Source organism: Homo sapiens, chromosome 9, assembly GCF_000001405.40.
Source record: "Homo sapiens chromosome 9, GRCh38.p14 Primary Assembly".
In the NCBI taxonomy this organism is placed as follows: Eukaryota; Metazoa; Chordata; class Mammalia; order Primates; family Hominidae; genus Homo; species Homo sapiens.
In genome coordinates, this window is record NC_000009.12 from 20,645,158 (window position 1) to 21,221,873 (window position 576,716).

At 37.2% G+C, this 576,716-nt stretch overlaps 9 protein-coding genes, 2 long non-coding RNA genes, 2 other non-coding genes and 5 pseudogenes across 35 annotated transcripts, besides 17 other annotated features; 5 read left to right on the forward strand and 13 right to left on the reverse strand.

Annotated features, from left to right (window-relative positions):
* The first annotated feature begins 10,467 nt into the window (after positions 1–10,467).
* Positions 10,468–350,793, forward strand: FOCAD (focadhesin). 19 transcript variants are annotated; one of them, NM_017794.5, is made up of 46 exons: positions 13,152–13,302; positions 13,534–13,669; positions 49,363–49,407; positions 70,165–70,253; positions 72,637–72,711; positions 75,223–75,377; positions 95,079–95,183; positions 112,933–113,034; positions 119,712–119,916; positions 124,875–125,081; positions 133,524–133,611; positions 136,570–136,772; positions 144,194–144,451; positions 174,639–174,743; positions 175,167–175,268; positions 175,784–175,914; positions 177,832–177,958; positions 217,421–217,555; positions 220,769–220,819; positions 221,772–221,855; positions 229,524–229,650; positions 236,714–236,899; positions 239,952–240,073; positions 261,993–262,085; positions 267,709–267,797; positions 271,736–271,780; positions 278,503–278,611; positions 281,144–281,260; positions 284,201–284,439; positions 287,857–287,946; positions 299,470–299,617; positions 301,544–301,663; positions 303,114–303,236; positions 303,694–303,771; positions 304,447–304,518; positions 305,839–305,941; positions 307,828–307,908; positions 331,263–331,391; positions 333,182–333,297; positions 336,269–336,529; positions 337,200–337,289; positions 341,131–341,308; positions 343,175–343,272; positions 344,966–345,217; positions 348,096–348,171; positions 350,399–350,793. In NM_017794.5, exons 4-46 carry the CDS (start codon positions 70,197–70,199, stop codon positions 350,470–350,472), a joined length of 5,406 nt encoding a protein of 1,801 aa, NP_060264.4. In that variant the 5' UTR covers positions 13,152–13,302; positions 13,534–13,669; positions 49,363–49,407; positions 70,165–70,196; the 3' UTR covers positions 350,473–350,793. The 19 variants fall into 19 exon arrangements, with proteins under 19 accessions (XP_047279493.1, XP_047279495.1, NP_060264.4 ...); XM_017014852.2 differs by lacking the exons at positions 13,152–13,302; positions 13,534–13,669 and adding exons at positions 39,102–39,965; positions 72,244–72,324; XM_047423531.1 differs by lacking the exons at positions 13,152–13,302; positions 13,534–13,669 and adding exons at positions 39,102–39,658; positions 72,244–72,324.
* Positions 13,529–13,588: an enhancer, noted in NCBI's record as "active region_28230". NCBI's record gives its function as "activates an Ori minimal core promoter by ATAC-STARR-seq in GM12878 lymphoblastoid cells {active_cell/tissue: GM12878}" and the evidence as "EXISTENCE:reporter gene assay evidence [ECO:0000049][PMID:35858748]".
* On the reverse strand, positions 38,145–39,593 carry FOCAD-AS1 (FOCAD antisense RNA 1). Its single transcript, NR_121601.1, has 2 exons — positions 39,411–39,593; positions 38,145–38,384 (listed from the first exon to the last, which is right to left on the reverse strand). It is a non-coding gene; the product is annotated as an FOCAD antisense RNA 1 (long non-coding RNA).
* Positions 38,705–39,404: a silencer, noted in NCBI's record as "silent region_19802". NCBI's record gives its function as "represses an Ori minimal core promoter by ATAC-STARR-seq in GM12878 lymphoblastoid cells {active_cell/tissue: GM12878}" and the evidence as "EXISTENCE:reporter gene assay evidence [ECO:0000049][PMID:35858748]".
* Positions 38,705–39,544: a biological region, named in NCBI's record as "H3K27ac hESC enhancer GRCh37_chr9:20683960-20684700".
* Positions 38,804–39,544: an enhancer, noted in NCBI's record as "H3K27ac hESC enhancer chr9:20683960-20684700 (GRCh37/hg19 assembly coordinates)". NCBI's record gives its function as "activates a minimal SCP1, AML or CMV promoter by ChIP-STARR-seq in naive H9 embryonic stem cells {active_cell/tissue: H9 hESC(naive)}" and the evidence as "EXISTENCE:reporter gene assay evidence [ECO:0000049][PMID:30033119]".
* On the forward strand, positions 70,948–71,031 carry MIR491 (microRNA 491). Its single transcript, NR_030166.1, has one exon. It is a non-coding gene; the product is annotated as a microRNA 491 (primary transcript).
* On the forward strand, positions 141,770–141,898 carry SNORA30B (small nucleolar RNA, H/ACA box 30B). Its single transcript, NR_145762.1, has one exon. It is a non-coding gene; the product is annotated as a small nucleolar RNA, H/ACA box 30B (small nucleolar RNA).
* Positions 296,163–296,212: a silencer, noted in NCBI's record as "silent region_19803". NCBI's record gives its function as "represses an Ori minimal core promoter by ATAC-STARR-seq in GM12878 lymphoblastoid cells {active_cell/tissue: GM12878}" and the evidence as "EXISTENCE:reporter gene assay evidence [ECO:0000049][PMID:35858748]".
* Positions 350,794–354,351: 3,558 nt separating the features above from the next.
* On the reverse strand, positions 354,352–386,483 carry HACD4 (3-hydroxyacyl-CoA dehydratase 4). Of its 5 annotated transcripts, none has more exons than NM_001321903.2 (9): positions 386,396–386,483; positions 384,138–384,241; positions 381,439–381,566; positions 370,741–370,853; positions 366,432–366,538; positions 366,187–366,281; positions 365,568–365,625; positions 362,864–362,989; positions 354,352–361,962 (listed from the first exon to the last, which is right to left on the reverse strand). In NM_001321903.2, the coding sequence occupies exons 1-9, from the start codon at positions 386,431–386,433 to the stop codon at positions 361,880–361,882; spliced, it is 852 nt and encodes a 283-aa protein (NP_001308832.1). In that variant the 5' UTR covers positions 386,434–386,483; the 3' UTR covers positions 354,352–361,879. The 5 variants fall into 5 exon arrangements, with proteins under 5 accessions (NP_001308832.1, XP_016870202.1, NP_001010915.2 ...); XM_017014713.2 differs by having other exon boundaries at positions 386,243–386,483; NM_001010915.5 differs by lacking the exons at positions 365,568–365,625; positions 366,187–366,281.
* Positions 386,259–386,618: a silencer, noted in NCBI's record as "silent region_19804". NCBI's record gives its function as "represses an Ori minimal core promoter by ATAC-STARR-seq in GM12878 lymphoblastoid cells {active_cell/tissue: GM12878}" and the evidence as "EXISTENCE:reporter gene assay evidence [ECO:0000049][PMID:35858748]".
* Positions 386,259–386,822: a biological region, named in NCBI's record as "H3K4me1 hESC enhancer GRCh37_chr9:21031418-21031978".
* Positions 386,262–386,822: an enhancer, noted in NCBI's record as "H3K4me1 hESC enhancer chr9:21031418-21031978 (GRCh37/hg19 assembly coordinates)". NCBI's record gives its function as "activates a minimal SCP1, AML or CMV promoter by ChIP-STARR-seq in naive H9 embryonic stem cells {active_cell/tissue: H9 hESC(naive)}" and the evidence as "EXISTENCE:reporter gene assay evidence [ECO:0000049][PMID:30033119]".
* Positions 386,485–388,762, forward strand: LOC105375989 (uncharacterized). Its single transcript, XR_007061435.1, has 3 exons — positions 386,485–386,843; positions 387,315–387,494; positions 388,206–388,762. It is a non-coding gene; the product is annotated as an uncharacterized LOC105375989 (long non-coding RNA).
* Positions 404,041–404,090: a silencer, noted in NCBI's record as "silent region_19805". NCBI's record gives its function as "represses an Ori minimal core promoter by ATAC-STARR-seq in GM12878 lymphoblastoid cells {active_cell/tissue: GM12878}" and the evidence as "EXISTENCE:reporter gene assay evidence [ECO:0000049][PMID:35858748]".
* Positions 413,614–414,166, reverse strand: IFNNP (interferon nu, pseudogene; annotated as a pseudogene).
* IFNB1 (interferon beta 1) lies at positions 431,947–432,785 on the reverse strand. Its single transcript, NM_002176.4, has one exon. It carries the CDS (start codon positions 432,710–432,712, stop codon positions 432,149–432,151), a length of 564 nt encoding a protein of 187 aa, NP_002167.1. The 5' UTR covers positions 432,713–432,785; the 3' UTR covers positions 431,947–432,148.
* Positions 451,166–451,435: an enhancer, noted in NCBI's record as "active region_28231". NCBI's record gives its function as "activates an Ori minimal core promoter by ATAC-STARR-seq in GM12878 lymphoblastoid cells {active_cell/tissue: GM12878}" and the evidence as "EXISTENCE:reporter gene assay evidence [ECO:0000049][PMID:35858748]".
* Positions 451,166–451,627: a biological region, named in NCBI's record as "Sharpr-MPRA regulatory region 8746".
* Positions 451,333–451,627: an enhancer, noted in NCBI's record as "tiled region #8746; HepG2 Activating non-DNase unmatched - State 24:Quies, and K562 Activating non-DNase unmatched - State 24:Quies". NCBI's record gives its function as "activates a minimal TATA promoter and a strong SV40 promoter by Sharpr-MPRA in HepG2 and K562 cells {active_cell/tissue: HepG2 | K562}" and the evidence as "EXISTENCE:reporter gene assay evidence [ECO:0000049][PMID:27701403]".
* IFNWP4 (interferon omega 1 pseudogene 4) lies at positions 461,248–461,752 on the forward strand (annotated as a pseudogene).
* Positions 473,834–474,093: an enhancer, noted in NCBI's record as "active region_28232". NCBI's record gives its function as "activates an Ori minimal core promoter by ATAC-STARR-seq in GM12878 lymphoblastoid cells {active_cell/tissue: GM12878}" and the evidence as "EXISTENCE:reporter gene assay evidence [ECO:0000049][PMID:35858748]".
* Positions 495,475–496,675, reverse strand: IFNW1 (interferon omega 1). The gene has a single exon (NM_002177.3). The coding sequence runs from the start codon at positions 496,411–496,413 to the stop codon at positions 495,826–495,828; it is 588 nt and encodes a 195-aa protein (NP_002168.1). The 5' UTR covers positions 496,414–496,675; the 3' UTR covers positions 495,475–495,825.
* Positions 496,350–496,489: an enhancer, noted in NCBI's record as "active region_28233". NCBI's record gives its function as "activates an Ori minimal core promoter by ATAC-STARR-seq in GM12878 lymphoblastoid cells {active_cell/tissue: GM12878}" and the evidence as "EXISTENCE:reporter gene assay evidence [ECO:0000049][PMID:35858748]".
* Positions 496,580–496,629: an enhancer, noted in NCBI's record as "active region_28234". NCBI's record gives its function as "activates an Ori minimal core promoter by ATAC-STARR-seq in GM12878 lymphoblastoid cells {active_cell/tissue: GM12878}" and the evidence as "EXISTENCE:reporter gene assay evidence [ECO:0000049][PMID:35858748]".
* Positions 520,480–521,503, reverse strand: IFNA21 (interferon alpha 21). The gene has a single exon (NM_002175.2). It carries the CDS (start codon positions 521,453–521,455, stop codon positions 520,886–520,888), a length of 570 nt encoding a protein of 189 aa, NP_002166.2. The 5' UTR covers positions 521,456–521,503; the 3' UTR covers positions 520,480–520,885.
* Positions 533,158–534,149, reverse strand: IFNWP15 (interferon omega 1 pseudogene 15; annotated as a pseudogene).
* Positions 538,086–538,135: an enhancer, noted in NCBI's record as "active region_28235". NCBI's record gives its function as "activates an Ori minimal core promoter by ATAC-STARR-seq in GM12878 lymphoblastoid cells {active_cell/tissue: GM12878}" and the evidence as "EXISTENCE:reporter gene assay evidence [ECO:0000049][PMID:35858748]".
* IFNA4 (interferon alpha 4) lies at positions 541,461–542,430 on the reverse strand. The gene has a single exon (NM_021068.4). It carries the CDS (start codon positions 542,372–542,374, stop codon positions 541,805–541,807), a length of 570 nt encoding a protein of 189 aa, NP_066546.1. The 5' UTR covers positions 542,375–542,430; the 3' UTR covers positions 541,461–541,804.
* On the reverse strand, positions 545,481–546,205 carry IFNWP9 (interferon omega 1 pseudogene 9; annotated as a pseudogene).
* Positions 550,223–550,282: an enhancer, noted in NCBI's record as "active region_28236". NCBI's record gives its function as "activates an Ori minimal core promoter by ATAC-STARR-seq in GM12878 lymphoblastoid cells {active_cell/tissue: GM12878}" and the evidence as "EXISTENCE:reporter gene assay evidence [ECO:0000049][PMID:35858748]".
* Positions 556,312–557,048, reverse strand: IFNA7 (interferon alpha 7). Its single transcript, NM_021057.2, has one exon. The coding sequence runs from the start codon at positions 557,006–557,008 to the stop codon at positions 556,439–556,441; it is 570 nt and encodes a 189-aa protein (NP_066401.2). The 5' UTR covers positions 557,009–557,048; the 3' UTR covers positions 556,312–556,438.
* Positions 557,049–561,023: 3,975 nt separating this feature from the next.
* Positions 561,024–561,986, reverse strand: IFNA10 (interferon alpha 10). Its single transcript, NM_002171.2, has one exon. The coding sequence runs from the start codon at positions 561,938–561,940 to the stop codon at positions 561,371–561,373; it is 570 nt and encodes a 189-aa protein (NP_002162.1). The 5' UTR covers positions 561,941–561,986; the 3' UTR covers positions 561,024–561,370.
* On the reverse strand, positions 564,016–564,742 carry IFNWP18 (interferon omega 1 pseudogene 18; annotated as a pseudogene).
* Positions 571,216–572,154, reverse strand: IFNA16 (interferon alpha 16). Its single transcript, NM_002173.3, has one exon. It carries the CDS (start codon positions 572,146–572,148, stop codon positions 571,579–571,581), a length of 570 nt encoding a protein of 189 aa, NP_002164.1. The 5' UTR covers positions 572,149–572,154; the 3' UTR covers positions 571,216–571,578.
* Positions 572,155–576,716: the final 4,562 nt, after the last annotated feature.

The window sequence follows — 576,716 nt, forward strand, 5'->3', positions numbered from 1 at the left end:
TGATGGCTTCTGTTGTGTAGACTCGAATTTTTCATGTAGTCAAATATCCGATGTTGATTCCTTTGTGGTTTAGGCCATTGATTTTATACTTAGACAATTATTCCTTCAGCTCAAGAACAAGTAAATAGTTCCCTAAATAAACTCCTAGTTTTTTAACCTGCACTTTGGCAAACTTTTGCCATATTTCAGGCACATGTTTTAGTAGTCATTGGTTTGTCTTACAGTGAACACTTTTCACATTTAATATCTGGAATTTATTTTAGTATATATTGCAAGTTGACAATTTAACTTAAGTTTTCACAGTTAACCAACGTATTGAATGATTTTTCCTTTACATATTGCAATGTGATGTCAACTTTATTATTTACATCAGTTTTATAAGTAAGAGATAGTATATATTTCTGGCTATTTATTTTGTTTCAAAGATATGCTCATAAACATTTACACTAGTAATACTGTGTTTTATGTGCTGTTTTAATGTCTGATGGGGCAAGTTCTTGAATTAGGACTCTTTTGGTTAAAAGAAAGAAAAACTTATTTAAGTTACTTTAAGAAAAAGGGAGAATATCCATGGACCCTGTGCCCAGAGGCAAGGATCTCTTTGACAAGGAGAGAGAGCTACAGAGCCACTCCAATTGCATCCTTTTAGCTGGGAGAATGCTTAATAGCTGTTCACTCTTCCCCTCACCAATTTTCCTTTTTTTTTTTTTAATTTCCTCACTCTTTTCTATTTTTTTTTAAGCTAATCAACTGTAGAATCACCGTTTCAAGCTCCAAAAGGTATCCTATTTGGATTTTGATTGGAGTTGCATTAAACCTATAAATTAATTTGAGAAGAACTGACATCTTTATAATAGTCATTGCTACCCAGGAACGTGTGAGGACTTCCCATTTATTCAAGTCTTCTTTTATGACCTTAAGTAAAATTTTGTAGTTTTACTTATATAGTTCCTGTCCATTTCTTGTTATGGTTATTCTGAAGTATTTATATCATTCATTTCTAAGCCAATTACAATCTGACTTCTATCTATTAATCTTAATTCTTTTGTTACTAAAAAAAAGAGGGGGGAAGTAGCGGAAATTATTTGAAGGACATTAAGGAAGCTCATAGAATTAAGTGAATAGAATTAAGATTCAAAAAAAGGTGGGGCAGATATTTCTCTTTCACAGGAGTGCATGCGCCTGCTCTCTCTCTCCATTGCTCATGTTTCATCTCTACATATCTCTGTATATTTACTTCATTCTGATATTTCCATCATTCAGAAGGAAAAAAAGATGTTTTCTCATTAGTTGCAGACAGAAAAATTCCATGCAAATGTTCAGATTGGTCTAGCTTGGGTCATACGCCTTCTTTTTTTTTTTTTTTTTTTTTTTTTAATGAGACAGAGTCTCACTATGTCTCCAAGGCTGGAGTGCAGTGGTGTGATCTCGGCTCACTGCAACCTCCAGTTCCCAGGTTCAAATGATTCTCCTGCCTTGGCCTCCCAAGTAGCCGGGACCACAGGTGCACGCCATCACACCCAGCTAAATTTTTTGTATTTTTAGTAGAGAAGGGGTTTTACCATGTTGGTCAGGCTGATCTCGAACTCCTGACCTCAAGTTATTCATCCACTTCAGCCTCTTAAAGGCTGGGATTACAGGCATGAGCCACTGTGCCCAGCCATATGCCTACTATTGAATGCTGCCTATCTCTACAGCCAGGAAGATGTGATGCTATAATTAGCACAACCTGAATCATGTGCCTGCTCCTGTGGACAGAGAAGCAGGATTTGTTGCCAGATGTAGAAGAGAAAGGCATTCCGGGCAGACAATAGCCACGGCATCCACTGACATTGTTGCTGTCAAATTTGCCTGTGATCACCTTTTTGCTAATTACAATGAATACTTTTCAACTCTTGGAATTATTTTAGTCTCTGAAGACTTTGATGCTGTTGACAACTTCTTGAAATTCCCTTCTCCTTTTGTTTTAGTAATGAATTTTCTTGTGTTTTTTCCTCTCTTTAACTCCTGCTGTTCATTTTTATTCCCTTTTTTAGAACCTTTTTTCTTTTACTCACCCTTGTTATTGGTTTTATCCAGGCTTCCATCTTTGATTTATTTATCTTCTCCTTCTAGAGTACATTATTCTGGATTATCTCATCTAATCCTATGGCTTCAATTATAACCTGCCCATGGATGATTCTCAAATCTCTTCCTCCAGGCCAGCTCTCACTTTGCGTGTTTAGGCTCAGCCTCTAGTAATAAGGAACTCACTGATTTAGCTACAAGGAAAAATGGGGGGTTGAACTATCTCTTGGCCACAGGAGACACTGAACATATTGTTAATACTCTAGAAACTGTGTCCTATAAAATAGTTTATTTTTAAATCTCTGCTATTCTTGAACACTTTGTTGTGCTTTCAAAGGAAGAATGTTTTCTCATTATTTGTACTTCATTTCTAATGATCTGATAGAAGCCAGAACAAGGCATAATAATTAGAAAAAAATGCTGGAATGGGTATCTAACTCAGGATTACGGTGGGGATCCAGTGAGATAATTGATACATGTAAAAAGTATTTGATAAGTCATAAACAGCCATATATTACCAATTTGGACCAAACAAGGTACCCTCTCTCTCTAAGAGATCCTGAGTGATTTCATTAGTCATTTAAATTTAATTTGATGCACAATGAATAGTCATAGTATATAAAATACATCTATTTCAACCCCAAAGCCAGCATCATGTTAATGGGAAACATCTGGAGAAGTCCCATTAAAATCAGGAGCTAGGTGAAAATATCTGTCACCTCTATTTGACACTATTTTGGAGACAGTAGCCATCACAAGAAAGGAGACAGAAATGAGAAGTATAAAAAGTGGAAAGGAAGAGGGCAAAATTATAATTATTTGTAAATATTACTATTGCATTTCTGAAAAACTTGAGATAACTGAAAAATTACTACAGATGATAAGACAATTCAGTAAGTTGGCTAAGTATAAAATTAGCATACGGAAATGAATAGTCAATTCATTAACGTGTATTAACTGTTAGTTTAGAAGATATAATGGACAAAAAGATTCCATTTACAAAAGCAATGAAAATGTAGAAAATCTATTTGAAAAAAAAACAAAAACATTAAGCTGCAACTAAAGTCTCAAAAGAACTTTGAACAAATGGAAAGACATAGCATATTCTTGAACAGGAAGACATTATCACACACAGATTGATCCAATAAAAAGACAAGATGTTTTTATTTCAGCCAATCAAATTCTAAAGCTTATATTTAAAAATAACAAGCAATAGTATCTAGGAAAATGTAGGAAAAGCCTAGAGTGTGAAGGTCAACTAGCTTTTTTATATCTTAAAAAGAATCAGTGGAATAAATGAGAATATTCAGAAACAGAATTTAGTAAATTATAAAATCAGCCTTTTGAATCAGTGGCAAAAAAATGATTTATATAAAAATACTATTAGGACTACCAATAGACATCTAGAAAATATAAGAAAAATAAATTTGGATCTGTATCTCCTAACTTACCTCAAAACAAATTCAAGTTGGCTCAAATATTTACATGTAAATAAATGAAAACATAAGAGAGCTAGAAGAAAGCTCTAAAGACTTCCTTTTAAAAAAATTGGGGGATGGGAAAGCTATTTCTAAATATGTCATAACATTCAGAAGCCATAACAGAAATGATTTAAAAATTTGATTGCATAAAAAATAAAAATAAAGTTCTGCAAGATAAACAAAAAAGTCAAAAGACAAATGACAAACTTGGAAAAATATTCGCTAGTTATAACATAGGCAGGTGCTAGTCTTTCTAATACAGAGAGAGCATTTGAAAATCAGTAAGAAAATGACCAAGCTGGGCATGGTGGCTCACACTTGTAATCCCAGCACTTTGGGAGGCCGAGGCGGGTGGATCACCTGATATTAGGAGTTCGAGACCAACCTGGCCAACATGGTGAAACCCCATCTCTACTAAAAATACAAAAAATTAGCCAGGTGTGGTGGCAGACGCCTGTAATCCCAGCTACTCGGGAGGCTGAGACAGGAGAATTGCTTGAACCTGGGAGGCATAAGTTGCAGTCAGCCAAGGTTATGCCATTGCACTCCAGACTGGGCAACAAGAGTGAAACTCTGTCAAAAAAAGAAAGAAAGAGAGAGAGAGAGAGACAGAAGGAAAGAAAGAAAGAAAGAAAGAAAGAAAGAAAGAAAGAAAGAAAGAAAGAAAGAAAGAAAGAAAAAGAGAAAGAAAGAAAGGACCTTTAGATATATAAAATGATGCTCAGTCTTATTCACAAAAACAGAAATGCAAATTCCAATGGCTGGAATATCATTTTAAAGTTATTGTATTAGCAAAGATATAAAGGTTTGATTAGACAGTGTGTTCTCATACATTCCTAGTTGAGTGTAAGTTGGCAATTTGCCATTATCTCACAGAATTAACAATGCAACTCAACAGCTTTCCTCCTGGGAATTTATCCGAGACTTTATTCACTCATGTATGAAATAGATTACTCATTATAGCATTGTTTATAATACCAAAAGATTTCACCCATAGAGTGTATACATAATAATGTATCCCTACATTGGGATACAGTAGCTATGGGGATCATCTTTATGTGATACAGGATGATCTCCCTGATCTAATGTTATTCAGAAAAAGCAAGGTGCGGTAAGTATAGTATACTATCTTTTGTTTAAACACAGGATGTAAAATAATGTAAATTGTGTTTTATGTATAAATTATCTTCAGAAAGATACATAAAAACTCATATTAGGTGCCTCTAGAAAAGGAAACAGTATAACTGGATTATAGCCATAGAGAAGAGCTTTCTTACTTTGTACCCCTTTTACACTTTCTGTTTCATGTGAATGTATATAATTCTAAAGTGTAAATATAATTAAATTTTAAAACATTACCCCATTTTCTCATTTATACAGCAGTTATTTGCTTATTATAGAAATGATAAAATAACTCTAAGGCTGCAACCTAAATAATGATTTTGTCTGAAGCAAAATATGAGCTTGGTGCTACCTCATAAATGGCAGCACAGTACAAAAGTCCTGGAGGGCAGAAAGTGGGAGGACTGGGAGGTAGAACAGAAGTCACACTTAAGGCATTAGTCTCCCATTTGGGAACTCAAACACATAACGTGGATTTTCCAATACCAGACTTAGTTATCTTCAAAAGTTGTTAAACTAATGTCCCGATGTAACCAATATCTCTTTGAGATATAAGCATGAAACAGTTCTATGGCTTCCAAAAACTACCACCACTGTGCTCAGTTGAAATGCTCTTTGTCATTGACTGGCTTTCCTCATCAATGTCTTATCCCATAATGATTAGTTACTCTCAAATATTTATTTATTTATTTATTTATTTATTTATTTATTTATTTATTTATTTGAGACAGGCTGTCACTCTGTCACCCAGGTTGGAGTGCAGTGGCACAACTGTAGCTCACTGCAGCCTCAATCTCCCAGGCTCAAGTGATCCGCCTGCCTAAGCCCCCATTGACCATCCCGCAGCTCCCCACCTCAACCTGAGTAGCTGAGAGTATAGACACGTGCCACCACACCCAGCTGATTTTTGTATTTTTTGTAGAGATGGAGCTTTGCCATGTTGCCCAGGCTGGTCTTGAACTCCTGGCCTCAAACTATCCTCACGTCTAGGCCACCCAAAATATTGGAATTACAGGTGGGAGCCACCGTGCCTGGCCTACTCTCAATTATTAAAGTCATCCCCTTTAGGCTGTAAAGTGCTGTTTGCTTTAGTTTATCTTACAATATTTACAATTCTTTTTGTACCACATGACTCAACATGTACAAAGTGCAAAAAGGCTCTATAAATTAGCCAGGTGTTTTGGCACATGCCTGTAATCCCAGCTACCCAGGAGGCTGAGGCAAGAGAATCACTTGAACCTGGGAGGTGGAGTTTGCAGTGAGCCTGGATTGTGCCACTGTACTCCAGCCTGGGCAGTAGAGCGAGACTCCATCTCAAAAAAATAAACAAAAAAAAGCCTCTATGGTGAAGAGACTTCTTCCCATCCTTTACTCACAGATCTTTCCTTTACTCTTGGTTATGAAGGTTATGCAGTGCACAACTCTAGAAGGCTCGATACACTTTGCATTTATAACAGTATTTCTCAACATTTGATGCAATTAAAAAATAATTGAGAGTCCTCTTTAAAGGTAGATTATGATTCAGTAAGTCTGGGATAGAAGCTGAGATTCTGCATTTCCAAAAAACTCTCAGGTAATGCTGATGCTGCTGGTCTGGAGACCACACCTTTGAGTAGCAAGAGCCTATGTAATTGATGCCTCTGGAAGGTTGTAATTCCATCATGTGTGGCCTTACATGGAAGCCCTACGTTGTTTGCCTCCCCCAAGGTTTGCAAGTTTTATTTTATTTTATTTTATTTTATTTATTTTATTTATAATGGAGATGAGGTTTCTTTCACTATGTTGTCCAGGGTGGTCTCAAACTCCTGGGCTTAAACAATCCTCCTACCTCAGCTTCCTGAGTAACTGGGACTACAGGCATGAGCCACCATACCCAGCTCCCAAATTTTCAATATTCTTCCAAACATGTTCTACGTGTATGTAAGCATATACATACATAAATATATATTTAATTATATACACATATGATAGCATATTACATACATTGTACTACATTTTGTTCTCCACCCATTACCCTTCCCCAACTTAATATGACTTGGAGCCTGTTCCATACTGGTAAGTGTAGAGCTGCCTTGTCTTTTTAGTGATAAAATATTATTACATTGCACAGTGTAACTGTCCTTTAGGAAATGAGTTTTCAAATGGCAGGAAAGCAGGCGACCCCTCTGACACGCTTGGTCTCAGCTCTGCCTCCCTCTCCCTCTGACACTTGTCTTCTTGTTCCAGCAGCATCTGGCCTGACACATCTATCCCACCTCTCCCCCATTGAAGAGATAAAAACGGGAAGACATGGTTACACCACAGTTCTGTACTTCCCTGAACAGATGACCAAGATTAGTCAAACCTTGTATGTAAGTGTCTGGTGCTACAGCCGGCAGTTTACTGACTTAATATATTGCATCTGTTTTCAGCTATGGGGTCCAAGAATATATAAAAGATACATCTAGGCCCTGTTCACCACCATTTTACATATACTAGTTATGATCCATTTGGCATACCTCTCTCCATTTTTTTTTTAAGATAGGATCTTGCTCTGTTTCCCAAGCTGGAGTGCAGTAGCATGATTCCAGCTCACTGCAACCTTGAACTCCTGGGCTCAAGTGATCCTCCCATCTCAGCCTGGAGTAGATAGGACTATACCCAGATAATTTTTTTTAATTATTATTTTTTGTAGATGTGAAGATCTCACTGTGTTGCCCAGGCTCATCGTGTAATCCCGGCTTCAAGCTATCCTCCCACCTTGACTTTCCAAACTTTTGGGATTACAGGCATGAATCATTGCACATGGCCATGTTATATTTTATATTCACCATTATTATATTATAATTATGTTATAATTATAATATTTTATATATATAATATATATTTATATAAAATATATAATATTATATATATAATTATTTTTATAATTATATATAAAATATAATTATTTTTATAATTATATATAAAATATAATTATTTTTATAATTATATATAAAATATAATTATATTACAATTCACCATTTTATATTCAGTTATTATTACTATTGGTGGGGTGAAAGAAGAACTATATATTTCTTATGTTCTTTCAAGAACCTTTACTAATCTATTTGTTAGTAATAGCATTGATAAATTATTACAGAGAGATGGATAAATCATGTGCCAATGGGCTAAAATATGGATAGGGCCAGATTCTAGAATGGCTCTATTAGTAGTAAAATTCTGGTATTCAGAAAATCCTTTAACTTTGCAGTGCCCTAGTATAGAACCATTAGCTGAGAAACAAAAGTATACAGAGAAAAGAGTTAAGATTACTAAGGTACAGTATTATTTCTCATTCATTATTACCTTTTAATATATTAACTCTGGAAGTTTTTTCAATCTGATGGTTTATCATTTTGGCTGATTAGAAGCATACCTTGGACATATTACAGGTTCAGTTCCAGATCACTGCAATAAATATCAGAATAAAACAAGTTACAAGAATTTTTTTTCCCAGTGCATGTAAAAGTTATATTTACATTATACTGGAGTCTATTGAGTTTGTAACAGTATTATGTCTAAAAAAAAGTACTTACCTTAATTAAAAACACTTTATTGCTATTAATAAAACACAATATTTATTAATATATTACTAATAAAAATGCTAATAATCATCTGAGTCTTCATTGAGTTGTAATCTTTTTGCTGGAGGAGGGTCTTGCCTCAACGTTGATGGCTGCTGACTGATCCGGGTGGTGGTTGCTGAAGGTTGGGGTGGCTGCAGAAATATCTGAAAACAAGACAACAATGAAGTTTGCTGCATCAATTAACTCTTTCTTTTGCAAAAGATTTCTCTGTAGCATGTGATGCTGTTTGATAGCATTTTACCCACAGCAGAACTTCTTTAGAAATTGGGGCCAATCCTCTCAAACCCTGCTTTCTTTGCTCATCCATAAGAAGCAACTCCTCATCTATTCCAGTTCTATCATGAGATTACAGCAGTTCAGTCATCTTTAGGCTCCACTTTCTTTTTTTTTTTTTTTTTTTTGAGACATAATCTCACTCTGTCGCCCAGGCTGGAGTGCAGTGGCAAGATCTCGGCTCACTGTAACCTCCGCCTCCTGGGTTCAAGCGATTCTCCTGCCTCAGCCTGCTGAGTAGCTGGAACTACAGGCGTGTGCCATCACGCCCGGATAATTTTTTGTATTTTTAGTAGAGACGGGGTTTCACCGTGTTAGCCAGGATGGTCTAGATCTCCTGACCTCGTGATCCGCCCACCTCGGCCTCCCGAAGTGCTGGGATTACAGGTGTGAGCCACCCGACCCTAGGCTCCACTTCTAATTATAGTTATCTTGCTATTTCTGCCACATCTGCAGTGATTTCCTCTACTGAAATCTTGAACCCCTCAAAGTCACCCATGAAGGTTGGAATCAACTTTTTCTAAATTGTTCATGTTGATATTTTGACCTCTTCCCATGAGTCACAAATGTTCTTAATGGCATATATAATGGTTAACCCCTTCCAGAAGGTTTTCAATTTACTTTGCCGAGATCCACCAGACAAATTACTATCTATGGCAGCTGTAGCTTTACAATAACGATAGTAATAATAAAAGAGTTGAAAACTGAAATTACTTCTTGATCCGTGGGCTGCGGAATAGATGTCGTGTTAGCAGGCATAATAGTAACATTCATCTCCTTGTACATCTCCATCACAGCTCTTGTGTAACCAGGTACATTGTCAGTGAGGATGAAAGGAATCTTTTTTTTTTTTTTTTTCCTGAGCAGTAAGTCTTTACACGGGGCTTAAAATATTCGGTAAACCATGCTATAAACAGAAGTGCTGTCATTCAGGCTTTGTGATTTCACTTATAAAACAGTGGCAGAATGGATTTAGCATCATTTTTAAGGGCCCTAAAATTTTCAGAATAGTAAGTATGCATTGGTTTCAAATGAAAGCCATCAGCCCCTAACAAGAGGGTCAACCTGTCTTTTGAAGCTTTGAAGCAAGGCACTGACTTCTCCTCTTTAGCTATAAAATTTCTAGATGGCATATTCTTTCAATGGAAAGGTGTTTCATCTACACTGAAAATATGTTGTTTAGTGTTCCTCCTTCATCAGTGATCTCAGCTAGATCTGGATAATTTGCTGCAACTTTTACATCAGCACTTGCAGCTTCACTTTGCACTTTTATGTTTTGAAGATGACTTCCTTCTTTAAACTTCATGAACCAATCTGCTAGCTTCTAAATTTTCTTCTGCACCTTCCTCATGTGTCTCAGCCTTCATAGAATTGAAGAGAGTTAGAGCCTTGCTCTGGATTAGGTTTTGGCTTTAGAGAATGCTGTGGCTGGTTTGATTTTATATCCTGACCGCCAAAACTTTCTCCGTATCAGGAACGAGGCTGTTTTGCTTTCTTAGCATTCATGTGTTCACTGGAGTAGCTCTTTTTAATTTTCCTCAATAACTTTCCCTTTGCATTCACAATTTGGCTAACTGATGCAAGAGGCCTAGCTTTCAGCCTACCATGGCTTTTGAGATGCTTAATCGTTTTTAGCTTTTGATTGCTAGTGAGGGATGAGTGACTCTTCTTTTCACTTGAACGTTTAGAAGTCTTAGGGTTATTGGTCTAATTTCAATATTGTTATTTCTCAGGGAATAAGGAGGCCTGAACAAAGGGAGAGAGATGGGGGAATGTCTGATCTGTGGAAGCGTGGAACAATCAGGACACACACAACATTTCTCAATTAAATTCAAGTCTTCTAGGGTGTGGTTTGTGGTGCACCAATGCAATTGCAAGAGTAACATCAAAGATCACTAATCACAGATAGCCATAAGAGATAAGACATTTTTTATTGTGTCTATTAAATTCTTCTCTCTTTTTTTCTTTATTAGTCTTGCTAGCGGTCTATCAATTTTGTTGATCCTTTCAAAAAACCAGCTCCTGGAGTCATGACTTTTTTGAAGGGTTTTTTGTGTCTCTATTTCCTTCAGTTCTGCTCTGATTTTAGTTATTTCTTGCCTTCTGCTAGATTTTGAATGTGTTTGCTCTTGCCTTTCTAGTTCTTTTAATTGTGATGTTAGGGTGTCAATTTTAGATCTTTCCTGCTTTCTCTTGTGGGCATTTAGTGCTATAAATTTCCCTCTACACACTGCTTTGAATGTGTCCCAGAGATTCTGGTATGTTGTGTCTTTGTTCTCGTTGTTTTCAAAGAACATCTTTATTTCTGCCTTCATTTTGTTATGTACCCAGTAGTCATTCAGGAGCAGGTTGTTCAGTTTCCATGTAGTTGAGCGGTTTTGAGTGAGATTCTTAATCCTGAGTTCTAGTTTGATTGCACTGTGGTCTGAGAGATAGTTTGTTATAATTTCTGTTCTTTTACATTTGCTGAGGAGAGCTTTACTTCCAAGTATGTGGTCAATTTTGGAATAGGTGTGGTGTGGTGCTGAAAAAAATGTATATTCTGTTGATTTGGGGTGGAGAGTTCTGTAGATGTCTATTAGGTCTGCTTGGTGCAAAGCTGAGTTCAATTCCTGGGTATCCTTGTTGACTTTCTGTCTCGTTGATCTGTCTAATGTTGACAGTGGGGTGTTAAAGTCTCCCATTATTATTGTGTGGGAGTCTAAGTCTCTTTGTAGGTCACTCAGGACTTGCTTTATGCATCTTGGTGCTCCTGTATTGGGTGTATATATATTTAGGATAGTTAGCTCTTCTTGTTGAATTGATCCCTTTACCATTATGTAATGGCCTTCTTTGTCTCTTTTGATCTTTGTTGGTTTAAAGTCTGTTTTATCAGAGACTAGTATTGCAACCCCTGCCTTTTTTTGTTTTCCATTTGCTTGGTAGAGCTTCCTCCATCCTTTTATTTTGAGCCTATGTGTGTCTCTGCACGTGAGATGGGTTTCCTGAATACAGCACACTGATGGGTCTTGACTGTTTATCCAATTTGCCAGTCTGTGTCTTTTAATTGGAGCATTTAGTCCATTTACATTTAAAGTTAATAGCGTTATGTGTGAATTTGATCCTGTCATTATGATGTTAGGTGGTTATTCTGCTCGTTAGTTGATGCAGTTTCTTCCTAGTCTTGATGGTCTTTATATTTTGGCATGATTTTGCAGCGGCTGGTACCGGTTGTTCCTTTCCATGTTTAGCGCTTCCTTCAGGAGCTCTTTTAGGGCAGGCCTGGTGGTGACAAAATCTCTCAGCATTTGCTTGTCTGTAAAGTATTTTGTTTCTCCTTCGCTTATGAAGCTTAGTTTGGCTGGATATGAAATTCTGGGTTGAAAATTCTTTCCTTTAAGAATGTTGAATATTGGCCCCCACTCTCTTCTGGCTTGTAGGGTTTCTGCCGAGAGATCCGCTGTTAGTCTGATGGGCCTCCCTTTGAGGGTAACCTGACCTTTCTCTCTGGCTGCCCTTAACATTTTTTCCTTCATTTCAACTTTGGTGAATCTGACAATTATGTGTCTTGGAGTTGCTCTTCTCGAGGAGTATCTTTGTGGCGTTCTCTGTATTTCCTGAATCTGAACGTTGGCCTGCCTTGCTAGATTGGGGAAGTTCTCCTGGATAATATCCTGCAGAGTGTTTTCCAACTTGGTTCCATTCTCCCCATCACTTTCAGGTACACCAATCAGACGTAGATTTGGTCTTTTCACATAGTCCCATATTTCTTGGAGGCTTTGCTCATTTCTTTTTATTCTTTTTTCTCTAAACTTCCCTTCTCGCTTCATTTCATTCATTTCATCTTCCATTGCTGATACCCTTTCTTCCAGTTGATGGCATCGGCTCCTGAGGCTTCTGCATTCTTCACGTAGTTCTCGAGCCTTGGTTTTCAGCTCCATCAGCTCCTTTAAGCACTTCTCTGTATTGGTTATTCTAGTTATACATTCTTCTAAATTTTTTTCAAAGTTTTCAACTTCTTTGCCTTTGGTTTGAATGTCCTCCCGTAGCTCAGAGTAATTTGATCGTCTGAAGCCTTCTTCTCTCAGCTCATCAAAGTCATTCTCCATCCAGGTTTGTTCCGTTGCTGGTGAGGAACTGCGTTCCTTTGGAGGAGGAGAGGCGCTCTGCTTTTTAGAGTTTCCCGTTTTTCTGTTCTGTTTTTTCCCCATCTTTGTGGTTTTATCTACTTTTGGTCTTTGATGATGGTGATGTACAGATGGGTTTTTGGTGTGGATGTCCTTTCTGTTTGTTAGTTTTCCTTCTAACAGACAGGACCCTCAGCTGCAGGTCTGTTGGAATACCCTGCCATGTGAGGTGTCAGTGTGCCCCTGCTGGGGGGTGCCTCCCAGTTAGGCTGCTCAGGGGTCAGGGGTCAGGGACCCACTTGAGGAGGCAGTCTGCCCGTTCTCAGATCTCCAGCTGCGTGGTGGGAGAACCACTGCTCTCTTCAAAGCTGTCAGACAGGGACACTTAAGTCTGCAGAGGTTACTGCTGTCTTTTTGTTTGTCTGTGCCCTGCCCCCAGAGGTGGAGCTTACAGAGGCAGGCAGGCCTCCTTGAGCTGTGGTGGGCTCCGCCCAGTTCGAGCTTCCCGGCTGCTTTGTTTACCTAATCAAGCCTGGGCAATGGCGGGCGCCCCTCCCGCAGCCTCGCTGCCGCCTTGCAGGTTGATCTCAGACTGCTGTGCTAGCAATCAGTGAGACTCCGTGGGCGTAGGACTCTCCAAGCCAGGTGCGGAATATAATCTCGTGGTGCGCCGTTTTTTAAGCCCGTCGGAAAAGCGCAGTATTCGGGTGGGAGTGACCCGATTTTCTAGGTGCCGTCTGTCACCCCTTTCTTTGACTCGGAAAGGGAACTCCCTGACCCCTTGCGCTTCCCAGGTGAGGCAATGCCTCGCCCTGCTTCGGCTCGCGCACGGTGCATGCACCCACTGACCTGCGCCCACTGTCTGGCACTCCCTAGTGAGATGAACTCGGTATCTCAGATGGAAATGCAGAAATCACCGTCTTCTCCATCGCTCACGCTGGGAGCTGTAGACCGGAGCTGTTCCTATTCGGCCATCTTTGCTCCTCCCTGCAACTAACTCCATTCTTAATTGGTAGGTGATTCTTATGGGTTGAATTGTTTTCCCCCAAATTCCTATGCTGAAGTTCCAACCCCTAGTACCTCAGAATGTGACTGTATTTGGAAATAGGGCCTTTAAAGAGGTGATTAAGTGACAGGGTGTGGTGGCTCACGCCTAGCACTTTGGGAGGCTGAGGTGGGTGATTGCCTGAGCTCAGGAGTTCTAGACCAGCCTAGCCAGCATGGCAAAACCCCATTTCTACTAAAAATTCAAAAAATTAGCTGGCTGTGGTGGTGTGCGCCTGTAGTCCCAGCTACTTGGCAGGCTGAGGAAGGATAATCACTTAAACCTGGGGGGCGGAGGTTTCAGTGAGCCAAGATGGCACCACTGCCCTCCAGCCTAGGGAACAGAGTGAGACTCTGCTCCCCTCCCCCCGCCCCACACAAAAAAATTTAAAAAGAAAGTTAGCCTGGCATGGTGGTGTGTGCCTGTAGTTCCAGCTAATTCGGAGGCTGAGGCATGAGAATCGCCTGAACATGGGAGGAGGAGGTTGCAGTGAGTCAAGATGGCGCCACTGCACTCCAGCCTGAGTGACAGAGTGACTCCATCTAAAAAAAAAGAGAAAGAAAGGAGAAAGAAAGAAAGAAAGACAGACAGACAGAAAGAAAAAGAGGTGATTAAGATATAAGAAGAGGAAGTTTGGCCAAAGAGACACCCAGGATGTATGCACATAGAGGAAAGATCATGGGAGGATATGGTGAGAAAGTGGTCATCTGCATGTCAAGGAGCTAGGCCTCGGGAGAAAGCAGGCCTGCTAACACTTTGATGTTGGATTTCCCTGCATCCAGAGCTGGAAGAAAATAAATTTCTGTTGTCTAAGTCACCCAACCTGTGATACTTTGTTATGGCAGCTGTAGCAAACTAATGTAGTAATAGTCATTGAAAGATTTTATGCAGGGAAGCAGTCATTTTGATGGCATTGTGAAAGCATTGGAAAGCAGTGAGATGCAGGTGGGCAGATCAGTTAGGATATTGCATCAGTCTAGGCAAGAGATGGGAAGGGCTTGACTAAGGCAGTGACCATCGGAGTGGTGCAATGAGATATGAGAGATAGCTCAGAGGTAAAAATTAATGGAGAGAGAGTGGATAAGTTGGCAACATTTTCCAGGTTTCTTGCTCAAGTGGCTGGGTGAATAATATGCCATCAAGGCCTGAAGTAAGAAATATAGGAAGATAATTCAGTTTTGTTTTCAAGATAATGAGTTTGGTTTTTTGAGATGTTTTCTTGGAGTACCTGTGGGACATCCTTATGGACAGGTTCAGTGGTAGCTAAATATCCAGATGTGGAGACGAGGAGATAAGAGAGGCTACAGACAATAACTTGTGAGCCATCAGCAATAATAACAGCAATAATAGTAGTTATGGTTAACACTTAACCTAGGGCTTATCAGGCGCCAAGCAATATTCTGAACCCTTTGGATGTCACATATCCTTACAATGACCTATGGTGTAGAAACTACTGTTATTCCCATTTTAAAGATGAGGAAATTGAGGCAGAGAAAAAATACCCAAAGTTACTCTCAGCCAGGAAGTGTAGAGTCAGGCTATGAGCCCATACAGTCTGGTTTTAGGGCATGTATCTTGACAAGGTGATTTGCCTCTTCATGTAGTTGGTAGTTAAAATTATGGAAAAATATTCAGATCCCTTAGAAAGAAGATTTCTATAGGGTGAGAAGAAAAGAAGTCAGTATAAAATCTGAGGACATTTCAATACCAATATGTAGAGATCAGCAGAAAAAGAAGATCCGAAGAGACAGCAACAGTTTGGTTAGAATGATGGAAGGAAGACCAAGATGAGAAGTGGCCAACAGTATCAATGCCACAGAGATACCAAGTAACAGACTCAGAAAAGTGTTCACTGGATGTGAAAAGTAGGAGAAAGCTGGTAGCCCCAGCAAGGGTCATTTTATTTGGGTTTGAGGGAGAAGGATCAGAAGTCAGATCATAGTGACTGGAGAAGTTAGAAAAAGAGCATACAGAAATAAAAGAAGAATTATGGCAGAGAAGGATATGAGAGGCAGACAGTCAAAGAGAAAGAGAGAGAGAGAGAGCAATTTGGGCAAAAATTATGGGGACATTCCATGACAAGACTGTGATTAAAATGGAGTGGTTGAACATGTTCATAGACCACGGGAAAGGAGTCAGCAGAAGAGGGGAGGTTTAAGACAGAGAGGAATAATTTGAGAAGGGATGTTTTAGAGAAATTAGAGAAGTAGAATTAAGAGCACAGCTGGAGAGCTAAGGAGGCTGTGGAGATGTTTGGCAATGGCAACTGAAAATGATGGCATTCACTCTGATGTTCTTGGTCTTCTCTGAGAAGTACGGAAGCAAAGTTATCTGAAAAATGTGGTAGAGGAGAATGGGTTGGGAGACAACCAAAGACTAGTAAAAGGACTGAGAAGTAGCATGAAGGGCTCAATAGACAGGAGAAACATTGAAATTGTAGTGTCAGCACCACTTAAAGATGTATGATAGTCTCCAATGTGCTGAGTTCTGTAGGAGGAAGAGTAGACAACATGTATTATAAGATTGTCTCAAGACTGGGTTTTGCAGCAGGCTGTGATAGAAAAACCTGACTTGGTTGTGAGGAGTGGGGAAAGGGAGGTGTTAAAAATGAGGGAATTTAAATGGTTGGGAGGCAGTTGTTCACTTGATGGGCCAAGGAGCACAGACTAGGCAGGTAATTAAAGTCTAAGAGGGAACTGTTAAACTGAGATATTCTCAGTGTCCTTCTTTTTCTCACTATCTCTCTTCCTACTGTTTTACATTTTGTCACACTGGGAAAAAGAGGTCAATATTTAGAAAATCAGCCATTGTGTCTAATTTTCATATTGCTAAACATAGGATACATTGAGTACATATTGCTGCAAGCCCTATGGAAGTTAATTCAGTAATACCAGATTACAAAGGCATTTACACTTAGACTCAGAAATTCTACTTCTGTCACTTTATCCTACAGATATACTTAGGCAGGTACAAAATGATGTGGGCAAAAGCACCACTGTTATTAGTAAAAGCTTGGAAACCTCTGAAATGGCCATCAAAAAATGCTGCTGTAAAAGAAAGAATGAGGAAATTCTTTATATATTGACATGAAAAGATAACCAAGATTAAGTGAAAAAAAGGCAAGGTACAAAACAGTGGTAGAGTATGCACCTTTTGTCTATGAAAAATGGGGAATTATGAATATGTATGATATTTGCCTTAGTTGCACAAAGAACTACTGAAAATATCTACAAGTAGTGGATGGGACATGATTTCACAGTAAACTTTTTATATTGTTTTTATTTTTTAAATGTGGCTGTGTTGCTAAACATAAAGTGGAAATATATGTGTGTGTGTGTGCATATATGTGTGTGTGTGTGTGTATAATTACAAGCTACATTGTGATAGCCATGGAGATGCACAGTCCAGATCCCATTACAAGGAATTAATTACTGCCCAGCTGTGGAGAACGTAGTCTGCACAAAAGCCTCCAGCTGTCAGCTCCTTTAGGGTCAGCCTCGGGGGTAAAGAGCCATCTTAGCCAAAGTCATGCCCTTCCCAAGGCAGCTTACATTTGGTGACTGAGAGAAGCAAGGGAATAAAGACTGGGACATTTTAGTCTGGGACAACTCCGAAGGGCAATATTAGCCTCCTAAGCTCCCAGCCAGGGTGACTGGGGACTTTGTCCAGCCTGCATCTGGTTTCAGCTTTTTTCCTGCTCAATTCTGCTTCCTCTCCCCACTCCCCAACACGTTTGACAGATATTTATACCTTTTTATTTCTATTTTTAAATTTTTTTTTTTAGAGGTGGGGGTCTCATTATATTGCCCAGGCTGGTCTTGAACACCTGGGCTCCCTGCCTTGGTCTCCCAAAGTGCTAGGATTACAGGCGTGAGCCACGGCACCCAGCCAGATATTTATCCCTGATAAACGTCTTGCAACCCAAACTTTGGCTCAGAGCCTGCTTTTGGAAGAGTCAGGAATATATTTTGATAACATTCTAAAGATTTAGTTTTCAATGCATAGTATACTTAATAGAAAAATCAAGACATTTAAACTTAAAGGAATAATTCAAATAACATAATAGAAAATTATTTGTATCCAGTTGTCTTGAGTCTAATGTATTTCAATATAACCTTTTAAAGTTACAGTTTTAACAGTAACACTTATAATGTATCTTATTCTCAGTAAACAAACTATAAAACAAAAGGTTTTTTACTTCTGATAATATCAAGGAACAGTGGCTATGTTTGCAAATTAAATTAGGCTGGGTGTGATAGCTTCATGCCTGTAATCCCAGCTCTTTGAGAGGCTGAGGTGGGAGGATTGCTTAAAGTTAGGAGTTTGAGACCAGCCTGGGCAACATAGTGAGACTGCCTCTACAAAAAAATAAAAAACAAAAAATTAGTCAGACATGGTGGCACATGTCTGTATTCCTGAGCTCAGGAGTTTGAGGTTACAGTGAGCTGTGATCATGCACTGCACTCCAGCCTGAGTGACAGGGAAAGACCCTGTCTGAAAAAACAAGCAAGCAAACAAATAAATAATATAAAAAATTAAGAGGCACTCTTTTCCTTAACGAAATATTTCTATCAGCGGTCCATATTACCTACTACATGTATGCATGTGTGCATGAACACACACACACACACACACACACACACACACATACACACAGTTTATGACTATGTTTGCAATCTTCCAATCTATCATCTATCCTTAATCACTTAATAGACATTTTATTAAATGCTATGCATCAAAAACAATTCTAAGACATGGGCCCTCTTTTCAAAGAATTCAATATAGTTGCCACTTCAATAATGGTACCAGAATGCTTTTAAAATTCTTGTGTGAGGAAAACAATACGTAACCTCAAGCCTGAGACTGCTTCACGTATCACAGTATTTTCTGAAAGACTTTCCTTTTCAGACTTCTGCATTTTCCATTTCTCTAAAACACATTTTCTGTAAAAACCATCTCAAGTATCCTTACAAAGTGTACTTTATATGATATTTTCTCCCAATCTTCATACTTGAACAAATAAACATGTAGGGATTATGTTTCTTTCTATTCTTTATTAATGTCATGAAGTAAATCACTAGTGGATGATGTCTTTTAAACTTGTTTTCCCAGTTACCTATTTTGTGTTGTTATTTTGTCTTAATGAGATCCACTGAGACAGTAAATTTCAAAGCACTTTTCCAACAGTGAAGTGAAAATATCAGCATTGTTGTTTTTATTAATTATTAATGAAATGAATGTATTAACTCTGTTTTCTCCTCAAGATTCTGCAGAAAATCTAATTTTAAAAGTTCTATATTTAAATAACATATGTTTTCCTTTTAAAAAGTTCTATATTTCTAGACCCATATATAAATAAAAAATAGTTTATAGTATTAAATTTATATCTATTTGTGAGACAAGGTTGACTAAGTGATCTGACATATTGACTAAGTGATCTGACATCTAGTATGACCATAGAAACACCTACTTTATTAAAAGAGGTAAAAAGTAATAGTTCAATTAATACTGATTCTATTTAATGGTTCAACAAATCAGACCTCAATTAGAAAGAGCTATTCATTTCTCAGTGCATATTATCTACTAAGCATTTTAAGGGCTCCAAAAACAAGTAGGGCTTCATCAGTCTTTCTGAAGAGTTTATAAGTTTATAATATATTCAAGAGGAATAAGGCAAATAAGCAGGAAGGGAGAGATAAATCCCATAAAGAAGGAACCTTATAGTGGAGAGCTTCAAATGCCAGAGTGATTTCTTTTCTTTTCTTTTCTTTTCTTTCCTTTCTTTTTTTTTTTTTTTCTCATGGAGATGAGGTCTCGCTTTGTTGACCAGGCTGGTTTCAAACTCCTGGCCTCAAGCAATCCTCCTGACTTAGCATCCCAATGTGCTGGGATTACAGGCGTGAGCCATTGTGCCCGGCCCAGGGTGATATCTTAATAATGGTGATGGTTTCAAGAGTTTATACATGTGTCAAAGCTTATTAAATTGTATACTTTAAATACATAAAGTTTAATGTATGTCATATTTACCTCAATAAAACTATTTTTCAAAATACCAGTTTTTGGTATTTTGAAATGTTATACATAGTGGAAAACACTGCATTTTTTTAAACAGAGAAATGATAAAACTAGTATTCTGCCTTATGACGAATAAGTTGGTGGTAACATTAGTTGACTTAATTAAAAAAGGAAAATGATAAACCAGGGTAGAGTACTCCAGTATGGGGGTATTCTGCTAGATTAAGTAGGCATGTTGATTGTTAATGGCTTAATAGAGCTAGAGTTACTGGCTTAGAGACTGCTAAAGAAAAAGAAAAACCTTGCTTGAAGTTTTATTAAGACTGAGTCCCAAGAGATCTAAAGACCTAGAATAATTGTATAGGTTTCCAAGTCTTATAGAAGAGTATGATAGTGATGATAGTGAAAAATATAAATACCTTCTAATTTGCAAAGCCTTTTCTGGGAGGCAGTGACTCCCAGAAAATGTAAATACTACATTTACACTGCTTAGGACAATAAAGCCCAACTCTTTATCTTTTGTAACTAATGAATGACGAATCAGCTAATTCATCTCTTTATCTCATTCTATAATAAAAAGATTAGTGATTTCAGTTCAGTCACTTCCTCAGAATTGTGGTCTGTATTGTGTCAGGACAAGATCAAATAAGTGCATATCCACCTTTTATATGTCTATACAATTATTTGATTCTAGAAATATGAGAGTAAAAGGAAAAGAGTAAATATGTTGGTGAAAAGTGTGACAGCACAAGCCTAAGCAGGAGAACAAAATGAAAAGTAGTTCTTAAAGGGAATAAAAGTTCTTTGGATGTTTGCTTTTCCCGGGTTTTAATCTCTTGTTACCCAGAATATAATTGAAATATATTATTTTAATGGCTGGGCACGGTGGCTCACGCCTGTAAGCCCAGCACTTTGGGAGGGCAAGACAGGCGGATTGCCTGAGGTCAGGAGTTTGAGACCAGCCTGGCCAACATGGTGAAACCCTGTCTCTACTAAAAATACAAAAATTATATATTTTATAATTATATATATATATTTTAGACGGAGTCTCGCTCTGTCACCGAGGTTGGAGTGCAATGGCGTGGTCTCAGCTCACTGCAACCTCCGCCTTCCAGGTTCAAGTGATTCTCCTGCCTCAGCCTCCCGAGTAGCTGGGATAACAGGCACCCGCCACCACGCCCAGCTAATTTTTGTATCTCTATCTCTGGTTGTCACTAGAGATCTGGAATCAGGTGTGGGAAAGGATGGGTCAGAAGACTGCTGGCTTTTGTTTGCTTGTTTGTTCATTTGTTGTTAAAAATTCTGTAGTACTATCTCATTGTTTAAACTATTTACCCATATTATTATGCATTCTATAAAGTGATTATTTGGTGAAGACCATAAATATTACATATAGCATGAATAAAAAAATAACTGGCTGGGTGCAGTGTCTTGCCCTGTAATCCCAGCACTTTGGGAGGCTGAGGTGGAAGATTGCTTGAGCTCAGAAGTTCGAGACCAACCTGGGCAACACGACAAAATCCCATCTCTACTAAAAAATACGAAAACAGCTGGAAGTGGTGGTGCATGCTTGTAGTCCCACCTACTTGGGAGGCTGAGGCAGGAGGATCAATTGAGCCCAGGAGGCAGAGGTTGCAGTGAGTCGAAATCACTCCCCTGCACTCAAGCCTGGGTGAGAGTGAGACCCTATCTCAAAACAAACAAACAAACAAAAACTGTCTTACTCTTACTCAGATAGGTACTTATGATTTGGAATGAAGTTTCCAATTAGAGCTTCTATACGGATTTATTATATACTTAACCTTAGGCAATTTAGATGGAAGAGAAGAGGGTGTTTTCTAGAAAATTATGGTGATGGTTTAAAATGTGGTTCCAGTGGTGGCAACAATACTGATGTTGGAGGTGTCTGCGAAGAGTTTGATTAAAATTGTTTAATGTATATGAGTGGGAAAAGCACATCAATTGGGGAACATTCTACAATATTAGACAATATGAAATTGTAAACATGTATGTGTAAATAAATCCATAAATTATTTTTTGACTATGTCTTTGATATTCCTGAAATATGAAATATTCTAGTTGGCAAAAACAAACAAACAAAAAAACCCACAAAAACTACTTTTGCATCTTTTCATTAGGAAAAAAGCGATTGATTTAAATTTGAAGTCACTTTGTATTTTGGCAAATTTCACAGTTTCCTCCATTGTTCTCTGAAGCTACTAATAATTACATTTAAGTCGAATTTCGAATCTACCACTAATTAGTTTCTCTTTCTTTGTCTATCTTATAAAGTCACTAAAATCATCCTCATGTGAAATGCACGTGTTATAGCTTGTCTCATATTATCATCTTGATCAATTAAAAATTAAAATTTTCACTACTCAAAATACTCTGATAAGTAATCAAAGGCTATATACTTTAGGAAAAAACTAAAAATAATCCACTCGTTTATTTGAGATTGAAATGGACTTATAAATCTTGTTGGCAGTCTTAAAGCTAAAGCAAAGTCTACAAATGCATTAACCCAGAAGGAAGAGGACAAGTTTGTGCCATATAATTTTATAATTGGGAATTTAAATTGTAAAAGAAAAAGTACCCAATAAATGGCAGATCTCCTTTGTTTTAACCTCATCCAAAATTAATCCCACTTTTTGATCACATCCCTGACAAAGGAATCTTTCTTTCTAATGCTGCAATATTAGCCTGGGGTTCAGGAACATCCCTGCGAGGACAGAGAGGAATTACCCAGGAAACCACTGCAGAAATTCCAAGTATCTTTTAGGTGCTTTACAGTTGACACCTGAAGACCTTTCTGACATGGTCACTATTGTGACAGGAATAATACTGCTTCATGGTCAGTCTGTGGTGAGATTATGCGTGGAAAACCTTGGATTTCCAAAGAATTAAGAAATTAAAAACAACAGCAACATCAACAAAAATAAAAACCAGATATGAAAAAAAACCTCCCTAATGAAGACGGGATTCTTTCTTCTTTGCATACCATCAAAAAGATCATTCTGGTGTAGATAACAGAAGTGGAGTTGAATCATAATTTTTTTTTTAGTTGATTATAGATGCCACTAGAAAAGGTTTAAGCGTGTTTGGACAGGGAAATAGAAGTATTCTTTTACATTTGCTGAAAGAAGATCTATTATCTCTAATAATTTCTGAATGAAATACAATTTAATTGTAGTTTCCTGTAAATAAATACATTTCCACATTTCATACGGCAGAGAAGAAATTTGGTTTTGTTTGCATCTCATTTTTGTATTTTTAAGAGTGAAGTGTGAAATTGTAATGACAAATTTCCCTTTGTTTTCCTCTATTTGAGAGTTCATTGCTGAATACTTTTAACGTTTAATCATAAGGGGGAAAATGACCCCAGAATTATATGATCTTTAATGACTCCATTTTAACAACTAGATACAAAAAGAGAAGCAAAGTGAAGGACATCCTCTTAACCCATTCAGATGGAAATGTGAATCAAGTGGAAACATTTTATAAATGTTTATTAATATAAGCAAGTTGCTTTATTTACTAGCATTATTATACTGTGCAATAAAATACTCCTTGTGGTTAGAAGCAGTTACAAACAGCTAACTATTGTTTTCCTATTTCCATTTTTTATGTTCTGATATCAGGCAACATCTACATCAAAAAATTACAGGGGGAGGAAAAGAAGAGAAATTAGGATAGGCTATAAAGATTGTACAAATCCTAAATGGTATGATTACAGGGCATGATGGCCACTGAATAGATCCATTAGTCGTAATTGAATCTGTCAGGAGCCAGGTAAATGGCTGTCTCTGAGGAGGTCACCTTCCACATATGAACTGGCCTACAGCTTGTATTAGCCTTGTCAGGAGATTGAATCCTGACTTATCTGTAGAAACCTTTAAAACAAATAATAGGAATGAAGTAGCAAAGCTCAAAAGTAACAACATTCTGGACGGAAACAAAATGCATAGCATAAGGAGTGGTGATCACACCAGACAAACTTTATTGCCCATCCTGTTCCCAGGCTGTGTGGCACGCTCCCCGTTTTCTCCTCTAGGTTCACGGTTAGCCTCCCCACCCATCTCTGGGCTGACATTTTCAAAGGACTGCATCAAAGGTGATTCCTTGCCCTGTGACTTCCATAGGAAGTCCTGTTTGGAGACCGGAGGATGGAAGAGAAAGAATATTTATTTCCCTGCTCTTGGATATTTAATTCCCTGGTTTCTTCCTTCTTGGGGGCCTTGTGCTTCACCAAGGACCATAGCTGGTCTTTGGAGTAAGGCAAGTGAGGTCCTAGGGTGAAAAAAATTTAAGGGGGTGCTCATTCTCAGGGTTGTGCAAGGGGAGGATCGGCACTGGAGAGAGGCCCTCCTTAGATTTATTTTGTCACTAATTCCTTACACTAGCCCTTCCTTTAATTGAGCTAGTTTGAAGGGATTCTGTTCCTTATTTTCAAAGCAGCACAAACCAAAATAGCAAAAAACCAGAAGCCTGAGAAGCACTTGGTGAAAACTTGGTTATTCTAAAATAATTCAGGATTCTTGGGCCCAGAAACTTATCCTCGTCAAGATTGGATATGTGTTGCTTCATAAATTGTAAGGCCAGTGAAAAAAGAAAACATGGCACAGTGCTGTGGCTCATGCTTGTAATCCCAGCAGTTTGGGAGGCCGAGGCGGGCAGATCACTTGAGATCAGGAGTTCAAGACCAGCCTGGCCAACATGGGGAAACCTGTCTCTATTGAAAATACACAAATTAGCTGGGCATGGTGGTAAGCACCCTGTAATCCCAGCTACTCAGGAGGCTGAGGCATGAGAATCGCTTGAACCCAGGAGGCAGAGGTTGCAGTGATCCAAGATTGTGCCACTGCACTCCAGCCTGGGTGACAGAGCAAGACTTCATCTCAAAAAAAAAGAAAAAGAAAAAGATAATACAGGGCGCCCATGTAAGCATTACTGAAAATGTCAAGAAAGCAACAGCAGAGCATTGAAGCAAGCACAGGAACTTTCTTAGTGTGGGTTCCTACATGACTACATAGGTCATATACTCATGAAGCCCAGATTCTGAGATATTTGCAAATGAAATGGTTAATCATTGAGGAATTGTGAGAACTGAAAAAGTATTAGAAAATAAAATTAAAAGTCATTTAAAATTTTGCAAGCCCTATGATGGCAGCATGGGTTTATTATGCATCTTTTTAACCCATGGTGTTTATTAGAGCACTTTCTACATAGTAAGAACTTAGCATTAACAACAATAATATCTATAGTTACTGAACTCTTATTAGGGGCCCAAGGCCTGGTGCACAGTAAGTATTTATTTGTTGAAGTAATGAATGGGTAGATTAAATTTAGATACTGGTTAAGGGCTTTATATGAATAATCTCATTTAATCCTAAAAATCAATCCTAATGATCAATAAATCCTCATTTAAGCCTAGTGAGGTAAATATCATTAGTATCTCTTGAATTAGTCTGTTCTCACACTGTTATAAAGATACCACCTGAAACTGGGTAATTATAAACAAAAGAAGTTTGATTGATACAGTTCTGCATGGCTGGGGAGGCCTCAGGAAATTTACAATCATAGTAGAAGGTGAAGGGGAAGCAAGGCACATCTTACATAGCAGCAGGAGAGAGAATAGAGAAAGGGAGGGAGTGTCACACTTTTAAATCACCAGATCTTGTGAGAATGCATTCATTATCGCGAGAACAGCATGGGGGAAACCACCACCCTCATAATCCAATCACTTCCCACCAAGTCCCTCCCTTGACAGACACGTGAGGATGACCATTTGAGATGAGCTTTGGGGTGGGGTGGCCAGGGGACACAGCGCCAAACCATATCATCTGTATTTTATAATAAGGAACCGGAAGCTTAGAGAGTTAATTTGCCCAAGGTCACAGAGTTGGTTAACGTCTGAAATTTGTATCCCTATTTCTATGATTCCAAAGTCTAAGATCTTAACCACTCTGCCCACAATAGGCACTCTGAAGAACTGAATGATTTTTGGATTGTCTTTGGGCATTAACTGAGTTGTACCTCTAACAACTCTATTAACTTGATATTAAAAAATAGCAATCCTTATTATGTAAAAATTTTAAATCCCAGCTAGTAAATACTAACTGTATAAGAGACTCTGATTGTCTACAGAACATTCTCTCCTTAGAAAGACATATTTTTAGTCTTATATTTTATTACATTTCTGATCTTCTGTAATAAGACAATGAAATTATTATATCATGGATATAATATAATATAAATGACGGATTGTGTCATGGATACATACAACCTTATAAATATGTCAGGCCAATTAGAACTCTTAGTCTTATATTGAAATGTGCACCGTAGATAAAATTACATAGATACAAACATCTATATATTGAACTCTCGGTGGCAAATTTCAAGAACTGGAAGCCTTAAAATAAAGAGGAAAAAGCTCTTGAGACTGGAATATGCCTTAGTATTAGTGAAAACAAATTTCACTTCTCCAATTATTGTGTGGACAATCCTGTTATCTCATACCAGTCTTCTAAAATCCTTAAGCTTGAAGAATGGCTTCAGCCCAGAACAAGCTTTCTCTAAGTGGAATGCAGGAGGATTTGAGCAGCCAGATTCAAATGTGCACTACAGGAGAGCAGAATATCTGTGTGTATATGGTGACTGTTCAGTTTCCACCTATTGGCCGTCCTTGCAAGGGAGGCATCATTCTCTCACAAGATAGATTAGTATGGTAACATGTAATAAAAGAGGAGAGATTAAAAAGAAGAAAGAATGCAGAGAGAAAAGAGAAAATGAGTTACTGTTTAACAGATGCTGGGGCAAATGATTATGCTCCTGGCAGGCAAAAAAAGGGCAAAAAGTTTCCTGTATTGCTCCCTAATACAGTCACCTTTGAAGATGTGATGTGCCGACTCTCTCAAAACTAATCTGACATACACAGACACCTAAATCATAGCTGTCACTATGGAGTGCTGCCGCTGGCTTGTACAGGCTCCTGAGAGCTAATTGTGTACACCTCTTTCAAATTCCATATTCAGGGACATCAGGTTCATAGTTTGAATTTGGCCGTAATAGGAATATTTACACCACAGAAATCAGCAACCGTTGTAGTTTTTTTTTTTTTTTCCTCCCTGGAGAGCCTGTTTACCAGCACACCACTGACTGTAGCTTATAAAGACAACATAACTCCATAGTGTGTACATGGGATAGGGAACCATACTCTACTTTTGTGTGAAGGCAACAAATAAGGAAAAATGAATCAGTAAAACTCCTGCAAACTTTATAGAAGACTGTTCCAAAGGTCCTGCTGGCATATTGCAGTTTTTAAAATTCAACTACAAGTGCATTGCAATGTCATTCAGAAGGTTGAATTATAATTGGCATACTCTGTAGAAGAAGTGAGAAGTATGGTATAATTTTTATAAAGTTTTCCATTGAAAATTAATTTTTCAAAGCTATGGGAGCTGGTTTGACTATTGAGCATCTTTATTGATAAATATCAAGCCCTATGGCCTTTCTGCAACACATATTTAAGTTAAACAAATGAAATCAATAAGTTATAACTTAAAAATAAATTATTATTATTATTATTATTTTTGAGATGGAGTCTCACTCTGTCGCCCAGGCTGGAGTGCAGTGGCGCAATCTAGGCTCACTGCAAGCTCTGCCTCCCGGGCTCACGCCATTCTCCTGCCTCAGACTCCAGAGTAGCTGGGACAACAGGTGCCCGCCACCACGCCCAGCTAATTTTTGTATTTTTAGTAGAGACAGGGTCTCGCCACATTGGCCGGGCTGGTCTTGAAATCCTGACCTTGGGTGATCCACCCACCTTGGCCTCTCAAAGTGTTAGGATTACAGGCGTGAGCCACTGCGCCCGGCCAAAAATAAATTATTTTTAAAAATAACCAAAGAACCACAGGAAAAACTTATGTTACTTAAAATATTATTGTTTAGCTGGTTAAACAATCTAGGTCACCAACAGGACTCACCAAACTTCAGTTCCATGGATTTAAATCTATTTACAAGTTGCTTTTATTTAAATAAACTAATAGTTTCTAATACATAACTTATTGAAGTAAACTGATAATTAGGCATCAATTTGTATTCATTTTGGAAGCCAATGGACATTTTTAGCAGTACCAGCAGTAAAGATACTCAGATTTTATTCCCATTGCTTGGAGTATGCAGTGGCAATGAATGTCTGAAAACCACTCCAGAATGGTAGGGGGATAAATTGTATTTTGGGGAAGATTTTGGCCAGTATAGACAGAAATGGAAGAGGAGGCCTAGTTACTCTTGTTTGTTTTTACCCTTGGTTTTTTCTATTTTTTGACTATTACAAATAATGCTGCTATGAACATTTTAATACAAGCTTTTATGTGGGTTTATGTTTTAATTTCTCTAGGATATATACATAGGATTGGAATTGCTAGGTCATACGGAACTCTATGCTTAACACTTTGAGGAACTGTTGAACTGTTTTTCCATAACAGTGCACCATTTTTACATTTCCATCGACAATGTGTAAGGGTTCTAATTTCTCTGCATCGGCATCATTTATTGTCTTTTTTATTATAACTATCCTGGTAGTGGTATCTAACTGTGGCTTTGATTTGCATTCTCCTGGGGGTTATGATATTGAGCATCTTTTCATTTATTTACTAGCTACTTGTATATCTACTTTGAAGAAATATCTATACATTTTTATTTAATTATACTTAATTAATTATTATTATTTTTTTGAGACAGGGTCTCACTCTGTCACCTAGGCTGGAGTGCAGTGGCGTGATGGCGTGATCTCGGCTCATTGCAACCTCTGCCTCCCAGGCTCAAGCAGTCCTCCCACCTCAGCCTCCCAGGTAGCTGGGACTACACGTGCGTGCCACACGTGGTGTCTCACCATGTTGCCGAGGCTGGTCTTGAACCCCTGAGCTCAAGCGATCTGCCCACCTGGGCCTCTCCAAGTGCTTGGATTACAGGCGTGAGCCACCATGCCCGACTCCTAATTAATAAAATTCTTTAATTAGATTGTTTTTTAATTATCAAGTTGTAAAAGTTTTTCTACATTCCTCTTTACTCTTAATTAGTTGAAAATTTGTCAATTGTTCTTTAAGGTAAAAAGGCTAAATCAAGACCTTATGCTACCAGTTTGGATAAGAAGCGAGGCACTGGGTCTATCTGTAGTGGTATGTTGCAGTCAGTTTGTCACAAGAGCCAATTGTTAAATTTCAGGAACTTTGCAAACTACTTGTTAAACACAGTCCTTATTAAAAAGCAAATTATATCAACTTACAATTAAATATCTTATATTAGTATTAGAAATAAATATATTAGATGTTCTAAGCTTATTACTTCTGAATTATTTTTCTACATTTTATTATTATTTATGCTATTGAGGTTATTTATGCTATTGTCTCTATGGTGGAAATATTATACAATTATGTGTAAGTGTACACCTCTTCCCAACTCCATATGGAAATTGACCATGTGGGAGTACTGTATTTATACCATGGAAGTTGGCAAACACTACACATCAGCTTCTCCCCTATCTCTTTCCACCAAGAGCTGCTAATTAAACATCTGTCAGCGCACCACTGGACAATTAGGCCTGGATATTATAAAGATGTTCCAAAGGCCTAATTCTTGACAGAGAATGTAAGCAGAAGAGAATTTTTTAAGACCCCTAGCAACCCTTGCTGAGAGCACATCTTTGAAGTCCAGGCTGTGGTGCCACTTTGGAACAACTCTCATGAAGTTGCATCAAAAGATACTGGTCAGCTTTGCCTGCTAAGTTGGAGAAAGTAGGCCATGTGTTCTTTGAATGTCTGGAGGACGATGATGATTTTATTTGACTTTGCTCTGTATAATCAGTGTTTAGCATGGCGTTGAGCTGATACTATTTACTCAGTAATATTTGTTGAATAAATGATAGCTGTGCTTTTCTTCTGCCCCATGGTTATAAGGACTGAAATTTAAGAAGCCTGATTGAATAGATTCCTTCAAAATTTCCCCCCAATACCTACTTAATAAGTTCCTGGGATAAGAGGTTGTCTCAGAATCCAGGGTGAGATGGGGTAGAGTTGGGGCAGAACTATACCTATGGAAGCAGCAAGAGAACAAATTACTTCTGTGGTACATATTCTGCAAAAATGCAAGAGCCACAGTCAAGGGCAATTGACTTCTTCCTTGTAAGACCCTCTTTTTCTGGTTAAAAAAGTTTTTCTTCTATAAATCTAGTTCTCTAAGTCTCATAGGCCAGCCCTGAACCACATGGCCATGACTTGCTGTAAGGAAGTCTGGGAAAGTATCTGGCAAAGGGGAAGAAGAGAGCCATGGTTGGCTTAGGTTAGGGGTAGGCAAACTATAGTCTGTGGGTCAAAACTGGATGATCACCTAATTTTAGAATGTTTTCAAGCTAAGAATAGTTTTTACATAAAAATATATACCAGAGCATAGCCATCATGTCAAAACAAGAAAAGAAGAGAAAAGTGAACTTTTTGTGTCATGCTTTTAAGGCACAGTGGATTGTGGATTATTTTGTTATCAAATTGGATGACAAAGTATGTGTTTATTGTGCAGTGATACTATACCTGTACTAAAAGATAATATACATCAATATTCCCAGATTCATCACAATATTCCCAACTCACAGGGAGACAATGGTCAGAAAATGTGAAAATTTACAATGGAAAACGTCATCACAGCAGAATTTCTTCACAAAAATAACAAAAGAGTTGAAACCAAAGTAATTTTCTGAGTGGCTTCTTTGTTGGCCAAGCAAAGAAAGCTGTTTACTGATGATGAGTTAATTAAATCATGTTTGATCACAGCAGCTGAAAAAATTTTTTCCCAAGAAAATAAACTTGTTTCAGACGATTAACCTTTCAGTGAGATCTGTTGTTTGAAGAGTTGAAGACACTGGGAGCAACATCAATAGTCATGTACAAAACAAGGTAGATGATTTTGAGTGGTTTTCCTTGGCTCTTGATGAGTTGACAGGTATTACCAATAGTGCTCAGTTGCTTATTCAAGGAGTCAACGCTGAGTTTAAAGTCACTGAAGAATTAGCCTCTATGAATCGTCTGCGTAGAACAACTATGGGCAAATATATTTTCAAAGATGTTGGGAAAACATTAATAAAACCTGAAGTAGAATCTGTTAAGATGCCTTATAACTTATGGTGATAAAAATGTGTATGGAGAAGAAAAAGCTTAGTTGGACAAATTAATAAAGCTTGTGAAAATGTGAGAGACTTAAAGCCCATTGTTACTTACTATGCTGTTCATCAGCAGGTAATTTGCAGAAAGTGTTTGAATCTATTGTGTGTTTCTGACCCAGAAGTTCCAATGGTGAACTTCATTTACTCTGGTGGACTTAATGATCAATTCTGCAAACTTTTGTCAAAAATAGAAGCTGAATATCCCGATTTGCCCTATCACACAGCAGTTTTATGGCTTAGCAGCGGTAAAGTTTTGTTGCAATTTTTAAAACTCAGGCCTGAGACTTCTGGAATGAGAAGAACCTCCCTCAATTACTGTTATTGAACATGAGTGGCTTTGAAAATTAGCTTGTGTGGCAGACTTCATCATGTTTCTCAATATAAAATTACAAGGCAAACAGAGCATATGTCCAAAACTCACATTATGGTAAAGTCATTTTAACAAAAACTAATGCTGTTTCAATCACAAGTAATGTCAACCTGCTTAATATAGTTCCTGTGCTGTCAAAGTTTTAAAAAGAAGCAAGAGCTCCATTCCCACAAACATTTGCAGGAGATATATTTTCCAAAATCAAACTAAAGTTCCAATAGCATTTTTGGATTTCAATGCAAGTGGAAAGGAAATTTTCAAACATCAAAATCCATTTATTAAAGAAGACACAGATAAATGGAAAGACATCCTCTGTTCATGGATTGGAAGAATACCATTACAATGTTCATACCACACAACATGATCTACAGATTCAATACAATCCCTAAAAAATTTTGATAATACTATTTAAGAAATAGAAAAAAACAACATAAAATTTATAACAAACCACAAAAGGCCCTGAATAGCCAAAGCAATCTTGAACAAGAAGAACAAAGCTGGAGGTATCATACTTCTTGATTTCAAAGTACATGACAATGCTACACTAATCAAAACAGTATGGTACTGGCATAAAAATATACAGATAGGCCAATGGAACAGAGCAGAGAGCCCACGAATAAATCTATGTATCTATGGTCAACTGATCTTAAACAATAACACACAAGGATCGACTCTTTATTAGATGGTGTTGGGAAAACTGGATATTCACATGTAGGAGAATGAAATTGGACCCTTACCTCACCCCATGTGATAAAGTCAACTAAAACAGATTAAATATTCAAACATAAGATCTAAAACTGTAAAATTACTAGAAGCAAAGATAGGAAGAAAGCTTCTTGACCTTGTTCTGAGCAATGATTTTTTGAATATGACCCCAAAAGCACAGGCAACGAAAGCAAAAATAGACAGGTGGGATTGCATCAAACCAAAAAGCTTTTGCACAGCAAAGGAAACAACAGAATTAAGAGACAACTTACAGAATGAGAGAAATATTTGCCAACTATTTATGTGATAAAGGGTTAATATAGAAAATACAAAGAATTCAGCTTAATAGCAAAAAAACCAAATAACCTTATTAAAAAATGGACTAAGGACCTGATAGACATTTCTCCAAAGAAGACATACAAATGGCCAATAGATATAGGAAAAAATGCTCAACATCAGTAATCATCATACAAATTTAAAACTACAATAAGATATAACCTCAAACCTGTTAGAAAAGGTAACAAGTGTTAAGGATGTGGAGAAAAGGGAACACTTACATGCTGTTGGTGGAAATGTAAATTGGCAGAGCCATGATAGAAAACCGTGTGGAGGTTTCTCAAAATACTAAAAAATAGAACTATATCTGATACTGCAATCCCACTTTTGAGTATACCTCCAAAGGAAATGAACCTGGCATCCCAAAGAGATATCTGCACTTTTGTTCACTGCAGCATTATTCACAGTAGTCAAGATATGGAAACAACCTGTTTGTCAAAAGATGATTGGATAAAGAAAATGTATGTATGTGTGTGTGTATATGAAGATATATTGAAGTTTTTATATATCCTTTGCTTTATTGAATCCTCTCAGCACCTCCAATAATTAAAAACATATCAGGAAGAACAAAAAGAGACTTGAGGCAAATTTACTCTCTGGTCCATTTCAGAAAGAAATTGCTGGCTTAGATCAAACATATTCTATCCCTTGGTGCTGGGAACATTACTGAGTCACATAAAAATTTGGATTATTTTTAGCATGGGGATTACATTGAAATAATGTATGTCAATATTAGTAAGGATCTGATATTGTCTTGTTATTAAGAAAAGTGGTTGTAGTTATTAGAGATACATGGCTACATCATTCTTATTGCCCAAGCTGACCTTGAGCAAACTACCAAGCATGTGAATGAGGCCATCCTAGACCAGCCAAGCTTTAAGCTGACTGCAGACATGTAAAGAGATCCAGGAGGGACCAGCAAAACCAGCCTAAATATGAATTGCCTAGGAAACCACAGGATCCTGAGAATGAATAATTGTTTGTGATTGTAAGCCACTAAGTTCTGGGGTGGTGTGTTACACAGCAATCTCTATTATAGGTGACCAAGGTAAGTGTGTCAGATATTCTCTTTTTGCCCCTTCACAGTGCTGCAGGAGGCCGACCTATAACTGCAGCACAGGCTTCCCTTGCTTCAGGAGATCAAGAGAGAGGAGAATGAGGGAAGTGAAGATAGTAATTCCCTGAACCCCCTCCCTGTAGCATCACTGTGGACTGGCTGTGTTACGTGACCAAATGCCCCAAACACAGCTTCTTTGTGTTTTGTAACTACACTCTCTCCTTTCTGCTTTCAGCTTAGGCGTGATTTGGGGGCCCCAATGTTACTGCGTCTCCCTTGTGATCTTTTTAATCCCTGCCCATACCTCTGTTTATAGTCTTTTATTAAACTCTTCAATGTTTCCTAGTTTGATTGTACCATCTGTTTCTTGCTGGGACCCTGACTGATAGAGTAGGCCTTATCCAGAAGGTAACATCTCAGCAAAGACTTGAATGATCTGATGGAATGAGTCACAAAGATATCTGGGGAGAAATGCCAAGATCTTGCAGCAGCCAGGAGGCCGGGTGAGTGAGCTGGGCAGGAGTGTAGAAGACAAGGTCAAAGGGGCAACAGACAGTCTGTGTATGTGTGTGTGTGTGTGTGTGTGTGTGTGTGTGTGTGTGTGTGTGTGTGTGTTGGGGATGGAGGTGTGTGGTGCAGGGGAGGGAGATCATGTATGGCCCTGTTGGCTTTTGTAAGAACTTTCGCTTTTACTTAGAAAGAAATGGGGAGCCATTGGAGACTCGTATATCTAATTAAATCTAATAGATTGCTTTCTGTGATGTGCTGACACTGGAGCTCTGTGATTTAGTACTGAATTTCTCCTCCCAGTCTTCGTGCCTGATGATGAATGGGTGGGCGTGTTGAGCCAGCCCAGCATGCTTGGGCCTGAGTTCAAGGCTTTGTGTCTCTCTCCTGATGCTGTGGGTGACATGACCTTCCTTACAGTACAGGATTCAGACTACAGTGTCTTTTTTTTGTTAGCATATTCTTTTCAGCTCTGTTAATGACTTGGGAGTGGGCACATTTTTCTTACTCTCTTTTTTTTTGTTGTTGTTAAAGTCAGTAGGCCCTTCTACACTGACTTCAAAATGTGTGCTTATCTAAAGGGTCTTATACAATAGAGAACTGCTTAACTACTTCAGTGGAAATAATACAAGGAGTTGAACAGAAATACTATCTGCCTGCCTACCTCTTAAAGACGGTAGTTTGTCTTAAATATTTAAAAGGCAGAGTTTTGCATGTACAATGTCTAGAAAATACAGATTTGAAAGGTGTTTTAATCCTTCAAGTGAAATTTGCGTCTGAGCTGGGCCTTCTGGAATTAAGTCTAGCGCACCCTCCACAGGTTACATGAATAAAGGTGATTCTCTTGTAACCCCTATGAAGGACCACCCTCTCTCTGCTGTTTCTCAGAAATATTCCTCAGGCTGAAAGTCAGTGAACCAGCTGTAGAGAGCTACAAACATCTGCATCAGATGTAGGTTCGCCCAACTAAGTTAAACTGATCTTTCCTAAGTTATAGCTCAATCAAAATTTAACTATAAATTGTAGCTACATTCCTTCAGGCTCCATTCTTTGCTTTCAGCTCAGAAGGAAAGTAAGCTATTTAGTTAACGTGATTAATTAGGCAGGCAGAATCTTTTTCCTCCTGGCTAAGAATATAGGTGGACTATTAGAACCTGTTCTAATGTTTTTTGTCCGGCCTTCACCTTAATTTCTTTTACAATTTGTTGTTATTGTCCGGGTGCGATGGCTCATGCCTGTAATCCCAGCACTTTGGGAGGCTGAGGTGAGCCCACCACGAGGTCAAGAGATAGAGACCATCCTGGCCCACATGGTGTAACCCCGTCTCTACCAAAAATACAAAAATTAGCTGGGCATGGTGGCGCACGCCTGTAGTCCCAGCTACTTGGGAGGCTGAGGCAGGAGAATTGCTTGAACCCAGGAGGTGGAGGTTGCAAGCTGAGATTGCGTCATTGCACTCCAGCCTGGCAACAGAGCAAGACTCTGTCTCAAAAAAAAATTTAAATTTTAAAAATTTATATCCCAGTGCATAAAGCAAGCTATTCAATAGGTATGCAGTAGAAAGAGGATAGGACTAGGAGTCAGGGAACCAGGGTTTTAGTCCTTCTAAAACATATTAGCAGCTAGCCATGGTGGCTTACACCTATAATCCCAGCATTTTGGGAGGCCGAGGCGGGAGGATAACTTGAGGCCAGGAGTTCAAGACCAGCCTGGACAGCATAGTGAGACTTCATTTCTATATATACATTTATTTATTAGAATGTAGTAGTAGAATATATGTGTATGTTAGCCGAACACTGTGGTGTGTGCCTGCAGACCCAGCTACTTGGAAAGCTGAGGTGGGAGGATTGCTTGAGCTCAGGAGGTGAGGCTGCAGTGAGCTATGATCGTGTCACTGTACCCCAGCTTGTGTGACAAAGTAAGATCCTGCCTCAAACCAAAACAAAGCCAAAAACAAAAAACAGCCCTGCCCAACCACAGCCCCCCACAAAAAGCAATTAGTCATATGACATTGAAGAATTGAAGATGAACCTGTATCCTTTTAGAATTTTAGTTCCCTTCTGTGTAATTGGCTTGATTAGATTAAATCAGTGAAGCGTAAAAAAATTTTGAGTTCCAACATAAGACTTTAAGCTTACTAAAATAAAATTCCCAACAAGTATAACCTATTATCATTTCATATGAGAAAACTTCTATTTTCTTTTTTTAATAGAGATGGGGCGGGGGCCCTCACTGTTGCCCTGGATGGTCTTGAACTCCTGGCCTCAAGTTATCCTCCCACTTGGCCTCCCAAAGTGCTGGGATTATAGGTGTGAGCCATCATGCCCGGCCTGAGAGGGTACTTTTAACATTAAAACAAAACAAAAGAACAAAGCATAATCTCAGGAAAAGGACAGTCCTTTAAATTGAATAAATTTATTTTTATGAAAACTTAATACATTGTCCATATTTTTTAACTTCAGAATTTGTCAGAGAAAACTTTGTCATGAACTGGCAACTTCTGAGATCCTTTCTAGTTCTAAAAGCCTATCTCTCTAGTCTTGTCAAAATAAATCTGGTGGCTGCTGACTTGGTCTCCAGAATGAGCTGGCTCCATAAGGCTCTAGAATACGTCTTTCATCTTGGTATCTCCTGTGCCTACCACAGTGCCTGGTATAGCATTAGATTAAATAAATTAAAAGGTGAAATGATCCCTGCTGAATTGCAGTTCCTGTATGGAAGGAGTATACCCCAGAAGGAGGGGGTGAGCCCATGGACTTCCAGCTTAACCCTAGATCTGCAGTAAAAGCAGTCAAATCGGTTCTAGGCTCCAAGTTTAATGGTCAAGTTTCTCAATCCTGCCCAAAATCTGAATCTAGGATAGGTGTCTGCTGTGGCCTACATGTTTGTGTCCCCCAAAGTTAATGTGTTGAAGCCTAAACTCCAATGCAACAGGATTAAGAGGTGGGGCCATTGGGAGGTGATTAGGTTATGAGGACTCCTGTCGTGCCCTTATAAAAGACGCTTCAGGTAATCTATTTCCCCTTCTATCCTGTGATGATACACAGAAGGCACCATCCATGAGGAATGGAACCTCACCATATTCCAAATCTGCTGGCACCTTGCTTGGACTTCCCGGCTTGCAGAACTGTGAACAATAAATTTTTATTGTTTATAAATTACCCAGTCTAAGATACTTTGTTATAGCAGCCTGAACATAATAAGACGGTGTCAAAAGTAGACTCAATATCATTCTTTAAATGGGCATTTCCCTGTGTGTTCCTAAAACCAGGCTTTCTACAACAGAGGCAGTACGTTTACTCATTGAGCACCAGGGTGCTTGGATTCAAGTTTTGGCCTGGCCATTAGGTAGGTGCATGACCTTGGTCAAGATGCTTCACTTGCTGTACTTCAGGTTCCTTATTTATAAAATGTGGGTAATAACTGTAACTGCCTCATAAAGTTGTTCTGTGGATTAAATAAATTTATATACTTAGAACAGCGCTGTTTACAGAGTTATGTGTTTAATTATAATTTTGACTAATGAGCCTCAAGAAATATAGGAATAGAAGAAAAAATATTAAAATAGTCCTAAAAGAAATACTGGTGCATTTGGAAGACTGAAAGAGAGTATCATCAAAGTCCATAAAAAGGGAATTATAAGCCTTATAAAACTCCTTTGAAGCAAAGGATAACAGAGGTTGAATAACTTTAAGTAGGTTCAATATTGATTGATTGAATGATTGATTGTGACAGTCTCACTCCATCAGAGGCTGGAGTGCAGTGGCGCCACCTCGGCTCACTGCAACCTCCGCCTCCCGGGTTCAAGCGATTCTCCTGCCTCAGCCTCCTGAGTAGAGTAGCCGTGACTGCAGGCGCGCAACCCCACGCCGGGCTAATTTTTGTATGTTTTTTTTAGTAGAGATGGGGTTTCACCACGTTGCCTAGGCTGGTCTTGAACTCCGCCCTCCTCGGCCTCCCAAAGTGCTGGGATTACAGGTGTGAGCCCCCCCACCTGGCCCCAAGATTAATTTAGATAAATTCTTAGAGGGTGAATGCATAGTTGGTTATTGGGAAAACTGTTAACGGTCTGTGATACATAATTACTTTTCTGAGGTGATGGGGAACCAAATTCTTCCTACAAATGAGAAACAGAACTTCTTGTCTACACATTAAAATGACTTTGGAAACTTAGAAAAATATCAATGTCAAGATCTGGCAGCAGACCTTTTTCAACCAAGTGATGAGGCCCAGGCACTTGTTTTTTTATTTTTATTTTTTCCTAAGGGTGCCCCAGGGTTTAGAAACAACTAAGTCAGATATTTTTAGAGTAATTTGTCTTAACTCTTTCATCTTGCGTAAAATTTCCATTCTGTCATCCACAACCGGAATTCCACTCCGTCATACCAGTCTCTCCTCGTTTTTTTCTGCTGGCTCTTTTCAGCGTGTTTCATCGTGGCTGCTGTCTGTCTGTTACAGCCTTCTCACGTGGGAGCCCCTGCCCCGCCCCACGAGAAAATACATGTTTATCATTCAGTAAGTATTGCGCAAAATCGTAACAGAATAATTACTCGCGCCAATTCCCCCCAGATTAGATCAGCAGAAACACTTGGGCTAGAACTACCTCAGGACTATCTAACAAGTGGATATACCACAGTGGCGTGGAGAGCTGCAGTGTTATGTGTTGGCCAAATGAAGTAAAGACACCAAGTAGCTATTAGGCGAAGAACGAAGCGTCTTCGCGGCAAGTCGGCTGTCTGCTTTAAATTTTCTGAATCCTTAATGTTATCAGTATTATTTATTTCCCCCGAGAAACAAAATCTCCAAATACCAAGAAGCTGTTCTGTATTGCCAAAAGCTGCATAGGGGCAGGCTGCCAACAGGACTACCCGGGCACGCTGCAGTGGCATCTCTAGGCAGTTTCCTTTAATCTGATTTTCCTTGGGCTAACTCCTCACTGCGGTGCTGCTCCACAGCCAGCCCCCGCGCGCAGCCCTCCCCGCACCAGCTCGGCTGCAGAGCGCGGGTCCGCCGCCCACGCCGCCTTTCAACCGCAGTGCGCGGCCCGGGCCTTAGACGCGCGTGCGCGCGAGCCGGGGAGGGCGGGCCCCAGCCGGAGGAGGCGGAACAGGGCCTCGCGATATGCAGCCCATTGGCTCTCTCCTGCAGTCCCCGCCCCCGGGCGTTCGAGGCGGCGGGGCGGGCCACGTCAGGCAGCCGGCGCTGGGCTGAGCTTGTGGCAGAAGGGAGGTAAGCCGTGCGGGGCGGCGGGCTGCCACCGCTGCACCCCTGCTCGGGAGCCGCCGGGTCGCGCCGCCTGCGGCCCGGTCGGCTTGCATGGAGGGCGGCTGAGGCCCTGCGGGGCTGGGGCTGAGCTGGGAGACGGGGCAGTGGAGCATGTGGCGGCAGGGCCGCGTCGCGGCGAGGGGCAGCCGGGAGGGGGCTTTTTGCCCTCGTCCGGTCCTGCTGGGGCTCTCAGCTTCTGGAGGACTAGGCCTTCTGAGGTTACGGAGCTCCGAGATACCTGGGCAGGGCTGGCTGTGGTGACTGCGGTGGGACTTAGTGGGATCTCGACTCGGAAGCCGGTCGGCGCGATCCTTGCATACTTAGCTGCAGCAGGTTGCAGTCGTCCCACTCTCCTTCGACCGGTTCCCTAGTTGGGGGCAGAGCAGGAGATTCTGGCCGCGTCCTGCCTGGCCTGGGGTGACTGTCTCCTTCTCATTCCCGGTGACTCACTCAGATCATGTCCACTTATAATGCAAAGGCTTATGGGTGAGCAGGGCCTGTTTTCAGTCTCCTAGTTCTCTGGCTCCGTCCGCACTTGCGGCAATTACTTGAAGAAAGAGTATGTTAGATGTATGTTTTGAAATTTTCGCAGCAGCTAACGCGTGGAGACGTGCAGTTATGTTGCATTTACCCTTCATGAGTTTTAGTTTCAGCTGTGGCGTCCTGATATCTCAGTGTGGTTCCTGAATTTGGAGCTTTTGAAATGAATGAAATCCTGCCAATTTCATGCAGTCATTCATTCATACATTCCAAACTTTTTTGATGGATGCCTTAATGGTCAGCCTCATACCAGGTATTAAAATCGGCATTTCCTGCGTTTTATTCCAGTTTATATGTTAGTTTTATTGTCTAGATTTGAGTTGGAAATTTTTTTTTTTTTTGTTATTTTCAGGTTCTAGTATCCCTGAAACCATCGTGGCTCTGAGGGTGTAATCCTGATAACTGTATCAGTAATGACTCCAGGTTTCAGTGGCCTATCTGTAAGAAGAGGAATGGGATTAGTATAATTTTGAGATTTTCCAGGAGAGGAGGGTAGATGGCATGTTTCCTGAACTGTGTTAACAGGAAGTAACTATTTTAAAAACACAGGATGCATTTTATGATTATGTTTTACTGTGTCAACGAACATTGTATCTGTCCACATTCACTTTTTGACTACCAAGCAAGTGCATGTTTACAATTTTGATTCACATCCAATTCCTGCGTAGAAAGCACTGTGACTCATCTGAATTTTGAAATGAAGTAATCATGAGCTTTTTAATGTTACATACAAAGGTATGATATTGAAACAATTGCATAAAAATGCAATTTTCAAAGCATTTTCACTTGCTTTTATAGATTAGTGGAAGCTAAAACCTCTGCCTTGATTATTTGCTTACTTAATCAATGTTAGGTAGTTACCATCTCTTGGCTAATGTTTATCAATATTATATCTATTTTAACATTTGTTTCATTAACCCCAAATTTACTGGATTTTAACTGATTGTTGTCTCCAGTTGACGCCTGATAACCAAAAGGTTATCAGGAGGAGCTGGAGGAGGCGGAACACAGCCTCGCGCCCTGTAATAAATAGTTTGAAATCAAAATTTTCATGGACGTATAACCAGAGTTTTTCATTTGTTGATTGATTGATGGTGCTTACCGGTAAATCGTTTGGCCTTTTTCCCCGTTTAAAATGATTTATGAAACAGTCTGAGACATAATATTCTTAGCTTCATGATACTTTTGGGATATTGTCCACAAGTGATTAGTTGAATTAAATTGTTAATATCACTATTAGGAGTTTGGAAAATTTAAGAAAATATAACTTCTTAAAATTTTGCATTTGCTATTTTTTTGTTTGTTTGGAGACAGGGTCACTCTGTCGCCCAGGCTGGAGTGCAGTGCTGCGATCTCGGCTCACTGCAACCTCCGCCTCCCAGGTTCAAGTGATTCTTCTGCCTCAGCCTCCTAAGTAGCTGGGATTACAGGCGCATGCCACCACACCCAGCTAATTTTTGTATTTTTAGTAGAGACGGAGTTTCACCATGTTGGCCAGGCTGGTCTCGAAATCCTGACCTCAAGTGATCCCTCCGCGTTGGTGTTACATCTTTCAGTTCTAGAAATGGACCTGATCAAGATTGCAAGGTTAATGGGGAAAATTCAAGAGCTGAGGACATTAACCTTCTAGCGGGAAAAAACCACAATGAGAAATAATAACTATATTTGGAGGAAGTGTAAGGAAATAATAGTTTAAGGATTATTAGTCTATAACAAATCTTGATCTTAATCAGTATTTCTTGATGTATAACAAAGAACTTGGTTTAAGCACAAAAAGAAAATTAGGGTGATAATTTAAATTTTGATCAAGTGGGTAGTAAGTATTTCTTTAGGAGATGAGAAATCTATAGATCTAGAGATGCATGGTATAATAAAGTATGGTATACTTATATGAGTATAAGTCTGTGATTCACAATTAGTAATAGATTGATGGAGGTTTTGTTACTATTTCCACATGATAAGAAACAAGATTTGCTAAGCTGATAGGACAAGGGATATTTGTGAATTTCCTCCATGTAAATGATTTGAAACAACAAAGTTTTAAGTGATGTGGAAGAGCCCATCTATTTTCAAACAATGGATTGAAATGTAGTTTTTGTAACCCTCTAAGTACTTCTGGCCTCATAGTTTTTTTTTTTTTTCCCCCTACTCAGGTCATATTGAAAGTAATAAAATTGTGTTTATGATTTTAAAAGTTTATATTGGCTTTCATTTAATTAGTCTGAGTTACTTTAGTTTTATATATTTTGAAGATGTTCCAAAACCCTTGACTTTAAATACTGTATAGCTTTCCATTGTTCATGAAAGAAAACATTTCTTTAGGCCAAAGGAAATTGAGAATCCAACTTGCATAGATAGTCAGTTTATTACTATTATTTAAAGATTTATCTTTTTACTTGCCCGGGGACCAATGAAGCATCCACTGAAGCTCCTAAACTGGAGAAGGTATCTTCTAATCTCCTTTTGGTCAGATGAGTTCTTGCTAATTTGGCTGATACATATGTTGAACAAATGTAATACAGTAATTGTGGGTGTTGTAACTGTAGTTTTATGAAGTTTTTTTGGTTGCCAGGGTGTATCTTTCCCTTCTCTCTTGACAAACCTTTCTATTTGGCCTACCTGCTTTCATAATTTATTCTTAAGTTCTACTCTATTTCCCAATCATTGCACATGTTGGTTTATGTAACCAAACCTGATTTTAGTATATGCTATTAGGACATACACGTGGAGAAGAATGGAGGAAACTTTTTATTAAATGTTTTTAATTGTTGAAACACTTAAGTAAATGTGATTTTTAAAGACTCATAGTTATTAAAGGTATTGTATTCATTATTTTTTATTTATTCCTTCATTCAGCAAAGACAGCAACTACTTTGGTGCTAGGTCCTTAACTTATCTTTAAGGAACTTACAGTATTGCATGGACTTCATAAACAACACCAAAATACAATGGGATAAACATTATAATTAGTCGTTCACATAGTATAGTGGGGGATAGAGAAAACTGTGTGCAAGGTTTGAGGAGATTCAGAGAAGGCTTTATGGAGGAATTTTCATCTGAATTGAAGTTTGAAAGTGAGTAGGAATTAGTTGGTGAGGTTAGAGGATAAGGCATTCTGGGCACAAGAAAGCAGTGAGGACAAATAGATAGGTTAGAAACGGGACATAGACCCTTAATGTGTTAAGATAGAGAATAGATCAACTTTAAAAAGTAAACAAGGGTAAATAATGAAAGTTCTCTTCCACACCGTGTTAGCCATTTTGAGCTTTAATCTGGAGGCTATGTTGATCCATGAGTAATAGATTTTAAGTGGAAGAAAGTTAACATCAGTTTCATGAGGCAATGTGAGGAATGAATTGTAGTGGGGTAAGGCAGACATTTGCATTACATGTGACAGAACTCCGAAAATGCAGTGCTGCTGGAGAGAAGAGGATGAATTCCAGATATATTAAGGTGATTGAGTTAGTGGCCAGATGGATGTAGGGGATGAAGGAGTGATGGAGTCAAGGATACCTCCTAGGTTTATGACTTGCCGAGATAGGAATCACATGAGCAATATCAGATGTATGGGGAGAATAAGATCAGTAGTCTTGGACATGGGTTTAGGTCACACAATTGGTGCTGTTCAGTGGGTATTTGGCTGCTTTGGCCTGGAGTTAAAGAGAGGATTCTAGGCTGGAGATAGAGATTAGGATGCTATCAATTTATAGGTAGTTAAAACAATGTGAGAATGGATGATGCCTAAGAGAGTTTGTAGAATAAGAAAGAATAAAGCAGAAGGGAAACGCTGGGAAACACTACCCTGTAGGAAAGATGACCCAGTGAAAAAGACAGAAGGAACAGCCTAATGACAGTGGATGTCTAGAAGATAAGGAGGGAGAGAATCCAACAAGAAGAGACTGGTCAGATGCCATAGGGAATAGGAGAAAGAGCTAACTACAGTTTTTGGAAGGTTTCCCAGATAGGCCTGGATCATTAATTTGTAATAATACTAGTTCATATGATTCTGTGACTTTTGGCAGCAAAATTCAGTAGAACCAGAGATGATAAATAGTTGGATTGATACAGTATTTGGATTTTGTTACGTGCGTATGGTAAGATTGCAAAGGAGTTGAAACTATTGGTGAAAGAATGGTCAGAGTGATGGAATGTGAAGTTTAGACTGGATAGGGATGACGATAGAGCCAGGAGGAGCTGAAAGATTGAGATAACATAATTGGTTCAAAGGATTAAAAGTCTGGATGAAGTAAATATACAAGTGTTTGTAGCTAAAAGGGAGATAATGAAAAGGATAGAAATCCTCTGGTCAGAGTAGAATATTGGAATTTAAGATTTTTAGGGTGCAGATGGCGTGTAGGGTTTGGCTGTGGATATAGATGGTAGAAACGGAGGTGTTCAGGAACAATGAGACTGGTGGTGCATTCGATGAATTGCTCACCCAGATGACTGTAGATGACTGTGGTACCCAGGGAGGAAGGGTAGAATGTGATCCTAATTTCCGAGGTTTAGATTGCCTATGGTGGTGATCACTATAGATGAGAGATGAAGATACTTAGATGTTATGCCCTCAAAAGTACAGCGGGTGGGGGTGGGATGGGGTAAGTGGTCTGGAAACATTCTTCTGGGCCTTGGGACTTGGAAGGATGATTAGCCTTTACTGGTGGGGGCCACCAAAGAAGGGGAGTTTAATTTCTATTAGGCCTAGGAGGTATGGGGAGCATCTAGTGAAGAGGCTGAGGATATAAGAAAGCTTATTGACTATGGTGTCAGTGTAAAAGCTTGGGAAGGAGTGAGAGAGCGAGTAAAGATTATTTAGAGGAGAAGACAGGTTAGAAAGAGCTTAGATTTGGGTATAAGGGTGACAGCGCTTCTCTGAAGCATATGGCTAGCTTTTAGTAGTTGGGACTTTAAATTTTGATGAAGCTTTCTGTTGTTAACGTTTACCCATCAAGTCATTATAGTTTCTGTCAGAGTAGGACAGTTGGCATAGTACTGTTTCTAAATTTAAAAATAACATATATGTCTCCAGTGAATATTTGTGTTATCTGTCGGAGAAAGGATGGACAGTGTGGCCTATTTGCTTTGATGTACCTTTTCCTGGTCTTTGAATTCCCAAAATACTTTTGCAAATACATTTCATCATGTGTGCCAATTCTTATCTATTGGTAGGATTAGGAAGTTATGTTGAGTATTTTTAGGTCAATTCTGGGCCCAGAGGTATAGGAAATGCCTTAATGTGAATGGCAATTGCCATGAATGTGGGAGATTGGCATACCTGCATTTACCTAAGATTGCCATCTGTTATTTTCTGACCTAGAGTCTGTTTCTAAGGACAGCGCCTCACTTATGCACTAGGTCTTATTCCTTTTACCTTCCGAAGGATTTGGCTCCAGCATCTCTCTCTCTGAACATTGCATTTCCCCTAATTACTGGATTATTCCGTTCATTATGCAAGTATGCTGGTATTTTTCCATGTTAAAATAATAGCTTTTGACCCCATTCCTGCTTAAGCCACTGTACAATTTATTTGTTACCCCTTATGGTATAACTATAATCCTGTCCAATTTCTTTCCTTCTATTCTTTCTTAAACCCACTTTAATCAGGCTTTCTCCCTCACCTCTATCAAAAAATTACTCTTACTAAAAGTAACTTTTCTGAGAAGTTACTTTTCTAAAAGTGACTTTATTTTTCATCTAGAGACAGAGTCTTGCTCTGTCGCCCTCTCTGAAGTGCAGTGGTGTGATCATAGCTCGCCACAGCCTTGAACTCCTGGGCTCAAGTGGTACTTCTGCCTTGCCTCCTGAGTAGCTAGGACTGCAGATATGTGCCACCATACCTGGCTAATTTTTCTATTTCTTGTAGCGGTGGGGGTCTTACCATGTTGCTCAGGCTGTTTTGAACTTCTGGCCTCAAGCAATCCTCCTGCCTGGGCCCAGAGTGCTGGGATTATAGGCGGAGGCACCATGCCTGGCCCTTTCATTTTCCTAAATCTAAAGGTCTGTTCCAAATTTTTACCTCTCAGTTGACCTGTCAGCATTTTTTTTTTTTTTGAGACAGCTAGTCACTCTCTGCTTCTTTATTTTTATTTTTGAGACAGAGTCTCACTCTGTCGACCAGGCTGGAGTGCAGTGGCGTGACCTCGGCTCACTGCAACCTTCATCTCTTGGGTTCAAGTGATACTTCTGCCTTAGTCTCCTGAGTAGCTGGGATTACCGGCATGTGCCACCACACCCAGCTAATTTTTGTATTTTTAGTAGAGATGGGGTTTCACCACGTTGGCCAGACTGGTCTTGAACTCCTGACCTCAAGTGATCCACCTGCCTTGGCCTCCCAAAGTGCTGGGATTACAGGTGTGAGCCATAGTGCTGGCCCAATCTCTGCTTCTTAAAGCACTTTCTTCCCTTATTAGCAAAAATACCACAATTCCTGGTTTTCCTCCTACGTCATTGTCCCTTTTTAGACTCCTTTACTGGTTCTTCCTTATCTCCCTGATAAGAGTGCTGTTAACATTGGAGTGCTTCAGGGGTCAGTCATTAGACCTTATACTTCTGGATCATATCATTCAGCCTTTAAATATTAGCATTATTATTATTTATTAATTAATTAATTTTATTTTATTATTATTTTTTGAGATGGAGTCTCGCTCTGTCCCCCAGGCTAGAGTGCAGTGGCGTCATCTCGGCTCACTGCAAGCCGCACCTCCCGGGTTCACGCCATTCTCCTGCCTCAGCCTCCTGAGTAGCTGGGACTACAGGTGCCCGCCACCATGCCCAGATAATTTTTTGTATTTTTAGTAGAGACGGGTTTCACCATGTTAGCCAGGATGGTCTCGATTTCCTAACCTCGTGATCTGCCCACTTCGGCCTCCCAAAGTGCTGGGATTATAGGCATGAGCCACCAAGCCCGGCCAATTTATTTTTTGAGATGGAGTCTCCCTCTGTCACCCAGGCTGGAGTGCACTGGCACGATCTCGGCTCACTGCAACCTCCGCCTCCCGGGTTCAAGCGATTCTCCTGCTTCAGCCTCTTGAGTAGCCGGGACTACAGGTGCGCACTACCACACCAGGCTAATTTTTTTATTTTTAGTAGAGACGTTGGCCAGGCTGATCTCGAAAAATGATCCACCCGCCTTGGCCTCCCAAAGTGCTGGGATTACAGGTGTGAGCCACGGCACCTGGCCTAAGTATTAGCTTTAAATACTAGTAATACCCTACTAGCTTCCAAATTTATATTTTCAGCCTCGCCTTCCCTTGAACTCCTGACTCCGTATATCCAGTGACTACTCAGCATTTTCTGTTTGGATGACTAATATATATTTCAAACTAAACTCTGAAATTTCCTTTTTTACCTATAATCTTTCCTATTTCAGTTAACAGAAACTCCATCCTTTTTATGAGATAGGCTAAAAACCTGAGTATCATCCTTGACTCTTCTTTATCTCACAATCTATATATATATACTGTTACTTTGGAAAGTGTGTTGGCTATACCTTCACAATGTATTTAGAATCCAAGTACTTGTCACTACCCACTGCTATCACCCTAGTCTAAGCCCCCGTTGTTTATGTCCGGATCTTGCAGTAGCCTCTATATTAGTTATCAATTGTTACCTACTCCCAACATTTTGTGGCTTAAACCAACAGTTATGTATTAGTTTGTGATTCTGTGGTTGGCAGCTTAGGTTGGACTTGGGGTAGATGTGGGGCAGCTCTTTTGCTGGTCTTGCCCGTGCTCACTCATGTAGTGATCGGCACTGGTAGGTTTGGAGGCCTCAGCTGAGATGGCTTATCTCTGCTCTACGTGGTCAGTAAACTATCTCATGTTTATGTTTCTTTACGTAGTGGTGTAATGGAAGCAAGATAACAAGAGGAAACTATGTGGCCTTTTGAGGCCGGGACTTAGAACTTCTACAGCTTCACTTTCCCTGCTGTTGGTGAGAGCAGGTCACCAGGTCAAGCCAGATGAAGGGGAGAGAAAATTAGCCTACTTTTTTTTCTGAGGGGGTGCAGCAAAGTCACTTTGTAAAGCAGTTTGTATACAGAGATTGGGAGCAATTGGAGGCCATTTTTTGCAAACTGTCCTGGCCTTCTAATGGATTGCTTCTATCTTTCCCCTTACAGTATTGTCAGAACAGCAGCCAGAGTGATTTTATAAAAACGTGAGTTAGATCTCTTCTCTGCCCCAAACTCTCCAGTGGCTTCCCGTTGCCACCCAAAGTAAAAGGCAGTCTTGGGATTGTCCTGTGAGGCTTGCCATGATCTGACCCATTTGTTGCCTCTCCAACTCCATTTACAGCCACTCTCTCTCTCTTACTTAATCTGCTCAAATGAGCCTCTGCTGTTCTTCAGACATCTGAGGCATGCTTTCACCATGGCATTGGCACTGCTACTCTTTCCGCCTAGAGTCTTCTTTTCTGAGATGACGAAACTGCTCTTTTACTCCCCTTCAGGCTACTCGAGTACTTCCTCAGCCTTTCCCTGACCATCCTTTTAAAAATAGAAACCTCTCTCTCTAATACTGTCTATCCTCCACTCTGGTTTACTTTTATCCATAGCACTTATCTTCAGAAATGCTATGTAATTTACTATTTTGCTTATTCTTGTCTTGCCTCTACTAGGAATGTAATCTATAAGGGCAGGGATTTTTCTCTGTTTTCCCAGTGCTTAGTATAGTGTCTGATACAAGGTAGGCATCTCATAAATATTTCTTAAATGGAGGAATGAAAGGTACTGCAACCTTTTTCAGGATTAGGTATCTCTTCCATTCTTTATGGAAAAGCTCTGGACCATTATCTGAGGAAATTCCTGGTCTCCTTTGCAAGTACTTTTGCAATCACTATTTATTTATTTATTTATTTATTTAGATGGAATCTTGCTCTGTTGCCCAGGCTGAAGTGCAGTGGCACAATCTTGGCTCACTGCAACCTCTGCCTCCTGGGTTCAAGTGATTCTCGTGCCTCAGCCTCCCAAGTAGATGGGATTACAGGTGCGTGCTTCCACGCCTGGTTAATTTCTGTATTTTTAGTACAGATGGCACTTCACCATGTTGGCCAGGCCAGTCTCGAACTCTTGACTTCAAGTGATCTTCCTGCCTTGGCCTCTCAAAGTGCTGGGATTGCAGGTGTGAGCCACCGTGCCCAGCTGCAATCCATTTTTTAAAAGAGGTCTTCTAGACCAAGTATTCTTCCACATCCAGACTCTAATTTATTCTTTGCAAGAAGATTATCATGTTCTCTTAACTATATGCAATACCTTTCTTGATACTTAATAGCAACCTCTTCACTTTGAGTTGTAAATCATAACATTTTTTGTACAAAGCAAAGCTGAAACAGGTGAAAGGAATAGTCTAGGGCAGAAAATTTTCAAACCTTTTCTAAGGTCTTAGACTCTCTCCACCTCCACATATCTTACTGAGAACTTCAGATAAGAGAAGTGTTTTATTATTCAAAATAAAGGTTTTATTATTCAAAATAAAGCTATTTTACATTTGAATTTATAGCATACTCTTATTATAAAGTCAATCTGAACCATGAAGCTATTATAAGGAGTGTAATATTGAAATGAATGATTATGAATAAAAATGATACTCTCTATATGTCTCAGCCTCCAATTTATTTTTGTATTGTGATTTTGTATTTTGGTTTTGTTGCAGACCATCAAGGAAATTTCCATCCACACAGATTAGCAGTTGAAAATGGTAATAATTTTTTTTAACAGTTCACATTGCAATCTTGCAATCTCTAGTTACTTTTTTAAAATTTTCTTTTATTTTTAAAAATGTCTTACTAAAACATACACAGATTAATAGGGAATATAGTAAATGAACTTAATTTCAACAACATCAACATTTTGTCAATCTTGTTTTTCTCTCTAACATTTTTTCTTCCCTAGTAATTGTCTTTAATTAATAAGGACTTCTTAAAGTACTATTACTAGGCCATTCATTAACAACCCTAACAAAATTAATACCAATTCCTAAATATTATCCAATACAGTCCATATTTCAGAATTTCTCAGTTGGGCCAAGATTGTCTTAGTAGAATTGGTTTTTTGAAATCAGAATCATGTAAGTTTCCCAAATATAATATAATTTGGTTACTATGTCTGTTTAGTCACTTATTCTGTACAATCCCTCCACTCCTTTTTTCCCATGTCATTGATTTGTTGGAGAAACCGAGTACTTTGTCCTGTAAAGTGTCCCAGATTCTGGACTTGATCTATTGCTCTGCAAGTGGTATTGTCCTGGAAGAGGTACCTTGTTCCTGTATCTCATATATTTCTTGTAAATTGGTAATTAAATATAGAGAGTTGTGTATATTAGTGGCAAATTTTTTTTTAGGTAAGAGTATTTTTACAGAAGCCTGTGTATGTCCTATTCCATCACCCATGAGGATACAATGTGTGGTATTCTTACTTTTAGTGATGCTAAGATGAATCAATGGATTCAAGTGGGATCATCCTGATCCCTCTAATATAAAGTTCCCTATCTTCCTTTAACTTAATATTTTTAGCCACAGTTGATGATTCATTCACAAATCAAAGTATTTATTAACAAAGTAACTTCATATTGGTAAAGATTTTTCTTAAGCCCGTAAACATGCTTTCATTTTTTCTTTCCTCACGTTTCTTTTTACAATACAATCAGTTTTTTCCCTGTCCCCTCATCCTACATTTATACACGTACACAGTCTTCAGTACATGTTGAACATTTGACATAAAGCTTGTAAAGAGATATGAAATGGAATGGACAACAAAGGAAGGCGAGGTAGGGAAGTAAGGATTATCCACCCATCTACCTACTAACTTACCTGTCTCCTCTCCTTCTCTGTATCTTACTGGTTTCAGTTTATAATATTTTAAAAGCTATGTGGGATAAGTATGGCTTAGAGGGCTACTGAGGCCTTACAGGGATTGGAAATTGGATAGGACCTGGGCAGGTGTTGACTGCAGCATTGGTATTAGGTATGAATTGAATATAAATCCAATCTGCAGCTAAGCACACACATTTTAACATTTGTTGTGTATAGTCAAGATTGGCCCCAAATAAAATTGAGAAGCAAATGAAGCTTATACAGTCTGCATGTGGCATCCTTTTATCATATAGCTTTTTTTAGCTGATATGGACAAAAGTAAATTGAGCTTCCAAGAATTTAGGAGACTCATGCATTGCTGCATTGTTTTAGAAATGGATAAATGATTTCGACTTCTGCATCTTAGTGTATGACTGCTTTGTTCTTTCAGTTATCTGAACCCCAAACTTTGGAGTCATCCTTCACTCTTCCCACATTTCATGTCTAATCCATTAGCAAATCTTACCAAATATTTCTGAAATACTTGTAACTGCAGGCATGTATCCTTTGACCAAATGGAGACCTAATGTATATATAACATGGTGACTATACTTAATGATAATGTATTGTATAGTTGAAATTTACTAAGAGAGTAGATTTCAAGTGTTCTCACCATACAGACACACACACACACAATGGTAACAAGATGAGGTGATATGTTTGATTGTGGAAATCATTTCACACTGTATACATATATCAAAACATCTGATTTTGTACCCTAAATATATACAGTTTTTATTTGTCAATTGCTATGGTTTGAATGCTTGTCCCTCTCAAAATTCATGTTTAAATTTAATTGCCATTGGCCAGGTGCTGTGGTTCATGCCTGTAATCCCAGCACTTTGGGAGGCCGAGACAGGTGGATGGCTTGAGCCCAGGAGTTTGAGACCAGCCTGGGCAACATGGCAAAACCTCCTCTCTACTAGAAAATACAAAAATTAGCTGGGCATGGTGGCGCAAGCCTGTACTTCCAGCTACTTTGGAGGCTGAGGTGAGAAGATTGCTTGTGCCCAGGAGATGTAGGTTGTAGTGAATTGAGATCATGCCACTGCACTCCAGCCTGGGTGACAGCAAGACTCTATCTTATAATAATAATAATAATAATAATAATTAATTGCCATCGTAACCGTATTAAGAGGTGGAATTGTTAAGAGGTGATTGTCATGAGGGTGCTACCCTCAAGGGTGAGATTGGTGCCAATGTAAAAGTCGGTCCTCTCCTGCCCTCTGTCTCTTTGCACTTCCACCATGTGATGATGTGGCACAAAGACCCTCCACGGATGTTGACACCTTGATATTAGACTTCCTGGCTTCCAGAACTGTGAGCCAATAGGTTTCTGTTCTTTATAAAATATTCCCAATCTCAGATATTCTGTTTAGCAGCCAAAAACAGACTAAGACATCAATTATACCTCAATAAATCTGGAAAAAAATAAACATGTCCTAAGTCTGACCTCTTCCCACTATCTCTACTGCTGTTATCCTTGTCCAAAGCAATATGATTTATCTCCTGGATTATTGATGTAACCTAACTGGTCCGTCTCTTTTTCTTTTTTTCTATCCTTGCCCTCTTATGGTCTCTATTCTTCCTAGAAGCCACAATGATCTTTTTAAAATGTCAGTCATATATGCCATTCCTCTTTCCCAAACCCTGTAGGACTTCCCATCTCACTGAGAAACATCCAAAGACTCCCAGCACCCTGTAGAGGCTTACATGATCTGGGTTTCTGCTTCATTCTGTAATCTCTCACTGCCTAACTTGCTGACTTGCACTAGCCAACACTGGTGTCCTTGGTCTTTCCTAAACTTGCCAAACATGCTTCCATCTCAAGGTTATTCCTTCTGTTTGGACTGCACATTACTTCCTTCAGGTGTCTGTTCAAATGTCACTATCAGAAAGAGCTTTTTTTATTCTTCGGCAGATGCCAAAACGTTTAAAGACCTCTCTAAAATTTACCTATTGATGACTAAAATTTTGATTTTCTTGGTATTATGTTGTGTTTGAATTTGGAAAATTAAAAACTACTTATACTGTAGTTCAAGCAATTAAAAATGCCCTCTAGACTGAAGCTAACATACTTGATTAAAATGAGACTGGAGGATGTTGAACACAGTGGAGGAACACTTGATGTTTTTCTCAGGTGCAGATGGATTAATCTCCTGGCAAACAATTTAGAATCAAAGGTAATTCTGTTAGCTTACTTGTTTGGAACTCTGCAGGACCATTATAGCTTCTAATAACTCAAAGGTGTGACTTTCGCATTAAATAGTTCTTAATAAGTGGTATAATTGGATCAAGTGAGACTTTTTTTGCCTTGGCGTGTGCTGTGGTGAAACCACCTCTTTAGAGAATGATAAAAAACCATGGTTTCAAGTGAATAAATAAGATCACTTTTTTTAAAATTGCAATTAAACATTTTATTTTTTTATTTGAGGAGAATTAATTTCTTTGTAATTTAAAATAAGTAATGTATGCCCCATTGTAAGAACAAAATTAAAAGTAGCAAAGGCGGAATACAGTAGGTTACATAATCATCCATCATCCTGTTCAGAAATAACCCTATCAACATTTTTGCCTATTTGTTTTTTTAATTCTATATTTCTCTCTATATTACTCACATGCACACATTATATATACTATATGTGTATACACACACACACGCACACACACACACATATATGTGTATTTATTTTTATTTTTGAGATAGAGTCTTGCTCTATGACCCAGGCTGGAGTGTAGTGCTGCAATCTTTGGCTCACTGCAGTCTCGACCTCCTGGGCTCAAACAGTCCTCCCACCTCAGCCTCCTGAGTAACTGAGACCACAGGGACACGCCACTGTGCCTGGCTAATTTTTTATTTTTTGTAGAGATGAGGTCTCACTATGTTGCCCAGGCTGGACTTGAAATCAGCCTCCCAAAGTGTTGGGATTACAGGTGTGAGCCACTGCGCCCGGCTTATGTTTTAAACTTTGTTGTGTTCATGGTTGTATGCAAAAATTTCTCAAGTGTTTTTTATTGTAAACTTTTCTTTACATTATTAAAACTCTTTACAAATGTTATTTTCAATTACTGATCAATATTTTATCTGCATAGTCCTTAGTTTATCTTTTAGATTTGTCCATTAATACTTTTGCAAAAAGTGTGCTTGATTTTAAACCTTTTTAATTCTTAACTCACTTTTAAAATGGGAGCTGAATAGAACTTGAAGGATGTATGCCACACTTTGGGATATAGCCAAGAAGTGTCAGATAGTAAGATCAAATGCTCAGGAAGTGGTACCCAGACTGCCCACCACAGAATGATTTAGTTTTTGGCTTACCTCAGACTTTCAGCTTCATGGTGCTAAAGTTCCCTATGAAATTAGGTATGGTAGGTGGGACTTGGGGAGACTTTTGTGGTTCTGGGAATCATACTGGTTCTACCTTATTTGTGTGGCTTGTTCCTGAGCTGATCTGATCTTTGATAACCTTTCTATCAGTTTGGAAGTAAGCCAGATTGGGAGCAATTTCTTAGATAGTGTTTGAATTTGGGCTGAAAGGCAGAAGTAGTCTTTGAGGGTGAAATGAAACTCTTTTGAAGATTGGCTTTATTGTAAGTTGCTGGTCTTTGGAGTGGCTGTTGCTGTTCATCTAGTTGGTCATTTACTTAAAACAGAGTGTTGAAAAGTTCCCTTAGGCCTGTATGTATGAAAATCATATATACTAGTTTTAACATTTGTGAAATTAAAAAAATCATGAAGAGCACCTGGGCGCAGTAGCTCATGCCTGTAATCCCAGCACTTTGGGAGGCCCAGGTGGGTGGATCAGGAGGTTGGGAGATTGAGACCATCCTGGCTAACACAGTGAAACCCTGTCTCTACTAAAAATACAGATACACTGGGCATGGTGGCGGGCGCCTGTAGTCCCAGCTACTCAGGAGGCTGAGGCAGGAGAATGGCATGAACCCAGGAGGCGGAGCTTGCAGTGAGCCGAGATCGTGCCACTGCTCTCCACCCTGGGCTACAGAGCAAGACTCCGTCTCAAAAAAAAAAAAAAAAAAAAAAAAAAAAAAAAAAAAATATATATATATATATATATATATATATATATATATATATATGAAGAGCTACATATTACATCTTAACCCCTTCTTCGTTCTCCTCCTCCTCCATGTTTGTTTAAATAAAATTCTTAAACTAACTTTATCTGAAAGACATCCTACATACTGTACTCTGTCAATTGGATGTCAGCATTTCACCCCAAGATCCTCTTCTGATTCTTGAATATGCTGCTTGATATTTCCACGCTAATATGAAATGATTTACTAATGAACTCCTGCCCAGGATGATTGCAAACGTTAACTAATATCTGATTATTTAGTACCCTATAAGTAAAAACAGCCATGAGTAATGCTAGCTGTATAATAGAAGATTAGTAAATGTTCCTTTTTTTTTTAAAGAAATTATTTAAAATTCCTTTTACCCCAATGGGAAATACACAGAGGTGATACTGTGGGTTTTTAAAGGATTGTAATAAATAGCAGATTAAGCACATAGCTATGATAAATAATAGCTGTCAATGGAAGCATTCATGTAAAACTTATGTTGTATTAAAGTAACAAAGACCCATTTTCCATCTCTATTAGATTCAGCTGGAAACAGTGAAGAAACAGTCTTGTTAGCTTTTACATGTGTTCTTTGATTTTTTTTTTTAAAGAAAATGTACCAAAATTTATGACAGCATAATGAAATTTTACTGGTGTAGATTCTGCTGATTTTGGATTTGAATTTGGCTGAAGTTCACCTTTGCACTATCTACACAAAAATGATTCGCCTAGTTAAAAAAAAAAAAAACTGGGAGTTTAGGATGTGTCTAAAAAGAATTATCATCAATTCCTAAATGTGTTGGTTACTAAATTCAAGTTACTGTATTAATTTGGACATAAAGTTGTTTAAACATTTATTTTTCTACTTCTGGCTGTTATTTATTTTGGTCTTTGTTTCATGAGTCTTAATTAATGAAAAAGATATAGATTCCTCTCTATTTCTTAGTTTCTGTTTTGGAAAGTTTATCTGAAAACAAAATAAACAGTGGAATCCTGATTCTAACATTTTTGAGACTGTTAGGTACTGTGCTAAACACAATAATTCAGCAAACATTTATTAACTGCTTATTCCATGCCAGACCCTGAAGGGGGTGAACAAGAAGCTGCTTCTCTTAAGAAATCCAAATGTCCAGGGTAATAATGCAGCAGGCTTGGTCAGTGGGGACCCTTCCCACTTCTGATTCTTCTTTACTGGCATCTGAGCAGGTGCAGCTGCTATATAGATGGAAACTAGGCCCTTCAGAATGAGACAAGAATGTCTTGAGGAGTGATTATAACCCTCTCAGAGCTGGAAGGGACATTAGAGACTGATCTTAGCTCTCCACTTTGTCCTCTCAAACCATATCCTCATATTCCCTCTGCCTGGAATGTGATGCCAAGTTTTAGTTCAAGCCCTGTTTTCTGAGGCAGCTGCAGGAACTGAGAAAGAACATGCATTGGCTTCCTTTTGATCTTCCTGCTTCTGGACATTTCTTCCTGAGCGTTCCAATATTATTTCAAGCCCTGTTTTTACAAGTGAACTCATGCACACACAAATTTCCCTGTCTCATTGAGCTGTGTTTTCACCTGTCACATGGTGAGGTTTCCTGCCAGCTAAGTACTCATTTGCAGTGGCATTGCCATCTGTGTGTGTGTAGTGTTTAAGCAATCATTTGGGTATATAATTGCTTTAATTAATTTTAGTGATTATTTACTTATTTAAAAAAACAGAAAATGTAGATGTGAAAGTGTTGATATCAGTGACAAGAAGTATAGATTTACTACAGATTGACAATTGTCGTGATGGAAGTGGCCAATTGTTATCCTTTGTTACCTACTCATTGAACTTAAACTGAACAGTCAATGATGAAATAAAGGCATATAACCAAAGAACATATACAGATGTGGGAGATGTATTGCTGGTGATGGTGCCACAAGGATGAAAGTTAAGTTTAGATAAACAATTTTTATGTTTTGTGCTCTGGGCAAGGAGTAATCCTTTAATATGTAATGTTTGCGCATTAGACTTGATTACCTTTTTAGGATTGCAGTATATACAAAGATACAAAGCTGTTTGCATATGCTGATAAGCTGCTTTGGGAATTTGATTTAACACGTATGTGCAAACCCAGGTAATTCATTTAAAGATTTATTTGATTTCCTGAGATGCAGCAAAATATAATGGAAAAAACAAGGTATTAGATTCAGACTCAGAATAATAACATTTAAAAACCGTTTGCTATGTTCATGGCTCTGAGCAAAATGCTTTAATGGATTATCTTAATTTAGCTTTAGTTTTTTAACTTTATTATTGTTATTGTTATTATTATTATTATTATTAGCTATAGGGCATTGTTCTGTTGCCCAGGCTGGAGTGCAGTGGCATGATAATAGCTCACTGTAGCCTTAATCTCCAGTGCTCAAATGGTCCTCCCACTGCAGCCTCCTGGGTAGCTAGGACTAAAGGCATGTACCACCATGCCCAGCTAATTTTTAAAATTTTTTGTAGAGATGGGGTATCACTATGTTGCCTAGGTTGATTTCGAACCCCTGGCCTCTAGTGATCCTCCCGCCTCAGCCTCCCAAAGTGCTGGGATTACAGGCATGAGCCACCGGCTGCTTGATGATCTTAGTTTTACAAAAACTTTAAGTCAACTGTATCTATACTTTATTAAAGAGTGGTTAAGCATGTGAGATCTGGAGGCAGACTGTTTATATTCATGCTTTTGCTTCTTACATAATTAGGCAATTAATTTTGACCTCTCCTTTCCTCACTTGGTTTTTCATATGAAGATAAAGTTAATAGTAGTACTTATGTCATGAGGTTGTTTTGAATATCGAGTGAGAGAATACGTATAAAAAGCTTTGACAGTACCTGCCTGGCACATGGTAAAATTCTCAATAAATCCTGGCTGTTAATACCACTGTATAACCTCAGGCAAGTGACTTCTTCCCTGAGCTCCTATTTCCTCCTGTGGGAAATGGAGTTAATATTTACCTCAAAGTTGTTGTGAGGATCTCGTGGAATTAGTTAAAGTGTCTTGTGGAGTGCTTAGCACATAGGAGATGTTTAATCCAATATGGTATTCCAAATTCTATGTTATGCTTTGCATTTATTCAGTTAATCTTTATTGAATAGGTATTTGTTATATGCTGGGGAGATAGTGGTAAGAGCTGAGATCGTGCCACTGCATTCCAGCCTGGGCAACTGAGCAAGACTCCATCTCACAAAAAAAACAAAACAAAACGGTCCCTGCCTTAAAGAGTTTGCATTTGGGGAGGTGGGGGTGGAGTAGGGAAGCAGAAATAAGTAAATGACAATCATTTGAGATTGTGATAAAAGCTATGAATGGTACAATAGTGGGTCACTGCAGTGGCAAGTAGGGGACTATTTGAGGCTATGGGGGTGGTGGGGGGATAGGGAAGGTTCGAGGGAACATGTGAAGGGAGAGAAGAAACAGCTTATTTGAACAATTGAACAAGTCAAGAGCACTTGAGGCTGAGGGGCCTGAGAGTTCTAGACCCAGATGTCGAAGGAGCTGAGGGTGTGGTTGTCGGGGTGGTTTAAGGAAGAAACTGAAGGCCAATGTGGCTGAAGTGCCCTGACTGAAGGAGAGTTGCAAGACCAGAACCTTTTGGCCTTCCTATAGAGTTGCAGTGGGGAGCCATTGAAAAGTTTTCAGCATATGAGTTAAAAGTCAACTGTATTTTATTCCATGTCTTTGCTATTGTGAATAGTGCTGCATTAACTATATTTTAAATGGGAATCTTATGTATATTCTAACCTTGGGGCTGGTGTCTTATTTCTCTCTAGTGACTTGCATACAAGATCCCATCTTTGCATATAAGTAATTTATCTTTTATCATTAAAACAATTTTTCTACTTCATTACTGCTCACTTGATGAGAGATTCCTTATCACTTAAATTCAAATTCTTTTCCATCATTCACCTTCCTTGACTGTCCCACATGGTATTGAGGGAGGGAGGAAGCACACATTTCTACAGTGCCTGCTATGTGCAAGACTCTCTTGGCTTTAAGGCGTACTTTATATTGTTATGCACAAGACCTTGTTTAACCAATGAGGAAACAGGTTCCAAGATGGTAAGTGATTTGCCTAGTGCTGGAATCAGGATTTGCATCCAGGTCTATGGTTCCCTCCTCCCTTTAGCCCCCAAAGGGGGCTCCCCAAAGCACCTCAGAGCTTTGCTGTCTGTGTCAGGTTGCTCTGTTATCATGATGATAGAGGTAGGTAAGACTGTGAGCTTAATCAGATTAAGGTGTTATTCTTCTCTGTGGACAATCTTAGAGTTTGCAAAAGCATATATGTCATTGCTTCACAGTGCACCATTGATCTTATTCATTTGAACATTTTCACTGTGGTTCTTCTAACAGTACTGCGATAACTTTGTTTTTGTCCTTGTAACCATTAAGGACTCAAATACAGAGATACTCTCCATGTCCATTTTCGTGTATGCACATTGACTTTGTTGAAAATAGAGAAATTTACTATCTTGTTGTAAAATTTTTTTGTTCATTTGGTCTTCAGCTTTCATTAGCACTCAGTATGCAAATTAAAATAGCTAAACCATATCTATTCCATTCTACATGAATTTAGTAATTTAGTTTTTATGAAAAATACCAAATGAGCTTGATTGGTCACTTTGCAACAATCAAAAATGTTGCCAATAAACTTGTAATCAGTCTATATAGTTCTTTTCCAGAGTAAGAATTTTATTTTGGAGGAAGATTTCCTAGCAGTCTACTTGGGGAAATTATAATAGTTATTTTTCTCCTTGAAAATGAAGGAAGAAAGCTTTTAAGTGGTTTAAACTTAATCTATCTGGCTGAATTACATTGGCCCCTTTTCAATATTACTCTTTTCATAAAGCGTTGGTAAACATAAGTAACAAAGTAATCTTTCATCATTTTATCAACAATTTTTCTACTAAATTGCTGCTCACTTTATGACACCCTTTAGTGATGGATTTCTACGCTTTCAGTGATTTGGGTGTCAGAAAGTTATATCCTCTATTTCTACAAAATGTATTATAATGTTAGTCAAGATTTTCCTATTTTGGTAACTTTATTAAAATTACAAAACACATATTCTCATAGAACAATTAGAAACTGGGAATGAGCAAAAATAAAAATTATCCACAATTGGTACATTCCGGGCTTTTCTTTGTGCATATATACTCTGGAGCGAGACTACTTAGGTTGGAATTCCAGTTCTGTCACTTACTCTGTGACCTTGGGAAAGTTATCTAAATTTTCTTTGCCTCAGTGTCTTAATCTGTAAAATGAGTAACTATCTCCGGGTTACTGTGGGGGTTGAATGAGTTAATACATGTAAAATGCTTAGAATATTGCCTTTCCCCTAGTAAGAGCCACATACATGGGTTTTAAAAGACCTTTTATTATGGAGAATTTCAAACATAAAAATAGAGACTAGTATTATGAATTCCAGTGTACCTATTATTAACATTTAGACATTCCTGTTTCATCTATCAGTCTTCTTTTATTTTTCTTTCAATACTTGGGTATTTTATAGAAAATCCCAAATATTACATCCTTACACTGTGTATACTTTGTACCATATTAATATCTGCTAAGAATTAGGTAGGTTATTTTAGAGAGTGAGTATTCAAAATTTGAGTCATTTTTAAGGGGAGAAAATACAAGCAAAATATCTAAAGTATCCATTCTGTGATGTTTTACTAATTTAGTTAACTGAATGGTATTTGAAGTAAGATTGTGAATGTGGAGATTTTGCGATCATTTATTGGCCAATAACACATTTAAAATAATTAGGTATCAGTTTTATTTTAAATATACTGTAAATATTTTATATGAACATGAAGTCTTTATTTAGAAAATGTTTTGTACTGGGCAATATATGTAATTGTTTTGGTGAAGGAAAAATACTTAAAAATTATAATATTGGAAAAAAAAAAGTCAACTTTGAAGATTTAGATTGGATGCTGAAAAAATTCTAGAGATTCATAAGCCCTTAGATTTTAAAAAATAACTATTTTTCATTGATATACTCATATATTTAGCATATACATATCCATATGCCACAAGTTAAAACACAGAATAATTAGAGAAAATTTGTAACTAGTTAGGCATTATTCAGTTTTAAGTTTTTTTTTTTTTTTTTTTTTTTTTTTTTAAACAGTGGCTGGTTCTGTCACCCAGGCTGGAATACAGTGGCACAATCCTGGCTCTCTGGAGCCTTGATCTACTGGACTCAAGTGATCTTCCCACCTCAGCCTCCCAAGTAGCTGTTTCTACGGGCATGAGCCACCATACCCGGCTAATTTTTAAACTTTTTGTAGAGATGGAGTCTCCTTATGTTGCCCAGGCTGGTCTCAAACTCTTGGGCTCAAGTGATCCTCTTGTCTTGACCTCCCAAAGTCTTGGGATTACAGGTATGAGCCACCGTGCCTGGCCAAGTTTGTAGTTTTATTTTTTATTTTAATGCCTGTTTTCCTGGACAGCAATCAGTTCTGACTTGGAATTTCCTGCCTTTGATCTTATTTTAGGCTCCCATTTCAAAATCTGTAAGTAGCATGTGATATTGAGAAGGAACTAAATTGTAAAGGCAGGAATTTGATAGAATTCATTGTACTTTTATTAAATGGCAGCCAGTGAGATCATCTGAACTCATAGTCATGTAAATTTTCTCAGTACTTGAATTATTGATCTTAAAATTCCTGGATACGATGCAGTGATATGGAATTGTGCAGGTCATGCCTCATGTTACCGATGGTCCAGTGGAAAGAACACTTGGTTGGAAGTCAAGAAACCTCTGTTCTCACTTGAACTCTGTCATGATGACTTTCCTTTTTGGCAAGTTGCTTTAACCTCTCTGACATTGTTTCTTCATTTCTCTAGTGAAAATATGTAGGGAGGGAGATGATGTTAGGTCCATTATATTAGTTAAGGAAGTGCTAGATATTGCAACAAGGAGACCCCAAAATGAAATGGTTCAAACAGTGTAGAAGTTTTTCCTGTAATAGTTGGAGTTCCAGGTATGTAGCCGTGCAGCAAGCTATCATTTAGGGATCCACGTTCTTCCCATTTTGTTTCTTCAACAGAGTCCCAGGGCCATTGTCTTCATGTGCGTGGTTGTGTCTAGGCTGTTGCCCAGAATTCACTCTGGTTCCGAAGAGAGAGTGGAGGAAGCAGACCCCAGCCTGGAAATGGCATGTCACTTTTGCTCAAACACCACTGGAGAGAACTTGATCACATATTCTTACTGTACCATATTTGAGGCTGGGAAATGTAATGAAGTTGTTCAGGTTACAGTTTTGTTAATACAAAAGAAGAGAACAGATATTGGTGGATAAATAGCAGTCTCTTCCACATCATATGGTTGCTGCTTTCTCTGATTATAATATTGACCAAGTGGCTCTGTCACACCACTGAGTTGCTATCTACTTCAGCTTGATTTTGAAATTATTGGCTAAGATAAAAGTATTTTCTACTCTGGGTTTAATTTTAATGTGTCTTAATGGTCTCTCTGAGAATATAATAACTAAAAATTACTGTTTTCTTACACCTGCTCTTTATTGTTGAAAACTTTCAATTTTTATGAATTTTTATGAATCATATACAGTTGACCCTTGAACAATTTGGGGTCTTGGGGTGCCAATCCCTCATGCAGTCAGAAACCTGTATGTAACTTTTTACTCCCCAAGAACTTAACTACCAATAGTCTTATGGATATTATAAACAGTTGATTCGTACACATTTTATGTATTATATATACTGTGTTCTTACAACAAAGAAAGCTAGAGAAAAGAAATTAAGAAAATCATAAAGAAGAGAACTTTTCATTAAGTGGAAGTGGATCGTCATAAAGGTCTTCATCTTCACCTTCGTGTTGAGTAGGGTGAGGAGGAGGAAGAAAAGGGGAGGTTGGTCTTGCTGTCTCAGGGGTGCCAGAGGTAGAAGAAAAGCCACGTATAAGTGGACCTTTTCTCAAGGGTCAACTGTGGTTAAAAGGGTTCCAATTATCTTGTCCTGTTATTTTGGGAGTGTTGGTGGCAGTTGGATTTTTTAAGCCTTTGAAGCAAGAGCTGAGGCTAAGTGTGAGCAGGTGTCAGGATTTCATACAAGGTGATGAAACAATCGAGCTGCCTGATCTTAGAGAGGGTACATGGAAATACTTAGGGACTGGGAAGCAGTAGATGAGAAGCTAAGCAGCAGAAGAATGAGAAAGAGATCCATATTAGACAGTACAACAAGGTGGGCATTTGAAAAGTATAGGCAGAATTTTCCCCCTCTTTTTTGAGGGACAGGGTCAGTCAGTTGGTGACTCTAGAATCCACCCTTGAGCCATAGTCTTGATAAATTTATAAAATCAGCTCAAAATTTATTGATAGTGCCCATCAGCTTTTCTATAAGCCATCCACAACAAGTAAGAAAAAAGATAAAAATTGTCAAAATATTTGTTTAAAAGTATGGTTTTAGGCTGATGGTTCCATAGCTTAATTTGTGGGAGGAAGAAACTAAGTAAATTCCATAACTGATAATTGGAATAGTTAATAAAATGTTAGAAAAAGAAAAGTCCTGGATTTTGTGTCTCTAAAACATAGAGCCCATTAATGTGAATGAAGTACTTATTTTTTTATCAGCCATTTTATCAGTGTGCTGATGATACTGCTCCTGTAAACTAGCTTTAAGAATGTACTCTGGGCTGGATGTGGTGGCTCACACCTGTAGTAATCCCAGTGCTTTGGGAGGCTGAGGGTGGGAGGATCACTTGAGCCCAGGAGTTTGAGACCAGCCCGAGGAACAGAGGGAGTCCCCGTTGCTACAAAAAATTTTAAAAAAACTTTAGCCAGGCACGGTGGTGCATGCCTGTAGTCCCAGCTACTTGGAAGGCTGAGGATGGGCGGATCACTTGAGCCCTGGAGTTTGAGGCTGCAGTGACCTATGATTGTGTCACTGTACTCCAGCTTGAGTGACAGAGTGAGAGACCCTGTCTCTTAAGGAAAAAAAAAAAAATTCTGTTTAGCCCTGAGTTTCAGCCATATGACTGCCCTTGAGCCGTTCCTATATAGAAATTTGGTAGTCAAGAGTGCTCAAAGTCAAATGTCTGTCTTCGTCATCATTGGACCCTCCTCCTCCAACTACCTTGTATATCAGTTATTGTCTCTGCTGGGTTTTCATAATTGTTAGATTTCCTCTTGCTTTTAAGATTGTGTCCTTTATTTGAGGTTTGACATTAAGTACTTTTGTGTGATACATAGTTGTACAATATCCTAGAGAAACTATTGAGAAAGTTGAAAACCCAAAGTGTTTTATCTACTGCTCTTTTATTAGTGCAATTGATAGATTAATTTTCTTGGAAGTATTCTTAGGGGCTGAACTACCTTGGCAGATAATGTGATAATTGCTTATATTAAACAACTGTTTTGATTCACTGGGAACTTAAAGACTTCATTAAAAATTCTCTTTCTGATTTAGGTTTAGACAGACAAAAAAGGCATATTGAAAGGTTGGAGATAAATCTTTGAAAATCAAACATGCATTTTTGTAGCATGTGGTTTATGGATTATATTGTTACTGGTTTCCTTTTAGTAAAATGGCATGACAAGAAGTAATATATAAATTGTTTTTCCTTAATGTATAAAATACCCAAAGGAAATTGAGTTTGAAAATAACGTAGACTGCTCTCCAGACTGGGTGACAAAGTGAAACCGTCTCTGTCTCTTAAAAAAAAAAAAAAAAAAAAAAGTAGGACACGTACTACACTTGCCAATGCTAAAGTGACCATGTGTACTGTTTTTTGAAATTCCCTAAGAGGATATGATGTTTTATACCTAGAAAAGGCCAATGTTTGTGATTAACCTTGAAATATAAGTCTTCAGCAAATGAAAGACACTTGCAATTTGTAGCCCAGTGATAGCAAATCAAGAATGATGTAAAGTCATATTGCAGCTTGGGTAGTGGTTTTGAGAATGCTTAATGGCCATTTGTTAGGAAAGGTAAAGTTACTATAGATTTAAAAAACATATTCATTCTCTGAGGTGTCACACTGAAATTAGGGCTGTCTTTTGTAATCTTTGGTATTTGTCATCTGTACTTAGGTAATTTAGATAAAAACAACACTGTTTTTCCACAGTGGCCCACCTCCTGAAAACAAGGTCATCTTTTTGGATGGCTCAGCTTCTTCACTTCTATAATAAGCTATTAGCCTACCCAGCTGCTCACCTGGTCCCCAAAGACATACTGGAATTACAGCATTCTGGGCCTGGATCAGAGTGCATAGCCCCACATCTTCTTCTGTATAGTTCTATCACCATTGATATTTGAGTAATTATATTCTGTGACATATCAATAATCTTACCTGCTTCTGTGGATACTGTAAAGTCAGCCTTCTGTTGAGTTAGATTAGATCATCAGAAAACTCTGTACTTGGATCCCAGTAGCTGAGATTTTTTTTTTTTTTTTTTTTTTTGCTGAATAACATGTTACATTTTGCCTGTGGCTTTATCCAGGGTTTGCTTAAAAAGTAATATTACTGGGCACGGTGGCTCACACCTGTAATCGCAGCACTTTGGGAGGCCGAGATGGGCAGATCACCTGAGGTCAGGATTTTGAGACCAGCCTCGCCAACATGGTGAAACCCCTCCTCTACTAAAAATACAAAAAATTAGCCAGGCGTGGTGGCGGGCACCTGTAATCCCAGCTACTCTGGAGGCTGAGGCAGGAGAATTGCTTGAACCCAGAGGTGGAGGCTGCAGTGAGCTGGTATCACGCCATTTCACTCTAGCCTGGGCAACAAAAGCGTAACTCTGTCTCAAAAAAAAAAAATAATAATATAACATTTCCTTTTGCTTTTGTTATTGAGAATATTGCATATTATATCACTCTATATTCCATTTATAAAGCCCAATGTAAGAAATTTCCTTCAGAGTTTAAGGTCACAAAAATGTTTGTTTTCTTTGATAAAGGATATTTTCTTACCTTTTAGATTATAAAAGAGGTATCATTTATTTTGTTTATTTACCCTAGCTGCCTGGGAGCACAGGGCCAAATTTGAATGTTAATTGTAGGAATTATGTCAAGAAATTTTGTAAATTAATTTAAAAATAGTTTTATGTACTGGGAGTTAGCAAACTATGGGCCACCCACTTCTTTTTGTAAATAAAGTTTGATCAGAACACAGCTATAGTCATTTATTTATGTATTGCCTATTGCTTTCATGCTACAATGGCAGACTTGAGTAGTTGCTCTCTGGCCCTTTACAGAAAAAAGATTTCTAGTCCTGATACAAATAGTTACATGTGCCTCAGACCAAAATGCAGTAACACTGAATATAAAGCAATATGATTACTGTTAGATGTAGCTAGTTGGAAGAGGCTTAACAGAGATGTGCTATGAAAGGAGTTTAATATTTAAGCAGTGGAAGCATATAGGAGACATTTTATGTGGGAGAGAAGAAATGAAATCCTGTAGGATTGAGCAGATTTTGAACATGTGGGACCATTTTGGAAACTGTTTTAGCTAGATTAGAATTACAGCAGTGAAAATGAAGTTGAATGGGTAAGACTGTTGATAGGAAGGCATAAAAGCTAGGCATCAGGATTTGCATTTAATCCAACAAACAATTGAAAACCCGCTATGAAAATTTCACAGGGAAATGATATGATGGGAACAGCATTTCAGTACAGCTAATCTGACAGCAGTGTACTAACTCAGCATGGAGAGCCCCAAGACTAAGCAGTTACTGGAGTAAGCCTGCCATGAGGAACTAAGATGATGAGTGTAGAATGAAGAGGAATAGTAACCTCTGAGGTGCTGGAAAGAAGGAAGCCGATTTTGTGGCTGACTGGATTTAGAGAGTGGTGGTGAACGAAATTGTGAGAGGATAACTGGGGTAAAATGAACTGAAGTGACAGTTTTTTGAAAGGAAATATGTGTTTTGTTTTTGATGTCCCTAATTTCTGGTGTTTTAGAGCCTCCTAAGAGAAAGTATGGAAGCGTTTGGAGATCTGTGCCAGATGACGACTGATAGCTGTGGGAGAGTTTGTATGGAGGGACAACAGCACAAGGCAGAGTGGCTGGGGAGTGCCTCCAGGAGGGAAGATAGCACTCGAGGAGCAGAGTGGACAGAGGAACAGGAGGAGTCAGTAAAACAGTGTTTCCCAGTGTGTATCCCAGGACAGACTGATAGTATAGATGGTTAGCAGGTATTTCCATTGTTGCATGGCCAGATAGATTTGATAAATTCTGGGTTAAGCAAAGTTAAATAGACTTCTTGTATTAGACCCTCTTATGTTCTTTAATAATATGCAACATTATTTATATCTCCACTACGATCTCTCCCTCCAAGTTTAGATTCCTGTATTCGACTTTCTACGAGACATTTCCCCTTGGGATACCTGTGAGGCATCTAAAACTTAACTGTCCAAAATGGAATTCTTTGTCTTCCTCACAAAACTTGGTTCCCCATGTCAGGTGATGGCAGCTCTATCTTTTCTTTTTAGTAAAAAAACGCCGTGGTAAGAAGTAACATAGAAATTATATTGTTCCATGTGTAAAATGGCCAAAGGAATTGAGATAAAAAATAAAGTTGCTCAAGCTGGGCATGGTGGCTCACGCCTGTAATCCTAGCACTTTGGGAGGCCGAGGCGGGCGGATCACTTGAGGTCAGGAGTTCGAGACTAGCCTGGCCAACATGGTGAAACCTGTCTCTACTAAAAATACAAAAATTAGCTGAGCCCAGTGGTGGTGGGTGCCTGTAATCCCAGCTACTCGGGAGGCTGAGGCAGGAGAATTGCTTGAACCTGGGAGGCGGAGGTTAGTGAGCTGAGATCGCACCACTGCACTCCAGCCTGGGTGACAGAGTGAGACTCTGTCTCACAAAAAAGAAAAAAAAAGTTGCTCAGATTAAAAACCTTGGAGTCATCCTTGACTCCTTTCTCCTATATTCTTTTTTTTTTTTTTTTTTTTTTGACAGAATCTCACTCAGTCACCCAGCCTGGAGTGCAGTGGCACAACCTCGGCTTATTGCAACCTCCACCTCCCGGGTTCAAGTGATTCTCCTATCCCAGCCTCCTGAGTAACTGGGATTATAGGTGCACACCACCACATCTGGCTAATTTTTGTATTTTTAGTAGAGACAGGGTTTCGCCATGTTGGCCAGGCTAGTCTCGAACTCCTGACTTCAGGTGATCTGCCTGCCTCAGCCTCCCAAAGTGCTGGGATTACAGGTGTGAGCTACCATGCCTGGCCCTTTCTTCTGTGCTCTTATCCAATCCATTAGCAGCCACATTGGCTTTCCCTTCAAATATATCCAGAATGTGACCACTTGGTACCCCAAGTGATTCTATTGAAATCCTACTGCCTCTTTGTGCAGTAGCTTTCCATTTCACTCAGGATAAGTGTGTCAGTCCCTGTAGTGGCCTACAAGGCCTTTTATGACCTGGCTTCTCATTGATCCTTTGACCTGATTTACCATTCTTTTCCTCCTTCACTCTGCTGTATGCACATCTCTTTATTCTTCCTAAGACAGGGCTTAAGCAATTTATTAGCTTAGGGCTTTTTCCTGTGCCTGTGACACTCTTCCGCCTAGATATCTGTTTGGCTAATCTAACTTCCTTTCCTCCTTTAAGTCTGTTCACATGCCACCCTCTCTAGAAGAGACTGACCTGGACTACCATATTTAAAATGGAAAGTGTGCACTTCTCCCATTTCTCATCTCCTTTATTCTGCTTCACTTTTTTTTAATTAGCACTTACCATCTTCTAACATATTTTATGTATTATTTGTTTAAAAAATTATCTGCTGCTTTCTACTAGACTGTAAGCTCCATAAATGCAGAGATTTTTTGCCTATTTTGTTCACTGATATAACTCAAGCACCTAGAACTGTGCTGGACACACAATAGGCAACTAATAAGTATTTGTTAAATGAGTGAATGAATTTCAAGATAGGAATATATGTCCGCATAGAATCTTTCTTTCACCCATGGAGATATTTTTTTCCTGTGTTTCCCAGGGACACACTTTAGGAGACTCTGTTGTGAGTATTATGGAATTCAAAGGAGGAGAAAACTACAAGAAAGTTGTGATTGACACAATTGGGAAGTTAAAAATTTTTGACCTGCTTAAGCTAATAAAGTAGATTTAGATAGGAAAATAGTTTGCAATCTTAGAACAAGTTGTTTTAGTGTTGTGGAATGTCAAATTCGGGGAGGAAAGTTGGACATAGATGTCGAAGAAAAATACCAGGATAAATTACCCATTCAGGGAGTTTAGCTTTGGATAAAAGGGTGGAAAGTACAGATTGAGTATTCTTTATCTGAAATGCTCGGGACCAGAAGTGTTTTGGATTTGGATTTAAAAAAAAAATTTTTTTTTGGACTATTTGCATATACTTTAAACCGGTTGAAAATCCAATCTGAAAATCCAAAGTGCTCCAATGAGCATTTCCTTTGAGTGTCACGTCAGTGCTCAAAAAGTTTCAGATTTTGTAACATTTTGAATTTTGTATTTTCAGATTAGGGTTGCTCAACCTGCAGTTAGAAAAGGCTGCTAGTTCATTACAATATGCTTTGTTTTTTGAGATCAAGGGAACTTGGTTTTTCTGCTTGTTATAAGTTAATCTAGGGCTGTTTATTGACATAAATTTTAATTTTAATTATATTGTAAAAGTAGGTGACCTAGAGGGCCCTGTTTTTCAAAATAATGTAATTGGTAGGTTCAGTGCTTCATGGAAATGGGATAAATTGGGATCCTTAGGAAATCCTCTTATTAGTTCCATGGTCCTGCTTTACCACCTGCCTTCCCCATCCTTTTGCATGCTTGCCTGCCTGCCTGCCTGCCTGCCTGCCTGCCTTCCTTCCTTCCTTCCTTCCTTCCTTCCTTCCTTCCTTCCTTCCTTCCTTCCTTCCTTCCTTCCTCTCTCTTTCTCTCTTTCACTTTTCTTTTCTTGTGAGCCCAGTAGGAATGATAAGTGAGATATAAATATTAAAAGTTGGTGCTAATTGTTTGCTTGTTCCTCCTTTAGGAAACAGTCTGTTTTAATGTGTGAACTTCTAGGTCTTTTCTATACTTCTTGAAAAAAGTTCACCTAGGCTTCACACTTGTCACTAGCAGTTGGATTAGTGCTTAGATGAAAGCTTGTGCCAAAGTGAGGCATAGATGAAGTAATTTTATGACCGTTTGACTCTTTCTCCCTTATAAGTTTTGATCCACAAAAGAATTAATTTCTATTTCAAATGTGTGGTTGAACTTTTGGATGTTTTTTTCATTTCCGTAGTGCAAATTCATCTTTTTCAGGATTAGCTCTCATGGGAAAAACCAAGAGCTGTTGGGCATTTTTAGTTTATTTATCAATCATGACATTTGAGTGCTGGATGACAATGAAGTTTTGCCAAGGATTACTCTGCAGAGCCCTGTGCTTTATTTCCATTGTTATCTTTGGAATGGATTACATTCACATTATTTGAGGAATAATTAATTGGAGCCCCAATTCAGACCAGTTGGAAGACTAACAAATATTCTTTTGTTTTGGTTACAGAAGCTGCACACATACATGTAAGAGAAGCAAAAATGTCAGATGATATCAGGAAAAGGTTTGAATTTCCAAATTCTCTTATCCAATCACAGGTAATTTTGTTTGTTTATTTTTGCTCATGGTAACAAATAAACCTGTTCTGTGGATTTTTAACTGAACTTTATATATTTAATATTAAATATTTTATTCTACATGTAGAGATTTATATTTTGTGAAACAACTTTAAATATACATTTAATTTGAAAATATATATTTGACATGGAAAGCAAATATTTGAAATTGATCAATCTCAGCTTCTGTTTATATATCATACTTTTCTTCCTAGAGATAATAAAACCTTGATTAACTAGTAGGCCCCTGAATATGTTTGTTTGGTTTTTTTTGGCCTATGATTATTGGGAACAGAGGTAAACAGTTATATGTCTGAAGAGTATGAGGGATTAATATTTAAGAAGACATATCCTACCCCTTATATAGATTTTTATAATAATGATATTTAATAAGTAAAATATCCTGGATTAGAAAATTTGATATATCTACTAAGATAGAAGATTGTGATAACTTTAAAGAGCTTTTCAATAATTAAATAGTTAAAACAAAGATGGCTTTCTGGGTAGCCTTTAGCTAACTAGAAACATTCTGGTTAATCAAGGTATCATAATAGCTTATTGTCTTTTCTTGTGAGAGTAAAGCTAACAGACCAGCAGAAGCCATCTTGAAGACTTAACAACATACAGCACCTTGGATACTTTCAACAATTAACTTCGGAGATGTCTGCTGTGGGAATTGACTTAGCTGGGTAGTGGGGAACCCTTCCATGAGGAGTAGAACACTCCTTATGCAAGATTCCCTTCTACCTGGCTGGGTTGGAGTCATATCCTGCAGGTCCTTACCATGAAGAAGAAGATGAAGGCTTGGAGGATACTATTCACAGTTTTATTTTTCTGTGCCTGGAGTCTCTTTGTTAACATAGATAATCAAGAAATGCCCATACGTGTTACTGTTAAATTAGGTGAAAAAAATATATATATATATTTATATTGTTTAGTGTAGGATGGCTATTTGAATTCTGTTATAGAACACTTAAGTAGCAATGTAGGCTGATTTATCCTTGGGTTTTGTATTTTAAAAAATCAGTTTAGGCTAGTATCTCTGATTTGTTAGAAGATGAAGTGAAAAGTATATTAGATAAATTCAACCTGGTGGGGAATGGGGAATTAAGCTTCTCTTCTTTTATTTCTTTTTCTAGATATGAACTATAGCTTTTTCTTTGTCCCTATTGTGTTTCATATTAGTTTTATTAGGTTCTTGTGATTGTGTCCTGTCCTTTGCAAATATTTCTTATTGTTCTTCTGTAACCACTGCTCGATGTTAGCACCATATTTCTTTGATTCACACACGTTTTTTTTCAGATTTTAACATCTTTGAAATTGGATTGCCTCTAGTAATTGATGGCAGCAGTTGAGATACAGTTGGTATTGCCTGCACATTTGTGAACTTGGGCATGATTTTCTACACGAGTCTAAAAGAACTCTTGTGTGACTATAAAACCAAAATTCCGACTTATAAGAAGCACTGTATATCATAGACTAATTGGCAGCCTTTTTTCTTTCTTAGTGGCACACAGTATAATGGTGCAACTTGCAATTCCTGGTCAGTTCCATTCAATGAAATATGGTATGTTTTGTAAAACAGGAGCTCAACCTATCCATGGGTGCTCAGTTCTTATTACTATTCCTTTTACTAGGAGATAAGAGACAGTAAGTTGGACTAAACTTAATATTCATGTAAATGAGTGACTTATATCACAAAACTAGACCACAAGCACCACGGTCTTAAATCAGTTCCAATGTGTGAAATACAAAGAGAAAAATGAGGAAGGAGTGGGTGCTGTGTTTTTATTTGAGCTGTTCTGGAGACTTTGCAGGACTGACAGTTATTCACAGCTATACCGTAATTTGGTCCCAAGTGCAGGATGGACAGTTGTAGCAATAGTGAAGTAGTTTCCAACCCGTACACAGAATGGCAATGATTGTTGCTAGCCTATTGGCTCTAAGACATATTCTTCATATTCGTTAACAGTGTGATGAAGCATGGTGGATTTCGTTTCAGTGCAAAGATGATTTTAAAAACTATGGGCTTTCTCATTCATGTTTTAATGGAGTAAGCAATCTCAAGTTATCTTCTGATACTGACAGCAATTTGAACCAAAAATCTGGCAGTTTTCTTAACCTCTATGCACTATAGTTGCTTATTGGTAACCTGGGATAGATATGCCTACCTTGAGGGCTATTCTGAAGATTAGAAATTGTGCATGTGGAGTGCCTAATTCAATGCCTTCTACATAGCACACACTTAGTTAATGGGAATTTTACTTAATCCTAATTGACTGCCTGGCATACTCATATCAACTAGTATTGATATTTGGAAAGAACTTCTAAGGGACTGTGTTCATTAATTTTATTTCTTTTTAAGGCTGTGGGTCATCTTATTGCTGCAGTCCTAAAGGAAAATGGTTTTTCAGAAAAGATTCACCAATCTACAAATCAGGTCTGTGTTTAACTTTATGCTTTAATTCTCTTCAGATAAGATTGCTACTAGCTGGATCACATATGCACCTGTCTTGTTTCCCTGATAGTTCAGATCACAGTAGAAATGCTTTTGAACTGTGAGAACTTCATTGCCTTTTTTGTTTATTTGTTTGCCTTTTTAATATATAGCAATAAAAAAGTTTTAAATTTATTAAAACCCTCTAGGAATGAGACATGGAGGGAAGGGCTGGAGAGGAGTATTCTTATGACTATTAATGAAAAATAATATGGGTGGAATGAGAGAAAGCATGCTTTAGAGAAGATTGATAGAGTTACCTCTGAGGGAATTATTTTGGTAATGAAGAGAATGAACAGAGTGGCTCTGTTTGGATGTAGATTTCTCATGCTTCAGCTCAGCCCCAGCTGTGAGTTCTTAGTTGGAAAGGTCATACATTGACAGTCAAAGCTGAAAAATTCCATCTTACACAAATAGCAGGTGAATGCTCAGAGTTGAAGCAATGCCAGCTTACTGAGATACACTTGGGGTTTGGTTGATCAGTGTTGTGTGTTTTGACCTGCTAGTTGGGAAACTCTTCTTTTAAGAGAGGTGTTCTCAGGTGTCCTCTATAGGGAACATAAGTGATGGAAATAAGATTCTTTTTTTTCACAGCAGAAATAAATTGATTTCCTTTGTCTCACATTCTTTTTGATTAGCTGCTCCAAGTTACATTTCTTTATTGCTTCTGCAGACATGTTGAAGTAAGTGTAGGACACACTTCACTAATTGGCATTTTTCTGGTGTTTGTATGTAGTCATATAAATTAGGTTTTCTGAAAACTCTGATCCTAATCCTGCCTATAATCACATTGTGTACTTTGAGAAGATCTAGTGATTTTACTTAAACTGCCAGGATTTATTGAATGTCAAATCCCTGTAACTGTTTCCTCTTCTACTAAAAATGAATGCTTACACAGTCTTACCTGAGGCAGCAGTTTATTTATTTGTTTGTTTTGTTTTTCCGGTGTAATAATAGAGTGATGACATTTAGAACCTTTTGATATTGTCAGTACAGCTGAACACAATGTCCTTATGAATAAAAGGAGAAGTGGAATATAAATATTTCCTTCCTGTAGTGATTGTTAACTGTATTGTTATTTTAATAGTGGGATGCTAAGATAGAAAAGATTCTTAGCCAGCTACAGAGGGAAAGTGGGTACAAAATGATGTTGATTTTCTTTTCTTTTTTTTTTGAGACAGAGTCTGGCTCTGTCGCCCAGCCTGGAGTGCAGTGGTGTGATCTCAGCTCACTGCAACTTCTGCCTCCTGGGTTCAAGCAGTTCTCATATCTCAGCCTCCCGAGTAGCTGGGACTACAGGTGTGTGCCACCACACCCAGCCAGTTTTTTGTATTTTTAGTAGAGACTGGGTTTCACCATGTTGGCCAGGCTGGTCTCGAACTTCTGACCTCAGTTGATCCACCCGCCTTGGCCTCCCAAAGTGTTGGGATTACAGGCATGAGCCACAGTGCCTGGCCTTGATTTTCATTCTTTTATTAATAGTTATTCTTTGGGAGCCGGGATATTAATTTTTCCCAAATTATATATTTCCCTAATAAGTTGCATCAGGAAAAAGGAAAAATTGCTTCATTATTTGTTCTTTTTTTTTTATAATACAACTGTGTGTAAGTCTAAATGGACTTTATCTGCAATATAGTCATATAGGTTTATTGTTAGTAGTGAACCATTTTGGTGGTCCTGGATTCCTGAGAAAGTTATAAAAGCTAGAACCCCTGCTTTGATAGGGTATTCTAAAATGAAAACTTATATTTACTTATATGTCCTTCTCATGCTCTTCTATCAGTGAAGACAGAGTCACAGTGTGAGAGGGGGAAAGTCACAGTTTCTTTCTTGGGCAAACAGTTTTCCTAGGCTTTTTTTTTTTTTTTTTTTTTTTTGGTAGCCATGGACTGAGCAGCTTGCTGGTGGCCTGTCCTACTTCTCTCTTTATATCTGGGCCCACGTTAGACTTCAAGAAATTGTGGCAAGGGCATTGTGGGTGGTGGTAAGGTGCATGTAGGTGATAGAGGTTGGTAGTAGGAGAGAAGGAACATCTTCTGAAAATAACTGTTATTGTCATTGAAGGCTTATGGCATAAATAGTATTTGGAGTTCAACTCAGGCTAGCTGATATACTATTAGTGTCTGGTTAAATTGTTTGGTTAGAGCAATGTGCTAGAGCCAAGTTTTAGCTTTGTTGTGTTGCTTGAACTCGGGTCATACCTCTGCCTGCAGCCAGCCTTGTTTTATAGCCATGATACCAGGTGAGAGAGAGTTGCTGTATCAAAACACATCCATTACCTCTCTTGGAAAATTGACTTCATTTTATTCTAGGAACAGAGTGACAACAGCATCATCTTTATAAAGGAAAGCTAGCCTACTGTGAACAAATTACTCATTGATGAATGACCAAAGGTGTGTGTGTGTGTGTTTGCTGCTCATCAGAATTGTCTTCTAATCACTGGTTTGGTTTCAGACTCCTGCTTTGAACTTGCTGTGGGAGAAGTGTTGCAGTGACAATGTAGTGGTTCGAACAGCCTGCTGTGAAGGTCTGGTGGCACTCGTTGCTCAGGATCATGCAGAGTTCAGCTATGTTCTCAATGGGATACTCAACTTGATTCCATCAACCAGGTACTTTTTCCTCAGTGTTTGGTCAGTTAATGATTTAAGTTTTTAGGAAAAAAATTCACTAAATCACTATTAAGAGTCAGCATTCATCCTACTTGCCAGTTGTTTTTCTTGCTCTTAAAATGTCATGAGTTGCTGTTTCATATATGAAAATATCATGCTAATTTAAACCCTATAGTTTCAGAATTTGTGGTCATTTGCGGTACTTAAGTTTTGGGGCTCTACTTAAATTTGTCGTTGCCCTTTTTAAGAAGAAAATAGCTAAACAGTTTATAATTCAAAAATGTAATGCAGATTCCTGACATTTTAAGAAAGAAGGTTGTCCATAAGCAATGCTTCTTCCACAGTGGTATAGTTTATACATTGTAGTGGCATTACTTGGCCAGGCCTTGGCATTAGTGTATTAGAAAATAATGGCATTTATTTCTCAAATATTTTGTGATTTAGGGATGTCTTCCCCCTGATTTTTCAAAGTTAATAATGTTTTGTTCTTTGAATTTGTTTGGTATGACCATATTTCGTCCATTTACAGACTGAGGTAATAGGACAATAAGGAATAAGAGGGTTCCATTCAGAAATGGTCAAACAGGACCATGTTTGAACCAGTGAGCCTCTGTTATAAAATACTCCCTGAAAAAGAGTTGTCACTCTTTGCTTCAAGAAATTGTCTTGATCTATATGTCCTAATTTTTGACTACTTCAAATCATTTGGGCTTTTGCCCCCTTCCCTCACCTCTCACCAAGCCTCCCTCCTCCTTGGTGAAGCTACTTGTTTTTCCAGTGTTTTTCACTCACCTTTATTATAGTATCATCGGGCTGAGTACTTAATTTTTTTCCCTGCCTTCAGTGGAGATGGAGTACAGCTGTAATTATCAATTTGTGGAAAGATGCTGGATGCAGTGGGTCACGCCTGTAATCCTAGCACTTTGGGAGGCTGAGGCGGGCGGATCACCTGACGTCAGGAGTTCGAGACCAGCCTGGCCAACATGATGAGACTGTGTCTCTACTAAAAATACAAAAATTAGCTGGGCGTGGTGATGCGTGCCTGTAATCCCAGCTACTCAGGAGACTAAGGCGTGAGAATCACTTGAACCCAGGAGGTGGAGGTTGCAGTGAACCGAGATTACACCACTGCACTCCAGCCTGGGTGACAGAGTGAAATTCCATCTTAACAACAACAACAAAAATTTGTGGAAAGATTCCTGGGCTTGAAGTTGATTAGGTTAAATAACCCCTAGCCTTTTAACCTTTCTTTATAAATCGTTTCCTGTTTCCTTAGATCATTTCTTTGTGTCTTTTTGGCACCTTGGTCTTAATTTTGCCCTGTTCTGCCCTGCCTTCCCCTCCCCTCCCCTTCCTCCCCCTCCCCTCCCTTTCCTTTTCCTTCCCCTTCCTCTCCCCTCCCCTTCCTCTCCCTTCCCCTCCCCTCCCTTCTTTTTTCTCCCCTCCTTCCCTCCCTCCCTCCCTCCCTCCCTTCCTTCCTTCCTTCCTTCTTTCCTTCTCCCTCTCTCTCTCTTTCTCTCTTTCTTTCTCTGTTTCCTTTCTGACTGGGTCTTGCTATGCTGCCTGGGCATTATTGTAGCTCACTCAAGCCTCAAACTACTGGGCTCAAGTAGTCCTCCCGCCTCAGCCTCCTAAGTAGCTGGGACTACAAATGTGTGCCAGCATGCCTGGCTTGGTTTTTCTTTTCCTTTTGCAGTCTGTGGTTGCAAAAGGAAAAGCCCTTCCCAAACTAGATCCAGCCTTCTGTTCAAGTTATGTTTCCCCCCATGAACCCTCTTCTCTAGACATCCACAACTCTTCAGTCTTCCTGAGCCCTTGTGTGTGTTCCACACCAGCATGGCATGCTCCTTCCCCTTCTCTGTCTGACATCATCTTTGTTATCCTTTCAGGCTGTGCTCAGATGTCCTCTTTCCTGTCCAGACACTTCCCACTTCTCTGCTGCGCTAATTGTTGTTTCACAGTATGTGCCTATGTGTGTTATTTTTAAACCTGTATTTTGGTATCTGGCACTCTCTCTGACACTTAGTAGATGCCCAGATATTTCTGAATAAGTGAAGGTTTGATCATGACTGAAAACTTACTACTTTCTCTCTTTCTGTTTCTACACGCATTCACATACACGCATATAAACACAAAAATTTTAGAATAATTCTATTGTATACCAATTAAAAAAGTAGTTTTGAGGAGAATTTTGAAAAGTTAAGATTTTTATGTGTCTCTTGTTTTCTCATTTATTGGTTGATCTTGTGCAAGCCACCTAGATTTTACCTTACCTTTTTTATTTGTGAAATGCAGGGATGGTATTTTTTGCCCCCCACCCCACATATTTTCAAATGCCTTAAAAATCTGCAAATGTAAAATGTAATTGCATTGTGTAGTTGTACTATTTATATTCAAAAGTTAAAGTATCAGCAGCTCATGGGGCCAATGTAGTATCTTCTGTGTATTTGAGGTGTAATTAGAGCAGGTTAGATTATACCTTTAATTCTAGAAGATAATCTTAGAAAATTATGCTGGTGTGAGGTATCATTCACACATCAGTATTAATTCTTCCTCCCTATTGTAAATTGCAAAGTATAAGCTTTGCAGATAGTGAATTATCCTGTCATCTCTGCATATTATAATTTGTGGGTAACCTTGGTTATTTTTAAATTTAAAAATGTGTTTTTTGGGTGAGGTGCGGTGACTCATGCCCGTAATCCCAATACTTCGGCAGGCCGAGGCAGGCGAATCACTTGAGGTCAGGAGTTCGAGACCAGCCTGGCCAACATGGTGAAACCCTGTCTCTACTAAAAATACAAAAATTAGCCGGGCGTGGTGACTTATGCCTGTAATCCCAGCTACTCGGGAGGCTGAGGCAGGAGAATCACTCGAACCCGGGAGGCGGATCTTGCAGCGAGCTGAAGCTGAAATTGCACCACTGCACTCCAGCCTGGGTGACAGAGCGAGACTTGGTCTCAAAAGAGAAAAGTAGTGTGTTTTTTTGAATAGATAATATATTCACATTGGATATTTTAGGCAAAGCCTCTGTCCTATCCCAGTATCTGTGTTTTATCCCCCCTGTGGAAGACAAACTGTTAGTAGGTCTTATTATATTCTATGTAATATATAATAGAAAATTTGTATGTATGTGTATTTACATGTATATTTTCCTTCCTTAACAAACAGAAATAGTAGCCTATTACATAGTATTCTTTAGTTTGCATTTTCAGTGAAAAAATATATCTTGGAGCTTGTATTAGGCTGTTCTTGCATTGCTATAAAGAAATACCTAAGGCTGGGTAATTTATAAAGAAAAGTGGTTTATTTTGGCTTACAGTTCTACAGGCTGTACAGGAAGCATGGTGCCAGTATCTGCTTCTGGCAAGGGCTTCAGGAAGCTTACAGTCACGGTGGAAGGCAAAGAGGGAGCAGGCATGTCACATGGCAAGAGCCAGGAGCAAGAGAGAGAGGGGGAGGTCCAAGATTCTTTTAAATAACCAGATCTCATGTGAACTAACTGAGCAAGAACTCACTTGTCACCAAGGGGATGGTAGTAAATCATTCATAAGGGATCTGCCTCCCGTAATTCATTCACCCCCTACCAGGCCTCATCTCCAACATTTAGAATCATATGTCAACATAAGATTTGGAGGGGACAAACATCCAAACCATTTCAGAACTCATTCTATAAAATATATAAACAGCTTTCTATTTTTTTTCTAGCTGCATAATATTCCATTGTGTGGATGAGCCATAATTTATCAATTTCCTATTATTTCTAATCTTTTACAATAGATAGTGTTTCAGTCCTTAATCTTATACATATAGGTGGCCATAAATTTTTAAGGTTCTTTGGCTATTTGGCCAACATGTGGAAGAAAGCCTTGAATTTTATAATAAGCAAATATAGGAGTTTTAACAGTGGAAGGATGCTGGACATTTTAAACAAGATTTCTTATCTGAGAATGTTCATATTGTCTAAATTGTCATCCACAGGGAGATATAGACAGAATAGATGCTGAAGCTAACCAATTTAATTTTTGAATCAATTTGATCATAAAATATATAAGTGCTAAGTTTTCCTTATTGTTGCCAGTGGATATAATAATTATTTTTATGTCAGAAAACGTAATTTTCTTCATTTGCTTTATTTCAAGTAGCAGAACTTTGCGGTGTGTAGTGAATACGAAGACTATACTTTGTACCGTTTATGTTTACAAAAAAAAAACCCCAACAAAATGAGAATCCATTTTAAGAAACAAGCTAATTAAAAACAAGACACTCAAATAGCCTCCTCCTCCAAAATGAACCTCAGGGAATCTTCTGAGACAGAAAACCATCTGTGTCTTTGGGACTTAAAGGCAAGAATGGGCCAGGCGTGGTGGCTCATGCCCGTAATCCCAGCACTTTGGGAGGCTGAGGCAGGTACATCGCTTGAGGTCAGGAGTTGGAGACCAGCTTGGCCAACAAAGTGTAACCCTGTCTCTAACTAAAAATACAAAAAAAATTAGCTGGGCTTGGTGACACATGCCTATAGTCCCAGCTACGCAGGAGGCTGAGGCAGGAGAATTGCTTGAACCTGGAAGCAGAGGTAGCATTGAGCCAAGATCGCACTACTGCACTCCAGCCTGGACAACAGAGTGAGACTCCGTCTCAATCAATCAATCACTCAATCAATCAGTAAAATGCAGGGAATGACTTTGGGTGAGACAGTTTGGGTCTTCAGTTTCCATTATTTAAATTTCTACTTGTCTCTGCCTTCTCTTTAATTAGAGGTTTATTGGAATCTAAAGGCACTTTGGGAACTGAGACACACCATGATTGCTTATCTTTGCTTTAGAAAAATGATTCTAAAATTTTATCTTTCCATCTTGCCTATTTATCTTCTAGCCTACTATCCTTCAGGAACTGAGAAAGAGAGAGGGGGGTGGATAGAAAAAGCCAATAGTGAGAAACAGCCTTCTATAGAATAGATGTTTAGAGAATGTAGCTTATTGAATTTTTTCAGCATTTAGAGCAGATTTTGAAAGCGTGAAAGAAAGATGGAAGGAAAAGTAGATGTGCCCATCTCTTCCAGCCTTATAACTTGCTCCTTCATCCTTTGTAAGTCTAGTCTATAAAATTCCTTTGGAACACGTATGGAAGCCCGCCTCCCACCTGAATCCAAGCCCACAATTTGAGAAACAGTGGCTTAGAGCGGGTTACATTGTATAGTCTAACTTTGAAAAAGACTTGACATTTGCAATGATCTGGTTGTCTAAACTTCAGGGAGTGGCTGGGAAAGGGTCTGGCTGTGCTTGAGAGACTGTTCTCTTCAAAGGAATAGTTTCATGTCCTAGAGTGTTCTCTGTTCAAAGCTGAGGCAACATGAAACAATTGTAAACTCGTTTTTATAGCTTCTGTAAACAAAGAAATGGATTTAAGAGCTCTAAAATGTTCTTTTCATCAGTAAGGAAATTTGAAAAAAAATTATTCCCTAGGGAGGGTGAAGGAAAGAAGGGGACCACAAAAGAAACACAGTAAGGAAATCATTATCACCAGTCGAATGTGAATTTTGAAATGAAATGAAACTGAAAATAAAGTGAAAGATATATAGCAGCATATAGTTTTGTACACCTTTCAGGAATTGTTTTGAGTTTAGATTGTTTTTGGTTTTGTTTGTTTTTGTCTTTACATTGACTGTATCCTGGAATAGAGTCCCAAACCATTTTTCTTTCCTTAGAATTTTTTTCCCCTTAACTGTGCTGGCTTCTAGAAGGCTCATGCAACCATTGTTACAGTTGCTTAGTAACAGGATTGTGAATAAAAAATCTTGCTCTCCTGCGGAACCAGGTATTCAGTTTTGATACTGAGGTGTCATGACAGCCTGTAATTTCAGCTCAACTGCTTCCCCCATTTCTTGTCTTAATGTGCTTGGTAAGAAGGTTATACTCTGGATAAACCAGGCTAGCACTTGATTTGTATGCCTTTTGTGCTCTCAGACAGGGAAGGGACCTGCATTCGAGGTATTTGGGAATATAAAGTGTATTAAAGTGTATTTTCTGAGACTTCTAAAGTCTACCTTTTAATGAAATTTAGCATAGGATATTAAAAATTCTTGTAGTGGGTCCTAAGTAAAGCTGTTGGATTCAGTGAGTCTTTGATCATGGGCTGATGAAGGTTCAGTGGTTAAAAATGATTCTGAGAATCATTTGGAGTTAAGATTTAGGATGATTTATGGAGAAAATTCTTGTCTCTCAGGGTCTTCTCTTTTATTGATGACCCTGTTCCTTGGGAAACTTAATTGCTTTGTTATGTAGGAAATGGCTAGCAACTGTATTCATATCTTGTTACATTATTGAAGCTTTTCTGTATTATTTAGCTTCTTTCTCTTTATTTTATTTGGCAGGAGAAGAAGAACCAAGGAAGGATGCCTTTATGAGGTTTCCTCCAAGGTTTAGGGAAGACAGCACATTTTAATCTGCAGCTGGGGTGTCAGAGCATTACTATCTGAATTTGATGTGGTTTCAAGGTTTATATTTATATTGATATTATGGCTTATTTAACTTTTAGTAGAGAGTGACAGAGTTGCTAGTCCATGTCTGTTTCCCATCTTGTCTTTTAAATATTCCTTTTAAGCTTATTAGCTTGTTTCTAGATGTTCTCCTTCCTTTTGTTCCCCAATCCTTTTTTTTCCCCCTTGAAAATCCCAGAATTTCTCTCAACTTTCAGTTCCTAATCAGAAAAGTGGTTCCAGCCACTTTTCTGATCTAGCACATTCTGCCCTATTTCTTTTTAAGTTAGTTGATCTGGTTGAAGGCTTTGTCACAAAATCTTCCATTGTAGAGTCATGTATTTATGCTAAGATGTTTCTAGGTGATTTAAGAACAGTGGCTACTGAACACATGTTACTTTTATAATGGAAAAATGCTTCAGAAGAAATCAGGCCATTTTTGGTACATGGAAGACAAATGAGTGCACAGAACTTTGTTAGGCAAAAGCTCAGTAACATTACATCTCTTAGATTTTATTTTAAAGAAGCATTTTTTTGGTCATTCATTTAAGCATGGATTTCTCAGAACTGTTTATTTTGTCCGTGTCTTCTTGTCTCTGTTTATCTCTTTCATATAGTTTTATAGTTTTCTCATATAGTTTTATAATGAATTTAGACAATGATTTGATTATTTTTCTAGTGTTTATCATTCTCTTGTTTGCTGATGACTTACTATGCTTAAGACTGATGAATTATCTTGTTCAGGGGTCTGAAATCCTTTCCAGTTAAAAAGGGACTTGGCCACATTTGTTCCCATGACACCTAGGGATGCATCCCTCTTGGGATGTTATGTCATTCTCTTCAACCCAAACCCAAACCCTTTTAATTCTACCCCTGGTCAAATATGGGTACAGTCTTGTACCTCATGTTTGGTATATTTTGAAAGCAAAGAATCAAGCATTATTTGTAGTCTTTGAAAAAGAGACCCAGCATACGTGAGCAGTGTTTAGTGTTGTAATGAAATAATTCCCAAAGGGAATCTGATACATGTTATTCATATACACAGTAGTAATTATGCCATATTAACCTAGCAAAAACAGTCTGCCTGAGTGTTTTCTAGTTAGTGTAGTTGGTAGAGCTTGACTAAAAATTAAAAAAAAATTTTTTTTGAATCTTCAACGTCATAATTGACCCATACTCCCTCTCATTATAGGCTAACTATCCCCTGTCTGAAATGCTTGGGACCAGAAGTGTTTCAGATTTTATGTTTTTTGGATTTTGGGATATTTGCATATATATAAAGAGATATCTTGGATAGACCCAAGTCTAAACACAAAATTCATTTATATTTCATGTACACCTTATACAGATAGCCTGAAGGTAATTTTGTACAATATTTTAAATAACTTTGTGCATGAAACAAAGTTTTAACTGTATTTTGTCTGTAGCCTGTCACATGGCTTCAGGTGTGGAATTTTCAACTTGTGGTGTCACATCAGTGCTCACAAAATTTAGGATTTTGGAGCATTTAGGATTTTGGATTTGTTGATTAGGGATACTTAGTCTGTATGAGAGGTGGGTCTTGGCTCTTATGCCTAGTGAAAATTGTGGCACCTTTTTGCATTGTCTCTTGCTACTGTGCTTGTGGCTTAGTTTTGAAGTTTCCTTTGCTCTCTTTAAGGGTTCTTGAGTAAATTCATCTTTTCCTGGCACCTGCCCAAGAAAGGACTTATTCCAGCTGATCTTTATTGTAGACTTTTGGCAGCAGTTTCCTGTGTGGATTAGGTCTCTTTGGGCTACCAGTTACAGAAATCCACTTGAACTAGTATGAGCAAAAATGGATTAATTTTTTTGATAAAGGAGTATGTATCTCATAGGACCCAAGAATAAATATGCACCTAGGCCTCAGAAACAAATGGGATATAAACTGTGTGTTTTGTTCTTCTTTCTTCCTGCAGACTTTCTCTGCCTCCTAGTTCACAGGGCACCACCTGCCCCTGGCTTAACATCTCTTGTATATGAGGCAGCCAGACTGAGATTGGAATTTCCTGGCCACAATTACAGATTTCCAATGGTGGGACCTGGAGCTGGATCAGTCAGCTCTGCCAAGTGTTAGTTTTCTAGGGCTACTCTAACACAAGATGATAAACTTGGTGGCTTAAGACAACAGAAATTTATTATTTCATGATTTCATGATGCCTTGCAGCCAAAAACCAAGGTGTCAGCAGGACTGATTCCTTCTGGAGGCTCTGTGGGGGAATCTGTTCTATGCCTTTCTACTAGCTTCTGGTGGTTGATGGAAACCTTTGACATTCCTTGCCTTGTGGCCTTGTAACTTCAGTCTCTGCCTCTGTATGCTCATGGCTGACTTACCTGTATATCTCTTTGTCTCCAATACAGTATCCCTGTACTTTCTCTATAAGGATACCGGTTATTGGATTTACGACCCACCTAGGATGATCTCATCCCAAGATACTTAATTTAATTATATCTACAAAGACCCTATTTCCATATAAGGTCACATTCATAGGTACTGGGGGTTGGGATTTAGATGTATCTTTTGGGGGGACACAATTTAACTTTCTGCTCACTGTGTCTTGATTGTGTGAGCATATGTGTGCTAGGATCACTTATACAGTAACCATATGAATGCAGAGGGTGTGGTAATTTCCAAAACAGAGAGGAGACTGGAATGCTATTCCTGAGGAGTCCTCTGCACTGGAACTGAATTTGGAGGAGAGCCACATGGAAATAGGTATTTCTCAGCCTTTCAGCTCTAGCTTTGAAACATAATTGTGCTTAAATACAAGTGACTAATACTAGATCTATGTTGCTCAGACAGGGATAGAAGGAGGAGAGATTGAGTGAATGGAGAATCAGTGTCAAATATAATTGTTTAATTGTGGTGGTGGGATACTGCCTTGACTTCCCCCACCTCCCAGAATATTTTCTTTAAATTATAAATTATCTCTCTAAACAGCAATAATAATAGAAACAACCACTGCTTTGTTTTCTAGGGGAAGAGGGTTAAGGAAGAAAACTAGCCTTTCTTGAATATAAACTGTGTGCCCTGCCTTGTGCTTTAGAGCTTTACCTAAAATTCCCCACTTAAGTCTCAAAACAACCCTGGGAGTTTGGGGGAGACTTTTTCTTAGGTGGGATTGTGTTCTTTTCTCAGGAGGACATAGTATCTGATTGTTTTCATTTTTGATGATGTTAGCAGCTGTTGATGCTCAGTGACTAGATCCATTAATTCATTAGGGATTTCAAATGGTGACATTCTAATTCTATGTTTTTTTTCTTCACTTATTACCTGAAATACTTCTATAAAGAGAATCTTCCCCATATCTACACCCAGAGGTATAATTTATATAGGAAAGGCAGGATATATATGTAATTCTTTTATTTACTAAATTCCAAAATAATGATTTTTTAAAGCATCCTTTCAGTGGTGACCAGTTACATTTTCTTATAAAATAATTATAATGAGCTTATGGATTTAAACATACTTGATGTATTTCAGTCCTCTTCTCCTCTATTTTTAAGGCTGTTTTTGGATCCACTCTTTAGAAGCAGCTTGAGAGAGGAGGGTGGAATTTACAAAGTTTCAAAAATCTTATTGCTATTCAGTGATTTTCATATATAACAAGTGAGTTAAGATGGAGGGGAGTGAAAGAAACAGCATCTTCCAAATAGGACTTCTTGCCCCGGTCTTAATATTAAGTCATAGGAACCATCTAATATTCCTAAGACTCTCTTAGGAATTAATTTACAGGGTGGTAGATTTAGCTATGTCATGGGCAATCCTCATAGCAGTTAAATCTCTGCATACATCTGAATATTTCTCTCTTACTTTTCTTATTCCATCAGGAATCTTAAGTTGGTTTTAATGTTGTAGGAATGTAGATTAAGATAAGTTAAATGAAAAAAAAACCCATAACAACAAAAAAACTACTTTGATTTCTGGCTGAGCGCAGTGGCTCACGCCTGTAATCCCAGCACTTTGGGAGGCTGAGGCGGGCAGATCACCTGAGGTCAGGAGTTTAAGACCAGCCTGGCCAACATGGCAAAACCCCATCTCTACTAAAAATACAAAAAAAATTAGCTGGGCCTGTGGTGCGTGCCTGTAATCCCTCCTACTCGGGAGGCTGAGGCAGGAGAATCTCTCGAACCCAGGAGGTGGAGGTTGCAGTGAGCCAAGATCGTGCCACTGCACTCCAGCCTGGGTGACACAGCGAGACTTTGTCTCCAAAACAACAACAACAACAACAACAACAACAACAACAACAACAACAAAGTACTTCATTTCCCAATAGAATTCATTGCTTGATAATATAAGGATATTACATGAATTTCATCTTCCCAGTATTTACAGTTATCCTATTTGCTAAATGTGTGATCCCTTAAATGAAAGGCCTTTTAGAAACACAACCAGTAATAGCATTCATATTATTTTGTAAAAAACTAAATAATGAATTTTGATATTAGAGATCAGATACATGAATTTCAGTGTGCATCTATAAAGTTATGTAAATATAGAACTAGAAATACCTTCAGAGGTTACCTTGGGAGCCAAGCAAGATAGTACCTGAGCTGTATCCATCCATCCATCTATTAATTAAACATATATTTATATGTATTTTTTTGACACAGAGTTTCGTTCTTGTTGCCCAGGCTGGAGTGCATTGGTGTGATCTTGGCTCACCACAACCTCTCCCTCCCGGGTTCAAGCGATTCTCCTGCCTCAGCCTCCCAAGTTGCCGGGACTACAGACATGTGCCACCACCCCCAGCTAATTTTGTATTTTTAGTAGAGACGGGGTTTCTCCATGTTGGTCAGGCTGGTCTCGAACTCCCAACCTCAGGTGATCTTCCCGCCTCAGCCTCCCAAAGTCCTGGGATTACAGGTGTGAGCCACTATACCTGGCCAATTAAACATATTTATTGAGTATATTTATTTATTATTTTATTTTTTTAAAGTTCTGGGATACATGTGCAAGATGTGCAGGTGTGTTACATAGGTAAACATGTGCCGTGGTGGTTTGCTGCAGCTATCAACCCATCACCTAGGTATTAAGCCCAGCATGCATTAACTCTTTTCCCTAATGCTCTCCTGAGTATATTTATTATCTCTTGTATTTCTGTGCTAGGTGCTGTGATACCGTGGTGAGGAATGCAGACGTAGTTATTGCACTCATGATGCTTTTGGTTTCAATGGAGAGATTGCCATAATTGCCTAGTTATAGAAACTCATTCAAAGTATACTGTGTTGGGAATGCCTTTAAGATGACGATTTGACTTAGTCATGGTGGTAAAAGCAGGCTTTCCTGAGGAAGTGACACCTAAGATGAGACGAAGGAGTAAATAAAAGTTGTCTAGGCAAACAGGAGTTGGTAAAACTTTCCAGTTACAGGAAATAGTATGTGCCAAGTTCCTGCTGTGGGAAGGAGATTGGCTGTTAAGATGGCCTGAAAGAATGCTAAGAGTGAGGGGAGAGTGGTATGAAATGAAGCTGGAAAGGTAGGTGGGATTCAGACAGTGCAGCGCATGATTGACAATCTTGATGATTTGGGTCTTTATCCTGGGTGGAGAAGGAATGTACTGAAGTGTTTTATCTAGCGGGTGTTAGTGATTCCACAAAAGGCCATTTGGAATGCAGTATGAAGATTAAAATGGAAAGTATTGGGTTTGGGGTAGGCACCTAGATGGGATACACAGAGATTAGGTGGCTGTTGCTGTAGTCGAGTGAGAGGTGATGGTTGCTTGCACTAGAGATGGGGGAAGTAGAGGGATTTGTGAGATATTTAAGGGATGAAGCATTCGTGGTGTACTGAATATGTAGATGACTGAAAGGGATATGTCAAAGGTGACTCCTTGATTTCTGGCTTTCTCTACATTTAGATAGGGAACATTAGAAGACCAGGTGTGTCGGGGGAGAGCATGGGTTCAATTTTGGATGTGTTGAATATGAGGCACAATTCAGATGCTGAAGTGGAAATGTCTAGTAGGCAGCTGGATATGCCTTTTTTTGTTGATATCCCCTGAACACATTATACTATGAATAAGTTAGGCATAATATCTAATCAGCTCTTTTTTGCCCTGATTAAAGTCTTTACCTTGATTTGTTAATTAACTCTTCCGGGTACCTGTGTACCTCAAACTCATAGAGTCTGCTTATCTAAAGTCTAATTCCAGTCCCTAAAAATGTTCCTCAGAAATCTGCTTTTTCAAATTAAATGACATGTTTTTGTGTCTGTGCTAAACTGTGACTGAATACAGGTCCTAAGCAGAAGACACCGTGGTTATTTCATTGTTTATTTCAATTTCTCCTCATACTGTCTATCCAGGAGATCACGTTTAATTTTTCTTTTTTTTATTATTATTATACTTTAAGTTTTAGGGTACATGTGCACAATGTGCAGGTTAGTTACATATGTACACATGTGCCATGCTGGTGTGCTGCACCCATTAACTCCTCTTTTAGCATTAGGTATATCTCCTAATGCTATCCCTCCCCACTCCCTCCATCCCACAACAGTCCCCAGATTGTGATGTTCCCCTTCCTGTGTCCATGTGATCTCATTGTTCAATTCCCATCTATGAGTGAGAACATGCGGTGTTTGGTTTTTTGTCCTTGCGATAGTTTACTGAGAATGATGATTTCCAGTTTCATCCATGTCCCTAAAAAGGACATGAATTTTTCATTTGTGTTCAGGAAGTCCTTCCTCACTGGGCCAGGCACAGTGGCTCATGCCTGTAATCCTAGCATTTTGAGAGGTCAAGGCAGAAGGATTGCTTGAAGCCAGGAGTTTGAGACCAGCCTAGGCAACATAGTGAGACTCTGTCTTTAAAAAAAATAAAAAATTAGCCAGGTATGGTGATGCACACCTATAGCTCCAGATACTTGGGAGGCTTAGGTTCGAGCATCACTTGAGCTCAAGAGGTCGAGGCTGCAGTGAGCTATAGTGAGCTATGATTGCACCACTGTGCTCCAGCCTGGGTGACAGAGCAAGACCCTATCTCAAAAAACAAACAAACAAACAAAAAAAGTCTTTTTCGCACTTTGAGATTATAAATATTTTTTAACTAATACAAAATAAAAGTTGTGCAAACAGTGGAAATTGTAGGTAATGGAAGTCAGTGGTGAAACTACTTTTTGTCATCTTTTTTTTCTTTTCTTAAAATTCACTTTTGTTATTGAGCCCTGGTGAAAAGTAGGAAATGGCAGGACTGGAAGGACTCAGGGCTAATAGGGAGTCTTAAAGGTTCCTTCAAATCTTGGTCTTGGTTTCTGCTAGGATATAGAGAAAACCAGGGTAATCTGAAGTCAGATCCAGGTACATGGAATTAGGAACCAACTAACCCCAGTGACATTGAAATCCCATTCCTAGACCTATAAAAAACATTTATATGCACATATGCCAAGTGTTTTAGAATTGAATATTCCGTTCAAATGTATTTTGTTTTTAAACTTGCATTTTTCCACATAGTATGTGATGGTAATTTTTCCATGTCACATGCATAAATCTGTTTGCAACCTTATTAACAGCTGTAGAGTATTCTGTTTAAGAGGAGTCACATTTTAGTCATTTTCCTAATGACAGACATGTGTTTTTTTCTCTTCCTCTTTAAAAGATAACACATACAGTATAATATTGTCTTTTTTTTTTCTTTTTTGAGGTGATCTCACTTTGTCACCCAGGCTGGAGTGCAGTGGCGTGATCATGGCTCACTGCAGCCCCAACCTCCTGGGCTCAAGTGATCCTCCCACCTCGGTCCCCCAAGTAGCTGGGACTACAGGCTCATGCCACCACACTTGGCCAGTTTTTGTATTTTTTGTAGAGATGGGGTTTTGCCCAGTATGGTCTCAAATTCCTGGGCCCAAGCGATTCGCCCACCTTGGGCCTCCCAAAGTGCTGGGATTATAGGAATATCTTCTTTTGAGTATAGATAAGGGTATGTCTATAGGATGGGGTCATAGAAGCAGAATTTATGGGAAAAGGGGTATAAAATTTTCATAGATACTGTCAATTTGCTCTGCACAAAGGCTGAACCAACATATCAACATGAAAGTGCTTACTTCCCCCACCTACTCTTTAACACTGAGTATTATGAATCTTATTCTTCTGTGATTTGTGTATCTCTATTCTCTGCTCAGTTTGCTATTTTATGATCTGCTTTATTTTGTTGCTTTTCTTGTTTTGTGGGCATGTATGCTGTAAACATTTTATCTTAGACTCTCTCTTAACTTTGTTTTCACTCTGCTAAAAACTTTCCCTACCAACTTTGCTGAAACTATCTGGAATTTTAGTTACAGATTTTTCTTTTTGTTATTTTTTACATTTTTTCTCCATAAATTCTTTCAAAGCAATTGCTTTAATCTTTATAGTCACATTTGAAAAATAATTGTATGTTCTGATATTCATGCATACCAAAGTTACTTGTAGTCTACATGCTTTTTATTTCTTCAGTCAATCCTTCCTTCCTTCCTTCCTTCCGCCTCCCCTCCCCTCCCTTCCCCTCCTCTTTTCCTTCTCTTTTCCTTCCCTGAGACATGTCTTTCTGTCATCCAGGTTTGAGTGCTGTGGTGAGATCATAGCTCACTGTAATCTCAAACTCCTGGGCTCAAGTGATCCTCCTGCCTCAGCCTCCTGAGTAGCTAGGACTACAAGTGTGTGCCATCATGCTTGGCTTATTTTTTAAGGTTTTTTTTTTTTTTGAAACGGGATCTCTCTATATTGCTCAGGCTGGTCTCAAACTCCTGACCTCAAGTGATCTTCTGGCTTCCAGCCACCAGAGTAGCTGGGGTTACAGGCACGAGCCACTATGCCTGGCCTCTTCAATTGTTTTATCTTTAAAAAAAAAAATAACAGCTTATTGGGATATAATTCAAATATTATAAAATCACTCTTTCAAAGTATGTAATTCAGTGTTTTCAGTATAGTTACAAGGCTGTGCAATCATGCATTCTAATTTAACTGGAGAACCTCTTTAAGAAAAATTTTCAGAGTTTTATGTGTGAAAATATTTCTTTTCTGGTATTTTACTCACTTTTTTGGGGGAGGTGTTTGGACTTACTGAGTTTTATAAGCCTTTCTCTTATAACTCCACATGCATTGCTTCATTCAGTTTTGTTGTTTGTAGACAAGAATGCTGATGCCAAATTAGAAATGATGCAAGCCTAGTTGTTTTTATTTTATGAATTTTTTTGTTTTATAAAATTTAAGAGGTTATAGGATTTTTTTTATCCTTTGAGAAATGTCAGCAATTATTTTATTTCAGAAATCTTGCTTAGTACTTGGAAGCTTTTTCAATTTGAAGATGTAAGTGCAGTGAAATTTTCTTTGACTTTTGCTTCTCCAGTGGTTATGTTTTCTTCTAATTCACTATTTTGAGTTTTAGCATGATTCAAATTACTGTAACCTCTTTATGAAATCATACAGAATTCAACAATAATTTTCATTTTGCAGGAGTAGATCTCAGATCCAGAATAACAAAGACTTGAAAACAAGAAAAGCAGATTTTGAGCTAAGAGATGGAAAATACTAGAGATTTTTAGGAGTTAGGATGAGTTTGTAGTTAGTTTTAGGCAAATTCCAGGCCTCAGCGTTCATTAACTCTGATGCCTGTGCTTACACAGCGTCATCTGAAAGAGGGAAGAACATTATTATCTTTATGTTATAGTATAAGTTTTGAATTATCCCAGCTTTTTGAAAAAGCATGTAATTTACTGACATACTATTCTTTATTTTTTAAAACAACGTAAGAGATGGGCTTATTATGATTTTTGATTATGAAGACGAGGATGTTGAGACCCCTAGGCATTAAGTGACTTGCCTAAGATTCCCTAGTTAATTCAAATTGAAGTAGGGGTTTAAATAAATATTAACCTGAAAGTATCCCTCTCAACCCATTTGAAATATGTAAATCATAATATTTATTAAACATAATATTTATTAATATAAATAATATCTATTTCAAGTGGGTTGAGGGGGATAGTTTCAATTAAATTTAAGGCAAATGTATAACCATTTGAATGGCGCTATGTGTAACTTGATTGATGCCATCATCTTTCAAAAATTATAATCTACTCATGCTACACTCTTGCTGAAAATACAGCATTGACTCCGTTATCTACACAATAAAATCTGGATCCACAGATAAGAGTAAGTGAGACCTAACTTAAAGTTTAAAAAATTGGAGTTCATTTATCAGCATTGGTGGTTTTGTGAATCCCTTGGAATTAAAAGTAAATGTGATGTCTATTCTTTTCTCTTGGATTCCACTGCTTTCATAAAAAGGTAGGACACCATAAAAACCATAGATCTGTTATCTGTTATCTCTAGAACTCTAGTCATATGACAAATAAATAATTAAGGAAAACCAATATAGTTTCACATGCAAAAAAGGATTATTTAATGAATTTGTATTTTTTGGAAGAAATTCAGTCAGAAATTCATCAACACTGGTCATTTCAACTAATCATTAGGCTCAGAGTGCAGTCTTACGAGGTTACTAGGTGAAGCCTGGCCTTTCTTCAGTGGTATATAAATAGCTTAAATACGACTTGAAAGCTGATTTTCAGTTGTATAGACATTGAAGGCTAGAAGATAAGAATGCTTCTAAACATGTAGTGACTCTTTCTCCAGGACAGACCAAAGTAGACTCCCTATGATAGGCTTTAGTCAGATACTGGATTCTCAGAATGGCTCACCCAATTAGTGATGATGAGATTGTATATTTCATGGTATCATTTAACATCTAGGCACAGGCCTGGGTCAGAGCTGCAGGACTGCATCCCTGAGACCTGGTAAGTTAGCTTACAAAATTCATATATTTGGAGGAGTCAGATCCCATAGACCTTCAGAGGAGGCTGTGTGAACTCTACCCTGTGACTTAGTCGAGACATTTATACCTAGGTATAGGTTCTTGATAAATTGGTGATAGAGCAGTTATGTTGAGGGATCTCCAGGTCTTTGTAAAGGAAGGTGTTGTGAAGAGTTGTGAAGAACTGGAGGATATAGTGGGAGACACCAGTCCTTATAGTCCAGAGTTCTCAGTTACAAAAAGTTCTGATTCTGAAAAAGTAAATGGTGTGAAGAATTGCAAAGAAGGAGTTTATTTTAAAAGTTTGGATGTTGAGGTATCTTTTTCCTAAGCTCTGGCATAAGAGGAGTCTAGAAATTCAGTGTCAATAGAGAAGTTTCTCAGAAGAATGTGAACAGTTCCAAAGGAAGAAGACAAGGCAATACCTTGGTTACCCAAGGAGGTCCTCAAGGAGATGCCATGCAGTCAGACTTTCTTGAGGCAATTACACTTCATTCTAGTTTACAAAAAGATTTCCATTTTAATTTTCACTGAGTTACAGTGAGATTCACTGGCCATTTTGTGGGCCAAAGTACCATAGAATTGACACAGTACCAATGTGTAGCATGTGAGCAAGCCAAATCTTGATTTGACATCCATTGGAGAACACACACAGGAGAGAGAATCTTTATGGAGAAGGCTTCATGAAGTGTTGGGACCTCTGTGTTCACCAGAGGATCCACACAGGAGAGAAACTATACACATGTGACATATGTCATGAAAGATTCATCCATGAGTTATACTGAATGGTCCTAAGAGGATCCATATGGAAGAGAAAACATACCACTGTAGATTGTGAAAAATGCTTCAGCTGCAAGAGAAACCTCAATACTCCCCAAAGAATCCATTTAGGCACTAAACTATTTGAGTGTCTACAGCAGTGCTGTGAAATAGAAATATAATCTTAGCCACAAATGCAAGCCACATATGTAATTCAGAATTTTCCAGTAGCCACATTAAAAAACCAGAAATAGATTACATTAACTTTAATAATATATTTTATGTAGCCCAATATATCAAAAATATTATTTCAACATGTAATCAATATAAAAAATTATACATGGTATTTAATATTCTTTTTTTTGTGTCCCAAAGTCTTTTAAATCTAGCATGTATTTTGTACTTACAGGACATCTGAATTTGGACTAACCATATTACTAGTGCTCAGTAGCCACATGTGGCTGTTACTATATTGGACTGTGCAGGTCTACTAAGTGGCCAAACCTTTTGTCACTTGGAAAACCTTAAATGCCATAAAAAAATACACTCAGTAACATCTCACATAAATGCCACAAATGATACCTAATTAAGTCCAAGTAGTGTTCTAACCCAAAAATAAAGTTAACATTGATTTCTAATCAACTATGTTCTGAAGTAAGTGACATAATGCAAGAACTTAGAAAAGTGCTTAGCTTATGGTAATGCTCAATAAATGTTAACAAGCATAATTAAACAATAATTACTTTTTGGCTGGGCACAGTGGCTCACACTTGTAATCCCAGCACTTTGGGAGGCTGAGGCAGGCGGGTCACCTAAGGTCAGGAGTTTGAGACCAGCCTGACCAACATGGTGAAACCTTGTCTCTACTAAAAATACAAAATTAGCCAGATGTGGTGGCACATGCCTGTAATCCCAGCTACTTGGGAGGTTGAGGCAGGAGAATCAGTTGAACCCAGGAGATGGAGGTTGCAGTGAGCCGAGATCGTGCCATTGAACTACAGGCTGGGCAACAAGAGTGAAACTCCATCTAAAAAAAAAAAAAAAATTACTTTTTAAATTTAACAAATAGTGAGTTTTTTATTTCTAAGATTTTCTTTATATTTTCCAGGGAGATCTTTATTTAAGAAAGGCAGCCTATTTTTCTTTCTGATATGTTTATCCTCTTATCTCTTACAAAAATAAGGAAAAAATTTAAATTGCTATTCCCTTTCTATTAGCTCTATTTCGATGGGGGTTATTTGCTTTGATTGCTTCCCTGGCCCACTTTTTAGAGTGGCTGATCCATTTCATATATTTGGTTATTTTTCATAGTCTGCTAATATTTATAAATGAAATATTTGGTCATTCGGTGTGGGCAACCAATGTGGTCACTGCTTGAAATTATGTGGGCTAATGTTTGTTTTTTCCTGATTGATTTTCCCCCAAGAATGTGTAGGCAGATGATTGATAAGTTGGTGGTTTGATTCTTTAGCTCCATTTCTTCTCCTTTAAATGTGTTGGATGGGTTTGGGCTGTACTATAGAATGAGTTGAGGGCCTGTGGGTGGCTACTGTTTAATGTGGGTGGCAAGTATTAAAATTATTTTAAAATGATAGGATTAAGCACCTGATTAGAATATTCACTTTTTATCTATAACATTTAACATGCTATATTTCTTTGCAGAAATACACATGGCTTGATAAAAGCCATTATGCACTTACTACAAATGCAAGCTCTTAAGGAAGGACAAGGTGGGGAAAAGAATATTCAGAGTATATATACCATTAGGTAAGCCTTTTTTCTGTTTTTTTTTTAAACAAATATGAATTTTTAATGAAATTATTAACTGTGACATGATAATCCAGTAAGAATTAGTTATTTAATTCAGCAGGATATGCACACAGTGATTGTGGGTGTTGACCTCTCAGGAAGTTAGCGTTTCAAAGACTCAGAGGATTGAGATAGAGTTGACAAGATGAGTATCACCAATGTGGGTTTCAGGGTTGCTAATTTGGAATTGAAATCTTTTACCTAAAACTCAGATTATTCTGTTTACTCTAGAATATGTAACCATCTTCACAGTATTATGAAAATGGAAGACTTCATTGAACAAAGATATTTAAAGCAGGGGGGGATTTAGGTTAGGCAGGATGGTAATCTGCCTTACTATAAAAAGCAATAGGAGACTGCTATTTCCAAGTGACTTAGGCCAAGGTCAGTAGTTAGGAGTGTTGATTTGCCTTTTCTTTGTCATCTGTAGAATGTAATAAGGTAGAATTGTTTTAAAAAAATAAAATACACACAGTAGCAATAATACTACAATGCATTGGATTTTCTGGGGGAGTTGTGGTCAAGGGAGGGAATCATACTTCCTTGTGAAGGTGACCTTACCTATTGCCTTGAAGGACCCAGGAAGCCATCTCTTAAGAGAGGGGCTCTGAGTTAGCAGAGGACCCAGAAGATGCATGTGATCAGTGTATGTTGCCCTAGGAACTCTGTTCAGTGAGGCATTCAGAATGTGTCTGCTTCAAAAGAATGACAGCATGGAACCATAAAGAAGGGCATTGATTCATGTGGGGAAGATGGCTTACATGGGCTATGGTGATCAAACAGGGAAAGGAAATCAGGTACTTTTGCTGTGAGCCACCACTGAATTGATCTTACAGCACCTGTAGTCTTCAGTATTTGACAACACAGGTATCAGAAGTGTGAGAGAGTCTCTCTTCAAAATACAGAGGGGTGTCTATCACTTACCTGTATTTATAGTGCTTTCTTTTTGATAATAAGTAAACAGTATCTCATATACTGTAAATGGGATGGTCTGTGTCGTGGTATATCTCATATACCATGATCTTCCGTGTAATTTTTAGTGCTATTTGTGATCTCTTATTTTTATGAATACATTATTGTTTCTTAAGGCATTTTTTTAAACAAAGTCATATTTGCATTTTATATTTTTTCTTAACATATTTTGTGAATATCTTCAAACATACAAGTTGGAAGAATGTGGTACAATGAATTAATTTATTTTTAAATAAGGGAAGCAAAAGGAAAATTATTTATTTGAAAATACTATGAAAACTTGAGGTCTGCAGAGTAAAGCTTTCCAAATCGGTAAATATGCTTTTTTTTTTTTTTTTTTTTTTAACATAGTGGTGTCCTTTGTGACGTAAGGGTTTATTCTTTATCCATTGCCTTGGCTAGAATTGAACCTGCAGAGTAAATGAGCACATTTTAATATTTCTGAATAAACATCTGCATTTCCTCCTTTTTAAAAAGAAATTCAAACTCTTGGGCCAGAGTTCAGGATAGAAAATAATTCAATTTAGTTGTTGTTAAGATGGGCTTATTTATTTCTAAATAGGGAAGCTATTGAAGTTTTTAATTGAAATTTTTATGTAACAGTTTTATGGAGATATAATTCACATATGAGTGACCCATTTAAAATGTATGATTCAGTGACTTTTACTCCATTCACAAAGTTATGCCACCATCACCATAATCAATTTTAGAACATCTTCATCATCTCCAAAGAAATTCCTTACCAATTAGCCGTCACTCCATATTTTCTCCCCTCTCAGGGAAGTATTTTTAGTTCAATGCTTCCCAACATTGGTGCCCATTAGAACCACCTGGGTGTGCTTAAAAAGAGACAAACATGGTAACGATCAAATACCCTAGATAAAATGAATCCGAATCTCCGCCATGAGGCCTAGTGGTTTTAAAAGTGTCCTAGGTGATTGTCATTCACAATGAGTACAAAGTGGTGTGTCAGCTGCTCTAAAATGTGCATCCTAATTACTTGGGGACCTTGTTGAAGTGCAGATTCTTTTTCCTTAGTCTAGTGTGGGCTCAAGATTCTTGTCTAACAGGCTCCCAGGTGATGCTGATGCTGCTTTTGCCCTACCACACTGTTGAGTAGCAGAGCTACCGCCGCATCGGCATACCTGTGAACCTGTGAAGAATGCAGAACCTTGGACTCCATCTAAGAGTGCCAGAGTCAGAACTGCATTTTAGAAAGATTTTCTACGTAATTTATAGGCACCTTAAAGTATAAGAAGCATCAGTTTAGATGATGGTAAAAAGAAGTTTTCTATAATGCAGAGAATTTGGGTTACTCTCATTTTAATCCTGATTGTCTTCACCGTGTGCAATTGTTAGACCTTTAATTATCTGTAATGTTTGACCTTTTAATTCATTTTTTCCTATAGTTGGTTCCTTTAACTTCAGTCTTGTTTCAAAAGGCAATTGCTGCAAGGTGTGAATAGGAAGCCTAGTTTGAGAAGCTGAGAAGAATTGGATACATAGGCTTGTCTTTAGATACGTGGCACATTAAGAGGTCCGTAATCAATCACCTGAGTTGGCATAATCTGGTAATGTTTATGGAGAGCCCTTATGTGAATGGCCGTTTAGCACTATAAATCAGTAGAGAGTAATTGAGTGTATAAGAGCCTTAAGTTCCTCCAAGGGGGATTGTGGATGGCAGAAACAGAGGAGAGGTGAGCCTGAAGAGCATATTCCCCTCAAGAGAGCTATGATTACCTGAGTCAATCATAAAATTGTCATGCTGTTTTAGAGCCTTCTTTGCCACATGTTGGTTAGCAATATCATCCAGCCTTAGAGAGGCAACTGATGAGCTGTGTATGAAAGCATAAAAGGGATATGAGAAACTTAGAACTCCACTGAGAGGTGTTTTCTGGTTATTCTGTAGGATTAATTTAAAATAGAAGGAGTATGGCAAATAAGTGTAAGCTTTCTGAGCATGCAGCTAATCTGTGTTTTTATGGTATTAAGCACTGTGCCAGTATTCAGCTGGGGCTTAAGTATTTCTTACTTCTTTTTCTTCTAATAGCTGATTAATTTGAATCACAGTGCAACAGAATACTTGGTCATCTTAAATGGTCTGTGCTGAACCAAATAAGTTGTACCAGTATGGGAGTGGACAGAAAACAAGAGATATGAGAACCAAGAATGTTAGGCGGTGGTTTCCCTTAGCCCCTCTGAATTTTATGAAGGAGCTGTAGAGATGGTATTCTTTTTATTGTACCTAGAGCTTAGTTAGTGGTTCTCAAACTTGTCTTGCATAAGAACCACTGGGGCAGCGTGTTAAAAGTACAGCTTCTGAATCCCACTTGCCAGAGATTCTTATTCATTCAGTGGGTTTTGTGTGAGGCTCAGAAATCAGCATGTTACCCATTTGCTCAGTGATATGGAAATATGTCATTTGTGGATTACACATGAGAACTATTGCTTCAGTATCTGGGAGCTTGATGGTTCCATACGTGAGCTTCAAGGTCCCCTTTGAGGTAGACTAGAGGGGATCTTGGGTGGCTTACCTATGCCTCCTTTTCTTTGTCTATTTGGGTGGCAAGAAGTCTGTATCTTCCTAAGTACCAAGGCACCAAGTTTGTCTTACATGTGTCAGTCATGGACAATAGAGAGGCCAAGAGCAGAAGCAAACAGTGACTGTAAAGGAAAAGCACTCCAAAGAGAGCAAGCCAACTTTGGATGCTAGAGAGAAAATGTAAGAGATCATGGGTTTGTTCAATGAAAAAATTCCATGGCCCCAACACATGTTAGTGTTCTTCATGGTCAGACGGTGGGTGGGTGGTTGTGGGAGGAGGAGGGGAAGAGAACCTTGAACATCCTCTTAGAAACTGACACTTGTTTACTGTGCATAAGGAGCTCATCTTTGGAGTTTTTAATGTTTGGAGCATGGCCCAGACTTCTGCATTTTTAACACGGGATTTGAATGGAAGTGGTTTACTGACCAGGCTTTGAGAAACACTGGATTAGAATCATATGTAGTTAATGCAGCTCATATTGCTTAACTGGACCCTCCTTTCTAAGCAGTCTTTTCTTTAGCTTTGTGGCTTAAACAAGATTAGGCATAGATATTTAAATAAGGCTGCAACTCTCAGTTACCTTTGTAACTGGAAGCATAGTGCAGTACATTTGGCTACTGTGATTAGCTAAGGAGCATATGCCAAGTATAAAACTCTAGACCCATGAGTCTCAACTCTGTCTGCACATTAGAGCCCTCTTAGGAGCTTTAAAATATATGGATGACTGGGCTTTACCCAGAATGACTGAAGGGTTGGTCTTAGGTGTTGGTATTTTTTTAAAAGCTTCCCACGTGATTTCCAGCGTGCAGGTAAGGGTGGAGAACTGCTGGCCAATTGTTGCCATGAAACAATGGGACTTCATTGTTGCCACACGTTCAGATCTTTCAATATAAATAAAGTTTTTATGTGAAATCTCCTGACTGAATGCTGACAACCAATTCAAACTTTTCAAAATGTAGGGTAGGTAGACAAAACACATCTGCTCACAAGATGCAATCAGTGGGCAACAAGTTTGTGACCTCTGATGCAGGTACTATTTTCAAGAATTTCAGAAGCCACTTTCTAGTTATACTAATTAACATTTTTTTAAACCACTATGTAGTATCCTTTAGTTCAGACTTTCTTTTTTTCTCCCTTTTTTATTTGGTCTGAATTTTCTTTTGTTTAGCTAGAACCCCTCTTTTGTGTAACACACTTATATTTAAGTTATTTAAACATTTTTTTTTTTTTGAGACAGGGTCTCACTCTGTCACCCAGGCTGGAGTGCAGTGGTGCAGTCTTGGCTCACTGCAACCTCTGCCTCCCAGGCTCAAGCTATCCTCCCATCTCAGCTCCCCCAGTAGCTGGGACTACAGGTGCGACACTACGCCCTGCTAATTTTTTGTAGAGGCAGGGTTGTCCAGGCTGGTCTTGAACTCCTGAGCTCAAGCGATCCACCTGCTTCGGCCTCCCAAAGTGCTGGGATTACAGGTGTGAGCCATGGCACTGGGCCTGTTTAAACATTTTCTAATATTGATCGTGCAGGAAGTGGGCAGAGAATCAATATTTCGCTAGTGTTTTGGTTGCAGGGAAGAATAAATAAATTTTCATGGGTTGTAAATTATTAGAGGCTCATTTTCTTATTTGCTTTGTAAGATGCCATTTTTCCCCTAAATTTTATCATGTGCTTTTGCTTTTAATTTTTTCTCTGCATATTCATATTATGGCAATCTTTTAAAGATCTCTCTTCCCTCAGCTAAAGTGAGGAAATAGCTGTGAATTCATGAGCAGTAACTGCTTGTTCCAGAATTCGTGTATTTTTCTGATGTGCCAGACAGTGGCTGACATGCACAAATATCAAATGTTAAGAATCTTATTTGTGGGAAGGTTTGGTCTGGTAAACATGAAGCTGTACTTTCTGAAATAAGGGAATATTAAATGTTCGTGGCAGATGGTGTGCTCGGAAGTGGACAATTAGGCCAACAGTAATGGATGATTGTACCCTGAGTAGATTAAAGTTATGTGCTCTATGTTTGTATTTGTTCATCTATTTGTGTAATAGTATATAGTTTATTTGGAGGGAGAGTTAAGTTTAAGGACTTAAAGACGTGTATCCTAAAGGCTGAGATTTTGTAATTTATATTGGTTTATTTCCTTATCACTGAGGGCAAATGTGTTCATCACTTAAGGCCATCAAATAAAGAAAAGCAATAGCAAGTCCAAGATAAATACTGATTTAAGTGCGCAAAGACCAGTGTGTGGTTGTGGATATCAAAATGTAGCCCCATTTTTAATTTCAATAACTAGCTTTTTAAGCATTGTTTTTGCATTTTCTCCTATTGTCTGTTTTGAAGGAAGACATGGAGCCAGCTGCATGAAGAGTGTTTCAGAGGAAGGAAAAGCAAGTGCCTAGAAGCTTGGCACATGAGAGGAACTAACAGGAGGCAGAGTGGCTGGAGTTTAGTGCTCTAGGGAGGGGAGGCCGGGACATTGGCTCAGGAGAAGTAGGCACGGGCTAGAATATGAAAGGCCATGGCAAAGACCGGGTTTTACTTAAAGAGCCGTGGGAAGTCATTAAAAACATTTCTTTTTAACTTACTGTATTGAAATAATTTTAAAGTTCGAGAAAAGTTACAAGAATAGCACCAAAGACTCCCATGTACCATTTACCCAGATTTATCAGTGTTTTTGCTCTTTGCCATGTTTGCATTATCATTATCTCTGTATAATTAATAAAAACCATTTGAGAGTAGATTGGAAACATTCAAGAGTGTGTTTTCTAAGAACAAGGATATTCTCTTATATAACCAGAATATAAAATTGAACATTGATATAATACTTTTTATAACATACAGTCCATATTCCAGTTTTGTCTGTTGTCTCAATAATGTCCTGCCTTTTGCCGCCTTACTTTTTAATGTATAGGATCTAGTTTAGGATCACCTGTTGCCTTTGGTTGCCATACCTTTTTAGCCTTTTAACATCTGGAACTGTTTCTCATCCTTTCTTTGTTTTTCATGGTGTTGGCATTTTTGAATTCCATATAAATGACGCTGTGTCCTTCTGAGGTTAATCACATCTGGAGGTACTGGTGTCCCTCTTGCCCCTCATTGGGGATTTTAATTTTGGCTACACAGTCGAGGTAGTGTGTGGTTTCTGTACTGAATAGTTATCATTTTTTTGAACTAATAAGCAATCTGTGGGGAATACATTTTGAGACCATGCAAATATTCTGCTCCTCATTAAGCTCAGCACTCCCAACCAATTTTCACTGTGATGACTACAAAATGGTGATTTTCCCAACTCCACCACTCCCTTTATGTTTATTAGTGGCAAAAGAGATAGCTATTTGGTTTAGAGGTGGAAATGACTATTAAGCTATCAATCAAGGATATTAAGGAGATATATCAGATTCTGATTTGGACTTATTTTCTAAGGGAAATCCAAGTTAAATTTTTTTTTACATTAGCAGTATACTTATACTGCTGATAAATGTGCTTTCTAAAATTAAAAATAGTATGTGGCTGAGTTAAGTCTGAAATATTTTAAATCCCTTTTTATTGAGATATAATTTATGTACTATAAAATTCACTCTTAAAGCGTACAAGTCAGTAGATTTTATTATAGTCAGGAAGTTATGTAACCATAATCACTGTCTAATTCCAGAATATTTTCATCACCCCAAAAAGAAACCTCATACCCGTTATCAGTCATTCCCCAATACTCTCTATTCCCAGCCCCTGGAAAACACTACTATTTGTGTCTTTGGATTTGCCTTATAAGTGGAACAATACAGTGTGGCTTCTTTCACTTAGCATAATGTTTTCAAGGTTTCATTCATGTTGTAGCATGCATCCATACTTCATTCCTTTTAATCCATTCCATAGATATAAAATTTTATTTATCTTGGAATTTTTTGATGCTAAGACCATTTGCATTTTTAGTGTTTTTTTTTTTTTGCCTTTTATATATATTTTAAAGGTAAACTACTTTTTGTAAGTTATTGAAAATGAACTGTAGTCTTTAGAGTAGTTTAGTTATTGTTTTTCATATCTACATACATTTCATTATTACATTTACTGTTTCTTAATGATGTTGCTCATCCTCTAACTCTTAAAAAAATCGACGATCAGCTATTATCTTATGGTTTTATTGTCAAAGTGAGCATTTTGCTTTTGGGGGGTTGATTATTTCATTACTTGAATATATTACCTGAAGGGATCTCCTGAGGTATAAATGTTTGGTTTTACTTAGCATAATGTAAGTATGACACCTATACAATCAAGCTGCCATAAGGGATTGAAACCAGTGGAATACATTAATACAATAATTAATTTTATTTTTATTTTGCTGAAGTTATAACAACTTACACTCAGGGAGCCACCATTTCTGGACAGAACATATCATATAACTTTTTAAATTTTTTTTTGGAAATGGTCTTTATAGTTTTTTTGAAAGCAGGAGTTCTAAGGAGACTGAGTTGTAGCAACTACCTAAGATATACTTAGGTTTAATTTACTGGTATGTAGCCTTTTTTGGGAGGGTGGTCAGGACCTTCTTAAGAATTACATAAAAGTTTTGGACTTTCTCCTATTATAGAAAATGTACACATGCATATATACTAAAAATTTTACATATGGTTTCAGAGGGCTTGTAGAAATCATTATAGAAAAATCAGAGAAAGAAGATGGGAAAGGATGTAGTCAGATTCACTCCTGAAAAAGCCCAATGGAGTTAAGGATAAAGAGGAAGGTAGGGCAGTAATTGAGAAAACATAGCTAGTAATACTTTTCAAGGGCCATCTGTCTCTTTGCAGTTCCATTCTTTCTCTCTAGCTACATGTTTTGCTCCTGTTTTTATTTCCTCTTTTCCTTCTTCTTTTCCACTCAGGAAAGTCTTTATTCACAATTTATGGGTCTAATCACCTGGGGTTTACACCTAAGATTTATAATCAGACTTTTAGAATAAGCTGCACCCATCATACAGTCTTCCAGTTAGCAGTAGCCACCAGAAAACACTTTATATGTTCTTCTAATTGTAGATGTTTAATTGAAAGATTGGGATTATAATTTGCTGCTAAATGTCTTTAAGGCCACAAAAATGTTGTAGTTTTTGCCTATTATCCTATTTGTTTGTCTCTAGGTGTTTTTTTTCCCCCAGTGATCATAGCACACAACTTAATGAAAGGAAGGTTGTGGATCCCTAAGTACATTTATGTTTCCCCCCAACCAATTACTTTGTACTTAAAATAGTTCCAGACTTCTGACATTGGCAGGCACCATTGCATTAAAACCCTGGCTCTCTAAAAGGGATTCTGGGAAAGGTTCATTGTTGGGGGAGAATCGTTGTAATAGGAAGTATATTTTCACAGAAAGGAATCTTATGCTGTCTCTGCCTTATAGACTCAAAGAAAAGGTGTTGTGACTCAAAAATGACAAAATTAAAGTTGCTTTGCTCGAAGTCTTTCTAGGAGCTTATGTGGGAAGGATAAAGATGCATTTGTCTTAAAATTGTGTTGTAGGATATATAGAAATTCACAATTATTGTTTAGTTTTTCCTTTTGAATTATTATTTCTTCTTTATAGTGATATTCATGGTGGAATCTTCATAATTTTTCGTTATGCATCTTCTAACTTAAAATCTGCAGATTAAAAAAATCTCTTTTTAGCTTCTAACCAGCAGTTTCAAATAAAAATTCAGAGCAGGTAGAGAAATGCTTTTAAAATGCATATTTGATGTAGTAAGTGCTATGCTATGCTTCTGAAAGCACCAGGGTCACAGCTGCATACATGAAAATGCATGGTGACTGCAGGCATTGTTTCCTCACACAGAAAAGGCAATCTGTGTCTGTCGCTGAATTTATGATGTAAATCAAATCATAGCTTTCCTATATTCAGAGATGTAGCAAGAAGGTTGAGGTGACCTAAAGGTTACAAATAACTTTTGCTTTTTGATTTGCCTATCACAGACTATTTTTTTTAACCCCCTCATTTCTATTAGGATTGATGTGTTTATACTTGGAAAGGTGAATCCAGTTACAGATTTTATCATTGCCTCTGTGCTAGTCTGGGGGAACCATGCATTTATCATTCACTCCTTCCTCACTCCATTCTGTTAGGATGCATGTACTGTACTGCTCTGTGCTGTTGATGATATTAATAAAGAGTGGGAACACTGAAATATTAGGTACCAACTCTGTGTGCTTCCTCTGCTTTTTTCTTCTCTGAACAGTGTTGACTTTGGGACAATGTGCTAGAGGGACTGTGTTAAATTGGCTTCCCATGATCCTGTTTATTCTGTCATTTGCAACAACATGAATCAACCAGTTTAAGAGTTTAAAAAGGTGATTTGGGGAAAGTGTGTATGTGATAATTACGTTTATTGTAGATAGGCATTTGGCACTGAAAGGGAAACAAAAAGATTAAGAAGACACATACCCAGCTTTCATGCTGCTTATGCTATAATTTAATAAACAAACCTATCTTGATGATAATCATAATTGTACCCACTTATGTAGTTCTTCTATTTGCTAGATATTATATTAAATGCTTTACTTAAAATAGCAATTAAAATATTTGCAAATCACGAAATGGGGAAGTGCCAAAGGAGGTACAACAAATTGGATCATCTATTGCAGAAAAACAACAACAAAAAATGCACACAGTGAAGGAGACATTAGAGGCACTAGAGACCAATGAAGGGTGACCTGACTGCCTGGTTTGTATTGATCTTGATATTTAGAAATAATACAATTCTCTATTAAGGAGAAAGCAGAATCTATTGGCTATCTCAGGAGTTAGGAAATTCAGATTAAAAAATTTCTGTGGGCTCTTCCTGGACATAACACTTCCTTCTGAAATAAAAAAATATAGGGTGATTTATCTCTGAGCTAAAAATAGAAGTCCTTTTTTTTGAGGACTTAGATTTTATTAGACATTGGGCTTAGAGCCATTTAAGCTTGGCATAGAATTATTAGTAGCTGAGAGCTGCCACCTTTAATACTTTTTGCCTTTACAGGGTTTGTTTGCATCTGTAGTCCTGAGCAGTCTTAAGGTTAGGGTTTTAATGGGTGGCTTGGGTTATACAGTATTCGCTCTGGAAAGTATTTAGTCTGATCGCCTTATTTTATTATTGGTGAAGAAACTTTGGCCAAGAGAGGTTAATTCTCTTGCTTGAGATCACTTGATTTGTGGCAGAGCCAGGATGTAAATTTGGAACTTTTGATTCTTTTAATTCAGTTCTTTTCCCTCACAATTTTATCTCACCTCTCCACTTCCATTTTTTTTTTTAATTATTGTTATACTTTAAGTTTTAGGGTACATATGCACAATGTGCAGGTTAGTTACATATGTATACCTGTGCCATGCTGGTGCGCTGCACCCACTAACTCGTCATCTAGCATTAGGTATATCTCCCAGTGCTATCCCTCCCCCCTCCCCCCACCCCACAACAGTCCCCAGAGTGTGATGTTCCCCTTCCTGTGTCCATGTGTTCTCATTGTTCAATTCCCACCTATGAGTGAGAATATGCAGTGTTTGGTTTTTTGTTCTTGCAATAGTTTACTGAGAATGATGATTTCCAATTTCATCCATGTCCCTACAGACATGAACTCATCATTTTTTATGGCTGCATAGTATTCCATGGTGTATATGTGCCACATTTTCTTAATCCAGTCTATCATTGTTGGACATTTGGGTTGGTTCCAAGTCTTTGCTATTGTGAATAGTGCTGCAATAAACATATGTGTGCCTGTGTCTTTATAGCAGCATGATTTATAGTCCTTTGGGTATATACCCAGTAATGGGATGACTGGGTCAAATGGTATTTCTAGTTCTAGATCCCTGAGGAATTGCCACACTGACTTCCACAATGGTTGAACTAGTTTACAGTCCCACCAACAGTGTAAAAGTGTTCCTATTACTCCACATCCTCTCCAGCACCTGTTGTTTCCTGACTTTTTAATGATTGCCATTCTAACTGGTGTGAGATGGTATCTCATTGTGGTTTTGATTTGCATTTCTCTAAGGGCCAGTGATGGTGAGCATTTTTTCATGTGTTTTTTGGCTGCATAAATGTTGTCTTTTGAGAAGTGTCTGTTCATGTCCTTCGCCCACTTTTTGATGGGGTTGTTTGTTTTTTTCTTGTAAATTTGTTTGAGTTCATTGTAGATTCTGGATATTAGCCCTTTGTCAGATGAGTAGGTTGTGAAAATTTTCTCCCATTTTGTAGGTTGCCTGTTCACTCTGATGGTAGTTTCTTTTGCTGTGCAGAAGCTCTTTAGTTTAATTAGATCCCATTTGTCAATTTTGGCTTTTGTTGCCATTGCTTCCAGTGTTTTAGACATGAAGTCCTTGCCCATGCCTATGTCCTGAATGGTAATGCCTAGGTTTTCTTCTAGGGTTTTTATGGTTTTAGGTCTAACGTTTAAGTCTTTAATCCATCTTGAATTGATTTTTGTATAAGGTGTAAGGAAGGGATCCAGTTTCAGCTTTCTCCATATGGCTAGCCAGTTTTCCCAGCACCATTTATTAAATAGGGAATCCTTTCCCCATTGCTTGTTTTTCTCAGGTTTGCCAAAGATCAGATAGTTGTAGATATGCGGCGTTATTTCTGAGAGCTCTGTTCTGTTCCATTGATCTATATCTCTGTTTTGGTACCAGTACCATGCTGTTTTGGTTACTGTAGCCTTGTATTATAGTTTGAAGTCAGGTGGTGTGATGCCTCCAGCTTTGTTCTTTTGGCTTAGGATTGACTCGGCGATGCGGGCTCTATTTTGGTTCCATATGAACTTTAAAGTAGTTTTTTCCAATTCTGTGAAGAAAGTCATTGGTAGCTTGCTGGGGATGGCATTGAATGTGTAAATTACCTTGGGCAGTATGGCCATTTTCACGATATTGATTCTTCCTACCCATGAGCATGGAAAGTTCTTCCATTTGTTTGTATCCTCTTTTATTTCCTTGAGCAGTGGTTTGTAGTTCTCCTTGAAGAGGTCCTTCACATCCCTTGTAAGCTGGATTCCTAGGTATTTTATTCTCTTTGAAGCAATTGGGAATGGGAGTTCACTCATGATTTGGCTCTCTGTTTGTCTGTTGTTGGTGTATAAGAATGCTTGTGATTTTTGTACATTGATTTTGTATCCTGAGACTTTGCTGAAGTTGCTTATCAGCTTAAGGAGATTTTGGGCTGAGTCAATGGGGTTTTCTAGATATACAATCATGTTGTCTGCAAACAGGGACAATTTGACTTCCTCTTTTCCTAACTGAATACTCTTTATTTCCTCCTCCTGCCTAATTGCCCTGGCCAGAACTTCCAACACTATGTTGAATAGGAGTGGTGAGAGAGGGCATCCCTGTCTTGTGCCAGTTTTCAAAGGGAATGCTTCCAGTTTTTGCCCATTCAGTATGATATTGGCTATGGGTTTGTCATAGATAGCTCTTATTATTTTGAAATACGTCCCATCAATACCTAATTTATTGAGAGTTTTTAGCATGAAGGGTTGTTGAATTTTGTCAAAGGCCTTTTCTGCATCTATTGAGATAATCATGTGGTTTTTGTCTTTGGTTCTGTTTATATGCTGGATTACATTTATTGATTTGCGTATATTGAACCAGCCTTTCATCCCAGGGATGAAGCCCACTTGATCATGGTGGATAAGCTTTTTGATGTGCTGCTGGATTCGGTTTGCCAGTATTTTATTGAGGATTTTTGCATCAATGTTCATCAAGGATATTGGTCTAAAATTGTCTTTTTTGGTTGTGTCTCTGCCCGGCTTTGGTATCAGGATGATGCTGGCCTCATAAAATGAGTTAGGGAGGATTCCCTCTTTTCCACTTCTATTTTCTTCTGAGATATGGACATGGCTACATAACAGTAAATGATTATGATAGTGTTCTGTAGCCACTGCATATATTAATATAAATAATAATAACGATGATAATGTGCAGTGTTTGTGTTTATTTTTTCAAAACTTGTATAGGTTATTGTCTGCTACTGTTAGATTTATTTACAAGTGATCGGGCTGATTCATCAGCCCATCTATCCTTTTGAATAAAGTGTTGTTAGGCAACTTAGTATTCATAACTTGAATAGCTGGTTTGGGGATAATTAGAAATTTGAGGCATGACTCAGGTTGTGTTTTGGCGTTCTTTGTACCACATTCTTCCCTTTTTTGATCAGTAATGCTTCCAATTTAAAGTTGTTAACTTGACTCAGTTAAATTGTGGATCCTTTCATTTACCTTGACCTTTCTCAGTTGGATGTACTTGAAAAAATGGAAAGGCTAACAAGCAGTGGGTGAGAGGAAGAAAGTAAAGAAAAATCTTGAGTAATCCATAAATGTAATAATCAACTCTTGAATACAGCAAGACTGAGCAATACTTAGCCTTATGGAATTTTAAATGCTTTAATTATAATTTTTTAAGTAGGAAAATAACTTCATTTTCTATCATACCCAAATTAGCATGAATATTCTTTAATGCCTTTTATTCTATGTTTTCCAAAGGAATAATTTTACATTTGTTTTCCATTTTAAGCCTTCTAGTTTCTAGTGTGTTCTGTTACTCTTGTGCATCCAGTTTGATAACTATATTTCCATAAGAAAATCACAACTCTGATCTTGATCGATTAACTACTTTTCATTCAGTGTTAGGAAAGGTGAAACTGGAAGCATAGTGTTTTTTTTTTTTAACAATTTGGGACTGGTGCAATGCTTTCTTCGGTGATGTGCCTTCCATAGTGCTTGTCATTTACTCAATGGAGTGATTCTTGACCAGGAGCAATTTTGTCCTCCAGGGGATATTTGGCAATGTCTGGAGACAATTTTGATTGTCATGACTAGGAGAAATCCTACTTGTATCTAGTGGGTGGAGGCCAGGGATGCTGCCAAGCATTCCATTGTGCATAGGACAACCCACACAATAAAGAGTTATGTGGCCCAAAATGTCAGTAGTGGTAAGACTGAGAAACTCTCATGCATGGGCAGTTGTGCAATGAAGTTTATTGAATTAAAAAATACATCCATTATATTACGTGAGCCTAAGGCTTTATGGATTATTTTATATATGTATTACACACCAATTTGATGACTCTTAAGGGAGAATTTAGCTGTTTGCTTCATTATGATTAAAGTATTAAAATTGTGGCAGTTATAATTGATTATAGGTTAGTATACTTAGTTGAAATGGTATGTTAGTAATCAAATGCTGATCAACAGGAAGATTCAGTGTTCTCCTCTTATACTTCCCTTTTCCCTCAAGCTTTTCAGCTTCTTAGAATCAATACTGTGTATCATCACCTGCAATATTGCCACTCAGTTCTGACATAATCAATTATTTGGAAAACTTAATTATCCAGATGTCTAAATCAGTAATTAATCTTTATGATCCCTATCCTACTATATTCTACTTAATCTCATTTTTTGAATTTAGGTCTGAGATACTAAATAAAATCTGCTGAATCCAATAGCTAGCAAAACAGGCCTTCAGCATCATGCAACAAAGCTGGAGTGGCTCCCTCGGTATGCATAAATGTAAATTAGAATTGTTTGCCACATATACATCACTTTTAATCTCATTTTATACTATTTTTTATTTCTGTTGACCTGATTCAATTTGGACAAAACTGAGTATTTTAAAAAGGAGATAGATTCTTAGCGGTTTTTTTTGGTGGGGTGTGAAGGATGGAAGGGAGATGACTTATAAAGGAAGAATATTGAAAAGCACTTCGGTGCCTTATGACCATACAAAAACTGTGTGATAACTTGTTGAGTTTTCTTTTTAAATATTTATAAGTGCCACCATTATCTGGAAGATTAATGGATGATTATATCTGATACTCTTTATAGCGATATGGTTCTTATCAGAAGAACCCAAAGCTGCTGAAATAATTGTAGGTGCTATTTCTGCTGTTTCTTCCTTTTTATGTAGTGAGTGTTTTTTTGTTTGTTTGTTTGTTCCTTTGTTTTTGGTAGAGACTGGGTCCTGCTATGTTGCTCAGGCTGATGTCAAATCCCTGGCCTCCAGCAATTCTCCAGCCTTGGCCTCCCAAAGTGCTGGGATTACAGGTGTGAATCACTGCTACTGGCCTGTTTTGTGGTTTTAATTGAACACGACCTGCTGAACTTTCAATCTAAGAATTTCATCTGATACTACATACCTGAGAGGCTTTTAGAATTTGTAATATTTTTCTTAGTATTTGTGGCAACCAAAGTGGAAGCAAATTCTAGGTAGGTTTAACTGCCAAAGGGTTTGGAATTGGGAAACATGAATGATTTTGATACGATTTCTGAGTTTTGGCATAAAAAGTTGCTTGGAGTGATCCCTTAGCAATGGTAGCATTCCCGTCAGTCAGAAATAGCCTGTGCTTTAGCAAGCAGGAGGCTGCCAGCATGTGAAGTTAGTTAGTACATGATAGGTTAGGTGAGGTTAAGAAGAAATAGATAGTGTTATACCCACAAACTGTGTGGTAGTGTCAGAGAGGTGTTTCACATGTGTTTCAATGTGATAGATCTAATGTACTCTTCTGTTTTTAAAAGAGAAAAAAAAATAGTACATTTCCCACCCCCAACACCCGTGCAGTAGTTTTTACTTGTAGCAGTTCTGAATCCTGGTAACATATTAAAATTACCTGTAGAATTTTAAAAAATTGCTAGGGGACAAACTTCATTCCTAGCAGTCTAAGATAACAGACCTGGGCATTAGTATTAAGGGCTCTACAGCTAATCTAACTTGCAACCAAGAATAGGAACCACTGCTTTATAGCAGTGCATCAGAATTTCCTGCAGGGCTATTTATTAGGTCTGGGCTAGGGCTTGAGAATTTGCATTTCTAACAAGTTCCCAGTTGATCTTACTAGTAAGGCATCACATTTTGAGAATCACCATGAAGGCAATCTTAAAAAATCATCTGAGTGTAACTGATGGTCTGATTGTTACTCTTTTTTGAAAAATCATTGCTGGAGATATATTAAAATTAAAGACTAGCTCCGTGTATGTGGTTCCTTTTATGCTAAAAAGATTGATATTTCTGTATTGTTTGCATGTTTTTACAATGAGCATTTTAATGTTTTTTTTTGAGATGGAGTTTTGCTCTTGTTGCCCAGGCTGGAGTGCAATAGCATAATATCAGTTCACCGCAACCTCCGCCTCCCAAGTTTAAGTGATTCACCTTCCTCAGCCTCCTGAGTAGCTGGGATTACAGGCATGCGCCACCATTCCCGGCTAATTTTGTATTTTTAGTAGAGACAGGGTTTCTCCATGTTGGTCAGGCTGGTCTCGAACTCCCAACCTCAGGTGATCCACCCATCTTGGCCTCCCAAAGTGCTGGGATTACAGGCGTGAGCCACCGCGTCCAGCCTTAAATCTTATTTAAATATTTTCTTGGAGGAAAAAGCCACATAAATAATAGCTAAAAATTGTATAGTACTTAATAGTTTAAAAAGCTGACCAATTTACAATTATTAGTAGAGTAGCCTTTTTGAACTATTTAAAATAACTCATGGTTGTACTTTTTGTTTTTTTTTGGGGTTAAACCCCATTCTTTGAGAATCCTTCAAATTTCAGATTTTATGTTTTATATAGTCTCTTTAGGTATCTTAATAGAAGTAGCTCAAATAAACGGATTCATCTGCATTCAACAGAAATTTTATGCATCTTCAGTTTGGATAGTTGTTAAGATGGAAGGAATATTTCCTTTTTTCTATTCTTAAATATGCTGGGGAAGCGCAGAACCATACAATGGGAATAATGAAGTACCTGGAAACAGAGAGGGAGAGACAGAGCTTATGGGTTCGGGTAAGGTTGGAGGAAATGGAACTTACCAGGCTTGGAAAGAGAGCAGCGGTAGCAGGAGGAGGAGGTGGCTTGTAACCTCTAGGAATGAAGGATCAAGGGGATGGATATGAGAGAGCTGCTGGATTCAGGAGCTTGGCCAAAGTCACAGAACTGTTAAATGGAAGAGTCCATTCCCAGATTTGGATCTCTGAGGCTCCTGTGTCCATTTTGTTTTCTGCAAAAATGTTAGGAAAAGGCAGGGGGGAGAGTCAGTTCTGATGAACCAACTCTGCAACAAATGGAGCAAGTGATCATTTTGTGACAATTATGAATCGTGAAAAAAGTCTCTAGATGGTAGGTACTGGCTTCTTTGCTGCTATATTTGGATATTGAAAATGTGTAGTCCTGAATAACAGGTTCCCATGTGACTTTCTGTGTCTTTCAGAAATCATCCTCATCCTTTGATAACTGTGCTTGAACACAGACCTGATTGCTGGCCAGTGTTTTTGCAGCAGCTGACAGCGTTTTTCCAGCAGTGCCCTGAAAGGTAATGTAAAATAAAAGTGTAAAATAAAGTGAGGGAGACAGAATGGTATATGCTAATTTTAGAGCTAGGGTTTTTTTTTGTTTGTTTGTTTCTTTTTAGCTGCTTTGATCTATAATGTTTTCTCCTGAAGAACCATCCTAGAGCAGGTTGTAGTTTTCTTTTCTTTTTAAATTTAATTTTATTATTATTATACTTTAAGTTTTAGGGTACATGTGCACAATGTGCAGGTAGGTTACATATGTATACATGTGCCATGCTGGTGTGCTGCACCCATTAACTCGTCATTTAGCATTAGGTATATCTCCTAATGCTATCCCTCCCCCCTCCCCCAACCCCACAACAGTCCCCAGATTGTGATGTTCCCCTTCCTGTGTCCATGTGTTCTCATTGTTCAATTCCCACCTATAAGTGAGACTATGCGGTGTTTGGTTTTTTGTTCTTGTGATAGTTTACTGAGAATGATGATTTCCAGTTACATTCATGTCCCTACAAAGGACCTGAACTCATCATTTTTTATGGCTGCATAGTATTCCATGGTGTATATGTGCCAACATAGTGTTGGAAGTTCTGGCCAGGGCAATTAGGCAGGAGAAGGAAATAAAGGGTATTCAATTATGAAAAGAGGAAGTCAAATTGTCCCTGTTTGCAGATGACATGATTGTATATCTAGAAAACCCCACTGACTCAGCCCAAAATCTCCTTAAGCTGATAAGCAACTTCAGCAAAGTCTCAGGATACAAACTCAATGTACAAAAATCACAAGCATTCTTATACACCAATAACAGACAAACAGAGAGCCAAATCATGAGTGAACTCCCATTCACAATTGCTTCAAAGAGAATAAAATACCTAGGAATCCAACTTACAAGGGATATGAAGGACCTCTTCAAGGAGAACTACAAACCACTGCTCAATGAAATAAAAGAGGATACAAACAAATGGAAGAACATTCCATGCTCATGGGTAGGAAGAATCAATATCATGAAAATGGCCATACTGCCCAAGGCCATTAAAAACTACTTTAAAGTTCATATGGAACCAAAAAAGAGCCCGCATTGCCAAGTCAATCCTAAGCCAAAAGAACAAAGCTGGAGGCATCACACTACCTGACTTCAAACTATACTACAAGGCTACAGTCACCAAAACAGCATGGTACTGGTACCAAAACAGAGATATAGATCAATGGAACAGAACAGAGCCTTCAGAAATAACGCCGCATATCTACAACTATCTGATCTTTGACAAACCTGAGAAAAACAAGCAATGGGGAAAGGATTCCCTATTTAATAAATGGTGCTGGGAAAACTGGCTAGCCATACGGAGAAAGCTGAAACTGGATCCCTTCCTTACACCTTATACAAAACTTAATTCAAGATGGATTAAAGACTTACATGTTAGACCTAAAACCATAAAAACCGTAGAAGAAAACCTAGGCATTACCATTCAGGACATAGGCATGGGCAAGGACTTCATGTCAGGTTGTAGTTTTCTATTTTCTTTTAAAGAGTAAAAGAAAAAAATCTACCAGATTTATTGGTTGTTGAAATACTGAATATGAGAAAAGCTGTTATTAAGGAAGTTAAGCATTGGTAAGTGGTTAGGAAAGTTGGCTAGAATAATTCAGTAAGCTACTACACAATACATATAGGAGATAAGTTCTTCCCCTTGGACACTGGCTAATGAGTTAGTCTCTCCATTAGAAAACTGCCATTTGAGATAAAGTATTACTGCCAAGTGGGATCAGATAGCCACCATATGTGCAGTTAGTGTACTTTCACCAAGGCCTCCTGATGGCTCTCAAAGCTACTCCCCTTTCTTCTATCCTTACTACCATGACGCTGGTTCAGGGCCTCAATATCTCTTGATGTGGCTCTTGCCACCTGTTCCTAACTGGTGTCTCTGCCTCCAGTCTTGTCCTGGTCAAATCCAGTCTCTAAACATCCCTCAGAAGGATATATCAAGAGAGCAGATCTTACAGTATCATTCCCATGCTTAAGTCTCTGTGGCTGTGGTTTTCAAACTGCACTTGCAGTGCATGGGCTAAGCATGGAGCATGTTCCCACCCCTTTGGCTCTGTTTTCATAGCACTTACTTGTTGATATCTTATGGAAGCTTTCTATGGGAAAACAAAAAGGATTGGTTTCTGAAACAGTTTGAAATTCCCTGGACTATAGGATAAAATCTAATATGTCATAGTAGGCTTAGTATATGATGCAGTTCCAATCTATCTCACCAGCTTTATCTTTTCTTATCTTCATCTCGCAGTTTATGCTTTAGCAGTACAATGACTTGCCTTGTGTTCCACACAGGAAGCAGTGCTGTTTCCTTCTCTCCATGTTTTTACTTACTGGTATCTACTGTACTCTCTTGAATCTTACCCCACTCTCTTTCTGATAAATGTCTTTATTTGAAATCTCTGTTTAGGCATTTTTTTTGCCCTAGGGTCTTTTCTTACTAGAAGCTGTATTAGGTGTGTCTCTTGCATGGTTACATAATACCTTACAGTTGCGACATTATCATAATTACTCTCCTGTATTAACTGTGAAATCTTGAGGGCAGGGACTGTGTTTCATTATTCTCTGTATTAGTGATGCTTGGCACATTTCTAGGTGCTTTATAAATGTTGAATTTCTTTAAATGAGGTTGCAGTGAGCGGAGATTGTACCACTGCACTTCAGCCTGGGTGACAGGTTGTTAATGAGTATATGAGTAGCGATTCACAACTATGGGAAGAAAGCAAAATGTTGTAAGGATAGCTAGCTATTTATGTTCATTTTAATATTATGTATATGTCCTAAAATGACAATATATCTTCATGCTAGATTTTTTGGGGGGGGGCGTTACAATTATTATTATTTTTAAGAGATTGGGAGTCTGCTGTGTTGCCCAGGCTGAACATGAACTCCTGGGCTCAAGTGATCCTCCTGTCTCAGCCTTCTGAGTAGCTGGGACTATAGGCATGCACCTCTGCACACAGTATTTGGGTATTATTTTATAATTAAGTTCTGCATTCATTTATTGAAGGCCTATGACTTTAACCTTTCAGGAACTGAGAATTTGAGAATGGTGCAAATTGATAATATCATGGATTTTAGGCTGGGTTACTTTAAGATTATCTAGTCTAACATAATTTTTCAGATGAGAGAACCGAGGAGAGCAACATTAAACGACTTACTGAAGGTTTCTTGGCTAGCTAGTGGTGGAGTTGGGCCTAAAGCCTCCGTTATTTTTATTTTTATTTTTTTTTGTGGCAGAGTCTCACTCTGTTGCCCAGGCTGGAGTGCAGTGGTGCAATCTCGGCTCATTGCAACCTCTGCCTCACGGGTTCACGCCATTCTTCTGCCTCAGCCTCCTGGGTAGCTGGGACTACAGGTGCCCGCCACCATGCCTGGCTAATTTTTTGTATTTTTAGTAGAGATGAGGTTTCACTGTGTTAGCTAGGATGGTCTCAATATCCTGACCTCATGATCCACCCGCCTCGGACTCCTAAATTGCTGGGATTACAGGTGTGAGCCACCGTGCCTGGCCCAAGCCTCCATTTTTTTACTCTCTCTCTAGGTCTGTTTTTTTTAGTACTTCTCCCTCTGTGGTGAACTTAAATATAAAAGACTTGTGTGTAGGTACATACATAATTGGTTACATTTGAAAACATTTTAAATCACTTTGGGATTTCAGATTATCTGTTTTTTTAATATTCATTTTTTCCTAAGCCCTGGTAATGTCTTACTCCACCGAAGTGATGATTAATCATCAGATACCACATGCAGAATCTAAAATCAGAACAGATTAAGCCAAGGGGATTTTTAAATAGTATATTGTCCTTAAGGAAGTTCAACGTTTGCTCCTGATGTCAAATCATAATGGCATCTTGGAAATGTATTTCTTTATATGAACCTTACATTTCACCTTCAGCATCTCAAAGTAGAAGAAAACCGATAAGCCATCCATGGATGCTGTTGACACCCGGATAGTATTTATTCTTTGGGGAATACATTATTAAAGAGAGATGGAGAAGGAAGTTTCTTAAATCTCTTTTCTGGGAACTTTCACTTTGTATTTCATACATACATTATCTGATTCCTTCATCTATCTTTTTTTAGTTTCCGAAAGTAGAAGGTGTGATAAAGATATATGTTTCAGTAATAATTTTGAAGTGAAAAGTCCTTTTGATTTTTATAGATTGTATAAGTATTTGAGCTTATGATAAAAAAATTTCTTCAGACTGTGAGCTCTATGAGAGCAGGAACTTAATCTATTTTTATTTCTTGTTTTGTTTCCATCATGTAGATGAGTGAGGTATACTGTAGGTGATCAGTAAATTTTACCAAGTGAATAAATTAATGAATGAATAAAATTTAATTGGCTTGGTAACTTTTACATTTTTATTAATCTTAATGGCATTTTGAAATCACATTGCTATGAAATGTATGGTATTGTAAGACTATGTTGTCAAGTGTTATTTATTTTATTATAATTAAAAAGAATTCCCTTTTATTTTAGATTCAGGGGTGTATGTGCAGATCTGTTGGAAGGGTATATTGTGTAGTGCTGAGGTTTGGCCTTTTATTGATTCTGTCACCCCGTAGTGAACAAAGTGCCTAACAGGAAAATTTTCAGCCCTTGCCCCTCCTTCCCACCCTCTGTTTGGAGTCCCTTGTGTCTGTTGTTCCCACCTTCATGTCTGTGTGAACCCAAGGTTTAGCTCCCACTCTTAAATGAGAACGGTCAAGCATAATTTAAATACCGTTTCTTCCGTGAAGCAATTGCACTTTATACCTTTCTTTTGGCAGTTGTCACTTTCTATCATCTAGTTCAGGATCATAACTGATTGTCTCTGTCAGACTGTATGCTTCTTGAGGATAGATAATTCTTATTTCATCTTTGTATCTTATCTAATCATTCCTTATATATAAGAATGTGAAAAACATTAGAAAATAAAGTCATGACATTTAATTGCATGCTCATTATAAAACTACTCTGTAACTTAGTGTAACTGAATTAATTAAATGATTGAGCATCTCTTTGAAGGCCTAGTATGTACAGTTATTGGTGATAATAGCAGTAAACAGAAATCCGTGGCCTCATTTGGTTTATAGTCTGGCAGGGGGATACAGATATTAAGTATGTAATAATAACAGCTTGTAATCTCAGCTACTTGGGAGACTGAGGCAGGAGGATTGCTTGAGCCTAGAAATTCAAGGCTGAAGTGCACTATTATTGTGCCTGTGAATAGCCATTGCACTCTAGCCTGGGCAATGTAGCAAGACACTGTCTCTTAAAAAAATGTAATGGCAATAAAGGCATTGTATCTTAAAAGCACATCTGATGTGATCTGATCAAGGTGAAGTGTCAAGGAAGGACCTGAGAAAGTCATTTTAAAGCAGATAACTGAAGGATGATAGAAGCTAGGTAGGGAGAAGGAATAGGACGGGTAGAAGGGGAGAATATTACAGGTAGAGGGAATAGCAAGTGAGAAGAAAGCCCAGATGGCTTGATAAAGACCTGAAAGGAGTTTAGTGTGGTTTAGTGGTGAATGAAGAGCAAGAAATGAAGCTGGAAAGATAAACAGAGGCCAAATGATGGAGGGTGTGTGTGAATTGGGCTAGATACTGTTTAGGCTAGTTAATGACATGACCATATTTTTATTTTTGATGATCATTCCGGTGTTTTAGTGAATTTGGACTAGGAGTTTTCAGGATATAGTGAAATCTAAATAGATACAAAAGATTTGTAGGGTGGGAAGTGCTTAAGAAGACCTTGACAAATTATTTCACCTCTCTCTCCTTCAGTTTCTTTATCCGTGTTATAAGGATAATATTATTTTTTATTTCATAGGGTTGTGGTGAGGATTAAATGGATTTAAAGACATAACATGCAGTAACTTGAACACTGTAAGGGTTAACAGGTTAACAAGTAAATGTTAACTGTCATCATAATCATCTTGGGATGTTTGTCTGGATTTCTTTTATGTAGATCCTCACCTGTAGAGTTTTTCCAAAAATTCATGTTTGTGTCATACTCCTGGAGAGGTGATCCTGACATCTGTAATTCTAGAAAGGTTGTCAGGTGATCCTTTTTTTTAAGATGGAGTCTCGCTCTGTTGCCAGGCTGGAGTGCAGTGGAGCAATCTTGGCTCACTGCAACCTCTGCCTCCTGGGTTCAGGCGATTCTCCTGCCTCAGCCTCCTGAGTAGCTGGGACTACAGGTGCATGCCACCACGCCCAGCTAATTTTTGTATTTTTAGTAGAGACAGTGTTTCACCATGTTGGCCAGGATGGTCTCTATCTCCTGACCTCATGATCTGCCTGCCTCGGCCTCCCAAAGTGCTGGGATTTTTATAGGCGTGAGCCTCCGTGCCCAGCCCAGATGATTCTTGTGTTCACTAAACACTGATTTCAGAGATGTAGTTGCTATTCTAATGTGCAAATAGAGACTGTCTTCATCCTGGGCATCTAGCTTACAGTCTCCAGGTGTTGAATAATTTTCCTCAGTGTACAAAGAACTGTTTGGCATAGATGTAGGCAGGTCATAGCGGAATAGAAGAATCATAAAAAGAAGTTACACTTGATGATATGGTAGATTATGTTATGTCATGAACTATAAGTTGATATTTGCCACTTACCTGCTTGATAGTGTGTTTAACTCAATAACTGGCTAATGTATTTCATGTCTTATAGGTTAGAAGTTTCATGCATTCAAATAATGGCACCATTTCTGTGGTATCTGTATTGTGAACCATCTCAGTTACAAGAATATGCTAAACTCCGACTAGCCCTGCTGAAAGTCTTACTTCAACCCCAGGTTCTTTGTGACAAAGATCAACCATCAATACTGGAACAGCAGATACTTCAACTGTGTTGTGACATAGTTCCATGTTTGCAGGTAAGGTCTTTGTCCTCCTCCACAAATATAGGTCAGCATCAGTAAGTGTTGTTATTGTCATAGACAAAGTAGTTCTAGAACATAAGTGATTTGGCAAACTCAGACATGATCCTCGCTCTAGAAATGCTTACAATCTTTTGGGGAAGATGAAAGAAACAAAATCTAGATTTAATATGAATATATTATATTCGATATTAACTAAATACACAGAAATTATAAATCGACATAGTCCATTCTGGGAATAGCAAGCATGAAAACTTTCCTTTGTTTAAGAAACAGTTATCAGGTAAAAGATTTTGAGTTGAGTTTCTTCTGTGTAGACATTGGGACAGTAACAAGGAAAAAAAAGACCTCTGTGCACATTGGAAAAAAAAAAAAGATGTGTCTCAGAGCATAAATAGCTCTGAGGATGCAAAGCCTGGCCAGCTGAGTGCCAGCTAGATTCCAGCTTCCACATGTCCCCTTGCAACATATGCAGCAGCTCTCAGGGATCCTGCTCTTGAGAAGCACACATGTAGTAAATGAGTTAGGACAAGTACTGTACATATATTCTTACAATTCAAAGTAGAAAGATGAAAGGTGGTTAACAGAGGTATGGATAAAACACGGACACAGTTCAGGGGAAAGAGAAATTTGAGTCATTGTCTCTATAACTGCATATGAAAAAAAATCCAGTTGCCCAGGTGTTGTGATTTTAGTGTAGTGATTCATTTATCAGTCCATCTCTTCCCATCATCTAGGTTTGCTATTTGCCTGGAATCGCAGCACCATGCTGCTTAGCTGATGGAGGGAATCTGTGAACATATTTCAAAACGATCACTTGAGGTCACACATGACCTGCTTTAAGTTTGTGTTAGCAGGGAGTGACTTGAGTAAATCTTTCCTCTGCGACTTATAAATAGGCTTTCCTGTAATCAAGGCAGAGAAAATTTAATTAAAATGAATTCTCCTGTGGCTTTTCCAAAGCTTTTGTTTTGTGTGGGCAATAAAGCAATGTATAGGCAGAACATCTTGAACTAGGGTACATTTTTCACGTCATGGCTGCATTACCCTGTTCTGTGCTCCTTGGCAAAGGTTTGTCTTCATCTTATGAACCTGTGTTGACAGGCTTAAATGCTTTTAGAAATGAGCTCGGTGGAATATTTCTGGGAATCTGTGGCTTTTTAACCTAACAGTTATGTAAGAAAAAAGGGGATACATCATTTGGAAGTACTGGAACTAGTGACAGTAGCATACTTAATCAATTTAACAAATCAGCTTTATTAGAATGAAGCGTGTGAGGGTTGGACGTGGTCTTAGAGACAATATAATCCATTTACCACTCAATACAGATGTTTCTTATACTCTCTGAAACATGACTATCTCATGGCTAATTGAATATTTTAGTGATAGAGGAAGCGTACTATTTTGCAAGGCAACCATTTTTTTTAGCAAGTACTTTTTGACCTTCATTTTTCTCATTCATTCATTTCCATTCTTCTCAGAACAAAATGAAATAAGCTTTTAAAAAAACCCCATCTGTATCCTATCTTATTTTTCTCCCTTCTTTCCTTCCCGTTTTTCCTTCCTTCCTTTCCTCCTCACCTCCCTCCCTTCCTTATTTTTTTCTTCACTTTCTTAATCTCTCCATTGCAAATGGTTTCCCAACTTTTCTCTGTTTTGTTTTGCCAGGAATTTTCTAGTTTATTGTTGCTCAAAATATGCTACTATGAAATGATCATCTTAGAGATGACTACAATGCTGTTGATGTGGTCTTTTTTTTTTATTATACTTTAAGTTTTAGGGTACATGTGCACATTGTGCAGGTTAGTTACATATGTATACATGTGCCATGCTGGTGCACTGCACCCACTAACTCGTCATCTAGCATTAGGTATATCTCCCAATGCTATCCCTCCCCTCTCCCCCACCCCACCACAGTCCCCAGAATGTGATATTCCCCTTCCTGTGTCCATGTGATCTCATTGTTCAATTCCCACCTATGAGTGAGAATATGTGGTGTTTGGTTTTTTGTTCTTGCGATAGTTTACTGAGAATGATGATTTCCAATTTCATCCATGTCCCTACAAAGGACATGAACTCATCATTTTTTATGGCTGCATAGTATTCCATGGTGTATATGTGCCACATTTTCTTAATCCAGTCTATCATTTTTGGACATTTGGGTTGGTTCCAAGTCTTTGCTATTGTGAATAATGCCGCAATAAACATACGTGTGCATGTGTCTTTATAGCAGCAAGATTTATAGTCCTTTGGGTATATACCCAGTAATGGGATAGCTGGGTCAAATGGTATTTCTAGTTCTAGATCCCTGAGGAATTGCCACACTGACTTCCACAATGGTTGAACTAGTTTACAGTCCCACCAACAGTGTAAAAGTGTTCCTATTTCTCCACGTCCTCTCCAGCACCTGTTGTTTCCTGACTTTTTAATGATCGCCATTCTAACTGGTGTGAGATGGTATCTCATTGTGGTTTTGATTTGCATTTCTCTGATGGCCAGTGATAATGAGGATTTTTTCATGTGTTTTTTGGCTGCATAAATGTCTTCTTTTGAGAAGTGTCTGTTCATGTCCTTCGCCCACTTTTTGATGGGGTTGTTTGTTTTTTTCTTGTGAATTTGTTTGAGTTCATTGTAGATTCTGGATATTAGCCCTTTGTCAGATGAGTAGGTTGCGAAAATTTTCTCCCATTTTGTAGGTTGCCTGTTCACTCTGATGGTAGTTTCTTTTGCTGTGCAGAAGCTCTTTAGTTTAATTAGATCCCATTTGTCAATTTTGTCTTTTGTTGCCATTGCTGTTGGTGTTTTGGACATGAAGTCCTTGCCCATGCCTATGTCCTGAATGGTGATGCCTAGGTTTTCTTCTAGGGTTTTTATGGTTTTATGTCTAATGTTTAAGTCTTTAATCCATCTTGAATTGATTTTTGTATAAGGTGTAAGGAAGGGATCCAGTTACAGCTTTCTCCATATGGCTAGCCAGTTTTCCCAGCACCATTTATTAAATAGGGAATCCTTTCCCCATTGCTTGTTTTTCTCAGGTTTGTCAAAGATCAGATAGTTGTAGATATGCGGCGTTATTTCTGAGGGCTCTGTTCTGTTCCATTGATCTATATCTCTGTTTTGGTACCAGTACCATGCTGTTTTGGTGACTGTAGCCTTGTAGTATAGTTTGAAGTCAGGTAGTGTGATGCCTCCAGCTTTGTTCTTTTGGCTTAGGATTGACTTGGCGATGCGGGCTCTTTTTTGGTTCCATATGAACTTTAAAGTAGTTTTTTTCCAATTCTGTGAAGAAAGTCATTGGTAGCTTGCTGGGGATGGCATTGAATGTGTAAATTACCTTGGGCAGTATGGCCATTTTCACGATATTGATTCTTCCTACCCATGAGCATGGAATGTTCTTCCATTTGTTTGTATCCTCTTTTATTTCCTTGAGCAGTGGTTTGTAGTTCTCCTTGAAGAGGTCCTTCACATCCCTTGTAAGTTGGATTCCTAGGTATTTTATTCTCTTTGAAGCAATTGTGAATGGGAGTTCACTCATGATTTGATGTGGTCTTACTTATACTGAGCACTAAGACAGAATCACATTTAAATTTTAAAATACAAGCTTTAGAAATAACCATGCAACCTTGTTGACCAATCATGAAAGAATGGTCAGTGAAACTCCTTTTTCTGTTTCTTCTCCTTCCAGTTGCTCTTTCATTTTATAGATGTAGAATAGTCCTTTTCATTTTAATTGCGACTCTTGTCACCTCACATATTACCTATTATATTATTAAATAATATATTTCTACATAAAGACAGAATGTTACTTCAAAATTATGCTTGTTTAGAACTTTGATAATGTTAAAGATTAGAGAGCCTTTAATGCTAGGTTGCTGAGATTGTCTTTTGAACCTTTTTTTGTTATGGAAAATTAGAAATGTACACATAAATGCACTCAAGGAAATATATTGTCAAGTAAACATTAGGCTTTATTTTAAATCCGTCTCTTCTCTGTGGCCTTTTGACTTTCCTACTGTGTGTTTGCAAGAGAGCAAAATAATTTATACCAGACTGTTTATTTTTTATAACAATGTTTTCTGCTATTTCTTCTCTTTGATCTTTTAATATCTTTTTTCTCTTGTTTGCTAGCAACTAATTTTTCTCTCTGTGTATAACTAATAGTCATTTGGGTTATTATGGTGATAACCACTGGTAAAAGGTACTGCCGGTCAACCGTAGGCTTTCTTCTTGATGAATTTAGCAGACATAGGCTCCTGATTGAAGCAGATGGTCCGTTGTTTGTAATCTCTGGGAAATGCCAATGTGTCTGTGAGCAGGACCATATCCTTAATACCAACTCCAGAATTTTGATCAGAACAGCTGGGTTTGAATTGCATTGGGATTTTCAAGAGCACCCAGGTCCTTCCTATCTAATACATTAGCCTGTTGAGAAGACACTCTACCATTTGAATATGGTCTTTTACTATATCTGCCAAGTGTGGAGATGATACTCTCAGTTAAGGCTGCCTGAGCAAGTATCTTGCAGATAAAGGGCTTAGTACCGTGTTAGAATAACATGCTGACTCTTTACTATCAGGTATCTATGTTGGAATTGTAGAAATGAGAGTTCATTTGGAGAATTCAAAACTAAACTTAATTTCCCTCAACATGTTGTCATTGTCATGTAACTTGTTTTAAGACATCTGCACTCAGACAAGCTAGAAAAATGAAAGAAAAGAAATTTGTACCAGCCAGCAGTAACAAAAACAGTAGCAAATTGGATTTTGGTTAATAACCAGAGGATAAGGTGCAGTTGTATAGTTAATCCTTCATGGAGTTCTGTAACTTTTTTTCATCTCCTTTAAGTCTTTATAGGTTTAGAGAAAAAATTACATTGTTCAAAGCTTTTTGTGTACTTTAAAATTATCTTTTGGTTTGTGTATTTTTTAATATCATATAATGACTTTTTTAAACAGGTAAAAGATTTGATACAGACAACAGAGGCGATGATGTTTATTGAGGAAGTATGTTTAAGCCTTTTGCGTCATCCTGTTTTCTGGAAAATTCAGCTTACCCAGATGAGTCTTCAGCTGCTGTGTGTCAGTGAAGTCAGCTTAAAGATAACTGGTGAATGTTCATCTTCAATTCACCTTTTAGAGCACAGTGTTGAACTTCTGAAGGAGGTAAGGATAGTAGTATATTATACTGTTCATGCATTGCTATTAAGAAATACCTGAGACTTGGTAATTTATAAAGAAATGAGGTTTAATTGGCTTACAGTCTGGCAGGCTGTACAGGATGCATGGTGCTGGCATCTGCTTAGCTTCTGGGGAGGCCTCAGGAAACTTACAATCATGGTGGAAGGTGAAGCAGGAGCCAGCACTTCACATGGCTGGTGTAGGAGTGAGAGAGAGGAGTGGCGAGATACTACACGCTTTTAAACAACCAGATCTCAATCACTATCACAAGAACAGCACCAGGAGGATTGTGCTAAACCATTCATGAGGAACACCTTTGTGATCCAGTCATCTGCACCAGACCCCACTTCTAACATTGGGGATTACAATTTGACATGAGATTTGGGCAGGGGCATAGATCCAAACCATATCAGATAGACGTTTTATTGTGTCAGTTATCACTCAAGTGAGTCTTTCAATAACTGGGTGGATCTGCTCATTTAGTTTGCATATTAGAGGCATTTTGATCTAATACCATTAGCGCATATTGCTATTGCACTACTGGTAATATCATTTATTAGAAAAAGAAATCATTAAAATACTCTTCGGATCATCAATTAAAGATCACCACTGTGACTTTTTTTTCATTTATTCATGCAGAACATATAGTAATATGCCAGGCTTTATAGAATACATAGATGAAAAGGTAAATTCTATGACCTCAAGAGACTTACAGACATGCAAATAACTAAATTATAGTACAATAAGAGAAAGGATTTTATGGGAGTATATTTAAAATGTAATGGGAGAACAAGTTTCAGGAGGTAGGGCATGAGTTGAGATTCGAAGACTGAATGGAATGTGCCTGGTACAAGGGCCTGGGAAGGGCATTCCAGCTGTAGAACAGCATGTGCCCAAATAGAGAGACATGAAAGAGTAGTCAGGCTTGGCTTATTCAAAAAAACAAGAGGATGTTGGGTATTGTTGAAGGATTAAGCTGTGGCAAATAGGGCTGGGCTTGTCTTCCATGCCACACAAATGAGTTTACATTTTATCCTCTAGGCAATGACATGCTGTTTGAGACCTTTCAGCAGATCTCATTTTTTAATGTGTGGAAGATCTTTCTCGTAGGAAGATGGAGGAGGGTTTGGGACCGCACACCACTAATAGGGTAGGAAGTGAGGAGGATGTCTTAGGCAGGCTACCACAGACTGGGTGGCTTAACCAACAAAAATGTATTTATTGGTTGGGTGCAGTGGCTCTCACCTGTAATCCCAGCACTTTGGGAGGCCGAGGCAGGCAGATTATGTGAGGCCAGGAGTTCGAGAGCAGCCTGACCAACATGGTGAAACTTCGCCTCTACTAAAAATACAAAAAATTAGCTGGGTGTGGTGTTGCATGCCTGTAATCTACTCATGATGCTGAGGCAGGAGAATTGTTTGAACCCTGGAGGCAGAGGTTGCAGTGAGCCGAGATTGTGCCACTGCACTCCAGCCTGGGCGACACAGCAGGACTTTGTCTCAAAATACATAAATAAACAAATAAAATTATTTCTCAAAGTTCTGAAGGCTGGAGAGTCCAAGCACAGGGTGCTGGCTGATTCTGTTCTTGATGAGGACTCTTAATGGCTTGCAGCTGGCTTTCCTCGCATGATAGGGAGAGTATGAGCTCTGTGGTGTCTTATGAGGATACTATCCAGATTGGATTATGGCCCCACCCTGATGACCTCACTTAACCTTAATGACTTCCTTACTCCAAATACAGTCACTTGAGGGTTAGGGCTTTAACAAATACATTTTGAGAGGACACAGTTCAGCCCATAGTGAGGGCCTAATGAGGGAAATGGAAGTGGGAAAAGGGAGACATAGAAGACAGAATCAGTAGGGCTTTATGATTGATTAGATGGTCAAGGAGAAGGGTCCTTGATAGAATCTCAGCTTTCTATTTTGGGCTACTGGATGATGCCATTCACTTTGAGAAATGGTAGCTGATGTTGGAGGGAAGATGATTAATTAGATTTCAGATATGCTTGACTTGAGGTATGTATGGATCATACATCGTTGGATATATGGTTTTGAAATTTAGGCTAGAAGTCTAGGCTAAAGGTGTACATTTGTAGACATTAACTTTGGGGTGGGGATTTTAAACACGGGACTGGGTGACAGGGCTTGTGGTGGAACTCTGGGGTGTTTGTGGTGGTTATTTGGAATTTACTGATAAAGAGGAATCTGAGAAAATATGTCTAGAAGGATCATATATAACCAGCAGAGACAGATGACAAGAAAATCAAGGGAAGGAATATCTCAATAAGAGGGAGTGGTCAGCAGTGTCATGTGTCATGGAGCGATGATGTAAAAGTAAGGGATGGAAAGTATTCTTAGGATATAGCATATAAAAGCTTATTGTTAACATTAGAGGGGCAGTTTCAGCAGGGTGGTGGTGGTTGGGGGGCGTGGAAATTGGAATTAAGGGAGTGTGAATGGCAGGTGAGGAAATGAGAGAGTAAATGTAGATTTTGATGGAAGTTGGGAGCCCAGGAAGACTCAAGTATTACAAGTCATTTGTCAATTTGCCAATCTTATGATTAGAATGATTTTATATATACTGGGACTCTAAATAACATGTTTTCTATTATACAGTTACATATGTATCTTATGTGTAGTAGATATATATATGTATAATATATCAGGTATAATTATATTTTACAGATATAATCATGTTATATATAATATAGATAGTATATAAATGCATATATAGATGTTTTATAGATAAATATTATACAGAAAGATATTTTATAGATCAGTATTATGTAGATAAATTGCCAGTTCTGTTAACTGTAAATGTAATATCCATGGGTAAAACCCATATTTTTCCTGGGTACTTTTAGTAGATTCATGTGAGTAGCAAGTATAATTTCATACAGTTTAGTCCTTTTTAGTATAATTCTCTGACCATTTTATTGTGTATTTCCCCCCACCTTTAGCATATATTTATTAAGCAGATGCCTATGGCAAACACTTTGCTATGGCAATTAGTTGAAAGCAGACAAGGTTCATGAAGCTTATGTTTTAGTCAAATGGTTCAAACTAGTGTGCATAAAAATCACTAGGCAGAGTTTGTTACAAATGCACATGCCTGGGCCTTATCCCTAATGATATTGAATTAGCAGGTCTGAGTGCGGCCCAAGTATTCTCTATTTTAAAGTAGCACCCACAGGTGATTTTTATCATTTATTTTGCACATAAGGCAAATAGCACATAGATCAAAACATAGAACTTTGAAACCATCACACAGCTCAAGAAATAGAGGTTTCTAGCCACCACAGAAGTTCTCCACAAGCCCAGTCCTATTCATAACCTCCTTTTTCCCCTGACTATTCAGACTTCTATAGTAACTACTTCCTTACATTTCTTTATAGTTTTGTCATCTCAGTGTGTATCTCTAATCACTGTAATATGTTTTGGGGTATGTGTGTGTGTGTGATCTTTTAAGTGTCTTTCCAATTAAAGGTCATCCCCTTTCGTTTCCTCCCCCACTTTTCTTCCCTGCAGTTTGTGTGCTGAATAACCTGGCTTGTGTGAGCTGGAGAGTTTCCTATCTTCTGGATTTTGCTGATTGCAACCGTATGGTGCCCTTTAATACAGTGGTCCCCAATGCCTGGGCCACAGACTGGTATTGGTTCCTTGCTTGTTAGGAACTGGGCCACACACAGGAGGTGAGCAGCCCAGTGAGCCAGCATTACTGCCTAAACTCCATCTCCTGTCAGATCAGCCGATGCATTAGATTCTCACAGGAGCATGAACCCTATTGTGAACTGTGCATGCGAGGGATCTAGGTTGTGTGCTCCTTATAAGAATCTAAATAATGCCTGATGATCTGAGGTGGTACAGTTTCATCCCGAAACCATTCCCTGCCCCAGGTGTGTGGAAAAATTATCTTCCATGAAACCAGCCCCTGGTGCAAAAAAGGCTGGGGACCACTGCTTTATGTGTTTCTCTGTTCAAAGGTAGTTAGCTCTAAAGGCTTGACTGGGTTCAGGATATTTTGTTTTTTGTTTCCAAGACTACAGGGGATGGTGTGTTCTGTCATCAAGAGGCACAATGTGTGTTGCTTTTCTTTTTATGATGTTAGTAGTTGTTGGTACGCAATGCCTAGTTCTATTAATTCATTAGGAGTTGCAGAGTGGTAATGTTCTAATCCTATCATTCCTTCTCCATTTATTAGCTGGAATACTTCCACAAAAAGAATACCCTTCCTCCAATAACCTACTAGTTGGTTATCCAGTGGTAAAGGAAAGTTAGAATAAATGCTGTACTCTTTTGCCTTTTTCTTTATTTACTAACTTTAAAAAATATTATGAATTCATGAATTTAAACATATTTGATGCACTTCAGTCTATCACAGATATTATCCATATTGAATTTTAAATTGTCTTATTTTGGCCACTGGGAATCTATTAATAAGTGGCTCTTGAATCTAATTTTTAAAATGTTTTTGATTATAATGTAGAGTCACAGGATACTAATGTCATTTAGAAGAATGAAAAGATTTTTGGTGAGGGAAGGTCCTATTTATGTCTCTCATTTGCCCAATGTTTTAGCAGTTTTAGAAGGAAATAACAATTAGTAGAACTGTTGAAATATTTGTGTAATGAAGTTTTCTGTCCCCCATCCCCATCTTAGTGTTCCTGAGGTTAAAAAAGTAAGCCTAGGAAAATTAATTTGTGAACATATGCTATAGGTCTATATGTACTACAATTTGAAATAAAATGAAGTAGAATGAAGTAGTCTTATGTATTTTGACACCATACCCACATTTCTGTATCGCTGGGTTTATCAGCTGGATGTCTTGTTCAAATATTATATTCACTTTTTCCTACTCTGTTCTCTTTCTACTCTTATATCAGCGTTGTATCATTGTACATTGAAAATGGATTTATTTCTTAGGCTGCATTAGTTTTTGTGGATTCGGTCTTAGTTGAGCCATTTTTAGCCTGATTAGAATAATCATAACTTAAGGTCCTTTCCATTTCAAGCAAAACAGATGTACCCTGACCAGCAAAATTAGGCAAAAATGATGCTCACTGGGAGGAGATTGGGTAGCTCTCGAAGTGAAGAATGAGTGAAACATTTCAGCATTGGGAAGGGTCGGAAACTTCCCAGCAGCACTACTGGCTGATGACTCAGTTCCAACCAACTTTCTTCACTGTGTGTCTCATTTTAAGTTTTCAGATTTTGTAGGAAAAATGATCTGTTTGGCCCATCTTGGCTTGATCAAGCTCTGGCCAGGGGAACAGAGTACGTAGCAAAGTTAGAGCACTGGAGGATTGTGTGGGTTGGGCCACCATCTTTGTTTTGTCTGCTACCTTCTCATGCCTTGTTTTCTCTTTAAAAATACTTTTCCATGACTATACTGTAAAATCCTTGAGAAAAGGGACTATTTTGTCCACAGTGGCATTCGTAGACCCAGCATATGTCCTTAGTGCCTGGTGCATAGGTGATGTTTAGTGCTATTTTCATTTGACTTGAGGACAAAAAGTATGGACTCCAGGTTGTTTTCTGTTACTGGGACTCCTCCGACATCTGTGGCTGAGTATAAAGGCATTTACTCATTTTTTGTATTTTATTTCATTTTTTAAAATTTCCTTATTTTATATATTTTATTTCCTTATTTATTTTATTGTATTTTATTTATTTATTTTATTTTCAGGCTCTGAGTTAGCCTGAGTTTCCCTAAAGGCAAAAGTAGAGCCTGGGTTTCCACAGAAGCAAAGGCTTATATGACTAGAGTTCATCTGACAATGTGATCCCAGCAAGCAGTTGGAGAGGGACAAAAGGAGTGAAGTATGGAAGGTGGGAGAGGCAATACAGGCATCATCAAGTAGGCTACTGCTACTAGTTGCTTGATCCCACAGAATCTTCTGAGAAGCCTTATGAAAGAAGGATCTGGAATTAATGGGAAAGCATTTATCTATGGGGTATTGTTGCCGATTTGTCAGCTTTGGCCTATGGGGCTTTAACTTCCTTGTACTTCTAGAGTGCGCTATTCTGGGGCAGGGAGCAAGAGGTGCATGGTGGAGCTTCAGGGGAGAACCATTAGGTTGCACCTGTGCAGAGCCAGTTACCACAGCAGTAGCTGTAGCATTTGAAGTGTGCAAAGGGGATGTCTGACACAGGGTTTTATTAAAAGATCTTATTAAATGGTACTATCCTTTGGTGTCCATTAAAAATCAATCAATCAAAAAACTTGTAACCACTAGACTTGTAAGCAGTTTAAGATTTATGTGGTCTAATCCTCCACCATTTACTTTTCCTTATTTTTGATCTTGAATCTCCACCTCTTTTCCATTCACCCTCTATTCTGAACAGGCCAGTCTCACCCTTCCTGGAGAAGGCCATTTTCATTTTTGCCTTCATACTTTTAAGTTCCATCCACTTAAAAATACTTCTGTTCCATTTCAGAACTCTAAAAAGCTACTTTATGGGCCTTGCAGTAATAGCTTGTGTGAAAAAGGCTTTCCAATAATAGCATTACTATACAGCAGTGCTTTTCTTTGTTGTTGATCGTTTTGGAATCTAGTAAATCTGAGGTTTAAGTGATCTTGTTGGTTTTCCTTTTGTTTTTTTATGGACATGCAGAAATTAAAATGAAATAGAGGAAGGTATAGCAAAGAATGGTATGATAGTATATACTGTAAGTGTGTTGGTTTCAAAATGCATGTATTATCCTCAAATAGATAAGAGTTGCTTCATTGTTTTCGACTGTATTTCAAAACAATGAACACATATATTCCTAAAATACATAGATTGGAATATATCCCATTTTTAAAAATTCACGAATTTTTTTCTTTTGTTGTTTTTTTTCAAAAGTCCATAAACAAGCACATGAGAGGATTTTGTAGGTTAATTTCACTCTTCAAATGGTAAAACTGAGATTTTAGAGGGTATTTGTTAGTTTGATAGTATCTTCAAGATTATAATTTCTGGGTATGTCAAATTATATTGTTTTCACTCAGGCAGGTGGTCCTTTAACATGTGGCTCTAACTTACAGATTTCCTTTTTTTCCTGTGGGTTTTTTTTTTTTTTTTTTTTGACTGTCTTTATTGTTCATAGGTACTTCTGCTCTGCAGGCACTTCTGTAAACTTCAGAATAGTCATTTTAGCTGAACCTTTCTTCTTTAGTGCCATAATACATTAAGATTTTCTTTATTTAGAAACCTCAAATAACATGTCTCTTGTGTTTTATTAATATTTATTAAAACCTAATATACACATCTTTTTTTCATTTTGTTTATATACTTGGTGAACTTAATGGTTTTCCATTTCTATGGTCATTGCTCTGCTACATTTAAATATGCTTAATGAATTACGGTAATTCGAAAATAATCTCTACCTCCCTGGCACTAATATTTCTTTTATTGTGACATGATTTACTAAAATTTGTTTAGTGTAATTCATTATGCAAGTTATATAGATGAATCATGTCTGTATTAGGTAAGCAGAAAATTGAACTACTTTTCAGAAATGAAATATTATTAAATTTAGTATTTTAGGCAACTTTCAATGGTTTTTAAAGATTGACTGTTTAGGCCGGGCTCGGTGGCTCACGCCTGTAATCCCAGCACTTTGGGAGGCCGAGGCGGGCGGATCACGAGGTCAGGAGATCGAGACCACGGTGAAACCCCGTCTCTACTAAAAATACAAAAAATTAGCCGGGCGCAGTGGCGGGCGCCTGTAGTCCCAGCTACTCGGGAGGCTGAGGCAGGAGAATGGCGTGAACCCGGAAGGCGGAGCTTGCAGTGAGCGGAGATCGTGCCACAGCACTCCCGCCTGGGCGACAGAACGAGACTCCGTCTCAAAAAAAAAAAAAAAAAAAAAAAAGATTGACTGTTTAGAAGACTTGCTGATCTGCTGTGTTGAGTTTTCCTCTGAATTATTTGGTTTATAGCATCTTGCTTTTTGGCCATATAATACATCATTTTGAATTTATGTGTGACTGTGTGGCATTGACTAATTCTTTCTTTTTTTTTGAGATGGAATCTCGCTCTGCCACCCAGGCTGGAGTGCAGTGGCACCATCTTGGCTCACTGCAACCTCCACCTCCTGGGTCAAGCAATTGCCTCCTGAGTAGCTGGGAAATTAGCCTGGCTAATTTTTTTGTATTTTTTTGATAGAGACGGGGTTTCACCAAGTTGGCTGGGCTGGTCTCGAACTTCTGACCTCGTGATCCACCTGCCTTGGCCTCCCAAAGTGTTGGCGTTACAGGCGTGAGCTGCCACGCCCGGCCGACCAATTCTTTCTTTAGTAGAGCACACTTGCTGTATAAATAAATTTGTGTAATAGGCTTGCAGTCTTTCATATTAAATATATTCTTCCTGGATACATGTTACAAAGCCATGATTCTGGGAACTTCTTTAACAACTCCTTTTTCCCCCTCTATTCTTTTAGGATTTTCCTGTTGAACTGGTCATAATTGGAATAGCTTTACTACTTCTACAGACTCCAGCAAGTCAGCAGAAGCCAATCTTAAATCTAGGTAAATAAAAATACAGTCACTAGAGTAAAATGTAAATATAACATGAGTATTGACAGGATTCACTTGAACTATGTATCCTGCTATCTTGTGTATTTTGAGTTTCCATCTGTAATTTTTAAAATTATTAAATAGAATTTTTTTTCTTGTCTAATAAGTTGTTACCTTGTGCAAGTTTTAATATAACATAATTTACCAAGTATCTCGGCTGCATGTTAGAGGTTATAATCTAACCTTATATGGCAGTAACATTCAGGAATATATTGAATGGCATAGCACCTTATTCAACATTGTACAGCAAAATGGAAAGCTTTAGTATAAAATCCTTGAAAGAAAAGTGTTTAGTAGTTGTAGTTATTTTTAAAACTCTCCATACCTTAACTATTCAAAATGTAAATCTAGCTAGAACAAATGAAAGATAATATTCTTTTGACAGTCCAGTATTGACTTAAAGAAAAGTGAAGGAGGGGGCCAAGGGTGGCAAAAATGTTCTAGTTAAGAAGAATGTGGTAAAGAAGCTAGTTGCCCTATCGGGCAAATAAGTCATACTTTTAAAATGTGGCTTTTACATTGGTGCTGCCTCACTTTACTTGGTCTGATCCAAAATAATCCACATAACAATGAGAGCTCTAAATTATGTTGTATAGTGCCATGATATGTTGATATGCTGCTGTTCTTAGTTTTAAAAAGTACGTGAGAGGCCAGGCACGGTGGCTCATGCTTGTAATCCCAACGCTTTGGGAGGCCGAAGTGGGTGGACCACCTGAGGTCAGGAGTTCGAGACCAAGCCTGGGTAATATGGTGAAACCCTGTTTCTACTAAAAATACAAAAAAATTAGCCAGGCGTGGTGGCGCATGCCTGTAATCCTAGCTACTTGGTTGGCTGAGGCAGGATAATCACCTGAACCCCGGAGGCAGAGGTTGTAGTGAGCCGAGATCGCGCCATTGCACTCCAGCTTGGGCAACAAGAGCGAAACTCCGTCTCAAAAAAAAAAAAAAGTGTGCGAGATAAATACTTATTGTATAGCTCATTCTTCTGGGCATTTTAATTCATGATTTTGGGAGTGAATTGCTCTTTCACCTACAGTGTGCCTTGGAAATGGCTTTAGCACATGGAGGGGATCCTTGGCTCCTAGGCTTTGATTCCTACCCTGCATTTGGCTACTGGCTTTATGTTCGCTTATACCTTCCCTCCACAGTCTGATCCGGTTTTTGCCTTTTTCTTATAGCAGTGCACATGGGATCTACCCAAAGGTATAATTTACCCGTGCTGGTACTTCTGACAGCAATAGTTTTCTTTTTTAAAACAGCTTTATTGAGGTGTAATTTACATACCATAAAATTCAGAATAAAGTGTTTTCTAGTAAATTTATAGATTTGTGCAACCAGCACCACTGTCTATCATCTGCCCAAAATTTCTTGTGATCATTTGTAGTTAATCCTCATTTTCACCCTCAGCTCCAGAGAAATACTAATCTGCTTTTTGTCTCTGTAGATTTGCCTTTTCTAGACATTTCATATGATTGGATTTTGTTTTCTGACAAAAAAATTCTAAAGCCTCAGAAAATCCACATTTCAAATTCTGAAGCTATGTTCTTATATTGTGGTTCATGTGTAAGAGAAAGATAATACAGTATCAAACAGTCAAATACTTTTATTATTTCCTGGTTAGCAGACTTTTTCTTTCTCTCGTAAACCAATATCTCTGATTTGAAGTTACCTTAGAGTGAATAAACTGTACTGAACACTGCTAAGCCAATATATCATGTTGGAAAGTAAGGAAGAACTGTGGGGAAAGAGTATTCAAAGAAATAGGATAACCAAGAGAATATTGATTATTCCAAATTTAAAAGATTTATTTATACATTAATTTTTATATTAATGTAATATTACACTATGTAGTTGTTAACTGTAGCCTTGATTACAAATAGCAATTTATAAAAATGCCTGGAATATTTAGATTTATAATTTAGGCTATTAAAATACTGCTATTATATTCATTTCCTGTTATATTAAAGATAATGGATTTTCATAATATCTCAGAAACAATTATGGATTAAGACCAATATTTAGGCAAGAAAAGTAAATTAGTAGTGTTAGAGTAACAGGTGTTTGTACTTAATATCATGTTAAGGTTTGACCTCCAGATGATGTAAAATAGAATGCTGACAACTCATTGACATGATTCAAGGCTTGTAGAATTTTTGCTGTAGTGGGGAAATCAGTTGAATATTTTGATAATTTAACGTTGAATCCCCTGAATAACATCTTTTAGTAAATCAGGGTTAATTACATCACTTTGAAAAAAATATTGTGAAAAAAGTATATTTATGCCTTAACTCATTCAGTTAATAGTCTAGAGACTCTACATGTAAATCAGTTATTGTATAACTGTATGTATCTGGTGTGTAAGTTGTTTCCATGTTAAAGAACCATTCACTAATTTTTTTTGTTGTTGTTATTTTGGTTCTGGACTTTGGGACTTTCACAATCTGCTTCTTAGCAATTACAGCTGAAGGGCAGTCCTGCTTCACTTTGCTGTTTACTTAAGCATCTGCTAATAGGATTCTTAGCTGCCTTTGTAAAGGAAGCATGTATGTTGGGCTTGTTAGCCACTGATCCAGGAATTCTTGGTCTCTTAGCTCTGTTTGCTGAGGGCAATACTAGCATCTCAGAGGATATTAAGGGCAAATGTTGAATTGTATTTTTTAAAAAATTCATATTAACCTAAAAGAGTATCATCAATTTTTCAGTTATATATGTTAACAGCTTATTTTATATAATAGTTTATTTATACTCCTTTTATTTCCTTTTAGGATAAGATTTATCAACCTAGTTATGTGTCTGACCCAGTTATAAAAGGGAAGAAAACTTTCTTGCATATCATTCTTAAGCAAAATTGCATTTTGTTTGACTGTGGTATTAATTTTTAAAAATGTGCATTATTGTTTTGATGAATAGCTTTGAAGCTCCTCTCTGTTACTGAGGATCAGAAAATCCCAAAGTCCTCTCTGCTGCTAGTGATGCCAATTCTGCAGATACTATCTTCTACTGCCTTGGAAGACTGTATATCTGTGGATGAAGAAGGTCCCTCTAGGCAGCAGTTGGCTCTAAACCTTTTGGAAATGATACAGCAGGAATGTTACAGAGATGACCACCAAAAGGTAATGAATCTATCCTTGTTTCTCTTAAATAAAGTGTCGATGTGGGATTTCGGTCTTTACGGATAATCTTGCCTCCTGATGAAGCATCTGTTTGTTATCAGACTTCACCATTCAGTCAGGTAGTGCTGTTGGAGATCTCAACATATTCTTCTGGACTATAAGAAGGGATAGTAGTCCTGTTGTGAAATAAGTTTGAAAATGCTATATGATCTTTTTTTTCTCTGAAAATCCAGTGCACAATACTAGTTAAAGATCCTGAAGAGTTCTTCAGAAAAGGAACTAATGCTTCTCAAATATATTTGAACATGGAATCATTTTTTAAAATTATACTGTTAGTTAAGTACAGCATATTGCTAGATCTGAGATAATCCAAGGTGGGAAATAGTCCTCAAATGCCTGGAAGTTCTCATATCAGTAAGAACTAAAACTTCTTTATTTAATATGGCACCTCTTGCCGTGTTCCCTGGCATAATGGCTCTCGATGTCCCCTGTGTATGCCCCTATTCTGCTGCCTCCAACTGGAAGACAACAGGCCTGCCACATTCCGTTTCCAATCCTGCCTGCCTCATTCCGCTTTTTCAGTCTTGCTTTTCCTGTTACAATAACGTGAAAGTGTTGTCATGGTTTGGATATTGGTTGGGTTCTAGGCCTAGATTTACCAGACTTTTTTTGTTTTGATATTTGAGTTTTGCCTTTATCAAAATGAAACATTATTTCCCAGCTCCTCTTATGGGGATGAAATGAGGATTGAATAAGATAAAGCTGGTGAAGCATCTTAAATCTCCATGAAGAGAGGCACTATGTAAATACAAACTGGAGTGATGGTTGTGGCTTCATCTGCAAAAGCAGAGATACCTCTTATGTTAAATGCTCCAGCAGCACAAATCCAGTCATTATTAGTTCTTGTTTGAGCATGTAGCAGAAACTGGCCCATAATTATAGGCAAATTGAATGTATACTACAGCTTCCTAAATCCTAATTGTTTGACTAAAACTTTAAAACTTGAAACAGGTAATCGATTTGAATTGAGAGAGAAGTTCTTGCATCAGCCCTAATAGGAGTACAAAATCCGATCAAAAAATTCTAGTAGCTTTTTTACTTTACCTCTTGGTTTGCCCATGTAGAACAATGATTGGATCTTGAATGGGAGTGGGGGCAGGGCAAGAGTTGGCAGGGCAAGAGTTCTGCTCCTTTAAATCACAAGTGTTATTTACTGAGGATCACCCCAACTCTAATACATAAGTACTTGGTTTACTATTTGCTCAGATGTGTGTGAATCTTATTATTAACACTAATATCTGGACTTTCTCTTTAGCAGCTGGTAAAGAGGAGGGGCAGAATTACTATTAGGGCTGTAAATATCCTCCTTATGATACTGTGTTGCTTTAAGGAGGCTTTGAGTAGATATATGATCACTGTTTTAAAAAATGTAAGCCACATTTTACTGTTGGCTTTTTTTTTTCCTGCACCTATCTGGAACTTTACATTCCAGTCACACCTATGAATTTAACATGCCCCAAACTCTTCAAGTCTCTTCCTGAATCTTTGCTTCTGCACAGAATGCTGTTTTATGTCAGCTGCCTGAACTATTCATCCTTCAAGACTCAGCCAAATGTTCTCAGCCTCCCTGAGTCAAGATTATTTGACTATTGGATTTTTTTTTTTTTTTGAGACGGAGTCTCACTCTGCCACCTAGGCTGGAGTGCAGCGGTGTGATCTTGGCTATTAAATGTGATATTTAAAACTACCTATTTCATTCTCCCCAGGCAAAATAAATAAATAAATATTAAAAAAAGTAAAAAAAATTGAACACTAATTGTAAATTCTAAAGGGCTTGAAACATTCTGCTTCCTCCTTGTTCTCCTCCACTCCCGCAAGAGAATGTGGGGGATAAAAGAGAGAATGCATTCAGTATATGAGTCAGATTCCAGTCAGGAAAGAGAAAACACACTGGCAATTTGAACAAGGAAAACTTAATGCAATGAATTATTAGCAAGAGGTGTTTAGTTATAAAACCTTATAAAAAAGCATCTAAGGAATATTACAGTAGTAAATGTAGGGAGCAGCTACTACCTCTAAGCTAAGACCAAGGCAGAGTTCCCAAGGAAGGAACTAAAAAGTCTCCCCAGACAATGCTGAGAGTCAGACCTGGTAGGAGAGAATGTGGAGAAGGCCTACTGGATGATATAGTCTGCTGGGGTGCCATAGGCTAGAACTGGTCCACAGGAAACCACTTGTCGTGTGAGCAGGCTGGAATTGGCTGAGCTGGTCCACTGGAAGCCACCTCTGGGATATCCTGTATGTCCCTAGCAGCCATGGTAGGAGGAATCAAAGAAGCACACAGGAACCTGAAGAGAAGCCCCTTCTTCCTTTCCTTGCAGTGTCTCTCCTATGCTCTCTATTGACAAGGTCTAACACTAGACCAGAGGGCAAAGGAGAAATGTTGAAAAGGCACAGCTGTAGGATCACATAGTCAGGCAAAGAAGAGTGGGTGTGGAGCTGAGAGGTAACACATTGAGTAACTGGCTCAGGAAGTAAGAAAGAATCGGAAAAGTTTTTTTGGAGGGGAGTAAGGGTGGATGGGTGAGATGAAGTGGAAAAGGAGACTTAAAAGCTAAATTCTTGTAATTGTACAGGAGGGCAAAATTCATCTTTATGAAACTGTTTTAGTCAGCATAACAATTTAGAGACAGCTTGACTGAGCTGGGGTCTACCATGTGTTTATTCATTCTTATGTGTTTTTAAAAATTAAATATGGTACTTTTGGGTCTTTGGTAATAAAGCTGTGCCAAGTAGATTTTATTTGAAATTGCTTTGAAGTAGTATATAGTAAGCAGAATATTTGTTTCTTAAAAATCAGAAAATTCGCAAGGAATTGTCATTGTCCTACTTATGGCTAAAGTTAACATTTATTGAACATGTGTGATATGCCAGGAGTTATTATGTGGGCCAACTCGTATTTCTTACAATAACTATGAAATAGATGTCTTTTCTTTCTTTCTTTTTTTTTTTAATCTATTTCCAGCTGTGTGGCCTTGGACTAGTGACTGAATCTGTGTGGTATCTGGGCCCTGGTAAAATGGGCAACAAAACACCCCCTTCATGGGGTGGTTTATTGAGCATTTCATATGTGCAGGCTTCATTTTAAGTACTTTGGTATATATTAACTGGTTTGATTTTATCTCACACTCTTTGAAGTAGGTAAAATTATTGATCTCATTTTACCTAAGAGTTAACTGAGGCATAAAGAAGGTAAATAACTTACTGTCATGCAGTGGGAACCCAATTCTTTTTTAATAGCTTTATTGAAATGTAATTCACATGCGCCCTTCCCTCATTTAAAGCATGCAATTCAGTGGCTTTTAGTATATTCGCAGCATTGTATATTCATTACCACAATCCACTTTAGAACATTTTTATTTTTATTACCCTAAACAATCCCTGCACTCTTAGTCATCACTCCCTAATTCCCCCCTTTTTTCCTCACCCCTCAGGCTAGGCAGTCCCTAATCTGCTTGTAGTCTCTATATGGATTTGCCTATTCTAGACATTTCCTTCAAGTATAATCATACAATATGTGGTCCTTTGTGACTGGCTTTTTTCACTTAGTATAATGTTTTCAAGGTTTGTCCATGTTGTAGCATGTGCCATGTAGCAGTGCCTCATTTTCTCTTAGAGCTGACTAATATTCCATTGTATGGATACCTTACATTTTACTTTCCTTTTCTTTTGTTGACGAACTTTTGGCTCTTTCCCACTTTTTGGCTATAATGCTGCTATAATCATTCATGTATCAGTTTTTGTGTGGACAAATGTTTTCATTTCTCTTGAGTAGATACCGAGGAGTACAACTGCTAGGTAAGGTGATAACTCTATGTTTCACAGTTTGGGGGAATGGCCAGATTGTTTTCCAAAGGGGCTGCACTATTCTATATTCCCACCAGCAGTGTATGAGGGTTCCAGTTTCTCCCTGTCCTCGACAATTGTTGTTATTGTTTATCTTTTTGATGGTTACATCCTAGTAGGTGTGAAGTGGTATTTCATTGTGGTTTTGTTTTGCATTTCCCTGATGGTATTCTTAAAATACTTATTTTACAAGCCGGGAAACTGAGATTAGAGCGGTTAACTTTTCTGGATTACCCAGGTAGTGAAGGGTAGAGTTGGAATTCAGATTTTGACTGTTTGATTCTAGGGCCTGAATCCTGTTACCTGCACTTTCATTTTGTTTTCTTTCTTTGTTTTTTTGGCACAATATTTTATCATCTTTGTGCTGAACTTGGGCGTAAATAACAGTTCCATTTCAGATTTACAGGGGAACAAACTGTGATAATAGTAAATTGAAATAAACTTTTTTTAGACTTCTGATTGGAACTTAAAAAGGAATTAGTAAGTCTTAGATGTTGTGCTTCTATCATCATCTTCTGAAAGACATGGGACTGAGCATGTTGTGTGTTATCTCTTGGTTATAACCAACCACTCCCAAATCTCTCAGCTCTTGTCTAGAGTCTTCATAGTGATATAGTGCTAGAAAGGCTCTCTTGAGGGTTTATGTAGTCCAGTCTTCTGCTGCTTGACTGATGAGTGATTAATATCCTCTAGCAAAAATCTATCTTACTTTTAAAGGTCTATATGTTTGAGTTCCTATATCCACTCTACTTTTGTTAAACCTGTTTTAGTCACTATTATAGATTAGTGCCATTCTTTACAGTTAATGAAAATCAATATTGTTCACAATTTCTTTTTCAGACCTGTTTTGACAAAGAAGTACTATCAGATGTTTATCTTATTGTTACTACTTAATGTGTCTGCACATTTTTATTAAATGCTTTTTAAAATAAAGATTCTCAATTATTTTCTACCTGTAAAAGATGTCTTACAACCACCCAGTATTTATTTAAATGTATTTTTCTGTGGTTTATTTTTTATTGATATATAATTCACATAACATAAACCTTTTATTTTTAAACACCTACTTCCTCCTCTAAAAGCAAAGCTTACTAGCATTTTCACAGGTCCTCCCTCAGGCTATGGGGCCAGGATTTGGTAGCTGGTGCTGAGAGAAAACGCTTGATTGCATCCTTGCCCTGGGACTGTGCCAGTGGCAGCTGTCACTCAATGGGACAATTTCTCCTGCTGCTCTAACCTTAGGCAAACAAACAAACAAACAAATAAACAAACAAACTTAAGAGCCTAAACCTGGACATAACAGTTCAAGTAACCTAGGATTGCTTTTCTGTTTCATTGTTTACTCTTACATGTCTCTGTTATGTTGTTGCTTTTACTCAACTTGAGGTTCATGGTAATTTCCAAATTATATTCATTTACATAAGTTTTATTTTTCTCTCCGGAAGATGACAGCAATACTATTTACCTGTATTTTGCAACTTCAGGCACTGTGCTAGGTGTTTTATAGATATTATAACCTAAGCAGGAAAGTAGTCATTTCTTAAATTTTACAAACGAGTAAAGAGAGGCTTAGAAAAATTGCATAATGGCTGATAGCTGGCATGGCTATCCTGAAGTCCTGGCCCTTTAAATTTTATGGTGTTTGTCATTAGTCTAAAAACCTTGGCCATGGTTGTTAATGAATTTCTTCTTCATGGGAAGAAAAATATTTTTAGAGAGCTAGAGCTATATAAACTTAGATATTATTTAATTTTTAAAATTTGTAACTTTCTTGAAATAGTAATATATTCAAATGGTTCAGACAGTAGAAAATTGCATATAATGAATGCAGCCTTCTTGCCTTTGATTCCAGCTGTCCAATTTTCACTCCCCAAAACAGAAGATGATTTAGTGGTTACTAATTTCTTCTGTATTTGTCCACATACTTTTCTTTGCATGTACAAGCAACTACAAATATATTATCTTTTTCTCCTCACTCTCTTTGAAAAAAAAAATTGGTAGCACTCGAGTCATACTATCTGTATCTTATATTTTCACTTGGGGGAATCTTTTTATATCAATACAGTGAGAGCTTCCTCATTTGTTTTTACTGTGACATTTAATTGTCAAAGAAATTGCATATCTACTCTTAGGTATATACTCAAGAAAACTGAACACTTATAACCTCAGAAAAAATTTATAGGAGTGTTCATAGCATCATTATTCATTATCGCCAAAATGTGGAAACAACCCAAATATCCATCCATTGATAGTGGATAAACAATATAGTGTATCCATACAATGGAATATTATTTGGCAATAAAAAGAAATGAATTATTGATAGAAGTAACAACATGGATGAACCTTGAAATCATGCTAAGTGAAAGAAGCTGGTCACAAAGGACCACATATTATGTGTTTCCTATTATATGAAATGACCAGTATGGAACCAGAGTAGATTAGTTGTTGCCAAGGGCTGGAGGAGGGTTGGGGGAGTAAGGAGTGACTATCAGTGGGTATGGGATTTTTGTTTGGGTTGATGAAAATGTTCTAAAATTAGATAGTGATGATGGTTGCACAGCTCTAGGAATGAATTACTAAAATCCAGTAAGTTATAAACTTTAAAAGGGTGCCTTTTATAGTATGCAAATTATATCTTAATAAAGCTGTTATTTAAAAATTTGATAAAGCTTAACTTTTACTTTCCATCCTTTCAATTGTTATCCTAATTCATATAAGTCAGCCTCTATTAACCAGACAGTTATAATCCAGAGATTTCCAGTCTGTCACAAAGCACTATACATGATTTGAGTTACTTTATTAGCAAGCAATGTCTAATGATTCTTTAACGTCTGCCACTTCTGAGCTGTTTATTTACAGAGCTCACCTTGGCTACCCTCTGGCCCCGACTGCACTGCTTTATTTCTGTGAGGAGCCATTTCTCAGATTAATTTAGCATAATATAATCTCTGGGTATTGTTTCAGCTTAGAGCTGTCAGGCCATTTCCTATTGCAGAAGTTACAATTATTAATGAATTCCCAGGCTCCAGCTGAACCAACTTTGTTCCTATCAACATACTGTCTGTTACAGAAATGAATTGTCCTCAGTCCAAGTCTGCCATCTGCCCCAGACTGCTTCTGCCTAGGGCCTGGAGCTGGGCAAATACAGTATTTTTTTTTTTTAATCTTTCTTCTCATTGGTGAATACTTTTTTAGTGATAATGGCTTTTTCCAAATGCAATTGCCTCTGGATTTTGTATATTGATCCATATATTCTGCCTTAATGGGGAATGAATGGTAAATATGAGGAAAAGTTGTGATAAAACTCTTCTGGAGTTCCATCTAACAACTCTTTTCTCTTTGTGTAATCCTATTACCTCAAATATGTGCAGAGAGGATTTTGGCAGTAATTCAATTTGTATTCATTTTGTTGGAAGGAGTGATATCTTACAATGAAATATAAGAATGCCAGAAACATATTTCTGACAAATATATTTATCTCACTTATTTATGCCTCTCTTGTCTTTATTTTTCAGCTCTCCTACAAGCTTGTGTGCCCTGTAACCAGTATGTATGGTACAATATTTACAGCCTGGAGGATTCTTGAAGTAATGACAGACTCGTCTGCTGCAAGTGACTGGTTGGCTTCAGTAGAGTCATTGCTTCCTATTACTGCTGTGATCCCTGCGCCTGCCTTTCTTCTGCTGGCTCACCTCCTTGTTGAAGACAAAGGACAAAATCTTCACCAAATACTCAAGGTCACTACAGAATTAGCCCAAGCAGATTCCTCCCAGGTAAAGCAAGAGAATAATGGAACAATAATGAGAGGAAAGCTTAATCATTGGAAATGTAGATTATTCCTGCTTTGTGGATTATTTGCATCAGAGTTTTAAATTATGGGTTGATGATTTTTTTTTTTTTTGCTATCTTTATCCTTCCATTTTTTTCTTCTTTTTCCTTACTCTGAGTTGATGTATACTTAATGATGCAAACAGTTTTTAAATGAAAGCACACTTCACAACGAAATCTGCACATGGTGCTATTCTGGTTCTTCCAATTTTTTGGTGGATTTGCTATTTTGTAATGCTTTTGCTAACTCTTGGAACCTATTCCAAGATACATATCCATTAGTTCTAATGTTGATCATTTAAAGTGGACACAGATTAATCAATTCAGGATAAGGGAGCCTATACAATAGACATTAATATCTTTTTAACTTCTTGCAGTTTGATACTATCTTTATTGAGTCATTTAATAGCTAAAAAATATTGACTCTTTGCTATATATGGTACGGATCTGCATGCTAGGATATGAGGGTAAACAATTTTTCTTCCTAACTGCACAGAACTTAGGATGTAATGAGAAAGCAGTCAGGCATTAATAAGACTTCTTTCCCCAGCCTTTTACACTAACCACATATTTAGCATAATAACCTGTGACTTTTTTTTTCTCCAATTGATAGAATCTCTAGAATGCATTTCCTATAAAGGAAAGGTTTTCTAATCAAGTAGTTTTGACATTTTTGTTATCCTCTCTTTATTAGTATCTGTGCTTGTGTTTCTTTTCAAGAATGATGAAGAAACCTTCCATCTCCCAATGGAAAAGTGATGTGTTCCTAGAGGAAAAAATTTGATGGTAGAAAACGGGCAAATGTGTTTATCTGAGATATGAAGTTAACTGAGTGCAGTGACTTACGCCTGTAATCCCAGCACTTTGGAAGGCTGAGGTGGGCAGATCACTTGAGGTCAAGAGTTCGAGACCAGCCTGGCCAACATGGCGAAACCTTGTTTCTACTAAAATTCAAAAATTAGTCGGGTGCAGTGACATGCACCTGTAATCCCAGCTGCTCAGGAGGCTGAGGCAAGAGAATTACTTGAACCCAGGAGGTGGAGGTTGCAGTGAGCCGAGATTGCGCCACTGCACTTCAGCCTGGGACTCTGTCTCAAAAGCAAAAAACAAAAACAAAAAAACAAAACAGATATGAAGTTAATGTATTTGGAATTCCTTTTTAACCTCAAATTGTCATACTCATTCCTTTTTGTCATGTAAACAACTGCTGATATCTCACAAAGAGTTTTCACTCTGACTGGACCTCATCTGTTCTGATTCTGCAAGTGGATCTGTAATGTACTCAAAATACTTTTGTTTCATGGTGTATGCGTAATGTGAATCAGTTTAACTTGCTTTCTGCTTTATCTCTCCTTTTATTTCCTGTAGTGATCCTGCTTCTAACCAATGTTTTCTTTCAGTGTTGACACTTGGTAGGATAATCTCTAGAATAGTTAATGCAGATAATGCCTGGAGATTATCTAAAGAAGGATTCCCTTGAAGTTATACAGTGGGTTACCTTGATCTGTCTACACCACTGACAGAAAACATATATTGCATCTATATATATATGCATGCACACACACACACACACTCACACACACACACACACACACACACAGGAAATTTGATCCAGCATGATGCTTTAGATTGTAAGTAACAGAAACCCATCTTAAGCTGCCACAAAGTTTTTTCCCCTTTATTTTTAGTTCCCAATTAATAATTGTACATACTTATGGGATACAGAGTGATATTTTGATACAGGTATAAAATGTGCAATGATCAAATCAGGGTAATTAATAGTATATCCATCACCTCAAACATTTATCATTTTTGTGTGTGCATGTTGGGAACATTCAAAATCCTTTCTTCTAGTTTTTATTACCTCTAGTATTTAGAACATTCATGGTCTGGGCAGTATTTTCAAGGTACAGTTTCTTTCCTCTGTGAATTAGCTGGAAGCCCAAAGCCTTATAACCTTATATTCAAAATTCAAAAGGAAGAGAGAAGTAAAGAATGCTCAGATTGGCCTTGCTTAGGTCATGTGTTTACATTGGACTAACCATCATGATGGGATAATGGGGCACTTTACTTGGCCATCCTGGGTAGAATAGAAGTAGGTGAAGTATCAGGTCTAAAATTGTTTCTGCCACCAGGTTCATGTGGAATGGGGTGAGATGGTCCCCCAAAGGAAGGATAGATAGTGTACTCATCATAGAAGTGGAAATGTGCAAAATAGGCAAAAAATGTAAAGCAGAACTTCTCAGTTTGTCTTTTGGGGGACACTGAAATGCTGTATATGTGGTAGGTGTGCCGAGATATTATCCTGTCTCAGCATTCTGGCAGCCAGTTAGTTGTCTTAGCTCAGGCTGCCTGAAGTCTCTGTCTGGTAGCCTCTGGCCACCTGGTATGTAGAAGCCTTATAGGATGCTTAACAGTATCTTATAAATATTTGTAGAGGGAATACCTAACAAAAGATTTTATTGTTTTGGAAATCAAGGCTACTTGTTTGTGGTTTTAAGACCTGAGAAAATGTGTTTTCCTCCTATGTTTCTATCCATAAGGTTTAAGGGTTTATGGTAAGATTAAATACTTAGGTATCTGAACTGAACATCAACCACAAAGATGAGTAATTTTGAGATAGGTTGAGTTGGTCTAAAATAAAAGTGTAAATAGTTTAATATCTCACCTTCAATGGAATAACTCTAAATACTATGTGTAAGGTGTATCAATTTCTTTTTGACTGATTTATAAAATAGAATATGCCAAAGAGCAAAAACTCATAAATTTGATTTTAGAGAACCACAAGTTCCTTCCTCAAAACGTATCCCCATTGATGAGTTTGACAAATTGAGTTTTGCAAAACTCAGTGCCTCTTTCAAATTCTTGTTACTTGCTTTTCTCTTGTTTGGAAGTGGCAGTAGAGTCATGCTTATTTGTTTTGCTTTTCTTTTACTTGCATCTTACAACACTGAGGTATTTTATTTTCTTTTTACATTTTGGTTGTTAAGTCTAGTTAAAGGTCTTGCTTAATAGGAACAGTTGCAATCTTCGATTATTTTATTCTTTGTGATGTTTTCAGAGCTTCAATTTTTTTCCATGTGTAAAAGTGTACACATTTGATCCATTTGAAATCACTTATGTGACTAGGTTCATGGGCCATGACTTGCTGGTCTTTAAAAAGTCATATATTATCAAATGTAAAAGTTGAGTTATAGGGCAGAACCCTGTGATAGTTCTACCCAGGGTCAAAAGCCATATTTTAACATGGAAAATGAATAGGAAATGTGTGAAATTTAATGGTCTGTAAGTTACTGCTGTGAGAAAAAGAGAAAATATATTCTATAAAAGAACTTGCACAAAGAGTCTTTGGACACTTTGTACTCTGTTCTGTTGTTACCGAATTCTATGAATTGCTACCCCCTGAAGTCAGTCGGCTACCTGTATTCTTCACACCAGCAAAAAGAAGCCAGAATGTACAGTACTTTTAATAAATAGCTTGATAGATAAGAAGTAGTGTACTACTATTCCCTGGTAACCATAGCATCGATTATGCCTGGATAAAAATTGGGATGAGCCTGCCAGCATGAAGCAATTAGGCAAAGAGAAGCACAACTGAAATATAAGGTCAAGTTGCATGTACCCTCTCCCGTGGCAATATGTTTATTTCTCCTTTGTAAACCTTACATATATATCTGTAGGATAAAAAGCTTTCAGCTGGCATTTGATCCCTTTTGTGTTTTCCCGGTTGTGTGCAAAAAGCCTAGAGTTTATACACAGGGAAGTAGTTCTGTGTTAATTTCTTGGCATTCCTGGGCGTTAGTGTTGGGCTGTTACTTCTGATTGGTCTACAGATTAGAAATTACTGATGGTTCTCATTGAAGGAATTGTAACTTTTCAGTTCAACCCCTACCACTGTGATGCTTACTAATGTACTGAAACAAAATCCGTTTGTCTGGGTGTGTCATTGAACAGCAAGCATCAGAAAGGATGGAGTGGAGTTTGAGGAGAAGGAGTCCAAAACTGCATTCAGAACAGTGGAGTCTATCTGCTTCCAACTGATATCAGGGACCAGTAGGTTTGCTTCTGGTTAGAACTCTCTAAGTGATGGGCTTCTAGTGTTGTTGAAGGGCTGTGAGAGGGGAATCAGAGCAGGCTTTGTGGTAACTTTGAATTTCATAATAGGTAGGAGGAATTTTGCTCAAGGGAAAATACGTTGAAGTCTACCATTGCCAGAACAAAATTTTTCTTATTTAGTGGAGAGGGAAGGGCGAAGTGGGGATCGGTCCTCTCCATACTTGTACCGTGGCCAGACAACCTGAAGTGGAGCAGTAAGTTGACATGTCTCATCATTCTTCAGCCCTTCCACAGTCAGCCCTTCAAATCAAAGGCCAGTCTTATTTGAGGAAACATTTATTTATGTCTCTTGAATTAAACCATGCCAGCTCCCTGCAACCAACTTGGCCTTGATTTATAAATATAAATGAACAGTTAAGGCTCACCAGACTTAAGAGAAAATTTAACAATGTAACTAACCAGAGCATCTGTCTCTAGAAGTAACAGAACTTAGAGAGCAGGAGGTAATGTCCTAAGAGATGTTGGAAAGACACTGTATATATGTTTTGTATTGTGTATAAAAATCCTACCAAGAGAAAGAAGAAATTTGAAAGCAAGAGATTTGAGAAATTAAAAATGTGATTGCCATAGTGTATATATGGAGATTAGATTAGTGATTTGTAAAATATTCATCTAAATATTTCATAATATAGAGCAAAAAGATGAAATTGAAAAAGTGAAGACATTGAGGGTCACCTTGGTGTTCTAACAACTTTCTAATAGGAATTCCAGGGTGAAAGAAACAGAGAAAATGAAGGATGGAAACTTAAAACACACCAGAAAACTCTTTCCCTGAGCTGAAAGAGAACACAAGGCTACAGATTGTTAGGACCGTCTGAAAGCTAAGCAGCACAAATGATAATTTATCAATACCATAATATGTTTCCAGAACCTCAAGGATGAAGGGAAAATTGTAAGGGATTTCAGAGAAGAACAGGAAAAGAAAAAATTACTTAAAATTATATTGACCTTAGATTTCTCATTAATAGCACACTGGGTATTGGAATACCATTGGTGGATTATCTTCCAGTTTCTTGAAAAAAACTAATTTTGAACCTGGCATATTTCTTCCCATTATTCTGTCTTTTGTGAGTAATGGCAATAAAGCCCTTTTTAGATTTGTGAGAATTTGATAATGTTTCAATATTTCAATAATTTTTTTCTTACTCTCAAGAATATATTCATACAAAATTGAAAACGAATCTAAGCAAACAGAGAAGAAATATTGAATGATATCAAAATATCCAGAAAATTTTATTAGTAATGTTAAATAATTGTTTATGTAAAATATAAAATAGGATAACTCCCTGGACCTAAAATCCTAGCTAATTAAAACATGGAAAGTGGGTGGGGGTGAATAGTTGTAATATGATAGTGTGAAGAGTGAGAACATGATAGAGTGTTTTTTGGCAACTGAGTAGTTCTAGATGTTGATAGGAAAATAAGCTTAAATCTTACCTTATTAGTAACAATCAGTCTTCTAAAATTTCCAAATAATATAACAAAAGGAAAATAAATGTTTAAAAATGACGAATATTGCATAAAATAAGATTTTAGGAGCTAGTTCAGGTATTCCTGTTACCACAATTACTGTGAATGAATTACATTCCCTTATCACAGAAAGGCTCGTATTGAGTTTAAAAAATTCACTTGTGTACTGTTTTCAAGAGACAGACCTGAAATTGAAAATTAAATGATGAAAACAAAAAGCTAGATAAATAATTAAGAAGACACAGCATGTTTTGGGCCGGGCACGCTGGCTCATGCCTGTAATCCCAGCACTTTGGGAGGCCGAGGTGGGCGGATCACGAGGTCAGGAGATTGAGACCATCCTGGCTACACGGTGAAACCCCGTCTCTACTAAAAATACAAAAACTTAGTCGGGCGTGGTGGCGGGTGCCTGTAGTCCCAGCTACTCGGGAGTCTGAGGCAGGAGAATGGCGTGAACCTGGGAGGCAGAGCTTACAGTGAGCTGAGATCGCACCACTGCACTCCAGGCTGGGGGACAGAGCAAGACTCTGTCTCGAAAAAAAAAAAAAAAAAAAAAAAGACACAGCATGTTTTATTTATTTATTTATTTATTTTTTGTTATACTTTAAGTTTTAGGGTTCATGTGCACAACGTATACAGGTGCCATATTGGTGTGCTGTCCCCAATAACGCGTCATTTAACATTAGGTATATCTCCTAATGCTATCCCTCCCCCCTGCCCCCACCCCACAACAGGCCCCGGTGTGTGATGTTCCCCTTCCTGTGTCCATGTGTTCTCATTGTTCAATTCCCACCTATGAGTGAGAACATGCGGTGTTTGGTTTTTTGTTCTTGCGATAGTTTGCTGAGAATGATGGTTTCCAGCTTCATCCATGTCCCTACAAAGGACATGAACTCATAATTTTTTATGGCTGCATAGTATTCCATGGTATATATGTGCCACATTTTCTTAATCCAGTCCACCGTTGTTGGACATTTGGGTTGGTTCCAAGTCTTTGCTGTTGTAAATAGTGCCACAATAAACATACGTGTGCATGTGTCTTTATAGCAGCATGATTTATAAACCTTCGGGTATATACCCAGTAATGGGATTGCTGGGTCAAATGGTATTTCTAGTTCTAGCTCCCTGAGGAATCAGCACACTGACTTCCACAATGGTTGAACTAGTTTACAGTCCCACCAACAGTGTAAAAGTGTTCCTGTTTCTCCACATCCTCTCCAGCACCTGTTGTTTCCTGACTTTTTAATGATCGCCATTCTAACCAGTGTGAGATGGTATCTTATTGTGGTTTTGATTTGCATTTCTCTGATGGCCAGTGATGATGAGCATTTTTTCATGTGTCTTTTGGCTGCATAAATGTCTTCTTTTGAGAAGTGTCTGTTCATATCCTTTGCCCACTTTTTGATGGGGTTGTTTGTTTTTTTCTTGTAAATTTATTTGAGTTCTTTGTAGATTCTGGGTATTAGCCCTTTGTCAGATGAGTAGATTGCAAAATTTTTCTCCCATTCTGTAGGTTGCCTGTTCACTCTGATGGTAGTTTCTTTTGCTGTGCAGAAGCTCTTTAGTTCAATTAGATCCCATTTGTCAATTTTGGCTTTTGTTGCCATTGCTTTTGGTGTTTTAGACATGAAGTCCTTGCCCATACCTATGTACTGAATGGTATTGCCTAGGTTTTCTTCTAGGGTTTTTATGGTTTTAGGTCTAACATTTAAGTCTTTAATCCATCTAGAATTAATTTTTGTATAAGGTATAAGGAAGGGATCCAGTTTCAGCTTTCTCCGTATGGCTAGCCAGTTTTCCCACCATCATTTATTAAATAGGGAATCTTTAACCCATTTCTTGTTTTTTGTGAGGTCTGTCAAAGACCAGATAGTTGTAGATGTGTGGCATTATTTCTGAGGGCTCTGTTCTGTTCCATTGGTCTGTATCTCTGTTTTGGTACCAGTACCATGCTGTTTGGGTGACTGTAGCCTTGTAGTCTAGTTTGAAGTCAGGTAGCATGATGCCTCCAGCTTTGTTGTTTTGGCTTAGGATTGACTTGGCAATGTGGGCTCCTTTTTGGTTCCGTATGAACTTTAAAGTAGTTTTTTCCAATTCTGTGAAGAAAGTCATTGGTAGCTTGATGAGGATGGCATTCAATCTATAAATTACCTTGGGCAGTATGGCCATTTTCACGATATTGATTCTTCCTACCCATGAGCATGGAATGTTTTTCCATTTGTTTGTATCCTCTTTTATTTCCTTGAGCAGTGGTTTGTAGTTCTCCTTGAAGAGGTCCTTCACATCCCTTGTAAGTTGGATTCCTAGGTATTTTATTCTCTTTGAAGCAATTATGAATGGGAATTCACTCATGATTTGGCTCTCTGTTTGTTATTGATGTATAAGAATGCTTGTGATTTTTGCATTGATTTTGCAAAATCATTGCAAAATCAAAATGCATTGATTTTGTACCCTGAGACTTTGCTGAAGTTGCTTATCAGCTTAAGCAGATTTTGGGCTGAGACGATGGGGTTTTCTAGATATACAATCATGCCATCTGCAAACAGGGACCATTTGACTTCCTCTTTTCCTAATTGAATACCCTTTATTTCCTTCTTCTGCCTGATTGCCCTGGCCAGAACTTCCAACACTATGTCGAATGGGAGTGGTGAGAGAGGGTATCCTTGTCTTGTGCCGGTTTTCAAAGGGAATGCTTCCAGTTTTTGCCCATTCAGTATGATATTGGCTGTGGGTTTGTCATAGATAGCTCTTATCATTTTTAGATATGTCCCATGAATACCTAATTTATTGAGAGTTTTTAGCATGAAGCATTGTTGAATTTTGTCAAAGGCCTTTTCTGCATCTATTGAGATAATCATGTGGTTTTTGTCTTTGGTTCTGTTTATATGCTGGATTACATTTATTGATTTGCGTATGTTGAACCAGCCTTGCATCCTAGGGATGAAGCCCACTTGATCATGGTGGTTAAGCTTTTTGATGCGCTGCTGGATTTGGTTTGCCAGTATTTTATTGAATATTTTTGCATGGATGTTCATCAGGGATATTGGTCTAAAATTCTCTTTTTTGGTTGTGTCTCTGCCAGGCTTTGGTATCAGGATGATGCTGGCCTCATAAAATGAGTTAGGGAGGATTCCCTCTTTTTCTATTGATTGGAATAGTTTCAGAAGGAATGGTACTAGCTCCTCCTTGTACCTCTGGTAGAATTCGGCTGTGAATGCATCTGGTCCTGGACTTTTTTTGGTTGGTAAGCTATTAATTATTTCCTCAATTTCAGAGCCTGTTATTGGTCTATTCAGAGATTCAACTTCTTCCTGGTTTAGTCTTGGGAGGATGTATGTGTCGAGGAATTTATCCATTTCTTCTAGATTTTCTAGTTTATTTGCTTAGAGGTGTTTATAGTATTCTCTGATGGTAGTTTGTATCTCTGTGGGGTCGGTGGTGATATCCCCTTTATCATTTTTTATTGCATCTATTTGATTCTTCTCTCTTTTCTTCTTTATTAATCTTGCTAGTGGTCTATCAGTTTTGTTGATCTTTTCAAAAAATCTGCTCCTGGATTCATTGATTTTTTTGAAGGGTTTTTTGTGTCTCTATTTCCTTCAGTTCTGCTCTGATCTTAGTTATTTCTTGCCTTTGCTAGCTTTTGAATGTGTTTGCTCTTGCTTCTCTAGTTCTTTTAATTGTGATATTAGGGTGTCAATTTTAGATCTTTCCTGCTTTCTCTTGTGGACATTTATTGCTATAAATTTCCCTGTACACACTGCTTTGAATGTGTCCCAGAGATTCTGGTATGCTGTGTCTTTGTTCTCATTGGTTTCAAAGAATATCTTTATTTCTGCCTTCATTTGTTATGTACCCAGTAGTCCTTTAGGAGCAGGTCATTCAGTTTCCATGTAGTTGAGCGGTTTTGAGTGAGTTTCTTAATCCCGAGTTCCAGTTTGATTGCACTGTGGTCTGAGCGACAGTTTGTTATAATTTGTGTTCTTTTACATTTGCTGAGGAGTGCTTTACTTCCAAGTATGTGGTCAATTTTGGAATAGGTGTGGTGTGGTGCTGAAAAGAATGTATATTCTGTTGATTTGGGGTGGAGATTTCTGTAGATGTCTATTAGGTCTGCTTGGTGCAGAGCTGAGTTCAATTCCTGGATACCCTTGTTAACTTTTTGTCTCGTTGATCTGTCTAATGTTGACAGTGGGGTGTTAAAGTCTCCCATTATTATTGTGTGGGAGTCTAAGTCTCTTTCTAGGTCTCTAAGGTCCTGCTTTATGAATCTGGGCGCTCCTGTATTGGGTGCATATATATTTAGGATAGTCAGCTCTTCTTATTGAATTGATCCCTTTACCATTATGTAATGGCCTTCTTTGTCTGTTTTGATCTTTGTTGGTTTAAAGTCTGTTTTATCCAAGACTAGGATTACAACCCCTGCCTTTTTTTGTTTTCCATTTGCTTGGTAGATCTTCCTCCATCCCTTTATTTTGAGCCTATGTTTGTCTGTGCATGTGAGATGGGTTTCCTGAGTACAGCACACTGATGGTTCTTGACTCTTTATCCAATTTGCCACTCTGTGTCTTTTAATTGGAGCATTTAGCCCATTTACATTTAAGGTTAATATTGTTATGTGTGAATTTGATCCTGTCATTATGATGTTAGCTGGTTATTTTGCTCGTTAGTTGATGCAGTTTCTTCCTAGCCTCAATGATCTTTACAATTTGGCATGTTTTTGCAGTGGCTGGTACCAGTTGTTCCTTTTCATGTTTAGTGCTTCCTTTAGGAGGCCTTTTAGGACAGGCCTGGTGGTGACAAAATCTCTCAGCATTTGCTTGTCTGTAAAGGATTTTATTTCTCCTTTACTTATGAAGCTTAATTTGGCTGGATATGAAATTCTGGGTTCAAAATTCTTTTCTTTAAAATTGTTAAATATTGGCTCCCACTCTCTTCTGGCTTGTAGAGTTTCTGCTGAGAGATCAGCTGTTAGTCTGATGGGCTTCCCTTTGTGGGTATCCCGACCTTTCTCTCTGGCTTCCCTTAACATTTTTTCCTTCATTTCAACTTTGGTGAATCTGACAATTATGTGTCTTGGAGTTGCTCTTCTCGAGGAGTATCTTTGTGGCATTCTCTGTGTTTCCTGAATTTGAATGTTGGCCTGCCTTGCTAGAATGGGGAAGTTCTCCTGGATGATATCCTGCTGAGTGTTTTCCAACTTGGTTCCATTCTCCCCATCACTTTCAGGTACACCAATCAGATGTAAATTTGGTCTTTTCACATAGTCCCATATTTCTTGGAGGCTTTGTTTGTTTCTTTTCACTCTTTTTTCTCTAAATTTCTCTTCTCGCTTCATTTCATTCATTTGATCTTCCATCACTGATACCCTTTCTTCCAGTTGATCGAATCGGCTACTGAGGCTTGTGCATTCGTCAAATAGTTCTCGTGCCGTGGTTTTCAGCTCCATCAGGTCCTTTAAGGACTTCTCTGCTTTGGTTATTCTGGTTAGCCATTCGTCTAATTTTTTTTCAAGGTTTTTAACTTCTTTGCCATGGGTTCAGACTTCCTCCTTTAGCTCGGAGAAGTTTGATGTTCTGAAGCCTTCTTCTCTCAACTTGTCAAAGTCATTCTCCATCCAGCTTTGTTCTGTTGCTGGTGAGGAGCTGCATTCCTTTGGAGGAGGAGAGGCGCTCTGATTTTTAGAATTTTCAGTTTTTCTGCTCTGTTTTTTCCCCATCTTTGTGGTTTTATCTACGTTAGGTCTTTGATGATGGTGAAGTACAGATGGGGTTTTGGTGTGGATGTCCTTTCTGTTTGTTAGTTTTCCTTCTAACAGTCAGTACCCTCAACTTCAGGTGCGTTGGAGTTTGCCGGAGGTCCACTCCAGACCCTGTTTGCCTGGGTATCAGCAGCGGAGGCTGCAGAACAGCGAATATTGGTGAACAGTTAATGTGACACAGCATGTTTTAATATATTCATCTAAGCTAGATAATATAGAATACAAAGTGAAAAGCGTTACATGGGATAAAGAGGGGGTTTTATAATGATTAAGTCAAATTTACAAGCAATGCCGTTGAAATTAGGAATGACAGAATTCTGTCTGATATCAGTTTTGGCCATTATCAGTTCAAGAAAGAAATAAAATTATGTGTGTAATTAGGGCTGGTCTCGAAACCATGATCTCAAGTGATCCACCTGCCTTGGCCTCCCAAAGTGCTGGGATTGCAGGCGTGAGCCACTGCGCCCACCCTGGAATATACATTTTAATTGTAATTTAGGATACAAATACAGTTATTGAGGCACTCATAATGCATAGGGAAGAGAGGCTATACCTTGTAAAAAGTCATAATAGGGGCCATTTTTTATTTTATACTTGACATCTATATGATCTTCCTTGAGTATCATTTTTGAGCAAAGAATGGAGTAAAATACATATCTGGATGTGCTGTATTAGTTCTTTACTTTGTGAACCATAGTTTCAGTAGCAGTACTTTTCTATTGTATTTCAGATTTAATTTTCTTGTTGGGGTGTCAAAGAAAGGCAGTCACACACAGTCACAATTATGCTGCTACGTGATAGCTGTAATTGAAATGATGGGTTATGATTTGGTGGATTTGGTGGGAAAAGTCAACCCCAGAATGCCTCAAGTTGGACACCTGTGTTAACTCCTTTACCAGAAGTGTCGAGTGCAGTCCCTTTGTCTGTTGAGCACACAGTGCTTCTACCTGACCAATGACAATTTTGAGCTTTTCACGATAGTTGTTATAATAGACTCTTAGGCAAGTTTTCAGGACAGTTAATGTAATGAAGTTGGGCACTCAGCCGTTAATGTATTTCAAATGGGTAGACATGGCTACAAACTAAGTGGAGCCAGGCAGGTAGTTAAGAAGTGATTTGGGATGATTTCTACCTGGCAGGCTTATGGTATATTGATTGGACTTTTGGAAGCTGTGTCCTGTCATTCTTGCTTGTTACCATTTTTTTGTGAGAATGGATTACTTCTACATTGAAAACAATTTGTGTGTTTTTCCTTTTGTCTCTAAAGAAAACAAGCATGTAAATATATATATATATGACTTGAATTTTATTATATTGGAGAATCAAATAGCAGTAAAGCTAAATAAGAGAAGTAAGGACAAAGTGTCTTTACACTTCCTTTTGAAGTGTCCTATAGTTATCTTGAATGTAAGCTGTCTTCAAAGGGAATTTTTAGTAGATACAATTAGATTTAGAATTCATGAAAGGAATTTCTCAAGGGAAACCATGTCTTACTTGTTTTTACCTCCTAGTAACCTTGGACAGTTCTTGGGCTTTGGTATGTGTGTTGTTGACTCAATTAACACATAAATATATTAGGTGTATCTACCTTATGTCCTAGAACAAATAGACTATTTTCCAATATTGTCATATGTTATTCAGACTAATAGATGAAACACTGTAGAGTCCAGGGACAGGGTTTAGGTTAGGTTAGATTGCAGTAAAATTTCATTAAATGAAATCCTATTAATTTAGAGCTCAGGTTAATTTGATATAGGCGGAATTAAAACATAAGCAGGTGTTGAAGCTACTGTTTTTAGGCAGTTTGAATTTGCTCATTTGCTTTAGCACAATGAATGTGGTGATTTCAAATGGTCGAATTATCTGTTCATTAACATATCAGCAGGGACTGGTACTTGGTAACACTTGGCTAATTAGTTTGTTACAGTATATATGTGAAAGTAATAGAATTTTATTTCTTTAACATTTTTCTCTAATTCCGTATTGCCTCCTTTCATTATTTCCAGTAGTGTGAATTATTATTAATAATAATTATCCTGGTGACATTTTACTTTATATGTATTTAGTGTCAGATTGTGTTAAATTTTTAATGTTAGAGGTGCAGCTTGATCTGCATTAAGTGGACTTATCATGGAATTATCATTCAGCTTGAAATACTATAGATGCCTTGTTTTTAGGAAATGAGAGGATAGGTGAAAAGAAGAGGGAGGATTGCTGGGGAAAGTTGCTAGAGGGTTATGAGTGCCACCAGTGGCAGCTCCTTATCTCAAGCCTAGTGACTGGGACTTCAGCCTACCTTCTACCTGCCCCATGTCTCTCTCTCCCCAGTCCAGCTTAATGTGTATCCCCCTTGTAGTTGGGGTGGACAAATGGATACAGTGAATTGGTGACTCCCTGAAAAATTGAAAAGGGAGTAATGGTCTGCTTAGTTGTTTTGATAGTGGAAGTGAAGGAGAGAGTACTGCAGTATAGGGATTGGCTTATATGGCTAGAATTTGTTGAAGTAAAAGATGTGTTAGTGTTCCCTTTGACAGAACATAGGGAACATGGGCAAGAGAACTCTAGGGGAATTGTTTCAAATCTCTTATGATAGGGCTGCTTAGAGGAGTGTACAGGACTCTATTGAAAGAAGCAGGATTCCTAAGGGTTGTGGTCTGTTCTGTTAGAGAGTATCTCACCTGCATCAAGAGTCTAAAGAGAACTTAATCTTGCAGACTTGGGCTCCTTGCTATGGAGCAGTAGGTTAATCCCCTTGGGACCTGTTCGAGGTGAAGACACCCTAACTCAGTGTTGAAGGAGTGCTGACATTGCTCCCTATGGTGAGCAGATTCAGAGATGGAAGTGGTGTGGAGAAGTCAAGCCTAGCAGCATCAATTAAAGGTTGTAAGGTTAAGGGGACCCCTGAGAATTCTGTCAGTTAACTTTGTGGCCCTTTGCCACAGAGATTCTGAATTTAACCTTCCTAATCTCCTCAGTGTGGGAGTAAGACATGTGGAGATAATCTCAAGTTTAGGCTTCAGTGGGCATTGATTGATAATGCCGAACCATTTTCTGTAGTAGAGATTGCCAGAAGGTGGGTTCGATTCACACCTTTTCCTTTGGTTTCCACTTTAAATTTTTTTTGTGTGTTCCTGAGGTTTACAAGTAGAAGTCTCAAAATTCACTTTAGCTTAAGCTTTCCTTGGTGACATCATATTGTCTTTACCATTAATGATAAATTGATGAAATATCATGAAGCAAAAAAGTATTTGCTATAATCAAGTATGCCCATTCTGTTCCTTTTCATGTTTTTCCCCTTTGAGACAACAGTGGAATTTCACTAGCTTGATAGAGAATTTTTGGTGCCTGTTTTAAAGCACTCAGTGAACATTTGATGAGTTCCTAGTTACTTTTTGAAGCCGGGGAGGGTTCAGACAATGGTCTGCAAAATTGCTGAGGAAAGTCCTGGAATCATTTTTAAAACAGTAGAAAAATGAAGAATCATGCATGCATATATTAGGTTGTCTTAGATCAAACCCTGGCTGAAGCTATAGTGACACATGCTGTTCATGAAAGACTTAATACAGTCCTTCTAATCGGATGAATTGTCTTGTTGTGCAAAAAGTGTTATTACACTGTGTGTGAAACCAACCATGCTTCAGGGGGAAAAATTAAATCGCCTGATTGAGAGGTCACTGGTGAATAGTAACACAAGATCTATTACCGTTATTAGAGACTCTGGAGGACATTCACCCTTTTATGGTCTTTCAACTGCTGGAATGAAATATTTTAGCGGTAAATGACACCCTTCCGGGAAATCCTTCTGAAGATTCATTCTTTGCTGCTTGCATGTAGGAAAAAAAAATCAGTGGCGGGGGGTGGGGGTCACAGGGAAAAATCACATTATTCTTTTCAGATCACTTAAAAAAATTTACCTAATTTGATTTGGTTTGCTAACAATTGCCCTTAAATGTTTCCCATTACACCCTTCTTAATCTGTGCCTATTAGGACCGCACTTTATCTTTTGTAACATGTCATGCATGTTCTGTAATAGTTTCCGCAGGGAAATTCACGATAGCATGAAAGCCCAGACACCAGGGTGGTTGTGGTTTATGTCGAAATCAAGATTAAGCACTTTAAGGTACATGAAGTGAAAAGTCTATCTGCTTATTTTGTTTATTTTCTTTTAAGGGTCTTTGAATGCATGTACGGAGGATTAGGTGAATATATATTTTTAGTTCTGCATGGCAACCATACTGAACAGTAAATATTTTAAGAAATATTTTCAGAAGTGAATGAATAACTATTGATCTGAGGTGAAGCTTTATAACACAGTTATTCAAGTGGGAACCAGAGTTCCTTTCCAATGGATTATATTCATTATAAGCTGTCAATCCATTTGTTATAGTTTAATACCACTCTGGAATTTTCTGCCTTTTTGCTATTGTGCTGTATGGTTGGGATTTGTTTTTGTGGGGACTAGGAAGAAACAAAGTGATCAGCAATAACATTGCAAATAATTTGGATAATTTTTTTTTTGTTAATTTTCAGGTCAAATACCTGACTTTCTCTTCCTTCCATTATTTGATTTCAGCATCTTTCCCCCATTTCTTCTAAAGCTTTCTTATTTTATTGCCCAAAAGATATGGAACTGTTAACAGTGATGTGAATAAGCATATAAATTCTGTTAGATTTCTCATTGTCTGCTTTTGTTACAGGTATCTTGATGGGTTCATTAAAACATATCTGTTGAAATGGGGGTTGGGAAGACGAAGGAATAGGGGAAAGGGGATACGTTGTCAGAAAGAATAATACATAGATATTTGAGCTTCACCTGGAAATAAAAATAATTTTGTAAAATAGGAGATAGAAACCCTTTGTCAGGTTGCTAATGAGAGGCTTGACCTAGCTGCTGCTGCAGCAGCATCTTTGGGGATGATGAGAGATGCAAAATGCACTGTTGCTAGGCAACTCTCTTGGCTGCCTTTGGAGCAGGTTCATATGTGCTAAGAGCTAATGAATCCTCATGTCTGCTCTTTGAAACTGTTCAAAAGCCAATGAAGACGTACCCAGACATTTAGCATTTACAAGCACCTGGACCACTCTTGCCATGTCATTTACTCATTAAAAATTAAGTTGACCATTTAGTGTGTACCAAATATTGCTTTATTTTTCAAGGTAGTCCAAGATTTGAGCCCTAGTAAATATGTTTTCAGAAAGAAGCCTAATATAGATGACTTAGTGCTGATGGGTACTATTTAAATTATTCTATATGAAGTATTATTTTAAATTTGAATGCTTCCTGCCTTCTCAAATGGCAAGTTTTTGGAGCCTGCCTCTTTCGGCCTCTTAGACATTTTAAAATTATACCTGCATGCTTTGTTCAGCCCAAGGTTGTTATTTCTGAAGATGCTAGGAATCTGGAACCCAGAACTAATTTTGTAGGCGGCTTGTCGAAAATTCCTCCCTTCCCCCTCAAAAATTCTAGGCAGTAGCCATAAGACAAGCTACAGAACAAGAATTAAAACTTGATAAGGGGCATCCATAGATCAAATAATGAATCTAAGTACTTGTAAGATCCCACCCAACCTTTAATAATACCTTTCCCTCGGGGGCATTGTAAGGACTTAAAGATCCTGTACATGAAAAAACATTGTAAAGTACCATGCAAATGCTAGTTTTTTACATCGAATTCCATCTATTAATAATCATCTAAATTCAAGCATTTTCTGTTACTAGATTATTAGCTATTAGGTTTATTAATATTTTGGTAATAGATGGTATGATTATAGTGGAATTTATTTGTAACAGGATTTAGCCTATACTTGTTAATATTTTGGTTGCACTAACCTGGGATTTCTCTTAGTGTCATAGCACCCAGTATAATAACGTACGATAACAGGCATTCAAGAAAGATTTATTGTTTAAAGAAAGTTGTGTAAACCTTCTGCATAGATTAAATTGAATTGGTTTATTTCTTGTAATATTTCAAAATATATTAAGAGATTCTGTTATAATTCTACAAGTATGTTTTCCTGTCTTTAAAATGAAAATAACAAAACAACCCACCTCATTAAATTCATCATGTGGATTAAATGATATAATCCAGAGTATAATACTGGTTTATAGTCAGTGTTTGATGAAAGTTATGTATTATTAAAATTATAGTTGATTTTTATAGCTTTTTAAGTTCATTTCACAATTACTTATCTGCTACTGTATATTCCAGGAGCGGTGCTAGACTGTTTAGCTAGATGACATGTTCCTTGCCCCTCTGGGGCTATCATCATATTTTATTCTCCAAGTGCATCAAAAAAGAGACATTAATTATTATCTGTGTGTGTGTGCACGCGCCTGTTTTAAACAACATTTAGATGCAAAAAGGAGACAGAGAATAGTGCTGTTCAATAGAAGTAAAATATGAGCTACATACGTAGGTTTAAGTTTTCTGGCAGCCACATTAAAAAGTGAACACAAATAGGTGAAATTAATTTCAACATGTTTTGTTTAACCCAGTATATCTGAAGTATTATTTCACTATGTAATTAGCATAAAAATTATTACTGAAGTATGTTATATATATGTATTTGTGCTAAGCCTCCCAAATCTGGTATGTATTTTACACCCACTGTACATCTTGATTCAGAGTAGCTACATTTCAAATGCTCAGTGGCCATATAAAGCTAGTGGCTACTATGTTGAACAGTAAAGGTAGTACAAATTCCCAATGCTCACTTTTTCAATATAAATGTAAATATGTATTTAGAAGTAGTCTTAGGCTGGGTGTGGTGGTTCACGCCTGCAATCCCAGCACTTTGGGAGGTGAAGGTGGGCGGATCACTCGAGGCCAGGAGTTTGAGACCAGCCTGGCCGACACAGTGAAACCCTGTCTCTAATAAAAATAGAAAAAATTAGCTAGGCATGGTGGTGCACACCTGTAATTCCAGCTACTTGTGAGGCTGAGGCATGAGAATCGCTTGAACCCAGGAGGCCAAGGTTGTAGTGAACTGAGATGGCGCCACTGTATTCTAGGGCGACAGAGTGAGACTCCGTCTAAGAAAAAAAAAAAGAAAGAACGAAATACTCCTTATTGGTTTTACTTAGCTGGAAATAGTCTCACAGATTCTGCAGTGGAACAGAAACCTGAAACGATTAAGAACAGGAGTTTTTCAAATGGGGTTTTCATGGTGATACTAAGAGCGCGATGGAATGTCTGACAGGTGTCTTTGGTGGCAGAAGTAGCCAGCCTCAATACCTATACTTTGTTAACCTTTTCTTCCTTTTTCAGTTATTGGTAAGTTCAGTTCAGCTCAGCTCACGTTTACTGAGTTCTTGTTATATTTATAGTCCTGGGTAAATACAAGAAGAATAGGGGCAGGTTTGCCACCTGTAAGGCATTCACAGGCTAGTGTGTGTGAGAATGAATAACTGTGACCCTAAGTATACTGGAATAAAGGTGTGCATAAAGTTAGAGTGACAAACAGTACTTCGAGTATTCTTTGCCTAGAAAGGGGCAGACAATTACCTTATTATCCTTAAAGATTATATTTTATGGGTGTGAATATTTTCTGTGTGTCAATAGTTGAACTATCAGGTTGAAAAAAGGAGGAACATACACGAGGTTCAGTGAGCAGGAGGAGGGAATAGATGTGCCTTGAAAAATAAGCTGATCGGGAAGGCAGGGGAGAAGCATGATTAGACTTTCTCTCCTGGCATCGACTGTCATCTTTGGGCAGAAAATCTGTCCTCTGTCTCATTCTTCCACTGAGCCTTTGCTGGGTGCTGTGGCCGGCTTAGCTACTTCCTACTCTGCTACCTACTAGTTCTATGTCCTTTGGACATTTAACATCCACTTTAGTCCTATCATTTTTGCTGAAAGTAATTTTTAGTAAAATAACATTTTATTTTACTGAAGTAACATTCTTTAAATCTGTAACATATAATAGTAATATGTAAAATATCCAAGCAATGAAATAGTATGTACAGTATTCATATATTCCCCCAAAAAATGTATACACAGAAATGTACACAAAAGCATTACGTTGCACATGTTTCTTTGTAGTTTTTTCACTTATCAAGATGTTATGGCCATTTTACCACATTTATGCAGATCTAACTCATGGTTTTTGGAGGCTGCCGGTGTTCACAGCATATCAACAATTTAATGTATGTAACTGTTTCCCTATTGATAGACATTTAAGTTTTCCAAGGTTTTGTTGTTGTTGCATGCATCTGAGGCCTTCTCAGTCATCTCAGCCTTTTAGAACAGCTTTGTCCAAAAGAACTTTCTGCTATCATGTGAATGATCTATAATTTGTGCAGTTTTATGTGGTAACCACTAGTCACATGTAACTATTAAGCCCTTGAAATTTGGCTAGTGTGACTGAGGAACAGAAGTTTTAATCGTATTTAATTTTAGTTAATTTAAATTCAAATTTAAATTAATCAAATTGATTAATTTAATTCAATTGATCAATCAAATTAAAATAGCCAAATGTGGCTAGTGGCTACTGTATTGGGCAACCTAGCTCTAGAATCTCTCTCTTCTTCTGAACAATGAAAATCAATCATTATCTATGCTGTTTATTTTGTATACCTCAAAGACTATCTTAAAATGTTTCCTTGTTCTTTTGTCTTACTTTTTGTCTATAGAAACGATTTTTATACTTTTAATCTTTAAAGTTGAGTTCAAGTTATTCAGTTAATAGTGCTTGAGATTATAGTTGTGAGTTTCTTAACTAGGCTGTGAACCACTTGAGATGGGGGACTGTCTTTTGTCAGTTGTGTCATCAAAGCTTAACACAATCTCAGTGTAGATTTGGCCCTCACATATTTTTGATGGCTGGATATGTAACTCATAAGAGAGTTTTCTGTTTATTATTGATGCTGGAATACTCTAGAAGTTATTCTTTTTAGAAATCCTAAAAACCATTGTTTTCTTAATTGCCACTTTCTTTTAAAGCAAAATGTGGAATGATCCTGGTTTGGGGGTCCCAAAGATGACTAACACGTTTAGTTATTCTCTAAAAGAACTCACAAGACTCAGCATAGAGCTGTAACCATGCTTAAGATTTATTACAGTGAAAGGATAGAAAGCAAAATTAACAAAGGAAAAGGTTCATGAGGCAAAGTCAAGAAGACATCAAGTGCAAACTTCCTAGAGTCCTTTCCCAGTGAAGTCACACAGGGTGTACTGAATTCCTTCAGCATTGAATGATGGCAACATGTATGGGTTCTTTGGGAAATCTGCTATTTTATTAAACCCCAAAATATTGAATCTATCTAGCTTAGTTACATAGTTGCTTACCTAGATGAGCTATATTTAATAATATCTAATTGTTGGAGAGATTTCAAACTCCTCCTTCTAACTCTGGTGTAAAACACATTACCAATGACAGACATAGTAGTAGAAATTGCACCTAATTATACATTATACTTTACTTATAGGACATTGGCTTTTAACTTTTATTTGACTAGTCAGACTGCCAAAGATTTAGAGCTCACGTGGCAGAAATGTGTAGCTACTTTTGTCCAAGAAGGAAATTCTATGGATACAGGAATTCAGTCACTATAGTTATCATTTATGTAAGTTTCAGAATGTTAGCAATGGATATAACTGTTGATTATATTCCTTTTTTCCCTGCTGGTAGTTACATATTGGTAATGTAGCCAACCATTACATCATGATTTAAGTTTTTCTTATACTGTTTTCTAAATAAATAAGTTTTCTGACTCTGAGAGATAATAGTCAGATGGCTAATGAGACTCACCTGGAAATAAAGTTTAGGCCAGGAAGGGTCGTGGCTATTTTCTTCTACATCAAACCCCTCAAGTGATGTGATATTTGACTTTATCTTATTCTAGTCTGCAGTATTTCCTGTGTCTTTCCATACTTGAACCTCCTGTATTGCTGACCTTATTTTCTACATACTAGGAAATTTATACCTCAGATTCTGATGATGTTTATGTTTTTGGCATCCTAGTAACCTTTATTGGATGGGCTAATTTTTCTGATTCTAAGTTAACTTGATCAGAATATATTTTGGAGTAACTTTATTGGCAGATAGTAGTCTTTTAATACTTTTTCATAGAATCAAATAATTGCAACATTATTATAAGATCCATTTGCTTATAGAATTTGAAGAGACAAGGAAATTAGACATAATTTATACTCTAAAAGCATTTACAGTGTGCTGGGAACGAGGGACACAAAGGTCTATGAGATGTCATCCCTGTCTTTGTGGGGCTAAGTGGCAAGTACATGGGTTTTAGTGTTAGATTGCTTTGATACAGTCCGAAATTCAGTACAAGCTTCAGTTTTCCGTTTGAAATGTGGTGATAATCATGATTTTCTACAAAGTGCTTAACAGAATGTTATAGTTAGTCTTCAATAAATGCTAGCTGTTGTTATTCAAGGAATCACTACAGATCAGATGCTCAAGCTGGATTGGAATAAGGCTAGAGTGATATATCACTATAGAAAGATTGTCTGGTTGGGACCTTTGCTAGTTTAGATACATTTCTTTCCTTGACCTTATTTGACTCTTAAAGGTTAAACTTCAAGACTGTAGAATACTTCTTTAATTATAATGTTAGTATATAAATATAATTTGAATCTTAGAAGAGTAAGATTATACTGTTTACCTTTTTTTGTGATGTTGCTTACATGCCTGCAAATTCCTTATAAGTGGAGGAAGTAATTACCTTTTTAGCACTTCTGTCAATAAACTTCTTTCCAATGGACTATTTAAATAATAAACATCATAAGTAAAAATGTCAAGTAATTGAGGAAGGTAGAATTAAGTAATGTTCAAAAGCTTAATCACTTATCATGTCATTTTTTGTAGAATGAATAAGTTTTAAAAGTCTCTTCCAATATTAAGATTATTAAGGAATTATGTTTCTGTATATATCATGCAAGCATATTTATTCTTATATTTTATGTTTTATCTTTTCAATTTAACTGAATACACACTATTATCTTACCATTCTTTTAAAAATGGCAAACACACTTGTATATATAGAATTTAGATCAATTTTTCCTCAGGACAAGGGCTTATGCAAAGTTGAGTGAGTCAGCATTTGTTGAATCTAAGGCTATGAGTAAAATGTGAACTAAGAATACACTTTTGTAATTCAGGTCTAGTTTTATAAAACATGACTCTGAAAAGTTAAAAGCAGACACTGCTTTGGAGTTTTGCCTCTCACTTTCATTGGCTGATCATATCTTGAATTATTTCATTCCACTGATAACTTTTTCTATTTATACTAATTTATTACTATATATCTCATATAGTAATAAAGTATGAGCTATCATATTTTTTTAAAAAGGAATAGTTATAAACATTATGTATTGTCTCATCTTCTAACCATGATGAATAGTAACAAAGCCCTTTTTTATTTCTCATAATTTATAAGTAGATAACACTACTTAAGATTTTCGTTATAGAACTGTCTGAAAAATTATGCTCTTTTTTTGCAGCCTCATGAAGTGTTGCCAACGTGTATGTTTTTTTCTGAATCCAGAGTTGAATTTTTGTACTCTGTTTTTTATATGCTTGATTTCACTGAGATGCTGGTTTGTGTCTCTCCTGCGTGTTTTTTTCTTTATGTTTTGTCCAATTTATGGGGTGAAGACTTGCATGATGGCTCTTTGTTTCTGTTATAGATGGCTTGGAATCTTATGTTTGCTGTTACTCTGCCAAGGTAGAATGGAGGAGTGAACTGAGACATAAACTCCTATCCACATTTTGCCATCATCTAACTTTGTGGTCTTTTTGGGCCTCAGTTTAATCTTCGGTAAAATAAAGTTGTTAAGCTAAATGAAGTTGATAAGATATCTTCTGACTCTTAAAAAACAATCCCAGGATTTTTTGTGTATGGTAAACACATAACATGAAATCTACCTTAAAAAATTCTAATTGTACTGTACAGTATTGTTAAGTATATGAATATTTTTGTACGGTGGATCTCTAGAACTTTTTTTATTTTGCATGACTGAAACTCTATACTCATTGAACAGTAGCTCCCCACTTCTCCCTCCCCAACTGTCTGGCAACCACCATTCTACTTTCTGCTCTAAGAGTTTGACCACTTTAGATACTTCATATAAGTGGAATAATGCAGTATTCGTCCTTCCGTGGCTTATTTCACTTAGCATTGTGTCCTCAAGGTTCATCTAAGTTGTAGTATATGATAGAATTTTTCTTTTTAAAGACTAAATAATATTCCATTGTATGCATATACCACACTGTGTTTATCCATTCATCCCGGGATGGACATTTAGGTTGTTTCCATCTCTTGAGTATTATGAATAAAGCAGAAATGAATGTGGGAATGTGAATATTTCCTCAAAATCCTGATTTCAGTTCTTTTGCATAAACAACCTCAAGATCGATCATAGAGTAGATTAAAAAAAATTTTTTTTGAGGAACCTTCATGCTGTTACCCATAGTGGCCACACCTTTTTTACATTCCCACCAACAGTGCACAGATGTTCTAATTTCTTCACATCCTTGTCAATACTTCTGATTTTTTAAATAATGTTAATCCCACCAGGTATGAGGTGACATCTCATTATGGTTCTAATTTGTGGTTGGAAAGGGTACTTAGTGTGATTTCAGTCTTAAATTTGTTAAGACTTGTTTTGTGATCTCACACGTGGTCCATCCTAGAGAATGTTCGGTGTGCACCTGAGAGAGAACATGCTGTTGCTGTTGGGTAGAACGTTCTATGTGAGTTTGTTAGGACCATTTGGTCTACAGTGTTGTTGAAGTGCTCTGTTTTCTTATTGATCTTCTGTCTGGATGTTCTATCCATTATTTAAAATAGGATATTGAAATCATCTACTATTACTGTATTGCTTTCCATTTTCCCCTTTGGTTCTGTCAATGTTTGCTTTATATATCTGGGTGCTATGATGTTGGTTGCATATATATAATTATCGTATTGTCCTGGTGAATTGACCCATTTATCATTATATAATGTCCTTCTTTCTCTCTTGTGACGATTTTTTATATGGACAACCTTGCTGTCTTTTGGTTACCATTTGTATTAAATATCTTCTCACTTTCAGCCTGTGTGTGTCCTTAAATCTAAAGTGAGTCTTTTGTAGACGTTATTATAGTGGGATCTTGTTTGGGTTTTCGGAATCCACTGTATGTCTTTGATTGAGCAGTTTAATCCATTTACATTGAAAGTACTTAGTGGTAGGAAAGGACTTACTATTGCCATTTTGTTAATTGCTTTTGTCTGTCTTATAGCATTTTTTTGGTCCCTTGTTTCTTCTCTTGCTGTCTTCTTTTATGTTTCATTGATTTGATAGTGACACTTTGATTCATCACTCATTTTCTTTTCTTTTTTCTTTTTTTCTTTTTTTTTTCTGAGATGAAGTCTCACTCTGTCGCCCAGGCTGGAGTATAGTGGCACGATCTTGGCTCACTGGAACTTCCGCCTCCCAGGTTCAAGTGATTCTCCTGCCTCAGCCTCCCAAGTAGCTGGGATTACATATATGTGCCACCAATGCCCAGCTAATTTCTGTGTTTTTAGTAGAGATGGGATTTCACTATGTTGACCAGGCTGGTCTTGAACTCCTGCCCTCAAGTGATCCATCCACCTTCAGCCTCCCAGAGTACTGAGATTACAGGCATGAGCTACCGTACCCAGCCACTCATTTTCTTTTGTGCATGTTCTATGTGTATTTTTTTTATGGTTGCCATGGGACTTACATCAATATCTAACAATATTTTAAGCTGATAACAAGTTACATAAACTTCAATCACATACATAAACTACTCTTTTACTTCTCCCTCCTTTTTATGTTACCAATGTCACAAATTACATCTTTTTAATAAAGTTCATCCATTTACATGGTTTTTTTAGTTATTTATACTTTTGCCTTCTAAACCCTATACCAGAATTAAAAGTGATTCACGCACCACTGTTACAATATTATAGGATTCTTTGTTTAGGTATTACCAGTAAACTTTATATTTCCATATGCTCTCATGTTTCTGTCTGGAGTCCTTCTGTTTCACCTTGCAGGACTACTTTTAGTATTTTTTGTAAGGCATGTTTAGTGGTGATGAACTCTCTCAGCTTTTGTTTATCTGGAAATATCATTACTTCTCTTTGTTTTTTTTTTTTTGTTTTTTTTTTTTTTTTTGAGACAGTCTCGCTTTGTCTCCCAGGCTGGAGTGCAGTGGCACAACCTCAGCTTGCTGCACCCTCTGCCTCCTGGTTCAAGCAATTCTCATGCCTCAGCCTCCTAAGTAGCTGAGATTACAGGCATGCACCACCATACCCAGCTAATTTTTGTAGTTTTTTTTTTTTTTTAGTATAGGTGGGGTTTCACCATGTTGGCCCAACTGGTCTCGAACTCCTGATCTCAGGTGATCCTAACACCTCGGCCTCCCAAAGTGTTGGGATTACAGGCACGAGCCACTGCACCCGGCCTCTCCTTCGTTTTTGAAGGATAGTTTTACCAGATATAGTATCCAGTATCTTGGTTGGCAGTACCTACCCACCCACCCCTGCCCACTCCTTTCAGCACTTTAAATATATTATTTCACTCCCTTCTTGCTGGCAAGATTTCTGCTGAGAAATCTAGTCATAGTCTTATAGGGGCTCCCTTAACAGTCCCATGATTATAAATTAATTTGTTTATCAAGGAACTTAAACGCTGGAGGAGGGAAGAGAAAGCATTGAGTTATATGAAGCCAGATCTTGAGACAGTCAATTATAGGACACTTACCAGCTTCTTTTATATTAAAGGCGAAATCTGAGCATTCATTGTATTTTCAGCCTCTGAAGGGTATAAGATTCAAGATTAGGAGGATCAAGAGCTGGTAATTACATCTCAAGTAAATACATATTCACAAGGAAATAATAATAATAAAAAATTAGTCCATCTTTTATGTAAAATTATTTTCCACAGATGTCTATCTATATCTGTGTTTTCCTAGTGAAACAGTCCCTGTTTTATTTTTTCCATTTAATTGGGGACTGAATTTGGGCTATTATGCCTTGAGAACTGTATTAAGTCTAAGATTATTTACTGTAAACATTTCCTTCTTTTTTCATTTCTGAACTGGCCAGAGGAAAAGACACACCCTTACGTGCTTTTTTTAGGGCCAAGTCTCATAAAGGAACTGTGTACTCTTAGACATAAATACAGTACTTTATTTCTCCCCTGACAGTATAATTATAGCATTTGTTTAAAAGTCACACAACTAAATACACTAGTTTATAAAATGTCAGTAAATATACTCATTGCCCTTCTAAAAACTAAGAATCTGTCATTGTGTCTTGGTAGAAATCTTTCTAGAAGGGGATAATGCGTTGAGATCACTGTAAGCCAATTTAAGATAACCTTCTGTTTTTAATTAAAATGGGAACTGAAAAGTCAGTTCAAAAATTTGTCTCCTTTCATTTGCCGAAAGTGAGAGTGATAGAATTCCTGTTCCAATCAAGTCTCTGCACTTGTTAAAAACATCATACATTTTGGCTGTCTGTTGTGAGATCATAGCTATTACATGCACAGCTCCACATGCTGCTGTGGTATATCGTGGTCAGGGTCATTAATGAATTAATGTTTAATTGTCAATGTCTTGGTGGTAAAGTTAAGAGGATATTTTTTCCTTTTTGAAATTGAATTAAAATAGATGTCTTCGAAGGTTAGAAGGAACAGGCTTTCTAAGAATAGAACAGATAGAGAAAATGAACAAATACAGTGGGCCCTTGATATTAGCTGGTTTTTCATCTGTGGATTCACCAGCTGCAGACAGAGCATATTTGGGGAAGAAAATAAAAATAAGAATTTAGCAATAAAGATAATATGAATAAACAATATAGTACAACAACTATTTACATAGCATTTACATTGTTTTAGGCATTATAAGTAGTGTAGAAATGATTTAAAGTGTATGAAAGGATGTGCATAGGTTGTATACAAATACCTATGCCATTTTATATAAGATGCTTGAGCATTTCTGGATTTTGCTATCCATGGAATGAGGTGTGCGTATCTGTGTGTCTGACCATCCTGGAACCAGTCCCTGTAGATACTGAGGAATGACTGCTGGACAATAAACTTTTGAAATATAGCATATGGCAAATAAAATTTTTTGGCATTACAGTTTGTGCTATCAAGTAAGTGCTTTGCTTATAGTAGATATTTACCAAATAATTTTGAATTGAATTTAAAAAACCATTAAAATATAATTTACATCTCATGTAATTCATCCATTTGAAGTGTACAATTCAATGGCTTTTATTATATTTACAGAGTTTTGTAAACATTACTACAACGAATTTGAGAACATTTCATTACCCCCGAAGGAAACCCCATGCCCATAAGACGTCACTGCCTGTTTCACCCTTCCTGACCACCCCCTGCTTCTTACTTGCCCTATCCTAGACAACCACTAATCTACCTTCTATCTCTACATACAGCCTTTTGTGGCTGTTTTTTTTCTCTTACCATAATGTTTTCAAGGTTCATCCATGTTGTAGCATGTATCAGTACTTCCTTTATTTTTATGGCTGAATAATATCCTGTTGTGTGGTTATATTGTATTTTGTTTATTTATTCGTCAGTTGATGGGCATTGGGTTGTTCTGGGCATTCTGCTCATATAAATGAGATCATATAACATGAGGCCTTTTGTGGCTTTTTTTTCTCTTAGCATAATGTTTTCAAGGTTCATCCATGTTGTAGCATGTATCAGTACTTTATTTATTTTTATGGCTGAATAATATCCCATTTTATGGTTATACTGTATTTTGTTTATTCATCAGTTGATGGACATTGGGTTGTTTCCACTTTTTGGCCATTGTAAATAATGCTTTTCTGAAAATTCATTTACAAGATTTTGTGTGGACATATGTGTTCTTTTTTCTTAAGTAGATAACTAGGAATAGAATTGCTACATCACATGGTAATTCTATGTTTACCTATTTAAGAAATTGATAGAATGTTTTCCAAAGGGACTGAACTACTTTACATTACCACGAGCAGTGTACAAGGGTTCCAATTTCTTCACATATTCGGCAACACTTGTTATTGTCCATCTTTTGATGATAGCTTTTGCATCATGTGTAAGGTGGTATCTCATGGTTTTGATTTGCATTCCATCATGTCTCATGAAATTGAGCATATTTTCCTGTATTGGCCATTTGTTTATCATCTTTGGAGAAAGGTGTATTCAGATCCTTTGCCTATTTTAAAACCTTTTTTTTGGGTAAATTATTGGGTTTTAAGAGTTCTTTATATAGTCTGGGTACAAATCTCTTATTAGCTATATGGTTTGCAAATATTCTTTCCCATTCTGTACATTGTCCTTTCACTTTCTTTATGGTATCTTTTGACGGACAAGCATTTTTACGTTGATGAAATTCATTTTTCCTTTTGTGGCTTGTACTTTTGTTGTCATGTCTAAGAGCTTAGTCTACCCCAATGTTACAAAGACTTAATCCTATATTTTCTTTAAGAGTGTTATAGTTTTAGCTCGTACATTTAGTTCTAAAATCCATTTTGAGTTAATTTTTACATGTTGTATGAGAAAGGGGTCCAACTTGATTCTTTTGCATGTGGATATACAGTTGTTGAATTCCAGCACTATCCCTCCGAGAGACTCTTCTTTCCTTATTGTTTTTTTCTGGGGATCCTTGTCAAAAACCAATTGATTATAAATATAAGTACTCATTTCTGGACTCTGAATTCTATTTCATTGATTTGTCTTTCTAATCTTATGCCAGTACCATACAGTTTTGATTACTTTAGCTTTGTGGTAAATTTGGAAGTGAGAAGTTTGAGTCTTCAAACTTTGTTTTTCTTTTTCAGGATTATTTAGGGTATTTAGGGTTCCTTGCTTTTACACATGCGTTTATGATCAGCCTCTCAATTTTTGCAAAGAAGCCAGCTGGAATTTTGATAAAGATTGCATTTAATTTCAAGATCAATTTGGGAAATAATGATGTCTTAACAATGTTATGTCTTCTAATCCATGAATGTATTTCTTTTCACATTTTATTGTGTCATGCATAGAGATTGAAATGAGGACTTAGAGGGAAATTTTTGTCCATTGGCTCCTTTATAGTACACTGACTTCAGTTACTTCTTATTGGAGTAACCTAATTGAATGTTTCATTATGTGAAATTTTATTGTTTACATACCTTAAGTGTTGGCTGTTCATTAGAACTTTACATTTCTTTGAGGCAGGATATATCTTTTTATTTTTTTGAGACAGGGTCTTGCTCTGTCATCTAGGCTGGAGTGCAATGGTGCAATCATGGCTCACTGCCACGTTGAGCTCCCAGTGTTAAGTGATCCTCCCACCTTACCTTCCCAAGTAGCTGGGGCTACAGGTGTGCACTATCATGCCCAGTTAATTTAAAAGTTTTTTGTAGAGACAGGGTCTTCCTGTGTTGCCCAGGCTGGTCTTGAACTCTTGGACTGAAGCAATCCTCCTGCCTTGCGTTCTCAAAGTGCTGGGATTACAGGTGTGAGCCACCATGCTTGGCAAGGCAGGGTGTATCTTAACTACTATTGTATTTCTCAGAAGTGATGTTATAGTTATTCAATAAAAGCACTTTTCGATTGGTGTTTGGCAGCTAATTATAAGTGGTAGAATACTAGTGACACTATGAAATTATCATTAGCAAGTAATAGCTAACTGATATATTCTAAGTCTTCCAATTCATTCATATTCATATTATTCCTCTGGAAAAAAAGAGATAAATATTCCATTATATATTACTTTTTTGTAACAAGGCATATTTAATATATTTTAAAAATTCATTTTAGGTGCCAAATCTGATTCCAGTTTTGATGTTCAAATTGGGAAGACCACTGGAACCTATATTATATAATGATATATTGTATACTTTACCTAAGCTTGGTGTTCACAAGGTTAGTATGTTAATTAATTTAGTTGGCGAAAAAAGTGAGTCATGAATAATACTTTGAATTCTTTTTGGTATTATGAAATTTTAAGCCCTAAATTTTGCCATAGTCACTACTTCTCTTGTTGAGCTAGGAGGTAATATCTAAAGACAAAAGTATTTATTACAATATTTAATAATTAATTGTTTTAAATTACTTAGTATCTAAGTTTTCACTTTGGCTATTCTCTGAGATTAGGTCCTTATGTCCCCAGGATTGTTATCTAGCCCCTCCAACGCTATTTTTCATCCTCTAAGAAGGTGGGTAATATTGCAGCAAGCTTTCTTCTCAGTCTTCATTTTATAACAAGGGGTTTAAAAATGCTTTTGGTAACCTCGAGGTTGTCTGCATTCAAGTTTATGCAACTAGAGTTTCTTCAATATTTTCTAGGTGTGTATAGGACAAATTCTACGAATAATACAACTACTTGGAACCACACCACGACTAAGAGCTGTCACTTTGCGCTTGCTGACATCTTTGTGGGAAAAGCAGGTAATTTCAGATATACACTTGCATGAGTATTAAATATGTTCCTTTCACTGAAGGAAAATAATTATGTCATATATGGCAATGCTTTGGTTTAGTGGTATTAATGAGTGGCATCAGTGATTGCATTGAAAAAGTTTTGATTTATTGTGATGCATTTGTAATGCAGTTAGTTAACTTTCAGAGAAATTGAGAATATAAAATCTCATTTCTTTATTTCTGAAATGTATCTTTCCATTTGCTTGAGAAAGTAATGGAAATATAGTTATAAATGATTAGAGCCTTTGTAATTAGGGTGAGATTTAGCCACTTTCTTCTTGTTTTATGAAATCAACAGTACATTGGTGTATAAGAAAATCCCCAGTAATCACTATAGCAATCTTCTCTGCTGATTAGAAGAACGACAGTATAATTTGCAATGCAAATGGAGGATTTGGAGGTGAAAATGCTGAGTAAAAGGAAGATAATGATTATTCAACTCAAGTTGGGAAACTACCTTTTTTGTAAAATTGCCTTCGTAGGACCGAGTCTATCCTGAACTGCAGCGTTTCATGGCTGTGTCTGATGTACCTTCTCTTTCGGTGGGCAAGGAAGTCCAATGGGAGAAACTGATTGCAAAAGCAGCATCAATCAGAGATATATGTAAGCAGAGGTATGATGTCATTAACTCTTAGGAATGTATATCATGATATATTATTTTGTATTTAATTTTTTAATTGCAAGCAAGAGGCAAGAAAAGATAGGCAGAGGATATATAAGTACTAATAATTTTTTAACTTAAGTTTTCTGATTATAAAATGTAATAATATTGAACAATAGCTTTGAGAAGTATGTCTTTTCTTTTCAGGACTAGTCTTGTATCTAGGTTCGTAGGATATTTATATCGTTTTCTGATTAATAATTTAATATTGCAGTAAAACATGTGATGTTATGTTTTCTATTTTTCTGTATATGAATCCCTGAAAACTACACAGTAGACTGTTGTCATAAACTATTCTTTCTTATATTCTCCCTTTGTTTAAGTAGGGAGATAAGTAGTTTTAATGGGGAGACCTTATTTTTGGAAATGGAATTATTTGTAATTATAACAAGGAAGAAAATGATGATGAATTTTTATGTATGCTGTAAGCTTTTAGGAAAACATAAAGAAATTAGGAAGATGACTCTGCTGTTCTAGATTATGGATTAATAAACAGGGTGGAGGTGACAAGACTGAAATAATACAAGTCAAGCTCTACCATATCCAAATTTTTTTTTCTTGCATGTGGTAAGATAAAAATGTTTACAGAAGAAATGGACTTGATGCATTTGAAACTGTAGTCCTGCAGTTTCATTTGTTGATCAGCCACTGCGTTGAATTCCTGGTAACGTCATTCTCACTTTTGTTAATGACAGCAGTGTGAATGCTACTCTCTGAAGCTGTGCAGTGGGTTGGCCCAGATGCTGATAACATGGATGATTCCTGTTTCAAGTAAAATTTGGATCAGAATATACAGAAGCTAAGCCCTAGCATTTTTACCTCTTTTCTAAGCTTCCATCTTTAGCAACACAAAAATGACCTCAATGTAAAAGTTACTAAAAAAAAAAAAAAAAAAAAAAAAAAAGGAGTTACATGTGTGTAACCCAAGAATTGGGAGTTTGAATTTTACTGAGCTATTGGCATGGAAAAAAATTCAGAGATAAAAGTTATTGGCTGACATTCTTATTCTATATAATTAAAGCTGAGGCTCAGGATAGACTGAATATCAGACCAGATCAGTCTACTGCTAACTTATTTAGTATTCCTTTCAGTTACTACCTCCAGATCTGTCAAATTTTTTCATTTTGGAAAATTATTTCCACTTGTGGGACAGTGAAACAATAGATTTCTGACAGGCAATTTCATCAATTTACATTTTGTTAATAAAAGAAAAGATATTATTGAAAGGAAACAAGGAATTCAGGGAATAGACTTGCATAACCATGAAATTAATGGTATTCTGGGGATAGCACAATATATGTGGATTAGAAAGGAGAGGAAGGGGAGGAGGATGAGTGAATGAATTTAGCACAGTGCCTGGCATGAGATAGGAGCTCAGTCGGTTATAGTTTTTATAATTTTTATCCTTATCATCATTATGATAGGTGTAACCACCCTAGTTAGTATTGCTACTACCACAAATCATCTTCTGTTTTCAAATTCCTGCTTTTGTAATGAGTATCTGATACTATCAGGCCAGAATAGCTCTATCTTTACTAATCTCAATTAGGTAATTCAGTTCTTTTTACCATTATTACAGCCTTGAGTTTTTCTCAATTCAGACAATAGGATTTGTGATTTAGAGTGAATGAAATTTGTTAAAAAGTGTCTTTTTGGGTTATTTCTATATAAAAACGAGCATAAAATTATAGCAGAAAATGATCATGATGCACATTTTTGAAGAAAAAACATGGTGTTAATATTTGAGGGTCACCATTTAGTGGCACAAGAGTATAGAAAATGATGGATGCTTTTTGTTTAGGCAAAAGATCTGGGAGTGATAACTGCACTTTAGCATTAATTTTGCTTTTAAACTTTCATTTCTTGTAGGCCATATCAACATGGTGCAGATATGTTGGCAGCTATTTCTCAAGTGTTGAATGAATGCACCAAGCCTGATCAAGCTACTCCAGCAGCCTTGGTATTACAGGGTCTTCATGCACTCTGTCAAGCTGAGGTAGGCATTTTTAAATTGCTTTGGATAATTTTGAAGAAAATCTTTTATAAGGCAGAGTGGGTACAAGAATGTAAGATTAGATTCAAATAACTGAAGTCTGAGTGTTCATTCCCAGTGAATTTTTTCTTGGAAAAGTGAAGCAAGACCTACTTTACAAATTCTTTCTAGAAGGGAATCTTGAAACATCCAGTCATGTAGGCATTCTCTAGAGATCAAAGAAAACCAGACTTAAGATTTTTCTTTCTTCTTATTTATTTTTGTTAAAACAAAAGGGAAAGTTATGCCTATAGGAGAACTCTAGAATATAGTTGCTTCTTAATTTTGTGATTAGAGAGCTTTAGAAACAGGTGAGGTGAAGAAATTGTCGTTGGCCAGTGGCACTTTTATAGCTAAAAGATTGGGAAAGAACCATTCATTCCTGGTGATTAGACTGAGTAGGGTGGGTAAATGTTAGAACTAAACTTGTAAATCATTTTCTGAACTTCAGACTGTTCCCAGAATTATAACACAGCAGAGAGAATCTACTGTTTTAGAGAAATGTTTTAGAGAAATGTGGTAATTGCACCAAAGATCATTCATTGACCTAACCAAAGGTTTTGACTTAGTGAACATATATACCCAATTGTAGTTTTTTAGTGAATGAGACTAAGTAGAATTCTCCCACCTTAAGGTTATGGTCAGTTATGGTTGATAATGATAGTAATGAATATAATGATCTGATAATATAAGTGACAGCCATATTGAGCGTTATGCTCGTGTCCTTGGGCTAAGCACTTTTTATGTATTTTTCTTAACAACTCTGCAGTATAGGGATTAACACCATTTTACAGATGAGGAAGATAGACCCCAGAGAGAGGTTAGATATTTACGCCGGATCTTGGTATGAGAATACACTTCTATTATTTTTGGTGAACACTCATTTCAGCAGGCAGTGAACATCATTGCTGTTTAAAAACTGATGTGTGGTAAGGACAATGCTTTCACATCCTGTGCCCAATATTTGGAAAAGTTGTTAGAACTTAATGGCAAGGGGCTATTATAGCAGGAGAATACCACACATGCCCAAGGACATTTGATTTTACTGCTTCTGTCAGTCATCTGAGATTGGGAAATATCTCTTTAATAGTTATATTACTTTCATAATAAGTAATCCTGAAATCTATTTTTAAACCAGTTTTGAGAGAAGAAAGAATTCTAAACTTTCACCACCAAAAGGTGACCATTTTTACTGTTTTGTTGTATTTCCTTTTCATTATTTTTTCCTAACAGGCATCAACTAATTTCTGAAATTAACATTTTTTCTTATAATAAATAGTAATTTAGCCTTATTGCTTTTATGATTCCATTGTTTTCTCTGCCCATCCCCTCCTGTTACTATAAGGCTGTACAGTTTATCAATGCTTTTTAATTCATAAGAAATACCCTGAGTTTGGCACTGACTTTCCTCATTCCATTTCTCTAAGACATCATCATTAACTGTGGTTAGTACTGAAGATAAATTTTTAGGCACTAGTGTACATAATATATATCAGTTGTTCTATGTGTCCTTTGACTAATTTAGTTAGCTTCTCTGAAACTTTGTTCCTTCAAATGAGGATAAAATAAGATTATACACAAAAAAGACCTAGTGTAATATCTGCTCACATAGGTATTAATAATAAAGCACTACCACTAATTAGTTAAGTTCATTTTATTAGAAAAAGAATGCTTATTTTCTTACCTCTTGTTTTTCGTCTGTTCATTCTTGTCTAGAAAGTAAATTATTTTATCGATGCTTACTAAAGCAAACTATTTTATTGATGCTTACTAAGTGTTATATACCAGTTTTCTTTATAGATATTACCAATGTCCAGAATTGTGGAATTTGTTGAAAATGACTGCATTACTATTAATTTTGGTGATAATTTTTTTTTAATGTTTGGTAATGAATAGCTGTGTGTTTAAATAAGTAGATGTAATCTATTTTCCTTTGAGGCTTGATGATGGTAGTAATATATCTTTCTGTTTTGTTTAAGGCTTTTCAAGCTTTGCGTGTGTGTGTGTGTGTGTGTGTGTGTGTGTGTGTGTGTTCATTATTTGTGAAGCTGCTGCTATGTCCTGTGATGTGTGTTACAGTCATAAAGTATACTTGGTATTCACCAGCTCTTGCCAGGCCACATTTACTAACTGGGGGCTCATCTTTTGTTTTGTGTCCAGAGTGCTATTCACAGAGGTCAGCTCGCATTCTGTGAAGCCAGTTATTTTGTTTTCTAATTGATATCATGTGTGAAGCGTGATGTAGTCAAGGTTTCAAGAAGGAAAACATTCAGCATAGTTATAAATCCATTTCCTGGTGGCATTTGGTAATGATTTGTCTATCTGTTACTGTTTAGATCCTTGACTATCAAATATAATTAGGTATATAGAAAGACAGCCTAATTTGGTAAAATAAAACAAATTAATAAAGATAAGAGAATAAATTGAATAACTCTATCTTTAAGAAAATACCTTAGTTGGAAAAGTACCCAGAATTGGATTTTGTAGGGCTTTCCCAACTTTGCCTTTGTAAAATAAGTAGTGCTTTTTTCACCCTTAGGTTTGAAAATGAACTCTTTCATCTTGAAAGTTATAATCATGAAATTCTTTTGTCTTTGCTTGCATCAGATTAAGTTTAGAATTATTGCTGCTTAATTATTTATCCTAGACATCAATCAAAGATTAAAAGAGTGGATTCTGTCTACCTTCCAACTCTTTCAAGGTAAAGATTGTGTTTTCAATATGGGTTTCTTTAGTGCTACTTTGCTGAACAAACAACAGAGAGGGAAGGTTGTAGGAATCTTGGCTGACCATAAAGGCAAGAATTTAGTCTGGCTGTCTGGAATTGGTAAAGAGAAATTTGTCCCTTCCTTAATGCTGTTGATGTATTGATTTGGGAATTTACAAGTTTGTTTTTAGGGCTGAATTGCTTTTAAAAAATTACAGCTACTATTTCTTGGGTTCTGTAATTGTTAATATTGAGTGTCAACTTGATTGGATTGAAGGATGCAGAGTATTGTTCTTGGGTGCATCTCTGAGGGTTTTGCCAAAAGAGATTAACATTTGAGTCAGTGGACTGGGAGAGGCAGGCCCACCCTCAAACTGGGAGTGTAGCATTTATTCAGCTGCCAGCATGACTAGAGTAAAGCCGGCAGAAGAAGTTGGAAGGACTTGACTTGCTGAGTCTTCCAGTCTTCATCTTTCTCCCATGCTGGATGCTTCCTGCCCTCGAACATCAGACTCCAAGTTCTTCAGCTTTTGAGCTCTTGGACTTAAACCAGTGGTTTTCCAGGGGCCCTCAGTCTTTTGGCCACGGATGAAGGCTACACTGTCGGCTTCCCTACTTTTGAGGTTTTGGGACTCAGACTGGCTTCCTTGCTCCTTAGTTTGCATATGGCCTATTGTGGGGCTTCACCTTGTGATCGTGTGAGTCAAGACTCGTTAATAAACTTCCCTTCATACATACATCTTTCCTCTTCTGTCCCTCTAGAGAACCCTAATTAATATAAGTACCTAGTGTGAATTTGGACATTTTATGATATAGGGGTTGTAGGACTTCATTTTATATTGAAGAAACAGAGCCTCTGGCAATTTAATACATGGCTCACAAAAGTAGTCTCAAGACTCTTCCCAAGTCTCATGCTCTTTGGTTACTCCCGGGCTTGTTTCCTTTGAAAAATGTGGGCATTGAAAGTAGTAGTTTTATTTATCATTACGCTATGAGTTTGTCATTTTCAAAGGAAAATAATTAATGTTCCTGCATTCTCTTTTTCATATCTTTTCCATTGAGCTTTCTCATCACTTTTTATCCCAGCCACCATCATTTGCCTTAATTTTCTTACTTCTTTCTGTCTTAATACAGAATAATGGCTCCAATAAGAAATAATCTTTTTTAAAAAGCAATTTTATTGAGATATAATTCACAAAGCATACAATTCATTCATTTAATGTATATAATTTAATGAGTTTAAGTATATTCAGAGAGTTATGCCACCATCATCACAATCAATTTTAGGACACTTTTAACTCCCCACAAAACTCCATACCGTTTAGATGTCACCCCCTAATCTCCATATTCCACATTTCTCCTAGCCCTAGGCAACCATGAGTCTACTTTCTGTCTCTGTGGATTTACTTATTCTGGACATTTCTTATAAACAAAATCATATGATGTGTTGTCTTTTGTAAGTAGCTTCTTTCACTCAACATATTTTCAAGGTTCATCCATGTTACAGCATGTCAGTACTGTATTTCTTTTTATTGTTGAATATTATTCTGTTTGGCTCTACCACATTTTATTTATCCACTTATCAAATGATGGACATTTGCCACTAACAGACAAATGGATAAAGAAAATTGTGGCGTGTGTGTGTGTGTGTGTTTGTGTGTATGTATGTATGTATACACACCATGGAATATTATTCCCCCTTAAAAAAGGAGATCCTGCCATTTGGGACAGTGTAGATGAACCTAGATGCCATTCTGATAAGTGAAATAAGACAGACACGGAAAGAAAAATATTACATAATCTCTCCTGTATGTGGAATCTAAAAATAAAGAAAGAGCTCCGATACACAGAGATATAGAATAAAACAGTGTTTACCACAGCAGTGAGAGGGAAGAGGAAATAGGAGATGTACGTTAAAGGATACAAAATGGAAGGTATGTATGAACAGGTTTAGATATCGAATGTAAAACATGAGGCCCAAGGTTAATAAAATTTTATTTTGTTAAAGATTTTTATTAAATAAGTAGATTTTGGCTGGGCGTGTTGGTTCACACCTGTAATCCCAGCACTTTGGGAGGCCAAGGTGGGCAGATGGCTTGAAACCAAGAGTTTGAGGCTAGCCTGGGAATCATGGCAAATCTTGTCTCTATAAAAATATGAAAAATTAGCTGGGCATGGTGGCACACACCTGTTGTCCCAGCACTCAGGAGGCTGAGGTAGGAAGATTGAGGCTGCAGTGAGCCATGATTGCGCCACTGCATTCCAGCCTGGATGAAAGAGCAAGACTCTGTCTCAAGAAAAAAAAAAAAAAGAGAGAAAAAGTAGATTTTAAGTATTCTTGTCACAAAAAAAGTAACTATGTAAGATGATAGATATATTAGTTTGCTCCACTGTCACAGTCATTTTACTCTTTCTTTGTATTCCATGACATCGTGTTGTAAATCTCAAACATAAACAATAGAATATATATTTAGAAATTGATGGACATTGGGATTGTTTCTATTTTTGGCTATTTTGAATAATGCTGCTATGAACATTTGTGTACAAGTTTTTGTGTGTATACATATTTTCATTTTGGTAGGTAGATCTCTAGGAGTGGGATTGGTGGGTCATATAGTAACTCACTGTTTAACCATTTGAGGAACTGCCAGACTATTTTCCATAGTGGTTGTGCAATTTTACATTTGCACCAGCATTGTAAGAAGGTTCTAATTTCTGCACATCCTCACCAACACTTTTTTTTCCAAGAAAGTGATTTTATTTTTAAAAATTTTGATTTTTATTTTAAGTTCTGGGGTACATGTGCAGGATATGCAGGTGTGTTACATAGGTAAACGTGTGCCATGGTGGTTTGCTGCACCTATCAAACCATCACCTAGGTGTTAATCCCAGCAGGCATTAGCTATTTTTCCTAATGCTCTCTCTCCCCGCAACCCCTCCCCTGACAGTTCTTGGTATGTGTTGTTCCCCTCCCTGTGTCCATGTGTTCTCATTGTTCAAATCCCACTTATAATTGAGAACATGCGGTATTTGGTTTTCTGTTCCTGCGTTAGTTTGCCGAGGATAATGACTTCCAGCTCCATCCATGTTCCTGCAAAGGACATGCTCTCATTCCTTTTTATGGCTGCATAGTATTCCATGGTGTATATGTACCACATTTTCTTGATCTGGTCTATCATTGATGGGCATTTGGGATTGATTCCATGTCTTTGCTATTGTGAATAGTGCTGCCATGAATATACGTGCGCATGTGTCTTTGTAATAGAATGATTTATATTATTTTGGGTATATACCCAGTAATGAAATTGCTGGGTCAGATGGTATTTCTAGATCTAGATCTTTGAGGAAAAACTGCACCTTCCATAATTGTTGAACTAATTTACATTTCCACCAACAGTGTAAAAGTGTTCCTATTTCTCCACAACTTTACCAGCATCTGTTATTTCTTGACCTTTTAATAATTGCCATCCTGACTGGCATGAGATAGTATAAACTTGTGGTTTTGATTTGCATTTCTCTGATGATCAGTGATGTTAATACCAACACTTTTTATTATCTGTTTTTTTTTCAAACTATAGCCATCCTAATGAGTGTGAAGTGATATCCCATGTAGTTTTCATTTGCATTTCCCCGATGACTAATATTGAGCATCTTTTCCTATTATTTTTGGCCACTTCTGTTACCTTTCTGGAGAAATGTCTATTCAGATCCTTTGAATATTTTCTTCATTGCTTTTAACAATAAAAAAATGTAAATGATGAATAAAAGAATTCTGTCCTGATGCCTCTAAGTAAGAGATACTGGAAAGCACGAGCTTGGTTTGTGGGCCTTTCACTACAAAGAGAGCTTATCAAACCATAGGAGAGATCAGATGAACATATATCATGCTCTTCTTTGCTACTTTGTTCACATGTAACATTTTCTTTGTTTTTATATGAAATTAGCATAATGCTTTCAGCTGGAAAACTGCTAATGTTTTAATAATATTTGTAGCAGCAGTAGTAAGCATCTCTTGATTTACTGAGTACTTTCTATATAGTTAACAGCATATATATAATAAAGTCATTATATTTATTATCTCATTTAATTCTTACAATAGAAGAAAACCCCAATTGTGACAGGTACCGTTTTCTTCTGAGAGGTTGACAAAAGTTGAATAATTGCCCAAATTCATACAACTAAAATGTAGTAGTCAGGACTCAAACCTAGGTCTGTCTTAATACAGTTTTTATTAAGATAAAATTCACTTGCTGTTATTATGTGTTTTTGGTGGTTGTGTTTGTGTTCACTTTACCTTGTCATGTTGTGTTATTGGAGAAAACTTTTTTTGAGAATGATACTTGGACTTTTTTTCTGTCCTTCTCCATTTCCTTTGCGATTGGTTAATGTATAATGTTTTGCATTATTAAGACTTTGCCTAAAGGTCTTAATGAAAAAGATGTTTTGAGCTAAAATATATTAATTTTTAGTGTTTTACTGATTGCATATTACACTTTATATTAAAGGTGTGTGGAAGTGTTTTTATCCCATTTCCAAAGATGTTAGGTTTTTAAAGCATCACATTTACTTTGGGTAATGAAAAAAAGTAGTATCACTTATTAGTCTCTCACAAAGCTGTTTTCATTTTTTCATATCCCTTTTCATTGTATTTTCTTTATTCATTATTTCACAGAGTTTCTGTGTTCTCTAATTCGTTTACATTTTGCTAGAAAGATTTTTGATGTAGCGACATATTTTAATGGCTTACTTTCCGTTGAATGAAAATATTAGTAATCAATGATTCATTTTTGATTGAATATTTAAGTTGCTTCCCATTTTTCTCTCTTATTTGTTTATCGAGATGGGGTCTTGCTCTGACGGCCATGCTGGAGTGCAGTGGTGTGGTCATGGTCCACAGCAGCCTTTATCTCTGGGTGCAAGGGATCCTCCCACCTTAGACTCCTGAGTAGCTGGGACTACAGGTGCATGCCACTATATTTGGCTAACTTAAATTTTTTGTAGAGACAGAGTCTCACTATGTTGACCAGGCTGGTTGTCTTGAACTCCTTGGCTCAAGCAGTCCTCTCACCTTGGCCTCCCAAAGTACTGAGATTATAGGCATGATAATCTCATGCCTGGCCTATGACTACCTTTAAAGGATGTTTTTGAAATTCATTTTATTGACTAGGGATCTTATTTAAATCCGTAGTTTTAAAGCAATTATTCTGTGTTTTTTTTATGGACAGCCTTTTCTTTTAAAAGAAGATGAAGTTGTCATTGTGTTGTTCTAGAGGTATTTGGGTTTGTGGTTTAAGTATACAAGGGATCCTCTTGATATCATAATCTCGTAAAGGTTATTGTCTGTTCCCAAAGATGTTCAAATAGAATGGTTGGCAGCCTTTCAGCAGTGTTCAGGCCAGTTATCATTTATTCATTCTCCGGTAGGAAGAGGTGGTGAGGAGAGCAAGGGAAAGTACATTGGCACAGCTTCTCTTTCAAACCCTGTCTGTTGCAACAACAAACATGAGGTAGAGATTTCTGTAGGTAGGACACAAAATGTGTTAACCTTAAAATAAAAATATTGAAAACTTGAGCCAGGCTGTGCAAGGCTTTCTGCATATAAAGATTTATGAGACATTTTTGGCCTTCTAGGAGCTCACAGTCTGGTAGGGGAAACATGGTGTTAAGTACACTAAATGTATTTAAAATTTAGAAATGTTCGGGGGAGAGATAGAAGACACATCAACAGAATATTTCAAACCTTAAGCAGCATCCTCAGGTTGCAGAGAGACAGATTAGGAACTGGAGGAAAGAGGCTCAATAGCTCACCTGTATGTTTCTTTTTTCTTTATACATTCTGTGATATTGAGATATAATTCATAAATATACAATTCACCTATCTATAGTGCATAATTTAGTGACTTTTTGAATAGAGTTTTGAAAAGCTTACTAAAATCAATTTTAGAACATTTTCATTACCTCAGAATGAAACCCACATCCCTTAAGCATTGAACCCCAATCCTCCCATACCTCCCTGCTTTAGGGAACCAGCAATCTACTTTCCGTCTGCATAGATATACCTATTCTGGACACTTCATATGGAGTCATACAATATATTGCCCTTTGTGTTTGGTTTTTCAATTGGCATAATGTTTTCAAGGTTCATTCTTGTGGCAACATGTATCAATACTTTTTATAGTGTCTTTTTAGGGTTGAGTAATACTGTGTTGTATGGCTGTATCAGTTGATGAACATTTGGCTTTTTTCCATTTTTTTGGCTATAATGAATAATGGTGCTATGAGCCTTCATGTACAAGCTTTCATGTCAACGTATGAGTTTCATCCTTTTTTTGGTGTATATCTAAGAGTGGAATTGCTGGATCATATGATAATTCTATGCTTAACTGTTTTGAGGAATGCCATACTGTTTTCCAGAGTAGCAGTTCTGTTTTACATTCTCTCCAACATGTACTTTTCTTCTGTTCTCCCCAAATAAGTCAGATTCTCCTGGATAGATGTTACCACTGAAGCATTTTAGCTGTTACCTTCATTCTTTTTTTTTAATTTTTAATTTTTGTGGGTATATAGTAAGTATATATATTTATGAGGGTGCATGAGATGTTTTGATACAGGCACGCAACATGAAATAAGTACATCATGGAGAATGGAGTAATCATCCTTTCGAGTATTTATCCTTTGAGTTACAAACAATCTAATTACACTCTTTAAGTTATTTTAAAATGTACAATTGAGTTATTATTGACTGTAGTCACTCAATTGTGCTATAAAATTCTTAATCTTATTCATTCTCTTTTTTCTTTTTGTACCCACTAACCATCCCTGCCTCCCTACCAGTCCTCCACTACCCTTCCCATCTTTCTGTGTCTGGCTTATTTCACTTAGCATAATGCCCTCTAGTTTCATCCATGGTGTGGCAAATGACAGGACCTCCATTTTTAAGGCTGAATAATATTCCATTGTTAATATGTATTACGTTTTCTTTATCCATTCATCAGTGGACACTTAGGTTGTTTCCATATTTGAGCTATTGTGAATAATGCTTTAATAAACATGAGAGTGCAGATATCTTTGTAAGGCTGTGATATCTTTATGAGGTAGTGACTAATAAACGTGGGAATGCAAATGTCTTTACAAAGTTGCATATACTACTTTGTGTATATACCCAGAAGAGGGATTGCTAGGTCATATGGTAGTTTTATTTTTAGTTTCTTTAAGAACCTCTATACTGTTTTCTGTAATAGCTGTACCAATCTGCATTCCCACCAATAGTGTAATAGGGTTCCCTTTTTCCATCAACATTCTATATCTCTTATGTTTCTGATAATAGTCATCCTAAAGGGTGTGAGGTGATATCTCATAGTGGTTTTAATTTGAATTTCCCTCATGATTAGTGATGTTGAGCAATAGGTATCATTTTTCAAGAGTTACCAATAGCAGTCCTGAATGGTTTAATGTTTATTATAATAAGGATGTTTGTCCTGGTATAAAAGCCACTAACATTTATATAAATAAAAGTTTGAAAACTTATGGCTTATTTTCTTTGATTATTATAGGATTAATATTTTTCAAATTGATTCCAATATTAACTAAAGATAAACATACTAATATCTACTTTCTCTTGATAAGACAGGAAGATCTCGCAGTACCTGGCTTGCTTTTTCACATGGCAGCGACCACTTGGTGCTAAGTAGCAGTTAGAAGCTTCCTTTAGATGAGTGTGCTTTCTAATTTGGTGCACTTCTCTAGGCTTATAGATTTACATCATCTGCCTGACCCAAGTAGTCCTTCGAAGTGTGTCCTTTATTTTAGCATTGCAAGTAACTTCATATGTGATCTCAATTTGTCTCTGTAACAACTCTCTCTTCAACTTCACAAACTGCTCTTCAAAAAAGTTATATGATTGACTAGTAAACACATAGAAAAATGTCAGCATCACTGGTCATTGGGAAATGTGCACACCACTGGAATCACTAAAATTAAAAAGACTGACAATACTAAATATTGGAGAATATATGAAGTAACTGGATATCTCATATATTGTAAATGTACAACTACTGTGGAAAAGCATTATGCAGTTTCTTATAAATATGAACATAATTCTACCTGATGATCCAGCAATTCCACTTCTAGATACTTACCCAAGTAAACAAAAACATGTTCAGGTAAAAGACTTGTACGGAATGTTCATTTCAGCTTTGTTAAGGATAGCATATTTGAAAAAAACAACTTGATGTTCTTTATTCAGGAATACTGTGCAGTCATAAAAAAGAACAACATCATGTCCATTGCAGGGACATGGATGGAACTGGATGCCCTTATCCTCAGTAAACTAACACGGGAACAGAAAACCAAACACCGCATGTTGTCACTTATAAGTGGGAGCTGAACGATGAGAACATATGGACACACAGAGGGGAACAACACACACTGGGGTCTGTTGTGGGGGAGGGGGAGGGAGAGCATCTGAGAAGAATAGCTAATGTGTGTTGGGCTTAATACCTAGGTGATGGGTTGATCTGTGGAGCAAGCATCGCACACGTTTACTTACGTAGCAAACCTGTACATCCTACACATGTACCTTGGAACTTAAAAGTTGGAAAAAAGAAAAGAAAACAACTCGAATAACCATTATCTGGTCAATGGGTAAACAAATCGTTGTGTATTTGTATAATAGAATACTAGTAGCAGTGAAAAGGAATGGACCACTGCTACTTGCAACAACACAGATATATCTTGAAAACATGTTCAGTGAAAGAAGCCACATACCACGCGATTCCTTCCTTATGAACTTCAGGAACAGGCAAAACTAATCTATGTGTGTAGAAATCAGAGTAGTGGTAGTCTTGGGGTGGGAGTAGGGAGATAGACCAGAAAGGGACAGGAGGAAATTTTCTGGACTGTGGTTTATATTTGCACCATCCAGTATAATAGCTGTTAGCCACATATGGCTAGTGATCACTTGAACTATGGCTAATCCCAATTGTGATGTGCTATACATACAAACTATATAACATTAGTATGAAAAAGTAAAATATCTTATTGATAATGTTTTAAAAATTGATTTCATATTGAAGTGAGAATTTTTGGATGTATTGTGTCAAATAAAATATATTTAAAATAATTTTACCTTTTTTACTTTTCAGATGTAGTTACTAGAAAATTTAAAAGGATACATGTGGCTCACATTGTATTTCCTTGGTCTCTATTTTAATTGAGGTGGTAATTATACCTTTATACCTGTATTTACATACTTGTCAGAATTTATCAAACTGTACAATTAAGATCTGTTCTTTTTACAGTATGTTATTCTACTTCAGTAAATCAAAAGTATAAAAGCTACCTTTTTTTCATGCCATGTACAATGTTTGGTGTTTGGTGTGCATTACGTCCTGTATTAAACTTCATAATAATCTTGTAATGTAGGTGATATTTACTAATGGGTTTAGAAAGTCTAAGTAACATACCCAAATTAACTTGGAAATGTGTTGTAACATGGAGATTTGGAGATATTCTTTCATTTGACTATAATTCTTATGGTTTTGCAGTTGTATCATGTTGCCTTATTAATTGTGATAAAAGTGTGAGTGTAGTTTAGGAACAATTTAAATTTTACTATCAGCCATTGACTGATTTCTCAACCTGTGCTCCATGTTGTGGTGAATGAGTCATAATATTTCTGAAAGGTAATTCTCTAACTGGGTAAGAATCAAGTAACATTGCTACTGATGTTTCAAGGAGAAAAAGAATGTTCAGTCTAAACAAATTGTCCAGGGTTGGAGAAGAAATACAGGATGTGCCGAAATTAAAATCAATACATTGTTCTGAAAGAGAGAGATTAACTTTTAACATTTTGTCTCCCAAAGTCTTGAGATGGGAATGTGAGGCAGTGCCACTCCTGTGTTTTCCTAATCAGCTGTGAGTCTGTTGTAGCAAAAATTAATAGGCGTTGCAAGATCATGAAGAAAAGCTCTTTCATCTTGCCCAGCTCCAAGAGGGTGCTATATTTTCAAAGCCAAGCATTGTATGATTGAGCAATAGATAAGGAGGAGGGGCGGCCTTTCCTGGGGATTCTTGACCGCTAGAAGAGTTCATTTCAGGCCATTTGTCACAGCAGTGATTTCCCCGGAAATACCCTGTGCCAAGGTTATGTTTTGGCTATTCTATCCCCTTTTATTTATTTACTTTCTGAAATCATGGTGGAAGATAGTTGTCCCTGCCCTCTCTCATCATCCTAACCCTTTGTCTAGGGGCTCCTTTGGAGCACTATGGGGTGGGAATGATTTTCAATGGGACTCAGCAGGTTTGCAAGGTTTTAGGGAGTTAGTGTGGTATAAAAATGGCCAATAGAAATCCTGCATTTTGTTTAAGCATTTTTTAGCGTGGTAAATATAATTTAATATGGAAATGTGATCCATTGTCTGATGGCAGGTTTTCTCAGCTGTGTACAGTAAGGCTTCTGTCGCCTACTGTGGATTCAGTATTTATTACACTCTGGAACCTCTTTTGTTGTTCTTATGTTTTGTTTGTGGGACTTTTAAAGGTGGATTGCCTGTCTAACCTTGCAGAAGAGTTTATTAAATTTAATTTGCTATGCATTAGAGAATGAATTTGTTGGTCTTTTTGAACAGCGCTCTATGTTATTTGTAGTTGGGGCATGTTTTTTTGATGCCTTCAGTTCTTCCTGGGCATGAAAACTCTTTTTGTACATTTGTTGAATCTATTTCCATGCTGAGCTTTTTATATACTACACAATGACTCTTTGCAGTCGAAAGTTGTAGTTTGGCCTTATTTTTAACTTTAAAAGGACAGCAGGAACTTACCTTTTATTAACATTCACTTTGTCACCCTGCAAGTAGATTTTTAAGTATGGTTTTTCATTATCAAAATGAAATTTTAACTGACTGTGTTATTTTTTTTAATAGAATACCATTCAGTACACATAAGTCATATATGAAACGGGTAGGGAATTAAAAAATGAAAGGTTTGTTGCTTAAAAAGAAAACAATTATGTTGACTGCTCTTTAATTGATTGTTTTATTAAGAAAAATTTGGAGATCATGGAAAGTTGAATGCTATATCCCAACTTATAATGGGAAAATTTTAAATGGAGGCCTTAATATTTTACCACTTAAAATTTTTGCTTCTATCCTCCAGTCCCCTTTTCTCTGCTCTCTGCCCTTTAGTATTCCCAGATTTGTTATCATCATTTAAGACACTTTACTCTGAAAATTTACAATCTCAACTTTCGAAGTTACTACATTTAGGATCTCCATTGCCCCCGTGCTTTATTTTTATCCATTTTGGGGGTTTATTTTGTGTCTCAAGGCTTTTTGTATGAAAAGTTCTCTCACTTGAATCAAAATCATGGTCTCTGAGGATTATTAGCTGACATGAGTAGTCTGTGACCAAACCTGAAGGCTGTTCAGGGTGTCCAGCCGTGAGTTTCCGGCTCTCAGTCACAAACCGAGGGCATTCTTTAAAAGATCAAACAAGCTGGACACTGGGAGGGTTTTAATGATGCCAGTTAACATCAGAGGAGCTGGGCTCAGTGGTTGCAAATTGTGCTCATCTGAATAAATGCCACTGAGCTGGAAATAATGACATGACTAAAATGATGGTAATTGTGTGCTGTTCTACCATTCCAGTGAATAAAATATACTGGTTTAAGCTTATATAATGGGTAGGGTTTTTTTTTGGGAGGGGGGTTGGTAAATGGGGACAGGGAGTGTAGAGACAGAGTCACTGAAGTAGGGCAGTAGACAAAATGACGTTAATGTTTTGAAAAGGTTTTGGAATTTGAAATCTGATTGGAAGCATTATGTTTGTACAAGAATTATTATATCTGTTTTTAAAAGTATTTTATTCAGCATGTACTCTCAAATGATCTAGAATTAAACTTTTATAAACAATGGTGTTATTTGTTGGGCTTAAACTCGTTTCTGTGCTATGTAAACATGTCCATAAGAACAAGACCATCCCACCTTCTCCATGCGTAGGATAAAATAACTAAGAGACTCATTTCTAAAAACTCTAGTGATACCAAATTAGACTTAACCTTGATTATATGAATAAAATAACATATACTGAAATTGTTAATGAAAGAAGTTAACTTGCTTAAAGGAAATTTGGAATTAAGACAGCGAGACTGGTAAGTCTTTTCATAGTTATATAATTTATCAGAAAGCCTCACTAGCATGCATATAAGCCCAGAAATTGTATTTAAACAATGCAATGTATACCTTTTCTTTTAAAGGTGTTTATTTTTAAGTTTAGAAACGTTATAGTTGAAGGAATAGGATTTCTTAGAGTTTGTGGTCTGTACTATTAGTTGGAGGTCATTCTAAAGCCTTTTTCATGTTTTGAGTATACATTAGTTATCTTTTGTGATTTAGATGACATTATACCACATAGGTCTTTTTTTTTTTAATTTTGAGCTTTATTAAAAGCTGGGCTTATTTCTTTTCACAATAGCCTGGTGGAATGTATTATGCCTTAGGTTCTAAATTCAGCAGTAATGAGTAAGATGTTCTCTGGGGGAGAACATTCTTTTTGCTTCAGAGCCATGGCACACTGCCTCTACTTATGTAAATTGTCATTTGAGCAATTTACTTGCTTAAACAATTTACGAGGTCATATGACTTTGATCTGAAATGGTAGAATAACAGGTCAAACAAAGTGATGTCATTGACCTTATTTCATTTATGCTACACTTGTAACCTCAATAGGAGTGCATTTCCTTCTATTCCACTTGTTTGGCTCAGGTACTCTATCCATGTTATGGACTTCATAGAAAAGTGATTGGCAGTGACTTCTACTATGTAGAGTAGGATCTCCAAAGTTTATAGATAGCTTAGGCTACTGAATCCAAATCTCTAGAGATAAAGCTTAGACTGTTTATTATTTGAGTTCCCCATGACTTTGATGTTTAGTGAAGTTTGGGACCATTCTTAAGAACACCAGTATCTAAAGTGATTTATGTATAAGCCTGCCCATGGGGTATGGAAAGAAAATATTAGAGTATTTCTTATTTATCTTTTATCTTTAAAAGATAAATTAAGCTTTACTAATATTTAACGTATGGATTGGTGGTTTCCTTACTTGCACTTACACCAGAGGATCATGTGTTATGTACAGTAGCCAGGTATTCTGAAGGAAGAATGGAGAGTTCCACAATAAAGATTGGTTGTAGCACCATCTCTCTGTTAGAATACAGCATTCCCTAGGAGTTTATGCATACCAGTTATATGAATTTATGTTGTGTGCCTATATAGGGGTGTGTGTGTGTGTTTGTGAGTATGTGTGTTTCCATCATTTTGTTAGCCATGCTTATTCCAGGTGTGGATTGTTATAAGGTTTATGTGAGGCACTGTTAACCTTGGCTTTATGGAATTTCTTTCTTTCTTTTTTTTTTTTTTTTTGAGACTAGGTTTACTGCTGTTGCCCAAGCTGGAGTGCAGTGGCACAATCTTGGCTCACTGCAACCTCTGCCTCCCAGGCTCAAGCTATCCTTCTGCTTCACCCTTCCAAGTAGCTGGGACTACAGGTGTGCAGACCCGTGCCTGACTAATTGTTTTTGTATTTTTTGTAGAGACTGGGTTTGCCATGTTGCCCAGGCTGGTTTCAAACTCCTGAGCTCAAGTGTCTTGCCCGCTTAGGCCTCTCAAAGTGCTGAGATTACAGGTGTGAGCCACTGCAACCAGCCTGAATTTCTGTATTCTTTATGGTTATGCTTAAGCACAACTCCACACAAAAATTACTTTCCCTTTTTTTTGAACTATGCAATCACTTAATTTTTTTTTATTTTTAATGTTTATGGGTACATAAGTGTATATAGTTAAGGGGTACACGAGATATTTTGACACAGGCATACGATGTCTAATAATCACATCAAGGTTAATGGAGGTATCCATCACTTCAAGCATTTATCATTTCTTTGTGTTATGAACATTCCATACCTGGCCCTGATTTGACTTTTTTATATGCTAAGAGATAAGGGTCAAGTTTCATTTTTCTGCATATGATTATCCAGCTTTCTCAGCACTATTTATTGAGGTGACTATCCTTTCCCCAGTGTATGTTCTTGGCATCTTTGTCAAAAATTAGTTCACTCTAGATGTATGGATTTATGTCTGGCTACTCTATTCTGTTCCGTTGGTCTATGTGTCTGTTTTTATGCCAGTAGCATGCTGTTTTGGTTACTATAGCTTTGTAATGTTATTTGAAGTCAGTAATGTGATTCCTCCAGTTTTGTTGTTTTTGCTCGGGATGGTTTTGGCTATTCTGGGTCTTTCATGGTTCCATATAAATTTTAGGATTATATTTCCTGTTTATGTGAAGAATGTCTTTGTTATTTTGATAGGGATTGCAATAAATTTATAGATTTCTTTAAATAATGTGGACATTTTAACAATATTGATTCTTCCAATTTATGAACATGGAATATCTTTCTATTTATTTTTGTGTGTGTCCTCTTCAGTTTCTCTCATCAATGTTTTATAGCATTCATTGTAGATCTCTTTTACTTCTTTGGTTAAGTTTATATTTAGGTATTTTATTTTATGTAGAGGTATATCATTTTATTTTATTTTATTTTATTTTATGTAGAGATCTTTTACTTCTTTGGTTAAGTTTATACTTAGGTATTTTATTTTATTATTATAAGTATTTTAAGTGGAATTACTTTGTTTTTTTCATATTATTTACTGTTTGCCTGTAGAAATGCCACTGATTTTTTAATGTTTTTTTTTTTAATTCTTTAACTTTCCTGAATTTGAAGTCTTTAGGTTTTTTTCCAATATAAGATTATATCAACTGCAAAATAAGGTAATTTGACTTCTTCAATTTGGATGCCCTTTCTTTCTCTTGTCTAATTGCTCTAGCTAGGACTTCAGTTCTATGTTGAATAACACTAGTGAAAATGGGCATCCTTAGTCTTGTTCTAGATTGTAGAGGGAAGAATTTCAGCTTTCCCTCATTTAATGTAATACTAGCTGTGGGTCTGTCTTACGTGGCTTTTATTATGTTGATGTATGTTCCTTCTATACCCAGTTTTTTTAGAGTTTTTATCATGAAGGGATGTTAATGTTGAATTGTACTGAATACTTTTCCAGCATCAACTGAAATGATTATATGATTTTGGTGCTTTATTCTATTGATACGATATGTCATATTGAATTGCATATGTTGAACCATCTGTGCATTCCTGGAATAAATACCACTTAGGATGAATGATCTTTTTAATATGTTGTTGAATTTGGTTTGCTATTATTTTACTGAGGATTTTTGCATCAGTGTTCATCAGGGATATTGGCCTGTAATTTTCTTTTTTTAAGAAAATTGTTTATCTTTTCTGATTTTGGTATCAGTGTGATACTGGCCTTGTAGAATGAGTTTGAAAGTACTTCTGTGTCCCCTATTTTTTGTAATAGTTTAAGTAGGATTGATTTTAGTTCTTCTATAAATGTTTAGTTCTTCTATAAATGTCTTTTGATTGCAGAGTTTAGGCCATTTACATCAGTGAAGCCATCAGTTTCTGGGCTTTTTTTTTTGATGGAAGACTTTATTTTGGCATTGCTCTCCTTACTTTTTATGGGTCCATTCAGGTTTTGGATTTCTTCCTAGTTTGGTCTTGTTGGTATGTGTCTAAGAATTTATTAGTTTCATCTAAGTTTTTCAATTTATTGTCATATAGTTGCTCATTGGTAGCCTCTACTGATACTTTGAATTTCTGCAGTATTAGTTGTAATATCTCCTTATTCATCCCTGATTTTATTTGGGCCTTCTTTTTCTTTTTTTAATTAGTCTGGCTAAAGATTTGTCAGTTTTGTTTATCTTTTCAATAAAACAACTTTTCATTTTCATCTTTTGTATTGTTTTCTTGACTTCAATTTTATTTATTTCCCCTTTCATCTTTGTTATTTCTTTTCTTCTAATTTTGGGTTTGATTTGCTCTTGCTTTTCTAGTTCTTTGATGTGTGTCATTAACCTGTTTATTTGATGTTTTTCTACTTTATTGATGTAGGTGCTTACTACTATTGACTTCTATCTTAGTAGTGCTTTTGCTGTATCCCATAGGTTTTGGTATCTTGTTTTCCCATTTTTATTTGTTTCAAGAAATTTAAAAATTTCCTTCTTAGTTTCTTTATTGACCCCACTGGTCATTTACGAGCATATTGTTTAATTTCTATGTGTTTGTATAGTTTCCAAAGTTATTCTTGTTATTGATTTCTAGTTTTATTCCATTGTGGTCAGAAAAGATACTTTACATGATTTTTTTTTTCAATTTTACAATACTATTTGTGGCCTAACCTTTGGTCTATCCATGAAAATGATCTCTGTGCTTAGGAGAAGAATGTGTATTTCTGCAGCTGTTGGATGAAATGCAGTGTAAGTGTCTATTAGGTCTATTTGTTCTGTACTGCTTATTACTTTTTTTGTTGACTTTCTGTCTGGATAATTGGTCTAATGCTGAAGGTGGGGTGTTGATGTCTGCAGCTATTATTGTCTTGGGGTCTGTTTCTCACTTTAGCTTTAATAATATCTGCCTTTATATCTGGGTATGCCAGTGTTGGGTACATATATATGTATAGTTTTTTTATCCTCATGCTGCATTAACCCCTTTATCATTATATCCTGACCTTATCCTTTTTACAGACTTTGTCTTGAAATGTTTTGTCATTGCTCCTGCTCTTTTTTGGTTTCCATTGGCATGTACTATCTTTTCCATCCCCTTTATTTCAGTCTATGTCTGACTCTATAGGTTAAGTATGTTTCTTGTAGACAGCAAACAGTTGAATGTTGTTTCTTCAGTCTATTCAGCCACTGTCTTTTGATTGCAGAGTTTAGGCCACTTATATTCAATGTGATTATTGATAAGTAAGGGCTTATTACTGCCATTTTATTCATTGTTTTCTGGTTGTTTTGTGGTCTTCTCTACCATACATCCTTCCTGTCTTCTTCTTTGTGAAAGTGATTTTCTCTGGTAATATATTTTAAATTTTTACTTTTTATTTTTTATATATCTCCTGTGGGTTATTGATTTGAGGTTATCATGAAGCTCGCAAATAACATCTTACAACCCATTATTTTAAACTGATGAGAACCTAACTCTGTAAAAACAAACAAATCTAATAAAAACTCTACACTTTAACTTCATCCTTTATGCTTTTTATCTTTTTGTTGTTTCTATTTATATCTTATATACTATGTGTTAAAAAGATGTTGGTATTATTTTTGATAGCTTTATTTTTTAGTTTTTCTACTCAAGATATGAGTAGTGTACATACCAGAATTACAATATTATAATGTTCTGTATTTGTTTCTGTACTTACTATTAACAGTGAATTTTGTGTCTTCAGATGATTTCCAAATGCTCTCTAACATCCTTTTCTTTCAGATTGAATAACTCCTTTAGCATTTCTTGTGGGACAGGTTTGATGTTGATGAAATCCCTCTGATTTTGTTTGTCTGGGAAAGTATTTTCTCTTTCGTATTTGAAGGATATTTTTACTGAATATACTGTTCAAGGATAGAAATTTTTTTGCTTCAGCACTTTAAATATGTCATGCCACTCTCTCCTAGCCTGTAATGTTTCCACAGAGAGTCTGCTGCTAGACTTATTGGAACGATTTTATATGTTATTTGTTTCTTTTCTCTTGTTGCTTTTAGGATCCTTTAAAAATCCTTAACCTTTAGGAGTTTGATTCTTAAATGTCTTGAGGTAGTCTTATTTTGATTAAAGCTGCTTGGTGTTCCATAACCTTTGTGTACTTGAATATTGATATCTTTCTCTAGGTTTGGGAAGTTCTCTGTTATTATCTCTTTAAAAATCTTTGTATTTTGATCTTTCTTTCTACCTCCTCTAGGATTTTCCTTAGATTTTCCTTCTCTATAGTTCATGTATACAGCATGTAATGAAATACGCATATATTCTAGTGTGCTACTAGTAGTGGCTGCCACTTAATAAATAAGGGATTGAAGAATAGTGGCTTAGAGTTGGAGAGACAGTATTTAGCCATGGAAAATTTAAGAACCACTTAGGACTGGTTAGGGTTTAGAGTCAGCAGTTACAGAGCAATATTAAAAGAGGGTTTGATTCTAAGTTATGATTCTAAGTTAGAAATGAAAGACAACCTTGGGCCAGGCAAGTGAACTTGCTTTCTAAGCCAACTCCAGTTCCTTGAAAAGTTAAACATAGAGTTACTATATGACCCAAAAAGCCCATTTCTAGGAATGTACCCAAGAAAAGTGCAACTATGTAAACTATACACTAAAACCTATGTATGAATATTCATAGCATTATTCATAATGGCCCTAAAGTAGAAACCACCCAGATGGCCATTTAGCCAACTGACCATTTTTATTTTTATTTAATCATTCATGTTTATTTCTCCACCTAAAATTTGTGTTCCTACTGTGCATAAGGCACTTTTAGATGTTAGAGCTGTAATGAGATAAAGGGCAGACATGGTTCTAACCCTCAGGAAATTTCCTTTTTTTTTTTTTTTTTTTTTTTTTTGTTGAGACAGAGTCTCACTGTGTCACTCAGGCTGGAATGCAGTGGTGTGATCTCGGCTCACTGCAACCTCTGCCTCCCAAGTTTAAGCGATTCTCCTGCCTCAGCCTCCCGAGTAGCTGGGACTACAGGCATGTGCCACCACACATGGCTAATTTTTGTATTTTTAGTAGACACAGGGTTTCACTATGTTGGCCAGGCTGGTCTCAAACTCCTGACCTCAGGTGATCTGCCTGCCTCGGCCTCCCAAAGTGCTGGGATTACAGGTGTGAGCCACTGTACCCGGCCTCATCTAACCATTGATGGTACACTTACCTATTTGCAGTTGTGATGAAATCTACAAAGCAGAGATCGAAGTCACTTTGGGTATTTAGAGGATTTAAACTAATCTGAGAATATCAGTAAAATTAGTATTATTAGTGAGATATTTTCTAATTGTTAAGTTAATAATGAAGTTAATGTGATGGGTTTATTGAGTGATTTTTGTTTCTCTTTCGTGAAATTTTCCTATCCCTTAGGTTTGTGTCCTTCTCTTTTTATTTCATGCTTCCTTCTATATTTGACAACTTGACTTACTGTAAATGTTTATTTTCATGTTTGTATTTCTGTGAGCTACTTTGGGGGCATAATCCCTTTCCGATTTCTTTCGTAATCTCTAGTCCTAGTCCTTAATAGAGGGCAGAGTTTATTATGAGACTTCAGTGTCTGCTTCTTTATGAGACATTTTGAGTTGTCCAGGAAATGTCTAATTTCACAATCCCTCCCTCACTGACTCAATCAGTTTCTACTTATTAGAATATGCATATTGGTTTTTAAAGTATTTTTAATGCATGAGACACATTTGATGCTCAAAAATCAGAAAATATGGATTAGCAGAATTAGAAGCAAAAATTTACCCATATGTCACTATCCAGATATAACTCTGATAATAATTTGCCATATATAATTTCATGCATTTTTCTGAACATCTCTGTATGTCTATGGGTATTTTTAGAAATGAGATTGTACTGAACATATTTAGTAGAACCTGATTCTTCTCCTCTTGATATATTTTATGCATCTTTTCCTCGATATATATATATATATATATATATGACACGTGGTATATCATTGTACATGCCATGTATTGTCCATTTACTAGTCCTTTATTGATGGATATTTTATTAGATTGTTTCCAATTTTTTACTGTCATCTACAGTGCTACAGTGATCAGCTTTAGAGCTAAACTGTAGCACATATCTCTGATTATTTCTTTATAATAAATTTTTAGAAATGGGGCTGCCGGTCCAAGGATGTATAATTACCATTTATAAAGATTTCTCCCATATGGACTCCTACCTGTATTATACGGGAGTGCTGCTTTCTCTATAAGCTTTTCTGCATAGGATATAAGTTTTTTTTATATGTGTCTTCATATTTGTTTTGGAAAACATTGTTGACCATTGTAACTAAATTTCTGATTCTTTCATTTATGTAGTAAATGTGAACTGTGTGCAAATGCTAACATAATAAGCATTATTGATGATTTGGTTGCAGTTATCTGAGGATAAACTATATGATGCATTGAAATAAATGTGAAAATAGAAGGAAATCTCAAATGTTTATTATGAGGTTTTGTACTAGAAATTTACATTTACTTTCTATTAGTATGGACTTGCGGAGTTGCAAGGAGGAGTGCTCAGATATCTTCTAGACTCAAGTTAGACATTTAGGCACATTTCTCAGGGATTCCAGGCTAGAGTATGTCTGTTTCAGTCATTATGTTGGAGAGCACTTCCTCAGCCTCGTGTGCCCTGTCCATTCATCTGTGGCTACACTTAGGTTTCTGAGGGCTGAAACTAAGAAATCACTGTGGAGAAATGTGTACTCTTTATTTCTGTGTGAAGTTTTTGCCCAGTTTTGCCTTTTTCACCTCCTGGAGATTAGGCTGCACAGAATCAAAGGGAACTTCCGAATGTCCTTTTCTCTTTCTTAAAGCTTAAAACCAGAGCCAACCTAGATGGAAACAGCCAACATCTGGTTGCTCCTCTTTCCCTCTCACTGGACTTTGTCAGCTCCAGCCCCAAACTGTTTTAGCAGCCAAAAGCCCACTACGTAATTGTGAGGATTAAAGAGAGTGAAGGAGAAATGACAGCTTTTAAAATCTCTTTAATTCTAATATTAGGCCTGGGAGCCTTCTTCAAACAATATTATGGGAGTTTCATGATTGTACACTTGGCTGTGTTGGATGAATCAGATGCCAAATGAGCACCCTATGTAGCAAGGCTTGTTAAACTCTGGAAATGGTGTTGATTAATGTAGAAAGTAGAGTGATTGCCATGTAAGTTTAATTCTAATGATACGTATCCAGCCTAGTGCTGAAAATGGATGGTGGTCCAATGTCCAGTTCATCACTGGAAAATTACCCTAAGCTAAAGAGTTAATGTAACAGAATGTAATCTTAATACTGATGCCAAGAGAAGACATTTTAGTGCTTACCCATTGCCAAATACTGTGCCAAGTCTTTTTATAAACATCTTCACAGTAACTTTGTAAGGTTGTTATTAGTATTACCTTTCATGTTACAGATGTGGAGACTGAGGGTCACATAGCTACTTAGTGGCATGGGCAAAGTTTGACCTAGATTTCTCTGATTCCAAAACATCTGTCAAGTAGAACCATGCTAAATGCAAGCACTTTTGGTAAATAGCTTTATTGAGATAAAATTTATATATAATACAGTTCAGCCATTTTAATCGTGCATTTCAATTGTTTTTCCACAGAGTTGTACAATCATCACCACAAATAAGTTTGGGACATTTTCATCATCCCCAAAAGGAACTCTGCATTCCTTAGCTACTGCCTTCCCAATCCTTCATCTCTCTTTACCCGAGCCCTACACAACCAATAATCTACTTTTAGTTTCTATAAATTTGACTGTTTTGGACATTTTATGTAAATGGAATCATACAGTATGTGGTATTTTGTGACTGGCTTATTTCACATAGCATAATGTTTTCAAGGTTCATGCACGTTGTAGTATGTTAAGTCTAAATTCTTATAATGCTGCTATTATTTTCTTTGAGAACCTACAGGAAGCTGTTTAGTCCATCTGCTCAGATTTTTTTTTTTTTTTTAGATTCATGCAGTATTGTTTTCCTGGTGTGTGTTTATGGATTGTGTAGTTACCACCAGCCATATATTTAGTTGGTGTGACAAGAATAGTTGTTAATTCCTGGATTATGCTTTGGGGAAGGAGGGGCGATAATCATTCTTGGCAATAAGAGTACATAAGATATCCTTGGAATTATATTAGGTTTTCCATGTAGAAGAGTTTTGGCTTTATATTGTAAAATAAGAACAGCTATAGTAAACTTCCAAGTTTCCCTGTAAAACGAAATTTAAGTGAGTGAATAGAAAAAACATAAATGTCAGTTCTTATGAAAGAATGATCACTTTGCCAAATGTCTTTAAAAGAGAAGACAATAATTTTAGATGTCTTGTGAAAATAAAGTTTTCATGTAAGGTATAGGGTGAAGAGCAAAATAAAATTAATTTTAATTATAGAAAAATGATTAAGGATCAAATTCATAAACTGAGTATATTTCATTTAAAGTGTGACTCAAGTATTCTATGTATATGACAGGAAAGTCAGAAATTATGGGGTGTAGGAGGTAAGGGAAAACTTTCTCTCTGCTCTCTGAAGGTTTGCCGAAAATCACTGACAAAAAGGAGATTAATAGGTGCATACAAATTTATTTGATCATAGTTTTACATGGTATGGAATCCTTCAGATGAAGATCCAGAGATACAGGAGAAACAGTCTGTATGCTTAGCTTCAAGAAAGTATGGGCGGCCATGTAGAAATATGACTGGACAAAATGGGCATGATTTGACGCTAATAGACTGAGTGGGGAAACGCAGCAAGGCCTGTCCAGTTAAATTCTTCTTGGTCTCTCTAAGCATGCATTCCCTCCTTCTGGGTCTGGGTCAGGACCCTCTCTGGAATAGAGGTCTCATGGCCTACAGTCAATAACGTAGGTCAGGTAGTTTCTTTATGGCCAGTTTTTACACAGAAAGGTGGTGGGGAGGGTTAGAGTAATATTTTTAGATTTTATTGCTGGCTTTGGGGAAAAGGGTTCTGGTTTCCATGGGATTCTAGTTTCTGTGGCTAGCCTCTTGGAAGATGGAAGGGTCAGAGACAAGAGGGTAAGCTAAGGTCAGAGAGAGCTGCTTCTGAGATCTTCATTTTGGGGTATCATTTTCTGAAACCTGTAAGGGGAAGAAAAGAAGGTTAAAAATCACTATAAACCACAGGGTTAACCACGGTGTATGTATAATGAGAAAGGAATCATGCCGTACACATTCTTTTGCAACTTGTTTTTTTCAGCCAGCAGTTTACCAGGGGCACTATGTCATGTTGATAATCCACTTTTGACATCTAATTGAATGAAGACATGGCTGTACTGTAGTTTATGAATTTCCTGTTGTGGGATACTTAAGTTGCTTCTATTATTATTATTATTATTTTAATAAATCACACTGTGATAAATGTTTTTGTATCTTTATCTTTGCAAGTGTCTTTATTATTGGGTAGATTTGCATTTCTGGTGAAATGGACAATTAGGTTTGAAAAGAATTGAGAAAAAAGAGGCATTACTTCTCTGTACTCTCAGTTCATAATAGGCAAGCAGTTTAAACAGAAGGTGCTTTGTTTTTAATTTGGAAAAAATATATAAAAAAGGATTTTATTAATGGCCAAGCCAATATACTTTTCCAGTACCTCCTTCACTTCTCTTGAGTGAAAAGAGCCATGAAAAGCTTTCCATATAGACATCTCCCTCCTTTCCTAGACTCCAGGACCCTCTACTTTCTTGGTTCTCCTACTTTGCTAACATTTCTTCTTGGTGCCCTTTGTTTCCTCTTGTTTTTAAATATATTTTCCACAGCATGTGGACTCTTTTGGAAATCAACCATCTATCCTCTCCTTTCCCCCAACAGTTACTGTCTGCTTCTTGAAACTTTTTCTGGTTTTTTTTTTCTGTTTTTTAAACTATTGTTATATTATAGATGTTTTTCTGGGGTATTCTAATATAGTCAGTCAACCTTAATGTTGACTTCTAGGAATAACTTAACCAACATTAATAGCTCACTTACACTTGTGGAGTTTTTACATATAGTTTTAATTTTGAACTCTTTATTATTTGCTTAGGACAGCTTTGGTTTTGCTGTACTCTCAAGAGATTTGGGTCCAAAGAGTTAGCATCTTTAATTTGCAGTGAAAAAAATCATTAACGTCATGGTTTACAAACTCGTGTACATGGGGTATTTGAAGACTTTCTAAGGGATAGGCAGCCATGTTAGTTTTAGTAACTACATGTCCAGATCTTCAACTTCACTATGTACTCTTCCCTGACATTTATCTGCCTTAGATTAAACTGTTTCTCCTTTCCCAGCTATCCTTTCATAATTGCCTCCTTTCTACTCTGCAAAAAGAAGGCCTATCTCTACTTGTAAATCTTTCTTAGTTCATTGCTCTCAGGTATAAAAATTTCAGGGCATTGAACAAAGAGACAGTTCAAAATATTGATTTTTGGGGAAGCATTTTTTATCAAGGAACCATCTTGCTCTTCTACTGAGACCACACCATTTCTGATTTTTTAAACCTTTTATGTTTGGTGATTACTTTCCAATATTTGTAATATTTATGTTTTGATTAATTGTATATTAGCAATAATCATAACAATGATGCAACTCAAAATTTAAAAAAACTCTTAGTCTTATGGTCATAAGAAATAAAAATAATTTTAATTTATAAAGTTATTTTTGTTATAGAGGCATATGAGAGGTGACCAATAGCAGACTCTGAACCATTAAATATATTAGAATAAAATTATGAAGCATAACTGTAATAGAAATACAATTTCTTTTTCAAAAACATTGTATTATTTTATTTTTATTTTTTTATTTTTATAGATTTAGGAGGTACAAGTGCAGGATTGTCACATGACAGAAATACACTGTCGAGGAAGAAAATCTATACAATTTTGGAGTGTTAGAGGCATTTTTTATGTGGATTTTATGAAATGGATGATGGTAGATATAAATTGCTATGGCATTTTATCTAATTGTATAAACTTAGTAGAATGTTATAGCAATTTTATTTTAAAATGGAAGTATTTACCATATGTTAGAAAATAAATCTTTTGCAGTCTTTATACTTCTTAAATGCCAATTTACATGATTTTTCAAAACTTTTTAGGAGTTGCATGAGCAAAAAGTATTTAAAGACTCCTACCTTCAGTTATGCTTTAAACTTGATTTTCTTTTATCATATATGATTTAATTGGCACAATTTAAATTGGTATAATTGGAAATTAAAAAGACACAACAGAGCATCTGGTACATAATTGCTCTTTAATATTATTTCCTCCAGGAACTCCTTTCTGATCTCTGCTCTCTTCCTTAACCAGGTAATTTCCCCCTCTATATCTAGTATGAAACTTCTGCAGTTTCTCTTAACACAAGGTTTTGTAATGCATGTTTATGTATCAGTCTCTACTACCTGATGCTAAGGTCCTCGAAGATAGAAAGTATGTTTTAGCAACTGACCTCCTCCTGCAAAGCGTCCAGCTTAGTACCTGGTACATAGCAGTTGCTCAGTTCACATTTCTTGAACTGAACAATAAAGAAGATAAATAATTAGTCTTATGAAAATATTAGATAACCTTAAGTTGGTTTAAGTGTCAGGGTTTGTCTTGTCTATCTCTAGTGAAAACTTATTCCTTTGCATATTTTGTAGGAATAATTTCAAAAGTTACCACCTTCAAATAAAGTTGAAAACCATGAAAGAGTTTTGGTTTTTTTTTTTTCGTGGGGTGGGGGGGTGTTATTATTTAGATCCATTGGTATATTAAAATTTTTTTCCATCTAGCGTCTTTATCTGTAAAGAAAGGGATTAGAAAATATGATGTCCCTGTTTCTAAAACCAGATATCTGCATAAATGTTCTGACTTTTATCTTCATGCCTCTTTTAAGTGGAAGAGCAGTGCGGAAGGTTAAACTTTGGAATTCATTGTGAATTTGACTGCTTTATGGCAGCAACACATCAGAATTCCTGATATTGGAACAATTCAAGTCAAATCCAGGGCTTATTGCTGTCACATTTCTAATTTCCTACCCGTTTTGAAATTTTAAAGTAAATTCACTAATAAAGTCTAATATCTGGTAACTGAAAGTATGGTTTTATAACTAGCAGCTTCTGTGTCACCTGGCAGCTTGAAACGAGAATCTCAGGCTCTACTCTAGACCTACTGAGTTAGAATCTGTAGTGTGATGAGATCCTTTCACCACAGGGTATTCAAGTGTACATTAAAGTTAAAGAAGCATTGGTCTAATCTAATTGCTAAGCTGTATCCAGTTAATAATCACATAGTCTAGTTCAGGAGTTGGCAAACCATGGCTGACTCTTCCAATCCAGCCCACTACCTTTTTTTGTAAGTAAAGTTTTATTGGAGCACAACCATGCTCATTTGTTTATGTATTGTCCATGGCTGCTTTCTTGCTACAGTGGTAGAACTGAGTAGTTGTAATAGTGACCATGTGGCCCTTGAAACCTAAAATATTAATTCTCTGGCCCTTGACAGAAAATGTGCCCTGCCCTGTCCTAGCTGGTGATAGGTCAGTTACCACCATGTATTTATAAATTTGTTTTGAGATGAGTGCTTTTTTATGCCAAGCACTGTGCTAGATGCTGCTTTTGTTTGGGTGGAAAAATCTTGTTTATCCTTGTTTAAACCTTGCTTTGGGGGAACCATTTTTGTTGTGAATCACTAGCTTTCTAGCACTGAAGAGCAAAGTAATTCCTAAGAAGTTTTACTAAAAAGTTTCCTTTTTCTTTGTTGAACTTGTAGATTATAGGTTTTGTCTTTAGTCTTGATTTTCCTAAGAAGGAACTTGTTTGTTTCTATGAAAAGGGACCACAGGCATGTTTGTTCCTTGTTATTAGGGAGTTGTAGTTAGTTGTGTGAGCCACTCAGGCTTAAAAGACTGATTTTCCCTATTGTTTATCCATGAAGAATTCATCAGTTCTGTTATCCCCAGATCTGTGGATACATAGGGTGGGGGTGGGAGGATAGAAGAATCATTTTCATTGAACGTGTAATCAGGTTATGTTTCAGGAACTCTCAACATTGGTTACTTAGAAATGCATTCGTGGAATTCTATCTTTGTAAAGTGGACTAAACTCAAGAGGTATTCCTAAAAACTTTATCTTTGAAGTTTAAAGTTTTTCTCTAAAGTGGTCTTAGTGTTTCTGAATTGACTGCCTAATTCATCAATTTTTTTGATACACAGCATATTGATTCTTAAATATGAAATGACAGTAAACTGTATTTCTCAGTCTCTTTCTACAGTACACTTACAGCCTCTTTAGCCCTTTTTAACATTTAGATGGATGATATTTTTATTCTTTTTGCTAGTAAATACTCAATTTGCTTTACTTTTAATTTTGTATCTGTTGAACAACTTCCCAGTAGTTCGATTTATTGAGTTTTAAGCTATGTTGATTTAATTTCTGTTATTTTCCTTTATTATCTTGGAGTCTAACCTCTATTAGAAAAGAGGAAGGAGTGACCATTAGAAAAAAATTTCCTCTGATTATTGTGGGGGAATAAAGCACTAATCATTTTCTTGTCAAGGAATTTTTTGACATATTCTTCCTATGAATTTGCTAGTTCATCCTGGAAGAATGTCCACCAAAAAATAGATAACTCATACAGACAGAATCTAGCAAAACTGAAAAGTGAATGTCCCTATAGGGAGTTCTTTGTGTCATTCTTTCTGTTCCTGCAGAGAAATCAATGGAATTTGCATTGGAAGATACTGTTCCTTGTGGAAGTATCCTAGGCACCTGTAATTTCTCACTAGGGGGAATAAAAAAGAAACCTAACGTCTCTGGCTGTTGAGTAGTGAGTCTCTTGGGTGGCTTCATAGTCTAGATCAATCTGTTTAATAAATGTCTCTGTTTTTACTTGTGTCACACAATTCTAAACCTGTTCTATTCAGATATTAGAATTATAAGTATGTACTACAAAGTGCCAAATAGTTTTTCAGAAATACAGAATAATTTAAAAAGTCTCTGTTACACCTCTTTTGGAAATGTCATGGTGATGTTACGGGTTGTTAATATGAGAGTAGCTTTACTACAAGTCCAAATATTTTTGATTCTCTAAGGCATAGTTTGGGATTTAGATATGTTCATCTATATTCTTTGCCATGAACAGGACAAAAGTTGTTCAACTATGTTAGAAAATCATCAGAATTACTGTCATTTAGATTATAAGTGAGTTTTAAAAAGGTACCTCAATATCTATATCTGTTTGTTTCTTTTTTCCCTACAATGCTGCCTTGATAATAAACTAGTCTCAGACATTAAAAGGCTGTGAAATTGCTTAAATAAACCTGTGCTAGTCATTTTTTAAAATACTTAACAACCCCTAACCCTATATTATTAGGATAAGAAAGAATGTTATTTTTCTCATTGTTTCTGCTCCATTGATTGTGTCTCTTCAAAATCTCTCTTATCCCGTTATTGTGTTTTGGTAACAGAAGCATCCTGTTTTATGAATTGTGTGTGCTGAATTAGCTTAAGAGGGCTTCACTGCGTGATGATGACTTGAGTCCTTTAATTGTGAAGGCAGTTTCTTTTGCCTTCATTATGAAAAGGGCAAATAAGGCAGTTTTCATAGCCTAAAGGTTTTTTATAAAGCTTTCCTCTGTTGGAGTAAAGAATCAGGACAAAAGGAGTAGGCTGTTCTCAGGAATTTCTAGAAATAGCTTTTGAAAGTAAAATTAGGAGATAGCTCTCTGTTCCTCTGCAAAAGAACAAAGTCATTTTTACAGCACAGGAATTAGAAGGAAAGGCTCTGATTCTTCTGAGGTTCACTATTTTTTTTTCTGTTGGTTATAACAACAATAACTATATTTTTCAGTGTATAAAGTAGGTGTACAGTTGTCTCCATATGGGCTTTACTGGTAACCTTGTGCTGTACATAGAGCAGGTGTTACTAGTATTATTTCCATTTTGCAGCTGGGGAAAGAGTTTGAGGGAAATTAATGACTTCACCATAGTCACACAGCTACCAAATCAGAGACCTGGATTTCTGACTTTAAAACGTGCTCTTCCCAGCCTACCACACTGCATAAGGTCTTCTTTAATCTGTACTGTTTAGTGTTGGTAAGATTCTTGTGGAAGAATAACATGGGAAATTGGTAAGATTCTTGCGGAAGAATGACATGGGAAAAGTATCATTCTCCCCCAGCAACAAAGTATGCATAACATAAACACTTAGGCTGAGATGAATTCTTCAGTATCTTATAGACAGACTAAGCAGAACATTCTGAGTCATTCGTACATAAATATTCGTATGCTATATGTGGATGATTTCTAGGTATTATCCCTCATGATTGATTGATTGATTACATGTTTTGCCCCTACTATTCAATGGTAGATTTAGCATTGTAGGCTGGCAGTTTCCTTAGCACTTTTTAAATTCCTAATCTAAAAACCACTGCATACCCATTGATTTGCATTTTTAATAATTCAACTAATTTTCACAGAATTAAATTAATATTTATTTTAAGTTAAACTTGAATGTGCTTTACAAAGAATGGCAATAGACAGCTTTTTTTAATTTAAAAGGAAAAAATGTTATATCTGGAAGAATGCAAGCATTAAACCATAAAAACTATAGTCTAACAAATTTAATTGAGTTATATGGTAAAAATTCTCATAGGAAAAGTTATTTCATCATTATAATTTTACATTTATTTATTAAAACTTTCCCATGTATAAGAAATAGTGGTTTAAAATGGTGATACATGGGTAAATAAAATGTATATATTCCTTTTCCTTATTTTTCTAACATTAAATATGAATAATAGTTATTAAATAAATATGTCAAGGAACTAGCAGAAGAGATGAGACTGGAGGAATAGATGGAAGGCAGATCATGAAAAACCTTGAAAGCCATGTTAAGTGTTTTTTCCTTGTCTCTGAATAAGTAAATTGTTTTTTAATTTTTATCATTTTCAATATTTAAAATTAAAAAAATTTAGTTATGAGTACATAATAGTTGTATATATTTATGGGATACATGTGATGTTTTGATATAGTCAAACTGTGTAATGATCAAATCAGGATAACTGGGGTATCCATCACCTCAAGCATTATCATTTATCTGTGTTTGAAACATTTCAATTATAGTCTCTTAGTTATTTGAAAATATAAAATAAATTATTGTTAACTGTTGTCACTCTATTCTATCAAATGCTAGCCCTTATTCTCACTGTATTTTTGTACCCATTAATCATTTCTGCTGTATTCCCCAGCTCCTTGCCACCCTTTGCAGCCTCTGTTAACCATCATTTTACCCCTATATTCTTTTTTTTTTTTTTTTTTAACACTTCCACATATGAGAACATGAAACATTTGTCTTTCTTTTCCTGGTTTATTTCACTTACCATAATGTCCTCCAGTTCCATCTATGTTGTTGCAAATGATAGGATTTCATTCTTTTTTATGGTTAAATAATATTCCATTGTGTGTCTATACCACATTTTCTTTATTCATTCATCTGTTGATGGACACTTAGGTTGCTTCCAAATCTTGGCTATTGTGAATAGTGCTGCAGTAAACATGGGAATGCAGATATCTCTTTGATGTACTGATTTCCTTTCTTTTGGATATATTTATATATTCAGCAGTGGGACTGCTGGATCATATGGCAGTTCTATTTTTAATTTTTTTGAGAAAACTCCATAGTCTTCTCCATAGTGGCTGTACTAATTTACATTCCTACCAACAGTGTACGAGGGTTCCCCTTTCTCCACATTCTCACCAGCATTCATTATTGCCCGTCATTTGGATAAAAAGCATTTTAACTGTGGTGAGATAATATCTCATTGTAGTTTTAATTTGCATTTCTCTGATGACGTTGAGCATTTTTCATGTACCTGCTAACCATTCATGTCTTCTATTGATAAATATCTATTCAGATGTTTTGCCCATTTTTTGAGTGGATTGTTAGATTATTTCTTATTGAGTTGTTTGAGCTCCATTTTTATTCTAGTTATTAATTCCTTGTCAAATTTATAGTTTGCAAATATTTTCTCTTATTCTGTGGGTTGTCTCCTCGCTTTGTTGATTGTTTCCTTTGCTGTGCAGAGCTTTTTAGTTTGATGTGTGATCCTGTTTGTCCATTTTTGCTTTGATTGTCTGTACTTTGGAGGTATTACTCAAGAAATCTTTGTCCAGACTTATGTCCTAGAATGTTTCCCCAATGTTTTCTTATAGTAGTTTCATCCTTTCAGGTGTTAGATTTAAGTCTTTAATCCATTTTGATTTGATTTTTATGTATGGTGAGAGATAGGGGTCAAGTTTCATTCTTCTGCATATGGTTATCCAGTTTTCCCAGACCCATTTATTGAAGACTGTCCTTTCCCAGTGTATGTTCTTGGCACCTTTGTCAAAAATGAGTTCACTGCAGATATGTGGATTTATTTCTGCATTCTCTATTCTGTTCTATTGGTCTATGTGTCTGTTTTTATGCCAATACCATGCTGTTTTGGTTACTATAGCTCTAGTAGTATAACTTGAAATCAGATAATGTGATTCCTGCAATTTTGTTGTTTTTACTCAGGATGGTTTTCCTTATACTGGGTCTTTATGTTTCTGTATAAATTTTAGCATTATGTTTTCTGTTTCTGTGAAGAATGTAATTGTTATTTTGATAGGGATTGCATTGAATCTATAGATTGCTTTAAGTAATGTGGACATTTTAACAATATTGATTCTTCCAATTTATGAACATGGAATATCTTTCAATTTGTTTTTTCTGTGTGTCCTCTTCATTTTCCTTCATCAATGTTTCATAGTTTTCATTGTAGAGATCTCTCATTTCTTTGGTTAAGTTTATTCCTATGTATTTTATTTTATGTGTAGATATTGTAAATGGAATTCCTTTCTTGGTTTCTTTTTCAGATTGTCCATTGTTGGCATATAGAAATGCTACTGATTTTTGAATGTTAATTTTGTATTCTGTGACTTTCCTGAGTTTAATGGTCCTAATTTTGTTTTGGTAGAGTCTCTAGGTTTTTCTAAATATGAGATCATATCATTTGGAAAGAAAAATAATTTTACTTATTTTTTTCCTATTGGGATGCCCTTTCTTTCTTTTGCTTGATTGCTGTAGCTAGGATTTTCTGTATTATGTTGAATAATGGTGAATGTGGGTATTCTTGTCTTGTTCCATATCTTAATGGAAAAACTTTCAGTTTTCCCCATTCAGTATTCTACTAGCTGTTGATCTGTCTTATATGGCTTTTATTGTGTTAAGGTATGTTCTTTCTATACCCAGTTTTTTTTTTTTTGAGTTTTTTTTTTTATCATGAAGTGATGTTGAATTTTATTGAGTTCTTTTTCAGCATCAGTTGAAATGATCATATGGTCTTTGTCCTTCATTCTGATATAACATATTGCATTGATTGATTTGCATATGTTGAACCATCCTTGCATCCCTGGGATGAATCCTACTTGATCACGAGAAACAATCTTTTTAATGTATTGTTGAATTTGTTGTGGTGGCATTTTGTTGACGTTTCACATCTATGTTTGTCAGAGATATTGGCCTGTAGTTCTCTTTTTTTTGTTATATCTTTGTCTGGTTTTGGTATCAGGGTGATAATGGCCTCATAGAATGAATTTGGAAGTATTTCCTCCTCTTCTATTTTTTGGAATAATTTGAGTAGGATCGATATTAGTTCTTCTTTAAATGTTTGGTAGAAATCAGCAATGAAGCCATCAGATTATTGGCTTTTATTGATGGGAAACTTTGTTATGGCTGCAATCTCACTACTTTTTATTGGCCGATTAAGGCTTTGGATTTCTTTTTTTCATTAAATCTTGGTAGGCCATATGTGTCTAAGAATTTATCTGTTTCTTCTGGGTTTTCCAATTTATTGTCGATAGTTGCTCATAATCTTCTCTAATGATCCTTTGAATTTTTGTGGTATTGTATTTTGTGAATGTTTTTTGTAATGTCCCCTTTTTCATCTCTGATTTTATTTATTTGAATGTTCTCTCTTTTTTTCTTAGTCTGGCCAAAGGTTTGTTGATTTTACTCATCTTTTCAAGAAACCAACTTTTCATTTCATTAATCTTTTTGTTGCTTTTCAGTGTTCGTTTATTTCTGCTCTGATCTTTATTTCTTTTGTTCTACTAATTTTGGGTTTGATTTGCTCTTTTCTAGTTATTTAAGATGTATTGTTAGGTGGTTTGTTTGAAGTTTTTCTACTTTATTGATGTAAGCACTTTATTGGTATCAACTTTCCTCTTAGTACTGCTTTTGCTGTATCCCATATGTTTTGGTATGTTTGTGTTCTTCATTTGTTTCAAGGAATTTTTCACTTTGCTTTTTAATTTCTTCATTGACTGGTCTTTCAGGAGCATGTTGTTTAATTTCCATATGTTTGTATAGTTTCCAAAATTCTTCCTGTTACTGATTTCTAGTTTTATTCCATTGTGGTCAGGAAAGATACTTGATATGATTTCCATTTTTATAAATTTTTTTAGACTTGTTTTGTGGTCTATCATATAGTCTGTCCTTGAGAATATTTCATTTGCTCCTCAGCACTTTTAAGATCTTATTGTATGGTCTCTTTGTCTTAATTTTAAAAATGTTGGCTGGGCATGGTGGCTCATGCCTGTAATCCCAGCACTTCGGGAGGCCGACGTGGGTGGGTCACCTGAGGTCAGGAGTTTGAGATGAGTCTGACTAACATGGTGAAACCCCGTCTCTACTAAATCCAAATTAAAAAAACATTATCTGGGTGTGGTGGTGCATGCCTGTAATTCCAGCTACTTGGGAGGCTGAGGCAGGAGAATTGCTTGAACCTGGGAGGTGGAGGTTGCAGTGAGCCAAGATTGCACCACTGAATTCCAGTCAGGCAACAAGAGTGAAACTCCATCTCAAAAAAAAAAAAAAGAAAGAAAGAAAATATTATTCTCAATTGTTCCTTTGCAGGTAGTCTGTATTTTTTCCCTTTAACTTTGAAGATTGTTGTTTTGTCTTTGGTGTTTAATGGTCATATTATAATGTATTTAGATATAAGCTTATTTGTATTACAAGTTAAGTTAGAGAATTAATGTCTTTTATTAATTTTGGAAATTCTTAGCCATTACTTTTTTGACTAGTGTTTTTTTTTCTATTCTTTAAAAAAATTTATTTTGAAATTATTTAAACTTATGGAAAAGTTTAAAGCATATATATATAGAATGGAGTATTATATATATAATATATATATTATATATATATATAAAAAGAAGTGAGCACTAACACATACTACAACATCGATGAACCTTGGAAAAGGTACGATAACTGATAGAAGCTAGACACCAAAGAGCACATGTTATATTATTCTATTTATAGGAAATGCCTGGAATAGGCAAATTTATAGAGACAGAAAGTAGATTTGTGGTTGCCTAGATTTGAGGAGCTTAGGGGACAATCAAGAATGATGAATGATTATGAGTTTTTTTGGGAGGAGGTGATAAAAATGTTCCAAACTTGAATGTGATGGTTGTGTGGCTTTGTAAGTATACCAAAAACCAGTGAATTGTACACTTTACATGAGGAATTGTATGGTAGTTGAATTATATATCAAAAGAGCTGTTGTTAAAAGAGAAAATAGATCATTATTTCGTGTTTTTTCACCCTTCTTCCCCTAATATTAACATCTTGCTTATATAACTATAATACAGTTATTGAAACTAGGAAATTAATATTGGTGCAGTGCTGTTAACTGAATTATGGACATGTGTGTTTAAAAATGTCCTTTTTCTGTTCCAGGATCCCATATTGCATTTCGTTGTCACGTTTCTGTATTAGCCCATTTTCATACTGCTGATAAAAACATACCCAAGACTGCGCAATTTACAAAAGAAAGAGGTTTAATTGGACTTACAGTTCCATGTGGCTGGGGAAGCCTTACAGTCATGGCCTTTTCTTCTGCCCTAGGAGACTTTAATTGTTTGAGAATAGTGCAAAGCTCTCTTATTAGTTCCTCAGTCTCTTGGCCTTTGTCCCTGTTATGCACTGTTTTCTTTGTTTGTTTTGTTTTGTTTTTGTTGTTGTTTTTGAGACAGAGTCTCACTCTGTAGCCCAGGCTCGAGTGCAGAGGCGCTGTCCCAGCCCACTGCAACCTCCGCCTCCTGGTTTCAAGCGATTTTTGTGCGTGGCTGGGGCATATGCCTCCACGCCTGGCTAATTTTTATACTTTTAGTAGAGACAGGGTTTCACTGTGTTGGCCAGGCTGGTCTCGAACTCCTGACCTTAAGTGATCCACCCACCTCGGCCTCCCAAAGTGCTGGGATTACAGGCGTGAGCCACCACGCCAGGCCCAAATGAATCTTTTAAGAATAGCTTTTAAATTGTTTTGTATTTCTTAACTTGAAATCTCTAAAGCCTACCTTTTCTTTTAGATTTGGTTCCAACTGCTTTGATATTCTAAGTATGCTGTGATCTACCAGCCTTTCCCCACCAATACTTGTGCTTTTTGTACCTATAACATGTTGTTTTTTGTTTGACTTTTGCTTTCCATTTTCTTGTGGCATGGCTGTGTGATTTCTGTTCATTCTTTCTTCAAATCTCTTCTCAGGTCTTATCATCTCTTGATACCTTCCCTGATGACTCCTACCCATTGACTTATTATCCTCCATAGATTCCTCTTGAAACTATTTTCTGTTGAAATAGTTTAAAGTCATATCATATACCTTTTTGTTTCCAATAATTTAGAGTGATGTATCTTTTTCTTCCTTTACAATAAGGTGTCAAGTTTTTGAAGGATTAGATCATCTTTATATTTTGTTGTTTCTGTGAGTATTATGTACCACTCTGGGTATGCAGTTGTGCTGAATTGATAGCTTTTAGAGAATTGGTTTGGGTTTTATTTCAAATGCTGATGATTTATAATATCAGAGTTACTTCTTTGTGTAAATGTGCCTACTGTCATGCCTGGTCTACAATACTGCCCTTAGGAAAGGTTAGTTGAACCCAAATCATGTAGGGGATCCCAAATCAAAGAGCATTTATTATTCTACTGTTTCACAGGAAGTATAAAGTAAGAGCAAATGCACTGAATCCAAGTTTTCTCAGAAATACTCTGTCTACTGTCTTTCCTTTGAGCCTCTTCTTAATCTGTCTCCTTAAGTATATATTACTCATTTATCTTTGACATTTTTCATTTACTACCTTATGTAGTTTTTCTAAATAATTTATATTTGTAGGTAGAGATAAATTGTATGTGTTAATTACAGCTTAAAAGAAGAGATTGGAATATTTTAGAAAGATTAATTCTTATTAAAGACTATCTAATTGATCTGTGTTTGCATTCTTCCTATCTGAGTCTTAACATTTTCATAAAACATCTATCAGTGAAAAAATCATCAGTGTTAGCTGGAATTGAACTTAAGAAGATATTTGACTACCCATAAAACCAGATATTGAATGAAGAACACTTGGTTTAAGAAAATTGGGTCAAGTTAGAAATGATACAACATTTTTGCTGGGCTTTAGATTTATTTTATCATTAATGACCTCTTAAAAAACCGGAATTAACTTTTAAGACATCTTAAATTATTATGTTAAATACTGTAGTTATTCTCCTACCTCTGAAAAGCTTGTAAGGTGATTTGAGAATGTTTGATTTATATATATTAATACTCCAATTTTCTGAGTGGTGATATTGTTTCAACAGGGCTGAAAAACTAAAAAATGTGGATACCTGGCTTTAGAAATGGGCTAGCATTATCTTACCTGCTTTGTTTCAGGGGCTGATTCTTCAACAATGCATATAGCTAGATAATCTGGAGTTAATTTTGTGTGTGTCGGTGGGAGTGAGAGCTTGTGTGCTTAGGAGAGAGTTATTTACTTGGTTAACTAAAAACGAAGTAGTAAAAAAGCAATTGTGTGAGGCAGGCATAACTTCAACAGTTTACACTGGTTTAAGTTATTTCATTTGAGGGGTGGTACCTTATTAAGTCCTATCTTCTAGGCATAGTCTTATTTGTTTCTTAAGTTTCCTTATAATAAAATATAGTACTCTTAATTAATGGCTTCATATAGGTTGGAGTCTTGTTAGGTGTTGACCTTTTCTATTTGCTTCACAGGTTGTTTGCATTCGCTCCACTTGGAATGCTCTCTCTCCAAAGCTGAGTTGTGACACAAGACCTCTCATTCTGAAGACACTGAGTGAACTATTTTCTCTAGTTCCTTCCTTAACGGTCAATACAACTGAATATGAGGTATGCATTTGGAGCTCAGCACATTGCCTGCTTCTTCATGGGAAAGATGTGTGTTATAATAACTTTTGGAATAAATATTCCTAATCTGTTGTTGTTGTTGTTGTTGTTCTGAGACCATGTTGATATGTTTATGGACTCTTAGGAGTAAGATAGCTCCTCATCAATCTTATGTCTAAAATGTATTTACATAAAGGATACCAACTTTTAATTATGAGAGTATTGTCAAGATTTTAAAGTCAATATTGTAAAACTAGTGTTTCCAAAATAATAGAATTCATAAAGCCAACCATTAAAAATCATTTTGTTAATGTTTTAAGTTCTAAAAAATAAGCCACAAAGACATTAATAAAGGCAGGACAGACTCTCCAAACTTTGTGAATTACTCAGTGTTTGTCATTGTAATGAGTTGAAATACTTGGTGGAAGATTCTTTTTTGTAAGATTCATATATTACTGCTTAATATTTTCTTAATTATCTCTTCTTTGAGTGAAATGCATGAGAGGGTAGTGAATTACATTTATGCCTCTACATTTGTAAGCCATACTTTTTTTTTTTCATGCTTACCATTTTTCCTTTTCCTTCAAAGAGCAGCAGTTGATTTTCACTTGCAGTCTTGGTAAACTTCTAGTTTGATTTAGTCCTTCACAGACTTTGATAAACTGCCACTCCAGCCATCAGATTCCAATAATAGTCCTTTATATGTTTTAGATCATCTGACTGAGACAGGCTTAGAAGATACTTCAACTCATTCTAAATGCTGCACAATGAATAAAATCAAATTTATCCTTACTGGGCTATACAATACCTATCACAGTACCTGGTGCATAATCTATATGTAGTAAGTAGTTGTTGAATGAATGATTGAATCGATACAGAATATTTTAGTTTATTCTTACATGTAGCCTTTTTTTAGGGTCTTAAAAAAAGAATCAATTTGTGACTGTGAGTATACAGTTCACCAACATTCTTTCTTATGGCTGCAGTTCACAGGCACTTGCTCTTATATTGTCAGAGAGTCCACAGGGCTACTGATAATGAGCTAAGACTAAAAGCCAATGTAAGGCCATATTGGGTATATTTACTTTCTGTCTTCAGAGGCTAAAATCATATATCTTTTGTATTGCTTGTACCTTGAGTTAATCAGATTTTATTACAGGTTAATTTATGAATTGGCTGGTGTGTTGGTTTTTTGTGTTGGCTTATCCATGGTTGTGAATTATCTTTTGGACCAGATTTTTTTTTCTTCCAGATTTTACATTCTTTTCCTTTGGTATCTTATACTAGGGTTCCTCTGTTGTTCAGACGGACTGCTTTGGGGCCGTTCTCTCTATCTCTTCCTGCCCAGTTAGGGGGAGTCTCTTCAGTGAACATAGTCCCCTTAAAAGCAGAAGTGAAGAAATGTAGAAGGGAGAGACCCTCCTTCCTCCTCCCACTTTCATCTGTGTGTGTTTAGATAATTGGTTTTTTAACTACTTAGAATTTGTCTGGATGTGAGCCAAAGTTGAATTTAATTTTTCCCAGAGTGCTTCTTAAGTCATTTCTATCCCTAGTAACTTCATTAGCTTAAGTTTCCCTAAAATGTAGTCCAACCTGTTTACAACAAGTCCATAAAGCATTCTGGAATCTGGCCTCATTAGTGGTCTGTATGCTGCACTCCAATAAAACCAAACCACTTACAGTGTCCTTCAAACTTTTCCTTCCTCCAAACTTTTCCATTTCTTTTCCTTTGTTCATATTATTCCCTCTATCTAAAATTACTTTCTTTTTCCTCTTTAATTTAAAAATATATTTTAGGAAGAAAAGGATTGTTTTAACTCATCCCATCCTTTGAGAGTTTGTCTGCAAGCTGGAGTCTTTTGTTCCCAAAGTTCTTTATACTGTTCTAAGAACGTTTATTCTATTTTATACTACAGGTATATGTATGCATATATTATTTTCCCCATTCAACTATAGGCTTATTGAAAATGGAGTCCATGATTTAATTATAGTGTATTTTCTGAATTGCTTTGCACAGTGCTTGCTTCACTTATTCATTGAATCAGAATATATTTATTAAAACTGCGCTAGGTCTTAGAGATACTAATAAATATAGTCAACCCTATTTTTGAGTACCTATTCAATCCCCATCACTCTTACTAGTTTATACCAATTAGTTCTAATCTCTGATAGGAAGGTATCATTTTTTATTGTATTGTTACAGAAACTAAACCTTTGAGAGGCCTATTTATTTGACAAATATTTATGAGTATCTGCTATGTTCTAGGCAAGTAACTTGACCAAGACTGTAGTTAAAAAGCTAAGTGAAAGCTGATGTCTGAATCCAGGACTTTCTAGTTTCATATCCTTTGTTTTCGCATTATACCATGTTATCAGTCCCTGCCTTCTAGAAGCTCAAAGGTAGGTAAAGGAGATAGATGTGAGTGATGATAATTATAGTAACATTTGATGAGCACAGTTAATTAAAGGGCAATGAGAGTGTGGTAGAGAAAATGACAAACACTCTTAGCAAGAATCCAAGGAAATTATTTGTGCTATTGGACTTGGAACTGGAAGAATTAATATACTGTTGCTTCCCATTGAAGTTTGGGGACTAGAATATGCAAAGGCAAGGAGGTATAGAGGAACCTAATATGATTTAGAGGGGCAAAAAGTTAGATGTGGTGGCAATGAAGAAGACCACCGACTGTTGGAAGGTAAATGGCTTTTATGCTTAATCAATTATTTATTACACATTTGTCATCTTTGAGGAACTGTGTGGGCTCTGTGGTTTAGGTCTTTGAAATGAAAAAAACGCAGTCACTGCCTTAAGTATTGTACAACCTCGAGTGAGTTAGTCATGCTAGATGTGGAGGTGTACCATGTGCCGTATGGCCACATGGAGAAAGGAAAACTCTCTTCTGGGTAGGCTAGAACAGTGGCATGAAAGAGTGACATTTCTGTTAGTACTTGAAGGGACTAAGAGTAAGAAATGGTTAGGTTTCTAAATTTCATTATCTTAAAATCTTAATGTGTTTAAAATATCCATGTGCTTAGAGGATGAGTTTGTTTCTGAATATTTACATTTTATGAATGATGGGTGAATACACATTAAGTGAATTTCTGGTGGTGTTACTTTAAAAGTGACTTAATTTTCATTATTTGCTACTTTGGATTATTTAGTCTCAGTTTTAGCTTGGTCTTAACAATTTATTCTTTTGTATGTTAACTTTTCAGAATTTTAAAGTTCAAGTCCTCAGCTTCCTCTGGACTCATACTCAAAACAAGGTACTATCACAAGGCTTGTCAGTGAATCAGAACAAAGCTAAGGAAATAATTTTGACATTTGTAAAATAAGACTCTTAGGATAAAAAGTACAACTGCCTTGAAATAATGGGTTCCCAATTTTTAAAAAAAGTGTGATTATTCATAAGTTTTGGTTTTAAAAATTATGCTCAATTTATGCCCATTAATACATTTTTACCATAAAGTGCACTTAATACTTGGTGAATCTGACAGATGGGAAGAGGAACTGTTGATATTATCTTATATTTTTATATGGTCTTTCCCCTTTCCTGCTTTGCCCCTTCCCCACCAACAAGCATACCAAACAAACAAAAAGTCCAGTCCATTTTTTAGATGTTGTTTCCAATCAAGGATTATATATAGAGACTGCTGGTGATGTTATACCTAACTCATGGATGAATGAGCTTAGATTCCAAAAAGGCTAACTTGCCCTATTAATAGGTGGAGAATCGGAATCCAAACCTAGGCCTATCAGACAGTAACTCCTTGTTCTCCTTCTGCTAAATCATACTACTTCATGGAGACTTGAGCAATTATGAGTTACTTTATATTTAATGTTCAAACTAGGATAAAAATTTAGTATTTTTGATCTCCTTGCCCATTTTTAATTGGGCATATTCTCCAGAAAAATGTTTAATGCTGATAATTTTTTCCAGTTGTTCTTACTTCCCTTCACAGACCCTTTCACTTTTTTTTGCAATATTTTGTTTTGAAACGAGGATTAAATTTCTCGATCTCTCTTTTGAAATTGCTAGTAAATATCCTTTTAGCTAGGCAAAGCTTTAATACCATTTTCAAAGCACTGACTGTAGAACTTTGGGATTGGTGAGGGAAGGTTTCTTTCCCCCTCCAGATTTGATGTTTAATGCATGTTGTGTTTTTTTGTTTGCTTGCTTTTTTTTTTTTTTTTTTTTTTTTTTTTTACCCTATCTAGGACCCAATTGTAGCAAATGCTGCATATAGATCCCTGGCCAACTTTAGTGCAGGAGAACACACCATTCTTCATCTGCCTGAAAAGGTAGGCATATCTGCTTTCTCACTGGTATTTCTTAATTTGCTAGGGTTTACAACTTTTTCTCTCTCATCTTAGGAGATACTTACCTGATGAATATATACATAACCCTAGATCTGTTGTCCATGCAAGATACAAATTCATACCCATTATTTGTTTATATGTAAAAGACTGTAGAGGTTTGAAGCAGATGGAAGACACCTATGATGCAAATGAAATCTTCTTAAGGTGACTGGGTATATGGCTTGCTCCAGATCTGAGTCACTCATAGGGATCACTTTGCCTAATTAGTATGCCATCCTGGACTTTAATCCAAGCATGGCCTTCATAGACTAAGATTTTATAGCACCTGTGCAGCCAAAGATCTCTATTTGTGATAAACAATGGGATGCCATATGAAAAAATCTGCTTTTTTTTAGTATCTGTGAATGGTATATAGGTAGCTCCAGAAAACTGGATGGAGAAAGTATCACTATCTTTTAAGAGTTAACACATAGTGTGATATTCAGTTAGGAAAAGAGGAAGTCAAATTGTCCCTGTTTGCAGATGACATGATTGTATATTATCTTAGTTTTTAGACTAAACTAAAAACATATAACCTCTTCTAGTATCTGCCTATTATAATCAGCTTTAAATTAGTAGATCCTATTAAGGGGTTAAATATCTGATTTCTTATTTAGTGCCACTATGAATTCAAATGCATACAGATGTTTATTGAGTGCCTCTGAAGTGTCAAGCAGACATTGTGTTAGATGAAGTTACGTGTAACATTACTCAGAATCTGTCTTTGAAGTTACGTGGCAAGAAGGTTTGGTGTGAATTCCTTGGGATCCTCAGGCATTAAAATGGGTTTGCCTTTTTCTTCTGGATTGCGTTTATACTGAGATTAGATGCCAGTAGGAACCAGGCAAATTTCTGTTTACTGAATTGAATTGGAGCCACGATATAAAAAGGATTGAAAATAGGCTGTTGTAAAACCAATTCCTAAGGCAGGCAGGATTTCCTGTGTCATTGAGGACTTACAAAGATAGATTGACCGCTTGTCATGCAGTGATCACAAATGGGAAAACTTAGGTAAAGATGTGTTATGACTCATACAATTAAAAAAGATGGGACTTCAGACTGCATTATGATGACCAGCAATACCCATTGTTGCTTTAAAACAGGAAAGAAAAAGGAAAAAAGCTACATGTAAATTTCATATGCAAACACCTGCCAATAGATTAGCTACAGCATCTGGAGAGGCACCTTTTATTCTTGTTTTTAATAGGCAATTATTCATTTAAATCACAGCATAAAAATTACCCTTATTTTTACCTTTCATTCCTAAAATATTCCAGCTTGAGTAATAGCTTTTATTAAATAACTCCAGCATACTCTTGACATTTAGTCTCTACTTTTTAAAATATTGACATGCTTATATTTTTTTTCTGATTTTGGATTTATATTCAATTTCCAATTATGTTTGCAAGAATTTATAAGTGCTATACTCAGCCAAGTGTTAGCTACTTCCTTAATCTAACTCTTCTAAACTCTTTGATCCCTGAATAGCCATAAATAGCTCTTTATATCTTCCAACATAAATGGTAAACGTACTTAGAGTTGGGGTTTTCTATATATGTTTGGGTTTTCAGCATCAGAGTGGAAAGAGCTATAAAGGAAAGCTATAAGGCGTATCCTTTTGTAGCTATGCTTTTCAGCTTTTTTTTTTTCTTGCCCTAATCCCCTTCTGGGATATGACCCATTCCAAAAAGTAACAATAGCTCACTGCAGTGGATATTCTGAACTGAGGTTGAGATGAGGGGTGTAAGTGGTTTGAAAGAGTCTTCCTCACTCTGACCCCAGCTTCTGATACTGAGGACCTATCTCTTTATGGAGAATCATTGCTTCTAAGACCACACCATGCATTCTTCTTCTTTTCATTGATTGCTACATTTCAGTTTGGCTGTTCGAACACCTAAAGACTAAAAGTCCAGAAAGTGTTCAATGTGTTCATATCCCAAACAAGTTCCCAAACATACAGCCTGGTCGGTGCTTCACCTTAGTTTTGTAGATGTGACACTATAAAACAGTGATGTGAAACTGCAGCTCATTTTTCTATAAAAATGTATTTTCAAATGTTTTGGAAGTTCCTGTCAAGTGAGACTTCTGTAATGTAAAAACTAAGATTCTTCTTTGTTGACAGACATTACTCTGCACTAAGGGCAATTGGTTTACACACAAGACTTAAGGTTACCTATTTTTCCAGTGAAAGTGTGTCCATATTCTCTCTTCTTACCTATGGAAACCGGTGGAATAAACTTTTGAGCCCATTGTGAATTTCAAGTAGAGCTAAAAAATATATATATATAAGATATCCTTACAAATGTGGCTACTTTGTGAATTATAATTCAGCTACTTTTTAAAGTACTGATTTTCTTTAAATTTACTTAAATATTTCTTGTTGATTGCTGAACATCAATTTATGTTGTATAACTTGTTGAAAGTTAACAGACTGGTAGAACAAAAAGAGTAAGAGGATTGGCAGATATCAGAACAAAGATTTAGGGTTGAATGAAACAGTACATTTAAGGTAATGTACTGGATAGATGGTAGAGCTGAATGAGATACAATAATATGAGTTAAGAATTTGAATACCATGTTGATGAATTCATCTTTCTTGTCATTTGTTATTAAGAATTTCTGTGGGATTAGAGGTGATGGACATGTAATACTTGCATTGGTTTAATAATAATTTATTTGGTATATACTAAGTGCTAGGTCCGATCTGAAGAGCTGAGGATGTTGACTGAATGCATATATTTTGTTGGTTTGTAACAGGATCATTGTTAATCACTTAAAGCACACAGATCTAAAATTGGTTCCAAAATTTCAGGGGACTTCTTTGAGGACATGTTGATTGTCATGTTGAAAGATAGATAAGAATGATTTTTCCCTTTTAGCTTTTATTTTTTCTGATTTTATAAAAGCTAGTTACACTTCCCCTGTCTTCTTTAGCACACCTCCCCAAAAGAAAAAACAAACAAAAAAACTATGGAGAAGTTTCCTTGTTAAAAGAATCAGTAATGGATAAACATTTAGGTAGAAGATACTGACTTTTCTCTCTGACTTGGTTTCATTAAAAAACATTCACCTATTTAAAAATTAAACTTGTTTTCTTGATTTCTAGGGTTAATTTTAGAAATAATATAAAAGAACTGATTATGCATTCAGGGTTGGTATAAATATGGTGTAACCCGTTTGGCTTTGATTTAAAGTGAATGTCACTGCATTCATCAGAAGCTGTTTCTCTTTTTAACTGAATAATTTATGCAGATACTTGACATGTTCCAAATAAAATTCTCTGTTTATGCACAAACTCTTGGATTTCCATAGGTTACAGACACAGAAAGTTGATTGAAAGGTTATCCGGCTCAGAACCCACAGTGAGGCATTTTGTGGGATACACTTTCCAGTACAGATGGTCCCCAACTACGATGGTTGGACTTAACGATTTTTCAACTTTATGATGGTGCAAAAGTGATACATATTAGGTAGAAATGGTACTTCGAATTTTGAATTTTGATCTTTTCTCAGGCTAGGCTAAGATATGTGGTAAACCACTCTCTTGTGATGCTAGGCAACAGCATCAGATCGCAGCTCCCAATCACACTGAATCACAAGGGTAAACAACTGATATTCTATAGTGTTCTGTGTTACCAGATGTTTCTGCCCATCTGTAGGCTAATGTAAGTGTTCTGAGCACACTTAAGGTATGTTAGGCTAAGCTATGATGTTTGATAGGTTAAGTGTGTTAAATGTATTTTTGTCTTCTGACATTTTCAACCTACGATGGGTTTATTGGGACATAACCCCCATCATGAATCAAGGAGTATCTATATTCAATTTGAAGCAAGTTTTAAAAGTAAATTATCAGCTGAGTGTGGTGGCTTACACCTGTAATCCCAGCACTTTGGGAGGCCAAGGCAGGCAGATCACTAGAGGTCAGGAGTTTGAGACCAGCCTGGCCAGCAAGGTGAAACCCCCTCTCAACTAAAAATACAAGAACTAGCCGGGAGTGGTGGTGCGGGGCCTGTAATCCCAGCTACTCGGGAGGCTGAGGTAGGAGAATTGCTTGAACCCTGGAGGTGGAGGTTGCAGTGAGCTGAGAGCATGCCACTACACTCCAGCCCAGGCAACAGAGCAAGACTCTGTCTCAAAAAAAAAACAAAGTAAATTATCATTTTTGACTTTCCATTTAAGTTTTTTAACAAAGCTTAGTTATAATAGGCAGGTCGTTTTTGTTGGTGGGGTGTGTGTGTGTTTTAGTAGGTTGGCACAAAAGTAATTGCAGTTTTTTTCTTTTGCGCCAACCTAATAGATACATATGCAGTTTTATTTTTCTGAGTGTTTTAGCAGCTAATATAATATTATTGCCAAAATTTTATAACCTTAACAGGAATTCTTTCAACTGAGTTCTCTTGATTCTCTATAGTTTTACTCGCATTGACCTTATTAAATTGTTGCACACAACCAGGGGGAAAGACTGGTAGTAGCCTAGGGAAGGTAGAACAAATAATTCTTTTAAGAAGTGACCAGAGGAGTAAAGAACTTACTCATGTAACCAAACACCACCTGTTCCCAAATAACCTATGGAAATAAAAAATTTAAAAAAAAAAACCAAACACCGCATGTTCTCACTCATAGGTGGGAATTGAACAATGAGAACACGTGGACACAGGAAGGAGAACATCACACTCTGGGGACTGTTGTGGGGTGGGGGGTGGGGGGAGGGGTAGCATTAGGAGATATACCTAATGCTAAATGACGAGTTAATGGGTGCAGCACACCAGCATGGCACATGTATACATATGTAACTAACCTGCACATTGTGCACATGTACCCTAAAACTTAAAGTATAATAATAATAATAAAATAAAAAAAATTAAAAAAAAAAGAAGTGATCAGAGGAGAAAGGAAATTTAATGGAACCAAAATGTAATAAATAATAAGTGCTAATTTGTCCAGGAGAATCAGCTCACCTATTAGAAAACAAAATTGAAGGAGTGATCATACCATTATAAATACATATAGTATATAATCTATTCTTAAATTATAATACATTTGTAATTTCTTTGCTAAAATTTATGCACATTTGAGATGCAGACATATGCTATTCACTGCATAGAAGATAAATTAATATAGCACACAGTTACGTGAATATGAAATTAGACAATTTAAGATTGATGGGTTGGTCAGTTTGCTTTATCCGCAATCTTTCTTTAGTGGCTCTTAAAAATATTGATGACCCAGGTGCAGTGACTTGTATTAAGTAATTAGGTTGACTGCACAGAAGGACAGGATAGGAGGATAGGATAAAAGTTGTACAGAAATGATCATATCCCTTTTATACTAAATAATTCTGGAAGCATTTGGTCATTTGACATAGTTTGCACAGCACTTTAAGGTTCCTCTGGTGGTGGCAGTGACTTTTCCCCGACTCCCCACCCCCCCTTACTCTTTTCATTCTACTCCCCTCCTCTTCCCCTCCCCCTCCTCCTCTTCTGCATGCCTACATACCTTCCTCCCTCCCTCTCTCCCTCCATAGCTCCTTCCTTCCTTCCTTTCTTTTCTCTTTTCTTTTCTTTCTTGCTTGCTTGCTTGCTTTATTGACATATGATTCATATACTGTACAACTTACCCTTTAAAGTATGCAATTTAGTGGTTTTAGTATATTGAAACAATTGTGCAACTAATCACAGAGCAACCACAATCTAATTTTAGAACATTTTCCCCCCTGAAAGAAACTCTCTCAGCAGTCAGTCTCCATTACTCCATTCCCTCTCCAAGACCTAAGCAACCACTAATCTGCTTTCTGCCTCTGTAAGTTTGCTTATTCTGGACCTTTCCTATAAATGGAAGCATACAGGATGTGGTCTTTTGTGATGGGCTTTCTTCACTTATCTTAGTGTTTTCAAGATTCTTTCATGTGTAGCATGTATTTGTACTTTATTCCTTTTTATGGCTGGATAATATTTCATGGTATGGATTTATACTATATTTTGTTTATATATTCCATCAATTGATGAACGTTTGGGCTGCATGAATGTTTTGAGGCTATTATAAATAATAATTCTATGAACATTTGTATGCAAGCTTTTGCATGATCATATATTTTCATTTCTCTTGGTTATATACCTAGGAGTGAAACTCCTAGGCCATGTAGTAACTCTATTTTTTTGTTTTGCCACGTTACTATGATGTGTAAAATGTCAGGAAGCAAGGCAGAAGAACTCAGAACCAACTTCTTTCTCAGGACTTTTTAGGCCACTAGGATTGTTTAGAATCTTTAAGACAACTCTCAAGGAGAGTAAACCTGGAAGACTGTGAGTATGCACACAGACTAGACACTTGAAAAACCCTCCTGGTCAGAATCAAAAGGTTTGCGAACATGCCAGAGTTTCTCTGATATGCAGTGATTTCGACAGACGCTTTCATACCCTATCTAGAGTATACCTGATAGTTATCTCTGTAAGTATGGCTGATTCCGCCCTCTGAGAATTAGGTACTTAATACTGAATCTGAATTAAATCTTGTCTTGGACAGTGCTCGGGTAGTCAGGTTGCTTTCACTTCTCCTTCACTAGTGAAGAGAACACTAGTTATGGTTGAAAGGCTTCATTGGAGTTGACATTATTATTCTTAAGAGAAGCATTTCTTTTCTGTTTCTTCTACCCCCCTGCAAGAATCCTGAGTCAGTGCACTTCCTAAATGGAACAGTGCTTTGGGGACCTATGAAGAAGGCAGTCTGCAGGAATTGTTAATTATTTCTAAAAATAACTCTGGGATACAGGCTAATGGTGATGACTGGATTCTGGCACTTTATGGTTATAGAAACCACTTTTATATATTTTGATTTCCTCCCCTAATGCTTAATTATCTCCATGTGGACATTATGATAGAGTGTCATTGAAGGTATTAAAAATGTAATTAATTGCTTAACAGTTATATCTTGTGAAAACAATGTGGAAATCTTTTTACATTTTTAATTTTTGGTTCAAACAAACCTAACTAATCAAAGAGCAGCCACAAAAATCCTCAAAATGCAAATTAGACACAATAATGTACAGCTACCAATTACAGATTTTAGTGTTTTTGTATTCCACAGCAACAAACTGCCAAGTCTTAAAAAAAAAGAAGTCAACTAAAGCATTCTGTTGTTCCCTGAGCTCTACTGTATATTCTACTGGAAGATTTTAAGCTCTGTCATGGACATATGACTAGAATCACAAATTTTTTAAAAAGTGTTCAGACAAGGCAAATATCTAACTATGAGCTATAGAAGTTAAATATATTGAGTATGTCAGTGTTTGCATTTTATTTTTGGATGGTATAGAATTTTATTAGTTTTCTATAATAATCATTGCTTATACTGGCTTACAGTGATTTACTGTATTAACATAAGCTTTTTATACAGATCTGAGATTGTATCTAATAAGATGACTAGAGTCATGACCATTTAGTTAATCTAAAAAATGAATAGATTTTTAAAAAATTAATTTCAGTGGTCTTTTATGTTATAGAGTGATGGAGTCTAACAAAATTTTAAAATCTTGTCACAAAAAAGGATACAGAAAAGATTTTGCATAATGTTTTATTATTATCCTCTCTATGATCTTTTCGCTTATCATTTCAGATAAGACCAGAAATTCCCATTCCTGAAGAGTTAGATGACGATGAAGATGTTGAGGATGTGGATCTTTCAGTTCCTGGCTCTTGCTATCTCAAACTGTTGTCACTCACTCCCCCTTTGGTTTTACCAGGTGACTCCTATTTGGTAGTAGAGAAGCTAGCATTTTTTAGTGGTTCGATTTGTCTGATTGTATTCTTTTGTGATAGGTACATAGTATAGTTTAACCTTATGTGCTTATTTTTTAACCAGAATGTTAAATGCACCCATCTGTTCTATTGAAACAGCTTGAGGTAGTATGGTGTTTAAATCATACGAAAAAACGTTACATCTGAGTAGGATTGAACAAGAAAACTAGTGTAAACAATTGTGTTCACTGATAATTAAAATTCATTTAAAAGGCTAAATGTATTCCACAAGATGAATTTGCACTGGTACTCTAGGTCATTGATTTAAACAATACTTCTTTCTTACATAAGCCAAGTGAAAAGATCATTAGACTATTCAGAGATTTACTGAGTAGTTTCATTATTATACATTTATTCTTTCTATAGAGTTATGCCAAAGATGTTACTGATATTTATTTCAGAGCTATAAATTAATGCTTTTAAAAGATGGATCAAATTGTATGGTCATTCAGCTTTGATGTAAAGCTTATAGGGCCTTTATCTTTTAAAAAGTAGGCTGGGTATGATGGCTCACGCCTGTAATCCCAACACTTTGGGAGGCTGAGAGAGGCAGATTGCTTGAGGTCAGGAGTTAAATACAAAATTAGCCTGGTGTGGTGGTGCATGCTGTAGTTCCAGCTATTTGGGTGGCTGAGGCACAAGAATCACTTGAAGCTGGGAGGTGGAGGTTGCAGGGAGCTGGGATCATGCCACTGCATTCCAGCCTAGGTGACAGCCTAGGTGACAGCCTAGGTGTCTCAAAAAAAAAAAAAAGTATTCTAATGCTTATATGTGGTAATTATTCTATATGTATATTGTGTTTAGAAGTACTCACTTGCCCCTATTACTATATGCCCTACCCAAGAAATGGTAGACGATACCATTTGAAAAATATGTTTGATTGTGGACTGTGATTAGGAACTTACATTATTTTATTTTGAATGTTATTTTCTGATCATTAAAAAGTTATTTACAAATTCCTCAAGTGATTTATTGTGATTAAGTAGCTTTTCTATATTAGACAACATCTTGCTTAGTTTTGTTACAATTCTACTTTGAATGTTCGTGGATATAAAAATTTAATTTCTGGAAATGAAGTTCAATCAAAACAAGAAAGGTCATGTTATTTTCTCAGTCATAACCATACTAGCCTGTAATGTTGGAAGTTTTTTCCTCTGGTTTCATCCCACATGGAAATTCCTGTGAAATTCAGCCAAATATATACTATTTATTTCTAGACAAAGCTCCTTTTACAGTTCCCTGCCTCCTTTTATTAGAGAAAACTGAATGGCCAAGTTAGACAAAGAGATCACCTTTTCTCTTCTCCTGATATCTAGAAAGAAGCCTCAAAGACTTGTTCACTCTTCCTCTCTTCTGTTCTTCCCCACTTCCTACCTCTTAGCTTTTCAGAGTCTAAGGCCTCCCTGAAGTTAACATGAGTCCAAGGAAGGAAAAAGCCTTCAGTTATCCAAAGTTCTTTCTTTAACCTGAAATAACCTAGAGTCAGAAGTCCTTTGGGGCTTTTTAAATGATTTTTTTTTCACTTGTACATGTATCCCCCATCACAGTCTCTGGTGTTAGAAAGAGAAGTGGGGGAATATTTGTTGCCAAGGGGTGCTGTTGTTTGTCTTCTCAGTACAGAATGTGCAGTGCTATGATGGCTATTACCTGGATCTTCTACATTGTTTGTCCTTGGTGGTTCTCAGTGCCTTCGACTGAGAAAGAAGGGGAAGAGTTGAGATCGACAACTGTATTTGTTTGAGAAAATTTAGTAATTTGAGTGAGGTGGGTGATCTAGATGCTATGTTGGCAAACTGTCACCATGGACATTTTTTCGTTGATTATTAGAGAAGTATAAAAAGTGTCCCTTTGATTATTACAGAACTAGAAAAAGAACCAGGAAAAAGTCACCAGCCTTAGGAATATATACCCTAAAATGCACAGGATGAATGATATATATTAGTCACCAAATGCTACAGACAGAAAAGTGGGTTGTGCTGAATTTAAGTGAATCCTGCCCCTTTCTCCTTTTAATTCCTTTCAAATGAACACAAAAGCAGCTGTAAAGTGAATCCAGGAATTTGCATTATTTAAATAGAGATGTTACTGCTATTGATTATTAAAAAATAGTTTTGAAATAATTTTACACTTCCAAGAAGTTGCAAAAACAGTTTAGAGAGTTCTGTGTACCTTTTTTGACCTGGTGCTCTAGTTGATAACATCTCACATAACCATAGTATGATATTAAAACCAGAAAATTGACATTGGCACAATATTACTAACTTAAACTATAGACCGATGTGAATTTTATAGGGTTTTCTCCCCCAGTATATAAACTTAAGGGATTAGCTATTTCTTTCCCCGTCAAGTGTCCTTGAGGGGTTTGGGCCATCACCCTGAAAGACCAAATCCCGAATAGCATAATTGTAATTGCCGAAATCCTGAAAGATTAAAATATCTAAAGTCTAAAATCCTCAAAATCACAATTCTGAAATCTCAAAAATGTAATTCTAGAAAAATAATAAAATGTTCTTTAAAAGATGTTTATTTACATTTTAAAAGGCAATTTACTTGAGAAACATAAAAACACAGCAGAGCACTTCATAGATCACTTTACACAATAAAATAGGCAAAGTAATGTACATATTTTTGCAATCATAAACAGGTATACTAACAACAGCCACAATCTAACAATTATGAGCAGATGAACTGTATTCATAAACAAATAGCCCTCAAAACAATATGTATAAATGCTTATCACTATGACTGGTGGTTGTGGGCTCCCAGGTTTGTAACTGCAGTCACCGGAAATACTCTGATGCACAACTGAAGTCTTTTGACAAAATCATTCGAAAACCTCAAGCTCGAGACCAGCCTGGCCAACATGGTGAAACCCTGCCTCTACCAAAAATACAAAAATTAGCCGGGCATGGTGGCAGACACCTGTAATTCCAGCTACTTGGGAGGCTGAGACGAGAGAGTCGCTTGAACCTGGGGCAGAGGTTGCAGTAAGCCAACATTGCACCACTGCACTCCAGTCTGGGCAACAGAGAGACTCCATCTCAAAAAAACAAACAAACAAACAAAAACCCCAACGGGTTACCACTCTTTATGCAGTCACTCAAAGAATTGAGATCTCGAGATATTTTATGTTTCACAAATGCAGATATACAAAAATGACATCTCTACTTATTGTGGAAGTTTCAACATTTTTACATACATACACAATACTTACACACAAAGTCAGTGTTGTGATAATGCACTTTTGTGGAGTCATATTTGTAAAAAAAAAAATGCATAAAACCAATTAGAACTCTTTAGAAGTCTTTATACAATTTGTACTTCCAGTATCGGAAAAGATGCAAAAATGAAATACATAGCATAGCAAGTTGGCACTATGTGTGAAGGGGCGGAAGTTGTACATGATTAAATAATTTGGCAGGGGAGATTTCTTGTGTTTTTTGCCTGCGTTTTCATTTCTGTGATCTTCAAAATGTGAACTGTACTTGTATTTGGAGAGTGGTTGTGGTCTAGAAATTTGGTGAGTATATATTCTCCATCTGAAAGTCTAGTTATTGCTCGGCCATTGGAAATAAGCAATTTTCTGCTTTTGCTGCATCAATAATAATTAACTTTCGAACTTCTTTCACCATTAAGTAGCCTTGTACACATAACTTATCACAACCCCTTTTCGTGAGAGAACAATTTCGCATATCTCTTCCACTCTGTTGTAAGGAATATAGTAAGAAGGAATTGTATTTGGCTTCTCCAATACCAAATCTATTTTAGTCACATTTCTTCTGAAAGACAGAATCAATAGGACATGTATATAGATATATGAGGGGACCGATTAGGATAATTGGCTTACATGATTACAGTAGCTAAGTTGTGTGACAGACTATCTGCAAGCTGGAGACTGGGATTCTGGTAGTGTGGCTCCATTCAAGTCCGAAGGCTTCAGAACCTGGGAAGTGGGTGGTGTAACTCTCAATCTGAGGCCAAAAGCCTCAGGACCCAGGGGGCTGCTGGTGAAAGTCCTGTAGTTTAAAGGCTGTTGAGCCTGGAGTTCTGATGTCCAAAAGCAGCAGCAGAAGCCTGTCCCAGCTCTCATAGAGAGTTCACCTTCTGCATTTGTTCTCTCTGGGTCTCTGGACAATTGGATGGTGCCCATCAACATTGAGGGCAGATCTCCCCTGTACACTACTCAGACTCACATACTAATCTCCTCTGGAAATACCCTCACAACCCCCAACCCCAAATAATGCTTTACCAGGTTTCTAGGTATTCCTTAAGCCAGCCAAGTTGACACTTAAGTTCACAAGTTCACCCCTTGTCAACTGGCACCCATACACATCTCCTTAACTTCCAAATAAAGACAGTAACAAGGTAATAGTTCTGCCTAACAGATGCAACTATCCTGTGTACAACTGAAAATGCACTAATTCCCTCCCCAGGATTAGGCTTTCAGGATTTCAACATTTGGGATTTTAACCTTTTGGGATTGTGATTTTGGGGATTTTAGATGTTAGGAAGTTTAGACTTAAGGGATTTTGATCTTCCAGAATTTCAGCATTTGGGATTATGGTGTGTGGGACTGTGTCTTTTGGGATTATTATTAGCACTAGTTTTTTATATTTATTCCAAATAGTTACCTGTATCAATTGTTTTTTCTTTTTTATTGCTGACTGGCATTCCATTGTGTGAATGTAACACAGTTTGTTGATCCATTCAGCTGTTGAGGACATTTGGGTTGTTTTGAGAATTTATGTCTGACACTTTGTGTCCTACGAATTTTCAGCTTCTTTTTAAATTCCCATCTGGTCATTGGTAAGAAAGAGATTGGGGAAAGCTCAAAAGCAACGAGAAAAATTCTAGTTGCTAACTTAGTATTTACGGGAAGATGAAGCTCTATACATCAACTACACTTAGCCTCCTGGCATCTTATCCTCATTTAAATTAATCCCTGGGCTGGTGTTAGGTAAACATCTGTAGTTCACTGTAGAGCTTGGTAAGTAGAAAACTTCCATTGCTGGGTTAGTCTATGTGCAGATATGTTCTTGCCCCTTGACATGTTTCACCTTTTGCCAGAATAGGATCCTTCTGAGAAAGGAAGAAATTACTTTCTTTCATCATAGTGCCTCTACCCTCACAAACAGTTGATTCATAGCTGCATTCTGTAAAGTCTATAATTATACCCACTTTGAAGCAGTCCCTGTGTATGTGTATGCAGAAATTGGGGTACATGGCCTGCAATCGGATATTACTCATCTGTTTTGTGTAAATGATGTATTGATCACTGTTATGACAAGAAAGGGTGGGGGATACATTCAGATTGAGTAATTGGAGAGAGTTTAATAAAGAACCTATTTACAGTTGTGTTGTCAAGGTTAAGGGAAACTCACAAGAGATGGTAAACCGTCTCAGAGTGCTTAATGTCTCTGGCCTACAGAGATAACGGGAGGAAGAAGAAAGAGTATCTGTATTATAAATTGGGGTGCCTAAGGGGAGCCAAGACTTTCAGAAGAGGAATGCAGGCAACCTGTAGCAATCCTGCAAGAAGCCCTGTGTCTGGGGAATACATCTCCTGACTTCACTGTTTTCACCCTTTGATGTCCTGCCAGTGACTCCAGTGGTTGAAACCAACCAGAAGCCAGAGGACATGGGAGCCTGTTAATGCCTTTCTTTAAAGACTGTTTTTCCAGAGCACAGAGCAGGGTTGAGAAGGATAGAGGATAGATAAGAAGGAGTAAATGGAAAACGTCACATATTGGTGTTTTTGAGCTTTGAATGGAGAATCTTGATTGCATCTAGGAGGGTCCTGTCAGAAATGGGTATATAATAGACGGTCCAGTGAGCTCTTGCTGCCTTTAATTTAATCATATTCATTTAAAGGAGACTTTTAGATAGATCTCTTCAGAATGAAATTCCAGTTAGGTGGACCCTTGCTTTTTGTTTCTGTAAGAGCCACATGCAGTGGTTTTCTTTTTTCATTTTCCGCTACATATGATTTGTTTAGCTTTAATGTTTTTTGTTTTTTTGTTTGTTTCTGTATTGGGCAACCTCTAGTGGTCCTTAGGAAAATCACATTTGAATATGAACCTATAGTCTTATCAAATATTTTGTTTATACATCCTGTTGTCTTCTGACATCATATTTCTGTTATTATATAGTAAGTAAAATGTCAAATGATAAAGATCTTGGGCTTAATTAGAAAGAACACAAGCAAAGATAGTGGACAAATATCTCATTTTAAAATAATTGTCCTAATATTGCTAAGTATAGATAGTTATGAAAGAGGTTTTTCTGAAAACACTTAAATGATAAGAAGGAGCCATTCTCATGAAAATGTGGGACTGATATGTTCCAGGTGGAAGGGATAGCAAATGCAGTGGCACTGACTTAAATATCAACTTTGTGTTTTTGAGGAATGGAAAGAGGCCATATGTAAGTGTGACTTCAACATAGCAAGGAGGTAGGGTATTAGACATTAACTCTGAGGGGGAGTCAGGGCTAGATTATAAAAGGTCTTGATCATGGTCAGAAGTTGTGATTTTATTTTATGCACAGTGAAAAGCAACTGGAAGGTGTTAGGGACAGGAATGACAAAATTCTGGCCTCTGGGCAGAGGAAGGTTTATAGAGGATGGTCAAGAGGAAAAGAATTCAGTAAACTAGTTTTTACATTAGTTTGTATGAGGAGGACAAAAGATAATAAGTAGATAAATAGCAGTGAAAAATGGAGAGAAACTGATGGATTTGGGATAGATTTTGAAGGTGGAATCAGAAGGACTTGCTAATGGATTACATGTAATAAGTGAGGGAAAGAGAGGAATTAAGCTTGAGCAACTTGGTGCCATGTTCTAATTTGGAGGAAGACTAAGAAAGGGATAGGTATCAAGAGGTCTCTTTTTACCATGTAAGGTTTGGCCAGAAATGTAGCTTAGTTGTTTGTATATGAGTTAAGAACGCATGTTTCTCTTCTAGCTTATTGTATTTACTCTACTTTTGGTCTCCTTTTATCCTCTTTTAGCTTTGGAGGAATTTTTTACATCACTTGTGAAGCAAGAAATGGTGAATATGCCTCGTGGGATATATCACTCTGCATTAAAAGGAGGTGCCCGCTCAGACCAAGGAAAGACTGTAGCAGGAATCCCCAATTTTATATTGAAAATGTATGAAACAAACAAGCAACCAGGACTGAAACCTGGCCTTGCAGGTAAGGGTAGTACATAGTATCAAAAATACAGGTTTTTCATGTAATGATTTAACTTCCACTTTCAAGTAGGATATAATGGGCCATGGCAGGGTGTTGCTGCTGCTACTAACATGTGGATAAATTATAAAAATCATCGCACTTTAAAAGACATCGCAGAACTGTAGAAGCAAAGACAAATAGATGGATTTAAGTTTCAGAGTCAGCATAACATTTTAGAACTGTTTTCTCCCCACCTTGGGGGATACCCACTCAGCCCAGAGGCATGGCCTGTTGGAAGAAAGAGAAACTAGAGGAGCTTTTAGTGATTGCCTGGGACTAGGGCGACAAATTAGAGATTTTTCTCACAGGACATTTGCTGAATTTTGAATTTGCACCAAGAGCTAAAGAGCTAGGCTGAAAGCTTCTGAAAGGCAAAGTGAAATCCCTTTTAGTCTTCTGATGCTTAGGAAACAAAGACGAGCTAGGAGAATGGGCTTGAAAAAACAGCATGCAAGAGGTAAAAGCCCAAGAGAGAATGGTGAATTGATACTGAAGATCTGCAACTGCTCTCACCTGGGTGAACTTACTAATTCTGGCCACAGCTGGAATCTGAGCATTCAGCCTCAACTTTATTGAGAAGCTGGTGAGGAGGTGGAGAAACCAGCAGACATCTTGGCAATCATGTGGAGCAAGAGTGACACAACTCAGAACTTGAGTGACCTTGAGCACAAGGCCAATTTCTCTCAAGTTATTTGCGACATTTTGAAGCTTTATGGGATGGAAAGCTAAAGAGCTAAGCTGAAAATTTCTGAGAGCAGACCTAAATCTCTCATAATTTTTTCAGATTGAGGAGTCAAAGACTCATTAGACTGCCAATTAGTGGGGGGTGTTGTGGGGAGATATACCCTGGCAAAGGAGTGAACCAGAGCTGGACTCAAATTACAAAAGTTATAATCAGTCCTAACCCAGATCAATTCCTGATTAGGTTGAGGTAATCAGTCCTTCACCCAGTCTGCCTAACAGAGGAGAGAGGAAAACTACTCTTTGATTGACAATAACACCATTTAGTACTTCTGTGGTTCTTTCATATACTGCACTAGACACAGGACAAAGGAAGAAGCTGGAAATGAAGGGAATGATTCCTGGAGATAAAGAAGTCACTCTCTTTGGAAAATATCAATTCTAACTGGCCTACATGAAATAACATACTTTCAAAATATATGACAAAAATGAGTAGAACTAAAAGAGGAAATAGACAAACCCACAATAATAATGGAAACTTTAAAATATCTTTTTCAGTAGCTGGCAGAGCAAGGAGACAAGAAAATCTATAAGATCACAAAATATCTGAACAATCTATGAACAAACTACTGTATAGACATGTAGAACATTGTACCTTATAGTGATAGAATTTATATATCTTTTAACTGTACATGGAAAATTTACCAAAATGACCATACGCTGGACCACAAACTTCAATAAATTTCAAGATATTGAAGTCACTTAGAGTTTGTCCTCTGATGACAATGGGATTAAGCTAGAAATAAATAACAAAAATGATTACCATGATATCTCCAGTTGGCTGAAAATTGAACAGTATACTTATAAGTAATGGATGGATCAGAGAAAAGAATCAAAATGGAAATGAGAAGATAGTTTGAAGTGAATGATAATGAAGATAAGCCATATAACAACCTGTAGGTTGCAGCTAAAATAGTATTTTTAAACACTGTTTCCCCTCTAGGGAAATTCACACTTTCAATGTATATTTTAGAAAAGAAAGGAAAATAATCAGTATTTAAACTTCCAACTCAAGAAGCTTGGAAAAGAACAGCAAATCAAACTTAAAGGATCAGGGAAGAAATAATAAAGATAATAAAACTCAGTGCAATAAAAAACATAAATAAGCTGGAGGTTCAGCTGAGAGCTTAACTGACCGTTGTGGAAAGGGCAGGGAGAAGAGGGAGAGTGAGTGTATGTGAATACAGGAATGAGGGAAAGCTTGTCCACTTTTGAGTATAAACTAAAGGGACCCATGTTATCATGTGTTCATGAAGATTAATATGTGCAAGTATTTCTCTTTAATTGAAATTTTTAAAAAACTTAATAGAATCTCTAGAACTAAACAGTTCACAAAGTCAAGACTTGCAAATTTGTTCATTTATTTATACTTATACTTATTTACTCATAAGTAAATTGTAAATAATATTTTACATGTGATCTTAACTAAAAAGCTATGAGTCAATAAGTAATATACTATATTATATTACGTTTATATTTTGAGACAGAGTTTCTCTTGGTTGCCCAGGCTGGAGTACAGTGGCACAATCTCAGTTCACTGCAACCTCCACTGCTAGTTCAAGTGGTTCTCCTGCTTCAGCCTCCCGAGTAGCTGGGATTTCAGGTGTTCGCCACCATGCCTGGCTAATTTTTGCGTTTTTAGTAGAGATGGGGTTTCACCATGTTGACCTGGCTGGTCTCAAACTCCTGACCTCAAGTGATCTGCCTACCTTGGCCTCCCAAAGTGCTGGGATTACAGGTGTGAGCCACCGTGCCTGTCCCAATAGTATTTTAAATATTAGCTTTTTAAATCTCTTGTGTTTTTTTATTCCTTATATATAAATGGTCAAAAATCATAATTTGCTTAACAAGTTAGCTTTTAGTTATAAATATCTCTATCCAGATTGATTATCAGTTACTGAGAATCTAATTAGTAAAGTTTTTCCATAAGAAATGTCTTTGTAAGCTGGGCGCGGTGGCTCACACCTGTAATCCCAGCGCTTTGGGAGGATGAGGCAGGCGGATCATGAGGTCAGCAGTTAGAGACCAGCCTGGCCAATATGGTGAAACCCTGTCTCCACTAAACTTAAAAAATTAGCCGGGCATGGTGGCACACGCTTGTAGTCCCAGCTACTCAGGAGGCTGAGGCAGAAGAATCCCTTGAACCCAGGCGGCGGAGGTTGCAGTGAGCTGAGATTGCACCACTGCACTCCAGCCTGGGCAACAGAGTGAGATTCTGTCTTAAAAAAATAAAAATAAAAATAAAATAAAGTCTATATAATTTTTTTTAAAGGTGGTATGTTATTTTGCTATGATGTTTCCATGTATCAGAGTAAAGATGGAAAACCATTGAACAGACTGATGGCCAGCAGAGGGCGAAGTTTCAAGCAGACTTCACTTGCTCTTGTACATGAGGTAGGTTCCCGTGTCCTCTTCTTTATGTTTTAGTGTTTTCTCCCTTCATGATATGTTTAAGAAGTTGTTTGTTTAGAAATAATTTTTTTGATCATAATTAATGTAAGTTGCTTTTAAAGGCCACCAAAATAGTTGACCCAACTGAATACTCAAATATTTCAATGTATTTCTGAAAGAAACTGCCATGTTTTCCCCCACTGCCCAGCGTATTTATTAGGGAGTAATGTCTAGGAATTTGCTTTACTTCATCAATGCTTAACTGTCATTATTCAGAATAAATATCAATTTATTGTTTAAAGAAATGCTACTGCCTATATCTTAATTCTAATCCTTTGCAATTATGTAGGGGACCAGTGTTTGTATTTTGTGAGTGTTTGGAATTAAAAGTAAATAAAAGCATTTTAGAAAAATAACCCTTGGTTTTAATGTTTATTTTACTTTTCCTTTCAGCTACCTTTTAAAAATAAAGTTCTGTGATTCTATTAGATGATTTATATGAAATCTGATTATTGCAGATTATGGCAAAACCAGGGGAAGAGGGAAGCTGGAAAGTCCTTGGGAAATGTATTTTTATTGTTTTTAAATATTTTATCACACTTACTCATATGATGTATACAAATTAAAATGTATGAATGAATAACAAAACAAAATGTCACAGCAAAGAGATTTATATAGTTCAGACATAGTAGGTTATATATCAGTTATAAGTAAAAATATATGAATTGTAAAGATTTAATGAACTTGATGTAAAAATAATTAGCATTTCTAAAATATCTTTCTATAACATCTTATTTTGATGCCTAATTTATACATTTGGTTGTAATTAATTTGATTCACTTTTATTCTGTATCACACCAATTGCCACCAGTTTCATAGCACAGCAAAATTCAGAGGGTTTTTCAAGACCCATCTTTGTCCTTTGCCATCCATTTTCCTTTCATATATTTAGTTAGAATTAAAATTGTGTAAATACTTGTTTCAGAAGCTTTTTTTTTGCCTAATATAGTGTCTTCATTCAACTAAAAAGAGAAGAAGGATCTGGGAAGAGCAACGCTTTTCTAGGAGGAAGGTTTAATTTCAGACATAGGTGATTTCTATGTTTTTTTTGTCCCTGGCATCTCATTAGTTGGCATAGAGAAGGGAGAAACGTGGTACCTTTTTGTGTTTTAAGCTGTGCACTTAGATATTTGAAGGAAAACTGAAGTCTAAAGTCTTACTGAAAAGCTGATTTATAATAAAAAGTCACCATCAGAACAGAAACAAGAAAAAGCATTAGTGCAGGGGATGGCAGAAGACATCTGATAACTTTTGGCAGTGGCATCAGAAGTTATGAGGTGTGTCCGAGATATAAGCACAGAAAATCTTTGGGTTAAGATACTTGTTGCTTGTGCTGTAGAGAGTCTAGAAAATTTCAAAGGGAAAAGAAAATAACATCATTGTTTTAGGGGTCAATTAGAAGGCGTATTGGACAGAATTCTGCCAAATGTATAGTAGGATTTTAGACTGGATTCCATATTCTGCTCAGTATATGTAGTTCATTTGCTTAAAACACAAAGGCTGGGGGACCCATGAAGTTTCTCAAACTATGTGACAAGAAATAATATGAACTTTCAGAGCTGGTTAATAAAAATAATTGCAATAATAACAGCTAATAATCGATTTAGATACTTTCAACACTGTGAGGTAGGTGCTGTTAATGTGTCAAGGTCACATAGCTAACAAGTAGAGGAGCCTGGAAATTGAACCCAGGCAGTGAGGCTCCATAGTCCTTGAACTGTCATCTTCTCTCCCAGGTTAATCAGAGAAGATTCTAGAAATACATTTGGATTTTTCCAAGATTACTCTAAGCTCTCTTAAATCATCTCCTTGCATCTTGTCTTTCTTTTGTTGCAATCAATTTGGGATTTTTCCAGATGAAATTTCTTCAAACCCTGCTTTTGATCCTCCCATTACTTTATCCTGAGTCTTTTTTATTTCCAAGTATTTCTTCTTTCTTTCCTTTTTCTTTCTCTTTTTTTTTTTGAGATGAAGTCTCACTCTGCTGTCCAGGCTGGAGTGCAATGGTGCAATCTCGGCTCACTGCAACCTCTGCCTCCTGGGTTCAAGGGATTCTCCTGCCTCAGCCTCCCGAGTAGCTGGGATTACAGGCATGCGCCACCACGCCCAGCTAATTTTTGTATTTTTAGTAGAGATGGAGTTTTACCATGTTGGCCAGGCTGATCTCGAACTCCTGACCTCAGGTGATCCACTTGCCTCGGCCTCCCAAAGTGCTGGGATTACAGGCATGAGCCACTGTGCCCAGCCATATTTCCAAGTATTTCTTGAGAATTGCAGTTTGTTTATTAATTCACCAGTTGATGGACCTTCGGGTTTTTTCTGTTTTCAATGATTAAGACTAAAGTTTCTATAAACATTCTCATACAGATCCCTGTGTGAACATTCATTTTTCTGTTTCTTTTCAGTAAACAAATACCTAGGAGTGAGAGTGCAACGTCATGTGGTAAATTCATATATAACTTTATAGGAAACTATCAAACTGTTTTCCTAGTGGCTGTCTTATTTTGAATGCCCATCTGCAAGGTATGAGAGTTTCAGTTGCTCTGCCTTCTTGTCAGTGCTTGATATAGTCAATTAAAAAAATTTAGCTATTCTTGTAGATGAGTAGTATTAGTTTCCCTTTGTGGTTTTAATTTGTGTTTCCTTAATAACTAATGATGTTGAAGCATCTTTTCATGTGTTTATTTTGTATGTATCTGTTTTCTTCCTGAAGTGTTTGCTCTGATCTTCTGCCCATTTTTAGAATTGGGGCTTTTGTTTTCAAAAGAGTGTTCTTTATATATTCTGGATATTTTTTTTTTTTTTACTTAGTGTGTTACATGTCTTTTCATTTTCTTTTTTTTTTTTTCTTCTTTTTTTTTTTTTTTTTGAGATGGAGTCTTGCTCTGTTGCCCAGGCGGGAGTGCAGTGGTGCGATCTCAGCTCACTACAACCTCCGCCTCCTGGGCTCAAGCGATTCTCCCACCTCAGTCTCCTAAATAGCTGGGATTGCAGGTGTGCACCACCATGCCCGGCTAATTTTTGTATTTTTAGTAGAGACGGGGTTTCACCATGTTGGTCAGGCTGGTCTCAAACTCCTGACCTCATGATCCATCTGCCTTGGCTTCCCAAAGTGCTGGAATTACAGGCGTGAGCCACTGCGCCTGGCCTTCATTTTTTTATAATGTATTTTGAAGAGTGGACTTTTCATTTTGAAGAATTTCAACTTACCAAATTTTACAAAATGGTTCTTGCTTTTTGTTTAATCCGAGATTACAAAAATTTTTCATTTTCTTTTTTCCTGTGTTTTATTTTTATTCTTTTAAATTACTTTTAGAAATTGAGGTATGGTATGGTTTGGCTACGTCCCCATCCAAACCTCATCTTGAAATGTAATGCCTACATGTTGCGGTAGGAACCCAGTGGGAGGTGACTGAATTATGGGGGCGGGTCTTTCCTGCACTGTTCTCATGATAGTGAATGAGTCTCATGAGATCTGATGGTTTTAAAAACGTGAGTTTCCCTGCACACCCTCTCTCTTTGCCTACTGCCATCCATTTAAGATGTGACTCGCTCCTCCTTGCTTTCTGCCATGATTTTGAGGCCTCTGCAGCTATGTAGAACTGTAAGCTTATTAAACCTGTTTCTTGTGCAAATTACCCAGTCTTGGGTATGTCTTTATCAGCAGTGTGAAAGTGGACTGATACAAGGTGTGATACATATACCATAAAATTTACTTATTTAAAGTATACAACTCAGTGGTTTTCAGTGTATCCACAGAGTTGTGTAACCATTCCCACAAACAATTTTAGAACAATTTCATTACCCAGAAAAGAAACTGTGTACCCATTTGTAGTCACTCTTCATTTTCCCTTGTCCTTAGCTTTCAGCAGCCACTAATCTACTTTCTGCCTCTGTAGATTTGCCTATTCTGGACATTTCATATAAATACCATCATACAATACATGGTTTTTAATGTCTGGCTTCTTTCACTTAGTATAATGTTTTCAGGGATTTTCCATGTTGTAGCATGTATTAGTACTTCATTCTTTTTTGTGTGAGAATAATACTTCTCTGCATGGATATACCACATTTAATTTATCCATCTTTCAGCTAATGGATCTCCTTCTGTGTTTTCTTGTAGAAGTTTTACATTTTAAGGTTTACTTTTTAGCTTAGGTCCATTTGAGTTAATTTTTGTATAATGTATGTGTTATTTGTTGAAAATACCATCTTTTATTCACTGAATTACCTAGGCACTTCTGCAAAAATCACTTGCCCATATATGTTTGGGTCTATTTCTGTACTCACTTTTGTTCCATTGAGATCTGTAGATTTGTGCTTTCACCGCAATGACATACATAGCTGAATAACTTTCGCTTTATAATGTCTTGAAATCAAGTAGTATGAGTCTTCCAACTTTGTTTCATGTTTCAAAAAAAGTTCTGACTATGCTAGATCTCTTGCTTTTCTATATGAATTTTAAACCAGTTTTAAGAAACCACAAAAAAGTTTGCTGATTTCAATGGTAAATGCATTGAATTTGTAGGTCAACTTGAGAGAGGACTGACATCTTGGTAATAGAGTATCTAGACCCATGAACAAGGTATAATTGTCTATGTTGATTTTTTTTGTATTATAAATCTTGGACATATTTTGTTAAAGTTCGTAAGTATTACATATCCCTAAGTATTTTGATGCTATTCAAATTGGACTTTTTATTTTAATTTTTTACTGTTTATTGCTAGTTTATAATCATCCAATTGATTTTTTCTATGACCTTACTAAACCAACTTATATATTCTTACAGTCTTTTTGTAAATTATTTTTGTTTTTCACTGTAATGTTGTCTATAAATAAAGATGCTTTTAATTTTTGCTTTTCTGATCTGTATGCCTGTCAATTGTTTTTATTGCTGGACTGCACTATCTAGGGCCATCATTACAGTGTTGAATAGGACTGATGAGAGTTAATATTCTTGTCTCGTTCACTTAGGGGAAAATATTCAGTGTTTCCCTGTTTAATATGATGTTTATATACAGATTTTGTCGACTTCCTTTGTCAGGTTGAAGAAGTTTCCTTCTAGTCCTAGATTTCTGAGAGGTTTTTTTTTTTTTTTAATCACAAATAGATGTTAAATTTTGTAAAATGCTTTTTCTGTATCAATTGAGATGATTCAACGCTTTTAAAATTTGTTGATATGATTACTTATTTTGATTGATTTTCTAATGTAAACCAACCTTGCATTCCTGGGATACACTCCGCTTGATCATAGCCTATTTATATATTGCTTCATTCTGTGTGCTAAAATTTTGTTAATAAGGATTTTTGCATCTGTGCTCATGAGACATGTTGTTCTGTAGTTTTCTTGTAGTAATTTTGCCTGGTTGTGTTATCAGGGTAATTTTGTCCAAATAAAGCAAGTTGTGTAGAGTTCCCCTCTTTTTTATTTCCCGAAATAGTTTGTATAGAATTGTTATTAATTTTTCCTTAAATGTTGGGTAGAATTCTCCAGTGAAAGCATCTTGGCATGGAGTTTTCTTTATAGGACTGTTTGTAACTGTGAATTCCATTTATTTAGTATACATGAGGCTATTTTTTTTTAATCTACCTATCTGTGTATCTACCTACAGACACACCTCATTTTGTTGCACTTTGCAGATACTGCATTTTTTACAAATTGAAGGTTCGTGGCAGCCCTGTATTGAGCAATTATCTAGGCACCATTTTTCCAATACCATATGCTTACTTCATGTCTCTGTGTCACATTTTGCTAACAAAATGTGAAATATTTCTTTTTTATCATCATGTCTGTTGTGATGATCTATGATTAATGATCTTTGAAGTTACGATTGTAATTGTTTTGAGGTATAACAAACTGTGCCCACATAGCACCATGAACTTCATAAATGTTGTGTGATTTTTTATTTCTTCACCAACCAGATGTCCCCCCAATTGGGCCTCCCTATTCTCTGAGACACAACAATATTGAAATTAGGCCAATTAATAACTACAATGGCCTCTAATTGTTCAAATGAAAGGAAGAGTTACATATCTACCACTTGAAACCAAAAGCTAGAAATGATTAAGATTAGCGAGGAAGGCATATTGAAAGCTGAGATAGGCTGAAAGCTAGGCTTCTTGCACCAAACAGCCAATTTTGAATGCAAAGAAAAGGTTCTTGAAGGAAATTAAATGTGCTACTCCAGTGAACACATGAGTGATAAGAAAGCAAAACAGCCTTATTGCTGATTTAGAGAAACTTTTAGTGGTTTGGATAAAGGAACGAACCAACCATAACATTCCCTTAAGCCAAAGTCTAATCTAGAGGAAGACTCTAACACTCTTTAATTCTGTGAAGGCTAAGAGAGGTGAGGAAACTGCAGAAGAAAAGTTTGAAGGTAGCAGAGGTTGGTTCCTGAGGTGTAAGGAAAGAAGCGATTTTCACAACACCAAAGTGCAAGTTGAAGCAGCAAGTGCTGATGTAAAAGCTGCAGCAAGTTATCCAGAAGATCTAGCTAGGATCATTGATGAAGATGGCTAAACTAACCAACACATTTTCAATGTAGGTGAAAGAGCTGTCTATTGGCAGAAGATGCCTTGTAGAAATTTTATAGCTGAAGAGAAGTCAGTGCCTGAAGGACAGGCTGGCTGTCTTGTTAGGGTCTAATGCAGCTGATGACTTAAGTTGAAGCCAGTTCAACTTTACTTAAAATTCTGAAAATCTGAGTGCTCTAAAGAATTACGCTGAATCTCTTCTGTGTTCTAGAAATGGGACAAGGCCTGGATGACAGCATATCTGTTTATACATGGTTTACTGAATATTTTAATCCCACATTAAGAACTACTGCTTAGAAAAAAAAAGATTCCTTTCAAAGTATTACTGCTAACTGACAATGCACCTAGTCACCCAATAGGTCTGATGGAGGTGTTCAAGGAGATGGAGTTGTTGTTATGACTGCCAACACAACATCCATTCTGCAGCCCATGGATCAAGGAGTAATTTTGACTTTCAAGTCTTATTTGAGAAATGCATTTTGTAAGGCTATAGCTGGCATAGATAGTGATTCCTCTGTTGGATCTGGGAGAAATAAATTGAAAACCTTCTGGAAAGGATTTACCATGTAGATGTCATTAAGAACATCCGTGATTTATATGAAGAGGTCAAGATATCAATGTTAACCAGTATTTATAAGAAATTGATTCCAGCCCTCTTGGATGACCTTGAGGGGTTCAAGATTTCGGTGGAGGAAGTCACTGCAGATGTGGGAGGGGTACCAAGAGAAGTAGAATTAGAAGTAGAGCCTGAGGATGTGACTGAACTGCTACCGTCATGAGGAGTTGCTTCTTAGGGATGAACAGAGTGGTTTCTTGAGATGGAATCTACTCCTGGTGAAGATGCTGTGAACATGTTGAACTGACAATGCAGGATTTACAATATTACATAAACGTACCTGATAATGTGGTATCAATGTTTGAGAGGATTGATTCCACCTTAGAGAGAAGTTCTATGGATGAAGCTATCAAACAGCATTGCATGATACAGAGAAATCTTTTGTGAAAGGAAACATTAAGCAATGGAGCAAACTTCATTGTTATCTTAAGAAATTGACACAGCCATCCCAACATTCATCAGCCACCCTAATCAGTTAGCAACCATCAACATCCAGGCAAGACCTTCCACTCACAAAAATATTAGGAGTTGCCAAAGATTTATATAATTATTTACATTTTTTAGCAGTCAAATATTTAAAAAAAAATTTTTAGTGATAGGACCTCACTATGTTGCCCAGGCTGGAGTGCAGTGACTATCCACAGGTGCAGTTACAGAACACTACAGCCTCCAACTCCTGGGCCCAAGGGATCCTTCCATCTCAGTCTCTTGAGTAGCTGGGACTACGGGTATGTGCCACCATGCCCAGCAGTAACAAAGTATTTTAAAACTAAGGTATGTACATTGTTTTTTTTAAATACATAATGCTGTTACATAATAGATTATAGTATAGTGTAAGCATAACTTTTATATCCACTGGGAAACAAAAAAAACTGTATGACTCTCTTTATTGGATTATTAGCTTTAATGCATTTGTCTGGGACCAAACCTGTCTGAGGTGTGCCTGTACTTCCTGTGTACATATAGTGGGATAGTTTTCCTTTTCCAAAAATGCTACTATTAAATTAGTGATAAATCTAATGATTGCGGTGGTCTTACTAAGAAATAGGATCTTACTGGCATGTGAATAAGCCCTTATGTACTGTTTGTGTTGTTATTCATTTCTATTAATAACAGCCCCTAAAGAATCCATATCCTTACAGGATATTCTATACCCTTCACAATGGCTACAACTACATGAGAGTGAGTGAGCGAGTGAATAAATGGCTAAAAGAACTTTATTTTGAATTTAGATGTGCTCTGTCCTCATTTGTAAAAACAGACTTTATTTTTTAGAGCAGTTTTAGGTTCACAGCAAAATTGAGAGCAATGTATGGAGCATTCCCATACAACTCCCTGCTCACTCTGCCCTCATGCCTACCTCTCATCTTCCCATTATCCCCCACCAGAGTGGTATATTTGTTACAAATAATGAACCTACATTGACACATTCTTGTTACCCAAAGTCTATAGTTTATATTAGGGTTTATTCTTGGTGTTAAACATTCTATGGGTTTGAACAAATGCATAGTGGCATGCATATAATCATATAATCATTTTAGTATCATACACAGTAGTTTTGCTTTCTAAAACCCTTCTGCAATCTCCCATTCATCCCTTCCTTCTCTCTAACTCCGTGTGACCACTGATCTTTTTACTGTCTCTATAGTTTTGCCTTTTCCAGAATGTCAAGTAGTTGGAATCATACGGTATATAGATTTTTCAGACTGGCTGATTTCACTTAGTATTAGGCATTTGTTTTCTGCATGTATTTTCGTTGCTTGACAGCTGACTTCTTTTTAGTGTTGAATAAAAATCCATTGTCTAGAAATACTACAGTTGATGTATCCATTTACCTACAGAAGGATATTTTGGTTGCTTCCAAGTTTTAGCAAATATGTATAAAACTACTTTAAACATCTTTGTGCAGAATTTTGTTTGAAGATAATTTTCAACTCTCGGGTAAATGCCAAGGAGCACACTTGCTGGATTGTATGGTAAGAGTGTGTTTGGTTTTGGTAAAAAATGGCCAAAACATCTTCCAAAGTGGCTATACCATTTCGCATCTCCTTCCTCTTGCTCCAAAGCCTTGTCAGCAATTGGTGTTGTGGTCTGGATTTTGGCCATTCTCATTGGTGTGTAGAATAACATTTCATTGTTATTTTAATTCGCATATCCCTGATATGTGAAGCATTTTGTATATGCTTATTTTTTATCTGTGTGTCTATTTCTTTGGCCCATTTTAAAATCTGGTTGTTAGGTTTTTCATAGTTGAGTTTTAAGACTTTTTTCGTATATTTTGGATAATAGTCCTTTATCAGATCTGCCTTTTGCAAATATTTTCTTAGAGTCTATGGCTTATCTATTCTCTTGACAGTGCCTTTTGTAGATCAGAAGATTTTTATTTTAATGAAGTCCAGCATATCCATTGTTTATTTAATACATAGTGCCTTTGATATTGTTTCTGAAAAGCTGTCATCAAGCCTAACATTATAGATATTATCCTGTGTTATCTTCTAGGAATGTTACAGTACTGTGTTTTACGTTGATATCTATAATCTATTTTGAGTTAATTTTTATGAAGAGTGTAAAGTCAGGGTCTAGATTCTTTTTATTTTGCATCAAGATATCTGGTTGTTTCTGTATCATTTGTTGAGAAGATTATCCTTTCTCCATTGTTTGACTCATTCTCAAATATTAACGGACTACATTTATATACGTCTGTTTCTGGACTTTCTATTCTGTTTCTTTGATCTATTTCTCTCGTCATTTGCTCATACCATGCTGTCTTGATTACTGTAGCTCTATAGTAAGTCTTGGAGTTAGGTATGTCAGTCCTCCAACTTTGCTCTTCTTCAGTATTTTGTTGGCTCTTCTTTGTCCTTTGTCTCTTCATATGAACATTTGAATCAATTTGTTGTTATCCAGGAAGCAACTTGGTGAGATTTTGAGTGTGATTGCATTGAATGTATAGATGAAGTTAGGAAGAACTGACATCCTGACAATATTGAGCTTTCAAAAATCCATGAACCTGGAATATTTCTCTATTTATTTCATTCATTATTGATTTCTTTCATTAGAATTTTGTAATTTTTCTCCTATAGATATTATATACACACACATATATATATGTCTGCGCATATATATGTGTATATATATAGATATATTTATTTATGTAGGTTTATACATAAGTATTTCATTTCTGGAGGTGTTAATGTAAACGCTATTGTGTTTTTAATTTCAGCTTCTATTTTTTTCATTGCTGTCATATAGGAAAGCAATTGATTTTTGTATTGTAACCTTGTATCTTGCAATTTTGCTATAAGTGCTTATGGGTTCCAGGAGTTTTTTGTCAACTTTTTCAGATTTTCTATATAGACACTCATGTCATCTGCAAGCAAAGACAATTTTCTTTCTTTCTTCCCTTCAGCATACATTTTACTTTCTCTTTTTGGCTTACATCAGTAGAAAGGATTTCCAGTATGATGTTGAAAAAGAATAGTGAGAGAGGACATCCTTGCCTTGCTCCTGATCTTAGTGGGAATGCTTGTAGTTTCTCAAAATTATGATGTTAACGGTGGGTGTTTTGTAGATATTCTTATCAAGTTGAGGAAGTTCTTTATTTCTAGTTTACTGAGAGTTTTTATCATGAAAAACTGTTCGATTTTGTCAAATGCTTTTTCTGCATCTATTGATATGATTATGTGATTTTTCTTCTTTACCCTGTTGATATGTGGGAATAAACATTAATTGATTTTCTAATATTGATTTAGTCTTGTGTACCAAAATCCATGTGGTTGTGGTGTATAATTCTTTTTTACATTGTTAGATTTAATTTGCGTATATTTTGTTGAGGCCTTTTACATTTATGTTCATGAAAGATATTGCTGTGAGATTTCCTATTCTTGTTAATACCTTTGTCTAGTTTTAATTTTAGGGTAATGCTGACCTCATATAATGAGTTAGGAAGTATTCTCTCTGCTTCTGCCTTCTGAAAGAGACTGTTGGGAATTGGTGTGATATCCTCCTTAAATGTTTGGTAGAGTTCACCAGTGAACACATGTGGGAGTGGTGCTTTCTGTGTTGGAAGGTTATTAATTGTCAATTCAATTTCTTTAATAGATACAGGCCTATTCAAATAATATATCTTTTTTTCATGTGAGTTTTAGCAGATTGTGTCTTTCAGGGAATGAATTGGCCCATTTCATCTAGGTTATCAAATTTGTGGGCATAGAGTTATATATATTATTTCCTTATTATCCTTTCAGTGGCCAGAGAGTCTGTAGTGATATCCCGTCTTTCACTGCTGATGTTAATTTCTAAATTTGTTGAATTTGTTAAGGTCTGTGTTATGGTTCTTTTAAATTTGTTAAGGTGTGTTTTATGGTTCAGAATGTGGTCAGTATTGGTGAATGTTACATGTGAGCTTGAGAAGAATTTGTGTTCTGCTGCCGTTGCATAAAATAGCCTGTAGATGTCAGTTATATCCAGTTGATTGATGGTGTTTTTGAGTTCAACTGTGTCTTTACTGCTTTTCTGCTTGTTGGATCTGTCCATTTCTGAGAGAGAAGTGTTGAAGTCTCTGGCTATACGAGTGGATTAATCTGTTTCTTCTTGCAGTTCTATCAGGTTTTGCCTTATATATTTTGATGCTTTGTTATTAGGTGCATGCACTCTAAGGATTGTTATGTCTTCTTCGAGAATTGACCCATTTATTATATAATGTCCCTCTTTATTCTTGACAGCTTTCCTTGTTGTCAAGTCTGCTCTGTCTGAAATTAATATAGGTCTTCCTGCTTTCTTTTGATTAATGTTAGCATAGTGTCTTTCTCTATCCATTTACGTTTTATCTGTATGTGTCTTTACATTAAAGTAGATTTCTTGTAGACAACATGTAGTTGGGTCTTGGTTTTTGATCTACTTTGACAATCTTAATTTGCTTCCAAAATGATTATTGATATATTTTGATTAATATCTTCTATATTTGTTACTGTTTTTTTTTTCTGTTTGTTGCTCATGTTCTTTATTCTGCTTTTGTATTCTTTTTTTGTCCTTACGGTTTCAACTGAACATTTTGTATGATTTTTTCTCTTTTGTTAGCATATCAGTTATGTTTCTCTTTTTACTTTTTAAATGATTGCCACACAGTATGCAATATATATTTACAACTATGTCTACTTGCAAACAACACTATACCACTTCACAGGTAGTGCAAATACTTTATAATAACAAATAATCCTAATTTTTTTCTCTCATTCCTTGTATCATTGCTGTCATTCATTTCACTTATACATAAGCATATATAATCAAATACATGACTACTATTATTATTTTTAACAAGCTGTTATCTGTTAGATCAATTAAGAATAGGAAAATAAAAGTTTTATTTCATGTTCACTTATCCCTCCTCTGATGCCTTCCTTTCTTTATCTAGATCTGAGCTTCTGATCTCTATAATTTGCTTACTCCCTAAAAAAACTTTAAACATTTCCTGCAAGGGAAATGTACGGGTAACAGATTTTCTCAAATTTTGCTTGTCTGAGCAAGGCTTTATTTCTCCTTTATTTTTGAAGGATCATTTTGTGGGGTACAGAATTCTAGGTTGTAATTTTCCTCTCTCAGCACTTTATTTCACTCTCTTCTCTTCTTGCTTGCATGTTTTCTGGTAGAAAGATGGATATAACACTTATCTTTGCTTCTCTATATGTATGGTATCTTTCCCTCTGGCTTTTTTCAGAATTTAAAAAAATCATTGCTTTTATGTAGTTTAAATACAATATACAAATACCTATAGGTTTTTGGCATTTATCCTACCTGGTGTTGTCTGAGCCTCCTATAACTGTGGTTTGATGTCTGACATTAATTTGGGAGCATCTCAAGATGATTTCAAACATTTCTTCTGTTTTTTTTTTCTCGCTTATTTGTCTGGAATTCCTATTATGTGTATGTTATAACTTTTGTAGTTGTCCCACGGTTCTTAGATATTCTGTTTTCTTTGCTTTATTCTTTTTCCTCTTCGCTTTTTAGTTTTAGAGGTTTCCATTGAGATATCCTCAAGATCAGAGATTATCTCCTCAGTTGTGTCCAGTCTGTTAATAAGCTCATTAAAAGCATTCTTCATTTCTGTTACCATGCTTTTCGTCTCTAGCATTTATTATTTTGGTTTTTATATCTCTCTGCTTACATTGTTAATTTGTTCTTGCATATTGTCTTTATTATCTTTTATGGCCTTTAGCACATTAGTCATGGTTACTTTAAATTCCCGGTCTGTTAATTCCAGCATCCCTGCTTATCCTTACTTGGTTCTGATATGTGCTCTGTCTCTTTAAGCTATGTATTTTACCTTTTAGTCTTCCTTGTAGTTGTCTCTTGATAACCAGACATAACATACTAGGTAAAAGGAAATAAAGTAAATAGGTCTTTAGTAATGTAGTGGTAAGGTGTTGGGGGAGTAGAGTCATTCCATAACCCTATAATTAGGTCTCAATCTCATAGTGAGCCTAGAACTTTCACAAGTGTTTCTCAGGATTTGGATTTTTTTCTCTTTTTTAATTCCTTAGGTGGGATAGGATGGCTAGAATGGGCTAGAGTTGTCTGTTTCCCTTCACCCACTTAGAAGGCTAGAGGATCTTGGAGATGGGTATTGCTTTCCCCCAGGCTGGTTAGGTGCTGATAAAACTCTTATTAGGTTAGGCTCTGTTAAATAGATTTTTTCTGATGGCAGACCTTGTTAAGAATAGAATGCTGTTATATTTCAAAGTGTTTTTCCCCTCTCCCTGCTGTGATCACAAGGTGAGTTTTTTCTGATATTCACTATGAGAACTGACTGAGCTTCTGGAGCTAAAACTCATAAAGGTGTGGGGACCCTCCCTATGCCTGGGTACACCTAGAGTTTTTAATTCTCAGACTTGTCCATTCTTAGCCTCCAGCCATTCATCAGCTATGATTCAGGTTTTCCTGCCCCAGCCCTAGTTACTGTGGTGGTTTCTGTCTGTGAGTTTCTGCTTTGATAAGCTGTGATTCTCTCTGTAGCTGCCTGTCTGTCTCTCCAACTTTGAGAGTAGCACTTTGCTCTGTGACCTGATTTTCTTTTACAGATCTCATAACAGTTGTTGGTTTTATAGTTTGTTCAGCTTTTTACTTGTTGTTAAGATGGAGTAGTGACTTCCAAGCTCCTTACAGGCTGGACTAGAAACCTTCGCTTTCCATATTTTGAAATGTATTTTGTTTTGTGTTCATTGTTGATACTTCTTGAGCTACATGGTTGCTAAACTAAGTAATTTTCAATGCTATGGAGAGCTAGCTGTTTAATGTAATCTGTGATAAATTTCCTTGGAAAGTATTATATCCTCTTATTTTCAAAAACTTTGGATTTTTTTTGTCTTTTCTTAAAGTGAAATTCTCCCCTGTTACTTTTAGAAGAATCATAGACCCAAGTTTGATTTGGGTTTGGCCTGACATACCAGGAGCAGTTCTGCAGAATGACAGTCTTGTTTGGACTTCTCCAAAACTGAAGTGGCCTCTCTCTCTGCTCCTCTGTACAGGGGACATGCAGTGGTCATTTCAGATGTGCTAGGGCTTCTCCAAGCTCAAGTGGCGTTCCTCTTTTGTTCTTATGTATACCTACTTCTCATCCTGAGGTTTACTTGACTCCTGTTGCAGAGGAAGCTGAAGGTGAATGATAGTTTCCTTCCCTGAAATTTGCTGCCAGTCTTGTTATCCTTGGCATTTCTAACTCTGACATGACACTCTCACCTAAATTGGCTGATGCTGATTTCTCCCTGGATGAGAATGGCAGTCTGGATTCATTACTTTCTCCTTTCTTGGGCACATGCAAATTTTCCTGTTCTTGCTGCTGCTACCCAACCATATTTCCGCCTCAGCATTAGGTAATGAGCTCTCTTTTCATTTTTATTTCAGAGAAAACTTATCCAGACCTATTGGCAGCTCTGTTCTAAATAAAATCTTTAGTTCTACATTCTTTCTTCTTTTTTTCAAGTGATAATCATTTGATTCTTTTTACCTAATAAATTAATTTTTTTCTGCCTCCTTTAAATTTTTTCCCTAGAAAAGTACATATGCTGTAACCAATCATTTAAAATATAAGAAGTGTATTTGCCTTTTTCTTTCAGTGTCATCTTTATTTTAAAAAACATATTTGATATGAAGTACAAGGAATAATGTTAGCATCTGTGCAATATGAAACAATTAGGTGAACATTGTGAATAATAATGGGGAGAAGTGGTATCTGTGCTTATTACACATTTCCCCTAGAAAATACTGTGAAAAGTATGGTTTGCTGTATTTTAGATACTCCATAATTACCATGTGGATGTGAGTTGTTATGGTAACTGGGTTTCTCCCCTTCTATTAAATAACAGAATAAATGGTTGCTTGAGATGTGACTGAATTGTCAGCTTAATTGTCAGCTTTCAAGCTAATGTTACCCTGATTGGAAACAGTGGAGAGGTAGGAGAGAAGGAGGGAAAGAGGGAAGGAAGGAGAAAAGGTTGGGGAGAGAATGTTAAATTTCCAGAAAACACCTAGGAAGAGATGAGTGTCATTTTACTTTAAAAAGTGTCCTCCCTTCTCTTCTTCTCACTATCTGTCAGAGGACAGGTCTAACAAAAAATTATTTTGCCCCAACAAGATTACTGTTGATGGAATACTGAAGCCCATTATTTCTTGTATATAAACAATAGGATATTGAGTGGCTTTTGGGGTCTCTAATACCAGTTGCAAATGGTTTTTTTTTCTGGGAATGTGGAAACAATGTGTGTGTGTGTGTGTGTGTGTGTGTGTGTGTGTGTGTGTCTCATAAAGCTAAATGTAGTGGTTCAGTATGCATATGTGTGTCTGGGTAGCAGTTGAAGTTAAATACATTTATTTTGATAATAACATTTACATGTGGCAAACATGAAAAATGCCTTTGTAAGATTGGGGTTTTAAAATTAACAGCAAATACTTAGTTTACTTGTCAATTTTTACATGCTACTCTTCCAATCCCATTCTAGTTCGACAATCAAAGAATGCCATCAAAGTTTGTTACCTGATTTATAGTATTTAATGAAGGGCTGTTATAATGAGTATTTTCTTGTAGATGGAATAAGCATATTTGTTAAGATCACTCAAGAGGTGGAATGCAATAACAAATTTTTGAACAAAGTATTCTGAACTGTAAATTAACTAACTAGATGGATATGTAGTCCCTTGTAGTAAAACATGTATGAGGAAACATGATTACCTTTTCATTTTCTCTCCCATCATTCCCCTACAATTGCGAATTATGTTTCTAAGCAGAACATTTCCTGTTGTGATAGTATTTCAAATATACTTAATTAAAGCTTACATCATACAGATTTAAAAGTTTACAGAATTTCAATATATAAAAATTATAATATCTGCTTTAAAATTTTACTGTGTCATTCAATATGTTTTTATCTGGAATTAAACCTTTCCTGGCTAGAACATTTTAGACTTGCTTTTGTAAAATCTGCAAAACTGTCTTCTCAACAACTCTGTGCCTATTTAAAAAAAGTTTTAAATTTTGTGTTTCCAGAATGATCACAACTTGAACACCATAATTTTCTACAAATACTTGCTTATGATAGTATGATTTTCACACGATAGGAATTTGTCTTAAAGAGGATGCTACATATTTAGTTCTGTTAAACTCCGCAGGTCCTTAATTGAACACTTATGTGCAAGACACTGTTATGGGTACCATGGGAGGGATTCCAGCATGAATAGAACATGACCTCTGCTCCTTAGGATTGTATGAGATTAAGATCTAAAGACAGAATCTGTGGAGTGTTGTGGGAGAGGCACATATATACTGGAAGTATGGAGATGAGAAAAATTATTTCAGTAAGTAGAAATGAGAGGAAAATCGGTCATTCAAGGAAGAGGAAGCAGTGAGTGCAAAGGTCCTGTGAAGTATAAGACAAGCTTGGGAATCGGTTCGTAATTTGATGCAGCCAGAATGTAGGTTATATAAAAGAGAGGAGCAAGACATCAGGTGGAGAAATTGGTTAAAGGTCTTGGCCAGCAGTTATTTCTTAAGGTAATTCTAAAAGACTTTGAACATTATACAAAAGAGTTTGGGCTTTATTCTTTAATGAACCATCAAAGGTTTTGCAAAGTTCTGAGTTAATGTATTAACAGTAAGGGTAGCACCATTGGGGATGTGTTAGGACAAGGAAAGATTTTAAGCTGTTAAGAGATCAGTTACTAGATCATAGTAATCTAGGCAGGAATCAGATAGGACTAAACCAATAAAGGAAAAAGTTGGGACATATATATTAAATATTTCAGAAGTAGACTCAAGAATTGAGTCTCAAGGCAAGGGAGATTCCCAAGATAAATCAGAAATTTCAAACTTGGGTAACTGGAACATTGATAGATAATATTGATGGGAACAGGAAAGATAACAGGAAGAGTGGGTTTCGAATGATGATGACAAAGAAGTGTGCAAAGTCTAATAGATGGTGAGAGGTGAAAGTTTGAGAAGTACATGTTCTAAAACTTGTGATTTTTTTAAACTAGGTATTTTCAATTCTATTTTTATTTGGGTATAATATGAATACACTAGAGTTCTCACATTTTACTGTCTAGTTGTATGAATTTTGGCAAGTGCACACATTCCTCCAACCAGCACCACGGTCAAGATGAGAAGGTTCTACCACCCTCAAACATTTCCCCATGCTCCTTTCTAGTCAGGCCCTTTCCCCACCTCCATCTCCTAACAATCTCACATGACCAAGAGGGCTGAACTTCAGGCTCCTAGCCTCATCTTCACTTCATCTAGACAAATTTTACTTCGGTTTTCTGTCTTATATATTGGCATTTTACTTTATATTGAATTTGGGGTAGGGTAGAAAAATTACATAGTTAAATGTTTGAAAATCATCATTCTACTGTGTTACTGATAAAGCTCTGTCTGAGCTGCCTTTATCTCTTTCCTGGATTGTTGACGTCGCGTCTGAGTAGGTTTTCTTGTGTTGACCTTTGCTACCTACAGTCTATTGTCAACAGAGCAGTCAGTATTGTCCTTTTACAATATAAATTAGATCATGTAATTCTTTTTCTCAAAAGCTTATAATGGTTCTCTCTTTAGTAAGAATAAAAGCAAGTCCTGAACAGTGCCCTAGAAGGCCCTGAATTCTCTGGGTCCCCGTTAATTCACTAACTTTTTCTCTTTCTACTCTCTGTTTTGCTCATTTTGTCTATTGTAGTTAGACTGACCTCTTTTCTCTTTCTCAAACAGGTCAGTTGTATGCCTGCCCAGGACCTTTGCGTTACCATTTTTTAAAATTGAGGTGTCATTCACATAACATAAAACAAACCATTTTAAAGTGTGCAATTCACTGGCATTTAGTACATATACAATGTTGTACAACTATCACCTCTATTTGGAAATGTTAGTTCCAAAACATTTCAATCTCCTCCTTTCATGTACCCATGAAACAGCCACTTTCTATTCCCTCCTCGTTTCTTCCTGTCTTCCTTCCCCTCTCCCCCGGCAGCTACTAATCTACTTTCTGTCTCTATGGCTTTACCTATTCTGGATATTTCATATAAGTGACATCATATAACACGTGACCATTTGTGCCTGACTTCTTTCACTTTGGCATAATGTTTTCAAGGTTCAGCCATAGTGTATCAGTACTTCATTCTTTTTGTGACTGAATAATATTTCATTATATGCATATTACATATTTTATTCTTCTAGTTTTTCCGTTGATGGACATTTGGATTGTTTCTACCTTTTGGCTATTGTGAAAGTGCTGCTATGAACATCGATATACATGGATTTGTTTGAATACCTGTTTTCAGTTCTTTTGGGTATATACCTAGGTGTGGAATTGCTCAGTCATATGGTATTTCTATGTTTAGCTTTCTGAGGAACCACCATTAAGTGTTTTCCATACCAGCTGAACCATTTTTTATTCCCACTAGCACTTACTTTGGTCTTTACATCCTCACCTCCTCCAAGTTTTTGCCCATACTTTACCTTCTCTACAAGATCTACTCTAACCACCCTATTTAACCCTGTAACCTTCTCGCATCCCTGCCCTCACCTCATTAGCATTCTTCCCTCCCATGTATATACTCCTATTGTGGGCTCTTCTTTGGGCACATGTGTAGTATTTCATTATAATTCACTGCCTCTTACACATTGAAACTTGACTGTTAGTCTTCCCTAAGCCATAGGACTGTTCATCTCAATGCTCCATCAGATAGCTGTCATTGCAAGAGTATGAGTAGTTATAGAAAAAAATTTCACACATTCATTAAAACTGAGTGAGACAGTGGTTGAGAACCCTACTTTATCATCTGCTGAATAACTAGGTTGCAACTTCATGATTTGAACTTATTTTGTTGATTGGATTTTTTTCAAAGGCTTCTCACAAGTATAGCAAATTGGACATAATTGTCATACTTTATAAATGCTAATTGAATTTATTTTTCACCCTAGCAACATTAACCTAAAATATAGGCAATGTGGCTGACTATACAGTATATTAAATTGAAATAGCATTCTAAAATGTGTTTTTGTTAAAAATGGTCAGGGAAGTCCTTTTTGCTTGTGACACAATGGGAATGTAAGGGCATGACTTTCTTCAAGCTGTTTCTCTAAAGTCTGTCTTCATTAAGAGAAAAAGCAAGAAAGTGCATTTTTAAAGAGATTTGTGCACAGCTGACTCCATAGAACACTAAGTCTAGGGTATAATCCCATAAAACGTGGGGAGTTCAGGCTGGCTTCTAGGCTGAAGCTTTCTACTGTGCTCCTGTACCCACCTTCAGCTGTGGTTGAAGCAGCAGGAAGAGGATTAGCTTTAACCTTGAGTTTATAACCTCCTTTTAAATAGGTTTCCTGGCATGAATGTTTTCATGTTTAGAGGCTAAACATTTGATTTGCTCATTTTCATTTACATTTTTTCCATAATCCTTTCCTTTTTTAAACTCAAGTTTAAAAAGCATTTGTGAGACCATTGTCTTCCTTGCAAATTGCTCTTTTTGCCAATTTGCTGAGGCTAAGGGTATTCTCAGTAGTACAATGATATCTATGGATTATTCGGCAAAAATTTAAAAATATTTTAAGCTTGTAAAGTAAGAGATAAACATTTTGGTTGTGGTGATTGAGTATTGTTTCTGTTAAATCCAGCTGTCAAAATAGGGCTCGAAGATAATTAATATATTTTATGAAAAGGGAACAGAACTGATAGGAAAAAAGTTGAAGAAAATTGCCCACATTTTGGAAATAAAGAGCAGAGCCAAGACCTGATTAATGCCTTGCCAGCTGGAAATAGAGCCTAGGTTGTAGTTTGCCACCTGGATAACAGGAGAAGAAGCAAGAGCTGGAGGACTCATTCCTTCAAGGATTTATGTTGACTTATTGACAAGGCTGCCCTCACCCTGCTCGTTGTAGTACTTATTCAGGAAAAGTCCTGTCTTTATAATTACTTTTAAGTTCATTTCATGGCTGAGTATCTGTTTTATACTGTTTGAGATTTTTTTTTTTTTTAAAAACAGCAATGCCATGAGAAGTAATAGATAGCAGTAAGAATTAATCTCTTTGTTCTTTTTATTCCCATGGATTCTTCCTATTTGTGTCCATTTCTGGGTCTCTCACTAGGTGGAAAAGTCTCTGCAGACACAGACTGATTGATAATCTCATCTTTCCACAGTACCTTGTATATAGTAGGCCCTCACTAAGACTGGGATTAAAGAACATACTAGAGGCCATGGGAACCAACTATATTCAGAGAGGCTATTATCTTCTTATCTTCCCTATCACAAGGCACTTGAGAATATTAATTCTTATAATACAATAAAATGTCCTTAAACACTAGTTATCATGATTCTGGTGTAATTACATACAAATTTGTTTTCTCTCTCACTCTCTCTCTTTTTTTTTTGGTCTGTAGGACACAAAGTAAAGTTGTAGCTGTTTGACTTTCGATGTGTTACAGGAATCATGAAATGTGATGCACTGTGACTGTTTTTCTTGATTGATCTTTCTTTAACAGAAGCAGACCTTGGGAAGATTTGTTGCAAGATAGCCATGTACTAATAGGTAGAAACAGAAATGACTATGAGAACCAGATGTTTTGTCTGGGCCTCTGTTGAGAAACAGGGTTTGCATGTTGGTATATATAATTTGTCTCTTGTTTACCCACACTGATTAAAGGCCATTTATCTAGTGGTGTGCACAATTGCTGTGTGCAGTACTCATTTGCCTGCTCTTACCACTGTGGTTTCTACACAACATGATATTTCTGTTGGCAATATAAATTTATTACTTCAGAATGGTCATATTGGAAATCCAGGATATGAGCAATATTTATTTTTATTTAAAATTACTACGGGGGTTTGTTAGACAATGCCAAGTTTCCTGACATTGGCAAGAGGCCTTACAGAGTTTCCCCCTAATTTTCGAGGGTTGATTTGTATTACATGTACATTTTAACTTGTTATTATTGTAGGATTTTATTTGCTTCAATTTACAAAATTCTAGGCTTACTTTATTTTGTCTTCACAAGACTCTAAACTCTTCTCCTTAGGAATATCCAAAAGATATTATTTGTGGTTCTGATCCTAGACTGATTTGGTTTGTTTTCAGAATCTAAACCACTTAAGGAAAAGAAAGAACTGATGAAACAGTTTTAATTTTATTCTTTTTTAATACTGTGTAGCCTAATATGTTGTGGTACATTTTTCCCATAGGTTCATATCCAGCTTTCAGAGTGGCACCGTGCAATTTTTCTTCCACAGGCCTGGCTTGCATACATGAATCGAGCTTATCATGCCATTTTACAGGTAATGAAACCACAGGATAGGTTTGCTTTGGCGAAATGTCTCCTTATCTCATGTTTTGCTACAAATGTGTATTTAATATAAAAGCACTTGGGAAAATAGCACTACCAAAAATGTAATGGTTATTTTTACTCATAAAAGAATGTGAGGCATATATATATAGCATTGCTGCACTTAAACATCAATGCCCCCCAAATCCATGTGTCCCATCCAGAACTCCCTCTTGAGTGCCAGTCTCCTCCATCCTGCTGCCTTCTGGACATCCTCACTTGGCTGCCCCACAGCACCTGACTTGAGTGCATCCCAAACTGAGCTCATTGTCTTCCATTATACCTGTGCTTCCTCAAGCTGGACTTGCTTACATCTCCAGCCTGATCTCTTAAACCTTCCCCCATATTTTTATGTTTCAGTCTTGTTAAATTTCTTTGTTTTCCTAAACTCAGCATGTCTTCCCTAACCTCTTAGCTTTTAAACACACTATTCTTTCTGTCTCTGACCCTGCCACTCCCTCTTTACCCACCTAATTTTACTTGTTCTTTACCCACCTAATTTCTACTTGTTCTCTAGATCAATTTATCTGGTCAGGCACTATGTGCCTTACTTCTCTCCCCACTGGATTATATGCCCTTCTTGTATCTGAGCTTTCCTTTTTGAAGCCCTTATCATGTTAGTTATTTGGCGAGGACTTCCAGTTGTCTCTGTACTCCTAAGGACAGGAGCTCTGTTGTCTCTGGCCCTGACATAAGTGTCTAAACGTACTAGGTGCTCACTAAATGAATGAGATATACTCAATTTGAGTTTATTTGATCCAATAATATTATAAGTTATAGTTTGTGAATTTTTAAATTTAGAAATAATTTTAATCAGTTGGGGAATATACAGTTAACAATACAAGAAAACAACTAGCTTAATTGTTTTTCGTAGCTTAAAATTGATTATTAAGGATAATAGGAGAAATCCGATGTTACTGAAGTAATTTATGTCCCAGAGTAAGATTTCCGTGAAGGCTTAAAAGTGAGGTATTGTGGTTAGAGATAACAGCTGTCCTATAAAATGAGGTGGGCGGGGTGAGAGTGGGGCATAGGATGGGGTGAGAGGAATGACTGTCTGGGCAATGGTGTTCTAATCTCAAATTAAAACCTTTTTACAACCCATCTTACAGATCTTAGAACTCGTAAAACACTAATGTATCTTCAGAGATTCTGATATATTAGAAGTGAATAGGGGACCAGGAATCTCCATGTTTTACAAGCTGCCAGGTGATTTAAATCCACGTAGTCTACCAGCCAAACTTAGAGCAAACAGTTTTAGAAGATCCCCTAAATGTACTGTAATCTGCATTTTAAAGATGTTCCTTTGGAACCATCGTTTTCTTTTGCTTGTTGTTTCCTTACTCAATTTTTATCTTCAGCAGCATCTGGGCACCCAGCATGTTTTGGATAAATGCATGAGTGAATGAATGAATGACTCATGTCTCTATATTTCTTTAAGAGCCAATTACAGTTTTTAGTCAGGAAACATAAGATTGCAAGTCAGAGTATGTACTTTTTCTCACATTCATTTTTCCCTAAGCAATGTTGAATTTTTTCTTCACCAAACATTTATGTAACATGTTTTATTGGGGAGGTCCCATGCTAAGTGTGTGGGATACTGAGGGCACTCCTTCCTCACAATGAGCTCCCAGTCCACTGGGAGAGGCTAACATGCCCACTAGCAATTCCAGTACAGTATCTTTGATGCATTAATAAAGGATGTTCAAAATGCTATGGGCACCTGGAGAAAGGGATGAAGAGCTCCTCCTCCTGCAGAATGAACTAAGAATTCTATTTAGCTCTTAGTGTAAGAAAGGCTAAATTGAATAGGGTTATAGTATAATTCTGCAGATGACTTGCAATTGATTAAAAAAAGCCATGAATTTTTAAATAAGAGCTATGGTTTGTTGAGTAACTAGTGTGTGTCCAGTACTTAACATATATTATTTCAATTAATCTATACAGAAACCCTTTGAAGTAGATGTTATTAACCCCATGTATAATGGGATTATAGATGGGAAAGCAGGGTTAGCTAGGAAAGCAAAGCAAACAGCTCAGGAACCCAACAAGCACTAAATGAAAATACAGGAACTTAACCTGACTCCAGAGCCTTAGCGTTTTCCACTGTGACATGTATTTTCCCTAACACGGTTATTAATTGTTATAATGAATAATGCAAATTTGTTTAATATTTTAAAGGGCAAATCTATTTGATCTATGAAAAACCTGCAGATTATTCATAATTTTTAGCAATGCAGGTCAATTATTCTGCTATTAAGGTGATGGTTGGTATCTTTATTTATCATTTAAAATCCCTTTACTTTGTATTTCTAGTAAGTCCAGTTCCATTGAGAATTGGTGACAAAAGAAGAGAAAGTGAAAGGATGGATTAAAATAAGATTTGCAGTATTATTTAAAAATACAGCAGTGTGATTTAGGCTATCACTATTACTTGAAAGTACACTGATGCATTTATGCTTAAACAAGTTTTTTAAATGAGTCCACACGCTTAAATAGAGTTTATGGTATCTTAGAATAATTGGAGCAACTGCCAGACTCCTTGTCTATATCAAGAATTTCGGTCCTAGAAGACACTTTTTCTGTACAGGAATTACAGTTACTTCCATCTGGTGCTAGATGTATTTTTTAGCATTAAACTAGAGGATCATTTAGAGGTGCCATGTTTTATTCAATTAAGCCTAGGAAATGCACTAAAAGGTAGATTCTCCATTACTTCCTGGAGGCTAATTAGGATGTAAGTCTGAGATCTGAACACTACTTGTAGCTTCTGCTTAGACGTCTGCTTCAAGCCTTACCTAATTTTTCCATAGGAACTTGGGGTTTTTAACTATAAATATATCAAAGTGGTTGACATGGGGAGAGGTATTTAGATTTCTTCCCATTAAGATAAAAAATGCAGATAGAAGCCAACTGACAGTACAGAGGCCATTTTGGTTAGGAGCCGTCTGCAGTCTTTATCTTGTTACCCTTCTGGGATGCTGTGGAGGTTAAGGTCTCCAGCCTTTTTGAAAAGGGCTCTTTGGAATTGTGAATGTGACCTCAAACAGGAGAGAGGTATGAAAGCAAATTGACTGTAGACATTTTTCATGAATTGGCCAGCTAGTTGCCAAATAACCAGAAATCAGAGCCCAGATCAGGAACTGCAGCTTCCAGTAAGTTACTCTATGGCAATTTATACCTTTTTTGCTTTTTTTGTGTGTGTATCTTTGTTTTGTTTTAAATGTGTAGGAAGCTAGGTGAAATTGCTTACTATAATCAGCAAGTTCTTATGGTACAGGCTAAAGATTAAAAATCAGAGGGGATAGCTAGATTAATCATTGGAATCTACAGGCAATCCAAAAAAATCTCAATTCAGGTGATCACTTTAGCCATTTTGCTCCCAGTATGTGTTTTCCCAAAAATGTTAATCAGAAAGCAGAGATGACTGAGTTGAATGCTGCTGGATCTCTCTATTACCAGTAAGTCAAGAATTGGAAGGCGCCATGGATCTGAGTAAATAGCCCAACATAGATTGGGTGGCAGGGATTAATAAGGGAGACATTCCAGAAAAGAGGATAGAAAAGAACAGAGACTCAGAGAAAGAAAAAACATGAAAACTACTTAGTCACAATAGAATGGTCGTGCTGATTTGTGACTGCAGGGAAGATTAAAACGGTAGGCCTTCTTAAGAAGGTGCATGTATTCTAGTTTTCTTGTGTTTTGTTTATCTTTAAACGGATTTTTAAAATTTCTTGTTCCTTGTCTTTTTTGGAAAAGCATTATAGGAAATGTTTTAGGAGTAAGGAGGCATAATTTAAGAAGCATAACTGAGACAGGCAATAAAAATTGTTTTATACTTTGTTTTGCCTGGACTCCTGGGAGGCCAATATTAATATCTTGCTAATTTCCAAGAAACAAAGGGGAGAATGAAAGGGCCAGAATTCTATCTTTGAAAGTATGGAGAATGAGGATTGATATGATTGAAGCAAATGAACTATGAAGGATGTGAATACAGTGTCCGTTACATCTCAGAGTGCCTGAACTGGTGAGCCCCAGGGTATGGTGAGTCGGGAGTTGTGCTAAATACACAAACTCTGTAGATCGATAAATAGTCCTTGACCTCACAGGGTGAGCAACTTTGAGAAGTACAAGGACATATAACTTTATAGTCTGGATATTACATTTTTGGGACCTCTTACTCCATGAGATTATACAGATAAAAATATGAATTATTTCAGGAGATATTTAGATAAATTCATGAAAGACGGTTTTGTAAGAAAATAAGAGGGAGGTAGAGATCTTTGGTTATTGACAACAAATCTAATAACGGTAGCTATTATTTGTTATCAGGCACTATTTAATGTGATGCTTTAATACCACAAGATATTTGTTGGCCACTTTTTACAAATGAGGAAACTGAAGCTTAGAGAAGTGAAGTAACTTGCCTAAATTTACACAGCCAGTAGGTGTAAATGGCATTAGGCCGAGGCATTCTGAGCCCATGTCCTTAACTCTTCAATGTGTATCACTTTTCTAAGTATGGAGAGATACATACTTTTCTTCTATACACTATATCTTAGAACTTTAAAATCAATAAGAAAAAGACAGCTAGTAGAGAAATGGACAGAATAGAAAAATCCTGATAGTTAAGAAGATATGAAAAGATCCTCAATCTCACTAGTAAACAATGAAATAACATTAAAACCATAGTGAAGACCATTTCATATCCACCAAAATGGAAAAAATTAAAAGCCTGACAATTCCGAATGCTGGTGAGAATATGAAGTAACCAGAACTCTTGTTTACTGCTTGTGATATGTAAACTGGCACATCTACTTCTGATAATGGTTGGGCATTACACTGCTGAATTCTTGTCCAAGTTAGGGCCCATCAACAAACAGTATTTTAATTATAGATAATTTAGATAATGTAATTGGTGATGGAGTAGAGGGGGAAGCATCTGATTAAAATAATTCTGAGTAAAAAAATGGAAAAGATAATACATATTTAAAGGCCTTGGACTTAAAGGAACAATGTTAGCAATATTTTTTTTCACATGCTAGAATTTGGGAATTATGGTACCTATTTTTATAAGTTCACTCAAGAAATAGAAGTGTAATGTAGAGCTGTTGGAGAATAACTTATATTATATCTTACCGGAATCTTAAGTGTTACATACTTTAGCTTGTTTTCTAGTTTTCTATTATAATACTGGTGTATGGTCCCCAATCTTGGTATATTTTGGTGTTAGCTAAAATTATCAGTTGCTAACAAAGGCAGATCACTAGCAGGTAGATTTTTTAAATGGGGTCTCTGAAATTCAAATTTGATTCAGTAGGTATCTCAAAATTAAATTCTCTGCACTAAATTTGCCAAACATACAACTTCTCTAGGATGTTACCTCTTTGGTGAATGTAGAAATACCTGAGCATTGATGTGATGATTTCTCCTCACACATCCTCTTTCATAATCTAATGTCTTACCCAGAACACTTAAGGCCAAATGGAAAAGGATATATCTGTGTTTTCCAAAGAAATTTTAAGATCACTTCAGCCATCGAGTTCACATGCTGATTTATGCTGTGATTTTTGCAGGGAAGACTAGGAGAGCTGGAGTTGCAGTTAAAACATGGAAAAGAAGAACCTGAGGAGGTGCAGTACAAAAAAAGCACAGCCTGGCTCTGGTAAGTGTTCATGTTCAGCTGCCCATTATTTGTCATGGGAAGTGAGCTATGAGGGGAAAGGTAACTACTTTAAAGGCTTTAAGATTAGCAGGTTTAACCTCTATATGTGAGCCTGAAGGGGAAATGACAGAAGAGCTGATAGGTGTATTCCCTAGATAGGAGATAGAGAGCTTTATTTATAAATTATACATACACACACACACACACACACACACACACACACACACACACACACGTTCTAAAACAATGTGGAAACAGTTTGCTTTTTCCCTTTTCTACCTGTAACTGATTATTTTATATGCTTTTGAATGAAAAATTCTTTTTTTCCCACTCTGTTCATTGCTTTCCTACCTCACATGTAGTCAAGGATTACTTCTCCCCTCCTCTGCTCCCCTCTTCCCCAAGACATAATTATTAGGAGCAACTTTACCGTGTCATGGGTTTAATTTCTTTGGCAGACATTTCCCAGGGAATTCCCACTATATCATCTAGAAATATATTAGTGCTGGCTCATAAAAGCAACTTAAACTGTTTCATGGGTTGAGAAGAATACTCTATCAGATTTGTGTTTCACCAGCCTAAATGTAAGTAAAGTGCCTAAAGTCTAAATAGCTTTGCCTACAACCACAGGTTGCTTTAATCTAAAAATCTGTCCGAAGATTATTTAATTATAGGTTTTCATTTACTGACAGTTGGCTCATGTAGAAAAGGAGAAACTGTGTGTATGTATTTGATTAATTGTATTCTAAGTCATATTTTCTAGATTTATCAAAAAATGGCAATGAAGTTTAAAACATTATGATATTGGATTTAGGATTAGAGGGTTTTGTATCCTATTTGCTCTTATCTTTTGCATCTATTTTAAATTTAATCATCTGAAAGTGATAATTGGTGAAGTAGTATATTTGCTAAGTTCTTTAAAATATATAGAGAGACCTATCAATACATATTCCTAGTGAAAACTCATGGGCTGTGTATATATGAGTATAAAGGAGTTAGGTCCCTAGAAGTTTCTTAAGAATGATTTCGGCTGGATGTGGTGGTTCATGCCTGTAATCCCAGCACTTTGGGAGGCCAAGGCAGGTGGATCATTTGAGCCCAAGAGTTCAAGGCCAGCTTGGGCAACATGGCAAAACTCTGTCTTTCCAAAAAAAAAAAAAAGATACAGTTAAACCTGCAGTAACTAATAAGCTACCTTGAAGTGAGCTCTTCCTCATCCTCACTTAATTGGAACACAATCCCAAATCTAAGTAAAGTCATCACTTGATTTATTATTTCAAAAAGTATTTATTGAGTGTCTGTCATGTGCCAGGCACTGTTCTAAGCACAGAGGAACAGCAGTGAATAAAGCCCCTTCTTTGTCCCTCCAAAGCTTATACTTGAGTAGATGGAAACCTGTAATAAACAAATAAACAAATGGAATATGATAGAAGTTGATTCATGGAAGAAAAATAAAGTACGATAGAGGGAACAGAGAGTGAATGAGGCTTGAGGGAGGTTGAGGGGTGGCATTACCATTTTCTGTACGGTGTTCAGGGTCTCTTTAATAATATGACATTTGAATGAGACCTGAAGGAAGTGGTGGAGTGAGCCAAGCTGATATCTGGAGAAGAGCATTCTAGGAAGAGGAAACAGCGAATTCATCATAGGCCCTGGGAGTGTACCTGGCAAAGCCTGTGTGGCATGGAGAGCGCAAGGATGGAAGTAGTGGACATGAGAGTAGAGAAGTTCGGGAGATTGCAGGGTGGAGAGTCTTTGTCAGCACAAAGAGGACTTTGTGAGTGAGATGGAGAAACATTGGCAGATCTTAATCACAGAATCTGACTCATGATTTAAAAGGACCACTCCAGCTGTTATGTTGAAAATACACCCTGCGGGGCATGGTTAGGAGTCCGTTGCAATAATTTAGGCAAGAGATAATAGTGTTTTAGACTAGGATGTTAGTGTGGAAAAGTAAATTGATTTTGAATCTATTTTAAGGCAGATATCATACGTTATAAATGCTAATAATTGAAATGAAGGATGTGAAAGAAAGGGATCAATCAAAGATACTCCAAGATTTTAACTCTAAACAAAAGTATGGCATTTCCATTTAAGACAAGGAAGACTAGAGAAAAGCAGGTCTGCGTAGAATAGGAATCAGATTTTGGACTTAGGCCTGAGATGCCTCATTAGCCTCCAATTAGAGATAGCAAGCAGGTTGTTGACTAGTCTATAGTTCCAGGGAGAGCTCAGAGCTAGAGAGGTGAATTTAGGAAACATCAGCATATTGATGGCATTTAAAATCATGATGCTGGATGAGGTCACTTAGGGAGTGAATAAAGAAAGAGAAGATTTCAAAAGATTGAGCCCTGATTCTATATTTAAAGGTGGGGAAGATGAAGAGGGAACCAATAAAGCAGACGAAAAATTAGTTATCAGTGACGTAGAAAGAGAACCAAAAGAGAGTAAAATCTTAAAAGCCAAGGAAAGAAGGCATTCTAAGGAGCAACCAACTGTGTCAAATACTGTTGTTAGGCTGCAGAAGATAGGGACTGAGAATTGAGCATTAGATTCAGTCTCTTGAAAATAATTGGTGGTCATGACAGGAGCTCTTTTGGTAGAGTTATTGAGACAAAAGCCAGGTTCTAGAAGGATCTAGAGAGAGTGGAAGGAAATAACGAGAGTCATCAAGCATAATCTTTTACACAAGTTTTGACGTATAACAGACCAAGAAATGGGGCAATAGCTGGTGGGCTTGTTCTGCTTTCTTCTTTTAGAGGGTAGATACTACAGTATGTTCACATGCTAAGGGAAATAATACAAGTAGAGATGGAAAAATTTGTGATGCAGCAGAGAGGAGGGAGTAGAGAGGTAGCTTTAGTGCACAAGTGGAAGGTTTGACCTTAAATGTAAGTATACATAGGTCATCATTTGTAAATATTCCACACTGACCAATGAAATATTACATTGAATGGACTATATTCCATTTAGGAATACGGAAATTAAACAGTACATTTTAGAGAAATTTGCAGTCAAATGCTTTTAAAAAATACAAGATTGAGATCTATAGGAGGTGTTGCACCTGTCTGAAAAACTTGTCTCTTAAGAGTGACTCATTCTCAGAGTGCTGAATAGCTAAGATTTTATTATATATCAAATGCAAATATTTATGAATGTCAATATAATTTATATTTAAATGCAACAACTTTAACAATATTTATAAAACCTTCGAATTTATAAAATTCAATGTTTATATTGAAAATGATCCTTTTAAAAAAGTAAATTTGACAGCAAGTGGTTGTTTTTTACTTCATATTGAAAATTCTATATTGAATTAAAAATTAGGTTCTGTAAATATTTGAATTGTGCCTACCTTCTTTCTAACCCACAAGTATAATTATTTTCTTTTGGCTTTCCTGTGACTATATAACCAAAGTTTGAAATTGCATTTTCTATAAACACATAGCGACTATTTCATATGTACAATTTGAAAATTGTAAATTGATGTTTTGGTGAGCTCTCATGTAAAAAAGAGAGACTGTCTTAGTCAGTTTGGGCTTCTAAATGCCACCACATTGGGGATTAGGATTCAATTTCAAATGTGAATTTGGTGGGGTATGCAAACATTCAGTCCATTGAAGAGAGTAATATAATGGACACTTGTATACTCACCACGCTGTCTGAGATAATACTGTTACAGTGCTATCTGTACATCCCCCCTCAGTTACATATTCACCTCCTCCTTGCCTCCACTCAGTGACCTTATGAACAGGAAGATGAAGCTATCTGTAAAGCAGAGCCCTTATTACAGTTCTTTCACCTTATACTGAAATTCTACCTGTATAGTTTTAAGATCTGGAGCCATTGCTGGAGGTTCTTATTAATTGATGAAAAAGAGAAAGGAATGATTTCTTGTTCTAACATAAACTCTCGTCTATTTTCCATCTTTATTGCAGGGTTAGAGACATGCTGACTGATGAGATCACCAAGGCAGCTGCAAAGTAAGATCCATTTAGTCTTTTATCAAACATTTTTTATAAATACCTTTTCCTGGCAGGTACATACATTTTCTCCTTTTAGGGCATTTCATAATTTTAAGGATTTTAGAGTACTTTTCAATTATTTTTTTAAAAAATTAATCGTTACCCTTCTTATAGTAGGTGAATTCTTACTACATGTCTTTTTGTGAAAATACAGAAGGATTGGTACTAACATATAACTTTTACATCAGGAGTCACTGAAGTTGAGCCCCTGCTGTATACCTAACAGATGACATGTGCTTTGGCTTAAACTTAAAGGATTGTAATTTAGTTCGAGGGGATTAAAAAAAAAAAGAAAGGAATCCTTGCTAATATGAGTTATGTTGGTAGTACTTCCTTTTGTTCCATTGGTGTTATTGGGTTCCGCATATCTAAAAATTGAATTTTTAAATACTAAAAACTAATGCCAAGGCCCATTTAAAAAGCAGTTTTAGTCATATGCTTATGGTTGTTTTAACAAAAATTACTTGAGTGTCACTGCCTTGATGCTTTTTATTTACCTTAAGCCAGCTCTCACTAAAAAATACCCGAAACTTGCTTGAACAATCTCTTCAGGTTCCTTTGTCAACTGACAAGCTGACTAATTGTTCCTGGCAGTAAGTTACATGCCAGTTACACTCCCTTCCACCATCTTCTCTAACTGCTGCCATTTCTGTTTGACTCCTTTCTTTCTTGCCTCCAACCAACACAGATATACCTTTGACCTAGAGGATTTCATGTGTATTAAAAGTCCATATCATCCAGAAATTTTTAATTGTAGTATAGTTTATCCTTTTCATGTCACAAAACCTTCTGTAGCTAAATAGATTTTGCCTTAAAAACAGAACAAAAAATGATCTACCTTAGAGTTAGCTTTCTATCAATAATTTCTTAAACAGACACTTAACTGTGAAGTCTGATCTCAGCAGATTATCACTGTTCAGTCTCATGTCTTCTGGATAAAGAGAAATAGAAGTGATAATCCTCCCCTGACTCAGTCCTATGGAAGGCACTGGGAAATATCTGTTGATAAAATGAAAACTAAAGTACAGAGAGCTTAGATGGAGACTCATTCTTGTCTTGTTTTCCCACTTTGGTGAATTGCAGACATAGTGGGAGAGGGCTCAGTTGCATATCAGAGGGGGAGGGGATGCTGGGATGAGAATGCAGGCTGTCTTTGACCTTTACCTGTAATAGTTTGTTCTCTTATGTAGTCTACATATATCCTATTAAAAGCAGTGCTCTGACATTTGCTGCAAAAACTTGAATGCAGAAGAAACTACCAACTTTCTCCTAAAGCAAATTATAATTCCTCGTGTCTAGTAGATATTGCAATTTTCCATTCTAAAATTTTACTCCAGTGTGACTGTAATTTTCATATTCACAAAGTATCACTTCGTGACTAATACCTAAAGAAAATATGTTTACATGAGTAAAACTAATTCATGTTCTCATGGTATTACCTTCTCATCAAAACTTACAAAGTGGCCGGGCGCGGTGGCTCACGCCTGTAATCCCAGCACTTTGGGAGGCTGAGGCGGGCGGATCACGAGGTCAGGAGATCGAGACCATCCCGGCTAAAACGGTGAAACCCCGTCTCTACTAAAAATACAAAAAAATTAGCCGGGCGTAATGGCGGGCGCCTGTAGTCCCAGCTACTTGGGAGGCTGAGGCAGGAGAATGGCGTGAACCCGGGAGGCGGAGCTTGCAGTGAGCAGAGATCCCGCCACTGCACTCCAGCCTGGGTGACAGAGCGAGACTCCGTCTCAAAAAAAAAAAAAAAACTTACAAAGTATCTTATAGACCTTATTTTAATAAAGCAATCTTGACAATACTAGGAATGGTAGCAAGTGTATAAGAGATATTTTAGGTCTGGAGGCTGAGAGATTGGTGATAGAGCAGGGGAAAAAATCATTCTGTCACCCTCTCTGCTTCTTCCCACTGGCTTCCTCCAACATGAGGCCTTCACCACTGCCCGCTGCCAGCTTAGCTTCCCTTTCCTTAGCTACGGCTGCCACAGGCTGGTTTGGGTCAGGGTATGGCTTGTTTTGTTCAGAGCTAGAAGTTAAATGCAAAAAGTGACATACCAATCATGGGATGATCCTGATTTGTTCATGTAAGCCCAAAATCTCCTCAAGCTGATAAGCAACTTCAGCAAAGTCTCAGGATACAAAATCAATGTGCAAAAATCGCAAGCATTCTTATACACCAATAACAGACAAACAGAGAGCCACATCATGAGTGAACTCCCATTCACAATTGCTTCAAAGAGAATAAAATACCTAGGAATCCAACTTACAAGGGACGTGAAGGACCTCTTCAAGGAGAACTACGGACCACTGCTGAATGAAATAAAAGACGATACAAACAAATGGAAGAACATTCCATGTTCCTGGGTAGGAAGAATCAATATCGTGAAAATGGCCATACTGCCCAAGGTAATTTATAGATTCAATGCCATCCCCATCAAGCTACCAATGACTTTCTTCACAGGATTGGAAAAAACTACTTTAAAGTTCATATGGAACCAAAAAGCCCACATCACCAAGTCAATCCTAAGCCAAAAGAACAAAGCAGGAGGCATCATGCTACCTGACTTCAAACTATACTACAAGGCTACAGTAACCAAAACAGCATGGAACTGGTACCAAAACAGAGATATACACCAACGGAACAGAACAGAGCTCTCAGAAATAACACCGCATATCTACAACTATCTGATCTTTGACAAACCTGAGAAAAACAAGCAATGGGGAAAGGATTCCCTATTTCATAAATGGTGCTGGGAAAACTGGCTAGCCATATGTAGAAAGCTGAAACTGGATCCCTTCCTTACACCTTATACGAAAATTAATTCAAGATGGATTAAAGACTTACATGTTAGACCTAAAACCATAAAAACCCTAGAAGAAAACCTAGGCAATACCATTCAGGACATAGGCATGGGCAAGGACTTCATGTCTAAAACACCAAAAGCAATGGCAACAAAAGCCAAAATTGACAAATGGGATCTAATTAAACTAAAGAGCTTCAGCACAGCAAAAGAAACTACCATCAGAGTGAACAGGCAACCTACAAAATGGGAGAAAATTTTCTCAACCTACTCATCTGACAAAGGGCTAATATCCAGAATCTACAATGAACTCAAACAAATTCACAAGAAAAAAACAGACAACCCCATCAACAAGTGGGCGAAGGAGATGAACAGACACTTCTCAGAAGAAGACATTTATGCAGCCAAAAAACACATGAAAAAATGCTCACCATCACTGGCCATCAGAGAAATGCAAATCAAAACCACAATGAGATACCATCTCACACCAGTTAGAATGGCAATCATTAAAAAGTCAGGAAACAACAGGTGCTGGAGAGGATGTGGAGAAATAGGAACACTTTTACACTGTTGGTGGGACTGTAAACTAGTTCAACCATTGTGGAAGTCAGTGTGGCGATTCCTCAGGGATCTAGAACTAGAAATACCATTTGACCCAGCCATCCCATTACTGGGTATATACCCAAAGGACTATAAATCATGCTGCTATAAAGACACATGCACACGTATGTTTATTGCGGCACTATTCACAATAGCAAAGACTTGGAACCAACCCAAATGTCCAACAATGATAGACTGGATTAAGAAAATGTGGCACATATACACCATGGAATACTATGCAGCCATAAAAAAGGATGAGTTCATGTCCTTTGTAGGGACATGGATGAAATTGGAAATCATCATTCTCAGTAAACTATCGCAAGGTCAAAAAACTGAACACCGCATGTTCTTACTCATAGGTGGGAATTGAACAATGAGAACACATGGACACAGGAAAGGGAACATCACACTCTGGGGACTGTTGTGGGGTGGGGGGAGTGGGGAGGGATAGCATTAGGAGATATACCTAATGCTAAATGACGAGTTAGTGGGTGCAGCACACCAGCATGGCACATGTATACATATGTAACTAACCTGCACATTGTGCACATGTACCCTAAAACTTAAAGTATAATAATAATAAAATTAAAAAATAAATAAATAAATAAATAAATGAAGGTGAAAACAAAAAAAAGTCGAGTCAATAAAAATTTAGCAAATTTTCACATCCAAAAAAATAAAAAAGAACATTTAAAGCTTCAGGGATAGGGGTAAGGGAGAGTCAGAACACGTATAAAACCTGATGATTGATGTGAATTTATTTCCCTTATTATTTATTAAACAGATTTAAACCTGAAGATAAAAATCACTGAAGTATTGAGTCACTTTACTAATATGTAATGTAATACTTTGTCCCTAAGAAAGCATCATTGTAGCTCAGCCTTCCTTGTGCTTTTTAATTAGGTTAATAACATCATTTTGTTTTAAAGGACAATTTAATTAAAACGTCGGTGGTGTTGCCTAGATAAATACTCTGTGGAAGCTGACATGTTATTATGCAAATTAGTCTCTCTTGTTTGACTGGTAGGGGATAGTTATTTGAGCAACAAGGTGATGAGTTTTTACTGAACCAGTTATAGATTCCCACCTCTCCAGCTCCTCCTTGAATTTGTTTCACTTAGTATGTATTGAGTACCTTCTATCCATAAGTCATTGTGGCAGGCATGAAGGGAATGCGAAGATGATCAAGAGTTAGTCATGGTACCTTTGTGAAATGTGTAATTTGGCCTAGGGCTGCACTGTATAGAGTGGACTAGGTTTTTAATTCAAAGATTATTATCCAAATATGTGTTCATTCTGCAACCAAATATATTATTACCAGTGTTTTTAAATAAATTTTTCTCCATTACTTAAGAACAATACATACTCAGATATGTCAAGACTAGTGAAGGATTTGAAATAAAATAGTTTTTGGTACTGTTTTAAAACCGAGGCTAATTTCTCTTTCAGAATTTTGGGGTTAAAAAGAACTTTTTATGTTATCTTGTCTAATATATTTGTTTTATGACTTTTGATACCCAGATTCTAGTGACCTCACGTTTTCTACAGAGTAATAAAACTGGGACTCTAATACTCAGATCACTCAAAATTTAGAACTGTTTTTAAAACTCACCTTTAGGGATTCATGACCATTTTGCAGTAGGAAAGGCCTCAGGATATTCTGTTAAAAGAAAGAGATAATATTAGAAATAAAAGATTTAATTTTGTTTTTGTTAAATGATTTTATGGCTAGGGCACCTAGGAATGACCAAATCCCACCTTGTTTCCTTGTGTTTTCTTATTAGCTATATGAGTGCTCTGTAATTCTCTTTGTAGAACTCTAGCAAAACCCAGGTTGGGGCCATCTGCTTAGACCTCAAGGCTTCCTTCCCATTTTCTCCTCCAACCCTCCCCATTATAAACGTTGATGTCTTGCTAACTTTTGACAGGCCTTATAGAGGAATACATTGAGGTGGGGGGGTGGTGGTGAACAAAATGATCAAGGCTTCAAGTCTTCACAGAGCTTAACCACTCTAAAGTGGAAGGGAGAGGGGGAAGGAAGGATGGGCGAATAGATAGGAAGGATTTGTTAATGGCAAGTCCTGAGTCCCATTCTTACCAAATGAAAGCAGAAATGCAAGAACACATGTGCGCCAGCAATTTAATACCCACTGACTCAAGTCTTCAATTGAGACTATGGCTTGGGACTTGAGGTACTAGGCTCATTTAGGGAGCAGAGCTGAAAATCTTCCTTATCCCTCATATCTGTTATAGTCCTGCCCTGAGGTAAGCAGGAAGTGGTTCTTGGATCATGCACTGAATTCAGATTCGGGTTTGAAGTCCAAATTTTGGGGAACATTGTATTTATGGGAACCCACATCAAAGGACTGAGGACTAAACGATCTGATGGTATGGGTGCTCTTGTTGCTGGAGTTCTGTTATAAACGAATTGGCAAACCTAGAGCATCTGATTGGTGTCCCATAGGGGACTTTATAGGATCAGCTTGGAATTATGGAATAATATTAAATGTACATTTTCAAGTGGTAAGTATATTAAAAAGGTTCAGGTTTTTACGTTAAATTCAGAAGTCAAACTCTTAAGAGTTTATTGCTGATATTAGAAGGCTACCATTTAGATGATGTAAAAAGGCAACTTTCAGTCCAAATAGTCTAAAAACAGCCCTTTTTCATTTGCATCTTATCTGGGGTCTCCAAATTATATTACAAACTGGGTTTAAGGTTGATAGTTTTGCTATATTAAGAGAAAGAAGGAGAGGATAAAAATGAGTAAGAAAAGCTGCTGTGTGTCAAGTTGTAAGGTATGCAGGCTGAAGTGGTTTGCTAGAAGCCAGTTCAACATACCGGTGCTTCAGAAAAGCCAAAGATTGTTCTATTCTGCTGGGCTTATTGACATAACTGTCTTAGTTATGTCTTTACAACAAATCAATAATTTTAAATTGGCCAAAGATGACACAGAAGAGATCCTAGGAAATGTAATGTTAATAGATGAAATAAAAATTTAGGAAGAAACAACTTACTAAGCTTGGATTTTTAAGTTATGAAAAGGCATAATGACCCATACTACATTGATAAGAAGAATTCAGAAACAGCTCTAGAGTCAGAAGGAAGGAAAGAAACTGTTGGCCTAACACAACAAACAGACCTGCATTTACAAGACTCTGTGAAGGAACACAAGTTGCTTTTTGACTTCACCTGCCCTCCTATATTAGCTCTTTCTCTTCTTCTGGTTAATACCAAAGTTCTCTGTTGAAATTTTTTTCCTTTTGAACAGGGAGAGTCCGGTAGTGAAAGGCAATGCGCTGTTAGCTCTAAGCAGCCTTGCTGTCGTCGTATCTAGACATGAAGCCAGCCTCTCCTCAGACTCTGACGGGCTCCTGGAGGTTAGTTGGGGTGATTTAAACAATTGGCTTTGATTATGTCTTTTTAAGCCTGGCTTTAGGTAGCCTGGCCCTGGGCTTACAAGGTTAGATTCTGTGATTATGGCACCAAGTTATAGTACTTGATGGGCCTTTATACTGTGAGCCTCAGTGTCTTCCTAACTTTGCTGCTTTTCTGTTTTCCTTTCTCCATCACAGTTAAGTGGTCATTTCTATTTGAAGGTGCCAATTTTATGCCATAGGGGTTATCTTTTTGTGATTACATCAATGGTAACCAATCTTACAAGGTTAACTAGGCTTACTGAAAGTGAACAATGCCGTCAAAATGATAAATAAGCAGTGTTTATTGACTGAAAAAAATGTACTTTGCATTTTAATTGTATATGTCAATGACAAAGTGCCTATTCATTTTTGCAAGGCAGTTATTTCTTAATTAAACATGTGGTGAGCTGGCCACTGTTCATTTCTAATGTACTTTCTTGGATAATTCATATCTGTCTAAATAAAAAGGCATGGATTTATTCTTGTTTTAAGTCTCATTATCTGGTAGCTGTCATCATCTAGAGATGACATAACTGAGTCGTTAAAAATATAGGCTTTGGAATAAGAAAGTCCTATATTTAGATCCTATTACTTCCACTTACTACCTCTATGGCCTATTTGTAGCAATTTCCTCTTTCAGAACCTATTTCTCCATCTGTAAAATGGAGGGATAACAATGCTCACCAGATAGGATTGTTCGAAGGATTAAATGAATTAATATATGTGAAGCACAACAGCTCATAGATACTAAGCTCTTATTAATAATAACCATTCAAAATTATTCAGTCTGTCTCTGTCCTCAATGAGTATCTTATGGGCTATCTGTATTCTTTTTTTGTTGTTGTGGGTTTTTTGGTGGTACACTAAAAAAATCAACTCTGGTGACTCATTTAAACCAAAAAGGAACAGGAAGTATATGGAATCTAGAAGCCCGTGGAATTAAAGGCAAAGCTTAAAAACTGTATTTTGGGAAGAACAAGAACCAGGGCAAGTTGGGTAGTCCAGGCAACAGGTACTAATGAAACATCTAAGCAGACCACCTCCAGTGGGCCAGAACAACTTCAGTCATTTATTATCCTCATGTCACTTAAAATTCAGAGTCCTTTGGGTCCTAGGCCTACCCCTTGGACAGTGTAGGACAGCTAGTTTGATTGAGCATTTAACTAACCTTCAAACAGTGGGGAAGACGGAACTCTGCAAAGGGTGTTACTACCAGTAAACAGAGAATAGGTGCTGTGTGGCAAAAGCCATGGATATATATTACATGTAGGGAAGGGAAAGAGGCCAAGGGATTATTGCATGAATGATATTAGTTAATTACCTTATGAAAATTTAATTTTAAACTTAGAATCTTACCGATAAGAAAGATGGAAATTTTATAGAGAGGAAATGTTTCATGTCTTTCAGAGAGCCATGGAATATTTTAGCAGAGGCAACATGCTGCATAGATCTACAACCTAAAATGTCAATGCCCCTTTCTATGATCCCTTCACTTTGGTGTTATTTTTGTTGAACTACCAGTTATACAGTAATTTTCCCCAATAATAAAGGGGTCTAGCTCAGAGTTTGAGTTCCAGCCTCTCTTACTTTCTCCTCCACCCCAACACACCCCAACACACATTGAGAAACCACACAGTCCAAAGATGAGGCTTTGCTTTTATTCATGATGACCTTGCCTTTGGCTGTTACTCAATGCAAATTCAAGACCTCATTATTTGATTAAAGTTGAAACTTTCAAACATTATTCAAACCTGCATGTGACCACCAACAAAAGATTTGAAGATGTGACAGCCTTGTTTGGTTCAAGGAATTACAATAATTCCAGTTACCATGTGAGTTAATGAATGCTTTTGACATCCATGGTCATGAATGACTTTAATAACCAAGTTTTATTTTTAATGAGTGGGGTTTTTTTTGTTGTTTTGTTTTTGTGTTCTCTTCCTCTTCTTTTTCAAACTGAAGATGATTCATGTTTTCTACCTAATCTTTCAGTGAGTTGGGTGAATGTTGTCAAGATTCTTGAAATGACAACTAAATGGTAATAGTCACCAGAAATGCTAGAGATGTTGATCTGAATTCTGTGGGCTGCTTATTGCCTCCTTTGTCAAATAAGAAGTCATAGAAATGAGAAATTTTGAATTATGTTTTTTGCACATCTGTCCTTTTAACCTCCATATTATCTTCACTATAATTCATTCAACGCAGGAGAGCTCTGAAGGGCTCTTGGATAGTTCTGTTTTGCAGCATCTATCCTCTTCTGCTAATTTGTTCATAAAAGATACATCTTATTTCTTTTGGGGCACAGGTGAGGATGTATATTTGTCAACTACCTGTATACCTCATACGTGCATGCTTATAGTCCAAGCAGATGAAGTTTACTTTTTGATAACAGCACTTTATTGTTTAATATAGAAGGGAGTTACACCTTAGATTTAGAAATATCTTTAGATTTGTTTTCTCTGTAATCATTTCATGTTTTTAATTCATCTGCAGGTTCAACCTAATTTCCTTTCAATGAAAGAGTGGGTTTCCATGGTACTTGATACACTCTTGGTCATTGTGGATAGCCATTACCAACCCAGAGGGCAACTTCTCTCCTGGTTTTATTATGTAAGTGCAAAAAATAAAAAATGATCAGAAAACTCAAGAATTGACTCTTATGACATCAGTTGGTCACATGAAATCGATTATATAGGCCAGGCGCGGTGGCTCACGCCTGTAATCCCAGCACTTTGGAAGTCTGAGGTGGGCGGATCACCTGAGGTTGGGAGTTCGAGACCAGCCTGACCAACATGGAGAAACCGCATCTCTACTAAAAACACAAAATTAGCCGGGCGTGGTGGCACATGCCTGTAATCCCAGCTACTCAGGAGGCTGAGGCAGGAGAATCACTTTAACCCGGGAGGCAGAGGTAATGGTGAGCCAAGATCGCGCCATTGCACTGCAGCCTAGGCAACAAGAGAAAAACTGTGTCTCAAAAAAAAAAAAAAGAAAAAGAAAAAAAAAAGAAATCCATTATATAGTGTAATGATTCTCAGCCCTGGCTATTTGTTAGAATCACCTGGGGAACTTTAAATACACACACACACGAAATATTATCTATATAAAATATGAAAATATTATATATGTAAATTATAAGAAATATGTGTGTAAATATTAATGTTATATATGTACGTACATATGCATATATAATGTGAAATATATATGTATAGACATATATATATATATATAAAAGAAATACCAATGTGTAGTCCCCACTGCTGATTTAATTGCTCATGGATAAACTCCGGGCATCAGTATTTTGAGAGCTCTCTCAGTTATTCTAATGTGTAGTCAGGGTCAAGAGCTACAGTTGTAGTAGAATAAACATTGGCTGAAATGTGGGGACTCCAAGTTTCTAGTCATAGATTTTTTTCATTTCAGATTGTGTGACTTTGGGCAATTCACTCAACCTCTTTGAGTCTTTTTGTCCTGATTTATAAAATGAAGGAATTGAAAAATATCATCTATAGTAGTTGTAGCCCTTGCTCCCCACTTCTTGTTTTTGTGACTGTTGACACTTACTTCATCATTCTTATTTTTCTTATCTGCAAAATGAAAGTAAAAATTAATGCTTTGCCAACTTTCTAAAAAGATTGTGAAGATCAAATAATATACTTTATGTAAAAAGTTTTGAAAACTGTTAAATACTCTATAAATACAAAGTAATGTTGTTGATCATTTAAAAAAAAAAGCCACCTGTTACCCATCCTCTGTCTTCATGCTTGTATTCTAAGATTTGAAGCAAAATGAGAAAACACTTTTTTGTTTTGGTTTCCTTTTCCTTTTATTGGTCGTAGTACATGCTTTATTTCTGTGTCTTTGTAGAAGTATTTTGGTCCTACCCTATTACTATCCATTGCCTAGGGAATTATAATGGTCATGGGACAATCAGCTGAGTGGCAGAGGATTATAGTTAATTTTAATAAAAATATAACACAGATTCTGAACTGTTGCTAAGATCATGAATTTAGCTTAAAACCTTAATGCCGAAGGTCTTCTCTGTGTATTTTGTGTGCCTCTGTCCTGCCCTTGGGAAGATCTGGTATGTATTCATCAGGGGCTTTGGGTTTAGAGCTAGATTTTTAACCATAGTTGAGGTAAAAAAAAAAAAAATGACTTACCAGATGATGTAGAATTAAATTGGAAGATAAATTTTGCTCAAAAAGTTAATTGCTCTATGATGATTTACTTTCTGTCAGAAGTGTTCTTATTTCTTTAATGATGAATGAAAACTTTAGATGCTTATGGAGGTCTTTGCAATAACTATCTAGTTCAGGTATTCACCAGAGCAGGACACTGTATGAAATTTCTCATATGCTGCTTAGTTCTTGCAAACCAATAAAAATAATCTCTTTACTAGTCAGCTCTGATTGTCTCTTACCTTTGTGAGGTTTTGCATTACCATACTTTTCAAAGCCCTGTTTTAAAAGTCACTTTATTTCATGTGTGCTACCAGCTGGATCATTTTGAGTAACATTATCATTAAAACAGTGCTATATTAATTTAAAGTGTAACTTAGTACGTTTGATTTTTATCCTTAAAGTACTAAAGCTTAGAGAGCGAATGGGCCTAGAATTAAAAACATATTTTAATGTGCTTTAACTGCAAGGGACAACACTGCCCTTATGGTGTGTCTGAAACTTTAAATTGGATAATAGTGAGGAATGATAAACGGGCTTTCTTTCCCACTTGAGACATATTTATAAATGTATATAACGTCTGGTAGAGCTCTCTAACCTGGGATTCTTATAGAAGCTGTTCATATTCAGCTGCTCTGTCATTTTATTAGGGCTGTTATTCATTTCTTTTCCCATAATTACATGTAGGAAGGGGCATATAGAGCTCTCCATTTCATTTTGAATAGCTGGTTATTGCTTTGTAACCAAAGGCTTTTAGGATTTCAACTTCCTTTTTAATTAAAAGGAATTAACCCCCTGTAGGAAATAATCCATCTACTGGGAAGTGTTCCCACCAAAAATTTTGGGAGATGTGCCAATAGATCCCTGTGCTAAATTTATACTTGCTTCTCCATACTAAACTTAAACTCTCTTCCTCCCTTTTCCTTTCTTCCCTGGAAAACTCCTAGCTTTCTGGACATTTATAATGTGGCTTGCTGGTTTGTCCAAGCTCAGATAGCTTCAGTTTTTTTTTTGTTTGTTTTTCTGTTTTTTTGTTTTTTTAATATATATACATGTGGGCTTTTAGGAACACTGAAATTGTTTCAAGCCTTATAGTGAGGGAATTTATAACCTTTAAAAGGAAGACGCTTGTAATTTGGTTTTTCAGATTTAAAAGGATATTATTAATTATTTAGTAGCAAAACATTTCATTAATAATGAAAACATAATCTATAGACAAAAACGTTTGGATTTTTAAAAAATGTATTATTTTGGGTGTCGGCCGGGGTGGATCTAAGAGAAGCTTGTGTGGTTGTATAGTGCTTTTATGATAGGTATGCTTCCTTCATGTTTAAGGCTAACCCTGTTTTCTTTCTTTGGCATGTCCTAGAAGTCCTATTCTGGTGAAAACACAGCTAGTGCCATTGCCCGTTCTGCTGCCGCCACGGCTTTGTCTCTCCTTGTGCCAGTTTTCATTATCTCTTGCAAAGAGAAGGTTGAGGAAATCCTGAACATGCTGACTGCCAGGTTACCTGGGAAACCAAGTGCTGATGAGTCTCAAGCCGTGCAAATCCACATGGGCCTTGCTTTAGGGATGTTTCTCTCTCGCTTGTGTGAAGAGAAACTCAGGTACAGTTTATTAAAATATTCCTGCTTTTCTTCTTTGTGATTTTTTGCAAAGGATTTTGCACCCATATGCACCTATATATAAACATTGTATCTGAGCAATATGTGTTTGCTAAACTTTCTGAGATGGGCAAGTTGATCCTTTATTCTTCTTTAGGAGTAAATTTATCTATCTAAAATACCATCGTGTAGGTATTAATGTATTTTAAGGGTTGCTAGTATTAAAGTGTTTGGTTACTTGAAAATCATTTCATGCTTAGATGAAAGCCCCAGGTACCTATGTGTGGTGGACATGAGAAAAGTCAAGTTATGGTGCTATAAGTAAAAAGCTTCTTTTTTCTGGTTTGTATGGGATGAAAATAACTGCCAATCTTTTGTTGATATCATTGAAAATGAGAGGAGAGGATTGGCATATCTCTAGTGCCTAAGGGGTGTTGGGAATCACTGAATTACCTGAGAACTACATGTACCCGGCTTTAAATATTGCTTTTTTTCCTGTGCCCTGGCCACATTTTTATAATCCTTAAAGAGTCTTAATCTGTGCATATTATACTGTGTGCTTTGTTCACTTTGATTGCTCATTTTTGGACTGCTAACTTTATTTACCCTTGAATGGAGCTAATGGAATAGACTCAGGTGGAAAATTCCACTAAATCGGAAAGGTTTTTTTAGTGCATCAGTCTGCTTTAGTTTTGTTGTTCATACTGCTTATTATTTATTTTCTAGCAATTCTTAGAATTTTATATATCTACATTGATTGTAGTGGGCTACAATATGAATACTTGCTTATCATGAATATTTTGATGTCAATGACTAGGCATTTAGCCCTGTTTTCCTACTTTGGAAATATGATAGTAGGGAGAGGCATTCTGTTGTGATATTAGATTCTTTTAAATTCCTGGTTGGCAGAAATTAGTTGTCCAAAGGCAAGAACTGGTGTTGGTGTGGATAAACTGGATGACACTATGCTATATTTATTTCAGTTTGAGACCACTGATTAAGTTCTTCACAAACACAAGTATGTGAAACTTTTATGTGAATTGCTATTGATTTTGGGGAATACCATATTTCAGATGATCATTTTCAGCTCTTAGAAACATCTGTCAGATGATTGGGATTATTCTCTTAGTCTTTGAGACCATAAGTGCAATATGGCCAGAATATTCATTTCGTCCTGTTCACCATCACTAATAAATATAGGTCTTGTTCTGGAGATGAATAAAAAACTGCCCTTTGCATGTGATTTGACTGTTACATATCTTGTGTGTGTGACAGAACACAAACTATTTTTAAAGACTTAAAACTTGAAAGTGATTTTTTCCCTTTGCTACTATGCTACAAATGACAGTCTCTCCACCATCTGTGTTCATGCTCTTTCTTTGGTATCTTTTCAAGCAACATGTTTTGCAACTAAAAATGAGCCGTAGCAGTTTAATTCTAGGCAACTCATTTCATCCTATTCTGGCTCTGACTCCTTTCTTCACTAACTTAGGAGGAGATGCTGCTGCTTTTAGGCTGACAAGCTTGCATTTGTGGTTAACTTAATCATGCTGCCTGGAGAAACCTATGATGATTCCCCCAGAACACTTGACCCTGCTTCCTAGGTTGTCTTCCATTCCTGTCTGTCTGACTTGAATTCACACCTGAAGGAAACCCTGGGCAAAGACATCAGGAAGCTCCTTCCTTAGCTGAGCACCCACAGAATAACTACAGATTTTAACTTTGCCCTAACGTTCCTGTGTTTGATAGCATCCTCCTTCTACTTAGGGCCTGTGTGTTAGTAATGCCATTACTAACATAACTATTCATGGCTCCCACCTTCCCAATTTGTTGGAATTGAGGAATCTCAAATATTTGCCTTTTGATACTAATAAATTTTTTACCAGGTAGTAACAATGCTAACAGAGAATTTCATCTTTGGAGAAAGTTTAAATTTTTTTCTAAAAGCAAGTGTTTTGAGAGCTGTTGATTTTGACTAGTCAGTGACATCAAATGTGTCCCAATGTGGTCCTTTAATGGGAACAGAATTAGGACAATATGTTGTTTTTCAGAGACTAAGAAATCACCATGTAGAAGAGAATTATGAATCACATCTGTAATTGCAGCATTTTGGGAGGCCAAGGCGGGCAGATCATGTAAGCCCAGGAGTTTGAGACCAGCCAGGCATGGTGGCAGATGCCTGTAGTCCCAGCTACTCGGGAAGCTGAGGCTTGAGAATTGCTTGAGCCCAGGAGGCTGAGGTTGCAGTGAGCTGATGTTGTGCCACTGCACTCCAGCCCAGCCTGGGTGAGAATGCAAGACTCTATCTCAAAAAAAAAAAAAAAAAGGGGGGGAGAATTATGAAAATCATTTCAATTTTTGCTAAGGCTTATGAAAAAGTCTCCTGAATTTAAGTTCCATCTAAAATTTATTCAGAAGCTGTGGAATGTTGTTCCACAGCTTCTTGCTTCTGTCATAACCCCCAGAAAATACAAAAATGATCTCTTTAACATTTGTTTAGGATATTTAAGTATATTTTACTCCAAAGGACAACTTTTATAGGATTTATTTAGTTAAAGCTATTAAGTCTGTGTGTGTGATATGAGGGGTGTGCGTGTGGGCATTTGTTTTTCATTGCAAAAATTCCTTCACCTTGGGCAAAACTGCTATAGTCTTGGTTTGGGAAAATGTTTAAAAAAGTGCTCTCTGCCTGGTTGTCATTCCTGGAGTTACATTCCACTTACCATGATCTGAAGTAGCAATATGAGAGTTAAGACGTAGGAACCTGTAGCTACTAAAATGTCAGTGATGAAGCCCACAAATCTGCCTGGAGGGACAACCATAGAACCTTTTAAGTTTTATTTTACTATGCAAGTCATACTTCTCACCCAGGCATTTATAAAATCATCAATTGCTGTATAAATGTAAACAAATATAGGTCTAGGATTTTCTCCCCTTAAAAAAAAGTAAGTAAAGGAATAGAATTTATAACCTCCACAACTGAGACATGAAATCAGAAGTGACAGTCTTTGCAAGAAAGATTTGGAATGATTATTGATAATGTCAGGTTAATACGTTAAGTATTCTGAAGAAAATCACTTAAGCATCCTTAGAAATATATATTTGGAATTCCGAGTTTCTTTTTTATTTTTCAATGGCTTAAAATTTGAACAGGCTAAGAAAAATCAAAAATAGGAGATTTTGTGTTTATTGGTTTGCAAGTGATTATACTGCTCAGAAATCCAATTATTGAATAATTGGTCAGACTTAGTTTCTGTAACTACCAAATAAGAATAGGCAACTCATCAATATTGTCACTTTTTTTTTTAAGAGAAATGCTGGTATTTCCAGTAAAATATTGAGAGTATAATATTGTATTCAGTATTTTGGATAGTTGACTAATTTTAAATAATTCATTGTTTCCCCTTGATCTTTAACCAGTGATATATCTGGCCAAGAGATGAACCTTCTTCTGATGAAGTCGTTGGATGCCCTGGAAAATTGCTGCTTTGACACTAGTCTTGAATACAAGTATGTTGTTCCTATTTCCACTCTCACAGGTACTTAGACATTGCTCCCTACACTGCCATAAGTCTTGCATGCTATGGAGAAATATTTTTTATTTTTATTTTTTATTTCCATAGGTTATTGGGGAACAGGTGGTGTTTGGTTACATGAGTAAGTTCTTTAGTGGTGATTTGTGAGATTTTGGTGCCCCCATCACCCAAGCAGTATACACTGCACACAATTTGTCATCTTTTGTCCCTCACCCTCTTCCCACGCTTTCTCCCTGAATCCCCAAAGTCCAGTGTGTGATTCTTAAGCCTTTGTATCCTCATAGCTTAGCTCCCACTTATGAGTGAGAATATATGACGTTTGGTTTTTCCATTCCTGAGTTACTTCACTTAGAATAATAGTCTCCAGTCTCATCCAGATTGCTGTGAATGCCATTAGTTCATTCCTTTTTATGGCTGAGTAGTATTCCATCGTGTGTGTGTATGTGTGTGTGTGTGTGTATCACAGTTTCTTTATCCACTCATTGATTGATGGGTATTTGAGTTGGTTCCACGTTTTTGCAATTGTGAATTGTGCTGCTATAAACATGCATGTGAAAGTACTTTTTTGTATAATGACTTCTTTTCCTGTGAGTACATACCCAGTAGTGGGATTGCTGGATCAAATGGTGGTTCTACTTTTAGTTGTTTAAGGAATCTCCACACTGTTTTCCATAGTGATTGTACTAGTTTACACTCCCACTAGCAGTGTAGAAGTGTTCTCTGTTCACCGCGTCCACACCAACATCTATTTTTTTTTTATTATGGCCATTCTTGCGGGAGTGAGGTGGTATTGCATTGTGGTTTTGATTTGCATTTCTCTGATCATTAGTGATGTTGAGCATTTTTTTATACATTTGTTGGTCATTTGTATATCTTCTTTTGAGAATTGTCTATTCATGTCCTTAGCCCACTTTTGGTGGGATTGTTTGTTTTTGTCTTGCTAATTTGTTTGAGTTTGTTGTAGATTCTGGATATTAGTCCTTTGTCAGTTGTATATAGATTGTGAAGATTTTCGCCCACTCTGTGGGTTGTCTGTTTACTCTGCTGACTGTTGCTTTTGCCATGCAAAAGCTCTTTCGTTTAATTAAGTCCAAGCTATTTATCGTTTTTAACTGCATTTGCTTTTTGGTTCTTCATCATGAAATCCTTGTCTAAGCCAATGTCTAGAAGGGTTTTTCCAGTGTTATTTTTAGAATTTTTATAGTTTTAGGTCTTAGATTTAAGTCCTTGAGCCATCTTGAGTTGATTTTTGGATAAGGTGAGAGCTGAGGATCCTTCTGTACAGTTTTATTCTCTTACATGTAGCTTGCCAATTAAGCTTACATGTATCTTACCAGTTACCCCCAGCACCATTTGTTGAGTAGGGTGTCCTTTACCCACTTGATGTTTTTTTTTCTTTGATTTGTTGAAGATCCGTTGGCTGTATTTGGGTTTATTTCTGGGTTATCTATTCTGTTCCGTTGTTCTATGTGCCTAGTTTTATACCAGTACCATGCTGTTTTGGTGAATGTGGCCTTATAGTATAGTTTGAAATCAGGTAATGTGATGCCTCCAGATTTGTTCTTTTTGCCTAGTCTTGCTTTGGCTATGTGGACTTCTTCAGAAAGCTCCCAGAATTGATAACAGAATTCAGCAAAGTTTCTGGACACAAAATTAATGTACCCACATCAGTAGCTCTTCTATATACCAACAGTGACCAAGCTGAGAATCAAATCAAGAACCCCACCCCTTTTTTTTACAATAGCTGCAAAAAAAAATAATAAGATACTTAGGAATATACCTAACCAAGGAGGTGAAAGACCTCTGCAAGGAAAACTACAAAACACTGCTGAAAGAAATCATAGATGACACAAATGGAAACACATCCCATGCTCATAGATGGGTAGAATCAATATTGTGATAATTACCATAGTGTCAAAAGCAGTCTACACATTCAGTGCAGTTCTCATCAAAATACTACCATCATTCTACACAGAACTAGATAAAACAATCTTAAAATTCATATGGAGAAATATTTGTAGAATGTGATTTTGAATTCCTTTGCAGAGAGTTTTCAGTAATAATTAATCAAAAAACTTATTATTAAAGCTTTCTTGTTCTGAAAACCAGGTTTCAGCAATAGACAAATTATTTAAATTCAAAGCAACAACTATCATCTTGCAGCTTACACCTTATATTACTAAGACCTTAGTTTTGACTTACGTTTATCATACAAGGCACATGTATGGGGACATGGATGCATGACTTAATCTTTTTTTAAAGTATTTATTTTTATTTATGTATTTATTTAGACATAATCTCACTCTTATTGCCTAGGCTGGAGTGCAATGGTGGAATCTTGGCTCACTGCAACCTCCGCCTCCCGAGTTCAAGTGATTCTCCTGCCTCAGCCTCCCAAATTGCTGGCATTACAGGCATACATCACCACGCCCAGCTAATTTTGTATTTTTAGTAGAGATGGGGTTTCACCAATTGGTCAGGCTGGTCTCAAACTCCTGACCTCATGTGATCCACCTGCTTCTGCCTCCCAAAGTGCTGGGATTACAGGCGTGAGCCACCCTGCCCAGCCGACTTAATCTTTTTAAAGATTTGTTGAGGCCATTTGAATTTGATTGGGCTAAGAGGGCCTTTGACCGATGATTTATGTTTCCCTGTGAAATCATGTGCCTAAGAAGTAGAAATGGAAGCAAACAGGTTATATCAGGGATTACCAACCTGCTTAGCATTAAGAACCTTTCCCTTCCCCATGCTAACCCCATGGTTTTTAAGTTTTGTCTATTAAACTAAATGCTTTAAAATTATTTTCTCATTTCATTAATGAAAGATAAAAATGAAAAATAATCAAAAAAAGAATTAAACACACTCATTTTATGAGATATTTAATGTTTCAGTTAGTCTGTGTGACTTGTGTAGGTGAATATATGGTATGGTTTTGTTAGGCTTTCGGAAATACTGACATTTTTGAGGGAGCAACATCGTAGTTTTTTAGACTTCCATGCGTTTTGGAACGTCAGGCATGAATCCTCTGGTGTTCATTGTTACTAGGAATTAACAGATTATAAGCACTAACTTCCAGTTTATTGACTCATTTACCCTTTGATATTATGGGCACTGCTCAAATATGCATTAAATCAGTGTTTACATTTCTGGCCTTTAGGAACTTATGATTTACAGCTACATTCATACTTTCTATCTTGTTAGTTTCAGACTAACAAAAGGGTAAATGATATGGTAGTGGTAGCTGCATGTGTAAAGGGTTTCATCAGGAATAAATAAAGTAAAATGTCCATTTAATAGGTGGTAGTTATGGGATCTTCTTTCAGATGCAGGCTGAGATTGGAGAGGAACTAGTGCCACTCACCTGGTTTCTCAAGAAACACTTTTGGGGTCAAGTGACTTCTTAAGAGTGTGGTTTGAGGCCGGGCGCGGTGGCTCACGCCTGTAATCCCAGGACTTTGGGAGGCCGAGGCAGGTGGATCACGAGGTCAGGAGATCGAGACTGTCCTGGTTAACACGGTGAAACCCTGTCTCTACTAAAAATACAAAAAAAACAGGGATGCCCTCTCTCACCACCCCGATTCAACATAGTGTTGGAAGTTCTGACCAGGGCAATCAGGCAGGAGAAGGAAACAAAATTAGGAAAAGAGGAAATCAAATTGTCCCTGTTTGTAGATGGCATGATTGTATATCTAGAAAACCCCATCGTGTCAGCCCAAAATCTCCTTAAGCTCATAGGCAACTTCAGCAAAGTCTCAGAATACAAAATCAATGTGCAAAAATCACAAACATTTTTATACATCAATAACAGACAAACAAAGAGCCAAATCATGAGTGAACTCCCATTCACAATTGCTTCAAAGAGAATAAAATACCTAGGAATCCAACTTACAAGGGATGTGAAGGACCTCTTCAAGGAGAACTACAAACCACTGCTCAATGAAATAAAAGAGGATACAAACAAATGGAAGAACATTCCATGCTCATGGGTAGGAAGAATCAATATCGTGAAAATGGCCATACTGCCCAAGGTAATTTACAGATTCAATGCCATCCCCATCAAGCTACCAATGACTTTCTTCACAGAATTGGAAAAAACTACTTTAAAGTTCATATGGAACCAAAAAAGAGCCCACATTGCCAAGTCAATCCTAAGCCAAAAGAACAAAGCTGGAGGCATCACGCTACCTGACTTCAAACTATACTACAAGGCTACAGTAACCAAAACAGCATGGTACTGGTACCAAAACAGAGATATAGACCAATGGAGCAGAACAGAGCTCTCAGAAATAATGCCACATATCTACAACCATCTGATCTTTGACAAAGCTGACAAAAACAAGCAATGGGGAAAGGATTCCCTATTTAATAAATGGTGCTGGGAAAACTGGCTAGCCATATGTAGAAAGCTGAAACTGGATCCCTTCCTTACACCTTATACAAAAATTAATTCAAGATGGATTAAAGACTTACATGTTAGACCTAAAACCATAAAAACCCTAGACGAAAACCTAGACAATACCATTCAGGACATAGGCATGGGCAAGGACTGCATGTCTAAAACACCAAAAGCAATGTCAAGAAAGGCCAAAATTGACAAATGGGATCTAATTAAACTAAAGAGCTTCTGCACAGCAAAAGAAACTACCATCAGAGTGAACAGGCAACCTACAGAATGGGAGAGAATTTTTGCAATCTACTCATCTGACAAAAGGCTAATATCCAGAATCTACAATGAACTCAAACAAATTCACAAGAAAAAAACAGACAACCCCATCAACAAGTGGGCAAAGGATATGAACAGACACTTCTCAAAAGAAGACATTTATGCAGCCAAAAGACACATGAAAAAATGCTCATCATCACTGGCCATCAGAGAAATGCAAATCAAAACCACAATGAGATACCATCTCACACCAGTTAGAATGGCAATCATTAAAAAGTCAGGAAACAACAGGTGCTAGAGAGGATGTGGAGAAATAGGAACACTTTTACACTGTTGGTGGGACCGTAAACTAGTTCAACCGTTGTGGAAGTCAGTGTGGCGATTCCTCAGGGATCTGGAACTAGAAATACCATTTGACCCAGCCATTCCATTACTGGGTATATACCCAAAGGTTTATAAATCATGCTGCTATAAAGACACATGCACACGTATGTTTATTGCGGCACTATTCACAATAGCAAAGACTTGGAACCAACCCAAATGTCCAACAATGATAGACTGGATTAAGAAAATGTGGCACATATACACCATGGAATACTATGCAGCCATAAAAAAGGATGAGTTCATATCCTTTGTAGGGACATGGATGAAGCTGGAAACCATCATTCTCAGCAAACTGTCGCAAGGACAAAAACCAAACACCACATGTTCTCACTCATAGGTGGGAATTGAACAATGAGAACACATGGACACAGGAAGCGGAACATCACACACGGGGGCCTGTTGTGGGGTGGGGGGAGTGGGGAGGGATAGCATTAGGGGATATACCTAATGTTAAATGACAAGTTAATGGGTACAGCACACCAATATGGCACCTGTATACATATGTAGCTAACCTGCACATTGTGCACATGTACCCTAAAACTTATAATAAAGAAAAGAAAAGAAAGATTGTAGATATATTAAAAAAAGATTATCTTACCAATTTTTAAGAATTCATTATATATTATGTACATGAACTTTAGTCTACCATATTTATTACAAATATTTTTCTCAGTCATTTTGCTGATTTACTTTTTAAAAAGAATATAAATGTATTATTACCACTGAACTGTACCCTTAAAAATGATAAAGATGGTACTTTTATATGTATATTTTACCTTAATAAAAATTAAATTAAAAATTGAAAAAAAAATACAGAAAAAAAATTAGCAGGGCGTGGTTGCAGGCGCCTGTAGTCCCAGCTACTCAGGAGGCTGAGGCAGTAGTATGGTGTGAACCCGGGAGGCGGAGCTTGCAGTGAGCCGAGATCGTGCCACTGCACTCCAGCCTGGGCGACAGAGCGAGACTCTCTTCTCAAAAAAAAAAAAAAAAAGAGTGTGGTTTGAATATGAGTAAAGAAAGAGTTTGATGGCATGGTTGAAGTATCTTGAAAATAGAAAATGATTAATGAGAAAAATAGGGAAATTTAGCTGTTATTTGAATCCAATGAAGAGTTGAGATTTTGAACCTAATCCATGCATTTATATTGCCTTTTACAACCTAGGAATAAGATATTTTCATGTCTCTTTCCATCCCTCCTGCCTCCTCTTACCACCCAAAGATGTTCATTGTAGCTTAGCTCAAGATGTTATAAAGTTGGGAAAAAATGTGAGATTAAGATGCCGCCAACTTTAGCCAGTGGCACAGTCAGGAGTGACTTTCAGGCATTGTCTCCATCAGTTTTCAGGAAGGTTGTTTAAATGCGGGGAGTACCATGGGGATGAATTACCCACCATACAGATACTGAGGTGTTTAAAAATTTCGTATGTCCAAGCATATTTAACTTTAAAATTTATTTTTGTTACTAATAAGTTTCTTATTTCTTCATTCTTACCTTCTTTGTTGATTCTTACCTTCTTTTATTTTATTTTTTTTTGTTTTTATTTTTTATTTTTTAAATTTATTTTATTTTTTTTCTTTCTTTTTTTTAAATTATACTTTAAGTTCTAGGGTACATGTGCACAACGCGCAGGTTTGTTGCATATGTATACATGTGCCATGTTGGTGTGCTGCACCCATTAACTCGTCATTTACATTAGGCGTATCTCCTAATGCTATCCCTCCCCCCTCCCTCCACCCCACGACAGGCCCCAGTGTGTGATGTTCCCCACCCTGTGTCCAAGTGTTCTCATTGTTCAGTTCCCACCTATGAGTGAGAACATGCGTCCAAGTGTTCTCATTGTTCAATTCCCACCTATGACTGAGAACATGCTGCGTTTGGTTTTCTATCCTTTTTAATGAACAACTATATTGAGAGAGAGACGGGTAGGCCTGGACTTCCTGTCCAGTTAGTGGACACTTGCCTGTCTGTTAGAGCCCAATTAAAAGCTCAGGCCCTTCAAGAAGTCCTTCTTCCATCCTCTCCAAACTTTTAGTTCTACGGTTAATGAAGTTTAGTGCTTCATCATTACTAATGCTCTCTAGGTGTCAGTCCTTGTGCAGTTCTCCCTTTTTTTTTTTTTTTTTTGAGATAGGATATCACTCTGTTGCTCAGGCTGGAGTGCAGTGATACCACAATCATGGCTTACTGCAAGTTCGACCTCCTGGGCTCAAGCAATCCTCCTGCCTCAGCCTCAAGTAGCTGGTACTACAGGCATATGCAACCATGCTTGACTAATTTTTTTATTTTTTGTAGAGACAGGGTCTTACTGTGTTGCCTAGGCCGGTGTTGAACTCCTGGCCTCGAGTAATCCTCCCAACCCTGGCCTCCCAAAGTAATGGGATTACAGATGTGAGCCACTGCACCCAGCATAGTTCTCTTTTTGGCTTCAGGTTCAACTGATACTTACTGAGCAGCTGCATACTGAGCTAGGCATTTTCACATCTGTTTCTCATGGAGTTACATCCATGTCACAACCTAAACATGATACTGAAGTAGGAATCATCATCACTTTGGTTTACAGATAAAGAATGTGAGTCTCAGATAGGAGGCTTGTTTCAGGGTCATATGCTTAATAAGTGGCAGAGCCAAGAGAGAAACCTGGGACATCTGACTTCAAAGCCATTTTTCTTTCTTACATAACACAGTATGGATAACACATTTCAATAGAAGGAAAGCAGTTTGATGCTGGACAGTATACTGTGTATTTATTTTTTTTCTGACATGCAAGTGTCACCCACACTTTTTTTTTTAATATTTTAATTCTTCCTTCTGCTTTTTAACTAGACCCAGACCTGAAAGCCTGACTCATGATTTAAAGTATTCCCTTATCTAATGAGATTTCAGGAGTCTAGGGCAAGCCTCCCTCAAGTGAAACAGTGGAAGTCTTACTAGAAGGTAGTTAGTAGATGCGGGAGTGTACTCCCTCAAATGATAGAATTCACCCAGAGCAAATTCACCATGCTTCCCGATTTAATGGACATCTCCCTGCTGAAAGAACCCGCACACCTGGCCAGGCTGGTGTTCGTGAGCCTATCACTAAGATTTTACTGCCATCTAGTGGTAGCTCATTGTGCCATTGTGATCCTCACAGCCGTAACTGTAGTCATGCAGTCATCAATGACCCAAGCTTTGGTTAATTACTACTGAGCTTTTAGAAATGCGATAACATTTGTATAGCGCTTTGTAAAGGGCAAAGCGCTATATAAATGTTAACTGTTATTAGAACTAATTATTAGATGGCCTAGTACTTAATCTGCAGGATTGCCTACAGTAAACTAGGGAATTGAAGATTCATCTCTGATTAATTTTAAAAAATATATATCTGAGTTGATGCAGCAACACAAATATCAGAATTGCTTAGCTTTTAAGTTTCAGGATTTCTTTTGCTGGTGATATTTTAATATACTCTGATAATAGATTCAAATAAGTAATGACATAATAGTGTATGGAATTTAAAAACTCAAATTATCTTTATCATTTGTTAGCACTCTTATAGAACATTTATGTTAGCAACTCCAAAGTTCAGTTTCATACCCAATATTATAATTTGTTTTTATTTCCTCTGTTGGAGACACCAACACTTAACTCCTTTTTGCTTTCAGTGGACAGAAAGTTATAAAAGCTACCTCTGCCCAAGCTATTCTTGGTTCAAAGCTGGCAGACATATCAAAGAGAAGCTAGAATGAGGTAAATATGTGGAATTGCTGAACTAAGCACCTGGGGGAACATTTTAAGACTTAGAACAAGAATAAACACATTAAAATATAGAAGATTTAGAAATCAGAGGGAAATCAGGAATAAAGTTTTAGGACTACATTATTGGTGCATACTGGAAAATTGAGATGAATGAGAGGGGACCTATTCAGAGGGGCAATAGATGTATATGCCATAGCATGTATATACATACACTGTTATATATTCATATGTTACACCAGTCACTTAACTGCCGCTGTAGCAATGAATAGAATCGCTAGTGAATTATAACGTTGCTCAGGTTATAGTAATAATTGCTATGATAAATTTTAGGTAAATGTGAACTAGAAACAGATGTGTTTTTCAAAGCCTTAATACATCTATCTCCTGAGATGATGAAAGAGGGGCTTCAATCTAGGGGATAGAGATATTTATGTGCCCAGGATAGCCTGAAAAGCAAGACTTACATACTTCCTTGTTTATTCAGAAAGTTAAACCCTATTGGAATGAGCTTTGAGAGGAATTTGTTTTCCAGATGAGCCCAATATTCCTCTTTCTGAAATTAGTCTGGCAAGAAACAGAAACTGAATTTTCTTGGTTGAATCTTGCATGATACGTTCAGTGAATTTTACTACTTATAAAATTTGCCTACTACTAAACATAAGAATCAAGCCTTGCTTTTTTCTTCTTCCTCTGTAGATCTTCTCTCTACTCTAGACTCTTAAAATTCTTCATTTGGTTAGTTCTTCAGCTTTCAATAAATACTGGTTGAGTGCCTGTATACGCCAAGCAGTATACTAGGTGCAGCAGATACTGTGGTAGGGAAAAAAACAGAAAAGGTATACCCACCCTTATGGAGCTTTCAGGCCAGGGAAGAGATAATAATCAACCAATACCCCAAATAATTTTCATCAGAGTTTATAATTAAAATTGTATGAAGTAAATTAGCACAGGGTGCTGTGGGAGAGTATTAAAGAGGCTCTCTGCTGGGCGAGAGATGATGTCTCTGAGGAAGTAACATTTGAAATCTTAAGCATAAGTAGCAGTTAAATAGTCAAAGAGAGAACAACAGTCAAATGTGTCTAAGTATTAATCAAATTTTGTCTAATTATATCTTTGGTCTAATTCTGTCAAATTGTTATATGCATCAATATACAAAGATAGCCAAAAAACTTCCCTGTAGATTCTAAATAATAGCAAAGGCTTTACATTCATATTAATCAAGAGTAGCCTTTCCTCTTCCGTAAATGTGATTAGTCTCAAAAGCATGTTCTATTGAGATCTTAGATGTTGATTTAACTGGTTGAAAATGCATTGAGCTTGTTAAGTTTACGAAGCTGTAACAGCAGTTCTGCCTGACTAATGATGGATTATTACTGTAGTAGCTTCTTTACGAAGGATTTTTGAATGGCTGATCGTTATGCAACAGAAACTAGAAAAACACACTTGAGATACGGTGCCTTCTCATACGTATTCCATCATGGCACCATGAAGGGCACTGAGAGGGGCTTTGGGTTTGGCAGATGGGGCAGAAGGCTAGGAATAAAAAAAATCCCCTTGTATTGGCCGTGCTCTGCTGGATGCTCTCTGTGTGACCTTGAGCAAATCCTGTAGCCTGTCTATCCTTCTGGGTATCTTCTTTTAGGTGTGGGTGCTCCATTTGCACGTTGGGGGAAGTAAGTAACATGTTCATAAAATTATGCAAATGTTCTTGACACTGACCAAGGGGGTAGATGCTGTTTAAGAGCAAAATGACCTAACATGTGGGCATTGAGATACATTATTGGAGAAATGCCCTGGAATGTCTTCTTCGGCAGCAGATATCATGATGAGAGGCAAGGCAAGCCAGAGTAAGGGTGATTTCTGAAAAAACATTGCATTTTCTCCATTTAAAAAACAATGACAAAAGCTTTTTTTCTTTAAAGTAAAGCATTACCACAAGCTGCATTATCTTACCATACTATCTTGAAGTTTTCTGAGAGAACAATTATTTTCTTTAAATGGATATGTATTCATTCAGGAGAATTGGGGGCACAAAGCCCTAGATTTCAATTGAATTGTCACATGGGGTAACTTTTGACAAGCCTGTCATTTGTCCATTTTCTCTTCTGACCCAGTGGTATTCTGCAAGATCAGAGGGGAGAGAAGGATTAATGTCATTGTGCACAAACAGTTTCTTTAGGAAAGAAATTCCACTTGTTGAAGTTGACTAGGAAACATGAAACACTTAGTAGTACCTCATAATCATGCCTTGCATTTATCTTCTTTGCTATTAGTCAGATATCCTCAGCTCACATCCTGAATTTTAGTCTTTTCTCTCCTTATGCAGCTGATCACAGTATACTCAACATGCAGGTAGGGGTGTTGCAGGGAAAACTACAGCATTTCTGTAAGGGCACAAATAAAGCTGGTTTATGCCTTTTCCTCTTCTCACCCATAAAGTTTAAGTCAAACTATTTCCTGCCTTTTGTTTTTATCTAGGGGGTGTACAGCACTAGCATGGGCCACAGATACATGTTTTGATGTCAGGTTTTCATTTTGAGGGGAGAGGTATGTGTACTTGTCATGGATGATGGGGCACACCATCTACTAGGCAGCAGAATTTGAATCCAGCCATCTCACCAAGGTTTGAGAGCTCTGTAAACACCCGTGGTAAGTGAAGAGCAATTGTGTGGATTTCTTATGATCCTAACATCTTATCTTTTTTGGCTTCCAAGCACGGGCTGTATATTGGGAGTTGGACTTGTTCTGTCCCTCATGAGCCACAGCAGCCAAATGCAGTCCCGCGTTCACGTAGCAGCATTGCTCCGGAAGCTGTCTGCGCACGTAGATGACAGCGGGAGCCAGAGCAGAACGTTTCAGGAGGTAAGAGATGGAGGCTACATTTTTTTCCCCTCTGCTCTCTTTTGTTTTCTTCTTGCCACTTATTTTGGACTTACCATATTTTGGTAACCCTATAAATTAAATTCTTCCTCAAAGAGAAAATCTGAATGACAAACAACCAATATTAGATCATAAGGTTTTCATATTATGTGGCAGTTTAAATCAACTTAAACCTAAATGTGGCATATAAGATAAGAGCCTTTAGTGAATACAAAACCTAACTCAGCATCACTAGAAGGCACTTTCTAAGAAGAGCTGCAATTTCTGGAAGAAGGTTAAATCGAGATTTTTAGAATTGTGCTCAAGCCAAATATAACTTTCAAAAATGCCCAGGAATAAGCTTCAGAAACTGCTGATCAAAAGGCGTTTGATTTTTTAAAATGTCAGCTAGCATAAAATATTATTGAGAAAATTCGCTTTACCACACTTAGAGAAAAGTTTTTTTCTGTTGTGGTGCAAAAATATGCAGAATTGGAGTTCATGTGATCCAGTTCATGGGTGTTAACCATGTTTTTAGATGGAACATTTCAGGCATGTGTCATGCCTGTCTCTATTTTGCCCAGGTGAAGCTGGACCGCTTGTACTCTTCTTTGAGAGGAGCAGGGTATGACCTCGTGGCCTGGCCTGATTCTCTCTCTCATTAGAACAGATTCTATTTTATCCCAGCCTGCCCATGAGCTATTGATGAGTACATAATGGCTGCTGTGTTTCCCTGCTCAGCTCCTCTGCTTTCAGCAATAGGACTTGTTGAATTGGTGAATTTCTTTGGGCACAGAGGAATGAAGTTTTGTTCTAAGACATGCACTACATTTCCATTTTTAAAGCAGTGTAGAGTGTGATTTTAAAGTACGTATTTTTTTTAAGCCAAAAGAGTAAATCTTGCAACCTAGGAGCAAATTAATTATAAATGAAAGCAATGTTTTTATAACTGATGCATCTGTAATGTTTTGATTTATAAGGCCTTAAGCAAGCAGTTTTTTTTTCTCCCCTCTGATGTTTTATTATTCAACTTCTGCCTTAGAAACCACTTATATTTTTCATGCCATATCAACCAGTGCTAGAAGTTGAATTTTCTACTTTGTCTTAACAGCATTCTTATAAGGGAGGTTTTTTATCACGAAAAAAGGAGGTAGCAGAGAGGGGATGACTAAATTTGATGTGCAAAAATTGAGACTCAGATAGATTGGGTGACTTGCCCAAAGTTACTACGCTAGTAAATGGTCAATTTGGGACATATTCCCAAATCTTGGCTCCATTCCCACCATTGTTTTTTACCCATATTTTATTTATTCATTCATTCATTCATTCATTCATTCATTCATTCATTCATCAACATATTAAGTTCCCACACTAGTGCTATGAGGCAGGTATTAGTATTCCTATTTTATACAATTTATCTGACTCCAGAATCCATATTCCTGTTCCAGTTATGCTCCACTACTTCTCCTAGGGAATCTTAATGGAGCAGTGTTTCACTTCTTTGAATTTCCTATCCTGTTTGGCCTTGGATGGGAATGCATGGCAATTAATTAGTAGCACCCACTGGTGATGAAAATCTGTTTCCTTCTGCTGTTGATAGGTGCTGTGCTCTGGCATAATGTGGTGAAGAAATTTACTATTATGAGTCTAAAGACCTGGGCTTGAATCCCTCCTTTGTCACTTGCTAGCTACATGAAATTGAGCTTCAAAGTTCTTATCTATAAAGTAGGAATAATCATACCCATCATGACAGTGTTATGAAATATTACAATATAAGTTAGGCAGAAAAACAGTGCCCAATCCATGGTAAATGTATGTGAATCCAATTCTTACTCTGGGGGGGAGTTTGACAGAATATCTTGTCAACTAAACCGAGTTCTTTTATTTTTCCTCCTGAAGACATATTTTTCTGCTGTATTTTCTTCTCAGGTCCTTGCCTACACACTTAGCTGTGTATGTACATCAGCGTTCAGTGCTGGAATTATTGAGGCTACAGAGGCTGAGGATGTTATGAACAAGCTTCGACTGTTAGTGGAGAATAGCCAGCAGGTTGGAACGTGTGCCCTGATTATTTCTCTCTGTGGGTCTCATGCTGCTGCTAAGTTTTGCTTTTGACTTACTCTGAATTAGAGTATAATGGGATATTTTTCATGTCTAGAACTGAGGAACTTCTAACTATTCTCTTTTCTCACAGCTGTAGCCAAAAGTCACAGATGTCTTTTTCTCTCCTTATCCCCTGTCTCATTCTGTGGACATTTCTTTTTCTTTGAGAGAGTATTGATATGCTTTTCTCTCTCTCTCTCTGACATTGCTCTATAGTTATAAGATCATAAAATATATGGCTAGGGAATATAAGAGTTATGTAAAGTTAGAAACAAAAATTTGTGACGATATGAATACATAGAAGTCTCTGATAAAGTCAAACTTCAGAAAATTCAAGGCAGAAAATCTCTACTCATGACCAAATATGTATAAGAAAATTTAAGTACCTATAAACTAAATTAAGTAACCTTAAAATGTTTCCTGTGAAATATTATTCAACCTTAAAAAAGAAGGAAGTTCTGATATGTACTAGAACACGGATGAACCTTGAAGGCATTATGCTAAATGAAATAAACAAATAACAAAAAGCAAACACTGTGTGCTTTTACTTACATGAGCTGCGTAGAGTAGTCAAAAGCATAGAGACAGAAAGTAGAATGGTGGTTGCTCGGGCCTACAGGAAGGGAGGAATGGGGAGTTACTGTTTAGTGGGTAAAGAGTTTCAGTTTTTCAAGGGAAAGATTCTGGAGATGGATGGTGGTATTGATTGCATAGCAGTATGAGTGTACTTAATGCCGCTGAACTGGTATTCACAGTAAAGATGATAAATTTTAAGTGTACATTAATACAATTTAAAAAAACTGAAAAAAAACATTTTATCTGATTACACATGCTATAGAATTTCCCCATGTGGATTTTTTAAAGGTTTCTCCACTGTCTTAATATTGATGATAATGGGTTATTGCAGAATTCATTGGTTTTAAGCTCGTAATGTTATCGTTACTGTTTTATGGTTATATACCCGCTCACTTACATTCAGAGTAAGTTGTGAAAAATTGAAATGTAGAATTTTTCATATACTTTGCTTTTTATGGGATGCTTTCTTTTTGTTTAGGAGTTGATTGACCTTGTGTGGTCTACCTTGGTTTTTTCACCCTAACCTCTTCAAATTGTTTGAGCTAAGCTGCTCAATAGTGCAGTATTACTTTCCTGAAATAAATTACTCACTGAAGCTGAATTCCTTGCAATTAGACCCTGCAGTTTATGATGCAAACCAGTCTAGATTAAAAAAAAACAAAAAACAAAAAAACACTTAAGTCTGATTTTTCATATGACAAATACAGCTTGTCATTAGGAAAGTTAGCACTAAAAGTGTTTATGTTGCTATTTATAAACATTCTAAATCTGTGTCTTTTTTTTTTCTTTTTCTTACCCCATTTTTATTTATTTATATCAGACTTCAGGTTTTGCCCTGGCTTTAGGAAACATAGTTCATGGATTGTCTGTGTGTGGACATGGAAAAGCTGAAGACTTGGGCAGCAAACTACTCCCTGCCTGGATCAGAATTGTTCTAACAGAGGTAGAGGTCACCTGTTGTATGCTATTTCATATTTTTATAATGGAAAAAGAACTACTTTATTGGATCATTTATAGGAGTTGCTGAGATATATACGTTAATGGTAAAAGAATAGGCAATTTTAAATGAAAGAGATCACATACTTTTAAATCCCTTATAAATAATGCATTCTGCCAACTATTATAATTTTTTTGAACTGGCTATTTTGTCTGAGTTTTAATTTTAAGACAACATTTTGTTTTTTGAAAAATAAAAGCAAGAATCCACCCATGATCTAACAACCTTAATCTGTTACTTTATTTTAGTCTGCTGCCATTTTTGGTTCAGTTATACAGGTTACGTTGACCCTATAAGTTTGGTACCAATTCGACCATTTATTTCTCCGTGTCCTCAGAAGTTTTATAGAATCTAAACCCAAGGACTGATTCCCTCTTTTCATATTCTGATGCTTTGTTTTCAGGGCACTCCCACAATGCTTTGTCTGGCAGCTCTTCATGGCATGGTGGCCTTGGTAGGCTCTGAAGGGGATGTAATGCAGGTAAAGAAAGGAACCATGGAGGGGAAGACATCTAAATATGTACATAGCCATAGCGGGAGAAGAATACCCAGTGTTTTAGTATGCTAAGAACAGAAGGATTTATGCTCATGGTAATAGTTACACCAGACTTTTTAATGCCTTGCTGTATGAATAATTGCACTTAACCAAGGATTATTTCTATAGAGGTTTGTTCTTTATTTAATTTGGTTTTTAGAGATTAAACCTGGCCAACTTAGGTGCTCTCCACAAATTTCCCTGCCTGAGAAAAGATGATTGAAGGATAAGAAATTTCAAAAGTTATTTGCAAGAAACTCCATTTTGCATCTTAATGTCTGATATATGTCTATGTGGTTGTTCTTTAACTTCAAAATATTTTCACAGTGGACATATATATGTGTAAGTTTATAAGTAATTCTAAAGGAGCTCTGTTTTTATGCATTAAAAGTTGATTGAGTGATTGCTTACATGCCACAGTGAACAGGTACCAGGAAATCAATGATAGATAAAGCATGGGGCCCTGCCTTTGAGGAGTTCATAGCTTATGTATTTGAAATAGAAGGACATAATGATAAACTGTTTTATAACTTAGAAGATGGATAGCTCATGCACCGGGAATATAACTCTTAACTTTTTTATGGGGGTGGGTGGGATGGGTATTTCTTCTTATTCTTTCAGCTGAAATCAGAAGCCATCCAGACCTCTCATTTTCAAGGCAGACTTAATGAAGTCATTAGAACCTTAACTCAGGTGAGAAAATGAATTTAAAATCCTTGGGTGGAAAACATATCCCCCTTTGTTGTCTTTTTTTCTATTACATGATACAACATGTTTTACCTGGAAAATGGGAAAGTCTCTGGTTATTCCCGCTGAGTTCAAGAGGCATTTGGGAGTGATGTGTGGACCTGTGTTAACTGACAAACATGCACTACCTTTGGGAAAAAAAGAAAGCTGGCATTTTTTTTAGTAAACTTAAGTTGGCATTGGTTTTTCTTAAAAATTAAAGCCTGATTCTGCGAGGAATGTCAGGCCCTAAAGATAAGGAAAAATAGAAGGTGATCAAAGGGCATGGCAGATCTTGGTAGAAAGGTCAAGAGGCACTAATTCAGATGTCCCTGATAAAAGTGTTTGGGCATATCATTTTAATTGTTATCCTTGACTAAAGAATAGACATATTAATCTCCTAAGAAATGTTTTTTTGTTTTAAGATTTAAAAAAAAAAGATTATGTTTGTTGCATAAAATTTGAAAGCACGTAATGAAAGAAGCTGAAAAAAATATCACTGATGGTCCTTCAAACCTGAAGCAACTGTTATTGATATTTCATCATACTTCTTTTCAAGTATTCTTTTGTTTGCATAGTTGGTATTCTTAGTGTATATAGAACTTTATATTTTATTCTTTTCATTTAGCATACTTGTTTTCGTTCTTGTAAAATGTGGCTGATGATAATACCTATCACATAAAGGAGTTTTAGTAATTCAGACTTTTAAAAGCAAACAAAAATCTCTGAACAGACAAAACTCTTTTTTGCATGTATGAATAGAAATATTCTCAAAAAATAATTCTACTGAAATTTAAGTTACCATAATGTGGGAGAAAAAATCTGTAAATGAAAATTATTATTTTAAAAATCCTTATGAATGATAAAGCAGCAGTAGAGCATAATTTACAGAAGAGAACAAAATGTATCTCCTTCCATTTTTAGAGGTATTTTCATCTTAAGTAACTGTCACCCCTTTTGTACTTTCTGGATTTTGTTCTTTTGCAATTTTTTTGAAAATTTATTTGAGACCAGTCTCACTCAGTGAAACCTGAGAAAACCACTAGTACTTTCTGCCATGATTAAATGATTGATTGAATCATTCATTCATTCAGCAGACAGTTGTTGAGTATCTATATGACACAGGTATAGCGTACTAGACACATGATATTACATCTTGTCATAGGACTGCTCGTTGCCAGCCAAGCCACCACCTCCTAAATGACTGGTGACTTTCTGTGAGTGACCTTTTATTGAATGGAACTTGGATCTTATCCCATCATTGAACTGTTACCTTTTTATTTGTAGGTCATTAGTGTCTCTGGGGTGATTGGTCTCCAGTCAAATGCAGTCTGGCTTCTTGGACATCTTCATCTATCTACTCTATCCTCAAGTCAAAGTAGAGCCTCTGGTAAGATTAAAGTCATAAAATACTGGAGCTGGAAGGGAGGGATTGCCGACCCAGCGCTCTGTAGTTTGTTAAGAGCATTAATCTTCACAACAACCCTAAGTAATGGGTATTACCATCTCTGTTTTACGTCAGAGGGAAATGGTGTATGGAAAGGCTTCCTGACTTACCCAGGGTCATGTGACAGTAAGTGATGGACATGTGGTTTGAACTCAGATCTTTTGGCCTCCAAAGCTCATACTCTTTTTACTCCTTCTCTCTGCCTCCCTTAGAGAACAGTTTAGACATTCAGTGTCCTGTATTTCACAAACGAAGAACTCATGGCTCGGAAAGATTACATGAGTTACATACAGAGTTAATTTGGTGACAAATCTAGAAACTAGGAACCAGGTCCTTAAAGCTTGGAACAGATTTATTTTACTAGATGTAATGGTAGTTTGTATAGTATTCATGTTTCATTAAAAGTCTCTTCATATATGGCTGGAGTTTTTCTGGCCTCCGATTTTGAAAAAATAATGGGGTAGTACATTTAAAGGTGTGTACCTTCTTAGCCTTGGAATTGAAATTCTAGGCCTTAATATGACAAGGCCTTTTCTATTTCTAGCTTTTTGGTAAAAGCAGTAAAAGATATTTGCAGTCCCGACATGCTTAATGTGCATTTGTACTTGGAGATTTTCTGGGGAAGGCATGACCGTTAATACATCTGCTCCTTGCTCTTTATAGAATTTTGACCCACTGGCTATCTTGGACCCAGGCCAGAGAGGTTCAGGTACCAATGATTCCTTATTAAAACTTAGTTTTACTTACCCACTGACAAGTAGTCTACAGATGGCATTAACGTAAATGTGGGCCTCTGAAATTACCATTTTCCTTTCTTTCAGTCATTCTGTAGCTATGGAAATAGGACAACTGGTCCACAGCCTTGGCAATGTAGTGAACTTTAGACAGCTAAAGTTACCATATTAAAATGGAAAAAAGAAGAAAACTTAGTCATACCGGAAGCCCTGGGTAATACTAGTTTTGAAGGGCAGGGATCTCACAGTGTCCTGGTAAGATAGGATATTTATGGCAGGCTTTTATTTTTTTATGTAGGCTTTTAATTGCCATATTATGGGGTACTTGGTCTGGCCTACATATACTCAAATCAGGTACTAGTGAATCATCTTATACCCAGGTTCTTCTGAACAAAATGATTGTGTATCTGGAAAAGTACAGCTACTTGTTCCTGATGGAATTTTCCAATTGAGTCATTTATTGCAGTAAAAACCATCTCATGAAACAATTATGGGAAACTGGAAGGAAAAGAATTTAGGAGAAACTCAGGATTCAACTAGCATAAATGTCACTGCTTCACCATTCCAGCTCAGCAACCACATCTGGTTATTTGCACATGTTGGTCACTTACAGGTCTCTGCCTTAGGTAAGGGATTGGTGCTGTTAGTACTAGTTGTTGAATTTCTATGGTTCATATATTCGATTCCACATGTCCTGAAGTGGCACCTACTACAGTGGTCTCAGCGTTGAAGCTCGGCAGACTCGTTGCTGAACGCTGAGGAGGTCACTGGATTAGGGCTTATTGATGTGACAATGTGGAAAGGGTTTTTTTTTTTAAACCACTTCACTCAAGTGTTCATCCTCCGTAATTTTTTTTCCAGACTTTTCTAACTTTGCCACCATTTTAGATTTGCTTACATAGCTTAAGTGATTACTTCAAGGCCAGTCACTTAATCTAATAGAATTAGTTGCAGCCACAAAGTGTTGTGCTGAGATTAATGGCATAAACATCTCCACTTTGTCTCTAGGTTGATATGGCAGCATGAGATCATTATCTTTCCTTCATTAGTCCTGCCAAGTTCACTGGTTAATTTGATCATTTTCTGTCTCCACAGTTCCTACTGACTATAGCTACTTGCCTGAAAGCAGTTTTATTGGAGCAGCTATTGGCTTCTTCATTACAGGAGGAAAAAAAGGCAAGTGAGCACATTTCTTGAATTTTATCATTCTATCTCCATGTTGTTATAAGTAAATTTGTGTACCCTAAGCATGCCTCTGTAGAATCAAGCAATATAAATCTGAAGGGGTGAATATTTTCGTCTGCTAAACCATCTTTGCAATAGAGATGACCAGCAGCTAGCTACAATAATTGGTACGTAAATATACACATTGTGTGGTTTCTTAGAATCACTGTCTCCGACCATGGGTGGCTCTGTGAAAATCTTAATCTCCCATTTGGCCCTTTCCAAAGTATAAGCACAGATTACTTTTCCTATCCATTTCAAGTGAGTGTGATCTAGAAAGAGAAAATACACCTGGGTGCAGTTTCTATCCCGGGATCTGTCTTGCAAGTAGATCTTCTCCCTGCATCTTTTATAATCATTCTGTGTTGTTGAAATCACTGGCTCTAGTTCCTATTTTTAGTTTGTGTTCTTTTCCTTGCACACATTTGAGCCTTTGTGATTCTGTATTGCTGCCACCCCCATTAAAGTACAAGCAACTTGAAGACAGAGATTGAGTGCCTTTTGTTTTTAACTGGAGCCAGAACAGTGCCATGTAACTTATTGAATAAATGCTCCTTAATAATACACATATAGTTTTCAGGGCTGTGAGGAAAAAATGGATTAGAACTGAACATGTCATGGCTCAGGAATCAGCTTCGTTACCGTGATATTCTTTCATTGATGGGTTTGCTAATTTTATTCTTCCTTGGCTAGGTCAGTCTTCCTTGGTTAGGTCAGTCTGGGCAAAATCAGTGCCTGTATTATAGCAAGACCATCCCAATTTTAGAAAGGAAAAAAATAAACAAAAAAACTGGAAAAAATCTGGAAGTGGCAGTTTGATTTGTGAGGGTCATGGAAGTAAAATGTTACCTTTGGAAGGGAAGTTAAATCTGTGTTGTCTGATTTCCCACTGGGTACAGTAATCCCTGGAGCTTCCAGATTTTGAATATTTTCATAGCCTGGAGACAAATTCCATTAATTTCTGGAGTTCTAGAATTTGTGCTATTATTCTAGGGTCCTGAATTAGCATGATTTACTTATCCTCAGTAAAAATTGACATATGGTTATGTCATTGTTGTACATGACATATTTATATATAAACAGATCATATATTACACGTAATGTACAGTTAGTTCATTGTTTATGTTACCATAAATTAAGTCTACTTAAAATAAATATTATAGTAGAGATGGCTTCATTAGGAGAAAATTCTTACTAAATGAGAATCTAAAATTTTCATGGCCAAACTAGTGCTAGGAATACATATATATTTCTGCTATATTTTTTGTTAGGTTGCTTATTGATATGAAATTTTAAAATGATGTGAGATATTTTCATGAGAAATAAAAGTAAAAACTCTTAAGGTCAAGTAGAAGATAGACTCTTTTTCTTTTCTAGTGAATAAAATGTTAGTCTAGCTCCCCAGATCCATATTTCTTGGCAGACATGAATTTTCTCTGAATCTTATTCAATCTTCGGTTGAATGTAACATTTTTATGATTCTGTAGTCATCATACAACAGGAAATGTTCTGCTATAAGGCTGAAAAATCAAGTGGAACTGGAATCAGTGTTGTTATGTGCAGTCTTGCTGAAAGCTGTTTTAAAACAAATAAATGAAGTATTAAGAATGCCATATTACCAATCAGATTTTTGGCATTTTCAGGTTGTGGGAGAGGGCTGTCGTCTTGTCAGGTTTGCTGACTAGATTCAGAGGAAAATCTATTCAGCCTTACACATTACTAATGATGACCCCAGAGGAGTGGGGGCCGTGGGAGGCTGACCTCCGCCTCCAAAGCCCATTTACAAAAACAAAACCAGACCCTGCTCTGTGGGGCTAAATGGGATGGCCAAATGCGGAGGTGTGCATGCAAACGAGTGTTTTCTTCTTCAATATACCCAGCTCATTTGAATTTTAATAACTCCCTTCTGAAGCAGCTTTTGAGTTTAAATGTCTGGATGTCACTCATCAGAGCCCGGTGGGACTGCTGATAGGAAGGATGGCAACTTTAGTGAACTCTTTTGAGGAATAAATGGTTTTAGAAAATAAAAATAATGCTTAGCATAGGCAGAAAAGTTTAGGGATGGCATGGTTTCATTGTCTCTGCTTGCTACTTTTAACTTCAGCAACTCACTAGAGGAAAGAAATGTGATGGGCCATCCCCAATCCACATTTGTGCTAGGATGAGTTTGGGCATGGTGGTCTCAAATTTAGCCAATCAAATTTGAGATAGTGAATCTGTTAATCTGTTTTCTAATGTTTAGGGCTTTCTCACTTAGGATACTGACTTTAGTACTCATGTGATAGAACATATAAGATGTTCATAGCATCCATTCTTTCATGCAGACCCACATTTTAAAAAGATACTAAATAGATGAGATTCCCTCAGTTTTTAAATAATTCAATTCATGGTTTTGACTATAACTGGGTCTTTTTTTTTTTTTTTGCTATACCATGTGACATTCTTCTTTCTTCTCTCATAGCCCTGGAATTCCTCTATCAGATATATTGTTCCTTAATCTTTTGTCGTCATTATTATCTGTTCTTGTGAACATTTCTTGACTACGCTAGCCTTAAAATCTTTGCTCATCATCTAATTCCTCCTAACATGGATATTTTTTCCCCCTGAAGAACCTCTGACTTTTGACTTTTACTTTTTTGCTTCTTTTCTACTTTTATTCTTTTGTCTGATTTCTGATTTTCTCAAGATCATAGGCTGTTCATATCTCATCAAGATTTTATCCACTTCTTTTATAATACATTAGAAACATATTTAAAGTACTTAATAAAAGTGATTCTTTCTAATGCTAATATTAGATATTTCTATGTAATAGCATTATTTTTGTTATTATATTGCTGGGGAATGTGGCTAACACTTTCTAAGCTTATATTTTCCTATTAGGCTTTAAAAATTCACAGTAAGAAGTATTAACTAAGCAAAGTATATTTAAGTCCACGTAATAGTCATTATGAATGGCTTTCTTTCTTGATATGGGCTAATTGGTCAGTGATCTGCGTGTGTAAGTATTGGGCTTGGATACGAAGTACAGGTAGGCATATGCTCCTTCAGTCATTTTTGAACTATTACCATGAGAGGTAATTGTTAAGAAGGAAATATGCCAAGGGAACAGACTTAGTGAACTCTGAGTAGAATAAATAATACGAGAAAGCTGTCCTGTTTTCTGATGAAATCATGGAGTTGGTTGCCAAGGTTATGTGTGATTTTTGAGTATTTTAATTTAGAAATAGTTTACCTGTACAACTCTTTAAAAAATATTATCAGAAGTCAGTATATCTGTATAATACTAAGTTAAAAGTGTATATAGAAGAAAATAAGACAATCCTCTGTCATGTCACCACTTGGAGATAGCCATTATAAATATGTCCTTCATAATGTCCTCCTATATGTATGTGTATGTGTTATATTGTACCATAAAATGTATATTATTTTATTGTCCTATTTTAAAAAAAGTAATGACTTTACATGCAAATGGACATAACTAGCACCCATGTCTTCCAAAAAAAGCCTTGAGGAAGTAAGAAAAGAATCCTATTGCATTGGTTTCTGGACATTTGTCAATAGCATATGTTTTTGGTGTGTTTGATTCCTTTTTTGTTTCATGAGGTTTGTTTTCATAAACCTCATGAAAATGTTTGGAAGGAAAAATGTCACCAATTATCCCATGACTCTACAGCTATTATCATTTCTGGATATTACTTAATTTGCTGCTTCTGGGATTACAGCCATGCACCACCACGCCTGGCTAATTTTTTGTATTTTTAGTAGAGACGGGACTTCTCCGTGGTGGTCAGGCTGGTCTTGAACTCCCGACCTCAGGTGATCCGCCTGCCTCGGCCTCCCAAAATGCTGGAATTACAGGTGTGAGCCACCGTGCCTGGCCTGTATTTTTGAACTTAATATTATATTATAAACTTTCCCTGTTTTCATATATCACCATAACAATTGTATAATAACAGCTATTATTTTTGAGACAAGGTCTCGGCTCTATCACCCAGGGTGAAGTGCGGTGGCACGATCATGGCTTACTGCAACTTCAAACTTTCTGGCTCAAGTGATCCTTCTGCCTCAGCCCCCCAGGTAGCTAGGAGTGCAGGTACATACAACCAGGATCAGATAATTTCTGTACTTTTTGTAGAGATGGAAACAATGTTGCCTAGTCTGGCCTCAAACTCTAGCTTTGAGCAATCCTCCTGACTTAGCCTCTTTAATTGTTGGGATTACAGGCATGAGCCACTGTACATGGCATAATGATCATTTTTAAATGACTATAGAATATTTCATCAAATTCATAAGTCATAATAAACTTAATCATTTTCGTATTGGTCATTTTTAAAATTTCAATTTTAGTGAACATCTTTTCTTTTCTTTTTTTTTTTTTTTTGAGACAGTCTTGCTCTGACGCCCAGGCTAGAGTGCAGTGGCGTGATCTCGGCTCACTGCAACCTCTGCCTCCCAGGCTCAAGTGATTGGCCTGCCTCAGCCTCCTGAGTAGCTGGAATTACAGGCAAGTGCCACCAAGCCCAAAGATAGATAGATAGATAGCATAGATATCTCTCTCTCTTTTTTTTTTTTTTTTTTTTTTTTTTTTTTAGTGGGGTTTTTCTATGTTGGCCAGGCTGGTCTTGAACTCCTGGCCTCAAGTTATCTGCCCTCCTCTGCCTCCCAAAGTGGATTACAGGTATGCACCACCATACCTGGCCTTTAGTGAACATCGTTATGCATATAGCTCTCTTCTGCTACAGCTTTCCTTCAGATAAATTCTCAGTAATGTAGTGAGCAGGAGTCCAAGGATTTGGTGACTATAGGGATGGCCAGGCCTCGTTGCCCTTCAAAAAGCTTTGCCAGTTTTCAGTACCTCAGCCCTGTATGAATTTGCAAAAATATAAAACATAGAGGTTAAAAGCATAGGAGTCAGGCTGCCTGGGTTCATATCCCACTTCCACTACTTACTGGCTGTATAACTTCAGGCAAACTGTGTCTGTAAGCTTTGACCACTTCTGTAAAATGGAGAAAATAATTGACTGTTTTTTATAGAGTTTTGTAAGAATTATGAGTCACTTTATGTAACAGTACTTATAAAACAATATAAAGAATAAATTCCTTCTTTTATAATGTCATATTAAAAAGCAGCCCAAAAAACAAATGATAACAATAAAAACCAGTCAGGTATAAAATGATACCTTAAGACTGCTCTCATTTGCATATAATTGCCAGAAGGTCTGAACATCTGTACATTTATTTACTGTTTAAGAGGTTGGTTTTTTTTTTAAGTAAATTTGAAATTTTTAAAAAAAATTTTTAATTGATGAATAATTATACATATTCATGGAGTACATAGAGATGTTCTGATGATATTATGTATAGTGATCAGATCAGAGTAATTAGTGTGTCTCTCATCTCAAACATTTATCATTTCTTTGTGTTGGGAACATTCAATTCCTCCTCCTAGCTACTTGAAACTATGTATTATTGATAACTATACTCACCCTACAGTAGTATAGAACACTAGAACTTATACCTTCCATCTAATTGTGGTTTTGTATCCTTTAACAAGTCTCTCCTTGTCTCTTTCTTCCCCCTGCTCTTTCCTAGCCTCTAAGTATTCTCTCTTCTACTTTTTACTTCTGAGAGATCAACTTTCTTTTTGCTTCCACATATGAGTGAGAACATGTGCTATTTAACTTTCTGTTCCTGGCTTATTTCACTTAACATAACGTCTTGCATTTCTATCCATGCTGCCATGACCAGCAGGACTTCATTCTTTTTGAGGGCTTAATAGTATTCCATTGTGGATATATACCAAATTTTAAAAATCCATTCATCTATTGTTGGACACCTAGATTTATTCCATGTCATGGCTATTGTGAATAGTACTAAAATAAACATGGGGTACAGATGTCTCTGATAGAATGATTTCCTTTCCTTTGGATACCTGCCCAGTAGGAGGATTATTAGATCATATTGTAGTTCTATTTTTAGTTTTCTGAGGAACCTCCCTACTGTTATTTATAGTGGGTATACTAGTTTACATTCCCACCAACAGTGAATGAATTCCCTTGTCTTCACATCCTCAACAGCATTTGCTGTTTTTTGTTTGTTTGTTTGTTTTTAATAATAGCCATCCTGACTGGGGAGAGATGATATCTCATTGTGGTTTTGATTTGCATTTTCCTGATGATTAGTGATGCTGAGCAGTTTTTTCATATATTTATTGGCCATTTGTACATCTTTTGAGAAATATCTGTTAATTTCCCCATCTTAAAATCAGATTGTTTATTTTTTGCTGTTGAGATGTTTGAGTTCCTTGCATATTCTGGATATTAGTCCCTTGTCAGATGAATAATATGCAAATATTTTCTCCATTCCACAGGTTGTCTTTTCATGTTGTTGATTATTTCCTTTGCTATGCAGAAGCTTTTTAGTTTGATGTAATCCCATTTATTTTTGCTTTTATTTTCTATGCTTTTGAGGTCTTATTCATAAAATCTTGCCCTAGGCCTGTGTCCTGAAGCATTTCTCCTATGTTTTATTCCTGCAGTTTTATCATTTTGTGTCTTACATTTATGTCTTTGATGCATTTTGAATTGATTTTTGTAGGGCGAGAGATTGGGGGGTGTAGTTTAATTTTTCTGTCTATGGATATCCAGTTTTCCTAGCATCATATATTGAACAGACTGTCCTTTCCCCACTGAGTGTTCTTGACATTTTTGTCAAAAATCAGTTTGCTATAGATATATAGATTAATTTCTGAGTTCTCTGTTCTGAATTTATTTTTAAATTTGTATTTTTTTACCCTTTTATTTTGAAACAATCTCAAACATAAAAAAGTTGTAAAATGCATAGAAAAGTAGCAAAAATTGTCTTCCTTTTTTAATAGTAAGAAAAACTCCACATTCCTTTCAACCAGGGGCACTATTCAAGTTTCATCAACAATCCCAGTGATGTTTTTAATAGAAAAACAATCTCATCTAGAATGTTGCTCTGCACTTATTTATTGGTCTCTTTGGTCTCCTTCAACCTGAACACTTTTTCAGTTTTTTCTGTGACTTCTTGACTTTAACGAGTTTTAAGATTAGAAGCCAGTTAGTTTATACAATGCTCTTTAATTTGGGTTTGCCTGATATTTCTCATATTAGAGTTAGGTGGGTCACTTTTGGTAGAGTATGACAGACGTGGAGCTGTGTGCTTCTCACTGCATCCCATCTGTGGCACATGACGTCTCAGCTGCCTCCACTGGGGTGGTGAGCTTTGCTCACTTGGATAAGATGTTGTCTTCTAGGTTTCTCCACTATGAACTTATTCTTTTACCCTTATTTCAATAATCTTTCATGTGGAGATGTTTTGAAATTTCACAAATATTCTATTTTCATCCTATTTTCACCGATTAGTTTTAGCATTCACTAATACTTCTTGCCTGAATTATTACTGTGATGGTTGTCAAAAGGTGATTTTTAAAAATCCATGAATCCATCTATTTTTTTTTTATTATACTTTAAGTTCTAGGGTACATGTACACAATGTGCAGGTTTGTTACATATGTATACATGTGCCATATTGGTGTGCTGCACCCATTAACTCGTCATTTACATTGGGTATATCTCCTAATGCTTTCCCTCCCCCCTCCCCCAACCCCACAACAGGCCTCGGTGTGTGATGTTCCCCTTCCTGTGTCCAATGTGTCCAAGTGTTCTCATTATTCAATTCCCACCTATGAGTGAGAACATGTGGTGTTTGGTTTTTTGTTCTCGTGATAGTTTGCTGAGAATGATGGTTTCCAGCTTCATCCATGTCCCTACAAAGGACATGAACTCATCCTTTTTTATGGCTGCATAGTATTCCATGGTATTTATGTGCCACATTTTCTTAATCCAGTCTATCATTGATGGACATTTGGGTTGGTTCCAAGTCTTTGCTATTGTGAATAGTGCCACAATAAACATACATGTGCACAGAATGGGAGAAAATTTTTGCAATCTACCCATCTATGTTTTTTATTAGGCGTTCTGCTGTAAGAAATGGCTCCTCTCCTCTCCTCTCCACTCCTCCCCTCCCCTCCGCTCCCCTCCTCTCCGCTCCCCTCCTCTTCTCTTTCTCTCCCTCTCTCTCTCTGTGTTAGTGTAGACTCGTAAATTCCTATGTTATTTAACTATTCAGTTATCTATTATTTTGATCTTTAACTTGTCCAATAAATTGAACAAAATATTAAATTTGACCAATAAGAACCTCTACAAGTTGGCTCTTGTGTCCTTTTGACATGACCCCCTCATTCTTTGACTGCTTCCTTTGTGGCACAAGAAGATGTCCTAGGTTTATTTTGTACTATCCCCAGCCCTGTAATAGATACTCCAGGTTTCTTTTAGTGGAGCATGGTATTTAGAAGCTAACATCTGTGTGCAAAGCATCTCATTGCTGCTGGGGTAATCTTTGTCTCTAGGCCGTTTCAGTGGACAGAGCTGGGAAACATATGTTCTTGTTCTCTCTCATGTATTTTTATTTCTGTATTTAGCTATATATGTAATAAAAAGGGTTCAATCTGTCTTTCTTTTTGTATTTGTAACTCCCTTCTCTGACAGTAAGAAACTTGACTCTCATTATCCTCAATATATTTACTCATTTGCCCAATCCTCCTGGATGTAAGTAATCTCCTGTCCCTGCTGGACCACGGTCCTAAACTGCCTTCCTCACTCAGGTCTCCACTGGGTGCCATCCTACTTTGTGGCCTTCCTGATTTTAAGAGGCCTTGGGATATTTTTGCTTTTAATAACAAAATGTTATTGAAATATTCGGTCTTAACATAGAAAACCTATCAACCTTTAGTGTCTGTCTGATGTATCAGAATCATCAATTTATTTTAAAAACTGTCTTGATTGTAGTTTCTTTCAGGGGGCTAGGCATCTCCTAGTTCCCACTAATAGGCAATGCTGTAATTCTCTCTGCCTGTGTTTTCTATGGACTTAGTGTAGAAAAAAATCGTACTCATCCTTTTCATCTTGATTTAAATATTCTTTCCTTGGTGGGGGAAGATAGGGGCTTCCGTGATGTTCCCAGATTAAGTTAGATTACTTATGTGATACTTTCCTATATATTTTCATGGTGCGTAATATATGTGTCATCATTTTCATAATTATTTATACTTCTTTGTTTAAACTCTGTCTTTTCCACTAGGTGTGATTTCCTCAATGGACAGGAAGAATAGCTGTGTTTTATCGTAAATACTTAGAACAGATTGGCATGTAATAGTTTTCTAATATTTGTTTATCTATAACTTTAAACATACACATATATAATATATATATACACACACACATACATACATACATACATACATACATACATACATACACTAGATAATTCTAAGCTAAGTTACCTATAAGCAGCATTTAGCTGGAGAAAGTAAAGATATGTCCAAACCACAAAAGCAATATGCTAGCGATGGAAAATATACAGACTCAGGCTGTTAGTCTACTTGTTGCCAGACTTTTACTCTAAGGATTACACATGTGAATTGTGGCATTGAGATCTGATCCTCTGTGTAGCCAAAGTATGTGCGATAATGGGTCCTGTTGTAATGCATTATGTTCGGATATACTGTTTATATCAGGGTTCTTTGAGGCTGTCAACTGGATGAGAGATTTAAAGTAACTTTGTTTCCAGGTTTTACAACATCTGGATCTTTTTAACAAGTACTGTTAGGCCTTCTCAGTTCCAAATCCATTGTCCGTAAAGCATTTCATTATTTCTTTTTATCTAAAAAACTTGTTTGAAAGACAAAGCATTATAATAAAGGAACTGATCATTCCTGTTGTTTAGATGTGGATTCTTTTATCCAGTGCTAAAGATCTCTGGGGAAGGAACTAGTTCACTGTGTTCTCCCTTGGCTTTGGGACTCCCTCTCTTTCTTTCCATACCTCCTCCAGAATGCATGAAACTGCCAAATATTTTCTCAATTTCCAACAGCTACTATAGTTCCTCTCATTCCAGTTAGTGTCTGAATCAGTTCCCTACAAATAGTGGAAAATTTTTTGTGAGTGTAGTTATACTACTCAATACTGATTCTTTGCCCTTTTAAATGTGGAAGATTTATTTCATTATTGGACTGATGTGATTTTTCAACCCTATTCTCCATTTTACAAATTTTCTTTGTTGCTGACACTTGCATGTATATTAGGTCAATTCTAGCGAATATAGAAGCAACATGTAAAGTGCAGTACTGGTGAAAGTTGTCCTGTCAAAGGAGAGCTCATTATCTTAAGAATAAAACGTCTGGAAAATGGTCATATTTCACATGGGGTCCTGGTATTAGAAGGCAGGCTGGACGCCTTGCCTGTTTCCCTAGATCCTCTGGAAACTCCAAAGTCTTTGTAGTGGATTCTCTCAAAGTGCCTGGAAAAAATTTTTTATGTAATTTTGAAAATACTCAATCTCTGAGAGTTTTCTAAGTAGAAATCTATTTATGAATTAATGATTTCCAGTGCAGAATTGGATGCATTGTTCTTAAATGGAGAGATGTAATTCTTGCATAGGTATTTACTATAATGTCTGCCAGTTTATCAAACTATTTCTATGAATCATGTGCTAAGAAAACCCCAAAAAGCAACTTAATTTTTGTGTTTTCTTTTTTGTGAAATCAAAGACTGCAATCTGCAGCCAATGTTGTGTAGAGATACTTAGCGCATATGTGTAATCAGCATGGAGTTATGTGAATAGACAACCAGTTAACTCCTATCACAGCATTTTTTTATCACAGAAGTTATTACACCTGATTTTGCCTTGCTTGTTTCTTCTCACGTTAGAATATAAGCTCCACGAGCGCAGGGACCTATTCTGTCTTGTTCAACACTGTCTCCGCTGCTAGAGTCAGTACCTGATACCTAATAGATACTCGGTAAATAGTTGAATGAATGAGTGTGTTTATAAATGTATTTACTTTATTTGTCAGAATTTTTTTTTTCCTTACAATAGCAGGGGTTGGCCAGATGTGGTGTCTCATGCCTGTAATCCCAGCACTTTGGGAAGCTGAGGCAGGTAGATCGCCTAAGGTCAGGAGTTCGAGACCAGCCTGGCCAACATGGTGAAACCCCGTCTATACAGAAAATACAAAAAATTAGCCAGGTATGGTGGTGCACACCTGCAGTCCCAGCTACTCAGGAGGCTGAGGCAGGAGAATCGCTTGAGCCTGGGTGGCGGAGTGAGCCAAGTTAGTGCTGCTGCACTTACTTGCAGTGAACCAAGATAGTGCTACTGCACTTCAGCCTGGGTGACAGAGTAAGACTCTGTCTCAGAAAAGAAAAAATAATAATAATAGCAATGATTAACTCTCTAAAAATATTTCTTGAACTCCCAGTATTACATCTCAAGATGGAACAGAACTACAACACCAATTACTGGTAGCATAGCACAGAAGAGTGGCAGGTGTGTTGAGCATCAACATTTTTTTTTTTGAGATGGAGTCTTGCTCTGTTGCCAGGCTGGAGGGCAGTGGCGTGATCTTGGCTCACTGCAACCTCTTCCTCCTGGGTTCAAGCGATTCTCCTGCCTCAGCCTCCCAAGTAGCTGGGACAACAGGCGCATGCCACCACGCCCAGCTAATTTTTGTATTTTTAGTAGAGACAGGCTTTCACCATGTTGGCCAGGATGGTCTTGATCTCTTGACCTCATGATCCATCCTCCTCGGCCTCCCAAAGTGCTGGGATTACAGGCGTGAGCCAGAGCATCAACATTTCAACAAAGTGAAAGAGTGTTTGTTGGAGGGGAGAGAAGCATCACTGGAAGGCGCACTACTATACCTGTTGGCAGGAGGGAGCAGGTTAGTGGGTCACTAGCCTAAGGAAATGTGCTGATTTTTGAGAAGGTGCTGATGGGAAATAAGTCTAAAATATGGGAGAAAGGCCTAGATCAGAAGTATGGATTTATATTCATCAACATATAAGTAATATTTGAAACTGTGAAAGTAGATGAACTTTCACAGAGGAAGAACACCGAAGCTTAAGGAAGCAGTTATTTCAGGAATGAGGGCATGGTACTCTTTTATATGGAAAAGTATGGAAAGAAAGACTGAGAAAATACCCTTGAATTTGGCTTTTAGATGGCCATTAGAAATCTTAGCCAGGGTAGTTTTGGTGGAGTGGCAGGGCCAATGTCTATGTAGCAGTTGTGTTAGGGTACTTTTTATTCCAGAAAGCAATGATTCTGACTTCAACTGACTCACAAATACTTGTTGCAAGGATTCTTTGGTTTCACAGAAATCCAAAGACAGAAACTTTGTTTTTGGGAGTATCGAGAACAGAAAGATATCAGGCGCCAAGACTGTATCTCTCTTTTTCTCTTTTTCAGGGGCTGCATGGTATCAGTTTCTCTTGTGGTTTCTACTTTTCTTCTAAAGACTCATCCATCCCTTTCTAAGCTTCTTATGCTTTTTTTGGTGATAAAATGTATACAACATGCCATTTTAACCATTTGAAAGTTTTCTGTGGCATTTAGTGCATTTACAATATTGTGGTGCCATCACGACTATTTCCAGAATGTTTTCATTACCCCAAGAGGAAACATTAAGCCCATTGAACAGTTGTTCCCCATTTCCCATTTTTCCAAGATCCTAGCAACCAATAATTTGCTTTCTGTCTTTATGTATTTTCCTTTCCTTTAAATGTCATTTAAATGGAACCATACAATATGTGGCCTTTGTGATTGGCTTCTTTCACTTGGTGTAATGTTTTCAAGGTTCATTCGCATTGTAGCAAGTATCAGTACTTCATTCATTTTTATTGCTGAATAAAAATCCATTGCATGGGTATGCCACATTTTATTTATGCATCAGTTTATGGCCGTTTGGGTTGTTTCTACCTTTTGGCTATTGCAAGTGATGCTGTTATGAATATTTGTGTACAAGTTTTGGGTTGAACACCTTTTTTCAATTCTCTTGGTGTATATATATATCTAGAAGTGGAATTGCTGGGTTGTATGGTAATTCTGCTTAACTTTTTGAGGAACTACCAAACTGTTTTTCCACAGTGGCCGCACTGTTTTACATTCTTGCAAGCAATATAGGAGGGTTCCAATTTCTCCACGTTCTCGCCAACACTTATTTTCCATTATTATTATCATTGCCAACTAATTGGCTGTGAAGGTGGTACCTCACGTGATTTGGGTTTGCATTTCCCTAATGACTAATAATGTTAAGTATCTTTTCATGTACTTATTAGCCATTTGTATATCTTCTTGGAGAATTATCTGTTCAAGTCCTTTGCCTATTTAAAAAAAAAATAAATTGCCTGTTGTTGAGTCGTAAGAGTTCTTTGTATATTCTGGAAAATAGACCCTTATTTATAATTTGCAAATTCTGCCATTCTATAGATTGTCTTTCATTTACTTGATAATACCCTTTAATGAACAAGTTTTTAACTTCGACAGAGTCCAATTTATCTGCTTTTCTTTTGTTGCTCAGGTTTTTAATGCCATATCTGTGAATCCATTGCCAAATCCAAGGTCAAAGATTTACCCCTGTGTTTTCTTCTAGGAGTTTGATTGGTTTAGTCCTTATATTTAAGCTGTTAACCCATTTTGCGTTAATTTTTGTATTTAGTGTTAGGTAGGGACCTAGCTTCATTCTTTTGCATGTGAGTATCTAGTTGTCTCAGCACCATTTATTGAAGAAATCATTCTTTCCCCCATTGAAGGATCTTGGCACCCTTGTCAAAAATCAATTGGGTATAAATATATACGTAATTTCTACTCTCAAGAGTCCAGAAATAAACCTATGCACTGGTCTATATGTCTGTCTTTATATGTACTAATACCACGCTGTTTTGATTACTATAGCTGTATAGTAAGATTAGTGTGCATGAGTTCTGTACATTTTTCTTTTTTCAAGATATTTTTTTTTAGGTATTTGGGGCCCCTTGCAATTCCACATGAATTTGAGGATTGACTTTTTCATTTCAGTGGAGAGGACTCTTGGAATTTTGATAGGGATTGCATTGAATCTATGGATCACTTTGGGTAGTATTATAATCTTAGAATATTCAGTATTCGAATCTGTGAACACAAGATGTCTTTCTATTTATTTAGGGCTGCTTTAATCTCTTTAGCATATTCTAAACTTTTCGGTGTATAAGTCTTTACCCTTGGTGAAATCTATTCCCAGATATTTCATTCTTTTGAGTGCTATTGCAAGTGGAATTTTTTCTAAATTTCTTTTTCAGATTATTCACTGCCAGAATATAAAAACACAACTAATTTTTGTGTGTTGGTCTTATATCCTGCAACTTTATTGAATTCCTTTATTAACTCTATTAGTTTTTAAAAAGATTGTTTGGGATTTTCTCTATATAGGATCATATCATTTGCAAATATAGTTTTATGTCTTCCTTTCCAATCTGAATGCCTTTTCTTTTTCTTGTCTAATTGCTCCGGTTAGAACATCCAGTACAAAGTGGTGAAACTGGGAATCCTGTCTTGTTCTTGATTGTAGAGAAAAAGCTTTCAGTTTTTCACCATTGAGTATGATTTAACTGTGAGTTTTTCACAGTTTTTCTTTATCATGTTAACATAGTATTATGTGTGTTTTTTATCGGAAAAGGGTGTTTGTCAATGATTTTTCTGTGTCAATTGAAATAGTCCTGCGGGCTTTTTTCCTTTGTATTATTAATGTTATATATTACCCTGATTGATTTTCTTATGTTGAACAAACTTTGCATTCCTGGGATAAATCGTGTTTGATCACAGTATATAATCTTTTTAATATGCTGTTGGATTCTGTTTGCTAGTGTTGAGAATTTTTGCATCTATATTCATAATATGTATCAGTCTCTGGTTTTCCTTTTTTATGATGTCTATGATATCAGGATAATGCTGATCTCTTAGAATAAGTTAGGAAATACTCCCTTCTCCTATTTTTTGAAAGAAATTGAGAAAGATTGGTGTTAATTCTTTAAGTGTCCGGGAGAATTCACCAATGAAGCCTTCTGGTCTTGAACTTTTCTTTGTTGGGAAATATTTGATTGCTGATACAATCTCTTTACTTGTTATAGGTCTGTTAAACTTTCTATGCATTCCTGACTCAGTTTTGATAATTTGTGTGCTTCTAGGAATTTTTCGATTTAATCTAGATTATCTAATCTGTTGGCATACATTTTTTCGTAGAATTCTCTTGTAATCCTTTTTATTTCTGCAAGGTCCATACAAATGTTTCCATATTCATTTCTGATTTTATTTGCATGCTCTTTATGTTTTTTTTCTTAGTCTAGATAACAGTTTGCCAATTTTGTTTATCTTTTCTAAGTTCCAATTTTTGGTTCTGTTGTTTGTATTTTCTTATTCTTTTTTTTTTTTTTTTTTTTTTTTGGGAGAGTTAGAGTATTGCTGTGTCGCCCAGGCTGGAGTACAATGGCGTGATCTCAGCTCACTGCAACCTCCACCTCCTGGGTTCAAGTGATTCTCCTGCCTCAGCCTCCTGAGTAGCTGGGATTACAGGCGTCTGCCACCATGCCCAGCTAATTTTTGTATTTTTAGTAGAGATGGGGTTTGACCATGCTGTCTAGGCTGTCGAACTCCTGAAGTCAGGTGATCTGCCCACCTCGGCCTCCCAAAGTATTGGGATTACAGGCATGAGCCACCTCGCCCGGCCTGTTTTCTTATTTTATACTTAATTATCTCCACTCTAAACTTTATTATTTCCTTCCTCTACCTTTGGGTATATTTGCTCTTCTTTTTTAAGTTCTTTGAGGCATAAAGTTAGGGATATTGATTAGAATTATTTCTACTTTTTAAAATGCCTTTTTAAAACTGGCATTTATTGCTGTAGATGTCCCCCAGTATACTGTATTTGTGCAATTCCATAAATTTTGGTATTTTTATTTTTATTTTCATTTGTCTCAAAGTATTTTATAATTTCCCTGTGATTTCTTCTTTAATCCATTGGTCATTTAAGAATATCTTTTTTACTTTCCATTTATTAGTGAGTTTTCCAGTTTTTTTGGAAATCTGTTCTTGATTTCTATTCCATTGTGTTTATGAAAATACTTGGTATGGTTTTAGTCTTTTAAAATTTATTGAGACTTGTTTTGTGGTCTGACATGTGGTAAGTCTTAGAGAATGTTCCGTGTGCTCTTGAAATGAATGTGTATTCTGATGGTGTTGAGTGGAACTGTTCTAGCTATGCCAGCTAGGTCTCTCTGGTTTACACTGTTGATTAATAAGGATCCTTTATATCCTCATTAATCATACGTCTAGATATTCTATCTAGTATTGAAGGTAGAGTATTGAAGCCTCCAACCGTTACTGTAGAGCTATCTATTTCTCCTTTCAATTCTGTCAGTATTTATATATTTGGGGGCTCTACTGTTTGATTTGTATGTGTTTCTAATTGTTAAATTTCTTGATTAATCTAATTTGAATTGATTCCAACTGAGCATCAACAACATATAAAAATTCTGCTCTTATAAAGTTCTATTTCTCCCTTTCATGTTATTACTGTCCCAAATTACATTTGTATACATTATGTGCCCATTAAGGTAGATTTATAATCATTGTTTTATGCATTTGCCTTTTAAGTTACATAGTAAGTGAAAAGGGGAGTTATAAAACAAAAATATAAAAAAATATATATATATAGATATATAACAAAAATATAATGGCTTTTATATTTACCTATGTAATTACCTTTACCAGAATTCTTTATTTCTTTGTATAGCTTCAAATTATTATCTAGATTACTATTTAGTGTCCTTTTATTTTAGCCTTGAGGACTCCCATTAACATTTCTCGTAGGGCATGTCTATGGGTAACAAACTCCCTCAACTTTGTTTTTCTGTATATGTCTTAATTTCTCCCTAATACTTGAATTATAGTTTTGTTGGATACAGCATTTTTCGATGACAGTTTTTTTTTTTTCTTTCAGTAAAAGGTGTTATCCTGTTCCTTACTGGACTCCATGGTTTCTGATGAGAAATGAGCTGTTAATCTTATTGGGAATCCCTTGTATGTGATGAATCACTTCTCTTTGCTGCTTTCAAGATTTTCAGTCTTTGTCTTTTAAAAATTTGGCTACAGTACGTCTTAGTGTGGATCTCTTTGCCTTTATCTTTCTTAGACTTTGTTGAGCTTCTTGAATGTATGGATTTGTGTCTTTTTTATTAAATTGGAGAAGTTTTAGGCCATTACTTTTTCAAATATTCATTCTGCCCCTTTCTCTCCTATCCTTCTGAGATTCCTGTTATGCCTACGTTGGTATGCTTGATGTATCCTTAGGCTCATACTTTTCGTCTTTCTTTTTTCTCTGTAGACTGAGTGATTTTAGTTGACGTATCTTTATGTGAGTTGATTCTTTTGCCTGCTCAAGTCTGCTATTTAATCCCTCTAGTGAGTTTTTCATTGCAGTTACTGTACTTTTTAGAGTACAGAACTCTATAATTTGTTTGGTTCTTTTAAAAAAGAACTCTTTTTGATATTCTCTTTTTTCTTTTCTTGTATTGTTCTCCTGGTTTCTTTTAGTTCTTTGTCCATAATTTTCTTTAGCTGAATATATTTAAGAGAGTTGCTTTCAAGTCTTTGTCTAGTAAGTCCAATGTCTTTACCTCCTCTGGGACATTTTCTGTTAATTTCTTCTGTGAAATGACAAAGCTTCCTTGTTTCATTTTATGCTCCATATTTTTTTGAAAACTAGACTTTTTTGAATGTTAAAATTCAGTTTTATTCCAAGAATAAAACAAAATATTGTAAAATATGTAACATAAAATTTAACTTTTAAATATATGATTTTATGACATTAAGCATTAATGTCACATTAAACATTAATTAAGCAATAATCACCACCATCCAGCTTCAGAACTTTGAAAACTGAACATTTTGGATATTGTAACAGGGTAACTTGGAGTATTACAGTCTTTCTTTTCCTCATTGTTTGTTTTCATTTCTTGCTGTGGGCTATGTTCAGTGACTTCTCAAAATTGTAAAGTTTGTCTGTCTTCTTTCTCTCTGAAGGCTCTGTTCTTTTAGCCAGTGATTAGCTAGTGCTGACAGAGATTTCCTTGAACACCAGAAGTCAAAAAAAGGAAAACAAAAAGGACTCTGCCTTTTCTCCATAATGTGATTATTACACATTGCATGCCTATATCAAAATATCTCATGTGCCCCATGCCCCATAAATATACACACCTACTCTGTAACCACAAAATCAAAAATTAAAATAACTCTGCTGCCACTTCCACTTCTACTTTTTCTTTATCTCTACCAATTATGCTGCTATTTCTGAATATGCATCTTCTTTTTTAAAACATTGTAGTGATAAGTACACAATGTAAAATTTACCCTCATAACCATTTTTTTTTATTTTTTTTGGTGGGGGAGGACAGAGTTTTGCTCCTGTTGCTTAGGCTGGAGTACAATGGTGCAATCTTGGCTCACCATAACCTTCACCTCCCGGGTTCAAGCAATTCTCCTGCCCCAGCCTCCTGAGTAACGGAGATTACAGGCATGCACCACCATGCCCAGCTAATTTTTTGTATTTTTAGTAGAGATGAGATGGAATTTCTCCATTCAATAGTGTTAATGTGAATGTATATTCATATTGTTATGAAACAGTTCTCCAGAACTTTTCAGAACTTAGAAAACTGAAACTCTAGCCATTAAACAATAACTCCCTTTCCCCCACCCCTCTCCCTATCCCCTGGTAACCACCATTCCATTTTCTTTTTCTATGAATTTGACTACTTTAGATACTTCACATAAATGGAATCATACATTTTTGTGTGTGTGAATGGCTAATTTAATGTAATGGCCTTAAGTTTCATCCATGCTATAGCATCTAGCATGATTTTCTTTTTTTATAAGACTGAATAATGTTCCATGTTATGTATATACTGCATTTTGTTTATTCATTCTTTCATCAGTGGACATTTGGGTTGCTTTTACCAATTGGCTGTTGTGAATAATGCTGCTATGAACATGGGTTTGCAAGATCTCTTCATGATCTTGCTTTCAATTTCTTTGGGATATACACCTAAAAGTGAGGTTGCTGGATTATATGGTAGTTCTAGTTATAATTTTCTATTTATATAAAATAATGTGTAAATTTTTAAGGAACTGCCATACTGTTTTATATAGTGGTCACATCATTTTATAATCCTACCAAGTGTACATTAGGGTTCCATTATTTGCATATCCTGGGCAACACTTTTTCTGGTGTTTTTGTTGCTATTGTTTTTATAGCAACAAATAGGTTCTAATAGGTATAGGCTGATATCTCATTGTGGTTTTGATTTGGTTTGGTTTTTTTCCTTCTGATTAGTGATATTGGTCATCTTCATATGCTTGTTGGACATTTGTATATCATCTTTGGGAAAATGTCTAAGTTCTTTGCCCATTTTTATATGCTCTCTTTTTTTCTATGTTACTCCTTTTTTAGCTGCTCTTTTTTCCTTTTGTTGATTCTCCCTCTGCCCTCTCTTTTTCAGTTTCTAGTTGTTCTGCTTTTCCTGCTAATTCTGCATGTGCTTCTCTTTTCTCCTATGCTTCTTTCTGCTGTTTTTCATTTTTCTTTCTCTGCCTGCTTTTTCAGTATCTATTCATTTTGCTTCTGTTTCTCTTTTTCAACTTCTGTTAATTCTGTTTCTTTTTCTGCTGATTCCACATAGCTTCTCCTTTTTGCAGCTATTTTCCTTCTGTTGACTCTGCCCTATTTCTTCTTCCACCTTTTCAGTGTGCTGATTTTACCTCCGCTTCTCCTTGTTCCCATGCTTCTCCTTTCTGCAGCTATTTTACCTTATGCTGACTTTCCTTTATTCTGGTTCCCTCTTCTTTCAGCATCTGCTGATGTGGCCACTGCTCCTTGTTCCTGTGCTTCTGCTTTCTGCAGCTGATTTACTTCTGCTGACTTTGCCCTGTTCTGGTTCCCTCTTCTTTCAGCATCTGCTGATGTGGCCTCTGCTTCTCCTTGTTCCTGTGCTTCTTCTTTCTGCAGCTATTTTACCTTCTGCTGACTTTGCCTTGTTCTGATTCCCTCTTTCAGTATCATCTGATGTGGCCTCTGCTTCTCCTTGTTCCTGTGCTTCTCCTTTCTGCAGCTATTTAACCTTCTGCTGACTTTGCCTTATTCTGGTTCCCTCTTCTTTCAGCATCTGCTGATGTGGCCTCTGCTTCTCTTTGTTCCTGTGCTTCTCCTTTCTGCAGCTGATTTACTTCTGCTGACTTTGCCCTGTTCTGCTTCCGTCTTCTTTCAGCATCTGCTGATGTGGGCTCTGCTTCTCCTTTTTCCCATGTTTCTCCTTTCTGCAGCTTTTTTTTTTTTTTCTGCTGACTCTTGCTTCCCCACTTTTAGCATCTGCTAATTTGGTCTCTGCTTCTCCTTTTTCCTATGCTTCTCATTCCTGCTGCTGTTTTCACTTTTGCTGACTCTGCCCTACTTCCCCCTTCTTTTAGCATCTGTTCATGGCCTCTGCTTCTCCTTTTTCCTATGTTTCTCCTTTCTGCAGCTGTTTTTTTCCTGCTGACTCTTGCTTCCCCATTTTAGCATCTGCTAATTTGGCCTCTGCTTCTCCTTTTTCCTATGCTTCTCATTTCTGCTGCTGTTTTCACGTTTGCTGACTCTGCCCTACTTCCCTCTTCTTTCAGCATCTGTTCATGGCCTCTGCTTCTCCTTTTTCCTATGTTTCTCCTTTCTGCAGCTGATTTTTTCCTGCTGACTCTTGCTTCCCCATTTTAGCATCTGCTAATTTGGCCTCTGCTTCTCCTTTTTCCTATGCTTCTCATTTCTGCTGCTGTTTTCATGTTTGCTGACTCTGCCCTACTTCCCCCTACTTTCAGCATCTGTTCATGGCCTCTGCTTCTCCTTTTTCCTATGTTTCTCCTTTCTGTAGCTGTTTTTTTCCTGCTGACTCTTGCTTCCCCATTTTAGCATCTGCTAATTTGGCCTCTGCTTCTCCTTTTTCCTGTGCTTCTCTTTTCTGCTGCTGTTTTCACTTTTGCTGTCTCTGCCCTACTTCCCCCTTCTTTCAGCATCTGTTCATGGCCTCTGCTTCTCCTTTTTCCTATGTTTCTCCTTTCTGTAGCTGTTTTTTTCCTGCTGACTCTTGCTTCCCCATTTTAGCATCTGCTAATTTGGTCTCTGCTTCTCCTTTTTCCTGTGCTTCTCTTTTCTGCTGCTGTTTTCACTTTTGCTGTCTCTGCCCTACTTCCCCCTTCTTTCAGCATCTGTTCATGGCCTCTGCTTCTCCTTTGTCCTATGTTTGTCCTTTCTGTAGCTGTTTTTTTCCTGCTGACTCTTGCTTCCCCATTTTAGCATCTGCTAATTTGGCCTCTGCTTCTCCTTTTCCCTGTGCTTCTCTTTTCTGCTGCTGTTTTCACTTTTGCTGTCTCTGCCCTACTTCCCCCTTCTTTCAGCATCTGTTCATGGCCTCTGCTTCTCCTTTTTCCTATGTTTGTCCTTTCTGTAGCTGTTTTTTTCCTGCTGACTCTTGCTTCCCCATTTTAGCATCTGCTAATTTGGCCTCTGCTTCTCCTTTTTCCTATGCTTCTCATTTCTGCTGCTGTTTTCACGTTTGCTGACTCTACCCTACTTCCCCCTTCTTTCAGCATCTGTTCATGGCCTCTGCTTCTCCTTTTTCCTATGTTTCTCCTTTCTGTAGCTGTTTTTTTCCTGCTGACTCTTGCTTCCCCATTTTAGCATCTGCTAATTTGGCCTCTGCTTCTCCTTTTTCCTGTGCTTCTCATTTCTGCTGCTGTTTTCACGTTTGCTGACTCTGGCTCCACATCTGCTTCTCCCATCTTTCAGCATCTACTGATTCTGCTACTTTTTCTGATGATTTTGCCTCTGCTTCTCCTTCTTCCTATGCTTCTCCTTTCTGAAGCTGTTTTTCCTTTTGCTGACTCTACTTCCACGCTGATTCCCCCTTTTTCAGCATCTTCTGATTCAGGTGCTTTTTTGCTGATCCTGCCTCTGCTTTTCCTTTTCCTACCTCTACTTTTCCTTTTGTTGATTCTGCTTCTCTTTCTGCTGATGCTAATTTCCTTTCTACTGCCGATGTTGATCCTGCTCCTTTTGCTTCTCCTTGGTCTTCTACATTTTAATGTGTTATACTATTTCTGGCCTCCTCGTAGTTTCACGTTTACATGGCCCTTAATGGCTATTCTATTCCTGGTTGCACCATATGTTTGCACTCACAAATGCTCTACTATCTGTTTTTCAATTTCTAATTACCCTATACACACTTCCTTTAAATAGGAATATAATATTAAAGTAATGGTACTATGTCATAGGCAGCTGGTTAACTGATGGACTAGCTGTTACACAGCCCTTAGATGCTCACTTCTAGAACGGTCACCATGGCACAGGCTGGGAAGCAGAAAAACTAGAGACTCCCAAGGTACAGAATGCAGTCTAGGACTACAGAGACTAGGCAATACATAGTCCATAGAATGGAGTGTACCTGAGTGAGCAGTCCTTATTCTCTCTGCTGGAAGTAGATTGAGGTGTAAGTGAGCAATGAGGTACTAATGTAAAAGAAGTTACTTAATTTGGAAAACTAGATAAAAAGACAAGAGTGTGCAGAGGACAGCTAAGTAGCAACGTGGAAAATTTTTATCCAGTCAGAAAGGAAAGACTGTAGGCAAGTGAAAGAATGAAATCATGTCATTTATGGCCACCTGGAGAACTCATGTTAAGTGAAACAAACCAGCCACAAAAAGATAAATATCACATATGTGGAAGCTAAAAAAGTTGATCTCATATGCAATGCCAAAGAAAGTTGATCTTATATAGAGGTAGAGAGTATAGAATAGTGGTTACTAGAGGTTAGGAAGAGAAGGAGGATGGGGCAATAATGAGGGATTGGTTAAAGGAAACAAAATGAGGAATAAGTTCAAATACGGGGAATAAGTTCTGGTGTTCTAAAGCACTGTAGGGTAGTGACTATAGTTAACAGTAATTGTTATTTCCAAATAGCTAGATAAAAAGATTTTGAATGTTTCAGCATAAAGAAATGATAAATATTGGAGATGATGGATATGTTATTTATCCTGATGTGTTCATTGCACATATGTATGGAAATATCACTCTATACCCCATAAATATATACAGTTATTATATATTATTGAAAAATTTATAAAAATTTTTTAAAAAGAGAAGAACAGAGGGAGCAAGCTTTTCTGGCAAATGGAGTTGAAATTAAGAGCACAGAATTGAAGCGTTGATCGCAATTGAATATGTGATATCAGATCCTTTGATGCTAGAAGGAAAGAAGGAATTGTTGGCATTTTCCACTTCCATGATAGTATGCAGGTGTTTTACTATTATTTTTCACTGTCTGTTATAGGTCCTGAATCTGTGCCTCCTTCCCTTCTTAAAGTAGTGATGAAACCCATAGCAACTGTTGGAGAAAGCTACCAATATCCTCCTGTGAACTGGGCTGCACTTCTCTCTCCACTTATGAGGCTAAATTTTGGTAAATATCATGTGTTTTTAAGTCTTCAGACTTTGATTTTAGTATTTGACCTGAATGGAAAAACAGATTCTGTGTCACAATGTGTAGTGACTGGATAGACTTTTCAGATCTTGAGGTTTGTCATGTTGGATGGAATGGCTGGGTTACTTTCACTCAGTCATTGAGCCCCTGAGGGTGAGGAAGAAGAGGTCTAAAGACACAGGCCAGATACACCTGCCAAAAACAATGCTTGACTGAGGTTTGCGCACTGCTGGGAATGTGGTACAGGTTCCATTAAGCTTGCCTTTGTGGTTATCAAACTACATTTCCAGAGCCATAGGTTTCGAGAAGTACCATGTGGGATGCTGTATTAATTTTCTATTGCTGCTGTAACAAATTACCACAGTGGCTTGAAACAACACAAATTTATTATCTTTACATGTCCATAGGCCAGAAGTCCAACATGTTTCTCACCAGCCTAAGATCAAGGTATCAGCAAATTAGAATTTCTTTCTAGAGGTTCTAGGGAGGAATTCATTTCCTTTTCTTTTCTAGCCTCTAGAAGCTGCCCACATTCTTTGACTTGTGGCCCCCTTTCTGCATCTTCAAGGCAAGCAATAGAGGGCTAAGATCTTCTCACACCATCATCTTTCTGGTTCTCTGTAGCCAGGAAAGGTTTTCCAACTTTAAGGACTCATGTAATTAATAGGCTCACTTACATAATCCAGGATAATCTCTCCATCTCAAAATCCTTAACCTTAATCACATCTGCAAAGCTTCTTTGTCATATAAGGTAGTGTATTCACAGGTTGCAGGGATCAGGATGTGAACATTATTGGGGACCATTATTCTGCCTACCACAGTTATTTTGTGGTGAGAGGCAAACAGAATACACACCTCAACACCTCCAGTTCATCCACAGCAACCTATTTTATACAGAATAGAGTTACACATGCAAATATAATTTAATGTACTTGTTCCCCACCCTAACTCCAAAAATAAAGTAAGAAGGGGAGATGAAGAGCAATTTAAACAGTGTTGTAAAATTGTGTGTGTTTGTGTCTGTGCCTGCTGTGAGTGCTCTATCATTTATAGTAGAGTGCATACTTACATATGATATATAAAACAACTTCTATACTGTAATTTATGTGTGGTTTCAGAGATAAAGATAATTTTGACTACATACAATTTTTCACTTAAGTGCTTTCATATAAACCTAATCTCTATATAAGATATAATGTCACCATACTGGGTTTCCAGAGATTTCATTTGAAAAATGTGTTCCGCTATCCCTCTCCTTGTTTGGTGTGCTATATTGAAATGTTTGTGTTTCATTTAAGTCCTTAGAGAAAGGAAGGAAAATAAGGTGCTGATTGGAATCTTATTACTAGAAAGGCTTGATGACTAGAGAATGTGGCTCTATCTTTAAGCCATTCCACACCTTGATATATTTCTTCATGGTCTGCATATGAGATGGAGAGAAGGGAAAAACAGAGATCCAGAGATTACTAGCTAGAATTTTCTCATATTTTAGATAGTGTTTGAGTGTGTAGTTTCCTCTGGATATCATAAGAGAAATTCCCATATCTAGTTCAAGCCCATTGCTAGTTCCAAGGTGGGACTGTGATGCCATTGGACATGTTATTTTGCCTCATAACTAACAAGTCTCTTGAAATATCTCTTCTGGTTTACTGAAGTTCTGTTACCTGCAAAAGTCACATAAGCAGATGCTTTGATTTGAGATATTAAAGCCTGAAAATGAGTCAGGAAAGTAACTATATATTCAATTCTTTTCCTTTCTTGACTTTCAGGTGAAGAGATCCAGCAACTGTGCCTTGAAATTATGGTGACCCAGGCACAGTCATCCCAGAATGCAGCTGCACTATTGGGCTTGTGGGTGACACCACCACTGATCCACAGTCTGAGTGTATGTAGTAACTAAGGGTGTTGGCCAACAGGAGGATATTGTTCTTTAGGAGGATATTAACATTCATTTGGGTGTGTGTTCTCAAAGTCAAGAGGAGACAGATGAGATCTTCACAAAAATCGAGGGTTTGATAGTAGCTGGCCTGCATATTGGAAAATTATATAGTTCAGAACCCTGCCATAGCCATTACCGTTCATGCTTTAGCTACCATTTATTACCAAAAGTGGAAAATGATGATCAGAGATATTAAAGTTCCTTTCTCAAGATCATATAGCTAGAAAGTGGTGGAATTATTTGAACTTATGTTTATTTGATTATATAGTATATGTAATTATTTCAGTACATATTAAGAGAAAGGAAATCCATATGTACCGGACTTATCCATGTATTATCCTTCCCCTTTCCCAGAGGAGGCAGCAATTAAGGTGGGCCATGATTTGGTTAGGTATCACATCAAGGGGACCAGGGGATGTAGGTGGGAGAGTGTAAGTGGAGAGCATGAAAGATCTCTACTAGGCTGTTTAGCTTGAGCAAAGCGTTGAGAAAGCAATGACCGAGTCTGGTGTTTTTGATAGAGGGGGCTAGCACCTTTCACGTATAGGCCAAGGGCAGATAGGAAGAATAGGGCAAGAGAGTTTAAAGATGTAAAGTTAGTAAAGATGTATAATTTTGATTAGGTTTCAAACTAGAACAGAAAAACATATTCCATGATTCTTTAGAGGTTTACCAGTTGATGTAAGTTAAATGCTGTCATCTTTTAATTGTCTCCATAATCTGGACTATTCTTCTGTCCTAGGAGGCTTTAATTGTTTGAGAATAGTGCAAAGCCCTCTTATCATTTCCTCAGTCTCTTGGCCTTTGTCCCTATTCAGCCTTGTTTCTGTTTTTTTGTTGTTGTTTTTGAGACAGTTTCTCGCTCCATAGCCCAGGCTGGAGTGCAGTGGCAGAATCTCGACTCACTGCAACCTCCGCCTCCTGGGTTCAAGTGATTTTCATGCCTCAGCCTCTCAAGTAGCTGGGACTATAGGTGTGCACCACCGTGCCCATCTAATTTTTGTATTTTTAGTAGAGATGGGGTTTCACCAAGTTGGCAAGGCTGGTTTCGAACTCCTGACCTCAAGTGATCTGCCCACCTCAGTCTCCCAAAGTGCTGGGATTACAGGTGTGAGCCACCACGCTGGGCCTGTTTTTGTTTTTTTAAACCTTTCCTACTCCTCCTCACTGTCTTTAATTGAAAGTGGATGTTATCAAGGTCTGCATCTTTCTGTCAGGTATTAACTTCATTCCACCTGTCTGCTCCAAGTGGCTCCCAGCTGCCTGCCACTTACTGAGCCCTTGCTGTGCACCTGGTACCTGCAAGCACTCAGTGAGTACTTACAGAAATCAGACTTAATTTCTCTACAGCCTGACGGGACAGTTTTAAAAGTAGCTTTGTTGAGTTATAATCTATATAGCCTAAAATATGGCTGTTTTAAAGTGTAAAATGTGATGAATTTGAGTACCTTTACAGGTTTTTCAATCATCACCAAGAATATTTCCATCACCTGACAAGTTCCATTGTGCTTGCTTGTAGTCATTCCCCACTCCCAGCTTCAGACCCAAGCCACCACCAATCTGCTTTCTATTTGTAGTATTGCCTTTCTAAAATAACCTTTATTTATATAATTTTATATAAATTATATATAAATTTCATATAAATTTTTGAAATTCTTTAGAATGGAATTATACAATATGAATTTTTTTATGTCTGTCTTGTTTCATGTCTGAGAGATACATTTTATTATTTCCATTTTAACAGAATTATAAACTGAGGCAAATGGAGGTCAAGCAAAGTTTGCCTAGCTAATAAAAGAGAGAGCTCTATCTATCTGAGTTCAAAGCCCTGTTCTATTCACTCCTTCTTACTTTTGAATCAGACCTATTTCCAGCCTGTTGGGTTGGCCTTCGAAATTTTCCTAAATTTTACTTATCCTTTCATTTATCTTTTAGATCTGTGCTACTCTGTGCATTTGTCTTTGATTATTTATCTTTATTGTTATCTTGGTTAATAAATTAAGTTTGTGAGTTCATTTTCTTAAATATAGAATGATCTGAGATGGCATATTCTTTAAAATGAGGTCTTGAGAAAACTCATGCAACTACACTGATCTTTTTAGAAATTTGCAGAAAACATTGTTCCTCTGTCCCTCCCCTATTTTTGTGTGCTATCTTGAAAAAACAAAAATAGCACACAAAAAAGTTTTTGCCAGATTTTACTTTTTAGATCACTTATTTTGCCAGATTTTATTTTTAGATCACTTATTTTAGACTTGCTGCCCCTTTAGTAGCATGTTTATGTTCCTAAGAATTTTTGAAGCCCACTTGGTTGAAGTCTGTCATATAACAGAGCTGTTACTAACATGCCCTTTCTTGGCTCTCATGAACTCTAAGGTGCCTGGTCAGTTCTACGTGCTCAGCTGGTGGTTTTACTTTGGTCATAAATGGTCCCAGCATGTCACTTCTCCTTATTACTTCCTTATTTTTTCTCAGAAGAAGAAATTAATAGTATCAGATGCTCTGTTTAGTTGATTTTCAGCAGTTGAGCCTTTCATCTTCCAGAGCTTTTCTTGCCAGAGAATGTGACCTTTTAAAACTGAAAAGTAACTGTCATGTACTTTCAGAAGTAGCATTTTATTCCCGTCACTGAAACCTTGAAAACATCCAAGGTTTAAGCTGAGTAGTTCACAGATGGGTTGGCAGATCCCATATAAACACATGATTCACCCTGGATCAGAAGTAACTGCAGAAGCCAAAATTACATGCATTGGTGGCCCATTGGACCGTGAAGCTGTGGGAAAATGAAGGGGGAAGGAAGTAACCTGAACCTTTTATCTCTCAGTCTACCCTCAAACACAGTGATGATGTACAGGTTTTGAACATTGCAAACCCAGACTTGCCTATTTACATTCAACCCCTTCTGTTTTACTTCCAGCTGAATACCAAGAGATATCTCCTGATATCTGCACCTCTGTGGATAAAACACATCTCTGATGAACAGATCCTGGGTTTTGTTGAAAATTTAATGGTGGCAGTTTTTAAAGCAGCTTCCCCACTTGGAAGTCCTGAGCTATGCCCAAGTGCTTTACACGGTCTGAGCCAGGCCATGAAACTGCCCAGCCCTGCCCACCACCTCTGGAGTCTGCTCTCTGAAGCTACTGGGAAAATTTTTGACCTCCTGCCAAATAAGATTCGGGTGAGGAACAAAAATATTTACATTCCTGACAATTTATGTTTGGGATATTTTAAAGGCTTCTTGGCAAAGTGGGGAGGTGTATGTTTTAAGAATGTGGGTGGGAAGGCTAGCAAGAAATAACCACATTCTTTACTAGGAGTGTATTTGTTTCCAAGATCTAAATTGAGGTTGAATATTTAGAACCAAAGTTTTGAGCAAGCTTAGAAGCAGTTTAACCAGTGCTGCACCAGGAAATTTGCTATTAGGCGTTTTTACCAAATGCCTCTTGTAGAAGACGAGAAGGCTCAGAAGTCCTTACGCTTTACACCTGGAGAATCCGTGGGCATGAGTTCCCATATACTGTTTATATAAAACAATTTAGCATCGCCCTTCCCTCCCCCAAAAGACCTCTGAATTGTAATTTTACAAAGAGGTTAGAAATTTATTTGGGATGAAGGAATTTTGATAAGGAGAAAAATGTATAGCCAAAACAAAACAAAACAAAAAAACACAAAGTAACAGGAAAGATGTCTTCAAAATGATAAAAATTGGCCAAATGTTTTGGTTTGGTTAAAATTAAAATCTCATCAGCTGCTGTTCATGGGGATAAGAAAATCTAATAATTTGTCAGAACATTTTGACCTGTTATTTTACACTGTTTGTTGACATGTTTGGGATTTTTCTTTATCAGAGAAAGGATCTAGAGCTGTATATCAGCATAGCAAAATGCCTCTTAGAAATGACAGATGATGATGCCAATCGGATCGCCCAGGTTACTAAGGTAATAACATATCTTTCTATACCTTTTTTCATTATTGAGCCAGAAATTACGATTGAATAATTGATTTCAGTGTTTGGCTGAAGCAAGTTTTGCTTCATTTTTGTTATTGGTTAATTTCAGGAAACTATATTTCATTTACATTGTTGAGCCTCTTGTTCAGCCTACTAATGTGGTTGGTGCTTAACAAATGTTGTATGGATGGATAGATGGATGAATAACTTTTTAACCCGATTTCTCCCACTTTGTCCTTCACCTGATCCTATCCTTAGGAATGAAGAAGGTGGTTGATTGAAAAGCAAGCACTATTAGCCCTGACACAGGATAATTTATTTCCCACACCCATGCCCAAGTCAAACGATGAATGAGCAAAAAGTAGCATATCAGTAAAGTTGCCAGATTTAGCAAACAAAATGCAAGATATTTTGTTAAATTTGAGTTGCAGATCAATAATGAATCATTTCTTAGTACAAGTACATGCCAAATGACACACTTGTATTTGAATGGCAGTTTTGCATACCAACTAATACCAATGGTCTAGAGAACTGTGAGCTCCCTTATAGCTGGTGGACTTCGTGTCATTTATTTTACTTTATGGCAGGTTTGCCTATTCAATCAGATCCTTGAATTTCTGCATCATATGGCAGTGGTTCTCAGAATGTGGTCTTTGCATAAGTAGCATCAGCATCGCCTTGGAAATGATTAGAAATGTGAGTTCTTGAGCCCCCATCTAGGCCTACTGAATCAGAAACTCTGCAGACGGAGCCCAGGAGTCTATGTTTTAATTGTCTCTCCAGGTGATTCTGGTGTATCCTAAGGTTTGAAAACCACTGTTAAAGAATATTTGGGGCCAGGTGCGGTGGCTCACGCCTGTAATCCCAGCACTTTGGGAGGCCGAGGCGGGTGGATCATGTGGTCAAGAGATCGAGACTATTCTGGCCAACATGGTGAAACCCCGTCTCTACTAAAGGTACAAAAATTAGCTGGGCGTAGTGGCACACACCTGTAGTCCCAGCTACTCGGGAGGCTGAGGCAGGAGAATCGCTTGAACCCGGGAGGTGGAGGTTGCAGTGAGCCGAGATCCCACCACTGTACTCCAGCCTGGTGACAGAACGAGACTCTGTCTCAAAAAAAAAAAAAAAAAGAATATATGGAATATCAACATTTTGGAAGTTAGGTTGTTTTAAGCAAGGAGAAGCAACATAAGAAAATAGTTAAGAGGATGGACTCTGGAGCCTCACTGCTTCAGTTTGAAATCCAGCTCTGCAATTTGCTAGCAATGCGATCTTGGTTAAGCTTCATAAGCTCTCTGCCTCAGTTCCCTTATCTGTAAAGGAGAGATAATAACACCTATGACTTAGAGCTCTTTTGAGAGTTCAGTGAGTTAGTCCATGTTGAGTATTTGGAATACTGCCTGGGTCAAGATAAGGACTCAGTATTTATTATCATAATTATTACATATGTGTAATGAATTATATCCTATTATTACATTCATGTAATTGGAAATAAAGTATGTCATTTACTTCTTAGTACCTAGAGCTGAAGGTTGCTGTTACTCGCTTGAGTTTCTACCTAAAATACCATTCAGAACATTGTCACTGGAACATACTAAGTAGTGTTCTGATGTCCCCAAAAGAGTTAGTCTGCTTCAGCAAGGTCAGAGTTTTCTATTTGTTTCTGAAAAGAATAGAGGTAGAGGTAAGAATAAGATAGTGGTAGAGAACACAGACTCCCTCAGTTCTGTTTCTTACTCTGCCACCTGTAGCTATGTGACCTTAATTTAAGCAAGTTGCTTAACCACTGTGCTTCAGTTTCCCCATCTGTAAAGGTGGGACTTTAATAGTGATCTACTGCAGAGAATTGGTGTGAGAATGAGTAAATACAGCAGTTCTCAAATGTTTTAGTCTCAGGAACACTTTAGCTTCTTAAAAATTGTTGAGGATGCCAAAGAGCTTTTAATTATAAGGGTCATATCTGTTGACATTTTCCTTATTAGAAATTTAAAGACTAGGAAAACTTTTAAATATTTACTTAAAAGCAATAATAAGAAACCCATTATATATGAACATGATTAATAAAAAAATTTAAAGCATAAAAATTTAGTGAGAAAAGTGGCATTGTTTTACATTTTTGTAAATCTCCTTAATGTCTGGCTTAATAGAAGACAGCTGGATTCTCATGGCAGCTTCTTCATTCCATCTGTTGTGAGGTTGTTTTGGTGAAGTATGTGAAGAAATTCCAGCCTCATACAGATATGCAGGAGGAAAAGGGAAACGTGTGCTAATAGTCTTTTCACATAATTACGGACATCCTTCTTTTACATTTCACCAAAAAACTCAACAACTTGTAGTTCCTTTTTTAAAAAAAATATTTTTTAGACTGAGTCTCACTTTGTCTCCCAGCCTGGAATGCAGTGGCATGATCTCAACTCACTGCAACCTCCGTCTTCAGGGTTCAAGTGATTCGCCTGCCTCAGCCTCCAGAGTAGCTGGGATTACAGGCATCCACCATCATGCCTGGCTAATTTTTATATTTTTAGTAGAGACAGGGTTTTACCATGTTGGCCAGGCTGGTTTTGACCTCCTGGCCTCAAGGTGATCCTCCTGCCTTGGCCTCCCAAAGCGCTGTGATTACAGGCCTGAGCCACCATGCCCGGCCAGCAACTTGTAGTTCCTTAAAGGTTAGTTGCACTGTAGAATCTGAAACCATATTAGTGAAACTCATATACTTTGTTACATTAAATTCCACAGGTCTGTTTTACACTTTGGGTCTTTTACCCATGCATGGTTTTGTAATATCATACATTGGTCATTTGGAAAATATTGAATCACTGAGTTTTGAAGATCTTCCAAATGTTGACAATATAAAATAATCGTATTGTTAATAGCACTACCAATCTCATCAGAAAAGCTTTTTACATATTGGGAAGCTGCCAGGCTCATAGAAGCAGAAACAAATTTTCCAAAAATCTAATTTTCTCTTGAAAGCTCAAATTTTATCATTTGGGAGCAAATACTACCAGGTATTTTTCTTGAAGTGACAGGTTCATTTCCTTCAGTTTCAAGAAAATAATCTGTCAAATACCCAGGTTGAATAACCATAGTTTTTCCATCAATTATTCTTTCAAGTAAATAGTGTTCTGTGAAAAGAGTGGCTATTTCACAGCCTAATCTTACACGTGTTCTTCCTTGGCTTGAGACCACCATCATACCTGGGTATGCAGCACAGTTCCCATATGAGTATTTCTCAGTTTGTCGCACAGAATATTTTTAAAAATATTTACTCAAGGGCCAATGTTTAATGGAACTAATAATTTTTATTGTTTACAAGGATATTTTAAGTGAAATTGGCTTGTGAAAAAAAAATAAACGTCAGTACAATATACAATGAATACTAGTACACTTTGGTGCTAACATAAAAATAGTTTTGACCTCACAGAACCTCTTATGTATCTTGGGGTTCCACAGAAGTTCTGTGTACCATACTTTGAAAACCACTGAATTAACACATGTTAAGTGCTTGGAGTGATGCCTGGCACACAGTAAGTACTGTATTTGTTAGTCATCATTTTATTATTATTGTTTGTGTATATTTACTATATATCATCACTGACTAACTCCTGAACAAATTTATGGTTTTAATGAAGGAGCAGGAGATGGCATTACAACCCTCTATTGTATGCTCATGTTAATTTAGCACACAGGCAGATGGGTCATGTGCTGCAGGAAATGAACAGAATAGTAACATCCAACTCATCTTTTTTGTTTTGCCCTTGCCCTGAAATTCTGTAGCTACTTCAGTTAATTTAATAGTAACTAAACAATTTTTTTTTTTTTTTTTGCAGAGCAACATAGAAAAAGCTGCCTTTGTCAAACTGTACTTAGTCTCTCAAGGACGATTCCCCTTGGTGAACCTGACCGATATGCTGAGCGTTGCTGTGCAGCACCGTGAGAAAGAGGTGTTGGCCTGGATGATTCTGCACAGCTTATACCAGGCACGGATTGTGAGCCATGCCAATACGGGTGAGGACACCCTGGGGTGAACATCAGAAACAGGAATAGATCTGCCTGCTGTTGCTTTTAAGTTGCACTTGAGTTCTCAACTTAAAAATTAGTTTAGTGCTTATTGACACAGGTTAGGCCTTCTGGTGCCAAATGAGGAGTAACTTGGATAGAAATTAACAGTTATAGCTCACAACATCCACTTTTTGGAAATGAGGATGGATTCTTTCGAGGGGTTTTGTTTTCTATTTGGCTCTGTAGACCCTCACAGTTACAAACAAGTTAGCTGCTTCTGCCTGTTTAACTTCAGTTTCCCAAAACACACAAGATATCAATTGATTCTGCCTGATGATTTCATGAAAATGGCTTTTGGGTAGTCATTTAACAAACAAGAGAAAACAGAAACAAAAAAATTAACTAGTTATTTTACAGAAGAACTTCTCTGGGATGAGAATAATCAAATCCTGCCACCCTGTCTGCATTAGCAAGCTTGAAGCTCTGCTAATGAATCACATGATGCAATTTTTAGACCGTTTTAGACGTTATGCTTTAATAATTACTGAATAAGAGCGCTCCCCCATTGCTCTATCCAGGTTGTTGGTCATATTTACAATTTCTGGAGACTACATTCAAGTTCTGAATGGCACCAGGCTCCTGAGGGGTAGATGTGGCTGGGAAGCTTGTGCGACTCTGGACAAATTGCTTATGCTTCTGTGCCTGGTTTTCCCCATCCATCTCTTGTATTGTTATGATTTTTAGGAAAAACTGACAAACACGATTGTAATACTCTGCAAGACTGTATCGCCTTAATACCAGCCCTTCAGGAGGCAAGGCAGGTGGATCACCTGAGGTCAGGAGTTTAAGACCAGCCTGGCCCACATGGTGAAACCCTGTCTCTACTAAAACGACAAAAATTAGCTGGTTGTGGTGGCGTAAGCATGTAGTCCCAGCTACTCAGGAGGCTGAGGCAGGAGAATTGCTTGAACCCAGGAGGCAAAGGTTGCAGTGAGCCAAGATCCCACCACTGCACTCCAGCCTGGGTGACAGAGCGAGACTGCATCTTGAAAAAAAAAAAAAAGAAATTTTGATTCATCATCCCCTGTGGCAGTCTGAAACAGTTTTTATATCTGCATTTGTGCCTTTCCACTGAAAAATGAACCTATGATGAGAAACTGGACTTTTTAACTCTAAGCCAAAAGTGTATGTATCAGGAAGAAATCTAGTAGGTGTTTCAAATGAAGCATGAAGTTACATGCAATAAACTGAAATAAATTTGATGTTGCCTTTGGTTCCAACCAGAACCAGCCAGCTCTCAAATGCAGTTCCCGTTTTTGAAACATGTCCTTAGTAGTCTTTACTGTGCTGGGAATCCTCTTTTTTAAAAAACAAAATTAAAAGGGAAAAAAGTCAATATTGCTGCTAATGGAAATATAATGGCTGTATTTTGTTTTTCTTTACATGTCTTTGGGTTAGGTTTCCTCTGTGATTTGGCATAAATTGGGAACACTGAAGCAAAGGAGAACTATAAAAACAAATAATTGTCAACAATTCAACATTGCTAGTTAGTTGGCATGCCAGATTTCTCCTAGTGTGTTTAATTTTGAGAGAGAAACTCCAACAAATGCATTTTATCACTAGTGGTCAGGGAGATTTAAAGAATAAATTGGCTTTTGAAAATCAAAGACCAAAATACTGTTATCTGATGTGAATAATGTCAAAGAACTCTCTCACAGGCAGTCACAAGTCTCGGGTATTGCAAGGGAACATGAAACTGGTTAATGGAATCCTCACCAGGTGTTCTGCTTTAGTTATGATGGTTGTTACTGATCTGTTTTACATTTCAAAGGAAAACCATGGTCTAGTAAGAAAATACCCTTTTCATTTCAGGCGTTTTGAAGAGAATGGAGTGGCTCTTGGAACTGATGGGTTATATTAGAAATGTTGCTTACCAGTCAACATCCTTTCACAATACGGCTCTTGACAAGGTAAAATCTAGAGGAGTAGTTTATAGCTTCCTTAAAATACAGAACTTATATTAGGTTGGTGCAAAAGTAATTGCGGTTTTGCCATTAATTGGCAAAAACTGCAATTACTTTTGCACCAACCTAAAATATATGCTCCCAAAAGAGGAGCACGTTGCTGTTTGCAGCTTTTCTTTCCCTCTTTCCTTTTATTTTAGACACACTTAATGATTCTCTGATGCCGCAAGAAAACTGGTATTCTTACCAAGCTCTTGGAGACACCCAAGGCTGCCCTTTGAGAAATATTTTCAACAAAATATGTTTCTTGACAGACAGAACACAAAGGACACTTGGGAGAGAGAGAACCCAAGCTCCTGTGTAGCTGGGATTGATCCCATAAAGGATGTGGGAATATAGGGCTCTGGCCTCCACACTGGCCAGCATATGGCTAAAAATGCCTGCTTTGAAGAGGTTCCTGGAGTGTATGCAGATAATCTTATGTGTGCCAATACTTATGTGCATGTGTGCATATATGGAGGGGAATTTTTATCACACCTGCAAAATTACCTATGACTCAAAAAAAGTAAGAACCGCTAGTATTAGGTTTGGGTAAGTTTAAAAATAAAAGATTAATAAGACGAAGACAGCTCTTTCCTGCTTTCCTTCATTGTGTTGACTTAGCTGGCAGCTGTGCATTTTGTAATAGCAGAATTTTTTTTCTGTAGGCATGCTTCATGAGTATTCTGTTTGCTGTGTGAGTCAAATTTGCATAACCTGGGATGTTTTTTGAAGTTCTGCCCAGTTTTTCTGAAGAGTTGTATGTCTTTTTGAAATTTTAATTTGTGAGTTTAGGAATTTTAAGAGATTAGGAAGTACTTTTTAAACTTTTTTTGAACTTGCGTGATCTGTCCTCTTTCTTCTGATTTCCTAAGTTTTTATTAACTTTCTCTGTTTTCTTACAAAAACCTTAAAACACTGAGAAAATACAGATAAGCAGAAAGAAGTGTAGTTTAAATCACAGTAATCCAACTACTCAGAGGTGGCTCCTATAATCACCATTTCTATGATTGTCTAGATTAGTCTGAAATCTAAATGGATAGATCCTGGACAGGTGTTTAAAATGCATGAAGAAGCTGGGCACAATGGCACATGTCTATAGTCCCAGCCACTTGGGAGGCTGAAGCAGGAGGATTTCTTGTGCTCAAGAGTTCAAGATCACTCTGGGCAACATAGTGAGACCCCATTTCTTAAAACATTTTTTAAAAAAAATGAAGAAAGACTTGCTCAAAAGTAGAATCAGAGTATACATATTTTTAAAAATTAGTTTTGCCCACATAACCATAAATATTTCTTCATTTTGTAAGCTCTTTGAAAACATCAAAACAGAGGAATGTTTGGATCTTGATGTGATTAGGAATTGAATAAACGATGTTTCTCCTGAAATGTTAGAGCGATAATAATGAAACTGTTGGGTCTTCTGCCTTCACATAAAGGGACTTCAAAAATCTTCTAAAGCCCCAAAATGTATCTTCATTAAACATGGAAACTGAGTTTACTGTTCAGTTCAGTTCCTCTTCTGGGTGGGGGTAGGGCAGGAGGGACTGGTTGGGTGAAGGGGAAGATGACATTGCCTCACGACAGGGGCTGTGTATGTGAACATGTGTTACTTTGAATTGTTAAAAAATATGACCTAACGTCATTTCTATTTTCATCGTAGGCTTTGGACTTCTTCTTGCTGATATTTGCAACCGCAGTGGTTGCATGGGCTGACCACACTGCCCCTCTCCTCCTCGGCCTCAGTGCCAGTTGGTTGCCATGGCATCAGGAGAATGGCCCGGCTGGGCCAGTACCAAGCTTCCTTGGCAGGAGTCCAATGCACAGGGTCACTCTGCAGGAGGTTCTCACTCTCCTTCCCAATAGCATGGCTCTGCTGCTGCAGAAAGAGCCATGGAAGGAACAGACCCAGAAGGTGAGGCTGGCAGCCACCTGCTTAGCAGGGCAGGCAGCCATTGTCTCTTCAGCAGTTTCTACTGTAGAATTGAGGTGGGAGTTAAGTGCGTCTTGAATCACACCACAGACTTTCCTACCCAGCCCCATATCTCAGCCAGATGCAGAGTCTCAGAGATTGAGGCTAGCCCAGGCTCGGGGCAACTGCTGATTAAACAACAAGGTGGCAGCTTGCTTACAGCTGGGAGTGAGGTGGAGGAAAAGTCCATACTTCATTTATTGAAGGCACTTGTTTTCTTGATCCTGGGGAGGAAAGGGTGAGTATGTCTCAGAGCTCAGAATCTCAAGGTGAGGGTCGACGGGAAGGCAAATTCAGGATTGCAAATCGTGTGATAAGTAAGATACAGTGGTGATGAGCAAGGGAAGGAGTTGATCAACAATGCCTGGGTGGGTCAGGAAGTTTTCTGCCAGGAAATGTGGGTCGGGAGCATCCATCTTCTTGTAGCATCTTTAAGGTTCCCCATAGCTTATTCCATTGCACAGATATGCTCCAGGCACCCAGTGTGCCCTGGTCTGTGCTAGATGCCAAACAGAGCTTTGTAAAGGTCTGATAGTATCACCCTTGCCCTCAGGAAAACCTAAATTGTTTAGTTTGCTGTTCAGTCTAGTTCCTCTTCTGGAGTAGGGGTGGGGCGGGAGAAGGAGTTGGGTGAAGGGGAAGATGACATTGCGTCATGTTGAGGGCTTTGTATGTGAACATGTGTTACTTTGAATTGTTAAAACATATGACCCAAAAGGAAACATTTTTTGGTTTTTAATGTTGAGGTTCCCCAGGCTACTAGCTGTTCTGCAAAGCATAACTGTGCTTACTGTACTTCTCATTATATGTTTCTGACCTGTCCTTAATACAGTTGGTTGAAAGATTCTTTTTTGAATCTCATTTAATCAAAACTGGATTTTTATGAAGTTGAAAGCTTCAAACTAACTTTTTTTTGCTTATTCTTGAAATCTGAACATTAATCTTTAAAAACATTTCTGAACTGTAGACCCATAGTTTAGCTATGCACAACTCCACCAAGTATCTCAACTAAAATGCCTTTTATTTTTCTTAAACCTGATAAGCATTAGTATTGCTGCCCCAAATTTTGTGCTTTGTGTCCCATTTAAAATCAAATTTTGGCTGGGCACAGTGGCTCACACCTAGAATCCCAGCACTTTGGGAGGCCAAGGCAGGCAGATCACGTGAGGTCAGGAGTTCGAGTCCAACCTGGCCAACATGATGAAACCCTGTCTCTACTAAAAATGCAAGAATTAGACGAGTGTGGTGGTGTGTGCCTATAATCCCAGCTACTCAGGAGACTGAGGCAGGAGAATCGCTTGAACGCAGGAGGCGGAGGTTGCAGTGAGTCGCAATCCCTCCGCTGCTCTGCAGCCTGGCTGACAGATTGAGACTCTGTCTCAAAAAAAAAAAAAAAAAAAAAAATTTAAATGTGGTCTTCCCATATATTATTTCTGGACTGGGATACCACGTTCCCTTTGGACTACAATGTAGACCTCTTGCATTGATTATATATTTGTAGTGCTTGACTTTTTTGCTTATCGGTTGGATATTATAGCACAAAACTGAGAAAAGGAAAATCAACAAAGAAAAAAATTTTTGATTAAAGCAGGGAATTAGGAATATTTTCTTTTTCTCCCTATTTTACTCTTTCTTCAATCTAGCTTCTATATGTGAAACTAAAATGCCTATTACCTATCACCAATGTATGTGTTTTTAGTGAACCAAGATTGGCAGCATTCAGTCATTGATTAAATTACCCTGTATCTAATTCAAAAACAATTCAGGCTGCATCCTGAGAGATCAGCCAAACTCATAAATACTATGAGTTTCCACCTCATTTGCAGGATTTATTCATGGTTAACATGCTTGGCTCTACCTAGTGAATTATTTTATGCCATTTCTCTTGCATTTCAATTTTCTGTTTCATATCCATTTGGGCACAACTGTTCTCATCTACAGAAACATATTTTATTTCAGAAATGGGGGCTTATATCTGATGTGTTTTCTATTTACTGCCCAGCCTAGGAGCCTAGACCAAGCTGCACACAGAACCAGGTGGGAGGCAGCATGATGCAAAGAAAGAGCATAGGGCTCTGAAGCCAAGTGTACTTGGGTTCAAATCTTAACTCGGCTATACATTGAGGGTGGACTTGGGCAAGGTTTTTAATCTCTCTGGGCCCATCAGAGTGATGAGAGATAATGTTCCTGGCACACAGGAGGCCCTCTGGGCCCATGTCTACCTCCCTCTTAAAACCTGTATCAGCAGCCAGGCATGGTGGCTCACACCTGTAATCACAACACTTTGGGAGGCCAAAGCAGTTGAATCACAAGGTCAAGAGATCGAGACCATCCTGGCCATCATGGTAAAACCCTGTCTCTACTAAGAAAAAAATACAAAAATTAGCTGGGTGTGGTGGTGTACGCCTATAGTCCCCGCTGCTCTGGAGGCTGAGGCAGGAGAATCACTTGAACCCAGGAGGCAGAGGTTGCAGTGAGCCGAGATTGCGCTACTGCACTCCAGCCTGGTGACAGAGCAAGACTCCATCTAAAAAAAAAAAAACTCCTGTATCAGCTCTCAAGGTATTCAGCAGGGAAGTAGGTTTGACTTTGCCAGGTCATTTAACTAAATGGGAGCTGTATCCAACTTTACCATATCTTATGCTTGGTCCCTGTCTCATCTCCTCCACCTGGGGAAGGTATTGCCTAAGAACTGTAATCCCAGCTACTGGGGAGGCTGAGGCAGGAAAATCACCTCATATATATAGGTCCAAGGGAATAACTGTTCTTTTGCTGATGGTAGGATTCTCTTCTTTGACACTATTTTTCATTTTTACCCTAGTTCATTGACTGGCTATTCAGCATCATGGAAAGCCCTAAAGAAGCCCTCTCAGCACAGTCCAGGGATCTTTTGAAAGGTATTACTTCCATGTTTTATGCTCAACATAGGGGAAAAACCATTATTGTTGTCTGTGGAGCAGAATGGCATTCTAGTGGTTGCAGGTTGAGTATCTCTTACCCGAAATGCTTGGGACCAGAGGTGTTTTGGATTTTGGATGTTTTTGGATTTGGGTATATTTGAACATACATAAGGAGATGCTTTGGGGATGGAACCCAAGTCTAAACACAAAGTTTATTTATGTTTCATACATACCTTACATACATGGCCGGAAGGTAATTTTATATAATATTTTTAGTAATTTTGTACATGAATCAAGGTACTTGGTGTTAAGTACTTATGTGTGGAATTTTCTACTTGTGTTGTCATATTGAGGCTCAAAAAGTTTCAGATTTTGGAGGATTTTGGATTTTTAGATTAGGGATGCTCAGCCTATATTGGTTTCTGAAAGAGATAATCTGGAGCTGTTTAGTGTGGCATTTTGAACCAGAAAGTAGACTTAAAAAGAATGCCAGTCCCTTTAAATTTACCATTTATTTAAATGGTTTTAAAATGTTTTATGGTAATAGTAAAATATTCTTTTAATTAAAATTCAGAAAATTCAGAAAACTAAAAAGCAGCAAAGAGAAATCCAGAGTCCCATTGCCCAATGACAATTTTTATATTTTCCATAAGAAGTTTTTTCCTGCTTCTGTGTGTGTTGTCTTACATATTTATAATCATATACAATTGAAAATACACATAGCTCAAATACTGCCTTTTTAATTTTAACATTCTTTTTCAAACATCTAAACCTGTTCTTACACTGGCTTTATAAGTAGTGTTTTTAATGAGCTTCATAGTATCTTGCCAGGGGAACTAGACACTTCTCCTACTTTCAGGCATTTAAATGATTTCTGTCTTTTGTACTTCTCTACCGACTTTGTTAACTATGACTGTAGGATCCACAAACATGGAAGATCTTTCCGTAAAACTTATGTAGATTATTTTACTCAGATCTGAGAAGTCATTTGGGCATTGGCCGTATGGACTACAACAGCTTGTTCTTGTCCTTCATGTCTGGTGATCTGGGGGTCTGGAGCCTGCCAGCAGCTGCCACTGAAACTTTCACCTTCAGAAAGTTGCCTGTTGGCCTATTCTGTGATAATTTATCTGGTCAGCCTGGAGTCAGTGTATGATCCATATTTTACCTATTACTATGGTACAGTTTATTGGTTGCCAAACAAGTAAGAATTCATTGGTTGTAATCTGTCTCCTCAAAGTGGTGGGAGGCATGTGTGTGCTGCAACAGTGCTCCCACATAACTCTGATAAACCACAGAACTTCACTGAAAATCAGGGCTGTGGTCTGACATGTTTTCACATTATCCATCCCTAGAGACTTGCTGCTAGGGCTTACTCTGTTTGACCCATGGAGTTTGTGCTCATTTTTAATGGCCATAATAACGTTGGTTGCTCCAAAGATATACCCTCTTAGGTTACAAAGATAACAACGCATATGGATGAGGAAAGCAATCATTCGGGCCAAGGAAGCTCATATTCACTTGATTATATAGTAGGCTTATTAGATTCACATACAATAATTGTGTAACTCTGGCTTACCTACATTCCTTCATATTATTATATTTCAAATAAAATATCAATACATTTGTATTAATATTCTAAAATAAGATATAAAAAATTACTTAAAGGAAGTACACAGAACTTCCTATTTTAAATTGATCCCTGAGGGACCTGTGACAGATCAGAAATAGTTTGGGGACAGATGTTCAGATATACTTTAGTATGGTCATACTTGCTCCATTGAGTACATGAACCTAACTTTATTATAGGTTCAGGTTATTCATTGTTGTTTTTTATCATTAAGTAAATGTTTAATGGAAATACCATATTCATGTAGAAAAGAGCACAAATTGTGAGGAGATTTTTACAAAGGGAACACAGCCATGTAGTCAGCACCCTCATCAAGGAAAAAAACATCACCAGCATCCCAGAAGTCAGCTTTCATTTTAATTCTGCAGAATTTCCCATTAACTGATTGCAGGGTAACTTAAAAAAAAAAAAAAAAACAACTTTCCCCCCAACATTTATAAATGGTTTTCTGCCATTAAAATCCTGCCAAAATATCGATGGAACTCCCTAGTCTTGAACATTAGCCAAGTGAGAAAAAGACAAATTCTGTTCTGACACCTTTTTGATCAAAATGACCTTTTCAAATGCAGCCATACCTATATTTTGTCCCCTTAGCCACCCTGCTGTCCTTGAGAGTTCTCCCAGAGTTTAAGAAGAAAGCTGTATGGACCAGAGCATATGGTTGGTGAACAGTTTTGCAGTAACCAGCAGCATTCTCAGCTGGATGAGGAAAACCATATAAGTGGAAGAAGTTTTTCAGAATTCATGCCTGGTATTGCTGAGACATGATGCAGAGAGTTAAGGGTCATGAAAAGATGGCCACATCACTGACAGCTTGACACATGCCTCCTAAGAGAGGAGTGCATTGCTTTAGTACCCGGGCCAGTTGAGACTGAAACAGGAACTTGGATTTTCTTTATTTGGCTTGAGTTCAATGTGGAGATTTTCTTTGTGAAAGCTTGAAGATATTATCTTCTCCCTGCTAAATTCCAGTAAAATAATGTTGTCAATTTTGTGCGTGTGACTTTTGTTTTAAGGCATGGGGGAAGGTGCCAGAACCACTTGGTGACAATGGCATTATGATCTATTTTCCATGAATCTCCATGAGGATATTCATTGACTCAGTGAGTTAGACAAATTTCCTTATTGATAAAACACTCTCTTGGAACTGCTATACACATTTAAATAATAAGCATAACATTGAATATTAGCTAAATCAGATTCATTAATGGTGTCTATCATTTCCTTATGCTTTGTTCTCTTGAATGCAAGTGAAAGTTGTGATTCCAAATAGCTTCAGCCAAAGATTAGTTCACAAACTAAGAAATTTAAGAGTAGATCTCATCTGACACAGCTGCATCCAGTGAATCAAGTGATGCCGTCAGGCTTTGTTCCTCTCAGAATCATTCCTCATAGCTGGCAAGATGTCTGCCAGTGACCTCAAAGGGAAAGAAAGGTGTCTGCCCACAGATACAGCAGAAGCAACATGAGGAGGACTCTGGTTCAGACTGGATGCCTAGGCCCAGGGAGGTCGGTCACATGTGAGTCTCTGAGCAAGTATCTGGGCCCAGGGAGGTGGGGAATGCTAACTGTCCAGGCCTGGGTCATATGTCCACTCCTAAGTCTCTGGATAGAGAGGTGTCAAGGCAGACCCACCCAAACCACCTGAACTGGGTTTCCTCCAGAAGAAAGATGATGGGGTGCTGGGCTGGCAAAAAAATGACAGATATCTCCCCTGAAGATCAATTTTTTAAATAAGTACAAATCTCTTTCTTAATCGGGGTGACTACTGGACTAAAGTAAATGCAGGTTTGTGACGATATTCTCAAGGGTTGCATTTTATTCAATGGCTTGAGACTCAGCCAGCATTTAAATTTGGTCTATTTGCTAATGACTCTCCTCACAGCCAGTATCTGGGCTCTGTGTTTAGCCAATCATATAAACGTACTGATGCATACGTATATGGGATCACTGGAAGAAAAATTATGCCACTGAAATAATGTACCTTTGTGTCTGTCATGCCATAGCACAGTGCCTGATGCTGCTCAACCACCATGGAGCTTCTATTATTCCCCTGTGGCCTGTACCTTCATGTTGTCACCAATGTACCTGCCACTTAGGTTAAAAATAGCTTTACTAGTTTTGTTTTCCAAATACATGACTTCCTTAGAGGTTAGGCTAGAGGAAAATGAATTTGAATGAAGACAGGAAGATAGATAGAAAATTTACTCTAGAAACCAGCTTCCCTCTCCTTCCCATCTATATACACTTTCTTATATTTCCTACTGATGAGAGGTTGAAATTCATCTAACATTCACTGCTAGGTGTCAGAAAACAGCTATAGAATATACACAAAACATTCACTGCTAGGTGAATTCACTGCTAGGTGAATTCTAACATTCACTGCTCGGTGTCAGAAAACAGCTATAGAATATACACAAAAGGAAATGAGAAAGGTATTTAAATGCTTCATTACAAAAAAATAAGCACAATAGATGACAATCACGCAGGAAATGAGGGACAAAATACCTATAAAGCAGATAGAAAACAAATATCAAAATGACAGAACAGTTGAGCTTTCAGTTGTATTATATTATTTAACTCTTGCAACAATACCACAACGAGGCATTTTCTATTTTAAAATGGTGCAAACACAACTAGTTAAGTGGCAGAGAACCCACTGCTCTTTCTATGCACCAGGCTCATCAGCTCCTCCTTTAAGATGAAAACTCCCACAGAGGATGAAACCTTACTCATGCTTAATGTAGATTGCTATAATCAGATAAAGAAACAACTCTGCCTCATATAGGTAGGCCTCTGGAACGGAGAAGTTTAGGTCTGTAGTGTAAATGAGTAGGTCTTCATGGGTTGAAGGACTTCAGATTCCTGGGCCAGCTTGCAACATGAATGGCAAACAGGAGTAGTAAAGAGGAAGTGAGCACCAAAGAACCACTCTCTATTTTTTTGAGTCTGCAGCCAGAGACTACCAATGCCCAAGTAAAGAGATGAAGAATCAGCCTAGTCTTCCAACCCCAGACTGCCCTTTTCAGTTCAGCCCAGTTTCTTCTCATTCAAACTTTGTCCCTGCTCCTGCCCTTGACAAGGAAACAGAAGAGTACAAAAGGGAGGAAATAAGATGTTTATTCTTTTTTCCGCAGCTCCTTCTTTTTATTTTGAGCAGCCTTGAGTATAAGATTTGTATTTTCTTATTCATGGGAACCTCTAAAGATTCTAAATTCAAAACTCCAAAGGTTCTTACATCTAAACATTCTAAGATATAGATCACCAGACTAATAAGACCTTTTCTCTTGCTATCTGCATGACCTCAGGTGAGAATTAAATTATTCCCTTAGGATTTTTCAGTTTATTCTCCAGAAACCAGAAGTCTCTGCATTTTTAGGCCAGATGTTCCTAGCTTTATGGAAAGTTTCCTTACAAATCATCTAATGTTAGTTTTTAAAAACATAAGTGGCCAAGACAAATAGCATGCTGAGATGTACTAACAAATTAATGTGTGGGGTTTGAGCCCTGATAGGTCTCTCAGAACTATCTAAACACTCTGACTCTTGATTTGAAAAGTATACATTTGGAACAGATGTTAAGATCCATGCAAGTGCCTAAAATCCTCTTTGTGTTTTATTTGTAATGTAATGGCTCCATGGTAACCAAAAGGCTGTTAATAATCTTTTTTTAAGTTAACTGTGAGACATTAATGTCTCCAAAATGATTTTAACCAGAGATAGTGGTATTGTAATTATATAAGGAGTCAGATTTAAGGATTCAATTACTATCTTGAAGTAACTTAGTAACTTTGAAAGCAAGCAGCAGTTTTAGAGGTTTAGCAAACACTTTAGTAAACTGCTGTTTTAGAAGAGAAATCAGATCATTTGGTAAAGAGATGGGGCCTTCGTTAAAGCCCGAGGGTAGGTCCCTGTTTGGTCAGTTTGTATTTCTGACCCAACCAGCCTATTCATAGGAACCACTTCAAATGGAACTAGGGGACAGAGTGTGGCTGGAACCGTTCACATTCTTCATCACTCTTGTGGAAAGACACCCAACAGCATCATCTTCGTTTACGAATGTGTGTCATCACTGCTGTGGTCCTGGACGAGGTAACATGCTTCTGTATTTTCTGGGGGAAATACATTACTGTGATCCTGGAAACTTTAAAATCTCATCTTAAATGTATGATATATATAAATATATATATATATTATTTATAAAGTTGTGAGTTTTGCATTTAATCTGTTAATCTTCATAAATAGTAAAAACTTCTTTAAAACTACAACTTAGAAAGCTCATCTGATTCTTGTCAAACATAGGGAACTTGTAAGATCATTTCCAGCTAAATTATTAAATATGAAACTGAATAAAAATGATTATTCCCTGAGGTTTGGTTTTATTTTTTGGATAAAATGATCTACCTCACAAAGTAGCTGTGAGGGTTAAAATAAATAATACAAAAATATGGTTTATAAATTATAAAATGTTATTGAAATGTTATCACTTTTGTGTGTTTCACTGCAAATAAATAGCTGTAATGCTTGAACACATTTCTGACATGTATATGGGGACTCAGGAAGACAGTGGAAGTTTATTAAGAAATTGTTCTTAACAATTAAAATATTCTAGAAGTAGCATGTTAAGATACTTATATAAGTTGAAAGAAAAAAACAAAACTTATGTGTCTTCTAAATATAAGGAACGCTTTGAGATACAATTGAAATTCATTACCTAATTAAGCCGATAGATTTCTTGAAATATATTTCTAGATGTAGTAGTGGCGTTCTTTAAAGATAGAGTTGCACACACAATTATGGGTGTCTATTATGTGCCACTATACAAGTTTCTGGGGTACAATCTGAACAAAACGTGTCATCCCTGCTCTCATGGAACTTACAGTCAGAGAATATAAATCACTAAACCATCATGAAGTAAGAACAGAACATGTTATAAATGTCCTACTTCTGCAAAGCCCTTTATAATTTGCAAAAGTTTAATTTACCATATGTCATTTAGTCTTCATAATAACTTTAAGTGGTTAAGGAAACTGGAACTCAAAGAGTCATTCAGTTAGTAAATAATGGAGCTTGATCTCAAATCAAACCTAGTGCTCTTAATTCCAGACCACATTATCTTTCACAAGAACCCCATCATTCAGCTGAATACCATGAAGTAACAATAGACACCTACATGTATGTGATGAATTAAGGCATACTTTTACTAATTGACTTTCATATGGAATTAACTAACCTTATTTTAGATGAGATTTAAAACTCCAGCTACCCTTAGCAAAAATAAACTAGTTAGTAATTCTTACTTGGCATGTTAAAAACATGTTCAGAACTACTATTTAAGGATTTTTAAAGCCATAAAAAATCATCCCTGTTCTGAAAACATTGGTGGCTTTTATATAAGTAGTTCTTTTTAGCAGTTTTCTTTCTGTCCAAAGCTGAAATAATTTAGACTCAAAAGCAGTGGTTCTCAAACTTTTCTGTGCATGAGGCTCATTTGAGGAGTCTATCAAAAGGTAGGATCCTGAGCTTATTCCCAGAGCTTCTGATTCAACTATCTTTAGTGGAGCCCTGGAATCTGCATTCTAAACAGGTGAACTTGTTAATTGTGGCTGTTGCTCCCTGAACATACAATCTGAACACTACCCTGGAGAACCATGTCATATCAACATTAGCATATAACTCAGACCGAGAAGAATATTAAAATTATCCGAACCAACGGGAAACATTATAATTATTAAAAAGCAGTAATAAACAAGTGGAAGATAGATACTGGGTAAAGGAAGATAATTTTTAGCATATTTTAACCTTAATTTTAAATCACTTTAACACTTTAGTACCATAAAATGTTTTCTCCATAAGTAAACTTAAATAATTGTAAGATTCTTTCTTTGGGGAAATATTTTGGACATTGAGATTGTATCTATTTGTACTTCTGAAATAAATACAGTTTCTCACATTTGACAACTTGCTCAAGGCAGGCAAAGTAAGGAATAGTTTAAAAAAAAACATTAACTTAGGGACCTTAGTGAGATGTAGTTACCATATTATTAGATTGAAACGTTCAGTTTTCAGCAAAAAAATAACAAGGCATACAAAGAAACAGGAAAGTATGTCCCTTTCAAATGAAAACAAAAACAAAAACTATCTCTGAAAAAGACTTGATGGTGGATCCACTAAAGGCTCTACAACGACTGCCTTAAGGATGTTTTTTAAAGAACCAAAGAGCATGCGGAAAAAGTCAAAAAACCAATGGATGAACAAAATGGTAATATCAATATAGAGAAAATCTAAGACGATACAAAAAAGAAATTCAAGAGCTGGAAAGTACGATAATTGAAATGAAAAACTCACTAGAGGTATTCAAAGGCAGATTTGGGCAGCAGAAGAATCAGTATACATGAAAATAGGACAATGGAAATTATTAGTCTGAGCAATAGAAAAAAATTGGAAAAAAGTGAACAGGGTATAAGGATCTGTGGGACCCATCAAGCAGACCAACATACACATTGTGAGGATCCCAGAAGGAAAAGAGAGAAAGAAAGGAGCAGAGAGAATATTTGAAGAACAGCCAGATAATGACCAACAAACTCCAAGTAGAATGAATTCCAAGAGATCCACACAACTATCAAAAGCCAAAGACAGAAAGAGAATCTTGAAAGTAGCATGAAAAAATCAATTCATCACATATAAGTGATCCTTAATAAGATTATCAGATTTCTCATCAGAAACTTTGGAGGCCAGAATGCAGTGAGCTCACATATTCAAAGTGTTAGGAAAAAAATATATCATCAACCACATTTCCTGTATTTGACAAAACTGTTCTTCAAACGTGAGAGAGAAATTAAGACATCCCCAGATAAACAAAAGCTGAGAAAGTATGTTACCACTAGACCTGCCCCTGCCAGAAATGCTAATAGGGGTCCTGCAAGTTGAAATGGAAAGACACTAAACAGCAACTCAAAGCCACATGAAGAAATAAGGATCTCAGTAAAGAAAAATACATGGGCAATTATAAAATCTAGTACTTTTGTAACAATGGTTTGTAACTCCACTTTTTGTTTTCTACATAGAGACTACTGCATTTTTAAAAATTGATTTTGGACACACAGTGTATATAATTTTGTGAAACTTAAAGGAGTGATAGACAGAGATATAAAGAGCAGAATTTTTGTATATTTTTGAAGTTCAGCTGGCATAAGTCCAAATTACCTTCCGGATATTAAATGTCACCCTATGGTAACCACAAAGAAAACAGCTACAGAATATACACAAAAGAACTGAGAAAGATACTTAAATGCTTCACTATAAAAAAGTAAACTACACACAAAAGACGTAATGCAGGAAATGAGGGACAAAAAAGCTAAGCTATGTAGAAAACAAATAGCAAAATGACAGGAGTAAGTCCCTCCTTATCAGTCATCCTCAAAAAGGAAGAAAATTCTGACATATACAAAATGGAGGAAACTTGCAGACATTATGCTAAGTGAAATAAGCCAATTACGAAAGACAGATACTGTATGATTACATTTATATGAGGTACTTAGAGCAATCAAAATCATAGAGACAAAAAGTAGACTGGTGGTTGCCAGGGACAGGGCAGATGGGAGAATAGGGAACCATTGCTTAATGAGTATAGGGTATAAGTTTTGCAAGGTAAAAAAAGTTCTGGAGATGGACAGTGGTGATGGTTGCACAATATAAATTACTTACTACTACTGAACTGCACACTTAAAAAGGAATAAGATAGTATATTTTACATTTTACCACAATAAAAAAATTACTGAAAAAAGTTGTCTTAGATATGTTTTCAAAATATCTAATGGTTCCTATTTCATCTATGTTACTTAGATTTGAGAAAGTAAGCCTTTGTCTACACTGTACAAAATGAAATAGGGATTTGGTGAACATACAGTTAAGACAGATAGTCAAAGACATCAACTTTGCGATTTTGGTAACATCCGATTAACCAGATAGTTACTGTCTTGACTTCACTATGTCTGGGTTTCTTAACCTGGGGAACATGTACTTAAGTAGAAAAAGAAATTACACCTTTATTTTCACTAATTGATAATGAAATTTAGTATTCCTTTCCATTGTGAATACAGGCAACCAACCACAGTAGTATTAACAATTGTGTCTGTCACCAAAGGAAATGTAAGATCTTTTTATGTTACAATTGTTGCAGATATCTCAAATTACTGTCAATCCTCATTTCTGTTTTAAAATAATTATAAATTCACTTGTGTTTCTTTTGGTTTTCAATTTTAAGAAGTTTTTAAGTTAATCTGGTTTTAAAAAATTAAAGCATTATTTAATAATGAAATTTTAATTTATTATAATGACCCAGTAAAGTGTAGTTTCTCTAATTTTCTCTTTGTTTTAGTGATTGATTGTACATGTACTTCGGCAGTGTAAGGAGCCATCTTTATTTGGAGTGATTAAGATTAACTCACCTAAAATTTGCAAAGGGTTTATGTTCTCCTTGCACACTAAAGCTTTTCATAATTTTTCTGAAATTTAGAAGATAACTATAAAAGCAGAAAAAATGTAGCTTTTTAAAAGGATAATTTTTTAAAATCCAAATATATTTATAAAGATTTCAAGTAGCCTAATACTCAATTGTTTCTTTCCAAATGTTTTCTTTAGTGGAAATAAGTTACCCATTTTTAAAATTACATTTTTATTATCCTATTCTTACATCACAATATATTTAATACCTTTTTACATAGTTTCTAGGTAAGATCTTTATAATTCTTTACCAAAAATTGAGTGATACATCAATGATACAGCAATGACTATCAGTTATTCACACTTTTTTTAGATTTTCAAAGAAAGCATTTTTCAAAACTATGTAAGGACATATGACTTACATTACAGTAATTAGCAACAATTCAGTAATAATCCAAAACATGAATTTTCCTTTTTAAAAAGTACTTAGTATATTTTTATACCTTTTATCTTCCTGTATGTGTGTGTCATTATTTTTAAAATTAAAAAGAATACAGAATGGGGCATCATTTGTGTATTTGCTAAAGGTTTACTATTTTCATTAGGGTCTTCTCTTTTGAGATAGAGTCTCACTCTGTCACCCAGGCTGGAGTGCAGTGGCTCAATCTCTGCTCACTGCAACCTCCATCTCCTGGGCTCAAGCGATTCTCATGCCCCCAGCCTCCCGTGTAGCTGGGATTACAGGCATGCGCCACCATGCCTGGCTAATTTTTGTATTTTTAGTAGAAATGGGGTTTCACCATGTTGGCCAGGCTGGTCTTGAACTCCTGACCTCAACTGATCTGCCCACCTCAGCCTCTCATAGTGCTAGGATTACAGGTATGAGCCAGCATGCCTGGCCAGGGTCTTCTTTTAAGGCATCAAAGCCCAAATAACTTACAAGATGTTAACAAATACATGACATTAATGAATACTCTATCAGAGCACTAGGGACTGAATGCTGGTGTCCCCCATTAAATTCACATGTTGAAAATCTAATCTCCAGTGTGATGGCATTTGAAGCTGGAACCTTCATAAATGGGATTAGTACCTTTACAATAAGAAATAAGGGAGAGATGGTTTCTCCCTCCACCATGTGAACATATAGCAAGAAGGCATTCATCTGCAAACCATGAAGAAGAATCAGCTAGCACCTTGGAACCTCATCAGGAACTTAATTGTCTAGCACCTTTATCTTGGACTTCCCTGCCTCCAGAACTGTGAGAAATATATTTGTTGTCTAAGCCACCCAGTTTATGGTATTTTGTTATAGCAGCCAAGCTAAGACAGCAATTAGTACCAAGAAGTGTGGTGATGCTATAACCAATATATAAAGATGTGGAAGCAGCTTTGACGTTAGGTAACAGATAGAAGCTGGAAGAGTTTTGAGGTACTAGAGTACCTGGAAGAGTACTGGAAGAGTTTTGAGGTACTAGTTTTTTTGCTAGAAAAAGCCAGTATTGCCATGAAGGGATTGATAGAGGTGATTTTGGTGAGGGCTCAAAGAGAAGAGGGTGGGAGAGAAAGCCTCCATCTTCATAGAGAACACGTAAATCACCATGAAGATAATGTTGGTAGACATGGACAATAAAGGCCATTCTGATGAAGTCTCAAATGAAAATGAGGAACCTGTTATGGGAAACTGGAAGAAAGGTGATCTTTGTTATAATATGCCAAAGAACTTGGATGATTGTGTTCATGTTCTAGTGTTTTGTGGAAAGTAAAATTGTGAGCCATGAAATTAGATATTGAACTGAAGAGATCTCCAACCAGTGTTGAAGGAGTGCCTCGGTTTATCTTGACTGCTTAAAGTAAAATGTGACAAAAAATGAAGACAGAATTCTTAACAAAAACGGAACCAGAACTTAAAAGATGTGGGAAATTATCAGTCTGTCTGCATTACAAAAAGATAAGAAAACACGTTTGGTAGAGAACACTAAGAGTGTAGCAGACAAGTCATCCAATTAGATTTATGTGGGTGTGAACCACAGACCTAATCAGCCACCCCAGCAGGAACACTGCTAGTTTGTATTGAAAGGAATGGAGATGGGACAGAATGAGGGAAGACTGTTGGACTTCTTGAATTTGGGACCATAGAGCTATTCAGCTGTGAATGTACACTATTCTTCAAGAAAAGGAGAAACTGACCCGGAACAATGATTCAGAGAACATCAGTGGTACCTTCTCAGTTTCAAAAGGGGCAGTCATTGCCTTGGTTTCAACAGGCCTGACAGCTTCCGCCTGGTGATATGGGGGTCATCCTCCTCCAACATAGTCCTGGGGGCAATACCTCTGCCTCACTGGGTCCTGAAGCCAGAGTATCAGGCCAAAGAGGATTATTACTAAGACTGAAGATCTCATGGTGTTTGCCTTGCTAGGTTTTGGACTTGCTGGGGACCCATTACACCTTCCTTTTTTCCTGTTTCTTGCTTTGGGAATAGGAATGTCCACCCTTTGTGTGTCCCACCATTGTACTGTGGAAGCACATAACTTGTTTCATTTCACAAGTTCAAAGCTGGAAAGGAATTTTACCTCAGGATGAATTCTACCTTGAATCTCACCCACATCTGATTTAGACGAGACTTTGGACTTTAGAGTTGATGCAGGAATGAGTTAAGACTTTTGAGGCTGTCGAGATGGAATGTATGTATTTTGCATGTGAGGAGGACATGAATTTTGTAGGACCAGGTACAGAATGCTATGGAGTGAATCTTTGTGTTCCCCCAAAATTCATGTGTTAAGCCCTAACCTCCAATATGATGGTATTTGGAGGTGGGGCCATTGGGAGGTAATTAGATCATGAGGGTAGAGCCCTCATGAATGGGGTTAGTGCCATTATAAGAGACATAAGAGAGTTGATCTCTCTCTCATGTGAGGACAAAGAAGGACATCTATCTGCAAACTGGGAAGAGGGCCCTCACCAGAAACTGCATTAGCTGATGCCTTGATCCTGAGCGGAATTCCCAGCCTCCAGAACTGTGAGAAGCGTTTGCTGTTGTTTAAGCCATTCGGTTTATGGTGTTCTATTATAGCAACCTGAGCTAAGACATAGGGCTTGGAAAGATATTTAATTTTCTAAACATATCTAATGTTTAGGGTGAGTATTATTAGATCTGAAGACAGACATCTGTCTATGAAATATGTTATTCTAGGCAACTGTGGAATATATTTTCCATCCCTCTTCTCCTACAGATCTATTTGGGAACTTGGAAGTGAAAAAGAATACATGTAATTTAGGTTATCAAGTTTGGTTTCTTAATTTAATTGAATCTATTGCAGCTAATCTCCTATTTCTCATTAAACTTACAGGAAAATAATCAGACTTCATACAATGTAAGTATAACTTGTATAAAATCCAAATGAAGCAGGAATTTTGGTGAAGCAGGGTATGGAGAATATATATGTCTTAAAAATACAATGTGTGAAAAACATAGCCTGTTATGTCTAGAGTTTTGGGGGTATGTGCAGTTATTTCATGTAATGGATTTTTATCAAATACAAGGTATTTTTCCACCAGAATACTTCCTGTGTTTTATTTACTGCACTGAATCCACAGCCTGTCTTTTCTCGTGTCACACTGGAATGCTGTACTTCACATCTTCTTTTTTTTAATGGGAAAGATTCCGAGGATGTCTCTTCTTTCTGAGTATAGATGACTGTAGGTAAAATACATACCTAATATGGAGAAAGAAGTTGCAAAAGTAAGTAAGGTTAACTATTTCTCTGGAAGAAACAATGCTTTTAAAATACAGTCAGAGTGCTGCCCAAATCCAGGGAGAAGACACTTGCAAGGGAGATGTGAGAAGGAATGTTTAAAGAAGTGTCCAGATTTTATGCAGAAAGAGAGGTAAATCAAACTCTTCCATCCTACTTTTTTTAATGCAAGGAATTGTCTTCCTTTCTTTAGCATAGCTCTCTCCACCTTCCTCTAAAGTTTCACATTTTTGTCTTTTCTCTCTATATGTTGTTCATATGTTTGATATCTGTTACCTTCTAGAGATAATCATTATTTTGGAGATTTGTGAAGGTTAGAGCTGGGAAAACAAAAATTTAATAGTGAAAGTTTTTTCCCCAATTTCCTGGAAAATGATTAGGTTTAATGATCAAATTTATTCAAGGGTAAGTTTTTGTTCCATACATTTCTCTTGAGTCTGTAACACCGACTCCCATTTGCCTGATAGGAAGTGCCAGCTTGAAAAGCCAAACAAACAAGAAACAAAATGGATATAAATGGAAACATCAGAAATAGCCAATTCTTCTTAGTTTGACATCTAGGTTTTATTTGTAGATACCTGTGCACATGGTCAAAACTTCTATATCTCATACATAATGCAGCTATATTTTCTGATAGTAAAATTGTTCTTATTTGTACAGTGAAAGTGAAATATATGATCCCATGATGCCCTGCAAAAAGCATTATAACCTCCAGGGGCTTTACTAGCAAGATCTAGTTCATGATGTCAGGCTTCCTCTTTGGTCTCTCCCATGTTTACCAACCTGTATATTAAGGTAGACGGCAAGCACTAACCAAAAAGTACAGGAAAAATGCAAAAACAAGACCAAAAAAGCCACTTACCTATAAAGAGCATCATGAGATATATTTTCAGCACATATGGGAAATAGATGGATAAGTCAAAGGGCAGCTTGGTGGAATAAGTGCCAAATGATTCAAAATAAGGCAGCGATTGATAGATGGCAAATGCTGTTAAAAAAGAAAGGCATCATAAAGGTATTCCTCCTTAAGTTGTTACAGGGATGTGTATATATGTCTTCATAGTTGTAGGATATTTTGAATTTGATAATGACAGTTTTGTAATAGTTGCTGAATCTTTTTGCTAAACCTAGTTTAATATAGAAATCTGTGAAATGATTAAGTTGGCAAGGTGCTTACAGCAGTATGACTTGTTGAATGTTTGTCCATGGTATACCTTATTGTGCCTACAGAAGAATTTACAATGTTTCTTAAAATGTTATCTCAAAATACATTTGTCCACCTAGCCACAAATAGGGGTGATAGAGAGATGAACTTGGAAAATGGTGCATATATTTTCCTCTTAGAGTTTCACAACACACATTAACATAGTAGAACACATATTAACATTGTGAGAAATTCTGTAATAAAAAAATACCACCTAGCCTTTCCTCAATGTAACTGGCCTTAGAATATCTCCTTCTTCCTTCTTAACCACCAGTAGTATTTAATAAGTATTTTGAAGAACTCTATGAGAAATGCTGGCCTAAATTATTTTGAGGGAGGGGGCTGGTATCAGGTAAAAAAAAGATTAAAGTTCAGTAACATTGTATCCCATGTATAGATATTTTTGGTAACATTTCATGCAATGAAATGTTAATATGCTAACATGATGTAAGATGTTATCATTAGGGTAAGCTGGGTGAAGGGTACATGGGAATGGTGCACTATTTTTGCAATTTCTTATGGGTCAAAATTATCCCTACATAAAAAGTTTTTAAAAAGAGAAAGATGAAGAAAAGGCAAGAGTTCACAACTGTTAGAGCCAAGCAGAGGTATGAGTAGCATCAGTGAAGGATCTGCCACTGACACCAAATATGCAGTTTAAGGTTAACACAGGCCGCACCTATGTCTCTAGCATTTTATCAGTATAATTAGTTGATTTTGTTATTTACATAAGCTTTGTTTTTGTCTTATATCTGTCAGATGGGAAATTATAGTTATTAAAATTATTAAAATTAAAGTTATCGAAAGTTTAGTAGGTTTATTTAACTGCGCAGTTTTATACTTTGGGACATCTAACATATACAGAAACACAGAAAGATAAAATTACAATTATCTGTATTCCACCATCCAGAGCATTATTGACATTTTTGTCATATATATCTCTAGACTATTTTCTGCATATACCTTATTTTGTAATTGCAAGAATAAGTTTATGAAGTTAATAAAAGAATAAGGGTTGTATGGCAACCATATAAGAACATGGCTTTCCTAGAAAAGACAAGGATTAGAATTATGGAATAACAAGAATGCAAAAGTTTCCTATACATTTATCCACCCCTTATTCCTAGGAAGGGATTAGTCATATTTCTACCTTATTCCTTTATATATTCTTTTAAATTTGATTAAGTTTTAATTGGCAAATCATAATTGTATACATATATGAAGCACAATGTGATATTTTGATATATGTGTACAATGTGGAATGATTAAATCAAGCTAATTAACATATCTACCACCTCGCTTACTTTTCGTGGTGAGATTTGAAATGTACTCTTGGCTATTTTGAAATATACATTATTAAGCACAGTCACCCTGCTGTGCACTAGATCTCAAAAATGTATTCCTCCTAACAAACTTTGTACCCTTTGACCAACAGCTCCCAATTTCCTTTCTATATTCTCTACAGTACTATGATTTAACAAAGATAATGTATTTGATATTTCAATGAGAGGTTACTTGATTCTTAAAGAATGGACAATCAGGTTCTTACTGTTTTCAAGACAATTATTCTTTAGATCCACTTGGCATAGTCTATTCCAAAATTAATAATTCTTCCTTTTGAATCAAAACAAATTTAGAAATTCTAACATGATTTACAGTAACAAGCTCTTTTTATCTGCTCATCAGTAGATAGAAAATATGTGTTTTTGTTTTATAACTGGCTTTTATATACTTTGGTTATTGTTAATGTCGTCATCATTTTATGTTAAACACCATGTCCTTATGTTTTTCCCTTAGTTACCTTAACATGCTTTCTTATTTTATGTCTTCAGTTTTGAAAACTTTAATCATGTCTTACAGAATGCTCCTTACCAGTCTACCAAATCCATTGCAGAAGAAAGCATATATTCTCCAAATATCCTCAAGCTCTGCTGACTGATGATCTGAATGATTTGATCTTAAGTTTTAGGTTTATATTTAGGCTATATAATTAGCCTACTCATACTCAATAATTCATTCTGTGTTCATTGAGCATGTATACTGGTGCATAAAAGAGAGGAAGGAAGCAAAGAAACAGACTCAGACATCCTGGTACCCCCCCCCCCCCCAGAGCTTACAGTCTAGTCAAGGAAATGGACATTAATCAAAGAATCATACAAATGTGTAATTATGCTGATATAAGCCCTGTTAAGACAGCAGTCCCCAACCTTTTTGGCACCAGTTACTGGTTTTGTGGAAGACAGTTTTTCCACAGACCAGAGGAAGAAGGATGGTTTCAGGATGGTTCAAGCACACAACATTTATTGTGTACTTTATTTGTATTATTATTACATTGTAAGAACAAAATAATTATACAACTCACCATAATGCAGAATCAGTGGGAGCCCTGAGCTTATTTTCCTGCAACTAGATGGTTTCATCTGGGGGTGATGGGAGACAGTGAAAGATCATCAGGCATTAGATTCTCATAAGGAGCACACAACCTAGATCCCTCACATGCACAGTTCACAACAGGGTTTGTGCTCCAATAAGAATCTGATGCCTCCACTGATCTGACAGGAGGTAGAGCTCAGGCGATAATGTGGGCAATGGTGAGTGGCTATAAATACAGATGAAGCTTCACCTGCTAGCCTACTGCTCACCTCCTGGTATGCGGCCTGGTTCTTAATGGGCCACAGACTGGGATCATGGCCTAGTTTGGGGGCCCCTGCTATAAAAGATTCATGATACTGTACCCAGGGGAACTCAGTTGAGGAAGTCAGGGAATGCCTCCCTCAGAAAATGATGATTAATCTCAAGGTAGAGTTAACTAGTTGCTGAGAGAGGGTAGGATACATAGTAAATGGTAAGTGGGAAAGACTCACCAGAGGGGACTGAATTTCTGTGCATTAAAAGTTAAAAATCATAGAATCTCTAAATGTTAACTTCTTTTTGGTGAATAAGCAGACTCTGAGAGGTTAAATGAGTTACCCAAAACTCACACAGTGAGTTAATGAAGTGAAGGCCTCAGATGCCGTTGCTTTTTGTCCAGTATTTTGTCTACTGTGCAGAGCTGCTTCCCTCTTCAACTTTGCCTCTTTGCATCAAGGGAAATATGCCAGTAAGGATACACTGAGTGAGCTAAGCATTCGCAAAAATAGTAATTTAATCATCAAAAAATTTAGTGAACCATTATAACTAGATGGCTTTTGTCAGTAAGCAATACAGCAAGTCACTCTTTTCTTACCTTCAGCAAGAACACACAAAGGATAAATTGGCATCCATAGTGTTTGACTGAGCCATGTCAAGACAGCATAGGATATTCCTATGACTGATAACATGCTATAAGTGTACCTGAAAGGAGATGAGAAGCTCATAAACATCATTTTCTGCTAATATCTGGGAAATAGGAGAAACTACTGTGTAATTAAATACAGAGATACAACTGGAAAGTGTACAAATTGTATATTTTATTTCCTATAATTTAAGGAAGAGTTTTTTTTAAATGGGGGAAAGGGACCATGTCAATCTGGCTTGTCTCATGTGGTAGATCATTAATAATTATAAAGCTAAACAGAGCAAGTAACTCTTACTCCCTCCTCAGAAAAATACAGTTACAAATTTCCTTGATTAGTGACTTCAATTTCATTAAAAAGCCAAGCTCATTTTTTGCAGCAAGCAGCTAGGTTTTTTAATGACAGACATACTTGTAAATATCTCAGGAATTCATTTAAAAATAAAATGTGACTTCCAAATCTTTATTTGGCATCCTTCTGCTTCTGCAGTTGTACTATCTATGTGATCAATTAAAGAACTGGCCTTGGGAGCTGATTTGGGTATAGTAGGGAGCTTTAAGCCTACCACTGTGATGTAAAAAGTAGTCTACGTTGTGTTTTATTTCTTTGAATAGGACACTGGTTTTTAGGCTTGAGCATATATCAGAATCACCTAGATGGCATGTTAAAACACAGATTGCTGGGCCCTACTCCAAAGTTTCTGATCCAATGGAACTGTGGTACACCCCAGACTTTGTATTAACAAGTTCCAGGTGATGCTGATGCCACTGGTCTAGGGACCACACTTTGAGAACTACTAATATAGACAGACAATAAATACATATGGCAAAACTACCCAAAAAACCTTGAAAACATGAATGGGGAAGAGTAAATCTCTCTCAATCCAGGACCTGAATTCCACCCCTCAGAGACAATAGCCAATGTCAGTTTCTTAGGTATTCTTTCAAAAATGTTTTTGCATTTGCATATCTATGTGCATATTTACTATACAGAATATATACCAGCAGTGGAGGACCTCACTGAACATAGCATATAATCAAGCTTTTTGATCTTTACCAATCAAAGTGAAAAATGGTATCTCATCTTTTTCCCCTCATATTAGAAGAGTGGGTAAGCATGTTTTCATGTTTAAAAGCCACTTTTGGCCAGCCGTGGTGGCTCACTCACTCCTGTAATCCCAGCACTTTGGGAGGCCAAGCTGGGCAGATGACCTGAGGTCAGGGGTTCAAGACCAGCCTGGCCAACGTGGCGAAACCCCATCTACACTAAAAATACAAAAATTAGCCGGGCGTGGTGGCGGGTGCCTGTAATCCCAGCTACTCAGGAGGCTGAGACAGGGGCATCACTTGAATCCAGGAGGCGGAGGTTGTGGTGAGCTGAGATCACACCACTGGACTCCAGCCTGGGTGAGAGAGCAAGACTCCATCTCAAAAAAAAAAAAAAAAAGAAAAGCCACTTTTGATGAAGTCCAATTTATCTTTTTTTTCTTTTGTTGTGTACCTTATAACACAGCCAAATCCAGTCATCAAGATTTACTCCTATTTTTTTTCAAAGAGTTTCATAGTTTTCCACTTATATGTGAGTGGTTAACTTCATTTTTTTGTGTGTGTATATCCAGTTGTCCCAACACCATTTGTTGAAAAAGACTATTCTTTCCCCATTGAATGGTCTTGGCATTGTTGTCAAAAATTAATTGACCAAAAATGTGTGAGAGTTTATCTTTATCAATTTTATTCCATGATTTATCCTTACACAGTACCACACTTAATTATTGCTTTGTAGTAAGTTTTGAAATGGGAAAGATTGAGTCCTTCAACTACATTCTTCTAAGATTGTTTTGGCTATTCTGAGTTCCTGGAGTTTAAATATGAGTGTTAGGGTCAGCTTCTCAATTTCTGCAATGAAGTTATCTGGGTTCTAATAGGGATTGCACTGAATCTACAGATCAATTTGGGGAATATTGCCATCTGAACAATATTAAGTCTTCCAAGTCATGTGGGATGTCCTTTCATTTATTTAGCTCTTTAATTTTTTTCAACAATGCTTTTTCAACAATGTATAAATTCTGTGCATCTTTTGTCAAGTTTATTCCTAAGTACTTTATTATTTTTATGCTACTGTAAACAGAATTGTATTCTTGATTTCATTTTATGGTAGTTAATTGCAAATATATAAAAATAATTCATTTTTACATATTGATAATTTTTTATGTATAAGATGTCATCTGCCAATAGAGATAGTTTTACTTGTTGCTTTCCAGCCTAGATGCCTTTTATACCATTTTGTTTGTTTTCTGTTCTGCCTTATTGCCATGGATAGAACTTCCAGTACGATGATGAATATAACTGGCAAGTGTGGATGCCCTTGTCTTGTTCCTGGATATTAGGAGGAAGGCATCAGTCTTTCATCATTAACTATCATGTTAGTATGGATTTTTCATAGATGCTTTTTTCAGGCTGAGGAAGTCTCTTGCTCATTACTTAGGAAAAATAATGCTAGGGTAGGGTGGGATGATAAGTTTACCCCCATTTTACAGAGGAAAAAAAAGTTTCTAAAAGTTAGGTGCCTTGGAATTTCACTCCTAGGTATAAGGGAAATGAAAACATGTGCACACAAAAGCTTGTATATGGATGTTCATGGCAGTACTACTCATGGCCAAACAGTAGAAACCACCCAAATGTCCATCAACTGATAAGTGGATACACAGAAAGTGGTAAATCAATGCAATAGAATTTTACTCAGCCCAAAATGCAATGAAGTACTGCACATGCCACAACACAGAGGAACCTTGAAAACATTATGCTAAGTAAAAGACGCCTGTCACAAGAGGCCACATATTGGATGACTCCATTTATATGAACTTTCCAGGATAGGCAATCCATAGAGACAGCATATGTGTAGTTTCCAGGGGCTGAGGGAAAGAGGGAGAGGGGAGTGACTGCTACTGGGTATAAGGTTTCTTTTATGGGTGATCAAAATGTTCTAGGATAGTAGTGATGATTGCACATCTCTTTGGATATACTAAAACTCACAAATTTTGTATTTTAAAAGGGTGAATTTTATGGTATATAAATTATATCTTAATAAAACTGTTATTAAAATAAGAAAGGTTAAGTGATTTGCCCAACATCACTTAGCAAGTAAGTAGTGGAGGTGGGTTTCATCTAGAGAGATCTTCTACCTCTATGTCCAAAAATCTTCCTATGACAGCATGCTACTTCTTTCAGTGCAAATGTTGTTTTGTTCTCCAATGTATTTATTGAGCTTCTCTGACACTGAAAGAGTAAGCATAGCCAAGAGTAACATACTAGAAAGCTTCAATCCCAAATGATGTTCCATTGTCTCATGAACAGAAGTTATGGGCTACAAAAGTCCATGAAGTTTGCCCCAAGTCCACTAAACTATCAATTCAAAAATGAAAAATTACTAATTTATATACATAATTAAATTCATTTTACTTCAGCAAAAGATTTCATTCTAATTCACTCTAGGACTCAACTTATTATTTAAACATATTTTAATTCAGTTAAGTTATTGACAATATAATGAAAAAATTTACATACCCTTGGCTGAAAAACAAACTAGGGCTCTTTTGTTACCTATTCAAATCCAGATCTCTCAAGTAGGAGGGACGGTTCTTATTTAGGAAAGCTGACCTAGCAGTTAGGACACCTCCCCAGAGTGAGGCGTAAGCACTCACTGAGCAAAGGGGACTGTTTGACACCACCACTTGTAGAGGTAAGACTAGGCACATCTCACTGCAAAGTTTTAGAATTAGCACTAAAAGGACTTAAGTTAGTCATTTGAACCCACTGGAATTGTAAATGAATGTGAGAGTGCATTTTCTTCCTGAGAGGCCCTATATTTAAAAGATTCTTGAATGCACAGAAACTAACTGTAAATTCTGGTGATACAATAAAAGACCTGCTTTGCTTATTAAAGCAACCGTACTAAAGCAATTGTGAGGAATGCCTTTGTTAGGAAACAGCTGAGGGTTATTCCAAGTTGGTTTTATGCCAAGCCTTCTGCAGAAACCTGAATGTGCTGATTTACTCTTGTAATACCACGGTAGGTTTTCATTATCTTTGATATGCCCATTATGGAGAACACTAAAAATACATTTCCATATCAAGATAAAATAATTTGAAAAGGGGTTATGTTTTCCTCTCTCGTACCAAGTAACCTCTGGTTACTGCTAGTACTGGTTTCACTGCAGAAAGCAATTTAGCCTTGTTTTAAGAGATTATTTTGCCTTCTTACCTAACCATATCCAATAGATTCCAAAAGACGAATAAAACACACACCACATATTTCTCTTGGACTTCCTCTTGACTGGTGATCACCACAAAAAGGATGATTATTCTTTCTGTGAGCTAACAAAGAAACAGCAAAGTCAGAAATTAGGACATCTATTAGGCTATGTAGGTAATTTTCTAATTTTGAAAACCAGATCTCCTTTCAAAAGTATACTTTAGCTGGAAATATGTATACTAAACTGTTAACAATGCCTCCCTCTGAGAGAGTAGGGTTATGGCTGAATTTCAGTTCCTCATTTGTCTATATTTTACAAATAATATATAATGAATGAAAAAATGACATATATTTTATGTGAATCAGGATATTTCCTTTCTTCTTGCCACATGCATGTGTTTCTAGTCACTTTGACAAGGCTTTATTGAGTGTCCACTGTGTGTCAGATGCCAAAATGAAAACACAGTCTTTGCTCCAAAGAGGGTAGCAGTGGTGGGAGAACTGAACAATAGCCAGCACAGTGTGTGCCAGATATGGGAGCACAGGTGAGCGAGATACTTTCTGCCTGGAGAAAGAATGCAAAGAGATTAATGAAGACATGCTACATTTCATTTCATCCAAGTTGGATCTTGAAAAATGAATAAGAGTTTGTCAGGTAGACTGGGTATAACAGAAGGCATCCTAGGCAAAGGGAGCAGCCTGAGCAAAGAGGCAGAGGTATGAAAATGTAGGGTGCCCAGGGGAGTAATGTGAACCACTGGGGGGCTAGAGGGGAGGGTGCATAGAAGGGAATAAAAGGAGATGAAATTGAAAACATGTTTGGAGGTGGGTTGTGAAGGGTTTTGAAAGACAGGCTGAGAAATTTCAGTTCCATCCAATAGAGAAACTTGTAGCTTTTTTTTTTCTTTTTTTTGGTAGGGGAGTAATATAATCCTAACCCTTATAAGCTAGCAGAAAATGAAAAGAATTCAATATATTCCAAGTCAGCATTTACAAATCATTGAGACTTCACACATTTTTGGCTTAGCCCCAATTACTAGCCTCAAAAAATAAAAAAATACATTCCTTTTTCCCAACCTAAATATAAAGTGCCTTCTTATGTTATATTAATATATCCTGTACATTCTGTATTTTGTGTGTTTTTAATAAAATGTTTTACTTGCTCTTAATGGTCAAAGGAAAATATACTTAAGATTGAACAGTCAAATTCACAGTAAAGAGGGGAATGATTTATATTTTTCTTTATTTTAAAAGTGGATCAAGGAGAAAAGACTGGGATAACCTGTGACTTGGCATTTATAGGCTGCTAGTCCTGGAAAATCACCTAGTGCCCAGAAATCCAAGATTTGCCAACAGTGGGCCACATGATCAGAAATCCACGTGTATAAGCTATATCAGCATGTTTACGACATGACTACAGTGGTGAGTCAAGAGGGTCTATGTTTGGCTAAGGGGAATTATATATGATTCAAACCTTAGTCAAACCATGGAAGCTATCTACATAGCTGTTTTTCTTTTTTCAGTCTTTCTTTATAATATAATACTCTATTGATTTAATTTCAATAATAAATTCTACTGAACTGCAATTATAATTACTGAACAATCCAACCTTGATGTCATGACACCTCTCAGCCTTCAGATACACGATCATAGCAACAAATAAGTTCTTAGGCTCTACCTCTCTTACATTTGATCAGTGCTTGGTTATTAGGAAAACCTTCTGGTTTTTGCTAGAAATCTCAGGAGATACACATACATGAATGGATACATGAATAAAATACAGATTTCTAATTACATGGCTGGCTACTCAAAAAACTTAGACACCTTTCAATAAGATGATCTCTAGGGTCTCCTCCAGATAAAACATTCTGATACTAGCCCAGCCCCACCTTTTTGGAAACAAGGAATTTGGGAACAGACCTGGAAACATATATATATCCGAAGTCTCCTGGTTTCCAGAGTTGTAAGCTATCCATGATGTCAGGTCATCCCTTAATTGAAGAGGACAGAGGGGAAAATCTCCTAAAAGGGAGAGACTGGAGCTGCATGATGAAACTCACCCTGTTGAAAATCATCACTTCACTGTCTGTGGCAAGGTAGCGATGAAATCCCAGCTGCACAGAAAGCAGCAACAGGATGGACCCCCAAACCAAACCACAACACACATACACACGAGTGAAGACTCCCTCTATATTCGGTGTCAATCTAATTCGTTAACAAATCATCTGATGGTTATTCAACTCTAACTTGACCATTCAATGGCAATACAATGGGGAAATTTAGGCAGAGATGTTCTTAAATTGAAATAAAGCTAATATTTATTGTTTACCTTGTGCCAGGTTCCAAATATACACCATCTCATTTTATCTCCATAATGACCCTAAGAAGTAGGTGCTATTATTGTTCTAGGCGTTTTACAAAAGACATGCATTTTACCAACTGAAAGTGACTTACCTACAAGTCTGGAATCAACATCTAGACAATACGACTTCAAATTCCTGAAATACTAAGACTCTTTCACCATTGTTACTTGATATGAGTTACTCCATCACCTAGTATCCAGATTATAGCCTATTCTTTAAAAAAGCTTCTCCTTAAAAATTAAGCCTTAAAACAAGAGCCTCCTTGATTTTCTTAACACCAAAACAATTTTGAAGAAAAGGCTTTTAATATTTATCAGTCTTCTCTAATATGACCATTTGACCAGTTATTTAGAGCTTGACACATGGAAGAATTTAGCCCTTTGTCATTTTTAACAAACCCTGTGAAAATATGACAAATTACTAGAGAATGGTCTTGTTTAGTACAACTCAAACAGGTAGAGTAAAAGGTATAGTAAATATCCTACAACTTGGGTTACATTAAACATAGTGATAATGTCATCTACTCAAAAGTGTGATAACTATATAATAAAAATGCTGGGCATTTTTATGTTCTATTTGGGAATCCTAAACTCCAGGTTGAGCAAAAATTGAAACTAAGTTGTTACTTTACAAATGGCAGGTAGCACTTGATTTATAAGCTATGGGAGGGTAAAAATGATACTTCAACTACAGGAAAAATTAATTTCTAGAATCTTAAAATTAGTTTTAGTCTAAAAGACTACTATTTTACTAAAATGAAAATCTAAACTCTCAATCCTCTGAACTTTTCTGAGAACTTCAGAAATCTATATATTCAAAAACTACCAATTACATGCTTCTATAAGACAAATGCATTTAAATAATTGTATTTGCTTCCTTCTTTATTCATCATTCAATAGATAATTATTGAGTGCACTGTTCTGGGTCCCAAGGGATATAGCTGTGAACAAGACCAAGCCCCTGCCTTCATGATATTTATATTACACTTGGTGAAACACTAAACAAATGTAGCATAATAGTTGAGAGCTCAAGAGCCAAAGAGCTTAAATGTCTGCTACAATATTCAAAACCTATGTGACCTTGCATAATTTACTTCTGTGTTAAGTAATTATACCAGAGATAATAATTAGCATCTATTGTTACATAGTAATTATTATATACAGGAAAAGGTTGTTGTAAAGATTAAATAAGTTAATACATGTAAAGAACTGAGAAAAGTGTTTGACACACATAAAAGCCCAAATAAATGTAAGCTATGATTAGGAAAATAAGTATTTAAATATACTTTAATGTAGTGATTTACATTGTATTTACAGGAAAACATTTTTCTATGTAGATAATGACTGTGAATTAAAAAATTCAATCTCAACATCTGTAAAATTACACTAGAAATATAGCTTTATACTTATCACACATGGATCAAATGTGAAAAACAGGAAGATTCTAAAATCTTACCTACAGAGTGAATTGGACATGTAATTCACCCTCAGGAGGCTTCAAAATTTGGAGAATGTTACAACTCAACACTGTCTTTTATAGTTTCTTCTCTAACAATATAAGCCTATTCCAAGCTCAAAACTGGTGAGAAAAATCTATGTGATTTTAATGGAAAGTCAGATTATTTAGTCTAGCAATGCAAATAAGCACCTGCTTCATGGCTAAAAATAAATTAGGGTAAAATCTGGCTTTTTGCCTAAAAGGCAAAAAGGAATTCCTTTGGGAATTCCTTCATATTTGTTCTCTTAAGAGTATGTGACTGTGAAATCTTTAGAGGGATTTTTGACAAACAGATCCCTGCTTGCCCTGATCAGAAATAGAAGTGTTACTGGCAAATACAGAAACAGTTTATGTGATTTGGGCTCATAAATGGAATCTCCGTAAGCACAATCATTTAGGAGTATTAGTTTTTAGTGTTTTGGTTGAGAAATTTTAAAAATTGAGTAAAAATGTGTAAAATTAATAGTGCAGGAGTGTTTATTATGACACAGAGGGAAGGATGTATAATTGAATCATTTTAATTCAATTACAAATGAAATATTGGCATTTAAAGCATTTCTCAAAAAGTGATGGAGTAATCTATTAAGGGTTTCCTATAGGGGATATCAGTCTAATGTTATGACACAAAGGTTAGTGTTGGCTATTTTCCCCTCTTCTTGAGTTGAAACATCCTAAAGCAGCATGAATAAAAATCTCCTCCTCAGGCTTCTGTACAAGCAAACTGAACAAAGCCCCTTAAAATCAACATTTCAGGCTTGATAGTGTTTCTGTACTATAAAAGTCAAGTTGTTTTGATTAAATTTACTGAAATCAACTAGTTTTCCAATTCAACATTTTTTTCTAAGCTAATAAAGTTTGCAAGCTCATTTCGGAGGAGGGGATTGGAGAGGAGAAATACCTAGTTTTGATTTATATTATCATTTCTTTTATGCTTCTTTTGGACCATTTTAACTTTTCCATTTTGAAAAGTAAAAGTATCAAAGTTTACTATATTTTCTTATATGATTTTTATTGTCGTGTAATTATTTCAAAAATTGGAAGTCCATAAATAGCTACGCTATGGTTTTGCCCTTTTCCCCAAAGCGTATAAAAAAATAAAATATATGTCAGTCAAATGATTATTGTCTTTTAGTCAATGGGTTTTTTCCTTTCCTTTCATATGTAATTTTAGAAATTCATAATGGTTTCTCCCTAGGTATCAAAATAAAGATGTGCATGTAAAACATTTAAAAATGCACAGGGCAAACCGAGTCCAGCAGCACATCAAAAAGCTTATCCACCACGATCAAGTTGGCTTCATCCCTGGGATGCAAGGCTGGTTCAACATACTCAGATCAATAAACGTAATCCATCATATAAACAGAACCAAAGACAAAAACCACATGATTATCTCAATAGATGCAGAAAAGGCCTTTGACAAAATTCAGCAGCCCTTCATGCTAAAAAATCTCCATAAGCTAGGTATTGATGGGACGTATCTCAAAATAATAAGAGCTATTTATGACAAACCGACAGCCAATATCATACTGAATTGGCAAAAACTGGAAGCATTCCCTATGAAAACTGGCACAAGACAGGGATGCCCTCTCTCACCACTCCTATTCAACATAATGTTGGAAGTTCTGGCCAGGGCAATCAGGCAGGAGAAGGAAATAAAGGGTATTCAATTAGGAAAAGAGGAAGTCAAATTGTCTCTGTCTGCAGATGACATGATTGTATATTTAGAAAACCCCATCGTCTCAGCCCAAAATCTCCTTAAGCTGATAAGCAACTTCAGCAAAGTCTCAGGATACAGAATCAATGCGCAAAACTCACAAGCATTCCTATATACCAATAACAGACAAACAGAGAGCCAAATCATGAGTGAACTCCCATTCACAATTGCTTCAAAGAGAATAAAATACCTAGGAATCCAACTTAAAAGGGATGTGAAGGACCTCTTCAAGGAGAACTACAAACCACTGCTCAACGAAATAAAAGAGGACACAAACAAATGGAAGAACATTCCATGCTCATGGGTAGGAAGAATCAATATCGTGAAAATGGCCATACTGCCCAAGGTAATTTATAGATTCAATGCCATCCCCATCAAGCTACCAATGACTTTCTTCACGGAACTGGAAAAAACTACTTTAAAGTTCATATGGAACCAAAAAAGAGCCCGCATCACCAAGACAATCCTAAGCCAAAAGAACAAAGCTAGAGGCATCACGCTACCTGACTTCAAACTATACTACAAGGCTACAGTAACCAAAACAGCATGGTACTGGTACCAAAACAGAGATATAGACCAATGGAACAGAAGAGAGCCCTCAGAAGTAATACCACACATCTACAACCATCTGATCTTTGACAAACCTGACAAAAACAACAAATGGGGAAAGGATTCCCTATTTAATAAATGGTGCTAGGAAAACTGGCTAGCCATATGTAGCTGAAACTGAATCCCTTCCTTAAACCTTATACAAAAATTAATTCACGATGTATTAAAGACTGAAACGTTTGACCTAAAACCATAAAAACCCTAGAAGAACACCTAGGCAATACCACTCAGGACATAGGCATGGGCAAGGACTTCATGACTAAAACACCAAAAGCAATGGCAACAAAAGCCAAAATTGACAAATGGGATCTAATTAAACTAAAAAGCTCCGGTACAGCAAAAGAAACTACCATCAGAGTGAACAGGCAACCTACAGAATGGGAGAAAATTTTTACAATCTACCCATCTGACAAAGGGTTAATATCCAGAATCTACAAAGAACAAATTTACAGGAAAAAAAATCAACCCCATCAAAAAGTGGGCAAAGGATATGAACAGATACTTCTCAAAAGAACACATTTATGCAGCCAACAGACACATGAAAAAATGCTCATCATCACTGGCCATAGAGAAATGCAAATCAAAACCACAATGAGATACCATCTCACACCAGTTAGAATGGCAATCATTAAAAAGTCAGGAAACAACAGGTGCTGGAGAGGATGTGGAGAAATAGGAACACTTTTACACTGTTGGTGGGACTGTAAACTAGTTCAACCGTTGTGGAAGTCAGTGTGGCGATTCCTCAAGGATCTAGAACTAGAAATACCATTTGACCCAGCCATCCCATTACTGGGTATATACCCAAAGGACTATAAATCATGCTGCTATAAAGACACATGCACACGTATGTTTATTGCGGCACTATTCACAATAGCAAAGACTTGGAACCAACCCAAATGCCCATCAATGATAGACTGGATTAAGAAAATGTGGCACATATACACCACCGAATACTATGCAGCCATAAAAAATGATGAGTTCATGTCCTTTGTAGGGACATGGATGAAGCTGGAAACCATCATTCTGAGCAAACTATCGCAAGGACAGAAAAACAAACACCACATGTTCTCCCTCACAGGTGGGAACTGAACAATGAGAACACTTGGACACAGGAAGGGGAATATCACACACAGGGGCCTGTTGTGGGGTGGGGGGAGGGGGGAGGAATAGCATTAGGAGATATACCTAATATAAATGACGAGTTAATGGGTGCAGCACACCAACATGGCACATGTATACATATGTAACAAACCTGCACACTGTACACAGGTACCCTAGAACTTAAAGTATAATTTAAAAAATTAAAAAATAAATGCACAAGAAACAGAAACACAGCACAAAAACAAACCTATCCCCTGTGGACACACCACCACTACTTGATATGTGTAATGCCAATTGCTCAACTAGCTAATCAGTTCCTACTGTTGGTTGGAATTATTTCTCTTGATATTGTGGAGGACCAGTTCCCCCCAAGAAGAATTCAGTTGTCACTTAACAATCTTTTTTTTTTTTTTTTTTGAGACGGAGTCTTGCTCCGTCACCCAGGCTGGAGTGCAGTGGCCTGATCTCTGCTCACTGTAATCTCTGCCTCCAGGGTTCAAGTGATTCTCCTGCCTCAGCCTCCCGAGTAGCTGGGATCACAGGCACGCGCCACCACGTCCAGCTAATTTTTTTGTATTTTTAGTAGAGACAGGGTTTCACCATGTTGGCCAGGATGGTCTCGATCTCTTGACCTCGTGATCCGACCGCCTCAGCCTCCCAAAGTGCTGGGATTACAGGCGTGAGCCACTGCACCTGGCCCACTTAACTATCTCTTGAAGGTAATAATCAAAATCACATCACAACTGTATCGACATGGTTTTTTAGCTTACTTAAAAGCAGCCACTCTCTTAACTACAGTTTCTTCATTTAAAAATGGGGAAACAGGAAAACCAAGAATGATTACACAATCTGAAAGTTTTGTTTCATTATTTTAAAGCAGGGGCCTCAGCGCCATCCCATAATGAGGGAATTCTAATTGTCTGCATAATTCTAATATAGGAAGGAGGGAGAAAATGAAACTTTGGGCACAAAGGCATGTTTCTGAACCTTTATCCAACACCATTTCCATTGTGGGAACCACAAAAAGGATGATAAATTAATAAAAGAAATAGGGGCCAAATAAAATCTTAAAAGAGATAAAAAGAGGAAGCCAAACAACCACAACAAAAATTGATAATATTCAGCTCAGGAAGAGAATAATTTTCTTCCCTAACACAGTGATCTCTGACTTATCTCTCCCAGTAACTGAAGACTTAAAAATCATTTGCACTCCGATAACATCAGATTTTGCAAACTCGCCTTTGAATAAAAGGTCTCAATGTATATTTGCCCCTATGTTTAAATTGCCAAACCAAGATTTGGTTCTTTGATTACAGTTATATTTCTATAAGCCATTAAAGTTTTAATTAGCAGTGATTAAAATCAGGTGTATATTCTGGAATTCCTCCAAGAAATCAGATTTCTAAGTTATATAATAATTTCTATTACTAAACAAGCCTAATTTTGTAAAGCACATATGTGCACATTTTCTAGGCACATTCAAGGTGCTCAGTGAGTTTTCTTCCTTAAAAAATTATCTATTCCCTGTAGGTGCATTCTCTACACTGGCAATAATTAAATAACACTACTTTTGATTTTGAAAATGTTTACCATGAAACTAGTAGCAGCCACTTAGCCTAAAAAAGTAAAAAGGCCTTTAAAAAATACCAATAGAAAACATAACTGAGATTTTAAATGAATTTAGTCATACTCCAAGCAAAATCATTCCAGATGATAGAACACAACTTTTATTTAACGTTAGTTGTTAATTCTATTTTCCAACATTAACATTATGGGATGCTGGTACTACATGTATTTTGGTTGTTTCAAAGTACACCACATTGTAAATAAGTAATAAACACCAATAAATCTTGCTCCCAGATACTATGTTGCTGTTGGGACAGATCTGTATCCCCGTTTATTTTGTAAGGAACTATACTAAAGGGAATTCCATCTAGGTCTTAGCTAGTTAAGTGACTACTATGTTATTAGTTTATACACCATTACCCTAACTTTTATTTTATATTTGATATTTCAACATTTTAAATGTCTTTATCCTAATGGATACTATTTCCCTACTGTTACTTAATAAGCAAAATTTAAAATATTCCATAAACTTGTAATGCTCAGTTCTTAAAAGGCTCCTTAGGATTATACTATTTATATCTTTTAAGCTTTTATGATATTTTAGACAAATTTTAATATAAGGATCTATACCACTCTTTCATTTAACAAAAATTTAAAGTGTACATTTACATTCTAAGCACTTTGCTAGGTGCTGGCAACACCATAAAATTCTGACATTTTCATTATTTTTACAATGTGAAATTGTCAAAATTATCAATTTTTCAAATTTATTTTGAGGATACCTAAAATTATACTCATGTAGATACCTATTTCTGTAGACTTGAAACTCGTGTTCTTATAGTTGCCTAACCTTTACTGTCCCATAAGAAAGGGACAACTATATGAGCTATATAAAATTTACAGAAAATCTTTATTTTTATTTTTTTGCCTTTATCCAGCAATGATTTTCTACATGAAGTCACTACTAGTAAATTTCCCATCTTCCTTCAACCTGTCTTTACAAAGAACATGGTAATCTAGGGCTAGAGGCATGGAAGAGGGAACAAAGAATAGTTAAGAAAATAGTAATAATAGCTGCCGAGTATTGTATTCTTAACTAAGTGCCAGGAACTTATCCATTTTCTCAGTTACTTCATAAGATACATGTTATTTTCATATCACATGAGAAAATGCAGTTCAGAATGATTAAATGACTTGTTTAAATGTATACAACTAGTGCAAAGTAGAACTGGGATTTGAATCCGGGTCTGTGTGTTCCCCAAGTCTATCCTTAGATGCTGTACTAGATAAACACAAATGATCTCCTCTTTCCATTGACGTTTAGTAAAAAAGAGGGAATGAGCAAGAAATGGCCTAGGAGTACTCTATTCTCTGGATGTAGATGAAGGAAGCCTTTTGTTTTTTAATCATCTACTCTTTGCCAGGTATTATTTGTGGTGTCCTTTCCCTCAACAGCCCAATGGTTGTTCCCATAGTATGGGTGGTATGATCCCATAGTGGTAAGCAGAAAAGCCAGGCTTCAAGCCTAAGTCTCCAGTCCTATGCCTTATCATTGTCTTCTACTAACCCAGGCAGTGACACAGTGAGGGTAGCAAGTGGCTACGAAATCTCCTTCCAGGATAGGACCAATGCAGTGCTGCAAGATCAGCAAGCATCACTGCCCTCAGTGTTTCCAACTGGTTATTCTAACTGGGCAGTTTTACAATAAGGTTGTCCTTCCATGAAATTAATTCTCCTTATCAGTGACCTAAGACAAGGGTTGGCTTTCTAACTGCCATAAAGTCAAGAGAAGCTTTAAAGAGAAAAAATGTAAAAATGAAACAGATTCTATAATAATATGTGATTCAAACCTACCTGCAAAAACCTTGGGAGAAGATGGTTTGACTCAATGCCAACATATATGTGCAGCAGTTCCAGGAGAGATACGGATTGGCAAAGTCGCATCACAAGTCCAATAGCATAAAAAGTGTCAACCATTGAATCTGTATCCCGTGGGTTAAAAATGCAGATATAGGAAGAAAAAACTGGATTATAACCCAAATTTATGCAGCACTTTGAAGTCAAATGGAGATTATTCACTTCCTTTTTCATTGTACATGTGAAAAATTCCTTAAGTAGGCTACTAAATTATTAACAATACAATGCAAACAAACAAAGCACTTCATACTGTAGTCTATTTTAATTGCTCCTGTTCCAAAAAGAAATCGAAACTTGAGAAAGATTTCATGGCCAAACATACACATAGCATTTATTCCCCACTTATAAGATTATAAAGCAATTCCCACATAAGAGTAACCTCCTAGAATCTAGACCACCTCAAGTGTAAATAGAAGTGAGCTTGTTAAGGACACTATGTGCTCACAGCTTCTCCACTGACAAGAAAATGACAAAGATGAGAAAAAATATTATTTCGGAGAAACTTTATGGAAATGACACTAATAATGCCATGATATCAAATAACATAGGTATCTAGGATTTTGTTTCTATACATATTTGGTTAGTGCTTTTCTGGATTTTGTTAAACACTGGAACTTGGGCCTCTGATCAGGACTTTTGGGGTTTGCATTGCAGAGGGTTCACATGAAATACTGTGCACTTGGAGCTGAAATGGAAGGGAAACAAATGTTCCTCTACATAGGATAAATGTGTTGCTTTAAGTTCTAAAATGAAATCCTGCCATGTTTAGAAACTCGTAGGGAAGATTTTGCTCTCTTTACTGCCCAGTGATGATTCACACAATAATAATTTACTGAGCAGTAAGGATTTCTCTTCTCGGCAGCTCCACAAGATGGACACTATTATCATCATCCCCATTTCAGAGATGGTTCCTGAAGTACACAGTCCATGCTCTTATCCACTGCCCTGCACTTGCTGTACCAGAGCATTATGAATTACACAGCTCCGTGAAGGAAGAAGGTAGCAGGTATAACACGTTCAGGGTTTCAGGTTTCTGTTGAGCTACTTACATAATTTATACATTGATTCAAAAATTGTACTGAAACCACACTTAGTTGTTTTCAGTCTGTCTCCTGAACGAATCGGTTGTGTTTCTTTAATAATAAGCTTCTACAATTGTAATGGCAGGATAATAACTGAGAAAGAAATGCGCCGAGCCGGGCACAGTGGCTCACGCCTGTAATCCCAGCACTTTGGGAGGCTGAGGCAGGCGGATCACCTTTGGTCAGGAGTTCAATACCAGCCTGGCCAATGTGGTGAAACCCCGTGTCTACTGAAAATACAAAAATTAGCCAGGCATGGTGGCGGGCACCTGTAATCCCAGCTACTCAGGGAACTGAGGCAGGAGAATCACTTGAACCTGGGAGACAGAGGTTGCAGTGAGGTGACATCGTACCATTGCACTCCAGCCTGGGCGACAAGAGGGAAACTCCATCTCAAAAAAAAAAAAAAAAGAAAAAAGAAAAGAAAAAAAAAGAAAGAAAAGAAAAAGAAATACTTGATGACTAAGGCAACTTTTCTCACTGGAAAGGTGAGACAGCATAAGCCAGTCCATGGCTTGTGTTGCCAATGACATGTAATATGCCTGCACTGCCTCAGCAAACCTCAAAGGGCTAGAAGTGATGGCTTTTTAATAAAAATATAAAAGAAGTTTTCCCATCACCTGTGTTTTCCTGTGCTTGAAAACTCTCAACATTTGTAGTTGAAACTCAAGCTTTAGGTTATATCTTTGGAGGTCCTTAACAAAGGCGAGACTATATCTGTAGATTTTCAGTAAGAAAAAGCAACATAAAATAGCTTATGGGACCCTGCAAGTAGAATAACTTCCTTATGATACACACGTCTGAAATGATGAGCACAGCATGACTTTTCCCAGCTACATTCTAAACATTTGTTTTTAGCTGAAGCCAGCAGTTGCTTAGATTGTCAAGTCACTCAACAGTTGTAAACTGTGAGGACACTTACCCACGTGCGGATGGAACATGAAGAGAATGTTATTTTGATAGTCATTTAGTCACCCAACAGTGACTTTACTTTTCAGGAAACTAGAGGAAGTTTATGACTTAAACCATTAATGCTGACTCCTATATAAGTGGTTAGCCCTCTACAAAGTGTGTCATTTACATATTACTTCTTAAAGGGACCAAATAGAGGCTTGGGGAATATAAAATTTGTATTTCACTTACTAGTAGTCTCCAGTTACCTCAAACCTGGGGAATAATACAAACACTGGAAGAATTTGATTCATTCCTGATTTCTCTGCATAAAATGTTATGCTGAGATTTCCTCAAAACACTAGAAATCTGCTAAGGTTTGGTACAGAATGGAAAAGGAACAATGAAATGATACCACCTCAGTGCCATCCATCTCTTTTTTGAGGCAAACTGCCAACTCAGGGGGAAGCCAAATCCCTTTCCCTTACTTATCCCACCTTCCCCCTTCCCCAAGAAGGTTTTGCAATAAACATGGTTGCTAAAAAATACAAATTTTAGAGAAGGATATTAGAAGGTTGAGGTGTGTAGAAATTTAATATAAGCAGGATGAGGTGAAAACAAGGATTAAAAGTTAAAAATAAAAAAACTGTTTCGGAGTTTTACCTTTTCCAAATGAAAAGAATCTGACTGTCATATTTGTAAATATCCAAGAGTGGCCACAGAACTGGATTAAGTAATAGATGAAAAGATACGCATTCTTCCTATACCTATAAATACAGGAAAATACCATTAAACACTTCTTTTATAATCATCCTTTCATCACTGTACACATGCCCTTTAATGTACTGGCCAACCTGAGAAAGCAAAAGAAAACTGTTTCATATCAGTCTTTTATCTGGTTACCCCCAAGTACATATCAGATTTTGAAGGGAGCCATAACCTACACTACCCGCTAAAGTAAATACAGATGCTTCTTCACTTATGATGAAGTTACGTCCTGGTACACCCCATCAGCTGAAAATATCATAAACTGAAAATATCATAAGTTGAAAATGCATGTAATACAACTGATCTACAGAACATCACAGCTTAGCCTAGTCTACCTTAAACTTGCTCAGAACACCTACATTAGCTTACAGTTGGGTGGAATCATCTGGCAACACAGTGCACTGTGGAGTACCGGTTGTTTACCTTCCTGATCATGCGGCCGACTGGGAGCTGCGGCCTGATGCCGCGGCCCAGCATCATGAAAGGATATCATACCTGCACATCGCTAGCCTGGGGAAAGATTAAAATCCAAAATTTGAAGTACGGTTTCTAATGAATACATATCATTTTCACACCATCACAAAGTTTAAAAAATTGTGAGTCATGGACCATCTGTATAGTGAGTTTGCTTAAAACCAAATATAGTGCTTTTTCAAAATCTGCTTTCATCTTTGATAAAGTTCTAACCTTGCTGCTCACCAAGGAATAAAAGAAACCACTGCGAAGGTGGCTTTGAATATTCTTTAAAAAAACAAAACAGGCTGGGCGCGGTGGCTCAGGCATGTAATCCCAGCACTTTGGGAGGCCAAGGCGGGTTGGATCACTTGAGGCCAGAAGTTCAAGACCAGCCTGGCCAACATGGCAACTTACAAAAAAAAAAAAAAAAAAGCCGGATGTGGTAACGTATGCCTGTAATCCCAGCTACCTAGCTGCTCAGGAGGCTGAGGCAGGACAATCACTTGAACCTGGGAGGTAGAGGCTGCAGTGAACCGAGACAGCGCCACTGCACTCCAGCCTGGGCGACAGATCAAAACTCTGTTCTCAAAAATAAATAAAAAATAAAAAACAAAACAACAACAACAACAAAAAATCCATGTGTGCAGAGTGGTTGACATGTCACTATGTGTTCCAGTAGCTCAGCTTGCTAAGTGCAGAACTTGAGACACAGTGTTTTAGTTCTGAAGGGGGGTAGGGATGGGAGTAATCCAAATGTTGGGTAATTCAGTAATTGGACACACCTGACTTTTGAACACATTATGTGATTGAGGTTAGTATTAACATCTTGCCACTGCCTATTAACATTTTGCAAGGGTAGATAGTTTCCTTCATCAGATACATATCGAAAGCAGTTTAGTTGCTCATACCAGAAGAGGGAAGTCAAGCTGGGTTTAACAATGTGTTGTGAGTTGCTGGGGAGATGACTAAGAGAAGATTGACAGATAGATGGTTTGAGGGAGTTAGGAAAAGCACTGTTTGAAATGTTCCCTGGGAGTTCAGAAGAGTGACGGGAGTGGCCCTGCCAGTGTGGTCAAGATTTACTCCTCCTTGAAGATGTGAAACCTCCTAGAAACAAGGAAAATAAGCTGGGAGGCAGAATGATTTTTATTTGGGGACATCCTCCCCTATAAAGGCAGGAACTGCTAAAGGGTTTGGGAAGAGGAAATCCTCCTTCAGCTTGTATCAGAATTACCTGGCTTGTGGGTTAAACATATACACCCCCAGGCCCTACCGCTATATGACTGAATCTGTTCCCCGCCGGAACTAGGCCCTGAAATCTATACGTGTGATAGGTGTTTCCACGGCTGTTACATCTAAAAATCACCCCGCAACTCTGCGTCTGAGAAAGTCAAGAGAAGGCTCCTGGGGGGAGGGAAGTACTGGCAGAGGGCTCACAAGGGCAGGGGTAGCCATGCAGCCTGTCCTTCCCATTCAACTGTAAAATGGAGAAAATAACAGAGCCTGCTTCCTAGGGTGGTCAAGAGGGGTAAGTTAGCAAATACCTGCATGAGCTCCAAGGGGTGCCTGGGCACGGTAGCGCTGCGCCTTGCTGGCGGGCGGGGGGTGCCGCCCGCCCGCCCGCCGCAGAGGGGAGCTCCCGCCTCCAGGCCCTCCACCCGCGCCCCCTCCCCTCGGGATTCGGCCGAGCGCCCTACCTGGGCTGCAGCCAGGCGGGCAGCGCCAAGGGCCCCATGGGCCGCCGCCGCCAGGGCTTCCAGCGCGGTCCAGGAAGGAGTACCGGGGAGGAGGCAGGGGCGGCCCCGCGGCTGGGCGCGGAAGGGCGGGGCCTCTCCACACTCAGCAGTTTACAAAAAGAAAAAGCCCGAGGTCGTGCGTTGGGGAAGAGATGAAAACGAAGTTCTCGAAGTTTCTGCAGCACTGCTAGAGCGCGTCAGGGCGCAAGGCTGGGAGGCGGCTCGCGTTCCCGGTGGGGTTACCAAACTCTGGTTACAGCTTCCTAATCTTTGTGTTGAGACCCCCTTGCAAGCCTTCTGGAAATTAATGCATCTGGGCGATTTCCGGGGCCTCCGAACTCGCTGAAGCCCATCCCCAAACCTCCCGAGATGAGTGGATTCCAGGGTGGGCTCTGCTCAATGCCCACCGGTGAGCCAGGTTCAGACACGAAGCTTGTGCCGGGCGCAGTGGCTAATGCCTATAATCCCAGCACTTTGGGAGGCCGAGGCGGGAGGATCTTTTGAGCCCAGGAGTTCGAGACCAGCCTGGGCAACATAGCGAAAACGCGTCTCTACTAAATGTACAAAAATTAGTCGGGCATGGTGACGCGGGCCTGTGGTCCCAGCTACTCCAGAGGCTGAGGTGGGAGGATCGCTTGAGCCTGGGAGGTCGAGGCTGCAATGAGCCAAGATCACGCGGCTACACTCCAGCCTGGGTAACAGAGCGAGATCCTGTCTCAAAAAATAAATAAAAATAAAACGAAGTTTGTAGCACACCTCCCCAACACTTTTTCAGCTAGGGGCCTGATTCCTCTTCTATCAGGCCTCCCTGCTCTCTAATCTCCCTTGGGTTCTCACTGGTGCCTGCAAATCTTTATTCACGTTGTGTTAATTTCTCTAGCCTATGCCCAGCACTGCTACAACCCCTTCGTGATCTCTCAGGCTTATGACATCACTGTCTCCGTACACAGATGACCCACCCTCCTGCTTTGCTAATAAGATCCAGCCCATCTTCAAGCTCCTCTGCCCAGAAAGGGAAACGTTAAAACAAAAACAGAAACATCTAAGAAGGCACTTGCAAGTAAGTGGGACAATGGCACCTGGTTTTGGAGTTGGAAGTTAGCGCCCCCATTTTTACCAAAAGGGAAGTTGAGGCATTAAAAAAATGTTAAGTCACTTGGCACAGGTCACACAATTGATAAAATGGCAGTATCAGAACTTCAAGGTTGGTGGGATTTCTTGTTTGTTTCCCATTAGGCCGTGGCTTCCTTTTTTCATAGTCCATTCCATTCACTATGCCTACCTCTCACCTCTACATTTCTCTGCACCTTCTCTCATACCCTGCCCTCAGTCGGAGGTTAACCCCAACTTTGTGTTTACCAGTCCCTTCTCAGACTCACTGCATCAGTAGTTAACCATCGCCTCTTCTTGCATCGTCATCCCCTCCTTTCCATTGGCTTTCACTGCACTTTAGGGACATAGACAACTCTCTCTTAGCATATAATTAAACATTGTATTCTTTCTGTTTCTCTCTCAATGGAATCTTCTAATAACTCCCTGCCTGCCTTCTCTGATCAGGTGCTTCTTTCATTTCCTACCATCTTCCTGTTCCATAATACCTTACAGTTTGACTCTCCTGACACTGCTCCGTCCGCGAGCATGTTAATTTTTCGCCGAATCCCTATCCTGTATCACCTTGCAGGATGATGCCCCACGGTCCTTGCTTTTACAGAACATTTGATCTAAAGGGTAAACTGGTGGCTAACCCATTATCAATGCTATCTCTGATCAGGTTAAGCAGCAAGAGAGAAAGTAAAGTCCCAGATGGCCTGCAGTGGGGCAGGAGGGAGAAGGTGGAAAGCCTGCCCAGAAGAATTGATCCTTTGTCACCAAACACAGCCCCTGCATCCACATCCTCATTGACAGGTCTGCTGCATTTTACCAGTTCTGTCTGTCTGCCATTTACCCCTGAAGTTCTACATATTCTACGTCTCTTGCCTTATGTCCCTTCTGTCTCTCTGGATGGGTCTTCTTCTCCTGCTGTATTTCCTCAAAAGTCTGCCCTTAGTCACCATCCATTTGTCACCATGTTATCCCTCAGCATAGACAACCACACATGGCTTTATCTCCATGTGGACAACTTTTGACTATTATTTTCAGCCCTTTCTTCTTTTATGAATACTATCTCTGGCCTTTGAGCAGCTTTTGGATATTTCCTCATGAAAGTCCTATTGTTTGGACTATCTTTGGAACGTCTTCCAATTCAACCTATTTAAAATAAGCATACTATCTCTCTTCCTAAATCATTATTTCCCACAGAAAGACCACCATTTTTCTAGCCACTTGATTTTAAATTGGGGAGTCATCATTAAGCACCCCATCCAATCAAATTCGATTGATCCCATCCTTTCCAGATCTCCTACTAATCAGTAGTGTTCTTTGTCCATTCCTTATTTTCCAGTACCTGGGTGAGGAGTAATTGGCCTCCCTCACATCCATTCTTTACATCATAACTCAGTTGACTTTCTGGAGCGTCTTGGGTTATATCTTTCTGCTGCACAAAAAGAGGCCCTTTTTAGTTGCCAAAAAAGAACAAGCCAATCAGTCGAAAAATAAAAAATCCTTTCAAATCAAGCAGTTAGCTGATTCTACGTTATTTCCCAAGGAAAGAGTACAAAAAGAGCTTAGGAGAGAACATTTTGTATGAAAAGTGAAATTCTCCCTTTCCCCTGGTCAGTTCCCAGTCCTGCCCACGTCCTGCCAGCATTATCAAGATGGCCTCCCCCAGCCTCCCTGCCTCCAATCTCTTTCCTCCTTCTACCCAGACTGCCATAGATTATTTAAGGATGGCAAAAATATTTCTTAAAACACAGTTCTGATGTAGCCATTCTCCTGGTCTAAATCTTTTGCTGACTCCCCGTTGCCTGCTACAGTATATCTCTTCTTGCCCCTAAACCTGTCACATGCTGACATCTCCTACCATCCTATCCCCTTACCAAAAATCACAGCAACCTGCTGTTCCATGACCACACCAGGCATTCTCTGGCCAATGTGCCTCTGTGAAAAATTTCCCGTCTACTTTTTCTATTCTACCTCCTCCCCTTATCACAGCCCAGTACTTACCTGTCAAAATTCTATTCATTCTTTAAAAGCCTTCCCAAAGATCCCCTCTGGGAGTCACATAGGCTAACGTATGTCTATGTTGGTATTTATCTTAGGGTATTGTTGTTGTCAAGGTACTTGACTATTTAACTAGATTATAGATTCTCAGAGGCTTCTCTCTCACTAACAGTGAGAATTTGACAACTTTTAACCTTTAAAAATGAAGTTTCTTTTGCCAAAAGCACACAGTTATTAGAAAGATCAAATAATAAAATTTATAGATGAAAATGGATAAAAGCCCCTAGTACAGTGCTTGGCATAGTAAGTATCCATAAATATGTTGGATGAATGAATTAAATCTAGTATGAGTTTTCTATTCCCAAAATTTTAACCCAAAACAAAACATTCAGTGATAGTTACATTACTGAAGTATGTATATTCAACTTTCAGTTATCCACTGGTACAGAAGAAGTCAGAGTCCAAGATAACAACTGAATTAATATATTCTAATCTTTAGAAGAAATTTTAAAATTATTCGAACATGTCAATTTTGTTTTCCTTGGGCAAATGCTTCAATTTGTTTTCATCCCAAAGAGCACCATCTGGGAGGCTAAAACCTTGAAATATATTTCATGGCAGTAACAGACTGGCTACAAAATAAATTCTTTTTTATTTTCAGCACCTTGAGTTTTCAGAGGTCACTCCTCTCCCTCAAAGAAAACACAGAATAAAACTCTTTGTGACCTTGGGTTAGGTAGAGATTTCTTAGGTATTTCATCTAAGAAGCCCTCTTAGATAGCTAAGCAAGCATTTCTTAGCTACTTCTGGCCTTCAAAAGACACTTTCAAGTGAGTGAAAAGAAGCTATATAGTAGAAGAAAATATTTAAAAATCGCATAACTAATAAAGAACTTGTTTGCAAATATATACAGAACTCTCAAAACTCAATAATTGGAAGACAATAAACCCCCCCAAAATAGGCAAAAGATTTGAAAACACACATAACCAAGTAAGAGACAAAGAAAGAACATAAAAGTATGGTCAAAATAATTAGTAATTATGGAAATGAAAATAAAACCACAATGAGATATCGCTACACACTGATAAAGATGGCTAAGATGAAAAAGAGTTAACCACCACAAGTGTTAGTGAAGATGTGCCACAATGGGGATTCTCATAAGCAGCTTTATTTTTAATAGCCAAAAACTGAAAACAACCCAAATTTCCATAAACAGATGAATGGATAAATAAATTATGGCATAACTGTACAATGAAATCCAACTCAGCAGTAAAAAGAAGTGAACTACTGATACAAGCAATAACATGGATGAAATTCAAAATAATCAAACTGAATGTCAGAAGCCAGAAAAAAAAAGAATAGATACTGTATGATTCTACTTATTTAAGGCTCTAGAAAGTGGAAACTAATCATCACTGATAGAAGGAAAATAAGTGGCTGTCTGAGGATAGATAGTGAAGAGGAATGAAAAAAGGGAGGGATTGCAAAGGAGCATGAGAGGTGGAAATGTTAATTGTTTTGCTTGTGGTGAGGTTTTTCAGGCATGTATCTATCTTAAAACTTATCAGTTTAAATTGATTCAGTTTATTGCAGTTTAGTATATGTTAGTTACACCTCAATAGAGCTGTTAATACACTAACACACTAATATTTAACACACTAATATTTATAAAGAGAAATGTAGGGTTTTCTGTTTTGAATAACTTTTATTATTGCTTATGATATAACATCCTGTGATTTTCAAGGGAAAAGTAAACAATACAAAACAAGATTTTTCAATAAAAAGAAACTCAGTATGCTCCAGGGCAGACTCTTTGATTTATTGCCCTTCTCCCCAAGGCACCTTAGCGTATGGCATTTACACAATCTGCAGTTGGTGAATACTGGGTCGCAGACCTGTACATATAGGCCCCTGGGTTGTCTTTTAGTTCATGATAGCTTCTTGAGGGGCTTACTTGCACTGGTGTCTGTACACTAGGTGTATCCTCATTCAATATGTTGATAGTAACCTAGGCCCACTTAATACCAATTAAAGACCCCCTATCACCTCCTGTCTTCTCTCCTTCCCTTGACAGTCTTCCTTTCCATCCCCAGGCCTCCATTCGTTCTTCATTCTCTCTGCCATCTCCTCATCCCCCTGGCAGTTCATTCGGAAACTTCTGTGCAGGCACTGCCCTGTCTCTCCCACATTGTGCCCTGAATTTGGTGCTACCCTAAGAGCTCACAGGTTTCCCTGCATCTGCCTGAGAAAGGACACTAAACCTATGGCATGTGATTCTTCCTCTTGGCTTAGGATATTTCTATTACCACATCTCTGTTCTTGTAGCAGGGCTGGGGTAGATGAGGCTAGCAGGGCACCTAGGGTACAGACTTTGAGGAGGAGCTCCCCTTCAGCCTTGCAATACTGAGAGGGGGTGCCTGCTTAAATTTTGCAACTTAGGCATCTCCTATTCTCACTAAGTCCCTGCCCTAATTTGTGGTTTTGGTTTAGGCCTGGGGTAGGGAGCTGGGGAGAGGGAATAGGGGCTTTGCTATGTAGATCTTTCCATTCTATATGCTTTTTAAAAATTCTACATTCCATTTTGCCATGCTTCCTTTTTTAGAATATCTTTCCTCCTATCCTAGAAACCTTGCTACTAATTCCCTAGGCAGGAATGTCTCCCCGTATTTTCATATCCTAGGTTTTTGTTCCCTGTGGCTTATTGTAAAACTCAATCCACAGCTCTCTAAGCTTTGCTATCCTAAAAAGAGTCTTTGGGGGAACTGAGAAATTCCTTTTATTCAAAGCCAGTGCTTCACTGGGGACTGCAAGAGCCCACTTTGATAGGTAAAAGCCCAGCATGAAACCATTTCATTCCTTTACATTCTTCCTACCACAAGCCAAATTTCCTGAGGCAAAAAGGATGATTCTGGCAGGCTAGGAAGGTCATGCAAAGAGATGCAAAAAGAAAATCATATTACGGTCATCCCTTGGTATCCATGGGGGATTGGTTCCAGGACAGGCTACCTGCCCCACTCCAAGATACCACAGTCCAGAATTCTCAAGCCCGTTATATAAGAGGACATAATTGCATATAACCTACACACATTCTCCCATATGCTTTCAATCTAGATTACTTGTAATATTTAATACCATGTACACATTATATAAATAGTTGTGATATATTTTTTAATTTTTTTCCCAAGTATTTTCCATCTGCAGTTACAGAACTCTCAGATATGGAGAGCCAACTGTAATATGTTTCAAAACTGTTATTCCTGCTATATATAGTTAAGGTTTTATTTAAATTCACAATTTTCATTTCTATATATTCTTGTTCAACATCATTGCCTACGATTACTGAAAATGACTTTTCTTAGGTTAACTCACCTTATAAACTGCTTAGAAGAATCACTCAGAGAAAAGCAAGTTATATGCTAATTTTTTAGAGTTTAGTTTTTTGGTGATGGGAACATTATTTGGGTTGCAGATATAAGTAGTTTCAAAAGAAGATAACTTTTATAGTATCTCAGATAAAATCATTTGTGTTATATTCTGGTCATTATTAAAGGCAGTGTTGCTTTTTGGTAGTCTAAGGTAAGAGGTTTTCTAATGAGCCTGTAAGAATTTAAGAGTTTGTAATTGTATGATATACACACAGTCAAGAAGCAAAACGGCAACTTTTTTTTTTTTTTTTCTAGTAGAGACTGAGTCTTGCTATGTTGCTTAGGCTGGTCTTGAACTCCTGGGCTCAAGTGATCCTCCCACCTCAGCCTCCTGAGTAACTGGGATTACAGGCATGAGTCACTGTGACTGGCCCCTGCAACATCTTTTGTAATCTATTTTTGAATAAGGAAAGTTAAAAAACAAAGAGGTAAAATTAAAAGACATGATCTAAGCATTTAAAATTAATTTGTCTAAAAGTTATTGAAAGCCAGGCATTGTTGCTTATGCCGGTAATCCCAGCAACTGTGGAGGCTGAGGTGGGAGGATTGCTTGAGTCCTGGAGTTCAAGACCAGCCTCTTTAAAAAGAAAAGTTATTGACTCACTGGATGTTTAAATAGATTAACACAGTTCATATTATATACTTATATAAACTTAACAATGCTAGGAAATGCTTGTCCCCAGAAAAATATGACCAGAAACCTTTCTTCCTTGAATAATGGGTTTCTGGGATCAAGAAAAAAGATTTACTCTCCAGATTCTTTTATTCTGTATTGCCTCCTAAAGGTTGGCTATTCTCTCAATTCAGAGGGATTAGATAAGAAGATCATAAAGATTTTTATGATCTGGTTCTAATACTCTAAAATGCCATGATTAATTCAATTTCTCAAATATATGCTTTCTATAAAAGCTGTTCCTAGAAAAGCCATCAGCTGTAAATGTTGTTAATGTTTGTACTTCTTCATTCATGCTTTGGTTTTATATTTTCACTCTGCTGTTTGTGTATACTTTCCACAGAATTGTTTATCAAAAATATTGTGTAAGACCTGGGCCTTTATTGGCCCTAATTGTTTATCAAAATTATTGTGTAACACCTGGGCCCTTATTATCTCCTTTGGGAGATAATAAATATAAAGGCAAAAAGACCTGGCCTCCATACTCAAGAAGATTACAGTTTAATAATTTTTATTAAATTATTCTCAGAGACAGAAATAAACAGTTACAGGAAGCAAGGAATTTTCACTCAGGAGACCTATTGGAGAGACCTGGGTTTGAGTGTAGGTTTCGCTTCTCTGTGATGTTGGAAAAGTATTAAAGCCTCTCTTGAGCCCCAGCTCCTTTATTTTTAAAGTGAAAGTAATGCTGTTACAGACCCTATTGTACTTCCTGTGTGAGGATCAACTGAGGTAACTGTCACAGTTCAAATGATATGGAGGCCAAGGTCCTGGCAAGCCCAGCAAACAACCTGCCTGAAGCAAGTTTGAAGGTAGAGCCCTGGATGCTGCCTGTCAAATTATGTGGAGCCCCATAGAAGACAGAAAAGTGGGGGTCAAGCCATGGTAGACAAAGGAATTATCATCACAATGAAGTTCAAGAGCTTAGACCTCAATACATTTTCTGTATTGAAACAAGGAGTCATATTATAGAAGAGGAGGTAATGAGCAGATTGGTGGGGGCGCGACAAAGGGAAGAGACGAGGTGGATTCAGAAATGGAGGGTTCTGTAAGGAATCAAAAAGTCAAGGCTGAACCCAGATAGGAATATCTGGGCTGGTTTTCTAGATAAGGATTGGCTAGACAAAAGCAGGAAGAGGAGGCAGAGAGATGTCAAAGGCAAAGTATGCTTGTATTTGCCTATTAGGCAGATAGAAAACTGATTTCGCTGTCTCTGGCTAGGTGTGTTGAAGGTAGGTAGAGACTGGGTCTCTGTAGGGTGTATCAGAGGATGGCTAGATGGCTAAATAGCATCTCTACACATTAGATACCAGGGTCAAGGGAAGAGAAAGAAAACTTCGCCTCCTTAACATTAGTAGTGGGCTACTTAAGCTTGGCCTACTCAGTGCAGGTTAACCTTGCTTTGAGATTTAGTCGGTTAATTTTTAAGGTTTATTAGCTTAATGTAACTACATTTAAATGTCCACTCGTCAAGTTTGTAATGGTTTCTTATCTCCTCATTAGGAATAATCTTTACTGCATATAAAACTTTTAAGACCTCGGTGCAGATGGTTACTTGTTTTATATTGCTGGTATGAAGTTCTATTCTATATAGCTGGAGATTGCTTTAGTGGTGCCTACTGTATTGTCTGAGAGACCAAATCCATAGATGTGCCAGCCTCAGCCCCTAGGAAGCAGCAGGCATCCTCTTAGACCAGCCTGATGAGCAGCGAAGGCATTGAGTAGAGGACCAGTAGAATTTAGTCAAGGAAGAACAGAAAAGAACTGCAAAATAGGTGCCCAAATCAGAGAGTAGCCAGGTAAGGAGCCACCAGGAGACAGAGATTTAGAAGAAAATGGGACTAGTTCTGTTGAATCCTAATTGATGATCTTGTTGACTCCGACTTGCCTTTATGGGATGGGATAATCTCCTTCCACATTTCCAAAATGCTCTAGATATGAGCTTTAATAAAAAAAATTTTTTTTTGGTAAAACCTTTCTCTATAAAAGCCATAACCAGTTAAAAAGAAAATAGAATTATAAATTCCATTCACAATACTAACAAAACTATAAGATCCCTAGAAATAAAGAAGATACAGATTACTTAAGAAGGAAGATTTTTAAAAAATCATATTATAGGATATTAAAAAGGTGAAACAGAAGGAAAAATATATCATGTTCTCAAATGGAATCCTTAATATTCTCCAAATTTAAAATTTCCCAAATTGACCTATAAATCGAAGGCAATTCCAATGAGAGTCATAAAGAGGCTTTAAAATTGAATTAAAAAGGCCGAGCACGGTGGCTCACGCCTGTAATCCCAGCACTTTGGGAGGCTGAGGCGGGTGGATCACAAGGTCAGGAGATCGAGACCATCCTGGCTAATACGGTGAAACCCCGTCTCTACTAAAACTACAAAAAATTAACCGGGCATGGTGACGAGATTCCATCTCAAAAAAAAAATTGAATTAAATAATCTTAAAGTTCATACAGCATGTCTAAGAATAGCTAAGAAATTAATAAAAAAGAGGAATAGTGAGAATGACTTGAATTATAGGATAATAGATCGTAAGAAAAACATTTAAAAAAATTACAAGACAATGTATCATAGCCTCATGACATTGATATAGAAACAAACAAATTGAACAGAAAATAAACAAGATCCCAATAATGAATTTTTTTTTATATATGGAAACTTAATGTTTGACAAAGATGAAACGTCAATTCAATGAGAAACTATTATGATCTAAGAAATGGCTTTTACATGTGGTTAATCCATCTGGAGGAAAGTAAATTTGGAAAATTACCACACACCACATAAAAGTAAAGAATTACATGTAAAGACAAAGGCAATAAAACATTTTATAAAATTTAGATGATTATCTGGACAACCTGTGTGTTAGAAAGAGCTGTTCAACCAAGATAGGATTATAGATTTTTTAATGCAAAAGAATAGGCAAAGAAGATAAATAGGCAATTCACAGAAAAGATAATACAAATTTGTGGGTTTTTTTTGAAACAGAGTCTCGCTCTGTTGCCCAGGCTGGAGTGCAGTGGCACGATCTCAGCTCACTGCAACCTCTGCCTCCTGGGTTCAAATGATTCTCCTGCCTCATCCTTCCAAGTAGCTGGAATTACAGGCACCCACCATCACACCTGGCTAATTTTTGTATTTTTAGTAGAGATGGGGTTTCACCATGTTTGCCAGGCTGGTCTCAAACTCCTGACCTCAGGTGATCTGCTCACCTTGGCTTCCCAAAATGCTGGGATAATAGGCATGAGCCACCGTGCCCAGCCGAGAATCCAAATTTATGTGAAATATATGGAAAGATGCTCAACTCTTTAATAGTCAAGGAAATAAACACTGAAGTAACAATAGCATATTTTACATCCATCAAGTTGGCAAAAAATTTAAGAAGCTGTAACACTTTCTGCTAATAGGGATAAAATGAGTTAGCACCAATCCAGCGCATTTGGTGAAATTTGGTGAAAAAACGAGATATGACCAGGTAGAATATATGCATCATACCGTTCCATCCCATTTTTGTAAAACAGTGATTTACACACCGCAAGAAATACACACAAACAGTTGCAAGATGGTCATTAGTCACAAAATAAATATCACAGTTTCAAATACTATTGACAGTAGGCCATCTTCAGGGAATAAGTTGGCCCATTTAATGTTTTTTCCTTTTTAAATTTAGCATCATTTCCGTATAGTAAAATGCAAAAATCTTGAATATAAAATTCAATGAGTTTTGAAAAAAAGCGTATACCCAAGATAACTCACTCCTCATGAATATATAGAACATTTCCGTTGCCCCAGAAAGTTCTTCATGTCTTCTCAGTTGACTGGTTCCTGTCACATGTCCCTTCCTTGTGACTTATTTCTATCACTACAGATTTGTTTTGTCTGTTCTGAAACCTATAAGTGGGCTCATTATGTACTCTTTCATATTTGGCTTTTGTTGAGCATAATGTTTTCGAGATTCCTCCAAGCTGCTGCATGTATCAGTGGTTCATCTTCTTGGTGAGTAGTATTCCATTTTATGAATATAACACAATTTGTTTCTCCATTCTCTTGATAGACAGTTGGATTGTTCTCAATTTGAAAATATTATGAAGAAAGCTAGTAACATCCTTGTACAAGTCTACTTGTAGAAATTTGTTTTCACTTCTCTTAGGTAAATATTTAGGAATGGAATTGTTGAATTATAGGGTAAATATATATATATATATATTTAATAAGAAACTGCCAAATAGTTTTCCTGAGTAATTGTATCACTTACATACCCACTAATGATGAATGAGAGTTCCACATCCTTGGTAATATATCAGTGTTTTTAATTTTAGCCATTCCATAGGTATATAATAGTATATCATTGCAATTTTAATTTCATTTCCCTGATGAAGTATGTTAAGTGTGGTTTCATGTGCTTATTTAACCATTTATATATCTTCTTTTGTGCAGTGTCTCTTCAAGTGTTTTCTCCATTTTATAGGGTTGTATGTCTTATTATTGAAGTATAAGAATTCGTATAATATGAATACAAGGCCTTTGTCAGATGTATGTATTGTGCATATATTATAATATACAACTATTCATTTTTTAACTCAGATTCTGACAGATTCATTTTCTTAATGGTATTTTTTGATGAAAAGAAGTTTTAATTTTGATAAAGTTTGATTTTTCTTTATGATTAGCATTTTCTGTGTCATCTCTAAGAAATATTTACCTACCCTAAGATTGGCAAAAATATTTGCCTGTTTTTTCTTTTAGAGGACAATTATTTGGATATTGACCTTGTATTCTGCTAAGATTCTACTAGTTCTAGTACTTAATTTTGTTAAATTCCTTAGAATGAGGTTATGCCATCTGTGAAGAAAGTGAGTTTTATTTCTTTCTTCCAGGTCTTTATGCCTTTTATTTCTTTTACATGCTTATTACTCTGGATACAATCCACAATAAAATGTTGAATAGAAGTAGTAAGAGTGGACATCCTTGCTTTATTTCTGTTCTTAGGGAGAAATCATTAAGTCTTTTTCTTCATTAAGTATGAAGTTAGCAGTTGAAGCCTTGTAGATATTCTGTTAGATTAAGGAGATTTTCTTCTATTCTTAGTTTGCTGAGAGTTTTTTTTGTTTTTAATCAGGAATAGGTATGGAATTTCATCAAAGGACTTTTCTGCATCTATTGAGATTATATTTGTTAATGTGATGAAGCAAGCTTGCATTACTGGACCGAACCTCACACTTAGTCAAGATGTGTCATCGTTTTCATGTGTTGATAGATTTGTTTGCCAGTATATTAGGCTTGAAGTCTACTTTGTTTGACACTAATAGTTACTCTAAAGTTTTCTTATGACAAGTGACTGCATGTTATATCTGGTCCTATTCCTTTACTTTTAGCATTTTTCTAACATTTTGCGTGTGTCTCTTATAAACAGCACACAGCTGGGTTTTATTTTTTTTTAATCTAGTTGCCAATCTCTGCCTTTTAATTATTTAGTTTACACTTAAGGCAATCATCGCGATGATTGGGTTAATATCTACCATTTTGCTATTTATTTTCTATTTACCTGTTTAATTTTTTTTTCCTCCTTGCCTGACATTTTTGGAATTATCAAGTACTTTTGGGAATCCCATTTTGTTTCTTCTATTGGCTTTTTAGCTACAATTTTGATTCTTTTAATGATCTCTCTAGGAATTATCAGATGTATCATAATCATAACATACACTGAATATTATAGCACATCACATTCGCTGTATTTTAAGAAACTTGCAACAAAATTCCATTTGTTCACTTTCCTAATTTCTGCTATTTCTGTATTCTGTCATACATTTTGCTTCTACATATAAAACAATAAATTTTAGTTTTGTTTGTTTGTTTGTTTGTGACGGAGTCTCGCTCTGTCACCCAGGCTGGAGTGCAGTGGCGCGATCTCGGCTCACTGCAAGCTCCGCCTCCCGGGTTCACGCCATTCTCCTGCCTCATCCTCCCGAGTAGCTGGGACTACAGGCGCCCGACACAACGCCCGGCTAATTTTTTGTATTTTTTTAGTAGAGACGGTGTTTCACCGTATTAGCCAGGATGGTCTCGATCTCCTGACCTTGTGATCCGCCCGCCTCGGCCTCCCAAAGTGCTGGGATTACAGGCGTGAGCCAACGCGCCTGGCCTAGTTTTTGTTTTAGAAAGTCAATTGCCTTTTATATAAATTTTAAAATGAGGAGGAAATCTTTACCCACTTGTGTACAATTTCTGAAACTCTTCATTCTGTCACATAGATTCTCTTTTCGTCTCATACCATTTCTGGATTTTGTTATACTTTTAAAAATATTGGATTTTGTGCTAGCAGGCAGTTGATTTACTGTCAGGCAGCTTGATCCTGCCCAAGCTTGTTTTTGCTTAGGGCAGATGTAGAGCGGCCATTAGCCTTGCGTTAGAGTAGCCCTTCTAAAACATGACCTGTCTCAGGTCTCAACTAAATAAGCAGGGTCTTCAGTAAAGTCTTTCTTTTTTGGCTGATTGGAACTGCCACACCTTTCTCTGTGGAAAAGCCTCTGGAGTCTCTGTGTGGCTCTCAGCTTCTAGTAGCTGCTGTCAGCCAGGCATTGCAGATCCCTGCCTTGTGATTGCATAGGTTAGCATTTGGCAAAAGACACTAGAGGACACCTATGAAGACATCTGGAGATCCATCACTGCATGGCTCTTTCTAATTTCTAATAGCACACTTCTAGCCTCTTCAGCCGCCTTGAACTCCAATATTTGTTTTCTCTCTCCAGCAGGAGTGCTGCTTTCCAATAGGAATTCACTTCCCTGTGCCATGGCTTGGAAACTTCCCCTAGGCAGAAAGCTGGTGTTATCCTTCTCTCAGGGACCATAGCCGTGGACTGTTTCTTGTCCAGTGCCTGAAAGATTTATAGAGTTGATTTATTGTCAAGTTCTATCATCATTTACAGTGCGATACCAATTATTCCATCCAATCCAGAATTGTTATACAGGTGAACTCTCTATATAACTGACACTTAAACTTCAATCACAGGAATCTTTAAAAAAGTAAAGATTTCTTATAGAAGTTGTAAAATATAGTATACACTTTTCTGATTTTCAAAATGAAACACTAATACTATTTACTCCTTTATCAAGAACTTAGTCGCAGTTATAAATAAACCTTATTCTGCATGGATCCCCTCAAGAGCTCTTGAAATGGGAACTTGATATTTATGAATGTTGCTATAGTTTGTGTAGGACCCACATCCATGTGAGTGTTGTTCCCTATCTCTCTTCATTTCCCCTACTTTTTCCCACCATTTGACCTTTGGAAAACTAAATTATTCCTGTCTTAGTTTATGCATAGCATAAAAATAAATCTATAAGTTGTAATTATTTGGTGCATTCCAATCCTTAATATACCTGATTTTTGTCTTATCTCTTTAGAATCATCTCTATTGTTACAGATTATGAATCATTGAATGTTTCCATTTTATTTTCTGTATTATAGTGGATGGTATACTTCTGTCCGTTTTCAAAGGAGATTTAGATCATTTTCAACTCTTTAACTTACTTTTCCACTCAATTCAAACCCACATTGTCACACACAAATTTTGTGCCAAGTGAGGTGCTAAGTGCTGGCATTTCGAGGATGGAGAGGAGTGTTGTGACTCCCTACAAAATGAAAATCATGAAAATGGCTTCCTTGGTGTGTTTCTTACATGAAAACTTAGTACTGATTTGCTGTTCTGTTGATATTCATATCATAGCCCTTTCAAGGCCCCACAGAACTTAGGGCTGCTTATGAATGATATCAGGTTGGATATTTTACCAGATATCAACATTTCTTCCTTTTAATTTCTTTTACTGTTATTTTTTCCTCCAATACAATTAATTTGTTTTAACTTTTGTAGACCTTGTGATCCAGTGCAGGTATGACGAAATGAACCTGAGCCTAATTTTTTTTATTGCTTCAATTCTTATGTAAAAATAATTAGACTGCTTTGCAATTGTAATGCCCTTCATGTAAAGGTTTGTTCATATTTAACAGAGACTAGGCTGTGTATGAGTGGAAGTTTGGAAATTTTGCTGTAATTCTGGCTTGGGATTGGGCACAAAGAAAATCATTTACTCATGTGAAGCCAATTTGCCTCATCTGTAAAATGACTTTGATAGAAACTGATCAATATAAGAGCAAATGATGGTAATAATTATAATGCCAACTATAGCTAAATATATTGAGGGTTGACTCTTGCTAGTCACTATTCTGAACACTTTATGTGGGTTAACTAATTTGCTCCTCCAACAAAGCTGCAATGGGAGTACTGTTTATTATTTCCATTTTACAGATGAGGAAACTGGAACACAGATGATCTGAGTTACCCAGAGTTAGCACTGCTAGCAAGTGGTAAAGCTAGTATTTTAACTCAGGCCTACTCAAATGATTGAACAGTGCTTTCACATATGTACTGTTTTACAAATGCTGAATTAAAATTTGCTTCAGAACTCTAGAAGGCAGTATTAACTAAACAGAAGGTTTGGCTTGCATTTACACTAATCTAAAATTCCAGTCTGCGTCCCACAGGATGTTCCCCCCTGCAACTTAATTACATCTGAAGCTATTCAGATACCCATCCATCACCATTTCATTTTCCATGGCAGCTGTCAGCCATAGGGGAAGATCTTCATGTTAAAGCAATTGAATCTATCATCCTCAGGGCAGGTTAAGATGCAACTAAAGGCTCTTTCCCTTATCTGTGCCTTCTGCTCCAGCCATTACCTTATCTCTCTCTTTCCATTTACAGCCAAGCATGGCATGCTTTTCAGACCTCATCTTCCTGGCTTTTCTGCCAGTTGTTAACCACTTCCTGCTGTTGAGCCCTCAGTGCTCCGCTGCTGTCCACTACCATATCTCCTTCTCCTTCTTGGGTCCTCATTTTCATTTCAGGCTTTCCATATTTCATAAACTATACTGTTTGTATGTGTGCCTCCTTATCACCCTTCCAGCTTTCCGAGTACAGGAACCTTTGTATCCTCACCCCCACCCAGCACAATACAAGGTGAGGAGCAGCTACTCATGAACTGGGGTTTAATGTTGTTTGAAACAGCTGCTATTGAGAATACTGCCAGGTAACCCCATAACAACTCCTTGGGGATGGTAAAGAACCATACTCCAGGAAAATTGTGGATATTACTATCAAAGTTTTTCTCCACACTTGGGAAGCTATGCATGTTTGAAGACCCAGGGAAAGAATGCTGTGGAAAATAAATGACTAAATTTGCTTACGAAATAAAGACAGGATATTATCGTGAGAGGGGGTAAGGGAAGGATGCCAAGGAATACACAGGAGAGGGATGTGTCCTCACCTTCTTGGCTCTGCTGTTCCTGAACTAAGGTTCCTTCTCTCTCAGAGAAGGAATGTCTTCAAGAGTTTCTTTGAACATCAGAAATTTTCTAATAGGAAAATTGTTAGCTCACCTAGAAGCATACTGTGTTGAAGATCTTTGGTGATTAGGCATTTAGCTTGTTTGGCTTTGATTTGAGAGATACCTTTAAGATGTTTGTGATTTCATCAAGGTACAAACTTGAATTGTACACACAGGCTGGGAGGCTGAGTGCAGGGCTGTGTAAGCCTAGCTTCCCAAGCTCAGTGTACAGGCCCCTAAATGGGCTTGGTAGTGCTGGATGGACCTGCCCTTTATGTGTATATGGGAAAATATACACAACACCAGTGTTGGGGTGTTGCAGAAGATCTTGAGGATGCAATCCTCACAGGTGTTAGAGTATAGTTTAGAAGCAGATAACATCGATGGGTGATGAACTGAAGAGAAAAATCTTTAAGATGATAACTAAGCCATAATGATTTATTGTCAAAAATGTTAAAGTGTTTTCAAAAACAATATGAATATAATGATCAAGTTAGAGTTAGTGCCTAAGAGACATTGAGTGAGGTGCTCATTCATCCTTTTAAGCCCTAGTTTTCTTGTCTGTGAAATATTTGTTCTAACTTCACAGCATTGTGGTGGGGAAGAAGTCATACTTTGTTTGGTGTGTTACAGTTCTTCCAGGAAACAATAGGACATGTAGAGAAATATATGGGAAGGGGCTTATTAGGGGAAATTCTCACTTGACTATGGAGGCTGAGAAGTCTGGTGATAGGCTGTCTGCAGGCTGGAGAACCAGGGAAGCCGGGGGTGTGGTTCATCCAAGTCTGAACCTCAGAACCAGGCAAGTCAATGATGCAACTGTCAGTCCGAGGCCAGAGAGCTACGGGGCTGGGAGGCTGCTGGTGTGACTCCCAGAATTCAAAAGCTGGAGAACCTGGACTTCCGACATCCAAGAATAGGAGAAAAAAGGTGTCCCAGCTCTGGAAGAGAGAACAAGAATTTGCCCTTCCTCCACCTTTTTATTCCATCTGGGCCCCCAGCTGATTGGATGGTGCCTGTCTATGCTGAAGGCAGATCTTTCCCACTGTCTGCAGACTCACACACGAGTCTCGTCTGAAAAAACCCTCACAGACACACCTGGGGCAGCCCAATCATTCTAGTCAAATGCCAAACCATCTGCTTTCTCTTTCAGCAGAAGAGCTCACTGAAGCATTGAGGGTGATTAATGCAATGATTCAGAGTAAATAATGCTTTACCAGCTATCTGGGTATCCCTTAATTAAGTCGACACCCCAAATCACCCATCACTGTGTGTGTGTGTGTGTGTGTGTGTGTGTGTGTGTGTGTGTGGTGTTAGCATGGTGCTTGGCTCATTGTTGCTAAAATTTAATAAATTATTGATTAAACTATATAATTTGCAAGGATGGCACACTCACTTTGGTGCTAAAATATTTTTGCTACTAATCAATAGAAATTGACATGTTAACTTTTTCTTAATGAAACAGGTATCACCTCATCCTCATAGTAGTTATGGTGGAACAAAATTGTCCTTCTTAAACCAGTAACTTGCTTCTTAAATAAATATGTTGCAGTTGATTAGGCTTTGTTAGGGTTTAAAATATTTAAGTGGCAAACAATGCAATAATAGTTTCTTGAATTATCTTTAAATGTATTTTTTTGTAGGAGATTTAATTTAAATGTATTTTGGTAGGAGATTTCACATTTTATTTAACATTTTCCCAAGTACTTTTATATGCTGTATCTCACTTGATCTTCCTAATGAGTAGGAAAGGTAAATATTATTAGTCTAGTTTCAGACTTAAGGAAACTGGAGCTTCAGAGGGATTGACTGTCTAGTCACATGACATAGAGCTGTCCACACCTGATACATACTGCAAGCCAGATTTTCTGACCCAAGTCATGTACTCATTCCTTCTCACACTGCCTCTCCTTGTTGTAGTTATCAATGACTGGATTCAAAACTAAGAAACTTAAGTATTAGGTTGGTGCAAAAGTAACTGCAGTTTGGACCATGAATTTTAAATCGTTATAACTAGGCTCAAACACATCTTTATTTATCAAAATAGGAACCATTACAATCAACACATTTTTGCCAATGAAAAATAAGTTTATTCATGTAGCTTAAAAATCCATGCTTCAGGATTTGACAAACTCTTGGAAAGCATTTTCTGCATCCTGTTGCTTGTGGAAGCATTTTGCCTACAAAAAGTTGTTGAGATGCTTGAAGAAGTGGTAGTCGGTTGGCAAGAGGTCAGGTGAATATGGTGGATGAGGCAAAACTTCTTAGTCCAATTCACTCAACTTTTGAAGCGTTGGTTGTGGGACATGCAGTCACGTGTTGTCGTGAAGAATTGGGCCCTTTCTGTAGACCAATGCGGGCTGCAGGCATTGCAGTTTTTGGTGCGTCTCATTGATTTGCTGAGTATACTTCTCAGATGTAATGTTTTCACTGGGATTCAGAAAGCTGTAGTGGATCAGACGGGCAGCAGACCACCAAACAGCGACCGTTTTTTGGTGCAAGTTTGGCTTTGGGAAGTGCTTTGAAGCTTCTTCTGGGTCAACCACTGATCTGGTCATTGCCAGTTGTCATATACAACCCACTTTTCATCGCATGTCACAATCCAGTGGAGAAATGGTTTGTTGTTGTTGCATAGAATAAGAAAACGACACTTCAAAATGATGATTTTTAAAAATTTTTGGTCAGCTCATGAGGCACCCACTTATTGAACTTTGTCACCTTTCCAGTTTGCTTCAGATGGCAAACAACTGTAGAATGGCTGACATTGAGTTCTTCGGCAACTTCTTGTGTAGTTGTAAGAGGATCAGCTTCGATGAGTACTCTCAATTTGTTGTCAACTTCCGATGACTGGCCACTACGCTCCTCACCTTCAAGGTTCTCCTCTCTTTTGCAAAACTTCTTGAACCACCACTGCACTACATTCATTAGCAGTTCCTGGGCCAAATGCATTGTCAATGTTGCAAACACCGCTGCTTTACCACCCATTTTGTACTTGAATAAGAAAATTGCTTGAACTTGTTTTTTGTCCAACATCACTTTCATAGTCTAAAATAAACATAAAATAAACAATGAGTAATAAGTCATTAGCAAAAAACCTAAAGTGACAAATGCCCATTAAAATGATGTGTAACATAACCACATTCATTTAAGAATGTATTCCTATATCAAATGGCAAATGCCAACAATGCAGAAACCGCAATTACTTTTGCACTCACCTAATATATTTAAGCACATGCCCCCGAATTTTGATGAGCTCTCTTAGTTATAAGGGAAAAGCTTCTTAAATACTGTGCATTCTTTGCTATGCAATATTTAACTATACATTTCTGAGTATTGCTATGGATACATTTTTTCTGTGTGAAAATTAATTTCTAGGGTATGTATCCTCAGTTACCATAGGTAGAATTTGAAAATACTTTCTGAAACATTTAAAAAATATCAAATTATTGTCACTTTTACTACTGTATTTTATTATAGCCTAATTCTTAAATCTTATAAATTACATATGGCATATATTTTTTATTAAACTTACTGACAAATAAACAAAAGCTTTTGAAGATTTTGAAAAATCCATGAGATGTTTCTGAAGGCCTCTAGCAAAGAAAACATTTGAAAGGTGGAAGCACTAAAAGATCACACATAAAAAAAAAATTGATTGCTGCCAGGAGTACCATCTCTCAGTAGGTGGGCTTTTCTTAGAAACTCTCTTTTTCTCTTCATTCAAAACAAGGTCACGAAGATGTGTCTTCTTTTCAATGTAGTGAGACAGATCAGCAAATTAAAAAAAGAAAACCTGACTGTGGGAATATGGAAGACTATGGGACTGTGGGAGAATGTCATGATCCATGCGAGCCCACTGCTGGTCCTGAGGTGGGTTGGGTCAGTATGTGGTTACTGAGCAGTATGTTGGGTCAGTATGTGATCACCGAGCTGTGTGACTATATTTGTTTCCTAGGGAGCTGGGTGGCTTAAAACAACAGAACTTCTTTGTCTTCCAGTTCCAGAGGCCAGAAGTCCCAAATTAAGGTGTTGGCAGAGCCACGGTCTCTCTGAAGACTTTAGCAGGTGATCCTTCCTTGCTTCTTCCTAGCTTCTAGTGGCTCATGGCAGCCCTTGGTGTCACTTCATTTATACATGCTTCATTCCCATTTCTGCCTCTGTCTTCACATGGCATTCTCTTCTGTGTGTCTGCATCCAGATTTCCCTTTTCTTATAAGAACCCCAGTCATTGCATTAGGGTATATCCTAATCCAGCATGGCTTCATTTTAACTTGATAATATTTGCAAATACCTTTTTTCTAAATAAGGTACCCAGGGTTAGGACTTTAACATATCTTTTTTGGGGATAGAATTCAATCCACAACATTGACAGAGCAGAAAGAAAAATGTGGCCAGTTCTATTCCCCATGCTGCCAAGTGACCATAGGTGAACCCCCTGGAATCCTGGATACTCAAAATGTGTTCTCCAGACCAGCACTGTAGTATCAAACATTACCTGAGCCTTAATTCAATATACAGTAGTTCAAGCCCCATTCCAGGTGTACTGAATCAGAACCTGTATGTTAACAAGATCCCCAGGTGATTTGTATCCACATCAAAGTGGGCTGAGCACTGCCTAAGAGCAGTGGTTCTCAAAGTGTGGGTTTCACCTGTGATAAAAGAAAAACTTCAGCTGAATTAAATTTAAAGGAGTTTAATTGAGCAATGAACTATTCGTGAATCGGGCAGCCCCCAGAATCACAGCAGATTCGCGGAGACTCCAGTGCAGCCATGTGGTGGAAGAAGACTTACAGACAAAAAAAAGGGAATTGACATACAGAAATTGGCAGTGAGGTACAGAAATAGCTGGATTGGTTACAGGGTGGTGTTTGCCTTATTTGAACACAGTTTGAACACTTAGCAGTCTATGAGTGGTTGAAGTATGGCCACTGGGATTGGCCAGGACTGTTATTGTTATAGGCGCAATGAAAAACTTTTTCATTTAGAGCAGGGGTTTTCATTTCTGGCTTCACAGAACTCTGCATGTCTAGGCCTCACCCCTGGAAATTCTGGAGATCTAGATCTTTTGGAAACTCTACAGTGGGTTCTATTGCATAGCCATAGTGGGACCCCTTTGCCTTAGGGAGAAATAATTGATGGTTAAATTAACTTACTCCTAAGCTAGGTTTTCAATGTTGTCTGACTATTAAGATAGGTTACAGTTCATCCACAAGAACCCAAATATACAAGTCCTTCTCAGGCCATATTTAGTTTCCTTTAACACCTGTGAGCTTGTTAGAAATGCAAAGTCAGGGCTGGGAGCAATGGCTCATACCTATAATCTCAGCACTCTGGGGGGTCCGAGGTGAGCAGATCACCTGAGGCCAGGAGTTTAAGACCAGCCTGGCCAAGATGGCGAAACCCGTCTCTACTAAAAATTCAAAAAATAGCCAGGCATGGTAGCACGCGCCTGTAATCCCAGCTACTTGGGAGACTGAGGCAGCAGAATCACTTGAACCCAGGAGGTGGAGGTTGCAGTGAGCTGAGATTGTGCCACTGCACTCCAGCCCTGGTCCCTGATGACAGAGTGAGACTCTGTCTCAAAAAAAAAAAAAAAAAAAAAAAAAAAAAAAAAAAAAAGCAAAGTCATGGGTTCTATCCCATTCTGGTAACCCAGAATCTCTGGGCATAGGCTCCAGGAAACTGGCTCAGCAAACTCCCCAGGTAGTTCTTACACACTTAAGTTTTTTGAACCACCGATAGGGTTTGAATTTGTGTCCCTGCCCAAATCTCATGTGGAATTGGAGGAGGGGCCTGGTAGTTGGTGACTGGATCATGGGGGCTGATTTCCCCCTTGCTCTTCTCATCATAGTGAGTGAGTTCTCATGTGATCTGATAGTTTAAAAGTGTGTAACTTCTCCTTTCTCTCTCTCTTTCTCCTGCCACCACGTGAAGAAGATCCTTGCTTCCTCTTCACCTTCTGCCTTGATTCTAAGGTTCCTGAGGCCTCCCAGTCATGCTTCCTGTTAAGCCTGTGGAACTGTGAGTCAATTAAACTTCTTTTCTTTGTAAATTGCCCAGACTCAGGTAGCTATTTACAGCGGTATGAAAATGGACTAATACAACCACTGATGCAAAAAAAAACTCCAGAACTATCACAGAAAGGCAGGTGGCAAAGAGAAACACCTGCCCAAGCATAGGTATGGAAGGCATCACACATAAGGAAATATGAGGAAAAGTCAATCCAGCACAGGGTAAGTGGGATGCCATTGCTCAAGTCCAGAAAATTCATGTCATGATATTTGGGCACAGAGGCAATGGAGGTCAGAGAATACCTCAGATGATGGGGAAACAGTTCATGGATGTAAAAAAAGGACGCCAAGTATGGGACCCACATTTGCCATTTGAGAAGAAGTTTTTCATTTAGGGAACGGGGTTTCATTTCTAGCTTCACAGAACTCTGCATGTCTGGGCCTCACCTCTGGAAATTCTGGAGACATTTCGGAAACTCCATAGTGGGCTCTAATGCGTAGCCATAGTGGAACCCCTTTACCTTAGGGAGAAAGAATTGATGATTAAATTAAGCCATAGACTTTTGATGCAGAATATAAATTGCTCTATAGTAGACTATAAGTGTCCATGCAATGTGTCTATAGTAGCTGTTTAGTAAGCCTCAGAGAGCAACTGTAGTGTATTTTTGGTTTGTTTGTTTTTTGGGGTTCTATTAATTCTTTATTTCCCAAAGACCAAATTAAAGAATCTTTTCCGGAGGCCCAGAGGCCCTAAAAACATGGTAGATCCACTCAATCATCCTGTCGTAATTTGCTGATGGTATAGACTATCCTTTACTGAGGCAGGTGGATCAATAGTCATACAACAGGGATATGGGCTTGCTGAGCATGGCCATCCATTTGTTATGTGTATGCTGTATGGTATATGCACCTGATAGTGATAACTTAAGCACACCTTGAGAATGCCCTGTATGGCAGATGCACCTGAATATGTGTTTGGAGTTCTGAGCTAAGGAATCCAGGAATGGCCAATCTGAAAATTCATTCCTCGTCTATGAGGAACATCTAAATCCCTGGCCTGTCTTGTGGATCATGTTTAATACAGGGCAGCAAGGCCATTTGTTTTGGGTTAAATGAAGGTTGCCAGGTAGAGGTTGTTGTGGGAAGAGTGCTAAGAGAAAATGCTATATGAACTGCATGTTTTTCTCTGGCCAGCCTGCCACCACTGGGCCATCCCTTTATGTAAGTTGCCTGCTAATAAAACTCTATGTCTCTGGGAACAGAAAAACAAATAGACAAACAAACAAACAAACAAACAAACAAAAACCAACCCCCAAACCCCTATGTCTTGTTTTCTGGCTCTGGTTTCTCCTTTGGCGTCATAAACCTACTCCCATCCCTACTGATCTTAATAGGGGTCTGGCATGACATATGTATGTGTATGTATACATATACATAACTGAACAAAGTAGACAAAAATGCCTGTCTTTATGAAGCTTATGTTCTATTGGGAGAAGACAGGCAGTAAACAAATAAGTAGAATTTATTTTTTTATCAGATGGAAATAAAGCAGACACACAGGATGAACAGTGATAGGGTGTAGAGGGTTACAATTATATAAAGTGATCAGGGATTGCCTGAAGGGAACAACCCATTCTAGTCTAAGTAATTTGAGACATGCTGTATTATGGACATTGTGTTTTACATCAAGAAGGAACCAAGACAGATTCAAGAAGTTGCCTTCTCCTATGTCCTCCCTCTCACCCAAGAATCCTTGGGAATCCAGAACCGGGGTGTCCAGTGTGATAGCCACTAGTCCATGTGCTACTTAAATTTAAATTAATAAAATTAAATAAAACTTCAAAATCAATTTCTCAGTCATACTACCTACACTTCAAGTGCTTAAAAGCTACAGGGCTAATGTCTACTATATTGGACAGCAAAGAGAACCTTTCCATTATTGCAGAAACTCCTGTTGGTTAGAGCTGCTCTTGAATGAAGTGGGACAGTATCTTAGACAAGGAAAATGGCTTAACAATGGGCACAATGACCTAGGTTCAGCTGCGGATTATAGGAGTTCCCTTCTTTAAGGAAATACATGTGACTAAGATTTAATGATACATAACATAGAAGATAAGTGGCAACATTTTAGAAATATTTTTTTTCTAAAAGGAGTTATTGTAGAGTTTAAAAAATAATGATGTTAATCAGTACATTTAAATTCAACCTCACTCAGAGAAATGTACACGCCTGGTTGTAAATTGTAAATAATTGGTTTACAATTTACTAATTGTTATTTACGAACCAATTGTAAATAATTGGTTTCTTGTGCAAAGGAAGGTATCTTGTTAGCTAAGCAATCATTTTGTTTCTCATTCAGTCACTCACCAAAGAAGAGAATCTTTTCGCTCTGTTTTTAAAACTGAAGTTAGTTAGTTGTCAATTCCACCTAGAAACATGAAAATAAAAACAAAAACACAGAATAAATTGATACTGAGAATGTAGTCCCAAGCTTCACAGAGGCTTGAAGACAACACTAAATGAACACACGTTGATAATTTATGATTTATTGTTAGTGGACTTAGGTGGGGGATTGAAGTGGGGAGGAGATAACAGGAAGTCTAAGAAGAGGGAGTGGCCTCTTCTAGGGTATCTCTACTTAGTGTGAGAGAGAAGGCTGGTAGGAGTGCATCTCAAGAATTTCTGCCTCATCTTTCTCCCTGCTTTGTCCTCCCAATTTTATGTTCCCCCAAAATTCATATCTTAAAATCTTAACCCCCAAAGTGATAGTATTAGGAGGTGGGGCCTCTTGGGAGGTGATTAAGTCATGAGGGTGGAGCCTTGATGAATGGGATTAGTGCCCTTATGAAAAAGACCAAAGGGAGTTTGTTTGCTCTTTTCACCACATAAGGAGGTAGTGAAAAGACAGCTGTCTATGAGTCAGAAAGCCAGCCCTCACCAGACACGGAATCTGCTGGCACCTTCCTCTTGGACTTTCCAGCCCTTCAGAACTGTGAGAAATTTCTGTTGTTTATAAGCTACCCCATTAATGATAATTTGTTATAGCAGTGCAAACTGACTAAGACACTCCCTTTCCTTCTGTTTTCCATATCTGCCATCACCTTTGTCCCATGCCTTTCTGTGTTCTCATTCTTCTAGGAAACCACATAAAACATCCAGAATTTCAAATGGGCATGCTGAGGATTGGGATGGTTCCAGGTGGAACACTTGTTGCTGTTTCCCTAGCTCAAGTGTAGGATTTATTGAGAACAGGAACTGCGAAGTTTTTAATCATAGCCATAATCTTTATCAGGCTGATAGTCCTATAATCTGTCTGCATTTAAAAGGTAGCCTTTCCCCGCAGGGCACAGTCGCTCATGCCTGTAATCCCAGCACTTTGGGAGGCTGAGGTAGGCAGGTTACCTGAGGTCAGGAGTTCGAGACCAGCCTGGCTAACATGGTGAAACCCTGTTTCTACTAAAAATACAAAAAATTAGCTGGGCACGGTGGCACGTGCCTGTAATCCCAGCTACTTGGGAGACTGAGGCAGGATAATCGCTTGAACCCTGGAGGTGGAGGTTGCAGTGAGCCAAGATTGTGCCATTGCACTCCAGCTTGGGCAACAAGAGTGAAACTCCTTCTCATAAAAAAATAAAATAAAATAAAATAAAAAAGATAGCCTTTCCCTCTGGATAGTGATAACCCTAAAAATAGTTTAATATTTTCTCTATCAAATGAAGCAGTCTGAAAATTATTCTTTGAGTAAAGTTATAAGAATACTGAACTTAAAAGATATTGATTACACAGTCTATTTAAAGATACATGCATGCATATGTTCATTGCAACACTATCCACAATAGCAAAGACATGGAATCAACCTAAATGCCCATCAATGATAGACTGGATAAAGAAAATATGTGGTACATATACACCATGGAATACTGTGCAGTCATAAAAAGGAATGAGATCATGTCCTTTGCAGGGACATGGATAGAGCTGGAGGCCACTATCCTTAGCAAACTAACATAGGAACAGAAAACCAAATACCACATGTTTTCACTTGTAAGTGGGAGTTGAATGATAAGAACTCATGGACATATTGGGGAGAACAACACACACTGGGGCCTGTTGGAGGGTAAGGAGAAGGAGGGAGAGCATCAGGAAGAACAGCTAATGGAATGTTGGGCTTAATACCCAGGTGATGGAATGATCTGTGCAGCAAACCGCCATGGCACATGTTTGCCTGTGTAACAAACATGCATATCCTGAACATGTACCCATGAAATTAAAATAAAAATTGATTATAAAACCAAATAAAAGAATATATTTAATTTAAAAAATACTTTATGTATAAATATACAATCTTCTAATATTAATGTTTTAATACTATTTAATATGATAAATCTTTTGATAAATTAGTATTTGTGATTCAAATAATTTTTTTAATCCAGAAAATTGACGAAAATATTATCTTAAGTCACAGAAACCGAATTAAAAGTTGCTTAAAAATATCAAACAGATTTCTGGAGACATCTGAAGTGGTACTAGTAACCAACTCCAAATTAGTTATTTATGTAAATAACCTGTTTCTTGGTATTGGAGTCTTCTTGTGCACTGTTCAATAAATAGTAGACCCCTTCGGATTTCAACATGGATGACCTCCCAGGCACAGTTGCTATAATTTTGGTGGTGTAAGTAGTTGTGAATCCCTTGGAAATAATTTTTTAGTCTAAATATGGTATTCCCCCTTTGCAAGAGTGAACGGCCCTCTTTCCTGGTTTCCTGCTCCAAACACACCTCTGTCTTCTCTATTTGCTGATAAAGTCTACTTAGGAATCTCTCCAAGCTGCTTTCATTCCAAAAAGATTGGGAGACATTAAGGCTGAAAGTGTTGAATATCTGCTGTAACATTTCTTATTTGGCAATGAGGGCATTTTCCTTTGAAAACAGGTTACTTTTAGAAACCTGGAAGAATCTGAAGTTGCTCCTGTCCTTTAGACATTGCAGAGGAAATTTTTCTCCTAGGTTTTTTAAATGTTCTAAAATCTCCCAGTTGCCCTTGCACCTTTGAAAGTGACAGTCCAGAGAGAATGCAGTAGTGGTGAGAAGTAGCACCAAGGCCCAATCCAGCAAGCATTGACTAGTCATGTTGAGTTCCTTCACACTGCTGTTCCTTCCTATAAGAGAGCTCAGGTATCAGCTCTGACTGCAGGCTCCACATCTCCAAATTTATATATCTGAGGGAGCTTTGTTCTTGCACGGTGTTTCAGGATACCTCTACTGGTACTTTCATGTGGTCTTTGCCACTTTTCATTTACTATTTTCCAAACATAAACAAAAGCTTTGTAGCATCACCAGACAGCAATACATACATTTACTTTTATAATGTGATGGATATAAACTATCTTCTATGAAAGATCAACCATCAGTTACATGACAACAAAGCAGTGGATATCCTTGCCTTAATTTGCATTTTTATGCATAGACTGTACTGGCTTGCCTTCATCTACTTAGGCTTGTCGTTGTTCCAATCAAGGATGACTCTGGGTGAAATGCTCGTTTAGATATTTGGCATGGTTTTCAAGGCTTTGTTTTAGCTAATTGTATTTTATCATAAACTTATATTTCAAAGCCCTTCAAACATGGCACATTGTTTAACCTCTCTGCCAATTTCCTGATGTCTAAGGTGAAGAAAATATTATCACAGATGGTTGTTAGCAAGATTGGTGACTGATGATTGGCACGGAGGAAGTGCTCAATCAATGCTTATTACCATAATGACCATAATCACCATCACCATCCTCTTAGGGAGAAGAAGGCCTAGCTGCCCCTGCCACTGACACACTTCTCTCTGGGGTTTTTGCTCTGTAAGGGCAAGAATGTTGCAGAGACTTGTGGATGAATGAGTACTGAAGCCAGTCAAGATGCTGTTTTAAAATCCTTTGAGATTTTATGCTTTGTAATTTTATTTAACTAGGGCAGATGGTAGTGTTGAATGCACTGTGAACACCAACAGTTGATCAATGAGTAATATTACCAAGAGTAAGGAATGAGGTGAGGGGGTGACATTTTTTGAGAATAAATTATGTGTGGGCACTGTGCTAGATGATGCGCTACTGTATACAAGGCAGGTCAGAATACAAGGCAGGCCAGAATTGTCTGAAGGGAAAAGCTAGTCATGATGAGAAAAACTAAAATGAGTGGAGTAAAAAACCACCATATGATATTAAAGACAATAACAATCATCCTATATACTGAATAATATTTTTATATAAATTCTCATTATGGACTAAATGTGGAGCAATTATACGATCCTCATTTTACAAGAGAGGAACCTGAATCTCAGAAACCCAATCTTACCTGCTAAGGTTGGGTAAAGGTTAGAGGGACTGTGCTCAAAACTGGAGATGACGAAGAGGTTTAATCCCAAATCAATTGGTACTAGTCTTAGGGAGTGAGAAGGATTCAGAGGGCTTCATCTGGGCTAGGTGAAAAGAGTGCTGTAACCCGCTAGCACTGTCTGCTATGGGGTAAGGCAGCTCCCCTTCGAGCTGCCATCCCCATGTAAATGTTAAGCTATCTTAGTATGTGTCTTGTTTGCTTGAGCGTGAATGAAACAGGATATAAGTTTGGAGTGAATAAGGGGAAATTAAAAAGGCAAGATAGAAAAGGTGACCACAAACTATGAAGGAAACTGGAAAAATGATAATGATTTCTGTAGGCTAATCCTGCTTTCACAATCTGATATTAGAAAACAAAAAACACCACTTTTTTCTTTTCTTTCTTTTTTTTTTTGTAATGGACAATTTCTAAGATAGAAAATTCAGGGATAGTGATTTCCAATTGAACTTCTAACTGTGCTCATGGGGCAGTCCCATAGCCTACCAACGTTCATCTTTATGGAAGAGGAGCCTGAGCATGCAAGATGGTCACATCTCTCACAGTGCTTTTGGGAGGTCATGAATGGAAATTAAAAGCTATTATCTCAAATATGAAATGGCATCAAAATCCTAAACTATGCAGTCCTAACTGCAGGGCCAGTCAGCACCTGCTTCACCATAAAACAAAAAGGCAAACCATCATCTCTTTTTATTTTTACTGCCTGCCCTCCACGTTAATGTGCTACATGTGCTTGCCTTTGCTTAGCTAGCAGTGGAAAACCACTTCCCCTCTCTGTGGCCCTGAAAATGACAACCACATGTTGTTCCAGTCTTTTCTCTCAGTTTTATTTTCCAGGTCTTAACTCATGATTGCCCTCTGGGTTTCTGTAATGGTAAGGGAATGTTTTCAATTGAAACAAGAGTTCCTCCCAAAATGAAAGAACATGAAAACACAATTCTTCATCACATATTTGGTAAATCCTCTACTCTCCATTTGAAATTCAGAATTCAGGGGTTAAATTACAAGAGCGCTTTCAAGTACAGCTTGAAAAAACTGTGTTTATCTGAAATCACAGGCAATCTTTATGTGAGCCTGGGTATTAAAACTGTTTAAATGCAGTTTTTTGAGGAACACTTTTGAATGGAAATGGAGTCTATTGAAATAAAAACTTTAATTAAATCATCATTTAGCTATTATGAAATAAAGACCTGATTTCATTAGTGCATTCTAAGTTGTAGTTGCTGTTAAACATTTAAAAAAAATTGTTTTACTAATTATAATACAAAATGACTCTCGAGTTCTTTTGTATTAACTCCTTTAATGGTACCCAGGAAATTCTGGGTGTAGGATCTTCTCTTCTTTTTTCCATCAATTTAATAAATTCCTGCTTATCATCAACATGAAAGTCTGTTTGTATTTAACAAAATTTAAGTTTTCCTCTTCTAAATCCAGTATATTCTCTTATTACTAGGGCTTAATCTTTGTTTGAGTAGAGGTGAGTAACCCGCATAGCCAATAATAACAACTAACATTTGTCAAGCACTCCTTACCTTATGTATCAGAAACTGTGCCAAGGGATTTAGATGTAATATCTCATTCCTTAAATGTTAAGAGGTAGATCATTAATTAGCCAGTTTTTAAGGTAATGAAGCTAGACCTCAGAGAGATTAAGAAATTTGTCCAAGTCACACAAATTTATAAATGTTGGAGCGAAAATTCAAACGTAAATGTTCTTTAATCCAGGCCTTCTGTTTTAGATCTATAAAATCCAGCAGGAAAAGTCCTTTACATTCACTTATAATCTTAAAGAGAGATAGAAACCAGATAAAACATTAAAACTTTGAGTGATAGAAGTAAAAATCACATAGGCTCAAGCCTCTGAAATCCCCAATGGGCCCCTAAGAAATCCTGTAGAACGATTTGCCCAAATGAGCCAGCAGCAAAGAAGGGAAAGGTACTGAAGCCTCCTAAATCCCAATCTGGTGCATTTTCTACTAATGATATAGGCTTATGAGTGAGTAATTATACTTTAAAATTACATCAAGGTGTAAAGTAGTATCATTATGTGATTCTCAGAAATTAAGTTTAGGCTTATAACTATATCAAATAGAGCTTATGCTCATGTTCTCAGTTATCTTGTTGTCAGGGACATTGTGTAGTAAATGGAATGTCAGGATACAGCGAGAGCAAATGACTCATTAGGATTGTGATAGGATTGGAGACAATATATTTCAGTCCTTAAAACTGAGATAGCTTTATTATTACTACATGATTGTAAAAATCATTACCTGCTACTGAATGTGTTACATATTCAGAAAAAATACAAAGAAGAAAATTCATTCACAAATTTATCACTCAGATTTTTACCTTACTATTTTTATATATTAAATTCTAGGCTCTTTTCTATTCATATATGTATGGATTTTCCCACAAAATGGGGTTATATTATGCATATTGTTTAGAATGTATCTCTGTCACTTAACAATATGTTGGCTATGGAATACTTTCTGAGTCAACACACAGAAATCTAGCATAATTTTTCTTAATTAGTATAATTTTTATTAGCATAATTTTAAAAATTAACCTTCGAAGGTTAGAAATGTATGTTTTTCTCCTAAATTTGGAGTGTTTACAAAGTCTGAACCAATAGACACCCTTGTATAACACCTTTTGAAAATGTGTCTAATTCATTTATGCAGCCAAAAGACACATGAAAAAATGCTCATCATCACTGGCCATCAGAGAAATGCAAATCAAAACCACAATGAGATACCATCTCTCACCAGTTAGAATGGCGATCATTAAAAAGTCAGGAAACAACAGGTGCTGGAGAGGATGTGGAGAAATAGGAACACTTTTACACTGTTGGTGGGACTGTAAACTAGTTCGACCATTGTGGAAGTCAGTGTGGTGATTGCTCAGGGATCTAGAACTAGAAATACCATTTGACCCAGCAATCCCATTACTGGCTATATACCTAAAGGATTATAAATCATGCTGCTATAAAGACACATGCACACGTATGTTTATTGAGGCACTATTCACAATAGCAAAGACTTGGAACCAACCCAAATGTCCAACAATGATAGACTGGATTAAGAAAATGTGGCACATATACACCGTGGAATATTATGCAGCCATGAAAAAGGATGAGTTCATGTCCTTTGTAGGGACATGGATGAAGATGGAAACCATCATTCTCAGCAAACCATCGCAAGGACAAAAAACCAAACACCACATGTTCTCACTCATAGGTGGGAATTGAACAGTGAGAACACATGGACACAGGAAGGGGAGCATCACACACTGGGGCCTGTTGTGGGGTTGGGGGAGGGGGTAGGGATAGCATTAGGAGATACACCTAATGTTAAATGATGAGTTAATGGGTGCAGCACACCAACATGGCAATGTATACATATGTAACTAACCTGCACGTTGTGCACATGTACCCTAAAACTTAAAGTATAATTAAAAAGAAAAAGGAAAACAATGTCAAAGAAAACAAAACAAAACAAAACAACAAAAAGGAAAATTTGTCTAATTATTTCCTTAGGACAAAATACTAGAAAATGAATTGCTGAATCAAAGGGAATATAGTTTTAAGGCTTTTGGCAGCCTTGTTTTCTGCTGCCCTCCACTATCATACCAATTGCTAAATATTTGAATATCTAGAATAATATAATATGAAAATTATATTATTTTGTATTCAATGCATTTTTTTATACTAATGTTGGGTGCTTGTTATTTCTAAAGCATGGAGTCAATGACTATTGGTTGCTTTTCAAAGCTAATTGATGTTTGACACAGATTCCTACACTTTTCTAAAAAGCAATCTCTCTAAAATAAATTTACAAGGGATATTCTTATTCTCATTTATAGATGGGAAACCTGAGAAGAAAGAACATTAAAGGTACTGACTTTATTGACTCAGAAGAAATTAGTTTCTTTCCAACCTAGACCAGGCACTGATCAAAAGTACTGGCTGGCTCTCACCAAATGGAAGAGTGCCAGATATTCTAACATTGGTCACTTTTTGTGATTCTTCTTCTTCTCTCCTTTTTAATTTTTTTTGGAGTTTGCAGATATTTAGTTTTACTTTTATTAAAAATGGTTTTATAAATAAATTTTTTTATTCACAAATACTATGTGTTCAATACTGATGTTAGGTACACTTGTAACAATTCCATCCTGTTTCACCTGCCTGAAGTACAAAAACAAGCTCACATTCTTCTCTCTACAGTTATTACTGCATCACATGCACAAGTGTAAGAAAGATTTATACAATGCAATTAAATGAAAAAACATTCTTTCTCACTTTTCCGTCCCTACTTCCAATCTACGGAAGCAACTTGTTTTTCGTTTTGTTTCTTTTCTTTTGCCATTTATTATAAACCATGTAAATCTACATAATGTACCAAAATCCTTATTGATTTACCAATTTAGACTATAGCTTTTGACTTCATGTTCTAACTATAGTTTATTTATATCACTTTCCACCTCTCCTCTTTTCTCCCGTATTTTGTTGGATATTGCTGCAGCTGTTTTTATAACTATTACCCATTCTGTATTTCTTTGTTTTCCTTATTAACAGAGGCAATGTGTCCAGCTATAAACACATTCTAAGGCTCCATATGAAATATCAGAAACTCTGAGAGATCTTCCACTTCCTAATTCAGATAATACCCCTCCTACTTGATGAAATGTGGAGGCAATGCTTGCAGGTACAACCGTCATGTTATAGCCGTGAGTTGACAAATATAACAGTGACATGGTAAAAATAATAGAGCAGAAAAAGAGTGCCCAGCTCCCAGGCACATCATTAGAAAGCTGGCCTGCTCTAACTGCCTCCATCTAGATCTTTTGTAGGTGGAGAAGACAAACCCCTTTAGTTTAAGCTACTGCTAATAAGGCTGTTTGTTAGCTGTAGCTGAATGCATTCCTAACAGAAATAGTTATATTATTTTCATTCTTCATTGGTTCTTCACTGATAACTTTATAAGTATAATAAAATAATACACTGTAGGAATACATGTGAGTATAATGATACACTTAAATCTCTTGTTTCTTGTTTTATCTTCATTAGACAATATCTTATGACTGATTCCACTCTTTAATTATGTGTTTACTGTTATATTCAAAGAGATGCTGGAACGAGGAAGAGGTTAAAGAGAGATTATTTGCCATCTTGAACTAGGAATATCACATCTCTTTTGTATACTTAATTGGCTCAAGCTTCACATGACCTAGAATATTTTCCCCTTTCCTCTGGGGTACTTTCATTCTGTCATATAGCTCAGATGCTCTAAAAAGCCAGTGTTTCTCCCAAAGCATGGATAGCAGGATGCCCCACACCACAACGATCTTTGTTAGCTATTGTGGCCCTGTGCTACTACAGACCTGGACTTCCATTGCTGGAGTTTTCAAGTGTATGTTCACATTTATCCATTATTTTCAAAGCAGATTCCAAAAATGAGGGTGATTGGATCAAGAGAGATATATTGTCGGTCACATGAAGTGCCTGGAAGATGCTTTTGCTCTTCTTGCATGGTACTCAGCTGCCAGTCCAGATTCTTCCATCTCTCATGGTGCATTTCCTCTTGAGGAGCCCTTGATGATTCCTGGAAGCAGAAAGTCTCTACCCATCAAAACCAGAACAATCAGAGGCTTCAGAATTTTTTTTATTTTTGGCTGGAACTGTCTTAGTTTGGGGGGATTGTGTATAGTATAATGAAAGTATTGGCAGCCAGTAGGTTAGATGAAGATGAAGATTGCCTCTGGTGGAACCAAGGGGGATTTGAAAAGGGTTTACCTTTCATTCAGATCTATGAGTTATGTATTCAAGTATTCATTCATTCAACAAATGTTGATAGGTGGTGTGGTGCAATTAGTTAGTTGTGGAATCAGAAAGACCAGCCTGTCCTTGAATACTTCCCCTGCTCTTCACTGATCCCTGAACTTGAAGCAGATTCCTTAATTCTCTACTACTTGCTTTCCTCCTTTCAAACACAATGAAAATGCTATCTTATAGCAACTCAAGGGTTAGCAATAATATATGTAAAATACTCTTTCTCTCTTCTCTAATCACGGAGCAATAAGGGTGTGATTCCTGAGTGGCCCAGTCCCCCTGCCTCCTCAGGGAGAAGTATAAAGAAAGGAGGGGAGAAAAGATTTCTGATAGAGGAAAATCTCCAATTCCTGTTTCTGAGACCCCTGAGCTGCCCTTCCTGCAACAATTGCTTTGATGCTATGAGCAATTCTATTCTTGCAATAGATCCCATTTTTACATATTGTGGTTGGAGTTGAGTTTCCATCACTTTCAGCTGAAAGGGTCCTGAGGGTGGCAGCTGAAATCCTCTTTTCTTTGAGGGCATGTGGATTATTTGGTGAAAATAATGAAAGCTGAGGGAGAGAAGGCAGGCTCATCACTACGGGTAAAGCAGGTTGATATTTGTGATTGTCTGCTTTGCCAGCTAGGGAACCCAGTCCTGGGCGTCAAGAAGGACTTATCTTCATTCTCTGCTTCAATAGCTCTCTAAAACCTCTGTGAACATACTTATCTTGCCTTTAACTGCTCATCTTCTGCAATAGGACTGAGCTCCCTGAGGGCAGGCCTTGTGGCTCTAATGCCTTGAATGTTATAAGCTGTCCAACTCACATGTGTAGAATGAATAGTGTGTAAATAAATATACAGAAAATTAAGAATTTCTCAATTGTCACTCATGTGAATGTCTCCTAAATACAGTCTTTCCACTTAATAAATAAAAAGTTACTAAATAGTACCATTGCCTGAGCCAATTAAAGTTTTGCATATCTTAGAACCTTGCCTCTGCTATTTACTCACCAGTTAAAGCAAATTATTTAAGTTATCAATCCCCAGATCTCTAATGTGCACTTTGACAAGTATATATATATTTTTGAAATTCAAATGCTGTATTGAGAAAGATATAATCCATGCAGAGGGCATTATGACTAGTGTGCTTCTGGGTTAACTGTTTGGCCAGGAGGGAAATAATATTGCAACTAGTTGAAGATCATCGTTTTGGAGCACCTCCAGACCTTATTACTGCATGGTCAGACCTGGGGGAAAGAATGAAAATGTATTTCCTTCTACTTTGGTTCAGTTGATAGGCTATTCTCTATTGGAGACAAACTGTGTTTCACACACAACCAGCTGGGTGACCACTTAATATCACAGCAAGATGCAATCAGGCAGTGGGTTCCACAGGGTCCAGTCTTCTCCCAGTTGATCGATGGGAGCAGTTCATTAAGGTCAAAATATCAGAAATGTAAATAGTTCTTTCACTGCTTCCCTCCACCACTGTTTTCCCTTTGGGTTATTATCATTTATCACTTCTGGCAAATCAAAAAGAGAGAGAGAGAGAGGAAAAAAGGAAAAATCAGAAGAATGTTTAGACTGTTGGTGAAAATGCTGCTGCTGAATAAGATGATGTCTCCTTGGAAGTTACCACAGCTTGATAGCCATAATCCCTTCTCAGAACCTTTAGAAGGCTTTGTGGCCCTGTCTGAGTGTTCCCAAGTTATTCCGCTGGTGGGTTGCCTGTGTTTTTCCATTCCCAATTAATGACTGGATAAGGAAGTAAGAACAGAATAGGGAACAGGGGCTTATTAGGGACCAGTAACGGTTCCCTGTGACAAGACATCTAACAGATGAAACACTGTTCCTGTCATCCTTTTCATTTCTGCATTTATGTGGCTGGGTTACCAGGAGATAGGGAGAGAGATCAGTCTAGAAGTCCAGTATGGGGCACCAAAGCTAGTGAGATTTCCAGTGGGAGGCTGAGTTCAGGCAACAATGTCTGTGAAACTGAGCAATGAAAGAGAGAAAGCTTATTGGACATGCAGTCAGAAGATAAGAGCCTAGGTCATTTTCTAATTATACGAATATATTTGAGATGCCCATGGACTTTGTGTTAGGCTCTTATTGACCAGACAATTACATGATCATGGTGTCATGGTGTTGTTTTTAATTACAGAGATAATTGTCTGAACTATCTGGGAATTTCTACAGATTTTGTGAAATTTTACTTTGGATAGGGATGGGATGCTTTAAAATAGAGGCTCTTATATTTCAGCAAGAGAATAATAGGTAACAATTGCCTGCAAAGAAGAAAAAAAGCTACCATTTATTGATAGTATATGCCAGGAGTTTTTCTGGACAAGTCCTACACAGGTAGTAGATGCAATGGAGGGTTATTTACCTCTCCCACTTCCTTCTTTATACATACCTGCCAAGCCAATGGGAGCCTGAGATGAAGTCAAGGGTTTTGAATGAAGCAATTTGAAAATGAACCCTTCCTTGTCAACTATTACAGAAAGTATTATAATATAACCCAGGGAGGTTGAGCACTTGCGACTTAATAAACACAATTAAACCATAAGAAATAAGAACAAATTTAGATAAACAGAAAGAAAATGAATTTTTCATGCATACCACATTTATTATTTCAGGGGTGTGGCTTATAGTAGGAAAATAATCCATGGAACTCAAAGGTATATTGGAGTTTAGGAGAGATCCCGTTGCAGCCTGGAGGGGAGGAAGCTGTATTGAATATTGCTTTCCTCCCTTGTGTGGCCTACTCTTCCTTAATAGATGCTAAGGTGCCACATATGCCTGATAGACACCAATTGGTCTAAAGCCAGTTCGCCAAATATAAAATATATCATGCTTTAAACTATTTATAAGGCTTATAACAAATATAATGGAAGAAGTTATTTTAATAACCCTTGAATATTTCTATGGCATTTTATTATTTTAATTTATTTTTTAAATTGACAGATAAAAATGGCATGTATTTATTGCATACAACATGGGGTTTTGAACTATACATACATTGTGAAATGGTTAAATCTAGCTAACAAGTGCATTATCTCACATAGTTATTATTTTTTGTGGTGAAAACACTTAACACCCATTCCCTTAGCATTTTTCAAGAATACAATATATTATCATTAACAATCACCATGCTGTACAATAGATCCTTTGAACTTATTCCTCCTATGTAACTGTAATTTTGTATTTTTTGACCAACATCTCCCCAGCCCTCTCCTGCCCATCCCAACTGTCCCAGCTCTGGCAACCATCATTCCATGCTCTGTTTCCATGGGATTAACATTTTTAGATTTTACATGTAAGTGAGATCCCGTGGTATTTACAAGGCCCTGTGTTGGACCAAGTCATACATCCCATTTTTTGCATTTATTTCTCATAGAAATCTTGAAGAGTTTGGGGTATGATTGTTTCTAATTTATTTAACTTGCCCAAGACCATACTGGTACAAAGTGGCAGAACCCACAGTAGCTCTCAGGTTTGTATTATTTCATGCCCTGTGTTTTTGCCATCAGAGTATAGGAAACTTAAAAAAAAAAAAAAAAAAAAAAAAAAAACTTTGTACTTTCAATGCACAGACTTTCAATTCATGCATTTCTAGATTAGTAAATCATTTTCTGCTTTGAAAGTTATTTGTTTTACCTCTGGACTTTCATAAAAAGAAAATGAGCCAAGAAATTAAAAAGTGAAAGGAAAGAGAAATTTGCTGTGTATTTCCATTAAGTAATGTAAGCCATTTTAGTTTTTAAGCATTCCTGTGAGATAACAAAATCAGCTTGTGTCAGACTTGAGAGGGAAACTGCACACAGGGCTGTCTTGCTAGTACATGGATAAAAATGTAGTGCTCAAGAGAAGGAAATGCAGCCTTGCCAAGGGAAAAACGATGACTCATGATTCAGACAGTTGCTTACAAAAACCTTTGGAGAAAATATTCTCCGTAGAGTCTGGCAAAGGAGCAAATGGGAATTTCCTGCTATTCTCTTTAGAAAAAGGAAGAGAGAGAGAGTTCCCTTCTGCATGGGGATGGAAGGAGACCAACTGCTTGAGTGAGGACAGCAGTCCTTTCTGCAAAAGATCCCCACAGGCCACTGGACGTTAGTGCACCCACTTGGAGCAAAACCAGGAGTTGTGCTGTGCATGAGCTGCCGGGCAGTAGAGCTTCTTGTTCCTTCTCTAAATTGCAATATTTGTGCTATGTAGTTGGGTAAAAATAGCATTTTGGGTGGTAGTAGATGATTACAGGTAGTTAAGAGTATAGTCCCTGGTTCCAAATATGTCTCTGTTCTTTACCTACTGTGGATTTGGTCAAGTTACTTAACCTTACTGAGCCTCAGTTTTCTTATGTATAAAAAGGAGAGAACAATACTTACCTCATAGATGTTCTCTGGATGATTAAATAAGATGGTCTGTCTATCTATCTATCTATCTATCTATCTATCTATCTATCTATCTATCCATCCATCCATCCATCTCTCTAACTATCATCTATCGAGCTAGCTAGCTAGCTAGCTAGTTCATCCTCAGCAGATCCCTTGCAGAAAGTAAGTCCTTAAGAAATGTAGCTGTTATTGTTGTGTTTGCATTGTACTATCATTGCAAATATTTCCATTATGAAGACACAAGTTAAAAATAGTTGCCTTGATGATTTCTCATGAAATTAAATATGGAATTACTGCATGATTCAGCAATTTTATATCTGGGTATATAGCCCAAGAAGTAAAAGCTGGGACATGAATAGATATTTGTATACCCATATTCATAGCAGCATTATTCACAATAGCCAAAAAAAGGAAGCACACTAAGTATGCATCAATGGACCAATGAATAAACTAAATGTGGTACACACACACAAACACACACAGCCTTAAAACAGAAAGAAATTCAGAAACATGCAACAACATAGATGAAACCTGAAGACATTATATTATACTAAGAAGAATAAGCCAGTCACGAAAGGACAAAGTTTATATAATTAGTCATATGAGGTACCAAGAGTAGTCAAATTCATAGAGACAGAAAGTAGAATGGTGGTTACCAGGGGCTTGGAGAAGGACAAATGAAGAGTTGGTGTTTAATGGCTTCAGAGTTGCAAATGAAAAAGATGAAAGAGTTCTGGAGATGAATAGTGGTGATGGTTGCACGACAATATGAATGTACTTAATGTTACAGAACTTAAAATGTAACTTAAAAAAGGTTTAAATGCTACATTTTATGTATATTTTGCCACAATATGAAAATGGGAAAAATCATTTCCTTAAGCACTGGAATTTGTAATATGTAACTTGTATTGCACTTGGTGCAGATATGCAATGTGTGAAGTGCTCTTGGCTTTTCCCCCCATAGTTTTAGCACGCAGGGATCGTGATCCACTTCTTGGACTATCATTTAAAATATGGAGTATTGCAAATGTGCCATAAGTAAAAACTTTTAACAATCTAACCTCTAACTGACAATGAACTTAGACTGTAAGATAATTTTTTATTTCTAAGAGCCTGTTGATTTAATCTCATCTTGGAGTCTTATAAAAGAGATCTTAAGACATCAAACAATGTATGTTGAGTTTAACAAGGGAACACAACAAGATGCTTTGGCTCCATTTTATTTATTTTTCAGTAAATTTATACTTTTTTATTTTTCGAGAGGTTTCAGTGAAGTACAATGACATGTAATAAACTGTACATATTTAAAGTGGACACTGTGATAAGTTTTAACATGTATATACACCCCTGAAACCATCAACACAGTCAAGATAGTGAAAATGTCCTTGCGCTCTCAAAAGTTTCTTTGTGTTGCTTTGTAATCTCTCCCTCCATCTCACTCCTCAGTACTACTGCCCCCACCCCCAGGTAACCACTAATCTGCTTTCTGTCATTATAGATTAATTTTCCTTTCTAGAGTTTTATAGAAATAGGCCAATACAAAATTTATTCCTTTTTGGTCTCTTTTCTTTTCTTTTTTTTTTTGAGATGGAGTCTCGCCCTGTCACCCAGGCTGGAGTGCATTGGTACAATCTCCGCTCACTACAACCTCCGCCTCCTGGGTTCAAGTGACTCTCCCGCCTTGGCCTCCCGAATAGCTCGGATTACAGGCAATCGCTATCCTGCCCTCTAATTTTTGTATTTTTACAGAGATGGGGTTTCACCATGTTGTCCAGGCTGGTCTTGAACTCCTGACCTCAGGGGATCTGCCTGCCTCAGCCTTCCAAAGTGCTGGGATTATAGGCATAGCCACTGTGCCTGGCCCTTTTGTATTCAGCATAATTTTTTTGGAGATTCATCCATGTTATTGTGTGTATCAATGATTCATTCCTTTTTATTGTTGAATAATATTCCATTGTATGGATATACTACAATTTCTTTAATCATCCATTTGTGATGGACAAACAAAGCTCCCACAAACATTCATATACAAGTCTGTGTATATGAATGTTTATACACAGAAAAGAATCCTTTCTTTTCTCTTGGATAAGTACTAGGGAGTCGACTGGTTGGATCATGTGGTAGGTATATGATTACCTTTTTTAAAAACTGCAAAAATGGTTTTCCAAAGTCATTGGACCACTTTTTGAAAGTTCTAGTTGCTCCACATCTTTGCCAATCCTTGATATGGTGAGTCCTTTTAACTTCAGCCATTCTAATAAGTATGTAGCAGTGTCTTATTGTTGTTTAATTTGCATTACATTAAAGGTTAACGTTATTGGTCCTTTCCTGTCTTGTTTGCCATCTCTGTACCTTCTTTCCTGAAATATGTGTTGAAATCTTCTGTTTGTCTTTTAGTGGGTTATTTGCTTTCTTATCACTGAATCTTGAGAATTCTTTACATATCAATACAACTTCTTTATCAGAGAGGTGACTTGCAAATATATTCTCTCAGTCTGTGACCTGTCTTTTAATCCTCTTAAGAGAGTCCTTTGAAGTGGGCTCCATTTTTTTAAAAATTCGTAGGCTAATTGTTGGGGGATATAATTTGAATAATGCGTTATAGGTTTTCTAGGAACACCCTCTACATGAATGTCAAAACAGAATAATAACTGAAACATAATTGTCTGATTTGGTGATAACTATGATGTGAACATGTTTTTGGAGTACTCTCCATCAGGTCAATTAACGAGTTAAATGGTTAAATGGATCCTACTAAATTAGGAGAGTATAATTTTGTGCTGGCACTACTAGTCCAATTTTTGAGTTTGTCTTAAACTATCCTAGTAAATTTTAGGCAATTAAACTAATGTTTAAAAAGCAACAATTAATGTTGAGAACAAAAGGACTCATAAAACAGTTCATTTTTTAGGCTCAGCAAGCACCAGTGCAATGTGTTTAGAGAAAATGTCTGCAGTCAACAAGGTATGGCTCTGGGTGACATTCATCTTCTGACTCTATTACCAGATGCTGGCTCTCTCTGTGTTTCCCACAGCCAAACCCGTCAAGAAGAAATCCATGTTGATGAGGGCCCCCACAGTCTGTGCTTGGCAGACCTCTCATGCATCAGAAATAGAGCTTGGCCAAGAGGGCTGGTGAACTTTGCTCAGAAAGGACAGAAGCTATGGCAGGTCCCCATGATGGAAAGGGCTCCCCTGGGACCAAATCATTTCACATTCATTATCTGACCTACACCACCAACAATCCTTGAGAAAGATTTTACCATGTTAATATACTAATTTGCTATTTGCATGTCTTCTTTGATGAAGCATCTGTTCCAATATATTATCCATTTTTATTATTTTATTTATTATGTATTTTATTGTTTTATTAGTGGTTTTGTTATTATTGAGTTTTCAGAGATTTTAAAAAGTATATTCTGGAGATGAGTCTTCTATCAGATATGTGATTTGCAAATACTTTCTCCCAGTCTGTGGCATGTTCTTTTCATTTTCTTAAGAGTATTTTATGAATAAGTTCCTGATCAGATGTTATCTGAATACTTGAACGTGTTTAATGCCACCTAAAATGCCTAAATAACACCTTTGTTGACTGCAAAAAAGACTATACAAATGTGTGCTGATATTGCCCTGCATCTGCATGTTCATATATTTAAGCAAAATTCATATATTTGTATGTAACCCAGATGTTCACCAGTGCCTTCTTACTGTTCAAGAGCTAGATAAGACAGTTCCATCTCCTAATCCAGCTTTGTGGATTCCTAAGGTGTGATATGGGAAGGGGGAAGGTGGCTGTGTTGTCATTGTTTTGCCTCCTGTTTCTTCTAATTTGGTTCATCTATGAAGATCTGGCCACCCCATGTTTGTTCAAACATGAGACCGGGCACTTTCTATGATTTGTACACAGAGGTTTTACGCAGAGGACTTTTTGTGGTAGCCATTTTTATTGAAGTTTTGGAGATGATGTCGGACAGAGTTTCAATACATCAGCGCACACAATTTCATGCTGCACATGAGCTACGCTGTTTGGAAAATTCTTTTTTCATTCCCACCAGCAAAATTTTCATTGTCTGACTTGTTCCACGTAGTGTCACAGTTCCAGAGCTTTGGGGGATTTCTGTCTGTCTCCTTTCTCCTTAAAAGCTGACACACAAAACATGCTATTGATATTTTACTGTCTTTTCCGTTGCCACACCCATAACCTCAAAATCTCACTAGATATTGAGTGAAGCCTCATTAGATATTTTTCTACAGACTCATTAGATATTTTTCTAAACAAAGAGTGTTTTCCTTAAGACCTTATTCTGGTGCCAGCCAAAGTAATATTATTATTTTACTTTATTCCTCATGCCTAGTCATCGGTTCAGCACATGCAAATGTGCACCTTTGGGCTAGTTGCCTTCATTTTTATTGGAATTAATTTTAATTGTTACTTATCTTCTACTGGTTATGGACTTATTTTTGGCATTCTGGATGGGTTGACATGCTAAGCTGTGATACAGTATTTCTAATTCTGCAGAAGTGGCCTCTCTCCTGTCATTCTTGCCCCAACACGGAGGTAGAGCAGGTCTTTTCAAGAACTTGCCAGTTTCTGGGCCAGTTTAGCAGTTCAGCTCAGAGAAAGCAGTGGACAATAGGGGCCCATTGCTGAGAGAGATTTCTTTAGTTTCCTCTTGGCTGCTCTAGACACTGCCTGGACTCCGCATTGCTACTTGCTGATCTTGTCCTTGACTCCAGGAAAAAGAGGAGTTCGGCTACAGAAGGGCTTTTGGCAGAGCAGGGGTGGAGAGCTGGGGGAAGGATGAAGCTTGAGGGGGGCTTGACTGGTTTGAGTCAATGGCAGCAGGCCCCCCATGATGACATTTCTTGTTTGCATAGCCCGTGTGTGTGTTATCCACTTTGAACTGGAAGGGGGAGCCCTGAGTTCATTGTCTACACAATAGTAGCTTCTCTGGAACTCTTAATGAACAGATTACTTCTCCTGAAAGCTGCTTCTTTTAAAAGGAATTCAGATTTCTTTACTGCTCTAGGAAAAAATGCCTAGATACAAATAAAGACTTTTATGATGCTTCTCTTTGAACTTCTTTTTAAAATCTCCATTCACTAGAGACTGAATGAAATCATTATGTGACCATGGGCAGTTACTAAATTTCTTTGAGATTTAGTTTCCTCTCCTGTAAAATGGCAATAATGTACTTGTGCCTACCTGAGGGGTGCTTGTGGAGAAGATTAAATCCGATTATCTATGTGGGATCTCAGCACAGTGCCTATTTCATTAGAATTTCTCAGTAAACAGCAACTGCTAATGGCAGTAATAGCCACTATAACCCAAGTTCCCGAGTTTTGGTACAAAGACAAAAACCTAACCAGTCAGTCCATGCTGACCAGGTGCCCAAAGAGCTCCTAGAAAAGCTTGATTTTTTTCCCGGTGTAAGCCCTGGGAAAAATTAATGCCCTCTCTATCCCACCTAAACTTCCCTTTCTCCTATGTTTCCTGGCTTTTTGCTTGGTTTGAAACTGGACTTAAACTGCTGCACCTCTTTCATTTGGCTTTAGGAACTATGTGGCGTCCGCAATGCAGAGCAACAGAAAACTGGACAGGACATTCCTGGAATTCTGTATGAACAAGGCAGTGGGGACTGGAAGCAGGCTTAGTTTTTTGAAAAACTAGGGAGAAAACTAACCAGATGGCTAGGGTATAAAAAGGTTCTTCTTCCTCTGATGCCTGTGCCATGCCAGCAGACAGGGACCCACAGCTCCCCTAAGATACCCACACATCTTGGCTGTCCCATGATGAGCAGAATAAAGAGATTGCTGCTTAATAGTGTCATGGAAGTAAATGGGACTTCTCACCCTTAAGCTTGCAGGGATGGTGGGGGGCACATAATTATTTAAAAATCTTTCGAGGAGCAAAGTATCCCCCAAATAACGTGGGAAGGTTAGGGAGAACACAAAAGCTGACATATTCCTCTGGCTATTCCTGATGGCCAGCTCAATTCTAACTTTATGATGAGAGAATCTGGAGCACACAGTAGGAGGAATGGGAACCCCAGGTTTAGTTCCAGACCCTCCAGCTTTCCTTTTCTCTTTTAATCCCACAGCAGTTCATGCCATATTTATTCCCCCATAAGGTTCAGGTCCCCTTATTGTCTCTTACCTTATATATTCCACATGGCTTTCTTGAATTTTAAATTCCTTAAAGGCAGGGGCCAGAAAGTATACTACTTTGCAGGTATATTTTAAAAAGAACAACTAATAGGTACTTGGCAATTTTATAATATGGATGGTTATATAAATCAAATCGAAATTAAAACTGCCATGTTGACTTTTGCACCAAAAATAATTTATTTTCCAAAATAAAATTTAAATAAATAAAAATAACTCATAATTTAATAAAAATTTCAAAATCTTCTAGTGTCCTTTCATATGCAGTACATTAGCCATCAGTCACTTAAACAGCATCTGCTGGTTGAAGAATGCTTGAAGCAATTGTCCAGTCCCAGAGGCACAGGCTAGGAGATCTTCAGTTTCGGAGGTAACCTGTAAGTCTGTTAATGAAGTAAAAGTTCCTTAGGATTTCCACTCTGACTATGGTCCAGGCACAGTGACTGTACTCCTTGGCCTTCAGGTAATGCAGAATCCTCCCATAATATCTTTTCAGGTGCAGACTGCTCATGAGTTTTCCCCTGGTGAAATCTTCTTTCTCCAGTTTTTCTTCCAGGACTGTCTTCAGATGGTTTATCTGATGATAGACATTAGCCAGGAGGTTCTCAACAATAGTCTCATTCCAGCCAGTGCTAGATGAATCTTGTCTGAAAATAGCAAAGATGTTCTGGAGCATCTCATAGATGGTCAATGCGGCGTCCTCCTTCTGGAACTGCTGCAGCTGCTTAATCTCCTCAGGGATGTCAAAGTTCATCCTGTCCTTGAGGCAGTATTCAAGCCTCCCATTCAATTGCCACAGGAGCTTCTGACACTGAAAATTGCTGCTTCTTTGTAGGAATCCAAGCAAGTTGTAGCTCATGGAAAGAGCTGTAGTGGAGAAGCACAACAGGAGAGCAATTTGGAGGAGACACTTGTTGGTCATGTTGACAACACGAACAGTGTCGCCTACTACCTGTTGTGCCAGAGCAAAGGCTTCGAAAGGTTGCAGTTAGAATGTCCTTTCTCCATGGGTATGGCCTATTTATATGAGATGGTCCTCTCTCTATTCAGAGGAATTTCCCACTTTCACTTCTCCCTTTCAGTTTTCCTATGTCATTTACATTTTAGTAGTTTCTAAAACTCTTTATTTAAGCTCCTATCTTATGATATATATAATAGGGAAAAAGATTTACAAACTGTGAGGTTTTCTAATGTTTTTTAAAGTTTCAGTGAATGACTAAAGCAAATTGTAAAACAAGACTTGGGAGAAAGCAAAGGAAAGCAAACGACCTGAGAATTCAAGAACCTCAAAACACTAAAAGATACAGTTGGTCCTTCCTATCCATAGGTTCTGTATCCGTGGATTCTACTGACTGTAGATGGAAAATATTTTTTAAAAATACAATAAAAATAATAATACAACAACAAAAAATAATGTAAATTTTAAAGATACAGTGTTACAGCTATTTAGCATTTATATTGTATCAGGTATTATAAGTAATCTAGGGATGATTTAAAATATACAGAAATACATGTGCAGATTATATGCAAATACTGCAACGTTTTATAAGAGGGAATTGAGCATCCTCTGATTTTGGTATCTGTGGAGGCAGCGGGATGGTGGTCCTAGAACCAATCTTCTTTGGATACTGAAAGACTGAGAGATAGATTTACTGAAAAGTCAATCAGGGAATAGTAGCTGAAACTGCAAGGAGTTTTGCCCAATATGATAATAGATTAGTGTGAGAGGGCCTTGGAAACTTCTGAAAGGCACTGGAATAGTCTAGGGTATAAGAAATTTTCAAACCAACCAGTCACAGCCCTTTTGATCCTACACAGAGGAGAAACTGCCACAAGTGGAATCACACTTCAGCAGGATATAAACAACACAGACAAGGATAGAGAAGGCCCAACCAGGGTGGGATGGAGAACTCAGAAGGCAGGCTGCTATGTTTTTGACCATTTCACAAAAGCTAACAGAAGAGGGAGCTCTGTGAAGTTAGAAAAACCGCCCTGAACCACTTCCTGGTTCAGGAAAAATAAGCTCTTACAAGACCAAACAACAGAAAAGTATTAAGATGGAATCTCATACAAAGTTATTAATAGAAAAAAGAGAAGGCTTTGGGAAGATGGCTGATTAGAAGCAGTTGTGGTCTGTGGCACTCTGCTCTTTGGCCAGGATGGTCTGACTGCCCTGAGCCTGTCATGCTGTGAGAAAGCCCAAACTAGCTTACAAGGAGAGACCATGAAAATTGGCAGTGTATTTCAAAATTTAAAATTTCAAGCAATGAGATTGTTCCTTTAACTTGCAATACCGTTACTAGTTATTTACTATGGCTATCCCTGCAGAAATATGCATGTGTATGTGCATGTGTATTATAGATACATACAAAACATATATAAATGTTGATTATATTACTATCATAGTAACAAAGACAAATGTCCATCAGCAGGGAGCTTGTCAAGTAATACTATCACGTGGACAAGATGGAATATTATTCAGCCATCAAAAAGGACAATCAGCTGATATAGACACATATCACAGATACATTTAGTGAAAAGAGCAATACACATAAGAAAGGATATGATATTATCATTTGTTTTGTAAGTTACTAGAAAGGTATACATATGATGCTGTTATATGCATATGATTTTTTCCTTTGGGTAGAATTACTATCTATTAATAGTAGTTACCCTGGGGAATAATGCTGATGGGGTGAGGATGCAGCAAGGAAGAAAAATCTTTATCTTTTCACTTCATACCTTTAGAACTATCTGCATATGAGTTTTTCCTTGTAATGAGAAGAGGTCTGGGAAATAGGGTTATTAGGCCACTAGGGAATTAGGTTGTTACATTTGTAATTTCGTGCACTTGGAGAAAATTTAATAAATATTACTAAATTTTAACATTTATTTTGTTTTATTTGCATTTAAAATGTTCTATTATGAGCATATATTATTTTTGTCATTAGGAAATTTGAAAGACACCAGTTAATATTGAAAAATAGAACATAAAATTGTACATACAACATGATTATGCAAAAATATGTAGAGAAAATTAATAAAAGGAAGTAAACCACCATTTTAATAGTGGCTTGATTTGGCTTGTGAAACTAAAGAGTGATTTTTTTCCTCCTTTTATTCTTTGTATTTTCCAATTTTCCACCAGTAAACAAGTATTGTTTCATAATAGACTAATTTACATTATAAAATAAACGAGTCCCAACCTTTCTGGTTATTCTGCCTCTCTATGGGTTTCATTCTCTCTGGCCTTTTGGCCTTTGCAGGCCAGCTCTTAGCAAGACCTTGGCCATCTCATGCATTTTAAAAACAATGAGTTTCAGAATATTAAAAAAAACTCGGCTCTTCCACTCAAAAATGTCTGTTATGTCAGTATTTGAGTAATTCCTTGGGGTTTTGACGAGCATTCTCGGATTAGTCTGGAATCATCCATGGCTCATAGCACAAAAGCCAATGCAAGGAGCTTCAGAGGTTAGTCAACCTAGAGATGGCTGTCCCTCTCAGGAAAGAGGAGACAGTCTATAGAGTCTGGTCACTGGGGCCTGCTCCTATAGAATGACTTGCAGGCTTGTATATAGTTGACCTTTCCAGGTGCAACAGAAGGCCTCATCACTGCCCACATCAAATGGTCTCTTATCCTCCATCCGGAAATGGTCCTTAGAGAGTTCATAATCTAATACAATAAAAACAACAGTAGTGGCGGTAGTACTAGTTATCATTTATTAAGCACTTGCTATTTGCCATTCTTTGAATAATCCTCATAGTAAACATTTGAGATGGGTTATTATCATCCCCATCTTACAGAGGAGAGAAATGAGGCTTAGAGAGGCTGTGTAATGTGTGAAAGATACACACTGCTAATAACATGGGTAGATTGCACTTAAAACTGTGATCTTTCCTGTAGAATATCAAGCAGTCTATGGCTGACATCTTCAGATAGGTTCATGGTGTCAACCATGATGGTGATGATGGCTCTCAAAGAAAAAAGAAACTACATCTAGTGGAGAAGATGAAAAGGCATTCATTGCCCTTAATGCAGGCAGTGTGCCTAAAGAAGTGGTATGATCACTACAGGTAGAGGTGGCTGTGGTGAGGTGATGTGGTTGAGGGCATTCAATCGGTACTGTCCAATAAAGTCACATAATGCAATTTAAAAAGCTCTAGTAGCCATATTGAAAGAGGAAAAGAAACAGGTGAAGTTAATTTTAATAATATGTTTTATTTAGCATAGTATATCCAAAATATTATAATTTCAACATATAACCAATCTAAAATTATTCATGAGATAATTAAATTTTGTGTACAGTCTTCAAAACATAATGCACATTTTTACACTCACAGTAGATGTCAATTTAGACTAGTACCATATAAAATGCTCACCAGCCACATGTGGTTCATGGCTAGCATGATAGACAATAGATACCATGATATCCACAGCTCTAGATAGACAGAGACCAGCACAAACACAGCCAGGAGAATGAACAAGTTTGCAGGAGCAAAGACAAGGAGCTTCAATTGTGGACAGGCTTCATTTTAGGAATCAAGGAGGCTGAGGGTGGAAAAGTCAGGTTGAGCTGTATTACGGAGTCTTGAATGCCAGAGTGTAGCATTTGGACTTAATTCAAGAGGTCTTTGACAGAGAAGAGACTGGAGTTTTTTCCCTGGGCAGAACAATAGGCAGAAATGTTAGAGGTGATTGGAACAGGGAGAGGCGAGGAGAACTCCTGCCCAGAGGCTCTCATGGCTGTGGAGGGTGAAAATAAAGGCCATAGCTGTGGAAATGGAGCCAAAGGAATGGAAACAGAAAAATAAAAAGGGATTTTTTTTTTCTGGTTTCTTCTCTTTGTTCTCTAGCTACTTCCTGCTATTGTGTTCTTGAGGTGCTTCCTAATACTCCACTTCCAGTTGCCTTTATGGAGTTTCTCCTCTACCCCTTCTCCTGAGGATTAGTAGTAATCTTGGCAGAAGCTCACCTATGAATGGGTTAAAATTTCTTCCTTTTAAATACATCATTTTAAGTTTTAGCTTCATTTCTCTTCTTTTATTAGAGTTGTATCAGAATAACCAGGAAAATTTATTTAACCTTCTGTCTACCAGGGAAACCTATTTCTTAGACCAGCCCAGTGTGTATCTGCATTGTAAGGGTTAGTGCCCGAACCCTTTCCTGTCATCTTTCCCTTTGTTATTTGTCCCTTCTGTGGACGTTATTTTTGCACACATCCTTTCCTCCCCTCGTTAACTTTCCGTTGTATGAGAAAACTACTTCCAGTCCCTGCACCAGTTCCTTGTGGTTAATGAGGTTTGGAGAGACAGAGTGACATTTAGAAAGTAAAACTTGAATGACATTTCTAGTCATTTGAAATCACTTTAATGTGGAAATGCTTTTCTATAAATTTCAGAGATAGGAGCCAATTTGTCCTCCTCTTTTGAATATAATTATCTATGCAGGACTACTATGTATCTAGAAATAAACATTTTAGTTGTCTTCTCTTCCTCCTCCTTATATCTTCAATTATTTTTCAAGGAAGAGGGTCCCTATCAAAGAATGATAAATTATACAAGATGAAGAGTTATTGAGAGGTGCATAAGCAGTGGCAGAACATAAATGAAGCCAAAAGCAATCTTTCAGAAATATCTTGGGAAGCCAACAAACTCTTTCATAAGAGATTAATACATAAAAGGGAGAATTCCCATTTCCTCTTTTAAGAAAAAGTTTATAAAACAATAATATACATAGAAAATTACGCATACATCTTAAGTATATAGCTCAATGAATTGTTATAAAATAAAAACGTCTGCACTCTTTTGTAACCACAAACTAAACATTATCAACACAACAGAAATCGCCCTCTTGTTCCCTCTTAAGTCTCTTGGGGCTGCTCTAACAAAACACCATAGACTGAATGCCTTTTAGACAACAAGCATTTCTTTTTATAGTTCTGGAGGTTGGAAAAGCCAAGACTAAGGCCCTAGCAGATTCAGTGTCTGATGAGGGCTTGCTCTTTGCTTTGTGCCTTCTCATTGCATTCTCATATGGTAGAAGCGGGAAACAAGGTCCCTCAGGCTCAGGCTTCTTTTATAAGGCACCAATCCCATTTGTTAGGGCTCTTGTTCCATTACCTAATTATCCACTAAAGGACCCACTTCTTAAAATGATTGCATTGGGGATTAGGTTTTAACATGTGAAATTTGGGGGACACAAACCTTCAGACTATAGCACCTCGCAATCATTATTCTCTCTCCTCTCTCTCGTCACTACTTTCTTCTCCCAAAGTCACTACCATGCAGTCTTTTAACACTCTAGATTCTGTCTGTTTTTGAGCTTTGTATAAATGGTTTCTTACCCTCAACAGAATGTCTGCGAAATTCGTCTATCTTGTGTGTATAGTTTATTAATTTACATTAATGTGTTTTACCCTATTTAGAAGTATACCACAATGTTTTATCCCTTCTACTACTAATAATTTTTTAAAATATTTGCCATGATAATTAATGCTCCTATGAAATTCCTTGTCTGTATTTTTTACTGCACAATAGTACATACTTCTTTTGGGTATATGCCTAGAATGAAGTAACTGGCTCATAGAATATGTATATGTTCAGATTTAGCAGATAATATTGTAATGACTTCCCAAATGTTTGTACCAATTTACATTCTTACTAACAGTGTTTGAGAAGTTCCAGTTGTATCAGACTCTTGCCAACTTTGATATTGTCAGTCTTTTTAATTTCAGTCATTCTATTGTTGTACAATAATACTTCATTATAGTTTAATTTGCATCTCTCTGATTATTAACAAGTTTCAGCATCTTTTCATATGTTTATTGACCATTTGGATATTTTCTTTGTGAAGAGCCTGTTTCAATCTCTTGTTGACTTATCAGATTTTAAAAATTATATGCAGATGATCTAATTGTTTACATTCAAAATACAAAAGAATTTATAGATAAACGATTAGAATTCAGCAAGGTCGCCACGCACAAGATCAATATTAACAATCAGTCATCTCTCTTTAGCAATAAAAAGGTGAAAAATTACATTTTAAAAATGACACCATAGACGATGTATGAAAATAATCTACTTGGAAATAAATCTAGGCAAAGAAGTGCAAGACTGTTACCCAGAAAACTTACAAATTGTAAATGAGAGGTTAGTGAAGATTTAAATGAATGAAGATCTAAATAAACTTATAAATTGTGAGAGAAATTAATGAATGTCTAAGTTAATGCAGAAACGGAGAGACATACTATATTCATGAACTAAAAGACTTAATATTGTGAAGGTATACTTTCTTTCCACATAAATTTGTAGTCAATATGTTCACCCCAAAAAAGCTGTTTGTTAACTTGCCAACCTCATTCTAAAATGTATATAGAAGCCCAAAAGACAATAACAAAAATATTCTTGTAGAACAAAATGGGAAAGAATGTTCCACTAAATATCAAGATTTAGAGCAAAGCATGAGATGTGTGGGGATAGACAGTGAGGCTGATAAAATAGAGTAGAGCTCAGAAACAGACCCATTGATATATGTAAGTGACCTATGAAAAAAATATGGCATTTTACAATGGGAAAATGATGATCTTTTTCTTTTTTAGAAAAACAGGGAAATATATTTATATGTAAAAAATAAAAGGGAACCCATATGTCATACCATACACACAAAAAAATTCCAGTGAATTATAAGTCTAAATGGAGAAGGCAAAACTTTAAATCTTTTAGAAAATAATATAGAAGCATGCCATCATGACTTCAGTGTAGAGAAAAATTTCTTATGACTCAAAGTCCTAACCACAAAGAAAAGATTGTTAATTAGATTGCATGAATATTAAGACTTATTTTTAAAATTAAAAAACCATTAAGAAAAGTCAGGCCATAGAATGACAGAAAATATTTGCAACACCCCAGTAAAGAGAATTGTAATATGCAGATTATAAAAAGAAGTCTTACAAATCAGTAAAAAATAAAACTAGACAAAAATTTGAACAGATGAAAGAGAAACTCTAAATAATCATTACACATGAGAAACTCAATCTCAGAAATCAGAGAACTATCATTGCATATACACTAAATTAGAGAAATATTAAAAGGCTAAGTAACATCTGTGGCAATATTGATGGTATATAACCTTGATATGATGTGATGAGAACAGTACTTTACCCCATGGGCTTCCTCCCCAAACCCTTACCCCAGTATAAATCATGACAAATATACTTTAAAAACCATTACCCTATATCTAACCAGTACTCCTCAAAACTGTCAAGGTCATCAAAAATAAGAAAAGTCTGAGGAACTGTCAAAACTAAGAGGAACCCAAGGAGACATGAGAATTATATGTAATGTGGCATTCTGAATGAGATCCCAGAACAGAAAAAGAACAGTAGCTAAAAAACTAATGAAATATAAATAAAGTTTGAACTTTAGTTTTTTTTAAAAAAGAGTAGCATTAACACGGCAAAGCCATTTTCATATTTTTCTTGAACATTAAGTACAAGTCTATAATTAAAAATTTTTTAAATGTAGTCTGGAACATTGCCAGAAACAGAAGTACAACAGCTATCTGTGCTGTCGCCTAACTATCCATAGCTGATTGGTCTAAAATGAGATACATCAACGCTCCTCCATGTTTTTTGTTTTCTTTTTAAATGAAAAACTTTATTTTTTAAGAGGAGTTTCAGGTTCATAGCAAAATTGAGAGGAAGGTACATTCAAGCTGAGGAAGTTTTCCTCTATTCCTAGTTTACTGAGAGATTGCATCATGAATGGGTGTTAAATTTTGTCAAATGCTTTTTCTGTGTCTATCAATATGACCATGTGATTTTCTTCTTTAACCTGTTGATGGGACAAATTACGTTAATTGATTTTCAAACGTTGAACCACCCTTACATATCTGGAATAAATTCTACTTGGTTGTGGTGTATATTTTTTGATACATTCTTGGATTCTTTTTGCTAATATTTTGTTGAAAATGTTTGTATCTTTGTTCATGAGAGATATTGGTCTGTTGTTTTCTTTTCTTGTAATGTCATTTTCTAGTTCCGGTATTAAGGTAATGCTGGCCTAGTTGAATGATTTAGGAAGTATTCCCTCTGCTTCTGTCTTCTGAAAGAGATTGTAGAAAGTTGATACAATTTTTTTTTCTTTAAATATTTGATAGAATTCACTAGTGAACCCATCTGGGCATTGTGCTTCCTGTTTTGAGAGGTTATTAATTACTGATTCAATTTATTTAATAGATATAGGCTATTCAGATTGTTTATTTCTTCTTTTTACATTTTTCAGATTATGTCTTTCAAGGAATTGGTTCATTCTATTTACTTATCAAATTTGTAGTTATAGAATAGTTTATAGTATTCTTTTATTATGCTTTCAATGCCTATAAAATTTGCAGTGATGTTCCCGCTTTTATGTTTGATATTAGTAATCTGTGTCCTCTGTCTTTTTTCCTTAATTATCCTAGGTAGATGCTTATCAATTTTATATATCTTTTCAAGAACCAGACTTTTTATGTTGATTTTCTTTATTGATTTACTGTCTTCAATTTTATTGATTTCTGCTCTAATTTTTATTTCTTTTTTTTTTTTTTTTTTTTACTTACCTTGGATTTAATTTGCTCTTATTTTTCTACTTTCCTAAAGCAGAAGCTTAGGTGATTAATTTTTATGACTTTCTTTTTTTCTAATATAGCACTCAGTGCTATAAATTTCCCTATAGGCACTGCTTTCACTGGATTCCACATATTTTGTTAAGTTGTGTTATTTTCATTTAGTTTAATATATTTAAAAGTTTCTTTTGCCAACCAAGATTACTTTACCCAACAAAGTTGACCTTCAGAAATGAGGGAAAAATAACAACTTTCCAAGACAAACAAAAGCTGAGGTAGGATGGCACTACTATACCTACTTACAAGAAATGCTAAAAGGAATTCTTCAAGCTGAGTAAAAGGATTCTAGTTAATAACATAAAAACATGAACGAATAAAACTTACTGTAGGAATAGGAACAGCTCCGGTCTGCAGCTCCCAGCGAGACCAACACAGAAGGCGGGTGATTTCTGCATTTCCAACTGAGGTACGCGGTTCATCTCACTGGGACTGGTTAGACAGTGGGTGCAGCCCATGGAGGGTAAGCAGAAGGAGGGTGGGGTGTTGCCTCATCCGAGAAGCACAAGGGGTTGGGGAACTCCCTCCCCTAGCCAAAGGAAGCTGTGAAGGACCATGCTGTGAGGGATGGTGCTATCTGGCCTAGATACTATGCTTTTCCCATGGTCTTTGCAACCCATAGACCAGGAGAGTCCCTTGGGTGCTAACATCACAAGGGCCTTGGGTTTCAAACACAAAACTGGGCAGCCATTTGGGCAGACACCGAGCTAGCTGCAGGAGTTTTTTTTCATACTCCAGTGGTGCTTGGAATGCCAGTGAGACAGAACCATTCACTCTCCTGTAAAGGGGGCTGAAGCCAGGGAGCCAAGTGGTCTAGCTCAGCGGATCCCACCCCCAGAGAGGCCAGCAAGCTAAGATCCACTAGCTTGAAATTCTCGCTGCCCCCACAGCAGTCTGAAGTCAAACTGGGATACTCGAGCTTGGTGGGGGAGGGGCATCCACCATGACTGAAGCTTCAGTAGGCAGTTTTCCCCTCACGGTGTAAAAAAAGCTGCCTGGCAGAGCCCACTGAAGCGCCTCCAAGCTATTGTAGCCAGACTGTCTCTCTAGATTCCTCCTCTCTGGGCAAGGCATCTCTGAAAGAAAGGCAGCGGCCCCAGTCAAGGGCTTATAGATAGAACTCCCATCTCCCTGGGATAGAGCACCTGGGGCAAGGAGCGGCTGTGGGCACAGACAGCTTCAGCAGACTTAAATGTTCCTGCCTGCTGGCTCTGAAGAGAGCAGCAGATCTCCCAGCACAGTGCTTGAGCTCTGATAAGGGACAGACTGCCTCCTCAAGTGGGTCCCCGACACCCGTGCCTCATGATTGGGAGACACATCCCAGCAGGGTTTGACAGACACCTCATACAGGAGCACTCCAGCTGGCATCTGGCAGATGCCCCTCTGGGCAAAGCTTCCAGAGGAAGGAGCAGGCAGCAATCTTTGTGTTCTGCAGCCTCCACTGGTGATACCCAGGCAAACAGGGTCTGGAGTGGACCCATAGCAAACTCCAGCAGACCTGCAGAAGAGGAGACTGACTGTTAGAAGGAAAACTAACAAACACAAAGCAATAGCATCAGCATCGACAAAAAGGATGACCACACAAAATCTCCATCTGAACGTCACCAAAAGCAAAGACCAAAGGTAAATAAATCCATGAAGATGAGGAAAAACCAGCGCAAAAAGGCTGAAAATTCCAAAAACCAGAATGCCTCTTCTCCTCCAAAGGATCACAACTCCTTACCAGCAAGGGAAAAAACTGGATGGAGAATGAGTTTGATGAATTGACAGAAGTAGGCTTCAGAAGGTGGGTAATAACAAACTCCTCCGAGCTAAAGGAGCATGTTCTAACCCAATGCAAGGAAGCTAAGAACCTTGATAAAAGAGGAATTGCTAACTAGAATAACTAGTTTAGAGAAGAATGTAAAGGACCTGATGGAGCTAAAAAACACAGCACAAGAACTTCGTGAAGCATACACAAGAGCTGAACTGATCAAGCAGAAGAGAGGATATCAGAGATTGAAGATCAATTTAATGAGATAGGTTTCAATATATAGATTTGGAGAAATTCAAGAGCTAATAGGCACCACACCAGAGGCATTAACAGAAGATGACTTGACAGAGATAAGTGCTTCTGAACCAGTGCCAGACAATGAGGAAGAAGATATAGGAGAAGAAGTGCCAGGAAACAAATTGGCATTAGACAATCTGGCAGAAGAGTTCTGATTATTCAAGACTGCTTTTGGCTTCTTTTATGACATGGACCCCTCTACAACATGGGCACTGCAACTAAAGCAAATGATGGAAGAATGATTGCTACCATATATATAAAAATTTTTAGAGGAACAAAAAAGCAAAAAAGTTACACAGAAATTATGATTTATTTCCATAAAGTTACACTGTGCCTGCTTTTTCTGCCTCTCTTTCCACCTCCTCACCTCTTCACCTCTGCCACCCCTGAGACAACAAGACCAACCCTTCCTCTCCCTTCTCCTCCTCAGCCTATTCAACATGAAGACAAGCATGAAAATCTTTATGGTGATTCATTTCCACTTAATAAATAGTAAATATATTTTCTCTTCCTTATCATTTTCTTGTTAACATGTTCTTTTTTCTATCTTACCTTATCATAAGAATACAGTATATAATACATATAACAAAAATATATGTCAATCAACTATATGCTATAGGTAAGGATTCTGGTCAAAGGTAGGCTACTAGTAGTTAAGTTTTGAGGAATCAAGAGTTATACACAGATTTTTAACTACACGGGTGTCAGTACTCCTAATCCCTATGTTGTTCAAGAGTCCACTATAACCCAAAATAGCAGTCTCCAAACAAGGTCTCTCTTGGCAAACTGAATGTTTGGCCATGGTACCCAAAGGCAGAATGAAGTTTAAAGTGGAAATATATATATATATATTTCAATATATCTAATATATTGAAATATATATATTAATATAATATATTAAAGTCAATATAATACATATAATATATATTATATTATATATATATCAATATAATATATATTATATTGATATATATATATCAATATAATATATATTATATTGATATATATATATCAATATAATATATATATATGAAGTCAAGGGTGACTTTATTTTGCCAAAATTACATGCTTCCCTTTTACAATGCATCACAGAATCTGAGAGAATTAGAGACTCCAATTCAAATTAATAGTTAGAACTTTTTGCTTGTATCTTAGCAGATGTAATAAGCCATAGCTATCAATAAAATAGTTTTCTTGTCTGTGGTAATGATTTAAATGAACTGTTTTGGCATGATGCAAAATTTGCATTGGTCTAATAATATCCACTTTATATTACAATGTATCCTGGTTTGGGAAATTTTTTTTAAAGAATAAAATGGATTTCTTGTAGACAACATATATTTGGTTCTTGCTTTTTGATCCACTCTGACAAGCTCTTTTTTTTTTTTTTGAGAGAGAGAGTCTTGCTCTGTTGCCTAGGCTGGAGTGCACTGGCGCGATCTCGGCTCACTGCAAGCTCCACCTCCTGGGTTCACGCCATTCTCCTGCCTCAGCCTCCCGAGTAGCTGGGACTACAGGCACCTGCCACCATGCCTGGCTATTTTTTTTGTATTTTTAGTAGAGACGGGGTTTCACCATGTTAGCCAGGATGGTCTCGATCTCCTGACCTCGTGATCCACCCACTTTGGCCTCCCAAAGTGCTGGGATTACAAGATGAGGCGCTGTGCCCAACCCAAGCTTTGTCTTTTAATGGTGCATTTAAACTATTGACATTGAACGTGATTAGTGATGTAATTAGATTAATATCTACCATACTGATAACTGTTTTCTACTTGTTGCTCTTTTTCTTCATTCCCAATTTTGTTTTCCACTCTTTTTCTGCCTTTTGTGGTTTCAACTGAGCATTTTATAGAAGTCTATTTTCTCTCATTTCTTAGCATATCAGTTATACTTGTTGCTATTTTTATTTTGAAGAAACTGTTATGTGTTAAGGATTTTTTAAAAAGTTTTTATTTTACCTTCACTTATTTCTTCTCTGAGAAATTTGCTTTATTTAGATCTAAGTTTCTGATCTATATCATTTTCCCTCTCTCTAAAAAAATTTCTTTTAAAATTTATTGCAAAGCAAGTCTACGGGTAACACATTCCCTCAATTTTTGTTTGTCTGAGAAAGTCTCTATTTCTCCTTCACTTTTGAAGGATAATTTGCAAGATACAGAATCCTAGGTTGGTGTTTTTTTTCTAAATTCTTGAGGTAAGGTATTTTTTTTCCTCTGGTTTATTTCAGGATATATTCTTTACCTTTGATTTTCTGTAGTTTGAAATGATATGCCTATGTGTAATTTTTCCAGCATTTATCCTAGTTGGTGTTCTCTGTGCTTCTTGCATCTGTAGTTTGATGTCCGACATTAATTTGAATAAATTCTCAGTCATTGTTGTTCAAATATTTCTTCTCTTTCTTTCCCTGTTTTCTTTTTCTGATATTTCCATTACATGTATGTTACACATTTTGTAGTTATCTTACAGTCTTTGCAATTCTGTTCTCTTTTTTTCCTAGATCTTATTCTCTTTTCTTTTCAGTTTTGAAAGTTTTCATTGATAAATCCTCATGCTCAGAAATTTTTTTCTTCAGCTTTGTCTGGTCTACCAATAATAACATCAAAGGCATTTTTCATTTTTTGTTTGATTTCTGAGAACTTCTGTCTAAACTCAGCTTCCAGTACCATAGCAGCTAGCAGCCTTGCCCTAATGGGAAATGAAAGGAAACTGGTCGTGGGTGTTCACAATTTGCCATTCACGAGGCAGTTCTTTTTCCTGGCAGATGGAATAATGGTTAGATATCCAACCCATGACCAGCGGATCCCTCACATGGGAAACCTGTTTATACTGGCAGATGCCTGTGTGAATTTTTTCTCACCTGTGCACAGCTTATGCCTGCCTGACCATCTCCCTGGTCCTAAGAGCCTGAACTTGTCTTCTCCCCAGCCACCCAGAAAAAATCTGGCATGGGGCAACTCCTACTTCTTCAAATTTAGTACACCACCACAATAGGCAAGAAGTTCAAAGACTTTTCTTATAGCTACTAGGAAGGAAAGGTGTAATGAGGCAGGAATGAAGAGTTAGGCAAAGAACGAGAGAAATCACGAGGGCAACTGGCAGAATATATAAGGGAATAGGGTATGTGTCACTTTAAGTTCACAGGAAAATGCTTGAATGATTTACAGGAAATGGCCAGAAAGCAGGGAGCCCAGTCTGCTAGGTGGGAGAGATGCCACTAAGTTCTTCTCTCTGACCACTGACTTAGGCCATTTGGGTGTAGTGTAGAACTATAAACTGTGCCAAGGGTGACTGAGCCCTGCTTTGGTATGACAAAGTTAAACTTAGATTCAAAATGGATGCTGAGGCAACATAAAATTATAAGATTCCACTACACTGTCAGACTGTTTTTGATCTTTAGCATTTCCTTTTTGGTTCTTTCTTTTCTTTTCTTTCTTTCTTTCTTTTTTTTTTTTTTTTTGAGACAGACTCTTCCTCTGTCACCAGGCTGGTGTGCAGTGGCACGATCTTGACTCACTGCAATCTCCACCTCCAGGGTTCAAGTGATTCTCCTGGCTCAGCCTCCCAACTAGCTGGCACTACAGGCATGCGCCACCACACCCAGCTAATTTTTTGTATTTTGGTAGAGAAGGGATTTCACCATGTTGGCCGGGATGGTCTCGATCTCCTGACGTTGTGATCCGCCCACCTTGGCCTCCCAAAGTGCTGGGAATTACAGGCATGAGCCACCGCACCCAGCCTTGGTTCTTTCATAGGCTTTCCATCTCTCTGGTTGCATTGCCCATCTGTTCTTGCATGCTGTCTACTTTATCTGTCAGAGCACTTAATCATAGTTTAAAATTCCCAGTCTGATAATACCAACATCACTGCCATGTCTGGTTCTGATGCTTGCTCTGTCTCTTCAAATTCTGTCTTTTTGTATTTTAGTATGCTTTGTTATTTTACTACTGCAAATAGGCCTTTAAAAATGTGACAGTAAGGTATTAGGAAGGGGAGGTGTTCTCTAGTCCTACCAGTAGGTCTCTGTTTTTAGTGAGCCTGTGCCTCTGGACTGTGAACTTCGAAAGTGTTTCTGTGTCCTCCCTCCCCCTTTAGGTGGAGCAGGATGGCTAGAACTGGCTGGAGTTGGGTATTTTTCTTCCTTCAAGTCAGTTGAAAATAGGCTCTAATAAAACTCCAGGAGATTAGATTCTAGTCAACTAGCTTTTTCTGACTGCAGACCTTGTTAAGAGGAATGGAGTGCATCCAAATATTCTCACCTTTATTGCTGGAAGCACTAGAGAATTTTTCTCTGATATTTCCTGTGAGAACCAGCTAAATCACCTAGACATAAAATGCAAAAAGTATGAGGACCCTCCTATAACTAAGTCCTCTTGAGTTTTTAATTCTCAGTTGTCCACACTGAGCCTTCACCAATTCATCAATTATAGTCCAGGTTTTCCTGGTTCCCTTAGTGGTTTCCACTGGTGAATCTCTGTTCTGGTTTAAGCTATAACTCTCCAGATTTGCCTGCCCGTTTCTCCAATCTTGGAGGTAGTAATTGTCTCTGTGTCCTCACTTCTCATGGATCCAAACAGAGTTTTTGGATTTTACGTCTGTTCAGCTTGTTAGGCCAGAGTGGCCATTTCCAAGCTCCTTACATGTAGAAGTGGCTATAATTGAATTTTTAATTCAATTAAGAGGATCAAAAAACCAATGAAAACTATTATATTACTACATAGTTATTTCTAAATTGAGAGTGATTTTTTTTTAACCTTGATCACCAATGAAGATTAATCAACTTCTCTCATTTTTTATTTTTGTAAGTGAGCAGGGGACATTTAAGCACATGGTGGGTGGTAAGCATCATTAAGGTGGGAAATCAGACTGCAACAGGATGCTATAAAGGCCAGGACAAGGCAGTTATTTCTTTCACCTGATAAATACACAGTCATTTATTTAATGAATATTTATTATTAATTAATGTATTAATGAATATTAAGTACTTGGTAAATAATATTTATATTTTTATAGGATATTTAATAATATATATTGAGCATTCCATAAATAGAAATAGTGAATATTAGAATATTATTGGGCTATTCTAAAAATGTCTTTCAAAAAAGTTATGCTGTTGGCTTGATATATGTATTGTGCATTGTTTCTGAGTTTATTCCAATGTATTTTATGCTTTATTATTGTTATATTTTGAAGAGAAAGTTATTTTTTCATTACCTGTTCTAATTTTTAATGGGACCAATTTTCATTACATTTCAGGTATATGTGTCTTTCTGTTATTTTAAGTGAACATTTAAAACTTCCTGAATTATAATACTAATATGACAAATATCAATAAATAGAAACACATGAGCACAATCTTTTTGGATGTGTCCACAATTTTTAAGTGTCGATGGCTTCTGAAACCGAAACAGTTGAGAACTGCTGATGTTGATAAGATTTACAAGAGCCTATTTAGGTGGTTAATTTGGCATATAATAGTATTAATCTCTAGTTTTATTGGTTGTCTTCTCTAAATCACAGGAAAACAAATGTGGAATTTTCCTGACCATGGGTAGTGACTGTGGTGTAGCTTCAGATTGCATTTGGAGAAAAGTCCATTGGAAAAGCATGGGGAAGGGAGGTAATGAGGACGCAAAAGGCAGAAGAGCTTCGTTCAAAAACAGTACCCTCCACAATAATAAAATGAAGGGTAATCTCACCAAAGTCTTAATTACATTGGAAAATTTTGCTCAGTGACCAAGAAAGTTCCTGTGAAACTTGGGAATTACAAAGGAAAAGCCTAAGTTCAGGGGAAGGAAAAAGAAGAATTGTTTTTCTCTCTTCAACCTGCTGTTTCCCTCTCACCCTCATTCAGTTCCTGAAGCTGCTTCTTTCCATGCTGGGCTTTATAACCGCAAGCCAACAGCTAGTTGGGTAGGGAATCCACCTTCAGACCTCCGACCTCGTGTGAAGAGGCAGAGCATGCCGCTGAGATCTATGTGCCACTGGTTTCAGACATTTCTCTGTTCCTTTTCCCTTTCCCACATCCTGGATGTCTTGTCATAGTCAAAGGCCTTTGACTAGATCCATTCGTTAGTTTCCGTTCTGTCACCTAAGAATCCAGGAGAGACTAGGCCACTTCACGGGGGCTCTGCCTGTCTTGTTAATGTCGGGATTCCTGACATGATATTAAAATAACGGCACCTTGGACATTGAGAAAACTGCAGAATCAAGAAGGTCATTCACTGACTTTGTCTCACCTTTCTTTGTGAAAGCTGGTCATAAGATAATTATCTGTCCTATCTCCCCTGAAAGTATGTCGTAAGACCCCCATGTGACAGGTGTCCTTCCCTGCTTCTGGAGGAAAGGAATAAAGACACAGGGACACCAAGAATAATCTGAACAGCAGGCCTTCCTAAGTCCCCCCTCAGTTTATTAACAATACTTCATATCCCCTTTGTGTCCAATATGCTTTTACATGACTGTCCATTTTTCATTAAACCTAAGCATAAAAATAGACAGTTTCTCTGGGTCTTTGGATCTTCATTTCTAAAGCCTCTTGTCTCCCATGAAAATTAGTTTAAAAAATTAGTTATGGTTTTCTCTTGTTAATCTTCTTTTATTATAGGGGTATTAACCATGAACCTAGCAATAGGTGAGAAAAGGCACTACTTTTTTTTCCCACACTAATGACAACTTCTGCCTTATGCAAACACAACCAGAGGGTCCTACAGTCTTCACCGCCAGCCACAGTTGGAATGGTCTCATCAATGGATTGATGGCCCAGGGACGCACAAGGGCTGTGCTGAGGCTCAGGAAACAATCCCCCAAAATGACGGCCACAGAAGCAGCCTCAGAAGCAAAACTTTCTCTGACTTTCTCCTGCCCTTCTCTCTGTGGCCCCTTATTCTCTAGAATCTCTCTAGAATCCCTCTTCCCAAGGCAGGCCATAGAAACCAGAATTCCCTTCCCCAAAGCCAGCCATAAAACCTAAACATATTACTTCAACCTCCTCCTTGCCTTTCTGTGTAAAAGCTGACCATAAGGAAATTATGTGACCTGCCTTATCTGATGGTAGAATATAACTCCATTCAGAGAGGGCCCTGCCCCATTCCCAGAGTAAGGAATGTTGCACAAACAAACCCAGAAGAATCTAGACAGACAGGCCTTGCTAGGCTTCCTCACTCAGTCTATTAGCATTAGATCATGCCCTTTTTGTCCAGTCATTTTTCTACATAGCTGTCCAATTCTTCATTAACCTAAGCATAAAAATGGTATCTTTGGGCTTTCATTCTGAAGGCTCCCATGTCACATGAAACTACTATACAATTAATTTGTATGGCTTTTTGCCTATTAATCTGCCTTTTGTCAGATGATTTTTCAGTGAAGCTTCAGAGGTCAAAGGGCTAATTTTCCCCTGGCCCCTACAGCTGCCCACCCAACATTTCTTACCAGGTGCTACCTGGACTCCCTCTGCTAGAAGCTCCACATTGGCCCTATCCAATACAGTCTTCAGTCACCCTCCAGCCTGGGTTTACTTTTCCCTTTGGATACCAGGCATTTCTCTGAGCTGTATGTTATTTAATCCTCACAACCATACTCAGGGGTAAATGCAGCCAGGCCTAGGGTTAAGAAGAGAATACACAGACAACACACTTACAGCAGCTGCTGAATAAGCACCAGCTCCATTCCCTTCACAAACACGTGGACATGTCTATTTTTGGTTTTTCTGTGGGTGCTTCCTATCTTGGAAGCAGTTTCTGGTGCTTCTACAAAGTGAAACCAAAACCCTGTACATCATTAAAACTTACAACCAATTACATTTTTATTTCATCATCAGGGGCTGTACGATGAACCAGGTGGTGCAAAAATAACAATGAGGGTGATGCAACAAGTGAAAAGGAAACTAAATGTGAATTGTCGAATTGGAATTGAAGAATGGAGCGGGTATTCCCCTTTGCCCTGGTGCTTGCCTGAGGCAAGTGCTGCTTATCTTCACAAAGCAGAAGATTCTTCTGGCTGCCTGGAAGATGCCTCTGTTATTTTAGTGAAAACATTTAGCTCCTCGAAAGGTAGAGAGAACCAAGAGGTAAAGTGTGCCATTGTAGACAGCTGGTGTGTGTGCCAGGTAGCAGTGCTTCTGTCTACATCCTGGGATATTTGCTGCGAAATGATTGGCTCAGTCACCAAGTGAATGGCTCTTTCTGCCTCTCCCTTGTGAGTAGTTGAGCTGGCATTAAAAAGTTCCTGGCTAGTTCTTTTGAAATTACCTCACCTTCCTGCAGACCTAGAACATTAGGGAATAATCCTCTAATCAGTTTCAAATAGGAGAGCTCACATGTAAGCAGCCTTATTTAAGTGCCAGGCATCATTCTGAGCATGTTATATAAATTAAACAATTAATCCTCACCACAGTTTTATGAGGTAGGACTGTGGTTATCTTAATTTTACAGATAAGGGAACTGGGCAACGAGAGGTCTGTTTCCTTTCCCCGTTATGACATCCCAAAATAGCATTTTGCTCCTTGAGTTCTAGTAGGAACATTCAAGGCCTGGTTGGCCTTTCCCATCTCTCACTCTGGACCCCTGGAGGGAAGAAAACTTGGTCTTATTCCTAGCTCTCATTTTTCACTTATTTCTTATTTTTAGAAAATGTGCAATTCTGCCAACTCTTTGCTTTAGCTCTTGCTTTCAAATGACTTGCACATCTCTGTCCTTTCTCCCCTTTTCCAAAATTTTCAATGTCATTTGCATCCTTCCATCAGTTCTAAAATGCTAGTTACTTGTGGATGTCTCTCCATTTTACGCCCTGTTCTGAGCCTATGGCTCTTTGCAAATTCAGCACTTGCGGAACACTCATCATTCTGTTCGGTAATCGATGTTTTGTTTTATCCTCTCTTTTCCAGAAGATTCGTGTTTTAAATCTGAACTTTGTCTCCCCAGTCATTAGCACAGTAGCCAATGGTAAAAAGTTAAGTATTGTTTATTGAATAAATATAATGCTGCAATATATGCTTCAATGAGTTTGTGACTGTCAGATATCAAGGAGTTGTCTTGGCAATGTTTGCTGAGGGTTCATTTAATGAATTCTCTTGACAAGAATTTGAGCTCCACCTATCTCATGAGCACATTGATGGGCAATGTGAACAAAGGGAAAATAAAATTCAAAAGAGAATACAATTTATGTTGAAAAGAACATTAAATATTATTTTAGATAAATGTAGCCCCAACACATGTGAGTCTTCTTGCCCCTTCTCTGACTCTCTTGGCATCCAAAAGAAATGCAAATCCATAATCAAAAGTCTTTAAATTTTAATATAGTTCCTCATTAAGGCCCTTGAAGAGACAGCAAAGTGGCAAATTATGTCATAAGTCTATTCAGTAAAACATACTTAGTTCCCGTTTTAACAGGAAATAGAAGCAAATGGAAAACTAACCAATTCATTTTATGAGAATAAAATCATACAACGCAGATAATAAGATCAGCCAACAAATTATAGGACACTTTTATAAACATGAAGATAAAAGTACCATGTTAAATATTAGGAAGTGAAACCCAAAGATGTGCTGTAAATAAAAAACTAGAATGTAACCAAGAATACAATGGTAGCATACGATAATCTGTTCATGTAATTATTAGTATGTGACAAAGGGAAAAAATATACTGATCTCACAAGGTACCAATAAACTCCCACATTAATTAAAAAGCAATACCTTAGCCTACCAAGGCTAGAACCAGTTTAACTCTGATAAATGTTATTGCATCTATTAAGAGTGCCTTCTACTATAAGTAACAGACAACTTAGCTAATTGAGTCTAAAATAATGAAGACATTTGCTCAGTCCACATAATTGGAAATCTGTAGGGCAGTATTCCTACAAGGATGATAGAGAGTTCCCATTGCTGCACATGTCGCCAGCATTTGGTACCATTAGCGTTCTGAACTTTGATCATTCGAGCAGGTGTGTAGTGCCTCCACATTCGTTATTGTAGAACTAGGCCTATAGCAGCAAGGAGAATCTGTGAGAATGTAACACAAGGATTAGGCTTTTTTTCCCCCAAATGACTAGTTGACTGTCCCAACATGGGCTTTTCCCATTGGTTTGAAAAGCCACTTTTACTGTATGCAAAGAAACAATAAATTCAATTTTCTTCTTCTTAACTTTGATTCTGTTTTCTTGACCGATTTCTCTATTCTTGCAATAATCCCGCTTTCTGCAGTCTTACAAGATCATTTTATATTTTACAAGGCAAGTCCCTCTGTAAATTTATTCCTTTCTCAGATTTTCTGATGTATTATTTTTTGATACATTTTGTAGTCAGCTTGTCAAATTCCAATTAAAAATCTTGTTGACGTGTTGTTTGGGAATGCATTGAATTTATGTATAAATGTATAATAAAGCAATTAAAAACAATTCAGTAGATTTTTATTTACTAATAGAAAAAATCTCTAAGATCTATTATTAAGTAAAAAAAGAAACATGATATTTATGAAATACAAACACACTTAATATCCACTGAATATTTCTATATGTATAAATTTATTAAATAAATGAGGAAATGACTAAAAGGATACTCATTAAAGTATTAACTATGTGAAATTGGGATGGTAACAGGTCAATATGACTTTTCACTTGTATGAATTATTCTAATTTTTAATCATGACAATACATTCATGTATTTTTTATAAATATAAATAAACTCAAGAAATCTTTTTTAGTTCTCTAAAGTAACACTCCTTAGGGCAGTTACTTAACTTTGCATCTGCTTATCCATCTTTTTGTGAGCTTCATCCTGCTTTGCTCTTTTTACTCCACTTTGAACAGTCAAGTAGACTTTTTGCTCCTGAATAAGAAGCTTCATTGTGATTCGCCAACCTTTACCTCAATGGACTAAGCAGAGATAGGACTCAGTCTATGATCAACTCATTACTGATTAACTCATGATCACCAAGGTATTGATTGACAAATTCATTAGACTTTTCTCAGTTTTAATAGCAACATTAATGATAATCCAGTTTAAGGGCCAAGTATTGTTCTGTACTGCATACATTATCTCATGTAATCAATTCAACAATCCTACAGAAAAGATGTTATTATTCTCATTCTATAGAGAAGGAAACTGAGGCTGCTCAAAAATGTTAAGCATATTTTCCAAGGTCAAACAATTAATCAGTGGGAAGCCAGAATTTAAATACTGTTTCAGAATCTGAACAGATCTCATGATCTTAGCCTCATTAATATAATGATAATCAGATGTTTGTGCAGCGCTTTAAAAAAACTTACTTTACTTATTTATCTGTCTTTTCAGAGACAATGTCTTGCTCTGTTGCCCAGGCCGAAGTGTAGTGGCACAATCGTAGCTCACTGAAGCCTCCAAATGCTGGGCTCCAGCAATCCTCCCATTTCAGCCGCCTGAGTAGCTGGGACTATGGGTGCATGCCACCACACGTGGCTACTTTTTAAATTTTTAAATAGAGACAGGGTCTCACTATATTGCCCAGGTTCACCTCGGACTCCTGGCGTCCAGCTATCCTCCCACCTTGGCCTCCTAAGGCATTGGAATTATAGGCATGAGCCACCATGCTTTAAAATTTTAATTAAAGTAAAATGCTCATAACATAAAATGTATCACCTTAGATACTTTTAAAGGGTGCAGTTCAGTAGTGCTATATTCACATTGTAGTGAAAATAGTCTCCAGAACTCTTTTCGTCTTGCAAAATTTAAACCCTATACTTATTAACAACTCACTGTTTCTCCCTTTCCCAAAATCCTACACTTTCTGTATCTATAAATGTGACTATTCTAGATACCTGATAATAAGTGGTCATATACTATTTGTTTATATGTGTGATGGGCTTATTTCAGTTAGTGTACGGTGCTCCAGAATCCTCTTGCAGCATGTGTCACAATTTCCTTCTTTTTTTTAGACTGAATAATATTCCATGATATGTATTGACCACATTTTTTAAAAATCCATTCATCCGTCCATAGGCATTTGGGTTACTTCTATCTTTTGACTACTGTGAGTACTTTTGCTTTGGATATATACTTAGTAGTGGAATTGCTGGATATATAATAATTCAATTTTTAATTTTTGAGGAACCACCGTACTGTTTTTCATAACTCCTGCATCATTTTACATTCCCAAAAGCAGCCCACAAGAGATCCTATTTCTCCACATCAAAACGTTATTTTTTTCTTTCTTCTTTTTCTTTTTTTATCATTGCCATCTTAATGGGTGAGAGGTGATATGTTTTTGTGGTTTTGATTTGCATTTCCTCAGTGACTAATGATGTTGAACAACTTTTCATGTTCTTGTTGTCCATTGTGTATCTTATTTGGAGAAATGGCTATTCAAGTTATTTGCAGATTTTATAATTGGATGTCTGTTTTGGTTGAGTTGTAAAAGTTATTTATATATTCTGAATACTAGTCCTTTCTAAGATATAAGATTTGCAAATAGTTTCTTCCATTCTATAGGTTGCCTTTTCACTTTCTTGATAGTGTCTTTTGAGCACAATAGTTTTAAATGTTGATGAAGTCCAATTTATCTGTTTTCTTTTGTTGCTTATGCCTTTCCTATCTTATCTAAGGATTCATTGGCAAATCCAAATCATAAAGATTAATCTCTACATTTTCTTCTAAGGCTTTGCTCTTACATTTAGGTATTTGATATATTTGAAATATTTTTTATATGATGTGAAGTTGGGGTACAATTTCATTATTTTGCATGTGAATATCCAGTTGCTAGGGCAACTGGGTATTGTTCTTTCCACATTGAGTGGTCCTCGTACCCTGGTTGAAAATCAATTGACTATAAACATATGGGTTTATTTCTGGACACTCAGTTCTATTGCATTGGTCTATATGTCTACCTTTATGCAAGTACCACACTGTTTTGATTACACTAGTTTGTAATATATTTTCAAATCAAGGAAGGGTGAGCCCCCCCAAATTTGCCCTTATATTTTCAAGATTCCTTGAGCCCAGGAGGTGGAGGTTGCAGTGAGCTGAGATTGTGCCATTGCACTTCAGCCTGGGTGACAGAGCAAGACTCTGTTTTGAAAAAGGAAAAAAAAAAAAGATTTATTTTGGGTATCCAGAGTCTCTTGCAATTTCATATAAATTTTAGTATTGGATTTTTAATTTCTGCAAAACCAGCCATTGGTATTTGAATCAAAATTGCATGAAATCTATAGATTACTCTGGGGGAATATTGGCATCTAAACAATATTAAGTCTTCCACTTCATGAACATGGAAGGCCTTTCCATTTATATAGGTCTTCTTTAATTTAGTTCGGCAATATTTGCAGTTTTCAGTGGACAACTCTTACATATCCTTTGTTAAATTTATTGCCAAGTATTATATTCTTTTTGATGTTATTATAAATGGAATATTTATTTTAATTTTTTTGAATTGTTCATGGCTAGTGGTCTTTGTTTTCTGTTCCTATAACAGACCACCACAGAGTGGGTAATGTATAAAGAAAAGAAGTTTATTTAGCTCACAGTTCTGGAGTCTGGGAGCTCCAACAATACACAACCAGCATCTGGTGAGAGTGTTCTTGCTGCACCATAGCATGATTGAAATCTGCACACTGTGTATAGGGCAAGTACAAAAGAGCCAGAAAGAGCTGGATAATGCCTAAAAATATGTGAGATGAGAATAGAAAGTTTGAAAGATCCAGCTGAACTCAACAAAACCTATCATTTGAAAGGCAGGGCTAGAACTAGAAACTGGAAAGTTATCTGCATCCTATTCAAGTGTATTATAGTGCCTCTGGAATAAGAGAATGGTGCCTTTTGGTAACTAAGGAAAATGAGAACAGGAATGTAATGTATTAGTCAGAAGGGCAGTCTAATGGTTACCATGGAGACTCTGTGGCTGGACTGCTGGGGTTCTTGTCATAGCCTCAGCCTGCTCCATGTTGTAACCTTGGGCACCTTATTATCCTCCGCTACATGTAAATGATAACCACACATATTTTGATAGGTTGTCATGAAGATGAAGGACAAAAACCTTATGATCATTTCAATTGATGCTCAAAAAGCATCTGATGAAATTCAACATTCATTCATAATAAAAGCTCTAAAAAACCTAGGTATAGAAGGAACATACCTAAACACCATAAACGCCATATAAGACAAACCTACAGCTAGTATCATTCTGAATGGGAAAATTCAAAGCCTTTCTCTAAGGTCTAGAACAAGTCAAGGATGCACACTTTCACCACTTTTTTTCTTTGGGACAGAGTCCCAATCTCTTGCCTAGGCTGGAGTGCAATGGCACAATCTCAGCTCACTGCAACCTCCGCCTCCCGGGTTCGAGCAATTCTCCTGCCTCAGCCTCCCAAGTAGCTGGAGTTACACGTGCCCACCACCATGCCTGGCTAAATTTTTGTACTTTTAGTAGAGACAGGGTTTTGCCATGTTGGCCAGGCTGGTCTCTAACTCCTGACTTCAGGTGATCCACCCCTCTTGGCTCCCCAGAGTGCCAGGATTACAGGCATGAGCCATAGAGCCCAACCACTTTCATCGCTTTTATTCAACATTGTACTAGAAGTCCCAGCCAGAGAAATTAGACAAGACAAAGAAACAAAAGGCATCCAGATTGGCAGGGAAGAAGACAAATTATCCTTTTCCAGAAAAAGCTAAATATTTCACCAAAAATACTATTAGGACTGATAAACAAATTTGGTAAAGTTGCAGGATACAAAATGAACTTACAAAAATCAGCATTTCTTGAAAATGGCTTTTATCCAAAAGACAGGCAATAACAAATGTTGGTAAGACATGTAGAAAAGGAAACTCTTGTACACTGTTGGTGCAAATGTAAACTAGTACAACCACTATGGAAAACAGTTTGGAGGTTCCGCAAAAAACTAAAAATAGAGTGGGATAACCCAGTAATCCCGCTGCTGGGTAGGCACCCAAAAGAAAGGGAATCAGTATATCAAAGGGATAGCTGCACTCCCATGTTTGTTGCAGCACTATTTGCAATAGCCAAGATTTGAATGCAACCTGACTGCCCATCAACAGATGAATGCATGAGGCAAATATGGTATATATACACAATGGAGTGCTATTCAGCCATAAAGAATAATGAGATTCTGTCATTTGTCACTACATGGATGTAACTGGAGGTATTATGTAAAGTGAAAGACAACCTTCACATGTTCTCACTTATTTTGTGGGAGCTTAAAATTAAAACAATTGAACTCATGGATATAGAAATAGAAGGATGGTTACCAGAGGCTAGGAAGGGTAATGGGGGACTGGGGGACAAGTAGGAATGGTTAATGGGTACAAAAAGTAGTTAGAAAGAATGAAGAAGTCCTAGTATTTGATAGCACAAAGGGGTGAATATAGTCAATAATAATTTAATTGTACATTTTAGAATAACTAAAATAGTATAATTGGATTCTTTGTAACACAAAGGATACATGCTTGAGGGGATGGATATCTCATTTACCAGGATGTGATTATTATGCATTGCATACCTGTATTAAAGTAGCTCATGTACTCTATAAATAGATACACCTACTATGTACCCCCCAAAATTTAAAAAATTTTAAAAATCAGTAGCATTTCCATATGCCAACAGCAAACAATCTGAAGAAGAAACCAAGAAAGTAATACCATTAACAAGAGACACAAATAAGATAAAATAAAATACCTAAAAATAAATTTAACCATAAGTGAATGATATCTACAATAAAACTATGAAACATTGATGAAAGAAATTGAATTGGATGATATTATGTATTTAGTACAATGCCTGAATAAAATAAGCACTTGGCACGTGTTAGCCATTCCCACAATGGAGAAAATGAATGCAACCCCAACTATGGAAATTGAGTGGAAATTTCCTGGGAAAGATCTGCTTTTCTTCCTTTAATTCTCAGGTCATTGATAAACGTTGTTATTGTAATTTCACCTCTTACTGTGAACATGAGCATGTAAATGGAGAGAGTGCCCCTTCCAAATGACTAACACCTATTAGCTCATGGGAAAGTTGACCTCTCAAACATGAATTAAATGGCCACGCAGTGTATGACCCAGTCTCTTTGGAGTGTGGTTGGTGTGGCTAACTGTTTGCAGTCTGATAATCACTGTGTATAGTGAAAAAAAGTAAATACACAGCTAACTAAATAAATAAATTCCCTGATTTTGCAAAGCTGAAAACTAGCCCTATAGGTAACAACCTGCTTTAAACAGCCAGTTTCCCCCACTGCTGGACCTGTCTGCAGCTGACATTTTCATTTAGATCGAGAATTTCTCAATCACTTTCTGTCATTTCCTATTTACTTTTGGTGGCTTTGTGTGTGAATTACTTTTTCTTCCCCCTTTTGAAGAGAAGGGGTTAGCAGACTTATTGTACACAAGGAAAAAAAGGAAGTCACTACTGACCATAGTGGGATATTCATATACATATTCTGCTTAGGTATGTTTGAGTTCAAAGGAGGAAACCTGAGAGATAAAACAGTTTAGGCTTGTATGTACAGCAAGCTTGCCCCCAATTCTCAAATTGTGCCCCTAACACAATATTGTCCGAAGCGTCCTGGTGAAGCTTGCTCATATGTATTTTACTTTCAGGAAGTGATTGAGAAAAGTTTACAATTGTGGAAATGTGGATGTCTGAAATATTAAGCTAGATGCTCATAGTCTAGTCTTGAGTGCAAAGTCCACTATATATGTGGAAAACCAGTGAGGTGAGAGGATACTTCAGGAAAGCTAGATAATAATGGTGAACTTTAATATAATGCTATGGGATTAGAAGCCAGAGGCCATTGTCCAACCAACTCATACAATGGTAATAAGGATGAACAACTTCTGTTCTAGCTCATTGTCCCTTGAACCAATCTTGAGCCAGGTGAAAGTTCCAACGGGTTAAAGAAATCCAAGGACCCTATTCATTAAAAACACAGAAATTAAGCAAGAAAACTTCTAAGTTCCTGGTATTTGAGGATGTAGCAAAGAATAAGATGAGATTTATGCACAAGAAGAATGTATCTTCTGGCGGGGCGCGTTGGCTCACGCCTGTAGTCCCAGCACTTTGGGAGGCCGAGGCGGGCGGATCACGAGGTCAGGAAATCGAGACTATCCTGGCTAACATGGTGAAACCCCGTCTCTACTAAAAATACAAAAAGTTAGCTGGGCGTGGCGGCGGGCGCCTGTAGTCCCAGCTACTCGGGAGACTGAGGCAGGAGAATGGCGTGAACCCGGGAGGCGAAGCTTGCCCGGGAGGCGGAGCTTGCAGTGAGCCGAGATCGCGCCACTGCACTCCAACCTGGGAGACAGCGAGACTCCATCTCAAAAAAAAAAAAAAAAAATAAAAGAATGTATCTTACATACATGATCTAATATATCAACACTTTCAGGAGGGAAATCTAGAGGGATAGAAAAGATCTTTTAAAAGGAGCCTGGTAAAGCTTTCTTAAAAGTTGTCCTGAACATCAGGAAGACCCAGACAGCTCTATCATTAGTTCAAAGTCAATTTTTGTTGAGGTGATAAGCATCCCATGGAATTAGAACTTTTAATTTTTTAGTGAGTAATTTTAACTCAATTGTAAGAAGATAGACGGAGTTGTCTCCCAGGCCCTTGAAGAGACGAAAAAGTTCAAAGTGGGGAAGTGAAAAGATCTGAGGAAAATTCAGAAAATGAAATCGTGTGCTGAATATTTAAGGGGCTCATGAGCAGAAGGTCCTCAGAGAAGCTGGGGCAAAGCTCCCAATATTCCATCTTAACCAGAAGAGCTTCTTTTGGAACTTACCAATGGTCTCCTTGCTGGTGGCATTGGTGATGATCTCCTGACACATCTATTCCCTTTTCTGCGACCTGCCTCTAAGACTTCGCTTGGGAAAGTTCTGGGCCAAGTGGGGACAATCTTCCTTCTTTCCTGTCTGGAAAGCTCAGGTGATTTCTGCCCTCCATAAGATGCACCAGCAGATCTTCAGCCTCTTTTACACAAGGGCTTGTCTGATGCTTGGAATAGGGCCTTCCTGGACAAACTCCAGACTGGATTTCATCAGCAGCTGGAAGACCTGGAGACCTGCTTGGTATAGAGGATGGGAAGCAAGAGTCTGCCCTGGAAATTGAGGGCCCTACACTGGCCATAAAGAGGTACTTCCAGGGAGTACATTTCTTCTTGAAAGAGAGGAAATTCAGGAACTGTACCTGGGAGGTTGTCTGAGTGTAAATAAAATATATTAAGAAAATTCAGGAAACCCAATTCTCAATGACTAATGTCCTAGCTCACACTCTGTTCAGTCATTTCTATAACTGTTCTTTTTGCCTTCAGTGGTAAAATAACTTGAACCATTTTTGGCATATTCTTATCAGTAATGTTAAATGTGTCTGTATATAACTAATTTTAGAATTGGAAGAAATGCCACTGGTATCTTGTGGTTGAAACTCAGGTTATAAAATATGTATTTTTATTAACTTGTCTATTTATTTTTGATGGTATTTGTATTTATATGCTGTATTGTTTATATAAGCATATATTTACATTTTCCTCGTTAATAGAAATACTACTTTAAAAAACTCATTAAGTTTATTGTAAGACTTTTCTCCTCTTTTTAAAGAGAACTTTTTCTCAAATCTGAATTCTGCACGCAAAATATAAAAATTTTTGTTACAGTCATGCTTTGGCCTTGGTGACAGATCTTGAGTATGAGATGCATAATCCTTGCCCTTATGGAATTCACATTACAGCAAAGGACACAGCCATTGAAGAAGTTATAATCTAGTATGGAATTTACATTTGGCATCTGGGCTACACAGGAGAAGTAAAAGAGGCTATGGCAGTGAATGTCACGGACAGCTCATTTAGGTTGCCTTCTACCTTCCCCAGGGAAGTAATATGAAGTCAGAGACTTGAAGGATAAGTAGGAGTTTGTTAAGTATCTTGTGGAGGGCAAAATTTCCTAGGGCAAAACAAAAACAAAAACTGCATAGAGAGTGGCCCCGTAGCTGGAAAGGGCCAGGAAAATTGAAAGAAGTGAAAAAGACTGGAGTGGGTAGACTGGACTGGTAAATGGTGAAGTGTCATGTAATGATGCTGGGGAAATGGAAAAGGGCCCAGTGACAGCTTTATGTTAAAGATGCTGGACTTGAGAGGCAAGGAAAATTACTTTGGCATGTAAAGCTGAAGAGTGCTTTACCAGAGCACTAACAAAGATATTTGTTAGACCAAAAGTTCTCAAAATGTGGTCCATATGACCATAAGGGTCCCCAAGACATTTTAAGAGGCTCCACGAGGTCAAAACTATTTTTGTAATAAATCGACATTACTTGTCTCTTTCACCATGTGAACAACTTGCAGTGATGGTGCAGAAACAATGGTGGGTAAAACTGCTGGTGCCTGAGTGTTGATCAAGGCAGTGGCATCAAAAGGCGGTAGTAATTATTACATTTTTCACTATGATGTACTTGAATTCAAACAAAATACCAGTTTCTTTTAAGAATGCCCTTCAGAACACAGTAAAAATTATTAATTTTTCAACATCTTGACTTTGAGTACAATCGTTTTAATATTCTATGTGATAGTCTTTTTAATATTCTGCATGACTGTGCTTATGGCTCATACTGATAGAAAATGATTGTGTCAAGGAAATGCACTCATGCGATTGAGTTGTGAACTGAAGTAGCCACTCTTTAGCAGAATAACATTTTTAGTGGAAAGAATGACAGACAGACAAACAGTAGTTATTGAGACTTGGGCATTTGACAGTTTTTCAAAATATTTATCAAGTGAACCTGTCACTTCAAGGGCAACAATCACCAGTATTTGTCACCAGTGATAACATTTGAGATCTTAGTAGAAAATTGGAATTTTGGAAAAATTTGTATCCGTCATTACGAGGTTGATAACTTCCTTATTCTTCAAACTTTTGTGGTGATAATAGTGGTGATATAGGCCATTGAATCGTTCGATAATATAGATTGAAATTTAAATACACATTTGTAACATCCGCAAAACTCAGTGAACCAATATTTCCTAAATAACGAATTCATATATTATAAAATTTAGCATGGGCAAAAGAGATCCATTCAGTGTATGGCTTATTCATAAACTTCTATGTAACATAATTTGAAAACTCATTTTTTTTTGGTTTAAATTCCACATTACAACTAATCCTTATGGAACTACCACTTATCCAACTCTGAAATGTTACATGATGCATTATAGCATCAAGTCTTCCTTCCATTTCTAAGATACACTTCTTAATAATGATTAATTAATTTATTAATGTGATTTTAAATGTTGTCACAGTGGAAAATATATGGAACTGGGGAAGATAAGTTAGCTTTGAATCATAGTTCTGCTATATAATAGATATTCTTGTACAGAGTAGGTGCTCAATAAATGAGAGTCATTATTACTTACTGGCAGGCTGTGGAGAATAAGACATTGTTTAAGAGCTTGATAGGATTGGTGAGGATTTAAAGTGCTTCCTGTAAAGTGCTTAGCACAGTCCTTGTTGCAGTGTGAACATTCAATAAACATTAGCTTTTATTATTTATATTAGTGGATTTTGAACATCTTTTCATTGACTTTAAGGAGTGAGGCTAACCTCTTTTTAATTCCTATGTTTGATGAATGTTTACCTCTGTATGTAGCTTTGCTTCAATATATTTTAAGAATAGTGCTTTAATTCCATTACTAACTAAACTACTTATTTTACTTTTTCTTCCTGACTTAACTGAATGTGTCAGTATGATTTTAAATATCTAAATGTTCGCTTTAAAAATCATTTTAAAAAGAATAATTCCAGGCATTGTGATCTAATTATACAACTTAGAGTGTTTTTTCTCTGGAGGAATTTGATAGTTTTCTGTAATCTAATACAGGGTAATTTTTGTGAATGATTTATAAATATATGAAAAATATATTTTTTATTCTAAGTTGTAACTTAGTGCCCCAGAATCTTAGCCAATAATGTATCTTTTTCAATTATATTTGAAATTATTCTTGTTATTTTTCTATGCTATATTTTAAATCACAATGCTAAAAATGTCAATATTAAAATGACATTTTTGTTTGTTTCTCTATATTTGCTAACTTTTTTCTGTATATTGTATATTAAATTTCAGTTCTATGTCTTTTATAATTTGGTTATAAATCCTATTTGTTTCCTATGTATATTGATACTCTTTCTCAAATGTTCATTGAATTCCCACAAGTATCAATATTTATATTAATCAATATCTCATTGATATTAATATTGCCACCTCTATTTTTCCTTTGTTGTATTGCTTTTCTCTTTCTTGCCCATCTTCTTCTTTTACTGTTTTAGTATTTTTAATTTTAGGCTTTTCTCATATGTAGAGTAATAACGGGGTTTGGTTTTAAGCCAATCAAGACTTTTTTCTTTTAATAGGGAACTCTAAGCAGCTTATATTTATTATCTTAACTATTATGTGTTTGGTTCTTCACTTTATTGCTTTATGCTTTACTTCTTGCATTACTTTTATATGTTTTTAACATTTATACTTCCTTCAATTATTTAATTATTATTAATTTCAGACAATATATTTTTAAAAGAAATTTAAATTTTCTCTTATTTTTGAACTAAAAATTGCATAGTACTTTAAAATAACATTTTAAAAGTATTTCAGAACTTTTAACTGATTTTATTATTTACTGCCAGCTCTTACTGATACTGTTGCTTTTGGTCAACATAGTATGTATAAGAGATAGGAGATAAGTAGATCCGTATGCATGTGAATTTATGTTCATAAATAAATATATGGGAAGTTCCACGAAGTTGATGAAGAGAAATTCATTCCTGATTTTAGGAAATAAAAGCATATTAATTTAAATGCTCTTAGAAGGAATGCATTTGGATGCAATAAGCTAGATTAGCGTCACATATTCCAAATATATTCCTGCATGTTTCAGGAGTCATGTAATCAATAGAACAGTGATCAACTTAAACAATTTTCATTTTAAGAAGAAACATGCTATCAATATAAAGTGATGAGTTTGATATTCTTGTCTAGCCTGCAAACTGGCTCTGAAGACAGTTCTCATCCTGGAATTGAAAACTTTTTAAAATAGTGGTAATACTGTTGCCATCATTGATTGTTATAGCTTCTGAAGTGTTTTTCAAGACATATTTGAAACTGTAGCAAGGTACATTTATAATGAAATAAACAACTGAAACTTTTACCTGAGCACCATGTAGACTCTTCCTTTACTATGTCTCTACCCCAACCTTTTACCAAGAAGGCAGATGAATTCTCTTGGGTCTGAGTGTAGCACATAAGCACCAGGGGTTCCCTCATTACACCATGCTTTCCATCTATTTCTGTAGGTTTTTAATGGCCTTTCTTTGGTGATCCTGATCCAATGTTGGACAGGATCAAACTAAAACAATGGAAGAATAAAGATTTTAGGGAACTCTTTTTCTGTGCTCTAGACCCTCAGCTTTGGAGTGTTGCTTTGACTAGTGCTGTCACTCTTAACCAGGTATGTACGCTTGATGTTATACTGCCATCTACTGGCTATACGTCAAATACTGGCTTAGAGACGACATACTGATAACTTTACCATGGTCATTAGCTGGGAATAATTCAGGAAATTAGAATGTAAAGAAAGGACAGTTTGATGTGCTGCCTAAGTAAAAACAAAGAAACAAATGCATAAATGAAGCCCACACAAAACCTCTAATTCATAATAGTGATCCCAGAAATGTGAAATTTGTTTTTCGATCACTGTATTCTTTTTTACTCCCAAGATAATCTTGTTATTTCCCATTTTTGTTAAGTAATTTAAAAAAGAAAAGGGAACATACATTCACACAGGACACTAATCAGAACAACAAGGCTATATTTTTGTTTGTGTTGTGTTTTCAATGAAACAAAAAATTGAACCTCAGGGTTGTTAAACCCTGACATTATGTTCAAATTAATGTTCCAGGAGGGCCCAATTTTGTTTCTAGGGGTTCGTTTTCTCAGATGCTTTTAAAAATGGGTAGAAAGTGGTGCCATGAGAAACAATGGCAGAGTAAAAATCTCTAAAAAATTTGCCCCTTCATAAAAGTAAAGAAAAAATGAGCAAAATTTGTCAGAATAAATCTTTTTACAATATTATGAGTTATCCCAAGGCATGCAACAACCCAGGAGCATTTATTTGAGGAAAACAGCTGTAAGTGTAAGTATAGCCAGATTTGTGGCATATTAACTTGAATTAATCCCATCACCCATTATCAAGTTCAGTGGTAGCCTTAAAAAGCAATGGGCTTCCTTCCTGGTACCACTGGGAATAGAAAAAATCTGGAGTGCCTTCATAGCTTCATTCCTAAAGATTGTCATTATTTGACTTCGAAATACCCTAGTAGAAAGACTTATCTTTATTTAAGCTGTCTGGGAGCTCACTCAAAGCTAAAAGACTCTCCCTGAGGAGTGTTGACTAAAGACATTTACAGGCCAGTGTTTTGATATAGTTGCTACCTGAGGTGATTAATTACGGTTGTAGTAAATAATGACCAACTGAAAATCTTAAAAGGAAAAACAGAGATGAGATGTCTATAAGGGCTTTGACAAATTCTAGCATACTTTTGGGAATCTAGAAGGGCATTGTACATGTGTAAGTTTGTGCACATGTTCAGGAAAGACCCAGTCTTTCACTTCTGGCTGACTTTTATCATAAGCAGAAACTGAAGGCCAAGGCAGGGTTGAAAACTGCCTGGCTAAGTATTAAACATGCACTTCAACATGCACACAGAGCTTCTTGGCTAAAACTGAGAGATTTATTTGTTCCAGATACTTAAGGAAATCTCTGTTCAGTCATTAGCTGGCCACTAAGCTAACTGATTAGAGACTTCAGTGGGCACATGTGCTAACGAATACAGACTTTACAGAATTAGTGCAGAAAAGACAGCAAGTAAACAAATAACAACCCACAACAAGCAGCAACAACAACCTCTTGGGGGATGGGGAACTAATTTATACAGTTGCTGCAGTTTATTATTAAAATGTCCACTTTTCAACAAAAAAATATAAGAATGCAAAGAAACTATGTCTTATACACAGGTGGAAAAGTCATGAATAGAAACTTCCCCCAAAAGCCCAGATATTAAATTTATTAGACAAAAACTTAAACCAGCTGTATTAAATAAGTTCAAACACCTAAAGGAAGCCATTTCTAATTAATTAGAGGAATACAGGAGAACAACATCAGATCAAAGAATACCAATAAAGAGAAAGAAATTATACAGAGGAACTGAATAGAAATTTGCTAGCTAAAACGTACAAAAATTGAAAAAGAAAACTTCACTTGAAGGGTCTAACAGAAGATTTGAGTAGACAGAAGACTCAATGAGCTTGAAGACAGATCAATTGAAATTATGCAGCTGAGGACCACAGAGCAAAAAAATGAATGAAGGAAAATATATAGAGTTTAGAGGACTTGTGGAACACCATCAAGCATACTAACATATATATATAATGAGAACTACAGGAGGAAAAGAGAGAGAAAAGGGGCAGCAAAAATATTTGAAGAAGTGTGGCCCCAAATTTAGCAAGTTTGGTGAAAGATATGAGTCTACACATCAAAAAACCTCAACACACTTCAAGTAGAATAAAGACAAATAGATCACACACAGGATAATCAAATGATTGAAAGCCAAAAACATAGAGAAAATCTTGAAAGCCGGAGGAGAGAAGTGACTCTCACATACAAAGGATCCTCAATAACATTAACAGCAGGTTTCCTATTAGAAAACACAGAGGCCAGAGGGTAGTGGGATGGCATATATAAAATTCTGAAAGGAAAAATAACCGAAGAATTCTATGTCTAGCAAAACTATTCTTCAAAAATATAAGAGAGATAAAAACATTTCCAGATAAACAAAAGCTGACTGAGTCCATCATTAGTAGATCTGTCCTACAAGAAATGCTAACGAGCCTTCTAGGCTAAAATAAAAGGACACTAGACAGTAACTTGAAGGCATATAAAGAACTTTGGTAAAGGTAGGTAAATATAAATAATATTATTGTACTCCCCTTTTTATTTCCTATATGATTTAAAAGTCAAATGCATAAAACAATAATTACTAATCTATGTGAATGGGCAAACAATGTTTAAAGACAAGAGGTCGGAGGGGAGACAGAGCAGCATAGGAGTCAAGATTTTGTACGCTGTTAAATCTAAGCTGGTATCAATTCAAACTAGATTGTTGTAAATATAGAATGTTAATTGTAACTTCCATGGTAACCACTAAGAAAATATTTAAAAAATATAAACGAATCAGAGTGTGAGGGAAACTGGGCAGTATGCTAAAAAAATTAAACACACAAGAAGGCAAAAACATATAAGCTGACTCCCCATTGTGAATCTATTGTGGGAAACACATTATATTCTTAAACTTTAGGAAGCATACTTTTCACCTTGATCCACGCCGTGTTGAAAAACAGAGGGGTGATTGTGGGAGACTGGAATTCAGACAATCACAATGATGACTGTGATGATGGGGGATGAGAAGTCTTCTATATAGCACTTATTAGACTTAATTCTCTCTGTCCTAACACACACGTGAGCACGCATGCACACATGCACACACACACACACACACACACACATGCTTTTTACAAAATATGACAACCTGTATCAATACAGGCTGCAAGGTAATTATTGCGTCAATACTATTATATCTCACAAAGTACAAGTAAAGATTAAACAATCAGGCCTCAGAAAAGGTGAGAACTAGGTAAATCTCATCGTTCTCAGAATATTCTCATTAGCATTATTTAGTTTCTAACTCTAAGGCTTTAGGTTTTTTGAGTCAAATTCTTAGAATAATTTTCTGATTTACTTGTACTGGTTTTGTTAGCCATAGGCAGTAACAACATAGCTGGCAGGCCCCATTGCCATGGCTGGAGAGCTGTTCTTACAGAAGTGAAAACAAAAGATATGGTCTACTACATTCCAAACCTTTCCTTGTTGGTACCTACACTCCTCTTTCTATTGATACTATTTCAAAGATGCTCAATTGTTCAACAATATGCTGCCTTCAAACGACTCAGTTTAGCTTTAGAACATAACTAGGCTGAAAGTGCAAGGATGGAGAAAATTATTTCACACAATTGATAGCCAAAAGAGAGCTGGGGTAAATATACTAGACAAAATAGACTTTAGGTAAAAAAAAAACTATAACAAGAAGGTCATTATATAATGTTAAAGGGATAATTTCATCAAGAGAATACAACAATTATAAATATATATGTACTCAACATCAGAACACCAAAATATACAAAGCAAATATTAACAGATCTGAATGGAGAAATAGGCAGCAATATGATCATAATAGGAGACTTCAATACCCCATTTTCAACAAAGGATGGATCATTTTGAATGGTTTACAGTAAACCAATGAAGAAGCAAATTTAAAAGATTGAAATCATATCAAGTATCTTTTCTGACTATAATAAAAAATAAAAATAAATTAACAGGAGGAAAATTGGAAAATTTACAAATTGTATATATTATATATATTAAATTATATATATTATCATATATAATATAATGTATTATATATGATAATATATATACACAACATACTCCTGAATAACCAAGAGGTTAAAAAAGAAGTCAAGAAGTATTTTGAAGCAAAAACAGAAACACGACATTGCAAAATTTAAGGAATGCAGCAAAAGCAGTTCTAAGAGGGAGGTTTCTAGTGATACATGTGTACATAAGAAGGAAAGAAAGATTTCAGATAAACCACTTTTCACCTCAAGTAACTAGAAAAAGAAAACAAAGCCCAATGTTAGCAGAAGAAAGGAAATATTAAACAGAGCAGAATCAAATGAGAGAATAAAAAGAAAAATTTTAAAAAATCAACAAAACTAAGAGTGGTTTTTGAAAAGATAAACAAAATTGACAAATGTGTAGCTAGACTAACTGAAAAAAAGGTGGGGGGTGGGGGAGAGAGAGAAGATTCAACTAAAATTATAAATAAAAAAGAGACATAACAACTGATATTTTAGAAATATGAAGGATCATAAGAGGCTACTATGAACAATTATATACCAACAAGTTGAATAACATAGAAGAAATACAGAAATTCTTAGAAGCATACTGTCTACCAAGACTGAATCATGAGAAATAGAAAATATGAACATGGCAATAATGAGTATGGTGTCATAAGCTTTACCTTAAAAAAATTTCTCTTGAATATATTTGGATAAGTGGCACTAATCTATTGTATTGCTTCCAAATAACATTCAGATTAATGCATTTTTATTTCATAAATTCAGGAATAATTTTTTATTCACTAACTTCTTGGTCATTCTTATCAATTTATATATGAACATAAATTAACACGCACGTCTACCAATATCATATCTGTTACACAAACTATGCTGACTAAAAATGTGACAGTCCTAGTTAGAACTGGCAGTGAAGAGTAAAATCAGTTAAAAGTATTATGAAAAATTTTAAATAAAAAATTAAGAGAAAATTTAAATTTCTTTTAAAAAAGGAATTGTTTTAAAATTAATAATAATTGGAGAATTGAATGCAGTTAAAACATCAAAAACATATATAAGTAACATAAAAAGTAAAGCAGAAACCAAAGTTGAGAACTGAGCACATAATGGTGAAAATAATAAATATAAATTGCTTAAGCTTCTGTATTAAAACAAAAAGTATTGATTGGAATAGTGTCAATAGGATTGGTATAAATTCTTTTTTGAATGTCTGATAGAATTCAGCTGTTAATGTGTGCGGTCCTGGACTTTTTTTGTTGGCAATTTTTAGATTACCACTTCAATCTTACTGCTTGTTATTGGTCTGTTCAGGGTTGCTATATCTTCCTCGTTTAATCTAGGAGGGTTGTGTATTTCCAGGAATTTATCGATTTCCTATGTTTTCTAGTTTATGCACATAAAGGTGTTCATAGTAGCCTTGAATAATCTTTTGTATTTCTGTGGAATCAGTAGCCATATCTCACATTTCATTTCTAATTGAGCTTATTTGGGTGTTCTCTCTTCTTTTCTTGGTTAATCTAACTAATGGTCCATAAATTTTATTTATCTTTTCGAAGAACTAGCCTTTTGTTTCATTTATCTATTGTATTTTTTTGTTTCAATTTCATTTAGTTCTCCTCTGGTCTTTGTTATTTCTTTTCTTCTGCTGGGTTTGGGTTTGGATTGTTCTTGTTTCTCCAGTTCCATGAGGTGTGACCTTAGATTGTCTATTTGTGCTCTTTCAGACATTTTGATGTAGGCATTTAATGCTACGAACTTTCCTCTTAGCACCACTTTTGCTGTATCCCGGAAGTTTTGATAGGTTGTGTCACTATTATCATTCAGTTCAAAAAATTTTTAAATTTCCATCTTGATTTCATGGTTGTCCCAATGATAATACAGGAGCAGGTTATTTAATTTGCATGTATTTGCATGGTTTTGAGGGTACCTTTTGCTGTTGATTTCTAATTTTATTCCACTATGGTCCGATAGAGTACTTGATGTAATCTCAATTTTCTTAAATTTACTGAGACTTGTTTTATGACTTATCATATGGTCTATCTTGGAGAATGTTCCATGTGCTGATGAAAAGAATGTATATTCTGCAGTTGTTGGATAGCATTCTATCCTGTATTCTATAAATATCTGTTAAGTCCATTTATTCTAGGCTATAGTTTAAGTCCATTTTTTCTTTGTTGACTTTCTGTCTTGGTGACCTGTCTTGTGCTGTCAGTGGAGTATTAAAGTCCCCCACTATTATTGTGTTGTCATTTATCTCATTTCTTAGGTCTAGTAGTAATTGTTTTATAAATTTGGGAACTCTAGTTTTAGGTGCATATATATTTAGGATTCTGATATTTTCCTGTTGGACTAGTCTTTTTACCATTATATAATTTCCCTTTTTGTCTTTTTTATCTGCTGTTGCTTTAAAGCTTGTTTTGTGTGATGTAAGAATAGCTACTTCTGCTCACTTTTGGTGTCTATTTGCACGGAATATCTTTTTCCACCCCTTTACCTGAAGTTTATGTGAGTCCTTATGTGTTAGGTGAATCTCCTGAAGACAGCAGAAACTTGATTGGTGAATTCCTATCCATTTTGCCATTCTAATATTAGTACTGAGGTGTAAGGGACTATTCTATTCATCAGCCTGTTTGTCGCTTAAATACCTTTTTTTTTCATTGTGTTACTGTTATATAGTTCCTGTGAGATTTATGCTTTAAGGAGGTTTTAGCTTGGTGTTTCAAGGATTTGTTTCAAGATTTAGAGCTCTTTTTAGCAGATCTTGTAGTGCTGGCTTAGTAGTGGTGAATTCTCTCAGCATTTGTTTATGTGGAAAAGACTATCTTTCCTTCATTGATGAAGTTTAGTTTTGGTGGATACAAAATTCTTGGCTGATAGTTGTTTTTTTTTTAAGGAGGCTTAAAATATGACCCCAATCCCTTCTAGCTTGTAGAGTTTCTGCTGGGAAATCTGTCGTTACTCTCATAGGTTTCTTCTTTACAGGTTACTTGATGCTTTTGCCTCACAGCTCTTAAGCTTCTTTCTTCATCTTGACTTTAGATAACCTGGTGACTATGAGCCTAGATGATGATCTTTTTGAGATGAATTTGTCAGGTGTTCTTTGAGCTTCTTGTATTTGGATGTCTAGGTTTCTACCAAGGTCAGGGAAGTTTTCCTCAACTGTATTTTCAAATATGTTTTCCAAACTTTTAGATTTCTCTTCTTCCTCAAGAACACCAATTATTCTAAGGTTTGGTCATTTAACATAATACCAAACTTCTTGGAAACTTTGTTCTTTTTTAAAATTCTTATTTATTTGCCTTAGTTGGATTGGGTTACTTCAAAAACCTTGTCTTAGAGCTCTGAAGTTCTTTCTGTTGCTTGTTCAATTCTATTGCTAAAACTGCATTTCTCTAAGTGTGTCCTTGATTTCCAGAAGTTGTGATTGTTTTTTATTTATGCTATTTCCCTGAAGATTTTCCTTTCATATTCCATATCATATTTTTTATTTCAAGGAGCAGAATACTATTTTTGGATGTCTTAACACAGGAAAAGGAAATAGAACTCTGTGTGCCCAGTTCCTTTACCTGTAAAATTAAGATAACCATAGTCCTACCTCGTAAAATTGTGGCAAGGATTAATTGTTTAATTTATATAACACACTCAGAATGATTCCTGGCACTTAACTAAGGGTACTTAAACGTTAGCTCTCCTATTTGAAACTGATTGGAGGATTATTCCCTAATGTGCTAGTTCTGCAGGAAAGTGAGTTAATTTCAAGAAAACTGGCCAGGGAACATTTTAATGCCAGCTCAACTACTCACAATGGAGAGGCAGAAATAGCCATTCACTTGGTGACTGAAGCAAGCATGTTGCAGCAAAGATCCCAGGGTATAGACAGAAGCACTGCTACCTGGCACACACACACCAGCTGTCTACAATGGCACACTTTACTTTCCTGGTTTCTTGGTTCTGTCTACCATTTGAGGAGCTAAAAGCTTTCACCAGAATAACACAGGCATCTTTCAGGAAGCCAGAAAAAGGATCCTGTGCTCTGTGAAGATAAGCTGCACTCTCCTCAGGCACGTGCCAGGCAAGAGAGGAATCCCCGCTCCATTCTTCAAATCCAATTTGTCAACTCACATTTAGTTCCCTTTTCACTTGTTGCATCATTCTTATTGTTATTTTTGCACCATCCGGTTCACTGTACAGTCCCTGTGCAGTCATTGTACAGTCCCTGTTTATCTATGATGAAATAAAACTGCATTTAGTTGTAAGTTTTAATGGTATGAAGGGTTTTTGGTTTAACTTTAAAGAAGTGCCAGAAACTGCTTCAGAGACAGGAAGCTCCTGCAGAAAACCGATAATAGACATGTTCACCTGTTTGTGGAGGGAATGGAGCTGGTGCTTATTCAGCAGCTGCTGTGTGTTGTCTGTGTATTCTCTTCTTAACTCTAGGCCTGGCTGCATTTATGCCTGAGAGTGGTTGTGAGGATTAAATACGTCCAGCTCAGACAAGTGCTTGATACCGAAAGAGAAAAGTAAACCCAGGCTGGAGGCTCACTGAAGTCTGTATTGGATAGAGCCAATGTGGAGTTTCTCGCAGAGGGAGTCCAGGTAGCACCTGGTAGAAGATGTTGGGTGGGCAGCTGTAGGGGCCAGGGGAAATCTTGCCCTTTGACCTCTGAAGGTTCCGTGAAAATCAATTGACAAAAGGCAGATAGATTAATAGGTGAAAAGGCATACAAATTAATTTTATCATAGTTTTATGTGTCATGGGAGCCTTCAGATTGAAGGGCCAAAGACACCATTTCTATGCTTAGGTTAATGAAGAATTGGACAGCTATGTAGAAAAATGACTGGATAAAAAGGGCATGATCTAATGCTAATAGACTGAGTGAGGAAGCCTAGCAAGGCCTGTCTGTCTAGATTCTTCTGGGCTTTTTTGTGCAACATTCCTTACTCTGGGAATGGGGCAGGGCCCTCTCTGAATGGAGTTATAATCTACTTTTAGATAAAACAGGTAAAATAATTTCTTTATGGCCAGTTTTTATGCAGAAAGACAAGGAGAAGGTTGAATTAATATGATTAGGTTTTATGGTTGTCATTGGGGAAAGGATTTCTGGTTTCTATGGCCTGCCTTGGGAAGAGAGATTCTAGAGAATAAGGGTCAAAGAGAGAGGGGCAGGAGGAAGTCAGAGAAAGTTTTGCTTCTGAGGCTGCTTCTGTGGCCGTCATTTTGGGGTATTGTTTTCTGAGCCTCAGCACAGCCCTTGTGTATCCCTGGGCCATCAATCCATTGATGAGAGCATTCTAACTGTGGCTGGCGGTGAAGAGTGTAGGACCCTCTGGTTGTGTTTGCATAAAGGAGAAGGGTCATTATTGTGAGAAAGAAAAAGTAGTGTCTTTTTCTCACCCATTACAAGGTTCATGGCTAATACCCCTATAATAAAAGAAGATTAACAAGAGAAAACCATAACTAATTTTAGAAACAATTTTTTTTATGAGAGACAAGACGATTTAGAAATGAAGATCCAAAGACCCAGGGAAACTGTCTATTTTTACGCTTAGGTTTATTGAAAAATGGACAGTCATGTAAAAGCATATTGGACAAAAAGGGGATATGAAGTATTGTTAATAAACTGAGGGGGGACTTAGCAAGGCCTACTTGTTCAGATTATTCTTGGTGTCTCTGTGTCTTTATTCCTTTCCTCCAGAAGCAGGGAAGGACACCTGTCACATGGGGGTCTTGCGACCTACTTTCAGGGGAGATAGGACAAAGCATTATTTTATGGCCAACTTTCACACAGAAAGGTTAGACAAGGTCAGAGAATGACCTTGAGTCTGCAGTTTTCTGAATTTTCAAGGTGCCATTATTTTGGGGTAGCATGTCGGGAACCCTGATATTAACATGAGTTAGGCAGAGCTCCCCCGCATCCCCCCTGCCCAGTGAAGTGGCCTAGTTCCTCCTGGGTTCCAAGGTGACAGAAGAGAAACTGAGGAATGGATCTAGTCAAAGACTTTTGACTATGACAAGATATCCAGGATGTGGGAAAAGGAAAAGGAACAGAGAAATGTCTGACAGCAGTGGCACATAGATGGCATGCTCTGCCTCTTCACACCAGGTTTGAGGTCTGAAGGTGGATTCCCTACCCAACAAGCTGTTGGCTTGTGGTTATAGAGAGAGCCCACAGTGGGAAGAAGCAGCTTCAGGGACTGAATGAGGGTGAGCAGGAGACAGCATGCGGAAGACAGAGAAACAGATTTTTTTTTCCTTTCCCTGAACTTAGGCTTTTTCTTTGTGGTTCCCAAGTTTCACAGAAACTTTTTAGGTTGCTGAGCAAAATTTTCCAACGTAATTAGGACTTGGTGAGATTACCCCTCATTTTATTATTGTAGTGGGTATTGTTTTTAAACTAAGCTGCTGTAAATATGTTGGGTGTATTTTCTTCTTAACCCTGGGCCTGGCTTAATTCACCCCAAAGAACAGTTGTGACGATTAGATACATCCAGCTCAGAAAAGTACCTGGTATCCAAAGGGAAAAGTAAATCCAGGCTGGAGGCTGACTGGAGTCTGTATCAGATAGGGCCAATGTGGAGTTTCTAGTCATGGACATCCTGGCAACGAATGGTGGGAGAAATTACATGGGCAGCCCTAGCATGTCCCCGGGACATCAACTTATTGATGGGAAGCTTTCAACTGTGGCTGGGGCACAAAGTATGTAAACCCTCTGTTGTGTTTGTGTCTATCAGGAGGGTTGTTATTAGCAGGAGTTAGGCAAGGACCCCAGCACAGTGGCCTATTATCCAGCTGGATCCTGAGGTGACCAGGAGGGAAACTGAAGAATGAGTCTAGTCAAAGGATGTGAAAAGGGCAAAAGGAACAGAGAAATGTCTGAAACCAGTGGCACATGCTCTGCCTTCTCACCTCAGGTCAGAGGCCTGAAGGTGGATTCTCTACCCCATCAGCTGTTGGCTTGTTGTTATAGAGGAACCCCAGCCTGCAGAGGCAGTTTCAGGCACAGAGTGAGGGTGAGAAGGAGCCCACAAGTGGAAGACAAGAAGACAGATTCTTCTCTTTCCTTTCCCCCGAACTTAGGCTTTTTCTTTGTGATTCCCAAGTTTTACAGGAACTCTGTATGTTAAGCAAAATTTTATAGTTAAATTAAGACTTTGGGTGAGATTACTCCTCATTTTTTTATTGTGGAGTAATCACAATAAATCTCATTTTGGGTGAGATTACTCTTCATTTTTTAAATACAGTTTTTGAACCAAGCTCTTCCTCCTTTTTTGTGTCCTCATTATCTCCCATCCCCACCCTTTTCCAACAGACTTTCCTCCAAATGCCGTCTGGTGCTACACCACAGTCACTATGCATGGTCAGGAAAATGCACATTTGTTTTCCTGTGGTTTGAAAAGGACAACCAATAAAAAAGAGATTAATATTATTATAAACTCATAATAGTCACCCCAATTAAAAACCCAGAAAGATACTTGTAAATGTCCATACCAGCAGGTCTCAGATGTTTTCGTTTCAGCGCTCACTGATACTCATAAATTATGGGCATCCCCTCAAAGAGATTGTAGTTGTGTTTTTCTATTTATTGATATTCATCATAAGTTAAAATTAAGAAAATGTTTATGTATCCACTTAAAAAGAACAAAACCAAGCCCATTACATATTAACATAAAAACAGAGTCTTATAGAAAATAACTACATGCTTTAATACAACAAATTAATGGGAAAAGTAGCAATGTTTTGACGTTTTCAAATCTTTTTAATGTCTGGCTGAATAGAAGATAGATGGATTCTTGTAACTTCTCTGCATTCAGTCTCTTGTGATCTGTTGTTTTGTTTGACATCTGTGAATAAAATCCAGTCTCAGACATGTAGTTGGAAAAGAGGGGAACTTGATGACTCCTGAAAGAGTCCTAGCAGTCTTCAAATCACACTTTGAGAACAACTGATAGATGTGAAAGGATACTTACTGCCTATAGTGAGTTTGAGTTTCATCTTTTGCCTATTTTCCAATTGTCTTTTTAAATTATAATTTAGAAAACCGAGAAATATGGGAAAACATTATACTCTTGTGGTTTATATTTTTCAGGATTATCCACTAAGAAGTTAAGTACAATATACCTGCCAGTTTATGTTTTTGTTTATTAACTTTCTTTTATTGTGAAATATAACAATCATACACAAAAGTGCATAAAACATAAGAGTAAATTTTAAGGAATAATTATGCAAATACTCATGTAACCATTAACTGATAAAAACAACCAGATTTTGCAATATACTGGAACCTCTGCCACCATTACCATCCCATGGGCCCATTCTTGGACATATCTCTATCTCTGCTCACTAGAAGTAACCACTATTCTGAGTTTTATGGCAAACACTTCTTTTCTTTCTAATTTTATCCTAAACCATGTGGTCCAGTTTTGCCTGTTTTTAAACTTTTTATAAATAGAATATGTGTTCTTTCAGATTCAGCTTCTTTTACTCACCATTATGTTTGTGAGGCTCATCTCTGTGTAAACAGTTGTAGTTCTTGATTTTTATTGTTGCTTATGATCTTATTATATGCATGGACTGCAATATATTTATGAATACAACTTTTACAGGATATTTTAAGAGAATTGCTTTGGCTATTCGAGGTCTTCTGTTGTTCCATACAAATTTTAGGATTATTTTTCCTATTTTTGTGAAGAACATCACTGAGATTTTGATAGGGATTATGTTGAATCTGTAAATATACAACATATGTGTAGTATGGCCACTTTAAAAACCTCAGTTCTTTCAATGTGTGAACACAGGATTACTTTCCATTGATTTGTGTATTCTTCAATTTCTTGCATTAATGTTTTATAGTTTTTAGTGTATAGGTCTATCTCCTCTTTGGTAAAATTTATTCCTAAGTATTTTTAATGCTATTATAAATTAGATTATTTTCTTGAATTTTTTCAGCTAAGTTATTTGTGTATATAAATGCAAGTGATTTTCATTACATTGATTTTGTCTCCTACAACTTAACCAAATTTATTTCTTAGTTCTAACCGTTTTGGTGGAGTCCTTGGCGTTTTCTACATACAGAATCATGTCATCTACAATTAGAGATAACTTCTTCCTTTCCCCTTTGGATGCCTTTTATTTCTTCTTCTTCTTCTTCTTCTTCCTCTTCTTCTTCTTCTTCTTCTTCTTCTTCTTCTTCTTCTTCTTCTTCTTCGTCTTCGTCTTCGTCTTCTTCTTCCTCTTCCTCTTCCTCTTTCTCTTCTTCTTCTTCTTCTTCTTCTTCTTCTTCTTCTTCTTCTTCTTCTTCTTCTTCTTCTTCTTCTTCTTCTTCTTCTTCTTCTTCTTCTTCTTCCTTTTTTTTTGATCTGATTTCTCTGGTAGGACTTCTAGTACTACATTGAATAAAGGTAGCGTGAGTGAACTTCCTTGCTTTGTACTGATCTTAGACAAAAAGCTTTATTTTTCCCCCCATTGATTTTGATGTTAGCTCTGACTTTCTCACAAATGGCCTTTATTATGTTGAGGATGTTTACTCCAATACCTAAGCTATTAGGAGTTTTTGTCTAAAAAGGATGTTTAATTTTGTTGAATCCTTTTTCTGCTTCAATTGAAATAATCATGTGGTTTTTAATCTTGTCTTTTCTATAAAATTTTCAAGACCACTTCCAAATATGAATTCAATTACACTAAACCAAATTCACGAATCATTTCAGAAGATCTAAACATGAAACTGGTTTTGCATTTCAGATTACTGATGTTGAATCATGCTTAAAACCATTTAAAATGAAATTTCTACAGAATGTAAATGGTCAGAATATTTAAGAGCCAAGTTACTAGCTACTTTTTTGCAAATCAGATGTATTCATTGAAAAATTGCTTCCCTTAAATATTTAACATCTGAAGATGCTTAGTTTAAATTTTCGTATCTCCATTTCAGAGTTGAAATTAAGATGTGAATAAACCCCTATTTTAAATAATATCCCTAGATCATGTAAGAATTGATACTTTAATCCAGTGATGTCTCCATTTCTAATTGCTTAACATTTTTCGAATTTATTTTCACATTTGGGAAGTGTATTCGTATCTCTTACTAGCATTTTACATTTATCAAACATACTCTCAAAGTTACTTTCATTTGTTGTAAACAAAAGGGTAGGTCTTCTATGAAGCCAGCTGCTTTATATAAAGACTTTTCTTTTTAAATAAAGCTTTCTTATTTTTTCCTACTTGGTTCAAAATATCCCACCAAATTAATTTGCATAAACATGTGCAGTCTCTTTGTGCCAAGATGCTTTAGATTTCAGCACAATGTACTATGTCATTTAATATTATATCATTAATATTTGATAAACATCTTTAGTTTGTGTGTGAAGTGCCATAATTTTGTTTGTTCTTGATCCCCATTGAATGTCCGTTATGTTTTTAATACAGTTTTTAGGACAGATATAAGGATATTCTATTGCTCAAAGCTCAAAAATGTATTAATCCTTTGTACAATACTAAAAAAGAGTATCATATTTCAAGTCACCAAATCAACATTATTACAAATCAAATCAGAATTATTAGTTGAGTAGGCACAAATTTAGCATAACAATTTTTGAGGGAAATAATGGCTTGTTCACCATTTATCTATCTGCCATCTTTGCTTCATTTTCATATCCTTGGCCAAGAGCATTTTTATGTCAATATATTGAAAAAATTTCATAAGGCAAGCCATACCCAGTTTTTTATTTTATTTCAATAAAAAGTCAACCAACCTTTCTTTCCATGGTTTTGTCATTATTCTCAATGAGAGCATACTTAAACGCATCTGTTTATCATAGGCAACATCTACATATGTTTACAATTCAAAAGAAAGAATTTTTTCTTCCTTTTAAGTTTATTTTTAAATTGACAAAACAGTTTATATTTACCAGGTATAACATGTTGTTTTGAAATATATATGTTATGGAATGGACAAATTGAGTGCATTACCATAAGCATTACCTCACATACTTATGGTTTTTTGTAGTAAGAACGCTTAAAAAGTACTTTCTTGGCAATTTTCAAGAATATAATACATTGTTACTAATGACTAACTGCAGTCACCATATTGTTCAATAGATCTTTTGGACTTATTCCTCCTATCTAACTGAAATTATGTATCCTTTGACCAACATCTTCCCAATACTACACTCCTCCAGCCCCTGGTAACCACCACTCCACTCTCTACTACTATGAGTTTAACTTTTTAAGATTCCATATGTAGGTGAGATTATGCACTGTCTTTCTATGCCTTGCTTATATCAGTTAACATAGTGTCATCCAGATTCATTCATGTTGTCTCAAATGACAAAATTTCCTTCCTTTTTAAAATGGCAAATAGTATACCATTTTGTACATACTATTCATACATTCTCTTTATCTATTAATCTCTTCATTAACATTTAGGTTGTTTCCATATCTTGGCTATTGTGAATAGTATTCCAATGAACATGGGAGTGCAGATATCTCTTTGACATACTGATTTCATTTCCTTTGGATATATTCTCACTTGTGGGATTGTTGCATCATATGGTTGTTCTATTTCTAATTTTTATAAAAGCATCAAAAGTAACAAACAATTATGAACAAATGTGATAGAAAATTTGCCAAGACTGTACACTGGAAACTGTAAAATGTCTCTCAGAGAAAACAGAGAAGACATAAACAAATGGGGAGAGATACCATGTTAAAGGATTAAAAGACTCAGTATTGTTAAGATATCAATTGTAATCAAATTGATCTGTAGACTCAATGCAATACCAATCAAAATTCCACCAGGCTTTTTGTATAGAAATTTAAAAATGGATTCTAATATTTATATGAAAATGTGTAGAACAAAAAACAACCAAAATAACATTTAAAAGAACACAAAATGTTGGAGGATTTATACTATCTGACTTCAGGAGTAAAGTAATCAAGGCAGTAAAGCATTAGAATAAAAAAAACACAAATACATCAATGGAACAGACAGGAGTATGCACAAATAGAGCCACGCATATACTGTTGATTGTTTTTTTCAACAAAATCACAAAGGGTATTCAACCAAAAAGTTTGCAGATGACATGATTGTATATTTAGAAAACCCCATTGTCTCAGCCCAAATCTCCTTAAGCTGATACACAGCTTCAGCAAAGTCTCAGGATTCAAAATCAATGTGCAAAAATCACAAGCATTCTGTACACCAACAACAGACAGAGAGCCAAATCATGAGTGAACTCCCATTCACAATTGCTACAAAGAGAATAAGATACCCAGGAATACAACTTACAAGGGATGTGAAGGACCTCCTCAAGCAGAACTACAAACCACTGCTCAAGGAAATAAGAGAGGATACAAATACATGGATAAACATTCCATGCTCATGGATAGGAAGAATCAATATTGTCAAAATGGCCATATTTCCCCAAGTAATTTATAGATTCAATGCTATCTCCATCAAGCTACCATTGAGTTTCTTCATATGGAACTAAAAAAGAGCCCGCATAGCCAAGACAATCCTAAGCAAAAAGAACAAAGCTGGAGGCATCACACTACCTGACTTCAAACTACACTACAAGGCTACAGTAACCAAAACAGCATGGTACCAAAACAGATATATAGACCAATGGAACAGAACAGAGGCCTCAGAAATAACTCCATACATTTATAACCATCTGATCTTTGAGAAACCTGACAAAAACAAGAAATGGGGAAGGGATTCCCAATTGAATAAATGGGGTTGGGAAAACTGGCTAGCCATATGCAGAAAGATGAAACTGGATCCCTTCCTTACACCTTATACAAAAATTAACTCAAGATGGATTAAAGACTGAAACATATGACCTAAAACCATAAAAACCCTAGAAGAAAACCTAGGCATTACCATTCAGGACATAGGCATGAGCAAGGACTTCATGACTAAAACACCAAAAGTAATGGCAACAAAAGCCAAAATAGACAAATGGAATCTAATTAAACTAAAGAGCCTCTGCACAGCAAAAGAAACTATCATGAGAGTGAACAGGCAACCTACAGAATGGGATAAAATTTTTGTAGTCTATCCATCTGACAAAGGGCTAATATTCAGAATCTACAAAGAACTAAAACAAATTCACAAGAAAAAACAAACAACCCCATCAAGAAGTGGGCAAAGGATATGAACAGACACTTCTCAAAAGAAGACAATTATGCAGCCAACAAACATATGAAAAAAAGCTCATCATCACTGGTGATGGTGCAGAGAAATGCAAATCAAAACCACAGTAACCACAATGAGATACCATCTCATGCCAGTTAGAATGGTGATCATTAAAAAGTCAGGAAACAACAGATGCTAGAGAGGATGTGGAGAAATAGGAATGCTTTTACCTTGTTGGTGGGACTGTAAATTAGTTCAACCATTGTGGAAGACAGTGTGGCATTTCCTCAAGGATCTAGAATTAGAAATACCATTTGACCCAGCAATCGCATTACTGGGTATATACCCAAAGGATTATAAATCATTCTACTACAAAGACACATGTACACGTATGTTTATTGCAGCACTGTTCACAATAGCAAAGACTTGGAACCAAGCCAAATGCCCATCAATGATAGACTGGATAAAGAAAATGTGGCACGTATACACCATCGAATACTATGCAGCCATGAAAAAGGATGAGTTCATGTTCTTTGCAGGGACATGGATGAAGCTGGAAACCATCATTTTCAGCAAACTAACATAAGAACATAAAACCAAACACTGCATGTTCTCACTCATAAGTGGGAGTTGAACAGTGAGAACACATGGACACAGAGAGGGGAACATCACACACTGGCGCCTGTCAGGGGGTTGGGGGCTAGGGGAGGGATAGCATTAGGAGAAATACCTAATGTAGATGATGGGTTGATGGGTGCAGCAAACCACCATGGCATGTGTATAGCTATGTAACAAACCTGCATGTTCTGCACATGTACCCCAGAACTTAAAGGATAATAAAAAAAACAAAAAAAAAATAACTGAAGAAACAAATGGTGTTGGAAGAGATAGGCATCCCTATGCAAAGCAATAAATCTTGACACACGCGTCATACCATATGAAAAAATTAACTCACAATATTGGTAACAAAACTAAGTATAAAACCTAAAACCGTACAATTTTGAGGCTATTAAAAATTTTTTTACTTAGAAACACTAAAAGCACAATCTGTGAAAAAATTGGTAAATTTCACTTAATCAAAATTTAAAAACTTATTTTTAAAAGGATAGTTTTATTAAAATGAAAAGGGAAGGTAGAGTCTGGGAAAACTTTGTAAAACATTTATCTAACAAAGTACTTGTAACTAAAACCATAGAATGCTTATAACTCAACAAAGAAGGCACAAAAATGGACAAAAATATTTCAACAGACATTTTACCAAATAAGATACCCAAATGACAAACAAGAACATCACAAAATGCTTAACATCATGGATAATTAGGAAAATTAAAATTAAAATCACAGTGAGATACCACTACCCACCAATTAGAATGACTGGACTGACTAAAATTTAGAAGACTGACCATATCAAGTATTGGCAAGGTTGTGGAGTGACTGGAACACTTACATCACTAATGGAGATAAAAATGGGGCAGCCACTTCGGAAAAGTGTTTGGAAGTTTCTGAAATACTCCTACTGTGAAACAAAGACATTCCACCTATACGTTTTACTGCAGAAATATGCCCATGCAAAGACTTGTACAAGAAAGTTTACAGCAACTTTATTTGTGAAACCAAAAATTGTAAACAACTAATCCATAAAATATCCATAAAAAAGTAAAGAGAAAAGCAAATTGTGGTATATTCATACAATGGAATATGATATACCCATAAAATGAATGAACTATTGATGAACACAATAACATGGATGAATCTTACTTAGGTTGAATGAAGGAAGCCAGACAAAAGAGTCCCTATTGTATTGCTCCACTTATGTATCTGTTTTAGTCACTTGGCATGTATAACAAAATAAACAGTGTGGCCTAAATAACAGACATTTATTTCTCACAGTTCTGGAGGCTGGGGAAGTCCAGGATGAAGGTGTTGGCCAATGTAGTTTCTAGTGAGGGCTCTCTTTCTGGCTTGCGGACAGCCACCTTCTCACTGTGTCTTCTCTTGGCAGAGAAAAAGCTCCAATGTCTCTTCCTCTTCTTATAAAGGCATGAATCCCATCCTCCACCCTCATGGCCTCATCTAAACTAATTACCACCCAAAGGCATACCACCTAATACCAACACATTAGGCGGCAGGATTTGAACAAATGAATTTTGGGGAGACACTCAGCCCATAACTATAGCATTCTATGAAATGGAAGCTAATCTACAATGACAGAAATCAGATCAGTGGTGGCCTAAAGATGGGGAGGGAAAAGTTAGGGAAGCATTTAAAAAGAGCCCTGGAGAATTTTTAAGGATGGTAAATATTTTCTTTTTTTGTTTATAGTGATAGTTACATGGGCATATCCATATGTTAAAATATCTAATTGCATGATTTTCAAATATGCAGTTTATGGTATGTCATTTTTTTAATCAATTAAAGCTGGAAAATGGAAAAGGGAACATACTGCAGTTATGCAGTGCCTTTGCTCAAGCTGTTTCCTCTGCAGGAATGCAGTTCTGCTCTATGTCTACCTGGAAATTGCTCCTCACCCCTGTGAAAAGCCCACATCCTGGACAAAGTTCTTCACTGTCAGTAGTGAGCTCCTGGAGCCTGTTCCACAGGCTGTTTTTGACTCACCAATTATCCTGCATTCAAATTAATATGCATGTGTCCTGTCTTCTCCCAAGAGACTGAGAACACCTTCAAGTTGAGTATATTACCTGATTTATCACAGAGTAGATATCAGCAGTTGATTTTGATGGCTGTCACTTGGTCCTCACCATGACAGTGCCACAGTTGCCAAATTAGAGTGCATGAGAGACCCTCTGGCTCTCCTTGCACCAAATTTGCCTATTGGTAGATTCCACAGGGGAATAGGAATTATTAGCAAGAACAATATGTTACTGTGACTTAAATTATTACCTGGTAATTTAGGCATAATTGTCTGAAACACATACCTTTTAGAAGCTAAAGATTACTCAGAGAACAGCTAACAAATTAAGGAAAAAGGATCTCAGGCTGCAATGCCTGATTCAGGGAATGGGTTGTCTGTATAAATATGGCTACATAGTATCTGACAGCTCCTTGGAGAGTGGATAAATGAGTGGTCAGATAGCTTATTCATCACACTAAGATACATACATATTTATGACATGCTGTAAGATTGAAGTTGGAAAGCAGGAAGTCCCAGAGAAAAGCGGCAGGATCCAGAGACCAGAGGCATGGTAGGATCTGCTAGGATGGAGAGTATGGAGGGGCTGTCTGCTCCCTTTCCACTTTTTTGTCTCCTCCTCCACTCTTAGGAACACTCTGGGATCATAGTATAACTTTGTGGTGCTGACCTGGGACTGTATATGAAACCACGTTTTCTCTGTGTCCAGTTACTGAGGCAGCAACACACTTCAGATCATGAGGAACTTTAGGTTCTTCTGCATTTTATTTAGTACTGGGGCTTTGGTTCCATCTTTTAGTTTTGTGTGCCGTTAGGATCTTCTTACTGTCATGTAAATACACTCAGTGGAGTCCATATTTACCAACATTTGAAAAAATCTGAAATATCAGTCTGGTAAAGGAACCCTAGGTTCAGTCCAAAAAATAAATGGACTCTTATATTCTCTTTCTCTCTCTCTGCTTTTCTAAATTAATTATCAGAATACAGAGAGTTTTTGAATAGGAAGTCTCAGGAGGGATTGGGAAATCATCAGCATAGAGCAGAATGGTCAGGATGAGGGATACAGTGAGAACTAAGACTTCAATCCATTGTTCACAGACTATCTACCTGGGTGTGGTACATGGCTCCAGAATAAAGTTTTAGACCACAGATGCAGAGGCTGTGGATTGGTCTATTAAGGCACCCAAAGAGAACAGGCCCCAAGGCCTTGTTCATCAGCCTCTTTCCCAGCTCAGGTGTCTCTAGACCAAGCCTCTCCTTTGTCCCAGGGCCAACATGGAGAGGAATGCTGAGCCTCTGAAAGTCTCCAGAGAGTACTCAACATGTCCTCAGGAAGTCCTATTACATGGAGCACATGCAATCCTGAAGATCTGAGATTCCTTGCCTTTCTTCAGCAGAGGACTAGTGTCTGAAATATTTTTCTAAAAAGTGCGGAATTCCATTCTGTATTTTAGTTTCTCAGAGAAGAGTTAGAAAAAAATTCTTATCCAGATCAAAATGATTAACATGGAAAGAACACAGATCTTAAAAATCAATGTAGAGAATAACATTATTTACCATAAGTTGCTGCAAAAGTAATTGCCATTAAAAATAATGGCAAAAACGGCAATTACTTTTGCACCAACCTAATAATAATGAACATCTGCTGATATTTTAGAAAGAGGGGAGTGAAATTATCTTACCAGGTAATTTTTCTTTCTTGTCTTTCAGCATAAACACAGAGGCAGGAAGAGAACCATGTCTGGGGCTTTCAAGGGTGATGATCTGCTATTGAATGCCAGGCTTTCCCCAGGTTAATCTTAATATCTCTCTTCTATGAGGTCACAGGTCTACAATCATAAAATAGATCAGTTCTTGGAATCATTCATTCTCAGAAAATAATGATCTTGGAAGAGAGCCTTTTACGAAGACTATCAGGCCTGGGATATTTCTCCTAATATCTATTCTGCCTATCCATGGGAATCGAACAATGATTGAGTTGGGCCAGGGGTCTTGCCAACTTGCTGGTCGTGGGAGATGTAGTGAAAGGACTGTTGGATTTGGAGGCAATATTTCTGGGTCCTGCTTTTGGACATATTCCAAGTTAACTTCCTTAAGTTTCAAATTCCCTGTTTCAGAGATTGCCAACCTACAAACCTCATGGGTTTTTCTTATGATCACTTGGTACAATGTATGCGAAAGTGCTTTAAAGTGACCTAGCTCTCTATATATGTGAACCTTACTATTATTGTCCTTGGAACTTTGACTTGAATCCTAAATCGTGGGCATTCAGATTCCAATCTTAAAAGATTTTATTCCCAGTGAAGCACTCTACTCAGTTTCCTACAAGATTCTGCATTCACCTGATGTACTCAGGCTCCTTCCTTCTCTGTTTGGAGAACTCATTGCAAAGATGATGAAGAGGCATCAGACCTACTTTCTCCTCAGATAATGTGATTAGACTCCTTCATTATTCCAGACATCTCTCTTCCTAGGTTGCCTGTGGAAATCTGGGACCTGAGTGAAGCCTGGAGTTGACCTGAGAGGGAGAACCCATAGACAAAGTGATGTGAGGTCAAGCCTTAGAGTGAGGGAAAAAGAGTGTCATGAAGTCAGAAATGTGGAAGAATATGACCCCTGCCGGGCCCGTCTATCCTGTCCTGCTTCTGAATGTATGTTGCACTTCTTCTCTCTTGCAGGCACCTGCAAAAGCTTCCTTTGCAGAGTAGCTTCCTGAAGGATTTATGCAAGATCCTTTATCTGAGGAGTGAGTTAGAGCAACCACAAAAGCAGACATCATGTTGCTCCTGAAGCCAGGGGAAGATACATATCTTGTGATGTCACCTTTGGGATTCTCTGAGTTGTAGCTCCCTCTGGCCTCTTTACTTCTTGCCTCCACCTACTGACTGGACCTTATCACCCACTTACTTTTTTCTTCTTAGCCGTATAACCATTGGATTTCCTTCCTCAGTCAGAGCCTCCTTTGTCACTGGATCCTATATTGTCAGGACCATCTTAAACCCCTACAACTTATCTTTTTCCTTCCACACCCAGAGCACACTCAGATACCAAACTCTATTTCTAACCCAGACCCCATTTATCTTTGGATACTGCCTCCTTACCTGGCCCCACCTCATCCTATCCTTCCACTTTCAGGATCTCAACAACTCCCCTAATCTGACACACTTCAAGTATCCAGTGGTTCAGTTCACTGTCCTCCATCTTTCATGGTTCCAAGTGAGGGTCCCCAAAATGTTTCAGCTATGTGAAGCCCTGGATAATGGCCTCTGGCATGACTTCAGAAACACAGCCGGAGATCCATCAGGCTGTTCTTCACCCTGCCCACTCTCTGTCTCTGGGACCATGTTTCTTTCAGGTCAACCAGAATGTCCTCCTGCATTCCCCACTGCCTGCAAAATTTATCTCAAAGAAATGTTTCCACTAAATCAGAGAAAATTAATCGGTTTTCATTTACCACATCCTCCAAAGTAGATTGTCTCTATTATAAGTAGTCTATCTATATTTCCCTATATATTTGTTTTTTTCTAAAAAGAAAAGTGGCCTTTTCTTCAGCCATATTTAGGAAAGGTTTAGGGTTAGCCAGGAGCTTGGGCTCAGAAAACCAAATGAGTCAACCTCAGACCAAATTGAGAGCCAGTTTTGACTTTTTGAAGGTTATCAGGGCTAGGGAGGGATGCTGACAGTGACATAGCACACCGGACATCGTTTTGGGTTTCTTTATTTGCATTTTGACTATATCTCAGTTTAAAAAGCTTATTAATATAATATTGCCATAAAAACACAACAAAAATACAAATACCCAGGGGCTTTAAAAATGAGATAAAATGAGAAAATCTATTAATCCTCCCCTTGATAAGGACCATGTAATAATATAACATTATACAGTCATGGGATGGAGTAGTTGGGGTTAAGCAGGCATCATAGAGCCAAAAATTTCCTATTCAGCCTGTAAAAACAGTAGGAGACAAGACACTTCATATATCCAAAAAATGGCATTAGACCTTTGCAGCCCTAAGTTCAGAAGGATAGGGATAAATCTCCATGACTTTGAATCTTTTGATGGCGAATAGCTTCTACTTGCCCCCAGATCTCCCCTCTATTCTTGACATAGGATGTGAGATGAGCACTGCTTCCAACAATTCTTTTCTTGGCCTTAATGAAAAAGTAGAGCTGACCCCAAATCTACTGGCTCTGTACAGGTGGTGAGGAGGATGAGAGGAAGGAGAGGAGGCCCAAGAAAAGGCAGAATAAAGGTTTTAGAAAATCTGGAATAGGAGGAGAACACACTATCAGACTCGGGAAAAATCTTCATATGTCTTCCTATTTCCTCACACTCCTTGAGAAAGAAATCTCCACGTATCTTCAAGTGGCCCTCATATCAGTAGAAAAGAACTGGTTTCAAAGCTAGGGACATGAAAATTGGGTCACCTTGATATACCTCTGAACCTCCACAAGACAGCCCACATCTGAAAGTATTCAGAGATAAAAATATTTTCCTGAAAACAGTGGTATTTGTTAGAAAAACTACCCCCAATGGACACAGAACTGATTGAACTTTAGGGGGAGGTGGTGTTTGTGTGATATTGCTGAGGTGGTTACTGCTGGAGTTGATGTGGCAAAGCCAAGGCACAAAATAAGTGATCTGCTATGGGTTTGTGGGGTTTATTTAGACACAGATTTTGAACTCAATAATGAATTGTCCCCATTGAGTTTCTCCAAGGGAAACCCCTTTTCTTGGAGACTATATGGTGCCTAGCTTGATGACATCATTGCAGGGCAAGATATCATATAGCAATCAGGAAGGGAATGTTTATGAGGCAGCCACCCAATGGCTGCAGATAAATGAGGCCCAGTGAGGAAAGTGGAGGTTGGGGGAGCAGGAAAGAGGAAGAACAAGTGAAGAGGGGAGGAATGACCCACTGAGTTGGAAGGAATGATAATGCCGTCATCGTTCTTAGTCAAGACATCTCCCTCTTTCTCTCCTGACACACACAACCTGGCTCAGGCTCCACATGCTTACAACTGATGAGGGCGCTGTAGAGCACATTGGTGCTATCCTGTCAAAACTATGTGGGTGCCCTTTGAACAGAAAGATGTCTGCAGGACATTTGCAGTCTCATTTTGGGTAAGTCACTTTGGTGCCCTTTTTCCAGGAGTTCTTTATGAAAATATACAGTGTGAGAATACAGTGTGAATGTTTGGCCCTTTAGGGTTGAAGGACTCCTTTGAACTTCATGTCCTTGGTAGAGATGTATAAAATCTCCTTTGGGCACACCCAGAGCTCACGCCCTACAGGTAGATCTTGCAACTTCTGGTTAAGATGCAGTGTTTCTAGGGCTCACCTTGGACCCCTACTCAAACCGTGAAAGTCAATGTGAACAAAGTTGCCATGTAAGTTCACATCCATGTCATTCAGGTCAATGCTATTGAAATGCTGAATGGAGTAGCTCTTAGGGAAACAAAAGCCCCAGATAAGTCATTAGGGTATTGCAAATTAAAGCAATAAATTTATCATTATACATATATAAGGATAGCTAAAATTAAAAAAACTGACAATACTAATTATTGTCAATTGCAGAGCAACAAAACACATATTCATTACTTGTGGACATGCAAGATGTCCAGTCATATTGGAAGACATCCTAGCAGTTTCTTACAAAATTAAACAGTTTTACCATAGGAAACAACAATTGGGCTCCTAAGTATTTACCCAACTGCTTTGAAAACATGTCCAAAAAATTTTGCTCATAAATGTTTACATTATCTTTGTTAATAATTGCCCAAACTTTAAAGCAACCAAGATGTCCATCAATAGGTCAATTAATAAAAATGGTGTGATACCCATGCAATATAATAACATTAAATGATTAAAAGAAATAAGCCACCAAGCCATAAAAACACTTTAAATGCATACTGTTTAGTGAAAGAAGCCATCCTGAAAAGGACACATGATTCCAAGTGTATGACATTATGGAAAAGGCAACAAAATCATGATGGTAAAAAGCTCAGTGTAGCCAAGAGTTTGGAGAGAGCATGTGTGTGGTGAATAGATGAAAGTACGTTTTTTAAGGCAGTGAAGCTATTCTGTATTATCCTATAATGGTGGATATATGTCTCTATGCCTTTGTAAAAGCCTATAAAACTTTATAGCATGAGGAGTGGACCTTACTGTATCCAAATTTAAAAAATCAGTTCAGAGGTTGGGAGATTCTAAGATGAATGCAGAATTTAGCAAAACAATTTAAAATGAATTACAAATGTAGGAAACAATCCCACTGAAGGGGAATAAGGTAAAAGTTGCTGACCTATGTAATTTTGAAAATAAGTGGCATCTGTAAGTTTAAGAGCCAAACAGTGTGTTCATAAACACTGTACTGTAGTTATTAATAAAGTTGTTTCCTGCAAGGAGATGGATTAAGATTTTTGATAATGCTATATATGTTGAAATATTAAGTAAATTGAATTATTTAAGTAAATTGATGTCAAGTGGCGGGAGTAGGTTTCTAGCCTTAGCTAGCTTAACCAGAAAAATTAAATGTTTTAAAGTATCGGTAATAAAAAAGTATAACAATGAAGAAAGTTTACTAAATATAGTTATAAGGCAAATAATCTCAAAAAACGTTCTATTATCAGTGGTAATTATACTTATGGTAAAGATATATTGTTACCAAACCCAGATCCGGCTGCTCACCTCTCAGAAAGCCAAACACAAGAGATGAGAATTGGTGGGAGAAAAAGCAGGTTTGTTTGGAAAGCCAGCAAAACTAGCATTTTAAAATGCCATCTTTAATTGTTCAGTCTGGATGGAGGGGAATATAGGGAAGTAGAGGGGACTGGTATCAACAGGTGACCGAGGACTGCAAGCAACTGGGTGCCAGCAATGGCCCTGGGAAGTTGGGGACAACTTTGTCCTTGATCAAGTCACGATGCTTCCATAAATCTTTAACAAAACATAGTTGCTTACATACTTCGCCTTTAATCTCAGAGTTAGTTTCAAAAACTACATGATTGCTATTTGTGCACATTATCTTAGTGCTCTGAAATTATCCTAGCCTATGTGCAGGAATGGATAAAGTCCTCTTAAATAAAAATGAAGTTAGTTATGTTATAGTTCTTTTGCTGTTTTACTGTTACAGTGTCAGTTGTTAATAAAAAATAAAAGAAAATTTTAATAAAATATTCTAGGAATATTACCTGACACTCTAACAAAAAGCAAGTTATATTACCATTTGTATCACACGTTTGAAAAATTCTGATGGACTCTACAATAGTAGGATGAATAGAGTTAATAATTATAAGATTTTGTTTTGTTTTGTTTTTAAGACACTCCGTCTCACTCTGTTGCCCCGGGGGGAGTGCAGTGGTACACTCTCTGCTCACTGCAACCTCCACTTCTTAGGCTCAAGCAATCCTCCCACCTCAGCTGTCTGAGTAGCTGGGACTACAGGTGCGCACCACAATGCCCAGCTAATTTTTGTATTTTTTGTACAGGTGGGATTTCGCTATGTTGCCCTGCTGGTCTTGAACTCATGAGCTCAAGCAATCTTCCCGTCTCGGCCTCTGAAAGTGCTGGGCTTGCAGGCTGAGCCACTGCACCTGCCCGGGTTTTTGAGTGTCCTCATCACAAAGAAATTGTAAATGTTTAAGGTGATGGATGTACTACTTACCTTGATTTGATCATTACAATGCATACATATATGGAAACATAACTTTGTACCCCATAAACATTATTATTAAGTGTTCATTGTAAATTTCAAAAATAAATTTAAAAGAATTGAATATAAAAACAGATTTACATGAGAGGGAACTGAATATACGTCAAGTCAAAAGTAGAATTCAATTAGAGAGAGGCTTAGTTTTCCATGCTAGACATTCCATAATTTAAATAAAAAAGGAATTGTCCAGATCTTTGAATACAGGTAAAGTTAAAAACAAGTGTCCATCACAAGAACATGGCTACAATTTTTAGAAAATGTATATCTCAGTTATTAGAAATCATAAGATCATAAACAAATAATGTATATGACAACATAAAATACAGAGAAATGTACATCTCAGTGATTAGAAATCATATCATAAACAAATAAGGTATATGACCAACATAAAATATAGAGTAAATAAATAACAGAATAAAATGAGATCTGATTGTAAAATTTGATAGAAAAAAAGAATATTAACAAGCAAATAGGTAACCGTTGAAGCTTATTACAAAATAATATTAATTAGAACACTGATAGATTATTATTTTATTCAAATAAGCAATTAATTAAATCAAATATTCAAATGTTCACATGTTTTGTACCAATATATTCGTTCTCTGAAAATAACTTTTTTTTTTTTTTGAGACGGAGTCTCCCTCTGTCACCAGGCTGGAGTGCGGTGACGCCATCTTGGCTCACCGCAACCTCCGCCTCCTGGGTTCAAGCGATTCTCCTGCCTCAGCCTCCTGAGTAGCTGGGACCACCACGCCACCACGCCCAGCTAATTTTTGCATTTTTTTTTTTTAGTAGAGACGGGGTTTCACCATGTTGGCCAGGATGGTCCCTATCTCCCGATCTTGCGATCAGCCTGCCTCGACCTCCCAAAGCGCTGGGATTACAGGCATGAACTACTGCGCCCGCCCTCTGAAAATAATTCTTTAAAAACATATTGCAAAAAACATGAAAAAAAATACAAGAAACATTAATCCACATTCTTCTCTAGATGCCACCTTATTTCCTTTTTCCACTTGACAAACAAACTTCCCCAAATAATTTTCTATACGCAGTATTCTTAATTTCTCTTTTTTGTGTTTCCTCTTCAACTTACTCCAATCGTGTTTCTATCCCATTCATTCTACTAAACCAGATCCTCCTAAGGTCATCAGTGGAGTCTGTTTCCAGGTTCAGTAGGACAGCTCAGCCCTCACCTTCCCTGAAAGTACCACTGTCTTCCCCTCATTAGACTCTCCCTCATTCTTTCCCATTTCTCTTTCTAATTGCACTGGCAACTTTACCTCAGGCTCCTTTACATATTCTCCTTCTCTGCTCTACCTTTGAATGTTGAGGGTCTGCAGGACAAGGTTATGTCCTCATCTCATTGTCTCCTCTGTTTATAAGTGACTACATTCATTCCTATGTCCTTGTTACCAGACATGCAATAAAGAATCTTAAATTAATACCTTTGCCCATGGGATTTGTTGTTCACTCTAGACCCATATTCCCAATTGCGCATAAGATTTCTGCAATTTCATGTCTCCCAGGCACCTCAAAAAGGACATCTAATATTTTTCTTTCTCAACATCATTTGCACCTAAAGCTTCTAGTATGAGAACATCATTTTCTTTTACTTATCTTTGTAGTGTTTCATATAAGCGAAATTGGTACATCTTTACTGTTTCTTTTCCTGTAAGAATGAAAGCTCTTCAACACGGAAAGAAACTGTGTTTATTCACCTGTATTTCTTTTTTAAAATAACTTTTTAATTTTTGTGGGTACATAGTAAGTGTATATATTTATTGGTTACATGAGATATTTTGATACAGTCATGCAATGAGTACACCTGCATTGCTTGACATCAATTCCAAAATATGCCACTTTGATACTCACTTTATACATATTATGTAAATGGAATGAATGAATAGGTAAGTGTATATTACCGTCCATTCCTTGATTTGGTTCAGAAAACTAGTGTTTGGATTTTGGTTTTCGAATAAATAACTTCAAGAAGTTTTGTTTGAAAATAATTTAATAAATAACAAAATACAATATTTAACCAAATGGAAAGCTGAACATGTTTTGTTATCTTAATACAATGTAAAGGCAAACATTTGTTATATAAGAATATAAATAGTATAAATATGATAAAATGTAAGAATAAATAAATGAGTAAAAATAAATAACATCTTAGGGACTGATGCCCCTGAACCTAAGTCTTTTTAACATATACTGGCTTAATATACCGACAAAGTATTTGCAGAACTAATTCAGTCAATTCTGTGATTAAAGCCGAAATAAGAGTCTTTTGAATTGACCAGAGTCACATGTGCAAGTGTTATATGGCAAATTAATCAATGAGAATCATTTCAAGATGAGCCCAGGTCTCTATCTTTACTTCTCAGTCTTTCTTGCATGTTTGTTGATAAGAACAAGGATTTCATGATTTCCATTCTGACAACTTCCCAGGCACAGTCGCTGTATTTCTTCTCTTTCAGGTAGACACGGATTCCCTGGAAGTACCTCCTCAAGGTCAGTGCAGGGCTGCTAATTGCCCCAGCAGATTCTCCTTCTCCCACTACCTGCAGCAAGCAGGTCTCCAGGTGTTGCAGTTGCTGATGAAGTCCAGTGTGGAGTTGGTCTAGGAGGGTCATGTTCCAGGCAGCAGAGGAGCGCTCTGTGTGGAAGAGGCTGAAGATCTGCTGCAGCATCTCATGGAGGACAGACATGACATGGGCCTTCTGCAACTGGCTCCCTTTTACCATCTCCTGGGGGAACCTGAAGTCTCTTCTGTCCTTGAGACACAAGAAAGGGGAGATTCTCCTCATTTGGTGCAGAAGCACCAAGGTGTTCCTGCTAAGTAGGCCATGGTTCTGAGGCAGATCACAGCCCAGAGATCCAACAGGGCTATAGCTGGTCATCACTAGGGCTGCCAGTAGAGGGAACAGGAGGGCCATTGGGAAATGAGGATGCTCCTGGCTTTACTGAGCTGGGATATGGCTTAACCTTGGACCCTAGGTTTTCTGAAGACATTGCTTGTATGCATGGCTTTTAATAGGAAACACATGGTTTTCATTTTCTGAACATTTCTCTGTACTTTCAGTTTCTTTTACTGTTTTCATTTGTGTGTTCTCCCTATGACCTTAAGAGGATGACAACAATCTATTAATTTTGCATTAGACTTCAGCTAAACTCCAGTAAACTTCAGCTGTGTCAATACAAATGAATGCTTAATCAAATGAAAAACGTCTGGGTACTAAAGTCATAAGTGTATATACTATATGCATGTAAATAATCAGACACACACTACACTAACAATATATATATTATATATTTATGTATACACACTATAGTGAATATATGTATATATGTGTATATATAATATATATTCATATATATATGAAAAAAATCATTTTCTCTGTTCTAGAAGCAAAATTTTAACCCTTATTCTAGCCTCCATTTTTACCCTCCTTACTTTATGTAGGAAGTCAGGCCCTATAGGTTTCTATATTTGCTTCAGGTTTACCAGATCATCTGCAGCAAATAAGCTCTTTAGAACCAAGAACAGCATTTTGCTGTTGTTTGTTTGTTTTTTAGAGATGGGGTCTTAATCCGTCACCCAGGTTGGAGTGTGGTGGCATGATCAGAGGTCACTGCAGCCTTTAACTCCTGGGCTCAAGCAATCTCTGTGCCTCAGCCCCCTGAGTACCTGGGACAACAGGTGTGCACCATCATGCCTGGCTAATTTTTTTGTTGTTGTTGTTGTTAGAGATGAGGTCCCACTATGTTGTTCAGGCTGGTCTCAAACTCCTGGCCTGAAGCTGAGGCCTCCTGCCTCAGCCTCCCAAGTAGTTGGAATTACAGATATGAGCCAAAAACGCAGTTTTGTTTGCTGTTTTATTCACAACAGAGGATGATGATGATTAGCGAATGAGCTTCTCTGACATTTTTCTTCCTTCTAGAAAACATTCATGCAGGTCCATGTGGTTACGCTTCACTGGGACCACAAGGTGAAGATTAATATAGACACTGCTTTTTCTTTCCATCATTTGCTTACTGAGGTCAATAGTGCTCCCCTATCTGTCAATATCCCAGCTGGAATCCTGATTCTTTACAAGCGCATATGGATGTAGAGATTCTAATTCGCAGATATTTTACTTTCCCAGCGTCTCCTCACACACAAGGTAGTTATCACATCTAGTAATACCTTTTCCTCTAGAGTAACAAATACTCTCAACCCAAACTCTTCCAGACTCGCTCCCAGGGAGCAGTCTCACAACATCCTGATAACTTCAGAACTCTTTTGGTGAGAGGGTAGTGGTTACTTTGTGAGCAAAGCAACTAACCCTCCAAGACCCTTGCCGGTGCCCCTAGAGTGTTTGTCTGGAGGACCCTGGCTCTCAGTGGCGACCTCCTTTCCTCCTGACCCATGTGTCCAGGTATCAAAAGTTTCGACAGCCCTCAGGTACTGATAGCAAAGGTTTCTTTTGTCTAAGGAAGGTGGAAGGATTACCCAATTATAATCATTTTACCTTCATTAGTCAAATAATTTTCCACCATTTGCTTACTGAGGTCAATAGTGCTCCACTGGCTGTGTCAGTATCCCAGCTCGGAATCCTGACACGGTTTTTATTGTTCAATTCTTTTACGTAAGCTATTGAACATTTGTTATCCTCAGTGTTTCTCAGGTGGGCACAGGGGATCAATGATGATGTTGTCTTTCATTAGAAGCTTATATGTGCCAAATTTTCTAGATCCAGTCTATCGTTGTTGGACATTTGGGTTGGTTCCAAGTCTTTGCTATTGTGAATAGTCCCGCAATAAACATACGTGTGCATGTGTCTTTATAGCAGCATGATTTGTAATCCTTTGGGTATATACCCAGTAATGGGATGGCTGGGTCAAATGGTATTTCTAGTTCTAGATCCCTGAGGAATCGCCACGCTGACTTCCACAATGGTCGAACTAGTTTACAGTCCCACCAACAGTGTAAAAGTGTTCCTGTTTCTCCACATCCTCTCCAGCACCTGTTGTTTCCTGACTTGTTGATGATCGCCATTCTAACTGGTGTGAGATGGTATCTCATTGTGGTTTTGATTTGCATTTCTCTGATGGCCAGTGATGATGAGCATTTTTTCATGTGTCTTTTGGCTGCATAAATGTCTTCTTTTGAGAAGTGTCTGTTCATATCCTTCGCCCACTTTTTGATGGGGTTGTTTGTTTTTTTCTTGTAACTTTGTTTGAGTTCATTGTAGATTCTGGATATTAGCCCTTTGTCATATGAGTAGATTGCAAAAATTTTCTCCCATTCTGTAGGTTGCCTGTTCACTCTGATGGTAGTTTCTTTTGCTGTGCAGAAGCTCTTTAGTTTAATTAGATCCCATTTGTCAATTTTGGCTTTTGTTGCCATTGCTTTTGGTGTTTTAGACATGAAGTCCTTGCCCCTGCCTATGTCCTGAATGGTATTGCCTAGGTTTTCTTCTAGGGTTTTTATGGTTTTAGGTCTAACATTTAAGTCTTTAATCCATCTTGAATTAATTTTAGTATAAGGTGTAAGGAAGCACACCAGGGCCTGTTGTAGGGTGGGGGGAGGGGGGAGGGATAGCATTAGGAGATGTACCTAATGTTAAATGGCGAGTTAATGGGTGCAGCACACCAACATGGCACATGTATACATATGTAACAAACCTGCACGTTGTGCACATGTACCCTAAAACTTCAAGTATAATAATAATAAAAAAAGAAGCTTATATTACAGAAACTAGTGGTCTTCAGCTGCTCATCCAGTCATTGCAATTCTAAGGGTTCTTTCCTCCTCTATCTCTGACTCACTCTGACAGTGCAGGGAGGTTAGACCCTTGCTTTTCTGTCAGGGAGAAAGAGCCTTCCTTAATTTACTTATTTGTGATTGTTTTATTTTAAAATTTTGTACCTTATTTTTACATAGTGGTTTACTGGGTAAGGTTTGTCTTGCTGCTTCTGCATTACATTCCAGTTTATGACAAAATAACACAAATTAAAGGAAGTAAAAGAAAGGCAAAGGAACCATGCTATTTTGATCTATAATTTACATGAATTCAGATTTTTTTCTTTTTCATTTCAGCTTTCTTAGAAAGCAAAACTTGATAGTTGTTTTGGGGCAAGAAAGAAAACAGAAAATATAAGTCTGAATGTCATGAAAGTGAAAGAAGGGAAGTGGCTTTCTGCTCATAAAATGGCCAAGTATAAGTTAGCAAAATAAAATGCAGCAAAATCGATGACTAGGGGTTCTGGCAGAGGGGAAGAATGAGCCCAATGTTGAGGTACACAAAGGCAGGGAAATGGCTGTTTCTGCTAGAGGCACAGAGAAGGCCAAGTCCTGGGTCAATGAATTGCTCTTAGCTTTGCAAGACCAGACATTTGCTCTTTTTTCATTTAATATACATAGGATCAGTTCTGAGGAAGGAAGGGAAGCATGATGCCAACTGGCTCACAAGAGATTGTCAACCAGTCCCCAATTACTAGAACAAGCAGCCTCCTCTGGCAGGATAATAGATATTAGCCTTGCCTGAGCACTCTACCAAGTTAATAAATCTACCTAGGCAAGGAAAAGAGTGCTTTGAGAAACTCAGTGTAAAAAATAAAGAGAACTGGATAATCGCAAAGATTCCGCTCTTTATCTGGATAATGATGATGACGATGATACTAAAAATGATAACATTGGAATTTGTTGCATGTTGACTAAGACCAGCCTCTGTTCAAAGATATTTGAAAAGATTAACTCAATCTTTTCAATAACCATATTTAGATTCCACTCATTTATACAACTTTCTGGAGAGAAATATGTATCTGGAGAGATGAGCTATTCCGAAAACACCAGTGATTTAAGGTCAAACCTTTAGGGGGAGTCAATATAGTGGCTTATCTGGAAGACTCTATCAATGGAAGTGGAGGGTGGATATGAGTAGAGAATTTATAAACCAAGGAGAGGCCAGGGCATGAAGTCAGGTGAGCAGGACGGGTGAGATGACAAGGGATTCAGAGTTCCACGTCACATGCCAATGTGTTGCCATCTATTACTTTGTAGACAGAGCAACGGGGGTATGTTGTGAGTAAGTTGAACTAATTTTAAGTCCTAAGTAAAAGTAGACCTTTTAAATAGTTAAAAGTGAGTAGATTTTTCTGCCAATTGTAAAAAAGGGCCAAGATTTAATGAGTAATTTATTCACTGAAATACAGTAAAACCTTTATTGACTCATCAACTGCAAACACTTAGAAGCCTTTTTACATTTGACTCTTGAGATTTTCTTTTGTCATTTTAAGAATAAACAGGAAGCACCTAACAATTTTTAGTCTAACAATAGCCCAGCCATATGGGCTCTGAGTTTCTCCCTGAGGATGTCATTGATTCTCCAGGACACTTCCTTCAGGTCAGCCTGCTGTTTTTATTCCTGAAAGGGACAACTCACCTCCAGGCCAGACTTTATTTTGTCTACTGATAGATTCCAATTAGGAATTTCTTCTCCTCCTAATCTTACCAGACAATGGTTGAGTGTCCAGTGCCAAAAAGAACCTATTGTATGAGCCAGAGGGCAGACTATATGTACTTTCTATGAAGCAGTGAAGGGATACTTACCAGGGATAATCTTGTTTTAACCCCAAACTCCACCACAGTACTTAGTATAGATGTCTTTATTTTTCTAACCTCATCATATTTAAAAAATCCTAAAATACAATGACAGGATTGAAAGAAACTTGTCAAAAAAATCACCATTGGCTGGATATGGTGGCTCTTCCCTATAATCTCAGTGCTTTGGGAGGCCAAGGCAGGAGTTCAAGACCAGCCTGAGCAACATAGCAAGACATTGTACATACAAAAATAATTAGCTGGGCATTGTGGTATGCACCTGTAGTTCCAGCTACTCCGAAGGCTGAAGTGGGAAGATCGCTTGAGCCCAGAAGCTGGAGATTATAGTGAGCTATGATCCTCCCACTGCATTCCAGCATGGGTGACAGAGTGAGACCCTATCTCTAAAACAAAGTAAAATAAAATAATAATCACCATTAATGGATAAAATGATCAAGGCATTTTTTGGAATAGTTTCAATAGGATTGGTATCCATTCTTCTTTTTTTGTCCAGTAGAATTTGGCTGTGAATCCATCTGATGCAGGGCTTTTTATTGTTGGTAAGTTTTTTCTTTGTTTGTTTGTTTGTTTTTTAGTATTGATTCAATTTCACGACTTATTATGGGTATGTTCGAGTATTCAATTTCTTCTTGATTCAATCTTTGGAGGTTAAATGTTTCCAGGAATGTATCCATTTATTCTAGGTTTTCTAGTTTGTGTTCATAGAAGTGTTCAAAACACTCTCTGAAGTTTTTTGTATTTCTGTGAGGTTGGTGTAACATCACTTTTGTCATATCTGTGTTTATTTGGATCTTCTCTCTTTTTCTCTTCATTAATTTAGCTAGCAGTATGTCAACCTTATTTATTCTTTCAAAAATCAAACCTTTGTTTTCGTTTCTTTTTTGTATAGATTTTCACATCTCAATTTCTTTCAGTTGAACTCTGATTTTGGTTATTTCTTTTCTTCTGCAAGCTTTGGAGTTGTTCTACTCTTGTTTTCCTAGTTCTTTTTGGTGTGATGTTAGCTTGCTAATTTGGGATCTTTCTGACTTTTTGATGTAGCCATTTAATGCTATTAATTTTACTCCTAATACTGATTTAGCTGTGCCCCAGAGATTCTGAAGGGTTGTATCTTTGTTTTCATTAGTTTCCAAGAATTTCTTGATTTTTGCCTTAATTTCTTTGTTTACCTGAAAGTCATCCAGGAATAGGCTGTCTCATTTCCATGTAGTTACATGGTTCTGAGAGAGCTTCTTGGTATTAATTTCAATTATTATTGCACCATGGTCCAGGAGTGTGCTTGGTATGATTTTTTTTTTATTTTGTTGAGAATTGCTTTATGGACAAGCACGTGGTTGACCTTAGAGTATGCACTATGTGCAGACGAGAATGTGTACTCTGCTGTTGTTGGGTGGAGTGTTCTGTAGATATCTGTTAGGTACATTTGATCAAGTGTTGCATTTAGGTCTCAAATATATTTGTTAGTTTTCTGCCTTGTTGATCTGTCTAACACTGTCAGTGGGGTTTGGAAGTCTTTTGCTATTATTGTGTAGTTATCTAAGTCTCTTTGTAGGTCTCTAAAAACTTATGAATCTGGGCACTCTAGTTTTGGGTGCATATATATTTAGGGTAGTAAGTCTTCTTGTTAAATCGAGCTCTTTATGTAATGCCATTTTTTGTTCTTGTTGATTATACTGGTTTAATGTCTGTTTTATTTGAAATAAGAATAATAACCTTTACTCTCTTTTTTTTTTCTGTTTGTTTGATAGATCTTTCTCCATCTCTTTACTTTGAATCTGTGGATATCATTGCATGTGAGATGGGTTTCTTGATGACAGCATACATTTGGATATTGCTTCTTTATCCATCTTGCTACTCGGTCTTTTAAATGGGGGCATTTAACCCATTTACATTCAAGGTTAATATTGACATGTGAGGATTTGATCCTGTCATTGTGTTGTTAGCCTGCTGTTATATAGAGTTGGGCTGCAGTTGGTTTATAGTGTCAGTGGGCTAGGTACTTAAGTGTGTTTTTGTGGTGGCTGGTAATAGTCTTTCATTTCCATGTTAAATACTTCCTTAAGGACCTCTTGTAAGGAAGGTCTGGTGGTAACAAATTTCTTTAGCATTTGTTTATCTGAAAAGGATTTTATTTCTCCTTTGCTAAGGAAGCTTAGTTTGGCTGGATATAAAATTCTTGGTTGGAATTTCTTTTCTTTAAGGATGCTGAATATAGGCCCGCAATCTCTTCTGGCTTGTAAGGTTTCTGCTGAAAGGTATGTTGTTAGCCTGATGGGGTTCCCTTTATAGGTGACCTGCCCCTCCTCTCTAGCTTTCTTCAATATTTTTTCTTCCATGTTAATGTCAAAGAATCTGATGACTATGTGTCTTTGGTATGTTAATTTTGTATAGTTTCTTGCTGGGGTTCTCTGAATTTCCTCAATTTGTATGTCAACTTCTTTAGAAAGGTTGGGGAAGCTCTGAGTCTTCAAGCTCTGAGATTCCTTCCTCAGCTTAGTCTATTCTGCTGTTAATACTTCTGATTGTGTTATATAATTCTTGTAAGAGTTTTTCAGCTTTAGAAGATCAGCTGTTTCTTTTTTGAAATGGCTATTTCATCTTTCAGCTCTTGTATTATTTTATTGGATTCTTTATATTCCTTGGATTGGATTTCAACTTTCTATTGAATATCAATGGTCTTCATTTCCATACAGATTCTGAATTCTATGTCTGTCATTCTAGCCATCAATTAAGAACCACTGCTGGGAAGCTAGTGTGGTCATTTGGAGGTAAGAAGACACTCTGGTTTCCAGAAGTGCCTGAGTTCTTGTGCTGATTCTTTCTCATCTGTATAGGTTGATATTCCTTTAATCTTTGAAGCTGCTGTCCTTTGGGTGGGGTTTTAAAATTTTACATTCTTTGAAGCTCTTGAGAGTTTGACTATGGTATAAGTTGGGTTTAGTTGATTGGTTTCATTTCTGGATGATTTCAGGGGTACAAGTTTCAGCTCAGCACTCCTGAACTTCATGTTTTAATGCTGGGGTGTGGGGGTACTGGGATCAGGACTATGGCTTTTTTTCTGTGGTCCCTCAAGGTTAAGCATTTGATATGCTGGAGGGGCCAAGGTGTTCCTTGTATGCTGGCAACAGCACTCCAATGAGGGGTGCTGCCAAAAATACTTCATAGGGGAGGTGGTGGGCAGCAGGGGCCCCCATGTATGACACGCTGGAAAAGCAGCAGGGAAAGTCTACAGTGAGTGAGCCCTGGTTGGGGAGGGCTGTGGGTGGGTGCTTGCCAGCAGGGGCCCACTTGCAGTTCTCTGACTATTAGGTAGGGTCTGTTGGTGAAAGAACTAAGGCAGTGCCCACTGGCAAGTGCCTCGGCTTGGCAGCAGAGGCCATGCTGAAAGTGGGTGTAGACAGGCAGTGTCCCTGGGATAGGCTGGCAGAGCGTGGGGTGCTCATATTGGACTGGCCCATCCCATGGGAAAGATAGCCCTGTTCCATTCAGGTCCAGCAGCCAAAAAAGGCTAAAGCCACCTAGAGGAGCATGTGAGCCTTGGGGAATGAGCTGTGCTCCATTGCACCTCTTCCTACACAAACCCTCGGCTCCACGCAGGCTGGAGTTCTGTCTTTTTCAACTCTCCAGGTAGCTATCCCTGCCATCTCAAATGTCTGTGGGGGTTATGGGGTCTCCTGAAGCTAGGGTTCCAGAGGTCTGTGACAAGAATGGCTCACTGTATGCCTATTTTACTCACCCCTTCCCCAGAAGCTGCTCCAAGTCAGGAATGAGTCCTGGAGCTTGGCAACCTCATGCAGGGTTCCCAACTCCCTCCCCTTTCAGCCCTGGGTCTGCATCATCCCTCCGTCCACTCTTCATGCCTTCTTTCCAAAGATCTGTTTAAAATGTGCCAGTCTACTTGATGATCTGGTCTTTCTTGGTGAGAGAAGTTCTTCCTGGCTGTATCTAGTTGGCCATCTTGGTTCTCTCTCTGTCTTTCAGAAGTTTTTCGTGATCCACCAACTTAGGACAATCAAATCCTTCATGACCTAGAACCTAGAGTCTGTGTCTTTTAGAAATGACATCAGAGGAATATTGACTTTGAACTACATTTTAAGGGACGATACCAAGTTCTTCTTATCACCTACACTGCAGTAAACCTTCAAGGCCTCAAACCTTTCATCCACATCTCACAACTCAAAAAAATTCCTTCAGATTCTTGGAACTGCATACCTAATTTCCTGCTGTCCTAATCATTTCTCATTTTTGTTGTACAGGAACGTCCACGCGACCATAATCAGTGCAAGCTTTCACTTAAGCTTATGCTGTAACACAAATCCAGAGCAATTGTTGGGTTTGTGGGCTACTACCAAAAAAAGTCAGAAAACAAATCTACTAATGCCAATGTCTGTGTTCTCAATGAGACTCACACTGACACTTCAAAGGAAGAGTGAAAAGCTAATCATGAAGCTCTGAACATCACTGTTACTTGATTTTTTACACTCAGTAGAAACAGCACTCTAACATTTCCAATTAATAATCTGATCATTACCAAATATAGAAAGCATATTCAAGTGTTGCCTGAACAAAAGTATATTTTGCTTCCAGGTAATGCATGTTTGAGACTTAGGAATTACCCATGTTGGTAAAAATAATTGCTTGTATAATGTCACCAGATTAAATCAAATAAAGTCCTTTTTCAGCAAATGTGGTTATATACCCTTACAGATTGCTATAAATAAACCACCAAAAAAAAGTAAATTTCCATTGGGCTTTGTCAGTAGCTATGAAGATTTACGGGTAAACAAATTTAACTGATCCTTGCTCAAACACAACTAGGTTTTCCTTTTTCCAACCACTGAAGGCTGGGTCTGTGGAGAATCTGCTTATTCCATTCTGCCTCCTCACTAGTTTGAATCATTCTATTTGGCTTGGCTCACTCCTGCCTTTGGATTAACTTTCCCTGAATGTCCCCATAATAGCTCATATGATCAGAGGCCAAAATAGTCAATAACCAGAATTAATTAACTAACCTTCAAATAGACAAAGACAAGCTAGTTTCCCTAGTGGGACTCCTGGGGTCTTGTTCTTGGTGGTAGTTGGGTACTGATTATGTAAAATTGGAAGCTAATCTTTAATTTGGGAAAAATCTTGAATTTTGTAGACAATCAAACCTTCCAGGGTTTCACATGGGTATAAGCCACTCATTGAAGGATAGATAAGAACATATATCTTCAACCAAAACACTTAGTGAAACATCATGTAGCTTTAGATCATTTTGCCCAAGTTGGAGGCTTATGTTTGGTATTGAAAAAAACTGAATACTGTACCTATCTTTCCCCTGAGTTTGTTACTATAGAAAGATTAGAAAGGTGACTAATACTGCTGTTTTCTTAGACTTTGCCACCAAACACATTAAGAAAATTTCGTAAGAGAAAGAAACACATAATGTATTTGTATATGTTTTGAGGTAGGGTCTTGCTCTGCTGTCCACACTGGAGTGCAGTGGCATGATCATAGTACACTGGAGCCTCAAACTCCTGGGCTTGAGGAATCCTCATGCCTCAGCCTCCCAAGTAGCTGGAACTAGATGTGCATGCCACCCTACCTGGCTAACTTTTTTTTTTGTATTTTTTAAACATAGGAATATGATCTCACTTTGTTTCTCAAGCTGATCTTGAACTCTGGGTTTCAAGCAATCCTCCCACCTTGGTCTTCCAAATTGCTGGAATTACAGATAAAAGCCACCACACGCAGCCCACATAAAGTGTTTATGGGAGCAACTAACAGTTGGTTTGCAGGCAGCCTAAATAGGGGATGGCAAGGTTGGGTTTTCCAAGGTTTTCTAATCTTTCTATTTCTTCTAGTGAGTCTTCAGGTTATTATGACTTGTGTTACCAGACTATCAACAAAAGTGGGTACCTCTTTAAATCAGGCCTATTTATGGTGAATTATAGTTCTTAATCACCATCACACCCTTAAGACAGACTATGAACAATTAGACTCAAATACTGCTTAACTGCCTAGATTGCCTGCACTTTGACTTGTTTGATTTGGTTCAGTTTATTTCACAAGGACTTTTGTTAAGGAGTACCCTTTGGGTTTTTGAAATTATCCTCTTGATAGTCATCATAATATTCCCCGTGGTGCACTGTATCCTCTCCAGTCCTAAATGTTTTGTATGCAGCCATCCATTGAGCATTTAATGATCTTTAACTAGATCAGCAAGAACATAAAGAATGTTTCAACTAATGTGTTGTTGAGACTTGTGAATTTCATACTGAGACCAAAGACGTCCATTTAGAATGATAACAGAGAGTGGCAACAACACCCAAAGTTATGGTCAATTTCTCAAAATTGAGAGGCTGACCACAAAGAAAAGTTTATTAAACTAAGTTTAGCCTGAGTGAGCTTCTGTACTCACGTAGTTCTTACGTAATGAATTGTAATGTAACTTAGTACCTAAATAATCTGAAAGCCTAATTTGGAGTATACTTCTGTAATGAATAGCTGAGTCCCAGCCAATCATCACACTTGTGCTTCATTCAATCACAGGTGGCTGCTTATTCAAACCATGTTCAAATAAGGCTAATGCCAAGCTATAACCAATCTAGCTCTTTATATACCTCACTTCTTTTTTTCTGTATATCACTTTCCTTTTTCTGTTGATAAATGTAATCCAATCATGGGGCAGCCTCAAAGTTTCTCTGAACATGTTCTGCTCTGAGAGCTGCCCCATTTGCAAATCAGTTTTTGCTCAATTAAACTCTGCAAAATGTAATTTGTGTAAATTTTTTCTTTTAACTCTGGATATAATTGGGATATAATTACAGAGTTTTTCAGGGTAAGGTGAGAATGCAGAGCGAAATCATGCAATGTTTGCCCACTGAACATAAAATGACAAACAACAAAAAAGTAAAATTACATTAGAGAAATAAGCAGCATAAAGAAATAACCAAAGAATTGAAGGGGTCATAATATTTGAAAGGTGTTAAACAATGAGAGAGAGAGAGACAGAGACTGACCCAGGTGAATCCAGAAATATATTTTTTGTTGCGTGCTCCTGAACTGAGCCCCTATAAACAGTGGACAAAGAAAGAAAGGCAAGGATAAAAATATTGTCAAATATTATAACTTTGAGTTTCCCAACTCATCCCTTCTCCCATCTAGCAAGAAGAAATCTAAACATTGGGTTTGTAATGTGAGCAAACATTTGGAAGATTCCTCCTCCATTGAAGCCCCTTCCTGCTAGCTGAGCAATTCACACAAACTTCCTGATTAACTTCTTCAATTACAACATTGCACAAACTTATGCTTCCTAAATTTTACCCAATGGACCACATGCTTTCATTTGGCAATTATTGTATTCTCTGAAATTCCTTCACTTATGTCTTGCTGTATCTTACTACTACTGGACGGGATACAAGTCTGTCAAAATTCAAACAACAATGAGAATTTCTCCTAACTACAAAGTCAAGTGACATGATCTAATAGGAGTGAATTTGTAAATTAGCAAGGTATTTTTTTAAAAAGAATTAATGTAATATCAAACAAGAGGTTTTTCTTTATTTTCCTTGCAGTTCTATACCTAGATGGGCAGGCTGTACTTATTCCTAGTGTAGCTCAATACGTGGAGGGAGGGATGAGTCAGGAGGCCCTGGAAGCCTGAGCAGGCTGGAGGCAAGGGACACATCCTGACCCTTTCTGTCTCCACATAGCTGCCCATTGCCCAAAAAAGAGGACGGGTCCTGCTTGAAGCTGGCATTATTTCCCCTCTGTAAGACACAAAGCTAAGGAAATGAACTTTCAGAATTGAGGTCAGTTCTTTTCAGGAAAGAGCTCATTTTAGCTCTGTAGAAAAATCTTCTGCCAGGGAACAGGATTGTGTGTAGAAGAGAAGGCTGCTCGCCAGACTTGGCTGCTGTTTCTGTCAGTCACGATCAGTAGGTGGCTCTCTTCCTCTGTAAATCTTTTGATAACCCCCAGGGTAAAATGGATCCTGCCCTCTGTTTCCTTTTTGCTGCAACTACTATTACATCATTGTAACAGTAATATTCCCTTAATTCCAAAAATATTTACCAGGAGAGAAAAAGGCCTCTCATACGTGAGTTTCTGAAAAACCAAAAATTTGCACTCAACTATTGCTTTCAATTGGTAATTGTGTACACTTTAGGGGGAAATTGACAGCCAGAAACCACAATGGAAGAGAAAGCAGCTATATGACTGGGCAGTGCAGGTTAATGAGGAGTGAATGTAGAGGGCACACTGAAGATTTCTACACTGGAGAGGGAGGAAACTATTATGATATGGGAATGAAAGAATGGGAAAGAGGGAGGAAAGAAAACTGGCAGGCAACAGAATTAGCAAATGAAATATATGTGTGTGTGTGTGTGTGTGTGTGTGTGTATGCACACAAATGTGTATAGGCATTTATATACACACATATATACACATATCTGTATATATTATGTATTACCTACTATATATTATATGTATTATGTACTATATATTATATACTCTGTAATATATTGTTAAAATATATATTATTATAATATATATTGAAATAAGTTATACATAATATAATAATATATAATATATATACACTTTTAACTTCAGTTTAGGAGACTAATCCATGCACCAGATACTTACAAACCATCAATTTTTGATTAAATATTAATCACATATCTTCAGTGTCAAATGGTATCTAATTTTGAGTCTTCTTCAGAACTCCCATTTCTCTTTTTTCAGACTGTCAGCATTTTGCAGCCGCTTACAGACAGTGGAATAGGAGAGTTGACTATTCTTATATAGATCTGTATGAATCAATAAGAAAATAGTCACCATCTCTTAAGCACTCTGGAAGATACTCTGCTAAGTGCTTTAAAATGTTTTAGTTTTTCTGATACAGAAACTCCAGGAATATTTCCATCTTATTTTACATTTGTGAAAACTGAGGCTCAGAGGGGTTAATTGAATTACCCAGGATCACAGATGTGTCCTGGCTGAATCTAGATTCAATGCAGAATTCTATATTGCGTAAGTAATTACTTAAATTTTATAGTTTGAAATTCTGATACATTTTAATCCCCAAATTATACACTCTTGCTCATTAGCCATCTTTCATTCATGGATGCTGTTGTATATTTAAACTGATTTTCACCCTATATTGCTCTTTAATTTTGATACTGGGGAAGAGAAATATTCTGATCCAGTTTCACTTTTCCATCTTATAAAGGAACTGTCCCAGATTGTTATGTTCATTGTAAATTGATTATTTGTGAATCCCTAAGAGTTAACAGTTTTTATGAAATCATTGTTCTACTTATAGATCAAGTCTTAATTTAGTCAGAAAGAAAGGAAGTGATAGAGAAGAATAATGAGAATAATAAATATTTCTTTTTTGTTTTTTTTTTTCTTTTAGACAGTGACTCACGCTGTTCCCCAGGCTGGATGGAGTGCAGTGGCATACTCATGGCTCACTGCAGCCTCGACCTCCTGGACTCAAGCCATTCTCCTATTTCAGCCTCCCTAGTAGCTGCTACTAAGGACATGTGCCACCATGCCCAGCTAATTTTTTTTTTTCTTTTGTAGAGATGGGTTTTTTTCCATGTTGCCCAGGCTGGTCTCAAACTCCTGGCTCAAGCAATCTGCCTACCTTGGCCTCTCAAAGTGCTGAGATTATAGGTGTGAACCACTGCACTCAGCTGAGGCATGTTTTTAAATAACAGTAAAAACAATGTGATAAAAAGAAACCTAGGTAACCAGATTATTAAAACACATGATTCCTAAAAAATATTATATTATAGTGGTAATTAAATTTAGGAGAAAGAACTTATCTGATATTAAAATGGTAAAAGTGATATTCAATAAAATGGCTCTAGGGTGATCGTGATTACTAACAATCAATGCAAAGTCTCCTGTCAAGTGATAGATGAAAATATGATCTTGATGGAATACAGGACAGACATAAGATTAGATTTTTTGAAAGAGAATTTGTACAGTACAAGTTTTATTAACTATTTATTATGAAGGCTTGAGCTTATCCTACTACCTTAACAATGACATAACTGACAAAAAAATATATGCAGCATAATTTTACAGAAATTGGATGACAGACAGCTCTGGAATGTGACCCTAATGCAAACAAAAAAACAAACAAACAAAAATCTTGTGTTTCACAATTAACCTACTCTCCTCCTGGAGGTTTAGTGAAGAAAAGAAATAGAAGATATAAATAAAAATCAATATTAACTTTTTGAGATGAAAAATGCAGTACTTTAAATGAGATAATTAAGTGTAGAGGTAAAGCTCAGTTACTTTAAAGGCATAGCAGTAGAATCTGTCAAAAAGGAGGCATGGAATGAAATGAACCTCTGATACTTGGAGTACCAGAAGAAGGAAGAGGAGAGTTAATGAAAATATTTGAAGAAATAATATCTGGTGATTTTCTGAATTAGATTAAAACAAAACAAAAAAATTTATGAATTCAAGAAGCTCAATAAATTTCAGGCAGCATAAACATGAATATATATTTAAAACCACAACAAAACACATCATTATAAAATTTCTGAGAACAAGTGATAAAAATCTTAAAAGCAGTTACCAATAAAAAACACATTACATATAAAGAAAGATAAGAATGCTTTCAAACATCTCATTAAATAGCATGCAAGGTAGATGCCAATTAAATGGCATGTTTAAAAGTTGAAAGGAAAAAATAACACCAAACTTGTTAACCTGGAATGTTATATCCAGCAAATATATACTTCAAAAATGAAAGTAAAATTAAGACTTTTTCAGGGAAATGGAAATTGAGAGAATTATCACTACCAGAACTATACTACAAATATTGTTTTAAAATGTTCTTCAAGCAGAGATGAAATTATATCAGATGAAAGCTTGGAGCTACACAAAATAATGTATGAGATTGTTTAATAAAAATAAAAAATTTATTCAGTGATACAAAACACATGTAGCATAATAAATACAGCACAATAGCTCAATGTCTAGGTAGTGTATGATAATTTAAAATATGTGATGAACGCTACAGAAAAACTAAAAACAAAACAGACTAGAAGAATAGCTGATAAAATGATAGTGGAGATGAGGGAATTATTAAAACGGTAAACTAATTTAGGAGAAGGCAAGAAATTAAGAAAGAAAGGAACAAGGACCACAGGAAGAAATAAAATAAGCAAGATGGGAAACATACACCCAAACATATGCATAATTAGATTAAATTTTTATTGTCTAAACTTTCCACTAAAAAAGTAGAGATTGCTATACTGGGAAGACAAAAGCAAAACAAAAACCAAAAACCAAGCAAACAAAAATAAGACTCAAACAAAAAGATCCAACTTTATATATAAAAACACAGGTTACAATTAAAGATGGAAAAATTATACCATGAACACACTACTCATTAGAAAGCAGAAATGACTATATTTTGTTATACATAGTAAAATGGTTACTGTATGTAATGTGTTCTTCTACAGACTTCTTTTGGACACTAATATAGATCATATGCTGGGTTATAAACAAGTTTCTGTATAATGAAAAGAATTAAAATGATAGAGTATGCTGTTTAATTTCAAGCGAAACAAACCTAGAAAACAGTAGCATAGTCCAGGCGCGGTGGCTCACGCCTGTAATCCCAGCACTTTGGGAGGCTGAGGCATGTGGATCACTTCAGGTCAAGAGTTTGAGACCAGCCTGGCCAACATGACGAAACCCCGTCTCTACTAAAAATATAAAAATTAGGCTCCTGTAATTCCAGCTACTTGGAAGGCTGATGCAGGAGAATCGCTTGAACTCGGGAGGTGGAGGTTGCAGTGAGCCGAGATTGAGCCACTGCACTCCAGCCTGGGCATCAGAGTGTGACTCCATCTCAAAAACAAAAACAGAAACAAAAACAAAAACAAAAACCAGTAGCATAAAGATATCTGAAAAACTCCCAAATATTTGAAAATTAAATAATACACTTTTAAGTAATTCATGGATCAAAGAAGAAATGTCAAAAGATATGAGAAAATATTTTGAAACGAACAAAAAATACAACATATCAAAATTTGTGAGACACAGCTAAAACACGGTTAAAGTATAATTTAAGTCTTTAAATGCTTATTTTAGAAGAGAAGTCCAAAATCAACATTCTGCATTTTCCACCTTAACAACTAGATGCCAGTCACTGTGGCTCACCCGAGTAATCCCAGCACTTTGGGAGGCCGAGGCAGGTGGATCACCTGAGGTCAGGAGTTTGAGACCAGCATGACCAATATGGTGAAACACCGTCTCTACTAAAAATACAAAAATTAGCTGGGTGTGGTGGTGTGCACCTGTAATCCCAGCTACTCGGTAGGCTGAGACAGGAGAATAGCTTGAACCCAGGAGGCGGAGGTTGTAGTGATCTGAGATCAAGCCACTGCACTCCAGCCTGGGCGACAGAGTGAGACTCCTTCTAAAAAAAAAAAAAAAAAAAAAAAAAGCAAAAAACAAATTAGAATTAGAAGAAATTAAACAAAAATTATATAGAAAACATATAGAAGAAACAATAAAGGGAAGAGTGAAAAATCAAGGAAATAGAAAAACTGTAAAGCAAATTTAAGAAAACAAAAGCTTTTTGTTGTTGTTGTTGTTGTTTTAAATTAGGACTCTAGCAGGACCCATCTAGGTAAAAATAGAGGAAACAACTTACCACACTTTTATAATTATTCATCCTTGAACCTACTCCAGTCTGGTTTCTGCCTCATCAAGTCTGCCATGCCACATCTTACTAAAGTCACCAATGGCATCTAGGTTTTCATATCCACTGAGATAGTTTAGTCCTAACCTTTCCTAAGTGCATCATTCAATTTTTAAACCCTTTATTTTATTTTTCAATACTTTCTGATGATAATTCTCTCCTGATTGTCTCCTAACTGTACTCACCACTCCATTTCTGCACGCTTTGCTCTTCTCTTCCCTAATCTTGTAAATTGACGATCTTCCTAAGATTTAGGTCATCTTCTCATTCTACACTGTACTTATAAGTAAACACATACATTACCATGCCCAGATTCCTACAAATCATGTCCAGCTTATATACTGTTGAAGATTCCAAATCCACATATGAATTTACCAATAGGACATAAACATATACATTGCAATGACCAGATTCCTGCAAATTAGGTCCAGCTTATACATTGTTGAAGATTCCAAATCCACATATGAATTTACCAATGGGGCATCTGTTTTTAGATGTTTCAGAGGAACTTTATGGAGTACACCTGTTTGTTTCCTTTCTTGTTATCCCTTTTTCAAGCTTCTGATGAGAGAATCCTTTGTCCTCGACATCTCATGAAAACATAATTGAAATGTATTAACCATGATTACTATTTTTTTCTTTCTCTAAAATGGAAAGTTATGAGAGGATGTTTTACATTTGCTTTATTTACCTATATATTTCCAGAAAAATTGCATAATATGGCATAGAAGTATGCCATTTTAAAACATAATCTGATTGAAATAAGTGAATGAGGGAGTTGAATTCAATAATCTAGCTTGCAAATTTAGATTATTTCCTTTTTTTTTTAAGAAGAAACATACCCAAGAAGTCTTTTGGGGAAGAATGTAATAAATATTTTAAAAAGTAAATAAATGTAAAAAATGAATAGAATATAATTGGACACAAGGTAAAGGTGAACATATTTCATTATATTTTAATATATTATAAAGATGAACAAGCTATATGACAAGAACTACTTTAAATATCATAAATAATATATCTTAGATAAAGCATATGAGTGAATATAGAAATGCATTAGAGCCCTTAGCATATTAATCATTGTTATTTAAAATTTGTTTTGATAATTTCAAAATCTCTGTCATATCTGGACTTAGTTCTGATGCTTACTCTATCTTTTCAAACTATGTGTTTCATCTTTTAGCGTACCTTGTTAATTTTTTGCTGAAAGGTGGACATGATGGATTGAGTAAAAGGAGCTGAGGAAAATTGACCCTTAATGTGAGGGTATTTTAAAAATCTAGTCAAGTGAAGCAGTGGGAGTGGAGAGGGAACAAAGGAATCTGTAACTGGTTGTGATGGATTAGTTGTAAACACCACTGCACTCAGACCAGCCCAGTGTAAGCCTTTGTGGTTATCTTGCTGGTGGTTAGGCTGCGTTTCCTGTTTCCTGTAGCTTTATGTGTCAGAAGCTAAAATTTGCTCTTGTGTCCTTGCATTTGTCTCCCAATTTGTCTTTGGATTTCCCTAGAGATTCCTTCTTAAAGTCTAAGTCTAAAATTTGCAGTTATTTTCAGTTGAAATCCTGTTATTATACAGGAACCCTATTAATGTGATGGTAGATGTGATGGTTAATTTTAGGTGTCAACTTTTGACTTTTATGTATGTGTATATATATATATATATATATATATATAAACATATATATATGTTTCTTTATTCACTCATTGATTGATGGGCATTTGGGCTGGTTCCACATTTTTGCAATTGTGAATTTTGCTGCTATAAATATGCGTTTGCAAGTATATTTTTCACATGTTGACTTATTTTCCTCTGGGTAGATACCTAGTAGTAGGATTGCTGGATTGAATGGTAGTTCTACTTTAGTTCTTTAAGGAATCTCCACACTGTTTTCCATAGTGGTTGTACTAGTTTACATTCCCACCAGCAGTGTGAAAGTGTTACCTTTTCACTGCATCCCCTCCAACATCTATTATTTTTGGATTTTTTTATTATGGCCATTCCTGCAAGAGTAAGGTGGTATCACATTGTGGTTTTGATTTGTATTTTCCTGATCATTAGTGATGTTGAGCATTTTTTCATGTTTGTTGACCATTTGTATGTCTTCTTTTGAGAATTGTCTATTCATGTCATTAGCCCATTTTTTGATGAGGTTGTTTGTTTTTTTCTTGCTAATTTGTTTTAGGTCCTTGTTTCATACCGGGGATGCAGGGATGGTTTAACATACGCAAGTCAATAAATGTAATACATCACATAAACAGAATTAAAAACAAAAATCACATGATCATCACAATTGATGCAGAAAAAGCATTTGACAAAATCCAGCATCGCTTTATGATTAAAACCCTAAGCAAAATCGGCATGGAGGGGACATGCATTAAGGAAACAAAGGCCATCTATGAAAACCCACAGCCAACATAATACTGAATGGGGAATAGTTGAAAGCATTCCCTCTGATAACTGGAATCAGACAAGAATGCCCACTCTCACTACTTCTATTCAACATAGTACTGGAAGTCCTAGCCAGAACAATCAGACAAGAGAAAGAAATCAAGGGCATCCAAATTGGTAAAGAGGAAGTCAAACTGTTGCTGTTTGCTGATGATATGCTTCTATACCTAGAAAACCATAAAGAGGTCTCCAAAAAGCTTCTAGAACTAATAAATGAATTCAGCAAAGTTGCAGGATACAAAATTAATGTACACAAATCAGTAGCTCTGCTCTACACCAACAGTGACCAAGCTGAGAATCAAATCAAGAACTCAACCCCTTTTACAATAGCTGTAAAAAAATTAAATACTTAGGAATATGCCTAACCAAGGAGGTGAAAGACCTCTAGAAGGAAAACTACAAAACACTGCTGAAAGAAATCGTAGATGACACAAACAAATAGAAACACATCTCATGCTCATGGGTGGGTAGAACGAATATTTTGAAAATGACCATACTGCCAAAAGCAATGTACAAATGCAATGCAATTCCCATCCCAATACAACCATCATTCTTTACAGATCTCTAGACAATCCTAAAATTCTTATGGAATTTGAGCCTGCATAGCCAAAGCAAGACTAAGTGAAAAGAACAAATCTGGAGGCATCACATGACCTGACTTCAAACTATACTATAAGGCCATAGTCACCAAAACAGCATGGTACTGGTATAAAAATAGGCAAATAGACCAATGGAACAGAATGGAGAACCCAGAAATAAACCCAAATGCTTACAGCCAACTGAACTTTGATGAAGCAAACAAAAACATAAAGTGGGGAAAGGACACCCTATTCAACAAATGGTGATGAGATAATTGGCAAGCTACATGTAGAAGAATGCAACTGGATCCTCATCTCTCACCTTATACAAAAATCAACTCAAAATGGATCAAAGACTTAAATGTAAAACCTGAATCCATAAAAATTCTAGAATATAACACCTGAATAGAATAGAATAGAACACCGGAAAAATCCTTCTAGACATTGGCTTCTAGATATAATTCTAGATCAAAGACTAAGACCTGAAACCATAAAAATTCTAGAAGATAACACCAGAAAAACCCTTCTAGACATTGGCTTAGGCAAAGACTTCTTGACCAAGAACCCAATAGCAAATGCAACAAAAACAATGATAAATAGGTGGGACTTAATTAAACTAAAAAGTTTCTGCACAGCAAAAGAAACCATCAGCAGAGTAAACAGACAACCCACAGAGTGGAAGAAAATCTTCACAATCTATACATCTGAGACAGGATTTATTAGACCCCTTTGACAAGTAACCTCCTTAGGAGAAAGGCCTATATCTTGTTCACTCTTTTATCATTATCACAGGTCTCATAGTAATGACTCAAGATACAATTATTAACAAGTATCATATTCCAGTAGGATACAATTATTAACAACTATCACATTCCAATAGGTGTAGCTAAAAACATAAAAAAAAGACAGTTGTTAACAAATAGTGTTCTCAGATTTTCTCTTAAAAAGGAGCACTTTCAGCCAGGCATAGTGGCTCATGCCTGTAATCCTAGCACTTTAGGAGGCTGAGGCGAGCAGATCACTTGACATCAGAAGTTCAAAACCAGCCTGGCCAACATGGTGAAACATCATCTCTAATAAAACATAAAAATACAAAATTGTCTGAGCATGGTAGTGCACACCTGTAGTCCCAGCTACTTGGAAGACTGAGGCATGAGAATTGCTTGAGCCTGTGAGCCAGGGGTTGCAGTGAGCTGAGATTGTGCCATAGCACTCCAGCCTGGGCAACAGAACGAGACACTGTCTCAAAAATGAAAACAAGCAAAGAAACAAAAAAACCAGGAAGACTTTCAAGTGTGGCCATGTCCATGTGACTGTGCCTCACCAAGGCCTCAGGTGCAGGATTGTTGCAAGAGTTTTTCACTCAGTATTGTTGTCAAAATCACTGGCTAGCTTATATGTTTTAATTGCACATGGGTGTGCCAATTTTAATTCCAAGACCCACAACATTGTTATCCTTTCCCCAGCACAATCTCACCTCTCAGAGAGCACAACTTTAATCTGACCCTCTGGATCTGAGTGCTCACAGACACACCTCTTCCAATCTAACTCTTGCCAACACACTAATGTGATAGTACAAGTTAGCTCATCACAACTTGAAACTTTTAGTATACCTTTACTATAGGGTGATTGCTTTTGTTCCCTAAACAATCAAATATCTCCAGAGTACTTCTGTGAATGACCTAGGTTGGCAGCAGTAACCTCATCTTCCTTTGATCAGATACTTAGGTGTCAAGTGTCTTCATAGCCTCCAGATGACAAAAGCAAAAATGTATGCTCAATATGTGTGCATGTGGTCAGGGGGTGGGTAAATTATCCTTTTTAAATTTTTATCTTAGATAGCAAAATAAATTTATTTGCCAATTGTTGATTTCTAATTTGAGTTCAATGCATTAAACTGTTGAACATTTATTACGCTCCAAATTTCTTAGCTAGCCAGAGGATTCAATGATTACTTTTTCTTATAAGGAGGTCATATTGAAGTAACTACTGAATGTCCCTTCATTTTTCCATTGGTGCATTTCTACTGAGCTTCTTGGTTTACCATTCTCCACCTCACAATAAAAATGTGGGGCAATAAAGTCCAGAATATGATGCTAGATAAAATTACTCTTCCTTACTGGTCTCATTGTCTTTCTATATATATCTATCTCTCTCTCTATATATATATATTTCTATATCTATCTATCTATCTATCTATCTATCTATCTATCTATCTACATAATTAAATTAGTATTTTTCTTTGCCAGGGTTGTCTTATTGCTTCTGAATTACTCCCTATTTCATCTTGAGTTTAGTACCTCAACAGGGAAATAAAAATGTAAAGAATCTGGTAATGCAAAGAATCTGTATTATTATTTCCCATAATTTTCAAGTCATCATTTTTCTTTCTCCATTAAACTTTTTTAATAAGCCGTTATTACATTTGCATAAGTTGAGGCAAAAGAAGAAATGTAAGTCTCAATATAATAAAAGTAAAAGAAACAAAGTGACTCTCTAGATGAAAAAAGAAAATGGAAGTTCTTGTTTTCTCTTATCCTTTCACCTACCTCAGTATGGTTTCTGCTTATTACTTCCACTTGTCCATTTCTCATAAGGTCAGCAATGATCTGTGTTCCCACTGTAGTGAATGGTTTCAATCCACAGAGCAGTTTAATGACATTTAACATAGTATTAATCAAAATAATGAAGAAAAACAATGATTATTATAATTAATTAAAGTGTCATAATTTCAAATCAAAATATTAAACATATTAAAGTGGTTTGGCTGTCCATCAAATTCACAAAATCTATCCAGAGACAAATATATTTTTTGAAGTAAAAATTATTCAGAGAAAAAAAATCCACATTCTTTTCAAAGTCCCACTCTATTTCTGTCCTCCAATTCTGAAAGCAAACTTCAAAATCATTTTCTATATGTATTGTCACTGATTTCTCTTCTCCGATTCACTCTTCCAGCTTACTCCACTATGATTAATTCCACCCAACTATCTCTATCAGCAGCAATGCCATCTATTTTCCAGATGTAGTGTACACTTTCAATCCACATTTTGCAAGAATGCATTGATTCTTCTAAGCAGTTTCAGTCTTTTAAATATGCTTTTAACAACATTTTTTCTTGTCCCAATGCATGGCCATTCAAACTCTTTCCTGGCTCTTCTCTCCCTTTAAAGTTGAAGTTTGCAGGAATAAATTTTAAGTGTTTTTCTCATTCTATTCAACCCATGTGACATATTCTGTTCCCAAGCTTTCACTTCATGGTATTGCTTGTAAATTACAGACAAAAATATCAGGTTACCAATGGACACTTGCACTTAGATGTCTACTTGTCTGCTATAGAGGATATCTACTACTTTTTTAAAAAAAATTTTGATATGCCTTGCTTCAGTTTTACTGAATTTCATTTGTTTTTATTTCTTCTCACTATAGCATTTAATGTAACAGGTATTAGAAAGTATAGTTATTATTTTCCTTACAAAAATAAAAGATACAAGAAAGCGAAAACGGTATTTGTTATGTTCACCTGGATATCCTAAGGGCAATATAAAACCTCGCTTAGAGAAAGTCAATTTTTACTTACAATTTGGATACAATGATGATGGGTAAATGAATTGTACCATCCATTCTTTAATGAGATTGCACATTTGGGCTTGGTATTTCTTTATTAAAGAATAAACAAATAATATAAGAAGTTTTAATAGTAAAAATTAATAAAAAGAAAATAATATATTGACTAAATATAAATAACATATTTTGATATAACACAATGTAAAAGTACACATAATATTACATGGACAAAAATAATTTAAATCTAATAAATAAATAAATATTTCAATAGATAGATAATTAGATCTATCAGCATGGTCATCTGTAAAGGACTAGTGCCTGCACAGGTAAACATGATGTTTCCTTACACTCCTGAAAAGATCTGAAAATTTTGATTCAACTCATGCGGTGGTTATAGGAGAAATGAGTCTTTGAAATGGCAGAAGTCATAGAAGTGTGGACTGGTGTATTAGTCAATACAGATCATTTCCATGTTGAAACAGGTTTCATTCCTTCCTCCTTAATCTTTCTTGAAAAATTTTTGATAAAGAGAAGGATCTCATGATTTCTGCTCTGACAACCTCCCAGGCACAAGGGCTGTATTTCTTCTCTGTCAGATAAAGAGTGATTCTTTGGAAGTATTTCTTCACAGCCAGGATGGAGTCCACATTCATCAGGGGAGTCTCTTCCACCCCAACCTCCTGTATCACGCAGGCTTCCAGGTCATTCAGCTGCTGGTTAAGTTCAGTGGAAAATTTTTCTAGGAGGCTCTGTTCCCAAGTAGCAGATGAGTCCTTTGTGCTGAAGAGATTGAAGGTCTGCTGGATCATCTCATGGAGGACAGAGATGGCTTGAGCCTTCTGGAACTGGTTGCCATCAAACTCCTCCTGGGGGAATCCAAAGTCATGTCTGTCCTTCAGGCAGGAGAAAGGAGAGATTCTTCCCATTTGTGCCAGGAGTATCAAGGCCCTCCTATTACCCAGGCTGTGGGTCTGAGGCAGATCACAGCCCAGAGAACAGATGGATTTGTAGCTGAGCACCAGCACGGCCATCAGTAAAGAAAAGGACAGGGCCATTGGGATGTTGCCAATATTGCTAGGCTACTTGAGATGGGTAACCTTGAACCTTGGCCTCTAGGTTTTCTGAAGACTTTGCTCTGTGCGTAGGTCTTAAATAGTGAACATACTAATTTCCATTTTCTAAATGCCCTAGTTTTACTTTCTATCTCTGTTTTTGCTTTCTTTATGCACTCTCTACATGTGTTTACAGATGTTTTTCATTTTTTTTCATCATTGCCTATTTTTCCCCTGCACTCAAAACATTTTATGGTATTTTTTTCTAATTGAAATCTTCATGAAATTTTAGTAACACAGATTTGGCTTATCTATTTATGTATAATATGTATATCTCTACTTCACAGATAAAAACTATAAAGTTTGCTCTTTTTATTCAAAGTAAAGAATGACAGAAATGTTAAACTAAAATCTAAGTTTAAAAGCTATTGACATTTAACTTAATTTGATAAGTATATTTGTGGAATAACTTTTAATGTAATTTGTTCATGTAAATTTTGTTTTATGAAATTACATATGCAAAATAAAAATCTATATAAATACACATTAATAATATGAATATAATTACATAGTTAATCATTCAAAACTGCTAAAAATATGAATCAATAATTTTTTAAAATTTTTCTCATAGTATATATATGAAGCTTTGAATTTTGCTTTATATGACAAAATAATTTGTAAACTTAACTAGCTCCAGCATTCATCCAGATATTGCCAACACATTTTTCTTTTCAGCACTTGACATAAATATTGATGTGTTGAATAACTTTAGTAGAAATAAATCACATAATATAAGCTATTTGCATTGAATTCTCAAAGTCTACAAAACATCCTGAAGAACTGAGGATCAAACATAAGCAATAACCATAAGATAGTCAATGACAGCCCAAAGATATGCAGGTTAAAGCCACATATTGTGATAAGACTTTAAGATCCAGCAAAAAAAAAATGGACAAAAAGTCCTCCAATCACAGTCATCTATTTGCCATAGGTTTGTAACACTGATCTTGCTAATATTTTGTTTATCTTCATGAACTCAATACCGTGCTTCTCATATCATACACAAGAAAACCCAATGAGAAAGATGTATATTAAGCAATGAAATTTTGTTGGATAGAGTTGTTGGAGAATCACAAACTATTGTAATATGTGAGATTTGTTTATACTATGAGAACTAATTTTTGTACTCTTAGAAGAAGTATCATTCTAATAAATATATGTGACTTAGAAAATATTATCAATTAAATCATTTTTGGCATTTTTCATTGAAGTTCACATTCCCTAAAGGTTTTCAGAAGTTCCTATCCAAGTCAATTCTTATGAAAAAAGAGACCATCTTTGTTCTAAATTCATAAATTTATAAATATTGAATATTATCATGTAAAGAATTAACTTTCAGAGTGGTCCTGAACTCTGGGTCTACTTTTTTTTTTTTTTTTTTGCATAAGAAGTTAGTTTGCCTCTGCCCTATAGATACTGAGTCCTTAAATGGAATGAGGTCTGTTTTAGCAAATCAGCTATTTAGTAAGTGGAGTTTTTCTAGTTTCTCATTTTTTCTTCTACTGGAAAGTGTTCAAGAATGAGGCTATTTTTCTTCATCATGGCCATATTTGCTGCAATTATAAGACAATGACAAAAATTTCCATTCAGCTTTTACTCAGAATCAATAATGCCCATTAAGTTTACTGCTAAAACCAGTGGGATTCTGGGGATTCAAGTTGCAAGAGCAGCATAATATTATCCTTTGCCTGGCACTATATTAACTATTTATGACCTTATCTCTAATCTGTCCTCTACTTTGTTATAATAGAAAATAACTAGCCTGGTGTCAAATACAGAGTCACATATCTGAATTCAAACTCTCCAATTCACACGGTTTATAGGAATCAGAAAATTTACTATTCCCAAAATTAGGGAATAATAGCCTCTGTCCTCCAGATAATCCTACAGCTTTCCTTCCCTGGATCAAATCCCGAGAATGTGTATGTGAACTGTAAATACTTGTGACATCATTTTTCCATCATATATAAATTTCAGCTTCAAATCACGTGATAATCTTTAGATGACACTGGTAGAAAATCAGCCTGTTTATATAAAGGTAGAGATTATGAAATGGACCAATTTTAGAAAATAACCAAACACATTTTATTATTCATTATTTTAAATGATTCACTTACATTCTTTGTATAATTGAACAATTAAAATATTCTACATTGTGAAATGTGCACAGGGGTTTCCATAATAGAGGAGGTTTCATTTCAGAAATGTATATTTTCTACATCAATTTAGTAGTTGATCCAGTCAGCAAATTTGTATTGAATTTTGGGCTCATCCTTTGTATCAGACCCTGAGAATAAAGGGCAATTTTGCCCAAGTTATTATTCTTAGTCTTTGAAACACTGGGGGAGAGAGTAATTTTTCTTTGTTCACTTGAGATCGTATTGGGAATTTTTGCATATTAATTTTCATGTAGTATTTTACTGTGAAAATTTGTTTTTCTATACTTTGATTTCATTTTCATATTCAGGTTAGTGTCAATGAAAGAGTATAAATATAATGTTTAAATGGACTATACAATTGTTCTATGTGGCATTCACAACAACAAATACATTCATATTTCTCACTTCACTTTTCCTAGAAGGTAGAAGTGGTCTGATTTTTCATCTTAATTTATGGGAACAAAAAGAAAACAAACATATGTCTAAATGTGATAAACATGGAAGAGGAGAAATACCTAATGTAAATGACACATTAATGGGTGCAGCAAACCAACATGGCACATGTACACCTATGTAACAAATTTGCCCGTTGTGCACTTGTACCCTAGAACTTAAAGTATAATAATAATAATAAAAAACGTGACAAGAGGGGAACTTAGAAAACATCTTGAGACAGATGAAAATGAAAACACAACATACCAAAACATATGTGATGCAGTGAAATCAGAACTAAAGGGGAAATTGAAAGCTGTAAAAGCTTATATTAAAAAAGAAGAAAGACCTCAAACCAATGAACTAACTACAAATTAAGGAACTAGAAAAAGAAGAAATAAACACATAGCTAGGAAGAGGAAGAAAATAAGAAAGACTAAAGCAGAAATTAATAAAATACAGAATAGAAAAGCAATTAAAAAATCAATGGAACTAAGCATTAGTCTTTTGAAAGGATCAACAAAATTGACAAACCCTTAACTATTTTAAGAAATAAGTAGAGAAAAATCAAATAAAAATCAGAAATAAGAGAGGACACATAACAGCTGATGGCATAGACCTAAAAAGGATCAGCCGGGCGCGCTGGCTCACGCCTGTAATCCCAGCACTTTGAGAGGCCGAGGCGGGCAGATCACGATGTCAGGAGATCGAGACCATCCTGGCTAACACGGTGAAACCCCATCTCTACTAAAAATACAAAAAAGAAATTAGCCGGGCGTGGTGGCGGGCGCCTGTAGTCGAGGCTACTCAGGAGGCTGTGGCAGGAGATAGGTCTGAACCCGGGAGGCGGAGCTTGCAGTGAGCCAAGATCGCGCCACTGCACTCCAACCTGGGCGACAGAGCAAGACTTCATCTCAAAAAAAAAAAAAAAAAAAAAAGTAAAATGGATTATAACAGACTACTACGAACAATTATACTCCAACAAATTGATTAACTTAGAAGAAATATATAAATTCCTAGAAACAAACAACTTACCAAGACCAAATCATGAATAAACAAAAAATCTGACTAGACCTATAACTAGTAAGGAGATTGAATCAGTCACCAAACTTCCCAATAACAACAACAATAAAAAACCATAATCAGATGGCTTCAGTGGATAATTCTATCAAACATTTAGGGAATTAACACCAATCTTTCTCAAAATCTTCCAAAAAATTGAAAAGGAAGGAATAGTTTCAAACTCATTTTATGAGACTAGCATTTTCCTGATAACAAAGCCAGACAAGGACACTACAAGAAAAGAAAACTAACAGATCCATATCCATGATAAATGTTGATACAAAAATCCTCACTAAAATACTTGTAAACCAAATTCAACAGCACAATAAAAGGATTATAGATCACGACCAAAGGGGATTTATTACTTGGATGGAAGAATGTTTCAACATATGAAAATTAATCAATGCAATACATCACATTAACAAAATGAATGAAAAATATACATAATAATCTCTACAGATACGGAAAAAGAAATAGACAAAATGCCATATCTTTTCATGATAAAAACATTTAACAAACTTGGAATAAAAGGAAGTTACCTCCACATAATAAAGGCCATGTACGAAAAGCCCACAATTAACATTATATTCAATGGTGAGAAACTGAAGGCTTTTCCTCTAAGATCAGGAACAAGTAGGGATGCCATTGTTACCACTTTTATACAACATAACATTTGTAGATCTAGCCATAGCAATTAACAAGAAAAAGAAATAAAAAGCATTCATATTGGAAAGGAAGAAGTAAAATTATCTTTTTGCAGATAGCCTGATCGTGTATGTAGAAAACCTAAAGTTCACACACACGCATGCACTCACATACAAACTGTTAGAACTAATAAATGAATTCAGCATAGTTGTAGAATACAAAATTAAGATGCAAAAATGAGTAGCATTTTTATATGCTAACAATGGACAAATCTGAAAAGGAAACTTAAAAAAAAACCACATTTGCAATAGCATCAAAACAATAAAGTACTGAGGAATAAACTTAAAGAAAGTGGAAAAAGATTTATATATTGAAAACTAGCAATCACTGCTGAAAGAAATTAAGGAAGAGAAATGAGAAGACATTTCTGTTCATGGTTGGGAAGCCCATCATCGTTATAGTGTTCAAACTATCCAAAGCAATAGACAGATACAATGCAAGCCCTATCAAAATCACTAAGGCATTTTTGGCAGAAGTAGAAAAATCTGTCCTAAAACTCTTATGGAATCTTGAAGGACCAGAATCAATCTTCAGAAAGACAAGCAAAGCTAGAGGCCTCACCCTACCTGATTTTGAAACACATTACAAGCCTACAGTAATAGAAATGGAATGATACTGATATAAAGATGGACATATAGGCCAATGGGAGAGAATAGAAAGCCCAGAAGTAAACTCTCATGTATATGGTCAAATGAACTTTGACAAAAGTGCCAAGGCTACACAATGGTTAAAGATCAACTCTTCAAAAATCAGGTTGTGAAAACTGTATATACACATGCAAAGGAATGAAGTTGCATCCTTACTGTACACTATATGCTAAAATTAACTCAAAATAGATCAAAGATTTAAACATAAGACCTGAAACTGTAAAAACTTTAGAAGAAAATCTTCAGGGAAGGCTCAGACAATGGGTTTGGCAATGAAATCTTGGATATCACACCAAAACACAGGTAACTAAAGTAAAAATAGATAAATTGGAGTATACAAAGATTAAAAATCACTGTGCATTCAAGGACAAAATCAAGAGTCAAAACTCAAACCTCAGAATGGCAGAAAATATTTGCAAATCATGTATTTGATAAAAGTAATAGCCTATTCAGAACATAGAAGGAACTCCCATATCTCAACAAAAAAATATAACTTGAGTAAGGAATATGAATAGATATTTATTCAAAAAAGATATACAAATGGCCAACAAGCATATTTCTCTGGCCTGAATGTTTGTGCCCTGCCAAAATTCATATGTTGAAACCCTAACTCTTAGGGCGATGGTGTTAGGACATGCGCCTTTTTGGGATGTGATTAATTCCATTGTGGCTCATTGTGAAATAGGACACGGGCCACAATCACACACCAAATCTGCTGGTACCTTGATTCTTGGGCTTTCCACCCTCCAGAACTGTGAGAAATAAATTTATGTTATTTATAAACTACCTAATTGATGATATTTCATTATAGCAACCTGAATGAACTAAGGAACATAGGAAAAGATCCTCAACATCACTATTAGGGAAATGCAAATCAAAGTCACAATGAGATTTGAATTCACATCTATCAAGGTGGCTACCATCAAAATAAATAAAATAACAAGTGTTGGTGAAGATGTGGAGAAATTGGAACCCTTGTGCACTGTTGGTGGAAATGTAAAATGGTGCAGCGCAGCCACAATGGAAAACAGGTATCTCAAAAAATTAAAAACAGAATTACCATATAATCTAGGAATTCCACTTATGGATATATATTTAGAATCCTTTTTGTTTTGTTTTGTTTTGTTTTTATGATGGAGTATCACTCTGTCGCCCAGGCTGGAGTGCAGTGGCACAATCTCGGCTCACTGCAAGCTCTGGGAAATCTCTGCCTCCCAGGTTCACGCCATTCTCCTGTCTCAGCCTCCCAGGTAGCTGGGACTACAGGCGTCCGCCACCATGCCTGGCTAGTTTTTTTGTTTTTTTAGTAGCGATGGGGTTTCACCATGTTAGCCAGGATGATCTTCATCTCCTGACCTCGTGATCTGCCCACATCGGCCTCCCAAAGTGCTGGGATTACAGGCATGAGCCACCGCGCCTGGCCTAGAATACTTTTTAAAAATGAGATTCAAAGATACATTTTTACATCCATCTTCATAACAATAGCCAAAAGTTGGAAGCAACCCAAGTGTCCATTGATGGATGAATAAACAAACTGTGATATATACATATAATGGAATATCATTCAGCCTCATATATATTTCATTAAGCATATAATGGACTATATTATTCAGTCTTATACCATGGATGATTATTCTGACTTATCATATTATTCAGGAAAATGTGGTATATACAGATAATGGAATGTATTCAGCATAATTCTGACATATACTACAGCGTGAGGACCTAATGTAAGCCAGGCACAAACAGACAAATGTAATATGATTTCAATCATATGAGTTATCTAGAGTAGATAAATTCATAGAAACAGAAAGTAAAACGGTTGTCAGGGGTGGGGGTCCAGGGGAGAGGAGATAAGGAGCTGTTGTTTAATGAGTATGGTTTTGGTTTTCCAAGACGAAAAACTGATGATCAGTTGCATGGCAATGTGAATTTACTTAATACTGCTAAGCTGTACACTTAAAAATGGTTAAAATGGTAGATGTTGATAAGATGTGGGCATGGGCTCAAAGAAAAGTAAGCATTCCTGGTCCAGATTTTGGCTTTCAGATTTGCTGAATTCTGTCTTCACAGAGTCAAGGGAGTCATATCAGCTAACTCAGAAGAGTTTATACACAAGAAGGCAAATTTTTGAGAGTCTAGTATTTTTTTTTCTGGGTAGTCCTAAATGTTAATTGCACTAAATTCTCCCCTGGTATATAAATAAATTGAGCAGATAAATAATTTGCTTGTCATATATCTAACAAGAAGTAAGGAAATAGATAATTGGAAACAATACTTCCCCCATCTTAATAGAGTTAAATAACAAAAATAACGTTAATTAAAAGAACTAAATAGCTAAATTATAGAATATATTTACTATCAGTCAGACATTGTTGTTAGTACTTACAAATCAATCCTCATTTTACCCAGTGAAGAATAAGCCCCATGTTGCATACATGTTGAACACCTATTATGTGCCCTGTCCTGTTAAGTCACTGGAGACATCTGTGGCTACAGCAGGCAGTGATAAATTCTACTATTTTCCTCATTTTTAAGAGAACAAACCTAAGCACAGGGAGCTATTGAACTGTGGAGCCACTGTTGGAACCCAGAAAATCCCATTTAGAGTACTCAGCTCTTAGATGTGCTCTGGTAATATGTCATAAGAACCAGAGCTGATTTCTAGACTCTGGTCCACATTTTTCTTTCCAGCAGAGCCCTACCTAAATAATGAGAGGGTCTTTCTCTTCTCTTCTTATTCCTCTTCTCCACTGAGAAGCTTCATTTGCTCATGCCAGACATGTTTTATTATGAAATTGGGCCTCATGTTACTTACATATATATCCTAGTTTTGTCTTTCTAAGACTGTATTTTCATAAACTTGAATATATTTGTGAAACATTTTGTTCACCCCAGTAATATATCCATAGGCAACTCTTTGAAACCCTACATATTTCTATCCATTTATGAAAATGTCCACAAGGCTTCAGATTTCTATCTGTTTGTCACACACCTTTGTGTCATCACCAGGATATAAGCATGCGCTAAAATCAGAACTAAACCAACCAAATGAAGGCTCAGAGCTCAGGGAGGGCACATCTAGAAGGGCTCACTAAAGGAATTAGAGGTGTGGAAATGTAAGCACATCTGGGGAAGAGAGGAGAGCCCAGTGCATTAGAGGAGAAGGACTGAGATGACCGAAGACTGAATCACCTCACTTGGCAGCTGGTTGATGCCTTTTTTAGGGTTTGCTGCTGGGTTGATTGCACATTCTGACTGGAGGAACCCTAATAGCTAAGGAACAATCTTTTAGACAGTTACATTATAGATAGAATTTTCTGTCTTCTGAAAAAAATTAGGAATCTAATGAATGATTTAAATCAACTAAATACATAAACAAATTTTAAACCAGTAAGGTCTAGAATCTTGAAAATCTATTCATTTTTAACTTTTTACTTTCAAACAATTTTAGATTTACAAAGAATTGCAAAGATACTATAAAATTTTGCTTATGCCCTTAACCCAGCTTCTTCTCATGTTAACAACATACATGACCATGTTGTAATGAATCAAAACAAAGAAATGAACATTGGGGCCATATTACTAACTTTCAGATTTTACTAAGATTTCCTCAGATTTTTAAAAACTGATGTTTTATCTTATTTCAAGAATCAGTCCAAATTGATTCTTGATTTGGATTGATTTTTGTCAATCCAAATTGTTGGATTGTTGTCATACCTTCAGTCTCCTCCAATCTGTAACGCATGCTCAGTCTTTCTTTGGCTTTCATGACATTGAAACTTTTGAAGAATATTGGTCACTTATTTCATAGACTGTTCACCAATTTGGATTTGTCTAATGTTTACTCAGGATTATGCTGAGGTTGTATGTTTAAAGGGTTGAAACCACAGAGTTTATCTGATCGTCTCATCACACAATATCCAAGGTACATGATATTGATATCTTTTATTACATATCTTTTATTACTGCTGATGTTAACTTAATCACTTGGTTAAGATGGTGTTTGCCAGACTTCTGTCCTATAAAGTTACTATTTTTGCCCTCTACACACTACATGGTAGAAGCATATCACTAAATAGCAGCCTACACTCAAGTCTCTAATCTAGTTTCCCTCATTCATTTTTATGTTATCTTACATTCTTGGTGATATCATGTAATTAGCCATTTTAGGATTCACAAATGTTTATGATTTCCTGAAGCCAGTGCTCTCTATCTTAGAACAACTCTAAATTTAATCAGGAAATAATGCAAGCAATAATATTAAAATGTATAAAGGGATTCTTGAACTTAGGTAGCTCAATCAGAAGAATTAAATGAGTTTTAAAATATCAGAAGTAATATAAGTGTAGCAGTTTGTAAGTTTAGCAACCATATTAATACAGAAAAAAAAAACAGAAAAAGTTGTATTATCAGAATTAACGAGATTTACGGTAGAGCTGCATCTATTGTTAATAACAAAGAAAATAAAATTGCAATAGAATGTTGTGCAATAATTGCTTGTCACTCTAACAAAAATTAATTTGGATTCTCATAGCATATTAAAAAAACTCTAATATATTACATAATTAAATGTAAAAACATATTTACAAGAACAGAAACTGAATATGTGTAAATCAAAAGACTTAAGGAGGCATGTGGCTCTATGTTCTAGACAGTGCTTGGAAAAATATACAAGGAACTGTTTAGTGTTTGGTACACACATGAAATAAAGAATAAGTATCCATCAAAAGATTATGGCTACAATGTGCAGGAAATGTTTTGACAATGATTAGGAATTCTAAAATTATAAATCAATAATGTAAATAAACAACATTGAAACTAGAGTAAATGAAATAACAGGTAAAGTAAAATCAAAATTGTAAAACTTAATTGAAAAAAGAATTTAAATTAGCAAGTAAATGGGTTACTATTGAAATTTACTACCAGGTAGTATTAATTAGAATAATGATAAATTACCTCTCAGCCAAATAAATAAGCAACATTTTAAATAAAAAATACAATTAATAGGTTAAATAAATGAAATATTAAAGATGTTCAGTACAGCATGGAATAATAATGCATTGTATACTTGAAATTTGCTAAGGGAGTAGATATTATATGTTCTCACCATGCACAATAAAATATTATAACTATGTTAGGTGAAGGATGTGTTAACTTGATTGTCAGAATCATTACAACAAGGCATAATTAAAGCAAAACACTATGTTGTACACCTTAAATCCATAAATTTTAATTTCTCAACTATATATCAACAAAAAATGTTTAAAGATTTTGTTCGAATTCATCTATTCTTTGAAAATGATTTTCAGAAAACACTAACAAAATATGCATGAAGATCTTAACCCACATTCTTCTACAAGTATCATCTTATTTCCCTACTCCACAAACAAGTTTCCCACCATAATTTTTTATGCATAGAACACCCAAATACCCTTATTGTATTTCTTCTTCAACCCACTCCCATCAAGTTTCTGTCCCATTCATTTTACTAAACCTAGATCCACCTAAGGTCACTGATGGCATCTGTTTTTGAGTCCGTTAGGACAGGTCAGCCTTCATCTTCCCTGAAAACACCACTGTCTACCCCTCGCTTGTCTCTCCCTCATTCTTTGCTATTTCTCCTTCCAGCTGCACTGACCACTCCTCCTAAGTGCTCTTTGACCTTCACAGACTCTCCTTCTCTGCCCTACCAATGACTGTTGAGGATCTGCAGGACTAAGTTTAGATCCTGTCTCATCGTTCCCTCAATTTATAACTATGTTAGGTGACAGATTCCCTAATATCCATTCTCATGTCCTCAATACCAGACATGCAGTAAAGAATCCCAAATTAATACCTTTGCCCATGGCATTTGTTGTTCATTCTAGACCCATATTCCCAGCTGCCAATAAGATTCTGGAAATACTGTTTCCCTTGGTATCTGTGGGATTTTTGTTCTAAGACTCCACACCTGTCCTCCAGATACCCAAATCTGTGAAAACTCAAGTCCTGCAGTCCCCTTCATATATGCGAGTTTCACATCCCACAAATGCTGTATTTTCTATCCAGTTTAGTTTTACATGCAGAAAATACAGATATGGAAGGTGAACTGTATTGGAAAAAAAAAAACCTGTATAAGTGGACCCATGCAGTTCAGAAGTTCAATCCCATGCTGTTCAAGGGCTACCTGTACATATACCCCAAGTACCTTAAGAAGGACATCTAACATTGTTTTCCCTGCCTGGCATCATTTGTATCTAAAACTTCTGGTGTGAGAACATTGTTTTCCTTTACTTCTTTTTCAAGCTTTTAAGAGAATTGCAATAAAGTAAGCATTAGTCCTGTTTTTACATCTCTTTCTCTGTAAGATGGAGAGTGCTTTATTCAATTTATTTCTTGAAGGGAACTCTACAATCTGCCACTTACTTAGCTTATACATATAATGTGAATGGAATAAATGAGTAAATATATTTTATTGTCCTTCCTTCAATTATGTTAAAAATGTGGGTGTGGATTTTGTTTTTAGAAAAAAGATTTCCAGGCATTTTCCTTAATGAATAAAACAAACGAGAATTTAATGAATAAAACAAATGCAAATTTAATGACATGGAAAGACGAATATATTTGTAAATTTTAACACAATGTAAAGATGAATATGTTATTATATGTAAAATATCTAAATATTATAAATGAAACAGCTGCAAAAAGAATGGAAATAAGTAAGTATATAAAACATATCAGGGCAGTCATGTCTTAGGAACTGAAGACCAGAGCCAAAGGTTTTTAACATATACTTGCTTACTATTGTTAACAAGGTATTTGCTGAATTTAATTCAATAAATTCTGTGACAACTGCAGAAAAAAGAACCTATTGAAATGACCAAAGACACATGTGCAAGTGTGATATGGCAGATTAATCAATGAGAATAATTTCAGGATGAACCCAGGTCTTCATCCTTACTTCTCAGTCCTTCTTGCAAGTTTGTTGATGATGAAGAGAAGGATTTCACGATTCCACTCTGACAACCTCCCAAGCACAGTCACTGTATTTCTTCTCCTCCAGGTAGATTCCCTGGATTCCCATGCATTCCCTGAAAGTACGTCCTCAAGGCCAGTGTAGGGCCCCAATCACCCCACAGATTCTTCCTCTCTTTTTGTCTGCCCTAAGCAAGACTCCAGGCATTCCAGCTGCAGATGAAGTCCAGTGTGGAGTTGGTCCAGGAGGGTCATGTTCCAGGCAGCAGAGGAGCACTCTGTGGGGAAGAGGCTGAAGATCTGCTGAAGCATCTCATGGAGGACAGACAGGGCCGGGGCCTTCTGCAACTGACTGCCATCCACATCTCCAGGGGGAACCTGAAGTCTCTTCTGTCCTTGAGACACAAGAAAGTGGAGATTCTGCACATTTGGCCCAGAAGTGCCAAGGTGTTCCTGCTAAGTAGGCCATGGTTCTGAGGCAGGTCCCAGCTCAGAGATCCAACAGGGCCACAGTGGCAAAGCGGCAGGGCCACGAGTAGAGGAAGCAGGAGGACCATTGGGAAACGAGGGTGCTGCTGGCCTAGCTGAGCTGGGGTCTGGATGAACCTTGGACTTCAGGTTCTCTGAAGGCATTCCTGCTATGCATGGCTCTTAGTTGGAAAAAAATAGCTTTCAGGGTTGGTCAAGATGGCCAACGAGAAGCTGCTAGTGTGTGCCACTCTCAAGTAGAGAAATGGAAGGGGCAAGTACATACAGCACCTTCAACTGAAACATCCAGGTACACACATTGGGACTCAAGAAAACAACTTGACCAGTGGAGAACAGAGTAAAGCAAGGCAGGATGACTGCCTACCCAGGAGTGACACAGAGCCAGGGGAGCCTCCCCAACCAGGGAAGTGGTAAGTGAGCAGCCTTGGGGACCCACGCTTCTCCCACAAATCTTTGCAACCCTCAGGTCAGGAGATCTCCTAGTGAACTCACTCTACCAGGGCCTCCAGTCTGACATGCGGGGCTGTGTAGGGTTTCAGCAGAGCAGCCACTCAGCATACCTGGGGAACCTGGAGCCTTAGATACCCAGGCTTCCCCACAAAAGAAGCTATAACTCCAGCCAAGCAGGAGGCTAGACCGCTATACATACCCCAGTGAAAGGGGTTTCATCCATGGGGCTGAGCAGTGACAAGTGGCAGGCCCACCTTCCATGGTCTGTCTCAGGGTAAGACCCACTGGCTTGGGAATCCAGCCAGCCACTGGTAGCACCCTCACACCCCCCTGACATGGAGCTCCCAGCGGCAGGGTGTGGGCTGCCATCTTTACTGTTTCACAGCCTTAGCTATTGGAGCCTCTGGGTTCTAGGGAGTCCAAGGCAGCTAGGGACTGGAGCAGCCACCCTGCACAGCCCAGCAGCTCTACAGAGAAGCAGTCAGACTGCTTATTCACGTCAATCCCAAATCCTGTTTCTTTTCACCAGGTGAAATCTCTCCACTGGGGTCTCCAGTCACCTCCACCACTGTTTTCTGGCAGACAGCAGTTTCAAATGTCCCTGGGATGGCGCTCCCAAAGGGAAGGGTGGGTTGCCATTGATGCTGTTTAGCAGCCTTAGCCATTCTTGCAAATGCCATTCTTTTGTGCTGGGGGTGGTAGCAGACCCCCAGCACAGCACAGCTGCTCTACCAAAAAGTGGCCAGACTGTTTCTTCACCTGATTCCCTGATGCTGCTTCTCCTCAGTGGGCGGCATATCCCCACCGGGGTCTCCAGCCACCTCGCGCAGGTATGTTCCAGCAGGCAACAGGTTGTACCTCTCTGGAACAGAGCTCCCAGAGGGAGGGGCAGGCCCCCATCTTCACTGTTTCGTAGCCTTCACTGTTGATACCTTGAGGAACTGAAAAATGCGAGGTGACTATGGTCTGGATTGGACCCCTAGCGTATTGCAGCAGCCCTGTGGAAAAGTGGTCAGACTGTGTGTTATGTTGGTCCGTGATCCCCTATCTGCTCACTGGGTGGGTCTGCCAGGCCTGGAACTGCAGCCACCAGCAGGGACTATCGAGCCAATAGCAGCTCTGCAACTCCCTAGAACAGAGTTCCCAGTGAGAAGGGTGGGTTTCCATCTTTGCTATCTCACAGCTCTTGCCCTTGCTGTCTCCAGACTCTGGAGAGTTTGCAGGGAACAGTGGCTGGTCCAGATCCCTAGCACAGAGCAACTAACTCACAGAAGAGTGGACAGACTGTTCTCCATGCTGTTCCTGGTTGTCACCTCGCCACAATGTGCAGGGCCACCTGACCAGAGTCTCCAGCACAGGCACCCTTCCCCTGCCTCATCTCCTCAATCAGGCAGTCCAGCATTTCTCCAAGGAAGAAATCCCACAGTCAACCCACAACCCATCCACCACTACTGTTGCAGTGGGACAGCCCCAGCAGCCCTCTGGCTGGGGAAGGAACAAAGGGCCTAGTCACTACACTCTCACCTCCAGCACATCATAGCCACTGTATGAAGAGGAGTCCAGCCCCTCTTCCCTGAGAATCCCCATCCCTATTCTTCAGGAGGCAGGGCCCCCAGCCCATGACTGCAAAACAGTCACCCTACACATGGCTGAGCACATCCACTGGTAGTTGCCTGGAGTTTCCCTGGGGAGAGGCTCCCAGAGCCATCCTACCTCTGCCACTGCCACAGCAGCAGTTTTATCCATGCTGCCTTGGGTCTGGGGAAGAAACAAAGAGTCTGAAGCTCTTTGTTTACAAGCTTACAGCACGCCACAGTCACCTGAACTTAAAACACGCTGCAGTTACCATATGGTGAGGAGAATAGTCTCTACTCCTGGTAAGATTGTCGCCTTCTGTTTCCCAAAATGTGAAGCCCCAAGCTTACACCAGCAGTGCAGCCACCCCACCCCTCTGGCTAAACACTCCCATTAACATGGCTTCACATTTCTAGAAGGTGGAGACCCCAGGGGCAACAGAAAGCCTGTCTACCACTGCCTCTGCAGTGGTACTACCCCAGCTACCTTGGAACTTATGAAGGAGCAGAGACCCCAAGTGCCTTATCCATACCTCCAACAAGCTGCAGTCAACCCAAGAGAAGAGGCCAGTCTGTCTCCCATTGGTCAACCACCCACCCGTCACATCACCAGGCAGGGAACCCCTGTCTTGGGCCCACAGCACAGACACCCCCATTCCAGGCTGAAAGCACTGAATGATTGCTCACCTGCATCTCTGGGGTGGAGCCCCCAGGAGACAAGCAAAAGACCCTCAGTTAAAACTACTACTAAGGTCTCTTCCTTCCATGCCTCCAAGGTGAGGAGAAAACATTAACCCTGAGATCACCCCAGAACTGTTGTGTGCAGCCTGGTAGTGCCAAGACAAAAGCTACAGTCAGCAGTCAAGTGGGAGAGGAGCCCACACTTTCATAGCATTGAGACGGAGCAGGCTGCAACCATGAGGAAATGTATGGGAGCCACATGACTGAGCAAGAGCCTGACAACTGACCACTGCACCTAAGAGTCACCTACTAGGTCATGCCCAAAGCTTCAACACTAAAAAAATCTCACTAACATACCCTCATTAAACCAAAGACAAGTCAGCTACAAATAAAGACCCTACACAAAGCTGCAGCCCTGTGAACACAGCCAGAACCAAAGTCAATTTATTGATTGGACTCAAGCTACACTCCCATATGCAGAGATGAGAAAGAACCAATGGAAGAACTATGGTAACTGAAATGGACAGAGCATCTTATGTCCTCCAAATAATCACACTAGTTCTCCAGCAAGGGTTCTTAACCAAAATGAGTTAGCTAAAATGACAGAAATATAATTCAGAATATGGACAGAAAGGAATTTCACTGAGATTCAGGAAAACAGTAAAACCTAAACCAAGGAAACTAAGAATCACAATCAAAGGAGAGAGGAGCTGACAGACAAAATAACCAGTATGAAAAAGAACCTAACAGAACTAGTAGATGTACACACTACAAGAATTTCACAATGCAATCACAAGTATTAACAGCAGAATAGACCAAGCTGAGGACAGAATCTCAGGTCTTGAAGACTGGCTCTCTGAAATAAGACAGTCAGACAAAAATAAAGAAAAAAGAATGAAGAGCAATGAACAAAACATCCAAGAAATAGGGGATGGTATAAACAGGCCAAATCTAGGAATCACTTGCATCCTTTAAAGAGACAGGGAGAAAACAAACAACTTGGAAAATGTATTTCAGGATATCATCTATGAAAACTACCACAACCTTGATAGAGAGACCAAAAGTCAAAGTCCCTTGAAGTTCTACACCCAGATTGACCAGCTGTTCTGATTCCTAGTCTAGCACAATCCATAGAGGAAGGGATAAGTTAGGAGGTCCCGGGGAGGCTGGGCAGGCTGGAGGAAAGGGACATATCCTGAACCTTTCTCTTTCCCCATAGCTGTCCATTGCCCCAAGACATGTCATGCCTGAAGCTGGGAGTATTTTCTCTGTCTAAGATACAAAAGTTAAGGAAATGGGCTAATTCCAGTACTGTGATAGTTCTTTCTTGGGAAGAGCCTCTTTTTAGCTATGAAGATAAATCTCCTGCCAGCAGGCCTACTTCTGCATTCACAACCTGCTCTCCACAGACTTGGCTGCTGTCTTGGTGCACTTTGACCAGTTGGGGGCTCTCTTTCCCTGTAAATGTTGTAATAGTCTCAAAGTCAAATGGAGTCTGCCTTTTATTTCCTTTTTTGCTAAGCTACTGTTATGTCATTGTAACAGTGACATTCCGTCTTTTACAGAAATATTCATCATAAGAAAGGAAAAAGTATTTTATAAAAGAGCTTCTGAAAAACGTAGAACTTTCACTGGCCTTCTGCTTTAATTTGTGATTTTGTGCTCTTAAGGGGAAAGTGATGGGTAAAACCCACAAGAGAACTGAAAACAGCTGTATGAAGAGGCAGTGCAGGCTAATGATGAGTGAAGAAGAGAGCACAGTGTGCATTTCTAGAGGAAGAGGAAGGAAACTAATGTGATATGGGAGTGAAAAACGGGACACAGAAAAGCAGGGAGGAAAGGGGAAAGTGTGTCAGCTCTCAGAACCAGCAAAGATGTATATTTTACTTAAGTTTAGTAGACTAACTTCATATGGGAGTGTACTCTGGGATTCTGAGAGCCAGGAAACAAATGTTCCAGGTGCCAGAATCAGTTAACCATCGACACGTGTATTCTGCACTTCAATCTAGATGCTGCTCCTCTGACAGGTATTTATACAAGCCACCATTCCTGACTGAATATAAATAGGACTTTGAAATGAGGTGAGACAATTTTTCAGCCTCTCTAGAATTCATGACAGAATTCTGTTGTTTTAGGCTGCCTAAAAAAATATATGCAAGCAGAATGGAATTTCAATGTAAAATAATTTATTGTTATTTATACCTGGTGTGTAAATTTTGTATTGAGATTTCCTTAATAATTATTAATCTCCTTTTTTCCTCAATTATACACAACTATCTCCTGCTATCTGAATTTCCTTGGTTCATGTTGTATTTTCAGCTGATTTTGACCAACTTTCTCTCTCTCTCCTTCCTTTCTTTGTCTTTCTTTTCTTTCCTTCCTTCCTTCCTTTTTCTTTCTCTCCTTTCTTTCTTTCTCTCTTTCTTTCTCTCTCTCTTTCTTTCTTTCTTTCTTTCTTTCTTTCTTTCTTTCTTCCTTCCTTCCTTCCTTCCTTCCTTTCCTTCCTTCCTTCCTTCCTTCCTTCCTTCCTTCCTTCCTTCCTTCCTTCCTTCCTTCCTTCCTTCTTTCTTTCTCTTTCTTTCTTTCTCTTTCTCTCTCTTACTTTCTTTTTTTTTGATTTTGCTTTAAGTTCCGGAATACATGTGCAGACCGTGAAGATTTGTTACCTAGGTATATGTGTGCCATAGTGGTTTGCTGCACCTATCAACTCGTCACCTAGGTTTTAAGCACAAATTTTTTTTTAATCCAGTCTGTCACTGATGGGCATTTGGGTTGGTTTCCTGTCTTTGCTATTGTAAATAGTGTTGTAATAAACATACACCTGCATGTATTTTTATAATAGAATGATTTATATTCCTTTGGGTATATACTCAGGAATGGGATTGCTGGGTCAAATGGTATTTCTGGTTCTAGATCCTTGATGAATCGCCACACTGTCTTCCACAATGGTTGAACTAATTTACATTCCCACCAACAGTGTAAAAGCTTTCCTGTTTTTCCACAGCTTCACCAGCATCTGTTGTTTCCTGACTTTTTAGTAATCACCCTTCTGAGTGGCATGAGATGGTATCTCATTGCGGTTTTGATTTGCATTTCTCTAATGATCGGTGATGTTGAGCTTTTTTCATGTTTATTGGCCGCATAAACGTCTGCTTTTGAGAAGTGTCTGTTCATGTCCTTTGCCCACTTTTCGATGGGGCTTTTTTTTTGTGTGAATTTGTTTAAGTTCTTTGTACATTCTGGATATTAGACCTCTGTCAATTGGGTAGACGGCAAAAATTTTCTCCCATTCTGTAAGTTGCCTGTTCACCCTGATGATTGATAGTTTCTTTTGCTGTGCAGAAGCTCTTTAATTAGATGCCATTTGTCAATTTTAGCTTTGGTTGCAGTTGCTTTTGGCAATTTCATCATAAAATCTTTGCCCATGCCAATGTCCTGAATGCTATTGCCTACATTTTCCTCTAGGGTTTTTATGGTTTTGGGATTTACATTTAAGTGTTTAATCAGTCTTGAGTTAATTTTTGTATAAGGTGTAAGGAAGGGGTCCAGTGTCAGTTTCCTGCATATGGTTTTCCAGTTTTCCCAGCACCATTTATTAAATAAGGAATCCCTTCCCCATTCCTAAAGTATTGAGAAAGAGATTCTCTTTTCCAGTTTCTGATTTTATTTTATGAAACAAATGTGTCAGTTTTTACTGACATTTAACGGAATATTAATCAAAATAATGATCAATTACTATTGTAAATTTTATATTTTATGTGTTTAATATATAAAATATTAAATGTATTAATATGATTTACCAGTGCATCACATTTATGAAATTTATTCATTGACATGTATTTTCAAAAAGGAAACACTATGCAGATAAAAGATAATCCACATTTTTGGGTGTACCAACTTATTACTTCCCTCCATTGCAAAGGCAGATATCTCACAATTTTCTATATGTGTTATCTTGATTTTTCTTTTTTGATTCACTCTTCTACTTACCGCAGTATGGCTTCTGCTGATTAATTCTATCAATCCAGCTCTCAGTAAGCTCTGCATTGCCCTCTATTTTCTTGCTATAGTGCTCAGTTTTAATTCACATTTTCCATAAGTCTATTGATTCTTTTTCTAAGCACATTTATTTTCTAAATCAACTTTTATCACCATTCCCTCTCATCCTTCTAAAGTTAAGGTATTCCACCTCTGTTTTCTTTGTGTCTCTTCTGTTCCCACACTTTAATGGTGGAAGGTCCTCAGAATCCAGTTTAAGTCTTTTTTTCCCTCTCCACTTCCTCCCCACATGACAGCCTTCATTTTAGGCCTTTCCATTGCCAGTTATGAATGTCCAGATATTGTATTCCTTGGAAACTGCAAATTCACATATCTGACTTGCAATGTACATTTTCAATTACATGTTGAAGTCAGTTTACAGAGAATATCTGTGCTTTTATTTCCAGATATGTCTCAATCTACATTCTGCTAAGAGGAATTCATTGTTTTTTTACTTCCTCACATTATAGCAGTTAGCATCACTGATATTAATTCAGCATTATTATTGTTTTTAGATTTCTTTCCTGACAAAAATAAAAGATACAAGAGAAGAGGGACTGTATATTTTATGTTCACATTTATATCCTGAAGGCAACATATAACCAGGTACAGAAAAATATGTTTTTTTATAACTTGAATAAAATTATGATAGGTAACTTAATTAAATCATCTATTTTTAAGTCAGGTTGTAAAGTCAGCCTTGGCATTTTATCTTAAGGAATAAACAAACACAAGAAATTTTGTATAGTAAAAATTTAATGAAAAAGGAAATTAATATATTGGCTAAATATGAAGAACATATATTGTTACATTCACCACAATGTAAAGGTACTCATGATATCACATAAAAAATAATTTAAATTTTAAAAATAAATAAATATTTAAATAAATAGATGAACAGAGACATCAGCATTGTCATCTGTAAAGGACTAGTGCCTGCACAGGTATACACCAAGCTTCTTCACACTGCTGAAAACATTTGAAAATTTTGATTCAACTCGTGGTGGTTATAGAAGTGAGTCTTTGAAATGGAAGAACTCATGAAAGTGTGAGATAATGTATTAGTCAATCAGGATCATTTCCATGTTGAACCAGGTTTCAATCCTTCCTCCTTAATCTTTTTTGCAAGTTTGTTGAAAACGAGAGGGATCTCATGATTTCTGCTCTGACAACCTCCCAGGCACAAGGGCTGTATTTCTTCTCTGTTAGATAAAGAGTGATTCTTTGGAAGTATTTCCTCACAGCCAGGATGGAGTCCTCATTCATCAGGGGAGTCTCTTCCACCCCAACCTCCTGTATCACACATGCTTCCAGGTCATTCAGTTGCTGGTAAAGTTCAGTGGAAAATTTTTCTAGGAGGCTCTGTTCCCAAGCAGCAGATGAGTCCTCTGTGCTGAAGAGATTGAAGGTCTGCTGGATCATCTCATGGAGGACAGAGATGGCTTGAGCCTTCTGGAACTGGTGGCCATCAAACTCCTCCTCGGGGAATCCGAAATCATGTCTGTCCTTCAGGCAGGAGAAATGAGAGATTCTTCCCATTTGTGCCAGGAGTATCAAGGCCCTCCTATTACCCAGGCTGTGGGTCTGAGGCAGATCACAGCCCAGAGAACAGATGGATTTGTAGCTGAGCACCAGCACGGCCATCAGTAAAGAAAAGGACAGGGCCATTGGGATGTTGCAAATATTGCTAGGCTACTTGAGATGGATAACCTTGAACTTCGGCCTCTAGGTTTTCTGAAGACTTTGCTCTGTGCATAGGTCTTAAATAGTGAACATACTAATTTCCATTTTCTAAATTCCCTAGTTGTACTTTCTATCTCTGTTTTTGCTTTCTTTATGCACTCTCTACATGTGTTTAAAAAGTTTTTCATTTTTTTTCATCATTGCCTATTTTTCACCTGCACTCAAAGGCTTTTATGGTATTTTTTTCTAATTGAAATCTTCATGAAATTTTAATAACACAGATTTGGCATATCTATTTATGTATATTACGTATACCTCTACTTCACAGATAAAAACTACAAAGTTTGCTCTTTTTATTCAAAGTAAAGAATGACAGAAAAGTTAAACTAAAATTTAAGTTTAAAAGCTATTGACATTTAACTTAATTTGATAAGTATATTTGTGGAATAACTTTTAGTGTAATTTGTTCATGTAAATTTTGTATCAAAGTACATATGCAAAATAAAAATCTATATAGATACACATTAATAATATGAATATAATTACATATCCAATCATTCAAAACTCCTAAAAATATGAATGAATAATTTTTTAAAATTTTTCTCTTAGTGTATGAAGCTTTGAATTTTGCTTTATATGACAAAATAATTTGTAAACTTCACCAGCTGCAGTATTCATCCAGATGTTGCCAACACTTTTTTCTTTTCAGCACTTGACATAAATATTGATGTGTTGAATAACTTTACTAGAAATAAATCATATAATATAAGCTATTTGCATTGAATTCTCAAAGTCTACAAAACATCTTGAAGAACTGAGGATCAAACATAAGTAAGAACCATAAGATAGTCAATGGCAGCCCAAAGATATGCAGGTTAAAGCCACATATTGTGATAAGACCTTAAGATCCAGCAAAAAATGGACAAAAAGTCCTCCAATCACAGTCATCTATTTGCCATAGGTTTGTAACACTGGTCTTACAAATATTTTGTTTATCTTCATGAACTCAATACCAGTGCTTCTCATATCATACACAAAAAAACCCAATGAGAAAGATATATATTAAGCAATGAAATTTTGTTGGATAGAATTGTTGGAGAGTCACAAACTATTGTAATATGTCAGATTTGTTTACACTACGAGAACTAATTTTCGTACCCTTAGAAGAAGTGTCATTCCAATAAACATATGTGACTTAGAAAATATTATGAATTAAATTATTTTTGGCATTTTTCATTGAAGTTCATATTCCCTAAAGGTTTTCAGAAGTTCCTATCCAAGTCAATTCTTATCAAATAAAAAAGACCATCTTTGTTGTAAATTCATAAATTTATAATTATTGAATATTATCATGTAAAGAATTAACTTTCAGAGTGATCCTGAACTCTGGCTCTACCTTTTTGTTGTTTTTTTTTTTTTTGCATAAGAAGTTTTTTTTTGCATAAGTAGGCCCTATAGATACTGAGTCCTTAAATGGAATGAGGTCTGTTTTAGCAAATCAGCTATTTAGTAAGTGGAGTTTTTACTAGTTTCTCATTTTTTCTTCTACTGGAAAGTGTTCAAGAATGAAGCTATTTTGCTTCCTCATGGCCATATTTGCTGGGATTGTAATAGACAATCACAAAAATTTCCATTCAGTGTTTACTGAGAGTCAGTAATGCCCATTTAGTTTACTGCTAAAACCACTGGGATTCTAGTTTTTTTTAAGTGCATGTAGATCTGGGGATTCAAGTTGCAAGAGCAGCATAATATCATCCTTTGCCTAGCACTATATTAACTATTTATGACTTCATCTCTAATCTGTCCTCTACTTTGTTATAATAGAAAATAACTAGCCTGGTGTCAAATGCAGAGTCACATATCTAAATTCAAACTCTCCAATTCACACAGTTTATAGGAGTCAGACAATTTGCTATTCCCAAAAGTATGGAATAATAGCCTCTCTTCCCCAAATAATCCTACAGCTTTCCTTCCCTGGATCAAATCCCGAGAATGTGTATGTGAACTGTGAAGACTTGTGACATCATTTTTCCATCATTTATAAATTTCAGCTTTAAATCATGTGATAATCTTTTAATGACACGGGTAGAAAATGAGCCGGTTTATATAAGGTAGAAATTATGAAATGGATCAATTTTAGAAAATAACCAAACACATTTTATTATTCATTATTTTAAATAATTCATTTAAATTCTTTATATCATTGAACAATTAAAATATTCTACATTGTGAAATGTGCACAGGGGTTTCCATAAATAGGAGCTTTCATTTCAGAAATGTATATTTTGTACATTGATTTAGTTGTTGATCCAGTCAACACATTTTTATTGAATTTTGGGCTCATCCTTTTATTAGACCCTGAGAATACAGGGCAATTTTGCCCAAGTTATTATTCTTAGTCTTTGAAACACTGGGGGAGAGAGTATTTTTTTCTTTGTTCGCTTGAGAGTGTATTGGGAATTTTTGCATATTCATTTTTCATGTTGTATTTTACTGTGAAAATTGGTTTTTCTATACTTTGATTTCTTTCATTTTCACATTCAGGTTAGTGTCAATGAAAGAATACAAATATAATTTTTAAATGGACTATACAATGGTTCTATGTGGTATTCACAACAGCAAATATATTTATATTTCTCACTTCACTTTTCCTAGAAAGTAAAAGTGGTCTGATTTTTCATCTTAATTTATGGGAACAAAAAGAAAACAAATGTATGTCTAAATGTGATAAACATGTAAGAGGAGAAATACTTAATGCAAATGACAAGTTAATGGGTACAGCAAACCAACATGGCACATGTATACCTATGTACCAAACTTGCCCGTTGAGCACATTTACCCTGGAACTTAAAGTATAGTACAAAAAAAAAAAATGACCAGAGGGGAACTTAGAAAATATCTTGAGACCGATGAAAATGAAAACACAACATACCAAGACGTATGTGATGCAGTGAAAACAGAGCTAAAGGGGAAATTGAAAGCTGTAAAAGCTTATATTAAAAAAGAAGAAAGACCTCAAACCAATGAACTACTTTACAAGTTAAGGAACTAGAAAAAGAAGAAATAAACACATAGTAAGGAAGAGGAAGAAAATAAGAAAGACTAAAGCAGACCCCAGGTCTTCATCCTTACTTCTCAGTCCTTGCAAGTCTGTTGATGAAGAGAAGGATTTCATGATTCCATTCTGACAACCTCCTAAGCACAGTCACTGTATTTCTTCTCTTTCAGGTAGATTCTCTGGATTCCCATGGATTCCCTGGAAGTACCTCCTCAAGGCCAGTATAGGGCCCCAATCACCCCCACAGATTCTTCCTCTCCTGTTGCCTGCCCTAAGCAAGACTCCAGGCATTCGAGCTGCTGATGAAATCCAGTGTGGAGCTGGTCCAGGAGGGTCATGTTCCAGGCAGCAGAGGAGCGCTCTGTGGGGAAGAGGCTGAAGATCTGCTGAAGCATCTCATGGAGGACAGACACAGCCTGGGCCTTCTGCAAATGACTGCCATCCACATCTCCAGGGGGAACCTGAAGTCTCTTCTGTCCTTGAGACACAAGAAAGTGGAGATTCTGCACATTTGGCCCAGAAGTGCCAAGGTGTTCCTGCTAAGTAGGCCACGGTTCTGAGGCAGTTCAAAGCCCAGAGATCCAACAGGGCCACAGTGGCAAAGCAGCAGGGCCACCAGTAGAACAAGCAGTAGGACCATTGGGAAACGAGGGTGCTGCTGGCCTAGCTGAGCTGGGGTCGGGATGAACCCCGCACTCCAGGTTCTCTCAAGGCATTCTTTTTATGCATGGCTTATAGCTGGAAACAAATAGTTTTCAGGATTGGCCAAGATGGCCGACTGGAACCTGCTAGTGTGTGCCACTCTCATGGAGAGAAATGGAAGGGGCAAGTAAATACAGCACCTTCAACTGAAACAACCGGGTGCACACATTGAGACTCAAGAAAACAACTTGACCCATGGAGAATAAAGCAAAGTAAGGCAGGACAACTGCCCCCCCAGGAGTGACACAGAGCCAGGGGAGCCTCTCCTGCCCAGGGAAGTGGTGAGTAAGTGAGCAGCCCTGGGGACCCACGCTTCTCCCACAGATCTTTGCAATCCTCAGGTCAGGAGATCTCCTAGTGAACCCACTCTACCAGGGCGTTTAGTCTGACATGCAGGGCTACGTAGGGTTTCAGCAGAGCAGCCACTCTCGCATGCATGGGTACCCTGGAGCCTTAGATACCCAGGCCTCCCCACAAAAGAAGCTATAACTCCAGCCAAGCAGGACGCTAGACCCCTATACATACCCCTAGGAAAGGGGTTTCATCCAGGGCGCTGGGCAGTGACAAGTGACAGGCCCACCTTCCATGGCCTGTCTCAGGGTAAGACCCACTGACTTGGGAATCCAGCCAGACACTGGTAGCAGCCTCATACCTCCCTGACATGGAGCTCCCTGCGGCAGGGGGTGGGCTGCCATCTTTGCTCTTTCACAATCTTAGCTATTGGAGCCTTTGGGTTCTCGGGAGTCCAAGGCAGCTAGGGACTGGAGCAGCCACCCAGCACAGTCCAGCAGCTCTACGGGGAAGCAGTCAGATTGGTTATTCATGTCGATCCCAAATCCTGTTTCTTTTCACCGGGTGAAATCTCCCCACTGGGGTCTCCAGTCACCTCCACCACTGTTTTCTAGTGGCCAGCAGTTTCGAATATCCCTGGGATGGCGCTCCCAAAGGGAATGGTAGGTTGCCATTGTTGCTGTTTAGCAGCCTTAGCCATTCTTGCAAATGCCATTCTTTTGTGCTGGGGGTGGTAGCAGACCCCCAGCACAGCACAGCTGCTCTACCAAAAAGTGGCCAGACTGTTTCTTCACCTGATTCCCTGATGCTGCTTCTCCTCAGTGGGAGGGATATCCCCACCGGGGTCTCCAGCCACCTCCTGCATGTATGTTGCCGGAGGCAACAGGTTGTACCTCTCTGGAACAGAGCTCCCAGAGGGAGGGGCAGGTCCCCATCTTCACTGTTTCATAGCCTTCACTGTTGATATCTTCAGGTACTGAAAAATGTGAGGTGACTATGGTCTGGATTGGACCCCCAGCATATTGCAGCAGCCCTATGGAAAAGTGGCCAGACTGTGTGTTATGTGGGTCCCTAATCCCCTATCTGCTCACTGGGTGGGTCTGCCAGGCCTGGGTCTGCAGCTACCAGCTGGGGCTATTGAGCCAATGGCAGCTCTGCATCTCCCTGGAACAGAGCTCCCAGTGAGAAGGGTGGGTTGCTATCTTTGCTTTCTCACAGCTCTTGCCCTTGCTGTCTCCAGGCTCTGGGGAGTCTGTAGGGAACAGCGGCTGCTCCAGATCCCCAAAACAGAGCAACTGCCTCACAGAAGAGTGGCCACACTGTTCTCCACGCAGTTCCTGGTTGTCACCTCTCCTCTGTGGGCAGAGCCACCTGACCAGAGACTCCAGCACAGGCATTCTTCCCTTGCCTCGTCTCCTCAATCAGGCAGTCCAGCATTTCTCCAAGAAAGAAATCCCACAGTCAACCCATAACCCATCCACCATGACCGTTGCAGTGGGACAGCCCCAGCAGCCCTCCGGCTGGGGAAGGAACAAAGGCCTATTCACTACACTGGCACCTCCAGCACATCATCACCACTGTATGAAGAGGAGTCCAGCCCCTCTTCCCTGAGAATCCCTGTCCCTATTCTTCAGGAGGCAGGGCCCCCTGCCCATGACTGCAGAACAGTCACCCTACCCATGGCTGAGCATATCCACTGGTAGTTGACTAGAGTTTCCCTGGGGAGAGGCTCCCACAACCATCCTACCTCTGCCACTGCCACAGCAGCAGTTTTATCCTTGCTGCCTTGGGTCTGGGGAAGAGACAAAGAGTCTGAAGCTCTTTGTTTACAAGCTTACATCATGCCACAGTCACCTGAACTTCCAGCACACTGCAGTTACCACATAGTGAGGAGAACAGTCTCCTCCTGGTAAGTTTTCCACCTCCTGTTTCCCAAGAAGTGAAGTCCCATACTTACACCAGCAGTGCAGCCACCCCACTCCTCTGGCTAAACACTCCCATTAACATGACTTCACATTTCTAGGAGGTGGAGACCCCAGGGGTAACAGAAAGCCTGTCTAACACTGCCTCTGCAGTGGTACTACCCCAGCTACCTTGGAACTAATGAAGGAGCAAGACCCCAAGTGCCTTATGCATACCTCCAACAAGCTGCTGTCAACCCAAGAGAGGAGGCCAGTCTGTCTGCCATTGGTCAACCATCCACCCCTCACATCACCAGGCAGGGAACCCCTGTCTTGGGCCCACAGCACAGACACCCCCATCCGAAGCTGAATGCTCTGAGTGATTGCTCACCTGCATCTCTGGGGTGGAGCCCCCAGGGGACAAGCAAAAGACCCTCAGTTACAACTACTACTAAGGTCCCTTCCTTCAATGCCTCCAAGTCGGGGAGAAAACATTAACCCTGAGATCACCTCAGAGCTGTTATGTACAGCCTGGGAGTGCCAAGATACAAGCTACAGTCAGCACTCCAGTGGGAGAGGAGCCCACACTTTCATAGCATTGAGAAGGAGCACGGCTGCAAACGTGGGGAAATACAGGGGAGCCACGTGACTGAGCAAGAGCCTTACAACTGACCACTCCAACTAAGAGTCACCTACTAGGTCATGCCCAAAGCATGACACTAAAAAATGTCACTAACATACCCTCATTAAACCAAAGACAAGTCAGCTTCAAATAAAGACCCTGCACAAAGCTGCAGCCCTGTGAACACATCCAGAACTGAAGTCTACTTATTGATTGAACTCAAGCTACATTCCCATATGTAGAGACGAGAAAGAACCAACTGAAGAACTATAGTATCTCAAAAGGACAAAGTATCTTATGTCCTCCAAATAATCTCACTAGTTCTCCAACAGGGGTACTTAACCATAATGAGTTAGCTAAAATGACAGAAACATAATTCAGAATAGGATAGAAAGGAATTTCATTGAGATTCAGGAAAATGATAAAACCTAAACCAAGGAAACTAAGAATCACGATCAAAGGAGAGAGGAGTGGACTGACAAAATAGCCAGTATGAAAAAGAACCTAACGGACCTAGTATAGGTACACTACTAGAAGAATTTCACAATGCAATCACAAGTATTAACAGCAGAATAGACCAAGCTGAGGACAGAATCTCAGGACTTGAAGACTGGCTCTCTGAAATAAGACAGTCAGACAAACATAAAGAAAAAAGAATGAAGAGCAATGAACAAAAGCTCCAAGAAATAGGGGATTGTATAAAGAGGCCAAATCTAAGAGTCACTTGCATCCTTTAAAAAGACGGAGAAAGCAAACAACTTGGAAAATATATTTCAGGATATCATCTATGAAAACTACCACAACCTTGATAGAGAGACCAAAAGTCAAATTCCCTTGAAGTTCTACACCCAGATTGACCGGCTGTTCTCATTCCTAGTCTAGCACAATCCATAGAGGAAGGGATAAGTTAGGAGGCCCCGGGGAGGCTGGGCAGGCTGGAGGAAAGGGACACATCCTGACCCTTTGTCTTTCCCCATAGCTGTCCATTGCCCCAAGACGACATGTCATGCCTGAAGCTGGGAGTATTTTCTCTCTCCATGATACAGAAGTTAAGGAAATGGGCTAATTCCAGTACTGGGGTCAGTTCTTTCTTGGGAAGAGCCTCTTTTTAGCTATGAAGATAAATCTCCTGCCAGGAGGCCTGCTTCTGCATTAATAACCTGCTCTCCACAGACTTGGCTGCTGTCTTGGTGCACTTTGACCAGTTGGGGGCTCTCTTTCCCTGTAAATGTTGTAAGAGTCTCAAAGTAAAACGGAACCTGCCTTTTATTTCCTTTTTTGCTAAGCTACTGTTATGTCACTGTAACAGCGACATTCCCTCTTTTACAGAAATATTCATCATAAGAAAGGAAAAAGAGTATTTTATAAAAGAGCTTCTGAAAAACCTAGAACTTTCACTGAACTTCTGCTTTAATTTGTGATTTTGTGCTCTTAAGGGGAAAGTGATGGGTAAAACCCACAAGAGAACTGAAAACAGCTGTATGAAGAGGCAGTGCAGGCTAATGATGAGTGAAGAAGAGAGCACAGTGCGCATTTCTAGAGGAAGAGGAAGGAAACTAGTGTGATATGGGAGTGGAAAATGGGATACAGAAAAGCAGGGAGGAGAGGGGAAAGTGTGTCAGCTCTCAGAACCAGCAAAGATGTATACTTTACTTAAGTTTAGGAGACTAACTTCATATGGGAGTGTACTCTGGAATTCTGAGAGCCAGGAAACAAATGTTCCAGGTGCCAGAATCAGTTAACCATCGACACGTGTATTCTGCCCTTCAATCTAGATGCTGCTCCTCTGACAGGTATTTATACAAGCCACCATTCCAGACTAAGTAGGACTTTGAAATGAGTTGAGACAATTTTTCAGCCTCTCTACAATTCATGACAGAATTCTGTTGTTTTACGCTGCCTAAAAACAATATATACAAGCAGTATGGAATTTCAATGTAAAATAAGTTATTATTATTTATACCAGATGTGTAAATTTTGTGTGAGGATTTCCTTAATAATTATTAATCTCCTTTTTTCCTCATTTATACACAACCATCTCCTGCTCTCTGAATTTCCTTGGTTCATGTTGTATTTTCGGCTGATTTTGACCAACTTTCTTTCTTTTTAAATTTTGCTTTAAGTTCCGGGATACATGTGCAGAACGTGCAGATTTGTTTCATAGGTATACGTGTGCCATGGTGGTTTGCCTCACCTATCAACTCGTCACCTAGGTTTTTTTTTTTGAATTAATTTCGTATTTATTTTATTTTAACCATCCTTTCTCCTCCATTACAGTATACATTTCATGAAGACAGGAATTCCATGTTATTCTATTTCCTATAATTGATGCTTAATACCTATTGTCAACTGATTCTTTTCTCTGTGCAATTCCTCTGGAGAAATATTTTGTTCTGTGCCAAGAAACAGTTTCATTCAACGGTTAAGGTGACTTGTGTCACTGATCTGATTTCCTTCTTTTACATTAACTATCAAAAATCTCAGACTTATTAATAAAGACATGTCTTCATAGGGTACATCTTTATAATGGTCTTATTTTTATTTTATTTTCCTCCCTCTTTTTTTTCATTTTACTTTATTCTGTCCTAAACATTTAAAGTTTCAGCTAATTTTAAAGTAAAAGATGCTCAATGGGAAAAGCTCACACAAATCAGAGCTACCTAAAAGTAGAGTTGGAAAGTCCCAAGGATCTTTTTCTCTGAGGCAAGCCTCTTTGCTTCTGAGTGCTTGCCCTGCAGACTGGCTTATGAAGAGGTCACCATCTTTTCAGATTCCAGGGGCCCGTAATGTTCATACCACTGCAGTATTCTTACTACACACTGTAATAATCTGGAATAATAAGATCGTAGGCACTCTTTCTTGCCCTCACATGTGGATCTGCCTTCTCCTTTTAAACAGCCATGTAACGTTCCCTATCTCACCTACTTTGAATTTTTATATTCTTGCTGCTCTAAGGTTTTTTTTTGGAGCAAGGAAAGCAATTAAAAAAAATAAAATTTACTTTCAAAAGAAGAGTAGAGATAATTAACCAGCCCTTGCCACCTAACTAAATATAATTCCCTAGTAACTCCTCTTGGAGCCACCAGGTTCCCTGGGAGTGGAATTGCCTGTGGAAAGGCCTATGTGGATTCTGAGCTTGGGAAATGGTGACGGAGCCCTCTCTCTAGCCTCTCAGCCTGGCCAAACACGGTGAAACCCGTCTCTACTAAAAGTACAAAAATTAGCTGAGTATGGTGGCACGAGTCTGTAATCCCAGCTACTCGGGAGGCTGAGGCATGAGAATTGTTTGAATCCGGGAGGCAGAGGTTGCAGTGAGCCGAGATAGCACCGCTGCACTCCAGCCTGGGTGACAGAGCGAGACTCTGTGTCAAAAAAAAAAAAAGAAAAAAAAAAAGTAAGAAATGAGTGAACATTTCAAAATGGCAGGAACTGGTTAAGTTTAAAACTGAAAACTTTCATTCTGACAAGAAAGCAGTCATTCCTTTTCTCCATTAACAGAGATAAAGAAAAGCTTTTCAAATCTGTATATGGCTACGTTGATTGACGTCCGAGTTAAAAATGAAATGTCGGCCGGGCGCGGTGGCTCACACCTGTAATCCCACCACTTTGGGAGGCCGAGGTGGGTGGATCATGAGGTCAGGAGATGGAGGCCATCCTAGCTAACATGGTGAAACCCCATCTCTACTAAAAATACAAAAAATTAGCTGGGCATGGTGGCATGCACCTGTAGTCCCATCTACTCAGGAGGCTGACACAGGAGAATCACTGGAACCCAGGAGGCGGAAGTTGCAGTGAGCCGAGATTGCGCCACTGCACTGTAGCCTGGTTGACAGAGCGAGACTCTATCTCCAAAAAAAAAAAAAAAAAAGAGACAGAGAGAGAGAAATCTCATTTCCCTGTTGCTCAGTCACATTCCTATAAACATACTACTTGCATGCCTGGACAGTTATCACCTTCCAACCTCTTATCTCGGTGATTTCCCAAGCTACAGAGTAAGATAGGTGGAGAATTTTTGTACTTTTAGTAGAGACAGGGTTTCACCATGTTGGTCAGGCTGGTCTTGAACTCTAGCCTACACAACAGAGCAAGACTCCGTCTCAAAAAAAAAAAAAAAATAGGCAGAGAAGGGGTTATTTACATTTCACAGATGAGGTTCACAGGCCCTGAGTTATTTTTGCTACAGTCAACGTGAACAATAAAAACAGCAATTGTGCCCTCTGGTTTGAAGAGACCTGGCTCCACCCACCTGGTGGGGAAAACTACGCCTCCACCCTGGTCCCATGCCTGCCAGCTCTCACCTGGACTCCTCTGTTGTCTCACGTAAGTCACATCTAAGTATGACCTCAGCTGCTCAAAGGACTGCTGAGAAAGTTAGTCAAGTTATCCAACCAACACTCAGCAAACTGAGGACCCATCTGGGAGGTGGAGCCACCCTACCCAATCACAGCTGTTGGGAGTGTATCTGTCTCAGTGGGTGGCACAGCTGAGCTCCTACCTAGAGGTGGCCACCATGCTAGGAAGCACCTTCGCCTTGGACAGTGGGCTCAGGTTCTGGCTCTGCCACTTATTAGCTATGCAGTCTTGGGCAAGTGACTTTACCCCTCCTCACTGCAGCTTCTTCATTGTAAAATGAGAATACAGACACCAGAAGCTACCCATGTTTGTTGGTAAGTGCAAATGAGGCAGCCTATGTAAACAAGAGCCAGTGTCTTCGTGCGGCAAACCCCATGGCAAGTTCTCATGGAATATTAGCTATTACTGCTGTGTCTAGTCTATGTAAACTCACTGCCCTGCCCCAGCCACCAGCCACCACCCAGGAACAGCATGGTGCCCGGTGCAGAGTAACTGCTAAATGCTAAGTTAGTATACTCACAATGTACCTAACTCCCTGATGACCCTGAAGGAGGTGCACAATTCTTCCCGGAGGAGGCCCTGCCCTGGCTTAGGGCTGGCTCTGCTATGAGGGAGATAGCTGCCCCATCTAAAGCTGCTCTTACACCTTCCTGGACTGTCCAGAAAAACTCTCTATGGTTTGCTACAGACAGAACAGTCAGAAGGCGAAAGAGGGCCCAGATCCCCAGGCGCTATCTTACCCCAACTCCCTTCATTGCTAAGGCTAAGAATGTCTGTGGGTCAGTGGAGAACAGGCAGCATTCATCTCATCAGAGAAACTACTCTTTCATGCGAACGTCTCCAATGTATGGACACCATTTTCCCACTGAGTGTGCTGACACCATAGAAACACGGATCTGTCTTTCTAAGTAAATATATGAATAGAAGCTTTAAAATATTTTAAGTACGGAGTCTATAATTAAGACACAGTGTTTGAGATATTTACACAGAAGATTAATGACTCCATGCACATAATTCATCATTGCTTTAGTATTACCAAGTAATATTAAGTTAATTAAGAGACATTGGGAGGCCAAAAAACCAGGCACGACCCAACTGCAGCCCTGCCATGGAAATGAATGAACAAGTCAGCAGGCAGAACTGAGAATCGGGAGACCCACACGGAGCTGAGGAGTATCTAAGAAACCAATGTCACTTGCACTGACCTGGTCTTGCCAGTTCAAGGTCACTCTCATCCGTCACCTAGGTTTTAAGTACAATTTTTTTTAATCCAGTCTATCATTGATGGGCACTTGGGTTGGTTTTGTGTCTTTGCTATTGTAAACATGCTGCAATAAACATACACGTGCGTGTATTTTATAACAGAACGATTTATATTCCTTTGGGTATATACTCAGTAATGAGATTGCTGGGTCAAATGGTATTTCTGGTTCTAGAACCTTGATGAATCGCCACACTGTCTTCCACAATGGTTGAAGTAATTTACATTCCCACAAACAGTGTAAAAGATTTCCTATTTTTCCACAGCTTCACCAGCATCTGTTGATTTTGACTCTTTAATAATTGCCATTCTGAGTGGCATGAGATGGTATTTCATTGTGGTTTTGATTTGCATTTCTCTAATGATCAGTGATGTTGAGTTTTTTAATGATTATTGGTCGCATAAATGTCTACTTTCGAGAAGATTCTGTTCATATCCTTCACCCACTTTTTGATGGGGCTTTTTGTTTTTGTAAATTTGTTTAAGTTCTTTGTACATTCTGGATATTAGACCTGTGTGAGTTGGGTAGACTGCAAAAATTTTCTCCCATTCTATGGGTTGCCTGTTCACTCTGATGATAGGTAGTTTCTTTTGCTGTGCAGAAGTTCTCTAATTAAATGCCATTTGTCAATTTAACTTTTGTTGCAGTTGCTTTTGGCGATTTCTTCATAAAATCTTTGCCCATCCTGTGTCCTATGTTTTCTTCTAGGGTTTTTATGGTTTTTGGTTTTACATTTAAGTCTTTAATCCATCTTGAGTTAATTTTTGTATAAGGTGTAAGGAAGTGGTCCAGGTTCAATTTTCTGCCTATGGCTATCCAGTTTTCCCAGCACCATTTATCATCATTCCCTCCAAATACACTTTTATCATCATTCCCTCTCGTCCTTCTAATGATAAGGTATTCCACCTCTGTTTTCTTTGTGTGTCTTCTGTTCCCCCACTTTAATAGTGGAAGTTCCTCAGAATCCAGTTTAAGTCTTTTTTCCCTCTCTGCTTGCTCCCCACATGACAGCCTTCATTTTTGGCGTTTCCATTGCTTAGTTATGAACTTCCAGATATCATATTCCTTGGAAACTGCAAACTCATATATCTGACTTGCAATGTACATTTTCAATTACATGTTGAAAGTCAGTTTATAGAGAGTACCTCTACTTTTATTTGCAGACATTTCTTAATCTATGTTCTGCTAAGAGGAATTCATTTTTTTTTACTTCCTCACATTACAGCAGTTAGTATAACCGATATTAATTCAGCATTATTATTGTTTTTAGATTTCTTTCCTGACAAAAATCAAAGATACAAGAGAACAAGAACTGTATTTTTTATGTTCACGTTTATATCATGAAGGCAACAGATAACCTGGTATAGAAAAATATATTTTTCTATAACTTGAATAAAATTATGATAGGTAACTTACTTAAATCATCTATTTTTAAGTCAGGTTATACAGTCAGGCTTGGCATTTAATCTTAAAAAATAAACAAACACAAGAAATTTTGTATAGTAAAAATTTAATGAAAAAGGAAATTAATATATTGGCTAAATATGAAGAACATATTTGTTACATTAACCACAATGTAAAGGTACATATGATATTACATAAAAAATAATTTAAATAATAAAAATAGTTAAATAAATAAATATTTAAATAAATAGATGAAAGGAGACATCAGAATGGTCATCTGTAAAGGACTAGTGCCTGCACAGGTAAACACGATGCTTCTTAACACTCCTGAAAACATTTGGAAATTTTGATTCAACTTGTGGTGGTTATAGAAGTGAGTCTTTGAAATGGAAGAACTCATGAAAGTGTGAGATGATGCATTAGTCAATGAGAATCATTTCCATGATGAACCAGTTTTCAATCCTTCCTCCTTAATCCTTTTTTCAAGTTTGTTGAAAAAGAGAAGGATCTCATGATTTCTGCTCTGACAACCTCCCAGGCACAAGGGCTGTATTTCTTCTCCATTAGATAAAGAGTGATTCTTTGGAAGTATTTCCTCACAGCCAGGATGAAGTCCTCATTCATCAGGGGAGTCTCTTCCACCCCAACCTCCTGTATCACACATGCTTCCAGGTCATTCAGTTGCTGGTAAAGTTCAGTGGAAAATTTTTCTAGGAGGCTCTGTTCCCAAGCAGCAGATGAGTCCTCTGTGCTGAAGAGATTGAAGGTCTGCTGGATCATCTCATGGAGGACAGAGATGGCTTGAGTCTTCTGGAACTGGTGGCCATCAAACTCCTCCTCTGGGAATCTGAATTCATGTCTGTCCTTCAAGCAGGAGAAAGGAGAGATTCTTCCCATTTGTGCCAGGAGTATCAAGGCCCTCCTATTACGCAGGCTGTGGGTCTGAGGCAGATCACAGCCCAGAGAGCAGATGGATTTGTAGCTGAGTACCAGCACGACCATCAGTAAAGAAAAGGACCGGGCCATTGGGATTTTGCAAATATCACTAGGCTACCTGAGGTGGGTAACTTGAACCGTGGCCTCTAGGTTTTCTGGAGACTTTGCTCTGTGCATAGGTCTTAAATAGTGAACATACTAATTTCCATTTTCTAAATGCCCTAGTTTTACTTTCTATCTCTGTTTTTGCTTTCTTTATGTACTCTCTCCATGTGTTTAAAGACGTTTTTCATTTTTTTTTTCATCATTGCCTGTTTTTCCCCTGCACTCAAAGCCTTTTATGGTATTTTTTTCTAATTGAAATGTTCATGAAATTTTAATAACACAGATTTGGCATATCTATTTAGGTATTCTACATATACCTCTACTTCACAGATAAAAAGTATGAAGTTTGCTCTTTTTATTCAAAGTAAGTTAAGAATGACAGAAAAGTTAAACTAAAATCTAAGTTTAAAAGCTATTAAAATCTAAGTTTAATTAGATAAGTATATTTGTGGAATAACTTTTAATGTAATTTGTTCATGTAAATTTTGTTGTTTCAAATTACATATGCAAAATAAAAATCTGTATAATACACATTAATATGAATGTAATTACATACCTAATCATTCAAAACTGCTAGAAATATGAATCAATTTTAAAAAAATTTTCTCATAGTATATGAAGCTTTGAATTTTGCTTTATATGAGAAAATAATTTGTAAACTTCACTAGCTGCAGTATTCATCCAGATATTGCCAACACTTTTTTCTTTTCAGCACTTGACATAAGTACTGATGTGTTGAATAACTTTTGTAGAAATAAATCATATAATATAGGCTATTTGCATTGAATTCTCAAAGTGTACAAAACATCCTGAAGAACTGAGGATCAAACATAACTAATAACCATAAGATAGTCAATGGCAGCACAAAGGTAGGCAGGTTAAAGCCACATATTGTGGTAAGACTTCAAGATCCAGCAAAAAAATTGACAAAAAGTCCTCCAATCACAGTCATCTATTTGCCATAGGTTTGTAACGTTGATCTTGCAAATATTTTGTTTATCATCATGAACTCAATACCAGTGCTTCTCATATCATACACAAGAAAACCCAACGAGAAAGATGTATATTAAGCAATGAAATTTTGTTGGATAGAGTTCTTGGAGAGTTACAAACTTTTGCAATATGTCAGATTTGTTTACACTACGAGAACTAATTTTTGTACCCTTAGAAGAAGTATCATTCCAATAAACATATGTGACTTAGAAAATATTATCAATTAAATCATTTTTGGCATTTTTCATTGAAGTTCATATTCCCTAAAGGTTTTCAGAAGTTCCTATCCAAGTCAATTCTTATCAAATATAAAAGACCATCTTTGTTCTAAATTCATAAATTTATAAATATTGAATATTATTATGTAAGGAATTAACTTTCAGAGTGGTCCTGAACTCTGGCAAAGTTAGTTTGCCTCGGCCCTATAGATACTGAGTCCTTAAATGGAATGAGGTCTGTTTTAGCAAATCAGCTATTTAGTAGGTGGAGTTTTTCCTAGTTTCTCATTTTTTCTTCTAATGGAAGGTGTTCAAGAATGAAGCTGTTTTTCTTCATCATGGCCATATTTGGGATTGTAATAGACAATGACAAAAATTTCCATTCAGCTTTTAGTGAAAATCAGTAATGCCCATTTAGTTTACTGCTAAAACCACTGGGGTTCTAGTTTTTTAAGGTGCATGTAGATCTGGGGATTCAAGTTGCAAGAGCAGCATAATATCATCCTTTGCCTGGCACTATATTAACTATTTATGACTTCATCTCTAATCCTCCCTCTACTTTGTTATAATAGAAAATAAATAGCCTGGTGTCAAATACAGAGTCACATATTGAAATTCAAACTCTCCAATTCACACAGTTTGTAGGAATCAGACAATTTACTATTCCCAAAAGTAGGGAATAATAGTCTCTGTCCCCCAAATAATCCTACAGCTTCAGTAGGATTAAAAAAATTGAAGCACAATTTTTTTAATCCATTCTATCATTGATGGGCATTTGGGTTGGTTTCCTGTCTTTGCTATTGTAAATAGTGTTGCAATAAACATACACGTCCATGTATTTTTATAATAGAATTATTTGTATTCCTTTGGGTATATACTCAGGAATAGGATTGCTGGGTCTAATGGTATTTCTGGTTCTAAATCCTTGATGAATCGCCACACTGTCTTCCACAATGGTTGAAGTAATTTACATTCCTACCAACAGTGTAAAAGCTTTCCTATTTTTCCACAGCTTCACCAGCATCTGTTGTTTCCTGACTTTTTAGTAATTGCCATTCTGAGTGACATGAGATGGCATCTCATTGCAGTTTTGATTTTCATTTCTCTAATGATCAGTGATGTTGAGCTTTTTTCATGTTTATTGGCCACATAAATGTCTACTTTTGAGAAGTGTCTGTTCATGTCCTTTGCCCACTTTTCGATGGGGCTTTTTTTTTTTTGTGAATTTGTTTAAGTTCTTTGTCCATTCTGGATATTAGACCTCTGTCAATTGGGTAGGCTGTAAAAATTTTCTCCCATTCTGTAAGTTGCCTGTTCACCATGATGATTGACAGTTTCTTTTGCTGTGCAGAATCTCTTTAATTAGATGCCATTTGTCAATTTTAGCTTTGGTTGCAGTTGCTTTTGGCGATTTCATCATAAAATCTTTGCCCATGCCGATGTCCTGAATGCTATTGCCTACGTTTTCTTCTAGGGTTTTTATGGTTTTGGGTTTTACATTTAAGTGTTTAATCCATCTTGCATTAATTTTTGTATAAGGTGTAAGGAAGGGGTCCAGTTTCAGTTCTCTGCATATGGCTATCCAGTTTTCCCAGCACCATTTATTAAAGAGGGAATCCTTTCCCCATTCCTAAAGTACTCAGAAAGAGATTATCTTTTCCAGTTTCCAATTTTATTTTATGAAAAAATGTGTCAGTTTTTACTGACATTTAACAGAGTATTAATCAAAATAATGATCAATTACTATTGTAAATAATTTTACATTTTATGCTTTAAATATATAAATTATTAAATGTATTAATATGATTCACCAATGCATCACAATTATGAAATTTATTCAGTGACATATATTTTCAAAAAGGAAACACTATGCAGATAAAAGATAATCCACATTTTTGGGGGTCCAAACTTATTACTTGCCACCATTGCAAAGGCAGTTTTCTCACATTTTCTGTATGTGTTATCTTGATTTCTCTTTTCTGAGTCACTCTTCTGTCTACCCCAGTATGGCTTCTGCTGATTAATTCTATGAATCCAGCTCTCAGTAAGCTCTGCATTGCCATCTATTTTCTTGCTGTAGTGCTCAGTTTTAATTCACATTTTCCATAAGTTTATTGATTCCTTTTCTAAGCACATTTATTTTCTAAATACACTTTTATCACCATTCCCTCTTGTCCTTCTAATGTTAAGGTATTCCACCTCTGTTTCCTTTGTGTCTCTTCTGTTCCCACACTTTAATGGTGGAAGATCCTCAGAATCCAGTTTAAGTCTTTTTTTCCCTCTCCACTTGCTCCCCATATGACAGCCTTCATTTGCGTCCTTTCCATTGCCAGTTATGAACTTCCAGATATCGTATTCCTTGGAAACTGCAAATTCACATATCTGACTTGCAATGTACATTTTCAATTACATGTTGAAGTCAGTTTACAGAGAATATCTCTGCTTTTATTTCCAGATATGTCTCAATCTACATTCTGCTAAGAGGAATTCATTGTTTTTTTACTTCCTCACATTATAGCAGTTAGCATCACTGATATTAATTCAGCATTATTATTGTTTTTAGATTTCTTTCCTGAAAAAATCAAAGATACAAGAGAACAGGGACTGTATATTTTATGTTCACGTTTATATCCTGAAGGCAACATATAACCAGGTACAGAAAAAAATATATTTTTATAACTTGAATAAAATTATGATAGGTAACATAATTAAATCATCTATTTTTAAGTCAGGTTGTAAAGTCAGCCTTGGCATTTTATCTTAAAGAATAAACAAACACAAGAAATTTTGTATAGTAAAAATTTAATGAAAAAGGAAATTAATATATTGGCTAAATATGAAGAACATATATTGTTACATTAACCACAATGTAAAGCGACTCATGATATTACATAAATTTTAAAAATAATTAAATAAATATTTAAACAAAAGATGAACAGAGACATCAGAATGGTCATCTGTAAAGGACTAGTGCCTGCACAGGTATACACGACACTTCTTTACACTGCTGAAAACATTTGAAAATTTTGATTCAACGCGTCGTGGTTATAGAAGTGAGTCTTTGAAATGGAAGAACTCATGAAAGTGTGAGATAATGTATTAGTCAATCAGGATCATTGCCATGTTGAACCAGTTTTCAATCCTTCCTCCTTAATCTTTTTTGCAAGTTTGTTGAAAACGAGAGGGATCTCATGATTTCTGCTCTGACAACCTCCCAGGCACAAGGGCTGTATTTCCTCTCTATTAGATAAAGAGTGATTCTTTGGAAGTATTTCCTCACAGCCAGGATGGAGTCCTCATTCATCAGGGGAGTCTCTTCCACCCCAACCTCCTGTATCACACATGCTTCCAGGTCATTCAGTTGCTGGTAAAGTTCAGTGGAAAATTTTTCTAGGAGGCTCTGTTCCCAAGCAGCAGATGAGTCCTCTGTGCTGAAGAGATTGAAGGTCTGCTGGATCATCTCATGGAGGACAGAGATGGCTTGAGCCTTCTGGAACTGGTTGCCATCAAACTCCTCCTGGGGGATTCGGAAATCATGTCTGTCCTTCAGGCAGGAGAAAGGAGAGATTCTTCCCATTTGTCCCAGGAGTATCAAGGCCCTCCTATTACCCAGGCTGTGGGTCTGAGGCAGATCACAGCCTAGAGAACAGATGGATTTGTAGCTGAGCACCAGCACGGCCATAAGTAAAGAAAAGGACAGGGCCATTGGGATGTTGCAAATATTGCTAGGCTACTTGAGATGGATAACCTTGAACTTCGGCCTCTAGGTTTTCTGAAGACTTTGCTCTGTGCATAGGTCTTAAATAGTGAACATACTAATTTCCATTTTCTAAATGCCCTAGTTTTACTTTCTATCTCTGTTTTTGCTTTCTTTATGTACTCTCTCCATGTGTTTAAAAAGTTTTTCATTTTTTTTCATCATTGCCTATTTTTCACCTGCACTCAAAGCCTTTTATGGTTTTTTTTTAATTGAAATCTTCATGAAATTTTAGTAACACAGATTTGGCATATCTATTTATGTATATTACGTATACCTCTACTTCACAGATAAAAACTACAAAGTTTGCTCTTTTTATTCAAAGTAAAGTTAAGAATTACAGAAAAGTTAAACTAAAATCTAAGTTTAAAAGCTATTGACATTTATTTTAATTTGATAAGTATATTTGTGGAATAACTTTTAGTATAATTTGTTCATGCAAATTTTGTATCAAAGTACATATGCAAAATAAAAATCTATATAATACACATTAATAATATGAATGTAGTTACCTACCTAATCATTCAAAACTCCTAAAAATATGAATCAATAATTTTTTAAAATTTTTCTCTTAGTGTATGAAGCTTTGAATTTTGCTTTATATGAGAAAATAATTTGTAAATTCACCAGCTGCAGTATTCATCCAGATATTGCCAAAACTTTTTTCTTTTCAGCACTTGACACAAGTACTGATGTATTGAATAACTTTAGTAGAAATAAAACATATAATGTAAGCTATTTGGATTGAATTCTCAAAGTCTACCAAACATCCTGAAGAACTGAGGATCAAACATAACTAATAACTATAAGATAGTCAATGGCAGCCCAAAGATATGCAGGTTAAAGCCACATACTGTGATAAGACTTTAAGATCCAGCAAAAAATGGACAAAAAGTCCTCCAATCACAGTCATCTATTTGCTATAGGTTTGTAACATTGGTCTTACAAATATTTTGTTTATCTTCATGAACTCAATACCAGTGCTTCTCATATCATACACAAAAAAACCCAATGAGAAATATGTATATTAAGCAATAAAATTTTGTTGGATAGAGTTGTTGGAAAGTCAGAAACTATTGTAATATGTTAGATTCATTTACACTACGAGAACTAATTTTTGTACCCTTAAAAGAAGTATCAATCCAATAAACATATATGACTTAGAAAATAGTATGATTTAAATCATTTTTGGCATTTTACATTGAAGTTCATATTCCCTAAAGGTTTTCAGAAGTTCCTATCCAAGTCAATTCTTATCAAATAAAAAAGACCATCTTTGTTCTAAATTCATAAATTTATAAATATTGAATATTATTATGCAAAGAAATAACTTTCAGCATGATCCTGAACTCTGGCTCTAACTTTTTTTTTTTTTTTTTTGTGTAAGAAGTTTTTTTTTGTATAAGTAGGCCCTATAGATACTGAGTCCTTAAATGGAATGAGGTCTGCTTTAGCAAATCAGCTATTTAGTAAGTGGAGTTTTTACTAATTTCTCATTTATTCTCATTTTTAAATGGACTATACAATGGTTCTATATGGCATTCACAACAGCAAATATATTTATATTTCTCACTTAACTTTTCCTAGAAGGTAAAAGTGGTCTGATTTTCATCTTAATTTATGGGAACAAAAAGAAAACAAATGTATGTCTAAATGTGATAAACATGTAAGAGGAGAAATACCTAATGTAAATGACAAGTTAATGGGTGCAGCAAACCAACATGGCACATGTATACCTATGTAACAAACTTGCACGTTGAGCACATTTAACCTGGAACTTAAAGTATAGTACAAAAAAAAAAAAGATGACCAGAGGGGAACTTAGAAAATATCTTGAGAGAGGTGAAAATGAAAACACAACATACCAAGACGTATGTGATGCAGTGAAAACAGAGCTAAAGGGGAAATTGAAAGCTGTAAAAGCTTATATTAAAAAAGAAGAAAGACCTCAAACCAATGAACTAACTTTACAAGTTAAGGAACTAGAAAAGAAGAAATAAACACACAGCTAGGAAGAGGAAGAAAATAAGAAAGACTAAAGCAGACCCCAGGTCTTCATCCTTACTTCTCAGTCCTTGCAAGTCTGTTGATGAAGAGAAGGATTTCATGATTCCACTCTGACAACCTCCCAAGCACAGTCACTGTATTTCTTCTCTTTCAGGTAGATTCTCTGGATTCCCATGGATTCCCTGGAAGTACCTCCTCAAGGCCAGTGTAGGGCCCCAAACACCCCCACAGATTCTTCCTCTCCTGTTGCCTGCCCTAAGCAAGACTCCAGGCATTCGAGCTGCTGATGAAATCCAGTGTGGAGCTGGTCCAGGAGGGTCATGTTCCAGGCAGCAGAGGAGCGCTCTGTGGGGAAGAGGCTGAAGATCTGCTGAAGCATCTCATGGAGGACAGACAGGGCCTGGGCCTTCTGCAACTGGCTGCCATCCACATCTCCAGGGGGAACCTGAAGTCTCTTCTGTCCTTGAGACACAAGAAAGTGGAGATTCTGCACATTTGGCCCAGAAGTGCCAAGGTGTTCCTGCTAAGTAGGCCACGGTTCTGAGGCAGGTCAAAGCCCAGAGATCCAACAGGGCCACAGTGGCAAAGCAGCAGGGCCACCAGTAGAACAAGCAGTAGGACCATTGGGAAACGAGGGTGCTGCTGGCCTAGCTGAGCTGGGGTCGGGATGAACCCCGCACTCCAGGTTCTCTCAAGGCATTCTTTTTATATGCATGGCTTATAGCTGGAAACAAATAGTTTTCAGGATTGGCCAAGATGGCCGACTGGAACCTGCTAGTGTGTGCCACTCTCATGGAGAGAAATGGAAGGGGCAAGTAAATACAGCACCTTCAACTGAAACAACCACGTACACACATTGAGACTCAAGAAAACAACTTGACCCATGGAGAATAGAGCAAAGTAAGGCAGGACAACTGCCCCCCCAGGAGTGACACAGAGCCAGGGGAGCCTCTCCTGCCCAGGGAAGTGGTGAGTAAGTGAGCAGCCCTGGGGACCCACGCTTCTCCCACAGATCTTTGCAATCCTCAGGTCAGGAGATCTCCTAGTGAACCCACTCTACCAGGGCGTTTAGTCTGACATCCAGGGCTACGTAGGGTTCCAGCAGAGCAGCCGCTCTCGCATGCATGGGTACCCTGGAGCCTTAGATACCCAGGCCTCCCCACAAAAGAAGCTATAACTCCAACCAAGCAGGACGCTACACGCCTGTACATACCCGTAGGAAAGGGGTTTCATCCAGGGCGCTGGGCAGTGACAAGTGGCAGGCCCACCTTCCATTGCCTGTCTCAGGGTAAGACCCACTGGCTTGGGAATCCAGCCAGACACTGGTAGCAGCCTCATACCTCCCTGACATGGAGCTCCCAGCGGCAGTGGGTGGGCTGCCATCTTTGCTATTTCACAGTCTTAGCTATTGGAGCCTTTGGGTTCTAGTGAGTTCAAGGCAGCTAGGGACTGGAGCAGCCACCCAGCCCAGCCCAGCAGCTCTACGGAGAAGCAGTCAGATTGCTTATTCATGTCGATCCCAAATCCTGCTTCTTTTCACTGGGTGGAATCTCCCCACTGGGGTCTCCAGTCACCTCCACCGCTGTTTTCTGCAGACAGCAGTTTCGAATATCCCTGGGATGGCGCTTCCAAAGGGAAGGGTGGGTTGCCATTGTTGCTGTTTAGCAGCCTTAGCCATTCTTGCAAATGCCACTCTTTTGTGCTGGGGGTGGTAGCAGACCCCCAGCACAGCACAGCTGCTCTACCAAAAGGTGGCCAGACTGTTTCTTCACCTGATTCCCTGATGCTGCTTCTCCTCAGTGGGTGGGATATCGCCACCGGGGTCTCCAGCCACCTCCTGCATGTATGTTGCAGGAGGCAACAGGTTGTACCTCTCTGGAACAGAGCTCCCAGGGGGAGGGGCAGGTCCCCATCTTCACTGTTTCATAGCCTTCACTGTTGATATCTTCAGGTACTGAAAAATGTGAGGTGACTATGGTCTGGATTGGACCCCCAGCATATTGCAGCAGCCCTATGGAAAAGTGGCCAGACTGTGTGTTATGTGGGTCCCTGATCCCCTCTCTCCTCACTGGGAGGGTCTGCCAGGCCTGGGTCTGCAGCTACCACCTGGGGCTATTGAGCCAACAGCAGCTCTGCAATTCCCTGGAACAGAGCTCCCAGTGAAAATGGTGGGTTGCCATCTTTGCTTTCTCACAGCTCTTGCCCTTGCTGTCTCCAGGCTCTGGGAAGTCTGTAAGGAATAGCGGCTGCTCCAGATCCCCAAAACAGAGCAACTGCCTCACAGAAGAGTGGCCACACTGTTCTCCACGCAGTTCCTGGTTGTCACCTCTCCTCTGTGGGCAGAGCCACCTGACCAGAGACTCCAGCATAGGCACCCTTCCCCTGCCTCATCTCCTCAATCAGGCAGTCCAGCATTTCTCCAAGAAAGAAATCCCACAGTCAGCCCACAATCCATCCATCATGACCGTTGCAGTGGGACAGCCCCAGCATCCCTCCGGCTGGGGAAGGAACAAAGGGCCTATTCACTACACTCTCACCTCCAGCACATCATAGCCACTATACAAAGAGGAGTCCAGCCCCTCTTCCCTGAGAATCCCCATCCCTATTCTTCAGGAGTCAGGACCCCCAGCGCATGACTGCAAAACAGTCACCCTACCCATGGCTGAGCATATCCACTGGTAGTTGACTAGAGTTTCCCTGGGGAGAGGCTCCCAGAGCCAGCCTACCTCTGCCACTGCCACAGCAGCAGTTTTATCCCTGCTGCCTTGGGTCTGGGGAGGAGACAAAGAGTCCGAAGCTCTTTGTTTAAAAGCTTACATCATGCCACAGTCACCTGAACTTCCAGCACACTGCAGTTACCACATGGTGAGGAGAACAGTCTCCTGCTGGTAAGATTTCCACCTCCTGTTTCCCAAGAAGTGAAGTCCCATACTTACACCAGCAGTGCAGCCACCCCACTCCTCTGGCTAAACACTCCCATTAACATGGCTTCACATTTCTTGGAGGTGGAGACCCCAGGGGTAACAGAAAGCCTGTCTTAACATTGCCTCTGCAGTGGTACTACCCCAGCTACCTTGGAACTAATGAAGGAGCAAGACCCCAAGTGCCTTATGCATACCTCCAACAAGCTGCTGTCAACCCAAGAGAGGAGGCCAGTCTGTCTCCCATTGGTCAACCACCCACCCCTCACATCACCAGGCAGGGAACCCCTGTCTTGGGCCCACAGCACAGACACCCCCATCCGAAGCTGAATGCACTGAGTGATTGCTCACCTGCATCTCTTTGGTGGAGCCCCCAGGAGACAAGCAAAAGACCCTCAGTTACAAGTACTACTAAGTTCTCTTCCTTTAATGCCTCCAAGTCGGGGAGAAAACATTAACCCTGAGATCACCTCAGAGCTGTTATGTACAGCCTGGGAGTGCCAAGATACAAGCTACAGTCAGCACTCCAGTGGGAGAGGAGCCCACACTTTCATAGCATTGAGGAGCACGGCTGCAAACGTGAGGAAATACGGGGGAGCCACATGACTGAGCAAGAGCCTGACAACTGACCACTATACCTAAGACTCACCTACTAGGTCATGCCCAAACCTTCAACACTAAAAAATCTCACTAACACACCCTCATTAACCAAAGACAAGTCAACTTCAAATAAAGACCCTGCACAAAGCTGCAGCCCTGTGAACACATCCAGAACCGAAGTCTATTTATTGATTGAACTCAAGCTACACTCCCATATGTAGAGATGAGAAAGAACCAATGGAAGAACTACAGTATCTCAAATGGACCGAGTATCTGATGTCCTCCAAATAATCTCACTAGTTCTCCAACAAGGGTTCTTAACCATAATGAGTTAGCTAAAATGACAGAAATATAATTCAGAATAGGATAGAAAGGAATTTCATTGAGATTCAGGAAAATGATAAAACCTAAACCAAGGAAACTAAGAATCACAATCAAATGAGAGCGGAGTTGACAGACAAAATAGCCAGTATGAAAAAGAACCTAACGGACCTAGTAGATGTACACACTACAAGAATTTCACAATGCAATCACAAGTATTAACAGCAGAATAGACCAAGCTGAGGACAGAATCTCAGGACTTGAAGACTGGCTCTCTGAAATAAGACAACCAGACAAAAATAAAGAAAAAAGAATGAAGAGCAATGAACAAAACCTCCAAGAAATAGGGGATTGTATAAAGAGGCCAAATCTAAGAATCACTTGCATCCTTTAAAAAGACAGGGAGAAAGCAAACAACTTGGAAAATATATTTCAGGATATCATCTATGAAAACTACCACAACCTTGATAGAGAGACCAAAAGTCAAATTCCCTTGAAGTTCTACACCCAGATTGGCAGGCTGTTCTAATTCCTAGTGTAGCACAATCCATAGAGGAAGGGATAAGTTAGGAGGCCCCGGGGAGGCTGGGCAGGCTGGAGGAAAGGGACACATCCTGACCCTTTGTCTTTCCCCATAGCTGTCCATTGCCCCAAGATGACATGTCATGCCTGAAGCTGGGAGTATTTTCTCTCTCCACGATACAGAAGTTGAGGAAATGGGCTAATTCCACTACCAGGGTCCATTCTTTCTTGGGAAGAGCCTCTTTTTAGCTGTGAAATTAAATCTCCTGCCAGGAGGCCTACTTCTGCATTAACAGCCTGCTCTCCACAGACTTGGCTGCTGTCTTGGTGCACTTTGGGGGCTCTCTTTCCCTGTAAATGTTGTAAGAGTCTCAAAGTAAAATGGAACCTGCCTTTTATTTCCTTTTTTGCTAAGCTACTGTTATGTCATTGTAACAGCGACATTCTGTCTTTTACAGAAATAGTCATCATAAGAAAGGAAAAAGAGTATTTTATAAAAGAGCTTCTGAAAAACCTAGAACTTTCACTGAACTTCTGCTTTAATTTGTGATTTTGTGCTCTTAAGGGGAAAGTGATGGGTAAAACCCACAAGAGAACTGAAAACAGCTGTATGAAGAGGCAGTGCAGGCTAATGATGAGTGAAGAAGAGAGCACAGTGCGCATTTCTAGAGGAAGAGGAAGGAAACTAATGTGATATGGGAGTGAAAAACGGGACACAGAAAAGCAGGGAGGAAAAGGGAAAGTGTGTCAGCTCTCAGAACCAGCAAAGATATATATTTTACTTAAGTTTAGGAGAGTAACTTCATATGGGAGTGTACTCTGGGATTCTGAGAGCCAGGAAACAAATGTTCCAGGTGCCAGAATCAGTTAACCATCGACACGTGTATTCTGCCCTTCACTCTAGATGCTGCTCCTCTGACAGGTATTTATACAAGCCACCATTCCTGACTGAATATAAATGGGACTTTGAAATGAGGTGAGAATTTTTCAGCCTCTCTAGAATTCATGACAGAATTCTGTTGTTTTAGGCTGCCTAAAAACAGTATATACAAGCAGAATGGAATTTCAATGTAAAATAAGTTATTATTTTTACCGGATGTGTAAATTTTGTGTTAGGATTTCCTTAATAATTATTAATCTCCTTTTTTCCTCATTTATACGCAACCATCTCCTGCTCTCTGAATTTCCTTGGTTCATGTTGTATTTTCAGCTGATTTTGACCAACTTTCTTTTTAAATTTTGCTGTAAGTTCCGGGATAGGTGTGCAGAACGTGCAGATTTGTTACATAGGTATACATGTGCCATGGTGGTTTGCCTCACCTATCAACTCGTCACCTAGGTTTTAATCACAATTTGTTTTAATCCAGTGTATTATTGATGGGCATTTGGGTTGGTTTCGTGTCTTTGCCATTATAAACAGTGCTGCAATACACATACACGTTCATGTATTTTATAACAGAACGATTTATATTCCTTTGGGTATATAGTCAGTAATGGGATTGCTGGGTCAAATGGTATTTCTGGTTCTAGATCCTTGATGAATCGCCACACTGTCTTCCACAATGGTTGAAGTAATTTACATTCCCTCCAACAGTGTAAAAGATTTCCTATTTTTCTACAGCTTCACCAGCATCTGTTGATTTTGACTCTTCAATAATTGCCATTCTGAGTGGCATGAGATGGTATTTCATTGTGGTTTTGATTCGCATTTCTCTAATGATCAGCGATGTTGAGTTTTTAAATGATTATTGGCCTCATAAATGTCTACTTTTAAGAAGAGTCTGTTCATATCCTTCACCCACTTTTTGATGGGGCTCTTTGTTTTTGTAAATTTAAGCTCTTTTTTGTACATTCTGGATATTAGACCTGTGTCAGTTGGGTAGGCTGCAAAGATTTTCTCCCATTCTGTGGGTTGCCTGTTCACTCTGATGATGGATAGTTTCTTTTGCGTGCATACGTTCTCTAATTAGATGCCATTTGTCAGTTTTAGCTTTTGTTGCAGTTGCTTTTGTCGATTTCTTCATAAAATCTTTGCCCATCCTGTGTCCTACATTTTTTCTAGGGTTTTTATGGTTTTGGGTTTTACATTTAAGTCTTTAATCCATCTTGAGTTAATTTTTGTATAAGGTGTAAGGAAGTGGTCCAGTTTCAATTTTCTGCCTATGGCTATCCAGTTTTTCCAGCACCATTTATCATCATTCCTTCTAAATACATTTTATCATCATTCCCTCTCGTCCTTCTAATGATAAGGTATTCCACCTCTGTTTTCTTTGTGTGTCTTCTGTTCCCCCACTTTAATAGTGGAAGTTCCTCAGAATCCAGTTTAAGTCTTTTTTTCCCTCTCCGCTTGCTCCCCACATGACAGCCTTCATTTTAGGCCTTTCCATTGCCAGTTATGAACTTCCAGATATCGTATTCCTTGGAAACTGCAAACTCATATATCTGACTTGCAATGTACATTTTCAATTACATGTTGAAAGTCAGTTTATAGAGAGTATCTCTACTTTTACTTGCAGACATTTCTTAATCTATGTTCTGCTAAGAGGAATTCATTGTTTTTTTTTACTTCCTCACATTACAGCAGTTAGTATAACTGATATTAATTCAGCATTATTATTGTTTTTAGAAACATTTCCTGACAAAAATCAAAGATACAAGACAACAAGAACTGTATTTTTTATGTTCAAGTTTATATCCTGAAGGCAACATATAACGTGGTATAGAAAAATATATTTTTCTATAACTTGAATAAAATTATGATAGGTAACTTACTTAAATCATCTATTTTTAAGTCAGGTTATACAGTCAGGCTTGGTATTTAATCTTAAAAAATAAACAAACACAAGAAATTTTGTATAGTAAAAATTTAATGAAAAGGAAGTTAATATATTAACTAAATATGAAGAACATATATTGTTACATTAAGCAAAATGTAAAGGTACACATGATATTACATAAAACATGATTTAAACCTTAAAAATAGTTAAATAAATAAATATTTAAATAAATAGATGAATAGAGACATCAGCATGGTCATCTGTAAAGGACTAGTGCCTGCACAGGTAAACACGATGCTTCTTTACACTCCTGAAAACATTTGAAAATTTTGATTCAACTTGTGGTGGTTATAGAAGTGAGTCTTTGAAATGGAAGAACTCATGAAAGTGTGAGATGATGTATTAATCAATGAGGATCATTTCCATGTTGAATGAGTTTTCAATCCTTCCTTCTTAATCCTTTTTGCAAGTTTGTTGAAAAAGAGAAGGATCTCATGATTTCTGCTCTGACAACCTCCCAGGCACAAGGGCTGTATTTCTTCCCCATCAGATAAAGAGTGATTCTTTGAAAGTATTTCCTCACAGCCAGGATGGAGTCCTCATTCATCAGGGCAATCTCTTCCACCCCAACCTCCTGTGTCACACAGGCTTCTAGGTCATTCAGTTGCTGGAAAAGTTCAATGTAGAATTTGTCTAGGAGGGTCTCATCCCAAGCAGCAGATGAATCCTTTGTGCTGAAGAGATTGAAGGTCTGCTGGATCATCTCATGGAAGGCAGAGATGGCTTGAGCCTTCTGGAACTGGTTGCCATCAAACACCTCCTGGGGGAATCCGAAATCATATCTGTCCTTCAGGCAGGAGAAATGAGAGATTCTTCCCATTTGTGCCAGGAGTATCAAGGCCCTCCTATTACCCAGGCTGTGAGTCTGAGGCAGATCACAGCCCAGAGAACAGATGGATTTGTAGCTGAGCACCAGCACGGCCATCAGTAAAGAAAAGGACAGGGCCATTGGGATGTTGCAAATATTGCTAGGCTACTGGAGATGGGTAAACTTGAACCTTGGCCTCTAGGTTTTCTGAAGACTTTGCTCTGTGCATAGTTCTTAAATAGTGAACATACTAATTTCCATTTTCTAAATGCCCTGGTTTTACTTTCTATCTCTGTTTTTGCTTTCTTTATGCACTCTCTACATGTGTTTACATATGTTTTTCATTTTGTTCATCATTGCCTATTTTTCCCCTGCACTCAAAGACTTTTATGGTATTTTTTACTAATTGGAATCTTCATGAAATTTTAATAACACAGATTTGGCATATCTATTTATGTATACTACGTATACCTCTACTTCACAGATAAAAACTATAAAGTTTGCTCTTTTTATTCAATGTAAAGTTAAGAATGACAGAAAAGTTAAACTAAAATCTAAGTTTAAAAGCTGTTGACATATAACTTAATTTGATAAGTATATTTCTGGAATAACTTTTAGTGTAATTCATTAATGTAAATTATATTTTATCAAATTACATATGCAATATAAAAGCTATATAAATACACGTTAATATGAATGTAATTACATACTGAATCATTGAAAACTACTAAATATATGAATCAATAATTTTTTAAAATTTTTCTCATAGTGTATGAAGCTTTGAATTTTGCTTAATATGAGAAAATAATTTGTAAACTTTACTAGCTGCAGTATTCATCCAGATATTGCCAACACTTTTTTCTTTTCAGCACTTGACATAAATATTGATGTGTTGAATAACTGTACTAGAAATAAATCATATGATACAAGCTATTTGCATTGAATTCTCAAAGTCTACAAAACATCCTGAAGAACTGAGGATCAAACATAAGCAATAACCATAAGATAGTCAATGGCAGCCCAAAGGTGTGCAGGTTAAAGCCACATATTATGATAAGATTTTAAGATCAAGCAAAAATGGACAGAATGTCCTCCTATCACAGTCTTCTATTTGCCATAGGTTTGTAACACTGATCTTGCAAATATTTTGTGTATCTTCAGGAACTCAATATCAGTGCTTCTCATGTGATACAGCAGAAAATCCAATGAGAGAGATGTATATTAAGCAATGAAATTTTGTTGGACAGAGTTGTTAGAGAATCACCAACTATTGTAATGTGTTAGGTTAGTTTATACTTCGAGAACCCTTAGGAGAAGTATCACATAGACATATGTGACTTAGAATATATTATCATGTAAAGAATTAATTTTCAGAGTGGTCCTGAACTCTGACTCTACCTTTTCTTTTGCCTAAGAAGTTAGTTTGCCTTGGCCCTATAGATACTGAGTCTTTAAATGGAATGAGGTCTGCTTTAGCAAATCAGCTATTTAGTAAGTGGAGTTTTTACTAGTTTCTCATTTTTTCTTCTACTGGAAAGTGTTCAAGAATGAAGCTATTTTGCTTCCTCATGGCCATATTTGCTGGGATTGTAATAGACAATGACAAAAGTTTCCATTCAGCTTTTACTGAGAGTCAATAATGCCCATTTAGTTTACTGCTTAAACCACTGGGATTCTAGTTTTTTTAAGGTTCATGTAGATCTGGGGATACAAGTTGCAAGAGCAGCATAATATCATCCTTTGCTAGCACTATGTTAACTATTTATGGCTTCATCTCTAATCTGTCCTCTATTTTGTGATAATAGAAAATAAGTAGCCTGGTGTCAAATACAGAGTCACATATCTAATTTCAAACTCTCCAATTCACACAGTTTATAGGAATCAGACAATTTACTATTCCCAAAAGTAGGGAATAATAGCCTCTATCCCCCAAATAATCCTACAGCTTTCCTTCCCTGGATCAAATCCCCAGAATGTGTATGTGAACGGTAGATACTTGTGACATCATTTTTCCATCATTTATAAATTTCAGTTTCAAATCACGTGATAATCTTTAGATGACACTAGTAGAAAATTAGCCTGTTTATATAAAGGTAGAGATTATGAAATGGACCAATTTTAGAAAATAACCAAACACATTTTATTATTCATTATTTTAAATGATTCACTTAAATTCTTTATATCATTGAACAATTAAAATATTCTACATTTTGAAATGTGCACAGGGGTTTCCATAATAGAGGAGGTTTCATTTCAGAAATGTATATTTTGTACATTAATTTAGTAGTTGATCCAGTCAACACATTTTTATTGAATTTTGGGCTAATCCTTTGTATCAGACCCGGACAATACAGGGCAATTTTGCCCAAGTTATTATGCTTAGTCTTTGAAACACTGGGGGAGAGAGTATTTTTTCTTTGTTCACTTGCGATTGTATGGGGAATTTTTGCGTATTCATTTTTTATGTAGTATTTTACTGTGAAAATTTGTTTTTCTATACTTTGATTTCTTTCATTTTCATATTCAGGTTAGTGTCAATGAAACAATGTACCCAGTAGTCATTCAGGAGCAGGTTGTTCAGTTTCCATGTAGTTGAGCGGTTTTGAGTGAGTTTCTTAATCCTGAGTTCTAGTTTGATTGCACTGTGCTCTGAGAGACAGTTTGTTATAATTTCTGGTCTTTTACATTTACTGAGGAGAGCTTTACTTCCAACTATGTGGTCAATTTTGGAATAGGTGTGGTGTGGTGCTGAAAAAAATGTATATTCTGTTGATTTGGGGAGGAGAGTTCTGTAGATGTCTATTAGGTCGACTTGGTGCAGAGTTGAGTTCAATTCCTGGGTATCCTTGTTGACTTTCTGTCTGGTTGATCTGTCTAATGTTGACAGTGTGGTGTTAAAGTCTCCCATTATTATTGTGTGGGAGTCTAAGTCTCTTTGTAGGTCACTAAGCACTACTCGGTACATAACGAAATGAAGGCAGAAATAAAGATGTTCTTTGAAACCAACGAGAACAAAGACACAACATACCAAAATCTCTGGGACACATTCAAAGCAGTGTGTAGAGGGAAATTTATAGCACTAAATGCCCACAAGAGAAAGCAGGAAAGATCCAAAATTGACATTCTAACATCACAATTAAAAGAACTAGAAAAGCGAGAGCAAACGCATTCAAAAGCTAGCAGAAGGCAAGAAATAACTAAAATCAGAGCAGAACTGAAGGAAATAGAGACCAAAAAAACCCTTCAAAAAATTAACCAATCCAGGAGCTGGTTTTTCGAAAGGATCAACAAAATTGATAGACCGCTAGCAAGACTAATAAAGAGAAAAAGAGAGAAGAATCAAATAGACACAATAAAAAATGATAAAGGGGATATCACCACTGATCCCACAGAAATATAAACTACCATCAGAGAATACTACAAACACCTCTATGCAAATAAACTAGAAAATCTAGAAGAAATGGATAAATTCCTCAACACATACACTCCCAAGACTGAACCAGCAAGAAGTTGAATCTCTGAATAGACCAATAACAGGATCTGAAATTGTGGCAGTAATCAATAGCTTACCAACCAAAAAGAGTCCAGGACCAGATGGATTCACAGCCGAATTCTACCAGAGGTACAAGGAAGAACTGGTACCATTCCTTCTGAAACTATTCCAATCAATAGAAAAAGAAGGAATCCCCCCTAACTCATTTTATGAGACCAGCATCATCCTGATACCAAAGCCTGGCAGAGACACAACCAAAAAAGACAATTTTAGACCAATATCCTTAATGAACATTGATGCAAAAATCCTCAATAAAATACTGGCAAACTGAATCCAGCAGCACATATAGAAGCTTATCCACCATGATCAAGTGGGCTTCATACCTGGGATGCAAGGCTGGTTCAATATACGCAAATCAATAAATGTAATCCAGCATATAAACAGAACCAAAGACAAAAACCACATGATTATCTCAATAATTGCAGAAAAGGCCTTTGACAAAATTCAACAACCCTTCATGCTAAAAACTCTCAATAAATTAGGTATTGATGGGACGTATCTCAAAATAATAAGAGCTATCTATGACAAACCCACAGCCAATGTCATACTGAATGGGCAAAAACTGGAAGCATTCTCTTTGAAAACTGGCACAAGACAGGGATACCCTCTCTCACCACTCCTATTCAACATAGTGTTGGAAGATCTGGCCAGTGCAATTAGGCAGAAGGAAATAAAGTGTATTCAACTAGAAAAAGAGGAAATCAAATTGTCCCTGTTTGCAGATGACATGATTGTATATCTAGAAAACTCCATTTTCTCAGCCCCAAATCTCCTTAAGCTGATAAGCAACTTCAGCAAAGTCTCAGGATACAAAATCAATGTACAAAAATCACAAGCACTCTTATACACCAATAACAGACAAACAGAGAGCCAAATCATGAGTGAACTGCCATTCACAATTGCTTCAAAGAGAATAAAATACTTAGGAATCCAACTGACAAGGGATATGAAGGAACTCTTCAAGGAGAACTACAAACCACTGCTCAATGAAATAAAAGAGGATACAAACAAATGGAAGAACATTCCATGCTCATGGGTAGGAAGAATCAATACTGTGAAAATGGCCATACGGCCCAAGGTAATTTATAGATTCAGTGCCATCCCCATCAAGCTACCAATGACTTTCTTCACAGAATTGGAAAAAACTAGTTTAAAG

What these genes read in the sequence shown, in the direction of transcription:
- IFNA7 (NM_021057.2), bottom strand. Translation starts at nt 557,008, where the DNA reads ATGGCCCGGTCCTTTTCTTTACTGATGGTCGTGCTGGTACTCAGCTAC.
- IFNA4 (NM_021068.4), bottom strand. Translation starts at nt 542,374, where the DNA reads ATGGCCCTGTCCTTTTCTTTACTGATGGCCGTGCTGGTGCTCAGCTAC.
- IFNA16 (NM_002173.3), bottom strand. Translation starts at nt 572,148, where the DNA reads ATGGCCCTGTCCTTTTCTTTACTGATGGCCGTGCTGGTGCTCAGCTAC.
- FOCAD (XM_017014852.2), top strand. Translation starts at nt 39,899, where the DNA reads ATGCAGTCATTCATTCATACATTCCAAACTTTTTTGATGGATGCCTTA. An exon ending in AATGGTCAGCCTCATACCAG is followed by an intron (nt 39,966 to 49,362) that starts GTATTAAAATCG and finishes GTTTTGTTGCAG; the next exon opens with ACCATCAAGGAAATTTCCAT. An exon ending in GTCCAGGGATCTTTTGAAAG is followed by an intron (nt 348,172 to 350,398) that starts GTATTACTTCCA and finishes TTGTCCCCTTAG; the next exon opens with CCACCCTGCTGTCCTTGAGA.
- HACD4 (NM_001321903.2), bottom strand. Translation starts at nt 386,433, where the DNA reads ATGGGGCCCTTGGCGCTGCCCGCCTGGCTGCAGCCCAG. An exon ending in CCCGCCTGGCTGCAGCCCAG is followed by an intron (nt 384,242 to 386,395) that starts GTAGGGCGCTCG and finishes CTGTATTTATAG; the next exon opens with GTATAGGAAGAATGCGTATC. An exon ending in ATTCTTTTCATTTGGAAAAG is followed by an intron (nt 381,567 to 384,137) that starts GTAAAACTCCGA and finishes CACGGGATACAG; the next exon opens with ATTCAATGGTTGACACTTTT.
- IFNA21 (NM_002175.2), bottom strand. Translation starts at nt 521,455, where the DNA reads ATGGCCCTGTCCTTTTCTTTACTGATGGCCGTGCTGGTGCTCAGCTAC.
- IFNW1 (NM_002177.3), bottom strand. Translation starts at nt 496,413, where the DNA reads ATGGCCCTCCTGTTCCCTCTACTGGCAGCCCTAGTGATGACCAGCTAT.
- IFNB1 (NM_002176.4), bottom strand. Translation starts at nt 432,712, where the DNA reads ATGACCAACAAGTGTCTCCTCCAAATTGCTCTCCTGTTGTGCTTCTCC.
- IFNA10 (NM_002171.2), bottom strand. Translation starts at nt 561,940, where the DNA reads ATGGCCCTGTCCTTTTCTTTACTTATGGCCGTGCTGGTGCTCAGCTAC.